The 576,716-nt window shown below is 36.6% G+C and overlaps 3 protein-coding genes across 4 annotated transcripts in view; 2 read left to right on the top strand and 1 right to left on the bottom strand.

The window, feature by feature from the left end:
• The window catches only part of Rttn (rotatin), a 134,740-nt gene extending 58,033 nt beyond the window's left edge, over window positions 1-76,707 (top strand). The window contains exons 24-49 of the mRNA XM_041640834.1: window positions 263-451; window positions 990-1,229; window positions 5,492-5,636; window positions 9,220-9,374; window positions 12,600-12,819; window positions 16,150-16,278; window positions 17,146-17,256; window positions 21,550-21,708; window positions 23,477-23,548; window positions 30,466-30,655; window positions 32,747-32,838; window positions 38,848-38,938; window positions 44,719-44,908; window positions 46,327-46,417; window positions 49,828-49,981; window positions 54,356-54,493; window positions 55,955-56,172; window positions 58,122-58,227; window positions 59,280-59,377; window positions 60,900-60,977; window positions 64,644-64,770; window positions 65,314-65,513; window positions 67,198-67,465; window positions 74,085-74,188; window positions 75,262-75,331; window positions 76,299-76,707. Coding sequence (XP_041496768.1) covers window positions 263-451; window positions 990-1,229; window positions 5,492-5,636; window positions 9,220-9,374; window positions 12,600-12,819; window positions 16,150-16,278; window positions 17,146-17,256; window positions 21,550-21,708; window positions 23,477-23,548; window positions 30,466-30,655; window positions 32,747-32,838; window positions 38,848-38,938; window positions 44,719-44,908; window positions 46,327-46,417; window positions 49,828-49,981; window positions 54,356-54,493; window positions 55,955-56,172; window positions 58,122-58,227; window positions 59,280-59,377; window positions 60,900-60,977; window positions 64,644-64,770; window positions 65,314-65,513; window positions 67,198-67,465; window positions 74,085-74,188; window positions 75,262-75,331; window positions 76,299-76,384 — 3,721 coding nt within the window. The 3' untranslated portion in view covers window positions 76,385-76,707. The remainder of the gene's footprint in view (window positions 1-262; window positions 452-989; window positions 1,230-5,491; window positions 5,637-9,219; window positions 9,375-12,599; window positions 12,820-16,149; window positions 16,279-17,145; window positions 17,257-21,549; window positions 21,709-23,476; window positions 23,549-30,465; window positions 30,656-32,746; window positions 32,839-38,847; window positions 38,939-44,718; window positions 44,909-46,326; window positions 46,418-49,827; window positions 49,982-54,355; window positions 54,494-55,954; window positions 56,173-58,121; window positions 58,228-59,279; window positions 59,378-60,899; window positions 60,978-64,643; window positions 64,771-65,313; window positions 65,514-67,197; window positions 67,466-74,084; window positions 74,189-75,261; window positions 75,332-76,298) is intronic.
• A 37,700-nt stretch (window positions 76,708-114,407) lies between these two features.
• Cd226 (CD226 molecule) lies at window positions 114,408-199,883 on the top strand. Its single transcript, XM_041640791.1, has 6 exons — window positions 114,408-114,456; window positions 114,708-115,046; window positions 163,375-163,722; window positions 192,154-192,250; window positions 197,143-197,200; window positions 199,770-199,883. The coding sequence occupies exons 1-6, from the start codon at window positions 114,411-114,413 to the stop codon at window positions 199,881-199,883; spliced, it is 1,002 nt and encodes a 333-aa protein (XP_041496725.1). The 5' UTR covers window positions 114,408-114,410.
• Window positions 199,884-221,801: 21,918 nt separating this feature from the next.
• Window positions 221,802-547,073, bottom strand: Dok6 (docking protein 6). 2 transcript variants are annotated; one of them, XM_041640797.1, is made up of 8 exons: window positions 546,976-547,073; window positions 437,855-437,962; window positions 417,115-417,229; window positions 378,464-378,583; window positions 364,907-365,096; window positions 315,816-315,954; window positions 303,672-303,789; window positions 221,802-230,288 (listed from the first exon to the last, which is right to left on the bottom strand). In XM_041640797.1, exons 1-8 carry the CDS (start codon window positions 547,039-547,041, stop codon window positions 230,149-230,151), a joined length of 996 nt encoding a protein of 331 aa, XP_041496731.1. In that variant the 5' UTR covers window positions 547,042-547,073; the 3' UTR covers window positions 221,802-230,148. The 2 variants fall into 2 exon arrangements, with proteins under 2 accessions (XP_041496731.1, XP_041496732.1); XM_041640798.1 differs by lacking the exon at window positions 437,855-437,962 and having other exon boundaries at window positions 546,976-547,046.
• Window positions 547,074-576,716: the final 29,643 nt, after the last annotated feature.

Raw genomic sequence — 576,716 nt, 5'->3', positions numbered from 1 at the left:
TAGTCATTGTTCCTGACTTTAAGGAGCACTGGCTATCTCTGCCATAATCCCAATATATACACTGTAGCTAGTCATCAAGAAAGAGTAACGAAGGACTTTGGAATGTGGAGGAGAGTAAAAAATAATTAAAATATTATAAAAATTGATAATTTAACATGATTAAAAATTATGGGAGTCACAAAACTAGACTTTATTTCTGGTTTATTATTTGAGTCCTGTTTAAAAAATTAAAGTTTGCAATTATTTAAAATTTTTTTCCTAGGTATCATCTGCCAGTCCATGTGATCGGCCACCATGCTGTGAGTCCTTATTCAATAGTTTTGCCATTATCTACTGAGTATTTGGCCTTGAAGCCTGTGTCAGACATGCTAAGAATAGCTTGGAACCTGGCATGGTATCATGGGAGTGATAATCTGTTGAAACACATGATCTCTGAAGCTAAAATTCAAGAGTAAGTAGTTATATTAAGATAAACTACATGCAATTAATTAGGCTTCACCTTTTCTGTAATTTAAAAGATTATTTTTACTTGATATAATCAACTGATTCTAGCATGATTATATTTTCACTTTGTTTTAGATCTATGCCTATTAAAAATATATCAAACCATGTAGGCTAGAAAGGATTTTATTCTGTGCTTTCTTGGAAACTGTATAGTGCTTATTCAGTTAATAGTTGAAGTTAAAAGTGCGGTGACATTAGAGTAATGCTCAATAAGTGTACCTGAGAGTGTTCCTACTTCTAGGTGTTGTAATCGTTCCACATGAGCATACTGTATTAGTGTGTCCTTGGTAAAGAGGAAAACGTCAGTGTTCAACTATGACACTGATGGATTTATATGTTAATTTTCTTTTAGCCTTTTAACTATAAGTTAACCTTTAATGAAAAGCAGATGGAGGCAAAAATAGTTTTGAGAGAGGTTTAGGGTAGAAATCAACCTGGGCTTATGTTGTTCTTTTCTCTTTTTTCTTTTCTCTTTTTTTGCCTAGATTTTTAGGTACACTGCAGCTGGCCCCAGAAGATATCCTTACACTGAAGATCACATACACAGCTAGTGGACTGCAAGAATGCCTTCAGTCCATTGTTCAGGCTGGAGGCCACAGGGATGTGAGGGCTGCTGTCACCAGGATGAGTTTTTATCTTTTGAATGACAAACTGTCTATGAAGGATGACATTGGGTCATGTGGTGTTACGTTAAAATCCTTGGCTTGGCACACAGTGCTCAACAGGTTAGTGTAAGTTTAATGTTGCCAGTTTAAAAGGTAAAACTAATCTGAATTGTGTTTAGGATCATCTTCAAGTCTTTGATGAGAAGAGTGTGTATTTGTACAGTTGTTATCATGAGAGAAATGCTTTTTATAGAAAGAAAAACTCTCTGTACCTCTCTCCACTCTTTGGCAATCTAGTTATAGTTAATATGACACATTCCCAGTGAAAATGAGGGGATTAAATTGAAAAGGAACCTATAATACCTGGTACAGGACCAAAAGAAATAAGAAAAGTTGGTTACAATGCTCATTAAAGTTACTTTATCTGAAGGAAAAAAAAAAAGAAAGAAAAACTCTAGGATAGTTTGTTATGTGTGATAAATAATAACAGAAGAGAGAAACTTGACCCTGACTTGACATTCATGGATTATTTATTAACCTACCTTAGAAAATTTTATCTCACAAATGTAAATAATAAGGATACCACATGGATGAATCATAATGAATGTTTGTTCTTGTCCGTCCATATTGTAAATAAGTTGAGATAGTTAGTGTATTGACAAATAGGTTTGCTACACCTGCTACTGGTTGTTTTGTTTTGCTTAGATTTTCTTCTCAAATAAATGATTTCATTTTTCTTTTTGATCAAATTTTTTAAAGTTAATGGCCATGTGACTGTCTTTTGAGAGTTACTAAAAGATTCTATATAAATTTCAGATGTTGAACTGGTAGCAGATGACTACATTTGAAACAAGACTGAGAAGCCCTCCCTGCAAGCAGTTTTTTTATTTCATTGTGCACATGAGTAGTGTAAATGTGTAATTTTCTTAATAGACACAGTGTATCATTTTCAAAATAATAGGTCATATGAGTTTGTAAATTTGAACTTCTCTAGTTCATTGTTTAGGGTTGTAATAATAACTAAGCCTCTCCAGTGGTATGCCAAACCAGCTAGTGAGATAGCTTTGCTGAATGGTTGATGGCTTGGTTTATGGTATTTTCAAATTAGTTATATGAAAAAAATAACTAAATGAACTATAATTTCATATTGTTAATATATGAATTAAATTATATGAAAAGTAAAAGTAACAAATGTGAAAAATGTCACTTTTTAATTGCTTTACATTTTGCTGTTGTCTCTGCTCTTGTGGTTATTTATAATGGATCTTTTATGGAAGCATTTTTGTATCATGTGCTACACGGTACAACTTTTCACAGCCTCTTACAGTGGGGATAGTATAGTAGGAAAACTGATGAACAAAGCACTTTTGTACTCTGTTTTGTCAGACTACTCCTTTTACATACACCAACTAAAGAATATATAAACTTTGCAGTTTATAAATTTGGTATATTCTAATTGTCAGAAAATTAAATGACAAAGGCATTAATATATCTTGGCTTCATTGTAGACAGTAGATTTTCTTTTGTGCGTTAAAACTGTACATGTATTTTATATCACACTGAAGCAGAAGCTCTCTAATGTAGCAATGGAAGCCTCTAGTATAGTTAAATTGTACAGTAACAGTAACTATATGTGAGTGTCACATTTTTATGATGATATTTTCCCCTACACGGGCAGGATGGTGTGCTATATCCGTGCATTCAACAAACTGTGGATTGAAATACTAAAAATAAGTGCTGCTCTTGGAAGGGACCGGAGCTCATTACCAGCATCCACATTGTATGGTTTAGAATTGCATATAATTTTAGTGTATGGAGATATCATTCCCTTATCAGTCTTACTGGTCACCTGTACACCATTGTGCACATGCAAACATATAAATAAACAGTTCCTCTAAAGGAAGCATCTGTGATGAAAAGATGTTTTTCTATCCTGCTGTTTCCTAAACAATACATTGCAACAACTGCATGTCTGCATAATAATTACATAGTGTTGGGTAGTCAAAATAATGTGGAGGTAATTTAATGCTCATGGGAGGTTATCCTCAGGTTTTTTGTAAATACAAAGCAGTGCTACAGAAAGGACTTGAGCAATTGCAGATTTTGGTATTAGGAGTCTAATGCAGACTGGGGAGTGTCAGAGTCCACAGAGAAGAATTTTGTCTTGCCATGTTCCCGGTGAGTTCCCTTCTTATTCTTTGTTAAGTAGCCATGCAATCAGTGTGAGCCTTTTAAAGAATGACTGTTCCATTTTTGGACTTTGACCTTAAGCTCTTGTTTTGAATTGTTACTTTGTAATTATACCTACCAGTATGTCCTTTAAACTTACTCAGAATTAATTCTAACTGTATTTGCATGTGACATCTCTCCAGTTATTCAAATACAATTTCTTCTCTAATTTTTATCCTCATTTGCTCTCAGTGTTATTTAGATTTTTTTGTTCATTCTTCCATGATATGATGGCTTTTAAAAGGAAAGTAGTGATGTTTAAAGGAGTAAACAAAGAATAAAGAATGTTATCTTTTTTCCCCCTGGCGTATTTAGCAAACCTTTGTTTACCTACTAGGTACTAAGCTTTTTTAGGAAATTTTATTGTAAGTAAAACAAACATGTCCCCTGCTGTCGTGGAACTCTCGGGAAAGGCAGCAGATAGTGTTGCCAAGGTAGGACTGCTCCCAAGGGGGAGACTGGATGAAAGAGTTTCTAATCTCAACAGCAGGGGACAAGTGTTTCATGGGAAGAAGCTAAAGTTAGGAAATAATAGTGTTAAGCAGGTAGAAAGAGGACAGATGCCAGGCAAAGGGATGAAGGCCTCCCATTAGGAAAGAGTATCTTTGAACATCAGAAAGACGGAAATCTCATGTGGCCTTGAGGGATATGGGAGCTGATACAGTTTTATGATTTTGTTGGATATCATGGATGATGTTTTGAAATTTTTATGACTTTGACATTTTATTTTATTAGAGTCATTTCTTCATGCTGTCTTTTAAAAAAATAGTTTTCTAATCTGTATTCCTTTAAACCAAGGTTTGGTGTTTTTGTTTTTCTTTTTTTTCAACTGAATACCATCTTCTCAAAGTAGACATTGTCGATGAAAATGTGTGTAGCAATCACCGTATTACAGCAAATATGCATAACTAGCTTTGTCATGGTGTTGGACTGCTTACATTGGCATTTATGTTCTAATGTAGTAGTCACATGATCCTGAAAAATTACCTAACCATATCTTTGCCTGAATTTTCTCATTTTAAAAATGGAGCTCTGGAGGTTTTGGAAACAGGTTTTTTTAAAACTGTGGCCAAAGGCCAGTGCATAGTGGATGCTGTGTGACACACTTCTTACTATTTTACACTCTTGATAAAGCTCCTGTGGGTGTTTTTAAATAAGCTATTACCAGTGTTGCCGAATCTCACTTCTCTTCCCAATCACCTTTTTAAAAATGATTTTCCAAGCTTTTTTCTCCCCTACAAAAGAATTTTATTGTCTAACAACCTTCTAACAATCTTTCACCAGTGTTTGTTTAAGAATCTCAGAATGTTGCTTTGGTGTCTGTTACTCTGAATTCAGAGATTCTTCTAAGCCTTCTTTCAGGCTGTTGCAAAAATCTATAACTTCTTTGAAAGGGGTGTGTGTGTGTGTGTGTGTGTGTGTGTGTGTGTGTGCGCGCGCGCGCGCGCGTCCGTCCCTCCCTCCCTCCCTCCCTCCCTCCCTCCCTTCCTTTGCTACCTTGATCTTACTAATCAGTCAGATGTGGATTTGAAATCGTAATTCTTTTTTGGGGGGGGGGTGGAATTTGAGACAGGGTTTCTCTGTGTAACAGGGTCTAGCTGTTCTAGAACTAGGTTGCCTAGGCTGGGCTGGCCTTGAACTCACAGAGATCCACCTTCCTTTGCCTCTGATTCCTAGTGCTGCAATTAAAGGCCTGCCCCACCACCACCCAGGAAAATCTTAGTCTTATCAGAGAAGCCTGACACTGCCAGTTTGAAAATGAGAAGTGGAGGGCATCCCCCTTGGCACTTTTCCTTAAGTTTCTATTTTAATTTTGTAAGGACTGGGTAAACCTGGAGTTCCATACATGGGAGGCAAATGCTTTACCACTGAGCATCAGCTCCAGTGGAGTATGCATTTTTTCCCTTAGCGACTCACTTTTCACTTCATTTGCTTTCATCACTACCTTTATCATGTTTTCTCTACCATGGCTGAAGTTTCGGGGGTCGATGGCTTTCCTTCATCTGTGCATCTCCCAGTACCCTATATAAGCATCTAGAGTTCTATCTTAGAAAATATGTGCTTGTGTTGACTATACATATCTGATAAACAGTGATGACGTGTACTTTACGAAGAGCTAGAAATCATAATTATTCTCTTTTTCTAAAATACAGGTTTTTACAAGTACCTCCTGCTTGCACTGAAGATGAGAAACTGCTGATAGATATTATACATTTTTTGAATAAGTTAATAAAGGAACAAAGAAAAAATCCATCAATAGGACTTTTACACTGGATTCTAGAGTTACTTCTTAGGCATGTAAGTATGTTCAAAGAATTTAAATTTTTGGATTGGGAAGGAACTTACTTGAAGAAACTACTTATATTGGAAAGGATAGTGTTTTTATAACATGTGCTTAGTAAAATACTTCTTACCTAGTGTTGAATGCTTAGTGGAATATGACCTTTGAGATATCATTGACTCTGGTTTATAATGGACATTTCATAGGATGAAACAGCTTGCATCTTGGTTTTTAATAAATCCAGTTCTGTTTTTGAGATTTTTTGGTTATATTTTAATATTTTAATTTTTTAATGTTAGTATATTTTTAAAAGTTTTTATATATTTTTTGGGAATTTCAGACTATATATTTTTTTTAAAAAACTTTATTTAACTTCATTTCATGCACATTGGTATAACGATGTCAGATTCTCTTGAACTGGAGCTACAGACAGCTGTGAGCTGCCATGTGGGTGCTGGGAATTGAACCCGGGTCCTCTGGAGGAGCAGTCAGTGCTCTTAACCACTGAGCCATCTCTTCAGCCCCCCTCAGACTATATTTTTATTATGTTTTCTCTGTCCCTTAACCACTCCCAGATTGTCCCTCACCTCCATACCCACCTAACTTCATATTCTTTCTTCTAAAAAACACTAAAACCAAAATAAACAATGAAAAGAACAAGCATGTGTATGAATGTGCATGTGAGTGAAATTTTTGGGATGGCTTATGTAAGCTATCAGATCATCAGCAAATAGTGAGAGTTTGATTTCTTCTTTTCTGATTTGTATCTCCTTGATTTCCTTTTGTTGTCTTATTGCTCTAGCGAGAATCTAAAGTACTATATCGAATAGGTATGGAGAGAGTGGACAACCGTGTCTTGTTTCCATTTTCAGTGGGATTGTTTTGAGTTTCTCTCCATTTAGTTTGATGTTGACTGTTGACTTGCTCTTAATTGCCTTTATTATGTTTAGGTATGTTCCTTGTATCCCTGCTCTCTCCAAGACCTTTAAATGATTACTTTTCTTATAGCTCCTCCCAGAACTTTGTCAGCAGGGATGAAACTTTTAGTTGAACTAACTAGCTCTGTTTCTTTATATTCTATGGCATAAACATTTGGTGTTTTAAGCAACAGTGTGTTGCTTTTAAGTTTTTGAGTGTAAAGAAAAATAGCAAAATGCCAAAAGTCAGTGTTCTGTTGCTGTGAAGAGATATCATTACCATGGCAACTCTTATGAAAGAAAACATTCAATTGGGGCTGGCTTACAGTTTTAGAGATTTTGTCCATTATTAGTATGCAGGGATCATAGTGAGATTCAGGCAGACATCATGGTGCTGATAGTTTTACATCCAAATTCACAAGGAGCAGTACAAGAGAGTGATGACTGGCTTGAGCTTTTGACACCTCAAAGGCCACTCTAGTGACACACTTCCTCTGAGTAGGTCACAACTACTCCATGAGGCCACACCTCCTAATCCCTCTCAAGTAGTTCCGCTCCCTGATGACTAAGTTATCAAATACATGCATCTGTGGAGACATTCTTAATATTGGCATGGCAATCAGCAATTTCTGTTTAATTTTTACTTGTACATCAGTATAAATGTTTCCTGTTTGCACAGACAACTTAGAATCTTAATATGAATAGGTTCTTCACTTTCTAAGTATTTATGGAAGTCACTTGTCATATTAAGTGTGAGTCACCCTTTGGGCTATGATACTATAGAAAATATATTGATTTATTAACATAACTTAATTGTATGCCCTGATTCTTTTATTCATATGAGAAAATCTGATTTGTCATCTTTGTTTTAGGTAATTTGAATTGTTTCATGGGTATTTTTTTCTCAAGATAAAATAAAGAGCTTGAAAAAAAGCATTGCTTACATATAAAGCATAATAATACAAGTTAGAAGAAGGCAAACCTTCAGGTCTTTCCCAAAGTTTCCCCTGATATTATTTTTAGACATAACTATCTGAATGACATAGTATCAACATACTTTGTAATATAAATGATTTGAAGTTTTTTTTCACTTTATTTCTTTTTATTAGATGCAATACAGGCATTTTTAGTTGAGTTCTTTTAATGAATTTAGTAAGAGCAGTAGCTACATTTAGATTTGATCAGTTTGTATTTTATTATATGCACTAGTTATGTGACACAATGCTAAGAATGGAGTATTAACTAGATCTGGAGTGTGATGCCTCTTGCTCCGCATTCAAAGGATATACCTTCTTTTTCTATCGGTTACCTATTTGTATGATAGATGTGAAAACTAATACAGTTTCTCAGAAAGTTAAATGGAATCTTGTCTTTTCCCTCTTTGTCATGGTCTTTGCAACACCAAAGAGATTAATGTATGTCCAGCCATGCTGCTGTCTAGCATCTTATAATGTTTTCTGATCTCAGTATTGTTAGAAATAATCCCCTTAATATCTTCAATGATAGGTTTTTAGTTGATAAACAGGACAAGTTTTGCAAAGTGAAAATTTGATTCACTTCTTAACCTATCATATTGCCAAATACTATAGCACAAATAATTCTCAACATCTCAACAGGGACATATATTGTAGGATTTTTCAGGTCCTACATAGTCATATTGATAAGTACCCTCCACCACCACCCCTGGATTATATGGAAAATTCAAACTTATTACAGTGATTTGTCTTAGTAACTTCTTGGCTTACAGTTTTTATTTTTTTTAATTTTGTCTAATTTAAGCATGGTCTATTAATACTGGTCAGGACGATGGGCATGGGCCAGGTACATACCCAGGGTTCCCTGAGAATAGCACTGAATTAGACAAGTCAGGTACTCATAAAAGCCAAACCCACAAGGCTACATACTTCCAGCTTTTGTCCAATCAGGGGCAAGCACACACCCTGACAAACTTCCTGCCTACATATTTCCCACCTATGTGTGATCAAGCACATCCTGTGCTGGGGCAACAACCTTGTTCACCAAAATGAAAATGTGTGGCTTGTTATCTTACATTCTTACATAAACTACAACCCCATGCTTTCCAGGAAGTTATCTGTCCTTGGTCAAGACGGGCTTACAGGTTAACATTAGCCCTCACAGTGTGCCTTTTTTTTTTTTTTTACAGTTTTTATATGAGACATAATCAGAGGTGGGCACACTCTTTGTTTGCCATTAAGGAAAACTGTAAATTAGTGAGTATCCATACAGAGTTATAAGTCATGGTTGAGGAACAGTCAGCCATCAAAACAAGTTGTAAAGAAAGATGGTGATCAGTAAGTAAGGGCAATGTTTGGATAGTGGCCTTTCACTTAGTGTCAGTTTTGTGTAAAACACATTATAATTCGATTTCTATTTCTAGTCACAGAGATAAAGAGGATGGTTGGAGCTAAGTGCTCTTCCCTTCCAGATTTCACTGGTTTGATTTTGTTCTCATTTGTTCCCCTCAATTCTTTGTAATGGATCCATTTTCTTGTTGACATAATGCATTAAGACCATGTTGAATTTAGAATGTCTTTATGAATGCAGTTAAAGCTTAGGTCTGCCAGTTTTACTGGTTGGATATTAACACACCAACAAAAAACTAATAGGAAGCAACACATATCAATCAGAGAATAAGCATATTTTAAAATGTTTATGTTTTTAGAATCCAAGCCCACTATTAGACCTGCTGGTTCTGACAGAGACACAGGCACAAGAAGAAACAGATCACGTCCGGGCTGCAGTCAGACAGCAGCTGCAGAAAGAATTGATTGCTCTTCTCAGTTCCTTGTTGCTGGTTTTCATGACAGTCACGGACAGGTACCATTTGTGTTCTTTGCCATTTGGTTTCATTTATATAAAACAAACATTTCTTCTATTTCTAAGACTTCTTAGACTCTGTATTCTTTAAATTAAGAGGTATTCATCAGATAGGCTTAATCTGTTTGTGTTTCCGGTAGAGCCTGGTTGTAATTTCTTGATCTTCTTTAATATACTAGACATGAATGCATATGTGTTAGAGGAAAAATGAAATTATTTTCCTTTGTTCTCATACCATGGTCAACATAGAGGACTTTTGACTCTTAGAAGTTGCTTTTCTCCTTAGCAGGAAACAAATAGTTCTTTACCAGTGAATAACACTTGGTTTTGTCTAATTTAGTTTAATATGTCACAGTCTACCTGGAAATTCCATAAGTCTCATAGGTTTAAAGCTTAGTCTTAAGAATGTCCTTTTCACTCTTACCTGGTCTCTTTAGTTTTTGAGGATTGGTATTTTCCTGCAATTTAGAGAGAGAAAGAGAGAGAGAGAGAGAGAGAGAGAGATTCCATTGAATGACCAAAACCCACCCACCCCACCTCTTGGAAATGTGGGCGTTGTATTCTTAAATTTACTATCTGCTATCTGGGGAAAACAGTATCTTTAGGGGATCCTAAAAGGAAACATTTGGGTTATTTGTAAGCCCTGGACTAGGTAGCTGTATCATTTTTTTTGTCTAGTTTGTGGGTAATGGGAAAGTGCAGGACTTGTCTCAAGTCCTGGCTAAGGTAGTCTGTTAGGCTGGAGAATCTCAGCTAACCACCTTGAAATTATTCTGAGCAGTTTGTAATCCAAAGCCGGTTTTAAGTGGTGCTATCAGCTGAATGGCATCATTATGAACCAGGTGGAATTGTTAAACATTATTTATATCAAAACAAAAAGTTTGAATTTTGATAGACATATATTCAAAGTAAAGCACCGTAAAGATGAAAATCTGTATGGGGAGTAGTAGAATTTTGAAAACAGAGTTTTGATAACCTTAGTCCCTAGATTTTTATTTTCCTTCTGTCCTGTACCAGGTGGCTATCCTGATGTGAGACAGAAACTCTTGAATTTTTCTTTTTTTTTTTTTTAACTTTTTTTTTTATTGAGAAAAGGAGAAAAAGAAAAAAAAAAACAAGTTTCCACCTCCTCCCAGCCTCCCATTTCCCTCCCCATCCTCCCACCCTTCTCCCCGTCCTCCCACCCTTCTCCCCCTCCCCCCCACTCTTCTCCCCCTCCCTCTCCAGTCCAAAGAGCAGTCAGGGTTTTCTGCCCTGTGGTAAGTCCTAGGTCCTCCCCACTCCGTCCATATCTAGGAAGGTGAACATCCAAACTGGCTAGGCTCCCACAAAGCCAGCACATTACGTAGGATCAAAACCCCGTGCCATTGTCCTTGGCTTCTCATCAGCCCTCATTGTTCGCCATGTTCAGAGAGTCCAGTTTTATCCCATGCTTTTTCAATCACAGTCCAGCTGGCCTTGGTGAGCTCCCAATAGATCAGCTCCACTGTCTCAGTGGGTGGGTGCACCCCTCGTGGTCCTGACTTCTTTGCTCATGTTCTCCCTCCTTCTGCTCCTCATTGGGACCTTGGGAGCTCAGTCCAGTGCTCCAGTGTGGGTCTCTGTCTCTATCTCCATCCATCACCAGATGAAGGTTCTCACTCAGGATAGTGTTTTCTATTTCCATCCATTTGCATGCAAAATTCGAGAAGTCATTGTTTTTTACCGCAGCGTAGTACTCTAATGTGTAGATATTCCACACTTTCTTCATCCATTCTTCCATTGAAGGGCATCTAGGTTGTTTCCAGGTTCTGGCTATTACAAATAATACTGCTATGAACATAGTTGAACACATTGCTGGTGGGAATGCAATCTTGTGCAACCACTTTGGAAATCTGTGTTTTGGTTTCTCAGGAAATTCGGGATCAACCTACCCCTGGACCCTGCAATACCACTCCTGGGAATATACCCAAGAGATGCCATATAATATGACAGGAGCATTTGTTCAACTATGTTCATAGCAGTATTATTTGAGTTTTTCTTTTAACAACATGATTGGATTTAGAAAAGAAGATAGCCACAGTTCAACTTTAAAGCCAGCTTTGATTTTTAAGTGAGTTAGGACTAACATTATATTGAGAAGTAAGGAGATATGTATATTTAGGTAGTGAGATTTTTACCCTGCAGAGAATGTTGGTATCATAGGTCAGATTTTCCCCCGCTTTGGCTTGGTGATTCTTTCTGGTTAGCTCTCTTTTCTCTTTAGGCATCTAGATGTCCATGGTCTCTTTAGTTTTTGAAGATAGGTATTTTCCTGCAAAGACAAGAACAGAAAACTGCCCCAACCCTTATGAGATTTTCTTACAGCTTGTAGGATTGTCACCTCTTTGTATGAGCTGCCATTTTTCTATATCCAGAAGTTTCTCCTTTTCGAGCCGAATCTTGATTAATTTTGATGGTATCCTTAACTTTTATTCTGTGGAAACAAGAGAAAAACCTCTTCCCTAGCATAGCACATCTTCTGGTTTCCTTTCTGAGGTCAATACATCCTTGAAGTATACCAGCTGTGTTAATTCAGAACATTTTTCTATTGTCCAATATCTCTCTGCAGCTGTTGTTCCTTTCTCATTAGCCTTAAGGAAATTCAAGATTAATAAAGCATTGTGCCATCTATTTCTGGTGGTATTTATCATCCCTTTCTGTTTATTTAACATATCCTTTAGAGTAATATTGAAAAAATTTTAGGCTTCATTTAGTAATTTGTTATATAAGGTTTTAAATCTAGGATTATATTTCTGAATGCATGCCTTGGCACTTAATTTTATGAATTTGTTCTTTAGTAGAAAATGTTCTATTTATGACAGTTTTGCTTATATGTTTAGATTTTGGGGGGAAAAGGTGAATTTTAACTAAATGAAAATACTTTTATGACAGTGATTTAAGTGCAATATTAATATATGCAAGTTAAATTCATGAAATGTGTATTTTTAAATTTTGGCTTTCTAGGGTGGCAGTGCTAATATCTACTTACATATTATTTTCAGCATGCTTGTTATTTTATTTCTCCTGCCTTACCTTTGTTGATACCTTTTCTATGAGTCCTTTGAAAAATCTTAATTTCTCAAGGAATATTTTCTACTGTCTTGCCTAATTCATACATTTCTAATGTAGTGCACCATCAGAAACCTCAGCAGCCAAGACAGCACCCTGCCCCTGACTGTGGTTTTCCTCCTTTTCTATGACTAGGAAATGCTTGGAACTTTTTTACGTCTTCCAAACCCAGCTGTCTCTGAAGCTGCTCCAGTGCCTCCGAGTTACAGATGCTCCTCATTTCTATGGCTTGCCTGCCTTGGAACGGACCTTAGGGGGGATGGCTCACCTCACTGCTGTCCCTGGGTGGAGTGCACACTCTCCTCTCTCAAAGCCACTTGAGATTTGTGGGAAGTACTTGTCTGGCCTCCTGGAGGTAAGTTAGAATGGCAGCTCTAGCACCTAGATACTGTTTATTGATCATTTTTCTTATTTCCATGTCAGGAACAAATGCAGTTTATATTGTTATATTTAGGATAGATTATAGTACAGTAAATGTGTAACTTATAATGGTAAAATGTTTTAATATTTTTAAACAAATGTGAGCTTATTTATGCATATTTTCATTTTGAAGAAAAACTAAGAATTATCCTAAGTCTCTTTATGGAAGCGATTTGTTTTTTCACTTATTTCATTTAGCTTGCTAACGTTTTGTTTTTCACTTTCTCTGGGTGTTGGGGCAGGATGGGGTGGGGGTCACGCATGCCACAGCACAGGTGTGACCATCGGGAACTTAGAGCAGTCCTTTCTTTCCTGGGTTCACCAAGCTTGGTAGCAATCACCTTTACCTTCTAAACCATCTAACCAGTCCTGCTTAAAATGTGTAAATTGTGAAATATAATATATAACTGGAAAATACACAAAATTAAACAACTGTCCCAGTGAGTTAATACATAATTAAAACCCACTTGATTGCCCTCAAGTCTCCCAATATAACCTAGCTGACAATTCTGGCAACATCAAGCATGTTCATTTTGGAAACCTTCCCCAAAGGCTTTTGGTTCTTTGTACTCTTTTTTCTCTTCTTCTTCATTCTTGATAGTTTCACTATGTAACTCATGTCTGTGTACAAAATATTTTCTGAACTTTTTAATGTGAAAATGGAACCATTTGTTTGGATTGGTTTCTTTCAACAATATTCTTAGGACATTTATTCATTTGGTTGCTTGTAGGCGGGGGTTTGAAATTTTTTATCATAATCTACATACTACAACAATGAATTACATTTAGTGTTTTGATGTTTGTGTTGCTGTGAGCATTATTGCCTTGTGGTGAAAATGAGGATGTTATATACATATATTTAAAAATTTTTTTCTCATTTATATTGATTTATGAAAATTTAATTTTTATTTATTCACTCTCTGTACTCATCTACCTTGTTTCCAGTTTCTAATCTAATGGTTTTAATTCTTCACTTATTGATAGATTTTGTTTATGAAATTATTCAGGCCTGGATTGTTCTATTTGGGAAGATTATGTTGATTTGACTTTTTAGTAGATCTATAATTATGTAATTAGAATTTTTTATGTTTGTATTAGCATATTTTTTCAGAATTAAAATTTTTCATCTAAGTTTTCAAAATCATATCTATTATTCATTTCTTAATTATCTGCTGCATCTATAGTTCCTGCCATTCAGACATAAATTATACTTTCTCAGCCGGGCGGTGGTAGCGCACGCCTTTAATCCCAGCACTTGGGAGGCAGAGGCAGGCGGATCTCTGTGAGTTCGAGGCCAGCCTGGTCTAGAAGAGCTAGTTCCAGGACAGGAACCAAAAAGCTACAGAGAAACCCTGTCTCGAAAATAAAAATAAATAAATAAATTATACTTTCTCCATTTTTTTAAAGATTCATTTATTTATTATGTCTGCAGTGTTCTGTCTACATTATGCCTGCAGGTCAGAAGAGGACACCAGTTCTCATTATAGATGTTGTGAGCCACCATGTGGTTGCTGGGAACTGAACTCAGGACCTCTGGAAGAGCAGCCAGTGCTCTTAACCTCTGAGACATCTCTCCAGCCCTCTCCAGTTTTTATACATTATCTCACCAGTGGTAATGTTTGTTAGTGTTATAAAGGAAGGAACCATCATCTTCTCTGATCTTTTCTGTGGTACTGGTAGTCTTGCATGTGTGCACATGTCCAGTTGACAGACTTCTTAGCAGAATTTTCTGAGATTATTCTGGAATTTGGAAGCCTAAAAAGAGTCTTCATGGAACTGTCAGGAGTGGATTCTTATGCACTTTCACTATTAGAAGTTGGCTATGTACTTCTAAGATTATTGTGTTTTTTTAATACCTAGATATATTTTCTTTTATTTTTATGCTTTCAATCTTTTTATTGTTTAGGATTTTATACAGTGTATTTTGATCCTGTTTGCTCAGTCCCCAAACTTCCTCCCACTCCTTCTCTACCCATCCAACTTTTTGCCCTCATTTTTTAAACCAGAGTGTTAAAAACCCATATCTATGTTAAGAATTTTGATAATCTTATATTTTGAGTGTTATTTCTGTTCTCTCTCTCTCTCTCTTTTTTTTTTTTAGATTTTCTGTTAGATTTGGCTGTTCACTCAGAAAACTTTTCAGTGCCTATCTTTTGTGGATAGCAATCAGTACATAGAGTTTAAGGTTTAACTTGCTTCCTTCCGTCCTTTAATAAGCCTTCTTTTCCTCATAGCTATGTGACAAATATTGTTTGCTGGTCTATTACCATTTACCTATAGGAGCTTAATATACCATTATTATTCAACATATAATCCTTGTTTTTTATTTTTACTCTTCAGTGGCTATTTAAATGCTTAGCACAGTGATTGTTATCTACAGTTTGTTTTTCCCTATAACTATCTTCTATTTTTAAAGAAAGACTTGAACGTGCTAAAAATAATTTCAGAAGTAGTATAAAATTCAGTACAAATTTACTGTAGCCTCCTTAATAAAATACAGTGTTTCTTAAATACACATACATACCAAAAGGATATAGTAGAATCTTTCTCTTTAATTACTCCATGCTATAAAGTGTTTACTATCAGAAATATATGATAATTTCATACAAGTGTATTAGCTAAATAATCGGGTTCTGTTTGGGGAACAATACATGATCCATACAGAAATTCTCTGAAACAATTGGCACATATTTGAGAGTGTTTTCTAAGTCAAACATCAGGACTTTCCTGATTCAGTTGCTAAGTTAAGAGTGTTTCTTCACAAGAGAAATGCTACCGTGTTGTTCCTGTTGGAGAAGTGTCAGAGCTCTCTGCTGTGTGGAGAAGAAACAAATGAGGACCAGTGTTTGAAGTAATAAGTAAGATCACTAAGAAGTAAAGAAACTTTCTATTTGAATTTAGTAAAGTTTAGCATAACCCTGGTAGTCAGAGAGCTTTGTAGAACTAGTAATTTTGCATATACTTTTTAACTACATTTTTAAAAAATTTTGATTAAAAATGCTACAGCACTTAGAAATACTATATTTATATTGTAAATTTAAAAAATGTTTGGTAAGATACTAAATAAATATTCTTCAAACAAATCCCAAAGTTGAAAACATTTAAAACATTTTTTAGCTATGGTAAAATGTGCTACTGTAGTTACTGTTTAATTAATAGGACTGTTACAAATTTATGTGGCTAATATTTGATTAGCTAAGTTATGAGAAAGATACTCGCTGTTATACACCCTTAAGTGTTAAACCACCATAAAATTCCTTTCTAGGTCATTACTTCGTTTTATGTGGAACGTGGAGGAAATGCTATGTCCTTTATGGGCAAAGGTGTTACGAAGAGCACAGTTCTTTGCTTACTTCATTTGTCCCATGAGATGATGTCCCAGGCACCAGGCTCGGTAAGAAAAACACAAGCTGTCATCATCTGAACTATTGCTTGATGGACTATGTCTAATACATTTCAAGCCTCTGAGCTTGCCACGTGACAATATTATTTTTGACTTGTAAGTAATACAACAAGAATTATTTGCTTCGGGGTGGGTGCTGGAGAGATGACTCAGTGGTGAAGAGTGCTAGCTGCCCTTCCAGGGGACCTGAGTTTGTTCTCAGCACCCACAATGAGTGACTCACAGCCACATATAATTGCAGTTCCAGGGGATACGGGGGTCTTGTCTGCAGGTGTTGTGGGAGCTGCAGGCCTGCTTTTTGTTCCGCGCCACGTTGGGTGCCAAATGAATGCAGACAGATTGTAAAAATATATACAGCTTTAATGGGGAAATAGACTTACAGAACCAGCGGAGACCAGGAAAGCAGAAGCGAGGGCTGCAAGCGTGCTCGCCAGATTTATAGGTAAACATTAGCCCGAGGCAAACACGCCCCCTAAGGGGCTGGACTTATCCCTACATCCAGGCACCTGCACACATGTGTCATACACACACAAAGGATGAAAGTAAAATCTTTAAGACAATGATTATTTAGGGTTATAACATTTCTTGAAAGTTACATGTGTCTCAATTTATTTAAAAATTAATTTTGGCTGAAATCATTAATTAGAAAACGCCTTTTTTGTTTTGTTTTGTTTCTTTTGTTTTTGGCTAAGTCACGGGAGAAAAGGCTCTGTTGAAAAATTGTTTTAAGGAAAGCCAAGATTTTTTTTTGCTTTATTTTGGCCAAAAATATATTCTTACATTTTGATCTTCAAAATTTTAGTTAAAATAAGTTCTCCAAACTTACTTGAAGTACTCTGTCCTTGGTTTTCATTCTAGGAGTGGATGCCACTTTGGTTTTTGCCTTTGGGTAGTCACAGTGAAGAAGATGCTCCTACTCAGCAGGGGTTGGCCTGGCTAATTCCCTTATGGGTTGATCGAGACCCAGAGGTCAGTATAGAGGAATATCAAGTTTGTGAATTCCAGATTGAAAAACAACTGAAATAAAATAGATATATAGTAATGTGGGTTATTGTGATTGATACAGCTTATGTTTTATTTGATGTCTCTCTTCACTCAGGCTGCCATAACAAAACTCTCTTGACTGGGTTATTGTAGTAAGAGAACTTCTTGCCTTATAGTTTTGGTGGCTGAAAGTACATGGTTGTGTACCAGCATAGTTGCGCTCTGGAGAAGGCTCTTATTTTTGTTGACATATGCCTGTCTTTTTGCAGAATATCCATAGGATTTTTACTATATATTTGTCAGGAAGTCACAAGTTTGGTTGTGGGTAGGGCATCATTGTTAAGAGTTCATTTCATCTTGATTATCTTGAGGAAGCTGTATTTCCAAACAGGTCACATTGGAAATTAAAGTTTCCACTGAGATTTGTGGGGAAAATTTTCAACTTAACTTTCCATCTCTCTTCCATTAAAATCTGTATCCTTATCTTTTCGAGTAAGTACATTAATCTCTGTAAACAAATTAAAAAAAACACCCCCAAAATAAAAACAAAACAATCCTAACCCACTGCAGTATCAACTTTAAATTGTGAAGTTCAAAGTTTGCTTTGAATATTATCTAAATAAAAATAGATGAGAATCCATATATTTCATTCTGAGGAAAGAATTTATTCTCAACTCAGCTAGGAGACTGAAACACAAAAATTATGTATCTCTATCTGAGTGTAGACTAGTCATAGGGTTCTAGTCTCATATCCAAGGCCTGTTCCCAAGGGGAGAAATAGGAATGGAAGAAATGAAGTTTCAAAGCAAGTGTATATGCTGAGGAAGCACTTAAATGAGCACTTAACACCAAAGCCCTTTATCTTATACTGTGGGTTACAGTGCCCGCTAGAGGAATGTTCTCAGCCCTACTTTCTTACCACTCGGTGGGTAGCTACTGTGGTCCTTAGGATTATGCAGTGAGAATTTAGCTGACAAATCTTGAAGCTTACCCAGTTTATCCGCCAGGATCACTCATTCTGATGGAGGAGGCCCGAATACAAGGCAGTGGGAGTATTTGCTTTACCAATAGTCACTGTTCTTATTGTAAATCCCCTGTGAAGCCATAGTGCTCCCCTATGGTGGGATTTATCCCCCAAACCCCAGCAGTGCATTAATCAATTCCTGGACACAATTTCCTCTGTGCATTGGTATATTAGATGACTTGTCCCAGCAATGTGTGATTCCGGCAAGAAAGTAATCACAGTCAATACCCATATTCTGTCAACCAGATCTTTGTCTGAACTTAAAAGTCTTCCCTCCTACAATTATCTTCTTTGGCAGACAGTTTGTCAGTGTTGGTATCCAGGCAAAGAGATCTCCATTGGGATATTCACAGATGCTAAGGACAAGAATTACTGCGTGTCTGAAGTTGTTGAACCACAGCTCTTAGAGAGAGAGGCAGAGTGTCCTGAATTCACTTTGCCAGCAGATAGGTAGTGCTGTCCCAAGCTCCTCACATTAACCTTAAAACATTTCCTTAACACTTTGTACTTATTTCTCCTCCAGTCTATTGAAGCAAAAAATTTACTGCTTGTAATTTACCCTGAGAGATAGCATAGGGTGTAATCTGTAGAGCCTAAAGGCTTTTTTCAGCTAGCTAACATCTGGCAAAAGTACTAACATGAACCAAACACCAGGCTTCCCCTGTTTGTTTAGGTATTTTGCCTAGTTACCAACAGGTAGCCTGACCTCTTTAGGCTCTCTCCTTGGGCTCCAACTGTGCTGTTGTGGCTAAGGACAACACCACTGTCCCTGAGGAACTCGACTAGACTATTCTAGCCCAGTGGAATTATAAAGGCAGCCATCGCCTTAGAAACTGAGGAGAAACATTCTTGCTTCCAAGCCTAAGGTATGAGCGGCAAACCTGAAGATCTCTGTATTACATTGGGATCATTATTCTCTTTCAAGAGTGATGGCACATATTGCCTATAGAACCCAAGCCCGACAATCTTCCAGCCATTCCAGTTCTCTTTCCCATTCCCTGCCATTCACATTGGCATTGGCATTGCTGATCCAGTCTCATCTCCTTTTTGGCTCCTGCTATAATGTCTCAAGAGTCATCTCTTCATGGAACAGTATTCAGTCATAGCTCTGTGGTCTTTCCAGAACACACACTCTCATTTTGTACATAGTTATCTGAGAATTTTCTTAATTGTCCATAATTGTTCTTTTTTAAAAGTGTATTGTTAATTGTTCATTCAATCATGTTTTCTTTGCATTTTTCTGTAAGCACCCAGGAGGAATTTATAACTCAACACTTTGCTGAGTGTATGAAATATTTTCAGCTATGTGTACAATTTCATTGCTCACAAAATACTTAACACTTGAAGACAATTAGATCACTTTTACTTCTCTGTGTGTAAAGCAGCTTTCCATAACTATAACAAATGCCAGAGTAAAACAACTTAAAAAGAAAGTCAAGGTTTGTTTTACTCAGTTTTGAAAGTTTCAGTCCATAGACAGTCAGACTCGTTGCTTTTAATCCTGTGGCAGTGTCTGTGTGGAATCTTATGGAAGCACAGGTGCTCACCTTTTAGCAGCTGGGCAGCAGAAAGAGAAAAAGTAGAAGGGCCAGGGTTTCAATATTTCTTTTTTTTTTTTTTTTGGACTTGCTACAATATGATTAGAAGACTTCTAACTTCCCTCTCCTTAAAACAGTTCTATCTCCTGCCAGCGGTTCTATGGACGGGGGCCACACATTTAACCCACAAGCCTTTGATGGTTGTTTGTCCAAATCAAAGTACCATCTTATAAGAAGCACCCTTCTTTCATACTGTATTTCTAGTAACATATTCTCATTTCCTTCTGATATCACACCATAGTCATCCTTGTAGCTGATCTTCCTGATATGAACTTCCAGTCTTTTAGACTCTAACCCATCGTGTACTTCGGAAATCACTTTTGTGTTTGGGTAGGTTTCAGTATATAGTTCCTATTCTGGGTAAAGGAAAAAAAAATCTGTTGTAATGTTTTCGGGTTGCCATAATAAATACCACAGAATGATTGCTTTCAAAAGCAGCAATTTTGCTAGGTGGTGGTGGCGGTGCATGCCTTTAATCCCAGCACTTGGGAGGAAGAAGCAGATCTCTGTGAGTTCGAGGCCAGCCTGAACAAGAGCCAGTTCCAGCACAGATTCCAAAAATACAGAGAAGGCCTGGCTCAAAAAACAAATGAAAAAGCAGCAATCTCTTTTCTTATGTTTTTGCCCAAGCACCCAAAGATCCACAGTTGGCTTTTTGGGAGGTTCTTCCCCACTGTATGGATGGCTGCCTTCTTATTATGTGTTCATTTTCCTTTTCTTGTTGCAGGCACATGGAGAAAGACATCTTATCTCTTTTTGCTAAGGCAGCTATCCCACTTCATTTTAAAAACCTAGTAATACTTAAGTGCTATTTTAATACAAAATTCATATTATAGTGTAGCTTTAGTCATTTATTCAGTGATACTGAGTAAGAAATAGTAGATCTTGATTTGTAGAACTGTTACTTGATCTGAACTTGGTATAGTTTTAGGAGCTTTGTACTTAGACTTATTACTTGACTATTTTATGACTATGTTATTTTTATCCTGTAATTGTCACTGAAAATGTACTTTTTAGGTCAAAATTCATAAATTCACCAAACTATTACTTAAATAGCAGTTATGTTATGACTACCATTATTGTGCCAAATTAAGCTTCTTTGGAATGTCTTTTTCCTAAAATAACTTTTGAGAAAGCACTGCATGCCCTAGAAAGAAATGTAATCATGTTCAGTAAATATAATCACATATCTTCTCCTTTTTCTTGAAAAAAAAAACCTTGTAAATTATAATTGCTTTAGTGCTTACTTATGCCTATTTAGTTTACCCTCATTTGACAATTGGTTATAGTCTACTTTTTTTTTTTTAGGCCATTAATTTTTTTTTACCCAACCTTGATACAGAATTTCTGTAAAGTCAGTTCACCCACATGTAGGACACCCTTTCTGTGTGTCTTTAATATGTAGGAATGTAAAGCCAAGGCTGTATTCACACACATGTAAGACCCTGTTTTTGTGTGTCCTTTAGTATATAGGAATGTGAAGTCAGTGCCATATTCACAGATGTGTAGGACACTTTTTCTGAGTGTCGTGTAGTATGTAGGAATGTAAAACCAATGTCACATTTATAGAGTTCTAACACTTCCTTTTACCAGAAGAATGACCTCATGCTCTGAAAGAGTATCCATGGATTTGATATCTCTGTCTTTACGTGACAGGTGAGATTCACCTCACTGGGACTGGGATCAGCACTGACTACTATTGAAACTGGCTGTGTGGCCTTGGCAAACAGTTGTCAGAATATTTCTGGTGGACTCTGGGGAACTGTGGTGAACATTCTTCTTGATCAGTCTGAATGCAGTATGGTACGCCGGGAGGTATGTCTGTGCTAGCACCCTAATCCCGCCAGCCTTTGTGTCATAGAAGCCTATTGCGGTAAACCTCACTTGGCTTGCCATTTAGCAGGGTGGACTGATCAAAAACCATTATTTATTTTGCTTACAAAATATTTAAATGAAAAGTTATTAATTCTTAGTGAAAATTCAAGGCATTTATTCTGATAAAATTAAGGCAGACTATTTTACATTTTGTATTAAATATTTATTTATTTTGCATCAGTGTGCATGCATATGCGGTATGCTTGTGCAATCACATGTTGCACTGTAGAGGTCAGAGGACAGCTTTCCAGAGCCAGCCCTCTGTTTCCATCTGGGTTACAATTCAGCCTTGGCAGTACATGCCCTTACCAGATGAGCCCTCTTGCTGATATATTTTAATGTGGACATTGAAAAGTAATTTATAGAAAAGAGTTGTTTTTACTCAACATGTATAGGTCTTTAGTGCTTATAAACCTTTATTAATAAAAAAGTATTTTGAAAATAACATTTCACATATATGTCAATAATGTGGGAAGAAAATAAACACCAATATAATTCGCATTCTTAAAATTATTTACTTGTTTATGTCTTTTATTTGTGCATGTATGTGCCTGTGAACACCAGAGGACAAATCTCCAAAGTCACTTCTTTTGCTATCTTGTGGGTTCTAGGAAGCAAACTTTTGTCACCAGGTCTCTGAGCCACAGCTGCCTCTACCCATTGAGCCATCTTGTCAGCTCCAGTTGGTGGTTTCTTCTTATTGCTGCTACTGTCAAAGTGATAATTTGTACCAATAGCTTTAAAAATGAGAGCAAATAGTTCTCAGAGGTTTCTGAAGAAATCAGCAGCTCTTGGACCACCACTAACCAATATCCAGTGGCAAATGAATAAAGCCAGTTTTCTTGTTAGTTGTTGCTGTCATAATTTCAAGTGGTACTTCTTACATCTATGGATTTTTTTTTCTTCATTAATTTCAAACTATTTATTTATTTATTTATTATGCATACAATATTCTGTCTGTGTGTATGCCTGCAGGTCAGAGGAGGGCACTAGACCCCATTACAGATGGTTGTGAGCCGCCATGTGGTTGCTGGGAATTGAACTCAGGACCTTTTGGAAGAGCAGGCAATGCTCTTAACCTCTGAGCCATCTCTCCAGCCCCTAATTTCAAGCTTTTAAAATTGACTTCAGTGAAGATTGATGGACATTTTACTCTTAGAATTTTACAAATTCTTGTTATTCTTTCATTATAATTATATCATAATCTTTCATTAAATGAAAATCAAGTCTTATATTTGTATGATTATTTCATTCTGTCATCTTGTATTCTGATAGGTAAAATTGGACCTTTGTGCTTCAAGAATAGTTTGTATGAGAGAGGAGACAATTGAGGAGGGAGAAGGCAGTGTTTGCCCCTCTGTGTGTAACCCTAGGAAGGGATGTAAAGATACTATGTTTTTTAAATGATTCTAGAATGGTTTATACTAATCATTTTTCTGTATGAAACTATATTTTGAAATAGTAAAAAATATATTTTCTAATGACATATATATATTATACTATACTATAATATATATACTATATACTATATGCTCATTACCTAGTTCAGTCATCAGCTAACAAGAACTGCGGTGTATGAGATCTCGTGAAGCCCTTTTAGCGTGTATAACAGACTAACTGCAATCTCTGTTATTTAGTTACAGCAGTTGGTTATTTCAAAGATGACAACAAGATGGCAGTATTGACATTTTGTGTTTTTAATTTTCAGGCTGCTTTTATTCTTCAGAATCTTCTTGTAATCCCTATGCCTTCAGAAGTTATAAAGGATTATACTTGGCAGGTGGGTATAAACAGTTATTAGTCTAGCAAATATTTTATATTAATTAGTTTTAAATTTTCAAGATATGTATGCCCCTATTCATTTATGTTTGTGGGTTTTGTGTTTGTGAATTTAAGCAACCAAGAGTTAAAAATACTCAACAAGAAGTAATTGTACTGAACAATTGTAGCCTTTTTCTCTTATCATTCTCCTGAACAGTATTGCATGACAACCACATACAACAGCATTCAGGCATTGTGACTTAGAGAACTTTTAAGTTACACACAAGATATACATAGACAATGTACAAATTCCACCCTGTTTTTATAAGGGATTTGTCTGTCTACAGGCTTTGGTATTCGTGAGAGTCTTAAGAACTAGTCTATTGTTGATACCAAGGAATGGCTAAACTTTATTACTCAAAAAATTGTGTGTATGGCAGCAAGTACTTTTTAGTTAGATGGTAGAAATTGTCTGATTCTTTTTCACGTTTGAACATTCTCCTGAGCTAGAGAATGGCACAACAATGGGGAAAGGAGAGAACTGACTCAGTAGCGCCATCCTTTGATCTCTACACGTGTGCTGTGGCGCATGTACAGCTTCCACCATACACGAGGTTTGCGTATTTTATGTGTGTGACTGTTTTGTCTTCAAGTCTGAGTCTGAACGACATGCATGCCTGGTGCCCACAGAAGTAAGAAAAGGGTGACTAATCCCTTAGAACTGGAGTTACAGATGATTATGAGTTACCATGTAGGTGTGGTGAATCAAACCCTGCTGTTTAAGAGTGAAAAGTGCTCTTAATCACGAAACCATTTCTACAGCCTTCAGTAAAACATTTTATTTAGATCTGTCACTCATCCATCCTTCCGTCTGTCCATCCATTATCTGTGTGTCATCTGTCTATTTTGAGTCAAGGCATCACCATGTAGCCTTGACTAGCTTGGAACTCATGATGTAGACCAGGCTGACCTCAAACTTGATAGAGATCTGCCTTCCTCTGCTTCCCAGAGCTGGGGTTAAAGGCATGTGCCACTACCAGCCTGAAAAAATATTTAAAAAATATAATAATAAAATTGTAAGAAAAAATAAATCTCTTTTCTGTAGTGGCTTGTACTTTTTGAATTAGTATGCTTAGCATTACATATACTAGATACTTTTCTAGAAGCTTCCAGTATATTAACTGGCGTAATTGTTGGCTCTGTGAACTATTTTTCTCACTGTATAGAAGGTTTAGCACAAAGCATTGAAATAGCTTGATGAAGCCCTGATGGGGGAAGGTCATTGGCTAATAAAGGCACTGCCCTGGCCCATTTTATTGGTTAGAGGATAGGTGGGAGGAGTAAACAGAACAGAACGCTGGGAGGAAGAGGAAGTGAGGTCAGAGACTACACAGCTCTCCTCTCGGGAGCAGACGCCTGAGAGAGACGCCATGCCCCGCTCCCGGGATGAAGCTCCGACCCAGTATGGACATAGGCTAGAAGACGCCTGAGAGAGACGCCATGCCCCGCTCCCGGCATGAAGCTCCAACCCAGGATGGACTAGGCTAGAATCTTCCCAGTAAGACCGGTTCTCACAGATTGTTAGAGATGGGTTGATCGGGATGTGAGAATTAGCCTGTAAGAACTAGAGCTAAAGGGCCAAGCAGTGCTTAAAAGAATACAGTGTCTGTGTAATTATTTTGGGGCATAAGCTAGCTGAGCGGGCGGCTGGGGTGCTGGGGAAGTGGCCCCGCCACCCTTATTACTTCAAAGCCCCATATTTAGTCAGTAGTATATATTTTCCGAGTACAGATAGTCTCTTTTTTATCCACATCACTAAATTGGTTCTATAATTTAATAATAAGTAAGATTGGTTGTATTTACAAATGCTGTCATATTAATTTTTTTTCCTTTTCTTCTGTTAGTGTACAGTTAGATTTATCTCTTTTCTTATATATTAGGTTTTTTAAAAATAGTGAGTGCCAAGTCATTAAATAGTTAACATATAAATAGATAATTTGGAGAATATGAAGTACTCTCATTGTAGTCATGTGTTTTTTATCGTTTAATCTTCATCCTCATTTTAGGATTGTATGATTATAATAATGTTGCATAGTACTTCACAGGATCTTCTATAAATCTGTTTATTTTTAAATTTCCATCAGAATATGCTAATTGTTATTGAATAAAGCTGAGCTTCTGAAAGGCAGGTTTCAGTTTGTAGCTTGATGCGTGATCCAGCTGGGATTAATCTCCTGGGCTGTTTACTTCTTCAGTCTTTGCAAAGCCCAGTTTGTGGTGCTGGTGCTATAAGTCATCTTTAGCCGTGTGTGTGTGTGTGTGTGTGTGTGTGGGTTGAGAGGTGAGAAGACAGTTTTGTGAAGTCTGTTTTCTTCTTCCTCTTTTATGGGGTCTAGGGATGCAACTCGGGTCATCAGGCTTGTACATCAAGTGCTTTGACTCTCGGAGTCATCTCACCATCTCCTAAAATAGTTCTAAAAATATTTTTTTTATTGTCCAGGTTTCAGAGTTGTAAAGAGAGCAGCTCAAGACTAGTATCTTATATACTATTTGTGTATGTGTTTTTGATAAACAGAAGCTCTCATTACTGTCCCATATGAATTATAAATTATCCATATATAAATGTTTCATATTTGCTCTAATTAATATACATATTTTTCACATTTTTCTGTATACATCATGAAGCACCTTCAATATTCCACAAAATATTTCTTGTTGAAGTCTTCCTAATTCCTAATAAGTTTATAATTTATGTGCCTTTATAGATTTCTAATATATTTAGGATCATTTTTATAGTCTTTTTTTGGATTATATTATAGTACTTTTTATGTGTTACCAAAGTAATTTCATTTTAAAGTCCTTACATGTAATTTTTTTGCATAGTTTTATTTCTATCATATGTAAGAAGTCTGTTTACACTGTGACTATATGAGTAAAATATGTGTTTTACAGTTGATATTGTAGTGTATTTCCTTCAGAACTCCGTTTTCAAGTTAACTGGATAGTTCTAAGATTACTATTCTGCATTTTTCTTTGCAATTATGTTTATAATTGACACTTGATAACTTAAGAGTTAATTTTTTTTTTTTTTTATGCACTGCCATTCTGAGCTCTCCCAGAAATTCAGCAGGTGATCTGTGAGGTCCAATGTTCAGTTGACCTTCTGGGGACAAGGGTGATTATGGACACAGACATCTTGAGATAGAGCCATTAGGCCATGTGAATTTCCTCATAGTGCCAAAAGACATTGATGACATTTGAATCTGTGGAGCGAAACCAGTATAAATCTCTTTTATCCTGGCCCTTGGACCATTTATCTTCAGTGGAAAGCCTAAGTCAGGTCTTCTTTAGTGCATATGTTGGGCATGGCACCCTCACCAGTAAGAAGCTTTGCCATTGGAGAATAGGGAGTTACCAAATGGCTTAGTTAAAGTCAGTCAACTGAAAATAAATAATGGTGTCTAATACACATGATTTTCCATTCTTTTGACATTTATTTGAAAACTTAAAAGTGGTTTTGAGGGTCTAGAGAGATGGCTCAGCAGTTTAAAGCACTTACTGCTCTTTCAGAGGACCTGAGTTTGATTCCCAGTGCCAGTATCAGGCAGCTCACAACTGTGTAGATCTCCTGTTCCAGGGGTTCTGGCCTCCGTGGGTACCCTTACAATCATGACATGAGGGCATACAGAAACACACAGAGACACATAAATAAAAAGGCATCCTTTAAAATGTTTTTAATACAGTAATTGTTTACGTTTTTAGAAGTGATGGTTGTTTTCAGTAACAAATATCTGTAGTTATAGAAAGCAATAGAGTATTAATGATATTCACTACCTGTTTCCATTCACAGAGATGTCAGTCTCTGAATTTACTTCTTCAGGAGCCCACCATATATTTCCAAATAATTTATTTCCAGTATTGTGTTTATTACTCTGACACCTGCATATGTATTTAGTTCCTGTGTGACTGACTCCCTGTAGACACTGTTAACTCTTCTTGCTCTTGCTGACACTTTTGCCTTTTACCCTGCAGGGCCCCATTTAGAAGACAGACAAGCTATGCCTTAGGTGTTATATTAGTGTCCTTTCTCCTCTCCCTTACTTCTGAGGCCAACCTTTGCCAGTTTTTATTTAAATCTTTGCTTTGTGAGGTTTGATGATATTTATATTCATACCTGACTTTGTCCACAGATTGATTCTGAACAATGGAAATTACATAATTCATACTAAGTAATTTATGGTTAAAATTCCTTATCCACCCTTTTATGGCTGACTTATCTAGTTCTCAGTTGCTTATTTATGTGTATAAGAATGCACAGAATTTAAAAATGTATTTATGTGACATATCTTTTCTCTTTGGAAATACTGTTTGTTTTTCCTGCATCCTAAGTCTATATCACAACTCAAATTTTTCTACCCTTAATCTTCTTTCCTCTTTCATTTGGACCACCTTTCCTAGGAACCATCCCTAAATTTTCATATTCTTATCTACCTTGTGAATTCTAGCATATTTAAAACTTTCTTTAAATATTTTCTGGATTGTTAGTTTGGCTATTTACTCTGTACTGAGTTGAAAAACCATTTTTCCCAAGACTTTACCCTATAGTTTTCTAGCACGCAGGGCTGTTGACACTTTCTTTTCTTTTTTATCTCTGACCTTTTACTATACATGGTTTTCTAAAAAAATAAAAAATAAAAAAATAAAATTTTATCTTAAGTTTTTTCATTGAATATGCATTAAGCTCTTTACTTGAAGGATTGCCTCTTCTATACAATCTCTTTATAGTTTGTATATATTTTTCAAAATGACTTTCCCTTTTTCTGTGTTGTTGTTGTTTTTTTTTTTTTAACTTGAATGTCCCCAAGGGCTGTGTACTAACAGGGTGCACTATGGAACACTGGTGGTACTTGAATGTCCCCAAGGGCTGTGTACTAACAGGGAGCACTATGGAACACTGGTAGAATTTGAATGTCCCCAAGGGCTGTGTACTAACAGGGAACACTATGGAACACTGGTAGTACTTGAGAACTGAGGCCGCACTGTAGGAAGTCTCTGAGGGATGTGCCTTTAGGGGTGATATTTTGTCCATGGTACACATGACTTTTCTTGTTTTTTGATTCCTGGCTACCAGGAGATGGTCAGCGCTCATCTGGTGGTCATGGTGCCCTTTTATGATGTTTCTGCTTAGATTTAAACTCATTGAGCTAGCCACCTAAAGATGAGGCCTTAAAAACCATGAACCAACACATAATTTTTCTTCTTTGAACTTGACTTCTGTATAGTCAGTGTTGAAAACTGATTGGCACTATTATGTTGTATGTTTCCAGAAATGATTGCCATAATGAGCCTCTTGGGTTGGTCTTCTCAGACCCCTGTGTCATAACTGGATTTATACTGCTTTCTGAGATACTAATTTTTTTTGTGAATAAACTAGTTTGGATTGTTATGCCTTTATTATGATATCTTTTGTTATCTGTGTTTTTTAACTCTAGTTTATCTTCTTAGAAAGACTAGAAAAAGAACGAAAGCTACAGCAAAACCCTGTCTTGAAAAAAGAACAAGTTTTAAAAAATTGTTAAATAAAAGTATAATTTGGTTAGATTATCTTTTTAATTTTATAATTCAGAGAATAATTGCTAGAATTGTTGTAGAGTGTACTTATTACTTCTCACTTTACTACTACTTTTAAAGATAGAAAAGTGGGACCTTGGAAGATGGCGGTTTTGTGACATCCCATTTCTAATGCTGTTGCCATTGTCCGTCCAAAAGGCCTTTGATGGGGTAAAGACTAAGCTGATCTAATTGTGAAGAGTGCTGAATAGTGTTTCCATTACAATTTATGTTTGTTTATCTGTTCTCAGTAAATATTTATGAATTTAGGACTCTGTGATAGAGGAGGCAATTACATAGACATAATTCATAAAATGAATTAAATAATTTTACATGATTATTGCAAGGTAAAATTAATCATCACTAGGAAATATTGAACAATAGTTTTATGTTATTTCAGGGTTTTTGTTTTATTGATTCAGTTTTGTTACGTAGCCAGAGTGAAGTTAGAGTTAACCCTTGAGAGTTGTTAGGTTTGTGTTCGTTTGCTTTTAGTCCCAAATGCAGGGCTTCCTGTATGGCAGGTACGTGCTTTATTGCTGAGCCACCCTCGCTAGCCTGCCTTAACAAAACCACAGTTTTCATCTAGGTTGATAATTTTTGCTCTGAGTGACAAAGGAATTGCCTTTTGATGTAATTGCTGCATGTCTCTTTATTATGTTGTGTACATTTAAGCCTACTATAACTGCTGAAAACTCCTTGTAGTGGTGACAGTTAAGATTCAGTATTTTTGACAAATATCTCACCAAGGGTAGTTTAGTAAAGTCATGCCTTAAAGGACCACATAGGGGTAGTAGTGGTAGTTACTTGCCTAGCATGGATAGGCCCTTGATTTCATTGACAGAATAATTTATAATAAATAAGGAACCACTTTGTTTGTCACTGGCCTTGATGCGTAAGCATGGCCATTCTCTTGTTCTGTTTTACCTGCTTCTTATAGATGTCAATATTTATGTTGTCTATTTTTGCTGATTCATTAAGTAGAACATTTTTTTAAATACCGTTATCTAGACCACATTATTTCAGGTATTTATAATAATTGTTTTACTATTGTGTGTAGGTTTAAAGATACTATTGTGTTTGTGCTCAAGTGTGTAATTGCTTAGTTGAGATTAATCAGCATTTTAATGAATTGACCCTATAGGAGATAGAGTTGTTCAACCTTCTACCAGGGGCCAGTAAAGTGAAATACTTTCCATTCTAGTCTAAGCAGCGACCAGAAGTACTTTGGTAAGGTCTGGGACACCTTTGCCTTACTGAGATGCAGTAGATCTTTTTGAAGAAATGGTCTCTTAAATCAGTGCCTTTTCTCTGTCTTCCCTACAGGGCCCCTGTGTCCACGATGAGGATTCTGGCCTGTCACTCGTAGGAAAACCTGCCCTTCAGGCCCTGTTATATCATTGCCATTTCTATGAACATTTGATTCAGATGGTGAAACATTTTTATGTAGGAAGATATACGTTTGATTTAAGTTTTCCTGCTTTTACTGAAACTTCGGAATGCAGTGATTTAAATGGTAAGTATAATACCTTTATTATTATTATTCGTTCTTACAAAGTATAACCTCTTTTAAATGAGGTTGAGGAGCCAGGCAGATGATTAAGTGTTTTTAAAAAAAAAAACACAAGTGAGAGGACTGGGATTTGGATCCTCAACACCAAAAGACATGCAAGGTATGCACAGCGGTCTGGAATCCCTTGAGCAAGCTGATTAGCTAGAACGGTCAGACTGACAAACTCTGTGTTCATGTAAGAGACCTACCTTAATATGTAAAGTGAGAAGGCAATTGTAGAAGACATGTGGCATCAACCTCTGACCTCCTCACTCAAGTATACACAAGACATGCACACCTCTTACACATGCAAAAAATGACATTAAACACACGTGTTCATTAAAGAACATTTGGAAAATAAAAAGTGCACAGGAAAAAATTTTCTCCAGTCCTGCAATCCAGAGACTATCCTTATGTCTTATCTCTTACCATTTTCCACTGTGTGATGTTTATCTTATGTGTTTTATGTGCAGTTTTAGTCTCTGTTTCTCTAAACATTGCCCGAACATTATTCTGTGTTATAAATTCTTCATGGCAGCCATGTTTGACATCTTATTAATGTTTTTTAAGTTATTTTATGCCTCTCAGTGAACTTTTATAGCTTTTTTTCTCTAGTAAAATCTCAAACTTTTTTGGAACATTTCTTGGAACTCTACTGTTTTTTTTTTTTCCTCCAATCTTTCTTAAGAATAAGATCTTTTCTAACTAAATCTTCTAACTGGTTTGGTAAAGGTCTTTAAAAAAAAATCTATTTTTGGTATGTCATAAATTTATCAGGATTTTTGCTAAAGCAGTTTTACTTCTCTTGATAGATGTTTTTGGACTTTCCAAGTATTATACATAAATACTAATTAGATCTCATAAAAGTGAATATTCTTTTAACATAAGTTGCTTTTGTTTTGAAATTAATGTTTTAGAATATTAACACTGAAAAGTTTCTGATGTGAATGTCCTTCTTTATATGTGTTGCTTTTATTGATTATTGAATAAAGCTGCTTTGACCTATGGCGGGGCAGAATAGATCCAAAACTGAAAGAGATATAGAGAGAGTAGGTAGAGTCAGGGAGACACCATGTAGCTGCTGAAGGAAAAGAACACACAAGAACCTTACTGGTAGTTCACAGTCTTGTGGCTATAGATAAATAGAAATGGTTATTTAAGATGTAAGAGTTACTTATTAAGAAACCTAAGCTATTGGCCAAACAGTGTTGTAATTATTTTGGTCTGGGCAGCCTGGGAATGAAATTACAGTCTCCTTTTATAATTTTCAATAAAAATACAAAAGCCACCAAATATATGAATGTATTGTCTAATGAGTATATATGTGATGTACTTAGACATAAATTTGTTTATGTCTATATGCAAATGTATTTATGTTATATATAACTGAAATCATGAAATTCCATTGATTTTTTATAATTAATATTTTATTACTTAAATTATAAATTTATATTTCTATTCCTTTCTTAGAGGAAGTGAAAGTATCATTTAATGAAGCACTTGAACTTTATAAATGACTATCACTATTAAAAGGTAACTTACAAAACTGGTGAGATGGCTCAGAGGATAAAAGCACTGGCTGCTCTTCCAGAGGTCCTGAGTTCAATTCCCAGGAATCACATGATGGCTCACAACCATCTGTAATGAGATCAGGTGTCCTTTTCTGGCCCACAGGGATACATGCAGGCAGAATATTGTGTATATAATAAATAAATAAATCTTTTAAAAAGACTTATAAAAAAAGAAAGAAAAGTAACTTACTCAGTTATTTTTATTTTATGAATCACCATTACTCCTAACATGGCTCTTGAGCTAATCTGTATTGATGTATTTTAGGTGTTTGTTAGAAATGTACATTCATGGTTTTACTCTGCTGTGTGGTGTTAGAATTCCTAGGACAGGGTCTGTGGAAGAATTGCAACAAGAACTTACAATGAACACAGTTAAAATCATCATTCTTTAGTTTTTTTTCTTTACTTTCCTTAAGAAGTATGTATTCTGTTAGTTGCTGGCGAACCTGGGAAATGTCATGTTAACTGTTCTCTGTCATCACAGGTTTAGATGACTCGTTCAAGTTTTGGAGGGCTCCCTCAGGGACATCCATTCAGGATCATGAGCCAAGCTCTCTTTCCACCTCAGAAACAATGGTAATTGAGAGGACACAGAAATGTTTCATTTTGAGTCTTTGAATAAGTTTGAATTTGGATAGTAGTGATAAAATATTATATATAAGCTTAAGGTTATGAATATAACCACTGTGGCTCTTAAAACGTGTATTCTGAGAAGATTCCTGCTCTGCATTTACTGTAATAGTTTGTTATGTGTTCAACTAGCCATGTGTGGTAGACACCCTTGTGCTTTCCCACCTAAGTGTATTATTCTGAAGTTAAGTAACTGTTACAAATTGTACTGTAAGAGACAGGGTTGGAATTTCAACTAGGGATCGCCTAGCTTCTTTCAGTTGAGAGTCATCAATTCCTCTTTCCTACCTTTTCTGATAGAATCAAGAGAGAATGGTGTCCAAAATGTTTTCATTAATAATAGATGAAACATATTCTATATAATTAAAAATTCATTAGTTTTCCTGAGTTTTTAATAAAGGGCAAGGCAGAATGAGAAAGCTAACCTGTTAAGATGATTTCAATGTAGTACTGATAATTCAAACACATCTCTAAATACTTATATGAGAAACTTTTCTTCAGTATCTAAAATATGTAAAATTCGTGTGTTCTTAGATATCTTCATTTTTGCATATGTGGCTTTCTTCCTAATAACAGACGCTGGTCTTTAATTTTATCCAAGCATACAAAAAGCATGTCTTCTTAATTAAAAAACATCAATTTTCAAGTATTTGTTGATAATAACTATGTTGTAGAATCTATTAGAGAAGCAAAGATTTGGTATCGTTTATTTAAGAAGTTTAAATAAATAATATTTGTATATGTGATAACCTAACTATATAGACATTGATAAAACTTACCTCCTATATTGTCCGCTTTCCTTTTCCCCTGTTTTTATTAGATTCAAAAGAGAGAGCTTGTATTTAGTGCTAAACTAGACTTCTTTGTGGAGATGTAGCATAGTTACCCTGTTCCCACTAGATGTCATACTTTCCAAGCTTATATGTAAAGATAGTATGTACCTTTAATTCAGCAAGAGAAATGATATGATCAAATGCCAAAATGAGTTTTATTAATTGGTTCACAGAAAAATCACAGAAGAACACCATCAATACATGCTTAAAAGTAAGTTTTCTCAAGTGATCCAGTTTTTACAAGACTATGAAATAGCTATGCTAATAAACCATTAGTCACCATGACTAGATGCTTAAGAAAAATCTATCTCAGGCATGAAAGCTATATTGAAGTTAACAGTTTCAGGGATTCAGGCACATGGTTACTTGGCTTTGTTGTTCCTAAGCCTGTCCTTAGTGGGCAGAAGGTCATGAAGGGAAACATGTGTAGGAGCAGAGATGTTTACGTCATGGTATCTAGAGAACAAAAGATAGTTACAGAGGATGGTTCGGGTGCACTAGGTTGCACTAGGAGGAAATTAGACAGCCAACCCATAAGATCTACCTTAAGCTCTTTCATTCATTGTTTATCAGTGCTAATCAATAAATAATAATAATAATTTTTCTGTGTTAACTATTTTGTTTTATTCAACTTACTATATTTGTCATATGTAAGAAGACCTTGATACAGAAAGAAAAATCAAGTTTACTTTTTCGGTTTATATCAACATTATTACAAGTTAAAAGAACTATCCATTAAAGTTTACGTGATCACCAGTGGGCATATAACTGAAGGCAGTGAGTGGCTTCCATCTTCCTACATCTATCAGTAGCATTTGATTGAGTAGCGAAGGTTGGGGCTCCCCAAGTGCTACCTTCATCCACCCTGACTGTTGGTCCCGCTCTCATACTGACCCCAGGCAAGCATCTGTAGCTGCTGTTAGTTGCTGATCACAATAACTGTGCCTTTCTTAGATGGTGTCATTTTGCAGTCTATCTTCCAACTCTTACATTTTACGTACTAATACATATTTATACCTTCTCTACTATAAATTATTTTAAATGTATAGTCCTACGTAAATCATTTTTTCAAAGGATTAGTATTTTCATTAGGGTGTTTGCAGAGCCATTTTCACTTTATTGTTATTATTATTTCATTTTTGTAGACAGTAGATTACAAACTGATGTATTGGAATTATTATTTTTGGATTCATTCTAACGTCCATAAATGTACTAATTGTTTTTCTTACCATGCTAATGTGATGTGTATCTTTGTCCCAAAGAGACAAATCTCAAGAATTTATTTGCTGGTCATTATTACTGTGTGCAATGGCACACCTGATGCTTTCTCTTATATCTAAACTTGACTAGCCTTTTTCTAGAATGTAGGAATTATGAATTAAGGAAACAAGGTGAGGTAATATATATCCTACTGAGCTTATTTGGCTGTTTGTGTCTGTATTTGTTCATCTCCCAGAAGTGAGAAAAGTTAAGATCTGTTTATTGGTTGGCTTTTCCATTTTGTCTTTTCCAAGCAGACTCTTCTTTGATTTGGATCCTGAGTACTAGACTTGTCCACTCTATGTTGTCAGGGCCATGTTAGGGACTTAGCGATGATATCTAATCAGCAGTAGTTCAGTCTTTTTTTAAGCTTTGTAAGGGTTGGGGCCTGTATATTGCCTACAGTGCGGGTAGCTAGGCAGTGTTGTGGGTTCATTGAGGCACTGCTCTAGTAAACAGTTCCCAATTGTAGTCTCCATCCACCTGTGTCATGGATGTAGCATACCTTTCCTCCGAGAACCATCCCTTTTCCCACAAAAAGTTAAAAATGAGACATTCATACACAGTAAACCCCAAATACAACATAACTTTATGACTATGATTTGTTTTGCTATTGCTTTAAATTTGTTTTATCTTTTCTCAGAATAAATGATACTGAAAATGTGACTCCTTTTCTTTAAATTTTTTTCTTATGTGGAACACAAATTTAAATAAGATTGATTTTCAGTTTAAATATTTGGAAAGTTTAATTTATGAATAATAATTGTCTTTGAAGAGAGAAAAATACTGAACAATTCTTGTTGGCACTTTGTTACAAAAGAAAAAATGAGGGATAGAGTGAGACCCTGGTACCCAAACCAATAGAAGCCATTCAGATACAGATGCAACAGCTCTGTTGTTGTCCACAATGTTATACTCTGCTTCGAAAGCCAAATGTTTTTGGTGTGTTACGTAGTCAACATGCAGTGAGGTTACACTGTAAGAGTGATTCAATAATTATTTGTATATGAAATAACCATTTTCCTTCCTTCCAACACTTCTGTACACATATGTAAGTGGCTGAAAAATGAGGTATGTTTTATGTTCAGTACTCAAAAGAGTTAAAATTGGCTAAGATCATAAAGCTCAGGTTGGAAAATGACTGACTATTGTAATATACTAAAACATTCAGAATTTGATGTTAAAGGCTGAAGTTTGATTACCAAAAACAGTTTAATCAAAGCTGAGTCAGCTTTTGGGTGTGAAAGTACTAAGACATGCCTTTACAAAGATAAAGATGTGAAGACATTTTATTCTGCATAGTGAAATGGCTTGTTATATCACAACTGATACCAGGTAAATATTACTGACCCTTGTTTGAGAATTAAGATTTGTTCTATACACAGAGTAGTATATGTAGGGATGAATCGAGAGGCTTCTTAGAAGAAATATTTCTGCCTAACTATCTCTGTTGGCATCTCTATGACTTCAGTAAAAAGACGGATAATATCCTTGTTTTCAATCAAGCTCAAGTATTTACAGCTCGTACAAGAACTAGAAGGAAAATACAAAGGGGGAAATGGGGTGTATTTCCTAAGCATTGCTATCATGGGCCACAGTAATATAATATGTTGGTTTTCTATATCTTTTGTTGGCTTCTGTAACTTTAGCCAAATGATAAGATGATAATCATATATTTCGTCAACTCAAAGAAGACTCAGTTTGTCTTATTTAGGAACACCAATTCATCAATTGAAGATCTCAGAATGTATTACAAAAGATGAGAAAGTCCAAGAAAAGCCTGCTAGGTGCATCCAGACTTTTGACATTGTGACATGATGTCATCTATGGAATTCATGCCTAAGAGCTGTATAATCAAATTACAGGAACATTTTCTTTCTTTTTTAAAATCTAATAATATTTTAAGAAAATTGGCAGTTTTGTATTGTCCTGCGTTCATAACTATTCTGGAATGCATGCAGTCCATTGACTAGACATGCCTTGTAGTTTTGCGTTGGGGCAGTTTTAATGAACGAAGGAAATTATAGATGAATTAAGTGCGATTACTATTGGAAGAGGATAGGCCTATGCCTCCTACTTAGGTTTCCTGCTTACAGTGGGAAGAAGTGAGAATGAGGGTTATACTAGGAAGAAGGAAGGATGACTAAGTATGCTGTGTACTCTAAGTAAGTCTTCTTCCACCACCTCCACATGGGGGTGGACAGACGTCTCAGTCTAGCTGAGGGGTTCTTGTGTTGTGAAAAGTCTGGAAAAGGAAGCATACTCTCTCAAACACAGACAGCTAGTTTCCTTCCTCTACAGATGTGTGTGTGAGGATTTTCGCCTATTGGAAAGGGTTTATACTGTCAATTCTCAACTGAGATTCTACCAGAAACTACAAATGAAAGTAATCTTAGTATTTGCTTTCATGTTATCACTGTAAATCAAAGGTACAATATGCTTAGGAGTAAACACAGGGATTATATAGATGTGACCTGGAGGTCTCTATGTCATAAGTAATGCTTATTTATCAGTTCTGTAGATGCCCTATGTCATACGTATACACTAACATGGGGGCTCCCCAGGTATGCACCCTTTGTGACTTTCCTTTTTTTTCTTTTCTTTTTTTATTTTTTTTTAATTTATTTATTTATTAAGGATTTCTGCCTCCTCCCCGCCACCGCCTCCCACTTCCCTCCCCCTCCCCCGGTCAAATCCCCCTCCCTCATCAGCTCAAAGAGCAATCAGGGTTCCCTGACCTGTGCCTTTTCACAGAGGAAAAAAAATGGGAAGAAAAAGAGGTATCTTCCCTCCCTCCCAAGAGAGGTATTTTTCACCTAAGAAGTTCCAAACACAGTAGACTGAGTGCATTCAATTTTAGAGAGCCGCGGCCTCATCTATAGACCTCTAGGTGAATTTGTGTTTGCTTTCTATAGTATTTCTATTAGGCTTAATCTTATAAAAGTGTTGTTTTCTGAAACACAGTGTCAGCATTTTACCAAGCTCTTTAAGTTCTTTTCTGATATGAGGCAAGATAGAGTAAAATGTTTTAATACTTCGCTGTTTTTTTTTTTAATTCTAGATCAGCGAAGTTTTCCTAAACTTTATTTTATATGTATGGTGTGTTTGTTTATTTATCTGTTTACCACATGTACCTGGTATCTGCAGAGGCTATAATAGGATATTAAGTCTCCTGGGAATGGAGTTATATATGGTTGTGGGTGGTGTGGGTACTAGGGATTAGACGTAGGTTTGCTGGAAGAACAGCAAGAGCTTTTAAATTCTGAGTCATCTGTCTCTTCAGCATTTACACTGATTTTTATAGATGTTATTAAAACTGAAGTGTACAATTTGAAACATCAAAAGCAAACCATTCTGTTATAAATAAAAGAAAATAACAGCTAGAGAAATGTCTCATCAGTTAAAAGCTCTTGTTCTTACAGAGGATTCTAGTTCAGTTTACTCCATTTTCGAGGGATCGTTTATGGAGGCCAAACACTGATTTACATAACAAGTCTAAAGAATTAAGAATCTCAAAAACAGTAAATTTGAGGTAAAAAAGTGTAAATAAGTATAAACATTTAGGCAAGTAAGAACCATACATTATTTATATCAGAAACCTAAAATTTTAATTGGGCTTCAAATCAAATTTGGTTCTTTTGTGTTACTGATTTATGGACATTGTAACAGTTGCTAAAAAGGGACATAGAAAATGCCTTATCAGAAAACTAGCCATAACTCAGGATTAAAAGTGTTCTGTAGTTATGGTAACTGGTAAAATTCATTGTAAACTTGCTTCCCTAAGGATATTTTTCATATCTACTGTTTGTTTTATTTTCCATGCTTCAGTACTAATGAGTAAAGCACCCTGTCTGCTTCACAGGTGGCGGCCTCAGTGGGCAGTGCTGAGACCCAGCCACTGCTGCCGTCAACACTTCCGTCTGAGACTGCACTTGACCAGTTTGTGACTCCAGGTATTGTGTGTGTGTGTGGGGGGGGGGCAAAGGTTAACATTAGGAATCTATTAGGAATAGAAAATTTAATACATGTGAACATGGAACTTGTAGTACATCATTATTTGAGGGTGAAACTGTGAGCCGTATGACCTACATTTACTTCCTCATGAATTTTTCATGGGAAACCTGTAAGCTCCCTTAACCTGGACAGGTGCTGTTCTCCTGGATGTCCTATACTTGCTGTGCATTTCCTTGTACCATGTCCACTTGAGCTCCATGGGTTAAGTTTTTTGAGCATCTTTCATTTTTGCCTTTGAAGAACATTGAGCAGAATTTCCTCTCTTTCTTTGGAGATAGCCAAACAGTTCTTTCCATCGTCTGAGAATCATCCACACAGAGTGTTCTCTGAATGCCCCACATGTGCCAGAAGGCCTTTGCTTGTATTTTCTTTATTGGTTCTTGGAAAATTTTGAGTTTTGTATGTCTTGAGCATATCCACTCCCATTCTCCCAGCTCTTCCCAGACCTACCCTCTCTTCTCTATCCCCATTTTTGAGTCAAGATCTGATTGTATAGCCAGACTATTTTAAAGTTCTTCCTTTATAGACTAGTCTGGCCTTGAACTCAGAGATCTATCTGTCTACCTCTGCTTCCCCGGTGTCATGAAACTTTTCAAGACAAAATGTGCTTTTCAAATATGTTTGGATTTTTTTCTTCCACTAGAGCACGGCCAATTTAACAGTGGCTACATTCTTAGAGAAAACTCTCTCTCTATCAGCAGCTAACAATTGCCCTTTGCTCTCAGGCTGTGGGTGGGATTGTGTGCCCAAGTCTTCCCTCCTGTGTTTTGAGACAGAGTTTCTTCCTTAGTTTGAAGCTCACTACAGGGCCTGTGATCTGCCTCCCTCTGACCGCTCATCACTGCGGGTGCGGATGTTTGCTGCCATACACAGCATTTTCAGAGGTCACGAGCATCTGAACTCAAGGTCCCATGGTTCTTAGCAAGTACTTTACCTATTGATTTATTGCCTGAGCCCACTCAAGGTATCATTTTCTTTTAGGAAGATATTCGACATTCTTAGGAGATAGAAAGAGATTTGGATAGAGAAGGGAGAAAGGAAAAGAGGGGAAAGTCCAGACAATTTTTAAACTAAATATTTGGAGAACAAATTACTAATTAAACAAATCACAGACAATTTAGGATAATCTAGAATAAATAATCAGAAGTAAGGTGGGAGGTTAACCACAGCACTCCAGAGTGTGACTTACTGGTCTGCAGAGGGACCAAGTTAGGCTCCCAACTCATACATGGAGCTGCTTATTGCTACCTGCAATTCCAGCTTCCACAGGGCACCTGCACTCAGGTGAACCCCCACATTTACATACTTGAAGAAATAAATCGTTTAAAGAAACCGTTCATTGTGTAGAATAACTTCTGATCGCCATATGGCTCCTTACCAGTTGAGCAGTGTTGAGTACTTGAGTCAATAAGTACTCAATATTCATTCTATTTTTTTTACCCTCTTTTTGGAAAAGCTTAATGATGGGTGACTGGAGTGAAGAGGCTGTAGTTGAGATACATTCTGTAGACTGTCACTTGAAACAGATCTCTGGGTCTTTATGTTCTAGAAATTCACATAAGCAACGTATAGTATATTTTTACTTTACTTGAAGCTGGATGTGAAACCCAGGACCATTTTCATACTAGGCACAAACTAAATTCTCAGCCCCTTGCAATGTTATTTTTACAAATGCCAGTGTTTTTCATTCTTTGTATCTGGGACACAACCATCTCTGATTTAAGTTGTATTTACATTGAAGTTTGCAACTGATCTTTTAATTCTAGAGAATGTATTGACCTCATTTGGTAGCATTAAATTTCTGACCCGAATGAAATAATACTTTTCTGAAAAGGAGTTAAGTGTGAATACTGATGTATGTAAAATATGTTGCAGCAGGCCTCTTGTTCTCAGCCCCGAAATATCACACAGAAACTATATTATTTGTAATACTGTTTGGCCAATAGTTTAAGCATACTTCTGGCTAACTCTTACATCTTACTTTAACCCATCTCCATTAATCTGTGCATTACTGCCAGGTTTTGGCCTACCAGCAAAGTTTCAGCATGTCTGTCTCTGGCAGAGGCTCCATGGCTTCTCTCTGACTCCACCTCCTTTCTCTCAGCATTTAGTTAGTTTTCCCCACCTAGCTCTGTTCCCCTATGGCTCTGCTATAGGCCCCAAGGAGTTCCTTTGTTAACCAGTGATATTTAAAGCATACAGACGGAAATCCCACATCAAAAATATTCTTAGAAAAATGTTTGCTTCATTGAATTTGTATTACAATATTTGTTCCAATAATTTTATGAACAGGGTTCCACCTTGGTTTCCAGTAATTTATGTTAGTAAATAAAAGGGCTTAATAATAGAAAATACTTAATTGAACATCTATCTTGTATGCTTACAAATATTTAAGCAGTTAATGATAAATACAAAAAAATTCACTAAAATAACAAAAGTACACAGAAATTAATAGACTTTATATATGCCTATGAACAATGAGTACAGTGTGGACAAGGCCACCTGTAGTGTAACAGTGTAACAGGAGGTAAAGATGCAGGAGCAGACTATCAAAAATTACAAAATGTTGGGAGCAGTGAGACCCCAGATCCTGAATTTCTTGTAAACAACTTGTTTTCCCCTGATCTGAGTGCCTACAGCTGCTCTGAGCACGAGACCTTCAGGAGTTCCTGATGGCAGGAGAGTGGTTTCTGGTGGGTTTGGCTGGGGCGTAGCTATCTCTATATGCCCCTGAACACAATAAAGGGGCATTCTTAAGGCTTTTGGTACCAGTGTTTGAAGGTCTGTGTCGGTCTGTCTCTGCGTCTGTATTCTCAACCTCCAGCCCCTTGCCCGAAGCTCGCGAACTGGTGTAGCGGACAGAGCGCAGACACGGGGGCTCGCTGTGCGGTAACAAAATATATTCAGATTTTTATGTATCTTAATTATTGAGTGTGTGTATGTGTGTGGGGGGGAGGTACACACGAGTACCACACTGTGCATGTGGAAGTCAGAGGACAGCTTGCAGGAGTAGGGTCTCTCCTTCCACCTTGTGAATTTAAGGGATTGAATTTAGGTTCTTAGGCTTGGCAGCAGCTGCCTATACCTGCTGAGCCATCTCACCAGCTGCTGCATCATCTATAGAAGAAAACTTTAAAATATTCTCCAAACCTATGAAAATAGATGTGAACAAATATAAAAAAAATCTATTATATTAGATAGGATAACTTGACACCAAAAAGTTATCAAGTGTCAATTCTCTATAAGGTAATATATAAATTACTGTCCAGTCAAAATGCCACCACATTTCTTTGTGGTAAATAAGATTCTATTAACAATTAAAAGAAAACAAAAATGAGTGTACAAAAGTTGCCAGGAAAATGGTCTAAAAGGTGACAAGTGCTACAGAGATGTTATCGCATATGGAGAACTGTAATTGAATCTATTTTTACTACCAGCAGTGGAAAGACAAATAGAACTGAGGATGTATCCATGAAGATTAAATTAGTGACTCAGATCTTTGGATGAGCCATGGATCTTTTGATAATAGTGGTGAAAACTGGCTAGCCGTTTGACACAAGAGCATTCTTATATACAATTATCTGGGTTTCAAAGTGAAAAGTGAGTTTCTGCAAATACTGCCTATAAAAGTACTAGAAAGCTTTCTAATTTTGCTTCTTCAAATATCAGTAAAAAATGACACATTTTACATTTAATAATAATAGTTAAAAAGATAACTTCTATGACAGAAATTTCCATAAAGTGAAGAGACACAACCAACATAACTGTTTGTAACATGGCTATGTTGTAAGCATGTAAAATATTCTCAGTTTTTCAGAAGGAAGAGAACTACATATAAAAAATGAACAGAAACACGAGGTAGACACATACAAAAAATATGGGGAATCCATATTACTGGATAAGTACAAATTAATGCTACACTGTGACCCTCTTTCTTAGCTGTTAAATTAAATTGCCAACTATTAAAATGCATTGGCTGTGGATCCTCTTGGCCAGGCTATGGAAAACAACACTTTTATAAATTTTAAGAGGGAATGCAATTAGTATAACATTTTTGGAGGGAACTTGGCAATATCTCATGAATCTATAAATTTATTTATCTTACAAATAGGAATTTCTAAAAGTATTAAAATACATATGTACATGATTATTTAATGAAATATTGTTTGCAATTAGAAAATATATCAGATACCTAGATTCCCATAAGCAGGGGCTGGCTTCAGATTAATATCCATGTAATGAACTATTCTGCTTTTTAAAAATGAGGTATCTTAAAATTGGTATACAGTAAATTGTTGTCCCTCCCTCCCCAAATATTGGTAAGTAACAAAAGCATCCACTGGGTTAGGGAGATGGTTCAGTGGGCAAAGTGCTTGCTGTGCAGTCCTCTCGCTCCCTTGCGAATATTGGCTGTGGCGACATGTGCTTTTCATGCCAGTGCGGGGACAGAAACGGGTGAGTAAGCTGGAGTTCAGGGAGCAGCCAGTCTGGTTACATTGTTGAAGTTCAGGTTCAGAGAAAGAGAGAGAGACAGAGACAGAGAGAGACACACAGAGAGAGAGACAGAGAGAAAATATGAACATATAAAGCGGAACACCCAATTTTGTTTTTGACCTCCACATATGTATACTTGGGCATTCTCACACATACATCACACAAAAACCACTAAAAATATATACTTAAAGTATATAGTATTTATAGAACTCTACTTTTTTGACAGTCAGCTCAGGGTTTTAAGAGTTCTGGTTGCTCTTCCACAGGACCTGGATTTGATTTCCAGCACCCAAGTAGGAGTTCACTATCATCTGTAACTCAAGTTCCATGGGTTCTGGCACCCTCCTCTGGCATCTGCAGACACCAGGCATGCATACTGTGCACAAGTATAGACATAGAGGAAACAAACATGTACCTGCAAGCAATAAAATAATAAAAGGGAAATTAAAAAATACATGTATATCCTCATTTGTAATAAAATTAGGCAGGAAGTTTATCAGTGTGACTGGTTTGTTAGGGAGGAAGTACATGAGGGTAAGTACAAGGTAAAAGGGACTATGGTAGACATAGTCACTCTCTTGCATATACTTCTTAGCTTAGTTAGTTTTAATAACCGTATTTTATCTTTTGTATGCTACAAAGAGAAAGAAAAGGAAACTTAAACTCACAAAACGAGAAACTAATGTGGGATACAAACATGTTGGTCTCTCCTTTCATAGACTTTCACCCTCAGACTTAATGGCAAAGAAAACTGTGGCAACCCTTCAAGTCATGATGCTAGGTTACCTTTTGCAATTAGCATTCTTAAACTTAAGACTGAGCCAATGAGCAGATAGACAATGGACAATGAAAGGGGTTTTTCTGTGGTGTATGTAAATGAAATATTAAATGACTAAAGGTGTTAAATGGATCCTGTGAAGTGTTTGGAAGTTGGGAACATTCTGGTACCTAGAATCTCAGCGGGGAGAAAATGATTTTATTCTAACCTTGGCTCTTGCACGTTGGGTGCTTCTGTGTGTGCACCTGTACACTCGGGGGTTGAAGGTTGGGAATAGAAGCAATCTCCCTAGCCTCAAGGTTAAACTTTACCATGCAGTTATGAGAATTAACCAGTCATCCACCTCTATATCTTTACAAACTTTCCTGTGTTATGAGGAGTTAAATTTTATTAATAACCACCAGGTAAATTGAATAATTTTTACACTTTTTTTTTTTTAAATAACAGGTCAGTGTGAACCCAGACCAGTGCGACCCTGTGACTCCTCGCTCTCTGCTCCCCTGCACAAGCAGTATACGTTTGTTACTCCATCTCTTCTGTCGGCAATCTGCAGCCTTCTAGACAACCTCTTGGCAGTTATTCCAAGGGATGCTGCAAATGCCTTTCAACAAGCCCATCTCATAGAGTTTCTTTGTAGGTAAGACATAAATGGGAGTAGAGATAAATAAACACGTGACCGTATGTGTTTGGCAGTATATTCTCTTTTGTTCTTATATCAAGTAAGTTCCAGGCTTTTGTTCTGTTACTGTTGTCTTCACAGTTGCTGTTGTTATTTCCTCCCTCTGTTCTATTAATAAACTTGTATTGGCTTCTTAACTTGATTGCTTAGATCAAAAAGATTTTTTTTAGTTAAAAAAAATTGAAGTGGTTCTAAATCTTATAGCACAGACAAGGGATGTAGTATAATCTCCTTGGCTATTTTTTACTGGATGTGAAGGAGTTTGAAGATTCCTATCTCTAGCACTCATATCAGAATTATGTTCCCAGGTTGAAAATACTGCTGAATTTCATTTGGATGTATTTTGTTATGGGAAACTAAACTAATCAGAAGCATTCTGGTGGAATTTAAGGAAATGGTGACTTGATTCGTTGAATTTTTCATTTACCTAATATTAATGAATGTCTGATGATGTTTTCATTATAGTGGCACAGCCTTGGCTGTTATGTTCAGGTTTATCTAAGTTTTTAGTTCATTCCTTGCACTGTGTTGCAGTATTGAACATGCTTTATCCTCTAGAGGGTTGTAGCTGGCCTCTGCTGAAAGGGATGAGTGTGAGGGAAGTCAGTATCCAAATACTTGCGTTTAGTGAGTGTGACTTCTCCCCTCCTAACATCCGGCTGCTCTAGCCCGTCTTGTCCACCTTCTTTATCCACGTGCATATGTCCATTTCTCTTCAGTTCTCTCCTTTTACTCTAGAGCAGTGCTGTTAGAAATGTCTGTCTTCTTTTTATTAAATCATGCTACCTTCTCTTTTTCTGAGATGTGAAGAAACAACTGAAAAAATGATTCTTTGTGTCTGTCCTAGGTTTCCTGTTGCTATAATGAAACATTGATCAAAAGCAACTCAGAGGAGAAAAGGGCTTATGATTGGGTTTAGAAGTTACAGGTCATCATTATCGTCATTATTAAGAGCAGCTGAGCTAAGCTGAGCAGGCACCTGGTGCCTTACACCATCAGGTCCACTTGCCCAGGGCTAGTGCCTCCCACAGTGGGCTAGGCCCACTCACGTCGATTAGCAGTCGAGCTCACCCTCTGCAGGCTGCTTACAGGACAGCATGATGGATGCAGTCCCTCTAGTCTGGTTTCCTATTGACTACTGATACTGACTACGGCCGTTTCACTTTGTAAAATTTTCTCTTTTTCACACTTACTTAGCACAATATTTTCCTGTCTTCTTAAATACTTTGGGAAACCTTAAATATTTTGTTTTCTTGTAAATGTCTTTTCTTTTTATTTATATTCAGGTTTATATTGAAACTTCACATTGTGATGTTTTGTCTTTAATAAGAAGCATAGTAACTATCTATCTATGGGGTATTCCTTATCATTGACAGTACTGTGGATGCCTCTGTCATAGAGATGTGTGTCCAGGAACTCAAGACCCCGCTGGCTTTATCATCTGCTGTTGAACATATTCAAGCTCAGGTAAGTACCTTGGATCAACCTGTCTTCTGTATCATGGATTTCTTTGCCTTGTGGGCCAAACAGCAAATTCTAAGGAGAGCCAACCTTAAGAAAAGGATGGGAATCTCTCAGTATATGCGTGATACTAGATAGTTTTTGAATAAGGTTACTTAAAAATTTAATAGAGAAACTGGGGGAGGAAAGAACAGTGGGCACTTTTTCTAACTCCATCATTAATGAATTATAAATGATTAGTAAAGTTTCTTGGAGCACTACTGTATAAAGGGGCACTGGTATAGACCACTTACTCCTATTATTTTAGGCTATCTCTGGTATTTGTTATTTTCACCTAGGTTGAAACATGCTCCCTGCCCCTCCCGCCACCTCACAAGACAGGGTTTCTGTGTGTTGTCCTGGCTGTCTTGGACTCACTCTATAGACCAGGCTGGCCTCAAACTCAAATAGATCTACCTACCTCTGCCTTTTGAGTGCTGGGATTAAAGGTGTGCATCACTACAGTCTAGGTAAACCTCCCAGCACATGGGAGGCAGAGGTAGGTGGATCTATGTGAGTTGGAGATGAGCATGATCTACTGTGACTTCCAGCCTAGCCAGCGCTATGTAGCAAGACCTTATTCTCAACAAAACAAACAAAAAACTGAAAGCCTATATTTTCACAAGGTGACAAAAATAAATTTTAATTTTTTATTCACAGCTATTCACTAAATTTCGGGTTCTTGCCTAAGTTCTTTATGTAAAATATGTTTAACAATTTCCAATATAGTTGCTACTGCTAGAATTTTTATTTAATGACCAAAATATAACATGCCATTTGTTTCGTGTTGGTAAGGGGTGAGAAGTGGAAACTGAAGTGTCTTTTGTGTTGCACTCTGAACACAGAAAGCCTCTAGAGTGTCTTGGAAATATTCTGCATGCCATTTTTGAGGCACATGGTTTTTTTTAGTATAGTATTTTTATTGAATTAGCTTATTCATAAGATACATGTTCTCTTTACTCTTTTGTTTGTACAATTGAAAAGTCTTAACTGAATGCCTTCTCTGGTTTAAAATTTCTCTTAAGTCATTAAAAATTTTTCTCTTTATATTAGGAAAATACATAACAAACCCATGTATATTTAAGGATAACAAGCATTCAGAAGAAAATATAAAGCAAGGGACAGCACCAGATATTGAGGCAGAGGCCCATACTTAGTGTCCAGGGGAAATCTTCCCAATCATATGTGTGACCTGACATGATAAAAAGTTCTATCGGCAGAACAAGGCCTCTGGCACCAGAGTCTGGCTGGTCTGTCCAAAAAACAGCAAGCAATCCAGAATTGCTGAAGCTGTATCTGTGAGGGGAAAATGAGACTAGAAAGCACAGTCAGCAATGAGGGCAGGACCTGGCCTGTAGTTGTGTCTTGAATGTACAGTTTAGTACCATGATAGCAGAAACAAACATTGATGGGTCCTTGTATGAGTAAATATATGCACAAGAAACCACAGGAGCAATTGTCAGTGCTGTAATGTTACAAAGGAAATGGTGGAAGTTGAGGAATCTCCCACAAGTACTGAGCAGAGCAAGAAGAGTTGGCCATGCATGTTGGTTCCAGAGGACACTCTGATCTGATCCACTTTGCTGCCCGCCTTGTATGGATTAATGTCTGTACATTGTTGTTTGTACAGGAATCCAGGAAACTCTCTAACATTTACCAGATTCTATTCTAGTTGCTGCTGTTGATACAAAGCAAACATCTGTGCCCATAAGGAATCTAGGAGCAAGAGACAGATAGGAGCACATACAGATGTGAAGTTTGGGACCAGATAGTAACAAATGGTGTGAAAAAAAGAGGGACATTCGTTGGACAAAGGGGTGCTACACAAGAGGAGTAGTTGGTACACAATGGTCAAAATAAAATAAAATAAAATAGAGCAAGAGACCTGGGCTATGGACGTCTGAGGCAGAGCCAGGTACAGAAAGCTGATAGTGAGGTGACAGTGTTGGTGTGTGTGATTGGTAGGTTTCGTTGTTGCATTGTTTGTTTCTAAGAATATTATAAATAGGAAAAGATAGTATATTAGCTATATTAATATTTAATCTTAAATGGTTAATTTACAAAATAGTTAGGTTTTTTTCTCTCATGTTTCTCACTGGCTTATTTATAATAGTATTTCCAGTACCCAGAGATTAGACTTTCTGTAACTTTAATATGGCAGAAGATGAAGAGATCACAAACACTTCACAGAGCAGTCTTGTGGTACTTGCCTATAATCCCAACACTTGGGAAATAGAGGTAGGAAGATCAGAAGTTCAAGACCTCTCAAGTACATAGTGAGTGCTAGGCCAGCTCAGACAGACTGCGTTAGACCCTGTTTCCAACAATATAAAAGAACAACAAAAGTGTTACAGAAATAAGCAAATTAAATTTCAAAATTTGTAGAAGGAATTCCTAAAGGATAAAGGAACATGTACTTTTATATAATACAAAAGAAGCTAGCATATTCTATAAAGGAATATCCTCATGGAAGAAGTAAGAGAACTTTTTAAGTTTTTGAGTGTTTTTAAGTGTCTGAGACTGTATACCGTGGGGACATGGACACCTCCACAAATGGAGACCAGTACCCAACTCCTATTACAGTCTCACAGCATCAAACTAAGATGAATGAAAAGACTGTGCTTTTATACATAGAAACTGGCCTTGGGTAGCTCTATAAAATTCTCCTTTAAGGATGTACGCCTGCTGTTCTTTAACTGCTGTCTCTCAGAGGAAGTTTTAAAAGGGGATTTACCAGGTACTACTTACAGTATTAGCATTGGGAAAATTCCAGAAATAGTTCTATTGTTAATCATGGAAATTTAATTTTTTTCTCTCACATTTGAGAATATTGTTTTTATATTTATATTATATGTATTTATAGTTATATATAACTAAAAGCAAAAATAAATTTTATTGATAACATTAGCTGGGCTATTAGAGTAGATGTATTTTCTTCTATTCTTACGCACTTTGAGTAATATTTTCTTAATCAGATTTTTCCTTACAAACTAGTTTACTTTGACTTTAAATATCCTCTATGCTTCTTCTATGATATTGGTTCTACAAGTTACCTATTTTTAAAATATAAAGACTTTCTTTAAATGGAATACAGAAATCGGCTTTGAAAATATTGCTTTATTTACTTGTGGTATAATTGATAGTCCTAGTGTGACCATTACTGACCATGCTCCTAATATTGGAAGCTATGCTTTGCCTGCTGCATATTAAGTATATAGTACATAATTTATGCTGAGTGCTTTTTTAGTGCTTTATTGTATATTTTATAAAGAAATGATTTCTTACAACACATAGAAAAGTAGACACCATGATGCGACTGAGATAGGCTTTTCATGAGATCTGCTTATTTATTATATTCTTTGTCTTTTTGCAAATAGGCTTCCTTTCTCTTGGAATTCCTATCCTCTTTGTCCCAGCTTTTGCAGTCCTGTCTGTTGGTAGATCCTAACCTTGTGACACAGGATGAGCTCTTGAAACCTCTTATCACTAATGTCATCCGAGTTCTCATTGTGTGTACCAAAGATGTATTAGGTAAGTTTTTTTAATGTTCTAAAAATTAAAATGTAATCACATCATTTTTTCCTTCTCTTCAGCCCTTCCCATGTCTCTGTCTTCTACTGTCTCTCAAATTTATGATCTCTGTTTCTTCAGTTGTTATCCTCCCACCCCATATTCCCCCAACACACACGACCTGCTCAGTTCGTATGATTGGACTTAGCTGTATATGATTTCAGGATAGACCACTTGGTATTGGATAATCAATTTGGAGGTTCTTCCTGAGGAAGACTCTCCCACTGTCAGTATTCCTTACTTGAAGTTAGTTCTTTGTCTGGGGTTGAGGCCCCATGAGATTTTCCTATTCCATTCTAGCATGTCTGTTGGTCTTATCCTTCAGGTCTTGTTTAGGCAGTCATGTTGATGAGACTCCATGGCTGCAGCTTCTCTGACATTCTAGGAGATAAAATCTTAGAGTGAACTTTTTGTTCCTCCGGCTTTTACAGTCTTTCTGCCCTGTTCTTCTGCAGTGATCCCTGAACCTTAGGGGAAGGTGTTGTATGGTAGATAGATGTATTAGTTGGGAGTGGACTCCACACAATCTCTATATTTTTATCAAGTGTGGTTTTCTGTAATGATTTCTATCTGTTGCAAATGAGACTCCCCCCACCCCCACCCCAGAGGGGTGAGACCTATACTTATCTGTGAGTATAAGGCCAAATATCAGGATGTAGTTAGGGATTGTGCTGTTTTAGTAAATTGGCAATTGTAGGTTTTTCTACAAGATCCATGACTTCACTAGCCGTGAATAGTTGGCTAGGGTTATAGTAGTAGGCATGATTTCCTTCTTGTGGAGAAAATTCAGTAGAGAGCTGTTGGTTACTACTAAGGTATAGGTGGTGGTACTGCCATGCTAATCATTGTTGTAGTTCATAGGCATCTTAACTAGTTAGGGTTATTGGTTGTTTCCCTACTTTGAAAGCTGGGATGGGACCTTCGGTTACCATGAAATGTGTCCTCAGAGAAGAGTCTTTCAGGTCAGATCCAGCTCTGGTCCTCTGGTTCCTGTGTCCAAAGTACATGGTATCTTCAGCAACAGGAACTTTAGCTAAGTTTTATTTTTACAGTTTAGATGAGAAGTGAACAATATTGAGGGAGCAAATCTTATTTTTCTCCAGATGAAACCATCTCCCCACCCCACCCCACCCCTGTTTTTTTTTTTTTTTTTTTGGAGGTTTTGAAGGTGTGTTTTATAATTAGAACAATCTTAAGTAGCTCCAGAAACAACTTAGGGCAGATGAGTAGCTTAAAAAATGGACCAAAAATCTCCTCTGTCTGCTAGCTGAAACATATGCTACAGTCTGCAGTGAACTTTGAGTAATATTTTTATATTTTTGGCTAAGGCCAAATTACAGATACAGGTATAAGTCAGTTTAGCATATAAGATGAACATTTTCTAAGACCTTAAAATATTGAGACCTACATTTTGTTGAAAGCTAAATATAATGCTTAGTAGTAGGGAAAATTGAAACAAAGTATAGGATTTAATGAATAGCATGGTGATTGTATGTGTCAAACCCTGAATTTTATAGACAGATATGTGTCTATATTTATCAGTGATAGTTATCAAGTATATGGGATCATATATGACTATGTTTGGTTTTTAAATATAAATCATTTTTAATAATGTAACTGATCACTTTACTTGCCTTTCTGTTCATTCATTCACCCATTTCTCCCCATATCCCATAGATTTAAAGTTAGTGCCTAGTACAAACTAGGCAAGCAGTTTATCACTCAGTTACCTCTCCAACCTATTTTAAATTTTTTATCTTGAGATAGTGACTTGGTATGTTGTTCACTCCGGGGTTGACCTAGCTCTGTAGCACGGGCTGCCCTTGAACTTGAAATCACTTTGCTTCAGCCTCTCAGTTAATCTGGAATTACAGACATACACCATCAAGCCTGACTTCAATTCATTCTTAGTTCATCCTTTGAAGTCACACAATTTGCTTTGCCTTTGAGATGTGAAAGATGTCGTGATCCTGAGCAATTCCAGTCCTCAGCATCATTTATATCCATGTTAATAGAAATTCTCTTAATGGTAGCAATAATTTAATTAAGCTTGGTAGGTTAGACTGTAAGCTCAACAGTGATGAAATTGATTCTTGTGAGAAGGGGTGAGGTAAATATTACAATTATCTGTAGTCTAGCAGAGTCCAGTTATACCTCATAAATTCTTTTTTTTAGTACTTTTTCGTGTTGGTTTTTGTGGCCATTACTTGACCAGTATTGATACTGAGTTCATGAAGATGGGGAAAAGCGTTGCAACATCAGTGCCACAAAACTGTGATGAAGATGATGAGTCACTTGATCTGGTGCACCTGGCAAAGGTGGTGTGACTGCTCTTGTGGTCTTGTAAATATTTTTTTATTGTTCCTCCTATAAATTTTATTATAAAGAAGTATTTAAACTTATGATTAGTTCCAGAAAGTACTGCAAGTCAGAATCGTTGGTGATATAGGAAGGTACATTTAGCAGCTAGGTTTTTTCCTTACATCTTGCAAAAGTGTAAATGTTTATTAAAAATTTATCTTAGGGAAAGCATTTTTAAATTGTTTTCTTAGAAACTAAGTTTTGAATGATTTTTATTAAACTTTGGCTATATTTCTAATATATACAGGTATGTTAGATATTTATAGTATTTCTTAATACAAATATTTAATTCAATACCTTATACATAAACATGTACAATTAAAATATTCAGTAAGTATTGTAATAAAATTAAATGTTAATAACATTTTAAATTTATTTCCAATTTAAATATTTTATCATTCTTTAGCCTTTAATGAATAAAAAGATTAGACTTTTATTATTTAAGAGTTACTACAAATAAGTGTATAGTACCTTAGTATATCAGTACACAGCATGTCTTTGGAATTAAATTTTTATGAGATTAGCAATGAGCAAGCATCTAAACTACCGCTTAGAGAGTTTAGTGACAGGATGTTGAGGAGCACTGGGACAGGTTGTGACCCGAGTCCTTAAAGTAGCTCTCTCAAGCGCCTCTCAAGGGTTGGTGCTGAGGAACGCCTGTTTGCAGCTTACTTGAGTGAAGTTTGACAAAAGGTGACAGAACTGCGAAGGTACAACTGGAGAGAGTCCAGAGACAACCACTGCTGTCCAACTTGCATTTACACAGACAGCGTCCTCGCTGTGGAAGGTTAACCTCTCTAGCCTGGGGTCCACACAGGCAGCGGTGCTCAGCCCAGTTTGTAGTGTTTTCTTTGTAGGATAATTCTCTGCTTGGCTCTTCAAAGAAAGTTTTCTTTCTCTTCTGCCTTGACCTTAGCACATTGTGCTTTTCTTTTCATCTCTGCACAGAGCTGCTAGAGGGAATAGAGAAAATCAGAGGAAAGTTTGTTTCACAGAAGAAACCGTTCTCAGGTTTTACTGTGTCTACTGTGCAGTTCTGAAATTGTGCCTTATCTTTACTGTTTCACACTTTCTGATTGTTGTTGAGCATATTTTAATGAACGGATGGCTTGTGACTTTGTAAAAGGGTAGAGGAACATACCTTTAAGAAGCAGTAGAAAAAAGTTAACTGTAGTAATTTGATAATTTTGTAGGCTAGTTTTTATGCCATCTTGACTCAGGGTAGACTCATATGGGAAGAGAAACCTTGACTGAGCGAATACCACCATCAGATTGGTCTATGGGCAGGTCTATGGTGCATTTTCTTGGTTGATGGTTGCTGTGGAGGCCCCAGCTCATTGTGGACATTCACGTACAGGCAGTCCTGGGCGCTGTAAAGAAGCAGGCTGAGCAAGCCTTGAGGATTAAACCAGTAAGCAGCACTCCTCCGTGTTCTCTGCATCAGTTCCTGCCTGTTTGACTTCCTGTCCTGACTGTCCTTAGCGATGGCTGGTGATGTGTCACTATTGGTTGAAATAAACCCATTCTTTCCCAAGTTGCTTCTGGTCATAGTGTTTTATCACAGCAACAGAAATTCTCACTGGGACAATAGTGATTATTGCCTTTCTTGAGTGCTGGAATGGGCCTTGGGAACGGAATCCAGGGAGTGGGGTAGTTGCACTGGCAGGGAGGCCATTCACCTGTTCTTACTGGTGTGGCCTGCACCTGCGCAGCTGGAGTCCACCGGGGTGGGGGTGTTGAGGTAGGGGCGAGGTGTGGATGTGGTATGGGCCTTGGGAACTGAGTCTGGAGTCTGGGGCAGTTGAGCTGGCACGCAGGTCACTCTTGTAGTTAGTGTAGTCTGCCATTGGGCAATTACTGGTTTTCTTTATGAAGTGTGTAATTCATGTATGCAATAAAGTATTAGTGGTCAGTTGTGTATTTCTGGGGCATTCTCTTGTTAATTACTCAAAGTGTTTCTGCCAAATTTTCCAGATGCACAGTTAGTGCTGGCTTTTCACCGCACATGGACACACTTATTCGACCTTCTGGCCACACTCCTGAGGAAAGCTGGTGCTGTTTCCCTTCCTCTTATTACCTCAGCTCTTGCCAAGCACTGGGAGGCAGTGATTGGTAAGAAGATCCTTGCATGTTAGGGGTCTTTCATATAATAAAAATTGGTAAACTTTATTCCTAGTTAAATGTGTAAATTTTCCAAATAGTTATGGCATGGCTTAGGAAAGAATTACAGGGTACTTGAGAATTTGCAATACTCCGCATGAGCCTCCTTTTCCCCAAAATATAGATTTGAAAAATTGCAATAAATCTCAGTATGCCAAAAACCAAGTAAGAGCAGTCTGTGGTTTCATGAAAATGTGTGTTAACATACACATTTTAATTTAAAAAAAAAATTTATTGATTGTATTGAGCTATACATTTTTCTCTGCTCCCCTCCTTTCCATTTTCGTCCTCTTCTACCCTCTCCCATGGGTCCCAAGCTCCCAGTTTACTCAGGAGATCTTGTTTTTTTCTGCATTGATTGTTTTTTTATATTTATTTGTTATGTATACAATATTCTATCTGTGTGTATGCCTGCAGGCCAGAAGAGGGCACCTCATTACAGATGGTTGTGAGCCACCATGCAGTTGCTGGGAATTGAACTCAGGATCTTTGAAAGAGCAGGCAATGCTCTTAACCTCTGAGCCATCTCTCCAGCCCCGAGATCTTGTTTTTTTCTACTTCCCATGTAGATTAGATCCATGTTATAACATACACATTTTTATAATGTTCATAAAACAATTAGAAAGATTTATTTTTGATCCCACAAAAGTTGTTCCTTTTTTTGCTATCTGCATTCTGTGTTAAAATGTACATACATGGACTCTCATACACAACACAAGAAATTCTAAAATATTTTCTTTCTCAAACTATTTTTTATAGTATAGAAATATCAAAACTTAGGTTTTTTTATATTTTGTTTCTCATTAAAATAAGCAAGTGACTTTTTATGTAAGTAAACTTTGGTGTTTTTATAGTCTCATAAACTTTAACATAGCAAGACTTTACATACATATTTATGTCTAACATTTGTAAAATGCATTTTTAGGAAACATATAAAATATAGGCTTCTGTATGGGCCACGTACATGCTAGACAAGTGCTGAACTATACCTCAGCCATACCTCCAAATTCTGGCTAACATTTTCTTAGTACTGAAATAAAATTCAGAACTTAAAAATTCTAGGAACTTTAAATGTTAGCTCAAAGTAGTCATCCACACATTGTCCCTATGTTTATATACTGAAAAACACATATAGTGAAAAATAAAATAGATTTCTCAACTCTCAATGTTGCCTTAATATTGACTTTAAAACTGTTTTTTTCTTGTATATATGCTATTGATAACTTTAAAAATAAGAATTATTTTATAATAATTATTTTAGAATTAGTATTAACTAATTTAATAATTTTAATTATTTATAGCATTAAAAATAAGAATGATATAAATGTAACTACTAAAACAAATCCGATTAATTCCCTCCATAAATTTGAAGACGTTTTCAAACATTTACATCAGAAATCATTCTCCCTTTAGATGCATTGTGCATATGTGTCGGGTTGTCAGTCAGGTGCCCTGCCCTGAGTATTGCCACCCTCCAGTTCCTGTCTGTCCTCTTGGCGGAGGAAGAAAAGAGGCGTCTCCAGGACAAGGACAGAACAAATACGTGCCAGGCCCCAACAGTGGCTTTACTTCTTGATGGAACTCAGGAAAGTCTTAAAGCTTCAGAGCGACTTAATGAAGCAATTCTTCAGGTGTGTGAGTCCTTGATTCTTTTGGTTGTTTGTTTTCTGGACTTTTTGTATCATTTTTTTTTTTTTTTTTTTTTTTTGATTTTCGAGACAGGGTTTCTCCGTAGCTTTCGGTTCCTGTCTTGGAACTAGCTTGGAACTAGCTCTTGTAGTCCAGGCTGGCCTCGAACTCCCAGAGATCCGCCTGCCTCTGCCTCCCAAGTGCTGGGATTAAAGGCGTGCGCCACCACCGCCCAGCAACTTTTTGTATCTTTAAAGGAATTCACGTTTAGTAGTCATCATTTAAAAATTTTTCAGCCAATCAATGTTTATTTTTTGATTAGATAAACAATACATTACAAAGCTATAAATAGATTAGCAAGTATAAATAAGACTTTAAGAATTATCTCACGCAAACCTGTATTTTTTTTTACAATTAAGACTATTACTCTGTAATGGCCCACCCCCCTGTGTGTGTGTGTGTGTGTGTGTGTGTGTGTGTGTGTGTGTGTGTGTGTGTATGTGTTTCACTGGAGATTAAATCCAGAACATCTTACATGTTAGTCAAACATTCTATCATAAAGCTGTATCGTTAGCTCCTTATTTTACCTTTTATTTTGAAACAAATTCTAAGTTGCTCAGGCTGGCCTTGAATTCACCCTGTATAGGCTAACCTTGAAACTATGATCTTCCTGTCTCAGCCATTTGAGTATCTGACATCACAGGCCTGGGGGATAAGGGCTAGTGTGCCATAAGTGTAGTTTGGTTGGTAGAATGCTTACATAAGCATGCATAATTCTCTGGGTTCCATCTCTAAAACTACATATACTGGCTATGATAACACACAGCTGTGATTGGGCATTCAGTAGGGAGAGGCAAGAGAAGCAAGAGTTCAAGGTCATAAATGGGGTTGGTTCATAAAGTGAGTTCAAGGCCAGCATAAGACAGATGAGACTTTGACTCAGAGATGGGTAGTGCCTTTTAATACCATTTTATGATTTTATTACCTCCCTAAAAAATGAAAAAGTGCTAGAATTATGTATGAAAGACTTGCACATCACTTAGATGTAATTCACATGGTCGTTCTCTCTGCTGATTTCTCGTGGTCTCTTTTTTAGTGCATTTTGACCAGTAGTAATTTTCCACTTGTTGCAAAACTGAAACTTCTTTAATATGGGTGAAAGCTACACTTATTTGAAGGTATGAGGATAAGCATTTAGAATACAGTTACAATATATTAGTTTGGGAAAATGGCAACAAGAAGGTCCTTATCTTGAGTGTATGACCTCTCTATCCACAGGTTATTGGCTAGGTTTACAGTATCAGGCTTGAATTTCCTCCTTTTGGTGTTCTTAAGTCCAATTAGACAAAGTTGGCTGCCCCCCAAGATAAAGGTGCCACTACTGAACCACTGTGGATTTTTTCTAACCCAGACAATGTTGTGTTTCTTGGTGTTAACAGGTAGATAGAACTATAGATACTTTTCTCCCTTAGCAGCTTGCATAGCACCTTGGGAGGCAACGATAGAAAGTCCTTTGGGAGGAGACTTCCAGGTCAGTCCCATCTCATTCCCTCCAAGTCCTGTGTCCACAGTACAATGGGCCTTCCCTTCAAATTCTGGGGAGCAATGAAGGACAACAGCAGCAGTCTATGTTGTGTTAGGTATCTTTTGGACTCCCCTAACCAACCAACTCCTGAGGTATTTCTTGTGCTTGATACTAGGGTTTTCACTAGGGAGTCTATGGTTCTTGGGGTAGAGTATTACGACCCCAAGTGTCATAACGTCATTTAACTGTGTGTGTGTATGTGTGTGTGTATGTATGTATGTATATGCATGCATGTTATATATAATTCACATAAACATAAAATAATATGATTTCCTATACCATTTTCAAACAGTGTTAATTATTCCTTCTACTTCCTCTCCCTCTGTATTGCCCCTTTTACTCCTGTGTTGTCTATATTCTCTGCAGTGCTATGAAGGAAAATCTCCCAAAGATGTCCTGAAAAGAGTTGCCGCAAATGCACTGATGTCACTTCTGGCGGTCAGCAGAAGAGCACAGAAGCATGCTTTGAGAGGTGATCTTCAGCATCAGTTGTTTCTATGGCATCTTGACAGTTGTATTTCCTGCTGCTTGTTTTTAATTTTCTTTGAACTAAAAATGTAAAGAAATTATAGTAAAATCTCAATGACATTTAAAAAGTTTTTAGCAATTCAGCAATCATTGATTTACTTTTTTATTGTCTCTAAAATTTGTTTTATTTTTAAGTATGTATATGTATTTCTGTTTGTGTGTGAGTGCGTTCATGTGGGTGCAGTTGCTTATGGAGGACAGAAAAGGGTATTGGATCCCTTGTTGCTGGAGGTCCAGGGTGATGTGAGCTGCCTGGCGTGAGTGCTGGGAACTGAATTCAGGTTCTACCCAGCCCTTTCTCCAGCCCCACATTTATTGCTTTTCAATTAAAATAGAGTATGCTGGGAATACAGTGCCTAGGAAGCACAGGACCTTTGAGTTTAACCCCCAGTACTGAAAAATCAGTTAATCAATAAAATAAAGATGATACTTATAGATTGTGTGTTTCTATTTACATGTAATGTTACTCTAGAGGCTATATATAAAGAAATTTCAAGCTTTAACCTATTACTCAGCTTCATATTATTAGTGTATACACTAATTAATATTTAATAATTGTGCATTGTTAGTGTATGCATCCACGTTTTATGTCTCTAATACACACAAACATAGTTTTTATGGTACAATAAAGATAATAATATCCAATGGATAGTATTTTTATATAGATTTTCACACTTCAGGGTGATGGTTTCTCTTCTGGACATCAGGGATTAGGGATCTGAGAGGTAAAAGAAAGTAATAGGAACACATAACCCATCCGTCCAACTAATGACTTGCTGCTAAGATAAGATGAAGCATGCAGGCTGCAAAATATAAAGTAGATCTGAAACTCTCACAAAAATAAAAACGAGTGGCCTTAGTATTGTGCTCGTTCCCCCCTTTTAGTCATTATTCTCCCGCAGATTGGATTTGTACAGGCACCCATTGACTTGATTGTTAACCTTAACCCCTTCAGAGATGGAATGGCTCCTGACTATCGCAGGTTTTTTCTCTCAGCTGATCTCATCGAGAACTGCATGGAGCAGATGAGACACATCAATGCACAGCTGAACCTGGACTTGCTGAGGCCTGGGAAAGCAGCGCTGAAAAAAAAGGTGACTTCAGTCTCTGAATTCTTGTGTAAGGGTGCATGGATAAAGTAATCCTGTCTCCATTACTCTCCTGCTTACAGTGAGCACAAGGTAGAAATCAATGTCTGACTTAGAACATAGGTAGAGGCAGTTTAGTTTCTGAGATTAATTCTCACTTGAAAATCTTTAAGTGAGACTTACATCTTATTCTTTCTTGTTATGCACAATTAAAATATGTATATTTACATGATATATTGCAAAAATATTTTATACAATGGAGTATTTGAATAAAAGTAAGCTTTGTAGGGAATGAAATCTGTAACAACTATAATTTATTTTATGTTTATATGTCAGGCACAGTTTGTACATTTCAAATTTATTATGTCACGAATAAACACTGTAACGACATGGTCATAGAATCCTGCGATTGATGAGGTAATCTCCTTCCATGATTCCCAGATGTTTGTTCTAGCATTGAATTGCTTGACTGAATATATAAATTATACTTTAATATAAACACTATAACATAGTGGCTATATATTACCCGTGACTAGCAATAATTGTGACCAGTAACATTTAGACTACCTTTTTCCAGAAAATGAATGTATGTATAATATTTAAATCTAAAAATATGTATTCTACTTATTATGTAGAATATAATATATTAAACTAATATACATAATACAATAAGAAAGAGAGAGAAAGTAGCTATGTAGATGTAATATTTGTTGATAAAGTTCTCAAAACAAAACAGAGGTCTCAAAAAATGATAAAAAAAAAAAACCAAACATACAGAAAAGCATATGACAGCAAATGCTGACATCAATGTGAGGAAAGGAAAGCACTCATTCACTGTTGTTGACGCAGCCAGTCTGGAAATCAGTGTGCAGAATAGTTTTTCTGTAAAAACTATTAAGAAATCAAGAAGGAAGTATAGAGATGGCTCAGTGTTTAAGAATACATACCACTCTTTCAGAGGACTTGAGTTTAGTTCCAGAGGATCCAGTGTCCTCTTCTGATCTTTGGATGCACTACACTCAAATGAATATACCCACACATAGACTCGTGTGTGTGTGTATGTGTATGTGTATATATATATAATTTAAAAGTAAGGTTAAACAAATCTTTAAAAGGAAAGACAAAACTTTTAATAGTTTAACTGATATGTGGTAACAGGATCCGTGTTTAACAGCTTCTTTTCCTGCTTCTTATTTTCATGCCTAGCCAAAAGTGCTGCTTCATCATTGGGACAGTGAGCCAGTACCTGATGTGATGGAAAACCAGTCCATACTTGCCTTGCTTTATTGGGATGAAACATGGAGGCTATTATATATCTGATTTCCTCCATGCTTGATGGAACAGAAATAGCTTTTTTGTGGTGCACACACTTCTTGAGATATGGTCACCGAACCTTGTCAGTTTTTATAAAGTGTCGGTGGTTGGGCATGATCACACACAACTGCAGTGTACTGTGATCGTAAAGGAGGGGGTTACTCTTTCCATAAAGCACTGCATTCCTGTTTTTCATCTTCTTTTGTCTGTGCAGGAGGACGGCTTTATCAAAGACCTAAGCATTACCATGCAGCTCCTAAGGAATTGCCTTTACCAAAATGAAGAATGTAAAGTAAGTAGAGCTCCGTGGAGTGTTGATAGTAGTTCAGGTAGTGCATTGCTGAATTTTTATATGAGGTAACATAGGAGGAGTAGCGGACCCTCTGAATTCTCTTGTTTAAGATGTGTACCTGAATGTTTCTTAAGCTCAGAGTTAATTCTAAGAGCTGGATGCATTTGATCATGTTGTCCTTCAGCACTAATTACACTCTTATTTATATCAAAGCTTGAACATCATAATTAAGTCATAAATTCTGAACCTATCCTTCATTCTATATTGTTAGGCATTTAGATTTTCTTTTTGACTACAAGGGAATAATAAATGGTTGTCTGTGTTTTAAGAAGTGAAGGTTTTTAAAGATGTTTGACAAAATGGTTATTCAAAGGGAGTAAAAGATAGTATTTATAATTATAAAGAAAGATAAGCATGCATCCTGCTTCAGACTAGATATTGTTTTGCTCGTTGTGGTCATGTCACCTAAAGGAAGCCCCCTCGTCCATGTCTGCTGTCCTTTGTGGCCTTTGCACAGTCCTCTTTGAGAGCCACCGAGTCTGCTCTGTCTCTGAGTATTGGTTCTGCCCACTTCAGCAATCGTGATGGTACTATTGTGTGGCAGAAAATCTGAACTCTTGAAGTTGGTCCATCTGGAGTGACCTCACTTTTGAGGCATTAGCTTAAAGCTTTAGTGTTAAAAAACTGGTAAGATAAAGATCAATTGAGAAATTTCTTTTGCCTTTAAATTTGTTCAGTTTATATGGTAAAACTGGAAAAAGCATGTTGTATCTGGAGAAACATGGTAAACATGTATTACTTAAGCTATAATAAGTAAGATACATATAATTATTTTAAAATTAAGTATTTATTTATACATTTGTGGTGTATGGCCCTATAGGCTCATATATTTGAATGCTTAGTCACTAGGGAGTGGGAGTGTTTAAGAAGGACTAACAATGCACAATTATTAAATAATAATTAGTGTATACACTAATAATATGAAGCTGAGTAATAGGTTAAAGCTTGAAAGAATAATTGCATTACTCTTGAGTGTAAATATAAATCTGTGGGACAGAAATCCTTAATTTTTTCTTATTCCAGCTTAGGAAATATGTCCTTATTACTAATTATTAATTGTTAGGGTCATAACTCATAATTAAATCACCTTCTGCCACCTCACCACGGTTTATGCACATGTAACATTAAGGAGTTTTTCTGTTGAATAGATTATATGGCCGTGAGGCAAATGAACCTAAACAGTGGTTAGGACTCAGGAGGGCGAACTATGATACTCCAGACAAAGATGATAAGGCCTTACCTGAGCAGGGAGAAATGTAAAGGGGTGTATAGTAAATCTGAAGAGTTGACATGAAAGAAGAACCCTGTAGAACGATTTCCACACCCCAACTTGAGCTGCTTACAGTGTGGTAGTAGACAGCAGAGTGCAGGGAGGAGGCTCCCAAAGCTCAGGCTTGCCTGTGGGTGTGCCGCGTAAGCCTTTGGGAAATTCATGTGGAGAATCTCTTGGAGCTGAGTTTTATGGGCCTGACGAGCTATACATTCTGGCAATAGTAGAAGTATGTAATTGATATTTGTATCCAGGATTCTAGTTGAAATTTACCAAGACGGTATATTATAACAGCTTTGGTAATGTATTTGGAACACATGTAGAGAAGGTAGGAAATCAGAGGAGTGTAGATATAAGGCAGAAGAACGGAAATGAAAACAAAGAAACTTGTAGTAAGTGCCCCAGTGCTGGAGAGTTTGGCAGCCACAAAGGTTAGAGTGGTCTCAGTGAATCATCAGACAGGAAGTAAACTGAAGGAGCTGAAGGTGAAATGCAGGAAATGGACATGACAGCAGTGAGCATTCTTGCCACAGCTAGGTCATTGCATGACATAAGTATATTTGGTGCTACTACTGTGTAAACCACTTTTATATCATCAGAGAAGTAATCAGAGAATTGCATAAGTTAATGACTAGTTCATAAAATTGTCTACATTTTTTATTAACTGATGGAAAGATCAAGTCCCTGAGGAGACAGGAGAGTCAGTCATGTTTCCGAGGGCAGATGAGTGTATTAATTTCTGACAAGAGCAGTACTGATTCTCTGCCAGGCAGAAGGAAAATGAGAGAACAGATACATGTGGGAAGAATGGAGGATAGATAAGAATTCAGACCTGATGGTTTCTTTCTTTGTGAAGTGAGTGGAGTCATTTGTTGCCAGTGGGACTGAGTGAGATGAGTGAGAAGCATGAGGAAGACCATTGGGAGTAACTTCAAAACCTAGAGAGTATCAAATATTTTATATGACTGTCTACTTCATCCTACTGTTTGGTCCTTTGCGCTCTGAAATGGTTGTACAATTATGTGCCTGAGGACTCTAGTTCATGTGGGTATAGAAATTACCTTATAGTTCTTGTTTTAAAACGATACTCCTGCACTTCTGCAAGCAACTGTATCCTATCTACAGTATTGTCCCAATCTTAACTGATTTTTAATAAAGCCTAAGTTACTTAGAATCTGTTCAAATTACACAAAAGTAATCATTAACTTCTGGTACTTATACACATTAAAGATAATCTTAGGAGTAAAAACAAAGTCACTTCCTCTTGAATTCTCTACTTCTCTCTCAGTACCATCCATCCGTTTGTAGTTTGTGGCTACTGACTAGCTAGTAATCTGTCTGTTGTGTGAGTCTGCACTTATGTTGGAATCTGTGCCTATGTCTGTTGCCTGACGTGTATGAGTATCTGATAAGGCTTTCCTCTGTATTTATTGGTCGACCTAGAAAACATGGTGTGGGAAGGAATGGGTATTCTTTACAGAGCTCTTTAACAGTGATTGATAGTTGAAGATATTACAGACTGCAGCTGACCCAGAATAGTACTCAAAACTACAAACTGACGTCATCAACTTATATCTATTATATGTTGCTTCCATTTTTTTATTTTTTTGTTTTTTTTTTGGTGACAGATTCTTATTTTGAAGTTGCTGCCAGCGTATTGACTGTTTTCAGCAAACAATTACCACCGCACACACATTTATTATTCGGGGTTACTTGGGGCATGGAAGAATACGTAAAAGTTTATGCATTTAAACTGATTGTGTGAGAAATCCAAGGGATACATTGTTCTTTTCAGGCAGGTTAAACTTAAATAGTCCATGCACACAGTAGGACAGCAAATTAAGCACATAGTCTTAAATAATTTCAAAGGATATTATTTACCTGATCTGGAGGTCTGGGCAAAGTTCAGCCTCTTTGGGGTCAAGTTCTTTTCTTCCTGAAAATTGTGTCTCCTCGTGTATACTATATGCACATTAAAAGAAGAATAAAAGCAAACTTGATTAGAGTATTTTCTTGACTGCAAATCTCTGACCATGTCTGAGTCTTTTGAAGAGTTTATGTTTTGCTGAGGAATAAACACTTTCCTGCATATGTTACATGCTTTGGAAGCTGTTTTCTATAGTTCTCTCACTGACATATGCGAGTCACCCTTCCTGAGACTGGGCAGGCTCCCGAGCAGGGCCGCCCAATGTGGAGCACTATTGACTGGGAAAGGGCCCTCCTTATATGCAGCAAAGATGAATTAAACTATTGATTTATGGAGGTGACAACTAACTGAACGTAATTTTGCATTTCAGATGTGCAGACTAACGCCTGGTCTTCCCTTTCCCAAACAGGTGGCAGCTCTTGAAGCGCGTCTTGTGCCCGCTCTGCACTCTCTTTGGCCTTGGCTTTTGATGGAGGATTCACTGATGCAAATTGCCTTGCAGTTGCTTTGTGTCTATACTGCTAATTTTCCAACTGGTAACTAGAATCAAATGTTGTTTTCTCTAATAAATTAAAATGCTAGTTTCATATGATGTTATTACGCTGGACTAGAAAAATGTGCATGTTGATGTGTTTCTCCTTATGAGTGTATGTTAGTCAAAGGCTCTGGATCGTACGACTCCAGACCATTTTAAGAATATACTTGTTGGCCTGGCAGAGTCACTGGGTAGTTCAGGAAGTACACTGTCCTGATTATGTGGCTATGGGAAGCTGCATATAGTGAGAACATCCAAAGGGTGAAAATTTGTGAAAAAGACAGGTGAAGATTAGAACCATTATCGATTTTCTAACAGAAGACAAGCATGACAGAAGTTAGTTTAAGCTACTGTTGTCCTGAGAGGGGACAGCCCATCTCTAGGGTTGAAGGTACACATCAGCATTAGGCTTTCAGTGCTTATTTGCAAGTGTATAGGTGGATGACCAAGTCATTTTGACAGACATACATGCTTACCAGTTTGTGTTTTTAAAAACTAGGAAGTGGAACAGCGGCAACTCTGTGACAGGCTTTTTCTTTCGAAGGTTGCAGTTCTCTCTGTTGGTCCAATTATGGACAGTCTGTTCACACTGCCCACAGAGGCGCCCCCAGCAGCTCCCTGCTACTGTGTATCTTGAAGCTGGCTTCCCAGATGCCTGCAGAGAGCAACACCATTCAGCAGATGGTTTTTATGTTTCTCTCAAACCTGGCCTTATCTCATGACTGCAAGGGAGTAATTCAGAAAGTAAGTACTTAGCATTTCCTGTATGTCATAAAAGAATTGTTTGGCAAAATAACTCTGTCAATCAAATTTTATAAGTCATTTTCTAGGACTGCTTTATATGATTTCAGGACACTTTGTTTTAAAGGTTGGTAAAAGAATTAAGAAACTAATCATTTAAACCAGTTTGGGAGGCACTAAAACTAAAGCAGGAGTAGACCCTGATTATGCCCCTTCTAGTTATCTCATTGCTTTTAAACTGTGTTTTGTCTCAAAAACAGTGATTTAACAAAAAACAAAACACTGGTATCATACAAATAATATATTTGATCTGTGCATTGACCAGTCAAACAGTAACAATTTCTGTTCATATTATGGTGACAGAAAGCTGTGTAAAATCAGAGCACTTTGCCCCGGTTTCATTTTACATCTTAATGTCATAAAGTGCCATTTTATGAGGATCCGCAATTCTGAAGCTTCACTTCTTACACTAATTCTAGCTGACTGTATAAAGGAAGGGACTGAGTGAGACAAATCTAGTACACATGTACAGGGCACAGAGCGTCATTATGGCTGTATATGAACAGAGTCCTTGATTGAATTTTAAAATGTGAATATTATCAGACCATCTGTTACTAATAACAATGATTTGAATTTTTTTTTTTTTTTTTTTTTTTTGCTGCTTGGAGGTCAGATAGGATTTGTAGGAGTTAAGTATCCCCTTCTACTGCTTCATGTCTTTGAACCCTGAAAGATAATTTAAATATAATCACCAAATAAATAGAAATGGCTCTCTTACTTAGGAAATTGATTTATTGGTCTTACTGTGGAAATATTTTCAATAATTTATTGCTCTCAGCTCACTCTGGCTTATGAGTGTCCTCATTACATTTTTCAGAAATTTCTCAAGTCTGGTGTAGTGTTATCCAGAAGTCAGCCTTGGTGGGAGCATTCACACCGTGTGACGTGGCATGTACTATAACCAGTGCTCTGTCTCACCCTCACTCAAGCCCGTTCAGTTTATTTACTAGCATACAGCTAGATAATTTCTTCATGGATGTGCTAATATTTCTCTCATTCATTTATATGAGTGTATGTGCATATTTATATACGTATATGCCATGTATTTGAACACACATGTGTATTTGAATATATTTCTTCACAAATGTTTTCATATATATATCTTTGTGTATACATATACAAATGTGTACATATATATGTTCTGAAAGACCATCTTGAGACAGATATATGGGATTACCTTCTTCAAAATGAGAGGTATGTACTTGTTCATAAGTTAAATGAGAAAACACCTGTAACTATATTGATCTGAAACAACTTCACTTCTGTCAGACTTGTTAACTCCCATGCAGGGTGGATTTGGGCTTTGTTTCCTTTCCTCCCACAGGATATCTTTAATGAGTAGCAAAATTGCCAGGAGGCCAACTCTGAATTATTAACCATAATAATTGAGTTGATTATAGTTTATTTCATCTATTATCAGGAAAAATATAACAGGTATAAAATGTAATCACTATTTTGTTCTTGCCTTTCCATTTATACTTGGAAATGTATAGATGAAGCATTTGGAAGAAAAATAAATTAAAATTAGGGAAAAGAATATCAAAATACTAGTTAATTGGATACCAAGGGATTAGAAAAATAATGAATAAGACCTGAAAAGAAAATAATATTCTGTGTTTACCCACAGAGCAATTTCCTACAGCACTTCCTGTCCCTGACATTGCCCAAAGGAGGAAGTAAGCATCTCAGCAATCTGGCCATTCTGTGGTTGAAGTTACTCCTGAATATATCGTTTGGAGAAGATGGACAACAAATGATCCTGAGGCTAGATGGCTGCTTAGACTTACTCACAGAGATGAGCAAGTACAAGCACAAGACCAGCCCCTACATACCTCTGCTAATTTTCCATAACATTTGCTTCAGTCCTTCTAATAAGCCTAAAATCCTGGCTAATGGTAAGTAACCACACTGTGGGCTCATTTCACACATGTTATGATGTTTAGTTCATTCTACTCACAATAAAACACAGAGTAGCTCTATAATTTCCTGCTGTATTCAGGAATGGGTCTAGCCTCTGTGTGGACCAACAGCTGATGCCCCACTGGATACATTAGGTGAGGGGACAGCTGGGAAAGAGCAGCCGTGGGCAAGAGTCACAGCCTTTGCTTCTCTCCGTCTCTTCTTGATCTGCTGTTATTCTAGTTCCCCCTCATTTCTTATTCATTTTCCAGCAAATGAAAGCTTTCTGGAGCAGCTGTTCCAGTTGTAACTCCTGCTCTTCACCCTGCCCTGTGTCCCTCCCTTCCCCAATCCTACCTCTCTCCTTAGCCTTATCACTCTCTGATGCACTATGAATTTTATATGGCTCACTTTTTGTTTTTATGCCCTTTACATTGATAATTGATACATGGGCTGTTTAGAATCAAGAGGTTTGTGCCTGTCAACAGGAAGCACTCCTTAAGCATTTAGTAGTTGAGAGAAATCCTGACAGGCAGAGTTGAAAGCCATAACCAGATAGGGAAATTAGCCTTCCAGGCTTAATTCTCTGAGAGGAAGTATGTATATCTGGAGGCAATTCAAAAGGACTCCTGGAAGAGAAAAAGAAACAAGGAAGAAATTGGAGGAATCTGTTTCTGAAACCATAACTTGTCCAAGGTTTCTGTCCTGCCTGGTTCCCGCAACCATTAAGTCCCAAAGAAATCACACAGAGGTCTGTATTAGCTATAAACTGATTGGCCCATTAGCTCAGGCTTCTTATTAACTCTTATAACTTATATTAGCCCATTATTCTTGCCTAGGTTTGCCACGTGGCTCAGTACCTTATCCAGCTAGGCAGTCACGTCTTGCTTCTTGTGTGGCTGGGTCAGGACTGCGTCTCTTCCCAGAATTTTCCTGTTCTCCTTCACCTGCCTCTACTTCTTGTCCGGTTGTCCCACCCTATACTTCCTGCCTGGCTACTGGCCAATCAGCATTTATTTAAAATATAATTTACAGAATACAGACCATTGTCCCACACCAATAACTACCAAGTAAATGGGTATAAATTTCATGTGGAATTTTATAGAAGACATCCTATTGTGGTGGGGGAAGAGGCCGACTTTAGCTGCCCACCCATCTGGTCTTGAATGCCCCTTTCATTTTACAGCTTCTCTGAAACTCACAAAATACTTCCTCCTTTACTGTAGTAAGAATGAGATTATAAAGACACAGAAAGTGCCTAGCCTTGTTGCTAGTACATAGTAGATAATATATTAATCCTCCTTTCCTTCCATGCTTTAAACCTATTTTTTTTCTCAGAGACTTTACCACCCCAAGTTTTCCAAGTGAATAGAAATGACACTGTGCTCATGTTTTGTGTGCATATACAATTTAGGTACAGCAAAGAGAGATATCTTAGGAACAAGAAAATTATTATCAAAGTATTATTCAGAATGCAACAGAGAACTAGAAAAATGAGAAATGATTAAAAGCATAAAAGTTAAGTGATATAGCAAATACCCTGAGGCAATCTAATATGTTTTAATAAAATCCTAAATGAAGACCGAAAGAGAATGGGGGGTAAAGAGGAATAATGCTTATTTCTTTTTTGAGCAGGGGAAGAAAGGGTCTATTTCAATCTTGTAGCCATCAAGAAAAGCCAAGGCTACATGGTGGTGTCGCAGAGAGCAGTGAGTCAGACCAATGACTGCAGCAGTGAACATTTGCAAGATAAGATGTATGGCCTAAAGGGCCTACTGTGTGACTCAGCAGGCCAAGATAAGATGTATGGCCTAAAGGGCCTACTGTGTGACTCAGCAGGCCAAGATAAGATGTATGGCCTAAAGGGCCTACTGTGTGACTCAGCAGGCCACACTACCTTCCATGGCTACATTTTCCATTTTCTTTCTCCTTCCTTCCTTCCTTCCTTCCTTCCTTCCTTCCTTCCTTCCTTCCTCTTTGTTGGTTCCGGTTCTGGTCTTGGTTTGTCTCTTGGTTTTCTTTGGATTTTGTTTTTTCTTAAATTTGGTTTTGATTTGGGTGGAGGGCAATTGCAAGTGCAGAAGGCAGATGCAAGGAGATGAGATAAGTTGGATCGGAATGCATGATGTGAAATCCGTAAAGAATCAATAAAAAGTTATAATTTAAAAACAAGAGAGAAAGAAAGGCTGAGGCAGGGATACTAGGCATGAACTTGGAGCAAAGCCACAGAGTAATTCTTCTTACCTGCTTGCTCCCTACTTCTGCTCAGCTAGCTTTCTCATACAACCCGGACCGTGTGCCCAGAGTAGCTCTGTCTGCAGTGGGGTAGGCCAACCCCCATCAATTAGTAATTAAGAAAAGTGCCTTTCCCCTTCTCGCCCTTACCTCCCCGCCCCCATGAAAGACCCATTTTCAGTGGTATGTTGAACATGATGGAATAGAGTGGAAATTCCTGCCATGAAAGACCACTGGCTAATCTGACAGAGGCAGTTCCTCAATTGAGGTTCCTTCTTCCCACGTCTTGAATTGACAACCAAGAATAGCTATCATTAACAGAGAAACTACAAACTAATAGTATATATATATACTGAATTTCATCTGTAGTCTCTGTGGCTCAACCATATGCTTTTCTGCTTTATTTCTTTTTCTATTTTGTTTTTTGGGAATTTTATACAATATATTTTCATCCTCCTTTCCCACTCATACCCCTCCCAGGGGTCACATATCAGATATTCTCTATATCAGATATTTACAATTCATACAGTAACGAAATTAGTTATGATGTAGCACTGAAATAATTTTATGCTTGGGGGTCACCACAACATGAAGAATTTATTAAAAGGTCATGGCATTAGGAAGGTTGCGAACCACTGATTTAGCAGAATAATAGTGGTAGGTTCTCTCCTAGGTATGACCTATCTAGCAACAGGTTCTTGCCAGCAACATATCTCAATATAATAAAGCAATATAGAGTAACCCCACAGCCACATCAAGAAGCTTCTCTGATGTGCATTGAATGAGGCATGAATCATTTATCCAATCTGTGACTAATTGATGCTCACAAAATACTCCCATTGATTTCATTTCTTAAGCTTTAATATCTACAGTTAATTTGTAATTGTCATTCAGTCATGAGTTGATGAATGGAATTACATTCTAAACTCTGCCCAGTAAATTTTAACCTGATAGTAGTATGCTGAAAGTGCTTCATGTTCCGTGTAGGATATGTTCATTTAACTGACGTGTCTTTCAGCTTTCTCACTAAGCCAGCCTTGGTTAAAACATTTCTTGAATTCTTAGTATTTATATCTAACTCTTGTTGATTCAGTTGTAAGTCTTTAGTCACTTAAGGTATTTGAAACTAGGTTTATAATCAGTTTCCTATTATCTGTTTCCTGTTATCTGTTCTTGTGTTTTAATTAGAATTCATACCAACTTCTTGAACTTAAAATTTTTATGTGCTTTTTTGTATCCATGTTATATTTCATGATAAAGTATTGTCTTTAAATTTTTTATTCACTTTAACAATGGGCTAATACATTAATTAGCCTGTAAATGTGGCTTATTAAAAATTATAAGTTAAAATTACTTGTTAAAGAAGTTATGATATAAGCTTTGTTAAATCATAAATCTGAATGTTTGGAATATAAAATTACTTGATAATTTTCAGTTGGAACAAAATGAAATTACACTCATATTTTATGTAGCCACCCACAATCCATATGCCAAATTACATTTGATAGCTATATATATAGACTAATTTTGGATAGGCAATTTCATAGGAAAGCCATGGGGAGCTGGGTAATGCACATGAGGTGTTCAGGCAGGAGGGGGCTGTGTGGGCAGAGAATGACTGCATTTCACTTGCTACCACCTTGTCATTCTAGCACACAAATTAGTTTTTACTTTATGGGACTTTTTTTTTTTCCTTTTTCTTACAAAAAATTTGAACTCCTTGCAATAAAGTCACTTGTATTAGTTTTCTGTTGCTATGATAAAATATACTGACAAAAACCAAGTTAGGGAAGGAAGGGCTTGTTTTGGCTTACAGTTCCAGAGTGATAAACTCCGTAATGGTAGGGATGGCATGGCTGCAGAAGGGAAAGAAGCCCTTCAATCATAGTAGAGAAGGGATAACAATAGAAGGGGTAGGCGTCATTGTGGTAAGGAAGGAAGGCATGGCTGCAGGAGGGATAGTTAGACTCCATCATGGTAGGGAAGGAATAACAGCAGGAGGAATAGAATCCATCATGGTAGGGAAGGTGTGGCAACAGGACTGTGATGCCCTCCTGACAGTCAGGAAATATAATTGTCACATTTATCCCCACATAGGAAGCAGAGACAGGAAGTAGGGCTATACAGCCTCACAGCCTACCTTCATTAACATATTTCCTTTAGCTCTGAAGACTCTTCCTCCTAAATTTTCCACAACCTTCCCTAGCAGTAACATCAACTGGGGACCCAGTGTTCAAAAATATGAGTCTGTGGGCCACATTTTTTATTCAAGTCACAACATGATTTAAACAAAATGTTAAGTTGTTGAATTTTCATCCAGGTAGTATTTATTGAGCCCTATAACATAATGGCACTGTGATTTGAATACATATCATTAAAGAGACAACCCCCTTAAGACAGTAAGACAGTTCAGGTTTTTATTGCGGGTGTGTGTGCGTGGGGGGGGGGGCGGGGCTGCAGAAGCGTCTCTGTAAGGATTAAAACCTACCAGCTTGCAAGCTGAGGTAAGTAAAGGGAGAAGGGGGAGAAGAGGAAAGAAGTAGACAAGATTCCTTTTGGGGTCTGAGAGTGCCCTTGCTTTTAGTAAACAAAAAATAATGAGTAATGAGTGAAACAGTATCATGTTGTCAATAAACATCTCCTATGGCTAGCCATTATCCAGGGTCTGGTGGGTATTTAGACTTTAGTTCTGGAGTGCTAATTAACTGTGATTTTAGCAAATTGTCACCAAGATGGAAGAACTTTTTAAAGGGCGTGGCCATAGCTACTGACATATTTCTCTAGGCAGATAGAGAAGTGGTTGCAGCAGTCCTTGTGCTTGTAGCTCTCCCTGCTGGACAAGGTCAACATCCTCATCTGGGAGATCTTGGGCCAGTTTCTGCTCATCAGAAAATTTGGAAGAAAATGCTTGAGCAAGAAATCTTTCCTCAGTAGTCTCCAAGCCTGCTGATACGTTCTAGCAATCTTATGCTCTCTCTTCAAGAAATATGACCCTAAAATCATTTACGAGATGGCCATCAAGTCAATCTAACTGCTTCCAGTTACTGTTGGAAGCATAGATGGGTTTAGAGTATCCATTCTTATTGACCTTGAGACATTGGATCCAGGTAGATGGAGTTAGAGTATTGTAGAACCATATGAGTGTGGGTCAGCTTAACTGAGAGTAGATAAAATCAAGACCGCAGTTGCATACACAATATCCAGTTGTTGATAATGTCATCACTAAGGATGCAATATATTTATCTCATTTCTATGGTGAAGATCCAGAGGTCCAGTTTTATAACCGTTGGCCAATGGGATGGTGGTGTTTGGTGTAGTCTTAGTTTGATTTTGTGGATTTTCTAAAGGAGAAACTAGCAAGATTATCAAACATATATAAATGGTGGGATGTTCCTGGTAAAGAAAAGCATGTGAGTCCTTCAGGTTGATTACACTTGGAGTTTCTGTGATGGCTTCACCCGCTCTGTCAGTAGCCCAGATGTCAAGCCTGAGCCATTGTTTATATCATTATCAGTGGTTTAGCTTTCGTTATACTTTTCCACTGGATGTTTAAGACCATGCAGGGGGCCAAAATTAATCACTCTTTTTACTTTTGAGGCTAGTTGAGGGTCTGGTTCTCAGGGGCCAATCTTTAGATCTGCTGGGTGGTTAACATGTAAATAGTTTGCTAACACAAGTGTTTCACCTTAAAAAACAGAATGTTTTAAAAATTATACAACTTAGAAAACATAATATGAAATTTAATGATATATGAAAATAATAAAAGTAAGTTTAAATATTGTTTGAAACCTCCTAACAATTGCCTTTGAAGTAAATGCCTCTGAATCTTTACTTAAAATGATCATACTAGCATACATAATTAACAAGTCTTTATTCTCCTCTCTGGTAGCTTTTTAAAAATGAACATTTCTTATATATTGAAATGCCATCAAATCAAATTTTCTTATGCTACAAAATAAAAAATTCCCATTCTACAGTATATTTATATAGTGGTGATTATGCTTTTATGACAGATCATCCATTTTTATGACAGGTCATCCATTTTTGTACATGTGAAAATGGGAACTATAGCAGAATAACTTAATATAATTCATAATACACTTAGTTTTGCATTATTGTCCTTCAATGAATAAGCTTTTGTTGAACTTGAACCAGAAAATTTAGAGAGCACTGATATCCAGATCATCTGTACCTGTTGTGAAAAGTTTGTTCCAAGATACCCCTTCATATGCCTCAAGTTGTAAAAGATGTCATTTCTGGGTGGGACCTTGTATTTTTATTCTAACGGGACAATTACTCTGTGTATTCTTGTGGGCCAGTTCTAGATAAGAATACAGGGAAGTATGTGGAACTGAACTTTTATAATGTGCTTATTTGTAGAAAAAATCATTACTCTTTTGGCTACCTGTTTAGAAAGTGAGAATCAAAATGCCCAGAGGATTGGAGCGGCTTCACTTTGGGCTCTAATTTACAATTATCAGAAGGTTAGTTTTTAAAATAATTGTTTGAAATGGAGGGAGGGGAGTTGATGCAGTTAAATAATTAGGGCTCTTAGGATGCATTCAAGAGTATCAGACGGATGGATACCAGCTAATGGTAAAAAAAAGTTTCAAACCCAAGTTCCCTTTGTTCATTCATATGATTAATAATCTATCAATTAATATTTTCATTTACTTGTTTCACCAGGGCTAGATTCAGAAGGGTAGTTCTATTTAAGTGAATTTCCCTTTTGATTTCAATTAAATTGTAAATTTGTTGTAATTTTAGTAAAAAACATTTCTTTGTACAGATGTGCCCAGGATCAATGCATCTTGATGGAAGACTTAATAATAGTTTTATCCATGCATGTAATTTGCCTTTCTCATGTATATACCATCAGTTAGTTTTACAGTGATCTCAGTCTCTGTAAGATCAAAGTACAAGTGATGCCCAGAGAGAATTATAGCAACAGGGTACTGCAACCTCTCTTTCTCTGCCAGCTGGTCTTCTTTTGTTGTAAACATTTCATTCATAAGTGAAATACACAAGAGTATTTAATGATTACCCAGTAGCCAGATGACAGTGTTAGGGCGCACAGATTTCCTGGAGATGACAGCCACTCTTGCCTGTGTGACTTCTCTTCATCCTGGATCAAGGGGTTGCTTCCTGCTCACATGGGCTAAGCACAGGTTTGGACATCTTGAAGTCCCTCAGTAAATATTTATATACTGAGAACTTGTAGTGTTTGAAGTACTTAGTCCTAAATCTAATAATTGAAGTAATGAGAATTTCCCTAAGGTTGATTACTCAAAAGTAATAAACTGAGATTACGGGAGAAAGAGTAGGAATGAAGGGAAAGATCCCAAACTATAGAAAAGAGGCCAGGTTAGCTTAGACATGAATGGAGTACAGTGGGCTTGACACAATAGGCTGAACTGGTATCTAACTGTCTATATTTCTGAATCTTAACTCTATGCTGTTTAACACCATAGTTAGCAATAGGCAATTAGTCCTGTATTATCCTTATCCTCAGTATGTGGGAATAAAGCTAACTAATAGATTGTCTTTTCTTTTCCAGGCAAAAGCAACTTTGAAAAATCCATCAATAAAAAGAAGAGTAGATGAAGCATATTCCATAGCAAAGAGAAGTAAGTTCTAAGAGATTACAGTTAAATTTGATAAATACTAAATGAAATTTCTGGTTACTGAAATATTTGAATAGGACACTGCAAATGATAGTTTTGTGCATTGCTTTTATAGATGTTGAGAACTATTATAAAGTACTATCAGAGGGGCTCACATTTAGCCCATGCTTTTCATGGTAATGATTTTTTTGATATAATAAAATGTTCTGATAGGTGAGTATTTGAAATAAAAAAGTTTCTTAAAATGCGCCTTTGATCTTTCTCCAAGTCAGTTTTTTTTTTTTTTCTCCAGCTGCTGCTACTCCACTATAGAGTGTTCTTGGGTGATAACAATTGGGCCTAATTAGAATTAACCTTGAAAAAAACCTTTGATTTAACATCAGGAAACTGAAGTCTTCCAAGCATATGTTCAACAGCCCCTGTAACCACATTTCCCTGTGATCTGCAGTCATGATTTCAGAGCATATTAGTCATTTGAAGTGAGCCAGTTTTAAATGGGCGTTATTCTCCAAACACTTTTATCTAAAGATAGCAAAGTATGTCTCTCCTGTGCTGTAGTAGATCTCTTGGTTCTTAATGTTTGTCTCTGAAGAGAAACGTCTTTGGTTTGTTTCTAGTTGTGATCTTGCATTTCAGGATGAAGTGAGGAATTGGTCTTTGTTAATGTTTATGGTTTTAGAGGGATGGTATGTAAGAAACAGTATGGTGTTTATTCTGGATTATAGCTCATTTATGTGAATTACGGAGACGCTTTCTTAAATATGCTTTAGATAAGCTATTGATAAGAAATGAATGGAAATGTTAAACATTAATTTTATAAATGTAAAATAATTTTATAATTCTAGTATATCAAGAGCATAAATATCTTGCTAATAAATCTTTTTCATAGCTTCATGTAGGAGTGTCCACCCCTATGTGGGGCATTAAGTTTAATATACTGGTATTTATAACTCTTATTTTCCTATATCAGCTCTCTCCAATTCAGAAGAAAACCCTCTAAATGCCTACTATTTGAAATGCCTTGAAAATCTTGTACAGCTGCTTAACTATTCTTGAGCCATGAACTGGTCTACTCCAGAGCTGACTGCCATCCACAGGAGATCTGGATCAGAGGCCAACTTTGTGCAGCATCTGCTCCCTGAATGATGCTGACTCTGCAATATCAGTATCTGTCTTCCCTATGAGACATCACCGGCCATATTAAAGGAGTGGAACTGGTGACCCTCCACTCTGTTCATTCCTGGCAACCTTCCAAAAGTGAAGACTTGCTGACTCAAGATGCTGCAGACATAGAGTTCTGGCATTATAAACATTTTTATACTTTTCTATGTAACATGTTTTGTAAAAATCCTATTTAATAGTTATTTAATAAAATAATATTTTAGAAACAAAAACTGGCTAGTCTTAAAGATTTTTAAGAGTGTATTGTATTCTTTGAGAACTTCATGTATGCAATGTAGTTAGATTGTTATTTGTTTCCCGCTTCTACAGTTCTGACCAGAACACCATGCCCCCAATTCTAACTTTATGTCCTTCCTTCCTTCCTTCCTTCCTTCCTTCCTTCCAATAAAGTCTAATTGTTACCACCATAAGTACATAAATGTGAATTAGGAGCATAGTCTACCTATCAAAGGCTATACCTCTAAAGTTGGTTCTACCTGCCCTAAAGCCATCAACTGTTAAGAGAATAGTTCCTCAGCTAGTGATGCGAGATTCTGTGCCCCCCCCCCCCCACATCCATTCTTGACTATTGACTGGATTGATCTTGTGCAGGTAGCCATGGCTGCCATGAGTACAGTGTCTCTGTCATATCCAGAAGACACTGTTTTGCCCCAGTCTTTCGTAACCTATGACTCCTAACATTTTTCTACCCCCTCTTCCGAGATGTTCTCCAAGACTTGTGACATGTCCCATCTGTGCCTCAGCATTCCACTGACACTTCGTCTCTGCACTTTGGTCTTCTGTTTTATATCTATTTTCCATAATACCCTCACAATGATGTTTCTCTGGTAAGGACTGAGAGCTGTGCTATTCAATTGGCATAGAAATACCTATTTAAAAGGCATCATCAAACTATCTCTATTTACGAGAATAATAGTATTAGGTTCTTCCTGGGGTCCATTCTCATTCAGACTACCACACAGGTAAGTAAATACAGATTCAAAAGTGATGATTTGTTCACTTTTGATGAATGGGTAAGAATGGAGCCCCAGATACCTGCTAGTACCCCTAAATTTTTGTTTTGTTTCTTAATCCTCAAGTTATACTACAACTGTATTTCTATCACTCCTTCAATTAAAAAAGGATTTGTGTTTGAATCTTGTGAATAACCATTACTTTTTTTGAGAAATAAAGTTGCTCTCTTCAAGAAAATGATCATTTTCTTTATGATTCATTGATTGACTTCTTTTTCACACATCTTAGTATGCTGTGCCTTGTTCCTTTGGAACCAGGGATAATTGTGGCTTTCTCCCTTAGGAGTTCTATTAGTCAGACTGATAGACAGTTACTCATGTACACAGTCCAGGGGTGGATGTTGAACAGTCAGCAAATATTGAGAACCTTTCTTGCATGACAGTGAATATACCCGGGTATTTGGTACATTTAATTCTCTAACATCATGTGGTGAAACACTTCTTTTTTCAGTTGTCTTGTAAAAGTAGGAAATTGAAAAACATGTATTATCTTACTAGTCCAAAGGAAATCTTTAGTGTAAAGAATGTAACTTATTGCAATTCAGTAAGTAAGGGAAATGATGACACTGTTGCATTGTGTCTGTAAATTAAGGAAACTTAGGGCAAACTGAGACTATTCTTTGTAGGCTCATACTTAAGAACGTTCTTACACAACCTAAGTAGCAGATCTCGTGGGGCTGCATGAAAATCTGTAGGGTGTGAAGTTCACACTGTAGAAGACTGCCAACACCCCAGGAATCCTGAGCCCTGGCAGCAGGGCACACAAGGAGCTCAACACTTATCTTTGCATTTCATTTGCTCCTTCTGCGTTGAAATATGTTTCAGAAAAATAAAATCTTGCTTAATGTTTCACAGTTAAGGCATATATAATAAATTTGTTTTAATATTGCATAAATAGGTGTTCTATTATAGACTTTTTCAGTATCATTCTTACTGTTTTCTTTCTGATGGTGGCTGTGCCTTTGGTCTTTTAATGTTTCATGGATTGATCTGGTCAGTGATTTAAGCATCCTAGGGCAAACTTTGGCAATTCCCTGTGAATTCTGAAACATTGTTTCTCTCAGTTCTTTAAGTACAACATTCTTCCTTTGGTTTAACATGGAACACATGAGGTAGTAAAATACAAATTTATTGTTTTCTAATCATCTTCATAAAGATTGATTGTAGAAGCCCATGTCTTTACAGAGAAATGACAATTAGAGAAAGTCACAACGGAGTAAGCTGCAGCGATCAGTGGATAGTGGAGAGAACATTTCTCCAGTTAATACATTTGCAGCACAACTCCTGCACTTAAGGCTCATGAATCAACATGGAAGAAGTGACTGGAAGATTATAAGGACAGAATGAATACAATTACTGCAAGATCATAAAGGACATGAAGTGGGGGGAAAGGTATAGATCTGGAGGCAATTGTAAGAGGAGTAAAAGGTGAACATGATCAAGATGCATTCGTAAACTTCTCTAAAATTAAAAAATATGCCAAATGGATAAATGAAAATAAATTATGTAATATGAACAATAATGAGAAAAAGGACTAAAACCAAAATAAAAATTGTTGTCATGTAGAAAAAATTGACTTTAGTATTAAAAATTACAGAGATGAAAGTACTGTAATGATAAAAGATTTGATTCACCAAGAAGATGTAATATTAAAAATTTATGTATTTCTATAATTTTGAAGTAGATGAAACTAAATTTGTTCTAGAGTTTCTACAATAAATTGCTAAACCTGCTATCATTATAATAGATTTATCTTTTATGTTCTATTAGCTTTTTTGTTTTTCCCCTTTACCTAAAATAGATTCTTTTCTCATACAGTATATTCTGGTTATCATTTCACCTCCCTCTACTCTCAGTTTTTGAGGTAAGTCTTCCAATGTGGAAAACCTGAACATCATAACTGATAACCTTGAACTACAAGATTTAGCAAAGCTTTGCTACCAAAGTTTAAGGAAAATAGGCTTTTCTGTGATCCATGTCTACTTGATGCTGAACAAGTTTGTGTATTACAAGAATTCTTTTCATTTTGTAATTCAGTTAAAACTAATAAAAAAGATAAAGTAGTTAATATATTTGAAAACTGACAAACTTCTAAATAACCCCGAAGTTAAAGCAGAAACCACAATGGAAATTACTGAATGATGATGAAATAGTGAACCCACAAGACCTGTGGGATGGAGCAGAGGTGAAAGTTCTCACATTTATCCTCCAGAAATTTTTTGTTTTTAAATCTTTATAATACGAAGGCCTCCAAATTAGTGACTAAAATGTCTGTTATACAAATTTTTAAAAATGTCTGGGTCTTAAATTCCAAACAGTACATATTCATAATACTTTTGTTAAAAAATTAGGTTGCTATAGATGTATGAGTTTATTTCTGGGACCTCTGTTGTATTATATTGTTCTAATATCTGGCTTTTGTTTGTGTTTTGTATGCCAAAATCATGCTGTTTTGTTACTATAGCTTTATAGAGTTTGAGATGTGGTATTACCATTTCTTTTCTACTTCAGATTGCCTTGATTATTCCTGGTCTTTCTGCTTCCATATGATTTTTAGAATTACTTTTCTAATGTCATCAAACAAATCCTTGGAAATTTAATGGGGACTGTGTGATTCTGTAAACCACTTTTTTCTTTAATATTTTCATACAACATATTTTAATCATATTCTTTCCCTTCCCTTAACTTTTCCCAGATTCTCCTCACCTGTCTACCCTTTAAACTTCATGTTCTTTCTCTCTTACTCAAATAAAAAATAAAAACAAAATTTTTTAAAAAAAAGAAACAAAAACAAAGACAAAAAATTATCAAAACAAAACAAAAAGCATGGAATCCATTTTTGTTTTAGCCAACTATTCCTAGGCTTGGGACCTACTTGGAAATTTGGTTGATATATTGTGACATTCCATTGGAGAATTCTGGTTTTCCCTTTCCCAGAAAGTATCAACTGCAAATAACTTCTTGGAAAAGAGTACAACTTTGTGTCCAGTTCCACTTCTATGTGGTGGGATTTTATTTGGTTTAAGCTTGTATAGGTCCTTTGAATGCTGACTCAGTCTCTACTGGCTAATATAATCATCAGTCCTATTGTATCTGGAAGACTGTTTCCTTGAAGTCATCTGCTACCTCTGGCTCTTAAAAATCTTTCCTGTAGTAATATTTCATTTGTATTTTAATAAATAAAGCTTGCCTGGAACACTCCTGCATTGCTGGTGAGCATGCAAGCTGGTATAGCCCCTTTGGATGTCAGTGTGGTGATTTCCCAGAAAATTAGAAAACAACCTTGCTCAAAGTGATACCACTTTTGGGTAAATATCCAAAGGATGCTCAATCGTGCCACAAGGACATGTGCTCAACTATGTTTATAGCAGCTTTGTTTGTCATATCCAGAAACTGGAAACAACCTAAATGCCTTTTGACCAAAGAATGGATAAGGAAAATGTGGTATATTTACACAATGGAGTACTACACAGCAGAAAAAAATAATGACATCTTGAAATTTGCAGGCAAATGGATGGAGCTAGAAAACATCATTTTGAGTGAGGTAACCCAGATCCAGAAAGACGATTATTATATATTCTCACTCATAAGTAGTTTTTAAACATAAAGAAAACCAGCTTACAAATCACAACCCCAGAGAACCTAGACAACAATGAGTACCCCAAGAGAGACACACATAGATCTAACCTACATGGGAAGTAGAAAGAGACAAGATCTCCTGAGTTAATTGGAAGCATGCGGACCTTGGGAGAGGGTTGAAGGGAGGAGGGAGGTAGGGAGTGGAGCAGATAAAAATGTAGAGCTCAATAAAAATAATAAAAAAGAGCACCTAAAAAAATTAAAGCTTGCCTGAAGATCAGAATGCAAAACAGCTACACTAGTCAGTTATACAGGCCAGGCAGTGGTGGCACACACCTTTAATCCTAGTAGTCACACTAGTTAGCTATAGAAGCTGGGCAGCGGTGGTGCATGCCTTTAATCCCAGAACTGGAGAGGAATATAATAAGGTGGGATGAGACAGGAACTTGCTCTCTTTCTGTCTGAAGATTTCATAGAGGAAGGGAAGATAGAACAAGGTAACTTCCACTTCATACTAGGGGAGCTATATTTCCACGTACACTTGGAACAGTCACCGATTTCATTCCCTTAGCTTGCTTTATTGTACAAAACCTTTCATATACTTGAATTCAGTGTGTGTGTGAGAGAGAGAGTATTGAGAACCACTCATTTAGCATTTTAAAATAAACATATTATTCACTCTTTAGATTGTTATCTGTGAAAAGGCAATATTAATACTTACTCATGGGATTTTTACTGGGCCCAAACCAACTATGATAAAGCCTAGTGTTTCACTTTTACTTCCAAGCTACTATGGGCTAATTTTCAATTCTGAGAACTTGATCTGACTTCTGAACCACCACGAAGGCTTTAGAACTCTGCCTTAAGGTTTGATTCATGTTATTTTGGGCTTCTCCTGTCACTGATCTTCAGCTCTTGTTCCTCTGTGTACTTTCCCCAGAGGTAGCATCACCTCTTTTGACTTCACTCATTACCTCTGTGAGAAGGTCATGCTTCTGCTTGCAAATTATTTCTAACCACTTCATCCTCCCCACTATCTTAACTACCTCCCCCATACTCAGCTTCTCAGATCTCTTAGGTCTGAGCAGCTCTATCCCTGGGGTAATCCAGGTTTCCTCCATATTCTGGAAATCATGCTCAGAATAGCATCATCACTAGAATTTTCTTCTTTTCCTGAAGCTGCTGTTTGCTGCAGCTGACACGAGTAGTTCCTCAGCCTCAGACACTGATATCCAGCCACTACACAATACATAGAGATCACAGTCTTAGAGACCATACAGTCTCTCCATGAAGTTTGGAGAATGTTTTCAATTTACTTGTCCATGGGATTTTATAAGGAGTTATGGGAACTAAGTAATAACAAAGAGACATGGTTGGATTGAAAATGAGATAAAATAAGCTACCATAAGTTTATGTGTGTTTCCTCTCCTAAAATTAGTGTACATTTGTGTCAGTGCTGGGGATATAATTCAATGTCTTGTGCATCCTAGGCAAACACCCTATCACTGAGCTGTTCTCCCAACTCCTGTTCAAATCTTTTTTGGGGGGGGGGGAAAGGGTTTATTTTATCTTACAGGTTACATACAGTTCATCATTAAGGGAAGCCAGGGCAGGAGTCCACGGCAGGGGCTTGAAGCCAGCCACGGAATATTGCATACTGGCTTGCTCAGCTACCCTTATTCAGCCCCACCTGCCCAGAGGTGGAATCCACTCCTTATATATTTTACATCAGTTACCAATCTTAACAGATTATAATCTTACCTTCTCATATTCACTGATTTTGTGAAAATTGTAGCACAACTGAGCATATAATATTAAGCTCCTGGACACTCTAAGTAATGGTTCCTCTCTTTCTGCCCCCACTTCCTCTTCAAAATCCTCAGATAATTAGCTCAACTTTGTCCTATATGTCACTAAAGTAAAAAGAGCCTCAATGCCTAATTACATAATGAGATTATGATGTTTACTATATAATTAGAACACTCCAAAGGGAAAAATCAAAGGTGTTTATGTCACTGTATAGTATGTGATGAACTCTTTTCTTTCAGGAGAGAAGGATGATTGTGGAAGTCACTGCAGTTCAGAGGCCTTGCTCTTATATGATCCACCTAATGATGGCAATTGGGTAGAACAAACATGACAGCTATACTAAGCCTGGTTGCTTTAGAGAACTTTGCAGAGATACCATGGCCAAATTTCAGGGAATTCCACAGTCATAGTCCTCAGTGGGAGGCCATCTTATTCTGGATATAGTATTCAACTAAAAAATCTTAAAGGAGATTTAAGACCAGAGTGGTTTGTAGCAAAGAATTGGGTTTTCTGTCTTTAGTTGGAGGTAGGTTGGCACATGGGTAGTGAAATTGTTCAAGAAAGGAATTGTCAGCATTGTAGAGTCATAATGATGACAACTCTGATAATGTTTGTTTTGTTGTTTTACTGTGTTAGCCTAGAACCCAAGGTGTCTATATTTCATTCTCCAAAATGCTGAGATTACCCTCCTATGCTATCATGCTAGGGATAGAAAATCAATAGGTCAATCAAAGAACATCAGAATGAGGATATTTATTCAAGCATATAGAATAAGAAGAACGGTTAAGCGAGTGATTGTTTCTGGGAAGGAGCAACGCAGAGTTGGGAGCTGTGCAGTTTCTGATATAAGAGTCATGGGTTCCAAGGGGTCCTATCATGTGTTTAGGCAACCTGTATATTATATACTTTATTTCCAATTCAGGGAAGATGCAGACATTGTTTCTCTGCCAACACTGCTGGCAGTTTTGATGACTGCTGTAGAAAGTGAGATCATGCATAAGGAATGGGGTGACACAGAGAGAGGTGTTTTCATAGCCTGATGGCGAGGATTTCATTGACTTAGGAAATGGCGGTGTGCAGGTCAAGGAAATGGCGTGTGCGTTGGATTCAGTGTGGATTGAAAAGTCAGGAGGATAGGGAGAAACTAGAGATTCATCAGGACAAGAATGGCTGTGATCCAGAGGAATTGAGAGAGAGGGTATTTGAGAGTTGCAAGGTTGTCTGTAGGGCTTTGTCTTTGTTCCTGGCTCCTTACTCTCTCAATGCGACACTGCAAGAAGCAATTTCTGCAAGGAGCCTTGGTACAAACGCCTTTAATCCCAGCACTCGGGAGGCAGAGGCAGGCGGATCTCTGTGAGTTCGAGACCAGCCTGGTCTACAAGAGCTAGTTCCAGGACAGGCTCCAAAGCCACAAAGAAACCCTGTCTCGAAAAACAAAACAAAACAAAACAGTGTATTCAGACTTCCTTGCTCATCCTCTCCCTCCTTCTGTTCCTCATTGGGACTTTGGGAGCTCAGTCCAGTGCTCCAGTGTGGGTCTCTGTCTCTATCTCCATCCATCACCAGATGAAGGTTCTATGATGATATGCAAGATATTCGTCAGTATTGCTATAGGATAGGGTCATTTCAGGTTCCCTATCCTCAGCTGCCCAAGGAACTAACTGGGGACCTCGGCTTGGGCACCTGGGAGCCACTCTAGGTCCAAGTCTCTTGCCAACCCTATGGTGGCTCCCTTAACTAAGAATTGTGCTTCCGTGCTCCCCTATCCAACCTTCCTTTATCCCAATCCTCCTTTTTCCCCAAGTTCCCCCCATCCTCCCCTTCTCACTTTTCTCTCCCCATCTCCCCTTACCCCCCTCCCACTCCACCCTTAAGATCCCGATTTTTTGCCTGGCAATCTTGTCTACTTCCCCTACCCAGGAGGATAGCTATATGTTTTTCTTTGGGTTCACCTTCTTATTTAGCTTCTTTAGGATATCAAATTATAGACTCACTGACCTTTATTTATGGCTAGAAACCAATTATGAGTGAGTACATCCCATGTTCATCTTTTTGGGTCTGGGTTACCTCACTCAAGATAGTATTTTCTATTTCCATCCATTTGCATGCAAAATTTGGGACCAAGAGGGGTGCACCAACCCACGGAGACAGTGGGGCTGATCTATTGGGAGCTCACCAAGGCCAGCTGGACTGTGACTGAAAAAGCAGGGGATAAAACCGGACTCTCTGAATATGGCAGACAATGAGGGCTGCTGAGAATCCAAGGACAATGGCACTGGGTTTTGATCCTACTTCATGTTCTGGCTTTGTGGGAGCCTAGCCAGTTTGGATGTTCACCTTCCTAGACCAGGATGGAGAGGGGAGGACTTTGGACTTTCCACAGGGCAGGGAACCCTGACTGCTCTTCAGACTTGAGAGGGAGGGGGAGAGGAGTGGGGGGAGGGGGAAGGAGTGGGAGGCTGGGAGGAGGCAGAAATTTTTTTTTTCTCAACAAAAAAAAAAAGTGTATTCAGAAACAAGTTGTGGGTAGTTTGAAGAACGAAGGCCGAGCTGGCATAGCAGGTCCTTCTTTTCAGTGGTCAGAACTGAGAAACAGTTTTGAAATTTACAAGTGTGCCAGTTTTCATTCCGTAGCAGTTCTTCCTCTCTGTTCCTCACCCCACATTTGTATCTCTCTTCTCTATGATGAGATATCTACTTCCCCAACACACTCAAGTAAATACATCTCATTTCCTCTTCCTGAAAACAAAATGATTTCTGAACCAATACACGAGGGGTACCAACAGCAACCTAGGACTCTTTAGACTTAGTGAAGCTCAGGGATTTTTTTTGTTTTGTTTTGTTTTGTTTTGTTTTCGAGACAGGGTTTCTCTGTGGTTTTGGAGCCTGTTCTGGAACTAGCTCTTGTAGACCAGGCTGGTCTCGAACTCGCAGAGATCCGCCTGCCTCTGCCTCCCAAGTGCTGGGATTAAAGGCGTGCGCCACCACCACCAGGCCTGGGATTTTTTTTTTTAATGATTTTGATCTGTAACCCCAGAAATGAGAGTATACAGACAAAGAACAGTGATCAATGGACCTTGAATCTTTTCCAATATAGTTATATATTTGATATATACTTGGTTTATTATTTTTGTTTGTAGTCAATTTATTTTGATTTTTTTCATCTTCACATCTATTTTTTTCATATAGAGAGGTATGTTCAGTGATAGATTATTTCTATTCATACCCCTTTCTTTCTACTGACCATAAAATACACTTGCTGTTGTTAGCTTATCCTTTTGCATCTTTCTTCTCCAAAATAAACAAATGTGATATATATATATGTATATATTTTTAATTATTTGAAAATTTATTTTATTTATTATTTTGTATACATATATGCATGTACCACAGTACCCCTATAGAGGTCAGAACACAACACATGGAGTTGGTTTTCTTTTTTTTTCTTTTTTTTCTTTTTTTTTATTGAGAAAAAAAAATTTCCACCTCCTCCCAGCCTCCCACTCCCGCCCCCCTCCCCCCACTCCTCTCCCCGTCCCCCCACTCCTCTCCCCCTCCCTCTCAAGTCTGAAGAGCAGTCAGGGTTCCCTGCCCTGTGAAAAGTCCAAAGTCCTCCACTCTCCGTCCTGGTCTAGGAAGGTGAACATCCAAATTGGCTAGGCTCCCACAAAGCCAGAACATGAAGTAGGATCAAAACCCAGTGCCATTGTCCTTGGATTCTCAGCAGCCCTCATTGTCTGCCATATTCAGAGAGTCCGGTTTTATCCCCTGCTTTTTCAGTCACAGTCCAGCTGGCCTTGGTGAGCTCCCAATAGATCAGCTCCATTGTCTCCGTCGGTGGGTGCACCCCTCTTGGTCATGACTTCCTTGCTCATCTTCTCCCTCCTTCTGTTCCTCATTGGGACTTTGGGAGCTCAGTCCAGTGCTCCAGTGTGGGTCTCTGTCTCTATCTCCATCCATCGCCAGATGAAGGTTCTATGGTGATATGCAAAATATTCATCAGTATGGCTATAGGATAGGATCAGTTCAGGTTCCCTATCTTCAGCTGCCCCAGGAACTAACTGGGGACCTCGGCTTGGGCACCTGGAAGCCCCTCTAGGTCCAAGTCTCTTCCCAACCCTAAGATGGCTCCCTTAATTAAGATATGTGCTTCCCTGCTCCCCTATCCAACCTTCCTTTATCCCAATCATCCTGTTGCCCCAAGTTCTCCCCATCCTCCCCTTCTCACTTTTCTCTCCCCATCTCCCCTTACCCCCCTCCCACCCCACCCTTCAGATCCCGATTTTTTGCCTGGCAATCTTGTCTACTTCCCATAACCAGGAGGATAGCTATATGTTTTTCTTTGGGTTCACCTTCTTATTTAGCTTCTTTAGGATATCAAATTATAGACTCACTAACCTTTATTTATGGCTAGAAACCAATTATGAGTGAGTACAGCCCATGTTCATCTTTTTGGGTCTGGGTTACCTCACTCAAGATAGTATTTTCTATTTCCATCCATTTGCATGCAAAATTTGAAAAGTCATTGTTTTTTACCGCTGAGTAGTACTCTAATGTGTATATATTCCACACTTTCTTCATCCATTCTTCCATTGAAGGACATCTAGGTTGTTTCCAGGTTCTGGCTATTATAAATAATGCTGCTATGAACATAGTTGAACAATGCCCTTGTCATATGATTGGGCATCACTTGGGTATATTCCCAAGATTGGGATGGCTGGGTCCAGGGGTAGGTTGATCCCGAATTTCCTGAGAAACCGAAACACTGCTTTCCAAAGTGGTTGCACAAGTTTGCATTCCCACCAGCAATGGATGAGGGAACCCCTTCCTCCACAACCTCTCCAGCAGAGGGTATCATTGGTGTTTTTGATTTTAGCCAATCTGACAGGTGTAAGATGATATCTCAAAGTTGTTTTGATTTGCATTTCCCTGATCGCTAAGGAGGTTGAGCATGACCTTAAGTGTCTTTTGGCCATTTGAACTTCTTCTTTTGAGAATTCTCTGTTCAATTCAGTGCCCCATTTTTTAATTGGGTTAATTAGCATTTTAAAGTCTAGTTTCTTGAGTTCTTTATGTATTTTTGAGATCAGACCTTTGTCTGTTGCGGGGTTGGTGAAGATCTTCTCCCAGTCAGTGGGTTGCCTTTTTGTCTTAGTGACAGTGTCCTTTGCTTTACAGAAGCTTCTCAGTTTTAGTAGGTCCCATTTATTCAATGTTGCCCTTAATGTCTGTGCTGCTGGGGTTATACATAGGAAGCGATCGCCTGTGCCCATCTGTTGTAGGGTACATCCCAATTACTCTTCTATCAAGTTCAGTGTGCTCGGACTGATATTGAGGTCTTTGATCCATTTGGACTTGAGTTTTGGGCATGGTGATAGATATGGGTCAATTTTCATTCTTCTACAGGTTGACATCCAGTTGTGCCAGCACCATTTGTTGAAGATGCTTTCTTTCTTCCATTGTATACTTTTAGCTCCTTTATCGAAAATGAGGTGTTCATAGGTTTGTGGGTTAGAATCTGGGTCTTCTATATAATTCCATTGGTCGACTTCTCTGTGTTTATACCAATACCAAGCTGTTTTCAATACTGTAGCTCTGTAGTAGAGTTTGAAGTCAGGGATGGTAATGCCTCCAGAAGTTCCTTTATTATATAAGACTGTTTTGGCTACCCTGGGTTTTTTGTTTTTCCATATAAAGTTGATTATTTTCCTCTCAAGATCTGTGAAGAATTTTGATGGGACCTTGATGGGGATTGCATTGAATCTATAAATTGCCTTTGGTAGAATTGCCATTTTTACTATGTTGATCCTCCCAATCCAAGAGCAAGGGAGATCTTTCCACTTTCTGGTATCCTCTTCAATTTCTTTCTTCAATGCCTTAAAGTTCTTGTCAAATAGATCTTTCACTTCCTTGGTTAGAGTTACCCCAAGATATTTAATGCTGTTTGTGGCTATCGTGAATGGTGAAGCTTCTCTGATTTCCCTCTCTGCTTCCCTATCCTTTGTGTATAAGAGGGCGACTGATTTTTTGGAGTTGATCTTGTATCCTGCCACATTACTAAAGGTGTTTATCAGCTTTAGGAGTTCTTTGGTGGAGTTTTGGGGGTCGCTTATGTACACTATCATATCATCTGCAAATAATGAAAGTTTAACCTCTTCCTTCCCAATTCGAATCCCCTTGATCCCCTTATGTTGTCTTATTGCTATTGCTAAAACTTCAAGCACTATATGAAGAGGTATGGAGAGAGTGGACAGCCTTGCCGTGTTCCTTATTTTAGCGGGATGGCTTTGAGTTTCTCTCCGTTTAGTTTGATGTTAGCTGTCGTTTTGCTGTAAATAGCCTTTATTATATTTGGGTATGACCCTTGTATCTCTAATCTCTTCAAGACTTTTATCATAAAGGGATGTTGAATTTTGTCAAAAGCTTTTTCAGCATCTAATGAAATAATCAGATGATTTTTTTCTTTCAGTTTATTTATATGCTGGATTACATTGATAGATTTTCGTATGTTGAACCAGCCCTGCATCTCTGGGATGAAGCCTACTTGATCATAATGGATAATTTTTCTAATGTGTTCTTAGATACGGTTTGCCAGTATTTTGTTGAGTATTTTTGTGTCGATGTTCATGAGTGAGATTGGTCTATTATTCTCTTTCTTGGTTGAGTCTTTGTGTGGTTTTGGTATCAGAGAGACTGTAGCTTCATAAAAGGAATTTGGCAATGACTCTTCTGTTTCTATATTGTGAAACACATTAAGGAGTATAGGTATAAGCTCTTCTTGGAAGTTCTGGTAGAATTCCGCATTGAAACCATCTTGTCCTGGGCTTTTTTTGGTAGGGAGGTTTTTGATGACAGCTTCTATTTCTTTGCGACTAACAGGTCTATTTAGATTGTTCACCTGGTCCTGGTTTAACTTTGGTATATGGTATTTATCTAAAAAAGTGTCCATTTCTTTTACATTTTCCAGTTTTGTGGCATACAGGCTTTTGTAGTAAGATCTAATGATTCTCTGAATTTCCTCTGTGTCTGTGGTTATGTGCCCCTTTTCATTTCTGATCTTATTAATTTGCATATTCTCTCTCTGCCGTTTGATTAGTTTGGATAGGGGTTTATCAATTTTGTTGATTTTCTCTAAGAACCAGCTTTTTGTTTCATTGATTCTTTGTATTGTTTTCTGTGTTTCTATTTTGTTGATTTCAGCCCTCAGTTTGATTATTTCCAGTCTTCTACTCCTCCTAGGTGAGTCTGCTTCTTTTTTTTCTAGAGCTTTCAGGTGGGCTGTTAAGTCTCCAATGTGTGCTTTCTCTGTTTTCTTTAAGTGGGCACTTAGTGCTATGAACTTTCCTCTCAGGACTGCTTTCATAGTGTCCCATAAGTTTGAATAGGTTGTTTTGTTATTTTCATTGAATTCAAGGAAGACTTTGATTTCTTTCTTTATTTCTTCCTTGATCCAGGTGTGGTTCAGGAGTTGACTGTTCAGTTTCCATGAGTTTGTAGGCTTTCTGGGGGTAGCATTGTTGTTGAATTCTAACTTTAATCCATGGTGGTCTGATAAGATGCAGGAGGTTACGAATATTTTTTTGTAACTGTGGTAGTTTGCTTTGTTAACGAGTATGTGGTCAATTTTCGAGAAGGTTCCATGAGCTGCAGAGAAGAAGGTATATTCTTTCCTATTTGGGTGGAATGTTCTATAGATTAAGTCCATTTGATTCATTACCTCCATTAATTCTCTTATTTCTCTGTTAGGTTTCTGTCTGATTGACCTGTCCATTGGTGAGAGAGGAGTGTTGAAGTCTCCTACTATTAGTGTGTGCCGTTTGATGGCAGCCTTGCGTTTTAGTAATGTTTCTTTTACGTACGTGGGTGCTTTTATATTAGAGGCATAGATATTCAGGATTGAGACTTCATCCTGATGAATTGTTCCTGTTATGAGTATAAAATGTCCCTCTCTATCTTTTCTGATTGATTTAAGTTTGAAGTCAACTTTGTTAGAAATTAGTATGGCCACACCTGCTTGTTTCTTAGGTCCATTTGCTTCATAAGCCTTTTCCCAGCCCTTTACTCTGAGTAGGTGCCTGTCTTTGTGGTTGAGGTGTGTTTCTTGTAAACAGCAGAATGTTGGATCCTGTTTTCGTTTCCAATCTCTTAGCCTGTGCCTTTTTATAGGTGAGTTGAGTCCATTGACATTAAGTGATATTAATGACCAGTGGTTGTTAACTCCGGTCATTTTTTTAGTCGTAGAGTTTGTGTGTTTCCCTTCTTTGATTTGTGTTGGTGAAGGGTCTCTAGATGTCTGAGTTATTGTGGTCATTGTTGGACTCCTTGGTTAGTGATTTTCCTTCTATTACTTTCTTTTTTTTTAATTTTTTTTTATTGAGAAAAGGAGAAAAAAAACATAAACAAAAAACAAGTTTGCACCTCCTCCCAGCCTCCCATTTCCCTCCCCCTCCTCCCACCCTTCTCCCCCTCCTCCCACCCTTCTCCTCCTCCCCCCACTCCTCTCCCCCTCCCTCTCCAGACCACAGAGCAGTCCAGGTTCCCTGCCCAGTGGTAAGTCCTAGGTCCTCCCCCCTGTCCATATCTAGGAAGGTGAACATCCAAACTGGCTAGGCTCCCACAAAGCCAGCACATTAAGTAAGATCAAACCCCCGTGCCATTGTCCTTGGCGTCTCATCAGCCCTCATTGTTTGCCATGTTCAGAGAGTCCGGTTTTATCCCATGCTTTTATTACTTTCTGTAAGGCTGGATTTGTGGCTACGTATTGTTTAAATTTGTTTTTATCCTGGAAAATTTTATTTTCTCCATTTATAGTGAACGAAAGCTTGGCTGGGTATAGTAGTCTGGGCTTGCATCCATGGTCTCTTAGTTTCTGAAGTACATCTATCCAGGACCTTCTGGCTTTCATGGTTTCCATAGAGAAGTCAGGTGTAAGTCTGATAGGTTTACCCTTATAAGTAACTTGACCCTTTTCCTTTGCAGCTCTTAATATTCTTTCTTTATTCTGTATGTTTTGTGTTTTGATCATTATATGGTGAGGAGATTTTTTTTTTTTTTGGTCCAGTCTATTCGGTGTTCTGTATGCTTCTTGAACCTTCAAAGGAATATCTTTCTTTAGTCTGGGAAAGTTTTCTTCTATAATTTTATTAAATATATTTTCTGGACCGTTGAGCTGTACTTCTTCTCCTTCTTCTATCCCAATTATTCTTAGGTTTGGTCTTTTTATTGTGTCCCAGATTTCCTGAATGTTTTGTGATGAGAATTTGTTGGTTTTGCTGTTTTCTTTGATCAGTGTGTTTATTTTCTCTATGGTATCTTCGGTGTCTGACTTTCTTTCTTCTATCTCTTGTTATCTGTTGTTAGTACTTGTCTCTGTAGTTACTGTTCATTTACCCAGATTTTCCATCTCCATCCTTCCCTCGGTTTGTGCTTTCTTCATTGCTTCCATTTCATTCTTCAAGTCTTGAACCGCTTCCCTAACCTGTTTGATTGCGTTTTCTTGTTTCTCTTGGTTTTCTTGCGTGTCTTTGAGCGATTTATTCATTTCCTCTACCTTTTTGTTTGTAATCTCTAATTGTTTATGGCAGTTTTTCTCCTCCTGTTTTAAGGTCCTCTATTATTTTCATATAGTTCACTTTTAGTCGATTTCTTCTAAGTCTTCTAGAGTAGGGTGTACAATTCTTCTTATTTCGGGATCCCTGGATTCTGGTGGTGTGATGTTGCCTTTCAGGTTGTTGGAGGAATTCTTGCATTGGTGCCTTCCCATCTCTTCCTTCAAATGCAGCCAGGAGAGGCCTGGTGTCTTGATCCAGTCTTTGCTGTGATTGACTCTCTGGGTGTATCTCTTCAGTGTAGAAGCAGGAACCGTTCCCGTCCAGGTGAACTCCTCAGCACCAAAACATGGACGCCTGGTAGTCCAATGACCCGAGGACAAAAGGGGGAGCTTGGGGGGCAGGGTGGGGACGAGTAGAACACAGGACACCCTGCCGCACAGGCTGAAGGTGCATGTGCTCCCTTACCCCGGGGGTCCTTGAGGCCTGCCCCTTAGGTAGGCTCTCACAGCTCTGGGTGGGTAGCCTTAGTGTAGAAGCAGAAAACTGTTCCTGAGCAAAGGACAAAGGACCTTGCAGAAAACGAAGACTTTGGGGGGCGGGGGGTCGTGTGTAAGAAAGACAGCCCTGCAGAAGGAGCTGGGGGAGGGGGTTTGTGCTCTCTTCCGGGACAATCTGCCCCTGGATAGCACACACCCGTCCAGATGGGATTCCTCAGCAACTAAACAGGGCCGTCCGGTAGCCCAATGATCCGGGGACAAAAGGATGAACGGAGCAAGGGGGGGGGGCGGTATCCAGAAGAGCACAGGAGAGCCTGGCGCATGCACGAGCTGAAGGTGCCCGGGCTCCCTTACAGGGGACCCTGAGGCCTGCCCGGTAGGCAGGCACTCACCGCTCTGGGTGGGTCGCCTTAGTTTAGGAGCTTAAAACTGTTCTTGAGCACTGGTCCGAGCATACAGCAGGGCAGGTTTGGGGAGGGGTGCTGGGGGGCTGGGTCGTGCGAAAGAAAGACAGCCCTGCAGAAGGAGCTGGGGGAGGGGGGTTTGTGCTCTCTTCCAGTACAGTCCGCCCCTGGATAGCACACACTCACCTGTTCAGATGGGATTCCTCAGCAACTAAACAGGGCTGTCCGGTAGCCCAATGATCCGGGGACAAAAGCTGGAGTTGGTTTTCTCCTTCCACCGTGTAGGTACCAGAGGTCGTAATAAAGCTGATTACAAGTTGTCAGGCTTGATGACATGTGTCTTTTCCTGCTGAGCCAACTCACAGGCCACATTTCCCTTTTCACAGAAAAGAAAACATGTTTTTAATATATCTTTGTACTTTTTTTAAAGTTCTGTGACTGTGTGGAAATTAATATCCTATTTTTAGTGCTCTCAGGAATGGATGTTTACAGTTACTCTCATAGATGGGAATTATTTCTTATATTTTGTTATTATAAACAATGTCACAATTATGAACAAAGCATTCCTATGTTTGTTTCTATTGGCTGTGACCTTTCCTTAGAGAGACGATTCCTAGAGGACTTGTTGGATCAAAATCCTAGACATATAGGTAGGCAGTTGTTTCTAGCTTGTTTTCATAAAGACCCATTGAGGACAAAGAGCATAGAGTAGTGAACGCCATACACAAGATACAAATACAAAATACCATGCTCGGCATCACATGGAATCAAATCAATGTCTTTGAATTATATGCATTTTTTTTCTGAAGCTAACCCCAGCAATGACCTTCTCTTTCTAAAAATCAAGTCTACATGTAGCCTGTTTTACTCTCTTGTGCACTTGAGCCCCTTCAATCAGTCATCAATTACTAAAGAGTTTCCATTTTCATGGTAGGTACTACTTTGATAAATAACACAACTTTTGGCAGTATCACCTATTAAATATTATTCACTTTTCTCATTTAAAACAACTTTTTCTATTGTAAAAACCATGTGCTTTTACATAAGTGTAGAAATAAAGGCTAGAGTCCTTCATTATGTTTGGTTCTGCACAGCAAATTTTGTCATCAAGACATCTCTCACAGTAGGAATGATGTAACATTAAAAGACGAGCAATTGAGAATAGAAAAGCCACATAAATGGATGTAAGTAAAGTAGGGTGAGGAATTAGTAAATAGAAATGGATCAGAAAGATACCAAGGATATTATTTCTGGAACCCTTTGTGATGGAGTCAGCAGTGAACAGAGTAATTTTACATTTGTTTTTTAAATTATTTCACACACACACACACACACACACACACACACACACACACACAAAGTGGGGAGATCAACACCTTTACCTGTGTTGTTCAGTGCTCGAAAGAGTAGAATGTGGTCACATTATTAAGCTTTATTCTTTCATTTAGATAGGAAAACCAGTTATTTGGCATATAACGTCCAACTTTGCCAACGTATGTATCTATAGGATAAGACTGAACCAGGTCAAAGTTAAATAGCAAGTCTGTGGTAAGAAGGAGTGAAAGAAAGCTTTTATGTGTTACAAGTGTATATGACATTTTCTTTCTCTAGCCAAGTGTTACCTAATCTGGAAGTAGTTTGAACAATTCTGCTTTCCTAAAAGTTGTGGAGGGCACTGCAACGTTTAGTATTGCCCATGCAGTTTTATGTAAATTTGCATCCTGGTCAATTTTAGGCAAGAGAGCAAAAAGCAAAGTGATTGCAAGTCTCCTGAGCTCCAGTTAATGTCCTTCTGGTCTTGCTGAAAAGGTGACTGAATTTCCATTCCAGTTCTTGGCAGGAGGAACCATCTGGCAGAGACCCTGGGGCAGCACCAAAGGACCATTAAAGTCATTTTATCCCCTTCTCCTTTTGTAGTTGAAATACTTCTAAATTCACTTGCACATGTGATAAATAAGCCAGCGACATATCCCGAGCCATTTCCCCAGGTTCCCCTAAATGGTGACAGCTTACAAAAAATAACAATGCCATGCTAGGACACTGACATTAATACAGGAGGTTCAACTTAGATTCCTCAAGTTTTGTTTGTACTCATTTGTGTGTGTCTTTGAAACAGGAGGACATCACAGAATGGATGTTACTATAGGAAATCATTTATTTTTTTAATTTGCATTGCTGACCTGGGGAGAATTATAGAAGAAAGGAAACAAGTGCTAAAATCACTTACCAGCAGTACTCAGAAGGTTTAACTGCAGTGATGCACATTTGTCTATTGAGTGTGGGGGTGGGGGAAAGGTCATCTATATTGCCATTGGTGTACGGTTGAAGTTAAGGTTAAAATTGTGGGCCCACATCGGAGCAATGGGCTGAGCTCCTAAGGTCCAGTTGAAGAGCGGAAGGAGGAAGAGTATGAGCAAGGAAGTCGGGACCATCATTTGCTACCTGGGACCTCAGTAGTGACACTGGGCTTGGACTTGGGTGATTCACATTATTCTTCCTGCCCTTTGTGATAAACTGTCTATTTTCATTCTTAGCCCTGTTATAACCTGTTTTCAGTTACCTCTTCTTTCACCTCAACTCCACTCACGGATTATCCAATTCTTGATACAAATTCAGATCTCCCTCAACTCTTTAATCCCTTTCTCTCAAGACATATTCTTTGTCTTACTGAAATCTACTTGCAGAACACCCATATCCCAACAACCTTCAAATCCTTGGGCACCTTGCCTCTTATTGTGGACAGGATCTTTATCACAACCCTTCTCACCATTTTCTTAGTCCATCTCTATTTTTCTTTGTCCCCTACAAAAGTATAGAAGTGCTCTCTATCAGAGAGACACAGTTATCACACTTTCTAAGATTCAGAGGAGAGACAAAACCAAGGAATGGAATATCCACCCAACAAAAACAAGATAAGACATCAACATTTAGAATCACCTCAATCATCTTAACTCCAGGTGCCTGGACACCAGCACAAAAACACAGATATTAAGAGTCAAGATAATAAAACCTCACCATAACCCACAACCCTACTACATTATACCCCAGGAAATGAAATTTAGCTGAAGCATAAGACAAGGACTTAAAAATAGCAGTTATGATGGTATTCAGGTATTCATGGATCTTAGAGAGGATATATATAAATCTGTAATAGATTCTGTGAAAACACAAACAGTGAAATGAAATAATGAAATAGTTTAAGACATGAAATTAAAATAGAATAAGTAAAAATAAAGTTCAAATTGAAAGTCAGGTCAAAGGCACAGAAAATATTTTCAGCAAAATTATAGAAGAAAATTTCCCAAACCTAAAGAAGGAGGTTCCTCTCTAGGTACAAGAAACATTCAGAATACCAAGTATACAGGACCAAAATGTAATTGCCTAACGACATAATAATCAAAATACTAAACCTACAGAACAAAGAAATAATATTAAATGCTGGAAGAGTAAAAAAAATATCACCATGTAAAATATAAAGGCAGTTACGTTAAAATAACACATGACTTCTCAATAGAGACTCTAAAAGCTAAAAAGGATCAGTCAGGTGGTCTACATTTTCTAAGAGATTACAGACTAGTACATCAAGAAAAACTATTAATCACAATAGACAGAGAAAGAAAAATATCCACTATAAAACAAATTTAAGCAGTATCTGCCAATCTAACTCTACAGATGGCACCAGAAGAGAAAATTCAGTCTGAAAAGGTTAACCACAGCCATGAAGACACAAGAAATGAATAATTCCAGACCGGTAAATCAAAAGAGAGGAAGAAAGCTCACACCATACAAACCAAAATAGCAGAAATAATAAACACTTCTCATTTCTAACTCTTAATTTTTAAAGGCCTCAATTACCATATAAAAATATAGACTAACAGATAGGATTAAAAACAGGATTCATCTTTCCACTGCATCTAAGAAACACACCTTAGTATTAAGAATAGGCATCATAATCACAGCAAGTAAAAAGTATAGCCATTTTAATATGACAAAATTGACTTCAAACCAGAATTATTCAGAAGATATAATGAAGAACACTTAATACTCATCAAAGGAAAAAATATGCCAAGAGGATATTGCAATCCTAAACTTTTATGCACTAAGCACAAGAAAACCAAGTTCATAAAGGAAACACTACTACAGCTAAAATCACATATTACATTGTAACAAGGGCTGTGGGTTGACTATGTTGACTCCATTTTGGTACCTCAGACAAACTTTGTCTTTCTGATTGCAATACCAATACTGGTAAAGAAGAACTTAAGAAAAACAATTCTGGGAAGAAAAATCAACTCAGTGATATAGGCTCTCTGCAAAACTCAGTTTGATGTCTCTTGTTTTGCTAATCACATATTTTTGCTTTTATAACTATCTGCTTAGCTTGCAGGTTTGGGAATTCTACAAATGACTTACTAGATCCAAATTATCAGTGAGGGGTCAATAAGGGATGTAAAAGTGTTTGTTTAAGCAGGAAAAGATTGAAGATGGAGGATTAGAGAGCCATATAACTGTAGTCCTGAAGACACCAACTTGATGGCGTCATCTGAGTTCTGGTTGCAGTCAAGTGTTCAAGAATTAGAAGTTCTGGCTGTTCAAGAACACAGTGGCCCATCACCACTGGTTGCCAGCAGCACAGGTGCAAGGAATTTCCAGGAAACTTCTGGTAGGAAGCTACTTGAAGCCTTTTCTGTGCAGAACTCCCAGACTTGCCCATCAAAACTAAGGATGACAGCAGTACAAATTTCCCATTTGAAAACGTGCAATATTTTGGATCTTCATGTCACATGCGAATGCCATTTGCCTCAAGAGTTTAACTTGAAATCTTGCTGCCAAGAATGCTAGTACACACACTCTCCAAGATTTCAACCTCTTAAATGCAAGGAAGAATCCAGAAGGAGAGAACTGAGTTGCTTGGCAGTGAGCAAGTTGCTACACTGGCCACCACCCCCTCTGATTGTCTGAGATGGAGATTCCTGAAAGTCTCACAGCTCACATTTGTAGCTAAAGCTCCCACTAGTTATTCTGACACAGTCCCTCCCTTGTTAACAATATAGAATAGACCTGCAAAATAGGAATTAAGATCACAGTTAGGAAACAATTGTTAACAAATACCTGCAAGATTCTGGGTGATGCTGCTGGCATTGAGATATAGACTTGGTGACCAATACCTAAATTTTCCTGAACTGAAACCCATATCCTGTGATCCTGTGTGGTTCCAGGTAAACCTAGATAATGGACCATATTTGATACAGTAGTGAAGAAGGCAGGCTTCACACACTTGAGATGTTCATCCTTAAGTTGATGGCCCAAAGACAGACACATCTCGACTGAGGGCTGGGTAGAGGACCGTAGCCTCCCATGTGATCTGCAAGGAGAAAGGTAGGTTATCCCCAAGTCGTCTTGGTCACTGTTATAGCCAGGGTGACCACCTGTCCTGGAATGTGCAAGATCGTGGGTTTCCTGAGACATGGGGCTTCAGTCTACTAGGTAGCTTTTTGGTGATTATAAAGTTTATTATCCAAATCAGCACACTTTTGAGAATGAAAGGCAAAACAGACAGGTAGATAGAATGAAAGAAAAGGAAAGGAATGTAGGAAAGGAAGGAATGTAAGGAAGAATATTATGTTAAGTACATAGATTTTCTGCATTGTGGGCAATAAAGATTTCTTCCAATACCCTAGGAACAGAAATATTGAAAGTATAGGAGGCAAAATAACTTTTGTGACATTTGAGGTGTTAAAAGGTCTTCTCTGTACTCTGCCAAGAGTGGAAAATACCTGGTCTATAGCACCAGAGATGGGGTCTGTTTTCCTGAAAACTTCAGTCTCCCTGGAAGAGAGGGCTGTTATAGCTGGGTAAGGATCTGGGCCTGCTCAGTACTGGAAGTACTATGGCTAGTCACACAGGGATAAAAGTCTGAACCCAAGTCACTGTACTACACATACTCTTGCTTCTCAGATGACAACTGACTTTTTCTTTTAACCGCAATGGAGAGCCCAGTGTTATCAAATGGTGGCAGCACAGAGCAATGTGGAATACAGAGGGTGACAGAGGAGTTTTATCAGGAGACTGGCACTGAGCGGAAGAGATACTGGGTATCAGAAAACCCCTGTCCATCAGTACAGTTGGGTTGGTGCTGCTTCCTGTTTCTCGGGGAACTATCCCAAAAAACCCAACATTTGCCAATGCTTATGGTCTTCATTCCCTTTAATGTACTTGCAAGAATATATTTCCTGGGAACTTTGAGACCACCAAGAGAGCAAAGGTGAAAAACGGAAGAGGAAGGAAAAACCGGTGGCAAAGGCCAAATGGATGCAGAGACTTAGGTCCTTGGTGATGTGGAAGGCAGGTGAGGAGGAGGGCATGGGCTCTCAGCCATGTTTTACGGTGGTTTGTTTCTTGTCTATGGGACTATATGAGCTGCACAAAGCTCTTCTCTCAGCTCACTGCAGAAGTGTTACATGTCTAAATATAGATTTGTGTAATCATTGCAGAATAAAACACTATCGCATGTGCATTTATCACAATGCGTGCAGCCTGTCTACAAGAGATGGAATGCAGTTATTTCTAATTTTTATTAACAGAAAATATTGTAATAAATATTTACACATTAGACACATTTCCTTGCTAACTTTGCAAAGTTTATCAGTTTTTAGGATACACCTTTTGAAGTGGTTTTGGGCCTGAGGTTGTCTGTTAAAATTTCTCATATAGGCTGTTTAGCTCTATAAACACACAGAAAATTTAGGAAATCTATCAGTTGGCTTTTCTACCACAGAAATGTTTGTAGTCAGTCTTGTTAATAGAGGTCATCACCATTATTTCTGGTATCTCTTTGCACACCTAATAAAAAAGTTGGCTTATAATCACTAATTTTTGTTGTTTACAGCTGGTCAGAGTAAGATCTTTGATGTTTCACATCCTCATCTGTTTTTATTTAATTGGGAGTATTTGTGTAACTTGTAGCCTATAATTGAAAATATACTTCCTTTTTATAGATTTTATTTATTCTTCGCCAGATTCTCATGTGATTTTTCTTTGTTGTTGTATATCTGACATGCCAGACTTCTAAATTATTAGTTAGGAAAAGGTGTTGTCATATTTCTTCTAACTTTGGAGGTTTGGTGGTATAGGTTTAAAGTAGGTGAGGAAGGATGAAAGTTACAGTCTGGAGAGATGTCTCAGTGGATAAAATACTCTTAAGTGCATGGACACATGTATGTATGTATGTAAGTATATATGGATGAATGTATATATGTGGAAAAAGAGACAGACAGAGAGGGAGAGAGGGAGAGTTGGAGAGAGGATCTGTCTTAAACCAAAGCCTGTATTCATATTTAGGTTTTAAACAGAACCTCCACGTTTAAAGATCATTTTCCTCACTCTTAATTTTAAATAAATTTGAAACTTTGGTCAATTGATTAGTCAGAGTTCTTAGTTGCAATATTTAGAAGTAACCCCAAAATGAAACAATATAGTAAAATGATATATATGCCAGCTGACTAAAGGATGGTCATTATCGTAGAAGTTGAATATGTTTTGGAGATCTGTGCAGTCCAGTGAGTTACCAGTACTTTAATGTACTTTAATAGGTGTTAAAATTTCCTAAGAAGGTATATATGGTTTTAAATTCACAACCAATATTTAAATGCTTTTAATCATTTTTAAAGGTGGAGATGGGAAATCCTTGGAGGTATTTGGTGCATTTATGACCTTGACTGTGGTGGGACTTTCACCAGAGTACTATATTCTTCTTTCTAAACCTGTGAGATTATATACATTAAATAATTACATTATTTATATCTATTTATACTTCAAAAAGAATGTTTTTAAGAGGAGGCATGCAACAATTTGGGAGGTGGCTCAGTGGATAAAATACTGGCATTTGTGAGAGCTGTTCATATCCTGAGATCCCTTGTAAAAGCCAGGCAGGAACGGCAGCCGCTTATACCATTAACACTTAGACAATGACAGGGATCCCTGGGCAAGCTGGATAATTAGTTTAGTCAAGATTGGGTTAAGTGACGATTCTGTCCCAATAAATAAGGTGGAGAATTATCAATGAAGAACTCAACCTCAAGCCCCTATGGGCAATTACACATATGATTGTACATCCACACACTCATGTGCACCCCATACATAACACACACACCCAATGGTAAGAAAGGATATGGAACATGGGATATGTCCCACAATAAATGGGCAATGGAGGCAGCAGAGGCTTACTCAATGCAACTCATCATTTCTTTGCAGGTTACGGTGTTCTCCTCTGCCTGTGTTCTGTTTACAATATTTGCAAGTTCATTGGACTCAGTGAACTCAGGCTAAGGCCAACTAGAACCATCACTTTCTAAATGGCACTATTTTCTTCCTCCTGTGCTGCAATAGTAAAGCCCTAATATCTGCTTGAACCATTTCTATTTTTTTAATTTATTTATTTATTAAAGATTTCTGTCTCTTCCCTGCCACCGCTTCCCATTTCCCTCCCCCTCCCCCAATCAAGTTCCCCTCCCTCGTCAGCCCAAAGAGCAATCAGGGTTCCCTGCCCTGTGGGAAGTCCAAGGACCACCCACCTCCATCCAGGTCTAGTAAGGTGAGCATCCAAACTGCCTAGGCTCCCCCAAAGCCAGTACGTGCAGTAGGATCAAAAACCCATTGCCATTGATCTTGAGTTTTCAGTAGTCCTCATTGTCCACTATGTTCAGCGAGTCCAGTTTTATCCCAGGCTTTTTCAGATCCAGGCCATCTGGCCTTGGTGAGTTCCCGATAGAACATCCCCATTGTCTCAGTGTGTGGGTGCACTGGATGGAAATAGAAAACACTATCCTGAGTGAGATAAGCCAGACCCAAAAAGAGGAACATGGGATGTACTCACTCATATTTGGTTTCTAGCCATAAACAAAGGACATTGAGCCTATAATTAGTGATCCTAGAGAAGCTAAATAAGGAGAACCCAAAGAAAAACATATAGGCATCCTCCTGAATATTAACCTTCATCAGGCGATGAAAGGAGACAGAGACAGAGACCCACATTGGAGCACCGGACAGAACTCTCAAGGTTCAAATCAGGAGCAGAAGGAGAGAGAGCACGAGCAAGAAACCATTTCTATTTTTAAGGAGATTGTTCAGAGGGCGTAGGCACTGCCAAATCGGCAGTTCCTCCCATCGTAGAGGTTCCTATTCATCATTCACGCAGTAGTTTTAGCTTTCTATCAGTCTTAATTATTGTTTTATTATTAATGGTTGATTGTTTTATCATGCATTATAAAATGACAACATATATCTACAGTGGCAGTTTTCTATGTGGTAGTTCAATTTTTCTAGAGGGATCAGTTTAGATTACTCTGCAATATAATTTGTACGTGAACAATGAGATAAAGACTCATTTCTTTCCTCTCTTATACTTTGTTGGAAAAATGTATTGGTGCCCTGGAAACTTATAGGAAAATAGGCAAAAAGGAGTTAATGTGATGCCTCTGTAATGAAGTGAGTCTTAATGTGTCTCCTAGCTCTGTCAACAAATGGTAACACCAAAGAGCACTGATTAATTTTAAATGATAGAAATGACTTTTTAAGGGTCTACAGCAATGCTGGAAGGAGGAATCTGTCTATCTCAATGAGTGGCGGCCAATCTTCATTCTGTTTGACTGATTTTTCTGTCTTGTTGTCATCATTTGTTCTTCTGGGGAGAACTTTGAGAGTGGAGCGGTTTCATTTGTGTTAGGATGCTTCTCCTATTTGCTTCCTGATTGATTACTGGTTATGTGACAGTCTTATATTTCTCCTATTTGCTGATTGAAAATATGTAGCTTTATATTGGGGAGAATAAGTTTACATTTCTAGGGCCCTCATTATGGGGTGCCTTGCATTCTTTTGTCAATTACATAAAGCTAATTGTTGAGCTCTTTATATTACAATATTTTAAAATTCTTCCAGAATCAGCTGACAAAACTGTTACTGATAGTTATATCATTTATTGCTATGTTTTTATTCTTGTGAAAAAACATCTTGACCAACAGCTATTTAAGAAGGATGGGGTTTATTTTAACTTTCAGTTCCAGAAGGACAGAATCAAAAACAGCAGGGAAGGCAGTAGCAAGAATCTGGCTGATCACATCTTTATGTACAAGAAACAGAAGACAGACAGAGAGAGAGAGAGAGAGAGAGAGAGAGAGAGAGAGAGAGAGAGAGAGGAAGTGGGGCAAGGCTATATACTGTCAAAGCCCACCCTTAGTGATATATTTCTTCCAGTAAGGTTCCACTATGTAATGGTTCCAGAATATCACCAAACAGTACTATCCATCAAAGACCAAGTATTTAAATACATGAACCTTTGTGGACAATTCTTATTTAAACTACTACATATCCATCAAGAAAAAGTAGCTGCCTTGATTCTGTCTACAGTAATAATATCAATAACCTTGTTATAGGATATGATCATCATGAAAGTTGTAACTGGCTGGTTTTGTGTGTCAACTTGACATGAGCTAGAGTTATCAGATGAAGGAGCCTCAGCTGAGGAAATGCCTGAATAAGATCCAGCTATAAGGCATTTTAAAATTAGTGATCAATGGGGGAGGTCACAGACCATTGTGAGTCATGCTATCCCTGGGCTGTTGGTACCTGATTCTATAAGAAAGCAGGCTGAACAAGTCAGGGAAAGACAGCAGCATCCCTCCATCATCATCAGCTCCTGCCTCTAGGATCTTGTCTTGTTTGAGTTCCTGTCCTAACTTCCTTCAGTGGTGAACAGTAATGTTGAAGTGTAAACTGAATAAACACTTTCCTCCCCAACTTGCCTTATGGTCATGGTGTTTTTTTTTCCAGCAATAGAAACCTTAATTATTCAGTTACTAATTGGTAAGCAGCAGCTTCTTACACAGTAGGAGACTGCCACATTTTTTTTTCCTATCATGATTGGCTGGGCCTGCTGCTGTTCCTATTAAGATATTCTGAATTCCATTTTATCAATAAAGCTTGGTTTAACAAACAAAACAAAAAAAAGACAAATTAGTCCTGGGAGTGGGGTATTGCTGTGACAGACCTAACCATATTTTTGTGAAGGATTTTGGAACTTTGGGCTAGAGAGTCCATTGTAGAAAACCGCAATAGGTTCATAATAAAGAGATCAATAGATTGTGGGGATACTAACCCCAATTGATATATCTACAGCACAACGTCTGCACATAAGACTTAAGGAACATCTTGGAAGAGAGAGTAAAAAGGTTTTAAGAACCAGAGGATCAGGAAGTCTGCCCTGAGATTGTGTTTCTTAGACTTGATAGGGAAGTTATACCTATGGTATCCCAACAACATGCTGTCTAAACAAGACCTGAATAATGATAATGTCATTAGATATGCTAACATGAAAGGGGGAAATCTCATGGGGGCTCACATCTAGACAAAATACAGCAGGCCACTTAATAGTTTTTAAAGAGAGAGAATTATATTCTCCAAGGGTTGATCTCCTCTAATTTATTATACCATACAAACTTATCAACCCTGAAGTTATATACACACAAGTAACACTAAATTGACACAATACATTGTCATTTGATTCACTTATATATTTATATTTAACAATAATAAAAGAGGCCATCAATTTGAGAGGGACTGAGAGGACATGGGAAAGGTTGGAAATAGAAAGACAAGGAAGGAAGGAATGATGTAATTATATTTTAATTAAGAAATTTAACAATAAAAAAGATGCTGTCAAATATTTTTTTTTCTTTTTTTTTTTTTTGATTTTTCGAGACAGGGTTTCTCCGTAGCTTTTTTTGGTTCCTGTCCTGGAACTAGCTCTTGTAGACCAGGCTGGCCTCGAACTCACAGAGATCCGCCTGCCTCTGCCTCCCGAGTGCTGGGATTAAAGGCGTGCGCCACCACCGCCCGGCTGATGCTGTCAAATATTTAGGGACTTATCTTAGATGACATCAATTTGCACTCCTTTATGTGTGTGTTCGGGCTAAAGATTGATATCAGGTGTCTTCCTCAATCACTTCCCACTTTATTTTTTGGGACAGGATCTTGACTGGCCGGCCAGAAAGGCCCAGGGATTCTCTTGTCTCTGCTTCCCTGGTACTGCAATTACAGGTGTCTAATTTTGCCCTACTGTTCACTTTAGTGCAGGAGATAGAACTCAGGCCCTCATGTTTGTGAAGCAAGCCCTTTACCAATTGAGCCATCTCCACAGAACACTGAGTTCATTGGAGATGTGTGTATATCACAGAATAGATGGCAAAGAAGAGGTGTGTGTGTGTGTGTGTGTGTGTGTGTGTGTGTGACAGATAAGATCTGAGATAGCAAAGCTTCCTGAATCATAGATACTACTGAAGGTACAGTTCTCTGATTGGCAGGAAGAAATGGGGAAATGAAAAGAATGAAATGAGCTTCAAGTTTAAAAATTACATTTAGTTTCAGTTTGGGGTTAGAATGGAGTTTGGAAAGTGCATAGAGGCTCGGAAGTCTCTGAGTTTTTTATGAGTAACAAACAGTAAAGTTGCTTCTAGCTGCAGAAGACTTCTTGACTTCAATGAAACCTGTTCTATGGACTTGTGCTTTGTGTTGTGGCTACTTGGAGAGGCTGTGGTGAAAAGAAAAACTCAACTGCAGGGAAGAACTGGCTTCCAGAAAGAGGCAAGTTCCCTGTGCTGGCCAGTGACTAGGAAGCCCTAAACAATACCACGTAGTAGCTGGAACAAGAGTTACAGCCAGAGAGCATTAATTTGCATCAAGGTGAGTAGCCTTCTTAGAAAGATTGAACTCAAGATTTTATGTAGCGCTACAAACTCATATCTGTGAGTGACATAAAATTACAAGCATGCTGTTTATGGAGCTAAGGGATTTACTGGGAAGGGGAAGAGAGAGGAAGGAGTGATGGGAGGGAGGTGATGGAATGTGGTGGAAATGCAAAACACACTTGTATGAAAATTGTTCTATGAAACCTAGTACTACGATTAATATATACCAATAAAATACTGGGTGTGGCTGAACTGACACTTCATTCGAAAGCCTGTGGTACATGTAGATAATGCAGGGCAGGAGCACTCCAGAAAACAGCTGTCATTGCTTGAATGTCAGTGCTCTGTAAGCCTGTGATTTCAGTGACGGGCATCGTTTTGGTAAAATGATGCATTTAAATGCTTTTCTGTGTCCATACCCAGAAATATTGTTTCACCATAATACAAATCTTAAGATAAGAAAATTTGACATGACTTAAAAGTGTCTGAGCTATAATATTTAGTCTTCCCCCTTTTAAGAAAGGTTGAATGTGGTGACTTGTGTCTCATATCTAAAGAATTTTCATACTATGAAAAGGTTAGCAAACTTTTCCTGTGGAAGGCTGTAGTTCAAAAAATAGCCATGCAACAACTATACAGATGAGAAGGACTGTGATCCAGCTAACTTTTATAGAAACCAAACAGTGGACTGTACTTGCCTTATGGCCCACAGTGTATAACTCTGTCTCAGAAGATCACTGCTGAATGCAAGCTAAGGATTCTGACTTGAATGGTGTGGGGTGTTAGTCACTCAGTGACAATTTAATTATAGGAGCAGGACTACAGCTACTGAGATTCTAAGAGAGCCATGGTGCAGATGATACCACAATGTCCAAACTGATGAAGACTCTCTAGAGGATATTCACTGGGGCTTAATTAGAAACTAAGACCATAGTGTTTCTGTGGAATCTGACTGGAGGTGTAAGGCCCGGAGCAGGTATCCTAGCATGCAGGCTTCCTCTACTTTTGAGAACAAGAACTGAAACAAGATCTCATACCTGCAATTTCTCCAGTAGAAGTCATGAGTTTTCAGAGTAGCTTTGCTCTCCTCTGCTTTCCCGTGGTTTGAGTATGGGAGCTATCACAGGGGTGTCCCAGGGTGAGTTTGGGAAGGAAAGGTGCCATTGGAGTAATTAAGAAAGATGAGAATTCTCCCAATCTTAAGAAGTAGTAGAAACACTTAAGAATCACAATGTATCACAGATTTCAGATGCAATGAAATAAAAGAAATGGAGAGGGGCTTGCCTGTGTGGCTTGAAAGAATACATCTGAAGATGCTCCCGAGAACTATACAAGAAAGCTGTGGGGATAGACCCCTGTTTGTGTGCATTGCTGTGATGCTTTAAACAGTGAAAAGAAAATCCAGGAATATGTTGATTAATGGCTTTATCCAGGACAAAGCTCCTTTGCATAGACAGCTCTATTAGAAAAAAAACTTCTCAAGCCAAAACCCCTCCATAAATCATGCAAAAAATGACTGCCAATCTCACATAAATATCTCAGCTCCAATCTCTATTTGTCTTTAGTTAGATGTTGATAAATAGGGCTTGTCCTCAGCAAAGTGGTAACAGCCAAACTTTTATCTTCAATTGCAAGTCCACTGGTACCTTTGTAAATGAATCTGACCTCTAGGCGCTCAGATTTCTAAACGTGAGCGCATCTGCGCTCTCATGTCTGATGAGCTGAAATTAGATGACGTGGGAATGAATTACACATTGTTATCTATTAGTTGGTATCAAGGCTGCTCCCATAAACCTAGTCTATTACTCCTAGAGAGGAAATTTCTTTCTGTTCTGTTTGTAGGTCACTGAGCATGGAAGAAGTCACATCACACCGAATTCCATTTAGATCTGTAGGAATACACTGTTACTCTGTCTGATTTGTTTTTCTACATCATACCACATTACAAAATCCTGACCCCTTTCTTTTCCCGAACACACACACACACACACACACATGTGCGTGCACACGTGCACACACATACATGTGCGTTCATTTAGCAAATATTTATGTTTTAATCTCTCAAACCCTTAATTGAAACTTAGACTATGATCTTTTAACAATTTATTTATTTTTATTTTATGTGCATTGGTGCTTTTCCTGAAAGTATTTCTGTATTAGGATGTCAGATACTGTGGAACTGGAGCCACAGATAGTTTGAGCAACCGTGTAGGTCTTGGGGATTGATCTCAGGTCCTCTGGAAGGATGACTGGTGCTCTTAACTGCTGAACTATCTCTCCAGCCTCTGATCTTTTATACTATTTATTTGTAACTGTTGTCAGAGTGTTGTGTTATAGCATGTCACTGGACCATGTCTTTGCAATGTCCTAGCTTAATGTGGACCCCATTAGAACAGGGTAGGTAGTTGGGGGATCAAGTAATAATATATGATGAACAGCAAACTGTATGGACTTCTGCAATTGGGAGTACAAAGAGTACAGTTTCAATCTTGATTGTAGCAGTATTTGTTTTATGATAGTGAAATAAAAGTAATCATTATATATGATTGTTTAAGTAGTGTTTAACAAATTTATAGGGACCTTTTATAACCATTTCTCTTTTGGGTGATTTTATTTATTTTTAGGTCTAAATATTTCCATCTATTTTTGTGTACTACATGTGTACAGTGCCTACAGAGGCCAGAAGATGATGTCAGGTCCCCTGGAACTGGAGTTACAAATGGCTGTGGGCTTCCCTGATGGTTCTGGGAATTAAAACTGGGTCTTCTGGAAGAGCAGCCATTGCTCTTCGTCTTGAGCCCTTTCTCCAGCCACAGTTACCACCTGTTATCCACCCTGAAACACTTTTTATCACCCCCAACAAAACTTTTAAAGTTAAGTAGTCACTCCTCTTCCTATTAATCTGTCAGTCTTTGCAACACCAGTCTGTTTTGTATGTCATACAGATTTATCCACTCTGGCAACCCTTTGTGCCTACACTGTTTTATTTATTTTCCATAACCATTCATATCAAGACATGAATCAATGCTTATTTCTTATTGTGGCAGAATAAAATCCCCTTATATGGTTATACTGAATTTGTTTATCCCATGCTTATGATAAATCATCAGTTTGTTTTCACCTTCTCGTTCTTGTGAACTGTGCTGCTATGAACAGTGATGTGTGACGAGTACTCAGCATCTGTTTTTAATATGATTGGGGTCCATTTCGAGGAGTGAAATTGTTACGTCCTGATATCCTATTTGAGGAATAGAAAACTACTTTCCACAGCAGCTTCAACCTTTCATATCCCTCTTAGTTATACACTTAGTTATAAGTTGAAAAAAAAGTTTCAACTTTGTCACAGCATGATTGCGTCTTCTCTTTTTTTATGATGGCCATTTAAATGACTATAAAGTGATTTCTCTGTGTAGTTTTTTATCTTAGTTATCTCATAACTAATGATATTGAAAACCTTTTAATGTGTTTGTTGGCCATCAACTTCTTTGAAGAAATATCTCTTGAAGAACTTTGTCCACTTTTAAGCTGGGTTATATATTTGTATATACCAGTCAGATATTTAATTCACAAGTGTTTTCTTTCATTATCCTGGCTGGGTTTGCTCCACCTCTACTTCCTGTCTGGTTTTCCCACCTATACTTCCTACCTGGCCAATCAACGTTTATTTAAAACACGATTGACAGAATACAGACAATTATCCCACACCACTTCCCCCTCCTTTTTTTTTTTTTTTTGGCCCCTCTTGTTACAGTATTGTTTGAGTTATTTTGAAGTTTTCAATGTTTTTATATAACAAAATAAAATATAAGACAAAACAAAGAAACAATGCACAAAGTTGGACAATACAAGTCAGCAGAAGGAAAAGAGCCTCAAGAAAAGGCACAAAAATCAGAGACTCATTTGTTCATTCACTCAGGAGTCCCATAAAAATACCAGACTGAAAGTTCTAATAAATATACAGAGGACCTGATACAGATCCCAAGTCCTGTGCTTGTTGCTTTAATCTCTGTGAGTTTGTTAAGAGTGTTGCTCAGTTGATTTAGAGGGTCTTGTCCTCTTGACGTTCTCCATCCTCTCTGATTCTTTCACTTTCTGCCTCTTCTTTTACAGGATTTCCTGGGCTCTGAGGGGAGGAATTTGATGGAAGCATCCCATTTCTTCCCACTCCCCTCTTACTCTCTCTTTTTGCATAATGTCTGACTGTGAGTCTCTGTATTTGTTCACATCTGCTGCAGAAGGAAGCTTCTCTAATGATGGCTGAATAAGGCACTGAACTATGAGTATAGCACGTCATTAGGAGTCTTTTTTTGTTACTAAAACACCCAAAATATAGCATTTTCTTCTACCCTAAGTCTCTGGACTATCTAGTTCTTGATTGTGCAAACAGGGCCGGGTATGGGTTCCTTTCCATGGAGTAGGCCTTAAGTCAAACTGAACACTAATTGGTTACTCCCCTAAATCTTGTACCATCAGTGCCCTAGTTTGTTTTTCAGGCAGGAAAAATTGTTGATCAGAGGTTTTGTGGTTGGATTGGTGTTTATGTGTCTCTTCTCCTAACCTGCAGAGTCCTTCCCCAGTCCAGAGCACTGGATGGGAGTGAAGGTTCTTTGTAGGCACCACCTAGACAATTCCATGTTCAAGGAGCTGTGTGGATGTTGTCCTTAGCAATGAGGTTTTGCTATCCATTTGCTGAGAGCAACCTATTATCATGGCAATCTCCTGGGTTGTTTGGGGATTTCCACGAGACCCCTGCGGTCAACAAAGCAATTGGATATAATTCATTCCTGCTACTAGAATTTTGGTTTGGTTACAAGCAATGTCCAGATGGGTCTGTATTTCTAATTATTTCCAAGACATCATTAGGATTGCCTTTATATATTTTAGAAAATGTTCACTGCACGAGGTTTTCATACCAACTCTCAAATGCCCAGCTTTTAATTCCCACTTTAATGCCATTTGTTTGTATGTCTGTCCTTATGCCAATATTAAGGTCTTGATAATTAGCTTTGAACTAAGTTTTAAATGTGATGTAGGAATCACCAAGCCTTTTCTTTTCAGGCAAATGTTGGCTGTTCAGGAGCCCTTATAATGCTGCATGAATTTCAGGATGAGATTTTCCATTTTTAACAAAAGGCCACTTAAAATTTTATTAAGGACTGTGTAAGCTCAAGATTTGATTGAGAAACATTGTCTTTGTAACATTGTTAAAATTCCCATTTTGTGAGCATGGATATATTCTAGATATATTTCTTACATATGCCTTTTCATTTTCAGACCTTCTTTTAAAAACTAGCAATATTTGTCATTTTCAACGTAAAGTATTGATTCACATACTTGGTTAAATCTATTCAGATGTGGTTTATATTTTGGATTATAAATAGAATTGTTTTTTAAACTTTCTTTTCATATGGTTTATTTTTAATAAATAACAGGCACAAAAGATTTTTATGCACTCATTTTCTATCATGCAATTTTACTGTTATCTAAACAGAATTGAGTAGATGTTTTAGTTTAATATACAAAGTCACGAAGTCACTGTGCAGGGGACAGGATTACTTCTTCTTTGGCTGTGTAACTATCTTTTATTTCTTCTTGTTTATTTTCTCTGGGTAAAACCTGGAGAGTGATATCAATAGCAGGAGTGAAAGCAAGCATCTTTGTCTTGGTCTTCCTCTCAGAGGGACTTCCCCCATTGAATGTGATATTAGCTGTGGGTGTTTCCTAAGCATCTTTCACTAGTGACAGTTTAAATTTTCAGATTGTCAGTTTCCTTATTTGTCCTTCACCCCTTTTCTTCCCTGATGGATTCATGCCTTGATCTTTTCCAGTGTCTATATGAGCTTCAGCTCCTTCAATGTTGCAGCTCTAAACAACAACCTCCAGAGTGTGCAATCCTCTTCCTCGATGCTTTAATGCTTATTACAGGAACAGATCTTTTTCAAAGCTTCTCTTTGAGATACTTTCTCACCTCATATGTTTTATTATTACTTATTTTATCTATAAACTTCTCTAGTCATTTATTTTTGTGAAAGTACCTTCTACTGAATCTTGAGGTATGTTTTCCTGACTGGATTCAGTCTAGATCACATGGAGTTAAAGATGCCTGTTACTGTTATGTCTCTGAGATAACAGGTCATCCATTGGCAGCCAGCGAATCCATCATATCTTCAGGGAAATCATCCAAGTCCTGGCCACCATTTCATCTTGTTTACATGTTGATAAAGATGTTCTAAAAGTTGGATGTCTGAGTTTGCTGAAGTAACAGGGACTTCTTATGAATTGTAAAAAATCCCACTGTAAACTCTGATGCCACAGTTGACAAATTCATTGGTTCAATGATTCTAAATGCAAGTTTATTTCATCCTCTAACAATTGTCTTCAAACTGGTTTTCTAGATAGCTACCTAGGGTAGTGTAGTGACCACACAGCATTTTTTCTTGTTCACGTTCAGGGAGGGGAGGAAAGAGGAAACCTTTTTCTGGCGTAGAATGTAAATAATCTCCTTCATTCTAATTGGGTCAGCTCAGGCTTTGGCTCAGATCAACCAAGTAGAACAAGTTAGATCCATCATCTTGGGTATAGAGAAAGGAGCGGCCACTCAAACAAAGTCAAATTTCCCAGGAACCATGAAAAGGAAAGCGGGTGGCATTTAGTAATCCTTTTATTAATTCAGAGCAATCACCTAGAATCTTTAAGAGCAAACAAAACTTTACCCCTTCTATCTATAAACTATCACCTCCCACCATTTCTTGTATCCATTTTTCCTCTACTGTCCACAGCTACAGCAATGTTGAAAATCCCAGCTCCTGGCTTGGTGCTCTTATAGCTGCATGAGTTGCTCATTCCTGCACCTGAACTCAGTGCTCACATGAGTAGTTCTCCTACTTCTACAGGTTTCATTACACAGGTGAACAGGTCTTTTTTAATTAAAATTTTTCATTTTTCATACCAACTCCAGATCCCCCTCCCTACCCTTCTCTCACCCCCCACTTCCCCTCATCCCACCCCTATCCACTTATGAAAAGGGGTAAGCTTGGGGAGTCAACAAAGTCTGGCATACCAAATTGAGGTAGGACCAGGGCCCATCCTGCTGCGTCAAGGCTGAGTAAGGTATCCCACCATAGGGAATGGGCTTCAAAGAGCCAGTTCATGCACCTGGAATAAATCCTGGTTCCACTGCCAGGGGCCCCACACACAGATCAAGCCAAATGACTGTCACCCACATTCAGAGGGCCTAGTTTGGTTCTTTGCAGGTTTCCCAGCAGTCAGTTAAAGTCTGTTAGCTACCAATAGAATGAGTCAGCTGTCAGTCCAGAGTCCATGGCTCTCATAGTGTATAACTTTATGTGGTCAGTTCTGTCCTCCTACCTTTTTGTGGATTCTGAGGACCTAATTCAAGTCCTCAGGCCTGTGTAGCAAGGCTCTAAATTGGCTAAATCATCTTGCCACAACCCTGAATTGTTTTTTTTTAGAGAAGGAAGAGAGAAATAATGAATTCCATATTGACGGTAGATCATAGTTACATAAGGTGCAGCCTCCTAGGCGACTTGGTTGGAATATCTAATTTCTTAGCACTACATCATCATTTTAAAATAAAAAAGTGAAAAAAATCATCAGATACAAAGGCATATTTGTATGTCCTGGGCCACCATTCTTTTGTCGCTGGAAGTCCATTCTTTTGTTTGTATATGGTCAAGTCTAACCGGGAGATGCAGTCAAGGAAGGCAACACCTGAGTGTCTGTCTGCTATGCAGGCTCCTCCCATTAACATCTAGTACTCACCTCCATTCACCTTCTCAGTGAGGAGTTCCTGGACCAGCCTATATCAAAAGAGCTCAACTCTCTTGCTTTGCTTCACTTTTCTTCAGGTACTTACCACCTACAACTTGCTATATCTAGTGCGCCTTTAGTGTTGCCTCAGTCTCTTCCTAAGAAAGGAGCATGGGATTTTATTTTTAAGATATGGTTTTGTGTATTCTTGTTGCACAGAGCTGAGTCTGACATGGAGACATGGAGGGCACACTCAGTAAAGAGCTGTCAACTCAAAGAATCTTTCTTGAAAATTATTTCTTAAAAGTAAACTGATTATCTGCCAGAGAAGTACCTGAACTTTACCCATCTCTGTATGAGAGCAGGGCTGCTTTTGAAGTTAAAACTTTTCCTGTGCTCAAACTTCAGAGAAAAAGATGCAGCTGATAACATCTGAGAGGAAGGAAATGGCACTTCATGTTGAGTTGTGAATATAACATCATACGCGTTATTTTTTTTTTTTTTTATACAGGCTAGCCTTCTGAACTGTTTCCAGAGATGGCTTGCATTACTTTGCTTTTGGCTATTCTTCATGTGCACAAAGGTAAAGACAATCCTATGTCTCCATTTAAAAGTTTTGTTGTGCTTTTGGTGTTTGGGTGTGACATGTGCAGGTTCCCTTGGGTAATTTCTGATTTGTTCAGAAATACTAAAATTTACAAAAGCCAATTTTGTAGGTGAAATTTTCAGGGCTCACTATGAACTTGTTAGATTATTTGTTAAGTCTTGTAAAATTTATCTATTTGGTTTTGTCATCGTTGGATCTAACTCAGTTTATGTGATGTATTATTTTAGCACTGTGTGAAGTGATCTTTTGGGACACAGCTGTTCAACTCTCTAAGACCATGACTCTGGAATGTGTGTATCCATTGATGGACAACTTAACCCAGGTTGAATGGACCAAGATCAATGGCACAGAGACTGTGAACATAGCTGTTTACAACCCAAACCATCCTATGCATATAGATCACAACTACTTCCATAGAGTGCACTTTCTGAATGCAACATTGGAGTTCCGCAATATGAGTCTTTCCTTTTACAATGCCTCTGAAGCAGACATTGGCATCTACTCCTGCTTGTTTCATTCTTTCCCAGGAGGACCTTGGGAAAAGAAGATAAAGGTGGTCCAGTCAGGTAAGGAAAAACTTACTTTCCTTTTCTCTACTTAGAATGTTTAATTCTAAGAAATCTAACTAAAACCTTAAAGCACTATTCTGCTCTTCTTCCTGTTTCATTTCTACGTTCTTTGATGATATGTTTCCTCAGAGAGTAATGTTGTAAACCATTCCCATTTTTCTCAATTGCTGACATTTCTGAGTGGAGATGTCTTACTGGTTTCAGAGATGTAGAAAGGTGAGCAGATTTACATAATCTTTACGACGATATAAGGTTAGATTCAAGTGATGTTGCCAACTTGTAGATTCACAGCCTGTCCCTTCTTTCAAAGTTTATCTTAGTGTGAGATACCATTTCATTTTGCTGAGCATTTGGCAATAAATCTGAGCCCCTGGATAGCTAGAATCTTTCCTGCATGTTTCAATCTGAATTTATTAGCAAATTCTGAGCAAAGTTTAAGACAGAGTCCATCTTCAACCTATGTACTTCTTTTAGAAACTGATTGATGTATCAGAAAGAGAATAATGATTTATATTAAGTATGCTGGTGACTTTGCTTTGATTCTTCTCATATGGCAACATAGATTAGGTACGATACATCAAGAAACCTGGGTTTTATAGCCATCATTTTCTGTAAAATCCTGTGTTAGTGGTTTAGTCTTGCTCAATTTAAAGTAATCAAACAACTTGTCAAGATAATAATAATTTTCTTGTTGAATGTTTAGGGATAATATATTCAAATAACTTGGCCCATGGCCCTTGAAGAATAGGGTATTGTTACCATCACTATTATTGATATTTCTTATTATTTTTTGTTTTGTTTTTTTGAGACAGGGTTTCTCTGTTGTTTTGGAGCCTGTCCTGGAATTAGCTCTTGTAGATCAGGCTGGCCTCAAACTCACAGAGATCTGTCTGCCACTACCTCCTGAGAGCTGGGATTAAAGGCATGCACTATCACAGCCTGGTGGTATTTTCTATGTTTTGGCACAAAATTATTCACAGACTTTTTAGATATCAGTAAAAAGGGAAAGATTTGAAATCATAGTTTCTTACACTTCAGGTCATTCCCATGTACACAAAAAGGGGAAAGTTTTGTGCCGTATGATGCCAAGCCTTTCTTTTCTCCAGTAATGAATATTCTGAAAGAACAATAGTCATGATGCAAGAGGAATAAGAAATGATCAGGAAGAAATGACACTTGGGTATAGCTAATCTTAACTAATTTACTATTAACAAAATATCTTTGAACACCTATATTAAAAGATTTATTTTACCACTAAGGAACCTGTTTGTCACCATGCACAGAGCCCATTTAAATGCTTTCTGCTACTTTTAAGTTTAACATCTACTTTGACCCATATTTCCAAAAAAAGGCTATAAGTGATGGGCCTTGAAATAGGGTGATGTATTTCACATGTGGCCTCAGCTGTCAGGCTGGAGGAAAGGAGTGCCCCTTCTTGGCTTGTGGTATCAGGGTTTGTAGTTTCTCTCGCACATCCGATATTTTGGTATGTGTCATAGGAGAGAAGATATACGTTGTATTTAGAGAAGGCATCTCTGAATGTTTAGCACAGGGTATGGAGCTAAACTGTCAAGCCGTTGTTGATTTTTGGCTTCAGTTTTGGAAGAGTTTGAGAAGTTTTTTCACATTGTATCACTCAGATTTGCTGTCCTCTTTACTTTTCTATGTCAGTAACAGGTGAGCCTCAGGGGCATTTGAAAACAAAATGGTGAAAGATTTATTGGTTGCCAGAGTAAGGGCTGCTGGGTTCTTTATTTTCTTATGTGTCCCTCATGGTGGAATCCTGAAACATGTTTTGTGCTTTAAAAAGTAATGATTTTTATCTTTGAAGAACATATTGCTGTAATGGGATAGGGTATATGGTCTACATTATTTTGAGATTTGGAAGGGTAGAGTTTTTAATCATAATGGCAAAATTAAACCTATTTGTTATATTTTAAAATATACTTAAAATGCCTTAAAATGTACTTAAAAATATCCTTTTAAGGAGTCTCATTAGCACCGTAGGTAGTGTGTCAGACTCATAAAAAGTTTCTTTTATACTTTATTCACAACTTAACAAGATCTATAAGTACTATATTTTAAAGTTGATCTGTTTAATACTAAAAAAAGAACAAACTTAAAAATACAGAAATTTTAATGTGCATAATAGATCATCGGAATTCTAATATAAAGAAAGATTTGATATATTTAACATTAAAAGGAAATAAACTTAAAGATCAGAGATCCTAATGGGCATAACATTGCCAGAATTTCACGGGAAGCAGTGACACCACACTCTCATCATTAATACTGACTTCTATTCTTCACTAGTAATTCTTTATGGCTGAGGGAATCTTCTTTCAGTGCCTTAGATAGATTTCCTAATTCTTCCCTACGGTACACTTGGACATGGACATTGCCTTCAGGATATCCCCACATGGGGTTGCCATGCACTGTAAAGTCTTCTGTAGCACCATAGTTGAATGTTAAGTAATATCTGGGGAGACACGAGACTTTAGGCCATACAAGGGTGAGATGTGACCATTGTATATGTATCTAAAAAAATTTCTTTGTGCTTTATCCCTTCTTTCTTTCCATAGTTTTTTAGTCTAGCATTGAGCTAGTTAGAGGCCTTATTCTGGATAAGTGATGCTATTGGTAGAAAGGACTTTAAATATGTTGGTTAGCTTTAAAATAGGCATTTCTTAATTGCTGATCAAATTAAATAGATAAAATTGGCTGTGCTATTTTCACAATTCATGGTAAAATATATTGAGGTGACTTAGGTGGTGATGTTTCAAAATCACTCTTGGTAGCAAAGTCTATGGTGGAAGTCTTGGAGAACAGATTGTTTACTTTGTATCTGTGGTCTTAGTAATCAGTGAAATACAATATATTTTATTTTAATATCCCCTACCTGCTAGATGGTGACCCACTCCAATATCCTGCCCAACTTTTACTAGTTACCCACTTTGTATGAACCAATCAAATGTCTCTGTAGTACATCTGAATACTTGACCACACAGAAAAACCATTTTCCGGTACCCAACTAAAGGAGAGAGGAGAGAGTGAAACCATAATGCCTGTTTTGGAATATAATTAGCTGGTTAAACAACCACATATTCTATGATATAATAATTCTTCCCTCTTTGATATTTACTGATTATGTTCATGTGTTAGAAAACCCATATTTATAGCAACAATGATGATAGAAATGATATCTGGGAACCATCCAGAAGTTCAAGAGTAGTATAGGCAAATACACAGGGTTCATCCATGCAGGAGGAAACTGTGTTTCTGAGAAGGGAGAAATCAACATGATGCTCATCAACAGATTGGATCTCACTAAGATCACACTGGGGGAAGTAAGCAAACCATAGATGACTTTGGGTGTGGCTCCTGCTCTTGACATTGCATAGACATGCAAAACAGAGAAAAACATGGTTGACTTGCAAATAAACAATAACAAAGAAATAAGGCTACAGTAAACAAGGAGTTTGAAAGCATGTTCACAAAGAATACAAAATCAGGAGTGCCCACCAGAGTCTTTAATGTTCATCGTCGCAGTGATGCTTATATAGATTTCTTATTCATTATTTCTCAAAACTGTGTTATAAAATTTCTTTCAAACATGCTGAATTTCCAGGAAAATGGTGAAAAATATTTCATTGCAATATTTGAACAGTTCAAATATATCTACCTAAGGTAAGTATGAAAGTTCCACTTTTATTTGGCCTGAACGCTAGAGAGAAGGAAGCTTCCAGAATATACCCAGCTATCTTATGACCTAAGAACTAGAAAATATTGACTTTACTTTAAAAAAAAAAAGAGAATTAGGAGACCGGATTGGATTTGTAAGAAAGAAAGCAGTTCTCATGCCCTTAGTTGTAACATAGTGTCTGAGCACCCACCTCTGAACATTATGGAACAGTGGAGCAGAAAGGCTTTTGAGGATTGAATATTCCAGTTTTGATATTATTTCATCATCCAGCATATGTGAAAAAGACAGTTAACAGAGTACCAACTAATAGGAGCAGAAGACTTAAGAACATAGCTTGGAGAAGGGTCAAACTGAAGTATATGAAAGAAGACATGAATGTACACACATGGAAGTCATAGCGAAAGAGGGAGAGAGACAGGGGTATGTAGAGAAGGATGAAGCACAAAAGATGGATCACTGGCATTGGAGAAGCAGGCAGTGGGTTACCTTCCTTCCTCCACCTGCATAGATGCTTTGGTTGGTTGCATCACATGGCTGTGATGTTCATATTTCAGTGCACTTATCTCAGATTGAACACTGAGTTGCTTCTCACCATGTCCCTCTAAAGAGTTCCATTTATTTTGGGTGGGACAAAGATATACATGTCTTCCTCACCCCCTTTCATAGTCTCTTACCCTTACTCTTTCTCAGATGCCAGCAGCTAAATGGTTCATGTGTGTGTGTTGGCAGTAATAGTGCCTTAGAGATGGGGCCTCCAGAGTTGGTAAAATATCTTCTAAAGATAAAACTGACCTCTGTAGCAAGTGGGGACAGCATGGGGATTTTTTGCCCTTAGTGTTAGTGTGATGTGAGGATTCAAAGGTGGAAAGGGGAGAATGTCCTAGATCCAGTTTCCATAAATAGGTTTGCTGATATGAGAAAGTGAACTTATCCATTAACTCATACTCCAAGTCTTTACTAAGAACCTAAAATATTCTAGATAATGTTCAGTGATTTGCAAGGTAGAAAACTTTAGCTCTGAATATAGTTTATCTTGGTGTGTAATTCAGAGTTTGTCTTATTTCATTAGGTGGACTTTCAGCTGTCTTTGTAGTCCTTCTTAATATATTATCACACGTTTATATCAGCATTTATTTTATTTATTCAGAATTAACAAAGAAGGAAAAATCCCTAAAAATGACTCTCTCTTGTGTAGTACTAACAGGTACAAAGTGATGAAGTTGGAGACTTGGTCTGAAAGGCCAAGGGCATTCTGAATGCCAAAGGACATCTTAAAGCTGGAAAGAGGGCCACTAAAAAAGAATCCCCCATAGCCTCTTGCTACAAAGGTTACTGGAAATGGTTCAGATCTTTGTCTTTATTCTTTTAATTCTCAAAGGTCGAGTAAATCCACAATTCTTTCACTAGTCTTTACTACAGTTACTCCTTACCCAGTCTGAAAGAAACTGAGAACCACAAGATCTGGAACATGTTTCCTCTTTAGAAACATGTTTAAGTGTTGGAGTGTTGGGTTATGTGGGTGCTGGTATGAGATAGGGACAAAGCCTCATGAGTGAGTAAGAGTTAGTACACTTCAATCTTTGGTACCTATCAGCATCACCACGGAACACATTCAGCTGCCAGGTCAGGGCTATCTAAGACTACCTAGATTTCATCAAATGTCAGAAACTACAGAGAGTAGGTCATTTTTCTCTGTAGAATTAGTCCACCCATAGATCACCATTACAGGAGTTTACCCAAAGACTAGTTAGAATGCTAACTGGAAGCAGAATTATGGTTTGCATTTTATAAAATAAAAACATTGAATTTTGAATGTACAAACAAGGAATCAAACAAGCAAGAAAACATGTAACTGAAGAAAGTAGGGAAAATGAAACTCTTGACTCCAGGGCTGGCTTGAGAGACTCTTCTAAGGACTTTCTTTGAGTTGATGCTGGCAGTGGGGATATCATTTAGAACTAATAAGAAACAACTTGGTTTCTAAACTTATTTTTTGTTGCTGGCCTTTGTTTCTGTTTGACTTTATAGGGAGTGATGATTAAAAAGAAGTCGACCTGTCCCTTTCTTCATGAAAATGGTGGGAAACTACTTTTGAAGACATTAAAGATTTTGAAACTGTTAACAATTTTAAGACCATCAAGTCAATACTTATGGGGTCAATGCAAAATGAGTCCCTGTGGTAACATCTCCTGTACTTACTTTAGAATAGTTTTAATTAAGTAACTCTGCTGATGGGACTGCTGGCACTTCCCCAGAGAGATTATTCACAATTCAATAAATCTTATTGTGAGAAAATTTCTCATTACTGCAACTATTTAGCCAACTCACATCTTTAAAAGTATGGTCTTTTTTATAATTTGCCCAGAGACAAATGTTCATGTCCCATAGGTTTTGGGCATAGGAAGGTGTCTAGAGAAAGATCCATCAACCATAGGATATATGTGTAGGAGAGATCATGTCTAAGCAAATATCATGTCCCATAGGGATATGGGTATAGAAGGGTGTCAAGGGTGCCCATGTTAAATAGGGGAGGTACATAGGAAGATGTCCAGGGAAAGGTGATACCATGCCATTTTATATTTATTATCACTTGAAATAGATATAGGTGACATGATTGTGGAATACAGTGGAGTGAAGATGGTGGTCAGTAAGGATAAAGTGTGTGCATGCGTTCTGTGTTCTAATGTTCAACTTAACTATCAGACTGCTGATGAAGGTTCAAGTTTTTATTCTAGATGACTGGTTCCCAATATTAACTAGTGACATTTCTTAGGTTTAGAATGAAATTTATTCTGCTACCATAATTGGCATTTCAGAATGCCTTAGTGAAAATGTGTGTCTGTGTGTGTGTTCCATGAATATGGTATAATTTTCTTTTTTAATTGATATAGGTTTTTTTTTCTCATGCAATATATCCTGACTACAGCTTCCCCTCCCTCCACTGCTCCTTCACCTCCCCTTCCCCAAGATCTATTCCCTGGCTCCAGTTTCTCTTCAGAAAGAAAGAAAACTCCAAGAGACAGCAACCAAACACACTAAAAAAATGATACAGTAAGAGAAGGCAAAAGCCCTTCTATTAAGGCTGGTCACGACAACCCAATAGAATAAAAAGAGTCTCAAGAGCAGGCAAAAGGGTCAGATACACAGCCACTTCCACTGTTAGAAGTCACACAAAAACACCAAACTAACAACTGCAGCATATGTGCAGAGTACCTGGTGGAGACTCATCTAGGTCCTGTTCTTGCTGCTTCTGTCCATGAGCCCATGTGAGCCCTGCTTAGTTGATTCAATGACTCATGTTCTCCTGGTGACCTCCAAGCCCTCTGCTTCCTAGAATCTTTCCTCCCCCTCTTCCACAGGATTCCCTGATCTCTAAGAGGAAAGACCCAATGGAGACCTCCAATTTAGACTCTCGGTGCAGAATGTCTGGTTGTGGGGCTCTGCATCCTCTCTTACCACTCTTGTCTGCTGCTGGAGGAAGCCTCTCTCATGATGACAACAGGACAAGGCACCAGTCTATGAATATATGAGCATATCATTAGGAATCATTTATAGTGATTTTTTTTTTTTTGTGAGGGAAGGCAATTGTGTTTGGTTCTAACCTAGGTCTCTGGGCTATGCAGTCTCAGTTCTTGACCATCCAGGCAGTGTAGGGCAAGGGATCTCTTCCTGGATTGGGTGGGCCTCAAGATAAACCAGACATTGTCTGGCTACTCCACAAGCTCTTTACCACCATTACCCCATTACATCTTGCAGACAGTATGTTGAAAGTTTTGTGGCCAGGTTGGAGTCCGGGTTCCTTTTTTGCTAGACTGCCAAGCACCTTCTCACACCAAAGAGACTTGAACATAGGGGTGAACGCTCCATGGAGGTAGCAGCTCAACCGTTCTATGTCCAATGAGGTATAAAGATGTTCTCTTCAGCAATGGGGACCCCACTGTTAATTTTTAAAGAGTGACTCTCTATCCTGGCATCAGTCTGGGTTATTTGGAAATGTCCATGGGACCCTCTCAGCCTATAACTGGGCTGAATGCAACCCAGTCCCATCACTGAAAGGCTTGCCTGGTTACAAAAGATGTCCAGTTCAGTTTTCATGTTCTCCATTACTAGGAGTTCTCAACAGCAGCATTTTCATGGATTTCAGGAAGTTTCCACTGCACTAGATTCCAGGAAATTTTTAATCATATTTTCAATTAATTCCATGACTGGATAGAGTATATTTATTTTTCTTTATAAGCTGTATGCTATAATTGATAACATATTATTTTTACATGAGTAACAGCCAAAAAATTCCATTATTATTTCTGATATGGAACTTGGTCATGTTTGTTTATTTACCAAGAGGCTGTTCATCAGGTTATGACATTAGATTTCTCAGATTATCCCTTCACTATCTATTCCTATGTGTGTGGGGCTGGGGATCAAACTTTGGGCATCACACATGCTAGGCAAGCCCTCTACCACTCTTCTGTATACCCAGTTTCTTTGTATTATCTTTCAAAATACATAGTTATAGATAGTTAAATAAGTGATATTTTAAATGGAGCTTCTATTTCTTATATATATATATATATATATTAGAATTCTTTCATAAAATAAGAATTTAATCAGATAGAAATATGTTCAACTACTAGTAATGCATTTCCTTGAACTGATTCAATATTTGGATTCTCATTTTTTTAAAAAATTAATTTGCTTATTTGTTTATTTTACATTTTGGCTACAGTTTCCCTTCTTTCCTCTCCTCCCAGCCCCTCCAACCCCCTCTGTTCCCACCCCCAAATCCACTCATTCTCCATTTCTGTTTAGGAAAGGGCAGATCTCCCATGACAAAGCATGACATATCAGTTGCAGTATGTCTAAGACCCTCCTCATGTATTAAGGCTGGACAAGGCAACCAGGTGTGAGGAGTAGGTTCCCAAAAGCCAGGAAAAGAGTGAGAGACAGTCCCTGTTTTCACCATTAGGAGTCCCACAAAAGAATCAAGCTACACAATTGTAAACATACATGCAGAGGGCCTAGGTCAGACTCATGCAGGCTTCCTGGTGGTTGGTTCAGTCTCTGTGAGCCCCATTGAACACGGGTTAGTTGTCTACTGGAAAGGGGTGCATTTTAGGGTCAAGTAAAACCCTAGTGCAAGGGAATGTCCCAGAAATCCACGAAAAACACCCCAGCTTAGACTCCTAGCTTTAGCAAATATATAGCCTGAAATGGCCATCTTCTGTGACCAGATTGGTGTCCCACCAAATTGTCATTAGAGTAGTGTTATCCGGCATCTGGTGGATGCAGACCCACAGTCAAACATTAGGCAGATTTAGGGGAATACAGCAGAAGAGGAAGAGAAAGGATTGTAGAAGCCAGAGGGATCAAGGCTATCACATGAATTCTTTAATGTAGCCTGACTTTCACATAGTGAAAATAACAGAATGTTTAAAAATTAGACCAAAGGGAAAATTATAACCTTGTTTCCAATGACATTATTAAATAGAATTACAATTTATTGAATGTATTGAATAAATGATAAAATTAATTTATTACTTATGTACATACCTTTTAAATGCATTGAAAATTATGTGTGTGTGTGTGTGTGTGTGTGTGTATCTGTGAAGAAACAAGCAAATGTCTTTATTGTGAGCTATAACCTCAAGAAAGGCTACATATTGGAGGTGGGGGTTCCTTGGACTTCCCACAGGACAGGGAACCCTGATTGCTTTTCGGGCTGAGGAGGGGGGGGACTTAATTGGGGAAGGGGGAGGGAAATGGGAGGCAGTGTCGGGAAAGAGACAGAAATCTTTAATAAATAAATAAATTAAAAAAAATAACTCAAAATCTTAACAGCTAGGTAAACATTTCCCATGGGGGATTGTGTTAAGTAGCATTCATCATGACTTAGGGAAGTAAGAAAATGAGTAAGATTTTTTCTGGTTTGATAGGAACCTTGGGCTGGGAATCTAGTATGTTTTCTTTCTCCTTTTCCTCTCTCCTTTGTTTTCTCCCCCTCTGTCTTTCTTACATCTCCTTTTCTCAGTACTGGGCTTTGAACCCAGTGCCTCACGCATGCTAGGCAAACACCTTTTCATTAAGCTACATTCAAGTCCTGGGAATCTAGTATGTTTTGGATGGGTAGAGATAGGCACAATAGGGAAGAGAAGCTCTATATAGAAGACACATCTTATGAAACATCACTGATCAGGGAAATAGGCTTTGGATATAAAGAACACACCATGTCAGAGACTGTGGGATAGGTTGGGAAGCATAAATTTTAGCTATCGGATTTCACCTAGCATCTAGAAAACCTTTCATATATGGAAGTCACATGTTAGCCACAGTTTGTAGCAGTATGTCGAATGGTTGGGTTGAGAAAGCAAAAAGATGGCATAGGTAAAGCCGGTCAACTTAAACAGGACAAGCGCAGCCTGCAAGGCATATCCACAGAACAGTCTGCGCCATAGCTTACTCAATTTACTTCTGTTACCAACAAAGAAAGCTTCTATATTCAATTCCACCTCGCTTTCCTCCCTGCCTCCTTTCCATAAATATTTATCAAGTACTGTAGGCTGTGTTAGACAGCACAATACAGTAGTAAAAACATTTGGGTCCCTAATCTCAGATCTGAATTACAGTCCAATCTAAAGCTTGCTTGATGTGGGTGCCCTAAACAGACAGGAGATGCTATAAGCAGAGAGCTGGCACTGTACACATGCATTGATGGAAGGGAACAATGGACAGGGAAAGGGGAGACATCGGGGGAGGCAGTGATGACAAGACAGTTGAATTGTCTCAAGAAGAAAGTTTAGAACTTCTGGAAATGAAGAATAACCAAGCTATTACAAAATGTTTTCTTGCTAGATTTAAATCATGCTTTAATGACAGAAAAGCAAAGCAGCTCTATTTTGTTTAGAGATAACTGGATTCTTAGTAGAATCATTGTAAAAGTTAGTTCAAGATGAACCGGAAGGGTAAAGAAATGGCATATTGTGCTATCAGTAGTAGATCTAGATTATGAATGGAAGGTATTGTGGAAAATCACTAATGTGGGTTTAATCCATCATAGTTGATCTACTAGTAAATAGCCTACTGGAGTGTAGAGAGAAAAATCTTAGGAAGAAGTCAGCTTCTGCAATTGCAAGTCAAAAGGAGAGGTATCAAAAGGAACCAACCTGGCTTGCATCTTACGTTTGAATTTCCAGCTTTCAAAATTCTGAAAATGAAATGTCTGCTGTTTAAGCCACCCATTCTGTGGTACTTTATTATGGCAACTCCTCAGACGCTTCCTTTGTCCATGATAACTGATCTTCATTGTCATTTCTTTTTGTGTGTGTGTGTGTTTATATATATATATATATATTTTTTTTTTTCCATTTTTTTATTGAGAAAAGGAGAAAAAAAAACAAGTTTCCACCTCCTCCCAGCCTCCCATTTCCCTCCCCCTCCTCCCACCCTTCTCTCCCTCCTCCCACCCTTCTCCCCTCCCCCACTCCTCTCCCCCTCCCTCTCCAGTCCAAAGAGCAGTCAAGGTACGGGGTTTTGAACCTACGTAATGTGCTGGCTTTGTGGGAGCCTAGCCAGTTTGGATGTTCACCTTCCTAGAAATGGACGGAGAGGGGAGGACCTAGGACTTACCACAGGGCAGGGAACCTTGACTGCTCTTCATTGTCATTTCTATTGGATTTGAAACCACCTAGGAACACTTCTGCATGTGTCTGTAAGAGTATCTCCTGAGAGGTTTAATGAAAGACTATCTAGAAAGTGGCTAGTACCATCTCTAGCTGGGTGCTTGGACTAAATAAAACAGTACACCAAGTATTAGTCTCTTTCTACATTCTACTTTGTAACTACGAATGCAGTGTGAACAGCCACCTCACACACCTGTCACCATACCTTCTTTGCCATGATGGACTTTATCTTAAACCATGAGCCAAAATAAGTCTTCTTTTGTTCATAGCAATAAGAACATAATACATTGTTCATGCTGTTTTCAAATGCTATCATTTTTTTTCTATTTCCTTTATATACATCCTTGCTGGGGACATGTTATGTACTTAGAAGACATGTAACAAAATAATAGAAAGATATGAGCACCTCTTTGGTATTTGGGTATTTCTAAGGGCTTCTTTATCCACTTACTCTCTCTTTATCCACTAAAAAATGTTTACCATCTCTCTCTCTCTCTCGTTTTGAAATACTCTTTGCATTTACTTTAGAGTTTTGGTCAGATATTTTCAAACATTCTGCTGGCCTTGTTACTATTTGTACCTTTTGGCGTTGTAACTCTTCCCAGTTGGTCTTTTTGCTTTTCTTTAAGTTGTACCTTCATCAACTGTGACACTTTGGCTTTGCCTTTCAGCCATAAGGGGTTTTATTTTAAGCATAGAACATTTTAGATCTATGCTTAGGGTTTCTTTTGGGATTTTTACCTTTTAAACTAGAACTTATGTATGTATCTTAAAAACCAGCATATTTGCATTTTAGTATAGTTTCCATTTATTAGTTATGCAAAATTTCCAGAGAACATTTTAACTTTGACTTTCTGTTCAGAATGGCTTTTAGTTATCTGAACAGGCAATTACTTCAAAGCATACAATTTATGTGTCTTTTCCATTCCCCAGCACAATGTAAAATTCAATACATTTTAAAATTTTTATTCTTATAGATTAAGTACCCATTTAGAAGAGCAATATGAGTGTACTAAGATATTTTTCAGAGAAGAGATTCAAGTCAGAATGTGGATAATTTAGCTACCTGCTGGTCTCTAAGTGTTTAATTCTTCTGCCTGACTGGTTTTGTTCAGTATTTCCCTTTATTCTTTTGTTTGGGTAAGGTTATTGATAGAATGACATATAAAATTTGACTTTTGTAGCAGTTGCTGTTTAGAGCTGAGGTAAAATGTCAGTAGGTGACAGTGTAACTACTTTTTAAAACATTCTTATTTTAATGGATTATCCTTTTTCCCATTCTGAATCAGATGTATCACTTCTGTTAGAATTGTCCCTTGCTTCTTATTAGTCCTGTTAGTCTTGTTAGACGGGTATTTGTATTGAAAAGTTGTGATTTTCTATTAGCACTCAGATACAGAGAGTGGTTGAAGCTTCATTAAAGAACAGCAAGCTTTTGAGAGATTCAGAATGGTTGGGGTTATGAAGAGAAAATGGAAACATTTTGGAAGCAAGAGATTTGAAAAATCATATGTTAAGAAAGAGGACTGGGTTCTAGTTGGTCCAGATTTTATCTTTCTGTATTGAGTCCTCTCGCCCTCTATGTTATAGACTCTAGAAATGATTCAAATATAAAATAATATATTCCTTTATTCAGAGAAAATTACAAATCTTGCAATATATTTCAGTATCTCCAGTTCCAGTATAGATACCTTAATATACCACTTAGCAACTGCTAGCTGGTCATTCATCATGGGGAATTTCCTGTGTGTGAGTGAACTGGTAATGATGGATAATTAATGAGTAAAGATTCCTAATGGTCCCTTAAGCATGGTTACCCATAATTTTTCACAAAAGTAAAAACAAACCTACAGAGGGAGAACAAATCTCAAACTTAAACAAAAATGCAGCAAAATCAAAGAGGAAATAAGTATTTATGAAAATGGGAATAAGTAAAGATTATCATTGTGGTAACATGTCAATTATCAAAGGCATCTTGGATATCAAAATAATGTCATTTTATGTATAGTTCCTTCCTTTGACTAATGAGAGGGCAACTCATTTAAACTTATTTTCAGAGATAATAAAAATGACATAATCATGACAAATGAGGAGCTCCTTCGGTGTTTGCACTAGGTACATGATGTCTGGCCCTATGTGTAGAACAATTCACTGTTGAAGTGTGGGCCTGTTGGTCTATTAGAGACACTGCCAGGAAGAGCTCACACGTTAGTGCCCTTCTTTGAAAAGGAAGCTGTTACTTATCTGGAACACTGACCATATCATGACTCAACAGGATATACTAAACTCTGACAGAAAAGCTGCAGAGGAAGAATGGGAAGGTAAAAGCCACAGCTTCAAGGCCAGCGCAGGGGCCTCAGAAACTCACATGTGATGTTATAAGGAGGAACATAGGATTGGAAGATTTCAGCAGACTGAACTGTCTACACAAAGACATGATCGAGTAACGATTGTGAACACATGATTGTTCTTAAAAACTTAATAACTGTAATTACAAACTATGGACAGTGTGGAAAGAGATGGAGCAGAGATGTCTGGAGTCCAACTGTACTTGTAGTACTCTGTGATGTGTGAGATACCAAAATCTCAGCAGAGATGACTGGGATCAAATTTATAGTTGGGAAGAAATTTCCTTTCATGGGAAAATTTGGTTATAAGTTTTCCACCTCAGCACAAAAGCTAGAGTAACTGTGTTCTAAAGTAGGAACAAGCTGAATTGGTTACTTTTACACTGCTCAGTCCAAAATATCTGGTAGAACTCACCTAAGGGAGAAAGAGACTATTTTATTTATTGTTTTAAGTTGTGTCTTAATAAGCTTGCTCTGCTGTACAAATGCATTCAAGTGTACTTCCTACTTTCTCTTCTATAAGGTTCAGTATGACTGGCTTTATGTTGAAGTTTTTGATCCATTTTGGACTTAAGTTTTGTGCATGGTGATAGATATGGGTCTGTTTTCATTCTTCTATATGTTGATAACCAGTTATGCCAGCACCATTTGTTAAATATGCTTTCTTTTTATCTATTTGGTATTTTTTTTGCTTCTTTGTCAAAAATCAGGTGTTCTAAGGAGTGTGGATTAATATCCGGGTCTTCTGTTCAGTTCCACTTGTCCTCCTGTCTGTTCTTATGCCAGTACCAGGCTGTTTTCAGTACTGTAGCTCTGTAGTAGAGTTTGAAGTCAGGGATTATGATACCTCCAGATATTCTTTTATTGCACAGGATTGTTTTGACTATCCTGTTTTGTTTTTTTTTCTTTTCCATATGAAGTTGAGTACTGTTCTTTTGAGATCTGTGAAGAATTTTGCTGGGATTTTGATAGGAATTGTATTGAATCTATAGATTGGTTTTGGTAAGATTGCCATCTTTACTAAGTTAATTCTGCCTGCCCAAGAGCATGGGAGATCTTTCCACTTTCTGGAGTTGTCTTCAATTTCTTTCTTCAAAGATTTAAAGTTCTTGTCATACAAGTCTTCCGCTTGTTTGGTTAATGTTACTCCGAGATATTTTATGCTATTTGTGGATATTGTGAAGGGTGTTGTTTCTCTGATTTCTTCCCCAGCCTTTTTATCATCTCTGTACAGGAGAGCTACTGTTTTTTTTATTTTTTTATTTTTATTTTTTTTGAAATATTTATTTATTTATTATGTATACAATATTCTCTCTGTGTGTATGTCTGCAGGCCAGAAGAGGGCACCAGACCTCATTACAGATGGTTGTGAGCCACCATGTGGTTGCTGGGAATTGAACTCAGGACCTTTGGAAGAGTAGGCAATGCTCTTAACCACTGAGTCATCTCTCCAGCCCCTGTTTTTTTTTTGTGTGTGTGTGTTAATCTTGTATCCTGCTACATTGCTGAAAGTGTTTATGAGTTGTAGAAGTTCCTTGGTAGAAATATTAAGATCGCTTATGTAAACTGTCATATCACCAGCAAACAGGAGAGCACTTCCTAAATATAACCACAGCAGCACAGACAGTGAGAGAAACAATAAATAAATGGGATCTTCTGAAACTGAAAAGCTTTTGTAAAGAAAAGGTCACAGTCAACAAGACAAAATGACAACCTACAGAATGGGAAAAGATCTTCACTAACCCCACATCAGACAGAAGCCTGATCTCCAAAATATACAAAGAACTCAAGAAATTGGTCATCAAAAGAACAAATAATCCAATAAAAAATGGAGTACAGACCTAAACTGAGAACTCTCAACAGAGAAATCTAAAATGGCTGAAAGACACTTAAGGAAATATTCAGCATCCTTAGGTCATCAGAGAAATGCACATCAAAACAACTCTGAGATTCCATCTTACACCTGTAAGAATGGCCAAGATCAAAAACACTAATGACAATTTATACTAGAGAGGTTGTGGGGAAAAGGGAACAATTCTGCATTGCTGGATGGAATGTAAGCTGGTACAACCCCTTTGGATGTTAGTGTGGTGATTTTTCAGAAAATTAGGAAACAACTTTCCTCAAAACCCACTTTTGGGTATATATCCAAAGGGTGCTCAATTGTGCCACAAGGACATGTGCTCAACTATGTTCATAGCAGCATTGTTTGTCATAGCCAGAACCTAGAAACAACCTAAATGTCCCTCGACTGAACAATGAATAAGGAAAATGTGCTAATTTTCACAATGCAGTACTATACAGCAGAAAAAAAAAATGACATCTTGAATTTTGCAGGCAAATGGATGGAGCTAGAAAACATCATTTTGAGTGAGTTAACCCAGGCACAGAAAGACAATTATCACATTCACTCATTCATAGCCTACAAACTACAATCCCAGAGAACTTAGACAACAATGAAGACACTAAGAGAGACTTACATAGATTTAATCTACATGGTAAGTAGAAAAAGACAAGATCTCCTGAGTAAATTGGGAACATGGGGACCTTGGGGAAGGGTTGAGGGGGGAGGGGAGAACCAGGAAGGGGAGCAGAGAAAAATGTAGAGCTCAATAAAAATTAATAAAAAGAGAAATTACTACATTTACAATTTTATTAATTGGGATAAAAAAAAAAGCGTGGTCCCTTGTAGTGAGGAAAGACTGGTGACTGTCATGTTATCATGATAGCAGAAGGAGCACGCCAGGGAGGCAATTAACATCACTGTAGATAAGGAAGCAGAAAACTTCCTAAGACCAGGGGCTGGGCTCTAGCCTGCAAAAGCCTGGCCTTAGTGCACTAGTTTACCAAGCAAAGGTTTCACAGACTTTGAAAATGGTGCCACCAGCAGGGGACCAATCCCTTAAAACACAACGGTGAGGGTGATGTTTATTATTTAGAACTTAGTACTCCCCATGCCCTACAGCCCACAAAGGTTTGTAGTCATCTCTCTTAATATACAATTTAATAGTTCCATTTAAAAGTAATGGCAATTTTTTACTAGCCTAAAATTTTTATAATCTCTTTAAAAACTTTTTGTTAATTATTTGTGGATTTCACAATCAAACATTCCCATCCCATTCATCTTCCTATTCCTTCAGGTCCACTCTTTGTCCTTGCAGCTTCCCCCACTCCCGACACAAAAAATAAAATCAAATTTAAAAGTAAAAAACATCTTGTCATGGAAGTTGTGGAGTGTCCCAGTGGGTCACACAGTATGCATTTTAGTCCTTAAATCTTTACTTGCAAGTGTTCATTGCAATGAGTCATTGGTTTCTTTCAAAAGCCTCTGGCTTCTGTCGCAGGAGGTCCTTCCGCTCCTCCAGCCAATAGCCGCTGAGATACCAGCCCATTGGGGCGTGGTCTCTCTCCCTTTAAAAAAAGCGGCCACTTCCCTTCTCGCGCTCTCTTTGCTTCCTGCTCTGTTTCCGGCGACTAGACTCCTTCCTGATTGCGCAGAGGGCTGTTGTCTGGGACGGTTATCTGTAAGTTTTTTCCCCTTTAAATAAATACCACCCTATTAATTATAATTCCAAACTGGTGTGGCATTGTTCGTGACTTACGCCTTCAGACTTTTGTTACACCCTTGATACTGCCCCTCACTGGAACTCATTTTTGCATATGTTATTGTTGTCCTGTGTTTGAGATTCTGCAGCTTTGGATCTGCAGGACAGGCCCCTTCATAAACTCAACAGTTCATAGATAGGGTGGATATTGGGATGGGCCAACTGATAGCCTGGTTCTGGGCCTGGGTTGTAGCTGCCTTGGTCATCCTCACCACTAGGGTGACCTATTCAGCATTGCCCCAGCTAGCTCACCCAATGTCATTTAGCTCATCCAGTGTAGCAGGGGCAAAGCCAGTTCTCTTGGTCTCATACACTCAGGGTCCAGCTCTCTGGCACTCACACCACTAGGGCCAGCTCTACTCTGTTGCCTATGTAAGGAGCAGTGTTCATACTGAGTGCTGCAGTAGGTGAGAGGAAATGACAGCTGTCCTGCTCCCATGCCCCAGAGGCCAGCTCTCCTGCCTGCTTTGGGTGGTTAGCGGGGAGGGCATGGTTATGGGGTGGGGCAGGGTTAGCTCTCCTGATCTCATACCCTCAGAGCTATTCACACACATCCCCCTGCCAACAGGATCATTGTTACTATTCTTCCTAGGTGACTTGTGGCCTACTTTCCCCAGTACTGTAGCTGTGAGGGTCAGTGCCAACTCTCTCACTCTTATGACTGTGAGGTCAGCTCTCCTGTCTAGCTCAGTTTATGATGGGTGAGGGGCAAGGAGGGAGGTATCTCTTTCTCACCCATGCTCCTGCATGGCAGCCAAATGAGGAGTCCTCATCAACTATGCTATGCTGCCCAAGCGAAGTGTAAGGTCTAGTCGTTTCTTAATGCTAATAACATCCAGTTTGATTTCAATAGTTCTTTTAAGCCTTTACAGTTACAAAATGCTTCAGAAGTCTGAAGTTTAATGTCTTTTCTGAGAACCAAAACAAACTCTTAACTATAAGCCCCTACAAAATAAGAAGGAATGCTATATACTTCCAGTACTCAATGATATAGAGTAAGCATTGTCACTTCAATGGGAGAAAAGAAGATTAAAAAGAAAGATTGAAATCCAGTAGGCTAAGCAACAAACATTGTTGGTCCTTGTCTGACATCTGGGGTATAGTTTATCATGACATGGAACTCCATTTAGTACCTGCAGCTTTCATCTGCAAACATCACACTTTCCTTACGCTTCTCCTTTGCACACAGGTCTATCAAGAATTCCCTGAAGGGAATTGCTCAGTTTCATATTGCCTGTACTCCCAAGATTACCTTAAAAATTATTGTGCAAAATGGATGATGGGTCTAGGAAAAATCATATTGAGTGAGATAACTCAGACTCAGAAAGATAAATATAATATGTATTCACTCATAAGTGGCTTTTAGAGATAAAGCAAAGAAAAACCAGCCTGCAGGCCACAACTCTAAAGAAACTAGACAACAAAGGGGACCCTAAGAGAGACATACATAGATCTGCAAGAGAGATCTACATAGGAAGGTGAAAAAGACAAGCTCTCCTGAACAAATTGGGAATGTTGGGGTTACTGGCAACAGTAAAAGGGGAGAGGGGAGGAAGTCAGGAGAGCAGAGAAAATGTATAGTTCAATTAAAGCGATAAAAAAAGAAAAAAATCATTATGCAAGCTTCCATGATACTGTATCTCTCACATTCTTTATGCTTACAAAACCACGTGGATGGTGAAATTTCTTATTCCAGTTTGAGAAGTAACAGAGCACCCTTACAACATGGCGGTATCAGTGTCTGAGTGCTTGCGTTGCTGGACTCAAGACCTATTTCCATATCAGCCTTTTCTAGCAGGGTACATTGGAGGTTCTTTCTTTTTTTTTTTTTTTTTCTTTTTTTTTTTATTGAGAAAAGGAGAAAAAAAAGAAAAAAAAACAAGTTTCCACCTCCTCCCAGCCTCCCATTTCCCTCCCCCTCCTCCCCCCCTACGCCCCCTCCTCCCACCCTTCTCCCCCTCCCCCCACTCCTTTCCCCCTCCCTCTCCAGTCCAAAGAGCAGTCAGGGTTTTCTGCCCTGTGGTAAGACCTAGGACCTCCCACCTCCGTCCATATCTAGGAAGGTGAACATCCAAACTGGCTGGGCTCCCACAAAGCCATCACATTACGTAGGATCAAACCCCCGTGCCATTGTCCTTTGCGTCTCATCAGCCCTCATAGTTCGCCATGTTCAGAGAGTCCAGTTTTATCCCATGCTTTTTCAGTCACAGTCCAGCTGGTCTTGGTGAGTTCTCAATAGATCAGCTCCACTGTCTCAGTGGGTGGGTGCATCCCTCGTGGTCCCGACTTCTTTGCTCATGTTCTCCCTCCTTCTGCTCCTCATTGGGACTTTGGGAGCTCAGACCAGTGCTCCAGTGTGGGTCTCTGTCTTTATCTCCATCCATCACCAGATGAAGGTTCTATGATGATATGCAAGATATTCGTCAGTATTGCTCAAGGATAGGGTCATTTCAGGTTCCCTATTCTCAACTGCCCAAGGAACTAACTGGGGACCTCAGCTTGGGCACCTGGGAGCCCCTCTAGGGTCAGGTCTCTTGCCAACCCTAAAGTGGTTCCCTTAACTAAGAATTGTGGTTCCGTGCTCCCCTGTCCAACCTTCCTTTATCCCAATCCTCCTGCTTTCCCAAGGCCCGACCTCCTTCCCTTCTCCCTTTTCTCTCCCCATCTCCCCTTACCCCAACCCACCCCACCCCAAGATCCCAATTTTCTCCCCGGCAATTTTGTCTACTTCCCTTAGCCAAGAGGATAACTATATGTTTTTCCTTGGGTTCCCCTTCTTACTTAGCTTCTTTAGATTCACCTATTGTAGAGTCCGTGACCCTTATTTATGGCTAGAAACCAATTATTAGTGAGTACAACCCATGTTCATCTTTTTGGGTCTGGGATACCTCACTCAGGATAGTGTTTTCTATTTCCATCCATTTGCATGCAAAATTCGAGAAGTCATTGTTTTTTACCGCTGAGTAGTACTCTAATGTGTAGATATTCCATACTTTCTTCATCCATTCTTCCATTGAAGGGCATCTAGGTTGTTTCCAGGTTCTGGCTATTACAAATAATGCTGCTATGAACATAGTTGAACAAATGCTTTTGTCATATGATAGGGCATTTCTTGGGTATATTCCCAAGAGTGGTATTGCTGGGTCCAGGGGTAGGTTGATCCCGAATTTCCTGAGAAACCGAAACACTGACTTCCATAGTGGTTGCACAAGATTGCATTCCCACCAGCAATGGATGAGGGTACCCCTTCCTCCACAACCTCTCCAGCAAAGGTTATCGTTGGTGTTTTTGACTTTAGCCATTGTCACAGGTGTAAGATGATATCTCAAAGTTGTTTTGATTTGCATTTCCCTGATTGCTAAGGAAGTTGAGCATGACCTTAAGTGTCTTTTGGCCATTTGAACTTCTTCTGTTGAGAATTCTCTGTTCAGATCAGTGCCCCATTTTTTAATTGGGTTAATTAGCATTTTAAAGTCTAGTTTCTTGAGTTCTCTATATATTTTGGAGATCAGACCTTTGTCTGTTGCGGGGTTGGTGAAGATCTTCTCCCAGTCAGTAGGTTGCCTTTGTGTCTTAGTGACAGTGTCCTTTGCTTTGCAGAAGCTTCTCAGTTTTAGTAGGTCCCATTTATTCAATGTTGCTCTTAATGTCTGTGCTTCTGGGGTTATACATAGGAAGCGATCTCCTGTGCCCATCGGTTGTAGGGTATTTCCCACTTTCTCTTCTATCCTTTTCAGTGTGTTCGGGCTGATATTGAGGTCTTTAATCCATTTGGACTTGAGTTTTGTGCACGGTGAAAGATGTGGGTCTATTTTCATTCTTCTACAGGTTGACATCCAGTTATGCCAGCACCATTTGTTGAAGATGCTTTCTTTCTTCCATTGTATACTTTTAGCTCCTTTATCAAAAATGAGGTGTTCATAGGTTTGTGGGTTAAAATCCGGGTCTTCTATACGATTCCATTGGTCGACTTCTCTGTTTTTATGCCAGTACCACACTGTTTTCATTACTGTAGCTCTGTAATAGAGTTTGAAGTCAGGGATGGTAATGCCTCCAGAAGATCCTTTATTGTATAGGATTGTTTTGGCTATCCTGGGTTTTTTGTTTTTCCATATAAAGTTGATTATTGTCCTCTCCAGATCTGTGAAGAATTTTGATGGGATCTTGATGGGGATTGCATTGAATCTATAAATTGCCTTAGGTAGAATTGCCATTTTTACTATGTTGATCCTCCCAATCCAAGAGCAAGGTAGATCCATCCATTTTTTGGTATCCTCTTCAATTTCTTTCTTCAATGCCTTAAAGTTTGGAGGTTCTTTCTTTACAGGCACCATTACTTTCAAAGAAAATACTTCCGAATGTGTTTGTATTTTGACTCCCTGGAGTCTTCAGTGGGTGGGCACTCCAAAAAGCCCCTTCATTCACTTATTCTAGTGTAAAGGCTGTGGGTCCTCTTTTGTAGTGTTAACCTTTAGCAATAAAAGCACTTTCTTGAAATTTCTTTGCCAGAAACATTTTCCTTTTTTGGTTAAATAAGACATTTCCTGTAGTATTAAGGGTGGCGGCGGGGCTGCGTCCCCAACACCCCAGCCGCCTGCCCGGCTAGCTTATGCCCCAAAATAATTACACAGACACTGTATTCTTTTAAACACTGCTTGGCCCATTCTCTTCTAGGCTAATTCTCACATATTAATTTAGCCCATTTCTAATCATCTGTGTATGGCACCCCAAGGTGCGCTTACCAGGAAGATTCTAGCCTATGTCCATCCTGGGTCGGAGCTTCATCCCGGGAGCGGGGCATGGCATCTCTCTCAGGCGTCTGCTCCCGAGAGGAGAGCTGTCTAGACTCAGCTCAATTCCTCTTCCTCCCAGCGTCCTGTTCTGCCTACTCCTCCCACCTATCTTTCAACCAATAAAATGGGCCAAGGCAGTTCCTTTATTAGCCAATGACCTTCCTCCATCATTTCCCCTTTTTCGGTTTAAACAAAAAAAAGGGCTTTAACATAGCAAAATTACATATAACAAAACAGTTATCAAGTAAAAGTTACAATAATCTTTATCATAACTAAGGAAAACTATAACTATAACTAACTATTCTTAACTCCATCAAAGACTCCAGAAAGATATAATATTACCTAAGTAAACAAGAACTAAGAAACTTCAAACTCTAGAAATGACAAAGACATCTCGCTGCCTGGACAGTCACCCAAAGTTCTTTAGTACCGTTGGGGCATCCATCTTCAGCCTTCAGGCCCATGATATCCAGTAGACATTTCCATAAAGCAGGAAAATTCAAAGTCAGTTCAGTCACTATCTGTTGTGTCCTGCAGAATGTCTCGCAGACTCTTTCATGAATCAGGAACCCCGAAAGATCATCTCACCTTAGGCAAGTTCAGTAGTCCTCTCTCTGCGGGTTCTCTGTGTCCAGTTTATGCAATAGTCCAGGCAAGAGCAGTTTCTTGCCCAAATGGCTATCAAACTCCATAAGGTGCCTCTTCGATGCCCATCTTCCTCTTGAAGTAGATTGGTGCTGCCAGGAGCAGAGTGTCTCATTGTCATGAAAAGTCCTCAGTTATTAAAATATTAAATGTCCTATTCTGTAATCTTTGAAAGACATGAAGAATGTCTATCTAAAATATATCTCTATATATCTAGAAAATCTAACATGACTACAAGCTTTACTATTATCGATGATTATCCATTAACAACCTATATTTCTTAATTATACAGTACATATTTAAATGAACTACACAATCACAATACCTTAATCAAAATCAGAAACACTTATATATATATATAACAAAAGTGACCTTAAATCTCTATCAATAAAGCAAAATCTATACTAATGTAAATTATTCATATCTATATCATATCCCCCTTTAAATGTAAAAGAACATTTATAAACCATATTTGGGAACATGGGCGCAGTTTTTTCTCTCCAAACTGCTTCCTGCTGAATGGGGGCGTCATTAATTAGGTCTTTCATGGTATAACCTGTGTGCTAGTTGCATCTCAGTTGGCAGCTGAGCAAAGCAATTTTCTGAAGATGTTCACAACAACCCTTCAGGAGGACGTGGTCCATCATACCAAATCAGAATAGAAGAAATGAACAGCGTCTCATCCTCTGTGAAAACAAAATAAGAAACTCCTTTCCAAAGCATCATGTCCTTAGATCCAAATTCAAAATATCTATGTTGGATTAGTTCAGCAGTATTTATAAACAAATATCTTTTAGTAGCTTTTGCTCTTTCCTCAGCATTCAAACAATTCAAAGAGAGAATAATAGCATACAGTATCAAAATTCTCTGTGTATTTTCCATCTTTGTGCAGCTTTGTTTTAACCTCTATTTTGTTTATTTTTACTTTTAACTCTTTGCTTTTTGAGACAGGTTCTCTGTATCTTTGACCTGAAGTAACTCTGTAGACCAGGCTGTCTTTGAACTCTAAGAGATCCGCCTGTCTCTGTCTCCCAGGCATTCGGGATTAAAGGTGTACACTACTACACGTTGAACTCACAGAGATCTCTTTGTCTCTGCCTTCTAGGCACTGGGCTTAAAGGCGTGTGCTACCACACATAACAACTCTCTTCCTTTTTTTGTTTTTTATTTTAAGAACTTCAACTTTTAGTCTGCATATATTTTTAACACACTTTAAACCATTCAGAAATTTTCTCTGTCTTTGAATCTCTCTTCACTGTATATCTCTCTTTTTCTGACCACATGAATCTTTAATTTATCAAGCAATCTCAGTAGGACTAAAGGTGTGGCTTTGCCAGCTAGATCCAGTCCATTCCTTAGCTTTCCAGCCTCATGGCGGATATACAGGCTGTAGCCATGTTTACTGCAACAACTGTATGGCATTTCAAGGTCCCTGCTAGCAAGTGAGCTACAACAGACAATACTCAAGTCGTCTCTCGGTAGCCAGTCCTCCTGCCTCAAACAGTCAGAGTTTGCCCTGACAGGATGGCCCAGAAAGCCGGCATTTTTAAACGGCGCAGCTTTTTTCCTGCTACGGCTGAAAACTGAAAAGCATGCGTTCAGCTTTTCGTCAACACCGTTTAAGTGTTTCATGGCAGGACCTCTTAATGAGCTGCAGGATTTGCAGCTAAAGCTGAGTCACGAAGCCTCTCTTAGATGAGGCACTTGCTTATTAGCAAGCAGAGCAGACCCGAGAACACAGCGAGTCTAGTTGCCATCAAACAAATCATAGCACTTTACTCCAAATGCTCCATTCAAAAGCTCTGTCTCCTGCAGGAGCCAGACAGAGATCGCAATGGCAGCACAGCCCCAGGAAGTCACGCTTTAAAATGACACAGTGTTTTTTCTGCTACTGTTGCCGAATCAGGAAATCTCTCTACAGCACGCCACCAACAAACAGCAAAAATCTGTGTTAAACTCTCTCTCCCTTATTTTTAAGCCTTCTCAGGTTTTTTAAGTGGGTTTAGTCCATCACGTTGGGTGTCAAATGTAGTATTAAGGGCGGCAGCGGGGCTGCGTCCCCAACACCCCAGCCGCCTGCCCGGCTAGCTTATGCCCCAAAATAATTACACAGACACTGTATTCTTTTAAACACTGCTTGGCCCATTCTCTTCTAGGCTAATTCTCACATATTAATTTAGCCCATTTCTAATCATCTGTGTATGGCACCCCAAGGTGCGCTTACCAGGAAGATTCTAGCCTATGTCCATCCTGGGTCGGAGCTTCATCCCGGGAGCGGGGCATGGCATCTCTCTCAGGCGTCTGCTCCCGAGAGGAGAGCTGTCTAGACTCAGCTCAATTCCTCTTCCTCCCAGCGTCCTGTTCTGCCTACTCCTCCCACCTATCTTTCAACCAATAAAATGGGCCAAGGCAGTTCCTTTATTAGCCAATGACCTTCCTCCATCAATTTCCCACATCCCAGTGTTCTGCTTTTTGCTAATAGTTCTCATCATCCCTGCTAAAGGTAGCTAGCTATCGTTAACCATGCCCCAGGCTAAGGTGCTGTCTTGAAATTTTCTCCACCGGATTCTTCAATATATTACTCTTAAGTTCAGATTCATTAAAAATTTTAGGAAACAGACAAAATATAGACATTCTTTACCTGATTGTGAGATGAGTGACTTCCTGTCCAGTTCTCAGTAATGTCTTTGTTCCTATCACGCAACTGTGAACACTGTGTTTCTGTCTGTGTTTCTTATAGTGTTCTGAGCTTCTGAACTTCCACTAGAATTGCCAGTTGAACTCTGCTCACAGCATTATTTAGAGTCTCTGGTTCTCATTTCAAACTTTTCCAAATTCTTCCCTGAAAATGGTGAGAACACCTTGATGAGCTAAGTAATTTTACTTTATAAACAACATAAACATCACTTTTGGTGTCAAATCTATAGGGGACATTTTGTGGAAAGTAGAGTGTTGTAAATGTGAAAAATAAACATACTACTGATACATCTTGTAACAGAATGAATGGAAAAAATGTGATAGCTATCATGAGCTATATAAAACATAATATTCAGAGTTTTTTGTTTGTTTGGTTTTGATTTTATTTTCTAGTCTCAGGTTTGGGTTTATGGAAAGAATGAGAAACAAGGTAGATGAAGGTTGGGAAATTCATTGCCTTATAGTAAGTAATAGTCTCTATTTTGAAACAATTTCATTAAAAAAATCTTCATTCATCATTTGGAACTGTTCTATAAACTACTCGTTACTATTAATAGTATGAACCAGTCATGATAAACAAGGTTTTCAGTTAGACTAAATTATCTGAATTCTGCAGCAAAGAACAATAAAAATGAAAATACACTTTGCCTGGTGTTATTTATATCACAGAGGTAATATTCATTCTCTTGTAGCTTCTATTTATCCTTAAAACAGATAATCTTCTTGCTTTGAGCTCCTTCAGAATTTATCTATCAGTTCTTTTTTCTTTGGTAGTAGCCATTGGTGATAGTAGGCTTGTCTACCTTTCCCATGATCCTTTACGTACTGTGGTGTAAATGAAATACTTTGTCTTATGTAATAGTTCCCAGTTCAAGACATCATCGAAATATTTTAATACACACTTTTCAGTAGTATATCAGAATTTTTGTCCTATATTTGTGCATAGACCTTAAACAGCTGTATGAAATATCTGAATTGTCTGGGTTTCTTTACTATTCTTCCTTATCCTGAGCATTGTTAAAAGAGGGAAACCATAGTCAGATTTTGTTTAGCCTTAAAAAATGAACCCACAACTCAGCTGAGACAATGTCCAGCACTTATATGATCCAGTGGGTGAAACCACAGCTGTCCAGTATTTTCTAGATAAAATTTTAAAATTGACATTTTGTTTGACATTTCTCTAATTTTTCATCTTAATTCTGTCTTCTAGAGCAATTTATATTATTTTCAAGTCCTCCTTCATATTACTACTTGTTTGACCCAGGCAGGGGTTCGATTATCTCTAGTTCCTCTACTTGCTTCATACATGGATCAGTATACAGGAATATTGAAAAGAATCACCATCCGGCCAATACATTCAGTGTAAGAAGTTCAAACTCTGTTACTCCAGTCTTTCCAGTCAACTACCTGTTCATACTGGGAGATTCTAAAGTCCAGATGCTTATCTCTAGCTTTATTCCAAGCCAACACTCATTCTTCTGCTTAGGGTAATTGTTCTTATATTGATTCCTTTATATACTCACAGAACACTTTGTGTTAATTCTCTGTTTAATTTCATGGCGATTTGGTAGTTTCTAGGCACTGTGACAAGGGGACCACATCTGTTTTATTATCCAGTTCATCTTTTTATCTTCTTTAATCCCTATCATACATTACTTCTTTATTAAATAATTTATTAATTTATTTGCATTTGTTGCACAGGGATTAAACCAAGGCCCCATGAATGGAGGTAAGTGCTCTAATAAGCTGCAAGTCCAACCCTATTTTTAAACACTTAATTAGTGATTTCAGTGACCCTTTGTAGGCTCGTTCATGGTAGGGATAGTTATTATTCATCTTTATAGCCCATAAATCTGCCTGACTCTGCCTCCTGAGTGCTGGGATTAAAGTCATGTGCCACCACTGCCCAGCTATATAATAGACCTTTTAAGGTCCCATTCCTTGAGATGAACTCATTGAAGTACTAATGACTAAATGCTATGACATTTGTGAGCCAGCCTTGGATAAGTAGTTATGTACTTTGGTACTTGGTTTGCCTCAAAACAGTGCAGATGACATCCAACATTGCCTTGGTCCAGCAGTCTTAGCACCTAACTCAGTTTCAAGGTTTGAATCAGCAAACTATTGGTTCTCAATTCTTTCTTTCTTTTCAAGACAGGGTTTCTCTGTAGCTTTGGAGCCTGTCCTGGAACTAGCTACACAAAGATCTCCCTGCCTTTGCCTCCTGAGTGCTGGGATTAAAGGCATGTATCACCATTGACCGACAGGTTCTCATTCTTATATTATTTGGTTTATCAGTACTGTGACCAAAATACTTAATAGTATCAACTTAAGAAAAGAAAGGTTAATTTCGACTCAGTTTCACATCATCATAATGGGGAACACATGGCAGTGTGGTTCTACTCATAGAAGTGGAAACATGTGGTAGAGTTCTTAACACAGCTATATACTGGAAAGCAAAAGCGACAGGGTTGGAATCACCTCCAGAGCTTGACCCCCATAGTTACCTACTCCTTCAGCCAGGTCCCATCTTCCAAAGATTCCATAGTCTTCTAAATTGTACCAGTCCCTGGGAACCAAACAATCTAATTATTAGTTTATTGGGGACATTTCGATTTAAACTCTCTTCTGAGTGAATTGAAGTTGCTCATATCTTTCACTACTGTTTTCATATTATTTCAAGCAATTTGATGCTTTTCAATGACTTTGGTTTTCATAAAGTGTTACAAGTATAAAGCTATATTCATACTTTTGGAATATATGATGATGAAATAACACTCTGCCTTGCTAAAAATACCAGCAACTATATGAGAGGAATGGCCTAGCAACATCACCAGGAATTAAATAAATATATGTTAAACAATCTGAGAGTGGGGAGTTGTTTGTTGAATAACAGGCTTTGGAGAAGTTAAGTGGAAGAGACAGTACATGACTCCACAGACAGAAGGGGAAGGCAGTGTTGTGTGGAGCAGAACCTGAGTACTCAGAGGTAAAATAAGTGTATGAGTGATTCTTAAGACAATTTGAGTTTAATCATGGGGTAGAGATGGGTGATTCAGCAAAACCAAGCCTGAGAACTCATGATTCCTTCTTTAGGACTGGCAGTGGTGCTAAGAAGTTTAAATCTAATTCTAAACATTCTAGGACCACTTAGAATTTCAAACTGGGAGAGGAAAAGCATGGATTTCTTTTCCAAAAAATGCTTTGGCTGTATTTCAGAGATTAACAGAAATGAGGCATGCATAGAGAGAATGGTGACATAACTGAAGGACCACATAGCTGAGAATTGATAATTAGACCAGTTGTCTTAGTTAGGGTTTCTATTGCTGTGAAGAGACATCATGATCACAGCAACTCTTATAAAAATATTTAAATGTGGTGACCTACAGTTCATAGGTTCAGTCCATTATCATCAAGGTGGAACATGACAGCATGCAGGCAGACATGGTGCTGGAGAGGTAGCTGAGAATTCTACATCTTGTGGGCAACAGGAAGTGAACTGAGACACTGGGTGTGACTTGAGCATATATGAAACCTCAAAGCCCACCTCCAAGTGACACACTTTATCCAACAAAGTCACATGTACTCCAACAAGACTACACCTTCTAATAGTGAAACTCCCTGTGAGGGCCATTTTCTTTCAAACCATTACACCAGTTGAATTTAGAAAGCAGAGCACTAGGTAGGTGGAAGGCTACTAGAAACAAAGAAGGGTTGATTGAATTTGGAAACAAGTTAAATGAGAAATTGGGCATGTAGGTGAAAGTTGACCTCTGATCAGGGCTGTTGACATGTGAGGATACCATTTATAAAAATGGACCACATTAGAAGAATATTATGTTCCAAAATACACAACCTATAACGTTCTATCAATATTCCTTAAAACAAAATTGATGAGAGGGTAATGAATGCTTATTAGACAAGGCATTGAATAGAAACAGCTCTTGCTTTCTGTTATATGTGGACTGTATTTGAGCATAGATTCTAGTTGATAGATCATGTTTTCACACTAAATGATGAAGCTAAAGTCTCTAGTCCAGTGACTCATCAGAAAGTATTGTTTTGTGGTTAATTCTTGTCTAAGCATGAAGAGAACATTATTCCTACATTACTCTATAAATCAAACCCATCCCTGATACTGGGTGAGTTGATAAATGTTTTGAGTCACTTCTTCCTGGAAAACATTTATTTAATAAAGATCAGTCGGCTGCCGGCCTTGTAGTCTTTCTTCTGATCCTAAATTGGTTTTGAAGACATGTTTCATTAAAAAAAAATCATTGTTTGGGTTCAAATCATATTTCAAGAAAAGGAAACAGGGATATGAGCAGATCATCAATACCATATAAGCTATTTACCAGCTCTGGAGTAGCCTTAAGTTGGTATAGCTAACTTTTGCTATATTTCATCTTATATAATTTTAGGTACCTCTGCATCCAACTAATACTTTGCTGTAATATTCAACATAGTTCTTCCTTCGTCTGTGGATTTTTACTAAGAACTCACCATCTTGGTGGTTTTCTCTGTTTGCTGAAGCCGTCAGTGATTTATTTGTAAGCACCTTTCAGATGCCCAATTTAAGTCTGTGAATAAATTATTTTGGCCATTGCATAGAACTGAAAAGATGCTTTGTTCTCCTATTACTCTACAGAAATATGCCTCTGAAATGAAGTAGCACACTGTGATAAACCTTACCTTGATCGAAGCACATTAGGGTAGATTTGTAATTGCTGCGACTGGCGGGGGCACATCCTGTGATTAGGCTCTATACCCAAATTTTATAGCTTTTTGTTTTGTTTTGCTTTTAAAAGGCAAACCCATAAATGTGATAAATGTAATTCCAAGATAATGGAGTTAGGGAGCCATTACTGAAGGCAATTTTGGCTGAAAATGGAGAGTGTAAAAATGATGACTTTAAAATATTTAAAATTATGGAGGTGGAAATTAAATTGCAGACTTTGGATGAAAGTGTGCCCAGTGCAGGGAAAAGGAAAATCATCCCCAATTTAAGGATAGAGTTTACAGTGAGATAAAGAGTCAGAGAGAGGGAAAAATATTGATCCCCCTTTTAACAAGGAGCTATTACAATTAGTTCCTACTCTAAAAGCATGGCATACGACAACTGGAGACATGGATTCATAGGTGTCATGTTCATCAGAGCTCTTTTTGACTGATCTGGAAACAGTTCAGTTAGCTTTTCTAAAGTTTATTTTTTGCTTTCAGTGTTTATAACTCCAACATGGTTCCTAGGTGAATTCCAGAAAATGGTAAATCCACAAGACAATTAAGAAAAACTTGCAGATTTTCAGATTGCTTCAAAGTGTTCAATATAGGTACTTTGATCATTTACTAAAATGTCTACATATTTCAGTGTATTTCCCAGTTGCAACAGTTGTAAGCTACCATGTGGGTGCTGGGAATTGAACCCGGATTCTCTGGAAGAGCAGACAATGCTCCTAACCATGGAGTCATCTCTTGAGCCCTGCTTGTAAATTTTTTATATTTCAAACTAAAATCGTCCCTTCATTTAAAATTGATTAGAATTTCTATTAAAGTAACAATATGCTAATGTAGTTTAAAAGTAATTTTTGGACTTTTTCTCATACGATTTTTGTTTCAGATGAGTACCATTTGTATTATTAATTCCAATTCCATTAAGGGTTATTAAGTTTGGTCTAGTACTCAACAAATACTAAAAATAATAGTTCCTTATCTGATAGTATGGGAATTACTTTAAAAATATAGACATTTATGTTTTATTGTGAGCAATAGAGTCACAGCGAAGTGTGCCTGTAATGGTTTTAGTTGTCATTTTCAACCAGACAAAGGGCTAAAAGGCTGATCTATCATGCCTTTTCTTGGTTTCTTTTAGATGAAATGCTTTTCTAAAAGAGCAATGCAAAGGATTCACTGCAAAGAACAAACTCTGGCACTTTACTGAGAAAATAGGAAACTAGCTAAACCACGGAAAGGAAATTACCAAGCACAGGTTTAACTCCCAATTTGAAGATAAATACTCCTTCTCTTGTCTATGAACACAATGGATTTATTGGCACAGGCTGTGAATTGCAAGTGTGTTTTCTGGTGGTGCTAATTGGTTTGAACTAAGTCTGTTTCCTCACATCCTCAAAGGCATTAATGCTTGTTGGGTGTTAGGAAATAATCAAAGAAGGTCCCATCAAGTTCATGGGATGCATTGTGATCCTAGAACTGTTTTATGTGTCAAATGGAATATTTTACACAGAGGTGGGTTATGGAATAAGGGATTTTCTCTTACTGAAGTATTACATGCAAACAAATTTCATGGATAGACCTGAATCTCATTTTAGTTCATTATGTGGAAATAAAGATAATAAGATATGAACACAATGAGTTGCCCAGATTTTAGGAGGGTCTCTAACATGAATATTGAATCTCTCTCAACTAATGCTGTTTCCAGAAATCTTTTAATGTACAGCAGAGGTGATTAGAGAAAGCAGACATGTTCCTCAGCATTATGAATAATTTTCCTTTTCTCCTTTTCCTGTGTTATAAATATCTTTAACTTTTCCATTGTCTTAGATTATAATGGCTCCCGTTTGTCTTGAACTGGTTCTTTGCATGATGCTATAGAAGCAGAGTGTTTGACTACAATATTTGAGGTCTGCAATAATTTTTCTTACTAAAGTAGCTGCCCTCTGTCCACAAAGTATTACTTGCAGGGAAATCTCTATAAGCTGTTCTTCAATTGTTGTAGGAACTTAACATATGATCAGACTTTAAATGACAGATGACAAAGATTGCTACTTAAAAGGAATAATGTTTATGTACTGAATTAGCTCTTAAGTGATCACTTTAATGGGTAAACATGGATCGAAGACTTTCAGAAATTGCTTTAATTGGTTTTCATGAAAACAAAACCCTGCATGCCCATACTCACTCAGAACTTCTCCCCTGAGGAGTGGCTCTCGTAGTATTGGAAGGTGCTGTGCAAGCTGCCAAGGGAAAGAAATGCTCAGTAGTCCTACCCAGCTATAGAGCCTCTAAACCACAACAATGACTGGTCGTATAAGAGATCTAAATATTGAAACAGTGGCATTCACTTGGGTGTAGCTAACAGCTGTTTTATTGGACTTTAGACTGAGCAGGAGGGATACTTAAACCTTTCTGGCACTGTAAACCTAGAGACCTATGCAGGCTGAGAAGGCAGTAGACCCAAGAGGAGAACCTACTACTGTCAGGTTCCTAAATTGACATAATTTCTAACTGTCTTCTCTATACTTATCCTCGTACCCATGAAAAAGTGTATCTCAGCCCTTATTAAAGAAGGTTTTTGGGGAGGGTGATAGGTGGAGACGATTACAGAGATCTGCGGTTGTCAATACACAGAGAATAAGTTACTGTGGATGTCCAACTCCCATGGCTTTCTCTAAAGCTAAGGTTCAGGGAAAATCATGGAAAAGGGCTTGAAAAAAATATTAGTCAGAGGTCTAGGATGCCTATTGCTAGATCATGTTCCTTAGATACAACACACAGGAAAAACATACCCATGAACTTTCAACAATCTACCTTCTTTGACAAGATGAGAAAAATGTCAATGCTATTTAATATGTCAATTCAGACAGGAAATTTCATGTGTCCTCACTTCTAGACGAAGAGTTACAGGGTGTCAGAGTTTGCTGAGATGAGTATAATCAGTTGTGTTTTAGGATGAACACCCATACAGATTGTTCAATACACAATGTTCAATCCTGAATATAGGAATGTAAGAGCAAAGATACACATATGCATATGTGGGACTTGACAATAACAATTAAAGAAGAAATCATGAATTTGGAATGAGGATGGAGGAGTTGGAAATACGAGTGGTGTATATGTAATGTTCATGCATGAAAATTCTTAAAATGATCCCTTCTTCTTTCGAAGTACTACATGTTTAAAAAGCAAAACAATTTTAGAAAATCTCCACTCTGATTCACATATTAACGCATTAATTTACACACTCACCTTTATGGTTCATTTACAACCAGTAATTATGGAATCAGTCTAGGTGTCTATTAACTGATGAATGGGTAAAGAAAATATGGTATCTCACACACATACACAGACTCATACCCATACACACACATATGCACACACATATACACATACACATACAATAGTATTTTATCTAGTGATAAGGAAGAATTAAATTATGTCCTTTTCAGGAAAATGGATTGTACCGGGGATCATCATGCTAAGTGAACTATGTCATGCTTTCTGTCATTCCATCATAGGTGGAATTTAGAGAGGAAAAGGGAGTTGAGAATAAAAGACTTTTAAGGACATGGAAAGGGATAATGGAAAGGAAGAATTAGAGAGAAAAGTGGATGAGTAAGATGAGCAGAATATAGTATATGTCTATGAAAGTGTTACAAGGATATTTGATATGTTCTACGATTAATTCCTGATAAAAATAGTAACCCCCTTTTTCTCATTGTGATAAAGCCAGTGCTTTCGTCACCATGAGAAATAAAGAACTTAAATTTCAAAATCCTCAGATCTTGTGATCTGTAACAATCAGTAACAAATCTTTATAGAAAAATGTAACTCTCCAATTACAGTATGTATAGCTTTGTTTTCAGATTCTGTCAGTGCAATGGCATTCCTAAAATGTTCTTGTGTTTCTTTCTCAGACATTACCAGTGTTCTCTTTATGTCACTCTTTCATAGGCTTTCTTTTAAAGCCTCAGAGATAGAGGGATAGAAAAGACGACACAACAGAAACAGGAACAATTTTGCTGCCAATGTGGGGTGCATTTCTTCCGGCACTCCAGGGATCCTCCCATCTGCTCAGTCTTCTCAGGCCCAACTATAGCTGACAAGTTCATATTTAGGCCCAGGATTGTCTTATTTTAATTACAAGGAAATAATGAATCAGAAATCCATCACCTACTGCTTCCTTGTGCCCTCTGAGACACCTGCATTTGAGAAGGGTCAGAACGTTTTCTGTTGCATGAGATCAGTCTCTGACTCTGCTCTTCCTCCCCTTGTCTTAGTTTTATAATCTATATAGGATATCATTATATGTACCTCCCTGGATTGCTGTAAGTGTTAAAATGAAATAAAATATCTAAATCACTGTATGGTAACATGAAGATAATAAATATTTAACAAAGCATGACCACAATTAGGTCAGGCCCAGTGGTTAGATTATTATCACACTTAGTGAGAATCAGGTTCCTTATTCAAGTGTGAGAATTGAAACCCTCGGTAAAGGGGTTGAAATATTGTCACCTTCAGTGGGGTGAAATTTTATATACCAAAGCTTAAAAAAATTTGTAGTTTAGACATCTTGGTCTTGGAATTTAAAGGATTCCAGTTACCGTTTCTTGAACTAAGGGGAGAAAGGCAGGCACATGGACATAAACAAACAAGCATAAAGGACAGAATGGGCACTATCTAAAAGTAACTAGTCCTTCATGCCTAATGAAGCTGGTGCATCTTGTGGTTATATGACAGACTTCCCATTTCATGTGGAATGGCGAAATGAGAACAACAATTTAAATTGACACAAGGAAGCAAAGTCTGTTGCATTCAGTTGAACAGAAACTTAAGTTCATAGCCCAAATGTGATTAAGAGATATGCTTTGGTAGGCAAAGTTTCTTTGATAGCATTTTGTGTGTGTGTGTGGTGTGTGCACATGCATGGGTGCACACATGATTATATATAAAAAAATACAGAGAAAACTTAAGATTCCTTCTATTCCATACTCCACTTCCTGTTTAATTCTTATCCACAGGCACATGTGTTCTTGTACTGTTAGTAAAGTGTAGATATCATGAATATATTTCCTGTGTTTTATATGATAAACATCCTTAGCCTTTCATGACATATTTGATCTCATTATATTACCAGAAATTTAGATTATTTCCATTATTTCCTGTTTCAATTAATGCTTGATAAAAATATTCACACATATTTTTGTGAAAATTATGTTTCCTGGGGATTATGTGCAGGCAGTTCCTTTTGGAGGAACAAAGAGTACAAATTGAATGCTTATTAAGATTTGTTTTCTTTTGTGCTATTACCATACCGGTTTCCCAATTACAAATATATTTTGGTAATTTGACAATTACATTTTGAAATGCCTTTTACAGTAAATATGAAACATGGATGTTATTTGTTTCTTCCTATTTCTGGATTTTTTTTCCTGAACTGCTTGCATTTCTAGGCAGATCTGATGATTATAATTATCTTCCTTTAGTATTTTGTGCTCATTCAGATTTTTCAATATTGTGATGTTTAACTCCATTATCTTTTGAGCCAAATAATTTCAGTCTCTCTTCTTTTAGAGGTTTGTGAGAAACACTCTATCTTTCTGTGCTTTGAATAATACTTGGAACTTTTGTAGCAAAAGTTTCATAGCCATACATATTGAGGTCCTGGCCACGGTATAGATGTGATACCAGGAAGAAGAGATCCTGGATGTATTTCCTTTAGTAAATCAGGAAACAAAAACTACAGTTTGTGTAGGACTTGGTATCATTCACTGAAATTTATTATACAAACTAATGTACTCTCCGTGGAATTAAGATTACACATTTTGCATTTATGGCACCATTGAGGACTCATCAGCTTCCTAGTATCAACAAGGAAATCAGCAAATAGAATAGAGCATGGTAGAACATATCAAGGTAAGCAGTGCTTTTGGAATGAAGCATAAAGAGTAGAAGAAGGCATTTGAGAATATGTGGCTGACACAAAGAAATAAAGTAAATACATTTCTTCAGGAACACCTGCTGTAGATTCTAGCAGGAGGTGAGAAAACAGAGAAGGGCAAGAGTAAAAGCACATAACTTCTGCTTTGTACTGGGGTGACAATGAGGAACATGCAGCTTTTAAATAGGGATTGATTATAGTCAGACCCATGTTCTACCTTCATGGTGTAAGAATCCATGAGGATCAAAGAAGAGAGGAGTTTAAATTTTAGAGTCCATTCGGGTAACTATTTCCATGGTCCTTTAGAAAAAAACATAAAAGCCGTTGAGTTTGTATCATATTTCTATCCTGTTTTGTTTAGATGTCATTATTTCTGTTGTACAACTTTCTCTGATATTGTGCTTAGTGCCCACGGGTGAAGCAAATGTCTTTAGTTAGTTGTTTTTGAACACCACATTGATGTAAGTTTCCCCCTGAGATTAAATAAGTACAATATATGATACATTCACTTTGAAAATATTTGAAACACAGTAGAGAAATCAGCAACAAACGCATATTTCAGAAATTATTTTTTGCCTCTACAGAGTCCAGCATAATTGAGGAAAGATATCAGTGTATCTTTTCCAAGTGCAGAAATTTATTTTATGCATTTATAAAAAAGTATGAAAAGAAAATAAGGTCTCTAGGACTCAGTGGCTATGTGACTCCTGTTCATGCAAGAGAAGGATGGCTAGCCAGACTTTGGAGGCTGGCAGAGGTTGACTGAGTCAAAGAGGAAGTTTATAAATGACTCTAGCTATGCCACCATGAAGATTCTGAGAAGTCTTGTGTTGTCTCTTTGTAGACAGGATGGTGTAAGTCTAACACTGAGTAAGTTTCATAAAGTGCCAGCACTGCATATACCTTTAGCTATATTCTCCAGAAGCAGTGCTAAGGAGGAGGACAAATGGACCAGACAGATTGCGGTTTCCATGAAAATCCTCCAGGGAAGCCAGACCAGGGATGCAGAACAATAACCCATAAGCAAGGTCCAGGGAGGTGAACTTCAGCATTGTATAACTCAGAGTCCTGAGGATGTCCAAGGCAGAGGGAGTCCATCCCTTTTGTCATGGATGAACAGATAGGAATTTGGTTGTGAGTTACCCCAGGGGTTCTTCCCATGAACGAGAGTGCTAAGAAGCTTTGTTGCCTGACAAAGGTGAGGGGACCCCATGGGGATGCCCATGGAACATTTTTAGGATATTCATAGTGTCCATTTCAAGCCTAGCCTCTTTCCAGCATTAATGAGACTCCTTGTAATACGGTACCCTTGCCCTCACTGGAGTTCTGGTCTTTCAGATATCATTGACCATCATGCACATGCATGGTTTGGTGTTGATTCACCATTGCAGTTCTATCTTTTGTAGAAGACAAACATATAAAGCATATTCCATTCCAGAAATCCTGACTTTCTAGTTTTGATCAGCTATGAGTCAGTAAAATGGACTCGTATTGAAGCATTGAGGGGAATGCTGCATGGGTCATTCTGTAGCTGGATTTTCTTAAAGCACTGTTGGTGTTACAGATGAAGATAGTAATTCTGAGCCTGAGCAGAAAGACTCATTTTATTATCTTAGAGGAAATGACGTTTATTTCATTGAACAGGTTTTCCTTATTTTTTTCCCTACAGAATTTCAGGCAGATATTTTAAGTAATTTTTTTTCAGAGTAAAATTAATTAGAAGAATCACATTAATAAAAAAATGGTCACCTTTTAAAACTGTAGTTAGGTGGTGGTGACACCTAACCCAGAACTTGGGAGTCAGATGCAGGTGAATGTCTGTGAGTCCAGTTTGGTCTATAGAGAGAATTCTAGGACAGTGAGAGCTGTTACACAGAAAAACCTGTCTCAAAAATACAAAAACTAACCAGCCAAACCAAAAAATACACACAACACAACACACAGACACACACACACACAAACAACAGCCCCAAAGCATAAAAAAAAAACAAAAACCATACCCTCAAAACAACAAAACAAAACTGTATGTAAATCTTGATTCTGTAATTGAACTTGATTTTCAAGTTTGATTAAAGCATTTGTGTCTACAGAAAGTTGGAGTATGTAAATCCACATCTATGTATATATGGGTTTATTACACTTTGGGGAATGGAATGTGTCATTTCTTGTTTTTATATTTTCATATTTGAGTCATTACTCAAATGTCGTGCATCAGAAATGCCACTTAGCATTTCTGGAAAGCTACTTGGGAATATAAAAGGAATATAATGAACAAGATTATAGTTATATAGTTAGAAGATATGAGAAAGAAAAGAAAACTGAACTTGGAAAAATATACTTGATGTAAATGCAGTAAACATGGGCAAACTGAACATCTAGAGTTTCCTCTGGTGAAAATATCTATTAGCCTTTCACAGATCTTAGTGAGCCCAGAGTCAGTGGGTAGACCTGTAGCAGAACTCACAGGTCCATGTGGATATGCAGGCCTCTATGGTGAATCTCTAAGAGCAACTGAATCTGGTACTTCAATTTTTGCTTAATGAATGTTGGAGGGAACAAAGGAAGGAATGGGTGGGGAGGATTAAAAAAAAAGAACAGAGTGAGGGAGGGTGGGAGCAAAACTGGGAAAGAAAGAAGAAAGAAGCAAGGGAAGAAACCAGGATCAAAGTCTCTTGCATCTGCTTTTACTGTTTCCTCCTGCATGGGTCCCACAAGCCCACAATGATCTTAACAGGTACTCACTTCTCTGAACACACCCATGACATCATTAGTGGGTCAAGGCTAGCTTCTGGTCTTGCCACTTTCCTTTGCTACAGCAAGGCTGCTTTGGGCTCTTTGTCTGTGGGAACCTAACTTTTTACTTATGCTTGAAAAACAATCTAATGGGCAATTTCACACTGTGTTGGTGCCTGCCAGGAATCGAAACTGTTATATGCATTTTAATAAGGATAAGGGCAGAAGCTGATTTCTAATTATAGGATTTAAGGCATCAGAGAGTAAGGTATTTAGAACCCAAGGCTACCTTAGGTCCTGTTTGTCTCTGTGAAATTCAGTCTCCATGCAGGAAAAAAAATCCAGTTATCTCTGCCAGCCTTCATTGTGATATAAGAATTGAGAGCTGGTTCGGTGATTTGATGTGGCTCCATACCCGCCCATTGGGGTGAAAAGAATTCTGGCATTCACGGGCTAGGCTGCTTCTCTGCATAAACTCAGGATGTTAGCATATGCTATGCATTTAATGCCAGCATCTAAGCAAGGAATTTTTCAAGGTTGTTCCCCTTACTTTAAAACACACTGCCAATGGAAGATGGGCTTGCCAGTAAAGTATTTGTGTGGAAGTCATGTCAAAAAGTCAGATGAGATGTCTCTGTGGACCTAGCTATGGAGAGGTTGGACATGAGGTTCCCTTGTTGGCTATCCAGTCTAGCTGAATCACCAAGCTCCAGGTTCAGGAAGAGACTGTTCTAAAGACATCTGATGTTGACCACTGTTCCCTACACACATGGACAGACACATACACGCACACCTGTATCCACATGTGGATATGTTCACACAACATACACACACGTTTTCCTTCTTTTATTCACTATATTCTTTTCTCATACAATATAATTTGAAAACAATTTCTCTTTCCTCTACATCTTCCAGTTCCCCCACCTACTTTCACATCTTGATCCACTCCCTTTCTGTTTCTCCTCAGGGAAGAACAGGTATTGAGTAAATAACAGCAGAATCTAACAAAATAAAATATAAGGTAAAATGAAAACCATCACATGGAAGTTGGACAAGCCAAGCCAACCAAAACCAAGATGCGCAAGAGAGGGCTCAAGAATCAGAGACACAGTCATTTACGCATTCAGGAGTTCTATAAAAGCACCAAACTGAAAGCTAAGATACATGTGCAAAGGTCTCGGTGCTGAACCTGGAGACCCTGTGCTGGCTGCTTCAGTCTCTGTGAGTTCACGAGCTTTGCTCAGCTGTTTTAGAGGACCTTGTTTTCCTGGAGTCCTTCAGCCCCTCTGTCTCCCCTACTCCTTCTGCCTCCTCTTTCATGTGGTTCCCTGAGCTCTGGGGGGGGGGGGGGACGGTTGGGTGGAGGCATCTGGTTTAAAGCGGCACATGCATGTTTTTAGTATATAACATAAAATGTACTGTATTCCAGCTTCTGTTCTCTGCTGGGAGATATTAAAGAAAGGATTAATCTTCTCACATGTTTTTTTCTTTTTCTTCTAAAAATTTCCTACATAGAAAGTCAATATCTATTCATAAATGTGGGAAACCCTTGACAACATTTTAGAAGAAAAACTGAAAGTGCGTGGACTGTAATATCTTTCTGTTTTAAAAGATTTCAGAAATGTACTCCTTAAAATTCTTGTGCCCCCTTATTTGTTTTTCTAGCTAGGATAAAATAATGTAGAATTGTCAAAAAGTTGTAATTTTTCATGTGTTTTAGCCAACTTTTTGTTACCGTCTTAAACAAATAGTATTACTTCCAGGTAGCGTGGTGAGAGAATCTGAGTGGCAATTAAAATGTTCAGATCCTGGTTACCCTCAGACAAAGCTCTCTAGGCTCAAGAGCTCTTGGAAGCTGCCTGGGGAGCATCTTGGGTATCTACGTCTGGGGCTGTAGACTGGATCACTGTTTGGAGTCCTGGGTAGAGTAAATCAGATTTGCCAAGCCGTGCGGCAAGTGGTTTTCTGTCTGGGGCTTGGACAGGTGCAGCCAGTTCTGACCCTATTGTCAATTTTTCTTTTATTTGTGATTTCTGGGCTGAGTCCCTGCTTCATCATCTAGGACTGATCTCTTTTGTTCCATTTAGACAAATGTCTCTGTCCTGCTTTTGGGATGGCTTTGTCAGGCTGTGTTTTATCTCCTGATGGTAGCTCTCATCCTTCCCTCTTTATCATTGCTTTTCAGTCAAGCAATCTCTTAGCTCATTTTTATCTTGCTTTGTTCCTTTACCTTTTATCTGCACTTTAAATGAAGGATGTCAAATGGTATTTCATGGTGGGGCCTGTGGAAACTGTCACTTTTCTAAACAAGGCATCCTGGCTGCTTCAGAATGGGCTGATAAAGCTTCTGTTACCCAAATGTAGTCCTGAGTTATGGACACAGCTACTGTAACAAGTGTTGCAATCTGTATGGCTTTCTCAAAAGGAGAGTATTATGGGTGGATGAGGAGCTTGAAGTTGTGGTACCAACATCAGTTGCTCTAATAGCTGTGCCAGGTCTCTCCCGAAGCCCCAGCTGTTCCTTGGCTTGTGGCACTCCACCAGTCTCTGCCTTCATTCTCTTGTGGCATTATCCCTCTTGTTCTGTGTCCAGTTTTCCCCTCTTTATAATGTAAAGATGCTGGTCATATTGGATAAGGGTTGACCGACTGCAGGATAACTTCATCTTTAATTGCATCCTCAATGGACCTCATTCTAGCCCACTTTATTCGCTGGTGAAGGCTGCGAACCTTGCCTTGTAAATTTAGTGGAACGCATTCCTAACTTAGTCCTTGTGGAACCTTGGAGCATTTTAAGGAAAGGGTATCTAAACTATTTGTTACTTTCTGTGTTTGAAATGAACACATTTGCAGTGATTTTGCAGCAGTAAATGGGAGTTGACCTGCTGCAGCTCTGTGAACACTCACATGTTTTAGGTTACAGGTTCTGTTCCTTTTCTGTTTGAAACTGCTTGAAACTTCAGTTAGGGGTCTGCCACAACTGACGTTTTTTGGCTTTTGTCTGTCACAGGAAGAGCGAGGGTGGTAAAGCTACTTTGGGGGAAACTTTGTCTTTGGGGTCTGGCCTCTTTCCTCTGCCCTCGCTACAGCATCCTCCCACACTGTCTGTTCTGTGAATTTCAAAAACCTCTCTCTCTTTTTTTTAAATTTTATTTTTTTAAAGAAAACAAACTATATTTTTTCATTATACATACCAGGCCAAGTTCCCACTCATTCCCGTCTTCCCATTTCCTCCACATACCCTCCCACCCACCCCTTTCTACTCCTCAGAGGGTAAGGCACATTGCTTTGGGGAAGGTCCAAGGCCCTCCCTATTATACCTTGGCTGAGCAAGGTATCCATCCAAAGAGAATAGGTTCCCAAAAAGCCAGTACATGCAGTAGGGATAAATCCTGGTGCCACTGCCAGTGACCCCTCAGTCTGCCTCAGCCATGCAACTGACACCCACATTCAGAGGGACTAGTTTGGTCCTATGCTTGTTCCTTCCCAGTCCAGCTGGTGTTGGTGAGCTCCCATTAGCTTAGGTAGACTGTTGCAGTGGGTGAACCCATCATGGTCTTGACCTCTTTGCTCATATTCTCATTCCTTCCATTCTCCAACTGGACTGATGAGAGCAAGGAAAGAGGTGTCTTGATTCAGGGAACCATTATGGGGTTAGCAAGAAACCTGGCTCTAGAGAAATTCCTAGGAATTCACAAGGATGACCCCAGCTAAGATCCTAAGTAATAGAGGAGAGGGAGTCTAAACTTGCCTTGCCCAGAATGATGAATATCTTAAATTTCACCATAGAACCTTCATCCAGCAACTGATGGAAACAGAGGCACAGACCTGTATTGGAGCACTGGAATGAGCTCCGAAAGTGCAGTTGAAGAGTGGGAGGAATGAGAAACCCATCTTTTCTACTTTCTGGACCCTCATTTCCACTTCCTGGACTCTGTTTAAAATTAGAAATTAGTGTGCTTATTTATTTAGTTTTGTCTATTTATTTTTGTCTGCTTGTCTGGAAAACTATCTCAGGTCACTGTAGAACACTATCTTTGGCATCCTAAAGCCAATGTTTGGAGTTTAGAAGAGTCTCATTGAGCATTTTCACAGACTAGGCAGGGATGGGAATACACTGAAGCCACTAGTGTTAGCACTTCTAATTAACTGATGTAATAATAGCTACCACAGATGGCTAGGGGCAATTCTGCACTGCTTAACAGTTAGTCTATTTTAAACATCCAAAGGACAAGTTATTGTCTTGTACTTTGGAAACCAATGGAGACATCTAAGCAAGGGGGAGCTGTAGATTCCACTTCACTCCCACAAGAAGTGGTGGAGAGGTGAGAGTAGACAAAAACACCAGAGGGTGACATTCAGAGAACAACACTTGAGGAAGAGGGGCAAATTCTGAAGCAGAAGGAAGGCACGAGGAAAGAAAAGATGTAAGAAAACATAGATGCCAACCATGTAGAGTGGGGCTTTACAGAAGGTTGGTCAGCTAACATTTAGGGTCAAGGCCACAGGTAACAGTTGGAGTGTTTGGTGGAATATTAGAAATGGAGGCTAAGTGCATGAAATACTCATGGGAAATAAGAACGCAGGGGAAACCCACACCTTCCACAAATTTGAATGACTAGGGAAGAGTAAAGAATAATTGAACATGGGTAATATATCTCAAGGTCTGAGGTGGCTCTCAGAGGGGAGATATTCCAATCAGGGATGAGTGAAAGGTATCTGGTTAGAAACAGATGTGGAAAAGAAGGAGACTTAGAGGTGGGAATATTATTGCATGAAAAATGCAAGGGCTCAAGAATAAAATTAATTTTGTTAAATTTGCATTCTGTAACCTACAAGCATAGTGTTTTGGGAAGTTAAGATGCCTCTATTTGTGAAACAATCTGGTAATTTTATTACCTGATTAACAGTTACAGCAAAAATGAGAGCCCAAGAGTGTGAAGGGTTTTTACAAACCAAATGCTTCCAGTTAGTTCAGTTGTCTGGCTTCCCAAAATTTATTCAACAAATAGTTTTAGTTCTTTAATTAAGAAAATTTCATTAGAAATTAAATGATCCATGTGAGATAGTTATTGACAACTATGCTGAGTATACCAATTAGAAGTTTTAGTCTCTTTTATTAGTAGCCAGACCTAGAGCAGGCTTGTGCCTCTGAAAAAATCCTTTGGCATCTAAGCTCAGGGATATAGAGATTTTAAGGACAAAATTTACAAAGATCATACATACTTTACACCAAAGTTAGTTGAGGATCAGAGTAACCTTGAAATGTTCATTCCCGGAAGAGTATAGTAATTATTTTAGATACAACATGCCAATTATTATTATTATTATTTTTTTTTTATTTTAGAGACAGGGTTTCTCTGTAGCTTTTTGGTTCCTGTCCTGGAATTAGCTCTTCTAGACCAGGCTGGCCTTGAACTCACAGAGATCCGCCTGCCTTTGCCTCCCGAGTGCTAGGATTAAAGGCGTGTGCCACCACCGCCTGGCATGCCAATTATTTTTTATTTATACTTTTTTAGTTACTTTAGTTTACTTTAATTATTTGGGTTAGTATGTCTGGACCATGGTCAAGACCATGCAAATCTCAACTGTCTTCCAGGGTAGAAGTGACTGTTGTGGAAGAGGGGGTAGAGAGTTGAGAACTTTCTAAGCAAGCACAAAATGGAATCAGAAGAGTGTTACCTTAGTCATTTAAGCAATAGCTATAAGATAAATTCCTATGTGAGGTTTTTATAGCTTGCCCAACTATCAATCTTGGCCTTAATATTACTGTTTTATATTTTTTGTACTCCTTTTTATTAGATTTTATCTATTTTATATTCTCAAGCTGTATCATTAATCTGCTTTTCAACTTCATGCATTAGAGCTATTTAGTCTTTTTGTACTTGTAAGTTCCTGTTTTCCTTGTTATTTTTTTCATAAGTTTGAGTTTTGTGCCGTCCAATGTTCTTCCTTCTTAAGGTTTCATATAATACACTTCTCAACTCTTTAGCTTTGTAAATTGGTAGTAAATTTAAAAGCATGGTTAGAATGGAGCTTGGTTGTTTTGGCAAGACTACTATTTTTTAGGAAACATGAATATCTTTTCATGAATTTTCAGTTTTATTTTAACTTTGTATAGAACTCCTATTTTATTTTGGCACTAAAATGTTATTTTAAATATATTTCTTAATATGAGGATTATTGCAGATGTCAGTGCCACCCAAGGCAATCAAAAGGCATGTTGTATTGATTACAATGTGGAGTGCAAATTGACTTTCTGTTTAAACAATAATTTTGATTTCCCTCTTTAATTTCTTGTGAGGGTGGCGGTTGTGGCTCAAAGTAGAGTGGTGTGACTTGTTAGTTGGCTTGCACAAGGCTTGACTTGTGAAGTTGGTATAAAGAGTCCCACGGCTCTGTGATATTCATGGGGTCATTTAATAATCCTTTCCTGGAAGACATGATATACATACATATCTACTTACCCCAGAAATTAATCTCATGATGATGGACCAAATTTGGTGAACCAATAAATTTTATTGAGACAACTAACAGAATTATGGATAAGGGTTCATTTACAGGAGCGAGAATGACTCAAAGGAAGCTACATCATCCCCAAAGAACAACCAAACACCCCCAAACTGGTGACAATTCATAGAAGCACTAAACCTGGAGCTTTCTACTGCTCTAGGTTGCTTGCTGCCTTGACAACCCCAGGCAGGTTTATCCAGAATTTTGCAAGTTTGAGCTTTCCCAGACATGCAACACTTGCTTTACCTCCTGTGGCTCCCCTTCCCTCCTGCAGGGAGTGTTACAATTCTGGAAGAAACTGTTATACATCCCTGGATGATGTGAAGAGCTTCCCAAACTGCAGACTGGGTGATAGGCCTGTGGGATACTGATTATGATAGTCAGTAACTAGGGATTTGAAACAAGAAAGAAGTATAAGTAGACCCAGCAGTGATTGGTTCTACAGAGGTGGAGCAGTACTTCAAAAAGTAGATAAAGCACAGAAGTAATTTTTTTAATTAATAATCTATAATCATGACAGAAAAGTCACTTGTAAAGTTGAATATACCAATAAAAATTAGACAACAGTATTTTATTTTCATTTTGGAAGCTAGTACATGGCTGGATTATAAGTATGGAATCAATGAGTTTCTATTTTATTTTTCATTTTGGGAATCGATTAAAATTTATTACGGGATTCAATTAAAATCAGACCTTTTCTCCCTATGGCAGTTTTGTCTCTGGTTTAAATGGATTCACCTTTAAATTTGCCATCTATCAGGATGGTGTGCCTTCTTCTTTATGTCAGATTTTCTTGATTGTTATTTTTAGTCTCACGTTGGACAGTCTTCCACTTGGATGAGCCTAGCAGTCACAAGCAACCTTTGTGTAGAACTTGGTTTTCATTTCAGACCAAAAAGTCAACTATCAGAATGATATTTGACTGTGGTGGGGTGGGGGCACAGGGGAAACTTCTTGATGCTTCTAACCAGCTATCCTGATATTTTGCTGTTGTTTGAGTCTGCAAGGAGGTGGGTCTGGGTCCTTATGTGGAGCTTCAACTGGAATCTGTCTGCCCTTAAAGCTCCCTCCAGTCCTTAAGTCTGGCTGTTTATGGGTAGAGATTTTCTCCAGTGCTTCATGGACTTGTCCTTCATATAAATTCAGGTAATTTACCTAAGCAGAATGTATCTTTTCTTGCATTAATTGACAAGTATATGGAGCTGCTCCTGAGAACAGAGTAGGGTGGGAACAGCCTAAAGAAAGCTTCTGCAAAGAGAAGCATCCAGAAGGACTGAAGACAAGGAGCTGTGAACGTGATTCCTGAAGACAAGCACCAAACCTTTACCCGCCTTCTCCTGAAGGCCCAGAACTGCTTGGAGCCGTTTTACTAATCACTGCTAATGTCTGAATTGGCATTTCCCTTCTGTTTCCCATTGTTTTTCTAGGAACTTCCCCTAAGCTTTGATTTTATTATTACTTTCTTCTTACACTTTTTCTCTTTTTCATTTTGTCCCCTTCTTTTGTGTTGGATTGTCGCTTAGAGATGAAACAGTTTCTGTAACCTCTTCTGTGGGCAAAGGGTTACTTTTGCTGAACATTCGCAAGGCCCCACACTGAAATACTAGACAATTGTGCCTTTTCTATGTGCAAGGGTTTTCACACCAGGAGCCACTTGTTGCTGCTAATTTTTGGTGTCAGTAGATATAAGGTCCTAATCTAATATGAACAGCAAATCATACGGTACTTTAGACCTGTACTCTCTTTCAAATGCACTATTTTCTTATTGTCCATTGCCTTCCCTACTCCCTTCCTTTTACTATTGATTATTGCTTTATAAGCCCAAACACATGTTCCTTGTCATTTCTGAGCATAGCTGACACAGATAAATAGATGTTCTTCTATTTTTTTCCATTCCACCTGCCCATAAATTCTGTGACCTATTGCTGTTTAGATGTCTCTTCTTAGCTAACAAATAAGCGTTCTTGGTTTGTGGCAGTAAAGACTTTGAATGAATCGAGCCGGAGTTTCCTTCACTTGTTACAGCTCTGAGATATTCTGATCTTAGAAACAAAAATTTTGAGTTGTAATATCTTCATTAAGTCCACAAACTTTCTGGTCTCAAAAATGATGGAGTACCCCTGAAGAACATTTATTCATGTGAGTTAATATCTGTCATGTTCATGGTGCTAGATCTTAACACTGAATACAGTTTTAAACACAAGAATCTTTGGGTGCTCACTGCACAAGATAGCAGAGTCTCTGACAGCACATGCTTTGCACTCATGAGAAAACAGGAGTGGAGAATTATATTTTCCTATTCCTTTGAAGAAAAATTGAACCTAATAGAACTCTAAAAGGCATACAATGGTCCCCAGAAAATATTAAAGCAGACAATTATTGAAGTACTCGATGGCGGTTTCTTGTGCTGTAAACTCCAGAAATGGTGAGATGAAGGGTAGGAATTCGAGAGAGTATTTTTGGCACCAGAAATTTATACTAATGTAAGTCTCCATACACGGACTAGATATTCCTGTATAACCAAATGTAGTTAATGAAAAATGATGTAGTATCTTTTCTTGGCCATTAAAACCTTAGTCTATTGTCTCATATTATAATCTGGAAATTGGTGTCACTGGTTTAGTTTTGTGAATTCAGACCCTGATATGATCACTGCTACCAGAGTACCAAGGTTTTCAGTTATATTTCTCATTATCTGATCAACCAAGTAACATTAGAAAGACATATGTCAAGCATTGTATACCGTTTCTGTCTATAAAACCTTGTTGAAAAATCCATTCTCTTATAAAAATGCAAAGCATGGATATTGTTTAATCTTGAAGCAACTGCATTAGGTAATTACCAATCCAATCAGCTCAGTGTGAGTTCCTGGGTAGCCTCCCGTCTCTGTGTGAATATCTAACCACCTGCTTAAAGCTCTGCTTCTTTTTTTCAGATAGTTTTGAAATAACTGCACCCTCAAATGGCTACCTGTCTGCAGAACCTGGACAAAATGTCACACTCAGTTGCCAGCTTCCAAATAACTGGCCAGTGCAACAAGTAATGTGGGAAAAAGTCCAGCCCCATCAGGTAGATGTCTTAGCTTCCTGTAACCTATCTCAAAGGAAAACTTACACATCAAGGTACCTAAGAAAAACATGGAGCAACTGCAGCCAGGGGAGCACACCGAGTGTCCTCATCATCCCCAATGCCACGTCTGCTGACTCTGGACTTTACAGATGCCGTTCTGAGGACAGCACAGGAGAACAGAAAACCTATGTCATAAGGCTGATCATAACTGATGGTGAGTGACAAGAGATGTTCCAAGTGTCAAAAGTAGACAAAAAACTGGCAACAAACAAAACAAAAAGCGCACTGTGAATTGGTCTCCTCTCCTTTAATTTGTAGTACACGTGTTCCTTTAATGGGAGTCTTTTGTATGTCGATGTTTTTAATGTTTAAATATGAAGCTTCTAGAAAAGTCGGTTTCTATATGTCTCTTTGGAAAGAACTTCAATATGATTTATTTTTCTTCATAGTCTAAAAATATTTTACCTAAGACTCATGTGCATATGTATGTTTTAATAAATATTTTTATTGGTTTAATTAAGCATGTTGAACTTTACTAAATTGTAGGATTTGGTATTTATCTGGTTAACTCTTTTATCATAGACTTACGAATAGAAATGTTTCATTTTACATTTTTTTTACAGAATTTGTGTGTGTGTGTGTGTGCGCGTGCGCAGGTACACACGCACACCTGTGTATACAAATGCAAAGGTGAATAATTGAAATCTGGGCTTTCTCCATTGCTCTCTACCATTTATTTTCCTTTCTTCCATTCATTCTTCCTTCCTTCTTTTCTTTTCTTTCTTTTCTTTCTTTCTTTCTTTCATTCTTTCTTTCTTTCTTTTGAGATGGCTTCTTTCACTGTCAATGAACTCAAAACTCAGTTTTGTCTGCATTGAGTGTGTGCCCTTCCCCAGAATATATGAGTCTCTATTTCAACTCATGCTGGGGTAACAGTCACACTCTACCCATTGGTTTTGTGGGTTCTGGGAATCCTCTTGCTTCTGTGGCAGGCACTTTATTTGCTGAGTCATTTCCCAAGCCAAACATTCCATTATTTTGTTTTCACACTTGCTACATTTATGAACACACATGTGTGCAAACACTCACAAACACACAGACTCACACGCACACATGCAGAGGATATTATCAGCCTGTATCTTCATTGTCTCACTTCTCACTGTGGATTTGAGAGAGATGCCTGGATATCATGATCCTCAGAAGTAACAGAATGCTGTAGCAATGGTTTCTAAGTTTTGAGAGGACTGTGCTCTCAGATTCTTGACAGTGTGTCACAGACCACTGACCTTGAGGTTTACAGGACAGTTCTCTGAGGCTGTACTTCTTTTTGTATTCAGAATTTGTCTCCTCTGTCATAATGAAGTTTAAAATGTTGTAAACATCAGGGTAATCAAAAGTTGCATCTCTTCTTATGAGAGCAAGAAAGAAGTTTTCTCGGTCTATAGAAGTGAAAATACAAAGGCCAATGCTAAGGCGTTGTAGAGGTCTGTACTACTGGAGTAGGGAGTCAGGCTTTTCTGTTTCTGCCTCTGGGAAACTCTCTCACTGCCCAAGAGCAAAGTATTATTTTACCGGTAAAAAATTTATTATCCCTCTCTTCTTTTTATTTTTCAAGTCCACCTTCCTTTCTTTTCTGCCTCTATGCACTTCTTTCTTTCTTCCCTCCTTTCTTCTATCTCCTGCTTCCTTCTTTTTCTTCTTTCTGTCCCCTTCCCCTCCTCTCTCCATCCATCCTTTCCTTCTCAACTGCTTTTTGTTTTTCTTCTCTCATCTTGTTTCCATTCTTCCACCTATCTCTTCCTTTCCTTCTTCCTCAGATCTATCCTGGCTTCTTACCTACTAACCTTCCCTACCTATCAGAACTTCCCTTCCATTCCCTCCCCTCCCCTTCTGTTGTTCCCTTCCCTTCTCCCCTTCTCCCCTTCTCTCCTCCTTCTTCCTCCTTCCTCCCCTCAATTCCTTCCTCTCTCCCTCCCTTCTTTCCCCCTCCCTCCTTTATTACCTTCTTCTTTAATTTCAGTGAGTTTGCTTGCCTTGGCAGTGCCTAAATATTTATAGGCAATTCTTTCAACCTGTGGCTGCCCTCACAGTTTCTGCTCATATTGGAAACTGGTCTTTCTTTCTGCATTGGACTAAATTAGGGAAGATTCAGTGTAACAGCAGCCTCTGCCTGCTGCCACTGCAGCTCTGTGTAGAGAGGACAGCAGCTACTGGAGAATAGCAGATTTTCATGAGCTGAGGGACAGAGAAACATTGGACTGAAAACAATATCAAAGAATGGCTGGTTGAACGAATATTTGGTGTGTGGGGGTGGGGGAGAAATATTAACAGAATGCTTTGTCTTACCTGTTGAGTATTCCTGTAGGCACAGACAGGAAATGCTTCTTACCAAAAAATCTCTTGCATCACGGAAGTTATTTTGGATTGGGACCAAACAAAGAGTAAGAATGGATGTTATTTTTTTGTTTAAAACAATGAAAAGGGCAAGTACATATCCTATACAGAAATTTCACAGAGCAACTTTCAAAAATGTATGAAATAAAGTCTTATGTAGTAAATCCAGAGAATATGTTTATAAACTTCTTAGGTCATAGAAAAAGCAAAGGGAACAGGTTTTAGGAGATGCTGTTTAACTTTTACAAATTAGTGAAAATGTCTTTTCTTTCTATGTTGAATATATTTCACAAAACTATTTCTCTGGAGATAAAGTATAAACAATGTAAAAAAAATCTGCCATCAGATGGAGGTGACAGTGTAATAGCAGGTATTGTTAGTGTCCACAAGGCTTGAACAGATGCAAAATAACTTTGACATTTAATTGACAGATTAAAAGAATAACAACTGGATTTTATATCTGTTAGCAAAAATTATAATTGATGGAAGATGAAAACCATTGATTGTATGCTATGACTTAATCTTTTTTTTCAATTATTGTAAGTAAAGATAAATCTAAAGCAGCTACCAGACAGCAAGCAAGGAGGATGATTTGTGTTTCCTGTGGTGTGATTTGATTATCTCAAATCTTGAGGCTATTTGGTCAAAAATCAATGTAGAGATTAAAGCAGAGAGACAAGTATAAGGTGTGAGGTGGATTTAAATCATCTCAACTGTCAGGGTAAAGGTGATTTTGACACATGTTTTATAAACTGCCACATATTCTTCCCTTAGCTTCTCTCCATTTCTTTTAAAGGACACGTTATTGCATGATATCCAAATGAGCTTCTTAAGGGGTCTCAAGTTTACATGTGTGTGTGTGTGTGTGTCTTGATTTATTTTAAATAAAAAATGAAGGTGGTAGAAACATGAATTATTTGCCATTGAATTTATTTACAAAACATTGAAGCTTTTTGTTATTCATGTATACTCTTGGCTTTGGAAGCAGTAAGAAACAGTTTCAAATTGAAATTACTGATTTTGAACCTCAACTACAGAGACCGGTGACAGGATGAAATGTGTGTTTGTAGCCAAGGACTACATATCTTTTTATTTTTTAATAGCCTTTATATTTTATTTAGTAGCAAGAAAATGTTTCATGTCCCAAGGGGGAAAATATGAAGTTCTTTTAATGTTAACCAAATGAGGCAAAGACTATTATTATTTAAACTGCACTTGCTAACATATAAAGAATGAGAATAAAATAAACGACAACAGGTCACTCGGAAAGATCAGAGATAAGACTGGAAGGAACTGTTTGCTGCTGGTTGATGGGATTGCTGTAGTCCGTGTCCAATTGTCTTTAATGAGGCCCCTTGATTGAGCCAAGTTCTATAGGAGGTAATGTTGATAATTAGAGCTGAGCAATGAGGGTAAAATGGGTCATGGAGGACAAAGAGAACTTTATATTTGATAATGGGGTAATATAATATATGTAGCATATTATAATTGGATGGCTAAATTGGTCCAGTCTGAACCATGAGAAAGCCACAACTGGCTTCCAAACAAGTTTGGTAGGATAGTATTCCAGGAAAAGTGGGATGTTCATATGTTTCTGTGTATAGGTCTTTCAACTCTGCTTACACTTATTCCTACCTTATTTCTTCCTTTTCTCTTATGATTATTTTTAATTCCTTTAGTTTCATGTTATATAGAGAAACATGCCTGATCTTTTTCTATTTGATTTTATATATTACAACTTAAAAATACATTTATTAATTCTAGAGATGAGGTATATTTCTATGTATGGTTAAGCACAGTCCTTAGGGTTTTATATGTGTGCTAATGTCATATGCAGACATTTGCTTTTTTCTTTCCTATCTGTATCTCTCACATCTATTTATCTGCTATGGTGAGGGATTATCTTAGTTGTAATGGTGAGAGTGGATATATTTATTTTGTTCTCAATCTTAAAGGAAAAGTTTTCAACTCTTCACTGTTGAGTCTGATGTTAGCTATGTCTTTTCATATATTGCCTTTACGATTGAGAGGTTCATATATGGCCTTTATTACTGAGAGATGTGATGATATTTTGTTTGTGCTTTAACAAATAAAGCTTGCCTGAAAATCATTGTGTGTAACTAGCCATACTAGTTAACAATAGAAGACAGGCAGTGGAGGCTCACACCTTTAATCCCAACACTTGGGAGTCACACACCTTTAATCCCAGCACTAGGAAGATGGAGACAGGAAGGGATATGGCTTTGGAGGAGAGAGGGATATAATGCAGGAGGAGACAGGAACTCAAGGCATTCAATCTGAGGATTTGTGGAGACAAGATCTTGCACACTTTGCTCTGAGGATTAAGTAGAGGTCTCTCTAGTGGCTGTCTCCTTTGCTTCTCAGATCTTTCAGCATTTACTCCAATATTTAACTCGTAGTTTTTATTATTAAGACCAATTAGAACTTGTGCTACACAGTGGTTTTCGTAAAACATGATAAGATGCTAACTTATATCAAATGTCTCTTCTACTTCTATGGATATGTTCATGTGGTCTTTTATATATTTTAAGATAATGTGGTATATTGACTGTTTTACATGCATTGAAAAATACTTAAATACCATTTTTATTGGGTTATTTGTTCTTTTGGTGACCAATTTCTTGAGTTCTTTGTATATTTTGGAAATCAGACCTCTGTCTGATATGCGGTTAGTGAAGTTTTTTTTTTTCCCATTCTGTAGGCAGTCGTTTTGCCTTGTTGACAGTGTTCTTTCCTTTACAGAAGCTTTTCAGTTTCAGGAGGTCCCATTTGTTAATTGTTTCGCTCAGTGTCTGTGCTACTGGGGTTATATTTAAAAATTTATCTGCTGTGACCATGCATTCAAGTATTCTTCCCACTTTCTTTTCTATAAGGTTCAGTGTGGCTGGTTTTATGCTGAGGCCTTTGATCCATTTGGACTTGAGTTTTGTGCATGGTGATAGATATGGATCTATTGTCATTCTTCTGCCATTTGATTGTGGTATACAATCATTTTATGTTCTACATATATTACATAATTAAATTTGCTAGTATTTTATTGAAATTTTTCATTGTTATCAATCTTCAGTAGAGACACTGACTGGCCTATTGTTGTTTTCCTTTGTGGCTTGCTTGTTTGTGATGCTTTTCTCATGAATTTGGAAGTATTCCTTATATAGTCAGAGAGTTTAAGAAGGGTATTAGTCCTACTTTGAATTTTTTATTTAACTTTTTTTGTGAAACCATCTTCTGGAATTCACTAATTCTAAAAGTGAATGTTGAGTCAAATGTTCCAAATGGACACAATGTGGTCTACACATGAAGAGAGGGATGTAGTACAGAAAGAATATCAGCTTCCTCCTGGGGCACCTTTGGCATAGGCCCCTGATTCTGTTCTACTTGATTCTTTCACTGGCCACCGTCTTTGACCGTTTACCTCCATTCCCATAGGGTCTACTCAACTCTCCCTGCCTTTATGCTCTCTGTCTACATGGGCCCAACATCCTTTTGTGTCTTTGAACCTTGTACATTTACTGTCTCAAACTTTCATAACTTAAAACTACTACAATTAAGTGATGTAGTAACTGCATTTGTTTGTGTGGTCTAGATTCTTAACATATAATTTTGTCATTTTTTGTTGGAAGAAGGGTCACTTGTTGGTTCCTGGCTGCCCGGCTAGCTTAGGCCTGAAATAATCACACAGAAACTGTATTAATTAAATCACTGCTTGGTCTATTAGCTCTAGTTTCTTTTTTTTTTTGAAATATATTTTTTTTATTGAGAAAAGGAGAAAACAAAAACAAGTATCCACCTCCTCCCAGCCTCCCATTTCCCTTCCCCTCCTCCCACCTTTCTCCCCCTCCTCCCACCCTTCTCCCCCTCCTCCCTCCCCCATTCCTCTCCCCCTCCCTCTCCAGTCTGAAGAGCAGTCAGGGTTCCCTGCCCTGTGGTAAGTCCTAGGTCCTCCCCCCTCCATTCATATCTCGGAAGGTGAACATCCAAACTTGCTAGGCTCCCACAAAGCTAGCAAATTACGTAGGATCAAAACCCCGTGCCATTGTCCTTGGCTTCTCATCAGCCCTCATTGTTCACCATGTTCAGAGAGTCCAGTTTTATCCCATGCTTTTTCAGTCACAGTCCAGCTGGCCTTGGTGAGCTCCCAATAGATCAGCTCCACTGTCTCAGTGGGTGGGTGCACCCATCGTGGTCCCGACTTCTTTGCTCACGTTCTCCCTCCTTCTGCTCCTCATTGGGACCTTGGGAGCTCAGTCCAGTGCTCCAGTGTGGGTCTCTGTCTCTATCTCCATCCATCACCAGATGAAGGTTCTATGATGATATGCAAGATATTCATCAGTATTGCTATAGGATAGGGTCATTTCAAGTTCCCTATCCTCAGCTGCCCAAGGAACTAACTGGGGACCTCGGCTTGGGCACCTGGGAGCCACTCTAGGTTCAAGTCTCTTGCCAACCCTAAGGTGGCTCCCTTAACTAAGAATTGTGCTTCAGTGCTCCCCTATCCAACCTTCCTTTATCCCAATCCTCCTTTTCCCCCAAATTCCCCCCATACTCCCCTTCTCCCTTTTCTCTCCCCATCTCCCCTTACCCCCATCCCACCCCACCCCCAAGATCCCAATTTTCTCCCCGGCAATTTGGTCTACTTCCCATAGCCAAGAGGACAACTTTATGTTTTTCCTTTGGTTCACCTTCTTACTTAGCTTCTTTAGGATCACCAATTGTAGACTCTGTGACCCTTATTTATGGCTAGAAACCAATTATGAGTGAGTACATCCCATATTCATCTTTTTGGGTCTGGGTTACCTCACTCAGGATAGTGTTTTCTATTTCCATCCATTTGCATGCAAAATTCGAGAAGTCATTGTTTTTTACTGCAGCATAGTACTCTAATGTGTAGATATTCCACACTTTCTTCATCCATTCTTCCATTGAAGGGCATCTAGGTTGTTTCCAGGTTCTGGCTATTATAAATAATACTGCTATGAACATAGTTGAACAAATGCTCTTGTCATATGATAGGGCATCTCTTGGGTATATTCCCAGGAGTGGTATTGCTGGGTCTAGGGGTAGGTTGATCCCGAATTTCCTGAGAAACCAAAACAGATTTCCAAAGTGGTTGCAAAAGATTGCATTTCCACCAGCAATAAATGAGGGTACCCCTTCCTCCACAGCCTCTCCAACAAAGGCTATCATTGGAGTTTTTTATTTTAGCCATTCTGACAGGTGTAAGATGATATCTCAAAGTTGTTTTGATTTGCATTTCCCTGATCGCTAAGGAGGTTGAGCATGACCTTAAGTGTCTTTTGGCCATTGAACTTCCTCTGCTGAGAATTCTCTGTTCAGTTCAGTGCCCCATTTTTTAATTGGGTTAATTAGCATTTTAAAGTCTAGTTTCCTGAGTTCTCTATATATTTTGGAGATCAGACCTTTGTCTGTTGCGGGGTTGGTGAAGATCTTCTCCCAGTCAGTAGGTTGCCTTTTTGTCTTGGTGACAGTGACTTTGCTTTACAGAAGCTTCTCAGTTTTAGTAGGTCCCATTTATTCAATGTTGCCCTTGATGTCTGTGCTGTTGGGGTTACACATAGGAAGCGATCTCCTGTGCCCATCTGTTGTAGGGTACTTCCCACTTTCTCTTCTATCAGGTTCAATGTGTTCTGACTGATAGTGAGGTCTTTAATCCATTTGGACTTGAGTTTTGTGCATGGTGATAGATATGGGTCTATTTTCATTCTTCTACAGGTTGACATCCAGTTATGCCAGCACCATTTGTTGAAGATGCTTTCTTTCTTCCATTGTATACTTTTGGCTCCTTTATCAAAAATGAGGTGTTCATAGGTTTGTGGGTTAAAATTCGGGTCTTCTATACAATTCCATTGGTCGACTTCTCTGTTTTTATGCCAGTACCACACTGTTTTCATCACTGTAGCTCTGTAATAGAGTTTGAAGTCAGGGATGGTAATGCCTCCAGACAATCCTTTATTGTATAGGATTGTTTTGGCTATCCTGGGTTTTTTGTTTTTTCATATAAAGTTGATTATTGTCCTCTCCAGATCTGTGAAGAATTTTGATGGGACCTTGATGGGGATTGCATTGAATCTATAAATTGCCTTTGGTAGAACTGCCATTTTTACTATGTTGATCCTCCCAATCCAAGAGCAAGGGAGGTCCTTCCATTTTCTGGTATACTCCTCAGTTTCTTTCTTCAATGCCTTAAAGTTTTTGTCAAATAGATCTTTCACTTCCTTGGTTAGAGTTACCCCAAGATATTTTATGCTGTTTGTGGCTATCGTGAAAGGTGAAGCTTCTCTGATTTCCCTCTCTTCTTCCATATCCTTTGTGTATAAGAGGGCGACTGATTTTTTGGAGTTGATCTTGTATCCTGCCACATTACTAAAGCTGTTTATCAGCTGTAAATTTCTTTGGTGGAGTTTTGGGGGTCGCTTATGTACACTATCATATCATCTGCAAATAACAAAAGTTTTACTTCTTCCTTTCCAATTGAATCCCTTGATCCCCTTATTTTGTCTTATTGCTATTGCTAGAACTTCAAGCACTATATTGAAGAGGTATGGCGAGAGTGGACAGCCTTGTCGTGTTCCTGAGTTTAGTGGGATGGCTTTGAGTTTCTCTCCATTTAATTTGATGTTAGCTGTCGGCTTGCTGTATATAGCTTTTATTATATTTAGGTATGACCCTTGTATCCCTAATCTCTCCAATACTTTTATCATAAAGGGATGTTGAATTTTGACAAATGCTTTTTCAGCATCTAATGAAATGATCATATGGTTTTTTTCTTTCAGTTTATTTATATGATGGATTACATTGATAGATTTTCGTATGTTGAACCAGCCCTGCATCCCTGGGATGAAGCCTACTTGATCAGAATGGATAATTTTTCTAATGTGTTCTTGGATTCGGTTTGCCAGTATTTTGTTGAGGATTTTTGCATCGATGTTCATGAGTGAGATTGGTCTATAATTCTCTTTCTTGGTTGAGTCTTTGTGCGGTTTTGGTATCAGGGTAACTGTAGCTTCATAAAAGGAATTTGGCAATGCCTCTTCTGTTTCTATATTGTGAAATACATTAAGGAGTATAGGTATTAGGTCTTCTTGGACGTTCTGGTAGAATTCTGCATTGAAACCATCTGGTCCTGAGCTTTTTTTGGTAGGGAGGTTTTTGATAACCTCTTCTAATTCTTCGCGACTAACAGGTCTATTTAGATTGTTCACCTGGTCCTGGTTTAACTTTGGTATATGGTATTTATCAAAAAAGTGTCCATTTCCTTTACATTTTCCAGTTTTGTGGCATATAGGCTTTTGTAGTAAGATCTAATGATTCTCTGAATTTCCTCTGTGTCTGTGGTTATGTCCCCCTTTTCATTTCTGATCTTATTAATTTGCAAATTCTCTCTCTGCTGTTTGATTAGTTTGGATAGGGGTTTATCAATCTTGTTGATTTTCTCCAGGAACCAGCTTTTTGTTTCATTGATTCTTTGTATTGTTTTCTGTGTTTCTATTTTGTTGATTTCAGCCCTCAGTTTGATTATTTCCAGTCTTCTACTCCTCCTAGGTGAGTCTGCTTCTTTTTTTTCTAGAGCTTTCAGGTGGGCTGTTAAGTCTCCAATGTGAGCTTTCTCTGTTTTCTTTAAGTGGGCACTTAGTGCTATGAACTTTCCTCTTAGGACTGCTTTCATAGTGTCCCATAAGTTTGAGTATGTTGTTTCTTTATTTTCATTGAATTCCAGGAAGACTTTAATTTCTTTCTTTCTTTCTTCCTTAATCCTGGTGTGGTTCAGTAGTTGACTGTTCAGTTTCCATGAATTTGTAGGCTTTCTGGGGGTAGGATTGTTGTTGAATTCTAACTTTAATCCATGGTGATCTGATAAGACACAGGTGGTTACTAATATTTTTTTGTAACTGTGGATGTTTGCTTTGTTACCGACTATGTGGTCGATTTTTGAGAAGGTTCCATGGGCTGCAGAGAAGAAGGTATATTCTTTGCTATTTGGGTGGAATGTTCTATAGATGTCTGTTATTTGATTCATTACCTCCATTAATTCTCTTATTTTTCTGTTAGGTTTCTGTCTGATTGACCTGTCCATTGGTGAGAGAGGAGTGTTGAAGTCTCCTACTATTAGTGTGTGCGGTTTGATGGCTGCCTTGAGTTTTAGCAATGTTTCTTTTATGTACATGGATGCTTTTATATTAGGGGCATAGATGCTCAGGATTGAGACTTCATCCTGATGAACTGTTCCTGTTATGAGTATAAAATGCCCCTCTCCATCTCTTCTGATTGATTAAAGTTTGAAGTCAATTTTGTTAGAGATTAGTATGGCCACACCTGCTTGTTTCTTAGGTCCATTTGCTTGATAAGCCTTTTCCCAGCCCTTTACTCTGAGTAGGTGCCTGTCTATGTGGTTGAGGTGTGTTTTTTTGTAAACAGCAGAATGTTGGATCCTGTTTTCGTATTCAATCTCTTAGCCTGTGCCTTTTTATAGGTGAGTTGAGTCCATTGACATTAAGTGATATTAATGACCAGTGGTTGTTAACTCCGGTCATTTTTTAGTCGTAGAGTTTGTGTGTTTCCCTTCTTAGATGTCTGAGTTATTGTGGTCATTGTTGAACTCCTTGGTTATTGATTTTCCTTCTATTACTTTCTGTAAGGCTGGATTTGTGGCTACGTATTGTTTAAATTTGTTTTTATCCTGGAAAATTTTATTTTCTCCATTTATAGTGAACGAAAGTTTGGCTGGGTATAGTAGTCTGGGCTTGCATCCATGGTCTCTTAGTTTCTGAAGTACATCTATCCAGGACCTTCTGGCTTTCATGGTTTCCATGGAGAAGTCAGGTGTAAGTCTGATAGGTTTACCTTTATAAGTAATTTGGCCTTTTTCCTTTGCAGCTCTTAATATTCTTTCCTTATTCTGTATGCTTTGTGTTTTGATAATTATATGGTGAGGGGATTTTTTTTTTTGATCCAGCCTATTCGGTGTTCTGTATGCTTCTTGAACCTTCATAGGTATATCTTTCTTTAGGTTGGGAAAGTTTTCTTCTATAATTTTATTAAATATATTTTCTGGACCATTGAGCTGCACTTCTTCTCCTTCTTCTACTCCTATTATTCTTAGGTTTGGTCTTTTTATTGTGTCCCATATTTCCTGAATGTTTTGTGATGAGAGTTTGTTGGACTTGCTGTTTTCTTTGATCAGTGTGTTTATTTTCTCTATGGTATCTTCAGAATCTGAGATTCTTTCTTCTAACTCTTGTATTCTGTTGGTTATGCTTGTTTCTGTAGACTCTGTTTGTTTACTTAAATTTTCCATGTCCAGCTGGCCCTCTGTTTGTGTTTTCTTCTTTGCCTCCATTTCAGTTTTCAAGTCTTGAACTGTTTCCATTATCTGTTTGATTGTTTTTCCTTGGTTTTCTAGGGTATCATTCACTGATTTATTCAATTCTTCTAACTTTCTGTTATATTTCTCATCCATTTCTATAAGGCCGTTTTTTGCATGCTGTTTAAGGGCGTCAATCACTTTCATGAAGTCAATCTTTTCTACTTCTTCTTGATTAAGGTGTTCATGTCCTCCCATTGTGAGGTCGCTGGTTTCTGGTGGCTTCATGTTGCTTTTCAGCTTGTTGGGCGAATTCTTGCCTTGGTGTCTGCCCATCTCTTCTTCCAATTGCTCCCTTATGGATCTTCTTTTACAGGATCAGGTCTCCTTGCCTACCCAACGCTGGCTCTCCCCAACGTTGGCTCTCCTGGCGTCAAGAGATCAGGTCTCCGTGCTGGTTGGGCAGCTCACAAACAAAGCGCCTACCCTGCTTGGTGCAGGCAGGCCATAGAAACAAAGGAACTCCCGCCCGCTTGGGTGCCCCAAGGATTTGGACCCAGTGCCCAGACTGGCTGGGCTGGGTGATGTTATGTGCCGAAAGAGGGCGGTGGGGCCGAAGTGGGGAGGGTTCTGGATGGAAGCTGGGTGGGCTAGGTAGAAAGAGGCAGTATGCAGGGAGTAGAGGCCCTGCAGAGAGCTCAAGAAGGATAGGGGGCCAAGGAATCTCTGAGCTCCCCGTCCCAGGCTGGCGCTGCGGGGCCAGAAACTCACCCCAACCTAGCTCTAGTTTCTTAGTTGGCTAATTCTTACATATTTATTTAACCCATTTCTATTGATCTGTATATCGCCATGTGCTGTGGCTTACCAGGTAAAGTTCCGGTGTCTGTCTCCCACAGAGCTATATGGCTTCTCTCTGACTCTGCCCTTCTTTCTCCCAGCATTCTGTCCAGTCCTCCCTGTCTAGCTCTACTCCCCCTGCCCTGTTCTGCTATAGCCTCAAAGCAGTTCTTTATTCATTAATGATAATCACAGCATACAGAGGGAAATCCCACATCAATCTTTTGTTGTAATTTTCAATAAAATGGAAATAAATCAAACTCCATTGAAAGTTTGTGAACATATTAAATATATTTACTTATCTACTCCTTTCTTTCTAAAATAATGCTTGATGCAAATAAATTATATTTTTATCAATAATTATTGAATATTCATATTTACCAAAAAGAAAATTAAAAATATTTTAAATTAATTAACTTTATGGAATATGTATATAATAAGCATATTTTGGGGTAGTAAAATATGAAAAAAAGCAGTGATTTGAATGATGGTGTACATATACCACATTTACAATAATTGCTCTATAGTTAAAACATTATTACGTTCATTTAGATATTATTACATTTATGTTGAAAGTGAAAAAAGTATCCTTTTAGGATATGCTCAGGAACATTTTTTGGGCATGACATTTACTATATTAGTATTTCCATCTTAGAGAGGGTATAGTCCATCTAAGTTTTACACTTTCTTCATAGCTTCTTTCAAGACTCTCTTTATATGCCATAGTCCACATTTGAGGTTTAGAAATTGTTAATCAATAAAACGGACCTTTTGAAAAACAAGTGCAATGTTTGCAGAAGAAATTTTCGTGAACTTTTGCTTTTGTGTACAACTGTCAGAAAGATTAAGTTTCCTTTTAAAACTTCTATTACTTTGCCTTTTAAAACACAAATAGAGCCTAATGCCTTATCTGTAGAATTAGAGAATGAAGGGTGTTAAATTATATCACAGGAGTATTTACCAGGAAATCAGAATGCCACAGTATCCACTCCCTCCATTGAAATGGTATTTGTGTGTTTCATCAACAAGACTCAGTGGTTGGCAGATAGCAAGAATAGATCGCTAACAGTCAAAAGATCTCTCATTCATGCTTGGCAAAGTTTCTTTTTTTTTTTTTATTGAGAAAAGGAGAAAAAAAAACGTTTCCACCTCCTCACAGCCTCCCATTTCCCTTCCCCTCCTCCCACCCTTCTCCCCCTCCCCCTACTGCTCTCCCCCTCCCTCTCCAGTCCAAAGAGCCATCAGGGTTCCCTGCCCTGTGGTAAGTCCTAGGTCCTCCCCACTCCGTCCATATCTAGGAAGGTGAACATCCAAACTGGCTAGGCTCCCACAAAGCCAGCAATTAAGCAGGATCAAAACCCCATGCCATTGTCCTTGGCGTCTCATCAGCCCTCATTGTTCGCCATGTTCAGAGAGTCCAGTTTTATCCCATACTTTTTCAGTCACAGTCCAGCTGGCCTTGGTGAGCTCCCAATAGATCAGCTCCACTGTCTCAGTGGGTGGGTGCATCCCTTGTGGTCCCGACTTCTTTGCTCATGTTCTCCCTCCTTCTGCTCCTCATTGGGACTTTGGGAGCTCAGTCCAATGCTTCAGTGTGGGTCTCTGTCTCTATCTCCATCCATCACCAGATGAAGGTTCTATGATGATATGCAAGATATTCGTCATTATTGCTCTAGGATAGGGTCATTTCAGGTTCCCTATCCTCAGCTGCCCAAGGAACTAACTGGGGACCTCGGCTTGGGCACCTGGGAGGTATCCCAGACCCAAAAAGATGAACATGGGATGTACTCACTCATAATTGGTTTCTAGCCATAAATAAGGGTCATGGAGTCTACAATAGGTGAATCTAAAGAAGCTAAGTAAGAAGGTGAACCCAAAGAAAAACATATAGTTATCCTCATGGCTAAGGGAAGTAGACAAAATTGCCGGGGAGAAAATTGGGATCTTGGGGGTGGGGTGGGATGGGGGTAAGAGGAGATGGGGAGAGAAAAGTTAGAAGGGAAGGAAGGGGGGGGCTTGGGGAAACAGGAGGATTGGGATAAAGGAAGGTTGGACAGGGGAGCACGGAACCACAATTCTTAGTTAAGGGAGCCACTTTAGGGTTGGCAAGAGACTTGGCAAAGTTTCTTAACCTGACTCCCTGTGCTCTTGAAAGTATGGAAGTAGGATAGTATGGAAGGAGATTTTATGTGTATGTGTGTACTCATGTTCATGTATGTACATACATGCGAATGTGTGCCTGTCTAATTCAGGTTCTCATGCTTGTAAGACAAACACTTTGCCATGCATTCCAGCTCCAAAGAAAGGTAAATTAATTTTACTTACTTATTTTCTTTTTAGTTTCTTGATTTATTCATCAACTTTTAGGAGTTGATTTGTGTTCTAAGGGCTCTAGGTCATTTTTATTCATGTAGATTTTTATTCTTTTTCGTTCCCATGGGTTTGGACTAGGTATTATAAGATGGTCTTCACAGACCAGTCTGTTTCCATGACACACTTTGATGAGCTTCAGCAGTGGAATATTTTACATACATGGAAAATAAAATGTTCATGACATTTCTTTTAAATTCTAGAACCACTCCACTAAAATTCCCAAGTGCTGCTGATTTTACTCATAAGTTAAAATAGTTTCCCCTGAAACAGATCAGATATAATTTCCACCTCAATGTAATATCAATTTAAAGATTCTGGATTATAGCTGGTTACCCAGATGTAACACACAGTTACCAACACCACAAGTGTATTGAGTACTCAGTCTCTGACTATTGTGTCATGGTTTCTTCAACCCACAGTTGCCCCTTCCCACATCAAAGACCCTTTTCCTTTTAGTGTGAAAATGCATGTGAAAAGCACAAGTAGTCATATGGTTTCTTTTGAAAGTCCCATGTAGAGATGTATGCATTTTTCCCAAGCAAAAAGTAACGGACCGTTTGCTTGAAGTCATTTTAAGCTTTCCACGTTTTAAAATTAGATTGAATAATAATGTCACGTTAATATTACACATGAAAGAAATCTGGAAAGCAGAAAGAAAGCGATTGAACTTAGGAATTGCTGTTTGGTGAATCTTTGCCCCAGAGTGAGTTTCAACTTTTTAAAACATTTTTATTATATTTATCTATTTGTATACTCTATGTGTGTGTAGGTGTGAGTGAGTGTGTGTATGTGTGAGTGTTGTGTGGAGGTCAGCAACCAAGTGGAAGAAAACAACGCTCTTTTTAGCATGTAATTGGATTGAAACACAAACTTGGTGACAAGCATCTTTGCTCACTGAGCCATGTTATCACCTTCGGGTTTTTTTTTTTCTGATTTTTATTGAACTCTACATTTTTCTCTGCTCCCCTCCCTGCCTTTTCCCTCTCCCCTTCAACCTTCCCCCAAGGTCCCCATGCCCTCATTTTACTCAGGAGATCTTGTCTTTTTCTACTTCCCATGTAGATTAGATCTATGTAAGTCTCTCTTAGTGTGGTTTGTAGGCTGGTTTTCTTTGCTTTATGTTTAAAAAGTTTTTATTAAAAAATTTAAACCTTTCTTGTTCCTTGGAATTCAGACAGGAAAAATTCAAATTCAGATCTGTGTATTTAGTTATCCCCCTTAAAATGCATGCATGGACTCATGGGCTGGAAATCAAACCCATCTAATACCTCTGACTCTAGAGCAACCATTTTTACTGTTTTTGGTCCTACATACAAATTTCATCCTAAAATCCCTCAGGAAGTATTAACAGTATGTGGTTATTCCTCAGAGCCATGCTAGAAACTGTATATAGATTAATAATTAATATCTTTTACAAACATATAACATAATTGCCATCTTTAGAAATCAACTCTTTGTATAAGATTGGCAGTATTTGATTCTTAATGGAAATTACAGTTTTGAGTATTTCAATTTAATTATCTAAATGAATATTGTATGTGAATTTCAAGCATACTAATTTGATTCTTGACAAATATTCAATGGCAGTATAATGGCTTTTTTGGAGGACTATTTAAAAGATCAGGACATGAAGAGCAAGAATGAATCTGCCATTCTCAGAGATATATCCTGAAAGCCCAGTTTGCACCTTAAAGTTATTATTTACACTGAGGTGATTCAAAAGTATTGACCAATTGAGAAATATATTTTCTATTTTTCAACATCTGTAAAATGTAAAATAAATATTTAGCAGTATACATTTGTAGTAGGAAGCTGCTTGTTCATTCCCAGCTGTCCAAACTCTAAATAACCACACAGAAACTGTATTAATTAAACTGCTGCTTGGCCTAATAGCTCTAGCTTCTTATTGGCTAGCTCTTACATCTTAATTTAACCCACTTCTATTAATCTGTTTATCTCCACATGTGTGGTTTACCAGCAAGGTTCCCTCTGGCATCTGTCTCTGGCAGGGCTACATGGCCTCTCCTGATTCTACTTTCTTTCTCCCAGCATTCAGTTAAGTACCTCCCCACCCCCACCTAGCTCTGTTCTGCCCTGCTATAGGCCCAAAGCAGTTTCTTTATTAATCAGTGGTAATCACTGCATACAGAGGGGAATCCCACATCATACGTTGACCTCACTATGATTTATTTTCAGAATGCATTTAGCACACTTCATTTTTGTTGAAACTCAAAAGTAGTCATGGTGCAATAATGTTTCAAAATGGCACTGACATTTTGCTTTATTAACTCATAGGAACTGATTTTTTTCCATGAACAAGTATAAATGTGGAATATCAGTGCTTCTAGTTGGACTCATAGAGATTAAGTATGGTTTTAGTCATAGTGACAGTGAGAAAAATGATGGAAAAGCTAAATGATAACACTGTGCATGAATGCAAGAAAGAACTGGTACCAAGAGAAAAAGACATTAGCAAAGGTATTAGCAAAGGAATATTTCCAGTGGCTACACATTAGAGATGCTCAAGGGTCATGATATACAGAAGCTCCCCCTTCTTGGATTGCATAAAAGATAGGTTTACAGATGCAGAAAAAAATGCAGACTCACAAAATATAATTGTTTTTATATTAATGTCTTCACTTTTTATGTCTTAATTTGAAAAATTAACACTAAGTCTTCACTGTTATTTGTATGTGTATTTAAGGATAAATATATGTCTGAACATTTGTGAAGGGAAGCAAAACAATTATTATTGGTCTACTACATGCAAAGCAGTTAATAAATATGTCATTGTATAGGTAGTTTTACATATGTACTTAACATTGGCATACATGCCAAATCTCAGTTTTTGAAAACAATTCATTTTGCTTTTATGTTGTGTAGTTTTCTCTTTCTGACTCCAAAAATGCAAGGCATAACTTTTGAAATATAATCATGCAACCAACAATCACTGGCTTTTTAAAAGATTAGAAATTTGATGGGTAGTTAAAATTCTAACTGGCCTGTCCAACTGTCATTTACAGCTAGGATATCTATGAGTGAAGCCCAATACAAATCATAAACCACTTAAAACATTATAGCATTTGTTTGAAATTTCCTTTGTCACTCAGCTGCATAATTCTTGAGTGTGAACTTTATAGATGATAACATCATGTCACATCAAGCTGTTATATTTGTGTCTAGAGTATAAAACTACAGGGTTTGTACAATAATATTGCTCTTTTTATGTGTTTGTTCTACACTTTAAAAGCATCAAGAAATGTTCGTTCTTAAGTTGCTTAAAATTAGGGAGAATTCATGTGTTAGACATTTAACCCAGAATGTGTATGTCATGTTAAATCCCCACAAACAACATACACATTGCATTTATGTTTAGGTCTTATTTAATGGCATTGCTTTAATGTCGATCTTGAATGTACCAAAAGTTTGTTCCCTTGATGGTGCCACTAGAGGTGGTGGAATGAGTGAGAGATGGCACACAGTGAGAGAAAGGTCTTTTGGTCACAGTGGTGTACCCTTGAATCTGATGATGAGAGTCTGGCTACCTTGTTCTACATAGGAGGTGGATGGTTTTCTTCTCCCATGAGCTCTTTTCCCATAGGACTCCTCCCTACGGACCTCAAAGTAATGAGACAACTTGATCATTGACTGGAAACTAAAATAAAACCTGTTTTACTTTCTAAGTTTTTTCTTCTTGGTATTTGTCATAGTAGTACAAAGCTGACTAAAACACCATATTGTTTGAATCTTGGGTACCATGGTTTTGTGTTGATCTATCTTTGATGTAACAGGTCATACTTCTCTGTGTGCTGCGTGCTGGCCTAAGGATGTAACAGGTTGTAGTGTTAGGGGCCGCTGGGCGCCGGGAATGCAGCCCACCGCCCCTATCGCTACCCGCAGCTCCTTCTACAACAGGTCATGCTTCTCTGTGTGCTGCGTGCTGGCCTAAGGATGTAACAGGTCATGCTTCTCTGTGCGCTGCGTGCTGGCCTAAGGATTTATGCAAAGTCACTCCTTTGCTCCTCACAGCAGTTTTATTTTATCCACACTTTACAGATGAAAAAAGTGAAGCATGACGAGTTTAATCAATTTATTCAAAGCATCTTAGCTAATAAATATATGTGCTGGGCCGCTGAGGCCAGCACCCAGACTTCTGAGTGCCTGTTCTTAGCCTCAGCTCCTCATTCTGCCCAAAGTAAAAGTTCTGTTGCTTACTCCAGAAGCAGGTGTCATGGAGTTCTGATTTCCTCCTTTTAGATATTTATCTACACTGGACTGATATGTGAAGTAAGTGAAGGTTGTTCACAAGTGGGGCCTGATCTCTGACTGTTTCATTCCAGCACTGTGAGCTGCGAGTTCATCTGGTTACTACCTTCATGCTCGGGTCCTGTGTGAGTGAGTCCTTCTTCACCTACTATTTTCCTCATTTTTAAGGGGCCTTTGCGTTGGTTAGTGAAATCATCTGAGGCTGCTTCCACACACAGTCCTAGGGGAACTAGCACAGTCACAGCTGGTGTGAGAATCTAGAGGTGAGATGCTGGCCACTGATAAAGTCAAGTCTACACTAAAAAGAGACGAGCAGATTATGTGGTTTAATTGTATCCAGTCCCCAGTGAAGCAGTGTTAATGTTGGAGCTTTAATTGGGCTCTACCGTTATCAACAGATAAATGCCATTATCATGGTAGTGCTTTACTTGCTATGAGCAGGCTCCTTATAGAGGGATGAGTATAGCTCCTTTACTTCTCTCTCATTCTCAGCTTCCCCTGTCTTTCCACTGTCCACCATTGGATGATACAATGAGAAGCTTTCTGCTGCCTGTTCTTTTGGTGGTGGTGAGCAGACATGTTCTTACTTTGTAGTCCAACTTTGTATGTAGTTCAAGCCAGCCTCAAATTTATGCCAATCTTCTTGCCTTAACCTCCTGAGTGAAAGCATTAAAGATGTGAAAAACAACACTCAAATAAATGTCTGATTATTGTCACCTACCCTCTGGTACTGTGTTACAGCCATTTGAAAGGGACCCAGACACCCATAACTTTGGGAGTAGGATCTGGGCAAAGGACAATCCCAGTTCATGACAGAAACACCTGCGGATAGCTGCATATGGCATTGGGCCATTGCAAAACACCAGTGCACTAATTTTATGGTCGGGGGTCACCAAATTGTGAGGAGCTGAATTAAAGGTTCACAGTGTCATGAAGGTTGAGAACCACTGCACTAGATGCTTAGCACATGGCACAACCTACTCCCTTGACCAACTACTTAGGAATCTGGAGAAAATCCCAAGCATATTGTTATTTTCCACTTAACTTTTATTTTCTTCTTCTTATATTGATCTGTCTTTTTTGTCTTGTACACCAGACCTCAAGGACCTAAGACAGTTGGATCAGAGCAGTAGTTAGCAATTAAAGCTTTTCTTCCCCCATTGTTGGTCAGTGAAGGCTTAACATCCCAAATCCCCCAAGGAAGCAATAGTGTAGCAAGAGTAATAAAAACCCAGAGACAGATATCAAGGTTCAACCTGAAAACCAGAAAAGCAAAGCAGTTAAACCACTAGAGAAGTTTTACTTTTACCAAGGCTGGACATCCTCAGACTCAGCAGAGTAAGAAGACTAAGCAGACTGAGCAGGCAAAATCTCTCTCACCTCCCATTTTATATTCCTTCTAGTGTCAGGATGAAAGGTGCATGACTCCCTGTTACTGGGATTAAAGGTGTGAGGCACCACTTCCTAGATTTGTTTCTGCATTGATCTTGTGGAGTCCAGGGTAGCCTTGAACTCACAAAATACATCTGCCTTTTTGGCAAATTCTGGGATTAGAGGTGTATACCACCACTGCCTGATCTCTAATGGCTTGTCTTTGCCCTTCTAATCTTCAGAGAAGCTTTATTTATTAAAACATAAATATCACTATACAACAGAAGCATACTCTTTACACTAGCATGTGCTGGCTATTTACATTATCTCATGTTTCTGTGACTTTTTATACTACAACTGAAAAATACACACATAAGTATGGTAGCCTATTATGTGTCTTATTGAAACCTGAAGATAGACTATTGTTTATCTTCAATTAAGAAAGTGGGACATTGGGTATTTCCTCTTGTGTCCTTGAGGATAAACACAGTAGGAACACCGTTGTACAAAGTCACACCTGGTCAAACGCAATAACAGAAGCAATGTTCTGGGGAAATGTAATTAGAAACAAAATGTCCCTGCCCAGAAAACTTCTCCAAAGGTGAAAGAGAAACAAAACAATTTTATTTATGAATGAACATGAATTTAGAGTGTGCTGTGACTCTCAGGTGATATACTAGAAACAAAGTAAGAAATAACATTTTAATGTAGACAAGTGGGATTCATTGCATAAAAGTTTTAAAGATAAATTATGAGTCTTCAAGTAAACAGACTTGATAGAATCTTTTATGACATATATCATGCAGAACATGCCAGATTCACCTGGGACTTGGAGTGGCATCTATTTTTAACTAACAGCCTTTATCAAAATAAAAATAGCTTCACAAATCTTTAAGCAGGAGGTTGCAGGGAAAAATTTGGGTAATAGGACCTGCCCATAGGCTATGTTTTCCTTAGTGATGATATTCCAAAGCTATAGCTCTTTGGTTCTTGAGAAGAGTACTTCTCCAACATGAAGTATGCTAGGAAGTTCATTTATCTTTAAATAGATTTCCATAGTGTCCTAGTCAAACAGACAGAGCTTATATTCTCTGAAACTAATGCTATAAGAAAGGAAGGAGTGAGAGAAAAAAATCAGAAGAAGGGTTGTGATCATTTTCTGGCAATTCCCTGAGGGAATTTTATATAACTCACTGAGTACAATTAGGACATTTACATATATCTGTGAAAACCCACAAATTCCTAAATTTTGCACCCAGATGTCTGGGTCAGAATAGACTTAGCATCTCCCTCTCTGCCTATGTACACCTTCCCCACTACCCCCTGAAGCCCCGCCTCCTCCCCCAAAGCCCCGCCTCCTCCCCCAAAATGTAAATACAATTAGCTGACTGAAAAAAAAAAAAGAATAGACTTAGCTAGATCAAATCACTGTTCTTAATTCTTAACATTTACTACTGACTTGAGCATGAGACTTATTAATTCTACCCTCTTTTTACTTTTAATTTTAGTGTTATGGTATTCATTTATTAATAACTTTGATAAAGAGTATTGTTAGGCTCTTTAAAAACCACTAGGTTTAGCCTTCTAATAGTTCATTCAGCTTCGAATTCATTAATCCATTCACAAATTGATGAAATGGGTGCCCACATAATCCAATTTTACTACTTACATTTTAAAAGTACTTACTAATCTAAAAACTCATTCGTTAAAATTTCAAATTACTTATTGCCTAGATAAATATGTCCTTTTACAAACAAATAAGTGCTTTTAAGAATAGCAATGCACACACACAAATGTATGTGCTCTTAAAAATAATGTAATACAGCCGGGCGGTGGTGGCACACGTCTTTAATCCCAGCACTTGGGAGGCAGAGGCAGGCGGATCTCTGTGAGTTCGAGGCCAGCCTGGTCTACAAGAGCTAGTTCCAGGACAGGAAACAAAAGCTACGGAGAAACGCTGTCTCGAAAAATTAAAAAAAAATAATGTAATACAAACAGAGTTGCAAAATAAGCTATCAGTGTCAAGAAAAAAAATCCTCAAATTTCAATTGTATTTGGAGACTCCAGAACCCTCATTAGTGGGCCTAGAGCTCGCAAGCATTCGAATTAATAGCATATAGACATGCTCTTAGCTTTCATTAAAAAGATTCAAAGCAAAGCTTGTGAAAGAAAATGTTTCCTAGCCAACATCAGAAGGGCTGACTGACATCACAGAAAAAGAAAGTGTTCAGAAGTACCTACATTAACATATGTATCATTTAAAAAAATAAAGTGTTATAAAGTCCCCAAGGTCAAATTTTCCGTTGTTGGGGGAAAAGATCTTGCAGTTTTAATATGAAGTATCAAACCAAAAGGCTCACATTGAAAATTTGGTACCTAGCTACACTGCTGGAGGCACAGTTGAGGGGGGACTGGATTGTATTGGCACCTGTTTCATCAATGGTCTAGTTAGTAAATGAAATTATAGCTGAATGGGCTGTTAGGAAGTTAGGCCTCGTTATAGGATGTATGTTACTAGTATCGTGAATTATTTTCTACAAGTATGTCACTAAAAAGTGAGGGAGGCTCGTGCAGTTCTGGACATTCTGACTTATGATGCACTTAAGTAGTGCTTGTAAAATTTGAAGCAAATATATAAGAGTAAGACATGTTCAGGAGGAAGATACATTCAGACTTAAAAATTTTCTCAGTGACTACCAATTAAAAGCATTTGCCATTTATTTTGCCTCAGTTATTATCTTAGTTACTTTTCTATTGCCATGACAAAATACTATGACCAAGGTAGCTTATCAAAAAAGCATTTAATTTGGTGCTCCTGGTTCCAAAGGGTTATTCCATAACCATCACTGTGGGGAGCAGGGCAGCAGGCAAACATGCATGGCACTGGAGCAATAGCTGAGAGCTTATATGAACCATCAGGCAGAAAGAGAAAGAGGGAGGGAGAGAGAGAAGAAGGAGGAGGTGGAAGAGGAAAAGGGGAGAGAGAGAGAGAGAGAGAGAGAGAGAGAGAGAGAGAGAGAGCGCTAACTGATGTGGGTTTCCCTTCTGTATGCTGTGAGTACCATTGGTGAATAAAGAAACTGTCTTGACCTGTTGAAAGGGCAGAACTTAGGTAGGCAGGAAAACTGAATGGAATGCTGGGAGAAGGAAGGTAGAGTCAGAGAGGCACCATGGAGCCCCTCTGGAGACAGACACCAGAACTTTAGCTGGTAAGCCACAGCCAAGTGGCGATATACAGGTTACTAGAAATGGGTTAAATTCATATGTGAGAGTTAGCCAATAAGAAGCTAGATCTAATGGACCAAGCAGTGATTTAAGTAATACAACTTCTGTGTGATTATTTCGTGGCTGGGTAGCTGGGACCAACGAACAGCTCTCACCCTCCAACAGCTAACTGGTAATGGTATGGGCTTTTGAAACCTCAAAGTCTACTCTTAGTGACATACCTTCTCCAACAAGGCCCACCTTTTAATCTTTCTCAAACTGTCCCACCAACCGGGTACCGAGTATTCAAACATATGATCCTATATAGGCTATTCTCATTTAAACCACAAACGGTACTGATTTAAATACCGTTGCCACATTTCAGTCACTGTAGATTAAAGGACTCAGAAAGCCACTTATTCCCTGGGATTTCCTTCATGTAAGACAGAAAAACATTTATGAAATAAGGATTATAAAACTAATTTATGCTGACAGGTGGTCTCTGGAAACCTGGAGTGATGTTAGAATACCAGTATCTACTTGATGTATATTTCATTTACCAATTTTGGTTTACGATGTCGTAGTGGTCTAGAATATTCTTACACATACAAATTACTTTTAACCTTCCCTAGAAGGGTGACTAGTTATAGGAGCAAGTAGCATCTATGATACAGAAGTACTTCAATGTGACATCTGAACATGACTAAAAATGGCTTATTTAGTTAATCCTAATTTTCATTGTGTGTATAAAATCTAACTATGAGTGTATAATTTGTGCTATTAACATTGTATAGTGTTGAAAATACTTAAAATTCCACTATATGTTTTATTTAAATATCAAAGGCATGCTTGGCATTGATTCTTTGATCATTTCATCACTTAACCAAAGAGATTAAATATCCTATATGAACTCTTCAAGTGAAACAAAGCAGAAGACAGGTCTAAGCTCCACATCTATCTTCAATGACTGTGCTTTTAGTTTGCTGCTAATTAATTTCATATTAGAGATATTTTTCTGTCTAATGCTGAGTTGAAATGTAGAATGACTTGGTATTTCAGGATCTGTGAGCTTATACATATCTGCTTCACGTAAACTTACTGCATGTATATTTCTTGTGCCCTAAGATTAAGGTCTAACATTTGTGTTTCTTCTTTTAATGACCAAGAAAAGAATACCTGATACTGTATGTGTGTCCTTCCTCACCTTCTCTGGTCCAGTTAGATTCTTTGGTTGTTGGTTTCTTTTTGTTTTTAACTTTTTATTGATTCTTTGTGGATTTCATATCATGCATCCTGATCCCATTCATCTTCCTGTCCTTCTCTTTCTGCCCTCTGCCCTTGCAAGCTGTCCCACAAGATAAAATTTAGAAGAAAAACCAAAACCAAACACAACCAAACAAATAGCCCACATTGGTCTCATGCTGCTCAAGCCGGCCTTAAGCTTGCTATGTATCCCAGGCTGCATTGAACTTTTGATAATCCTGATTCCAACTCCAAAGTACTAGGATCAAAGTATTGGTCCAATGCACTTAGCTTATTATTTATATTCTACATTATTTGGTGCCTTCACCACCAACCTACTTGAATCTCTAACGAAGACAAACAGTGGGCAGTGCCAACAGCTCTGCTCGTCTAGCCCTGCTGGACAGAACAAGTGGTATTTCTATCATGAGTCTTCTCTAAAGGTTTATAACTCAGTCATAAATACTTGGTCTGGCAGAAACTTACCCTGGAGGGCCACAGGCTTAGAGAAAATTATTCATTTATAAATTTTACTGACTTGCTTGAAATTGTTTTAACTGTATTTATCCTTTGTGAAAGGAGGAAAAATAATGGCTTCATAGTTCAAGAGAGTTTTGTCCTCCTATGAATCAATACAGCATTGGAATACATGAAAAAAGCTATTAGAAAGGGACCACTGGGAACAGATAATAATTCTTTCTTTAGGAGAAGGACTTGAGGGCTGACATTATTCAACCACAGATCTATTAGCAGAACTTAAGGGGAAAAGTGAGTGTTATGAAGTATTGATTAACTCTCCAAAGCATCCTGAATGCTTTCTGTTTTTCAATCCACACAGGTCTTATGGAGGTCCATCCAAGCTCTACTCTGGCCATTCCCATAGCAGGTACATAACGAAGGCAGGGAAGGGAGGTAGGACAGCGATGGCTTCAGGCTGTACTGGGCCAAGTAGGGCTGAAGCTGTGCTTCTCTATACATTCATTTCTGGAGGGGAAATGCTTGTTTGGTGCCTGATTTAGAACATGGGGAGAGTTTCAAAGCAATAAAGGTTCAACTAGTGAAATATAAAGTAAGTGTTTATTTGTCATCCTCTGTGGTCCCATTACCCAGCACAGTGAGAGACTGTAAGCGTTTAGACACTGAACAAAAGGACCTGACACTAATGGTCAGATTTACTGAAAAAGGCTGGTCATGGGAAATATGTTTCAAGCTGAAGCATTTGAAACTAGGATTTATAGCTGAGAACTCTGATGAAAATAGTCTAAATCATATAATTGAACACAGCAAAAACATGATCTTAACTCCTAATGATTCTGAATCTCCTTTAAAAAGGAGTTCCCCAAATTTTGTCTTTTAAATGTAATGACTAAAATCTAATAATCATTCTGTTTTAAGAATGTAGACTTATATATAGGTTCATAGATCTTCTGATTAAAAAACAACATATCATTTAGAAAATTTGGAAAAAAACAACAAAAAACAAGAAGAAAATATACTTTAAATCTGTATGTGTGTATACTCATGTGTGCATGCATGTTTATGTCTGTTCAAGTGTACCTGTGTACATGGGTATGTGAAGACCAGAGGGCAGCATTAAGTGCTGTCCCTCGGAAATTCTTCATCTTGCTTTTGGTAACTAGGCCTCACACTGACCTGCCCACTCAATCCCAGGATCTGTTTACTTCTCTATTGGATATAGAGTGTGACACCACCACAGACTTTATATGGGGTCAGAAGTCAGGTCTTTGTGATATTAAGGCAAATGCTTTGCAAACTGAGCCATCTTCTAGTTATTAAAAACTTAAATATATATATTCCCAAAGCTTAAATATTTTCAAGGTGTCCAGTATAAAGATTTGGTATATGTAAATATACAGCCTGGATTACCATCACCAAATTAATTAGCACACCCCTAACTTACCTGTATTATAATCTATAGCCCTTGAACTTTTTCTTCATATAACAAAAGCTTGTACCCTTGAACATGATCCCATTTTCAATACTTCCTGCTCTGTGCCAGAAATCAAAGATTTCAGCATTTTTATATTTCATATACACTTGGACTTTTAGTATTTGTCTCTATGTGTCTGCCTTATTCACAGCACTCAACATATAGACAACTGACATGTCTATCACTGGTGAAATAAATAGAAAACATGGTATATATGGACAGAGCGATGTAGCTTTCAGCAGTACAGAGAAAAGATGATGTCATCTGTGACACTGAGAAGAACCTTGTGCTAATCTGTTAAATGACATAAGCCAGACTCAGAAGGAAAACCACTGTATAGTTGCTCTCACTTAGTCTTATAAGACGGATTAAACATGTTTAAAACTTGAAAACATCTATCATTTGTCTTAGTTTCTTTTGAATAAAGTTGGTCTAGACTCAAGGTTTTTATCATAAGAAAAGGATTCAGTGAAACTGTGACTTAGGAAGTATGGGATGTTCTGAAGAAATATGAGGTAGAATGAGTTGAAGAGATATTCTTCTTACGTTGTCATTGATTTCCAGACTGCAGTGGCAAATGTGCTGTCTAGTAGACAGCAATAAAGACAATAGGTAAACCTCATTTCAGGTTCACCCTTGCCAACAATAGTGATGGGGCTCATCTCACAAGATGCTCTGAGAGTGAAAATGGATGAGGGTGGTAGTGGGCAGGAGGTCACAGAGAAACATGGAGTAGTGTCTCACCTCAATCTAGTACCTTAGAGGTGGGATTTCTCTAGCAGTAACTCATCATTCTTTCAAATATTGATTTATCACTTTGTTTGAGAGATGCAAGAATTCTGAGCACAGAAAGATGATGCTAGCGGCCAGTCAGCTATAACAGTGATCAGTCAAGGGAACAATTTAGAGTTCCAGACAACACCAAGTCAGAGTAACATGTTTAACTTCAATATCACTTTTAAAATGTATTCAAATGTAGTATAAAGTATATTTTAAAAAATTCTGGTAAACATTTCAGTTATATACTGTAGAAGGAACAGCGGGCAGGCCTGAAATTAACTCCTTCATCATTATATGTCTACCTAGAGTATACGTCAACATAAGATGCAGTTCTATTAGTATATTACTCCAGCATTGCATTTTTTTCTCTGCAAGGGCTTTTTTGTATATTATACTGAAAGAGCTTATGTGTTCAATGGGTGCCATTACCACTATTGTTCTTTCTTAAGATCTATTTTTGTTACTTTATGTATATATGCATATCTGTGTAATGTATGTCAGTGTGAGCATAAGTGCTTTTGGACGTCAAAAGTGTCAGATTCTCAGGTGCGCAATTATAGGCAATTGTGAGCCACTGTGTAGATGCGGGGAACCAAGCACAGGTCCTCTGAAAGAGAAGTAACCAGTGAACCATCTTTTCAGCTCCATATTCTTCTTGTTGTTGAACCCAGTTTAGTAAAGGAAGTAATAAAAACCTGTGATAGTCATAAGAATTAAGGAGAATCTTAAGGAAAAATGCCTTTCTCCCCTTACCCTGTCCTATTGTTATTAAATTCTTTGAGTTTGATTTTATCCTGTCATGATTATTGGATCTTTCCTTCATTTTCCCTCCCTTTTTTGGTGGCCTTAATTAAATTACTAATTCATGCCTTATTTTTTTCTAGGTGGAGACAATAAACATTTTATACTTCCCATTGCTGGAGGATCAGTTTCACTGTTGCTGGTTATCCTAATTATAATCACAATTATTTTTTATAGCAGGTGAGTAAAACACATTAGCCTGAGTCCTATTTGCCTAGGATAATTCTGATATTAATGGTTCTCTATGAATGATTCAACAATTTATCAAGCTGATTGAGGATACGTGTATGTGTGTGTGTGTGTGTGTGTGTGTGTGTGTGTGTGTGTGTATAAATTTCTGTTCTTAAACAAGTAATAAGATGTAGGGGCAGTAATATTATAGACAAAAACTGTAATCATTCACTTAATAATTAGTAGAGTTTGTTGTGTGCCCTCTTATTCTAGCAAAATCCTTTGTTCTACTTCCATCTTCCCTTCCTCCTCCTCCATGGCAATAGCTGTCAGTTGATAAGGTTTTATGTGAGGGGACTCAAGAGGACAACAGAGAGAGAGGAAGAAACAGGGAGAAGAGTGGTAACGTTTTATTCATTCATCAACTTTTTTTTTATTTTTTCACTGCAATGTGGCAAAGAAGAAGTAAGGAAGCTTATATATTAGCAGAATGAAAAATGGTTTGGTAGTTTCTGAACCAAGCCATGTAGGGATGCTAAATCAAGTGACTTAGCTAGGAGCTGGAAGGGTGGCCTTAGAGAGATGTTTAGTTTCAATGAAGCTTCTTACTTTTTCACTGTATTTTGACATATAGGAAAGTTCTAAAATTTTCTTAGTTGGCCCTTCCTTTCCCCACTAGCTCTCCCATGAGCACTACTGATTTGCCTCATATTTCTCATACTTAACTTTAACTATCTTTAATAACCCACACCATGTTCCAGCTGGAGTGTTCTCTGTCTAAGGGAGGAAGGGCCACTATCTGAACATGGATATTTTGCATGTCTGGAAAAGCACAACCACTTAACATGGTTGTTTTGATAAATGAATAAACAAAATTTCATTCTTTTCTTGCTGATAAAGTGTGCATACGCGCGCGCACGCACACACACACACACACACACACACATTAATTTGGTTCTCCAGTAGGTTTATATGTCCTGTCTCCAAATATGAACTCTGACCTCTACTTCTTTTACATTCACCTGATTTTAATAACTCTTTCACCCTCCCACTTTGCTCTCTGACAAACTTTCTCCTTCTAACCCATTGATTTTGCCTACTCCTTTGGAAAATAGGATTGGTGATGTCATTCCTAATTGATGGACGCTTGTATTATCTTCTCCTAGACACCAGAATAATCTTAGAACTCATTAACCAAGTCATTGAAGGTGCCTTGCTTCTTGACATCAGCATCTTTATTTATATTTTCCACATTACTACTCCCCCAGTGTGCTGATTAATTTTGTTAAAGTTGGAACAATTGTATATACTTTTAACATGTCCAACTCATTGTTCAGAGGAGAAAAATTTTGCTACAAAAATATAATTTCTCTCCTTTGGTCTCAATCTTGTGCTTCATTCAGCATGCAAGACACTTGTCCTCTTTCCCCATGCTAGAGATCTGTCCTCTTTTGATGTTCCTTTAAATAGATATGATGTCACAATCTGGAATCATCTTGTCCTCCTAATCTGCTGTTCCTTGAATCTTACTTTGTATTTTAATTTTTTGTGTGATTTCCATTTTTTCCTCCACATCTATGTATGATAATCATAATTTGGGAATTTCTGTGAGTTTTCATTTCTAACTTTCAAATGTATTTAGCACTAATATGTCTAAACAGTTCATATTCAATAGGTGTTTGTACAAGTACTTTGAGACACAGGGAAGTTTTTCTTTACCCCCATCATGGGTGAACTTAAGTTTTTTATGACCAAGTTGAAGTAAAGACCCCCCCCCCAAGCATACTGTTCCACTTTAGTTTATAAAAACTTGCAAAGGCCAGAGACCACAGAAGGAGCAAGTAGGGACAAGCAGCACAGCTGAAGCAATGAGTGGGAGCAGGGGCCTCTGGAGGGTCACAGGTGTTGGACATGCTAGGTTTTGCTCCTGAAAATGTATTACGTTTACCTGAACAACTAAATTGAACCAAAGAGTATATAACCTTCCCTGGTTAAATGTTATAAAAAGATTAGTAGGCTTGACTGAATAATAGTAGGTGAAAAACACAAAAGAAAGGGCGCTGTTCATCCTACCTTGTCACACGTCTGTCTTGGTTGTTACTTCAAATGGAAATGCTTTGAAAACTGACCCAAGGGTTATAGCAATGACCCAGAGTCCCACGTCTTGCTGTTTAGAATAATTCTGCAGCTTCAGCTGTGCTGAGTTGGACAGGAGCCAAAGCAAATCCTGACTTTACTCTTGACACCTAGTCACCTGTGATTCTGATGTCTTTGGAAGCAAGTCTTCTGCTTCACAATAATAATAGTGAATGAACATGGCCAGGGGAAATACAGAGTGTCGGAATGAAAAAAGCCAAAGTTTATTCTTGAAATGATCAGCTGTCTTTGTAAGATGATATATAACATTTAGTGAAAATGATGTTTCTTATTTGTACATTTGATAAAAATGTGCAGATTATGTAATGTGTTGATATACTGAAAACTCATTTTTTTCAGCATTGAAAAAAAGTCACATACTGGGAAGTACCTTACAATTAGACAAATCAGGGCAACTCTTCAACACAAAACAGTCTTTGGTATATGTACTAACTATATTATAAAGGTAGGAGGACTGATTATAGAGATATTGATCTTTTGTGTAGCAAATAGCACAACACAAATTACATAAATAAAGCTTTGATATCTAAGCCAAATTCTTTTTTATTCACCACATGTTCTTGTCTTATTTAAATATTGGTAAACATACCCACAGACAGACATATGCACTCAGAGACACACATGTGCATACACGCACACACATGGAGACACTCAGACATACACCTACATACACACCATCATTCTTATGAATAACAATTTAACTGGCCAGAGGCATAGAACCATCCACTAACAATCATAGCACATATTTTCTTAAAATATAAAAGAACAATGGCAATGGATTTTTGATCCTACTGCACGCACTGGCTTTGTGGGAGCCTAGGCAGTTTGGATGCTCAACTTACGAGACCTGGATGGAGGTGGGTGTTCCTTGGACTTCCCACAGGACAGGGAACCCTGATTGCTTTACAGTCTGGGGGGGGGGACTTAATTGGGGGAGGGGGAGGGAAATGGGAGGCGGTGGTGGGGAAGAGACAGAAATCTTTAATAATTAAATAAATAAAAAAAAGAGTGAAAAATAAACTTAGATCCAAAAAAAGTGGCCTGTAACTTACTGTGTAGACCAGGCTGGCCTTGAAATCACAGAGATCCCCTGTCTATGCCTCCAGAGTCCTGGGAAAGAATACCCATGGCTGTTATTTGTTTTCATAATGGCTGCTGTTGTTCTGATTGCATTGAGATGAAATCTGGAGGCAGTGTAAATAGACCTTTATTGATGGCTAGTGATGTTAAATACTTTCTCATCTGTTTGCTGGCCATTTATACCTAATTTTAAGAAGTATCTGCACACTTCATTAACTTACTGATTAAACTGGTTTTTCTTTCTTGTTAAAAAAATATAAATATAATATAAATTGACTTACATAAGCTTAGGAAAATGTTAATTATACTTCATAATTTACACATAGAAGGAGTAAATAAATTGAGGTATAATTCCTTAAATAATAAAAGCCAAATAAACGCACATAAAGAAGTAAGATTGTACTGAGATCGTAGGGCTACTTCCAAGGAATTCCAAGTATCCACTGTAGGCAATAGTTATTACTGAGCAGCTTTTAGAAGGAATATCTTGCTTTCAAATTTTCTACAGAGGAGTTGAAATTGTATTTTTAAACAAAACAAGAAAAAGCAAAAGCAAATTTTTTCACTTCTTGCGTTGAATCTGTTTTTGCTTTAGTTCAGTTAGAATCTTATTTGGAGAGAGATGACAAAGAGGGAGCCATGATACCCCATCACAGCTCTTTCAATAGTCTTGGCTGTGGTTATTTCTACACATTCATTTGGCATATCTTTTTTTTTTGTTTCTCTTATATTTATTCTTTTGAAATTTTGCACAAAACTTTGGCTTTCCTAGGTGAGTGTGTTGCACGCTGTGTCTCTGGATGGTCTGTTCGTCCAGGTGACTCAGAGTGGGGGAGCCTTAGAGTCAGGTGGAGGACTGTGGCTTTAACTTCAGCACCACTACTAACCAACCATGAGAAGATAGGCAAGATGCTATTTCCCTTCCAAGCACTTTCCTATTCTCTTAGAGCTTTGATAAACTCTAAATAAAATAATGTACCAGGTAGTTTATAAGACCTATGAGATTTTAAGAAACTTAAATCAATAATTATTGTCATCCAATAATGACAGTGTTGACATTTTAAAGAAGATTTAATTGTAGAAAACCTCTAACTCCAAAAGCTGTACCATTTGAATACTAATCCACTATATAGTATTTTGTAAAACAATTGATTAGTTATTGTCCTTTCCATCTATAAGCACATTGGAAAAGGTAAGTATGTTATTCTTTTTATTGCTGTGACAAACGCCTGGAAAAGCAGCCCTAAGGAAGAATAAATTTATTTCGACTCACAGTTTCAAAATCATGGAAGGAAGAGTTTTTGAGTCATCCAGTCATGTTGTATCCAGTCAGGAAGCAGAGGAAAGTGATTCTCGGTGTATTTTCTTCTTGTTATCGAGGCTTTGGGGCCACCAAAGGATGGTGATACAACATGAGTTTTCATTCTTCAGATAAAATTTCTAAAAATCACACCAAAAATATATTTTCATGATGACTTTTAATCTAGCCAAGCTGACACTTGAACCATCAGAGTAGAGAGCGTAGATACAGAGCAATAGTTTATAGCCACAACTATGTTTTCACAGGAACACAGTGGCTGGAGACACAGCAAGGAATTGAGCAGTAGGGATAACTAGAGCTTGAGTACAGTGTCTTAATATCCTTTGCTGAATTTGTGTTCTAGAAGGAGAAGGAGACAGGTGAGAACACCACTTAAAGAGCCCAGCGATACACAGAGTAAGGTAAGTTGATTGTCGTTGCTCCTATTTTTGAAAAGTCTCCCGTAAGAGCAGAGCTTTCCTTTTTTATTTTCACTTGTCAATCTTATTGCTTATTTCCCTTTCAATGATCTTGAAATGACATTGCTTGCAATTCAAGTATCCACTAGCTGAGGAAATAGTTATTCTCTTATTGTTAACAACTCTGAAGCCAGGATTTTAGAAATATCTTAGTGTTAAAAATACTACACGTCCATAGTTCTAGCTCATGGAAAGCTGAGGCAGGAGGATTGTGAGGAAAATAATAGAAATTATACTGATACATAATTAGTGACCACTACACATTACCAAAATCTGCTTTCCATTACACATTGAACAAAATTGGTAGTTTAAAACAACAGACATCTATTCTTTCATGATTTTGAAGCAAAAAAAAAAAAAAAAAAAAAAAGCACCAGAAGGATGGCTATTTCTGAGGTAAAATCGGTCTTTTCTATCAGCTTCTGGTAGCTTCCTGCAGTTCTCCACAGCCATTGACTTGCAGATACACCTTTAAATCTCCCCTTGTGCTCATATAATGCCTTTTTTGTGTTTGTCTGGATGTCCTTGGCTCTAATAAAGGTTCTGGTCATATTGGACCAAAGGCTTACTTCATGTTCCTTACTTCAGTTTAACACATTAACTTTATCTGCATAAATTTTGAGTGTGTGCATGTGCATATGAAGGCAAGCTTTTTTGCCAATGTGTGTGTGTGGGGGTGCGTGGGTGGTTTATGATGTCTTCTATTTTCCTTTATATATCTCCATATTATTTTTTGAGACAAAGTCTCATTGACTGAGAGCCTGCTACTTTTGCTAGATTGGCTGGCCATTGACTGAGATTTGTCTTAAACTGCTAGTACTTGGGTTACAGGGATCAGGTGCTGGGAATCTGAATTCATATGCTAATGTTCTCCCACTAAGTAGTTAGCTTCTAAGCCATTCTCCCACCTTCTTAGTGTTAATTTATCTGTAAAGATCTTTTAAAACATGTTAAATAATGAAGCTTCTAAAATGACATTTTAGAAAATAAACTTATTTAATTTACATCACGACTGCAGTTAATTTCCCCTTCTTCTCTTCCCAGTCATTTCCCCGTACTCCTCCCTCTGTTCCCAATACTCAATCCACTTCTCCTCAATTTCAATTTAGTGAAGGGCAGGTCTTCCATGAATATCAACAAAATATGGTGTATCAAGTTACATTAAGATTAAACACCTCCCATCTATTAAGGCTGGGTAAGATGATCCAGATAGAATCAACTAACCTGGGCTCATAGGGGCTCGTGGAGACTGAATTAACAACCAGGGAGTCTGTGTGAGACTGACCAAGGTGTTCTGCATATATGTTATAGTTGTGTAGCTTGGTCCTCTTGTGGGACTCCTAACAGTGGGAACAGGGGCTATCTCTTGTAAAGACATTTTTAAAGAGGCATCTAGTCAACTCAATACAGAACATAACATTTTACGTCATAAGGTTATTATGAGGGTTAAATTAAATTAAACTACATAAATGACTCCGAAGCATAGCATACACAAAGAAAGGTATAATGCATGACTTTCATTGATAATATTATCTTTGAATTAATTTTTAATTATAAATGCTCAAATAGGTTATAAAATTACTAAATTGTCAAGTGTGTTGCAGGATTGTGACAAATTATAACTTTTTTCTTACTCTTTATACTTCTGCCCTCTACTGTTTAATTGAAAGAATGGAAACTTCCTTAAGTGCAGATAAAAGGGGTGCTTTTTTATGCTCATTGTCTTTAATTTTGATTCAAATATCTCTCTTTTAGTAGTAAACTATTATATTTTTAAGTTTAACTATAAAACATTGCTGGGGATTGAATGCTCATATGACCCCCTAAATTCATATATTGAAATCATCAACTGTCCAATGTGATAATATTTGCAGGTGGGGCCTTGCAGAGGTGATTGGGTTATAAGTGTGGAACCTCCGTTAATGGCATTAGTGTTTCTATAAGAAGAAATGGAAAGAGTTTAGAAAGCCAGATATCTTTGTTTGCTTGTTTTTATTCAAGAAAAATTTTGCACAGGAAGAAGGAAGAAGATGATCTGCAACTCAAGAATCAAACCCCCAGTTGATATTTGACATTGGATTTTATATACTTTAAAATTGTGAGAAGTAAACGTTTGCTGTTTAATTAAGCCACTTAGTCTACGCCATTTTGTTATAGCTGCCTGAACTAAGACATTTTCTCAAGTGCTATCCAAAATGACATCAATTTTTCTTCCCTTTAATTATTTGCAGTCAAGTTCTACATGGCTAAAAGGATAAGCACTAAAAAGCCTCTGGCAATCTGATATGTGTGCTGCAGACTTCTTAATAATCTATCAACTTTACTTTCCTCTTTTATGAAGTATTGGTCTTTGGAATTTTTTCCCCCGATTGACTCATGATTTACTTCTTGGAATCAAGTTCAAAACTAAGATATCTTGTCTTAGTTCATCTGCTAGCAGGGTCTTATAGATTGCTTTTATTGGATGCTGAAATTCAGTGAGCCACTCAATGTTTGGCTATTTATTTTGTAGGTAGCTACCAACTGCAGAAGTCCCACGTCTCCCATCCACTCTACAGATGATGAGAAAGAGGATATTTATGTTAACTATCCAACCTTCTCTCGAAGACCAAAACCAAGATTCTAAACTGTTCTTCTGGCCTGAACACATTAATGATGATTTCTATGGCATAGGTTTTTAGTCTTTTTTTTTTCCAATACCAATATCTACTTTGATAAAAATTGATTGAATCTATGTCATTTACTATAAAGAAACTTTAGCACCTATGAATATTTTTGATAGAGATGCATTAGAAAATCCAGATCTAATTAGCTTATATGTACAAGAAAACTTGTCCCATATGCAGCACAACAGTCTAGAGAAGATGAATGCTACCAGTTCTTGTTGTGTTTGAAATTAACGGTGGGGAGAAGCTTCTCTCCGAATCCTTCCTACAGTGTTAGTTTCATTTATGTACTACTGGTCCAGTTCTCACGCTGCTTCCCTCGGATGCTCCCATGATGGTTGTCAGTGACACTTGACAGGAGTTTTTCAGGTCAAATATAAGAAACAAAGTTGATTACTCACTTATTAGTAAGAAGAAAGTGATATCAGTTATGGGTTCTCTTATAAAACAAAGGCAGTGCTAAAGCCTTACTGGGAAATTCCAAGTATTGTAAAAAGAAGGAAGAAACGGACCTAGAAGTCATTTCTAAGAAATACTGACTACACAGATGTTACTCGTTAACCAGCTAACAGGTGAGTAGGCTGCAACATCAGCATCACTCAAAGGAGTACACGTAAAGATGGCCAGGAATGAAAAGGGTGTGGAATATGTCTCTTCCCTTTCTAGTTTCAAATAAATTCACCTCAAATTCTATAGACAATTCTTGCCCTCCACCAGGGCTAGTCTTCTATAAAATGGGATGCTCTAATAAGAAATAATGCTTTTGATAACGGTTTTCTACTTTTGATAATTATTAATATATGTAAATTTCTGAATTAAAAAACTTGTAAGAAATGAACACATGAAAAGAAATTGGTGACCGTAAGCAGTAGAATTCAGAAATGTAGGAACCCAAGACCAGTGAATTTGGAGAATGTGAGGGAAGAGGAAAAGGTGTCACAGAATAGTAATATGTGAAAGAAAACTTGTGCTTCAGAGTTTGAACTAGCTCACCCCTACTAACATTGCTGTCTTTGAGAGAATGCACCTGGTTCTGTTACATATTTATGAAGCCAAATAAAACTATAGTTATCTCCAAACCATGGTGGTCATTATCAAATAAAATGGTGTTTAGTATTTAAAAGACCTATTTCTTATCTCTAAAGAAATTTAAAGGATCATAATCTTTAAATCTTCATTGTAGAAAGCTTCCTTTAAGTTTCTGGTTTGTATATTTTGTTACAAATTTAAGTGAAACAAATCTAAATGCTAATGCTGTTGCAATGGCTCTAAACTGTAATTCATAGTTTAAAGCTAATTAGTGGATATTTCATATTTTTGTCCTTAAATACCATACATGATTAATAGCCCAATTCTTTTCAAACTACAGAAATTCAGAGGGAAATAAAAGACAATGACCATTTCTTATTTGTGCCTATGTATTTACTCAAGAATGGTTAGCTCAGATTCTAACTCTTCATTTGAAGATTATCATGTCGCCTTTTGTGAACAGTTTCCATATGTTGGTGTACCAAAGTTGGAAGACAATTAACAGAAAACACTCAACATTTGAAACCACCAGAGATTATATGGCTGTACAGATTAGATTGATGGTGAAACAACTTAGTACTGTTCATAAAATAGCTAGTTATTTTCTGTAAATGTTAAAAGCAATCAAAATACTGCTTTCTAGATTATTTGGGTGCTCAAGTTTGCAATGTCTAAGTAAGGGAGAGGCAATGCTTTTATAATTGCACTATAAGGAGATATAAATAGACACGAAGTGGTCAGTGATTTGTATGAAGAGTCACTAAAGTAGCAAGAGAGCCTCAAGAATATTGGGCATTATCTCTGTTGTGGGAATTCACATGCTTCTCTGAAAAAAATTACTCCCTTAAAATATATTTAATATGCCCACCTTTCCTCTCTATATGTAGTTCCCTTGCAGAATTTTGTAGATGGAAGTTTCTGTCCTGCCCAGTCCCACAACTTTTCAGTCCCAAAGAAACACACAGAAGCTTATATTAATTATAGACTGTTTGGCCTATTATCTCATGCTTTTATTAATTAGCCCTTACAACTTAAATTAACTCCTTTTTATTTTTTGAGACAGCATTTCTCTGAAGTATTGGAGCCTGTCCTGGAACTAGCTCTTGTAGACCAGGCTGGTCTCAAATTCACAGAGAACCACCTGCCTCTGCCTCCTGAGTACTGAGATTAAAGGTGTGTGCCACCACTGCCTGGCTAACCCATAATTTTTGTCTATGTTTAGCTATGTGGCTTGGTACCTTTTCTCAGTGAGGCATTCTCATCTTGCTTCTTCTGCATCTGGGTGGCAACTGTGTCTCTCTTTTCTTGTCCCAGAATTCTCCTAGTCTGGTTGCCCCACCTATACTTCCTGCCTGGCTACTAGCCAACCAGCGTTTTAATAAACCCGTATGAGTGACAAATCTTTACAGTGTATAAGAGCATGATCCCACAGTGTATTTTAGTATTTATCAGGAATACTTCCTACAACCTCCAAACTCCCCATAGCTCTGTTATGTTGAAGAAATGATGCTCATTGTCTCTCTTTACCCAAGAGAGTACTTTAACTGTAATCTTTGTATCCTACACAATTCACCAGATTTCTAGAATGTGAGCCCTCCAAAACTCTTTGTGCATATTGTTCTGACGGGTAGAAGGGTGGTCAAAACTGAGTCAAGAGAAAAAAAAAAAAGATAAAGGTCACTGATGAAATACAATTTTGTTTTTGTTTATCTTTTTTTTTATTTGGTGGTGCTTTGGAGGTCAGATGCTTTCTGGAGTTGTTTTATGTATATAATGTATACCAGTATATAATGCAACATTAAGAGAAATATGCATGTTTATATTAAATGCTGTTATTCTAATCTCTACATGAAAGTAAACAGTGAAATTAACTTAATTTTGATTAGGGATAGAACACTTTCTTAGGCACTTACAATAACTATGTATTCAATATGTTGTATTAGACTGATGTTGAACTTTATTTAAATGCCTTCATGTTAATGTTGAGAAAATATAAATCTCTTTCCTCTTTCATTCTTTCCCATTTTTCTATTATTGAGGATTGAACTTGGGGTTTTTAAATGTCAGACAAGTGCTCTATCACTGAGCTATAACTCCAGAATATAAATTAAAGTTTAAGTATTAAAACTTATTGTTAAGATATTATACATTAAATATCAACTTTAAAAGATAAAGCAAAAAGCTAGGATGTTTGGTTTTTATTTTAAACATGCAAGTTTTATTAGTTTGCTTACAGAACCCTATTAAATAAAAATAATATCCTTATTATAATAATTTTATAAATTAGGAAAGTCCACATTATAGTTAGAGATCGGTTTGTAGCAATAAGGGTGGCGGGGCTGCGTTCCCAGCACCCCGGCCGCCTGCTCGGCTAGCTTATGCCCCAAAATAATTACACAGACACTGTATTCTTTTAAACACTGCTTGGCCCATTCACTTCTAGGCTAATTCTCACATATTAATTTAGCCCATTTCTAATAATCTGTGAGCACCGGTCTTACCGGGAAAGGTTCAGCATGTCTAACCTGGCTGCTTGCTTCATGGCGTGTGTCTGCCCGGGGGCCTCAGAGAGAGACACCATGCCCCGCTCCCGGGATGAAGCTCCGACCCAGGATGGACTAGGCTAGAATCTTCCCGGTAAGACCGGTGCTCACAGATTATTAGAAATGGGCTAAATTAATATGTGAGAATTAGCCTAGAAGAGAATGGGCCAAGCAGTGTTTAAATGAATACAGTTTGTGTGTTGTTATTTTGGGCATAAGCTAGCCATGTGGGCGGCCGGGTGTGGGGGACGCAGCCCTGCCACCCTTATTGCTACATCGGTTTGCTTAGTTTTTATTTTCTATGTTTTTTTAATAAGTTAATTTTTTTAAGATTTATTTATTTATTATGTACACAGTGTTCAACCTCCATGCCTGCAGGCCAGAAGAGGGCACCAGATCTCATTATAGATGGTTATGAGCCACCATGTGGTTGCTGGGACTTGAACTCAGGACCTCCGGAAGAGCAGTCCATGCTCTTAACCTCTGAGCCATCTCTCCAGCCCTATTTTCTATGTTTGAAGCACTATCATTGTTTATGGTGCTGTTAGAAAATAACTTATTTGGGGCTATTAATAACTGTCAGATCCTGATTTGTTGCTTATTGTCCTTGCTATAATTATATGTTTGGTTACTATCATATTTAGAACATTTTCAGTTTTACTTTCCATTATCTAAGACTATGAATTTTTAGCCATAAAACAATTCTTTCCCTTGATGAACTGTAATCAGTTGTTCTGAATGAGTAAAATAGAGTTCTCAATGATCACTCATTTTCATTTGCTACTGATGAACTTTAAGAACAATGAACTGAAAGAAATAAACATGTAGAGAAAATGCAGAACAAATTTTAATCATGGAAACTTTGTAACTTTTATCTCAAAGCAATATTTTGTATATTTTACAAATATGTGTAATTCAAAGAGCAATGTAAGAATTTTCTTTCTTTTCTTTTCTTTTTCTTTTTTTGTTTTCTTTTAAGGGGCCAGAAATGTATTTTATACCAGGTGATGGTGGCACTTGCCTTTAATCCCAGCACTCAGGAGGCAGAGGCAGGTGGTTCTCTGTGAGTTCAAGACCAGCCTGGTCCACAGAAAGAGTTCCAGGATAGCTAAGCCTACACCGAGAAACCCTATCTTGAAACATCAAAAATAACAAGAAATGCATTTTATTCACTTAATACCCATCATTTGATTGGAAAAAAACCTATTTGTGTGGGTATAGTCACCTTACAGGAATGGAAGGTATGGTTGTTAAAGGAATTTTACATCTGTTGACTACCATTCTCTGGCTGATTTCCAAAATATATACAGAACTCAAAACTCTAGGTATCAACAAACCAAATAGTCCAATTAAAAAATGGCATGCATGTCTCAAGAGAGAATTCTCAACAGAAAATCTCAAAATGGCTAAGAAACACTTAAGGGTATGCACAATATCCTTAGTGATTGGGAAATGAAAATCAAAACAACTCTGAGATTCTATCTTACACTTGTCAGAATTATTAAGATCAAAAATAAGTATCAGCTCATGCTGGAGAGGATGTGGAACAAGGGGAGCACTCTTGCATGCTGGTGAGAATGTAAACTTTTACAACCATTTTGGAAGTCAGTGTAGTGATTTCTGAGTGAACTGGGAATCAACCCACCACAAGACCCAGGTATATCACTCTTGGGCATATGCCAAAAGGATGCTCAATCATTCCTCAAGGACACTTGCTCATCTATGTTTATAACAGTTTTATTTGTAGTAGCCAGAACCTGGAAACAACATAAATGTCCCTTAACTAAGAAATGGATAGAGAAAATGAGGTATAGCTGCAAAAAACAAGGACACAAAGAAATTTGAAGGAAAATGGATGGAACTAGAATAAAATCATCCTGAGTGAGGTAACCCAGACCCAGAAAGACAATCATAGTATTACTCACTTATAAGAGGATACTAGCTATAAAATAATGGATAACTATGCAACAATTCACAGACCCAGAGAGACTAAGTAACAAGGAAAGTTCGTGGATGAGATGCCCAGATTTCCTTGGGAAGGGAAAATAGAAGAGGTTTCATGAGCAAAAAGAGGTTGGGAAAGGATAGGAACATGATTGATCAGCTTGGGGAAGTGGAGAGAGACAGTACTGAAAGAGACTACTGGAAAGGGGAGGGCTTTTAGGGGGTCAGATAAAAACCTGACATAAGAGAATATCCTAGAAATCTACAAGGATGACCCCAGCTAAGACTCCTATCAATAGTAGATACACAGCCTGAACTGGCCATCTCCTGTGACCAGATTGGGGCCCAGCTCAATTATCATCAGAGAGGCTTCATTTAGCAACTGATAGAAACAGGTACAGACCCACAGCCAAATATTAGGAAGAGTTCAGGCAATCCTGCAGCAGAGGGGAAGAAAGGATTGTAGGAACCAGAGGGGTCAAGGACACCACAAGAGAACTCACAGAATCAACTAGCCTGAACTGACAGTTCACACCTGCATGGTCTCTGCCTTCTACAGCACACACAGCTTGTCTTCTAAATTTGATAGGCAAAAAAAAAAAAAAAAAGAAAAAAAAAAAGAAAAAGAAATAAAAAAGAGCCGGGCGATGGTGGCGCACGCCTTTAATCCCAGCACTTGGGAGGCAGAGGCAGGCGGATCTCTGTGAGTTCGAGACCAGCCTGGTCTACAGAGCTAGTTCCAGGACAGGCTCCAAAGCCACAGAGAAACCCTGTCTCGAAAAAAAAAAAAAAAGAAAAGAAAAGAAAAGAAAAGAAAGAAATTTGGCTAGGCTCCCCACGACCACCTCTGCTGTTCTTGGTGTTTGTCCCATGGAACTGTAATCTGCAAAACTCTGGGGTCTTCTGCAACTGGGTTGCACTTTCACCAATAGCCTCTCCTGTGCTCTTTGTGGTGCAAAGTTTCAACTTTTCACCTTGACTCCTAAAACCCTGGGACTTCCACTGCTGCTCTGGGTGCACCTTCACCGATGGCCACTCACAATGCAAAGCCTCATCTGCTCTCCATGATCCCTTCATGTGTTCAAAACCAGTACTATCTGGACGACTCTTATACTACCAAGGTTGGTAAAACATAAAATATTGGAAATGGGTTAATTTCAAACATAAGAGATAGCTAGCAATATGCTTAAGCCATTGGCTTAATCAGTGTTTTAAATAATATAGTGTCTGTGTAATTATTTTGGGTCTGGGCTGTTGAGAACGAATGAACAGCCACTGCCAACACGTGTATGCCTGTATGTGGTTATGTGCATATGAATGCTGATACCCGTAGAGTCCAGAAGAGGGCATCAGTTGCCCAAGAGTTGGATCTATAGGTGATTGTGCTAGGAACTGAACTCTGATCCTCTGCAAGAGCAGTATGTGTACTTTAATCATTGAGCTATCTCCAGTTTTGAAATTATAGGTTTCTTTTAACATGGTATCCACATATCTCCCAGTAAAAGGTTGATTTTTGAAGTAAAAAGCTAATAAACGCCACAAATTACACTGAATATTATTTGATCAGAAGGAATTAGTATTATGAGGGATGATAAAGTTGACCAGGACTTCACAGCCATGTATTTAAAATATCAAACAGAATCCCTTATGTACTGTCAAGCCATATTTGTGAACAGAAATCTTGAGAAGAAGCTGATGATCCTCTTTCTTTTCTTTTCAAAATTTACATGATCTTAATTAATTTTTTAGTTTTCTCAGAATTTACTCTTAAGTTGAGGTAATATGTGACTTACTGCAGTCTTTATTCAAGATATCACGAAGTTCCCATAGTAACAAGATCATGAATGACTCTAATCATCTTTTTGAGCAAGGCTGAGTGTACCAATATACTCCCTGCTATCATGCTTTCTTGTAAATGCTTTGAAAGTGGCTGCAGATGAGCTCATTTGTTCCACTTTTCATTTTAGTATTAAAGAGAAGCAAGTTTTAGTCTTTTTTTATCCTCCTTACATTAAAAATGTAATGTAAATTACAAAATGATTAAGTAGCTTCTAGAAACATGTGTTTATCTTTTAGGCTTTTTTTAAATAAAAGAATACACTGTTTTTTGTGTATGTAATTGTCAAATAACAAAACTAATTAATAAACATAATTTTAGTATGGCTAGTTCTTATAAAGTTGGCTAATTGACAAAGTTATATATTTCTTTTATATGGTGTAATTTTAAAGCTATTTTTAAATTCTTTTATTAATTTTACAGACCTTCAAGATGATGCCAAGAGAAACTAGTACTATTATAATTGAGAATTTAGTTGACACAGATGAAGACAAATTGTGTTCCAGACTATGTCAACAAGATTAAGATGAGAACATTGATTTTTAAAAGTTTTCTGTAAGAATAATGTGAAATGTTGAGCACTATTTTCTTTAGGTCATTGCAGTCTTTGTGGACTTCAAAGCCCTAGAAAGTTTCTCCTCTATTGTGTGCCCAGAATCCCCTGGCTGACTACCCTGTCGGCCAATTTTATCTTTACTTGCCAGTTCTTGTTGACGGCAAAACCACCCATGCACATAGCTACCCAATGGCAAGGGCTTCATGGGGTTCTCTCCCAAGCTTCCCTTCACATGTCTAATTAATGCAGAACTAATACATTTACCAAAATGAAAAAAAATCAGCTGGTTTCCTATGAATTCCAGTAATAACTGGTTAGATTCTGAAATTTAAAAATCAATGCTATTTACCATAGCACTCAGTCAAATTAAGAATTTACATCCAGACAAATACATTATCAATCTATATGATTGCATTCTTTTACCTTGGTCTTATTTATGAATAAAGATAATTTTTCATAAATTCTTTGACATTTTTTTACATAGACAATCATGTCTCTGTGTGAATGTTTTAGTTTTTTCCCTTTTAAACCTTTACATGTTTTATTTTATTTTGTCTTAGTGAAGCAATTTTGAATTCTAGAAATTAAAAACTCTAAGATACTTCATTTCTGCCTTGTTCCTGATCTTAGAAAGTATGCGGTTATCACCTCCAAGCAAATACTAACTGCGCGTGTTTGTAGATATTCTTTATCAGCTTGAAGACATTTTCTATTCTCATACAATGTAATAATACTTCTTCTACAATGAGTGAATGTTGGGTTTTGTCAAGTGTATTTCTGATTCAAGTGGTGCAGCCATGTGACATTTTTATTTTGTTAGTGTGGATTATTATGTTTCTGACTATTTTAAATATTGAACCAGTTTACATACCTGGAATTAGTCACATTTCAGCAAGATCTTAATTATATATATATATATATATATATATATAATTGTATTTAATTTGTAATATTTGTTCATGTGATTTTTGTTTAAACCTACTGACCTCACTTAGTGTTACCTGTATGTTCATGGGTAGAGGACCACAGATGTTGCCAGCCTCTCAGAGTCTTCTTCCCTGAAAGAACTGATCCTTTATCATTTTCTATCAACTACTAACTAGTTAAGGATGGGACTTCATAAGTCCATTCCCCACCCATGCTGGGATTTTGATCATTTTGATCCAAATAGGTCTTGTTCATATTATCACAGCTTCTATGAATTCATGTGTGCAATGGTTCTGTCATGCCTGGAAAATTCCCTTGTAAATGCTCACTTATACTGGCTTTCACAATTGCTTTATCCTCTCTTCCTGCATGGTTCTTGAGTCTTGGGAGAAGAGGGTATCATATAGATATACCATTTAGAATTGAACACATCACAGTTTATTGTTCTCCAAAAACTAACCAGCTGTGAGTCTCTGTATTAATGTCCATCTCCTGCAGAAAGAAACTCCTTTGATGAGGTTTGATCACTATACTACTTTATGGATAGAATGATAAAAACTTTGAGTGCAGTTTATTGTTATGTTCATGGAGCACAATGATAGATAGCATCGTTTCCCTGTAGGACTTTTGACCTAGGCAGTTATGGCTTTGTTCACCCAGTTAGTGGTACCAGGCATGAGTTTCATCTTGTGAGAATGAATTAAGTCCAATCAGAAATTAGTTAGTTACTACCATAACTTACATGTCATTATTGCCCCCAGTGAACATATCTTACTGGGTGATTGTTGCTTGCAGGATTCATAGCTGGGTAACACTGTTGATTACTTTTCTCTGCCAGTTGCATGCACAGCATATTCTAGCACTATGAAAGCAAAGCTAACCATCAGGGATGGTGCTTCTGAGTTGGTACCAACTTGGCTTCTTCATGTACTGTGTTTCAAATATGTGGTGTCTCAGTAAGTTCTGGAGAGTAACTAATAGCAGGGAAAAGAGCCTGTAATGTGTACACGAACGGTTGTCTATAGAAACCCAGTTCTTAACATCTGGAAAAGAGGTAACATATACCTGGCAATGGGCTTTTTATTTGTTATCCTCTGATGTCTGGGGATGCAGTGTCAGCCTCTAATAGGATAACCCCATTTAATTATTTTATGTGTATGTGTATGCATATGTATATATCTTAAGAAGCTTCTGTAGTAGGTTTCCACATGGCATTTTCAAGGGACATTAGTGTTAGTTGCTCCTCTCTATACCTTTTCCTCTAGGCTCTCTTCCCAGTCACTCTCCTCATTTAACCCTTCCAGGTCCATTATTCCCCTTACCCTCTTCATTCTACCTGAGTCTAACATCCTTCTCTAGTGCTGGTGACACTTAATAGTTTCCTCCTTCTAAAATTACTCCAATTTCAATACATATATCTAAAGATTCATAGCTACCATCCACATATAAGACCGAACACATGAGGTTTGTCTTTCTGGTCTGAGTTTCTTAATTCAGCATAATTATTTCCAGCTTTATCTATCTTTGAATTGCATAATCTAATTTTTCTTTGGAGTTGAGTAGCATTTCATTGTATATATGTGAAATTTCACAATCTATTCAGACATCGAGGCTGTTTCCATTTCCTGGCATTGTGAACTAAGCGTATGCAACAAGGATGAGTCAGAATCTCAGCAGAAATAGAGTCCTTTGCAATAAACCTTGCAGTGCTTCAGATGAATTCTGTCGTAGATATATATTTAGATTTTTGAGGAATGCTCACACTGATTTACACCATGGCTATATTAGAATATATATGTCCACCAACAATGGATAAGTTTTCTCCTTTCAGCACATTCATGGCAACATTTGTTCGCACTTAGGTTGTAGTTTTTGTTTTTATATCTTAGCTAATTCTAACTTGTAAATGATGAAATCTCTACTTAGTTTTAATTTACATTTTCCCTGAAGGCTAGGGATTTTGAGTACTTAAAAAAAACTACTTTAAAGCTATTTGTATTTCTTCTCTTGCAAACTCTCACTTTAGTTTCGTGCTTCAAGTTTTAGTTAAGTTGATTTTTTTTCTTTTTTAAATTTTTTTTTATTGCTTCTTTGTGGATTTCACATCATGCACCCCAATTGTACTCATCTCCCTGTCTCTTTGTATGTGTCCTCCACCCTTGAAACCTCACACACCCCTGCAAACTAAAATACAATTTAAAAAATACAAAACCAGTGAATCAAAACAGCAGCGACAACAACAAAAATCTTGTCGAGAAAATTGTAGTGTGTCACAGTGAGTCACACAGGACACCATTTAGTAATATTTGCTTGCAAATGCTCAGTTCAATGAGTCATTGGTCCAGATAGAGGTCTCTGGCTTCTGCTGAACTATCAATTCTGGATCCTTAGTGGGACCCTCTTTTATATCCTGTTGTTGCCCTGTGTCATGGAGAAACTGAAGCTTTGGAACTGCAGGTCCAGCATCTTCATTTACCCCAGCAGTTCATAGATGGGGTGGATGTTGTGGTGGGCCAACTCATAGCCGTGGAACTGGAACTGGGTGGTAACTGAGTTGGTCAACTTGCCAATTCTCTTACTTCCTCACTACCAGGGTAATCTCTCCAGCATTGCCTAGGCTAGCTTACCCAATGCTGCAGGCAGCAAGGGGCAGGGCCATTTCTTCTGCTTCATGCCCTCTGGTAGACTCATCCTGTACCCACACCACCAGGGCCAATTCTACTGTGCTGCCCAGGCAAGGTGTGGGGCCTGGTCTTCCAGGTGCTGAATCTGGTGAGGGGCAGGACAAGCTCTCTAGCTCTCATCCCTCTGCTGCCAGCTTGACTGCCTGCCATGGGTGACAAGGGGTGAAAGCATGGGAGTGTATCTCTCCCTTACCCACACCCCTGCACCATAGATGAGGAGCAGGACTAGCTCTCCTGCTCTCACACCTTCAGGGATAGCCACCAGGGCCAGCCTGCTGTGGTGCATGGGCAAGGTGCTGTTTTCTCTACTGATGCAGTCAGTGAGGGGCGTGGCCAACTCTGTGCAGCCTTTGGATATCGATACAATCCTAGGTGGCAGCTCAGGCTACGAACATCCACATGGCATTTGGTGGTAACATGGGCCACAGACATTGACACAGACATGATCTGGGACTTCACCATGGCTTTAGATGGCTTTGCAGGCTACTCATATCAGGCTGTTCCTCTCCACCCGCATGTCTCCAGATCCACCTCTCTTCATAGAGCTCAAACTGTTCTGCTTCTATTTCTTTCCCATCTCTCTACTCTATACTTGTACTTTGTAGTGGCCCATGCTTCACATAGGCATGTATTGGGTGGTGTCTCTGAGTGTCTTCCTGCCTACTCTTCATGGCATTGGGTGGGGCCTGAGTTTCTTCAAGTATTTGTTCAACCTAAAACTTCCAAAGGAAATAAGTCTCTGGCCAAAGTTGAATGCAGCATGGTAAAACTGTCATTCAACATAAAGCCATCCGGTTTCATGGTTGAACCACTACTACAACCAAGTAGGGAGATTAGCCTATAGGTCAATGATGAGAAGTAAACACACAAGGACATGCCCAGTCAGTTGTATGTCTGAAGGTACAGCTCTTCTTCCTGGGCTAGGAGGCAGCTCTGGGAGTCACAGACATCCATAGAGTGGTTTGTTTTCTCAAAAGAAGGCATAGGTGGGACCACTAGCACTTGTATTTGTTACTGGTTTTATTGAAAGGCAGTGTAATCCACCATTTCCCAGGGAGCAAGAGCAGCAACTGCTTCATGTCTGCTGTCCGGTTTCACTTCATCGTTCACAAACCACTCATCTTCCTTTTCTCCGCCACCTGTTTGCTCATTTCTTTTCCTCCATTCCTCTAGCATCTACTTACTTCTCATTGTGCCCCACTGGGTGCAGGGCCACAGCATTGACTTTGAGATTTGCAGTGTGCTTGCTGGGCCCAATGAGAACTGAGGCCTTTTGTGTGGTCTCTATACTTTTTGGCATTCCCAGATGTTTTGTGGACCCATCTCTGTCCGCTGTGTTGTCTAGGGGCTTCCTGCCATTCAGGGTCTGTTTCTTGATGATCCTAGTCATGGTGATGGCTGGGCTTAAGTGCCGCTCTTTCCCTGTTTTTCATAGTCTCCTCTCTTTGCATCAGTGATGTGGAATTCTCCTCTGAATGCTATAAATGTTTTATTACATTGGTTAATAAAGAAGATGCTTTAACTGGGGCAGAATACAGCAAGGCAAGAAATCCAAGATGAGGTAGAATAGGAAAGAAGGTATAGTCAGGGAAAAACCATGCTGCTAAAGTGAGAAAGATGACAGAACCTTCCTGGTAAGCCACAGCCTCATAGCAATACACAGATTAATAGAAATGGTTAATTTAAGATGCACGAGCTAGTTAAAAATATGCCGGAGCCATCGGCTAAACAGTGTTGTAATTAATATAGTTTCTTTGTGATTATTCGGGTCTGGGCAGCTGGGAAACCAAAATGCAGACTCCGTCTACACAGGGGTCCTCTCACAGTTCTGTCTAACCAGGCTGGAGGGGAGGTGCCAGAGTGCTCACTCAGGAGAGATCAGGGCCTTGGCCTAGGCAACAATCTTCCTAACCACCCAGAGATTGGAACGTGATGGTCAGCCTCCAGGGCAGCCGCCATCTTGACTGCTGGATCTACTCTTTTTCTTGGTGTTTTGTTTTCCGAGCCCATCTGTTTCTATTAGATTATTTGTGTTAGTATAATATAAAGTTTAAAAGTATGTCCTTATAATTCTCTGAATTTTCTCAGTGCCTATTGTACCATTTTCATTTTGCGCTTAACTTTAATAATTTGACTCTGTTCTCTCTTACCATTAATTTGGTTAAAGCTTTGTCAAATTTGTTAATCTTTTTGTCTTGTTTTATAATGTTGTTTGAGGCCTTTTGTTTTGTTTTTAAGAGTTTTGAAATTTTTATTTATGATTTTCATGTTTATGGGTGTTTTGTCTTCATGAATATCTGTACATTGTGTGCCTGCAGTGCCCATGCAGGCCAGAAGAGGTGTTAGTTCACAGTGGACCTGAGTCTCGACAGTTGAGAACAACCACATGTATCCTCTGGAAGAGCAGCCATGAGTTCTTAATCACTCTCCAGTCTAAACTTGTTAGTCTTTTCAAATCACCAATTCTTTGTTTTGATTATTTGTATTGTTCTTTTTATTTTATTGATTTCATTCCTTATTTTAATTAGTTTTTCTTGCCTATAGTTTTGTGTTCTTTCTTCTTTTTCCAGAGTCTTAAGGTGTGTCTTTAACTTATTAATGTGAGATCTCTCTTAAAACTATTTTCATTATGTCCCATTGATTTTGATAATTGTTATCATTCAAATCTAGGACTTTTCAAATTTCCTTCTTGAATTTTTCCTTTACCCAATGCTCATTCAGTGGTGTTTTGTTTTGTCTTTATGAGTTTGTGTACTTTCTTTAGTTTTTCTTATTTAATATATAGCTTTATTCTAGTGTTGCTTGGGAGAATGAAGGGTGATTTTTTTTCAAGTTTCCTATATTTGTTGAGGATTCCTTTCTGTCTAAATATGTGGCATATTTTTGGACTAAGCTCCATGCACTGAAAATAAATATGTGTGTCCTTTAGTCTTGGGTAGGGTGTAATCTAGAAGTCTATTTAAATACATTTGAGTCATGACATCACTTAACTACAGTACTTCTCTGCTTAGTTTTGATGCAAATGCCCTGTCTATTGGTGGGACTGGGGTATTCAAGTTTCTTAATATCATTCTACTCAGGGTAATCTTTTAGATTTAGTGGAATTTATTTTATTTATTTTATGAAATTGGGTGCCCCTGTGTTTGAAGACTATTTATTTAGTATTGTAATATCTTCTTGGTGTATTATTCTTTTGAAGAGTATGAAGTATGTTTCTTTATCTCTTTTGCCTAGTTTTATGTATAGTTCATTTTGTTAGATGCCAGAGCAGTTGTATCTGCTTGTTTCCTAGATATTCTTTTTGGAATATAGTTTGTATCTTTTAACATAAACTGGTGCTTATCATTGATGGTAAGATCTGTTTCTTGGAGGCAGAGAAGAGATGGAATTCATTCCCCGATCCTGCGTGTTAGTCTGTGTCTTTTCGCCAGGGAATTGCATACATTAATGTTAAGTTATATAATATAATATGTATATTAAACATGAATATATAATACCTGTATATTATAATTGAATGATAAAATATGTTATTTCCTACTCTTTTATTTTTTGTGGTATTTTTTTTAATCTCTTATGATTAACTTCTCAACTTATTTGTTTTCCTGTGACCTCTTGGGTACGTTTGTCTTCAGACTAAAGAATTTCTTACAGGATATTCTGTAGAATGATCATAAATTCATTTAATCTTGTTTTTATCTTAGAAAGTTTGTTTTTTCTTCTTAAAATTTAATAGATAGGGTACTGGCAAATTTTGTGTGTCAAATTGACATAAACTATAGTTATCAGAGAAGAAAGGAACCCAATTGAGGAAATGCCTCATGAGATACAGCTGTAAGGCATTTTCTCAATTAGTGATCAATGGGGGAGGACCCAGCCCCCTGGTGGGTGGTGCCATTCCTCAACTGGTAGTCTTGGGTTCTGAAAGAAAGCAGTCTGAGCAAACCAGGAGAAACAAGCCATTAAGTGGCTCACCACCATGGCCTCTGCATCAGCTTCTGCCTCCAGGTTCCTGTCCTGCTTGAGTTCCTGTTCTGACTTCCTCCAATGATGGACTATGATATTGGAAGTGTAAGTCAAACAAACCCTTTCTGTTCCAACTTACATTTTGATCATTGTGTTTCATCACAACAATAGAAATTATAATGAAGACAAATTGATTTCAGGAGTCAGGTATTGAAGTAATAGACCTGACCATTTATTCAGAAGGATTACAAAAGGACTTTTAAATTTGGGCTAGAAAAATCATTGAGAACTCAGTGGTGTGTTCTGTGGGAGCTTGGAAGTATCAGTGTTGAGAACAGCACAAAGGATGAAGGCCTGGCTTGTGAAATATCCGGGAAGTTGAAAGACTATTAATCAGCTGTGATTAAAAAGATACCAGAACTACTAAAGTGAAGTTTTCCTTTGCCGAGATACTCGATGCTGATCAGTTGGAGTTTAGAAATTAGTGCTGATTAAGTAAAGACTGGCATCACTGAGGTCAAATCTTCTGGGAAGTGTTTCTGAGAGCACAAGGAGATTATGTTCCAGACATAACCAAGGTTGTACCGTGTGCTGACAGCTGGACTTGGTAATGTGTAAGAGTCACCCAGGTGGAACTGGGTTTTAAAGGCATAAATGGGTCATGGAGAGCAGCTAAGGCTTGGCACTGTGGGGCCAAGAGAGGCCATTGATGAAGGGGCAGCCTTGGTGGCCCAGGACGGAAAGGGTCATGCAAAGAAGTTGAGACTTGGCAACGTGAGGAGAGCCTATGAGAAGTTATTGGTAAAAGTGCAGCCCAGTTCCAGCAGAAGATGCCAGAATTTTGGAGATGCTATTACCATGGGATGACCAAGAACAGTAACAGTAGTGGAGTGGAGCCAGCTGGAGCCTAAAAGACAATCTGTGTCTGCTGCAGACAGTTGAGCCAGAGAAGTGGTCCAAGTTCTTTGAAGGAGTCCAGAAGGTGATTGGATGCCAGTCATTTGATGGTTGGGATTTTGTTTTGCTTTGCTTTGATTGTGACTGTGCCCTGATTTTCCCTTCTTGATATAAAAGTTATTTTACTAGAGCCTAGAGGTAAGAGACTTTGAATTTTAAAAGACTTTGGATTTTAAAAGAGAGTAGCTATTTTAAAGGAACTGAAGTTTTAATGTGTTTAAATTTGTAAAAACTGGACTTTTAAAGTTATGTTTTTAATGTGAGATCTTAGGGATGAATAAGAAAGGAAGGGTTGTGGCTTAATAGTGATGTATTTGTGTGTCAAGTTGACAACAGGTCAGTAATACTGGCTGGTTTTGTAAGTCAACTTGAGACTCAAACTAGAGTCATCAGAGAGGAAGCGGTCTCAGTCGAGGAAATGCCTCCATGAGGTACATCTGTAAGGCATTTTCTCAATTAGTGATCAATGGGGGAGGGACCAGCCCATGGTGGGTGGTTCCATCCTTGAGCTATAAGAAAGCAGCCTGAGAAAACCAGGGGAAACAAGCCAATAAGTTTGTTTAGTTTCTTTAAGTTGGTTAGATCTTGGATCTTTTCTAGTTTTTTTCTGGTCATGCTATTGATGTTTTAATTTTCATTTTCCAAATTGACATCCAAATTCTATAAATTACACTACATCTCATAAATTCTGATTAGTTTAACTTAACTAAAATATTTTCAAGTTTCACTTTCAAAATCTTTGTGCTTTAAAAAATTTAATATTTAGTATGTATCTTTTGGAATTTTCCCTACTGTGTTTCAGTACAGATTTCTAATTTAATTCTACTACCTTGAAAATGATTACTCACATGATTTTATTCCTTTGAATGTGTTGTTTTATGGCTCAGAATATGGCCTATGTTAAAGAATGTTTCAGTTTCTCTGTGCGGATTGTGCATTGGGCTGTTAGATGCATAATTTTGTAAGTGTGTATATGATAGCATTGATGGACAGTGTTATGAAAGTAATCTTTTTGTCTCCCATCTCCTTAGTGACAGAGATATTGAAGTCTTCAGCTGTCATAGTGAGTTAGTCTATTTTTCTTGTGATTTCATCAGTTTTTCCTGAAACATTCTGATAGTCCTTTGTAAAGTACTATACTTTTAGCACTGCTGGGTTTCTTGAAAAACAGAAGACTCTCCCACATTAAATATTCCTTTCATTTCTGATAATCCTCCAAGTTTAGATTGGCTGGTTTTGACTCATATTGGCATTGCATGCCTTTCATTGGTCCATGACACTGAAGTTGGTGCATGTTTGTGTTTAGAGAGTTTCTTAAAGCAATATATAGTTGAACCTTTAAAAAACAGAGTAGCCATCTTGTTTTCTAATTGGTATTTTCAAATCACTCAAAAGAAAGTGCTTTATTTACTTAATTTATATGTTTATAATAATTTCTATTACTATACCTGTTCTTTGATTCTTTTAAGTCTTATCTTTTTTTCTTCTGTTCTCTGCTTACAACTGGAAACTATGTAATTCTATTTTCTTTCTGAGTGTATCTTTCGAGATGGTCAAGGTTCCTTTCCATCCTTACCTTTGCCTCTTTTATCTTTTTTCCCTTCTTATTTTCTTCCTTTGCTTTCTCCTCTGTCTAGTTCTGCTTTTTTTCTGTCTCTCCATGTGCTTCTTTCTCTGCGTCCCTCTACCTCACTCCATCTTCATCTCTCTGTGTTTATAGTATTTACATGTTTTAAGACTTAGTGGTTCTCTGTTAAGATCTTTTCATAAATTTGGCAGGTTCATAGATACTGCCAGTTCAAATATTCTGTTACTTCATTCTTCTTAGTTTTCTTTAGAGCTGCAGATTGTGTCTGTATTACACCTGTTGAAATTGTTTAACTGTTCTTAATGTTTTTTGCTCTTCCCCCTGCTTAAGCTTGTCTTTAAGAACTTTATACACATGGTTAACATTCAAATTAACTCTTTTCATGTCATTTCGAAGATCTGTAAATCTTTTTTGTTAACAGGTTACTGGTTGTAGATTAAGTTCAATCTCTGGGATCCAACTGTGTTTGAAGTTTGTTACAGCTGTAGGTGCTAAATTCCTTCAAATTCTTTGCTTTCCTTGGGACTTTATTATTACTGCTTGGTTTTTTTTATTGTCTTTGTGACATGATATCATGTATATCAGACAAGATTTGAACTTATCATATAACCAGGGATAACTCTGCAGTTCTGGTTCTCCTGTCTCTACATCCTTAGTGCTTGAATTACAGGTAAACAACATGCGTGATTATTTTGTGCAATGATGAGGATAAAACTCAAGGTTTTTTTCCCTCAATAAGCAAATAAATACTCTACCAATTGAAATAAATCCCTAGTACTGTCTCCTAACTTGCATGATGTATTCACTTCCTGCCTTGTCCCAACTTTTCTTATGCTTCCACTAGGAAGACCTGATACTGGCCTTTGTCCTATCTGACTTTCTTTAGTCTATGCTGCACTTTAAATGATTTTAGTGACATAACTTTCGGGGTATACACAAACTGAACATGCACTTACTTTAAAGAATAACTATAAAATTAAATATAAGAGAAAATCTGAAACTCAGTTTAAATCATACTTTTCAGATTTCCTGATGATGCTTAAGTCACCTTTAAGATTCGTAAAATTTTGTAAATCCAAAAGTAGCAACCGGTTACAGAGATATTTTGTGTGAAGGTACAGAAACACCATATGTCAAGTCTACCCAATCAGCTAATACTGGAGCAGATAAAGTGTTAGTCATGATGATTCATCACTGAGGTCAGTCTCAGGCACCAAATTTTGAGAACTTTTCTTTTTAAATTGCCAAAATATGTAGGCATATCAAAGAGTTCCACAATAACTCAGAATGGAGTAAAATAAAGGTTTATTTATTTGGGGATCAGCTCACTGTAGTGGTAGTAACTCCAAGTCCTCTGTGTGCACTGGCAACTGGGAACCAAATTCATCAGAAAAATAAGAGACTGCACATGCTTTTTATCTGCACTTATAATACCTGAGACCATACACAAAATGGGTTGGTATCTAAGACTATTGGTGGAGAAGTTCCTACATGCCCCCCTGTATGCTGTGAATAAGTTTTATTACCATTGGTTATTAAAAAAAACTGCTCTGGCCTATGGCAGAGAAGAATATAGAAAGGCAGGAAATCAAAGCAGAGATAGAGGAGGAAAGAAGACAGTCAGGAAGATGCCTTGTAGCTGCCAAAGGAGAAAGACATCAGAACCTTACTGGTAAACCGTGAGCCTTATGGTAAAATATAAAATAATAAAAAAGGGTTAATTTAAGATGTAAGAGCCAGATAGAGATATACCTGAGCCATCAACCACAGAGTGTTGTAATTAATATAATTTTGTGTAATTATTCAGGTCTGGGTGCCCATAAAATGAAAGAACAGTCTCTACTTACAATTGCTAGTAATCATCATACATCATCAGAGAAATATTGTCTAGGAATACCAACAGACTGAATGATCTTTAACTGACTATGCAATAGCAATGATCTGAAGTGTTTGAGAGTATGTAGTGTTCTGATGTACTAGAAATTATACTGTAAGTCTTACAATTCCTACTTCACTCATTATAAATACAGCAATAAGATGCTATCTCATGGGTATGGAATCTCTTGGATGCCTAGGTCTTTTGATATTTCCTCTGGAGAGTTAGGAAGGACAATGTTACATGAAGTATGGAGTTATATTTTGTTCACAAATAAAGTGAACTTTTATATTGTATGCAATGCAATGATAATGTCACCTGCATTTTTAAATACTGCCAAGCACTGTTTAATGTCAGAACATACAAAAAATAGCAATGGGCATTCTTTTACACTCAACATTTTTTATGCAGTTTACAAATTCTACACATATAAAAATCCTACTGCTATTAACATTTTCCAGAAAAGTTCCTTAATGGTCCTTGAACATTTGAATTTAGAATACAACTCCCTTCCACTATTGAGGAACTGGGTCAGATATGGGCTGGAAGGGCCAAGGAAGGAAGCTTAGTAAGAAATTCAAAATTCATTCAATGTAACATCGTTCTTTCTGTTACAGCACTGAAAGTGAGTTGCAAACCTTGTAGGCAGCAGTCTACCCAAAATTAACACTACTATATATATTGGAACCAAGAAGGAATGTGTAAAGCCAATGGTACTCCAGGGGCACTCAGTGAATAAGACCAGCCTAAGCTACTTAACTTCTTACCTCTAGCTGATGTGCTCTGGAAAAGTGGCATCACATTGTGTTTTTGAACTTCAGCTCAGAGAAGATTCAAGACTTTGGGACTGGAGTCTGAAACAACTATTTTTCCAATTGATTAACTTATAACTAGAGTTTACATGTATTCTGTGGAATTTTGATATATAGAATAGGCCTCTGTAATTGACACATATCTAGAGACTGATGCATGATAGAAACTCTTCATGAACACATTTGAGATTTTGTCAAAGGTAAAGTTGAAGATTTAAAAATGTGTGTCAATTATAGTTCCAATAGTGAGAGATGATTATGTGATATTGTTTGCTGTTGATTTCTGACCATTATCTGTGACTAAAAATAAGCAGTTGGCTCAGGGAAAGAGAAGAGGCAGAAGGAAAGCAAGTGAAGGATGAAGAAAAAAGGAGTAGGAGGAGGAAGAAAGAGGAGAGTAAGGGGGAGAAAGAGTTAGGGGAGTGGGGGGAAGAGAAAGAAAGGATAGAAAGAAGGGGGAAGAGGAGTGGGAGGAAGAGGAGGACAGGGAAAAATGGGGAGAAGGAATCTGATCAGGATGACCTCTTGCTTTTCCTTATTTTCTTATTTCTAGTCATTTTGTGATCTAAGTACCACTTTGCTGTTAGAGCTTATCCCTAATATTGGCACATATCAAAAATAATTAAAAGGAGGAAAGAACAAAAATCAGAAGATATTCCATGTCCTTTATTTGTATTTTGGAGGTAGCAAGAACTCAGTAAGCATTTAGTGATTGGCTAGACTTGGAGATCATTCTCAGCATCAAACAACAGCCAGATATTCTAATGCCTAAATAATAGGACAATTCACATTTTCATTGAATGTTAGATATTCTAGCCAGTTCTTGCTCAAACATTTATTTTAATAACTCATCATATGGATACCAAAATTAGATCAATTTGTTTAACATATTTTTTGAGTAACTTGGAAACAGACATAGCTAGTTTGTTTGTATGTTACAAAAATAGTAGAGTGGTTGCTTTGGGACTGTGCCCTGTGGCATGTACTCACTAAATATTGTCTTGGATGTCAGCTCTAAGCTATATAAACCATTACATTCTTCATAAAGATACTTTCCCCAGCAAAAATAAATAGTCTCCATGATCTTAATTGTGACAAAGGGGTGATAACCCCAGCAAATTTACATCATTAATTTCTTATGGAAATGGCACAAAAATTGGTATTTAGAATCAGTTGTGTTTTATTTGCTGTTTAGAAAGAATGGATATTGTCATTATCACTCCACTCTTAAGCATTTTTTTTCAAACCATGTAGCATCAAACAACCCTAGACATTTTTTTTTATTGTTTTTCTTGCAAGTTTGTGTGGCTATAGTTCCTCATAAAGGGAACTTTCACATTACTTGACTGTGTGATCAGGATATACAATTCAGTTTGGTTTCTCCAGAATTGAGAAACTTTCTTTAGTGACATGCATTTTTAGAAGGGGAAATAATCATTAAGAAACTAACAATAAGGGCTTAGTTAATATTTAACCACCAAGTTTGAGAAACAGGCTCAGCAAATGTGTATCTAGATAGTGCTACATTCAAATGACAAAGACTGCTGTATCATGAGAAGAAAATTACCAAAGGAAATCATGAATCATCTCACCACCGGACAGTTAGCATTATATGAATTTTAATTTTGATGTCCAATCTTGCTGCCAAATATTAATTTTAATTAATACCCTCAATGAGTGAACAGAAAGATAGAAGAAAACCCAAAGTCCAATTACATCACATTGTCTAAGTCACTTATGCTTTCTGGGTGTCTTTTCACTTGTAATCAGACAATAAATAAATTGTATTGACATTGTTAATACTAATGTTCCATGATTTCTTCAAAGCAAATTCAACCCAATGGAATTCTAACTCTATTGCAATATAAGGTTAGAGAAATACTGGAAATTGATAATAAATTCTCAGTAACCTTACAAATAATAAAGAATTCTCTTTAACTTTATTTTGAAAACCACAAGCTCATAAGCGATGAAAGAAGTTAACATTTTAAAGGTTAGCAAGATATGATTGTCAGAATTCTGGTTAATTACAAAGTTACATTCATCACATGACAAAAATGAACGGAAATAACTATTACAGTGCTAGGAAAGCCAAATAAATTATGGGTAAAGCTATTGAATTAGTTCAAAATTTCATTCATGCAGAGTTGTGGTGAAAAATAATATATCAGATGTTTTACCCTTTTTAAAGTAATGAAGCAAAATTTAAAGTTGTGCGACCATGTTATCCTCTTTGTATCAATGCCACTTGTGAATTTCTTGGAATTAGAAGAACTCAATAATAATAGACTAGGCGTATCTCTTAATGATTGAAATATGTATAAAATGATAAATTAAGAAAAACAAATTCTTCAACTATGTACTTTTAGTGAAGGGCAAAAACCACACCCACTAACTTAAAAACAACTGAAGTTCTTAATTTTATTATTGCCTTATAACATTTTATGCTTAAAAACTCATATTTACTCTCCATGTACAGTGTTTTACTTTGCATTTTATTCAAAAGTTGAGTTTCAACTAATTTTTAAAGTCCAGATATCCCTAGACTATTTATTTGGAATAGATTATAACTAAGAATAAGACATGGTAACTCATGTTTTCCAATTGAAGTAAATTGTGGTGGTGTTTTATCTCTTAATCATGGATCAATGTCCTGTTAATTAATTTTACCAAAATTTTCATAATCATTATATTTGATCAACAACAAAAATGCTATCTCTTTATAACAACAAATCAGCAGTAGACTTTAGAAAGTATATACAAATTATTTAAATAAAGATTTACAAGAAGCAGAAATATAATGTACAATTTAATATATTTTTGAGGTCCAAAGGGATAAATATTTTATAACAAATGATTCTTTAAAACGATAAGTGCCCACAGAAAACGGAGAGAGTGGGTCAAAAGTCAAAAGTCAAGAGTGTATCTGTGAATTTGAGTATGTGTGTTGGTTGGGGTGCAGAGAAGGAACAAGGGAGTCATGGTCTTTTGTCCCCTGCAGTGAAGATGACACTGACTGGCCTTCATGTTCAGAAGAACAGGTTTGCTGGTGTGTGGTTCATATTCTGCCTCTTACAGCTAAAATAACAGTGTCTAAGAAATAGCAAAAAGCAAACTACATCATAAAGCTCATCTCTAGTGTGTTCTGTTTCTCCCATCTAGCCATTAATCTACTTCTCTCTATATATACTTTTTGTCCATATTAAGCATTGTTTATTGAGCTATGCAATAGATTTATGGATATGGATTTGACTGATCATATTTGTATCATAATTTGTATCTCATAATTATCATTTTCAGTTCTGATATATGTTTAATATGAAAGTACTAATATCACTGTGTTATTTGCTTTGCCATCTTGTTAGGTTATCAAGTAAGTGATCGTTAATAAGTATAAATTTCTCAAGATGGTTCTTTTGAGAGTGATTCTGCAGTAGCTTAAAATTAAATCATTTTTTTCTTGGAATTTGCGTTTATAAAATTCAAATACTTGATTCTTTTGAGATTATAGATACCTTAAGTGACTTCAGTAATAGAATTTTATCCACTGTACCACTGCTGACAGCTCGGTAGCTTACTCTAGTGATAAATATTCTGTCTACAGAGAGAGTTAATTTTATGTGCTCTATCTAAAACCATCCTGAGAGAGACAGATATTTAAGTTATTTGTATTATCCACTAAAATTTGTTCAGAAAGTGATAACATTTTTAAATAAATTATTTTTCCGACAATCAGCATGAACACTTCAGATTAGTGATGTTGGCCAAGAAAATTAAATAATTTAAAATTAAAACTTATTGTATATGTGAAATTACTACAGGGGATATTTCTATACAAGTGAATTTTTCCTTTACAAATATTTACAAGATCATACTACATTAAGCTTGGGGACAGTATCTGAAACTATTTTTTCTTTTTTATTTAAATTTCATATAATTTAAATAATTGCCTACTTAAGTGCATAACACTTGATGGATATTAAAAATTCTATTCTCTCAATTTTTTGAGAATGGAAATTGTGAGGTTTCCATGAAAGAAGGTAGCCCTAATGCAATCATTTATCTAACACAATTGTGACAAACGTCATTGACAATGGAACCAAAAATGTCCTCTGGAGGGATAAGGAACTCCAAACTAATAATCACGGTTACCACAGAGCTGTTAGTGGGGTAAAAACAATATGACAAAAAGTAATCAAAGAACAACAAAAGTCTCCTTAACTTTTACTTTGCTTATTATTTGAGGTAATAAAGTACTTGATGACAATCTATAAATGGAAAGCTTATAGCAATCAATGCAGTGAATTACACACAAAGAAACTTTCTGCATATCCTTGGTGATGAGTCCAAGAGGAAGAAAAATGTAAAAAGGAAAGGCAAGCACTTCAGCATACAAAGGCTTAAGTATTCTGAGGCCACATGTTATTCTCCAGTTTCCAATACGTTCTGCTGAGAGATGGGTGGAGCCAGGGAACAGTCACGGTCTGAAACAGGAGAAAAGCATCCCCAGCTGTCTATTGCCTCTGAACAAATTACAACACCCACAGGTTTCAGTTTTCTTCCAGGGAAACATAAAGCAAATCCTTCACTCTGTATGACCTTTAAATTGCTGCTACTGCTTAAGCCTATCTAAAAAAAAAAAAAATGCCTGGTTTCTCTCTCAAGATTCTTGCAAAAACTTGTTCAACTATTTAAGCCTTTTTCTTTGAGAATGATTGTAGAAAAGTTTCAAGGTTTATATTTTTGAGTAAGAAAATGTGGCTTGTGGTAAATACACACACACAAAGGATCTTTCTAATCCATTTACAGAGTATGCAGATATGGTGATATGTGTTTCTCATCACACACTGAGCAACCAGCCATTTTCACTGATAACACAACAATATGGTGAAATTCCCAAGAGATTGCTTTCAGAACGCAATTCCTGTATTGCTAAAATTGTAGCTTACATAGCTTCTTTTGTGTTAATTTTTTTTTCACAAACTGAAAGCTGAAGTTGGTACTGTGCTTTCTATGCTTATGTCAAGACATAATGTGACTATATATTTTTAAGCTGCGCATAATACTAGATGAATAGCAAGCAGTGAAGAAAGCAAAATCCATACCACAAAGTATGAAGTTAGAATCTTGGAAAAGTAGGGTTCAAGAGTTATGCAGGTTGTGACAGTGGATTCTTTATCATTTTGCTCAAATTATCCTACTGATTGATCATTTCCCTTTGACTTTATTTCTTCCATGGGGAATTCTAATAAATTTCATAGCCTATGAATACATTATAAATTTCATAGGATTGACATTAATTTGTATAGTATATCACTTTAAAAAATATGAGTACATACTCAAATGACACTTTTCTGGGTCTATTTTTTGAGAAGGTGATCGTCCAAAGATTATGTAGCTAATAATTATAAAAAATAAGTTGTCATTGCACTATTTTGATAGACACATTAATAGATTTGAAGCAGTCATTAACATTATATTTGTACTTTATAAGACATGAAAAATTAAAGGCCTAAACCTCAGGACCACTGAATGAATATTGCCCATTTATACTGGTGTGTTAGAATAGTCAAGACTGGACTACAATTTCTTACAATAGTGTAGTTTCCTTAGCTTGTTTTCACTGTAGCACTATTGGCTAATTTGTAAGTGGTTCCAGTAATCAAAGAAACAAATTATTCATGCTTTCTTCAAAACAATATTTTGTGAGATCTTGGTCAAAGAATAAGGGTTAGACATTGATCTTTGTGATGTATTTTTAATATCCACTACAAGGATACCACATGCAATAAATAGGATTGTAAAGTCTACAGCTAACAGTGTGAAGGTACTGGTTACCTCACTGCTTCTATGTCAGATGAGAGATATGAATGGCTGGTCATTTTATAAGGAGGATGAATTATTTTCAAACAAAATATCCAGTGAAGTCAAAAGAACTACACACTGGTACTAGTAGTCTAGATACTAGAACAAGGAAAGGTTTAGTCCTAATAAATATGCTTCTCTTCTTTTCACATGCTCTATCAAACAACATATTACCTAATATATGAAACAATGGTTTAATTCTGAACCAGCAAAGGCTCACTCTAGATATCTATTTTATATTTTATTAATTTCAAATTATGGCAGTGGCCAGAAGCTACTGATTCAAAACTATTTCCAACTGGTCTAAGTATATTATTACTGAGTGCCTATTTTTTCTTCAGTCACTTGGTGAAAAATGTGGTTTTGTACAAACCCCCATGCCACCAGAATTGTAAAAATAGTGGACCAAGGTTGTTTACTCTGCATATTTACCACAATGATAAGTATGTGTTACAGGTTGTATGTATATTATCAGAAGAAAAACACTAGGGTAGAAAAACCAGCTCTCATAAAATATTTAAGTGAAACATGTATACCTTCAGGTTTGGTTTGCTTCTAGAAGAGACTTTATCATGCCTGTCAGCCTTCCTCTTCACTGGTCTCTAAGAACTTGCTATAGGTATAGTAACCTTATCACTCTGTATAAATCTGAGTGGAAGCCCAACTGAGTCATACTCAAAAGGGGCCAAAAGATTTCTTTGGTGCATAGCAGTCTCTCCTTCACAATAAGAAAGTCACAAGTACATTTAGGGTATAATACAATTTCTGAAGGGAGAATAGTTTGCAAAGTATAGAGGCGTCTTCAATCAAGAACCTACAGGCTCTGGTGGGCTAAGATATGCCCATAGCCATTCTAGTAACTGTGGTGGAATGGTTTTATGAGGCTCCAGGAGACTGTCAAAAATATCTTTCCATCTTTGGTTTTTATAGGTTCATCTGTTTGTCTCTTTTATTACAATGAACACTGCCTCATGTTAAGAATATCAGGGTACTATGAATTCTCTTGCTGCTTTCTTTGCAGTTTTGACTTAGCTAAAGTTTTAAATGTACTCAGAGGATTATGCTAGAATAAAGCTCCTAAAAATGTATCATGAAATATTTTTACAGTATTATTCTCAATATGATGAAATTATGTTAAAGCCTAAGAAGGTACCTCTCTCACACACTTTTTTTGACTTTATTTTCAGAAAAAAATGATCTAAACTTATACATGATTTTTGGTTCCTTCTCATTGATACTCATTGTTAGTAACCAAATGGTGAAGCTACTTTATGCGGGTACTTGTCACCCACCAGAGAAACACAAGAGCAGACTCGTAATTAGCAGAATCCCACCGGACTTGCTATCTGTGCTTCTGGCACATTGATAAAGCTGAGATGTGAATCAAGGCCCCTCAGGACCTTTCCCCATAAGTCCCTTGAAGAAACTCGTGGTCTCTAAGCAACAGCTCAACTCAGTGAGCCAGGGCAAGGCTTGCTCCAATGGCCACACTAGGAACTGTGCTCGAAGAGTCTCAGCTCAGAGTTGCTCTGATATATTTACTAATGGCATGTCTACAGAAGATGCCGTGTGTTAAAGAAACCTAGAGGCATGAACCCTGAAATGTTGGATTCCAGGGAAGGCTGCCTTCTCTCTCCTCAGAAGGACTCAGTCATGTGCTCTTCTGCTGTGTCAGCAAAATTAACAGTGTAGAGTTTGGGTAATTTTCTTTTTATCCCTGAAGGCTTACGATAATTATTTTTCATGGCAACATTAACTCTTATGATTAGTCTCTTTATGAGGTTTTCATACCTATCTGAGTGATTTGGGGAGCGTAGGTAGTTGCAGTAAGTGCACATTTATTAAGAAGGAATGCATAACCACTTAACTCAGTAGACTCAGTAGTAATTCACTGAAAGGAGTTGTCAATCTGCTCACAAGCTATGGATCAGGGTGAATGAAATGTATTTTTTTTTTTTTTTGAGATAGGGTTTCTCTGTAACTTTGGAGCCCATCCTGGATCTAGCACTTGTAGACCAGGCTGGCCTGGAACTCACAGAGATTTGCCTGCCTTTGCCTCCCAAGTGAAGGGATTAAAGGCATGTGCCACTACTGCCTGGCTCAGGATGAATGAAATCTTAAGAGGGATCAGCAAAAAGGTACCCTTTTAGTAGATTAAGTTCGGTAGAACATTTTGCTATCAATGAAAAAGTCAGGTTTTCCTCTTTCTTGACCTTGACCTTCTGTTCAGAAATCTGATCTGTATTCCCTGACAGATATCTGGTTTAGGCACCTCACACCAGCTGAGTCAGACAGAGTAATTTATATTTTCACTCACTAAATTATGGTCAAAATATGTCTATGTTGACCTGAACTAGCCAAACTTTCTCTCTTTGAGAGGAATTTTCCATTTCCTTCCAAACTTGGATATTCTCATGTTGTAGAACTGAAAAAAAATTGCAAGCCAAACATTTTCTCTTTCCATCCCAACCAATCGAGCTCAGGGCAAGAAAAATTCAAGCCATGCAAGTTCTGATTCCATAGCAAATGCCAAGCCCCTGATGACCCATGCAAAAATTCCTCTGTGAAACTTAAAACATCTACTTTCATGTATCATTTGTTCTTCTTTTAACTGCAAGATAGCTGAGTTCATTTTCAGGGTAGCTTTGTGTCTTTCTCAAACATTTTGGAGTTGGAGATTACACCAATTTCTCAAGTAGCACAGATGGAAGAAACAGTCAATGACAAGGCAACATCAACCAGACAGGAGCGCAACGGACACACAGGACAGCTGGGCTGATAACCTTGTTTCCAAAATGCTTCCTTCTTGTGTTTCTGCTCATAATCCTCATAGGATCAGAGTGGGCTACAGAGATACTGTCGTTAACAGGGGGCCTTTTTCATTTTCTAACAGCACTAATTTAAAAACAGCTATTCAACATAATTTTAATGTGACAAATTAGTTTTCAATAATTTAAGTGAGCATATCCTGTCACCCTTAGCACATTTGATATATCCTAATCTGTAGATGAATATAGTAATATCCTACATACACAGACACACAGACACATAGACATACAGACATCCCCCCACACATACCCACACACACACTCGAGCTACAGGGTCCTTCTTAAAAGAATATTCTAATTTAACAGCCTCTTAATTGTCACTGGGCTTTTTTACATGGAGAGTTATGATGCCATGAGTAGCGATTACATGATTTGTTTCTGTCAAAATTGAAAAAGCCACAGAGCTTAGAGTGGGTCATTATTGTGTTTAAAGACAGGCCCTGTGTCGAAACAGGAGCAAACAGTCTTAAGGACAAATGTTGGTGACCCCAACCAGGCACAAACTAGAGTGGGCAAATTTCCCAGTGCCGAGGCTTCTGCTACTGTCAGACACAAAGAATTTTTCTTATTGAAATGATTGTTTATATTATTGGAATCTTTTGTAAAACATAGATTTCCCCCATAGAAATTCAATAAATAAAGGACTTAACCACTGAATCAAGGAAGCAGAACTCCAGTTTTTAACCGTTCAGTTGGGACTAGGCCCTACCAATGTTAATTTGTACCGCAATTGATCTTCCAGGATACACAGGGTGAAATGACCCCATGGAAGGTCCAGGGCAGACTGTTTTGCTGGTCAGTGGTGGCCTCTGTATGTCACTGAATCAGACTGGAGCTATAGCTGAATCCATAGCTGCTGGACCGAGACAATGGTGGCTGAGCCTCTTCACTCTGTTCTGCAGCATAACTTGGAAATGTCTGTGCCCTGGACATCTTTGATGAGCCAAACCCATGACCTGGAGAGGAGGAAAGGAAAGCTGTTCTAAGAAACACATCAGAATTAGGAAACGGTATCTGTAGAAAACAGTACAAACAAATCTAACCGAAGACTTCAAACCTACATCAAGCTTATAAGAAGAATGACAAGAATCTAGGCTTTGGTATCCAGATTTTTTTTTAACTCAGTATTGGGAATTAAATATAGGGCCTGTCATATGCTAGTCAAAGTATTTAACCTAGCTCTCTTTTTTACTTTATGGTACTGAGTAAGCTGCCAAGGCAGATCATGAAGTTCTGATCCTCCTCCTTCAGCCTCCTAATTAGCTTTAATTACAGTCTGTGCCACCATGTCAGGCTTTATTTTCTTGATCTTGATGAGATAAGAAAATATCCAAGAATCAGTATTTTTCCCAACTACATCTTTCCTAGAATTATGGACATCCAGAGAGCTAGGCTAATATAAACATTCCCTTCTTCAACCTTTGAAATGAGAGTAGAAATCCTTTCCCTAGAAAGATACTTCTGACAGAAAGCCTGTTATTTTTTTTACCTTCCCTTATATCTTATATTCAATTTTTAAAACGGAAAAAGGAAGAAAGAAAGAAAGAAAGAAAGGAAGGAAGGATGAAAACTAATGGAATGCTTTCTTTAAAGCATCTGGGACCAGACACTTTGGATTTTACCCTCATCAGTAATAACCAATTACCAAAATGATTTTACAGTAATAGATTAGGGATTCTAGTTTCTTCCAGGAACTTAGTGATTCCCTTTAACTGATGAATATCTTGGTTTACCAAGGTAATCTGCTTCAATGCTAGCAAAAGTGACTAAAAAGTTGATTCTTACACAAAATATACCCCAAGAAAATCCTGCACATAAATTTGGCTGCTTAGCTGATACCTTGTGATAAAAAATTTTCTAATACCAATCGAAGCAAAAGTGATTGCTTAAAATGTGCCAGAATGTTCACAATGTGCAAAGAGAAAGACACACACACACACACACACACACACACACACACACACATGCTTTAGAAAGACTTTCCAATAGTTGTCTCACTCTTTTTATATCCAGTATTCTTTGTGCTTGAGGGTGGTTTGTACCTGGTGATGGAAAGGAAGCATGTAGTGAGGCAGAAGAAAAATAGATCCTGTATTGCTGCCCTTTCAGAGTTTATATTGTACTCAAGAGATGAAATGCAGTTAATTTGATTTGTGCTTTAGTTGATCTTTTGGGAGAAGAATTCAGAGAACACTATCTATTAACATAGAAACATGGGGCATCCATTGTCATAGCCCCTTTGTGGCCCTGTCCTTTGCAATGTCATAGGCTCAAAGCCAGTTTCACTGCCACGTGCTTGATGACTCCCAAAATATCCTTGCAGTGTGGAAAGCTTGAGATCCAGGAAGAAAGCCCATAGGAACTGAATAATTAAAGAATAATTAAAATCGGTAAAACAGCCTAAATGTTAAAAAAAAATTGTGAGATAGAAATCTTGCTTTCTAGCAAGAAATTGTTCTAAATTTGCTGGTCTTATTTTTCTGCTGACCAGGGATTGGGAAGAACTAGAGACTAGTTGCTTGTATAGCTTGGAGGAGGAAGAGTGGAACAGCTTTCCTGTCCTTCTTGGGGTGTCTCTTGTATCAGGTACACTTGAGCTTTTTGAACCTTTTGCTTCTACAGTTCTTCCTGTAACTGAATCTATGCTATGGTGTGATACACTAAGCTGATCTGCGTCGATAGCTACTAAAATGGTCTGAAAGCTGAATTGTTGACACTGAAAGTCCTGTGCTCCTATTTTCCTCCCTTAGTGTGTTCATGCTTTAGGAGAGGTATCATTACACTTGGTTCTGTGCATCTGCCTCACTTGCCGTTAGCTACTCTACTTTTGCCTATAGGTCTCTCCATTAAAGTACTGTAAAATTTCAGGTAGATGCATCTGCTCTTTCCTCCTGAGGACTCTGATTGGTGTGGGAAGTCCTGTATATGTGCTGCTTTTATTGGTTAATAAATAAAGAAGCTAGCTTGGCCTGTGATAGAGTAGAGTAGAGCTAGGTGGTGGTGGGGGGGAGAACAGACTAAACTGAATTGTGGGAGAAAGAAGGCAGAGTTAAGGAGATGCCATTGAGCTACCAAAGGGAAAAGATGCAAGCCACCAGCTGTAACATTGCTGGTAAACCACAGCCACGTGGCGATATACAGATGAATGGAAATGGGTTAAATTAAGATGTAAGAGCTAGCCAATAAGAAGCTAGAGCAAATAGGCCAAGCAGTGATATAATTAAAACAGTTTCTGTGTGGTTATTTTGTGTCTGGGCAGCTGGAAGTGAACAAGTTCCCTCTTACTACATCTGATAATATAAAAAAAGGAATTATGAAAATGAAGCAGAGAAACAAGAAAAGCGGGGAGAATTCTGAGAGAGGTGGTTGATGAAGGCCATCCAGGAGATGTTAGAGAGTGATTATGGAAAGGAAACGAGAGAACTTCAAGGAGAGGATCAAAGTTAAGAGAGTGTTAAAGGGTTAGGATTGTGATGGCAGAAGAGGCAACACCAGTCAACATGCTGCCTCAGCTTCTTTTTTATCAGTTGTTAATTTGAGAGATATAACCTAGCTCTGGATTTCTTGGTTTCTTGATCTGAAATCAGATGATGATAACAAAGGTACTTAACTTATATTGTGGCTTTAAACAAAGGATTTTCCTTTTAATTCTATAATATTGAGCATAAAAAGCAGATAAGACAATAGATATTTACCAAAGTTCAACTAAAAAAAGTCTACAGGAAACAGCATGTCTGTAGAGGGGTCCTGACCTTACAGAGCTGATCAACTGCCTTGAGAAAGAAGAGCATACTACAAGTACCAAGTGCATGGTTTGCTCCGCTAATGCTAGACAGAACGAGAGGAGAGGTGGGTAGTAAACTACACTTGTCAGTCCAGCTCTCCTGACTGCTTCCCCTTCACAGATAAACAGTGTATTTCTCACTACTACAAAGGACTTCAGAGACAAATTGAACTTTGCTGTAATTTTGGGACCTCATTGTCCCATATGGGGAGGGCATATTCTACATAGGTGTTATGGAAAATAAACAGATTGACACATATGATTGGTGAAAGCCAGAAGAAACTGAAGATATGTGCTTAATGCTAGTTTTCTTCCATTTTTCTTCAAAGAGTGAGCTCACATTCTTGTCATTCTCTGCTCAGCATCCATATTCCCTTACCATTTTAATGTGCTGCCTCTTTTTATGATATGTTTTGAATGTTATTCTCTTTCAAGGTCACCAGTGTGGTTTTTTTTTTTACATACTCTGTGAATCATTTCTGGTTTAATTGGAAATTAGTTTATGACTTTCTTTTACCTCAATTTTTCTTTACTTCAGAGAGTTCACAAATTATGCTAATCAACAAAATAACATACCTCAGTCAGAACTGAATATATGAAGGTTGTTTGATAAAAACAATAAATATGAACAAAGAGAGAAATAATTAGGCCCTTTCTCAGCATCCATTGGAATCATGCCCTTAGGCAGTGTTGATGAAAGCAACAAACAACAAACATAAACTGTGAGGCTTAAATTAAAAACTCAGTGGACGGACTGATATTGAGGTCTTTAATCCATTTGGATTTGAGTTTTGTGCATGGTGATAGATATGGATCTATTTTCATTCTTCTACAGATTGACATCCAGTTTTGCCAGCACCATTTGTTGAAGATGCTCTCTTTTTTCCATTGTATACTTTTAGCTCCTTTATCGAAGATCAGGTGTTCATAGGTTTGTGGGTTAATGTCAGAACAATTGCAGTGGGTTTTTGATCCTACTGCACGTACTGGCTTTGTGGGAGCCTAGGCAGTTTGAATGCTCACCTTAGGAGACCTGGATAGAGGTGGGCAGTCCTTGGGCTTCCCACAGGTCAGGGAACCCTGATTGCTCTTCGAGCAGATGAGGGAGGGGGACTTGATCGGGGGAGGGGGAGGGAAATGGGAAGCGGTTGTGGGGACGAGGCAGAAATCCTTAATAAATAAATAAATTAAAAAAAAAAATAAAAACTCAGTGGAAAAGACCTGCTCATCCTAGTGACGAGGAGTCTAGTGAAGCACTTTGTCAGTTTTCCCCCAGTTGGTTATACAAGCAGATACGTTGAATATACACTAAGAGCATCTCCACAGTTCTGCAAATTAAAAGCAACAGATCTGCTAACAATGATAAGTCTATTTTAAAAATCCTCTTGAATTTTTATTTTCCTTCTAGCTTTAGTAGTCAAGTCTGCTTTACTAGAAAATGATATTTTTGTTCAAATGTTCCATGTTTCTAAGGTGTTGATGACTATATTTACCCAGTGGGTTCAAATATCCTCTGACATGGTAATTGTATGTGCACCTACCAAACCTAATCTGCTTAGTTTCACTCTAGAAGCAAGATTATATGTTTGGTATAGAGTCATTTAGTTCATTTGCTTTATTCTAACAGCATTATTCCGGGAAGTGAAGAACATCACATAACAATAAAGATACAATGAATGCCTACTTTAAAAGGAAGCTTCCCTGCTGGATCCCCAAATGCCCAAACTAGCAATGAAGTGGAAAGAATGCAAATGTAGTAGAAAATGGCAGCCAAGCTGGAGTGCTGGAGCCAGGATTCTTTTTTTTTTTTCCATTTTTTTATTGAGAAAAGGAGAAAAAAAAAAACAAGTTTCCACCTCCTCCCAGCCTCCCATTTCCCTCCCCCTCCTCCCACCCTTCTCCCCCTCCTCCCACCCTTCTCCCCCTCCCCCCACTCCTCTCCCTCTCCCTCTCCAGTCCAAAGAGCAGTCAGGGTTCCCTGCCCTGTGGTAAGTCCTAGGTCCTCCCCTCTCCGTCCATTTCTAGGAAGGAGCCAGGATTCTTATGTAGAGAAGCTGAGGAGAGGAAAGGAAGAAGACAAACATGATGCTCTCTTCTGCCAGTAATTAAAAAGTGTGTTATCAGCAGTTTTTGCTGAACTTCCCCAACTTGACTGACATCTGGTTTTCTACTGTTATTAACCAACTCTAATTTCAATGTAGCTTCTAAAGTAAATTGCTTTCATGAAAGCCAGAAGGATTCCTAAACATAAAGCTTTTGGATACTCGTTGGTAAAAGAAAGTGGCCTTGATACAGACACTTAATAGTTTATGCTTAAAAGATTTGTTAGAATCTGCAGGAGCTGAAAGGATGTTGTTACTTTAAGTAATAAAACAACATAAAGTTAATAGTATAATAAATGAGTTGGGGAAGTTCTCTGGTGAGAAAGGAAACATGGGGTAAAAGCATTTATAAAAATTTAGGCTGGATACTCAGGAGAGGTACTGTCTTTAACAAATACCTTCTAGCCACTAGCAGCCAGAATAGTGGGGAGGCTGCACCCATACAATGGAGAGAAGGGATTGGAAGGAAAAACAGGTGACTCAAAGCCAGGTTGTCTGAGTGGACTTACCTCAGTGTCTTGTGACCAAAGGAGGGTTTTAAGTTATGTTTAATACTTGACTGTTAATCTTAAATCTAAGTGAAAGCTAAAACCATACTAGAGTTAGATACAACCAACACTTCCAACATATCTCAATAATTAATCACCAGGGATTAATTATACATAGATATGCTGAGATTCATTGCCAACATTTCTTCTACAAACTGTATTTGACTTTTACTCAATTTTTAGTAGTTGAAATTGAAACCACTGTTAAGTTGGGCTTGATTTTTGTGGTCTCTTAAAGTACTTCTGAAATTCCTATGGAGATCTGAGGGTATAGTTTTATGACCTGAAATAAACTTTGGGGTGCATCAAAGCTTAGCATATTTGGTAAAAATGATAATTGGTTTAATCTATGAGAAGAATAGTTTAGAAGAAATTTACAAAAACTGCTGCTCATTGAGTACAAATTCCATGCTATGCTTAGAAAGAATCATCCTATTAGACAGGGAGTGGTGGCACACATCTTTCATTCCAGCACTTGAAAGGCAGAGGCAGGAAGATCTCTGTGAATTCAGGACCAGACTGGCCTACAAAGCTAGTTCCAGGACAGCTAGGGCTGTTTCACAAAGAGACCTTGTCTTGAAAAACAACCAACCAAACAAAAAAGAAGCCAAACAAACAAAAAACATCCTATCAATTTGAGGAACACTCAGATTGGTGGTGGTAAAATAACTATCTCCCAATATATTTGTGGAGGTGTTCTATAAGATACTCAAATTATATAAACAAGATTCTCATCAATCATCTAGTTCTTCTATATGAAGTAAAAGGGAGAATGAAGGTAAATTCTCTAAGATAAAGTGCCCATATTTCTTATACTTTGGACATGGAATTCTTGATTCTCAGACTTTCAGATTTTCAATGAATTATGTTCCTGGTTTCCTGAGTTTCCAGCTTGCAGATACCATATTAAGGGACTTCCTTCTTTACAAGCAAACAACCCCAATTCTAACTATATTGTTTCTATACAATTCTTTTGGTACTCTTTTTCTGGCTAACTTTTTGATGAAAGATATCAGTTGTCCCCTAAAAATCTACTGTGCCAAATCCTGGGTCCCAAGCTGTTGGTGCTTTTGAGGAGAGGTGATTCAGTCATTGATGAAATTAGCATTGTAAAATTAAGGATGCTAATTTCATCAATGACTGAGCTTGTTGTTGATTTAATAATTAATGAGATCTTGGGAAGTGATCCTAAGAATGACAGCTCAGCCACATGGATAGGGCTCAGGCCATGTTGGTCCCCCAAATGTAGGTGTATTAAAAAGGTCCACCATAGCCCAGAATGGAGTATAATAAATATTTATTTGTTTGGAGCTAAAACTCCCAGTAAGGATAGAGATCCAAGGTTATCTGTATGCGCTTGAATCTGGGAACCGAATTCAGCAAAAAAGGGACCATGCATGTTTTTCATCCACGTTTATATACCTCAGACCATGCCCAAATGGACTGTTATCTAAAGGCTATTGACTGAAAGAATTCCCACAACACCTAAGAGAAGGAAGTAGGTCACTGGACTATGGCTATGCCTTTGAACAATATACCTTGTTCCTGGTCACTATTTTCTGCTTTATACTGCTGAAAATTGAGTCCCCTTCCTTCATTATGTTTTTTTTTTTTTTGCTGTGATATTGCTGCATTGAATTATACCTAAAAACAATGAAGACAGTCGATTACATGCTGAAACCTTTAAAACCACACACAAATAACCCCTCCTTCTGTTAATTCCTTTGTCGGGTATTGCATTACAGCAATGAACAACTGACTTACACAAATATATATATATATTATGTAGATAAACTAAATAAGGCCTACAGCTGCTTAACAATTCCTAAAATATTTGGTAAGGTAGGTATCACAACCCATTTTCCTAACAAATGAAATTGCCTCTAATATTTTGTTCCACTTCCTCACAGAGGCTCTTTAGAAACATATCTCACTTTGTTAAAAGATAATCAATATCAATTTTTACAATTCAGCTCCTAAATACTTTACCCAAGTGCCTGTAAAATAATGAAGTAACCGTGAATGAACAAAATCAATTCTAGTAATGAAGCTATGTCCTAGTTTGCTAAGGCTGCCCTAAATATATTTCAGCATGTGTGACAAGCCACAGTAGTTCATAGTCTCAGCTTTTGGTGCTGCAACCTGGTGAGGATTACTGTCCTCTGGGGTCACTCTCCTCGAGAAGTGAGCTTCTTTCTTGGAATTACAGTTGGCCATATTCTTTCTTCTGTGTGTACATGCCATTAACACCATCACTTTTTTTGAGGAGATCCATTGTACTTCATGAATCCTACCCATATTACCTTGCTTTATCTCAACTGGCTATTTAAAGGTCCTCCCACCAATGGCATTCTCATGGGACATTTGGGATATAACCTATATATTTTTAAAGAACAAAATTCTGCACACATGCACAAAATTTATAAAGTAAAATGAATCAAGAGATAACATAAGAGCAAAAGTGTATTATCTTATTTTATGCAACTATACAGAATACCTGAGACAATATGCTTATAAGAATAGATATTGAACTCACTGATCTAGAGGTTAAAAGTACAGAAAGCATAACATTAGATCTGTTGAGGATATGTGGCAGGTGGTGTTCAGGATAGACCTGCATGCACAAGTGATCACATGGGAAGGGAAAAACACACTGGACCCTTACAAGAGTCATGTTAATTTCTTCCAAGAGCATGTCCTTGATGATCTAACAATTTCATATTAGGATCTGCCTGCTAAAGGTCGCGTTGTGTCTTAGTATCATCATATCTTGGACTAACCTCCAACATTTAAACCTTGAGGGACACACTCAAACCATATCCAACACATAGAGCCAATCAATAGATGACATTTTTGCTTTCAGAGGAACTATGCTTGTTCCCCAGTTTTAAGATATAATTGTTGGACATAAGTGAGCATTTTCCCGGCCTTTCTTTTTGGGTTATTTGTATCTGTTTATGAGGTAATATAGCGCAGTTTAGGATCACATACAAGGTACCTAGCTTTCTCGTACTTTCTTAGACTACCAGCCCACAAATAATGACATGGAGACTTATTTTGAAAGCTTGGCCTTTAGCTTTGTCTTCTTTCCAACTAGCTCTTACAATTTAGTTAACCCGTATTTTTTTAATCTGCATTCTGCCACACAGCTCAGTTACCTCTCCTGTACCTTACGTCTGACTTTGTCTCAGTCTCCTGACTCTGCTCTTCCCTGCATTATCTCTTTCCCCAGAAGTCCCACCATTTTCCTCCTGCCTAGCCATTGGTCATTCACCTCTTTATCACATCAGTCACAGTGGCATATCTTCACACAGTGTAAACAAATATTCTACAACAATACAATAATTAAGCACAACAGCAGATTTTCATCCTTCCTAACATAAACAAACAAACAAATAAACAAACAAACAGCAAAAATCTCACCAGGAAGTGGTGGCTCACGCCTTTAATACCAGAATTTGGGAGGCAGAGGTGGGCAAATCTCTGAGTTCAAGGTCAGCCTGCTCTACTTGAGTTCCAGCACAGTCAGAGCTACACAGAGAAACCTTGTTTTGGAAAACCAAGAAAACCCCTTAGGCCATGACCTTTCTGATCTAAAGCATTAAAATGCCCAGAGGGCAGAAAAGTACTTTTCCAAAGTTCAAGTATAAGAACTTACACACATCTTATGGGTATATAGAGTTTTTTTCCTTTTAGAAATATATTTAAGTGTGTGTGTGTGTGTTTGTCTGTGTCTGTGTGTCTCTATGAGTACACCTAGTATGTGTGAGAGTTACAGAGGCCAGAAGAGGGTGTTAGCTCCTTTGAGACTGGAGTTACAGGTCCTTGTGAACCATCTAATTTGGGTGTCAGGAACTGACTTCAAGGCCCCTGGAAGAACAGCAAGTACTCTTAACGATAAAACCATTTCTCTAACTCCATGATTTACTTTTTGTTAATTTCCTTTTGCCACACAAAGCACCTAAAACTACAATTTTAAAAATAGTCAGATCTATTTGAGTTTTCTGGTTTTAGGGCTTAATAAAAATATTCTCCTCTTTACAAAATTAATAAATTCTTTCCTTTACATTTTCCCAATATTTGTATTAATTATTTTCTTCCTTTTGCTCTTGAACTGATGGGGAATTTACTTGGGTTAATGTTCTCCATTAAGTGCATCTTATTGCGTAGTGGCCAGGTGCATGAGTTTGAAAGACTAACTGTGTTAAGATCCAGCTTTCACTAATTCTCTCAGTGTGCCTGATGTTCCCTAACTATCATATCCCTCAAGTTTCTCAGCATTGTGATAGTGTTCATAATAGCTCCTACTAATAGAATATGTACTGAGTTAACTCGCTGTGCCTGCTAATAGCTAATTACCATATGCTAATACACAAAAGCAGAGACAATAAGTACACTGATTCTTCTTTTTTTTTCTTAACCCATCAAATATAGTCTTGCTGCATGGGTTTGACTGAATGATCTTTAATTGAAGATGATCAATCCACTAGGGTCTTGTTCTTTTTTCTTTTCTTTCCTTTTTTTTTTTTTTTTTTTTTTTTTTTATTTGAGACAGGGTTTCACTATAGCATTTGGAGCCTGCCCTGGAACTTGTTCTTTAGACGAGACCAGGCTTGGCTCAGACACACAGAGATCTGCCTGTCTTTGCCCTCAAGAGCTGGGATTAAAAGAGTGCACCACTTCTGCTCAGCACTGTCACACTCTTTAAAAAGAATCCTTCCCAGGCGGGCGGTGGTGGCGCACGCCTTTAATCCCAGCACTTGGGAGGCAGAGGCAGGCAGATGTCTGAGTTGGAGACCAGCCTGGTCTACAGAGCTAGTTCCAGGACAGGCTCCAAAGCCACAGAGAAACCCTGTCTCGAAAATTCAAAAAAAAAAAAAAAAGAAAAAAAGAAAAAAGAAAAACAAAACAAACAAACAAACAAAAAAATAACAACAACAACAAAAAAGAATCCTTCCCCCTCTCCCAATACCTCCACAGATTGAGGAGAGATTTGTGTTTACCTTCTGTCTCCATGTTGGAATTTTGTCTGTCCCGAGATTGCACAGTTGTGCACACTCATGAAAGTACTGTGAGTTCATGTGTGCAAATACCCCGCTGTGCCCAGAAAACACTAGATACCTTCCACTACCTATGCTTCTTACAATCCTGCTTCATCTTCCACAATGATTCCTGAGCCTTGGGAGAAGAGAGTATAATACTGGTATTTCAGTTAGAGCTGAGCATTCTGCAAGCTCTTATTCTCTATACACTGACCAGTTGTGGGTCTCTGGGATAATTACCATCTAATGCAAAATGAAGCTTCTCTGATGAGGGCTGAACTAATCAATGGGTAAAACGATAAGTCATTAGGAGTTGGTTTAAAATCACACCCATTTAGCAGAGTAGTAGTAATAGGTTTTTTAGCAGAGCCTATAACCTTTCTGATTAGAGGTTCTTGGTTCCAGTAATGGGTCAGAAATGGGTTACACTTTGTAGAGTGCACCATAAATCCAAGCAGAAAGTAGTTGGTTACTTCCATGATAAATAATGCCACTATTGAACCAATGGGTTTGTCTTAACAGGCTGGTCACAGACATGGCTTTTAGTATTTTAAATATTTCTGAATTACTCTCCTTATTCCCTGGGCTCCCTGCTGTTTAACTGTTTGAGTACTGTCTTTATAATGTTAGAGTCTAGTTTCACATTATTTTTTTCTTGCCTGACTTTGTTTTTAATCTATTTAACTTTTACTTCCAAACTTAACAGAGTTGCAGGAAAATTAAGCCATTATAACTTAAACTTGTCACAAGTTTCTCATTTCCTTTATTTTCTACTGTTTCTTGTCTTTCATGTGCAAACATATAGAAATATAATATTTACTGCTATTATTATTATTGCTGTTATCATTAAAGTTATGAACTTGTTTCACAGATGGATATCTGAATATTCTTTACTCATATTTTTAAACATTTATAAAATATTCAAATGCATAGTGATGTGGGAGTCCCCTCTGTGTGTTGCTTGTATTGGTTAATGAATAAAGAAACTGCCTTGGCCTGACAGGGCAGAACTTAGGTAGGCAGAGAAGAAAGAACTGAATTCTGGGAGGAAGAAAGCAGAGAGAGAGAGAGAGAGAGAGAGAGAGAGAGAGAGAGAGATGCCATGGATCCATGCCCCGAGATAGATATGCTGAAACTTTTCTGGTAGGCCACGACCTCGTGGTGATATACGGATCGGTAGAAATGGGTTAAATAAAGATGTAGGAGTTAGCCAATAAGAAGCCAGAGCTAATGGGCCAAGCAGTGTTTTGATTAATACAGTTTCTGTGTGGTTATTTTGGGGCCAAGCTAGCCGGGCAGTTGGGATGAACAAGCAGCCTCCTTGCAACATGCATAGTGTTTAGTTTATGTGGTATTCAGTCATAAGTAGACTGGTGGTTTAAAAATAACGAGATACTGATAAATATCTGCTATGATGTAACTTTAGTATGACTAAAATGTTTTAATTTATTAAAATAGAATTATATTTTAATAGCAATTTCATACATTTTTCATAACAAAAATAGTTTTATAAATTTTCTAGTTGCTATAACATCCATTTATTTCTGTTTCTTGCATTTAATTTGTCTTATATTCTAATTCTTATAATTACTTACTGGGATATTAATTTTCCACAACTGTGATCTCTTTATAAAAGCTAGCTTAACTCTTTACTATTAGCAGATGGAGAATCCATTTGAATAATTATAGGCTTTACAAATACTCTATGGCAGCCAGTAAAATGGCAAATATTCAAAAGGAATATTTTAAACTGAATGACATGAATACAGAATGCATGAAATGAAAATCCATTTGTGTTAATGTACAAAATAAATGGCATATAACCCATAGTGATCAATTCAAATGGTTTAAAAAGTATGTTTTATTATCTTTTTTAAAGGGTTATTTATAAAATTTGAGTAGAGAAAAAATAAACTATAGGCTACATATTGGCTTTCATTTGTGAGCATGCTGGCAGTTTTGGCAATCAAGGAACTATCTATGATTATAAATATATCAAGTTCAGATAGCGACCTGAATGTTATACTCAGTTATTTAATACTTTTACAGAAATATCACATTAAGGTTATACAAATTAAGGACAAGAGAATTCATATCAACTAATGTTCCCTAAAACTGCAATTAATAAGTGACAGGAAGATTCTGTTTGCTGCAAATAAACATCTTTTTCTGAGAATGAAACATCTCATACAATAAATGCTTGGATTTGACTTGTGATGATAATGTTATATGTAGAATTGTCAAATGCTAAGTAAATTTGTATAGAGGTGGGTTTTCAGAAAGTCAGTCTAAATGGAACATCAGAGTGCTATTTAAAACCACATTCAGATTTTCACATAATGCAACACATTTTTATACTACCACAGATTGAAAACAAAGTTCATACTTAGTCTAAAAACTTAAACAACTTAAAGGTTCCACTTCAAAGTCTGCATAACATGATGAAATCTGGATTGTTCATCTCACTGGCTCTAAAAGTTTAAATATATAACTATTAAAGTTGAACAATAGAGTAGAAGTTTAGGTAGGACTTACCTTTTAATAACTTATTATACTGAATTTGCTAAGATTCAGGAAACATTGTGACAATCACAAACAAAATTCTTCCTAATTTTGCAAATATTTAACATACACATTTTAAATAATATAGTCTTTGTCAGCCCATGTTTATGTGTATGTACTTGTGTCTCACAAAGTTTAACCACACAGATCAAGAACAAGAAAAAAATAATATAATTTTGAAAATATATCTTAGAGTTAAATGTACACAGTGGGGATGGTAACTACTTTTTGTGATACACTATACCATGGGCTAAAAAGTATGTGGAATATTCTGAATTATTTTTATACTAATAAAATACAAATTTCCCCCACCAAAACTCTGTCTTTTCCTTTGTTTTATTTCCCTTTCATAATTATGGGAGTAAGAATCCTATCAATTAGTTTTTATCTTTTAAAAATTTCATAATACACAATTACTTATTAGAACATTATTTATAAATCAGACATAGTGCATGGGATAAGGCAAAGATGAAGGCCCCCCAAATGCTGGATAGACAGCATAAAGGAAGACTGTGAAACCTTGGGTATGACAATAACACAAGCATCAAGACTGCACAGGACAGGAACAAATGGAGAACCTTATAAATGTCCTGCCCAAGCATGCTTAAGCATTACTATGGCATAAATGATGATGATGATGATGATGATAATGGAAATAAGGGTTTATGTTAAATATATCATGAGTCTCTCCTAAGAAATAGCTACCTTCAGCCAATTCTGTCATGTATTTGTATAAACATCTATTTATTGCATGTGTGTGTGTATGGTATGGTGTGGTGTGTGAGTGTATGTGAGTGTGCATGTGCTTGTGTGTGTGTGTGTATACCAACTGAGGGTTCTTTATAAATTTAAATGTGCTTACTCTTCTACCCTTGTATTTTCCAGTTTCTGTCTTGTACTCATTTGAACTTTAGCCCTCACAACGCTCCACTTTTCCTTCAAAATTCATTTAGAAGAGGGGAGAGGAAGTTGTGTATGGTTTAGAGACACAATCACAAACAACAAAATAAAGGACTTGGCAGAGTTGCTTACTGCCAAGACTGGTGTGCTGCCTAGTTTTATGTCAGCTTGATACAAACTAGAATTGTCTAAGAGGGAGGGAAGGAGCCTCAGTTGAGAAAATGCCCATATGAAGTCAGGCTGTATGGTAGTTTGTAGGGCATTTTCTTAGTGATTGATGTGAGTGTGAGAGAGCCTATCCCACTGTGGATGAGGCCAACCCTGTTTGTTGTTCCTGCATTCCATAAGTAACCAGGCTGAACAACCCAGTAAGCAGCACCTCTCCATGGCTCCATCAGCTGGCTCCAGCCTCCAGGTTCCTGTCCTGCTTTAATTCCTTTCCTGACTTTAATGATGAACAGTGATGTGTAAGCTTAAGTTAAGCAATCACTTTCCTCTCCAAGTTGCTTTTGGTTGTGGTGTTTCATCACAATAATAGAACAATAAATAAGACACTTGATAACCTGAATTTGGGTCTTTGAACATGGATGATGTAAAGAGAGAACCTACTCCACAAAGTTTATCCTCTGACTTTCATATGAGCATTCTGTTTCACACACACACACACACACACACACACACACACACACACACACTCAAGTAAATGCAAATATATGAAAAATTTTTTCTCCATGTTTTGGTTAATATTGGGTTCCAAAACCAATCACCTAGGAAACCTGACATTCTAGTTTGAATGAAAGCCACACCCTCCTGTGTTCTTTTAGCACCTGGAACAAACCTCATTTTACCTTTTATCTCTCGTGTATCTTTTCCTATAAGCTTGAGAAGAGGAAGTTTGCTTACCTTTGTGTTTTTGCAGTCTTGTGAAATGCCAGGCACACTGCATTCAATAAATATTAAAGACTAAAACTATGAAAAATGCATGTGACAGCTCAGTCCTGCGCGCACAGAAGAATGGAACATGCAGAGAATGAAGCAGTTTCACATCTTGCTTTGCATACCTTTGATCATAAAAGTTACATGTTGAATCATAGCAATTAAATGTTGTTACTTGGTCCTAACTAATGGGGAAATAGCAATCTTTTTTAAAATATAAATTTAAACTATAATACAAAACAAAATGGAATTATCTGATATGTATTATAGGTAAAAATGTTGAAACAATCCTAGCAGGAGTGAAGATACTCTATGGAGACACTTGTTCTCCTTGGCTATCAGACTATGAAAATAATGATATTCATCGAATTAGATTTTTCTAGTCTCTTACGGTTTCTATTGTTATTATAAAACACCACCACCAAAAGCAACTTGGGAAGGAAAGGGTTTATTTTACCTTACAAATTTCATCTCAAAATTCACCAGAGGGAACTCAGGGTAGCAATCTAGAGGCAGAAACATGCAGATGCCATGGAGTAGTGCTACTTACTAGTTTCTCCATAGGTCATGTTTGGCTTGCTTTCTTATAGAACCCAGGAATACCAGCATAGGTGTTGCAATGCTGACAGTGAGCTGGACCCTCCCATATTAATCATTAATCAAGAAAATAATTGATCAAACCACAGACTTGCCCACAGTCTAATCTTGCAGGGGCATTTTCTCAGTTGAATTTCCTTTCCTCTACCCAATGACTCCAGATTGTATGAAGTTGACACAAAATTAACCAGGAAACCTAAGAATTTCATTCCGGGACAAGGAAAAGAGTAAATTCTGGTGCCAGTGAAAGGAAGAACTAAACTTATTTAACCACTGTGCAGGGTCAGCCTGAATCTAGACAGTGATGGGTCAGTGTTGGACAAGATCACACTTGACCAAGGTTTACTTGTGTACACCTCCTGCTCTCTATTTAAACCTAAACATTAGTTAAGACCGCAAACATGAACCAGAGAGGGTATCACTTGACCTCTTTACATATTTCTTTTCCTAATATAGTCAAATTGAATATATTAACTTCTTTGATTTTCACCACTACTTGTACAGTGGTTGAAAAAAAATGGCCCCAAAAGAGAGGGGTACTATAAAGAGGTATGACTTTGCTGGAGTAGGTATGGCCTTGTTGGAGGAAGTATGTCACTGTGGAGGCAAATTTGAGGTCTCATATATGCTTAAGATATTGCCCAGTTTCTCAGTTTACTTCTTGTTGCTTTATATCAATATATAAGTGATGTGGGATTTCCCTCTGTATGCTTGAATACCATTAATGAATAAAGAAACTTCTTTGGACCTATAGCAGGGCAGAACTTAGGTAGATAGGAAAGACAGAACTGAATGCTGGGAGAAAGAAGGGCGGAGTCAGAGAGAAGCCATGTAGGCCCTGCTGGAGCCAGATGGAACTTTACCTGGTAAGCCACAGCCATGTGGCGATACACAGATTACTAGAAATGGGTTAAATTAAGATGTAAGAGTTAGCCAATTAGAAGTTAGAGCTAATGGGCCAAGAAGTGTTTTAAATAATATAGTCTGTGTGGTTATTTTGGTTCTGAGAGGCCAGGATGAACAAGTTGCTTCCTTCTACATGTAAGGACTCTCAGCTCCAGCATTGTGTCTGCCTGCATGCTGCCTTGCTTCCTGCTGTGATGAAGAACTGAACCTCTTACCTGTAAGTGAGCCAGCCCAGTTAAATGTTTTTTTTTTTTATAAGAGTTACCATGGTCATAGTATCTCTCCGCAGCAATAGAAACCCTAAGTAGGACTACCTATATCTTTCATTAGCCTGTTGAGGGCAGGTGGTTGAGCCTAGCCTACTAGCACTATCAGGGCACAGGTTTTGGCCCTCACAACTATGATAAGAATAAGAGAAAGGACAAGATTGTTTCCAGCTTCTCACAATGAATTCTTCAAAAATGCTAGCAATTTAAGGTATTTTAAAATTAAAATCGAAATGCTATTGAAACTCGCTGGTAGATAGTGTTGTGGATTTTTGCATATCTGCATGTTTTCTGAGAAAAGACACTGATTGACTTTTTTTTCTAAATAATCTTTTCAAAGGTATTTATAAAACTCAAGGATTTAGATTTGGTACTTATAGTACAAGAAATATAATGTCTATTCTGGGAATAGGCATAAAGCTAGATATAAGATGAAGAGGTGTCCCAAACTTTGGGTTACACACCTGAAGTTTATTTTACTTCTTATACAGGACCAACTGGCTCCTCTTTATGTCGCCCAGTGGTAATGGGGCTTTGAACATCATCACAGATGCTGATGCAGTGGTTAGTAACAATGCTGTGAGTTATAAATGGTTGGATGTTTCTGCCACACATGTCTCATGGATTCTACTACAGCCATGAAATGGTGAGAAGTTAACATCCAACGTCACATGTTGAATATAATCTCAGAGGTGCTATTGACAATGATAATCACGATATTTGTGATTCTAATGTAAAGGAAGCACTTTAAAATTTTTGGAGAATTTTACATTTGCTCCTTTAGTTAGGCTGTATTAAATTGCATTGAAGTCCTGCCTAGATCTGAAAGAAGCACCATAATTAGATAATTTACACAGTACTGACTTATTGGATGATTTCATACAGAGGACTGAATAACTAAGTCTGTGGTACGAGGTACAATGCATGAATATGGTCAATTTATTTTTTTGTCCCAGAGAATAAAAAAATGAGGTAAGTGGCACTCTTATCAGTTTAATCTACAGGATTGAAATAGCCTATTAATACCAAGCAATTTTCAGTACAGATAGTTCAGGTACCTGAGAAGAGTTTTTCAAATTATCTCTTTAAAGAAAATAGATTATGTTGTTGTTGCTGCTAGTATTGTCTTGTTGGAGAGACTATCTGTCTTTAGATGATGTTTTTAAAGAAAAGCATGCTATCAGCGAAAAGAAGAAATAAGAAAAAATCAGAGAGCTCATTTGATTTTTCACAGGAAAGAAACATTTATTTTAGTAGCAACACAAAGCAGAGAAAATGAATGATTCCTGTGGTTTTTAGAACCAAGCTTTTATCCTGTTAGAACCATTGTCAAAAAAAGTGAAGCACGTTTTCATTCTGAATGTGATAAATTGTTCTCAGAGATTCGCTGCTCTTCCCAATTGCTCTAAGATACTATTGCTCTTCGACAATAGGGCCTTTTGAAAGGTAGAAAATAAAGTAATTGAAGGGTAAATAGCCTACAAGCTGGGATGGTTAACATTCAGAGGATGACTCACTGCTGAATAGATGTCCTATCAGAGAGTTTTTCTTGAGTTTCTTTCTGTTCCCTGAAACAGACAGCTGAACTGAAAACCTGGCAGACACTAATAGTTTGGGGTCTGCAGTGTTTTAGGATGTACCATGGAAAGCAGAGAAATATGGCTTACCTGAGTGAGTGTAAAGGGTTGGAACAGAAAGTAGAGACTCAACACCTGCATGACTAATAATTTTCAATCCCCTGTATCACCTCCTAAGTCTAGACCATTGCTAACCGCTGTGTGTGATTTCCACAGCATGGCAAAACCATGCGTTTATCCACATAAAAAGTGATAATGTATTTAAGTGGCTTATGTTTCTGCCATTCTGATGTTTAGAAACTTTTGAATGATTTTGCTATTTTGTTTAATAATAATGGGCTTCAATGATGTTCACACTGAACCTTCATATTTAAATTTATTGTTTCAAATGACTTGTTATTTTTGAATGGAGAGATAAATATTGTAAAATAAGTAAACTTAATGCTAGATGCTTTTTCTACTCTGCATTTTTGTGTTGACCTTTGCACCCCACGATTCAATATTAAACACAGAAGTAACTTGACATTTTCTTTTCTTTTTTTTTTCTTTTTTCTTTTTTTTTTTTTTTTTTTTGTTTTTTCGAGACAGGGTTTCTCTGTGGTTTTGGAGCCTGTTCTGGAACTAGCTCTTGTAGACCAGGCTGGTCTCGAACTCACAGAGATCTGCCTGCCTCTGCCTCCCGAGTGCTGGGATTAAAGGCGTGCGCCACTACCGCCCGGCTGACATTTTCTTGAAATGGACTGTAGTGCATATTATTGGAACAAATTCATCAATGCCTTGCAAATTTGTTCATTGCATTTTGCCTCTTGCTCCCTGCCAACTTTACTATTTAAAAAAAATCACATGAAGTTTATATAAATATGTAAATCTATATAGCAGAAATAAAATCTGTATATTTACAAATCTGTATTACAGAAGCTTGAAAACTTTGAGTTTTTCTCATTTGGGCTCCCTAGATTTAGGACTTTCATGTGGATTTTAGTGTAGGAAACTAGTTGGTTCTTGTGATTATGAGCTGAAGGTTATTCACAATAGCTAAGATAAAGAAAGAATACCTAAATATCAATTGACAGATGAACAGAAAGAGAAAACAAAGTGTGTGAGCCTGCATATGAAATGGAATTTATGTGGTAGAACACTATTCTACTTTATGCTTTAAGAAGGGAAGAAGCCATTTGCTAAAGAAAAGAAGGACCTGCAGTATAATGATGCTAGAAGTTCTTCCTGTTCTGGATTTTCAGTTATGAGAAGGAAGTAAGTTCTAGAGCTATAGTGTAGAACTCTGTGCTTATGCTTTGTAATACTCTCATGCATAAATGAAGACTTGGCAGAAGGACTGGTAATATATTAGTGTTGTTTCTACAATAATTAAACACAGATAAGGGCTGGTGAAATGGCTTCTTCAATAGAATCCTTCCTGTACAACCATGAGGACCCAAGTTTAAATTCCAAGAACCCATATAAAAGCTGGGCAAAGTGGTAGGTATTTGTAATTTCAGTACTCATATGATAAGATAAAAGATGGATTTCAGTGCATCCTCAGAAGCCCCAAGTTTGATCTAGTATATGCTGTGGTGTATCTTGTCTCAAATATTATAGAAAGGAAGGACCTAAGGTGGTCCTCTAACCTCCACACATATACAGTAGCATACAAACACATACACCACATGCCCCTGAGTCTGCACAAGCACATACATGCCATCCCCTCCCATAAACATAGTAGACTAGTTTTTGAAATTCCATTATATCTCTGATATTGTACATGCTGAAGTGAAAAATGGATCTGGGAAATGATACTACTTAATATCCAAGCACATTTTGTTTTAAATAAGTGTATTTGCTCTTAATGATAATACTATTGATAATTAATAGTAATAATAAAATAGTAAAATAGAAATTTACTTATATGCATATATAAGCCTGTCTCTCATTGTATTTTTATACCTATTATTTGACTGAAAATTTTGCAAGAGCAAGCCAGATGACAATTGTCACTCAGATTCCACTGGTGACTACTGACACCTTTGTAATTAAGAGGGGTCATCTTTCACTCTTTTTATTGATTCCCTCACTGGCAGCCAGTTGTCCTTTATCATGCTGGATTCAAGATGGTTGCAGTTTTTCCCTTGTTGCCTGGTAGCCCTTGACCACATAATGAAATGTTACATGTAGAGATGGTTCATTGTTACATGAACATGACAAATTATAGACCTCAATTGTCAGTCAAACACTAACACGGACATTACTCTAAAGATAATTCTATAGGTGTTTAAAGTTGTAACTATGGAGACTGTGTGATATAATCTGAGTGCCTGTGATTTAATCAGATGAAATAATCCATGAGCATCATTGAAAATTCTTGTGAGGAAAACATTCTGCCAATAGACAGTAGCTCAACTTTGTTGCAGTGTCTCATATGTCAATCTGACATATGGTAGACATATTGTAGACATATATAGACAGTTGTCTACACAGTACTCATGTATTAATTCACTGCAATGAGTCTTAACATATATCTTCTACTGGCCCATCATGTTCTCATTAATTAAAGAGCCCACCATGTCCTAGAGATGTCCCAGGATACAGTGGAACTGCATTAGAAGTGGATATGCCAATTACAGAGTTCTGGGACAGTCACAAATGGAATACAGCCCTGCCCAAGGGCCAGAGACACTACTATCTTTGTGAGCATCAGGAGTCAGTAAGTGTTAAGGAATTCGGAGTTACTGATCCTGAAGTGAAGGAGTCTTCTGTGGGCATTCATAGTGGCAGGCAGAATATATATTTGTTTGTTTCTGACTCCCCAAGACTATTTCTAATTTCACTGAAGTTTTATTTTTGCAGGCTTGAGAAGTTTGTGAGCTCTTCTGAGATGCTAATGTAGGCAGTGATAATATAGGCCACAGAATACTTATTTTGTATCTAATATGTGGGATCCTGGTGTAAAGTCAACTGTTAGGAGATGGCTCTATATTGTATTGTGACTCTCTCAATATTTGTGTTAAAGTTATAACCTCCAATATTATTATCTAGCTATTATTAGATTTGGCTTCTATATCCTTATGACCCGCTTGTCTCCTGTGCAAAGGTGAGGAAGAGTGCATTCCACAAAACACAAGTGGAGGTCCGAACGCAATTTGAAGTGATTATGCCTATTCTTACACAATGAGTGTTCCAGGGATTAGATTCTGGACATCATGCTTGGTGGCAAGTACCTTACCCACTGAAGCATTTCAACTGCCTAGAAATGCATTTTATTTATTTATTTATTTATTTATTTATTTATTTATTTATATTTTTGAGACAGGGTTTCTCTGTAGCTTTTTGGTTCCTGTCCTAGAACTAGCTTTTGTAGACCAGGCTGGCCTCGAACTCACAGAGATCTGCCTGCCTCTGCCTCCCGAGTGCTGGGATTAAAGGCGTGCGCCACCACTGCCCGGCTTAGAAATGCATTTTAAAGGAGAGGCTATAAATTTGAAAGAGAGTAATGAAGGGTACTGGGAGGTTTTGGAAGGGGAAAAAAGAAGGGAAAAACAAAAAATGTAATTGTATTATAATCTCAAAATAATTTAAATAAAAGTGATAATAGCACAGTTGGTGGTCAAAGCTTAAAAGGATGATGTTGTCTACATATTATTTAATCTTGTAAATGTCTTATTCATATCAGTAACTTAAGGCCATACCATAGACAACATTTTTTCACAAAACATCCCTTTTTTCACAAAAGAGTGTCTCGCATTGCAAATATGTTTTAATACCTTGCAGTTAATTCTTTACTTTGCTCATAGAAAGCATAGAACTCTCATCATGTGCAGTTCCTGTTATTTAGAAGAGAAACAATCACACTTCCCAAGAAATATAAAAGAATGAATCCAATTGACAGGAGGGAATGCAGGACCATCTGCCTTGCTTCCTGAGTCCAGCAGACCAGGAGGTTTGGAAATGAGCCTGGTAAAGCCTTGGGCCTTTCTTGTTTGGATTTTGACACTGTACAAATTGAAAACAATCAGATTGGGGAAGGCTTCCTAATTAATGATTATGTTTTAATGTTTTAAAAGACACAGCAATATAGAGGTTGGATGAAAAATGTCTGGTCAGTCTGTATCTGTTTATTTGGCTCCTCTTCTTTCTCTTAAGTCATACGATTGTTTTCATAAAATATAATTATATCTGTAGAGATTGGTATTTTCATAAATCTTAGAGGATATTAAATATAGATAAAGCAATAGTTTTCTTCATGTAAGTCTATCAAGCAATGAAACAAAATGAGGTGAAACAAAATTTCGTGAAAGAGCGGAGGACTCAAATTATGATCTACTTTACTATATCTATCATCTGTGACCTATCTAACGCCCATCGATCATCTATCTATCATCTAGCCTTTTAATCAGTGTATTACCTATCATATTTCATCATATATTATCTATTCACTTTCAATAGTCTATTTAATCTTCTGTACCCCTGTGAAATTTCAGTTTTAGAGACAACTGAAAAATATTAAAATTTTCATTTAGTATTTAACCAAACTAATATTTATAAAGAACATATTTACTATGAAGCTTTCTGTCACCTGTGATTTTGCTTCTTTTTATTTAAATCATTTATTCCTGTAGACATATTCTTTTGTTAAAGCATGACTTTTGCATAAAGAATGTTTGTGTAGCACTAAGCATATCAACAAATCTGTCATGCCTTATTTAAAGCTCTATTTAATTGCTTTGCTATGGTCTGTAGCAGGTTTTTCTGTCATATGTCATTAATTCTTATTTTGTCTTCTCTGGAATTTCAAACCATACAGGGGATACAAGTCTGTTGAATCAAGTGATATGATATAGCATAAAGATGAGTGATGTGAAGTTCTCTTTGTCCATTCTCGTCAAGGTTCACTGTGGCATTTCCCTGGGTATTTTTCACTTGTGACTCCATACCTCTTAGGCTTGGTCTACCACCTTGTTTCCCTCCCCTCTTGGCACCCAGACGTGTGGACAGCCGAAACCCACTTAAAAAACCTGAGAAGGCTTAAAAATAAGGGAGAGAGAGTTTAACACAGATTTTTGCTGTTTGTTGGTGGCGTGCTGTAGAGAGATTTTCCTGATTCGGCAACAGTAGCAGAAAAAAAACGCTGTGTCATTTTAAAGCGTGACTTCCTGGGGCTGTGCTGTCATTGCAATCTCTGTCTGACTCCTGCGGGAGACAGAGCTTTTGAATAGAGCATTTAGAGTAAAGTGCTACGATTTGTTGGATGGCAACTAGACTCGCTGTGTTCTCGGGTCTGCTCTGCTTGTTAGAAGCAAGCATGCGCTTTCTTCTAAGAGAAGCTTCCTGACTCAGCTTTAGCTGCAAAGCCTGCAACTCATTAAGAGGTCCTGCCACGAAACACTTAAACGGTGTTGATGAAAAGCTGAACGCATGCTTTTCGGTTTTCAGCCATAGCAGGAAAAAAGCTGCGCCATTTAAAAATGCCGGCTTTCTGGGCTGTCCTGCAAGGGCAAACTCTGACTCTTTTACACAGGCGGTTCTTGCGGTTTGCAAGTACAGGCTGCTGAAGCTCACTTGCTGGCAGGGACCTTGAAATGCCATACAGTTGTTGCAGTAAACATGGCTACTGCCTGTATATCTGCCATGAGGCTGGAAAGCTAAGGAATGGACTGGATCTAGCTGGCAAAGCCACGCCTTTAGTCCTATTGAGATTGCTTGGTAAATTAAAGGCTCTTGTGGTCAGAACAAGAGAGATATACAGTAAAGAGAGATTCAAAGACAAAGAAAATTTCTAAATGGTTTACTGTGTGTTAAAAATATATGCAAGCTAAAAGTTGAAGTTCTTAAAGTAAAAAAAAAAGGAAGAGAGTTGTTGTGTGTGGTACACACCTTTAATCCCAACACTTGGTAGGCAGAGGGAGATAGACCTCTGTGACTTCAAGGTGTGGTAGCACACGCCTTTAATCCCAATGCCTGGGAGGCAGAGACAGGCGGATCTTTGAGAGTTCAAAGACAGCCTGGTCTACAGAGTTACTTCAGGTCAAAGATACAGAGAACCTGTCTCAAAAAGCAAAAAGTTAAAAGTAAAAATAAACGAAATAGAGGTTAAAACAAAGCTGTACAAAGATGGAAAATACACAGAGAATCTTGATACTGTATGCTATTATGCTCTCTTTGAATTATTTAAATGCTGAGGAAGGAGCAACAGATGCTAAAAGATATTTATTTATAAATGCTGCTGAACTAATCCAACATAGATATTTTGAAAATGCCTTGAATTTGAAATTTGGATCTAAGGACATGATGCTTTGGAAAGGAGTTTCTTATTTTGTTTTCACAGAGGATGAGACACTGTTCATTTCTTCTATTCCGATTTGGTATGATGGACCACGCCCTCCTGAAGGGTTGCAGTGAACATCTTCAGAAAATTGCTTCGCTCAACTGCCAACTGAGATGAAACTAGCACACAGGTTATACCATGAAAGACCTAATTAACGACGCCCCCATTCAGCAGGAAGCAGTTTGGAGAGAAATAACTGCACCCATATTCCCAAAAAATGTTTATAAATGTTCTTTTACATTTAAAGGGGGATATGATATAGATATGAATAATTTACATTAGTATAGATTTTGCTTTATTGATAGAGATTTAAGGTCAATTTTGTTATTTAAATATGTGTTTCTGATTTTGATTAAGGTATTGTGATTGTGTAGTTCATTTAAATATGTACTGTATAATTAAGAAATATAGGTTGTTAATGGATAATCATCGATAATAGTAAAGCTTGTAGTCATGTTAGTTAGATTTTCTAGATATATAGAGATATATTTTAGTTAGACATTCTTCATGTCTTTCAAAGATTACAGAATAGGACATTTAATGTTTTAATAACTTAGGACTTTTCATGACAATGAGACACTCTGCTCCTGGCAGCACCAATCTACTTCAAGAGGAAGATGGGCATCGAAGAGGCACCTTATGGAGTTTGATAGCCATTTGGGCAAGAAACTGCTCTTGCCTGGACTATTGCATAAATTGGACACAGAGAACCCACAGAGAGAGGACTACTGAACTTGCCTAAGGTGAGATGGTCTTTCGGGGTTCCTGATTCATGAAAGAGTCTGTGAGACATTCTGAAGGACACAACAGATAGTGACTGAACTGACTTTGAATTTTCCTGCTTTATGGAAATGTCTGCTGGATACCATGGGCCTGAAGGCTGAAGATGGATGCCCCAACAGTACAGAGGATCTTTGGGTGACTGTCCAGGCAGCGAGATGTCTAGGTCATTTCTAGAGTTTTAAAAGTTGCTTTTTTTTCTTGTTTACTTAGGTAATATTATATCTTTCTGGTGTCTTTGATGGAGTTAAGAATAGTTAGTTATAGTTTTCCTTAGTTATGATAAAGATTATTGTAACTTTTACTTGATAACTGTTTTGTTATATGTAATTTTGCTATGTTAAAGCCTTTTTTTTGTTTAAACCGAAAAAGGGGAAATGATGGAGGAAGGTCATTGGCTAATAAAGGCACTGCCCTGGCCCATTTTATTGGTTAGAGGATAGGTGGGAGGAGAAAACAGAACATTATACTAGGAGGAAGAGGAAGTAAGCTCAGAGACTTGACAGCTCTCCTCTAGGGAGCAGACGCCTGAGAGAGACGCCATGCCCCGCTCCCTGCATGAAGCTCCGACCCAGGATGGACTAGGCTAGAATCTTCCCGGTAAGACCGGTTCTCACAGATTATTAGAGATGGGTTGATCGGGATGTGAGAATTAGCCTGTAAGTGCTAGAGCTAAAGGGCCAAGCAGTGCTTAAAAGAATACAGTGTCTGTGTAATTATTTTGGGGCATAAGCTAGCCGAGCAGGCGGCCGGGGTGCTGGGAATGCAGCGTCGCCACCCTTATTACTTCACTCTCTTCCTCGAGAGCTACAGACATATTTATGACACTTTCTGTAGTGTATTCTACTTTTGACTTACTGCATTTGCATCTTTGTTCTGGTAACATGAAATGGAATAGGACAGAGCAGCTCACTTCCCCTGTCATCCTCATGGATGTTGGATTTGACTAAGTTTACTTCATAAAATATATTTGGAAATATGAATCATCTCCATATGTTGTTTGTTGTTCTCTTTCTCCTCCTCCTCCTCCTCCTCCTCCTCCTCCTCCTCCCCCTCCCCCTCCTCCTCCTCCCCCTCCTCCTCCTCCTCCTTTTTCCTCTTCCTCCTCCTCCTTCCTATTTCTCCTCCTCCCCCCCTCTCTGTGTGGAAGGAGGTTTTATTGGTTACAACATTACTGTTACACACACTCTTCAGAGAGATTTTATCTCAGTTCACAGCACCATTCTACCTGCTTTACCCCAGTTGGAGCCAAAAAAATCCTTACAAGAAAATATTTTCTGTTGCGCTACAGATTATTACCACAGATAACTGGTATAGCCTTGCTCTTTAATTTCTCTTTTCAGTAGGTTCTTGTTTTTGACTGCCATACTGTGGAGTTTTCCATGCTTTTATACACTTGGTTTACTCAAGGTTAGGGGATATCTTAATTCTATCACGGGCATCTCTCTTTCTTCTAGCTTCCAGGGCCATCTTTAACACCATTCCAATTGGCTACTCTCTTGTGAAGAGTCTGGTGACTTTTATGTTCTTTGGATACACCTTCTTGACTATTTCCCATGTGTTTGATCAAAGTAGTCATAAGTATATTTATTTCTTTTTCGAGAAGCACATTTGTACTTCATTTATTTTTCAAAACAGCATCAAAAAGTAGGTGGCACACAAAGAAATCTAAGTCATCCTAACACAGATATGTTCTCATTCATGATTATTGTAGATTTTTCACAATAGCCAAGATGAAACCATTCTAGATGCCCATCACAGATGAATGCATAAAGAAACTGTGGTATACATAAATGATGTAGTTATATTGAGCCATAAATGTTGCGGGAGGTCCTCCCACTCCTCCAGCCTATCACCGCTGAGGTACCAGCCCTCTGGGGCGTGGTTTCTCTCCCTTTAAAACAGCGGCACTTCCCTCTCCTCTCTCTCTTCACTTCCTGCTCCGCCTGCGACTAGACTCCTTTCCTGGTTGCATAGAGGGCTGTTGCCTGGGACAGTGATCTGTAAGTTTTTTCCCCTTTAAATAAATACCACCCTAATAATCATAACCCCGAATTGGTGTGGCATTGTTTGTGACTTACACCTTCATTTTGGCGCCCAACGTGGGGCTCGAACCCATGACCCTGAGATTAAGAGTCTCATGCTCTACCGACTGAAGAGACACATAAAGAATAAAATTATGTTACTTTCAGGGAAATGTATGAAAGATCATCATGCTAAGAAAAATAAATCAGATTCATTGTACATAAGAGTTTTTCACACATATTTGGAAGCTAGATTGATGCCACAGATATACAGTATAAAAATGAGGAGGACTATGTGGAGATAAGAAGGGAGAGTGAGGAGAACAAGATGGAAAATCTAGATAAGATTCAAAACCAGAAGGGGGCTGTTGAAGAAATAAAAAGGACCTGCCAGAGCAGAGACAAGAAAGGGGAATGGAGGGGTAAATACAAGCAAAGTACAATGATACACACATATGAAAACATAAAAATGAAAGCAATTTTGTGTGCTAAGTGAAAATAATGATTAAAATGGAAAGAAGCTAAGGGAAAAAGAGACAATTGCTGTTTCTGTTTTTCACCTGGAAAAGCTAAACATGGTAGAGTAAGCCCGACTCTGCTGTGATTGCTACTGGCTGAGCTCCTGGGTTAAATCTTGTGCTCATACTCCTGTTCCACACACCAGCTCACCTCTGTGAACCCACTTGAGTCATGTGGGACAAATAACTAAAAATCAAACTCTGTAGGTCTACCTTTCCATTCCTGAACACAGAGGGAAGCCAGGTTTGGACACTGAAAGAGCTACAATGTTTTATATAAATCCTCTGAATTCCTCCTAAAGAAAATACCCATACAAGTTTGCCGTGCGTTTTTATTTTCTCTATAGTTTAATTTTTGATACAAGTTTTAGTTCTATTTGGACTTCCCCCAAGCATTTTCTGTTGGGTTTGTAAGTGTGGAAATATCAGCTGTAGGCCCTTGACTCTCCCAGAGTTCTGCAGTGTGACGATACAGTCCTCAAGGCTCTTTACTTTCAGCCTCACTCTAAATATTCCCACCAAGACTTCACTGAGACAGATAAGCCCTCCACCAACAACTCTGAATTCAATACATTTTGATTTTTTCCACACTGGACTTTGGACAACCCAGGACATAATGTCTCCCAGGCCCCAGCTATAAAATAAAACAGGACTTTAGGCATGGGTTCAGGTGTGAAATTCATGTAGATCTGAAGTAGAATCCTGGCCTTGGTATTATATGCCTTTTAAGACAATATTATCTTGTCAATCAAGTGAAAAGTACTTCATCAATTCTACTTTGGCATTCTGCAATTTATTCCCCAATATGTCACTGCAAGACCAAGAGTGTAGACTGCCTAGTAAGTGGGCAATTATTTATTCTAAGAATTAAAACTGGGCAGTGTTGGCCTTTCCCCTCAGTTCTGTGATATTTAGATGATGGTAAGGAACTGTCCATGAAAAGCATCAGGATTTCACCCCTGAGTTTTGGGAGCTGACAAGGCAGTGCTATGACTATTTTAGTCCTTGCCAGACACAACTATCCCAACTGGGAAGTCTGAAAATTTTTAAAGTTTCATGATATTCTGTTCTTACATCTTAATTTTTTCACAGATGCTATGTTTTGATTATCATCATGAAAGGAGACTCTGATGGCGAGAAGACAGTGGTACTATGTCATCATTGCATTCTGTATAAGTTGGGGGACACAATTTTAGGTGAATATATGCTTTATAATCGAATCAAGTTTTCCAAGAAAAAGATTACAAAAAAAAGTGTGTATACTTTAGAACAATATTACAGAACTAACTAACCAGCTTTATGGATGGTCTTTCTGACAATTCTCTTTAATCTAGTATTCTCTGTAACTCAGTTTAATTTTTTCATAACATTATAAACCATGGGCATTCTTTTAAGTATATGCTAACACACATGCATGCATGTGTGTACACACACAAATGCACACATACATTCACAGTTATTTGTTGCCGGTTTCCTCTTTGTGAAAGTGTGGTGCATAAAACCTGAAAACAGATAATACACAGGAGTTCAACAGATGCTTATTTTATCTTGATGCGTGGCATCAAGATATTTTCTTGGAGAATTTTCTTAGAGAAACTAGAGGTTCCTTTTGACTTTGATGTCCCATAATTGTGTTAATGTCACTCACAGAACTAGAAAAAATAAGGCTGAGTTGTCTAAAATTCAAGCACACAGAAGAATCCTTGAGAGTTTTTAAAATATGGGCTTCTGGGAAGGGGAAATGATTCAGTGGGTATAACATATGTCACAAAGATGTGATCGGTTTTGTTTGAATCTCAAGACACCATGTAAAAGCCAGATGTGGTCTTATTTCTCTGTCTGTAATCTCTGCATTACTATGCCAAGGAGGGAGGTGTAGAGAGGAGAATCTCTGGAAATTTGAGGCCCAGCTAGACTAGTAAGGAGTGCTATTGCAAATAATAACAATTAAATTACGGTCTCAATCAAGGTAAAAGGCAAAAGCCAACACCCAAGGTCATCCTCTAATCTCCACATGGGCACCATGACAAGTTTACCCTAGCACACACATACATAGTGGGTACATACATTCACACACTCACAGACAAATAAAAGTAAATGTAGGCTTCCCAGTTCTCCTTCTAGAATTTTTGATTTAGTAGGTTAGGGTGTTTTCAGGTCAAGGACATACAGGCATTTCTCACAAGCTGTGTGTAGTATGCTGACGAGATTAATTTAAGAACTGTATTTTAAGAGTTAAAGCCCTAGATAATATCTGAGTTTCTATAAATTATAATAGTTTGTGACCAAGAGTAAGAGAATGATCCATATCAATGTATTGTCAATAAACCATGTAGCTTGGAACTCCTCAAAATTAGCAACAAGATGGAGTATGCTTTTAGAATTCCCCTGGCAACTTCTGAGCAGGTTTGCATAAAACATTATAGGACTTATAGGCATTTATTATAGGAATTCAAAATTGAATGCATAATGGGCTTGATAAGCTAGTGTTTACATTTTAGAAATTTATAAGGATGTAACAGCAATCCAATTTCCAAATATGCTTCTCCCTTGACATAAAGATTTTATACAATAATCATCTCAGCAGTGTCTGTCTCTGATTGCCTAGTGTGCTTTGCAAAATACTGATCCTTAAGGCTGATGATTATAGCACTATCATGACTGGTAAGTGAGATTTACACTATAGTTCTGGTTGTTATAAAAATAAATCAAAATGCATATATTTGACCAGTATTGCTTGTTTGTAGTCAGGAAAGGAGTTGCAAAATTTGCTTAACTGTTAATGTTCTGGGTTAATATATTCTGAAGGAAATATTCATATTTTCTGCATAATAAATATGAGTTAAGCTCATTAATTACACTGGGATTAATGTGTCATTTTGTATAGATGCTCCAAAGATAATTTGCATTTAATATTTGACCTTTTATATTATTATATGTTGTAACAGGCCAACATTTAACATATATCATTAATCCAAAAATAGAAACAGCATGCTCCTGAAAATATTTTTATTTTATTCAGTTGCCTTCCAGTAAGAATTTCTATGCACCATAAGCATCTAAGGCAGCATAATAATGCTCATTTCTAAACTATGGGGATTCCATTAATGACAGAATTTGTCCTACTAACTGTAAACAAAGTAAATATTTTTCTTTAGCTGAGACTACACTGAACTTGATGATAAAAAGATCCCAGATAGGAGAGGCATTTAAATGATCAGAATAAAAATTTCAGTTTACAACTTTATAATAGACAGAAAAAGTTCTTTTATAAAAAGAGGCTCTCAACTATTGCCTTGAGAGTGTAAGGAGGTCTAGGAGGGACTCAAGGGAAGGTAGCTCTGAGGGCCTGGAGGGCAAAAGCAAAAATGGAAGGTGAAATAATATTATTTCAATCAAGACTTTAAAAAAGTAAGCAGTAAAACATAAGATATTATCTCCTTTTGCTATTAGATTAAAAATTTAAAAAATAAATTTCAATAAACTTACTTTCAAAGGTCAAATAATGAGAAGTTAATGTAAGTTGTCAAATTCTTTTTCCTTAATAATAAAGAAAACTTGTTTGAAAGGTCAGATGATTATAATTGCTTTTCTTACAGCTTACTTTGTAAAATTTTCAGTTAATCCTTCAAATATATATGATGATATTTTCTGGAAACCATGTGTGGCTTATTAGCCTCCAATTACTAAGCATTGTATATTTGCATATTTCTGCATATTGTGATGGCTCATTTTAATGTCAACTTGTCACACATGACACTCATCTGAGAAGGGAGCATCACCTGTAGAATTGTCCTTCTTGTCTTAATTGATGTGAGAACAAACTCCTGGGTGTAGTGTGTGGGTGGCACCTCCTGGTAGCAGCCCAGATAAGGGGGGTGGTAACAGAGCTGCTATTCACTTTGTGCTGACTTGACCTTCTCTTTTACTTAAGGGCCTTCTCTCTTCCCACAGAGATGATTCAGCCTGTTCCTGAGGCTGCTTCCACTGATGATATTAAAAGCAATGCTTCCAGGCTTCCTTCATTAAGGACCAGTGGCTCCCCTTGTGAACTATGCAAATACTTATCCAGTGTGAGACAACCACTGTGGGATTGCTCCAGCTGATGAGGGCTTGGTCTCAATGACTGAAAAATTTAAGGCTCTCAGATTCTCAGACAAGATACAACTTGTAAATATTTTAATGCTAGACTAATTAATAAACTCTGTTTCTGTCTCTCTTTCTCTTTACATGCATACACACACATATATATCACAATCATCATCACCACCACCACCACCATCATCCTTTTGGCTCTGTTTCCCTAGAGAACCCTGACTAATAAATACATGTATATATTATACATACATATAAAAGTGATTTTATATTACTTTAGGATTTATGTGGGATAAAACTGTTGAGAAACAGTGTGTTCTGTTATGTGTTTTTCTTCACTGTCATGGTTTCATGGAATATTAAAAAGACCACACAACTATAGAAACAGGTTTAATTACAATTATGGCACCACCAATTTTGCTTGTGGCTATGTCATTTTAAAAATAACTACATCTGTTTCACCTTTTTCATCAGCATTTTATTTCTTATATCATGGCTGCCTATTCCTCACTTTTTGTGACATGTCTCAATGACTATCAAGAGCACCTTCAAAACTTGTGCTCCCTTCCATCCACTACTCACCAACAGGAAAATAGATTCGCAATACAAGCACTCACGAACTGTAACTCCCTGAGAAGAAAATGCTTCTACAGAACTATTTTAGGACCTCAGCAGTATGTCCTCCTTTGGACTACAATGTACTTAGAACAGGAGCTGTATTCTTTTATGTCCTGTGCAGCTTCTGATTTACTGATGGTCCTTAATCACATAGTCATTAGTGGCTTCCTAGCCTCTCGTCCAAGTGACTCCATTTTGGTAGTGAAATTTTATTAATCACAATTTGCTCACATGTGCTACCCTTAACTTTCTTTCTTTTTTTTTTTTTTGGTTTTTTTTTTTTTGATACAGGGTTTCTCTGTGGCTTTGGAGCCTGTCCTGGAACTAGCTCTGTAGACCAGGCTGGTCTCGAACTCACAGAGATCCACCTGCCTCTGCCTCCCAAGTGCTGGGATTAAAGGCGTGTGCCACCACCACCCGGCCTTAACTTTCATAGTATAATGACTCATCTTACTTATATAGCAGAAGTTTATTTTAACATTTGATAATAAGCTTTTAACAAAGGCTAGGGCTGGGATATAAGGTTCCTTGTGTGCTAGGCAAATGCTTTAGTACAAAACTCTGCAGATTCCTTAGGGTTCTCTGAGGAAGGGTAAAAAAGCAGTTTAGTTAGAGGCAAAACCAGTTATGTCCTCATTCTTATACTCTGTGCTGTAATTGTGGTCATAGGTTACAGATAGAAATAGCAACCACAACAGAAATTCTTCTTCTAAAGGATTTGTGTGAGAGGTGCATGGGCATGAAACAAGTAACAATTGTGTGCATTCAGGTCACCAAAATTCCAGTGCATAGACAGAAAACAAGAATTCAATGAGTAAGGAATTTCTTGGTATCTCTTTTAAGTCTCCTTAATTTTAATTAAAAGGACTCAAAGGAATAAATGAGAATTCATAACTGTTATAGATATGAAATATCTGCATCCAGATAGATAGTTTTCATAAATTAACTGTTAATAAAAGGACATTTTCTAAACTCCTCAAGCATAGACTTGACTTCAGGGATCTCATCAGTTGGCTTGCTTTGAAACTCTAAGCTACTTTGGAGATCTGGCATCAGAAAACTCTAAGTCAGATCCCTCATTGCCTCTATGAAAACACGTTAGACTCTCAAAACCTTAGATTTCATTAACAAACTGAAACAACAGACGAACTTACAAACTCTGATTTGATTGTTTGGTTCGTTCTCTTTGAGCAGTCCATCATGAGAAAAACAACCTCTGCAGTTTTCTGGAGAAAACAACCCTTTCTCTGAATTCTCTTCATGGAGTTACTTTTGTTTTTATTTGACTGGATTATTTGTGAATTATAATTTATTTACAGTAGAATTTGGGATAATGTATTCTCCAATACCTTTCTGTATCTCCCTTCAGGCTTTTCTGCACTCGTCTTCCAAAGTGTGGGTTGAAGCCATTTCTCTGAGAGATCTTGGCTACTTATTTGATCCTTCTGGAATTTCTTTCATCGGATTATCAAGGTTGGACAGGTTTTTCAAGGACATAAATTATCTTACTTTGCCCCAGCACATTTTAAATCCATTTTATTACATTTAATGTGTTTACCTCTCACTGCAGGTTGTTTGCATTTTATTCAGAGGGAATTTTTCTAATGCTCTATAAAACACACTTTCTTTTATTTACTAGTAATTTTAGGAAAATCATTATCAAACATGTGTTGTATTACTAGCAATCATGCTACTAACAAGGAAGCATTTGGAAAACATATTATTATAGCCACCAACATTACATGGAACACTGTAGAAATTTTAATTTGTCAGTGTACTCCTTTGAGAGGGTCCACAGAGGTGAGCCTGTTTTTCCTTGACTGGATGTTAGAGTTTGAGCTTATTTTTGCTCTTTCAAAGTTATTGACAACAGGTGTGGCTATAAATGAGAGATTCTGACTTAGGGTGTGGTTAGTATTTTGGGTATAGAGGTGAATCCATTCCACCTGGACCAAAGGTCGGAGAATTCAGGTCTCTCCTTATATCATGTTAATGAGGTCTGTTGAATCCCTCCTCCACTTTTGTAGTAAAGTATCTAAGCATGTGAAAAATAAATGAGGGCAGATCCAGAGTTCAGTATTCACTGAAACTCCCTCCAGATGTTTTCTGTGTTTCTGTCTCTTATTTCTCTCATATTTCTGTTCCTTTGCTTCATAATTCTAATCCTCATGCTCCTATCCTGGAACATATGAATTTCATCAAGACTGGTTTTCAACACTCCTTTAATATTAAAAGGTTATTAAATATTAAGGTTATTAAATATTAAAAATATTTTTAAATGTTTATTTTTTTATATGTATGGATGCTTTGCCTGCCTGTATGACTATGCACCATGTGTATGCAATGCCTACAGAGGAGGGAGGAGGGTGTCGGATCCTCTAGGATTGGAGTTTCAGATGGTTGTGAGCCACCATATGGATGCTGGGAATTGGACCCAGATTCTTTGGATGACCAATCAGAGCTCTTAACTTTTGAGCCATCTCTCCAGCCCCAAAGGTTATTTAATAACACAGTCAATAATTCTGGGAGTTGAGGCGGTAGGAAGTCTGCATAATTATGTAAATCATCACAAAATATCACAGTCAATGTAAAAATGAGACAATTTTTACTAATGGACATGTATTTTTTAATTTTAACTGATGGACTTTTAATCTTTCTTCCATGAATTTTTAATAGAAACTCATTCTCACATGTTCTTTAATTTTTTTCTTAACAAGAACAAAGAAGTTGTTTCTACTTCCATTGGTTTAAGTTTTTATAAGAAGAAATTCATTTTTATCTTATTTTAATATATACTTTTCCATAGGAATTTGGGACTAGGTACATTCATAACATGTATATGTTAGAGGTCAGCTTTACAAAAGCAAAAAAGAGACAGTTTCTGCACTTTGTGAGCTTTCAGTGTACTGTAGAAGTTGTCAGGGCACAGTCAGACATATGACTGTATCAAGCACGGTGTGGCTATAAAAGGTGCCAGGAAATATACCTCGGTATGCTCCGGCCATGGTGGGAGTTCACAGTGAGTGTGTGTGTCGTACGAATAATAAAAATCCAGAGACAGATATTGGGATTCAAGCTGAAGATCAGAAAAGCAAAGCACCAACCATTAGAGAGATCTTTTACCTCTACCAAATGTTCAGGTTGAATGGGCGAGATTCTGTCTCCGTGAGTTCTCAAACTCCACACTCTATTGAGTTCCTGTCTCTTCCTCTTTATATTACTCTTTCTGCCAAGCCATATCATTCCTGTCTCCACCTTCCTAGTTCAGGGATTAAAGTTGTCTGATCCCAAGTGCTGGGATTAAAGGGGCGAGCCACCACCACCTAGATCTCTTTCTGGATCAATCTTACGTAGTGCAGAGTAGCCTTGAACTCACAGAGATCCATCTGCCTCTGTCTCTCAATGTTTAGTTAGTTTAGTATATAAAAGAAAATGTTAAATACTTTGAAATTGAGGAAATTCATAGATTAGTGACATTTTAGTATTAGTGCAATAGAGAAAGGAAGGCAAATTGAATGGTCCTGATTGAGTGTCTTTCCAGAGCATACTGAAAATTTAAAAACTAAAAATAGTAAAAAGAAAACTCAAAAAAAAAGTTTTATACAAGTCAGTTAGACTACAAGTGATTCTTTCCTACTGATTGTAACTCATTGCCTTAAATTTTATATGCTGGGAGATGAATATGATAGTTATTTTTAATGCTTTTTATATGAAATCCAACAGCTCAAGGTATCAAGCTGTGCAGTTGGGTTAGGAGGGTCTTTTAGCTGGGGTTGGGTTTTAAGCTCTCTTTGCAGATGACAAGTAGGGCCACATCTTGAATATAATAGTCTGCTTCTTCTTCAAATGACTGACGCAGCCTGGATATCCCAGGCATGGATTCGATGTCTTTAAACATTAAATTTATACCATAAAAGTTGGTAAAAATACATTTCATTTAAGAGTTTAGTGACTTGGTAGACATATTTTTGTGATTTTAGATGCCTGTCAGAACAGTGTTGGGTATTCAAGCAGAAATAAAGAACACATATTTTTTTAAGTGGACGTTCATGAAGAAGTACTTCATTATATTTCCAGATGATGGACAGTCTCGGTGATTTTGAAATAATTGCATAAGCCAGCTGCTATATTTTGTCTCATAGTCAAGTGGAATTCATGATTTCAGTTGCTTACAAATTGAGGTTAGTTTTTCATATTTGAAATTTTTAATGTCCTCATATAACTGTCAAGATACTACCATTGACAAAAACTTTGTTTTAAATAGAGTTTTAATTAGCTCTAATAGAATATAGAAAATAATCTAAAAGCATTTGCTATATCAGGAAATGGCTTCATTTGGCTCACAACTAATCTTGTTCTCAGGTTCTGTACATAAGCAGATAGTTTACAGTGAATATAAGTTTACTATAAACTAAAGTTTTTTAATGGTTACATTAAATTCTGCTTCTAAGCAAGTGACTTACTCACAAATAGTTCTATTTTTTTTTATAAACTTTTTATTTATTTTTTATTTTTTTATTTTTTTTGGTTTTTTGAGACAGGGTTTCTCTGTGACTTTGGAGCCTGTCCTGGAACTAGCTCTGTATACCAGGCTGGTCTCGAACTCACAGAAATAGTTCTATTTTTCATATTAAAAAACAACATCAGCACCATCATTAAGATTCCTGCTCACATTTACACAGCCAGCATTGTTTAGGGGATTTCAACAAAGTCTGCATGGCCAAAAAAGTACCCTCTGCGGTGACCAACTTATAGTAATAATAATAATAACAAAAACATGGCAATATGGTATTGGCATAAAAGCAGACACACTGATCAGTAGGGTCAAACTGAAGATACAGACATAATTCATACATGTACGGTGACTTAATTTTTGACAAAAAAGCCAAAACCAAAATACAAAATGAAGGTAAGTTAGCTTCTTTATCAAATAGCACTTTTCTAATCAGATAGGTACATGTGGAAGAATGAAAATAGACCTGTGTCTATCATCCTTTACAAAACTCATCTCCAAATGAGTCAAGAACTTCAACATGAGAATATATACCCTGAATCTGAACACAGAGAAAATGCGGGATTAGTATTGAACTCATTGACACAGGAAAGGAATTTTCTGAATAGGACACAAAAAATAGGGCCCCATTAAGCTGAAAAGTTTTTACACAGCAAAGGCTACCACTATTCACACAAAGCAGCCACAAACATAGAGAGAATCCTTACCAATTATGCATCTGGTAGCATGTAATTATCTAGAATAAATAAAGAACTTAAAAACACACACAAAACAAATAACTCAAATGAAAAAAATGAAGTATTGGACCAAATAAAGAATTATCAAAAGAGGAAAAATAAGTGGCTGAGAAACACATAAAAAGTGTTTAACGTCTTTAGACATCGGGGAAATGCAATAATACTACTTTGGTATTTTATCTTATCCTCACCAGAATGGCTAAGATCAATAAAACAAACAACAGCAGAGAAAGGGGAACATATTCTGGTGGGATCACAAACTGAGAGAGTCACTATGGAAATCTTGTGGAGATTCCTTAAAAGACTGAAAATCTCTCTACCACACAATCTACCTCCACCACACTCGGGCATATAGTCAAAGAGCTCTACATCTCACTATAGAGATACGTATTCATTGGCATTCATTGTTGGTCTACTAAGAGGAGTTAGAAACTGGAAATAGCCTCGATTAACTGATGATTGGAAAGCATAAACGTACATTTACACAATAGAATGTTATTCGAATACATGTTAAGAAATATGAAACCATAAAAATTACAGATAAATTGAGGGAGCTAGAAACAATAATATTGGAGTGAGGTAACACAGACTTAAAATATTTCATGTTTTATCTTACATGCAGATGTTAGCTTTTAAGCTTTGGGTACACATGTTTCAAACAGAAAAACCACAGAGATTAGTTAACTACTAAGGGAGTTGACAGGGGAAGAGATCTTCCAAAGAAGGGGAAATAGAATATAGTGATATTAAGTTGGATTTTTCTTTGACTATCTTCAATGTTTGTAACACTCTTTAAACCTTTGTTTCACTTTGATTTAAATCATTTCTGCCTTCCCTCAATAGGCATTATGTTTTATTTATTTTCTTTCTGTTATTTTAGTTTTTCCTGAAAAAAATGTTTTTTTTTATTTCATTCTCTGCAGTTTTGACACCTAATTTCAAAGTTTTTCTTATCCTACACTTAAATTGTTTCTTCAAGTGTAGCACTATTTTCCATACCATATTTGAAAGTATAATGTTTAAACTTTACTATTAATAGCTGTCTTTGCTGTCTCTATGTTTGATACTTCCCCACTGTTTGAGTTTGCTGAAGCTATTCAAGAAGAGCGTGATTCAGACAGTCCAACTTCATGGACGTTAGTTCCTACAGAAGGTTAAAATATTTTTGTCTTAGTTTTAAGATTGTCTGGTTTCAACGTATTCTCTTCACTCCACTTATTTACTTCTCAGATGCTTTCTGTTCATTTTCAGTAAACTTTATTTATGTAACCTCCATTACATGGTCTTATGATGTATTTGAAATTTGACACCATTATTAAAAGTTAAAAGGAAATGAACATATGTTGGCTTCCAAGGTGTGTCCCTACCTCTCTGTAGCTCAGGGGTTAGCAATGTTTGGGAGTGATTGTGTTCTGATACTTTAAACCATCAATGAAGCATCTATTTTCTGCCCTTGGATATTTGTGTGGTAAGAGAACTCATTTAGAGTCGATTTGGTGCAAAATCCTGCTGGTTCAGTGTACTCTTACCTGTTTTGATTAAAAAGCAAAGAAATAAAAAAAGTGAATATGATATACAGTGATGGACACCATGAGAAAATAAAAATATCTCAACCTATTATAATAAATGACTATGTGATGTTATTTGTAATAGCGTCATATGGGAAAAGAAGAAAGAAATAACATATCTGTTTGGACAAAACAAAACCCCATTGAGGGAACCAGTCATAGAGAAAGACCTGGAAGAAATTAAACACAACTTGTGAAGACATTTGCCCAAATAGTTTCTTTTGGTTACCTACCCTTCATATTCTTTAAATTTTGTATGAAAATAATAAGCTATTTTCCCCAACAAAGGAACACCAACTGTTTTGTTTATGTTTAGTCTAAATATAAAAGGTTATTTAAAATCTTGAGGCAACTTACTAATAACTTGTTTATTTACTGAATTAAAAATACTTTGAAGATACAGCCCAGTGAGACACAGCTTTTATATAGTAATGGCAATTTCAGTTAAATAAAATAAGAATGCAGATTAGTTGCAAGTGACTCACCTATAATATCAGCACCCAAGGAACTGAGGCAGGAAGACCGTTCCAAATTTGAGGCAACACTAGTCTATAGTTGGAGACCTTATCTCAAAAGAATGCAAATTTTAAAAAGGAAGTCAAAATAACCAATGTATATGCTTTGTAACTTGTTTGTGTCATGCCTTTCATGCTCAATCTGCATTTTATTTGGGTAAAGTTATTTGACTTCAATTCTGCTGATAATTATACTCCCACATAAAGATGATTTTACACCCACATAAACATGGTTTCCTGGTACCAAGAGATAGTTTTTAATTCTTCTCCCCATACTTCACACTTCATGAACAGGGCAACAGAATTGTGTACTTTGTACAGATCTAAGTTACAATTTCATAACCCTTTCAAGATACACACACAGTTTTTCCTAAACAGTAAATTAATTTCTATGAAACTTGTCTATCAACAGCTTCAGTTTCCATATAAAGAAACCACCATAGCTGGTGCCTCAGGACATCAGAGCAATCTTCCCAAAAACATAAATATAAAACTAAGCATTCAGTTTACAGAAATATTATCTGTAAACTGATAAATGGTGTTTTTATCTCCAAATTTTACTCTGTCTTAAGACATTTTTCTAGGAGGTAGGTACACAGCATCAAATAGCTTTAATATTACAGTAACTACAACACACACCCACACGGGGGGGGGCATCATCACCCACACCTTCATCTAGATGTGCAAGCTCCTGACTGGACTTGTACCTTAAGTCCAACACATGAACATCCTGGTAAATGGGACATGAGAGACACTTTCTAATTTAGGAGAGAGAGAAAGAGAGAGAGAGAGAGATAACCAGTGGTTTCTAATATTTCTGTAAGTTTTACTTTAGGAGCAAGATTGGTTCTTTGAAATCAAGTTGTGTATGCATTGTGTATGAAATATAACTTTTGTATATATACACACATATATGTATGAATGTGTGTAAATATTTGTTTGTGTGTGGGGGCACATGCCTGTATACACATGAGAAAGGCCAAAGATAACTTTGGTTTTTATTCCTCACAATCTGTCCACCTTGGTTTTCAAGACAGTCTGTCCCTGGCCTTCATCTCTCCAACAGGGGTAGGCTTGCTGATCAGCAAGCTCCAGATTTAGCCTGTCTTCATGTCCCCAGTTCTAGGATCATAAGCATTTGCCACCATACTCAGCTTTCTCTTTCTTTTGTGTTCCAGAAAGTAAACTCAAATATCCTGTTTGTGAGGATATCCATTTTGGTAATGGATATTGCTGACTAGACCTTTGAATATTCTACTCTTAAAAATAAATGTGTAGCTACCTAGTGTTTCTTACCCCATAGTTTCCAGGGTGGTGATCTTACCTCCTTAGAAGCCTGATAAGCAAGTGGAAGCCAAAACGGATCATTACCATTTTTGCTAGACTCAAGTAATAGACCTTTATATATTAAGAAATTAGCCAGAATAATATAAGTGCTTCACTTATATTATTACAGACAAATTCTTAGCCACACTTTTTCATTATGTGGAATTACAGACCTGATGATTAGAGACAGTGCTTGGGAATGTGAACCCTCAAGCATTCCCACAAAGTGTGCCAGACTCATTAGTATGCGTCTAGGAACCTTCTGAAGAATTCTCATGGTCTTTTCACTAAACTCACCTTGAAATGACAGGAGTTGCTAGGCTCTATCTCTGCCTAATCCAGTAATTAGGACTCTGACCACAACCGGCTTTCCCCTTACTGTCCACTGCCCAGATAATTGCTGTGACATTTCATTTCTCTCTTCTGAAAGGAACACTCAGGCAGAAAGCTCATTCTTCTAGAAAGAGCTCCAGACCCTCAGTTACTGTGTGATTGCAGTTCACAGTTCAATGCCTTGCTCTTTAGTTCACGGTCAAGGGCTGCTTTCCAGTTTGATTACTTTGAGGTAAAAGAAGTCTAGGCAGATACAGCACTTTTTCTTATTTTCCACTTGTTAGGAGGTAGTAAAATGCAGATAAAGCTGCTCATTAAAGGCTGTTTCCTTTGAGTGTGGCAAAACATTTTGCCTGAAAATGGATAAGATTCCCACATGGGCCACCATTAAATGAACCCATCTGAATAATGAAGGAACTCTGTTACAAGAGAACTTGGTGTTTTGTATAGTACATAATCATTGCCATTTGAATTTGTAGATGAAAAATCACAATGGTAGAAAACCATTCTGGATGGTTCAGAACAGATATTTTTCAATATAAATTCTTTCTTCTTAGAGTAAAAATAATAAGATAGACTCAGTCTTAAACTGGAACACATGAAAACATGGGTGCTATCAGAGATACATAACTAAAACATATGAGACATATGAGGATACTTGATAGAATTACTTTCTAAAATTATTTTTTCACTGCTCTCTCTCCTACTGTGCGTTTGTATGTTTGAGAGAGAGAGAGAGAGAGAGAGAGAGAGAGAGAGAGAGAGAGAGACAAAGACAAAGAAAGACAAAGACAGAGAGACAGACATTCACTGCATACATGCAGAAGTCAAAGTCTGTTTGCCAATTCCCTTCTACTGTGGGTTTTGTGAATCTAATTCAGGTGCTCAAGCTTGTATAGCCTGCCTTTTACTCACTTAGTTTTCTCCCCGACCCTTGGTAGAACTCCTTACAATTGAATAATGCTGAACACCTGATAGATGCTAAAAACAAAAGTGGCTCCTGGAGGACACGAGTAGGCAGGATCCTGGGACAGTGAAGGAGACACACATAGTAGACCATCAGTTTGCTGAGCAAAATCTAAACACCTTAGCAGAATGAGAAGCAGTCTGGGTTTATCATTGTCTTCAACTAGACTTCACTACCATATGAAATGAGGTATTTAAGAAGAATAAATAGACTTTAATTTGTTTAATGTCCACAATATCACAGTTTCTCAGCAGAAACAGAAAACAATTTCTTAACTGCAGTCAATGCAGCTTTTACTTTCCGTTCATGGGGCTCCTTAATCCTATAATTCTCAGCATAGGTATAATGTTTTTCTTGGGATATTGCAAACGTCATTTCTTTCTGAATTCCTTGTTTTCTCCTTTAACATAAGGAAGAGATGACAGAAGAGTGGTGCTGGTTAAAAACTTTTGAATTTTGTCTCCAGCAGTGAAAAGAACTCAAACTTTGAACTTTAAATTTCGTTCTAACCAGTTGCATAATTTATTTCAGTCTTTATTTTATTGCGAGGGAAGAGTTTGATTCTAAGTTTTGGCTTCTTATTTCTAGTAGTCATAAATGTTCACCTGAATGAAAGACTATGTCTTAAAGCAAAAATGATCTTTTGTCTTTGGGTGCCAATGTGATTATAATCACAAGTTTCAAATGGACACTGGAGTTATCTGCAATGAGAGCAATGTTGCTTCATTTTATTATAGCCACTTGTTTTATCACTGTGACCAAACACCTGGGGAAGATCCAAGTTAAAAAAGGATTTATCTGGGCTCATAGTTCAGGGGGGTTAAGTCAAATATTTGTTGCTGTGATGATTCTTTGTCTCTTCAGACCTTGACTGAACTTAACTGAAAAGCTGAGCCAGGCTGTGAACCTCAAGAGTGATTATTCATTTTCTCTACCAACACCCTACTCTACAGTTTCCATATTTTCCCCAAAACAAAACCTGCATCTTGAGACCAAATTCTCAAACTGGAAAGCACCTACAGGGTGATTCACTTCCAAATTATAAATCTTCAGATCTCTTGAGTAGTAAGGATCCTGCTTACTTTTCTTTCCTATCACTATGCACGATGAATACACGCTAATACAAATTTTGTGTATAAAAGGAAGGTAAACCAATTTTCACCTTAAACAAAACCTGACTGTTACTCTTGTATTATAAGGAATGTTAATCTGAAATGGCAGCTTTCCTAAGTTGCTGAAGTTCTGTAATGTACCTATTCTGCTGTATTTATATTTTTCATGCATAAGAAAACAATACTGCTCTTCTATAAGACCATTCTGTTGAAAGGGTAGGTCAACTGAAGCATTTTTTACAGTATTAATTTATAGATTGGGGCATATTAAGGAACTAAATGAGACAGGCATTTCTCATCAAGTTGTCTGACTTCATTACCTGATGATTCTGCTACAGACTGGGGTGTGTTTAAGAGGTATTATGATGATAATTTACACATTCTGAGTACACTAATGCATAGTGTCTTGTGCCAAACTCTTTTGCCAGTGTTCCAAATGATCACTCAGGCCCCATGGATAGCTTTACTCACTATTGGTTAAGTTCCAAATTTAAATGGATCATATACTAAACATCACCTTGGTATTGGTATTTCCATCTACTCCTTAATTTTTATTTGTTGCATATTATGAGTAATTTCCATTCTACCTCTCTAATACTCTACACAGTGAAACTGAAACTGAGCCTCTAGTTGCTCATAATACAATGATTTCATTTATAGTTTTGGGTGATGACCACATTCCCTCGAAATTCAATCACTTGAGTGATGGAAAGGAAGCTATAGGAATCTAGTTTCTGATGATAGTCTTACATATAGTGGGTAATGTGCCAGTTTCAGTGAGGTGCTGAGTCTTCACCTTGCTTCATGAAGAAAGTGTCAGTGCAACTGATTTAATCTAGAGGAGAGCCAGGTTATAAACCAATAAATCTATAGACGTAGAGAAGATAAAAGTGCTGACGAAGTGTAGGTGTTTTATTAAAGAGAATTCCAGTCAATATGCTCTCCCATCTGAAATGTCTGTCCCTTCTGGGGCTCCAGCAGTCTGTGGCACTGGAGAACTTGAAAATATTCCAGAGATGCTGGGAGACTCAGTAGCTTCTGAGAAATAGTCTGATGGTGGCAAAGAGCTGTTAAATTAGTAAATAAACTAGATCAAGTGTGTGAATAGATGTGAGCCAGCATCAGACTGAATTAGCATAAAGTGCTTGTGGGTACAGCTTGGGGAGAATTTAGATTATTATTATTTATTGCATTTTAAGGTATGTTTTAAAAGTTATCTATTCTTTGGGAGTTCCTTCTAAGAAGGTATCTAAACTTATTAAATTATTTTTCCTGTCTTTCATTGATTATTGCTTATAAGAACAAAACATTTATTAGCTGACACTCACTAAGTTTTTGAGTATTTTTGAAACTATAAAATTGCATCTCAAAACCATCAAATTGAGACTTTCTATTACTAGAGAGCTAATGTCACTAGACCATATTCTACTGTACTCAAGGTATGAAAGAATAAATTGACTGCAGCACTCAAATTTCCCAACACAATGTGTGAATAATGTGTTATAATCCTTATAATTTCACGCTTTAAAAACCGACTTCCTCGCCAGGTGGTGGTTGTGCACACCTTTAATCCCAGCACTCAGGAGGCAGAGTCAGCCAGATCTCTGTGTGTTTGAGGCCAGGCTTGTATACAAGAGCTAGTGCCAGGACAGTTCCAAAGCTACAAAGAAACTCTGTCTCGAAAAAAAAAAACTGACTTTTTTATACACATTGGAAATTAGACAGCAACTTCAAAAAATGGTGCTGGTAAACTGGATAACTGAATATAGAAGAATTAAATAGACTCTTATTTATCATCCTGAACAAATCTCAACTCTAAATGCATCAAAGACTTCAGTATAAGGCCAGCTACCCTGAATCTGATAGAAGAGAAAGTTGACAATTAGCTCATTGACTTCAGCTCATTGGTTCAGGAAGATAGTATATGAACAGGACACCAAAACCACAGGCACTTACAACAATTAATAAATGAGACAGCATTAAACTTAAAAGTTACATGGCAAAGGACAGCATCATTCCGAAAAAAAAAAGCAGGCCGCAGGATGGGAAAAGATCCTTACCAATTTGATATCTGATAGAGGGCTCATATCAAAAATACAAAGGACTTTAAAAAACTAGACATCATGAAAACAAATAACTCAATTAAAATGGGGGTACAGATCTAAACTGGGTTCTCAAAATATGAAATATAAGCGGCCAAGGAACACTTAAATGTTCAACATCTTTGGCAAGGACTTGCAAATTGAAACTACTTTGAGATTCATCTTACACCATTAAGAATGACTAAAATCAATAAAACAAATGACAGCTCATTCTGACAAAGATATTCAAAATAAGGGGAACTCTCCTTTGCTACTGGTGAGAGTGCAAATTTATACAGCCACTATGCAAATCAGTGTCCCAGTTCTTAAGGATCCAGGGACTAGATCCACCTCAAGATCCAGCTCTACCCTACTTGGACAAATGCTCAAAAGGACTCTACATTCTGCTATAGGGACACTGGCTCAACACTTGTTCATCGTTTTTGTGTTCATAATAGAAATTGTAAACTGTCCATCAAAAGACGAATAGATAATGAAAATGTGGTACATTTACACAGTGGAATATTATTCAGTAGTTAAAAAATAATCACGAAATTTACAGGTAACCGGAAGAAGCTAGACACAAATAATCCTGAGTGTATTAACACAGGGTTTCTCTGTATAGCCTACGCAAGAATGCCACTGTCCATCTTCTTTCCTCAGCCTCCTCAGTGCTGGGACGAGAGGCATATTCTGCCGTGCTAAGGTTTTTGGTGTATTTTTGAGTGGTTTATAGACTACCCAACTCTTTATATTCTAAAATTAAATCTCCTTTTATCTTTTCCACTTCAGGGTATTATTTTAGCTTGTTAGAAATAAAATTCAGCCCCACTGTCTCCGTGAGTGGGTGCACCCCTTGTGGTCCTGACTTCTTTGCTCATGTTCTCCCTCCTTCTGCTCCTCATTGGGACATTGGGAGCTCAGTCCGGTGCTCCAGTGTGGGTCTCTGTCTCTATCTCCATCCATCGCCAGATGAAGGTTCTATGGTGATATGCAAAATATTCATCAGTATGGCTATAGGGTAGGGTCATTTCAGGTTCCCTATCCTCAGCTGCCCCAGGAACTAAATGGGGATATCGCCCTGGGCACGTGGGAGCCCCTCTAGGTCCATGTCTCTTGCCAACCCTAAGATGGCTCCCTTAATTAAGATATGTGCTTCCCTGCTCTTCTATCCATGATGTGGGAGTGATTTCTTATTAATAAAGAAACTGCCTAGACCCATTTGATAGGCCAACCCTTAGGTAGGCGGAGTAAACAGAACGGAATGCTGGGAGAAAGAAGCTGAGTCAGGGAGTCGCCATGATTCTCCCACTCCAGACAGACGCAGGTTAAGATCATTCCTGGTAAGCCAGCTCGTGGGCTACACAGATTAATAGAAATGGGTTAGATCAATATGTAAAAGCTAGCCAATAAGAAACTGAAACTAATGGGTCGGGCAGTGTTTAAAAGAATACAGTTTCCGTGTAATTATTTCGGGTAAAGCTAGCTGGGTGGCAGGACACAGCCCGCCGCTCCGTATTTCAACATATCCAACCTTCCTTTATCCCAATCCTCCCGTTTCCCCAAGTTCCCCCCATCCTCCCCTTCTCACTTTTCTCTCCCCATCTCCCCTTACCCCCTCCCACCCCACCCCCAAGATCCCAATTTTTTTGCCCGGCAATCTTGTCTACTTCCCATAACCAGGAGGATAGCTATATGTTTTTCTTTGGGTTCACCTTCTTATTTAGCGTCTTTAGGATATCAAATTATAGACTTACTGACCTTTATTTATGGCTAAAACCACATTATGAGTGAGTACATCCCATGTTCATCTTTTTGGGTCTGGGTTACCTCACTCAGGATAGTGTTTTCTATTTCCATCCATTTGCATGCAAAATTCGAGAAGTCATTGTTTTTTACTGCAGCGTAGTACTCTAATGTGTATATATTCCACACTTTCTTCATCCATTCTTCCATTGAAGGACATCTAGGTTGTTTCCAGGTTCTGGCTATTACAAATAATGCTGCTATGAACATAGTTGAACAAATGCCCTTGTCGTATGATCGAGCATCTCTTGGGTATATTCCCAAGAGTGGCATTGCTGGGTCCAGGGGTAGGTTGATCCCGAATTTCCTGAGAAACCGCCACAACTGCTTTCCAAAGTGACTGAAAAAGCATGGGATAAAACCGGACTCTCTGAATATGGCGGACAATGAGGGCTGCTGAGAAGCAAAGCACAGTGGCACTGGGATTTTATCCGACTTCATGTTCTGGCTTTGTGGGAGCCTAGCCAGTTTGGATGTTCACCTTCCTAGACCATGATGGAGGGGGGAGGACTTTGGACTTTCCACAGGGCAGGGAACCCTGACTGCTCTTCAGACTGGAGAGGGAGGGGGAGAGGAGTGGGGGGAGGGGGAGTGGAGTGGGAGGAGGGGAAGGGAAATGGGAGGATGGGAGGAGGCGGAAATTTTTTTTCAATAAAAAAATAAATAAATAAAAAGAAAAAAAGAAATAAAATTCAGGAAATAGAAGGTTTTCTTTATTATTGATTAGAAATAGGAATAACTTAAAAGTTGAAGATTTTGGTATTTTAAGTTTCTGATGTGATTCTGATTTTAATAGGAGAAGACATCAAGACACCTACAAATATCAACCTGAATTATATTCTAATTCCCATTTATTTCTCCCCTTAGGAGTCACCATGATTTTAGAAAGGTCTCAAGTTTGGAGACACCCATCTTCATTCTGACCACTCTATTCTTATTAGAATTCCAAATCATACCAACCACCAACCCCACTCTTTAAAATAATTGTCATAACAAATATAAAAATAACTATTAGCAATGATATGGAGCCACTAAATTCCCATGCTCTTCCTAATGGAATAAAAGCTGATATGAACATTAGGAAAAAGGTAACCATACTATTTAAGGCTGAGGCTTTAAATAATTGATAACCAATATGTACCAGTCCTAAGATATACAAAGAACATTTACAAAAACAGCTATTAATAATAAACAATAATTCTATATAGTTCAAATTCTAATTGGCAGTATGTGATAGATAATTAATGTGGCACATTCATAAAGTACACTACAATATTATGTAAGAGTTAGAACTGACCAATGCCTGCCATATTAAGCATACGCATGTCTTTATTGATCAATGATATCAAGTAATAAAATCTATAGTTGCATATAGTCATTTAAACACAGTTAATATGCAAGAAAAACTAAATTAAAGTCAGGTTCAAAGGTACTGTCTAAGAGAGGAATGGATGTTAGAAGAGGACCAGAGACTTCTGGCCTCAGGTAGGCTTTCAGTTTGGGTGTTGTTAATGAAAATTATAGACATACATTGCAGGTTTCTTTTCTTTATTCTATCTTTATGGTTTCCTTTTATATATTGTATTTAAATCAGCTTAAATTACTATATAGCATTAGATTCCTAATTCAATTGGTTGATGAATATGTCAAAATTTGGAAGTTATATTTTATTTTTTTGAGACTAGACCAAGAAACAGTATTGTAAACTGAGAGGTATCTTTGATTTACTTCTTGTAATGTAGTTTTTTTTTTTTTAAAGAAATGCCCACATTGGTTCATGTAGTTGAACACTTGGTCTTCAGTTGGTGATGGTGTTTTGGGGAGGTCATAGAAACTTTAATAGTTTAACTTTAGTAATGTTTAGCCTTGCTGCAGGAAGTACATAGCTAGGGATGGTTTTTGACAGTTCATAGCCTAGCCCCATCCCTGCTTGCTATATCTTATTCATGCTTGATCTCTTAGATTCCTCCCCTGCCATCTGCCACCATTTCTTACCAGCTGTTATGGAACCATACCTAAAACAAACTCTTCTGCAAGTGTTTTCTGGTCATGGTATTTTATCACAACAAAATTAGCAAATACATCACCTAAAAATAACCTTAGAACAGTTGTTGCTAGTTACTCTTCTATATCTCAAAAATATGTGAGGAAAACATTTGTCATTGGAAAAGTTTAAACATCATTGTGTCTGGAATTGAGTACAGACTACTGTTCTCAATAGTTGGATTCTTTCACTTCCATGACTCAGGAGTTTATATTTGGTAACTTATCAAAATATCAGTGTGCCCTACATGCCAATGTGTAGCTATTGTCACCCGCATGACATTGGGTACAACTTTAGGCATTAGTTCAGACATGTGGCCACTGTCTTTAGTTAATCAAAGTAGGCAGACCTTACCACTGCCACCAATAATGAAACTCAACTTAGAGAAAGTTTGAAATATCCTAATATTCCTTACCCTTATACATCTTTTAAAACTTTATTGTTTTCATATGGAAAGTGGTCTATTCTCTATGTTTACATTATCTCCAATCTGTACTATTCATTTGCTTCTCCCCAAACAGAAAGCATTATTTCCTTTTTATTTTTTGATTATACTTGTCCCCACCCATGATGATTATCTAATATTCCACTACAAACATATTTGACTTGACTTGCTTTGATCAATATATAAATTTTTGGTAGAAAATCAAAGCAGATGAATATAGTATATTTTGTTATATATAGTATGTAAGTTTTTAGGGCTTTCCTTTTAATAGTCTTGTTATGGATTCAAGATCTGTAGATTTGTCCTTATACTAGCTACAACAATTATTACTTCTTTGGATACTTGAATAGATACCATTTCCAACATTGTCTCCTCTCATAGTGGCTCATATGCAATTTAGTAATGTTCTCATTATTGATGTAAGCATTCTGGTTTCTGTAGTTCATAAAGTATTCCAGGTTTATCTAAATTTTCTGTTCTCTTAGGAAAAAATGGTTCCTTTTTTTGTGGGGGAATAGTTCAAAACAAATAAGCAAAAACAAGTGGCCCATACATGTACTAGATGGTTTCAATTGACCTCATAATGATTGTTGAATGTGCCTACCAAAGCACTGAATTGATAAACTAGAAACCTTTTATCTCTTTTCCTTTTCTTCCTATACTATAACAAAACACATGATTGACTGTCTTCATTTTCTTGTATAAATTGTTCTTTTTATTACTAATTTTAGCATACCAACGGACATATAATGAAGTGCAAAAATATTTTCTCAATGTTGCACTTACCAGAACTACATAAAAACAGCCAATTTTCTGGGGGTAAATACATATATATTTTACATATATATATATATATATATATATATATATATATATATGAGATAGTATAGAAAGAACTAAAATTTGAAGTCTTTTCTTATTAAACATAGAATACAGATGGAATTGTTTTAAATACTATGTAATAAACAACCCAGGAAAAGTACAAATAAATTATCACACACACACACACCAACTATTCCTGTGTGTTAATATACCTCTCTGTTAACATATGCCAAACATCCATGGAGTTTTGGTTCATTTACAGAATATTTAATTCTTTGTATTTAAAAAAAACTTCAAAGAATTGAAACAGTTTAACTTTTTAGTATAAATACTTTCCTTGAACTAAAATTATGCATTCTTGAGTAATTTTATAACCATAATAGGTAGAAGACCATTAAAAACCCAGGAGACAGAAATAATCCAACTTGCTATCTTCTACTCTAATTTGTAAGGCTGAATCTTAGAGTTAAAAATTTTAGTTTTACATTATATTTTACTGTAGATTTTTTAAAATAAATTTAGACTGAGTATGTACAATTTTGAGGGCTTCACTCAGGAACTATGCCTCTTTAAAACTGATACCAAGCCTTTTAATGATATGTTATTTATCATCATCTTTAACAATTGTGTACTAACTCTTTTATCTACGATATTACACGACAACACAACATAAGTAACTAGAAATAAACCAATTGAGGACTGAAGGAATTGTTCAGTTGGATAAATGTTTGATACACAGGCATGAGAATCTGAGTTCAGGTTCTCAGAAAACACTTGATAAGCATGGCTCATCTGACTTAACTCTACTGCTTTCTTAGAGAACACAAGAAAATTCCTAGGACTTGCTGGCCATCCATTTCCTCTCAACTATTGAGCCCTAGGTTCAGTAAGAGACCTCATATCAAATGTTAAGTTGGAGATCCACAGGGGAGGAGACCTGAAGACATCTTTAGATACAAGGATGGATGATGGATGAACACACACACACACACACACACACACACACACACACACACACACGAGCATGCATGAATGAGAATTAGGTGAACTAAATGAATATATTGTAAAGAATAAAGTACTGTCTGAAAAGAATAAAACATAATATTTGGCAACAATGAGTACTATGCTTAAAACACTGTGATGGAATTCTTTTTTTTTTTTAATTTATTTATTTATTAAAGATTTCTGTCTCTTCCCAGCCACCGCCTCCCATTTCCCTCCCCCTCCCCTAATTAAGTCCCCCCCCCCTCAGCCCGAAAAGCAATCAGGGTTCCCTGTCCTGTGGGAAGTCCAAGGAACCCCCCACCTCCATCCAGGTCTAGTAAGTTGAGCATCCAAACTGCCTAGGCTCCCACAAAGCCAGAAGCTTCTGTAAAGCAAAGGACACTGTCGCTAAGACACAAAGGCAACCCACTAACTGGGAGAAGATCTTCACCAACCCCGCAACTGACAAAGGTCTGATCTCCAAAATATATAAAGAACTCAAGAAACTAGACTGTAAAAGGCTAACCAACCCAATTATAAAATGGGGCATTGAACTGAACAGAGAATTCTCAACAGAAGAACTTCAAATGGCCAAAAGACACTTAAGGTCATGCTCAACTTCCTTAGCGATCAGGGAAATGCAAATCAAGACAACTTTAAGATACCATCTTACACCTGTCAGAATGGCGAAAATCAAAAACACCAATGATAGCCTTTGTTGGAGAGATTGTGGAGAAAGGGGTACACTCATTCATTGCTGGTGGGAATGCAAACTTGTGCAACCACTTTGGAAAGCAGTGTGGCGGTTTCTCAGGAAATTCAGGATCAACTTACCACTGTGATGGAATTCTGAATTAGGCAATTGAACAGAAACAAATTCTATATGCTATTATATACATTGATATATAATATATATTGGTAAATATATTTAAAGGAGAATCCAGTGCTGGGTACAGTTAGGGAGCTTATCTGTCCATCTTTGATTGAATGTATTGAGTCATTTATTTTTTATTTTAGTATTCTTTGCTAAACTACAGTAGCTTCTGTTGCAAAATGAGAACCATTGAAGTGTTGAATCGAACAAAGACCGCCATAGTCAATAAGTCTGGGAAAATAATTAGAAATGTTCTGAAAGACAGAATCAATTGAATTTTAATGCACAATATACATAAATGTGTTTATTTTAATAAAATGCATAATTATAGATCTACATTTTAGAAGTAAATTGCAGGTTTGATGAATGAAATGTGTGATAGGGCTTCGCTCAAATGATCTTTTTGTTTTAGCCCCATACAGGTAATCTTCTGTCCCTTAATATGTCAACAAAGTTTTGCTGATGTTGGACTGTCATTATACATAAAAGTTCCGAGAAATGAAAGTGCTTGGTGAATTACATACATCATACGGTATTGATAATGGAAGGCAATCCACCAAGCCTGTTATTTTCCATTCTTTCAAAAAGACACTGAATGTGCTTTAATTATAGTGAGTAGGATGAAAATTACACTTTTCAGTTTAAAGATTTGCCTTTGTGTTTATGGTGTCAGGTTTTGAATTATATTTTCAGTGTCAGCACGGTTGATAAACAGTCTGACTTTGGGTTTTGTGATTATTCAAAAGAAATAATAAAGTAACTTTTACCTGCATTATTTTAAGGTCAAAAGTCTATGAACACAAAAATGGAAAATCTAATGACTCTCCACTTAACATTCCTAAGACACTATGTAAAAACTTTCTAAGAGAACAAAAATCTCCTATTTAGTAAAAATCTTTATCCCTATGGAATAATGGTTGTCATATTTGATGTTTACAGAAAAATGTTATGAATTCAGCTAAATGCACCAATAAATTTTCACTGGAATAAAGTCAATCAATTACAACATGATGATTGATAGCCATTGTCATTCCATCATATTTTAGACATGAAACAATTTTGTATGCATACAAGTGCAGAATAATATTTGATAATAAGCTAAAAGAGAATGCTTTTGATATTGAAATGCCATGAGAGTATCTTCTGAATACTTAAAAAGACTCCAAAATATATGATATTTTATCTAAGAAAAAGCTTCCAGTTCTGTGCTAGAGGCATCTGTAGTTCATGTCTAAAGATAATGAAATTTTCATGATTTTTAGTCTCATAAATTTTATGTCTAAGCACAGAGGAAATTCAGAGAGTCATTAGATCTTACTACAAAAGCCTGTATGCCACAAAACTGGAAAATGTAAAAGAAATGGACGCTTTTTTAGATAAATACCATTTACCAAAACTAAACCAGGACCAGGTGAACAATCTAAACAGACCTGTCAGTCGCGAAGAATTAGAAGCTGTTATCAAAAACCTCCCTACGAAAAAAAGCCCAGGACCAGATGGTTTCAATGCGGAATTCTACCAGAACTTCCAAGAAGACCTAATACCTATACTCCTTAATGTATTCCACAATATAGAAACAGAAGGGTCATTACCAAATTCCTTTTATGAAGCCACAATTACTCTGAAACCAAAACCACTCAAAGACTCAACCAGGAAAGAGAACTACAGGCCAATCTCACTCATGAATATTGACGCAAAAATCCTCAACAAAATACTGGCAAATCGAATCCAAGAACACATCCAAAAAATTATCCATTATGATCAAGTAGGCTTCATTCCTGAGATGCAGGGCTGGTTCAACATACGAAAATCTATCAATGTAATCCAGCATATAAATAAACTGAAAGAAAAAAAACATATGATCATTTCATTAGATGCTGAAAAAGCATTTGACAAAATTCAACATCCATTTATGTTAAAAGTCTTGGAGAGATTAGGGATACAAGGGTCATACCTAAATATAATAAAAGCTATATACAGCAAGCCGACAGCTAACATCAAATTAAACGGAGAGAAACTCAAAGGCATCCCACTTAACTCAGGAACACAAAAGGCTGTCCACTCTCGCCATACCTCTTCAATATAGTGCTTGAAGTTCTAGCAATAGCAATAAGACAACATAATGGGATCAAGGGGATTCGAATTGGAAAGGAAGAAGTTAAACTTTCGTTATTTGCAGATGATATGATAGTGTACATAAGCGACCCCCAAAACTCCACCAAAGAACTTATACAGCTGATAAACAGCTTTAGTAATGTGGCAGGTTACAAGATCAACTCCAAAAAATCAGTCGCCCTCTTATACACAAAGGATATGGAAGCAGAGAGGGAAATCAGAGAAGCTTCACCATTCACGATAGCCACAAACAGCATAAAATATCTTGGGGTAAATCTAACCAAGGAAGTGAAAGATCTATTTGACAAGAACTTTAAGGCATTGAAGAAAGAAATTGAAGAGGATACCAAAAAATGGATGGACCTCCCTTGCTCTTGGATTGGGAGGATCAACATAGTAAAAATGGCAATTCTACCAAAGGCAATTTATAGATTCAATGCAATCCCCATCAAGATCCCTTCAAAATTCTTCACAGATCTTGAGAGGACAATAATCAACTTTATATGGAAAAACAAAAAACCCAGGATAGCCAAAACAATCCTATACAATAAAGGATCTTCTGGAGGCATTACCATCCCTGACTTCAAACTCTATTACAGAGCTACAGTAATGAAAACAGTGTGGTACTGGCATAAAAACAGAGAAGTCGACCAATGGAATCGTATAGAAGACCCGGATTTTATCCCACAAACCTATGAACACCTCATTTTCGATAAAGGAGCTAAAAGTATACAATGGAAGAAAGAAAGCATCTTCAACAAATGGTGCTGGCACAACTGGATGTCAACCTGTAGAAGAATGAAAATAGACCCATATCTCTCACCGTGCACAAAACTCAAGTCCAAATGGATTAAAGACCTCAATATCAGCCCGAACACACTGAACCTGATAGAAGAGAAAGTGGGAAATACCCTACAACAGATGGGCACAGGAGATCGCTTCCTATGTATAACCCCAGAAGCACAGACATTAAGGGCAACATTGAATAAATGGGACCTACTAAAACTGAGAAGCTTCTGTAAAGCAAAGGACACTGTCACCAAGACAAAAAGGCAACCTACTGACTGAGAGAAGATCTTCACCAACCCCGCAACAGACAAAGGTCTGATCTCCAGAATATATGGAGAACTCAAGAAACTAGACTTTAAAATGCTAATTAACCCAATTAAAAAATGGGGCACTGAACTGAACAGAGAATTCTCAACAGAAGAAGTTCAAATGGCCAAAAGACACTTAAGGTCGTGCTCAACTTCCTTAGCGATCAGGGAAATGCAAATCAAAACAACTTTGAGATATCATCTTACACCTGTCAGAATGGCTAAAGTCAAAAACACCAAGGATAACCTTTGCTGGAGAGGCTGTGGAGGAAGGGGTACCCTCATCCATTGCTGGTGGGAATGCAATCTTGTGCAACCACTGTGGAAGTCAGTGTTTCGGTTTCTCAGGAAATTCAGGATCAACTTACCCCTGGACCCAGCAATACCACTCTTGGGAATATACCCAAGAGATGCTCTATCAAATGACAAAAGCATTTGTTCAAGTATGTTCATAGCAGTATTATTTGTAATAGCCAGAACCTGGAAACAACCTAGATGCCCTTCAATGGAAGAATGGATGAAGAAAGTATGGAATATATACACGCTAGATTACTACGCTGCGGTAAAAAACAATGACTTCTCGAATTTTGCATGCAAATGGATGGAAATAGAAAACACTATCCTGAGTGAGGTGTCCCAGACCCAAAAAGATGAATATGGGATGTACTCACTCATAATTGGTTTCTAGCCATAAATAAGGACCACGGAGTCTACAATAGGTGAACCTAAAGAAGCTAAGGAAGAAGGTGAACCCAAGGAAAAACATATAGTTATCCTCTTGGCTAAGGGAAGTAGACCAAATTTCCGGGGAGAAAATGGGATCTGGGGGGTGGGGTGGGATGGGGGTAAGGGGAGATGGGGAGAGAAAAGGTAGAAGGGAAGGAGGGGGGACCTGGGGAAACAGGAGAATTGGGATAAAGGAAGGGTGGATAGGGGAGCACGGAACCACAATTCTTAGTTAAGGGAGCCACTTGAGGGTGGGCAAGAGACTTGACCCTAGAGGGGCTCCCTAGTGCCCAAGATGAGGTTCCCAGTTAGTTCCTTGGGCAGCTGAGGATTGGGAACCTGAAATGACCCTCTCCTAGAGCAATACTGATGAATATCTTGCATATCATCATAGAATCTTCATCTGGTGATGGATAGAGATAGAGACAGAGACCCACACAGGAGCACTGGACTGAGCTCCCAAGGTCCCAAGGAAGAGCAGAAGGAGGGAGAACATGAGCAAAGAAGTCAGGACCACGAGGGGTGCACCCACCCACTGAGACAGTGGAGCTGATCTATTGGGAGCTCACCAAGGCCAGCTGGACTGTGACTGACAAAGCATGGGATAAAACTGGACTCTCTGAACATGGCGAACAATGAGGGCTGATGAGAAGCCAAGGACAATGGCACAGGGTTTTGATCCTACGTAATGTGCCGGCTTTGTGGGAGCCTAGCCAGTTTGGATGTTCACCTTCCTAGATATGGACGGAGGGGGGTGGACCTAGGACTTACCACAGGCAGGGAACGCGGACTGCTCTGTGGACTGGAGAGGGAGGGGGAGAGGAGTGGGGGGAGGGGGAGAAGGGTGGGAGGAGGGAGAGAAGGGTGGGAGGAGGGGAAGGGAAATGGGAGGCTGGGAGGAGGTGGAAATTTGTTTTTTGTTTATGTTTTTTTTCTTCTTTTCGCAATAAAAAAAATAAAAATAAAAAAATTTTTATGTCTAAGTATATTTTGTCAATTTATATGAAAATTACCATGTGATGTTCTGTAATATTAATGTCATGTTAAGAATAGTAACAAAATGATGGAAACAGATTAAGAAACGTTTTGAACATATATATGTGTATATATGAGTATGTGTATGTGTGCATGAATATGTGTGTCTATGTGTGTGTGTGTATTTAGGTGGGCATCATATAACTCAGGTAATTTTGAGCCAACTATATAGCCAAGATTATTCTTGATCCTTTGCCTGTAATTCTGAATGACTACTACTGTACCACCCTGTTTGGTTTGAATATTCATTTTAAATAAAAAATTATTTTTATTATAAAATCATGTTTATTTTGCATTATTATATTTAAATTGAATGCTTTCTGGAACAATGAAAAATATTAACTGAAAATTATGTTTTAAAAAGTTAGTGTAAGGCTTCATATTTTTCAAGTACATCATAAGTAAATCAAGTATAGAAACACCAAAACAGATAGTACTAGCTTGCATTTATTTTTATAAATAAGTAAATATTAAGAGTAATTAAAAAGACTTGAAAAATTATCTGAAAGGAGTTTAGTCAGACTCAGAATTCATTGTCCTGACCCCCTGAGAACATAATCAACATTTGGTTTGCAAAGACAAGACTTTGGTCAAAATAAGCATGTGTTGGTGTGTGCCTGTAATCCAAGCACTGGGGAGAAAGAGACAGGTGGAATGGTGGGACTTGCTGACTAGGTATTCTAGCTCAATTTTCAAGCTCAAGATTCACTAAGAGACCCTGTCTCTAAAACTTAGGTGGAAAGTTAAGGAAGATGATTGACATCAACCTTTAATTCTATGTATGTGCATTGTATACATATACATGCACACACTCACATACATGTACAAGCGCATTCACACACACGCACAAGGCAAGTAACACCAATCATTACAGATTTTCCTAAGGATAACATGAAGTTAGCATTTTCATTCCAAGTATTAACTTAGTTTTATAATTTTCCAATATCAAGTATAAACTACATTTTCAAAAGGGAAATTAAAAGAAAGGGTGTGAAGTTTAATATTCTTTTCACCTTTTTCCAGGGTCTGATGATCATTGCCTGGCTAACTGCCTTAACACATTTGGCATCTCATCTGTTTCTCCAGGATCTGAGCTGAATACCAGGTTTCTTTTGTCTGGGAAGATTTTATGTAGAGATATTACTAATTCTGTATTTTAGGAGCACCTAAATGCTCAATTTTTGTCAAACAAACTCAGTCACACTTATTTCTCTCATTTGGAAATAATTTCTTAGCTATTTTATCAACTGCTATTATTCCCAGAAATCTCTCCAGTTTATTTTCACCTTCAATTCCCAGAACTATCAAGTGCTCATAAAACACTTTTATGTGTAGGATTCATTGATATTTTCAACTCTGATGGACACTTAAGTGCACTTTATGTCCTTTCCATTGTCTACATATTCGTGGATGTCTTAAGTTCTTTGACTTTTTCATCATGAAGTATATTTTTTTTCAAAATTTTCTAGATGTATGAAGACATAACTTTCTTTTCTTTATATTTTCTTTGTTACTTTTTTCTCTGTTTTCAAGCAGGAATCATGTTAAATACCAATTGAAAATATTCATTTGTTGGATATGTAGCCAACTTTTGTTATAGCTGATACTTTTGAAGGGTGGATAAGAAGGAGACATAAAGACATTTGAATTGGACATATGACTAATCTCATCAAATTGCTTGGTCCTTAGAATAGCTTTTTTTGACATGAGGAGCAAATGGAATGACCCTAGATCGTGGGCCATTATAGTAATATGGGCGGCAGGGCTGCATCCCCAGCACCCCGGCAGCCTGGCTAGCTTATGCTCCGAAATAACAACACACAAACTGTATTCATTTAAACACTGCTTGGCCCTTTAGCTCTAGCCCTTACTGGCTAATTCTGATATCCGGATCAACCCATCTCTAATAATCTGTGAGCACCGGTCTTACCAGAAAGATTCTAGCCTATGTCCATCCTGGGTCGGAGTGTCTGCCCGGGAGCGGGGCATGGCGTCTCTTCTGAGGCATCTGCTCCCAAGAGGAGAGCTTTGGAATCTGAGCTCACTTCCTCTTCCTCCCAGCATTTTGTTCTGTTTACTCCACCCACAGGGCCAAGCAGTTTCTTTATTGCTTAACCAATGAAATCAACAGATTGATATATGACACTCCCACATCAGGTCATTTGTGCAGCCTCAAAGACTGTAAGCTGAGGATTTGGTAAGTTCTATTATTCATCTATCTCCAGTCAATTGTTGCAAAGCAAACTGAGTTTTTGTTTTGTTTATTTATTCTTTCAAACTTATCTTTGAAGATGATTCTAGCTAGGAACCTGAGGTTCCAAAAAATAGTAGGTCACTGTGTGCTACAGCATAGGTCTTAATTACACCACAGTCCCAAGTGTCAAGGTTGAGGAGCTGGTAGAAATTTTAGCGTTGGGATATAGAACAAGATTTTAGCTCACTGGGTTTATTCTCTAGAGTGGCACAGTTAGACTTTGAACTCTATATATGTTTCTCTGTTTTTTATTGTGGTTAGAGGCGAATAATATCTCTGTCATATGTTCCGGTCATGCTATGCTACCAAGTCATACACCCAGAATAATGGGTCAATGAATGTATGATTACACCTAAAATATTTTGAGTCAAAATGAACCCTTTATCTTCATCATGTTAAATATTAACTGCATAAATTTATAGGCACTTTATACAGTTGTGAATAACTGATTGAGTCTGTATATCAGTCATGACATAGGAACATTTTCTGTAGTGCCAATAGATAGTCATACCGCGCTGTGACACACTTTTCTTTCTACCAGGAGTTCAGGGATTCCTTGGCCCGTTTTCCTTCTTCTCCCATGTGACTTACTAAAATTCTTTGGATGATAGTCTTAAAATAGATCTAAAAGAACTGTATTCAATGATTAAGATAGAGTTGTTTTTTTTCTGGCTTTAGTTTCCACAGCTACAACTCAGCACGAACCTTAATAGCAAAACTTCTTGTATTTGTAGTACTGGGAATTAAACCTAGGGCCTTACATTAGGTGGACAAAAGTTCTTCTACTGACTTGTATTCCTATATTCATTTTGTTACTTTTTGTATTGAAATAAGATCTTAAAATTTTGTTCAGGATAGTCTTAAACTTACTATGTAACCCATACTAATCATGAATTCATTGTGTAACAAAGGATACCTCTGAACTTATGATTCTCCTACCCAAATCCACCTGCCTCAGCTTCACAAGTAATTCTAATTATGGGCCTGTAAAACTAAGTCTTACTTAACAATCTCAATAATCTGATTTTTATAAGAATGTTGATTCTTGCATTGTTTAAACTTCATTGCTCAATTTTGGCTGAACCTTTATTGTTTCATGTTAGGAAAAGGGTATTGAAGGCTTTTGCTTGTTATAATTTACAGAGGGTCTGTGACTAGAGTTTGTTATCTGAGGAATGATGGGATTATAATTAGTCCTTACACTTTGAACCAAGAGAAGTAGGTGAGTTGTAATTTGCCTATGACAGTATGGATTATAGTAGTCAAGAAACAAGACAGCTGGCATTGGGATACACTATGAACGTGGAGCTTCAGATGAGAGATATTGGTTGTCAATACGGGAGGAAGTAGCTGGACACAGCTGTGAGTAATTCAAGGGCATGGGGTGCATCCTACTCATCTTTATGCCTCAGAGCCTAGTCCAGACTTTGTATTCAGCTGGCATATAATGCTTACTGAACAGACTGAGAATATAGCTGGCTCGAAAGGATTGGCAGTTTGTGAAAATGGATGCACAAGATTTTTGTGATGTCAAAAACATTACTAAGTAATTAATACAAATGAAAATTGCAACTGTGCTAAGTACCTTATGGATGATTTAACCATAAATAAAACAATGAATAAATAAAATAGAATAATGGAGCTTAGTGAGAACATCATACCTCAAGTTCTTATAACTCCCTAAAAACTATCATTCTGCAGATATGAAATTTTAAGACAGAATAATTACTAAAAGAAAATATGTTAATTAACTTTACCTCTGTCATTTATTAGTGAAAAATAAATGTTAATGTAGACAAAGACTGCTCATTCATTTTCTGGCTACCCAAACACAAATAATAACACAGAAATTATAATAGCTACAATACTGTTTTGTGATTACTGAAATGTTTAAAACATTTGTTTGTATTTGTTGAGATCATTTGATAGCATTGAGCTTCAAGTCCTTCATATGAGATAGTCTATTGATACATTATTATTAAACCAACCTAACAATCTTGGAAGAAATACAATAAATCAGTGATGTGGGAGATTGATAATCTATATTCTCTTTTCTACTGTTCTCATTTAAATGGAGTTGAATGTTCGGGTAATTTGTTAATTAGTTTTACATATGTGTTCTATTATAAATACATGCATTTGTGGCTAGAAAATTTCCTTCAACTATTAGATTAGCCATATTTCATAGGTTTTGTGTCATGGTCTTCTTATCTTATAGTTTAAGTTTTTTGTGAGTTCACTACTGCATCATTTTATTCAAAATCATAGAAGTACATTTGTAAATTTCAAAAGCTTAAACCTTTGACTTTCAATTATCATGTTCCTATTTTACCATAATAATAAACCAAAACACAGTTTAATTAATAGTCCATGGATGTTTAAAATGAAGTAATCTCTAATTTTGTTTTTACTTAAAGTTCTTTAGTGTTGATGAATTATTTATTTCTCTGCACATCTTTAGAGAGCTTTAATAACAAAAGTGTTGTTCTAATGAGGAGAATGGACATGGTCATGAGCTAAAAAGACATGGGTTGTGAGAAGGATTTTCAAGGATTGTAAAAAGCCAATCGAAAAGAAGATTCAGAGAGACCGTTACCATACTAGTTAGGGTTATATAGAAGAATAGTGTAGGCATCATACCAAAATGTAAGCTTATTTAAGGGTTCCACAATAACCTGAAATGGAGTATAACAAAGGTTTATTTATTTGGGGACCAAATTCACAGTTAGGGTAGAGATCCATGGTCCTCTGTGTGTGTTGGAAGCTGGAAACCAAATCCAGCAGAAAAAGTGGCTGCCCACATTTTTCCTCTGTGCTTATAATACTTTATCCCATGCCCAAAATGGACTGGTATCTAAAAGTCTTTTGGTTGAAGGAATTCTCACGACAGAATAGAACTGGTAGAAATAAATATTTGCAAAGTCTATTTATTAGATTGGCATACAGGTTGTGGTTCCTATAGCCCAACAACAGCTTTTTTATCGATGGATAGTCCAATAATACAGTTCTTAAATCTCAAAAAATTGAATTCAATCATAATCATTTCTACCTGCAGAAGTAATGGTATATTCAGTTAAATTTTCCGGTGTGGGATTCCCCTCTGTAATCTGTGATTACCATTAATGAATTTTAAAAAAAACTGTTTTGGACCTATAGCAGGGCAGAACTTAGTTAGGTGGGCAAAACTAAGCTGAATGCTGGGAGAAAGGAGGTGGAGTCAGGGAGAAGCCATGGAGCCCTGCCAGTGCCAGATGGAACTTTAACTAGCAAGCCACAGCCATGTGGTGATATACAGATTAATAAAAATGGGATAAATTAATATGTAAGAGTCAGCCAAAAAGAAGCTAGAGCTAATGGGCCAAGCAGTGATTTAATTAATATGGCTTCTGTGTGTTTATTTTGGTTCTGGGTAGCCAGGACAAACAAGTGGCCTCCTTACTACAATTTTATATATTGATTCTTTGGTATTTGTCAGATTTTTCAAGATCACACACTAGAATAACAATTTTTCAGCAGAAGATACAAAAAATATTTACTTGAGGGCAGTAAACCCTTAGGGCATTTGCAGCTTTGCTAGGGAAGTTACTTGAAGAGACAACAGTAAATACAATGGGGAAACCCTGATTTTAGTTTCAGTGCTTAAATCATAGCAGAAAATATACACCAGGGTGAAAAGTGTAGAATAAAAGGGAGTAGTAACTTGGAGAGCGATTTTGAAATTTTTAAAATAAGACACAAAATAAGTTGGAGAGAGGAAGGAACACAGTTGAACTTGCTGTAAACTTAGTTAAAAGCTGAAAAGGTAATAATGAAAAGTAATGGTAACCCTCAAGGGTCAAACCAGTACTTTACGTACACAATGTGCTTTCAACTGTTTTTACAAAAGGAGCGATGCTCCAACCGTACTGAACTTATCTTTAGACACTAAGAATTTTCCACAAATTGCTTAGATGGCTTCCATCTGGGTCGTCTCATTTAAAGCCCATTTGAGAATAGTTGCTGCCTGCCCTTCAGAGAAACAATTCTTGTAAACCTTGATTATGGTTCAGGGAGAATGTGCCCACACAGAGGGATGGAGACTATAAATGTTTTATTCTGTCCTGTCTTTAATTCTGTTATCCCATAAGTTAGTCACAGAGGCTGTTAACCCGTAAGTTAGTCACAGAGGCATACACAAGCTAGAAAACCAACACAGCTTGATTGACAACCCTAATATTTGAAGGAGTTCTTTTGCATTTCTGTCTTTCAGTTTATTTGCTATGAAATAGAGATAATAATTGTACCAGTGTCAGAGAATTGGTTGGAAAGTGATTAATAAATATGAACAAAGTTGACAACACCTTTCTCCATACTTGAAACCTGCAACCATAACTAACTTCTTAGGAATTAGGTATATTATGCAGGATTATGTGCACAATATTACCTAGTATAATCGCTTGTTCACAGTAGAGCACTACAGAGCACTTCCTTTCTGTAAAGCATTTTCAACCAACTTCAACTTCTTCACTTCCCGTATAGACTCTTCATATTCATGGTAGAAGTCAGTTCATTGCCTCTCCATGTTCACCACTTACCGAGCGTGAAAGTTAAATTATGGAAGGAGACTGCGAGTTTCTTGACTTAACAGTATCATGTAGTCTTCAGAAGGGGGGTTTGAATTCCAGTAGTCAGCGAAGATGTGAGTAATATACTGTGATTTCTATTTTTACAAAATTAAGTTTATTTAAAACAGCCTTAGAGTAACTATATCACTAATGCAGAAACATAGGCAAGTAATAAAACTGATTATATTATAATTTTTGGCATCTTCTTATTTATTCATTGTTTACCTTAACTTTTATAACATATTATATATTATTTATTGTATTATATAATATATAATGTTATGTATATAATATTTTTCACAACACCTTATTTATTAACAGTTTTTTAAATAACAATTTCCTCTAAATCAACTGAACACGCTCTTTTGAACTCAAAGTGATTGAAGCAGGAAGCACTGGGTTTACACAATTCTGTAGCACATATTAGAGCTTTCAGTTTAGTAATTTTATGGGCCTCCTGAGATATGGTGAGATAGCAATGTGCAAAAGACTCTGTGAAAATGCACATGTGCATGTGTTTCTGCATGTCCACTTTTGAGTATGTAAATGCATATACACATGGCAAAAGCTGAAGTATTATCCATATTAACTAACCTAGTCATGTTAGTCTTCCTCTGAACTAATATTATATCCTATGTGTATATGTAATAAAGAGAAATGAAATTTATATACTCTTTATAAAACTTGATTGGCATTGAACTACACATGTTACCTATAGTTGTTGCAGTTAAATAATTCAGTGGGGAAGTATGCTGGGAATGAAATCAAATTTAGAGAATATTTCAAAAAAAATTTCCGTTTGAATTAAAATCATAAAACAGTTTATTACAATCATTGCTGGATTATATTAAACAGACCACCTGGAAACACTTGATCTTTTAAGTTTTAGTAATTACTGTGTCACATCTGCTAAAAAGTGATTCAGTGTCTGACTTGTTTTATGTCGTGTGTTCAGCATTTGTTTTGTGCTATTCCAACAGAATTCAGCCATCTCAGTCCTAAGGCTCACATCTGGTCTGGTCAATAATGTAATGCCCTCCATCTCTCACCAGATGAAGGTTCTATGGTGATATGCAAGATATTCGTCAGTATTGCTATAGGATAGGGTCATTTTAGGTTCCCTATCCTCAGCTGCCCAAGGAACTAACTGGGGACATCGCCTTGGGCTCCTGGGAGCCACTCTAGGTTCAAGTCTCTTGGCAACGCTAAGGTGGCTCCCTTAACTAAGAATTGTGCTTCCGTGTTCCCCTATCCAACCTTCCTTTCTCCCAATCATCCTGTTTCCCCAAGTTCCCCCCATTCTCCCCTTCTCACTTTTCTCTCCCCACCTCCCCTTACCCCCATTGCACCCCACCCTCAAGATCCCAAATTTTCTCCCCAGTAATTTTGTCTACTTCCCATAGCCAAGAGGATAACTATATGTTTTTCCTTTGGTTCACCTTCTTACTTAGCTTCTTTGGGATCACCAATTGTAGACTCTGTGACCCTTGTTTATGGCTAGAAACCAAATATGAGTGAGTACATCCCCTGTTCATCTTTTTGGGTCTGGGTTACCTCACTCAGGATAGTGTTTTCTATTTCCATCCATTTGCATGCAAAATTCGAGAAGTCATTGTTTTTTACCGCAGCGGAGTACTCTAATGTGTATATATTCCACACTTTCTTCATCCATTCTTCCATTGAAGGACATCTAGGTTGTGTCCAGGTTCTGGCTATTACAAATAATACTGCTATAAACATAGTTGAACAAATGCTTTTGTCATATGATAGGGCATCTCTTGGGTAAATTCCCAAGAGTGGTATTGCTGGGTCTAGGGGTAGGTTGATCCCGAATTTCCTGAGAAACCGAAACACTGATTTCCAAAGTGGTTGCACAAGATTGCATTCCCACCAGCAATGGATGAGGGTTCCCCTTCCTCCACAGCCTCTCCAGCAAAGGCTATCATTGGTGTTTTTGATTTTAGCCATTCTGACAGGTGTAAGATGATATCTCAAAGTTGTATAGAGACAGAGGCCCCCACTGGAGCACTGGACTGAGTTCCCAAGGTCCCAATGAGGAGAGGAAGGAGGGAGAAGATGAGCAAGGAAGTCAGAACCACAAGGGGTGCACCCACCCACTGAGACAGTGGGGCTGATCTATTGGGAGCTCACCAAGGCCAGCTGGACTATGACTGAAAAAGCATGGGATAAAACCGGACTCTCTGAACATGGCGTGCAATGAGGGCTGATGAGAAGCCAAGGAAAATGGCACGGGGTTTTGATCCTACTTCATGTTCTGGCTTTGTGGGAGCCTAGCCAGTTTGGATGTTCACCTTCCTAGACATGGACGGAGGGGGGAGGACCTTGGACTTTCCACAGGGCAGTGAACCCTGACTGCTCTTTGGACTGGAGAGGGAGGGAGAGAGGAGTGGGGGGAGGGGAAGAGGGGTGGAAGGAGGGGGAGTGAAGTGGGAGGCTGGGAGGAGGCTGAAACTTTTTTTTCCTTTTCTCAATAAAATAAAACACACACACACACACACAAAATAAAAGAAAGGAAAGCTAGTTTACAGTTGGACGGAATCACTAATAAACTTGATATTATCAAAAAAAAAATAATGTAATGCCCTTGAGAATATGGTCAGTAGTAGCAGATCCAGCCAAGTAAGTGCCTGCAGAGGAAGAGTGTTCTTCAAAAGTCCTCTCAGCATCTAGAATAAGGTGATCAGCAACACTCAAAGACTTGGGGTTGGAGACCGATGCGGTGAGGCCAGCAGTATGCAGAGGGACTCCGTTTAGTGCCTAGGTTCTGGAACCTTGACTTCTAGATTCTTTAGACAACCGGGACTGAATAGTATAAGAGTTGGGAAGAGTGAACTCTCTGTTGAGGATGCTATGTCTTACACTTGAAGGTGAGAAGAAAAATATTATTCCATAAAGGTTCAAGACTGAATCTTATTATTTCTCCTGTACAATCTTTGGGTAGGAAAGGCTTAGAATCAGTGTTTGTGAAATTCTAAAAGCTAGAAACTCTGTCACAATGTGAGATTTTTATGAAGTCTTTAGAGAGAATGAAATTCTTTATGCATAATGGAAACTGAATCTATTTGGAAGCGAATACTAGAATATATTGGTAGCAGGAAGCAATCATATTACTGTCTGAGAGAAAGAGAGATTCGAATTGTGAATTTAACTTACTTTAATACACCAACATTTACTGATAGTTATTTAATACCTTGTATTAACTAACCCTATTTATTCAATGCGGTAAGTTTTGTTATGCTTATGTTAGAGACAAATAAAATGAAGCTTAAAAATTTAAGTGCAATACCCAAAGTCACACAACTTAACAGTGGTACAGTTTACATTCAAATCAGGTTTATTTGCCTCCAAAATTCAGGAGTGGATGGATGCCGGAGCTACCACAGTTTGTCTGAGTCAGTAGCATAAAAAGAAACCTATCCACAATGTCATTAGATAACAGCCCAAGGAAGAAGCAGGATTTAGGAAAATACATTGGTATAAAGTTATGTATTAGTGCTTCAGGGGGCAGGAAAGAGGGTCTGATTAATTATGACTACAAGAGATGAGAAATATTTCACAGTGGAAATATTTTGTACATTTTTATGATGCCAACATTGGGGTGCAACTTATTAACATCTCAAAACAGTGATATCCAGAGAGGCACTCTTTGTCTTGACTAAATTCTCTTAAGGTAAGGATATGCAGTAAACTTCCATAAATGTGGTTTAATAGACAGAAAATGTTGCTTCTGGGAGAGGAGTCATATTTCTAAAAGCTGTTACTAAATTGCCAGGAGCATGCTTCTGCCGGTGGGGAATGCTGATGTATTTGACTGCTTTTGACTGTCCTGCCTACTTCGTCCAAAAACATACAATCTGAATATAGGAATGAAAAATGTAAACTACTCTTTACTTTTGCTGCAAATTTATTAGTTTTTAAGTTTAAGAAGACTTTTACTCTGTAATCTGGTAAACGTGTCATGGTGAATTTCTAAATAGACAAATATCAATGGGAAAACTATACAGAATTCAAATTTAAAACTGAATTCCCGGGATGTAAAGAAGGACAGAGGGTCATAGCTAATGGAAAAATAAAAAAGTCTTTGATGTACCTCACTAGTCTATGTTGGAATTTTCTTTACCATTTTCTGAAGGTTATCTCTAATTCTAATTGTCTGTTTCTGTCCTGTCCTTCTGAGAAACTGGAGCCACAGTTGCCCTTTCCGTGAGCATCAGATGCCTTTGGTGTAATTAGGTAAGCTTCGGCGCTGACACTGGTGGTCTGCAGCTTAATTACAGACACGCAGAGGGCAGAAGAGGGCATGCGATTCAGAGCTGGCATTTGGATATTAATCAGTGTTAATGAAAATGGAGCTTCTAAAGCTCCCACCTTTACACAAGATAGGTCCTCGGTTGTTTTTGTTTAAACTCTTCAGAAACAATGCAGACTATATCTATTCCACTTAATTTTATATGAAAATAAGAGATTACATAAAAATATCAAAAAATTAAGACTTGTTTGCCCCCCATAAGCACACTCTCTGAGACCACTTTAGCCCCCCGTTCAGTACAGTTTATTGAAGAGAAGTTAACCCCAGTGGGAGAGCAGCAGATGAAGAGCAAAGAAATTGAGCTGGCAGGTTAAAAGGAGAGATTTGCTGCATTTCAGGACAGTTTGTGTTCTTGCTAAATTAATGTCTAGCAATAGGAAATGTCTATACTTAGTTCCAATGTTCCCTCTCAATCTTCCCCTGTCAACTCCTCTTTCTCTTTCTATCTTTATTTTGGTAGAGAGAAGCTATTGCTTCTAGAAGAGACTCATCTTTCTACAAGCTGTTACTGAGAACCAGAAACAGGCTGATGCGTTCCCTCCAAACTCCCCCAATTTTCTTTCCTCTCTCTCTTCTTCCTTCTTAAAGATAAACATAAAATTTATAAGGATAATAATTTTTTCTTTGTTTTTAGAGACAGTGTTATTTTCTTTCTTTCTTCTTTTCTTTCTTTCTTTTGTTTTGAGTTTTTGGGACAGGGTTTCTCTGTGTAGCTTTGGAGACTGCCTTGGCACTAGCTCTTGTAAACCAGGCTGGCCGCAAACTCACAGAAATCTGCCTGCCTCTGTCTCTCAAGTGCTGGGATTAAAGGCATGCGCCACCACTGCCTGAAGGATAGTAATTTTTAAACATAATTTCAGAGTCAAAAATTCAAAATCATGTTTTTTTTTTACTTCAGCAGCATAGACTTCCTTGATTTTAGAGAAGGCATTATTATATGTGTGTGACATGAACATTTGTATATATAGAGAGGAAGTTGAACAAATATACCTGCTAATACAAACTAAGAATTCCTATCTCCTAAAATAAAGAGAACTCCACTGCTGCAAGGAAAAGTGGGCAAAGTTGACCTATCATGAGCTACTCGGGAATTATTCAAGACAATGGGAGACTTGTGAGTAGCTAACGATTCCTCTTCTCATTTATTTGATCTTGGCTCCACAATCTCTCATGCTGTCAGAGCACCCTCAGGGAGTATCATGGAGAGACCAGCTTATTCCATGTCACTTATCCTCCAATCACAAAGTCAAGGGCTACAACTCACCATTGACATATTTGTCTTTAAAGGGGTGTCTGGCAGCATAAAAAGAAATGAATGGAACAAAACTTAGCTAAGTGTAATGCGGAGAGGCTGACAGGCAATCGAAGTTTTATGTAAGTTTAATATAGATTAGTTTGTTTTCAGGCCATGATTTTTTTCAGCTCTAGTACATGTGCTGCTTATTAATGAAGCCAATCTATTAAAGTTGGAGCAATAAAACTTTTCTCCTTTTCCTTCTGAATGAAAGCTCACTGAATTTAATTCACATTGATCTGCAGCTCATAGCTTAAATGTAAAAATATTATGAGAAACTTCTGATGTGAATTTGCATTCCTGACTCTTACCTGTGGTTTACTCTGATATAATAGTTAATCTTCATTCGAGCTTTGCCGGTTTTAGAATTTCCATGGAAACAGTCTCTGATTGTACCCATGACAGTGTCTCTAAAAAGGGGTAATTTAAGAGAGAAGACCTGTCTTGGATATGAAGAGAATGATCTGATGTGCTTGGGTCCTGGGCTGAATAAAAATGAGAAAGCCAGTGGAGAGGAGACTTCCTGCTCTGCATCCCGTGTAAAATCCCACTGTGACCAGCAGCTGTGTGCTTCAGCTGTCACAAGGGGAATGCATTTCCCTGAACTGTAAATCAGAAGAGCCTCTCTGCTCCTAGGCTTCTTCTTGTTTACAGGCAATAAGATATAATTTCCATTGAATAGATTCTAAAATTTGATGTATAGTAATTACCTTAGTATAGTTTTGTTTTATTAAACAGTAACAAACCAGCTATGTAGAGAATACCGTGGTATGGAGACCGCATGCAAGAAAACTGACTGATACACTTGACAAATAGCATTCATATTACTAGACTTTGCAAACTTCACAATGTCAGCCAACTGTGAAAAAGAAACAATGCTGAGTCAGGATCATAACCACAGATGCAAGGTAACCAGACTTGTACATGCATTACAGATTCACAAAAAAGTACTGAAATTCATTGCTTCTATTTTTATTTCTCCCTTGTTTCAGTAATTTTGTTCAATGCTGATTTCACTAGAATTTAGTTCCAGTGAGGAAAGCTTTTGAGGATTCATATCCCTTGCTTATGTGGACTGCTACCACAGAATAATTCATTTCTGTCAAGTGTCTCTAACAAGCTCATATCTGTAACTGTTATCTATCATCTGATTGTTGTCTGCCCATCTTTGTATCTGACTACTTATTTTATCTCTTCCTGAGTATCTAGATAATTATTACCACCCTTGTGTATGCTATAATGATAAAATAAGACTACACCAAACGGTAAGGTATATTAGTCTAAGAAAAACGCAGTATAATAGTCAACACATAGTTAATGAAATAGAATTAAATTGAAAATATATCCATATATTTGTATGTATATAGTACAAAGTAATAACCAACCAAATAAGCAAGGAATAGCATGATATTGAAGCCATATACATAGACTAATTGGTATTAGAGGTACAAATCATGGGAAATTTTAAACACTTAATAGTTGATTTTAGAATGCAAAATTAACATTGTCCTTCAAAGAATGTCTGGCAGTGTTTAAAGAGATACTTCAATCTACCCTGGTTATATTTATTGATGTGAAATAGTTTTACATCAAAAGCAAACTGAAGCTATTTTTTTCAGTCTAAATAGTAACTCTTCTATTGAAGAAAAGCTTCAGTTATATGGTCATGAAAACAATTGTGTGCTATTCTGGAATTTATAATCAAATAAACAAACAAAGCAGAGTGTTTATAAATTGCCTTCCAATGCTTTCTATTAACCGGTCACATTATTTTACTTAAATATTTAATGTTAATTATTTGATTCAAATGTTTCAATTTCTGCTTGAGTATAGTCCTATCTGTATATACATATTTATAACCTTAAAAGCATGTTTTCTGGCCTTAGCATCAAAGGCAGCATCAATAAAGCCAGACCATGAACTATTTTAGGGGTTAGTGGAGAGCAGACACAGAAGCTCATTCACTCATTTTCCTTTCTGGACATTTGTTTAAATACCACATTCTTATAATGTAGCCCTGGCTTATCCAGAACTCACTCTGAAGAACAAGGTAGCCTCAAACTTGCAAAAATCCTTCTTCCTCTACTGCCTGAGTACTGGGATTGAAGTCATGCACCGCCACCTGGCAGCAATTGCCTTCTATAAATGACTAAAATCCTTCCAACTTCTTTTCTGAAAAGAACATATATTTAATCATTTCTTAGTGATTTAATTTCATTTGTCTTTCTGAAACTCTGGCAAAAAAATAAGGCTATTCTTATTCTTCCATTCATATTATTTCTCTTCGCTTGTAATGTAATTTTTGTGTTGCAGAACAATTAGTGCTGTTAATAAGTACAAAGGCTAAAGAAAATAAGAAAATAATACAAAAATATCAAATCATGGCTTTAATAGTTGTGTATTCACTAGGTATTTTATTCGGTACCTACCTCTTTCAAGTCTAATGTGTGTTTTTAGCTGTGCATTTTAGTTTTATCCTTATGTTTCTTCCTCTAGAGAGAATATTCTATATGAAGGATAATGGTAATCATTTAAAACAAAAGAGAAAGAATAGAAAGGGTAATGGCACTGTTTCCGTGGCTGTCCATCAGTTGTGTGATGCCTTTCTAGTCTCCTCAGCCAACAAACCATTCCCGTGTTGATTAACTGGTCACTGGGAAAATCACAGAAGCATCCTGTTTACATTCCACCTCTTTCATGATGCCCCTCTTCATGGGTCTCCCTCGTAAGACATTGACTAGATCTGAAAACTTCTGTGAGTAAGTTTGTGAAGCATTTTAGTACCAGGCCTGAAACCAACTCCTGATCAGATGCTTAATCGTAGGAAGAATAAAAGATGTTGAAAAAGAAGTCCTTTGCAAAACAGCACAACACAGACCTCATCACTCAACTTTCAGCTTTTCACAATGTGCTTTCTACAATGTTTTCATCAACATCTGGCAAATTTGGTCCTTATCCATCATAGTAATTTTAGGAATCATTTTATAGCATGCATTATAAAATGATAGCTTGAAAAAGTAATGGTGAATCTCAGAGTTCCTACTCTGACCTGAGACAGTTGCTGAATGGAAACAAAATTTAAAAAACAAAGCAATCAATGCAAACACACAGAATTTGTATGACTCCTCCACAGAAGGACATGGATATCAGTCAGTGTGGTTTTGTCACTGTAAAGCTACTTGCCTTGCAAGCTGTAGATTTCTCCAACGCTGTTCTGACGCGTAATGTGATGCCAGTATGCACTACGAGGAAGAGAGATGGATTTCGATAATGTCATTGGTTCAGTCAAGCTTGTCTGAAGCTAAAAGAGAAAGAAAATGTATCTTAGGCTTTTTTGGAGATATCAAGCTCAAATCAACCCTTTAAAATGCCAAGGATTTAATGTGAGTGACAGAGAGAAGAATATGGGAAAGATATCCATAAAATTCCCCATTCAATGATAACTGTGTCAAAAGTGAAATTGCCACTGAAAGATTTCCCATGCTCCAGTGGGTGGCCCACAGATGTGCATATATAGACAGTAGTAAGATGGGTGGGGAAAAAAGACAGATGAGAGAGAGAGAGAGAGAGAGAGAGAGAGAGAGAGAGAGAATGAATATTGGAAACAGGCATGTTGGGTGAATATGGGGGAAATTTACAGGAGGTAAATGAGGTAGATATGATCATATTTCTTTTACAATGTATGCAATTATTAAAAATAAGGAGACATCTAGAAAAGTATGGAGAACAAAATGGGGAAGAAGGGAAATAGCCCAATGGGTAAAAGAGATTGCTTCACAATAATGAAGCCTAGCACCTGCATAAAAAGCTGGGTGAGCAAGGCCAGCTGGCCTGGGTCTGAAAAAGCATGGGATAAAACCGAACTCGCTGAACATAGCGGACAATGAAGACTACTGAGAACTCAAGAACAATGGCAATGGGTTTTTGATCCTACTGCACGTACTGGCTTTGAGGGAGCCTAGGCAGTTTGGATGCTCACCTTACTTGACCTGGATGGAGGTGGGTGGTCCTTGGACTTCCCACAGGGCAGGGAACCCTGATTGCTCTTTGGGCTGACGAGGGAGGGGGACTTGATCTGGGGAGGGGGAGGGAAATGGGAGGTGGTGGCTGGGAGGAGGCAGAAATCTTTAATAAATAAATAAATTTATTTATTTATTAATTAAAAAATGCTGGGTGAGTAGATACATTCCAGTAACCCCAGTGCTGCAGGGTGTGAACTGTCTATTCACACGGGAATGTACCCCAGTTTCAGTAAGAGGCTGTCTCAAGGGGATAAGTGGTAGTGTGATAACCAGGATATCTGTTGGTCCCTTGGCTTCCATACACAGGTGCTCAGCCCATCACACATGTGCATACACCACATGCATGCCACATACTACTATAAATATTAAAACACACAAAAAGGAAATATATATATATATATATATATATATATATATATATACTTAACTTGTTAAGACTGGAATCTGACTCATTAAGAGGGGCACTAAGAATCTCAATGGCTTCTTGCCAATGAAGAAAGAACAATGAAAAAAAAAAACTCAGGGGAGAATCAATCACAGGTCATGTTATGAACTGGTTTGCATTTTAGTGGTTGAGAAATATTTACACAGTCCATAGTGTTTCTCAATGTATAGAATGGTGAAATAATTCAAGAAATGAAGGAGCAGGCTGCCAGAGTGACATGTCCTAGAAAAGGTGCCGAACAGAAGAGAGCCATTTTCAGACACTTCTTCACACCTCCTCCCACCATTGTGCAGGGCTGCTGTTCTTTAATGTGTCGTTTTCTTATACACACTGAATGAATGCTCTCACCGAAAATCTCTGTAATAAGAGAGCTAAATGTGTTTGTATTTTGAATGTACTATTTTGAGTTAGCTGATTACATCATTCCCTGGGGCGTAAGATTAACACACACACACACACACACACACACACACACACACGAATGGATTCACAGCTTTAAGAAAGAAATTTATGCTTATTAATTTATTCCTATTGTTTTAAAAAATACAGAAATGGTTTTATTTGGTCTTTGTTACTTTAACACAAGCTGAGCAATACACAAACAGACTCCTTAGCTACTGCCATCCAAAAGCTAAGAAGGCCACCAGATAATTTCTGAGGCTTATAACCGAGATGTCTCTGCTTCTTTGTAACCTTTCCACCTGGCATTACAACTACTGTATTTGGAAAGTGCCTCAATTTATGCTGTTCTTTGTTCTGTTGCTATAAAATCTTCATGAAATGTTATCAAATTGGAACATGTAATTTGGAGTAATCTGGATTTGCTATCTTGTACAAGATCAACATATTCAGTTTATTTGAAAGCCTCCCTGCAGAGCAACTTCACAGCTGGTTCTTCTGTATCCACAATGATTTCACATTCTCTTCTCTATTTACACAATATGTATGCTCCCCACACCCATATTCCATATCCTTTGGTATGTGTAGGAATGTGAAGGAAATAGATTTTGTTTTCTGTGCTGAGATTAAGTAGAGCTCTCTGTACCCGCAGCATCCTTGTTATTAGTGCCCCAGCCCTGACAACTGGACACAACTGTGTTTAGAGATACCCATGTTTAGACACCATCAAATATGCCCACATGGGTAAACTTAGTCTCCCTCTACTTTAGAGAAGTAGAGGTAGGTTTCATTTTATGATGGTGTTATTGATAGAGGAAGTCAACTTCTCCTATGAAACATGAAGTTGATTAAACACATAAATCTTATTTAATTCATGTCAGCAATGTACATTAAAAACATCAAATAAACTGAATAAATACAAATCATAGTTATGTTTATTATATAGTCTACTATTTTCTTAATCTAATATAATGTATTATTTTTCATAAAATAGATATTTCTAAAATTTAATAAAAGTCATTTTCCTTCTTAGTTAAATTTAATTTTGGTAAATATTGCTTTACACCAAATAATCAGTCTTGGGCATCCTAGAAGCACAATAAGCATATGGTAACTGTTTAAAATGAATTCCAGGAAACCAGCAGAAATTGCCCCCCTTAACAGCTGAGGTTTCACACCTCTTGTTGGATAATTTTCCCTTTCCATGCTGTCAATGCCTTTAGCTATATTCAATTTCTTCATCCCTTTGCCTTAACTTTAGTTACTTTGTATTTACTTGTAGAAAGAGACACAGCTGTACTGAAAACTTGGTTATGGCTTTTTCTCTACCTGTTTACCTATGTTCCCGCACATTTGAATTGTTTTCCTGGCCATCAGAGTGTAACTCACCCATTCATACCTGTATAAAGTACCGTTAGGGAGTGAACTGTGTCCTCACCAAATACACAGTTGGGGTTTCTACTTCTCTCATAATACACTGTGATCAAAAGCAACTTGAGGATGGAAGGGTTTATTTCATTTTTACTGTCTTCATCCCTGAGGTAAGTTGGGGTAGGAACTCAAGGCAGGAACCAGAAGGCAGAAACTGAAGCAGCAGCTTTGGAGCAACACTGTCTACTGAATTGAGGTCTATGGCTTTCTCAGGCTACTTTTGTATACACCTTAGGACCTCCTGCCTAGGGGTATAGTCACCCTCAGTGGCTTAGACTCTCTCAGATCCATCCATTTATCAAGAAAATGTCATCCAAACTTTCTGTAGACAATCTGATGAAGATATTTCTCAGTTGAGGTGGGGTTTTTGTTGGTTGCTAGCTTGTGTCAAGTTGGAAATAAAACAAAACAAAACAGAACTCCATTTCTGTCATATTTATTGTGTGTTAATAAGTGAAAAAGGATTAATTCATGTATTTTAGAATTTATAGTGTTCTAATACATTTATTGGAACAGGATTTTCTAGTTTCTCTTTTTGGAGAATCTGCTATATTGCTTTTTTTTTTTTTTTGTATTTTATCTAGTGAGAAATTGTTTAAGAAACCACAACAAATCCTGGGCCTTTGTGCCAGAACTACCTGAGTACTTAACTACTAACTCCCTTGCAGGCAACATTCACCTGATTCTTGTTTTGCATAGGCGGGGTTAGGACTCTGAAAAGTTGTTATAGCACAAATGCAAAATCAATTCATCAGGGGAGCAGTTAGCTCAACCCTTGAAATATTTGCCAGGGCTTTCGGTCACCTCCTTTTTCTGAACATTTACTTCATTGGGAGGCTGAGCAATGAACCAGAGAATGCTTATTTGGTGTCTGAGAAGAGTGCAGGTCACAGCTCAACTAAGTGTGAAGAATAGTTGAGATGTCTGTGTTCTACCTGAGAGCACAGACCACAAAGGCAAAGTCAGAGAGCATGGCTGAGTCTCAGAATGCTTCATACACAGTGAAATTGATACCTATATGAGCAAGCTGCCTTAGATCTTATTCGAACAATCAATTAACAAGGTATTTATTTGTATATATTGGAGATCTCTGTATAGGTAATAGAAAAATAGATCCTAGTACTATTTACCAAAATAGAGCAAGCAAAAAAATGACATTGGAGGTAATGATACATATCTGTTCTAGGCCAAGATGATCTACAGAAGTACAAAACCTAAGAAAAACATGAATAGAAGGAATATTTGATCAATGTGAGCAGGTGGGTAAGGGTAGGACAGAGATGAACAGAGCTAAGCAGACTGTATATGCATAAGTGTGCCTGCCTGTATGTGTATCTGTGTATTCACATGAATGAGTCAAACTAGAAAAGGAGAGTTAGTATCTCACTTTTGTTCCTGTTGATATGATGAAATACTCTGACTAAAGCAACCTAGGGGAGAAAAGGTTGGCTTACAGTTCACAAAGGTGAGAAAGTCAAGACAGCCTGAGCGCAGCTCCCACATCACAATCATAATCAAGAGACGAGGGCAGTGAAAGCTCCTGCTCTTAGCCTGCCTTCTTTATTTATGCAGTCCAGGGTCCCAGGTAGGGAAAGGTGCCACCAAGAGTGGGTGGGGCTTCTGCTTTGAATATTAAATCAAGAAATTCTCCCATAGACTTACCTCTCAGGTTATTTTATATCTGTCTAGTTAACAATTAACACTAACCATCACACTTATTGAATGAGTTAAATGCTTCATAGTACATAAGCCAACATGCTCGTTGATACACCCAAGACTAGAGAGTATAGATAAAAACATGTGCTATATAAAAATTAAAAACCCATTGCAAAGATTCCAATACCAAAAAAACACACTAATATAATATATGAAATGCATGTAAGTTATTAAAAAGTTATTCTTTGCAATGAAAAGTATATACAGGGCACTCCCACTTGAGAATACTGCATTTTATTTGTTCTTAGAAACAAGTTCATGAAACATTAAAGTTGTATGTGAACAGAGACCCAGGGGACAGCAAGCCAACCATGCTTGGCACTGTTTGTAGTCATTAAAACAATCCTCTGAAGTTTGATGGTTTATGGGCAATTGGTTTCTCACAGACTTGGCTTAATTTTCAGTAAGGGACACCTCACACTTAATCTTCCATTTTATTCAAGATAAATGGGAAGGAATTAGTAGACATTTTGCTGAGCTTGTTCCAAGGTAACAAATAAAATGTGATTTACACAGTCATTTAATGGAAGTTGTTCAATGTCATTCATTTGATCTTCATAGAACATTATTTTAATTTAGGTTGATACAGTGATTGTTACTACTGTATGTTCTAATTATGTACTAACAAATTACATTTAGGTAATTCGAAGAAAACGTAAAACAAATCCTAGCATTAGACTAACAGCATCAAAACAAGTAGTTTTAACAATATTCATTTATTTATTTTTTTTCTTTTAATTTATTTATTTATTAAGGATTTCTGCCTCGTCCCCACAACCGCTTCCCATTTCCCTCCCCCTCCCCCGATCAAGTCCCCCCCCCTCATCTGCTCGAAGAGCAATCAGGGTTCCCTGACCTGTGGGAAGCCCAAGGACTGCCCACCTCTATCCAGGTCTCGTAAGGTGAGCATTCAAACTGCCTAGGCTCCCACAAAGCCAGTACGTGCAGTAGGATCAAAAACCCACTGCAATTGTTCTTGAATTCTCAGTATTCCTCATTGTCCGCTATGTTCAGCTAGTCCGGATTTATCCCATGCTTTTTCAGACCTAGGCCAGCTGGCCTTGGTGAGATCCCAATAGAACATCCCCATTGTCTTAGTGTGTGGGTGCACCCCTCGTGGTCCTGAGTTCCTTGCTCGTGCTCCGTCTCCTTCTGCTCCTGATTTGGACCTTGAGATTTCTGTCCGGTGCTCCCGTGGGTTCATTTATTTTTATAATCAATGATACCTTTAAAAATATATGTACATTCAAGCCAGGCTTGGTGCTGTATTTTTATACTCCTACATACAAGAGACTGAGGAGAGAGGCTGAGACCAAGGCCAGCCCAGAAAAATTAATGAGACCCTGTCTCAAAATGAAAAGAAGGGGGAAAAAAGCCTTGAGATAAAGGTTGGTAGTGGAGGCCTTATGCCTGTCTCCAACAGTCCAAAGATGAAAAAATATCTGTGTATCCTTAGAATATTTCACATATGTAAATTAGAGGGCATATGCCTTTACAGACATACTCTTAACACAAGGATGCTGATGAACACTTGCTAAATATTAAAGCTCATGGTTGTTTTACTTCACAATTTTGTTCCTCTAAAGGTTTAAGTAAATAATGCTTTATGTAAGTAATTTTCAGTATCAGTACATTTTCCAGAAAGATCTGCTTGTATACTAACTTTCTAAAGTAGATGTTATTGCCAGGCTCCACATAGCCTTTTATAGGAAGACGTAGATAAAGAACCTGCTTCACATCAAATGGCTCCATTAGTCTTAGCAGTGTAAACCACTTCCACACACCTTGTGTTCTTTCACCTACCACCACAGGATGTGAGCGCAGTGATTACCATCATCAGAAGCAGCACCGATTGTCCTGTCACAGTTTTTTCCTTTGTCAGACAGGAACCTGCTATGAAGCCCTTCAATCTGTGATCTTCCTGTTGAAGCCTGCCAAGTGCCAGGCTTACATGTGTACACCGATACATCCATTCTCCCCTTCAGACTGTTATCTTGACTTTTACAACTTATTTGGCTTTGGTTATTTGTTTTGAAATAAGATAACTTTGAACTTGCAATGTTATATTTGTATGCTGAGTTGTTTCAGTCTTTGAAATCTTTTTTTTTCATTTAAGAAAATTAGCTGATAATGGTTTATGCGTATGATTCCTAGAGTTTGCAAAGCTTCTGCAACTATACCCAGACAAGTATGTTAAAGATGTTCTGTGTACCACCTCAGTAAGATGCTTCCAAGTTCTTCATATTTTTGCTGTAGAAAACCTTATCTTTCTCATGCTGTTAGAACTCCCTGAAAATGTACCTAAGAAGAACGTTTCAAAGGAGTCCTGCAGTGGAAGTTAAACTGCTAAGAATATAACCCATCTGGGAGGCCTTTTAGTTCCTCCAAAAGTTATAAATGACTACATGCTCGGCACTTACAAAAACTATCACTATATTTTATATGCTCTAAAATTTCATCCATTTTAAGACAAACCATCGTTATATCAAGCACTGCAAATGATTGGTTCTGCCAGTCAAGCTGTGGCCTATTTGAGTGAGAGCCTCAAAAATGAAAGAAAAAGAAACAAAACCAAGTCTGTCATCTTGGAATTGATGCAATATGGTAGTGTTTTCCAGATCATGCAACTGCCTATGAGAACAACATGCTATCTACTTATTGATCGAGCACTCCATGGAACACCATTTCGTAGAGGGGTGGTGAGGAATGATTAGTGCATGCTATAGTAAAGTTTAACTGGAGAAGGGTGAATTCCTTTGGTTTCTATCATTATTTAAATTACTTTACTGCAGAGCTTCTCTTTCTATCCTGTCTTCCCTGTGACAATAAAAATAAGAATTTCAGGAAAAATCGTTTTAAATATTGATTTCCTTTTTGTTTTTCTAGATAAGCTTTCTCTGTGTAACATTCTGAGTGACCTGGAACTCCCTTTGTAGACCATGCTGGCCTCAAACTCATAGAGTTCTAGCTACCTTTGCCTCCTAAATGCTGGGATTAAAGGGATGACTACCACTGCCCACCTAAATATTGATTTTTTTTTACAAAAGGATAAAGTATAAATTTCTATGTGAGGAGCTCTCAAATAGGTGTTTAAGTTGCTTGTGGTTATCACAAATTTAGAAATTACTTCCAAAATGTCTTTTTTAAATTTACTTATAATTGAAAATGTGTCGGGAAAACGTTTTTTTCATTCATGTTTTCCCCAGTTATTGTTTAAGCCATGCACATTTTACCATGCTTATAATCCCAGTTAGTGTTTTTAAACTGTAGGCATTTTACCATGTCTATAAAAAATTTTAAAAAGGAAGTTTCCTGCACCCTTCTTCCTCTCACTCCCTCCAAGATCTCCCTTCCAAAATCAATGTCTGTGCCTTTAGTGACATTTGTGAACTTCTAAGATCTCCTTTCCAAAATCAATGTCTGTGCCTTTAGTGACATTTGTGAACTTCCTGTCTATCCAGGGTAGATCTGTATTCAATTCAGCATGCTGGAACATGGGGTAATTATGGCTGAGCCTCTGATGAGTGGTTTCTTATATATATATATATATATATATATATATATATATATATATATATAACATTATATAATATTTGTATGAAGCAATACATATCTTCTTAAATGCCTTTAATAATTTCTACATTACTTATAAACCCCAATGAAATGTAAGGGCCATATTAACAGTTGTTAAACTACGTGATTTAGAACAATTTATAACGGTAGCAAAATCACAGTTACGAAGTAGCTGCAAAATAATTTTATGATTGTGGGTCACCACAACATTAGGAACTGTATAAAGGGTCGCAGTATTTGGAAGTGTGAGACCCACTGTTCTAAATCACGTGATGAGTGGTTTCTATTACAAGGAAAGTCAACATTCTTCTGGACAATGTGGTGCCTTGATAGCAGAACATCTTTTAGTGGTGGAAATTGATGAATTTCCATTGTTCTTGAAAGAAGATTTCTATATACAAGAGAGAAATGGGTTCTAGAGACACCATTCTATTTAAATACCTAAATTAAATAATTTTATCAATGACATTAATAATAGTAATGCACCAGAAATAGCTTCAGTTTAAAATGTAGTATACTGGCTTAATCTTCCAATATTTCCAAAATACACCTCCCTTTCTTATTGTGTTTAAAATATTTGTATTAATTTTTTAAATATTTCACATTCAAACTCTTCCAAGATCTACATTTGCATTCCTACCCATCCGACATTGTTTTCCTTTTAAAAATACAATCTACCATATTAAAAAAAAACAGAAAAAACCATGATTATCTTAGATGCAGACAATAATTTTTTTAAAACACACTAGGTCTAATACTTTGGGGAGTGGGATCTGTCCTAGAGCATGGCAGACCTCCCAGGGCCAATCTTAATGTTAACTGACTTCATTCTCTCACAGAAGGTATCAAAATCCCAATACCTCATCAGCTAAGTGCATCACTTTGAGCCCATGTTCCCACCTTCATTCTGGCATATTTTTCTGGACTCAGATTTTGTGAATTCTGTAAAAGTTACTGTGTATTCATCTGTACAACTAACCAGCTGTGTCTAGAAAATACTGTTTTCTTGTAGTCATTTCTGCAACCACTTTCTGATTGGATTTCAGTTTCCCTTTCTGAGGTGGAAACCATGAAAAATCCTTTATTTTTCTGCATAAGTCACATTTGTGTTGAAAAACTAAAAAAATGCTGAAACTTCCTTAGATCCTTCTTTACAAAGATTTTTTTCTACTCTTTACAGTAGAGCAGAACTGAGGTGCTATGGGAATGCATACGTGAAGAAAGCCCTCTCATTCTGTGTAGGACATAGTCTCTGAAGGAACCATAGGTGAACTTCTCAGGAGTCAATTACCCAGAAACTCACTTTGACAACATTATTGCCATTTATTAAAAATTTCAGGATCATTATGTCTTACACACAGTTTTAAGGCTGGGAACACTGATGTTTCAAGAAGTCAAGGGACTTGGCCCACTAGATAGGATCAACTATCCGATCTCACCAAACTATAGGCAGTCTTATAGAGGAAACTTTTCTCTTGTATTCATCTGTACAGTTCACTGAGTATCAACTGCATAATGATCTTCTGCCAGTTAATAAGTAGCTAACCTGTATGTAAAACAGTGTAACTGAGCTAGTCATTATTATTTCTTTCTCATTGAAGGAAATCAAAATATACATCTTTATTTGTCTTAGCAATTTAATGGGTATTTTTTTCTGATAATACTCAATACTGCTTAAGAGAAAATGTACTGTTCTATTCACTATGGCTGAAATTTTACTAGATGTCAGATTGTTTTATTAAATCATTAAAAATTACATTAATTTATTTATGGGTGCGCTAACTGTGCAGATGTGTGTGCCTGTCATGATGTGTGTGGATGCCAGAGGGCAGATTTTAGAATTAATTCTTTCCTTTCACTATGTGGGTTCCAAAGATTGAACTCAGGTTTTCAGACTTCACTAGAAGCACCCTTATCGGCTGAACTATCTTCTCAGTCCTTTTAAGTGACAATAGAAACACAGCATGACGTAGATGATGAATATTATCAAAACACATTGGCTGATGTGGCTATAGTGAAGAGATGTTAATAATGGCAAACCCCAGTTTAACAACCAGGTAATATCATAAGATCCTGTTGAATTGCTTCTTTTCAGGAAGCTATGGCAGTTGAGACATTATTTTCATTGCATTTGTGCGTGTTTATAAATTTAAAAATCATTTATCATTAAACATTAAAAAGGTAAAAGAAAATGCTTTCAATTGTCTGTAAACTTATGTTTAGGACATCCATTGCTTATAGAGATTTTTGGTTGCTTAATCTTTTAAAAGTCTTTTAAAGCATATGAAAATACATAAGAATGTAAGTATTAATATCACATGGCCTGGTTTGAAAACAAAACAAGCAAATAAAACCTCACTGTCACCGTTCTATTTTGTAATAGATGCATACTAAATACAATGCTAAATTTTTGCATCTTAGAGGGTTTTAGATATTTTTGTACTTTTGCTTAGTTTTCACACAGAACTTTATCTTATTTTTAGACTGAAAACAGGAATCAGACAGAGAATACTAAAATGATCTTTCATGCTTGTTGGAAAGTTTTGTGATTTTAGAGAAGGTATATTAAAGGGGGAAATAATGTCTTGGAGACTAGGAAGCCCTGATAGTGGTTCTGGAACCTGGTGTTCTTGAGATGTGACCAAGCTGAGGTAGACTGCTCTCAGAGAAGTGTTAAATTAGAATGAGTAGAATGGAGTAGAATTCTACTGAAGAATGGAGTAGATTAGAAGCAATTTAATTTCGATAGCATTAAGCTTCATAGAGAAGCATATCTGTAAAATTGACATGGAATTTTATCCAAATGCACTCTTTACATTTGATTTGGTGGATTTTAGCATCGAGTTTCACTGAGTCCACTGAACATCTGTGCCTCGTAGAGGGGAAACACATCCCAACTCTAGAAAGTCTAAGACCCTTATGCAGGTATCCATCATCTCTAAACTTCAGTGATAACTGTCTGCCTTTCCCCAGGTTTGGCAGACTTTGATAAGCGTACAGCAGCCCCAGCTGATACTATTAAGTTTTATTTAAAAGAAAATTATCTCAGGATTGTTAGACGTTCCTGAAAGAGTGGGAATGATAAGTTGTCAGCACATGTGGGTTCAATAACTTGCTTTCTTCTCAGATACTGTAAGGTTTGTAAGTATTCAGAGTCCCCCTATATGCTCTGTCACCACCATAAGACGAAGGTTTCATGAGCATGTGTATGTGTATGGCAACTAAGTAGATAGAACTATGATAGCTCTGCTGCATAATAGATAAAGACCTTTAGAGACTGAACACCCTCCACAGTGGTACAATCTGCAAGCAGTGATGTTGGACTCACTAGTTTGGAACCCAATCAGGATCCTGTGTTTCATCTCTAATAATTGTAGTCTACTGAAACAATTCTTGATGTTTTCTTCATGAAAATATAATTAAAATTCCTGTATGATAATTTGCACACTTAAAACAAGTATAATTAACAAATTTCAACTCTTGCCTCATTCTCTAAGCAATCCGCAATAGGTCACACACAGATCTATGAGAGCAGGGTTTCTAAGTTCTGGACAAAAACAATTTCTGTGCTACACTGAGTAAGCGATTGCAGACTTTAGAGGTTGACTTTTATAGGTTGGGTAACAGGCTAGGGCATGGGTGAACACCATGCACTATGCAAATAGACTCATATAAATATAGTATATATCAGCCCAGGGACATTCATTCACAAGCATCAGGTTACATAGGATGGAGCCTTACCCGGGCCTTCTGCTCCATTTCTAGCATTAATCTTTCATGTTGCTCAGCTATGGCCAGTGTTGCAGAATGGACCTTCTGATAGATCATTTCTCCTTCCCTTGTTTGAAAAGTGAATAGGCCTTCTCCTGTGTCACACATTCTGTGAAGAAAGAGAGAAAGAGATGGATCTTTGTGGATTCAAGTGTTGTCAACAATTTCCACGTCAAAGATGCCCTTAACTGTCAGGTTTCCTCCTCCATACTAGTTCATTCTTGGACAAACTATTCGATATATGCATCTCTAAATGTACATTGTGGGGAACTAGAGGTGAAAATTCATGTGTACTCGGGTTTTTAAATGCTTTCCAAACTGTAAAGGAACAAATGAAAATGATTTAGACATGCTCAGTGTGGGAGTCTGAATCGTGACACTGGGGTTTCCCTACTCTCAGAAATAGTTACCATATACTCTACCATTTTTTGTGCAAAGAACAGGAAAGTCTATCAAACATAACCTATTTGAACTTAAGAATATTTGGCTTTAAGATAGATTCTGCCAAAAACAGGGGTGTACATTTAAGCAAGATGCTTAATCTATTTCTGCTTTGTTTACAAAATAGGGATAATGGAGCCAATTCATACAATCTTAAAGGTTAAAGAGTTGGTAAATAGTTTACAGTGTTGCCTAGCATACTCAGAGTGTTAAAAATTGTTAGCTACTTTCATCATAAAACTTAGAATTAATATTAATGAAAGTTTAGAGGTCACTGAATAAATATCTACCCTAGGGAAAAGCTGGGTTGATTTATTTTTGCCCAATACAAACAGTTATGTTTTTATGTTATAAGTTAGGAAGAAGTATAATACAGTTGGCACTATGGATGACAACATATTATATTATTAAAATTCTTACCGGACATTCTAGCAGAAATATCAAAAGATAAGTTTATTTTCACTTATTTAATTATAATCACTTAATAAGACAGTCTTAATTGAAAATTATTAAAAAATATATTTACAGATCATTTGAAAGGCTAACTGTGGTATAAAATCTTATTATAATTATTATTTTAGCCCAGTTGTAACTATAATTGAAAACAATCTATATCCATGTGGTATTAATTACTCTAATAGGAAGAATTAATTGAATTTCTATGCTGCTGTTTTTAAGTTAATATCATTAAAAGAGTTACAGGTTACAGTGTCAAAATATTCACGTGACAAAAACTATTGGACAATTTGGATTTTTCCCTATGACTCTCCAAGGGAATTTTAGTAGCAAAGAAATGTCTCAAGAGACTTCCAACATTGTCAGGGCTGTGACTGCCATCCCTCTGGGCCCATCCAACCAGCACTTAGCTTCTGTGAAAGCGATCTCAATAAAATTCACATGGCGTGAAATGGAAAGTCTTGGGGAAAAAAATCAAGAATTTTCAAAAGTGAAACAAATGAGCTATCTTTGTTGATGCAGGGGTGTTTGGAAATGCAAAAGCCACGGAAAACCCATTGATAAGTCCTGAACACATCTTGTTTGAAGTGGAGATTTTGTTCACTGTCAAGTGCAGAATGCTGCTTATTAGCCTCAGGAAATGAGATAATGAAGGCACAAATTGTTATTTCATACCCAGTCATTCAGATGTGAAGTGCTGATCCCTGTCCACTTCCTGAGACTTAATTCTTCCCAGTGGGAGACTTGAGTGCTTACAGGAGGGTTTCCCTAAATTTGGAAATAACTACCAAACTACCATTCACTTCCTTTGAGAAACGAACAAGCATTTGAATGCATTATAAAAAGAAAAAAAAAACATTAAGTACAAGGAGCTTCTTCTGCACTGCAGTTCTATAAACCAAGAGGAAGGTTTCAGACTCTTCACTTGTTGAGACTATTGCTTTTGTCACTCAGGTTGACTTGAGTAGTTTAGGGGTCCTTAGCATGTTTTGTCTGAAGGAGGATATGAAACAGAAGTGTAGAGCTTTTCTTATCTGCTTAAACAGTGTCGTGGTAGCAAGCCAACAGTACAGGACAAGAGAAAGAAAAGGATGCAGTAAGCTAGGTTGCTTTTGACTTGTTTTTCAAAGTAGGGCCCCAAGACAGCAATTCCTTTACCACTAGAAAATTATTTATGGTTCTGACTTCTAATCTTTATCTTAACAACGTTCCACATGGTTCATATGAACATTATGAGACTCAACCTGCTTTCCTGAATATACTCTTTCCCTAAAGCAGGAGGAGCTCAGACAGAGATGCTCATTGCATTTGAACATTCCAACTCTATGCCCACCAACTGACACTAAAGACATTCAGTGAGTGTGTTTATTTTATGAAAAGGTGAATACATGAATGGTGTGTATTTGGCCTAACTCCAAATTAAAGATGTTGTTCATAATTAAAGATGAAGGCATTATTTCTTGTCACACTTAAGATATTTGTACAGAACAAAACTTTTTCATAACTAAATTAAAATTTTTAGTTTGTTATTTATGTGTATGGGTGTGTTTCCACAAATCCTCAGATTCCACACTCCTCTGAGTTCCTCTCTCTTCCCCTTTATATTTCTCTCTGCATCCAGCCATATCACTTTTGTCTCCACCTCCCCAGTGCTTGGGTTAAAAGTGTGTGACTCCCAAACACTAGGATTAAAGGTGTGAACCATCACCACCTGGATCTGTTTCTGGATTGATCTTTTAGTTCAGGGTAGCATTGAACTCACAGAGATCTGCCTGCCTCTGTCTCCTGAGTCCTGAGATTAAAGGCGTATGTTACCACCCCACTCCCTATGTCTGACTTGTGTGGCTGCTTTGCCCTCTGATCTCTAGGCAAGCTTTATATATTAAAACACAGATAATATACCACTGAATATATAATATAATATAATTAATATAATATAAAGAATAATATATTCTTCTGAAAAACTCAACTTCAATTCCCAAGACCCATGTCAGGCATCTCTTTTACCACCTATAACTTCAATCCCAAGGGAGCTGATACCATCCCCTGGACTCTGTGGATATGACCTCTATGCAAATGTGTGATAATACTTGCATTCCTAGCAACATAGAGAATTCAAGGCCAGCCTGGGATACTCGAGACTTTGTCTTAATCTCACCCTCCAGAACATAATTTAAAATAGTTACCTTAAAATATCTGGGTAAAATAATTTTGATTTATCTTTCAGGAAGTTTTCAGCAGTAAAATAGAACCAAAGCAGATTCCCTAACACTCTTATATTTTTCTTTAGGATTTAAAATTAACATTCAAATGTAGACAGTAATGAAACTCTCAATACCACAGTAATGAGAGCAATTTAAACCAATTAACACTTTTATTCTGTTCATGATTTAATCTTAATTATTACCTAATAAGGTAGGTATTTTACTTCTTTACTGTGGAAAGATCCTTTCTGAAAATTCTGGTGAGTAAACTTAGAAACAGAAAAAAGTCTAGAAACAGACCGAATGCCTTTGAGTCAAGTGACTGACCAAATCGAATCCCAGGTAGTGAAGGGAAGTGGGATTTTCCACAAATTGAGCTAGATATGTGTTATTAAAAAAAAAAAAAACAAAACCCTGGGCTGGGCAGTGGTGGCACACGCCTTTAATCCCAGTACTTGGGAGGCAGAGGCAGGCAGATCTCTGTGAGTTCGAGGCCAGCCTGGTCTACAAGAGCTAGTTCCAGGACAGCAACCAAAAAGCTACGAAGAAATCCTGTCTTGAAAATCCAAAAAAAAAAAAAAAAAAAAAAAAAAACAACCCTGTGATGTCTCTCTATACAGTTATTTAAATTCCTATTTTTAAATAAAATGCTGATAATAGTACAATACAAAAATGTGAAAGAATTAGTAAATAAACTAAGGAATTTCAGGTCAAAATGTGATAGACTGATGAATGCATTTCTGAAAATACTCTCTGTGTGTATTATGTATGTGTGTCATGTATGTGCATATGCCTGTGCAGGTATGCAGTCAGGCCTGTGTATGTGTGAGGAGGCCATAGACTGATACTGGGTGTCCTGTTCTTTTACTACATACTCTATTTCTTTAGTCATGATCTGTCACTGAGCCTGGAACTATGGCAGTGGCAGTTCTCTCTTGTGGGCCCATGTGTGGTCACGCTTGGCTTTTTATGTGGGTGCCGAGATTCTAATTCTGGTCCTAATGATTGCACAGCAAGCACTACTACCCATAGATCCATCTCTCTGGCCTTGAAAAATTAACTAAAAAAATAAACCAGAGATATAAGAAAAAAACTAGAAGTAGTAGAACTAACTGCACTAATAGTTTCTCACCTATAAAACAGAAAGATGTATAGTATTTTAGAGTGTTTTCATTATGTGTTTGGAATACTGAGATAACACAGTCAACTCTTAGGAGTACCTGTAATTAAGTGACTATAGTTATTACTACTACTAAGGATAGAATTCCAAAAGAAATGTCTAAATAAGAACAAAGATGAAAATATTATACACAGTGTGCTAATGTTTCTGTAAAAATATTGAGACAAAAATCTCAGTAGCTAGGAAGAATTAGGGAGATTTATTGTACAGAATTGTGCCTATAGCAATTTTTCATTTTTTATTGTTTTTTATTGAGCTATATATTTTTCTCAACTTCCCTCCCTTCCTCCCCCTCCTTCTCTGCCCTCTTCTATGATCCCCATACTCTCAAGTTACTCCGGTGATTTTGTTTTTTTCTACTTTCCACAAGATTTCCTGACAAAAATGGGAGCATAGGGATGAGAGGAGTAGGGAGGGCAGAAGGGGAAGATGAGGGAAAAAGGGGAGGGGGGAGGAGAACTTGAAGGAATGGGATAGTCGAGATGGAGGAAAGACAGAGATGAGAACAAGGAAGGAGATATTATGATTGAGGGAGCCATTATGGGGCTAGTGAGAAACCTGGCACTTGAGAAATTCCCAGGAATTCACAAGGATGACCCCAGCTAAGACCCTAAGCAATGGAGGAGAAGGGGCCCCAACTGGCATTGCCCTGTAGTCAGGCTGATGAATATATTAAATACCACCATAGAACCTTCATCCAGCAACTGATGGAAACAGAAGCATAGACCTGCATCAGAGTACTGGACTGAGCTCCAAAAGTCCAGTTGAAGAGTGGGAGGAGTGAGAATATGAGCAAAGAGGTCAAGACCCTGATAGGTTCACCACTGAAACATTACCTGAACTAATGGGAGCTCACCAACTCCAGCCAGACAGGGAAGGAAATAGCATGGGTCCAAATTAGTCCCTCTGAATGTGAGTGACAGTTAGTTATATGACTGGGGCCCACTGTGGGGCCACCTGCACTGGCACCAAGATTTATCCCTGCTTGTACTGCCTTTTTTGGAACCTGTTCTCTTTGGATGGACACCTTGCTCAGTCTGGTTATAATAGAGAGGGCCTTAAACCTTCCCCAAATGCCTTACCCTTTCTGAGGAGTGAATGGGGGTAATATGGGAGATAGGTGGAGGAAATAGGAGGAGAGGAGGGAGTGGGAACTGGGATTAGTATGTAAAGTGAAAAAAAATTAGTTTGTTTTCTTTAAAAAATTCATAAAACATTTCCTTGTCATAGTCCTGAAGAATGTGCTTAGTCTCATTGTGTCTTGTTATGCTATGTTCATTTGATAACCCTGGGAGGGATTGAAAGGAGTGGAGGAATGGAGGGCTGTAATCAGGATGTATTGCATTAGAGAAGAACAAATAAAATTATATGTTATAAAGGTAAATATGAATTGGCTAGACAAATGGAGAAAGCACTTGTAAATTGTCAGTGACAATGAAGTTTTTTTTTTTTAAGAGAGTAAATGTCAGCTCTGAATTCCTGATGAAAGAATGAAAAATCTTTTTGCTGGCAAGAAAATGTGGGAAGAGGGGGGTAAATATGCTAGCTTTCTGAGTAATGTTTCAGACTTGGGACCTGTTTGGAGGATAAGGGGTTGACTAGAAAAGGTTCTAGTGAGGCAGAGAAAAGTTTGGATTTGTGGTTTGTAAAGATTTCCCTGTCTAAAGATTTGAGAGTGAAGCTGTAGAGAATGGGATGAAGGGAAGGGACAACAGGAAGCATAGTGACTGATTTCATACATCACAGGGAATAACATGGATACACCCCCAAATAAATATTTTATAGGCGTATGGTGTTTATTTTGTTGTAGCTCAAAGACAGAGTCCAACAATAAATAAGAGATGTTTTGTGCCAAACGTATTTGTGTGCTAGAATTCTTTCTGCTCTGGTCATCTGCATTTAAGATCAGGGAGTTTGAATTAGCGGACTGAAATCAATCATGCGAGTGATATTCATGCCTGGCAAGAAAGCAGAGGAACAGTGTGGGGTGAGAGACAGGGAGGAACAACTGAACAAGAGGCTAAGGAACAGAAAGACAAATGAGAAAGGCCACTGAGTCAAATGGTATTAAAAAAATCAATGAGAAGTAGGAGAAAGTGATTATTCAAAAACGAGGACCTTAACCATGTCCTTAGTACCAGAAAGGTTGTGGGAGCAAGAGCGAAGAGAATAAAGGTCAAACACAGTAGAAAAGACAAAATCAAATTTAAAGCTGTGATTTATTCTTAAAATCCTATCCTTTCAGAATATTTTATGTTTCTCTCTCATTGAGCATCCTGTCCACAGTTCTGGCTGAGTGTACTGACTGCATTCTCATGAAAACCTAGGCTGGGCTACTGAGACAATTTCTCTGTTGGATTCAGAATACAACCCCATTAAGGGAGAATGTAAGTGGAGTATAACTGGAACCTTTTCTGCTGGTTTTAATCCTGTGTCAACTGTTGTAAAGAAGAAAATAAAAATTGATAAAGGAATTTTTTTTCGAGATTTACTTTTTTACCCTTGAGACTTAATGGGAATTCAGTAAGTAAAGGACATAGATGTCCAACATCACTCAGTTGGGAAGGTAAACATCACAAGGGGAAGACTTTGAGGGTGCACAGCCTTTTTTCAAGCTGGTACCCTTTATTGCACTTCATCTGGCTGTCATATTTTGTCTCATGTCTTTGTAGTTTATAAGATACTCTTCTACTAATTAACCACATTTCTGTGACTGGATTGAAATGTATTTCTACAATATTTCCAGAAATACTTTTAGCATAAATTACGTTTGGGTAACTGAATACTGCTAATATAAATGAATGAATGAATCAAGCTGGGCGGTGGTGGCACATGCCTTTAATCCCAGCACTCGAGAGGCAGAGGCAATCAGATCTCTGTGAGTTGGAGGTCAACCTGGTCTATAAGAGCTAGTTCTAGGACAGCTCTAAAGCTACAGAGAAACCCTGTCTCAAAAATCAAAAAACAAACAAAAACAAACAAAAAATCCAAAAATGAGTGAATCACTTTTCTAGCTCAGAAATATAACTTTATATTTTTTGAGTGGGCAATTTAAGACTTTAGAGGGAGAAGGGGGGAATGACAACTTAGATTTCACTAATGGAGTCTCATGAAAATGTATGTGAGGAATCTCAAGCAGCTGGATAGCACCCGGATCTTTTGCAAACCTCCTTTTGGAGTGGCAAGCAAGAATGTGGAGGACATAAAACCGTGGATGCCTGCTTTCCTGTTTGGCTGCATTCCTAGTCCAGTATACAACCCTGTGAAGGCAGATGTAAGTGGAGTCCAACTGGAACCTTTTCTGCTGTTTTCAACTCTGTGCCAACTGTTATAAAGAAGAGAATAAAAATGATAAAAGAAAATTGTTTCGAGATTTACTCTTTTACCCTTGAGACTTAATGGGAATTCAGGTGGTATACATTTTTATCTTATTTTTCTTAATGGTCAATGCCCTTGGCTGTTTATTGTAAATACCTATCAGGGATAAAAGCAATCTTGGTGAAAGATATTCCTTCAGCTTTGCTGACTGTTAAAGCTCCATGAAATGTTCTTTTTAATCTTCTCTATGAACAAAAGAGTCAACTGCTAAGTAATATCTACTGGACTTCATTTTTCTTATGGACTATAAAGATACATTATAGAATCATAATTATCAAAGTCTTACATCTCTTTGCTGTCTAGAATTCTAAATGCTAGAGGAATAAATATATATATCTCAGAACTATATTTTTCCAACTCAGAGTTAATTCAACAATTCAATTTCCAGTTATTATTTATGTCACTCTTTTTTAAATCAGCTTTCCAATAAAGGAAAAGAAATTACTAATGTAAAAAGAGAAACTCAGCAAGTCTTTTGTGTTTCTTTTTCACTGATACATGATAAAGGGATAGTAACGGTTTTGCAAGGAGGATTAACTTTTTTGCTATAGTAGGTTACACAAAGAAGTAATAAAACTAATTACAGGGTTAAAATGATGCCCTAGGAAGGTTTGTAGCAGCCCAAGGATGATGAGAAGCTGAAAGATTGGGCTGAGCATTTCACGCCCTGAAAAGTCATCTGCACTCCGATTCTGAACCACGCGTTACATACTTCACAGAGTCGCCTTGAGGCTCAAAAGTAAATACACATTGAACACTGACTGTCAAGAACTTCGCCAAGAGGGATAAAAGCATGCTTATGGGACATGGCTTCAAGACAGCTTTGGACCATGTGGAAAGAGAAAATTTTCTCCACTGTAAGGGTTTTATCTTATTTCCTTTTTGAAAAATTGTGTGTGTGTGTATGTGTGTGTGTGTGTGTGTGTGTGTGTGTGTGTATGTGTGTGTGTGTGTGTATGTGTTTGTGTCTGTTCGTGTAGGCATATGGCAATGTATTTGTGTGGAAGCAGGTTTGTATACATGTGTGTATGAATGTGGAGTCAGAAGCCAACCTTGGGCATCATTCATTAGGTACTTTCAACTTTTTGTTTGTGAGAAGGTATCTCCATGAACTGGAACTGTGCCAGGTAAGCTAGGTTAGATGGTCAACAGCTTCCAAAGATGCACCTGTCTCTGCCTTCCAGCTCTCTATTACTGGGATTATAAATATGGACCACCCATTGCATATTCACATAAGGGTGCCAGCAATAACTTTGTATGATAAAACTTTTCCTGGAGAGATGCAACACACACACACACACACACACACACACACACACACACACACACACACACCTACTCATCCAAGTACCCTACCACAGACCAAAGCACAAATATCACCAAAGTCAAACTTTGAGAACCAATGAATGGGGGGGGCATTATTTATGGGAATATGGGTGAGCAGTTACTTTCAGGAACAGAGCTGAATAACTAAAGCCTGCCCCAGCATAGGTGGCAGTTCATAAAAGTTGGAAGCCTGGAACACATTTCACAGGCTACAGGCATCTCAATAGGTTCGAGAGTGTCATCTCAGGTGCCTCAGTAGGTCTAAGCCCTTGAAACAAGCTTGTCTGGTTTCTGTTTCTTCCAGGCACCTGGTCTGATCTCGAGAGTTTTCTTTGCAGTTTAACTCCTCTGTGAACACAGTTCTTTCTGGCTCCCCCAAAACAAGCTTTTCTTATTCCTAGTTCTCTCAATAGTGTCTGCTCCTCTATGGTCCTTCAGCCCCTGCTATTTGTGGGGACCCTAGATGGAGATAACCAAGTCTCCTAATGGTTTTGATAAGTCATCCAATCATGGACTAACTACCTTCATACTATCTCACATCATGTAACCTTTGATGTAAGTAGAGATGTATTATTTTATTATTCAACTTTCCTGTCGCCACAGCTGTTGGACTGATCCCATCCACTCCCACGGTCTCACGAATCAGGTTATAACAGGCTCTTTCAAGAGATACTCTATCATATGACAAACGCATTTGTTCAACTATGTTCATAGCAGCATTATTTGTTATAGCCAGAACCTGGAAACACTAATACTTTTATACTTCATACAGGAAATCAGAATTTCTTCCATGGATGCTCTTCCCTCAGCCTTCTCAGCATCAGTTACTTGGTTTGCTACCCATAGCCACGACCATGTACTCACTCCTCTCTAACTCGTCTTTGGTGCTATTGTGCCCTTGTTTAGGTGCCAATTATGTTGTGGGACAAATCTTTTCCTGAGGAGATACAACATGTATGACAGACTATACAGGATAGAAATCACCAAAATACAAATGAAAAACCAAAGAGTTTTAAGTTTACCTACAGGAAGATGGATGAGGGGTTACTTACAAGAACAGAAATGACTCATAGAGATGCACCATCAAAACCCACCACAGCATGGGTGGCAACTCACAAAATGTGGGAACCTGGAACATACTGCACATCTGAAGATTACTCAATGGATTGGAGAGCGTTCTTTCCAACTGCTCAAGTCTAAACTTCTTTCAGGCACCTCAGCTGACTTCTGTTTCTTCCAGGCACCTGGTCTAGTTTCAGTCTTCTTTGCAACTTTTGCTCTTTTGAGAATCTTTGCAGCTTTTCTCTGTGAGAAGAACTCTCAGCTTTTATTACTTTCTCTGTCTGGGAGGGACCTAGTAAATCTGGTCGGTTTTAGGGACTTCCTAAAGCTATTTTGAGATGTTTGTAGCTTCTCTGCAGGATGGCACTTTAAATTTGCGAGGAAACTCTCTTCTCAGTCCATAGCAAGACATAACTTTTGAGGCCTTGGCTATATCAATGTTATTAGATTTTTCTATGTTTGGAAATAGCTTCTGTTTTGAGAATGACTCACAGTGTCCCTGATAGGCCTAGTCATAGTGTATGTAAATTAGCCCTTTTGCCTTTCTGAGAATCTCTACTTCCCTGGTAGAGAGAGAGGCAGCTTTCTAAAATGAAAGGCTCTCTAGGATTCTAACAACACAGACAATATCTGAGAAGATAGAAGAAAACACTGGTATTTTATCAGCTCATGGAAAGGTCATTTTTCAGTTTATTTCTCCTGCTCATGATTGTATAGCTTTGGTAATGTCTCCTTTTTCTGAATTCCTTTTTGTTCTGGGGCCTGCCTGTGCTCTCTCCCCCTGCAGCAAGTTTCATTATATTTAGAGCAGCAGAGCGTGCAGAAGATGTAGTTAGAATTGCAGGCAAAATAGCCCATCCCTATTCCTATTGTCAGCTCTCTACATGTTTAATAGAAGTACAGTATGAAAAAATATTTATAGCTGATCAGAATTGGAGGAAATAGAAAGGCTTAGGTCCTGCCTTTAGATTTGTGTAGCTTTATGCATTTTCCCTCTGGGGGTACTATTTTAAACACATCAATTTTCTTTGGCACAAGGAGCAAGACAGCAATTTCTTTTAGTGAATGTGCTTTCTTTGGGGGCTCCTATGGTATTGAAGAGCTTAATTTGAACCAGTTTACTTGTGAATAAAGTGGTGATCTGTATCTCCTCAAGATCCCATGATGTTATTTTGTTTTGGGTATTGAATGTCAGCAAAGTTGATGTGGGATACCCCTCTGTATGCTGTGAAAACCATTTGTTAGTAAGGGAACTGGCCTGGGCTATAGCAAGGTAGAATTTAGTTAGGCAGGGAAAGCTAGGCTGAATGCTGGGAGAGGGAAGGCAGAGTCAAGGAGAAGCCATGGAGCCACCACCAGAAAGACATGCCAAAACTTTGCTGGTAGGCCATGACCTCGTAGTGATGCACAGATTAATGGAGATGGGTTAAATTAAGATGTAAGAGTTATCCAATAAGAAGCTAGAGCTAATGGGCCAAGCAGTGTTTTAAATAATATAGTTTCTGTGTGATTATTTTGGTTCTGGGCGGCTGGGACAGACAAGCAGTTTTCCCCCAACACAAAGTCTTAAATGAACACACATGACATTGAATTTAACTTCACAGGCATGAAGTATTTTTCTATTAATGCAAATATTAGCAAAAGGAAATAATGCAATAGTTCTTTTTAAATCTTGTAGTTTTGCTTGTTTGTCTTTTCGTAATTGTGGATTCTGTTTTCATAGTCCTAGGCTTTTTATTCTTGGTTCTGTTGATAATGGTTATGTGACCTTGAATGTTTGGCTTTCTCCCTATTTGTACCTTGTCTGTTTTTCATTGTCTTGTATCTCTAGCCCTGTAGTCAGGGAAGCAGGCTTCTACAGGTAAGGATTTCCTATCTTCTTATTTGACCAAAGGTAGACTTGTGTGTTTATAGGGAGTGAAAAGTAAGGTGTTTTCTGACATCCTTGTACTTCCTATCTTAGTCCTGTGTTTGGACAGTGTGGCTCCCTCTAAAGACCCAGGTCATTTGTGCACTTTGGTTTCTGTATACCTTTCAACTTTGTGTTTGGAGGAGAGGTATATAAATGTTCCTCTGCTACTGTTCAGTGGTGCTCATCCATTTTAAGATTATTCTTAATCATGCTCATACCTCTTGAAATGGCACCTACATTGCATTCTTCTTAGCTAATTATTCCAAATAAGACATTTCTATCGTCATGAACCTGAACACAATGTATAACAACTGGCTTACACACTCTAAGTCATAGTTTCTTTCTCTATAAAACAATAAGGCAGTAGGTATCCAAAGTCTGCACTGAAGGACTATACTAATTATGGTAGAAATAATCCAAAAGTAGCTCACATATGCACAAACCTGCTTTAGAGCTCACATTTAAACACAAAATCACACTAAGAACACAAAAACACTCACAAACTACTTTTCATACTCTTGCACTGTGTCTTTTTAGAAACTTTAAATTTTTTTGAGATAATAATATAATTACATCAGTGCCTCCTTCCCTTTCCTCTTTTCGGTCCCTACCTGTATTCTCCTTTCTTTCTCAAATTCATGGCCTATTTTTCTTTAATTATTGTTGAAAACATGTGTTTGTTTCTATATACCCTTTCTCAGTCTCCATAATGTTACTTGTATGCTTTCAGGGATGACCAGTAAGTATTTGAAAACCAATTGGTGTGCTCTTTCTTGGAGCAGACTATTCCCCCATCTCAGGTTCCTTTCAGTGCTGTAGTTCTTTGTCTAGGGTTAAGGTCTTGAGAACTTTCCCCCTCAACATTGGTATACTTGTTAGTGTTGCTCTTGTTTAGGTATGTCATGTTTATCTAATCATGTATGATATTTTACAATATTTTCAGCCCCTCTTTTGCAGTGATCCATGAGTCTTTGGTGTAGGAGTTGTATTGTAGATGTATCAGTTGGGACTGGGTTACATTACTTTGTATTTTGATTTGTTATAGTTTTCTGTCTCCAACTATTGCAAAGAAAAGTTTCCTTGATGAGCAGTAAGAACTACACTTATCTGTGAATATAAGAGCAAATATTTAGAACACCCTTGGGGAATATACTGGTTTAGTAAAGCACAGTTGTAGGTTTTCTCCCAGGACTTGTGACTTTACTAGTCCTAGTACTGGAAGCTTAGAAGTGTGTCTTCGAAGCATCTCTTCTCAAAGGTGGTATTTCTCCTTAACCTGTGTCTGTGCCTTGTTTTGGCCAATAGGAAAATAGGAATGAGACAGGACTGGCAAGCTGTTTTTCATTTAGGCATGCTTGCTGCTTTAGAAACCACCAGCAGTTAATAAAAGTACCATGTACTATTTTTCTATTTTACAGAGAAGCAAACTGAGACTTAACAAAGTTAGTAAAGTTTCCTGCTCTACCAGACACTCCAGTCACAGCTGTGTGCCACCAACCATCAGAAAAGCAGAGAGTATCTCATTCACTCCCCAATCCCCACCTAAGCTGCTAACTGACTACAGAATGATGTACGAAAACTGCTCCAGCTTTTCTCTACTGTTGATAACCTAGTATTCAAGCCATTACATTTTAGGACAAATTGTTGCCCAGCAATAGGTAACTGTTGGAGTCATTGTTTATAAATAAAAAAAACTAAAATATTTTAAGTACATTATAGACATGAAAAGTTATCCATTGTTAAGTTATTGTCAGTGTCGTTATGATAGGGAGAGATTGCTCCAGTGTTGCAGTTTCTGAAGCTACTGCCACAGCTGAGGAAATTGGGTCAAGCCCCTTTGGAAGATGATCAGGAAAAAAATTTTCTAACGTTATTTTCCAAAAACCTTCTGGCCATGCCTATTAAGGAATGATTTTTGAGTGTTGCATAAAAAAATTTGAAGGTAAAAGTATATAAAATAACAACAAGAATTAGCAGAAACAGATGAATTTCATTCATTATAGTATTTTAACAACAAAGAATTATTTTTTAATTGACAGTGATAATTCTAAATACTTATTGGATACTATGCTGCTTTTTAGTACTAGATTATCTTCTTAAGAATGAGAAAACCCACTTGGGATGGAGCAATAGCTTAGTTAGTAAAGTGTTGGCTGTATTAAGTGTAAAAACTTGACTCAGTTCTGAAGTACCAATATAAAAAGTTAGGTATGGTAATTCTACTTGTAATTACAGTACTGGGAAGATCAAGACAGACTGATCTTTGGGCTTATAGGACAACCACACTACCCTAATCAGTATTTCAGGTCCTGGTGCAAAAATCTGGCTCAAAAAACAAGGTGGATGTGGCCTGAGAAAGAAAATAATGATACATGATGTTTTCTTTTGTCTTCCAGAAGCGTGAACACATGCATGAGCCCATACAAGAATTTTCATACACACACACACACACACACACACACACACACACACACACACACACACAGAGAGAGAGAGAGAGAGAGAGAGAGAGAGAGAGAGAAGGGGAAGATGTGTCCACGTCAAGGGTTAGGTCATAGTACATTGTATATTGATAGGAGAGTTAATGCTTAGAAGATTCAGTCACTAGAATCATAACTGTTATTCAAATGTTTTTCTATCCTAATCCATGACTACCTCATAAGAATGAACTCATTGATTTTCCTTAATGAGTCTCCAGAGAATTATGACAATTAGGCTGAGGAATTCACAGCCTGAATAGCTTTAGCTGGGTGTTTAGTAATGCAATGCTGGCTTACACAGGGAATATCCAGGTCACTATTAACGCAGAGAGGTTTCAAAGGGAGAAGCCTTTGGAGGAGAGGGCATTGTAATAGTCTCTAGAGTTTGTTCATTAATGTACCTCTAGATCAAAGGGAAAGAAGTGACTCAGTAGGTTTATGTTCAATGCTGACATCATTCTAATCAGGACCTATTTGGGTGTTTGAACATACTTATTTGAGGAAAAAAAGAGAATATTTTTCTGCCGTAATTCCTGTGTGTGTGTGTGTGTGTGTGTGTGTGTGTGTTTTAATTTGGGAACCAAAAGTTTGTAGGTATAAATGTGAAGAGGTGATATCATTTTCTTGCATAATGAATGTCTTAAGAATACCAAAGCTAACCAAAACAAAACAAAAGAAGCTGGATTGTGGTGGCGCATACCTTTAATCCCAGCACTTGGGAGGCAAAGGCAGGTGGATCTCTGTGAGTTGGAGGCCAGCCTGGTCTACAAGAGCTAGTTTCCAGGATAGGCTTCAAAGCTACAGAGAAACCCTGTCTTGAAAACCAAAAACAAAAAAGAATATCAAAGCTTCTTCAACTGTGATGAAAAGTCGCATGTAGTCCTAAGCAATTGACTTCATTTCATAAAATGGAATTAATAATATTAAGCTCCATTTGAAATAACATCATATCATTTTTAAGGAAAGTTTTGGTTTATGTGCATGTCCTTGATGGACTCTTGGTGTTCAAACATTACATGAATTAATTGTCTTTGACCACCCAAATGTTTAACTGTATATTCAGAATATGCATATTTCTCACTGGCCCAAACATACTTTCTATGACCTTTTAGCTTCACTACCTTTATACATCATTTATTTATGTAATTTTTATATTGTCGTTTGTGGCTGAAGGAAAAATAAGTCTGTGTTATTTGTTTTTTCTATTTTCTGTTCTCATCAATAAATGCATGAAATACATACTTTAAGTAAATTCCTAATAATGCTGCTACTGCATTTTTAAAATTCTTTCCAAGGGAGATGGCTTAGATAAGAACTAACATAATTAGCATTTTTTGATGGATGACTAGTGTCAGGATACAGAGATGAAACTGCTTATTACAGTTAAAGAATTCACCTGAAGGTGTACTGCATACAAGAGCAAAATGCTGCAGGAGACAAAAAACTTACGTTTTATTTTAGAACAAACACAGAATGCTTTCTACTCTTATTCAATGTATTTTTATGAGCATATTTCATTGGCAACATTATGAGTATACTTTAAAATTCGTATCAGATCTATTCTTGTGACCTTGACACTTCTGCTGACTTCATCACTCATCTTCCATTGAAAGAGGAACTATGTCAAAATAAGAAAACTTCATCAATTAAATATTCGATTGGGGTATGATCTTCAAGCAATCAAGTAAATATTTATTGAGAGCCTGATATGTACTAGTAATATAAATTCTTGCTCAAACAAAGAAAACAATTCTCAGTATTGATTCTTTAACACTTGTTGATCTCTTGTTAAGAGTATGAGGAGGCAGAGAAGCCAGGAAACAAAGAGGACCCCAAGAGAGACATACATGGATACCCCTGGGAAGGGGAATAAAACAAGATCCCCTGGATAAACTGGAAGAGTGGGAGAAGTGGGGAAGGTGGAAGGGGAGTGGGGAGGAGAGAACGGGAGTCGGGAAGAGGGGCTGGGATGGTCAAGTTGGGGGAAGGACAGAGAGGGAGAGCAAAGAAAGAGACAACTTGATAGAGTGACCCATTATAGGGTAGTGAGAAAGCTGGCATTATGGAAATACTCAGTAAACCACAAAGATGACCAGAGCTATGAATCTAAATAATAGTGGAGAAGGTAACTTTAACTACTCTTTCCCATAAGAAGATTGATTACTACCTAAATCGTTATCATAGTCATCATAGAACCTTCATCCAGTAACTGATGGAAGCAGATGCAGAGATCCACAGCCAAGCACTGGACCAAGCTCCTGAAGTCCAGTCAAAGAGAAAGAGGTGTGATAACATGAAGAAAGTGGTCAAGACCATGATGGGGATACCCACAGAAACAGCTGTCTTGAACTAGTGGAAATCCACTGACTCTGGACTGGCAGCTGGGGAACCTACATAGGACCGAACTAGGTTCTAGGAATGTGGGTGACAATTATGTGGCTTGGCCAGTTTGTCGAGCAACTGACTGTGAAACCAATATTTATCCCTAGTACATGAATTAGCTTTTTGGAGCCCATTACATATGGAGGGATTCCTTACTCAGCCTAGATATAGGGAGGAGGGCCTTGGTTCTGCTTCAAGTGATGTGACAGACTTTGTTGACTCCCCATGGGAGACCTCACCCTCTCTGAAGAATGGATGGGGAGTGGGGTGTGGGGAAGGTGAGGAGAGCAAGAGGATTGGAAGGATAGAGAACTGGGATTGGGCTGTAAAATAAAAAAAGCTTGTTTAAAAAAATAAAATATAAATATAAAAGAGAAAAAACATTAAAAATGAGCATGGGAGAACTGTCTAATGCAGAGATTTGTATATCACAGGGGATTTAGGTCATGCCCTTCTACTCTGAGAAGCCTAATTTTAAAGTTTATATGCTACCATGCTACTAGTAAATATATGAACATTAAGAATAAGGTAATAAACTGAACCTCAGCCTCCAAATATATCTTGAAGCAGTCTGTATACCAGACAATATTCATTAATTCATCCATCCATCCATCCATCCATCCATCCATTTATTCATATTCATTCATTTGAGATTGACTGACCTTCAATAAACTATGCAGCTGAGGCTGCTTTTGAACTCCTGATCTTCCTGCCTCAACTTCAAGATTGCTAAGGTTACAGGCATGCATCATCACACAAGGCTAAAAGGATTTTTGCTAAGTATAAACAAAATATATCCTACTTTCTGGTTATATTTAGTCCTTTCAATAGGACCTTGTGCACTGGTACCTCCTTCCTGTAATAGAATTCACACCTAATTAAACTTGTTCTTGATAAACTACCTTACAGGAATTTTTTAAAAAAATATTTAGTACTTATTTTTAAAAGATCATGATTGTATAATCAGCATGCAAATTGTATTAAAACAACAATGACAACAACGAAAAGTCCCAAAACACAGAAATAAATCAGCTTTTTGTCTAAGATCAAACACCAGAGTTTATAGACTATGTGAATGGACTGATTAATAATTATGTCCATATATAAAATAGCAACTGTTGATGAGCTGGGCTTTTTTCTGAATGTCTCTTACAATTTCTGTCAGTGCTGAGATTCTGCATCATCAGTAACTGGAATGTAAAAGATCTGCATCCTGGATTAGAATTTTCTGTCTGTCAACCAGCTCATCTGATGGTATCTTCTGTGTCTGGGCAATCACATATAGAATCAGCATAAAGAGTAAGAAGGAACCTGACAATACCATGGCCAACATTCACCTCTTGGATAATGACTGTTGGCCGTGATCATCTCTAAGCTGATTTGCATTTTCTTCAGCCTAGAATTTGAGAGTTAAAGTGGTGATTTTCAAAATGTTCCAACATTATAATAACAAATATCATCATAGATATTCACTACATATTTATTATCTTTCTCATTATGTTCTACTTTAATATTATTTTTCAGTTCTTAAAAAATATTATTTTATAAATTCACACACACACACACACACACACACACACACACACACTGTCATCTGCTCAAGTTCTTCCCGATTATCCCCTCTTACCTCCTCTGTATGTCCTCCCACCAATTCCTTTCTTCTTTTTCACTTTTTTTAGACCCATTGTATTTAACTAGGGTGTCTACAGGAGTGAAGTTGAAGGACTATTTGATTATTTGCCCCACCTGCAACCCTTAGTTGTCTATAGCTCCTCTCCCAGGGGTGAGGCCTTATGAGCCCCTTCCCTCTGGTTGGCATCCAGAAGGTTTAATAGAGAGAACACTTGTGAACTTATGGTTTTGAGTAAGATTAAAAGAAATGAGAAAAATTATGAATTTATTGTTTAATCTTATAAGAGAAGCCAATTTCTTTGCTGTTAGTATCATTACCACTAAAGTGTTTTCACTAGGCATTGATATAATTACCATGCAGTTAAAAGTAGAATGTGGTAAGTTCTGATACTTTTGAGGAATGAAAATGCTGTTATTTTTGTGTTCATGTATTATAGACAGTATAAAATAGAGTGCTATTGTAGATGCATTGATTGTTTCTGGATTTTAAATTATTGCCAAATTACATTCTAATGCTGATAGTGTGGCCTCTGAAACAGCCCCAAATGATCCCGATCTTCTGGAATTCTCATGGTGTTGCTGTCTTCTCGAGTGTGAAACAGCTCTTATTATTAATTTCTAATGAATGGAACATGACTAAGAAAGTGTGATACTGATTTTGGCATTAGGAAACAGACTGACTTCTGTTTGTTATAGCCATTCTGTCTCTTGCAGAGAAACCATTTGTTATGATTTCATCTGTGTTTTGAAAGGCAAAAATGAGAAGAAATTGATTTCTTCAGGCCGTGGGCAATAAGGACCCAAAGCCAGATAGCTATCTCAAGAGTGAAGCACCTGATCATTGAGGTGACTCAAATTCTAGTCATCCCTGGAATAAGTCAGAAGAGTTCAACTATATCATTCCCAACGTCCTCATTTACGGAAGCTGTGTAACAACATCAGCTAGTTGTTGAAATTTTCTCAGTTGGGTTCAATTTGTTAAGAGACAATTGATAATACTTGAATATGTTCTGTGAAGACCATGCTAAAAAATGAATTCCCTGAAAAGAATTTGAAAGATAATAAATCCATGAAGCTCTGCAGTGCTAATGGGTTACCACTGAGTATAAAAAGAACTGTGGCATGCATAGATCTAATCTACATGGATAGTAGAAAAAGACAAGATCTCCTGACTAAACTGGGAGCATGGGGACCTTAGGATAGGGTTGGAGGGGATAAACAGGGAGGGAAGCAGAGAAAAATGTAGAGCTCAACAAAAATCAATAAAAAAAATAGCCTTAAAAAAAAGAATGCGGTTAAAGCATTCTCTCTCCACTCAAATTTCTCCCACTTTACTCTGATTGGGCAGTTTTTTTTTTTTTAAGGAGGTCACTTTCTTTGCTATCGTCAGTCTTCCCTCTATATGCGTATTCATAAATATTATAGCTTTGTTTCCTGACTGTGTAGTTTTCTTTCCTACCATTTGATTTCTATTGTTTATTCAAGGGATTCTTTTTTTTTTTTTTTTTTTTTTTTTTTTTTTGAGACAAGGTTTCTCTGTAGCTTTGGTGCCTGTCCTGGAACTAGCTCTTGTAGACCAGGGTGGCCTCGAACTCACAGAGATCCACCTGCCTCTGCCTCCCGAGTGCTGGGATTAAAGGCGTGCGCCACCACCGCCTGGCTCAAGGGATTCTTCTTAAAATATGTGAATGTTTCCATGATTTCACATTCTCAACACTTACTGTTGTCATTCTTTCTCATTTTCAGCATTATTGTGTATGGATAGTCTTACTGAAATTCTGTTCTATTTTCCTGAGTGATTAAACAATTGAGTTTACTGTTTATGTTGGCTATTTAGCCACACATTTGGAAATTTACAGCGTGAGGCAAGTTCAGATTGCCTTCCTTTCTTCAGAGTCCACATTTCAGATTTCCCCACATCTCATAGCTTTTGGCTCATTCATACTGAATTATGTCCCAGTGTCTGGAAAGATACCAGTTTGTCTCTTTATCTACTGATAATTGTATTGGCTAATTCTAAGTTTTTCAATTATAAATAAAGGTGCTGAAACACCCATGTGCAAGATTTTGTGTAAATGTGTTTAAATCATTTGAATAGATGATTATGTAGTACATGTGCTACGTGGTAAGACTGTTTTTGTTTTGTATGACACTGTATCATCTGAAAAGTAACTGTATCACTTTGCATCTCTACTATCACAAGGCAAGAATTCACCAGCATCTAGTGTACTCAGATTTTGGACATGATAGCATCTCATTGATCTAATCTGTGTCTCTATGATCACATATGATACTGGATAGAATTTTGATGAAGAATCTGTTCAGGTTTTTGACCAATAAACTATTTGGATTATATTTTTGTTGCTGAGTCGTAAGAGTTCTTTGTAATTTTTAGACAATAGGTCATTATCAGATAGTGTTTGCAGGTTTTCTTCTGACTATCTTTGTATTGTCTTTAATAGAAGTTTTTTTTTTAACTTAAATGAAGTTCCATATGTTAGTTATTCATGGGTGGTGCTTTTGTCTTATGTGTGTCTAAAAATCATCCCCATGCCTGAAGTGCCTGAAGTAATCAAGATTTGCTCCTATGTTATCTATTTCAGGGCATATAGCTTTGAAGTTTACATTTAAGTTTATAACCTACATGGAATTGTATTTAAACCCATATCTAGGTTTAATTTTATTTTCTTGTAGATATTCAGAAATTCTAACAACATTTGTTGAAAATGATACATTTGCTATGTTATATTACTTTGTAAAACAGGAGTTGAGTTTATTAGCTTTGGTGTATCTCTCTGTTATTAATCTATTCATCTGTTCTCTTGCCAATCTACATTGTCTGGACTGCTTTCCTTCATGCAAAGTCTTGAAGCTTTGTAGTGCTGGTCTAATAACATTTATTTTTGCTTCTATGTTGCATCAACTTATTCTAGTCTTTTGCCTTTCCATGTAGAATTTGCAATTAACTTATAAATATTAATGTAATAAATTATAAGAATATTGTCTTATAGAATATGAAAAACTTTTAACAAAAAATTAATAACTTGCTGGAATTTTGATTGAGGTTGCACTAAATTTGCAGATTAAGTAGTGAAGAAATGTTTTGGGGATGCTGATAGTCCTATTCATGAATAGAGACAACTCCCTATTTATTTGTTGTTTTTTTTTTAACTTTATCAAATTCTTATAGTTTTCCTCATGCAGATTGTTCTTATTTTGTTCTTGTGTGTCAGTTTTAACATCCTGATATAAACAAACCTTAGCCTGTTGCTCTTCAAGACTGACCTGGCGAATTAATATGTGTTTTCTGTATTTTCACTTTTGAATAAATTTAGACTGAGTCCTTTCACTCCCACATCTTTTCTCTTTTCAGGTATCCTTTCATTGTTCTGTGATGCCTTTAGCCTCTTGTCTAGAAAAGTTTTCTTTTTCCTGAAGTTTGCTTCAGTATGTTTAAACTTTGATGTAGGTTTGCCGGGGAAGAAATTTTTCAGGTTTTGCTTCCTCGAGATAATTTTTTTCATGTGAAGTAGATGGTCATTTCACCCTGGAACAGTACAAGTATCATTCCTTCATCTCCTAGCTTGTATAACTCCTACATAGATAGCAGCCATAAATTACATCACAATTCCTGAAAGAACGTTGATTCTAAAAGGAGATTTTCTTTCAAATTTGCACAGCTATTTTTAGTAGAAATTCTTGACTCTATGTTCTGGTGTCTTTTGTTCTTGTTGAAATCTTTCCACAATTCTATCAAAAAATTGTATTTCTCTAATTTTCTCCATTTTCTTTTCAATGTTTCAGTTCTACAAGAGAAACTTCTCTCTTTCTCATGCTTACTTACATTCTTTTCTTTTCACTGTGATTTTTTTAAGTGTTTGATTTTTTTACTTTTCTTTTATTGGTGGATTATTGTTTCGGGTATAACAATTCTACAGTTGCTAGGGTTTTCTTTGTTGTTGCTTGTTTGTTTGTTTTCGTTTTCATTGTCCATGCCTTTTAGTGGTAGGTACCCATCTTGTAGTTCAGGATTCCCTGGACCTCTCTATGTAGACCAGGCTGGCCTAGACTCCAATGGCCATCCTCATTCCCCAGTCTCCCATGCACTAGGTTTATAGGTCATGAGCACCATGACTTGTTGTTATGTGCATTTTATTAGCTCATATTGTGTATGTGTATTACATAGACCTGGTTTATTTTTGTCACTACTAATATCAAATCAGAGTTCTTATATAATTCTTGTTGAAGATGATGTCACCCAAATGATACACTTCATATAAAATTGAATATGCATAACTTCTGGTTCAAGGTTATGTAAAATGGTTTCCACCTCACAGGTTGTTTGCTTTTGCAATTCAATTTCTAGGTCACACTGAAGATGTTGTGAGTAAGCGGGGTTAACAACTTGATTTTCCTACTTGAAATCTCCATGAGAGATAAGATCCAGCTCCTTATGTATAACTAGGGAAAGCTTTGTAATGATGCCTTTCCAAGTCACCATTTGACTGCAATTGTCTTTGAGAATTACTCAGCTCAACTTGGTTAACTCGGATAATTGTGAGAAATGGTGATGGTGATGATGATGGCAATGATGCTTGGTATCACTGCTTCAAGCAATAACTGTGGTTGTTCCATACTATTAAGGTCTGGGTAGTAAATAAACCTTGGAACATTAAATTTGTTTGTTTAAGAATTCCCAAATGCTCATTGTTTAAGAAGTTTCCTATTCATTAATGAAATTCTCCTTCAGCAAATCCTACCAGCAAGTGCCATCACAGCCAATGTCTTTGATAAAATTATCAGTCATCATGTATTGCAAGCATATTTATCTTGATGTCTACAGATAATAAATTTGATATCTGGTAATTTAAAGGTTGATTATTATTCTCTATTTTTTATTTTTGCTTTAGTTTTCTCATAAAGCTTTGCTCTTGTTTTTTTTTTAAATGTGCCTGTGGTAGAAATTTTATATTTAAAAGGAAAATTGTGTTCTAAGACACATGTTTTCTTCATTCTAAGACAATTCATGCACATCATCCTTAAGGTACTGCCTCTGCATGTGCTGCATGTTGGATCAGAACTTCCGACAGAATGATCTAATGGATGAAGAAAGTTTCAGCAAATAATCGTAGCAAAAATATTGACTATAACTTAATATTTTGAGAAATAAATACAAATTAGGATTAACTTCTTTGCAATTAAAAAACCAATGCATTTTGAAAGCACAAAATTAATTTGTGTATATTTATACTGAAATAACAGAGACTTATGAGTTTAGTAAAAGCATTCTTGTGCTTTCTTAGTAGGAAAAGAGCCAATTACTAACTCATAAAACTAACTAGATGCTGCCATATAAATAAATTTCCTGCATTAGGCAATTTCAGAAGGGTTTGGTAATGTGTTAGCAACAGCTTGAGATCTGAGGTTGGCTTGATTATTATAGATTTCTGCACATATGGGTAAGAGGATATAAATAAAGATTATAGATAAAAGCAATAACTTTGACAGTATTATGCTTAATAATATAATTGTCAACTATACATAATGTCAATATAAATAATAATGGTAAATACGGTGATTAATAATTGAAATGTGTTAAAATTATACTAATAGTGTATAGATGTATTATGAAAAATATGATTATAACTGTAACATTTGGGCAAATCAAGTTATTCCTTGACTTAATAAAGTATATCAAGTAATAAGGCATATATTTGAACTTCATCAATGCAAGTTGTATTTGCTAAGTTGTATTTTCAACTAATATTTGTTGTTGTGAAATAATGTTAATGCACAACAATGTGCAAACATGAAGAGCCTTTATATATAAACAACTGCACTTTTAAAAATTCTAATATATTATCTTTTCTTTTAAAACACAGGTTTATTAAATTTTTAATGTATAAGTAAATATAAAGGCATTGTTCACAATCTTTATAGTGTAGGTTGTATTATGATTAGGAATATACATTCTAGCCTTTTAAATTGATGTTTAATTTTTTTCTAGGATTTAATGCTGTCTTTGGAGCCATCAAATAATCAGGGGCAAAGAGAGGGCCAGTAGATTAGAGATGACCTGGTATTCATGATGGCTCTTTTTGGACTCATTGGAGTAGTAGAATTCATGACTACTATAAAAAATACCAGGCACATTCTATCTTTATGAGCTACTGATACAATAGAAACTGATTGTTCGCTCTTCAGAGACAAGGCATAAAATGCTCTTCCCTGTTAAAGATAAATGGGATCTTCATCATAACTACAGAGAAATAATTTCTCTAACAATTTTATTGCTTTTTTATTTTCCATCCCTGAATCATAGTTCAGTTTTTGATGAAGCGTGCCCTTTTATTATTTCCAACTCATATGGATTTTCTGCTTGCTAAAGAGTGGATCAACAATTCAGTGTATTGGCATGTGTAATTGAAATTTATCTGCTTCAGTGTTTAGTCAACTTTTGTGGTTTTACCCCATTTCCTCTCCTTAATTTTCCCAAATCACTTTAACATTCAGTAAATTCCAAATTTCAGGAAAAACAAATTTTATTCCTGTCTTTAGCACTCAGTGTGACAGGAGTACAGATTCCTTACTATGTCTTTCCTTTGTCAACGGTGACATAGAATTGAGCTGCATAGGCTAGACAAGAGCATCCTTCTACCATTTCTTAAAGATAAGTCAAAGGGCTGAAAAGATAGATAGCACAGACATTAAGAGTGTTCACTGCTCTTCCAAAGGACCAACCATTTTCAGTTTCAGCTACTGCATCACGGCTCACAACCATATGTAATTCCAGTTCAATGGGTTCCAATGCTCTCTTTGGCTTCTTTGGGCACTGCACACACATGGTGCACAGAAAAACATGCAAACTAAATAGCTGAATGCACAAAATAATTTTTTAAAAAAAGATAAAAATATAATCAGAAAGATGTTTAATTTCTATTATGAACAATTAATTTCAAAGAATTTCTTAAAGAAATATACTGAGAAAATATGTTTTAATTATATATTTTAATTCTTTGGCAGATGGAACCTAAAGTCTGGGAGATCTGCCCTTCAGCCAACTTTCAAATACTGAACAGCTTACTTCAAAATATGCTTTACAAATTCCAACTCATCCATCCAAAGTCCACACCCTCTGAGCCTTTATTTAGTGTTCCTGCCTTTTTTTTAAAAAAAAAAAAAAGATTTATTTATTTATTATGTATACAGTGTTCTGTCTGCATGTGTGCCTACAGACCAGAAGAGGGCACCAGATCTCATTTCAGATGGTTGTAAGCCACCCTGTGATTGCTGGGAATTGAACTCAGGACCTCTGGAAGAACAGTCAGTGCTCTTAACCTCTGAGCCATCTCTCCAGCCCTAAGCCACTGTCCTTCTACCCTAATTATCTTAAAGATGGGTACTGGACAAGGACAGATAGCCTTGATGTTCAGAGCCAGCTGACAGCATCAGTTCTATGATAAAGCCCCTGCCTTCAGTTTTTCACTTCTGTTCACAGCTGAGATGGGTTGCTTGCTCCTTCACTACTGTCTAGCCTTGCTAGTACATCTTGAGATTTTTTTATTAAAAAAGATATTTATTCAATTGCAATCATCTCCTTATCTCCTACCATAAATAATAATAAAATCAACTAAAGTCATTGCCTGTACATTCAAAGGAAATTTTGTTTTATTATAGTTACTAAAGCAACATGGATTTTTTATTTAAAGTACTTATTAAGAAAATTAAAACTTAAATATCCTACTTTTATATTTTCATATTGTTTATATTTCTCAAAGTTCTGGTTTTACGTCTTAAAAAAGAAATTATAAGTGACGTTTGAGAGCACTTTTATCTGCTTGTTTGTATTATATAAGCTTAATGATAAGAATTTTTATATGATGTATGGATTAAAATCCAGAAATAAACCTATATTGGTTGTTAAAAAATTTATCGAATAAGTAAGTTAGTCTCCCACTTTGTTATATAATTGGTGAGAGAATTGTTAGAGTAGAAAAAAAAACACCCTCTGGTCAAGAGAATAAAATTCCTGGCTTGGGTGGAGACCCAACATTCCATCTGGACTTTTATAGTAACCCACCAAGAGACGTGTTAGGGAGGTTGGCTTGCCTTAGGCCATGCCAAGGAGATAGGTAGAATAATTAGGATTTAAATGAAATACTGTATCCCTCCTTTCCAGAACCCCTTTCTCTAGAACAGAAACTTACGGATCCCCAGACACACAACTTCTTATGTCCACCTGCTTTCCTGAAATGAAAGATTAAAGCTCCTATCTTCCTTCTTTCTCTTTTCTAAGCTAGTTTTCCTTAACACTTTGAATTTCCCCAACATTTGGACTTCTTTATTCTTTCTCTAAAGCTTTCTTTCTTACCATATGGCTGCTTGTCAGCTGTGTATCTGACCTCATTGCCACCTTAAAGGCATTACTCCCCACCCCTTCTATACACATACTCCTAGGCAGCTGTTGACATTTACAGCTTCCTGGTCCTGGGAATATTTCTTTTAAATGCTAATAAAAATTTCCCTGAGTTTACCTTTGAGCCTATTCTTAGATTCTTTATTAATGAGACCATGCGCCTCATGAGTAACCCTTGATTTTTTTGTATGATGTGACAACCATAGAAAGACACTGAAACTCCAGTATTAGAATTATTCCTTTAAACAGAACAAATGGGTGTATATGAAGCAAGGCCTTAAAACATGTGTGCTGGCAAGATGACTCAGCAGTTAAGAACTTTGTAATACTCTTTTAGGGGATCGCAGTTTAGTTAGACGCACAAAAGTGGGTCAGCTCAGTCATCTGTAGTTGCATTTCCAGGGTGTCTGACGCCCTCTTCAGGCCTCTGTAGGTAACTGCACTCACATGTGAACATGCCCACAGACAGCTGCATGTGCACACACATAATCCCAACCTTTTTTCTTTTTTTTTTTTTTAAAAAAAGAAAGAAATGCTTTATTCTTGACTGGTGACAGATTAAACAGCTGTACTACATTCAACTACACAGAAGAGAGTAAACTCTGCATGAAACAATGAATGGCTCTCAAAATATTGTGCTGAGTGAGTCTTCAGATACACAACCATTTGAGATTCTAGGAAAATGGAAAACTGCTGTGGGACAATGCTCTTGTACACTATAAAGATTTGTCACTTGTAATGGTTTATAAAATGCTGATTGGCCAGGAGACAGGCAGGAAGTATAGGTGGGACAACCAGACTAGGAGAATTATGGGAAGAGGAAAGGCTCAGTCTGTAGTTGCCACCCAGAGGCAAAGGAAGCAAGATGAAAATGTTGCACTGAGAAAAGCTACTAAGTCACATGGCTATACATAGATAAGAATTATAGGTTAATTTAAATTGTAAGGGCTAGTAAATAATAAGTCTGAGCTAATAGGTCAAACAGTTTATTAGTTATATAAGCCTCTGTGTGTTTCTTCAGAACTTAATGTCTGCAGGACCAGGCAGGACAGAAATCTCGAGCTATAGAGAACTGTGGGGACAGAAATTAGATCAACTTTCCCCAGGCACCAGGGTAGGTTGACTAACTTGTTTCTTGTGTGCCTATTTCAACTTGACACTAATTCAGAAATTCGTCTTAACAAGGGGAGTGAAATTTCAGAAACCCTTATGGGGTGGAAATGCAATTAAAGAAAAAAAGTCAATGTTCAAACATAGATAACCTGAGGAAAGCAATTTTTCCATTTCTGCAGAGCTGTAATTCAAGGAAACTCTAGACAAGTGGAGACAGTCTGATAAGTTTCTTAAAGTGGCAGTTAGGCTCCTCAAATAAAGAGGGGTGTTTTTTTTTTTTTGTTTTTTTTTCCTTTTTTTATTTAAATTTATTTATTTATTAAGGATTTCTGCCTCGTCCCTGCAACCGCTTCCCATTTCCCTCCCCCTCCCCCGATGAACATAGCGGACAATGAGGAATACTGAGAATTCAAGAACAATTGCAGTGGGTTTTTGATCCTACTGCATGTACTGGCTTTGTGGGAGCCTAGGCAGTTTGGATGCTCACCTTACGAGACCTGGATAGAGGTGGGCAGTCCTTGGGCTTCCCACAGGTCAGGGAACCCTGATTGCTCTTCGAGCAGATGAGGGAGGTTTTAAGGCAGATCAGGGTAAAAGTAACATGGTAGCTATGATGCTGAACAAGCAGAACTTATATACATACAGTAAGACCCAGTTCTTGTAGTAAAAGCCTTCACCAATTCCACAAAAACAAACAAGCACCAAACACTTATCACAGAATGCCATTGCAACATATTTAGTTTGTCATTTCTAATTTACTAATTACTAATTTACTGTATTAGCAGAGTTTTAAATAGTCCCATAGTTCTCATTTTATATTGTCCTTCTCAGCTAAAATGTTGCAGTTAGCCACTCTATAGCCAGCTTTACAGAATACTGTCGGCTAAGTGGTAATCTACACTGTGGCAAGTAGAAAAGAATGTTCCCTTAATGAGGCGCAAAGGTTACATGTCAGAATTTACACTCTTGGCTTGCCTGCCTCACTTGGGAAAACTACAAATGTATCCACTTGAATATATGTGGTACTCAGTCCCTGATATGGTGTTGCTAAGGCATTTGTTTTTCTTTTGATTAAACTTTCTTTTTTACAAATAACTTAATTACAGAGGGATTACTGGTGGGTTGTTCTCTAGCTCTGTTTTGAATAAACCAATTTCTGTTACTTAATGGTTATATAATAAGTGAAATTAGGGTAGCCTTCAATACCAACAAGTGGGTTCAGAGTGGTAATAGGAAAGCAAATAGAAGGTCAATGGGGACTTTCCATGCCAGCAAGACCAATTCAGAACCTGATTTGACTTCGCTCAAGTACAATACCATTGCAGAGTAATGGAGCATGAGTTACCCAAATGTTATTTTAGAGTCCTGATTTTAAAGGCCATAAGGTTGAGGGACCTCGTCTACCCAAAGAAGCCCAATGTTAACTGCATGTTTCTCTTTTCCCATCGGGACTTTTGTGGACAATGCTGCCGATGGACAATTGTGTAAAGTGGAGCATGGTATGTGAAGGAATTTTGCTCTTAGTTTGAAAAATGACCGAGTCATATGCTCTTTAGTTTTAGATGCAGGAGCACTGCACAAGAACATTATATTATATTTTCTTTTAAAATATAATTAATCTTTTTAAAATTTATTTTCTACTGTAAAATAATATAAGAGACATGGCAAGGTTTTACTGATATCCATATCTCTCCATGATGTTCTTTGTCTACACTGTGGTAAACTTTTTTGTATGTATCATCTCATCTCTTTTTAAAAACAATTGCACAGTCTATGAAAAACCCTCACTTAAGATGGAGAAACTGAGCCACAAGGGAGTACAGAATATTTTGTATAGGCTTGTATCCTGTAGATTTTATACCCTGAATCTAGTATAGGCTACTGCATACTATGACAAAATATGATAAGTATGTGATGCAAAACTACCAGATTTGGTCTTAAAATGGTGCATTCTAGTGACTTCTAGTTAATAATAGCAATAAAAGAAATATGTCAGATAAGTTATGGGGTACAATTCAAAAGACACACTTTGTATTGTCTTATAAATGTTTTAGATAAATTCTGTACATCAATGAAGACGTAGCTCAGTTTATCTAAGTTTATATGTAGATAAATAGATACATTGCATTTTAAGTGTCATTGTACAAATAAAACATTTATTTGCAAAACATTTTATACAAATATAAAAATATTTAACAGTGAGGTGACTTACCTTACAAAATCCCATTCTCATCTTTTTATTACGCTGCTGGGATACATTGCTATATTTCAACGTGGTTGCAAAATGACTTTATTTACTATTTTGGCATTTTCTTCCTATAAACATATTCACTTCTAAGAATTACTTATTGGAAAGGAACATGAAAGAGGCATAATACCTGTTTAAAGTTATTTTGTCAATTTTCTAGCAAACATAATTGAGAATATTAGTGTTTAAGGCAAAAGTGGTCACATTTTTAAAACATATTACTAAATATTAACTTAGCCACTAATACTAGTTATCAAAGGTGCACAGGCAGTCAGTTAGAGGTCTGGAGAATCTGGAACATTCCTACAGGGCCTTGTTTTAAGCTTTGAGTGTGACTAAGCCAGATACTTGAGGAATTGAAGAGAGAGGCTATGACACATATAAGGAAATGCAGGATTAGGGACATGTCCTTTAAAGCCCAAATGTTTAATGTAAGTGACATTCCATAGAGTTCCGGGATGTATTGTAAGTTTGCTTGCCAGACAATCCAAAATGAGGAACTCCCTGCTAAAAGCATTCCACAGAGAAGAAATCTCTTTTCTCGCCAAGGTGCCTAAAAAGGACTATCTTTTCTCCTCCTTACTCTACTTTGCTCTGATGGCTAGTCTCTCAAATATTTTTATTCTGGTTTTAACTAAAAGGTTAAAATGAGACTTCCCGTTTTATTCTGAATTGTAGCTTGCTTCCTTCTAGATGAACATGGCAATATTTGTTGTGTTTTCAATTTGTTCCTACATTAAATGGATTTATTTTGTTTTTATACAAATAAGGCTCATGTGAATAGGTTAATTTACTGAACCCACATAGGACACAAAGTCAGGAAAACTTTGCTTCCAGTACTTCTAACATGGAGTGACACTTTATTTTTCACCAGCCTGTTACGATTCTTGCACAATAGTATAAATTTAATTGCTTTTTGTCCTTATTGTTGATTAGTTAGATCAGATCAAGTGACCAGTGTAAACATAACTCTTTAATTACAAACGTCAAATTAAAATGGATTGGTCAGAATTTCAGGAAGCAGTTGTTACTTTTTTCATTAAATAATATCTATAATATTCTTTAAGGTAACCAATAAATATAATTACGTTCAAGTCACATGTCTGTTTTGGGATGCTTAGAGCTGGCACTGTAAGACCATAGCCTATTAACTTTTCACATGGAAGAATGTGTCTTTCAAAGAAATCCTTTTTGATCCCTCGGATATGCTTGTACTGTGTGCATGTGCATCTAATGGTTTTAATTATCTCTTCTGTTTGTGCTATTCATAGAAGCTTTTAGAACTTGTTTCAAAACCCATTGTTGGGTTTGCACTGCATATCAGCACAGAAGGTAGACAAGTGAATGTATTTCTCCTAAGGTCTTATGAATAAGGAGCTCAAGTCCCAGGAAGCTCAGGGGTAAACTGAGCTCACATGGAGTATAAATGGCTGACAGAGGCACAAGTCTCATGAGTTGTCTGGCTTGCTTTCCATTTTTAAAAAAAAATCCTATGATTGCTGTGACCTGGGTGTGCCATTTATTTAAAATTATTAACCTACTTGAATTATTTATTATTAAGATATCCCCCAAAAGTTCCCAGATAGATATATCTGAAATTTAGGTCTGTGTTTACTTGCTTTCATTAAGAAGAAAAAATACTCTGATAGTTATAAAATAAAGTCCAAGTTCTTTTGTCATGACTTTACTCCACTTGGTTCTGAGTTTAATCTCCCTTTCTTATGCTTTCTCTTCTTACTTTTTGCTCCTTACTCTAAATCACAGTAGCAATAGCAACAAAACATCTGCAGCAACAATGAATCAAAACAAAACACCCAGCAAAGTAGAACACCTACCTATTGGTCAAGCTCTTCATTCGGAGTGAATGCCCAGGCATATTCTCTCTTTAAATTAAAAAATTCCAGCTCATTTTAAGTTGCTATTTTGGGGTATTATAATACAATTACATAATTTCCTTCTTCCCTTTCCTCCCTTGAAGCCATTTCATATAACCATCCTTGCTGTCTTTCAATTTCATGGCCTCATTTTTGTTCTTGTTAGTTTTGTTCCATACATATATTTTTGTGTATAGTATTCATACACATATAAAAGTATACATACATATTCCTAAATGCATGAATCAATCTATTCTGTGTGTATAATATTACATATATATATATATAATTGGCTGACCATTTGGTATTAGATAAGCAGTTGGTGTGCTCTTCCCTGAAGAAGACTCTTCTGCCCAGTTCTCCCATTGAAGTTAAGAATTACTCAACAAGAGGAACATCATGTAAGAACTGAAAACCCACTAAACACCCAGGTGAATTAAGAAGAACCCACAATCACAACTTTACTATACCAGAACATTCTCTAACTACATTCTGAATATTTGTCCTTATACCCACAGAGAAGTATAGTTCTCAATACTTAATCAAGGAAATTTCTCTTTGCAACAGTTGGAGACCATTATAGAAGTCTACACCCAAATAAATCAATAAAAAAAAATGTGGGTCCAAGTCACAGCTCATACAGAGCTCATCTATAAAACCTCCTACATTTAAGAGAGTATAAAAATATTGTTAGAGTCAGAAGATGAGTGAGTTTAATGTTTGATTGTGTCTCCTAGGAATGTTGGAAGTTATATCTACTATGTACCACCACCATGAATGCCTAAACTTAAGTTGAACATGAATAATATTAGTAGACAAGCTTATGTAGAAAGGGGAAACCTCAGGAGTCCCCAATCCTACACAAAAATATCAGACAACAAAACAATGGTGTGAACAGAAGAAATATTCTTCCCTAGGGAAGAACATAACCAACTGGTTAGCTAATATCAAATGGGAAGCACTGAGAGAATATATGAAAGTAACATTTTTTTTTTCAGACAGAGCAGGGTGTCTTTTTGTATTTGGAAGTATATGTCTATAAATAATGTATAAATATTACATATGTATATAACAAAACTTAATGAAAGCAAGAAGCCATGAATTTGAGAGAAAATAGGGGCATATGTAGGAGTGAAGGCAGGAAAAGGAAGGGAAAATTATGTAGTTATGATGTCAAAAAGCAAAAGAGACATTTTTTTTAAACCACAAAGAGAAGCCATACAATCTTTGTGACAATGCGAAGACTATTGCTTGTTAAAGGATCAGGATCACTACTAACTGTGGACACTGTGTCTACCATCATCTCTTAATTAAATGGGACAATGAATGGGTTAAAGTGAAACTTTGCTATGAAAATCTTTTAAAGTCAGGGAACTTACATGGTGATATTGGAGACTAAACAATCGTAGCAGATATGAAAACTCTTTCAAATAAAAAACCCTTTCCTTAAATTTTGATACATATGACCAGATTAATTAAATATATAAGCCATTGGATGATATTCTATCAAAGTTTTACTGAGAGAAATAAACTAAAATGTTTATGACCCTTGTTATTTTTTAATTTATAACAGCCTAACCACTCATTCACATATTTTATTTAGAAATGTTTGTATTGCTAGACCATGGTGATGATTCAGATACACTACTATTAGTTCTATACAAAAGAGAAAAATGGAAATCATTTATATGACATTTGCTTTTAGATCATGTGGATAGCTTTGTGTGAGTCCACTTCAGTAGTGGTTCATTTCTGTCAACATAAATTCCCAAAGTGTCACCATGCTTATACAAGAAATAACCCCTGTCTGGAATGCCTTAGAGCATCCACACCGAGGATGAACTTTATTTCCAGCTTATACACTAAGAGGTTGACTCTCTCTACACTGTCTTTTATACTTGATCCAACAACTATTGTTACTGACCATTGTATTTCCTGAGATTTTTCTGGACAACAAATTCTGCCTTTGGTTACAGTTTTGGTTGCATTCTTCAGCTGAAGAATGGCTAAAGCCATTCTCCTACTTCCTTGGGGCTCATGATCTGATGATATGCCTCAGACCTCTAGAATCACTCCTCAGTTATACAAGTGGCTCAGAAACTTGCAACACCTAAGAACCTTTTCCTATGTCCATGTTAGACATAGTCAAGGAGACTGATGAAGATAAATCCTCCCAACTGGGGCAAGGCAGAGAGGAAGTGATGGGAGGATGAGCAAGTTCCTGATGAAAGAGAAGAAAGAGGTTAAGGATCTTTATTAGAGCTCAAAGTCAGACTCTCAAGATTCTACCTAGCCATCTTTTGTGAGTAGACTGCCCTATGGCTTCCAACCATCTCTTTTTTTTAAGGAGTATTTGCAATAAAAAAATTCCTTTCCCTCTTAAACTATTGCTTATCTCATATGATAGATGGATGCAGAGAAATGATCCTTTTAGATTATTCCTCTGGAATCATTCTTCTGATATCGTAAGCCAATGTTGCCTACATTACAAATCCCCTACAGACTGAACTTTGACCTACCATCTGAAAGTGTGGTACTTTTGGGAGGTTCTCACTCTAATGAGAGATTGATAAGAGGGTAACATGGAAAAATATTTTTTTAAAAAAAAATATTAGAGGCCGGGCGGTGGTGGCGCATGCCTTTTATCCCAGCACTCGGAAGGCAGAGGCAGGCGGGTCTCTGTGAGTTCGAGGCCAGCCTGGTCTAGAAGAGCTAGTTCCAGGATAGGAACCAAAAAGCTACAGAGAAACCCTGTCTCGAAAATCAAAAAAAAAATATTAGAGATATGATTGTAGCAGAAGCATTGACACCTACCAAATATTTCACACACTCCACGTTTCCTCACTCCCTTAGATGGAACTGGACAGCACAGTGTTCAGGACACTGAGCTGTTTAAAGTAGTCATATGTAAAATTTCTGTGCCAGAATATTTGAATTTATTTATATCATTTATCTCAGACTTTTTAACAGAATACAAGGATTATGGGTCCTAGATGATAGAAATTTGTTTCTCACAGTTACATAGTAGTCTGAGATCAGTGCCCACCATGGTTGGTTCTGATTCAGGCCTTTTCTTTGCTGGTAGATAAGTACTTTACTTGTCTTCACCTGGATTTTCTTCTGTATGCTTCATGGAAGTAGAAGAGGAGCGAGATCTCTTTTTCCTTCTCTGTACAAGGACAGTCATGAGTCCTACTGGATCATGACCTTATGTAACTTAATTAACTTTGTAAAGACTTCGTACCCACTGTGAAATACTGAGGACAATGTTTTTACACGTTAATTTTAGAGACACATAGTTCAGCCTGCAACACCTACTAGAGATTTCCACTGTCTTATTACCTTGCATTGTCAGCTGAGGTAGTTTGGTCCATTTCAACTTCACAACAGCAACAGCCTCAGCTTTTTAATCTATCTGACCTGGCAATTTGTTCAGGTCTGTATCATATTAGTATGATTGAGAGACATATTTTACGGTGTTTAGCCATGATTAATATGTTGGAGCAATCACCATTAACTTATTCAAACTAATTTAACTTATTTTTCTGATTTATAAACCTCATGGAATTTCTCTTATTGCAATCTGTACATTTTATTGTAGCCATTCATAGACCCATCTCTATTGCCCCTTGAACTGCTTAAGGCCAGACTGTATGTTTCTCATCTTTACTTCTCTAGTTCTTATCATGGCATCCGCTGAATGAATAACAACAGTTCAGAAAATAAGTCAGGTTTTTGACTTCATGAAAATAATTCAACCATGGTATCTAATTAGGTTAATTACATAGTGCAGGAGGCAGGAATGGGGAGGGCTGTGATGTGAAAAAAAAATCATAGCAAAAAAGTATGTTAGAAAAATCTTTTAGAAACAGTGATTTTTTTTGAGTATCTAATTTGGTAAATTTCTTGCTATGATAATAGAACCAATTTTTCCCATAGGATAAAGCATTAATTAAATGCCTTAGGAAACAATTCTTATCATGAAATGGAAGCTCTGATCTTAGTTTTTGGTCCATTAACTCTGAAGTTCAATACATTTTTATTGAACCCACATACGCTTTAGTGTGAATAGCTTTTCACTAATTGGTCTATTGGGATCACAGTGACAGTTTTGTTCTTCCTTTTAGGCTTTTTAATTTTCCTTCAGAAAGTTCCTAAACTTTGCTAATAGTCATTAAATCAAGGAAGGATTTCTAGACTCACATGGGTAAAAATCAATAGGGAGACACTTGAAATTCTGGTTTGATCCTCCCATCTTGTATATGGTCACTATTCATGTCTACAGGAAAATAAAGGAACACATTGGGTAATTCGTCTACTAGATAGCCTCACATAGCTTTATATGTTGTTATTTATGGAGCTGGGGTTGCATTATTCTATATATTAGCGGAATCTTAACTGAAGTGTATTATTTTTTTGCTTTCTTCCAGGGATAATGGTCACATAACTGGTGTCACTTCTGTATACAAAGCCAAACTGTCCTCAGACTGATTGAATCATATGCCCACCCTTCTTATTTTCTAAAATATCTATCATGAACATCCTTTGGCGGATATAAAATGCATAAAAGATTACAGGATTTACAGAATGATTATATATATGTTTTTTGGCTTAGGTTTAATGAAGTACTATTAGAAAAAGGTATTATATTAAATAACAACACTATGAATTCTGTTTCCAGTCTCATTTGCTGTAAATTATATTGTTTCTATTTTCACTTTTATACAGAAAGACACTGAACACTCAGATATGAGTATTATTTTGAAAATAAACTTGTAGAAGTGAAAAATTTTCTGTCATATGGTACACCCAAAACTATCAAAGTATTTCTGAAAATTGTATGCCAGTTTTGATTCATATTACCAAGAGACTCAGAACTGTACTGCCTCTAATTGATGCACTCTGTGTTTTGTTTTGCTTTTGGCTAAGGAAATGCAGTGGAGCCTTGTTTTAGTTTATTGTTCCCGGTAAGCAATTTTCTGAGCATATATTCTTTGTGTGTTTTCCAGAGTGTCAGTAGAGATTCTCTTATAAACTGATAACACTTTGGCCCTTTTATGAATGGGCTATTTACTGTCTTATTTGGGGCTGTAAAAATTGTAGTTGTGAATACATGTGATGTTTTCTGTTGCGGGAGGTCCTCCCACTCCTCCAGCCTATCACCGCTGAGGTACCAGCCCACTGGGGTGTGGTTTCTCTCCCTTTAAAACAGCGGCCACTTCCCTCTTCTCTCTCTCTTCACTTCCTGCTCCGCCTGCGACTAGACTCCTTTCCTGGTTGCGAAGAGGGCTGTTGCCTGGGACAGTGATCTGTAAGTTTTTTCCCCTTTAAATAAATACCACCCTAATAATCATAACCCCGAATTGGTGTGGCATTGTTTGTGACTTACGCCTTCATTTTGGCACCCAACGTTTGGTTTTAGAACCTCTCCTTTCCCCACTCGCAGCCGCGAGTTCGGCTTGGCGGCCCCAAGTTCAGCTTGGCGGCCGCGGGCTTGGCGGGCTCTAGTTCGGCTTGGCGGGAGCCCTCCCCTTCCTCAGCCGCCAGCGGCCTTGGACTCCCCACGTGGATTTAAACTCCACAGGCCCGCATAGTCTCTGGCTGCGTGGTTTGCTCTTTTCTGACTCATTTTTAAATCTCCCTTGCAAGTACAGCTCTTAAGTGGCACAAACCAGAGCACGTGGTTGCTGAAAGCTGCAACCCCACAGGGTGACTTGTTCAGTCTCAGGAATTGATTTAATTAGATTTATTTTGTTGAGAAACTTGAATTTTCCAGTTTTTAACATCTACTAAGTGTTTTCACCGCGACTCTGCAACAGCGCCACCTGCTGGATAATAGGTAATATTGCAGTTTTTGTTTCTAACGCAAATTTTACTGCTTTGTTTTCACTAATACAATGGATTAGTAAATTTATATTTACTAATACAATGAATTACATCATACAAGGTTTATATGATTATGGGGATACCTTAATTTGCTTGTTCCTAGCCTTCAGTTTTCTTTTCCATATTCTATCATTAAGGAAGAATATGGCACTACTAAGAACGATTGAATCTTTACGTACTAATAATGAACAGAAGAATATGGCACTCCTAAGAATGATAGAATCTTTACGAACTAATAATGAACAACTAATTGACAGGATTAAAATTATTGAAAATCAGAGGTTATCTGAACAAGTGGATACTATGACAGACAAAATTGATTCCATATCCAAGGGTATTAGAAAGTTACCTGAAAGGGTTCAGGCTGTTGAATTTGACGTTCAGACTTTATCACAAAGTTTTGATAAGGTAACAGATAGAATGTACCTCCAAGATGGGAATCTACATGATATACAAGAAAAGTTTAAGGAGGACATGTTATCTTTGAAGGAAAAAATTAAAGCTTTGGAATCACAGGTGCAGAATGGGGACCAAAAAATTGATACCTCAGTGAAATCACTGGAAATATATACAGGTCAGGAGATTCAGGATTTAAGAGAGACAATGATAAAAAGATTTGAAAAGATTGGGGAAATTATTGCAGCTGGTGAACAGAGTAAGGAGGCACAAGGACAGGATACAAGGCCTCCACCAGCTATTAGAACTGGCTTACCCAGGGTTCTAGCGACATACCCTATACTTAATTCTGAAAAAGCATCAACTTCTAAAGGCTCAAAGGGAGTCAGAGAAGCTAGATGGACGCCAATAGCAATGAATGATCTGAAAGAAATTAAGCAAGCTGTTGTTAATTTTGGCCTGCACAATGCATATGTAAAGGAAATGATAAGGACTTGGGCTTCTAATGCTAGAGCTACTCCCCATGATTTCCATCAGTTAGTGTCTGCAGTTTTAGATAATGGACCTTCCTTGATGTTTGGAATTTATTTCAGAGAAGAATCCAAACATATGGAACAGCAAGGAAGAGCAAAAGGTATTGAGGTTTCCCAAGATCAAATTCTTGGTGCAGGAGAATATGCTGATCCACAGGTCCAAGCTCTTTATGACGATGAAGTACTGTGTCTATGTCACCAAGCAGCTTTAAATGCTTGGAATAGGATACAAGATCCAGCAAAAAGGGTTGAATCATATACCAGAATTAGGCAGGGACAAAAGAGAACCCTTTATTGACTTTTTGCAAAGATTAATTAAGGCTCTGGACATAGGGGTAACAGACCCAGAAGCTAGACGAATACTTCTTGAATCTCTAGCTTTTGAGAATGCAAACATAGAATGCAAAAAGATAATTGGGCCTTTAAAGTCTAGATCAGCACCTATGGATGAATGGATTCAGCATACGATGAATGTTGAGACGTTTAGCTATAATGATGAATCTTGGGTAGGAGAAGCGATTTCCAAAGCAATGAGGAGACATCAAACTGCCAGGTGTTTTAATTGTGGTAAATTAGGACATTTGCAAAGGAATTGCAGGCAAAGAATTTCTAGGAATAATATGTCTTCTGGGAATGACAAAAATAGGAGACCTCGGCCTTCAGGTATATGTAGGAGATGCGGTAAAGGCAGGCATTGGTCCAACGAATGTAGGTCAACAACAGACAGACGGGGCAATCCGATATCATCGGGAAACTCCTTGGGGGGCCTCTCGCAGGCCCCCAAGCCAACAGTGGCCCAGTCATTCCCAGTCACAGTGGAGAACGTGCCTCACCAAGAAAATTAAAAGCTCCAATTTCTGCTGTAAAAAGTAATACTGGTCTAAATGAAGAATTACGTGTGGAGGATGAGTCAAAAAACCCAATAGGACAGAGTAAACGTATATTTTGGCAGACTTCTATTAATGATCAAAGACCAAAGCTAAGAGTCTGTATAAATGGCACTTTTATTGAAGGCTTATTAGACACAGGTGCGGATGTAAGTATCATTACCCCAGAATCTTGGCATCCGAATTGGCCTCTTCAAGAGGTAGATGTTCAGTTCCTGGGAATTGGAACCCTATCTCGTGTAAAACAAAGCACAAGATGGGTTGAATGCATAGGGCCCGAAGGGCAAATAGGAAGACTAAGGCCATATATAGCCAATATTGCCATAAATTTATGGGGCCGTGACCTGCTACAGCAATGGAATACCCAGATTAACATTCCTGTATTTCCAGGAACTCATAATTCTGGGAAGGATATGATGAGGTATTATGGAAAAAGGTCACCAGCCATTCAGGCTGTACAAGAACATACAGCAAATACCAAACCTTTAGAGGTACCAACATCCCTACCTTTAAAATGGCTAACTGAGAAGCCAATATGGACCAAACAATGGCCTCTAGCTGAAGATAAACTACAGGCATTGGAACAGCTGGTGCAAGAGCAACTAGATGCTCACCATATTGAAGAATCAACCAGCCCTTGGAATTCTCCTGTGTTTGTTGTAAAAAAGAAATCTGGTAAATGGAGAATGGTGACAGATCTAAGAGCTGTCAACAAAGTAATTCAACCTATGGGCCCACTACAATCTGGAATTCCTTTGCCTTCTCTGTTACCAAAAGGATGGCCTCTTATAGTTATTGATTTGAAAGATTGTTTTTTCACTATACCGTTACAAGAAAAGGATAGAGAAAAATTTGCCTTCACAGTGCCTACTTATAATAATTCTCAGCCTAATAGGAGATATCAGTGGACTGTCCTCCCACAGGGTATGCTCAATAGTCCTACACTGTGCCAATATTTTGTAAGTAAGCCATTGGAAATAATTCGTAAACAATTCCCCAAGTCCATCATTTATCATTACATGGATGACATCTTATTATCTGATTCAAATAAAGATACTTTAGAAAGGATGTTTGAAGAAGTAAAGAAAGTCTTGCCTAGGTGGGGATTACAAATTGCCCCTGAAAAGATTCAAAGAGGAAATTCTATTAATTACCTAGGTTACAGAATAGGGTTAGAGAAAATTAAAACGCAAAAGGCACAAATTAGGAGAGACCGGTTAAAGACTCTTAATGACTTCCAAAGATTGTTAGGAGACATTTCCAGTCTACGACCAGCTGTTGGGATAACACCTGATCTAATAGTTCATTTAAACAAAACCTTAGATGGTGATAAAGATTTGAATAGTCCAAGAGAACTGACAGCTGAAGCAGAAAAGGAACTGACAATGATTGAGGAAAAATTACAGGAGGCACATGTGGATAGGGTGAACCCAAATCTTAGCTGCATCCTAGTCATATTGCCTTCCAGAATTTCTCCTACAGGGATTCTAATGCAGAGGGAAGATATTATTTTAGAGTGGATATTTATACCTAATAAACCAAGTAAAAAATTAAAAACTTATGTGGAAAAGGTCTCTGAATTAATTATAAAAGGTAAGCTGAGACTTCGTCAACTAGCAGGTATAGACCCAGCAGAAATTATAGTGCCTTTTACTACTGAAGAAATAAAAAAGTTATGGGAAGACAATGAACCGTGGCAAAGAGCTTGTGCTAACTTTTTGGGAGAAATTAATAGCAACTATCCCAAAAGTGATAGACTTAATCTCATAAAAAGAACTTCTTGGATTCTTCCTAGAATTGTACGTGATGCTCCAATAACTGGAGCCCGTACATTCTATACTGATGCAAATAAATCAGGGAAAGCAGGTTACAAGTCAGATGAATTGAGTAAGGTGGAACAAAGCCCTTATAATTCTGTCCAGAAGGCAGAATTATATGCCATTCTTATGGTGCTAAGGGATTTTAAAGAACCTCTTAATATAGTTACAGATTCACAATATGCAGAAAGAGTTATCTTGCATATTGAAACCGCTGAATTTATACCAGATGACACAGAGTTGACTTCATTGTTTATCCAGGTACAAGACATAATCAGGAACAGGCTTTGTCCGATGTACATAACACACATCCGGTCCCATACAGGTCTGCCTGGTCCTCTAGCCCAAGGCAATGCTGAGATTGATCAATTATTGATTGGAAGTGTGTTGCAGGCCTCGGAATTTCATAAGAAGCATCATGTCAATAGTAAAGGCCTAAAGAAAGAATTTTCCATTACTTGGCAACAAGCTAAGGACATTATAAAGAGATGTCCTACTTGTTCTTTCTATAATCAAACACCGTTGCCTGCAGGGAGTAACCCAAAGGGTACTAAGAGAAATGAAATCTGGCAGATGGATGTGTTCCACTTTATGGAATTTGGTAAATTAAAATATGTACACCACACCATAGACACGTATTCAGGTTTTCAATGGGCTACTGCCCTGAGCTCAGAAAAGGCTGATTCAGTAATCACACATTTATTGGAAGTTATGGCCATCATGGGTATACCTGCGCAAATAAAGACAGATAATGGTCCAGCATATGTATCTAAGAAAATGAAACGCTTTTTTGATTATTATAATATAAAACACATTACAGGTATACCAAATAATCCTACAGGTCAGGCAGTTATAGAAAGATCAAATCGTACTATAAAGGATATGCTGAACAAACAGAAAGGGACTGAAAATACCCCCAGAAATAGATTACATAATGCTTTATTAACCTTGAATTTTCTTAACGCTAATGAGAAAGGAACGACAGCAGCAGAAAGACATTGGATAATGGAAAAGTCTGCTGAACTAAATCAACGGATTTATTTCAAAGATGTGCTGACCTCTCAGTGGAAGCCAGGAGATGTGCTACGTTGGGGAAGGGGTTTTGCTCTTGTTTCCACAGGAGAAGAAAAATTGTGGATACCATCAAAATTAATAAAGTTTCGATTTGAAGAGGAGAAACCTCTTGGAAAGGAGAAATGACAACTCATCCACAATGATGATATTCCTACAGGTGGTAAGAAAAACATAGAATGGGGGCAGGGTTCTGTTCTTATCTCCACAGGAAAACACTCATCTTTGAGAAATTCAAGGGACCCTGGATGTTTGGATACTGACAGATGGAAAAATACCTGCCCAATAGGAAATATCAAGACAACTGAATGGATTGTGTAAGTAATATTAAACCATATTTCTAAATTTATAAAGCTGGTTTTGAAGTTGGACTCTGGCTCAGTCCCTCTCCAATTCCAAGCCTGTTAGTAAGAGAAAAACCCAGAGTTTCTGGAGTTTCTGTCTCATGTCAAGAGCCATGATATGGGACAGAAAGAAATATGAGTTTAGAAAACATCTTTGCTTTTCTTCATATCTATCATACTTTTCATTGAATATATCTATCATGTCTTTCATTGAATATATATATATATGTCTATATATGTCTATATGATTAATGTTTAAGTTTTTCATAATGAACAATGAGTTTTTCCTGAAGTGACATTTGAAGTTTCCAGGAAGAAGATGGGGCTCCATAACAACAACTCCACCTGATTGATATGACGTCATGATACTGATAGCTGTACTACAAGACCTGCTTTTGGTACCAGCTGCACAAGACAGTTCCAACTTGGTTAGCTGAAATGGTGCACATCTTATACAACATTTTGGCCAGACCTGCACAAAATACTCAGAGACTATTGGCAATTTTAAAAGACATTGATCTTGAAATTTAACCATCATTTCACTTTCACAGGATCCCCCAGAAAGAACGTCGCCCCCATGACAGCTGGAAGTAATTCTAGAGGACGACGTCCCCTTTCCCAGTAAAACTTGCCCTTGGGTTTAGGGACATCATTTAGGGGTTGATTATAATTAGTATACGATTGAGGGTTGGGGGAGGAATTTTATACGCTCAGGGATCATTTTGAAAAAAAAAAAAAAAAGAGGGATGATGGGATAATAGATTTGTAATTGTGAGTTACTGTTTTTAGACAAATACATTGGTATAGATTCTTGTATATTGATACAAAGTTAAATTATATTGACTATTGTACGCATGCATGTTTCTACCTCTGTTTAAAACATTTTTTTATGTATTGACATATATTGTATTGATATATATATATATTGTATATATTTACCATATTGCAGTGTACATTTCTACCTCTGATTAAGATACTTATATAATGATTGTGTATTGATATATATTTGCCTACTGCAATGTATATTTGTACATTGTTTATATTTGGAGGTCATTGTCCTCATTTGTTTCACAGTCGTTTATTGTCTTAGTCTTTAAGTTAGATAGATATTGAGAATTATATAGACTAATAGTCATCTAAGTTTTTCATTTATAATAGACTAATCAGGTTCTTTAGATATATAGAGATTATACTCAGTATAGATAGATAATCTTCAACTTCTTCAAAGAGCTGTAGAAAATGGCCTTTAATCTAACTCAGAGTTTTGTGGTAGTGCGACACAATTGCTCCTGGCAACACCACTCTATTCCCGAGAGAATGTTGAGCACCAAAGACACTCCACCTGGAGCCTTTCTTTTTGGCAGAACTGGCGTTTGGGCAAAGAAATGCCCATACCTCAACAACTGACAAAAATACAGAGCATGCATCAATGGATAAAACAGGACTGTCATATCCTGCCAAGACAGGGTAAGATAGTTTTGAAAAGTTGCTTGCCTTAGAAAATGGTATGTCAGTTATGTTAGGCCTTAGCCAAAGTTGGTTGCTTCAACGCTGCTAATGTGACTTTGGGTGATTGCCCAGGTAGCTAGTTGTCTCTGTAATTTGTTGCATGTTTTGGAAGTTGTTCTACTGAACTTCCTAATTACCCAGGTAACATTATTTCCCTTCTCAGATCTTCGATGGGGTTGAAGACTATATAAATGTAGTTACTTTCTCTCATGACTTGGCCAAGTTATTTATTATACAAGACCTAAGCTAGTTAGAATAGGATATTTGTACTTATTGTATATAATTTCATAGTAGGTTTAGAACTCTCTTATTTAAACAAAAGGGGGAGGTGTTGCGGGAGGTCCTCCCACTCCTCCAGCCTATCACCGCTGAGGTACCAGCCCACTGGGGTGTGGTTTCTCTCCCTTTAAAACAGCGGCCACTTCCCTCTTCTCTCTCTCTTCACTTCCTGCTCTGCCTGCGACTAGACTCCTTTCCTGGTTGCGAAGAGGGCTGTTGCCTGGGACAGTGATCTGTAAGTTTTTTCCCCTTTAAATAAATACCACCCTAATAATCATAACCCCGAATTGGTGTGGCATTGTTTGTGACTTACGCCTTCAGTTTTCCAATAATATCATTAGTTTTTCCCCCTGGCCCTGGCTTGTATTTTCATTTTGTCTAGAATGTCTTCAGAAAAACAGTAGAGTTAGCTTTGATGACACAAAATTCACCAATATATGGCTCATTAATTGTATCTATTTAGATTTAAAAACACTTCTACCTTCATTTTACTACTAAATGAGAATTTTCTTTTTGTTCTGTGAGTTCATAATTTTAAACTGCTTTTATGACAACACCTATTGTCTTAGTTTAATTTCTGTTGCTATGCTAAAATACCCTGACAAAGAGCATCTAAGGGAATTAAAGGTTTATTTTAGCTCAAAGTGCCAGGTTTTACACAATCACAGTACGGAAGTTAAGGCAGCAGGAACTTAAAATAACTTGTCACACCACACCTACAATATGAGGAGAGAGAAATGAGTGTTCACCTTCTCCACATTCATTCAGTCTAGAATCTAAACCTCAAGGTGTTGTCAATCTCAAGCCTGGGAGCAGCTTAAGCTAAAGAAAATTATGATCTCACAGTTCTGAAGACTGGATAACTCAAAATCAATATGTTAGTAGGATATGTTCTCACTTGGCTTAAAATGGATTTCTTCTGGTTGTGTTTTGAGAGCATGAGTTCTCAAATTTCATAATGCCAAGAAAGACATTTTAATACAGTTCCTCATGTGTGGTGACCACCTCATCGTAAAATTATTGTTATTGGTACTTCATAATGTTAACTTTGCTAGTGTTATAAATCATAATGTAATAATCTTGTTGACTCCATGGGGAGCCTTACCCTCTCTGAGAAGTTGAGGGTAGGGAAAGGTGGAGGAAGCAGGAGGAGAGGAGGGAGTGGGAACGGGGATTGGAATATAAAGTGAAAAAGGATAGTTTTTTAAAAAATTAATTAATTAATTAAAAATAGGTATGAAATTGCCCGAAGTAGTGGCTCTGCTTCCTGTCTGGACAGCACACTGTAGCTGACCTTGTTGCTGGGGATGCAGGTGAGCCAGCTCTGAAGACATGACAAGAGCACTGACCCCACCCTCTCTTGTCTGCCAAGTGGTAGCACAGTTGAGGAAAAGATGCCCTCCCCTTCCACCCCTTTCTATCTCTGGCAGGTGAGAGAGCTGGTGGCAGGGTCACAGAGTGAGAGAACTAGCCCTGCCCCACACCAGCTACAGCATATAGAAGAATGGGCCCTGCATCCACTCCTTGCTGTAGGTTACATTGGGTGAGGTAGCCAACGCAGTGATGGAGAGCTTGACCAGGTAGTGAAGATGAGGCAAAGCTACCACCCAGGTCCAGAACCAGGGCTATGAGTTGGCCCACCCAGCACCCACCTCATCTATGAATTGTTGGAGTATGTGAAGTGTCTGGATCTCTATGACACAGAAACCAGCATATCCAAGAGTAGCCCCAGTGACAGAGCATTATTGGTGGTATCTCTGGAAACCATAGGCTTCTAGCGAGACCAATGACTCATGGCAGTGAACACTTGCAATAAAGATGAATGGACTAAATGGCGAACTGCATGATTTAACATACTACACTACAGCTTTCACAGTAAGATTCTTCTTTTTTTCTTTTAAGTTTTGTTTTGATTTGTTACATTTGCCCTCTACCCTTGCAACCTCCCTAACAAATCAAAACCCAAATTAAAAAAAAAAAAAAAAAGATAAAGGAGAGGTATACACCACCCTGCCCAGCAACAGTAGTTCGTGTTGTGCGCGCGCTCTCTCTCTTTCTTACTGTGTGACTCTGTGTGTGTGTGTGTGTGTGTGTGTGTGTGTGTGTGTGTGTGTGCAGATGCTAGGGGACAACTTTGGGTTTCATCCTCAAATCATTGATCTCCTTTGAGACGTGTCAGCATTATGCTGTGCTGCCTTTCTGGGTCCTAACAGAACACATCACCAACCACAACAACTCCCTATGTCCAAGTGCTTGCTAGCATTTCAGGCATAAACTAGCCTGCCCCCAGGGTCTTCAGCTGTAGTCGCTGAAAGCATCCCCTGTGCATATGCATTGTCAGCATTCAGGCAGATGCCTGGACAGCCCAAGATCCTACGACCGACACCTAGTCAGTGTGTGTGTGTGTGTGTGTGTGTGTGTGTGTGTGTGTGTGTGTGTGCTTCATCGCTGGGCAGTCTCTGTGCACATGCACTAAACCTCCTTTAAAATCAAATTCCGCTCGTTCCACCTCCCTTTTCCAGCCGCTTCTCTGAAGAGACTGCAGGACTTATGCCTCTTCTTTCCCAGCCCTTCCCTTTTGCTAATAAATCTCAAACTTGAAAGTTTGTTGTATGGTGTGATTCGTCCTTACCGACAGCACCACTAAACAACCCAGGGTCTTTCACTGGCCTATCCCACAACTTAGGTGGTGACCACAGATGCCCAGGTTTCCTCCTGTCTCTGCTTCATTAATACTGTATTTCAGGGACGGACCACAATGCCCAAGGTTCTTTGTTTGTGTGTTTTGTTTTCATTATGTGTGTTCTGGAATGAAAATTAGGTCTTCATGCTTATAGATAAGCACTTTATTAACTTATTTATCTACCTATTTATCCCCCTATAACACTAATCTTTAGTTTATAGTAAACAATATTTTAGATGAGTGAATCGTTAGAGAATTACCATCCTTTTATACAATGTGATAATTTTTTAAAGCAGTGTACATGTCTAAAAATATTCTTTGTGTTAAAAATTTTATTTTCAATTGTTATACAGAATACGATCATATTGTACCCTGAGTTTCTAGGCAGAAAGAAATAGTTGGATGAGCTCGGAGTTACTAAGTAAACACAAGATTCAAGGTTCTTCAGGGAAATTAGCATGATAATGTAATATTTTCTTGGTGTAAAAGTACTTCATTCTATGAAAATTACTGCAGCTGAGGGATTTTTGTTCTTAAATTTTAAGAGACATGTGACCTGTCTAGGATGAATATTATTAGAACCCAACTATACTTAAATATTTAAACATTTTATATGAAGAACGTTATGGATTAAAGTTGATATGTTGTATACATTGGAACCTCAGTCATAATTTTTGTTTAAGACTATGAATTCATTTGAACAGTGTGTTAAATCAGTTCCCACCTGGAAGACTGATGCACTAACTGTCACTTTGTCACATAGAAATTTTAAATCTAGGCTTAATATGTAGATCATTGGCTAGAGCACTCACTCAAGTAGGAGGCTTTGATTTCAGTTCTGATGTGGAAAAAAACAATTCCCCAACTTAAGTCTCATGTTAGGTGTATATTTTCCCAAAGAGGTCTGAGGATTAAAAATGTTAATTTCATTGTCCGAAGCTCATGTATAATCATGTCTATTCATAATAATTGTGAGAAATCCATTCATTCCAAGCATGTATGGTTATTAGCCATATTCTGTGATGCAAAAGTCAACCTATTTGTTTTATGACAATTGTGGCTAAGACAAAATTTGTTCAGTTATTTTGAGTATTAAATTACTCAATAATGTTACCAGCATAAAATGTGGTGAAGACGTTGTGTAACTTATTTGAAACCTAAAATGTAGTATATAATTTTTAAAACAGCACTTAATATCATTTTCTTTTCATAAATTCACAAAAAATAATACAACCAACGACACATTTAATTGCATAGGAATATTACTGCATGAAAATATGTTAAATTATTATTATAACATTTTAATACCTTACATTATTATAATGTCTTGATATGCATGTTTGAGACTAAAATGAGTTTGACTGGGGTAATTAGCCAGTTATGTTATAATTAATATTTTTAAAATCATTAATAAGAAGCAGTAGGTATTTGTATTTGGTAGCTTTGACCTTTTATAAAGGTAATGTTTATATCTAGCAATGGTGGCCAGAAATTTTCTCACAGGACTCTGTTACACACATAGCTACATTTCTGTCATGAAATTGGAACTTACCTTCCTGACTCAAAGGTGAACCACGTTGAATCCCGACCATATCTTCTTAGTGAGCTAAGAGGCCACATCACCAGCTTGACCTTGGCATTGTGGATATCCCAGAGATAGATATTCTCATGAGTGATCTGCATTGTGCATTCACCATAAATATCCAGGTTGGGTGTAGGCATAAGATAAACATTGAATCGTTCTACAAAGAAACAAAAAGCATGGGGAAAATCAAGGAATGGTCCTCACAGTCCTTGGCAACATTAATATACACTGTAAAACATTACTCCTCTTTATTTATTTATTTATTTATTTATTTTTGTTTTTGTTTTTCGAGACAGGGTTTCTCTGTGGTTTTGGAGCCTGTACTGGAACTAGCTCTTGTAGACCAGGCTGGTCTCGAACTCACAGAGATCCACCTGCCTCTGCCTCCCGAGTGCTGGGATTAAAGGCGTGCGCCACCACCGCCCGGTTTCTCTTTATTTTTTGAAGAGAGAAGTTCACTAAGCTATCATTGCTCATTCGTTCACTCTCATTGCACATTACTGTACTGTAGACAGAAGTTTGTCCCACCTGGCTCCACAGCCGTTAAGTCCCAAACAAACACACAGAGGCTTATATAAACTATAAACTGTTTGGCCTATTATCTCAGGCTTATTGTTAACTAGCTCTTACAACTTAAATTGACCCATAATTCTTATCTACGTTTAGCCACATGGCTTGGCACCTTTTCTTAGTGGAGCATTTTCATCTTTCTTCCTTGTCTGGTCAGCACACCTATATTTTGCTACTTGCCTCCTGGCTAATCAGCATTTTATTAAACCAATACGAGTGACAAATCTTTACAGGTTAAAAGAGCATTATCCCACAGCATTGCATACATTCTTTGTAGTGAGAATTACACAATGGTTAAACTGTACCATTGAAACGTTGGAGTAATAGCTAAGCAGAATCTCTTCCACATGATGCTTATTCTGCTTCCTAACATAGTCAACTGGTTGTCATAAACACAACCTTTTCAAGAAATCATTCCTTATCTATTATCTATCTGTCTGTCTGTCTGTCTCTATCTATCTATCTAATCTATTTATCATCTGTCTGTCTGTCGACTATCTATCTATCTATCTATCTATCTATCTATCATCTATCTATCATCTATCTATCATCTATCTGTGTATCTATCTATGTATCTATGTATCTATCTATCTATCTATCTATCTATCTATCTTTCTATCTATCTATGGATAAATACTACTGAATCATTCTCACCTTTGTGGCCTGAAGTATTTAGTGTACAATCATAGTAATTCCCTAACTACAGAGACACTGCAAAATAATCTCGTGTACACATAAAACCAATGTAGTCAGGGTCAGAGTTGGCATACAGTAATTGCAGATATTCATTACTACCTTCTACAAAACTTGAGACATGCCCTTGGTAAGCAATCTAAAGATATTTACTTTCTTTCACTCCGGTATATTTTATAGTTGAAAATTCTATTATTAGGCAGTAATTCTAAACCTTGCTTTGCAATTTTCTGTGCATCTCCAAGGATATTGCAAAGTTCTGCAGGCTTTGATTCCCATTTAAATGCATTGAATGCACTTTCAAAAACAATGGTTTGTAAGTTCCAGGAAGTAAAGAACGTATAAAGTGCTGTATAAGATAAGTGTGCTTCCTAGCACCATTTCCTTGGTTTATAGTAAGTGACTAATATCTATTTGTGAAGACATGAGAATAAAGACTAATACATAATGAATAGAGGATGTGAAAATTGAGGCATTCTGAAAATAAATAACAACATGATAAGTTCAAGAATTACTGGCAGAGAGCTCTCTGTACATTATAAGTAATTCTGAAGCAGGCTGAAGAGGCAGTGTGGTTGAATTAATTATTTCGAAAAGTACACTGAGGCCGATGTAGTTAGAATTACATTTTGGAATGTGGTGCTATCTATCATAACACCGTGTTCTCAAATACTGAACGCTTACTGGTGCTCAGTGGGAATTGTCTGGTTAATAAGATTGTTTCTGGCAAGTATTTAACCAAGTAAGGATTCTTTGAGTCAAAGAATAATATTGGGATTTGAAGTGGGTTAAATTAACTTAAACATGAATGCTTGGACAATGATAGTCATATGACTGACATTTATACTCAGTTCTAGTTTTTTTTGAAACAAAAGATAACATGTTTTAATTTTTTACTTACGTTACTGACCCATAGAACTAATATGTATATGGATTTCACATTAATTTCCAATAAAATAGCATTGGAGATCAATGTTATAGCTAACAATGAAGAACAATGCCCCATTAGTTATCTTTAATGAAAAGGTATAAATATGTACTCATTCTATATATTTTGTATTAGTCTTACATGCAGCCACTTAAAATATACATTTAATATTACATTAGTCAAATGCCCTCCATATTTCTCCTCCCAGTGGGGTTATATATAATAAATCAAAGAGACACTGATTTATATAACATTTTTGTGTAAATAATACTTGAACTCAATGACAATGACTCAGAAATTTAGACAATGCTTGAACACACTTCTTTGGTCAAGACACATTTGATGAAGTTTATCATTTATATTATATTTCATCATATTTCAGTGACATCTTTTTTTGCATAGAGAAATGCTGTTCTACAAGTGGAAAGTAAAGTATTCCTATTTTTCTATTTCATTAATTTTAGTCTGAAGACAATCAAAGAATCAATACCAGGATGTTAATAAATAAACATTCTACAAAATATTGAAATAAGACAACTACTGCTTATGACTCTTTTGACCCTCAATAATCCAGACTTTTATTTTAAAAATAGGACAGTTTAAAATTACCTTATCAATGAACAATACAAGAAACGTAAATGCAAACACACAAATAAAATACCCTTTTGTTTTCACAGAAATAATATGTGATCAAATGTCAGTGACAAAACTTTATAAAGGAGGAATGAATATCAACTATTTGCAGAACTTTGGAGATAACATTAGAATTAAAAATAAGTGAATTTAAAAATAGTCACATAAAAATGTTCTTTTTCTTTTTCTTTTTTTTCTGAGACAGGGTTTCTTTATAGTTTTGGAGGCTGACCTGGAACTAGCTCTTGTAGACCAGGCTGGCCTTGACCTCAAAGAGATCCACCTGCTTCTGCCTGCCAAGTGCTGGGATTAAATGCGTGGACCACCACCACCTGGCCAAAATGTTCTTGGTATCAAAGCCATGGAATCATTTTTACATGACAATAAAATGTGATTGGATAATTATAAAGACAACACAAAGCAGGTGGTAGTGCAAAAGAATCTCCTTCTCTCTCTCTCTCTCTCTCTCTCTCTCTCTCTCTCTCTCTCGTCTTTGACTTTTCCTTGCCTCAAGCATATTTTAACCCTGCAGCTCAAGTTAACTCTTCTTGTTGTTACTGTGGTTTAGAATTCTCTAATCTTTCTTCTGATGTATATTTTTATAATATTTGAAATAATTCAGTTTCCTGTAGAAATATTATTTTTATGCTACATATATTTAAAATCCATTATCTGCTAGTGACTGGAATTTCAGAAATTTCAAATTCAACTAAAATGGTGCTAATTACTGACATTTGTGAAGGGTTTTTTTTTGGGCAGTAGAGGCAACTCATGTCTAATTTTTCTATCAATAAAAACAATGACATCATCTGCTGCACCAATAAAGACATCTGTCTGTCCAAACAAGTTTTAGTTATCAACAGTCTCTCAGGGAGGTGGAATAAGTATATAAGGTGAGTAATTTAAAATATTGTCAAAGAATGTTACTTTTAAAATTAAAGAGCAAATATGTCATTTTCTTGGACCAAGTACCCATTTTTAGACTTTGATATTCCTCAAAATTACTGTTAGGCAGGTTTCAAAAGAGAATCAAGTTTTATCCATCATCTCTACTAGGCAGATCTGAGTTATTCCAGGAGATGATAAAGCTTTCACGTGAGTCCTACATTTGTTACATTGTTGGTTTGTTAAATGAATTATAATACTGATAAATTAAAACATTAAATTTTAAATGTAAAATTAATATTAAAATGTGGCCAAGGATAAAATAGTGATAGAGGAAACAAAGCTTGTAAAACATGCCATGTTCTAGTAGGACAAACTAGCAGACTTCCCCACGAAATTATACTCTAATATTTTCTCATTAACACCGTCTCAAATAACTTGTGATGGACTTGAAAAGAATAATTTCTTTTTTTTTGAAAATCATCAGTGATTCTTATTCACACACAGACCAACTAGATGTTCAAGATCCTACCATCTTTTTATTCTTTTTCCACTCTCACTGTACAGATATAATTATTACTTTTTAACTATATGCCAACAATAGCTCCCTAAACCTATATTCTCCCTCTCATTCATAAATCAGTTATGAGATTTTAATTTATAAAATCTATTTTTATGTCCTTTCCCTAGTTATATCCTTTTTATGACTGTTTTTGTGCCTGGGATTTACTAACCACTTAGGTATTTTTAGGGTCCAATATGAATGATCTCTTGCTGCTTCCTGTGACTCTTTCCTTTGCATTAATTGGATCATGTTTTACCAACTTTAATTTCTAGACTATACTAGAAAGTATAGTGAAAAGAATAATTTCACATGCCAACTTGAACAAAAGAAAAGATACCAAAAGATATTTTTATGAAAGTTTATCATTTGTCAAGGTAGGAATTTTTATTTAATGTGATCACAATAATAAAAATACGATTATAAGAATACTCGAAAATCCATTTCCACGTAGCAAAAGAACTAAAAAGAAAACCAATTATCATTTTCAGTGTTAATTATCTGATAAATAAAATTTTATATGTATTGTCAATGTTGTTGAATGTAGAAAATAGATTTTTAAGTTATACAAATGATTTTCATATTAAATATACTTCCATTTCAAAACTATAGTGTTTAAGAAAATTCCCAAAAATATCATTTATAAATCTACAATTTGTTGAAATTTATGGTTATATATTTGCTGGTATATAAGACCACATAATTTTATTTGAAATGTCCAAATAAGAAGCAAAACTGAATGTTTATTAAAGTAGCCTGTCTAACAAAGGTATGTAATGGTGCAGTAGGTATTATAAAATGGACCAGGCTCTATCACTGCTGCACCACTTGGCATTTAGGAGCCCATTCCATAGGGCTGGATGCCTGCTCAGTCTCCATGCAGTAGGGAGGGGCTTGGTCCTGCCTCCGCTGAATTTGACAGGCTTTGTTGACTCCCCATGAGAGGCCTTACCTTTTCTGAGGAGTGGATAGGAGGTGGGTTGTGGGGAAGTGCTGGGGGGAGCAGGAGGAAGGTGGTTGGTGTGTAAAATAAATAAAAAATTGAAGAGAGAGAGAGAGAGAGAGAGAGAGAGAGAGAGAGAGAATAAACGGATTTGATCTAATGGTTTTGGCCCGATAATGGTAGTTGTGGTTAAGAAGTATAATCCGGGTGAAGGATCCCTGTCAGATTATGCAACAGACCATGCCATTGGTTCACAGAAGGGATGAAGTCTTCCTTCCTCAGCTGGTGGGTTTTTAAACAGGTCTATATAGGACTGAGATTAACCCATGTATAGCTATTTGTTTAAGCATGGGGGATGGAAAATAAGTGGAGTTTGCTGTCGGAGAAGCAAGAATCAGAGACTCATATAGCAAGTATAAATAAGCAGAATACAGGAAAAAATTTTTAGCCAAATTTAATAATACTGTTTTATTGTTGTTCACTCTAATAGAAAATATATACCAAGGCAAATAGTAAATTTCCATGAACCTTCTTTCTTTTTTTAAAATTAATATTTTATTAATTCTTTTGAGAATTACATACAAATTATTTTCATGACATTTCTTTACAACTTCTCCCCTTTTCAGGTCCTTCCAGATCCTTATAGACCCTCTTTTTTCATTTTTTTGTTTAATAACTCATTAATTCCAGTTTGTGCTGCTTTTATACTCTGGGAGTGGGACCATTCATTGGAGTGTTGTTGACTACCAGGAGTTACACTAATAAAACTGACTCTTTTCCCAGAAACTCTTCTGTTAGGAGGATCATGAAGCCTTTCTTCTTCCATGCTAAAATGTGACTTGATCTGATCTTATGCAATTCTTGTAAGGACTATGACAGCTGATATGAGTTCACAAGTGTAGTAGTTCTCTTTTGTCTACAAGATGCTGTTTTGTGTCAGCCATTCTGAATAGCTAAGTCTTAATCCCTTGGAGAGGATGTAATACAGACGCTTCATTGTGGCTATGTACTGCACAGTCTTTTATTCACTGTTCTCCAGCCAGTTGTGAGTTTCTGTACTAACAACCATCTACTGTACAAAGAAATTCCTTTGATGATGCCTGAGAGCTGCACTAGACATAGGTAGAGAGATGTAAATTTGGAAGGCAGTTTTATACCATGTCCAAAACCCAAACTGTTCTTCCTTCTGCCTCTTCCCCTCCATATGGTACCATGATAATTGCAATTTTTATAAGAAATATAAAACAAAGATATAAAATATTAACAGACCAGAAAATAGACACATCGGATTAGTCAAATTTATTGTTATAAATTGTATTTTCAAAAAGATGCTTTTGAAAATTTCAGGTACACAGCATGTTACAAAATCTAGTGTATTTGTCATAGCATGGTAGCTCCATTAGTTTGCCTTTGCTGAAATAAATTTGAAAATGTTCATTAGGTGTCAATGCATTCTCTTTTTTTCAAAGAAGGTTCCTTTTATTAGCTTATTGCTGGTAACTTTTATCCACCATCCCATCTTCCCCTTTTGTTCAGAGTGGTGGACTTGGACATTATGAAATGTATCCTGCCTATCTAGAAGCCAGGAGATGCACTAATATTAAAACTCATCACATTTTTATAAAAATTGGTTAAATCTAACAATAATTTACACCTATGAATATTCTTATATTGGCATTATATTTCCCACTTACAATTTAAATGGTGCTCAGAAATGTAAGTTTCATAAAATAAAGCACAACTTAGGTCTTAGGTTTTTGACTATTCTTTGTATTAAGTTTCATCTGTAGTTCCTATTCTTCCTAACACTGAATTTCAGTTCCATGATTTCCCCCAGACAAAAGCAGAACCCACATTTATTTTTAAGAACTATGTGTTTTATTTACAAAGATAACTAAGAATTATGTACATTTATATAAATAAACTAGTTATGAAATGACTATTTATGACTATGTAACCAGAAAACTTGATGCTTTTGAATTTTATGAATTTTTTCTATTAACCTGTGATTATGTGAGGTGAAACTCACTATTTGTACATCTCTCTTAATAAAATACCTCTAAAGAATTAACAAAGATTATTTATAAAAAAGAACATGTAAGTTAAATTTAGTCCTTTAATTATTTCAAAAACAGATGCTGATTGAGCATGATGTATTTTTAAAAAAGAGTTTATTTTCCCCTGCCACTGCTCCAGAACAACTATTATTATCCTCTTCTTATTCCTGATGTTTCCTGCAGCACATGTTCATTTTCTTAGTTCACTGTCGGTCATGAGGATAGATTCATCTTCACGCCACTAATGACTTAGTCACTGTAATCTGGTCGTAACATATTATCCTCCCTTCTCTCAGGGGAAGTCAGTGGCTTGGAACTCAATAGATAACCATTATCATTCACTTCAACATCTTAATTCTTCTGTAACTTCCTTATGTGGGGATATCTGTCTTGGGAAAGGAAATAGGCAAAAGGAGAATCCATGCTAACTTCTTATTACTATTGGAGGTTTATTTCTGTGTTGCTGTATACCTAATAATGAGCAACTCAGGAATTGACGGTCCTTTGGAGGGTAGAATCATCACAATACTTAGACTCTTGCAGGATAGTTCATCCATCCTAACGGAGGGTTCTCATTTGCACACAGGTTCTGCAGTCCAGACTTGTTCTTTGTCTCTATTCTCCCATTCCCTGTCTTCAAAAGATACTTTTCAAGGCTAGGTAAGTGTCCTGTTGTGGATCATAACAAGATGAGTCAAGGGAGGCTAACCATAAGCATCACTTGTTTTCCAAGAAAACACATGCTTGATGGATGCAATCAGTGTAGAAATGCGGTTCATTGGATGATCAGCATCCGTGTATTTGAATATCCTGAAGAGCTGAATCTCCTTTTAATCCCCAGAACTTAGATACATCATGGTAAAAACAGATGTCACTTCAGTTCCAATTACAGGTGCTTTGGTAACTTAGTCTGGCATTCTGCTTTGTAGGACCTCTGCATTTCCAGCAGTTTCTCCCATTGCCACCGACATCCCCAAACTCTACAAATGTCTTCTGCCAGTGTGGGGAATGGAGTGCCCACACTTTCTTATAAAAGCTCTCCATAGAATTGTGTTCAATAATCCTCCAGCCTGTTCCAAATAATTACTTAGTATTTTCTCTTATTAGACACAGCTCTGTGGCTGCCAGATATTTATGAACCCAGAACTGCCATTCTAGAGTTGTTATTTCAGAATTGTGAGGTACCGCTTGCAAACATACTTTTGTAAGAATACAAAACCCATAAATAATATAGTCAGTACTATCTAAGCAAAGCTTCAGATACTGGCGCAGTATGAACCACTGAGGAAAATGTCAACGTGGATCTATAGGAACAACTGAGCAAAAACTTTAGATTTATTACAGATATCCAAGAATTTGGTCTACTCCATTGTGTAATACAAATTGCTTTATTTAAGTTACACGAAGTGCTAAAGATTTAAATGTAATCTCTCCTTACACAGAGGAAATAAACACACTGCTAGCTTCTTCTATTTTACATATTATTTTAAAATTTCTACTGTACAGAGATATTGGAATGGACACCACTTAATTCAGGACCATAAGGAACTGATATGCAATGAGGAATTTTATGATTGTATATCTAGATATATCCTTAAATAATTAGCAGTGAAACAAAACATGACTCATGCTTGTTAAAATTTATAGAACTCTTTAGAAAATGTGATTCTATCCCTACTTTAACTAGAAGTTTATCAAAATTTATTTGATTGTAATGTGGCTAGAAATTTCACATTCTATTGCAATGTGCTCAATGCACAGACTTCTGTAAATGGGAATACTGGAATACCTGCATTTTTTAATTAATCACTAGCATTTAAAATTCTTACCGAATTTATAATCTCAAATTTTCCAAAGCCTGACTACTGTTATAATTTCCAAGTAAATCAAATTTATTTTGGTATCTATGGAAAATATTTAAAAATAAAAAATCAGTTATTGTTATTCATTGTAGAGGTAATTAACCCTCATTAGAGTGCACATAACTTTGTGAACATAGTCATACAAATTGTTGTTATTTTGAATATACAATATTTAGCATTTTTGTTACTGTTGTTATAGTATATGCTCTTTCACATGCTATTATTCCCTGAGAATAAAGTTCTCAATAAATGTAATGTTTCACTCTATGGCTATGCTTTAACTTATGTAGTGATTATTCATCTGAAAACTCCTGAAGTTAAAAGAGCTTTTTCTAATATAATTAATCTGAGAAAATGACTTCTATCTCAATTCAATAAATAACTCACTTTGTTTTATTTCACTGTTAGGATTTACTTTATGCTTGTATGTAAAGTTTAGATTTATTTAAACATCTTTGATTATGATTATCATATACATTGGACATTGAAATATGGATCATTTGGCTAAATGACAAAAAAAATTTCAAGAATTGCTTGACAGCAGAATTCATATATATATATACACACATATATATTCCTATATATGTATATATATTCATTTAAATTACTTGATCAGGTTAATTAAAAGAAAGTTGTATTGTTTCTTTTCTTGATTTGGAATTCTGTATATGAAGTAATTTCTTTACCATGTTTATGATAAATATTTTAGCTCATATTTTTATTAACTTTCCCATGTCATTTAATTAAGGGATGTAGAAATTAATTTTAATGTCATTACTTTTTATAAAATTTTCTTGATTTTTGGAGGATTGTTCCATTTGTGACATATGAATGGAATGTTTATATCTTTTGCTCTGACAAAATACACTGGGGCACAGAATATTGCTGTCACCTCAGGATATTTTTCTCCTCCACCATGTTCTAGCTATTCATCACTCACAAGTAAGCACAGCTCTGATTTCTAGCACTTGGGATATTTTTGCCTATAATAGTAGGTTCTTGTGAATTGGCAGAAGCCAGCTTTAGCAGAGTGCTAATTTCCTCCATCTGTGAATTCCTTTTTTTATTTACTTCACCTAAAAATATTATGGTGATTTTGGCATTCATAAATTTGATTTTTTTGATGAATCTGGCTGATTTCTTTTTATAGTCATTCATTAGTGTAAGAAAGAGTTGTCTTTAATTGCACCCATATTAAATCAAATCTTGAGTGTGTTATGAACCAAAGTATGGATAGCATCAGATTCCAACTTGGTGAACCAATGAGTTTTATCATGGTTACTTACAAAAATATGGTGAAAGGTTACTTACTGGAGCAATAATAACTGAAAGTCAGCTGCATCACCAAAACATACCCTAGAAGGGGTAACAGTTCACAAAACCTGGGCACCTGCTTCACGCTTCTCAGGTTACAGATATCTTAACAGGTTGGAGAGTGTCTTTCCAACTGATCCAGTTGATCTAAACATCTTCCAGGCAGCTGGTCTGGTCTCGGGGTTTTCTTTGCAGGTTGACTTGTCTAAGAGTCTTCTTTGCAGCTTGGTTACACTGTCAGGGGCACTCCCAGATTGCTTACTCTGTCACAGAGGAGCCTGGTGAATTTTATCATTTTGAAAGACTTCTTGAAACTATTTTGAGCTGTTTACCCTTCTTGCTTAACCCTGCGGGATGGATTGTTTCAATCTCAGAGGAAACTATTGTACAACTGAGACATGATGTTCTATACATGCATGTCATCATTCTAGGACAATTTATTGTTTTTAATGCCTTACTATTCTCTAGGTATCTGAAGAAATGCTTGTGATCTGGAGACTAGGAAATTTGAAAAAAATTAAAGCTAAAAATGCCTATTTATCATGCTCTCTTTCTCTCAGCAACATTGTTGGAGGTCAGGGAATAGGTTTGTTAGAGAGGAACACACACACACGCACACTCACACACACGCGCACACACACACGAGACAGACAGACAGAGAGGTGTATTTGAGTCACTGGGAAAGCAGTTGACAGCATGAGATAAGATAATCACAGTAAAGAATTTAGCAACCACTTTTATCTAGCACCCATATTTTCTTTCACCTTTAAAATTATTTCCATAAATATCTATTCTTAGCTAGCCTAGAAGTAAATAAGATCAAATTGTATGAAGAGTTAGGATAATAGTAGAGGAATAGCAATTTGAAAGCAAAAAAAATGTTGAAGCAGTCAAAACAAAGTAGTTCATCTCTACTTCATTAAAGAATAGTGTGAGATCACCACAAAATTCATTAAAGTTTTTGTATTTTATGTCGAGTCTGCAAGCCTATAGTCCATATTTCTCAGAAGGAAAGGTTCAGTGTATCTAGCGCCCGCCTATATTACGTGACAGTACGGTACTACTCCTGTATTGCGGCATTCGTGAGCCTCGGGCAAGGGGCTGGAGATTGAAACACACAAAGACACACAGAGACAGCACAGACAAAGACACACACCTCTAGTCACTGGTAAAGAAACCCCTTATTGAATAACTCCACAGAGGCTTATATACCCAACACAGTCATGTGGGCCAGCAGGTGAAAACCTCATCTCCTGATCCTCAATCAAGGACAAGGCAACACATGCTCGGGAAGCAGAGCTGGACACAGCTTTCAGTAGCACAAATCAGAAGGCCAAGGAAAGGTCACTACCAGGGAAGAGCAGCTGGAGGTCAGGACTCCAAACAGTCCCAACAAGTGTAAATCTAAGTATGCAATTGACAATAAAACACATTATATTTAGAAAAATTATATATGATTTAGAATCTAGTACCAAATAATGCAGGTAACAAGAGTTGCAAAAATTTTTTGATGATTCTAAAATCTATCCAAAAAGGCAGCATAATATACATAATATAAATGTATATACATTTTTGATCAGTCATAAAGAAATTATCTGGTTTCTCATTTTAGTTACAAAAACACAGTCTTTTTTATAGACTATGAGATAATGATGTTTGTTAACAACATGCAACAACATTATAATCACCAAAGGCTCTCATGACATGCTTTTACCAGGGCTATTAATTTATATACTACAAATTCTTTTAAAAAGCCGGAGCTAGCTTCATCTATGATACTAATTGAACATCATTGAAAATCTTCTACTTTTGTGGTTCTAGATTTATCATTAACACAAGCAACAAATCTAGAAATGAAAAAAAATTGTCATTTAGCCAAATGATTTATATTTTAGTGTCCTATGTATATAATAATCCTAATCAAGGATGTTTAAAACTATCTATACCTTATTCACAATAATAAAATAAATCTTACCATTGAAATAAAACGAAATGAGTTATTTATTGAATTGAGATAAAAGTCATTATTGCTGGTTAGTTATATTAGAAAAAGCAGTTTTAACTTCAGGATTTTTCAAATGAATAATCACCACATAGGTTATAATACTTGTGATAATAATTTTTCAGTTAGATAAAATGTACTGATGATGAATTAAAAGTCATTGCAGATATAGCCTACAATATTCCATTGGACAGTATCTTAGTAGATGAAGCTGGTTTCATTAGCAGTACTAATTAAGACTGTGAAACTAGAATTATCATGAGATTGCAGTCACCCCTGTGAAATTAAACAGTTTTGTATTATGTAAACACATAAACTACCTTCCCACCAGTCATATTACTAGCCAAATACTCTAAAAGATTTAACAAAAAGCCAGGCGGTGGTGGTGCATGCCTTTAATCCCAGCACTCGGGAGGCAGAGGCAGGCAGATCTCTGTGAGTTCGAGACCAGCCTGGTTTACAAGAGCTAGTTCCAGGACAGGCTCCAAAATCACAGAGAAACCCTGTCTCGAAAAACCAAAAAAATAAAGATTTAACAAAAAGATAATCCAAATTTGTTAATATAATAATTTAATGTATATTAGACATCAAAGAAGGAGATAAAAATGTTACTCATTCAGAGACCATATGTACACAGTATAATACCTACCTAAGTTTTTAGGCATATGGCTTTTTCACTAACAAGAAACCAGGAACTTGGATTGAATATTAGAACTTTCTCTAGTTGCTACATCACTAAAAATTTCTAAACAACCTGCTGATAAAGTTGTTTTCTTTTTTCAATATTTTTAGGAATTCTTTAAGAATCCCGTATATTGTGTTTTGATTATATTCACTCCCCTCCCCCATCTCTTCCCAGACTCTATAACCACCAAACTGTATGTCTTCATTTATTTTTATAACCCACCCATCATTTCCAGCTTGTTCTGCTCATTCTATTGCCTGTGTGACTTTCACAGGAATCATCAGCAGTCATATCCTTAAACTCTTCATAGCATGAACGTTCTCAGACATCTCTGAACTCCATTCCAGTGTAAGTCCACCTGACACAGTAGAAAAGTAGGTAGTCACTCACCATTCTGTTCCCGCTGCACGCCTGCTGCCAGTAGGTCAGGCTCCCCTAGGCTGATATCGTTCAGCCTTGTCCCCAGGCATTCCATGCAAAGGTGTTTGCACCACTCCTCAGCCTCCAGCTCTGAAAATGAGCACACATGTCAGGACGGGAAAGGTAGTGGAAAAATGCTTCCTGAATGTCCCCCAAGAAGCTGATAGGACTTGAACAAAGAAAGATATATTGAAGAATCAGGGAAATAATTTTCCACAATTTTTTCTCATTTATTATTTTTAGTGTGTGTGTGTGTGTGTGTGTGTGTGTGTGTGTGTGCCCAAAGAAGCCAGAAGAAGGCATCAGATTCTTTGATGCTGAAGTGATAGGCAATTGTAAACTGTCTAATGTGAGTGCTAAAAACTGAACTTAGGTCTTCTTAAAGCAGCATGTGCTCTTAACCTCTGAGTCATTTCTCTAGCATCTACTTCCCATTTTTGATAATACATTTCAGCATGTTTTTATGTATTAACCATAATATTATTCATTTTAGAATATTTTAGAATGAGTAAAGTTTTTGACAGAAATTTCTTAGAAAAGTAACTTAAATATAAAATAAAAATAAACAAGTGAACCTAACTGAAAGAAAAACTATATTAAGCATGTGAATGTTTTCCTGATTCTGCTTCAGAAGTATGTGGCCTGGAAGTCAGATCCCTAACTCATTGAGAATTGCAATGAATCATGAATTTGTCCTAGAATGGGATTAATGTATATATTGGGATTGATTTACTACAAAGAGGAGGGAGGTGTCATAACTGTGCCATGATTTTTATGTAATGTGTGTCCTACAGGTTTATATGTTTATTATAAATAAATATTTAGTCTCTAGGAGGTGACATGTTTGGGGAGGTTGTACAACAGTTAAAACAGTAACCCTCAGTCTGTGGGTCACAACCCCTTTGGAGGTCCTATGACCCTTTCACACCTAAGACCATTTGCATAACAGATATTTAACTTATGATACATAGCAGTAACAAAACTATAGATAAGCAATAGCAATGGAAATAATTTTATAGTTGGGGGTTACCATGACATGAATAAGTGTATTAAGGAGTCACAGCATTAGGAAGTTTGAGAACAGTTGCTTTAGAATGTGTGATTCTGCTAAAGGCAGTAGATTGCCTAGAGGTAGGGCTTTAGACTTTTAGGTGGTCTTGCTTCCAGTGTGTTGGATACATCTAATACTTTGTTGACATCTTATAACACCTGCCCAGCATTCTCACCACCGAAGAGCAAGATCAGTCCAGTAACCTTACAGTTGGATGGATTTATTAATATTGATATCTTCTGAACCATAAGTCAAAATAAATCAGTCTTCCCTTTCAGTAAGGCTTGCTATCACAGTAATGACAAAAGTGGCCAATACACATCTACAGAGTAACTTTCCAATTACTTAATCACTCATTATTCTTTTAGAAAATTATTTAAAGGTGTGTTGCTTTTTTTATGCTGCATTTGTTTAACTCTGTGGAGCTATGATTTGTTGCCAATCTAAAACACCCGATGGTCTAATAAAGAGATGAACAGCCAATAGTGAGGCAGCAGAAAGGATAGATGGGGCTGGAAGTATAGAGTATAAATAGGAGGAGAACTCTGGGAAAAGAAAAAGGAACAAGAGAGAACAAGGAGAGGAGAATGACAGTGACCAGCCACGCAACCACCCAACCAGTCATGGAGTAAGAGTGAAAGCAAGAAAACCGAAATAGAGGAAGGTAAAAGCAGAGGCAAAATGTAGGAAATTTTAAGAAAAACTGGCCTACTAAGGCCGGACATTTATAAGAAAGTGTAAGTCTCTCTGTGTGTGATTTATTTGGGAGCTGGGTCACAGGTCTCCCAAAAAGCCAAAGGCAAAAACAAACAAACAAACATCAACATTTTAGCATTCCAACATGGGATTAGAGTAAAAGAAACTTCAACAACATATTCTTGTTTGGATTATGTCTCAATTTCATTGTATTCAAAAGATACTCTTTTTTTTTTTGCTAGAAATAACAGAGTTTCTCCGATATAACTAAAATCCCATAGTATGAAAGCTTTAGGGTTAAGTAACATGAGTTACTAAAGTTCTAATGTGATGTCACTGTGGATGAGGGGTCAATGTGATGACAGAATAGGAGTCAAGTAGCCAAGCTACTTTGCAGATTTTTTTTTTTTTTTTTTTGGTTTTTCGAGACAGGGTTTCTCTGTGGTTTTGGAGCCTGTCCTGGAACTAGCTCTTGTAGACCAGGCTGGTCTCGAACTCACAGAGATCTGCCTTCCTCTGCCTCCCGAGTGCTGGGATTAAAGGCGTGCGCCACCACAGCCCGGCTACTTTGCAGATTTTTTTTATAAATATAAAGTTTAATATTCAGGGGCAATCACCAATATCACAATAGGAAAATTGGATCCAAACTTCTGCGTTGGCACCTGCCCAGAGAAGTTTCTGATTTTTCCATGCAGCATAAATCTGTACTGAAACTATGTAATATAGATTTCCATCAAACCTCTTGCTCTTTGTGGATGACACTACAACCTTTGCTTTGACATTTTAAACTCCTCATAAAAAGTTATCTGTGAAAGGTTTTCTCGACTTCAGGGATTTTTATATCAAGTTCTTTTCTACCATTAGGCCAATTCTAGCAAGGTCAAATCATGCTTCCCTCCGGAGTTTGGTCACTCTGCCTTAACATCAAATAGGCTTGATTAACATGAGAGATTTGCTGCTGCTTCTTAGTTTTATGTAGATCACAACATTCACTAGAACATAAAACAGAAAGATCCTTCATTTTATCACACAATCAAAACAGTGTCCCTGATATTGTAATTAGGGGAAGCATTATAACTACCTCTCGTGCTGTTGAGATATTTTAGCATTTATACATTTATTTTGTATCTGTCTTATTACAGTCAGATTTCTGCTCATCTCTGCATGTGGGTATGTTAGTCATTTAAGGAATATTTATTAGAAACTGATAATGTCCTTCTTTTAAGGCACAAGATACCATGATAATAACTAAAGTTTAAAAAATTGTAGAGGTATTTACAGCATTTTTCCCCTGACTTCTGGAATATACTAAAAAATCCTCAAGTCATTACCTGAAACCTGCAGTCACACTGGTAACTTCTTCATGAAATTGCTCTTTCTAATTAGGGAAACACCCCATAAATGGGAACAACTGCCCAGTAATGAGAACAGGGGCCCTATATGGGAACAACTGCCCCATAACGAGAATATAGCCTGCTCTACTATGAAAGAGCAACCATTTCAGGATGGAACAAGCAACAGTTGCTTGTTCCTTCAAACAATGATTCTCAGAGTCCCCTTATAATAAGAATGGGAAAAAAGTTCAACAAGACCATGGTCTGATCATGCTAGTACCTATGCATACCCCTGTTTCAGTTCTTCCCCCGTTTAATCCAATATTTATACCAGTTGCCCCCAAATGGAGATAAAGATTATTGTACTGTTGTCTCATATGATTATGTTAAGTATTAAATTTATTTCCTGCCTTAAACATTACTGTTTTCCTTTGCTTTCTGGGAGTGAGATGCTGGATATGATTTATTGGGATTTCCCTCTCCCCAGAATTGAGCTTCTGGCCTGGGACTTTGAAAACCCACTCAAACGCTGTGAGATGCACCATCACCACAAGGCTAAACTTCTTCCATGAAAGTGGCCATCTACTTTTAAATCTTTTGAACATGTATGACTCACTGAGTTTAGATGGTATTTCTGCATAAGCCTGAATGGGAGGTTATTCTCTAGAACATGGGCAAATTGTATATGGTTACACCAGAGATAAAAGTAGCACCCTTCCCCTAGCCAGTACTAACTGTCCTTTTTCAAATAACGCAGCTATGTTTTTTACTTGTTCTTTCTTATGTAAGCTCTGCATGTTTAAATATTTTGTATATTAGTTTAACGCATTCTTTTTTACTGAATTAGTATTTTTCTGTAAACTTTGTTACATAAGAACCTATGACCTCTTGCAAACTAGAAAAGTACTTTACGACTGGACTATACTCTCTGCCTCTGTGTGTGAATCATTGTATTTTTTTCTTATTAAGCTGAGGTTCACTACAGATGAAAGTTATGTAGACCTATTGCCTTTTGTCACTTGGTTTACATATTAAACTTCTTAGTATACACCCAATGTGCAAATACTTAAATTCCTTTGTGCATGAAGAGATAGTAAATATTCTGTAAAGTTTTCTATATCTTTCTCTTCATGAAAGAAATGTTTCTTCATTAAGCTCCTTTAAACCATTAGCTTGTGTCTGGACGTAAGCTCCGAACTCTGTAGCAGAAACTCAAATATTTCATTATGTCTAAGATTAAATTAAGAAAGTTGGCAATTTTGAATCTGAAAATTGAAAGGTACCTGGTTATAGCAAGAAAAATGGACAAAGGTGAAATATGTTAGAAATGCATTTGTTTGTGGAGAGAAGAGATGGGCAAACAAAAATTGTAGGCCAATATGGAGTTCATATCTGGAAAAGTGTCTTCCATTTCACTTTAAGAGCTCCAAGGCAGTGAGAGTGTTTCCCTTTTTATAAGGAAAATGGCCTCTAAACGGAATATCCTAAGAAAGGCCTTCTGAGTAAAATATTACATTCAAGCTTTATTGCTTTCATTAAATTCAGGCTGAAGACAACAACATTAAAGTTAAATGATCCAAAATGAGATATACTTGAAAAAGAAAAGAATTTCATCGAATGTATAGAAATATCTCCACCAGATAAAACTCCCACTGCAGAATTAAAATGTATGACATTGGTCATATGCTACTTTATCATATGATCCAGGCAAGACTAGTTTTGTGGCAATCCTAAATCTTTTTAACCTTCCTTCACTGCATTTAGCTCTTAGTAAAAGTCTCAGGAAAGTACAGATGAAATACTCCTCTTATCTCCTTCATATTCTACAATTTTCATTGCATTTTCTTTTCAGAGTTTTATATGATTGAGTGATCAATGTTATCTTCATATTTATTAAAGTATTAAATAGCTGGTTTGCTGTAAACTGAAGAAAAATATTTCTCCAAAAACTATTTCTAGGATAATATAGAGCTTTTCCTCATTTTCAAGTAAAATATGTAAAGCAATATATATTTGTTAAAACTCCCATTCTTGCAAAAACACTTTTTACTAAACTGACCTCATTGATAGTTCATGCCTTCTGCTTTTCCCTCCCACTTGAAACCTGACAGTGCTCCAGCAGACATGAAATGACCACATCTCTGTGTTACATATACAGAATGACATTTCACTTCACTGTCAGACTTGAGGAACTGATCTGCTTAGAGATGAGGAAATAATAGCTTTGTTTCTGAAGAGGAGGTATTTTTCTTTTCTCCCTACAGAATGCCTCTCTGATTTTTTTCTATAAATTTTACACTTAATTTTCCTTTAAAGTTTGTTTCAAAACCAACCTTCAATCAGCCTCCCAGACCAATTTACAAGTGACATTGTCACTCTGCACTTCTCATTGTATTTTAATGAAGCCCAAATGCCATTGACAAACTTTTTGCCTTTCTCATCCACGATAGTTTAAGATATAGGTTTTTAGGAAATTCATTTGTTTTAGTACCTTGAAAGCATAGTGCAGCACACAAGCATGGAAAATGATCAGTAAATGCTGAACATATAAATAGAAGTGACTATCAGTTATTTCTTGAATATTGAATACAATTTGTAGGAGCACATGAAAATATAATGGGTAGACTCTTTTGTTGAATGCTCTAAGGTCCAGTGTTGAGTTCTATGTGGGCCTTGTAAACTTAGCTATCTTAGATAAGAAAGATATTGGAATAGGAAAAAAAAATCAATTTGTCTTTTTTTGCAAAAGTCCAGGTTGCTAACCTTCACCCACTCAAAATTATTTTGCTTAATTTCATTATCTATATTTTTCTTTGACTTTATTAGGGATATTTATTTCATAAGGAAAACATTATATAAGTTGTATTTGATTCTGAATATGCTAAACTATTGGTCATGTTTTTATAATCTATATAGATATGACAGTGAAATCTCTAAGAAAGGTCAACAATGGAAAGCCAACACAATGAGTTACTACTTAAGTGTATCTAGTTGTTTATTGAGATAAACCAAATTATTTTTGGTTTAACAGAAACTTGAATAGCATTTGTTTTTTAAATCGGAAACTCCAGTCTGTTATTTTTCTCATTTTCTGAACTGTGGAAGTTATGTTTGGCTTCCAGACAGCCAACTAAAATGTACCTACTTGTTTTCCACAGTAACAAATGACAAATATCAGCAACTGACAGAATAATCAAATATGACATTCCTCTGCCTGGCATGAATGCATTGCAGAGTGCTTTGATATGGAAGTTAGCAAATGGCACAAAGGCTCATAACTATTCAAAGAACACAAAAAGGAAGATAAATGAACACCTTTATGTAGTGTGAAAACATATTGCATGCACCTAAGTGTGTATGTACATGAGTGTGTGTGTGTCTCTTTGTGTGCATGCCTGCAAATGGAAATGCAAAATGGGTCGATGTGTGTGTGTGTGTGTGTGTGTGTGTGTGTATCTGAATGTAATTTTTAGAGATGGGAGTATGATGTTAAAACTACAGGAAAGAATTATCAAAAAGGAAGTTGGGACCATGTCATCAAGTGACATATTTTTTTTCTGATTCACAGCCCATTATTTTTTGAACATTTTCAATGATATCCTAAAATGGTAGATAGTAATCAGAGGTATTTCTCTTATAGAAATACAAAAAGGATATCATTAAAACAGTATATTGAATCATTTTATAATTCCCTGCTTATTGTGAAACATTGTAAAATAAGATTTCTGATTGTTCTATAGTATTGAATATCTAGCATTTACCAAATGCATTGCAAACAGTGTCCTCACAAATAACCACAGGCAAACTGAGGTGAAAGTCATTTTTACATATTTTCTAAGTTATTCCTGAATGTGTTTTAACTCTAAGACAATGGTATGGTTACATTCACAGTATCCTGGAGTTCTATTCCTATCACTGCAATTAAAGATCAATTTGTTTGTGTCTGTAGTGTCCTTGACTTTATTTATGGCTGCTTAATCAAATATACAGTTAGTCACTGTGAGCAACGTTTCATCCCCCCACAGAGATTAATGCTTAAATTAAAATATAAAGTATCTATTATGAGCCAGGTGGTGGTGGCATATACCTTTAATCCCAGTATTCAGGAGGCAAAGACAGGTGGATCTTTGTGAGTTTGAGGCCAGCCTGGTCTACAAGAGCTAGTTCCAGGACAACCAGGGCTGTTATATAGAGAAACCCTGTCTTGAAAAAACAAAAAACAAAAACAAACAAACAAATATATTATGCTAAACCCCAAGAAAACAACCTCCATTTTTTTCTTCAAAAAAAGAAAAGAAAAGGATGAATTGTTCTTGGAATATCTTTTCATGCCCTCCCAAGTGTAGTGGATAGGAGCAAGTGTCATTAAGACTATCCTTTACAACTGGCTATTGTCATTTGTTTATATGCCTCTATAGAAAAACATGTTTTTGCCATGTGTGGCTTATTCACCATGTGCAAAGACTTGTCCATCCTGTGCACCTTGTCTGCCATGTACATGGCTTGTCCTGTCCTTGTGATTGTATATTATAACTATATGACTTTTCTTAACCCACAGGGTACAAATTGTTTAATGCTCTGAATAAAGTTGGCTACTGCATAATATTCTATTCTACTTCATTTATCTGCTCTATTATCCCAGTGAAAATACATTAATTTATTTTATTAAAAATACCAATATTTCAAATGTATAAAAAATGCTTGCTTAATTTTTTTTAATCAAGAATTTTTCAAAGTATGAAAGTATGAAAAATGTCTGGAAACTGTTCTGATTTTCATCAAATAAGTTCTTTTATAGTTCTCGGGTTGTTTGAGGCAAACGACAACTTTTTTTTATGGATTGGCTTGAATGCAGCATTACTCAAAAGATGATCACCAGTAGTAAGAAAAAAGCACTTTAGTTTGCTCAACATGTGTAAGACAATTCTAGGGGATTTGTGCTTGTGAAAGTCATTATAGTCCTAAGAGTTAACAAGCAAGGTCATAGCTAAAGGATTCACAAGGGCACTATCTTTGACCAAAGGCCAGTGTCCCTTTGTGACTTTTGTTAACAAATCAATTTCCTTTTCAAGCTAACTTAAAATAGTTTCTTTTTAATTTTCTCTTAAATGCTGACTGAATAATAAAACAACTTAAAGTATTAGTTTAGTAGTCATAAAGATAGCTTGCTGGTCTGTTCTGTGAGAAGAGGTTCAGCACACAGAACGCGAGTGACTGATGACTCATGGTGAGTGGTTGGGAGGATGGAAAGGATTTGATTGCCTTGGAAGAGCCAAGAGTTTGACTGTAAAGGTGAGGAGAATGAAAATATATATCCATAAAGAAAAATGTGGACAAGTTTGAGAAAGAAGTACAGAAAAGTTTGAGATATAGTAGATATAACTCAGGGGTAGAGTGCTTACCTATCATATATGAATGTCTGCATTTATTATCTATCAAGTGTTGGTGAAGAAAAGAAAAACATGTAAAACCTGACTATTTTCATAATCTTAAGTAGATAGATCAAATTTTGAAAAAAAAACTATTGAACATGGGCTATATAATAATAAAGATTCCCTATAGTGCAAGAAGATATTAAGTTTAAAACAGTAGATTAGCCAGAACAAAAGCCTCAGTTAATAAGATAAGGTAGATATAGATATGCATGCATTGTAGTGTAATGAATAAAAGAATAATAATACTGTGAAGAGAGAATCCATTATATGTTAATAATATTTTATGTGCAATTTTTCAAACATAGTAAAGAACTGATTTTTGTTTTGTTTCATTTTTGTGTGTATAGTTAGAGAACATTCCATATCAATATTACAACTAAGATTTAAAAATATGATAAGATATCTTAATATTTCAGTGAATAAGATGTTATAACAAAGAGAACCATCAATTATTATTATAATTTAGACATTAAAATGCAACATCAAGCTTTAGCAAAAGAAACAGAAAACAAATTTGAGAATATCAATATTTTACACATTAGACAAAGATGTTAAAAAATAGAGATGAATTATTATATTTTTGTCACTGTATTTTAATATACAGTTAGTAGGATACGTTCCAGAATTATCAGACTGAAAAAAAAACAGAAATAGTTGCCCAGAAATTACTACTAAAGTCATAAAGTCCTATAGTAACTGAAGGGGAGGAATCAAATCAACTTCTACAGCATCAAAATTATCAATGTCTTAAAGACCTCCCAGTGATAAAAAATTACAGTAAATACAGGAACTGCCTGTCAAAAATGGTTTATATTTCTCATCTATCATATTAGAATGTAAGATTGTAAATTTATAAGGATTATAGACCTAAATATTTTGAACTAATATTGAATGGAAATTCAATAGCTTTTCATAATATATTTGGAGCTAACTCTTTAAAGGATCATGAGTCTCTTCTGGACTTTCCGTTCTTGTTCACTAGTTTATTCTAGGATCATACAATCATAAAAGATGATTTTAGTGTTTATTTGACAGGAAGTAGAGGTGGGGCGATGAGAACAGGAGAATTCTGGGAAGGAGGAAGTCCATTCCTTCCAATTCTGCCCAGATCACCAAAGAAGCAGGATGTGACCTGCCCTGCTAAAAAAAGATACTCAGCCATGTGGCTAACATAGACTAGAATAATGGGCTAAGATAAGTTATAAGAGCTAATATGAAGCCTGAGCTAATGGGCCAAGTAGTTTATATCTTATGTAGACTCTCTGTGTGATTTTCTCTGGGACTAAATGGCTGGGGGACCAGGCGGGACAGAAACCCCAACAAGCTGGCCCTCATGTTACAAATACTCATGTCTGTTAACTGTCCTGCCACTTCATGGAAACAGTGCGGTTGAGCCAAGACACCTAAAAGTTGGAAGAATCTTCTCAATTTTTCCTAAGTCCTTTTGGATCCTACGCTCCAGCGTTATCCTCTCCACTGGAATTAAACACTTAGTCATAGCAAAACACATTTCAATTTCAGTAAAAGTTTCAACTCATGTTCTCTCTCTTAATTTTTGATTTGAAAAACATAATACACATCTCAAAATTTCCAGGGACTTAACCTTCTCTATAGAAACAAGAAATAAAAAAGAACTTACTACTAGTCTCAACTGAATCAACAACTCTTTTTACTGCTGATTGGGATGGGGTGGGTGTGAAGATCTTTTCTACAAACTCCATTTAGATTTAAGAATATGAGGATTGAGCTGGGCGGTGGTGGCGCATGCCTTTAATCCCAGCACTGGGGATTCAGAGGCAGGCGGATCTCTGTGAGTTCGAGGCCAGCCTGGTCTACAAGAGCTAGTTCCAGGACAGGCTCCAAAGCCACAGAGAAACCCTGTATCGAAAAAAACCAAAAAAATAAAATATATGAGGATTGGAATTTAGCCAAGGAAAGCTGAGCATAAGGGCCAGTCAAGGTAGTGAGGTCCTGACTAAGGGCTTACAGTGGACATTGAATACACACTTATTTTTAATTCCTTCACATCCTCTAATTGCAAATCACAATTCTAGAATGTTAATGTTATTTCTTATGATTGTTTTAAATTTTTGTTAAAAAGTTCTTATAAAGGTTCTTTGTAAGTTCTCAACAGTGTGATAGTGAAATTATCCTAAATAAAATAGTTTTCTGAAACTAAAATCATTATGATGTCATAAATATAACCATAGTTTGTAAATGTGAGAAATAAGAATTAAATTATTGGAAGTATTTTTTAATCCAAAGATAAAATAATGACACTGCAAGCTTCATTTTAAAATAAAGCAAGTATTTGATAGACTGTGAGTCACTACAGTTGTCACTCTGTAATTCTGAAGTTATGGCCTTCAGAATTAGGGTCCTATCAGACATGGCCTCAGGGTCTCTGCAGTGAGAAAGAAGTAAGAAAAGAGCTGGGCTTGGCTACTCATCTAATATGCAGCCTCAGCATTCTTCTTGTTGTCCATTTTATATAGAATGGCTGGGAGCTGATCTCTGAAATGTCCATTTGCAATATATTTTAAGAAGGATCATACATTTCCACAATCTGAAAATATTTTGATGCTTTTCATTCTTCCTCTGTCTGTACTCTCTCTGACAGTTTCTGGAAAATACAGAGAATGTTGAGAGTTCATATAGAGTGAGAATGAATATTCAAATACAAAAGTGTCATATATTACATACCCACACTTCTCTTTAAAGTCATAGGTATTTTGTCTTTATAACATTCAGGCTTGCTTTGGATTTTAAAGTACTTATGTAGTTACCATAGTGATGTGAAAAACTAAGAGTTTAGACTCTCACAACTCTTTTGGGGGATGCTGAAGATTTCTGAAAGCTGTAATATTTCTCACCATTCTCATCATATTTTCTGGCACCACACCTCTCATCAGAACACACAAAAAAATCTATAATCTTGTAAGTATGATTAGGAAATAATAAATGCTACAGAGTCCAGTTGATAGTTATGAAAAGAAAAAACCCTCACTGAAAATAGATATATAGATAAGTAGATGATAAATAGATACACAGATGATAGACAGTGGCTGTGTGGGAAAGTAAAACAGTAGAGTACAGTTAGTCAGTTCGCAAAAAGAGAGATATCATCTTCAAGATTTAAAGGGCAGAGCATCCTTGAACCCCCAAGAAATAATCAGGAAGAGTCTTGAAAGGCTATGGCATGGCAAAGGGCAGCTTCATCAAAACTCAGTGTCTGAGGTAGAGAAAGTAGTATGTTTAGAGGTTTACCATAAAGGAAAGAACATGCTGGAAATAATTCAGCTAGAGTCAAGCAGAATAAAAACCAGCAACCATTTAGCCTGCACCAACTTAAACCAAGTGGGCACACAAAAAAGATACCTTATAATTAACCAAAATGAGTCTGTCAAGCCTCCAATCCCTCCAGTGACATTTAAAGGGTACTGATGTGGGAGTACTGTCTGCTGTGATTACCATTAATGAAGAAAGAAACTGCCTTGGCCTGTTGATAGGGCAGAACTTAGGTAGGCGGGGAGGACTGGACTGAATGCTGGGAGAAAGAGGGTGGAATCAGAGAGACTCCATGGAGCTGCTAGAGTCAGACATGCCAAATCTTTGCCAGTAAGCCACTGCCACGTGGTGATATACAAATAGAAATGGGTTAAATAAATGTAAGAGTTAGCCAATAAGAAGCTAGAGCTAGTGAGCCAAACAGTGTTTTAATTAATACAATTTCTGTGTGATTATTTTGGTTCTGGGTGGCCTCCTCCTACAGGGTACATTATTTTAAGATTGATATATTATAAGATAAAAACTGTACTCTACTGGTCTAGGAGGTTCTTCTGTTTATGTATTGCTTTCATTGGTTGAATAAAGAAACTGCCTTGGCCTTTTGATAGGGCAGAACTTAGATAGGTGGGGTAGACCAAACTGAATCCTGGGAAGAAGGTCAGTGTGGTAAATACCATGAAGCTCCTGTCTGAGACTGACACTGGTTAGAATCTTTCCTAGTAAGCCACGACCTCGTGTTGTTACACAGATTGCTAGAAATGGGTTAGATCAGGATATGAGAGTTGGCCAAGAAGAGGCTGGAGATAATGGGCTAGGCAGTAATTTAATTAATACGATTTCTCTGTGGCTATTTTGGGGGTTAAGCTAGCCATAGAATGCACAGAGACACATGAAAAGAATAAAGTTTTTAAAAAGACAGCAGAATAAAACTATAATACCATTCTTACTCTTATTTTTGTATTGAATATCCTCAAACACTACATTTTAACAATGAACAAAACAAATAAATTATATTAGAATAGATTTTGGAAAATGTATACATGCATATGATATATATGTACAAATGATAAAACCGAATATATATATTACTTCCAATTTTTAATTTTATATTATCTCAAAACACATAAATCAATAGTTCTCAACCTGTGTTCTGATCCCTTTGGGAGTTGAATGACCCTTTCACAGGGGTCGCATATCAGATATCCTGTCTATCAAAATTTCCATTAAAATTTATGACAGCAAAATTACAGTTGTAAAGTAACAATAAAATAATTTTATAATTGGGGTCACCACAGCATGAGGAACTGTATTAAAGGGTCACAGCATTGGGAAGGTTGAGAACCACTGACAACAATAAATAAAATTCTCGTAGTTAATAATTGCTATTAAAGAAGCAAAAACATGCCGAATTTATTCAGTATTCTAAATTCTGGAAACTGGAGAGAAGCAAGGTCATAGTTTCATAACTGAGGAAATATTTGGCAGCATATTTTAATGTTTTTCTCTGCTGTAGTTTGTGTCCAGCAATGCAGCTGCTGTGCAAAATGGGTAGAATTGACAATATGATGCAGAATAATATTAGACGTTATTATCTTCAAAAAGATAGTTGACAACTAATACTTACTTTGGGGGCCTCACTGAACTGTAAATTTTCTCAATTAGTTTCATGATGTGGAAACTTTAACCCACCAGTAAAATAATTGTATCTGGGAAATAAATTATTATAAAAGCAATTAAGAATTATTATCATGATTTAATCATTTACTTCTTTAAAGATGGAGCTCTGAAAAAGCCTTAAAGAATTAAAAAGCATAGTATTGCTTCATAATCTTTTTATAGAATCATCCCAATACCACTAATTATCTAATATATGTGAGCGAGTGATATAAACTGTTACTCAAATATAAAAAAAGATGTAATCAAATTTTCCCAATATACATCTTGCAATCAGTTTAGTTAATTATTAGATAAGATTTGTGTATGTGGCTCTGTATCTATGTGTGCATTTTTATGTGTCTCTCTCTTTCTCTGTCCCTATCTCCCCTCTCTCACCACATGTGTTTGTGTTTGTAATAGCATGATTGATGCTTCCTGTTTAATTATTGAGTCTGAGTTAGGTTTTTTATGAAAAAATGAAAAGACATTTTTATAGCAAACAGTTATTCTGGTACATTATTGAAGAAGGTTGGCATTGTTTAAAATAAGAAGCTGCTGATAAGAGAGTACTTATAATATTTAGTGAAAATCATGAGCAAAGATATGGTTACTAACAGTTTTATTTATTTGTACAATCCTAGAATAAAGAAAAATTTATTTTAATGTATGTCTTTGCAACAAATAAAAATAGTCTGTCACTTCCTTAATTTTAAGAATTGTAATTCTCCATAAAAGGAAGATCATATGAGAACAAAGCATTTCTTCTCCTCATACCGTCTCTCTTGGCCCTACAGTTTGCCTCTATCCTTTTATCAATGGCACTGACCTCAAGAAAACAGGTACATATACTTCTGCTGCCAGCAGAAACACTTTGCTTGCTGCCAGTCATGTGGCTATTACCTATGATTCTGATCCTTAAGACCATATTGTAGATTTGGACAGAGATTCCAAATAGCCATGAAACCAATATAAAGACTGAGAGCAGTCTGCATGTGTCTTTCACTAAAATATTCATCTTACAAAATTATATCTTTTATAAAATAAGAATTAGATAAAAGCCACTTAATGCAAAAGCAGGAACACCTACAAAAGCTTATGGAGACTATTCTATGAGGTAACATTTGGAGAACACAATTTGAAAGACATAAAGGAAACTAACAAGAAAATGTGTAAGGATACCAGATTGAGGTAATATTTTGCCATATTTTCAGACTACATTTTTTTAGTCCATTGGTGGTGGGAAGAAAAGAATGAGGTAAAACAATCAGACATTGCCTGGCATGCAACAGCACAAAGGCCAGCCAAAGCTGTTAGGCTCTATTAAGCAGCATACAGACACCATAAGCTCTTATTTGTTTACTGGAGCCGTGCTGTAGGTTAATCTGACATTTGTTCATGCAGTGAGTAGGCATAGAGGATAGAGACATGGAAATAAGCAAAAATTGTGCCTAAAATTGAAGGTCTATGGGAAAAGACACAATTGACTTGCATCATCAATTAATGAGGTCACAGTACAGCTGTAGCTGAAGAGAACTTGAGACTTTAGGAAGTATGGTTCTATTGTTGTTGTTTAGGGACATGAAAGGAATAGATGCTTAATGGATAAAGCAGTAAATTTGATTTTTCTCTACCAATTAAAAAAAATGTTGCCATTTGTGTCTTTCTTCTCTCTCTAACCTTGCTTGGTCTCCTTTCTCTGCCTCTCTTTCCTCTTTCTTGTATTGACTAAATCACATACACATATCAAATGCTGTCTTTGGAGAGGCCTTTTACTGGTAGGAAACAAGTGACAGAAGCAGGCATTTCATTAGAATCCTACAGCCTCTTACTGAGAAGAGCCATATAGATACTGTACTTCAGCAAGTATGGGAAGGAGACCAAAGACAAGATACAGGGATTTCAGGTTATGTAGCAGGATAACTGGAGAGACTTCACACTTGTCAACGGCAAACCAGATCTGGCTTTCCTAGGGCATCCTTTCTTTGTGTTGGCCTCATTCTCTCCTCCAAAGGCCCTCTGTATCCTCTTCAAGTGTGAACCCTTTATCCATGATAAAGCAAAGAAGATCTTTTATTGATGTAAAGAGGGTTCTCTAGGAGTCAAAGGATCAGTAGGTACTTAAAAGATACTTATTGTAAGGTTTGTTTCAGAATGATGGAGAAGTGTTCATTGAGTTCAAGTTTTCCAAGGTAGAGTAGCTAACACTTGAAAACCTAGCACTCAGGAAGCTGAGAAAGTAGGATTGATGCAAATTTCAGATCAGTTGGTGTTACTTGCAGAGTACCTTCACAGCTTTTGTTAAATAAAAAATGACATTGTCAACAGACAAAACAAAACAAAAACCAAGATTTTAAGATCCCAACTTCTCAGGGAACTCTCCAGATATAAACTTCCCTGGATGATGGAGGAAGGTCATTGGCTAATAAAGGAACTGCCCTGGCCCATTTTATTGGTTAGAGGATAGGTGGGCGGAGTAAACAGATCAGAACGCTGGGAGGAAGAGGAAGTGAGGTCAGAGACTCCACAGCTCTCTCAGGAGCAGACGCCAGAGAGAGACGCCTCAGAGAGAGACGCCTCAGAGAGAGACGCCATGCTCCTGGCTCCTGGGCAGACGCACGCTATGAAGCTCCGACCCAGGATGGACTAGGCTAGAATCTTCCCGGTAAGACCGGTTCTCACAGATTATTAGAGATGGGTTGATCGGGATAACAGGATTAGCCAGTAAGGGCTAGGGCTAAAGGGCCAAGCAGTGATTAAAAGAATACAGTGTCTGTGTAATTATTTTGGGCATAAGCTAGCCGGGCAGGCGGCCGGGGGTGCTGAGAACGCAGCCCTGCCACCCCTATTACTACACCTGGAAAACCAGTGGCCATTGGTTTTTTTCTTGTTAAGTGTGTGTGTGTGTGTGTGTGTGTGTGTGTGAGAGAGAGAGAGAGAGAGAGAGAGAGAGAGAGAGAGAGAGAGAGAGTTGGTGCTGTTGTTTGTTTGTTTCCATGACTTAAGTTATTACATTGCTTCTTCTTCCTGAACTATGGGAAAAAGCAAAGATTATGAAATTTAGTCTTGCCCTTATGGTCTAATTTACCAGCCATTTGATTTGGTATTTATTGATTTTTCTACAAAAAGAAACTACTAGTCTGATTCCTAGAATTTTAAGTATTTCCTTGACTACAACATGAAATAATATCAATATTTGTTATATCTTAAGTACTATTAAAAATCATTCTCAAGCAGTCATCTGCTGTGCTATGATATGTGTGTGTATGTGTTCATGTGTGTTCCCATGTATGAAGTTGCATTTACATTTTTATATTCATGCATGTGGAGATCAGAGTTCAATATCTGTTGTCTTCCTCAGCTGATCTCTATCTTACTGTTTGAGACAGGGTCTCCCATTGAACCTGGATCTTAATGACTTACCTAGAGTGGCTGATCAGCAAGCCTCAGGGACCCTCTTGACTGATCTTACAAAGAACACAGATTACAGGGGTGTACCACCACACTAGGTGTTTCACACTGGAACTAGAGGTTAAATCCACACATTAGTTTGTCAAGGATTTGATTGACTAAACAACTGTCCAGCCTCAGGCTACAAGCACTTTATTGAATAATTCTAGAACCTCCTAGGTACCAAGGAGGTATTATTTTTATTGAATAATTCCAAGACCTTTCTGTTGTTATTTGGATCTTCAAACAAAAATGAACCAATTGTACATCACTTAGATAAAATTATTGTGCTAAACTAAGTTAAAACCAAATATTAAGGTCCTTTGATTCAATGTTGACTTAGCACAAACTGTTACTAATTAGTAAAAACTAGAAAAATAAATTTCTGTGGTACTCTAATAATATAAAGAAAAAATAAGAAATTATCACATATGTTTGAACAAAGAAATTCAGAATCCTAAGCTCACTCCAAATAAAAGTCAGAAAAGAAATATTAGAGTCTGTGTTTTGCTCATGGGTTAGTTAAATGAAAAACGACTTAACAAATATGTGATACAATGTTATAGAACAAAGTTGACAAATTGTGTTTCTTGTCAGATCCTGCTTGTTCCCTCTTTTATAAAAATTTAAATTTTATTAACACACAAAGTTTTTTGCTTTTTCCATATACTGCTTTTCCAGATAATAACAAAGCCAAATAATGTTTACAGATGACATATGATGCACAAAAATTGTCATATTAATTGTTAGGTCCTTAGAAAAAAGTTTCTAGAAAAATCTTAAAAGCAATAGAAATGTTGACTGGGGATTTAGCATCTCCTAAGTCTACAAAACAGTAATAGGTCTGAGGCATGACACTCAACTGTTTGGAACCAGCATGTGTTAACAGAAAGCAGTGAATTCTGGGAAACATTTTATCAAATATGCTTAAGACTATTTCTCAAATGAGAATTCCTTTAAAAAAAATTAACCAAAAGAGACTTTAAAATTTGGCCAATAAATGTTATCCAGTATTCCAAAAGAATTACTGAACTACCAAAATAAACCTATAACTTGGTGCTAAATGAAAACAAGGAGAAGATGAAAATCATTATTTTCCAGGTTCTTGGTAGAACACATCTTTCAGGGCATGTATATGGGGAGATGAATAGAATAAAACATCTATTTTGGTGGTAAAATGTTTATGGAGCACTAGAGTATGATTATGGGCCAGCAATTTTCCCTTTGTGCCTACCATCATGCCAGAATCTATTTAAAATGAAGAGTAAGTCCCTCCAACACTAAATTTTGTAAACACAAAATGTACCACATGGATGCTTCACAGTTATTGGGATCATGATTCTTCTGTGAATGACGGAAGAATGAAACATTCCCAGAGAGTAAGGGAGTAGCTTTTTAGAAGAGATAAAAGAGTTATACGGGCTCATAATTTTGGTAATTACTGAATTAAAAAAGGACAAGTGTGGCTTTCTACTGCTTTTTATTCTTTTTAAATCCTTCAATATGTAACTTCCTGATAAATGTTCAAGAGAGAAGGTATTTAACGTTGTATTCCCCAAATTCTGGTAACCATGAAAGATCATTATCTTGAGCATTTCTTTTCACCTCATAAATAACAATCACTGGTATATTTTTATTGAGTAGGCTCATAACAATTGTTCCAAAAGATAATTTGATTAAAGGGTGATTCAGGAGTGTTGGGAAGATCCACATAGGTAAGGCCAAGCTCAGAGAATAATCTCTTCTGAGGCCTCTGTAATGATCAACAGGCCAGAAGTAAGGATAAGAGATCTACCTTCATGTTTATAAGTTTTTTTAAGACTATATTTATATTTATGTATCTAATCATCCTATAATCATAGTACCAAAATGCAATATCAACTCATCCAACATTAATTCACTTCACCTACCATGTGATTTGCAGGCTTGCGCTCTCTCTCTCTCTCTCTCTCTCTCTCTCTCTCTCGTCTTTATTCCAAACTTGGGCTTCACTGATCTGGGTTTCATTCATGTGTTTATGTGTTCTGCAGTCTGAGACACAGAACAAGACATATAACGTAGTTTCTGATCAGAGAGCCTCTGATCACAAATTTAGCTCAATACTGATAGTTGAAAGAAGCAAGGGAGACCTTGAAGAAAGACCTTTAAAGAGAACAGGTAATGTGCAGTACTGTAATTCCCTTATCACTTAATATTTGTCATGATTAATAATCTCCAGCTCACTAAAAGAGGCTCCTGTTACATGGACCATAATCATCTTTGGTTGAGTGGTGTGTGAATTTAATGTAGTAAAATTAACTTTAAAAATTCAGAAATGTTTTCTTCTAAGTCTATTTAAAAATACAGACTCAGTGACCTCTGCCAGAGCAAGCCTGAGACAGCAACTTCCACCAGAGCAAGCCCAATGCAGCAACCTCTACAGGAACAGTTACAAGGGAGCAACTGCTGAGGGAGCAGGCCTGAGCCAGAGACTTCTATGGGACCAGGCCCAAGCCAGGGATGTCTGTGGGAACAGCCCTAAGCCAGGGACATCTGTGGGAATAACCCTGAGCTATAGAACTCCACTGGAGCAGGCCCAAGGCAGTGACCTCTGCCAGAGCAGATACAGGGCAGTGACCTAAACAAGAGCAGGTACAAGGGAGCAACCACTGATCAAGAAGGTCCGAGCCAGAGACCTCTGAGGAACTGAGTGGGATTCGGGGACCTCCAAGGAAACAGGTCTGAGCCAGAGACCTCTGCGGGACCAGGCCCAAAACAGGGACCTGCGTGGAAGCAAACTCAAGCCAGGGACATATGGAAACAGGCCTGAGCTATTGACCTCTGCTGGACCAGACATAAGCCCGCGATCTTCGCAAAATCAGGCCCAACTAGTGACCTCAGTGGGAGAAATCCCAAACAAGCAAACTCCATGAGAGCAGGCCTCAATAATCTCCAGGTTTGCAGAGCAACACCGGGGAGTGCCTGGTGACATTCAGGAACATTTAGTGACCTTGTGTGACTGGAACCACGGTCCTGATTACACCACGAGGAGTAACCATCTGAACCTTGGATCCACTGGCACCTGGAAGCTTGATCACCAGAAACACAGCTACAACTACACCAATCAGAGGAAAAGGTGGGTAGACCAGGTAAGAACATACTCAACACTACAAAGGGTAACACGACACCAAGAAAAACTAGTGGCTGTACAAGAGTAAGACTTGAACATCCAAAAATAAATGAAGCAGAAGAAAATGACCTAAAAAATAACTTTAGGAGAATGCTTGAGGCCCTTAAGGAGAAATGAAAAATTACTTCAAAGAAACGGAGGAAAAGACAAAGAAAAAAAAATGAAAGGAATCAACAAACCCTTTAAAGAAAACCAAAAAAAAAAACCATCAAACAGATGAAAGAAACAATTTGAGACATGAAAACTGGAATAGAGACAATAAATAAGACACAAATTGAGGGAGTTCTGGACATGGAAAATATGAGAAAATGATTAGGAACCACAAAACAGGCATAAACTGAGAATACAAAAGATGGAAGAGAGAATCTCAAGCACTGAAAGTATAATAGAGAAAATAGATTCATTGGTCAAAGAAAATATTAAATCTAACAAAAGCTTAACACAAAATATCCAGACCATGAAAGGACTAAACTCGAGAATAATAGGGATAGAAGATAGAAGTGCAATTCAAAAGCACAGAAAATATATTCAAAAAAATCATAGAGGAAAACTTTCCAAACCTAAAGAAGAATATCTCTATGAAGGTACAAGAAGCTTACAGAACGCCAAATAGATTGGATCAAAAAAAGTCCCCTTTTTGGGTCTGGGTTACCTCACTCAGGATAGTGTTTTCTATTTCCATCCATTTGCATGCAAAATTTGAGAAGTCATTGTTTTTTACCTCAGCGTAGTACTCTACTGTGTATATATTCCACACTTTCTTCATCCATTCTTCCATTGAAGGACATCTAGGTTGTTTCCAGGATCTGGCTATTACAAATAATACTGCTATGAACATAGTTGAACAAATGCTTTTGTCATATGATCGGGCATCTCTTGGGTATATTCCCAAGATTGGTATGGCTGGGTCCAGGGGTAGGTTGATCCCGAATTTCCTAAGAAACCGAAACACTGATTTCCAAAGTGGTTGCACAAGATTGCATTCCCACCAGCAATGGATGAGTGTACCCCTTCCTCCACAGCCTCTCCAGCAAAGGCTATCATTAGTGTTTTTGATTTTAGCCATTCTGACAGGTATAAGATGACCCAAAAAGAAGAACATGGGATGTACTCACTCATAATTGTTTTCTAGCCATAAATAAGGGTCACGGAGTCTACAATTGGTGAACCTAAAGAAGCTAAATAAGAAGGTGAACCCAAGGAAAAACATATAGTTATCCTCTTGCTTATGGGAAGTAGACAAAATTGCCGGGGAGGAAAGTGGGATCTTGGGGGTGGGGTGGGTTGGGGGCAAGGGGAGATGGGGAGAGAAAAGTGAGAAGGGGAGGATGGGGGGAACTTGGGGAAACAGGATGATTGGGATAAAGGAAGGCTGGATGGGGAGCACGGAAGCACAATTCTTAGTTAAGGGAGCCACCTTAGGGCTGGCAAGAGACTTGAACCTAGAGTGGCTCCCAGGAGCCCAAGGCGATGTCCCCAGTTAGTTCCTTGGGCAGATGAGGATAGGGAACCGAAACGACCCTATCCTATAGCAATACTGATGAATATCTTGCATATCACCATAGAACCTTCATCTGGTGATGGATGGAGATAGAGACAGAGACCCACACTGGAGCACTGGACTGAGCTCCCAAGGTCCCAATGAGGAGCGGAAGGAGGGAGAAGATGAGCAAGGAAGTCAGGACCACGAGGGGTGCACCCACCCACTGAGACAATGGGGCTGATCTATTGGGAGCTCACCAAGGCCAGCTGGACTATGACTGAAAAAGCATGGGATAAAACCGGACTCTCTGAACATGGTGAACAATGAGGGATGATGACAAGCCAAGGACAATGGCACTGGGTTTTGATCCTACTTCATGTTCTGGCTTTGTGGGAGCCTAGCCAGTTTGGATGTTCACCTTCCTAGACATGGACGGAGGGGGGAGGACCTTGGACTTTCCACAGGGCAGTGAACCCTGACTGCTCTTTGGACTGGAGAGGGAGGGGGAGAGGAGTGGGGGGAGGGGGAGAAGGGTGGAAAGAGGGGGAGGGAAATGGGAGGCTGGGAGGAGGGGGAAACTTTTTTTTTCTTTTTCTCAATAAAAAAAAAGTCCCCTTGCCATATAATACCAAAATACTAACCGTACAGAATAAAGAAAAAATATTATGAGCTGCAAAGGAAAAAGACCAAGTAACATAAAAGCAGACTTATCAGAATTACACCTGATTTCACAGTGGAAACAATGAAAGCCAGAAAGTCCTGGTCAAGTGTTACACAGACATTAAGAGACCATGGATATCAGCCCAGAATAGTATACTTACCAAAACTCCTAATCACCATAGATGGATAAAACAAGATATTCCATGAATGAACAAGATTTAACCCAATCCCAGCCATAAACCAAGTCTTTCACAAAGTACTAGAAGGAAAACTCCAACCCAAGGAAGTTATCTATATCTACAAAAATACAGACAATAGATGGTCTCACAACAGCAAATTCCAAAGAAGGAAAACACACACACAGAATAACATCACCAGCAATGGAAATTAAAATAACAGAAACTAGCAATCACTGGTCATAAATATTAAATAGTATAAATGGACTCAACTCATCTATAAAAAGACACAGTCTAACAAATTGGATATGAAAAGAGAATCCATCCTTCTGCTGCACACAGGAAGCACACCTCAACCTCAAAGACAGATTTTGATTTCTGTGTTACTTGCCCAAAACTCTTTTGGGCAAGGTCAAGACACAAATATTCTTTCAATACCTCAAATTCTGATTTCAAATTGTTTTGATTTAGTTGGCTTCAAATTACTGAGAAGACACAATAGCACCAAAAGACACTATGTTTTCTCATCAATATAAATGTTGAAGAACTTTCTCATACAAAAGGCAATTCAGAAGCCGTCTTTATTATATTGTCTGTGTATGTACATATTTTTGAATGTAGTACTTGATCTCAGGGAGATAACCAAGTGTGCTTAATATAAAAATTATATATTAATATATATTTAAATAATAAAAAGAATAAATGCCCAGGATTACTCATTAGAATAGGAATAATTTTCTTTTCCTGGAAAATTAATTAATATCTTAATTAAACAAAGATTGTAACATCTTCAACATATTGTTTAATAACTTGAGTTAACTCTTTAAATTGTAGCATTTCAGTTACTCATATTTCTAAGCACCCAAAACACTCTTTCATCTACCTTTTATAATATCATAACAAAAGGCCAATAATTTACACTTTTTCCGAATAACAAAAAGTGTTCAGCAGTTTTAGCAGTATCAAAAGACTTTTACGGAAGCATTTCATGGGAACTCAGCAAAGATTTGCAATATCTAATGTTATATATTTAGTCAGAATACAATTTGACCATTAAACAGAGAACAAAGAAATCCAAAAATAATGCCTGGGGCTTTGGCTACAGAAATGAATATAATGATTAATGCTTTGTGCAACTTGGGGCACATTTTCCTCAAGGAGATTTACAGTGCAACTCTATTATTATAATTTCATTTTTTATTGTACTTTACATTACAATAGCAACCTTTTTACACTAAACGCAGCCCTTTGGCTATATTCTGACAGTCTATTTGTGTTTTTATTCCATGAATAAAAAATAACTGAAGTAATAAAGATATAGCTTTCATTATTCATGAAAAAGTTTAAAGTAAAATAGATTTGAACATAAATACTGCTCATGGTGCCAGGGAGGTGCTCATGAGGTCCCACCTCTCCTGAGGGATTATTAGTCTTTAACTGTTAGGACAGAGGGATCAATTTTCTTTAGCAAGTAGTGTAGCTCCTAATTGGTTGCCTTTGCTCCAGTAAATTACATCCCACTAACCTTCAGTCAAGAAACTCTAACTTAACTAAGTGAGCCACACATAGAAGACATAAAATCAAGGGGGGCATGTATATACTGGCTAGTTTTTATATCAGCTTAACTCAGGCTAATAATGGTCATATGGGAAGAGTGAATGTCAGTGAAAAAGTTGCCCCCACTCATTGGCCTATAGGCAAGTCTGTGAACAGTTTGGTTAGTGATGTGGAAGAATCCAGCCAACTGTAGGCTTTGTCATTCCCTGGGCAGGTAGTCCTCTATGTTTTAAGAAAGTGGTCTGATCTAGTCATGAGAAAATATCTAGAAAGCAATGTTCCTTCATGGCTTCCACATCAGTTTCTGCCACAATGTTCTTTCCTTGTACACACAGTGATGGTGTGTAACTTGAGTGTTGTAAGAAGAAATAAATGGTTTTCCTCCCAAGTGCCCTGTGTTTGGTGTTTTATCACAGCAAGAGAACCCCTAATCAAGACACTAAGATGGGTTTCAGTAGAATAAGGAGAGGAATGGGATGACAGTGAGGAATGCGTGTGAAACTGACTAAATTTTTATTATATATGCATATGAAACTCTCTAACAAAACACTGAAAAGTATCTTGTATTACCTAATAAGCTGCCATTAGGGATTAACATTCTATTAAATGTTATTGCATTTTTATTGAACATGTGTTGATATTTTCAATGGTACATAGACGATAGCAGTGCTGAAGACGATTCTTATTTGGAATGCAGAGATCTATGACATCTCACCTCTGCAGGGGCCAGTTTTCAAAATAAAATTATTAGGCCTCAAAGATGAAAACTATCCTTTAAGTTGTAGCTGGAGAAATAAAGTTGTTTACATCATATTAACTTAATTTTTTCAATGCCTAGTGTTCATGGTGCTTTCGTTCTAATTCTAAATAAATTAACATTAAAGTTCATTTTTTTTTTTGCAAATTATACTCTTTAAAAAGTGACAGATGTGAGAAGACAGAGAACGATGTGGGAAAAAAGAACTTGTCAGACTGTTGCTTTTTAATTAGATACAGTACGTGGGATGTGAGACATGTCACTAGCAAGTTTAATATATGGCTATTTAATATGATCAAAAGAAAAAACAACCATTATATTTATGTCTCATTCTAGACTTTATCAAATCTGAGCTCCTGAATATGCAACAAGCCACAGAGGCATTGACTTTTGGCTCTGTGCCTCCAAAGATCACATTATCTCCTGGAGTGCTCCAAGCATTTCAGGCTAAAGACCCCATACAAAGGAACTATGGGATAGATTACATCTAGTCTGAAAGGTCTTAGAACAGCAACCGGGGTAGCTTGGCATGGTTCAAGCTCCTCAAACTAGTAGATTCCTGACATTCTCTCCAAATGGCTAGGAAATCATCAATACTTCTAGCCCTTATTACCAAACTGAAACTCATTTTCCTGCTATATAACACCTCTCCTGCCAGGAGCTTAATGTTCTCTGAATCTTCGCTATGATCTTTCTGTAAATACTTATCCTAGGTGGTTCATAGTTGAATATTGTTCTGTTGTCCACCTTACCTGGGTCTTAAGTTTACTTTTGTGCATGTGTGTTCTACTCCAATTTACCTAAAAACTTTTTTACAGTAAAAATTACTCAATCAAAATAATAAATGTAACAATCGTTTCTGTGTACCTCTATTTCAGAAAGCTCTATTTCAGAGATGTGATCAGAGCATTAAATAATGGATCCATAACCTTAAAGTTTCTTTAGAATAAGCTTTATCATATAAATCTTTCTTGAATAAGCATTGTTTGCCCTAACATATTGAATACTTTGAAGAGTTCCAGAGTATATAAACTTATTACCTGATTAGTATAGGATTTCCAAAACAATTAACCACACAATACTTCTCTTAAAGTGCTAGCTATTTATGTTATAAAACATAAATGGCTAACAGACTACAATATGGAGAAACATTAATCCAAATATTTGTTATAAAGAAATAAAAATTGAATCCAATTTTATAGGAATATTTTAGGCTACAGTATTTTTGTTCTTTATATAAAAATTAATTTAGAGCCTCTTGTTTTTTTATCTTATGCATTTGTGTGATTTGATAGGTTCATAATAATGCCTTATATACAAATATAGCTTATATTTAGTTAATGTGAAGAAAATGTGCTGCCCTAAAACATAAATTTTATCATGTACTTTTGTAAAGTCTATTCAGTCTCTGACTTAAGTGAATTGATACCCAAGATTCTTGTACTTGAAGGTTGTAGAGTTCAAGAAAGAATATCCACTCTAAAATTATCACTCAGGTGTTTTAAAAAACTATGAACACATCTTCATAAAACATTTTTAGCTTAATAAAGAGGGATTTCTATTTAAATTTTTTATATACCAACTCCAGTTCCCCCTCCTTCCCCTTTCCAGCTTCCTAACTACCCCATGCCCCATCCTATATCCATTACTAAGCAGAGGTAGGGCCTCTTTGGGGAATCAAGAAAGTCTGGCATACAAATTTGTGGCAGGACCAAGCCCCCTTTTCCATGTATCAAGGCTGAGCAAGGTATCCCACCATAGGGAATGGGCTCCAAAAACCAATTAATGGACCGAGAAGTCCTGGTCCTATTGCTATATGACATAAAGCATATTATATTTTGATTCAACTTCTATTTGAAAATCTACAGTTATTTTTCAGTGTCTCCATCCCTCCTTTGGACTGTCATTGACACCTCTGTGTACTGGCAATGTCTTTCTTTGACTGCCAGCAGAGTCAGTGTTGTTTTCTAGGTTGACCTCAGTTTCTCCAACCCAGTCTTCCTCTTTTCTCCTATGCTCTGATTTTCTAATTGCCAAACTGTGCTTTAGGTGAAGGCACCTCATGTTTTTCAATGCTTATTTATTCTAGATAGTCTACATTTAAAAAACCAAGTTCATATTTTAATCAAGAATCTTAATTGTCTTTCTTCTTTAACAATATTTTAGTTAAGTTTCTCCCTGACTCTAAACCTTGGCATCCCTATTGATCCCCAGGCCCTTGAGGAAGACAGACAGCCCAAGCCCTGAGTCTTCTGTATCCTTTTCCATGTAGGTTTTGATTTAGAAACTTGATGACAATAACAATACCATTGAGATATAAATCTGTTTAAAAGTTCCTTGGAAAGTTCGATCATCCAAGGACGTCTTTACCTAGAGTTGTAAGCCACCCTTTGATTGATCAAACAACAGAATGTTGCCATCTCCTAATCTCTGGAAGTTGGAACCTAATGTTAAGGGCATGTAGTTCCAACATGTAAAACTACCTTATTATGAATTGTTTCCTTGTGTAAGACTGCTATATACTGTGCTTATCTTTTCTTTAAGTAACAGTTATGGCCAAATTATTGACTGTTTATCTTATCTGTTTCACTTTTTCTACCCCTTTCCCAATGGGTTATAAGTTTTTTGCTTACAGCATTTTTCCAGCATGAAATTTTCTCTATTTGCAACATATCCCCAACAACTTGAAGCAACTTGAATAACATATAGTAAGTATTTTGTTAGCTGTTGAATAAAGAAAAATGGGAAGAAGATGAAACACCCTTTTCTCTGGTAACCATCCATGAAAACAAATGCTGATGTAACTGGGCAAGGTTTTGGAAGAAATACAGGGATAAAAGTAGAGACACTGAGCCGGGCGATGGTGGCGCACGCCTTTAATCCCAGCACTCGGGAGGCAGAGGCAGGTGGATCTCTGTGAGTTCGAGACCAGCCTGGTCTACAGAGCTAGTTCCAGGACAGGCTCCAAAGCCACAGAGAAACCCTGTCTCGATAAACCAAAAAAAAAAAAAAAAAAAAGTAGAGACATTGATATATGCTGGTTCTCAGATGACTCACCTGAGACATTATTGTCCTAGAGATAACACTGACAGTCTGAAATTTTAGAAAAGCTAACAGCCTTCAGGATAACAAAGCTTAAATATATGATTATTTTTGGAGTTCTGATTTTATGAGTCCTGAGCCCTGAATCAAAGAAAACATAGTAAGTGCTAAAAAGTCTTGTAATGGTGGGTCTCAGAAATAATCAGCAATTTGTGTATTTTTAAAGGAATTGAGATATGCACTTGAAAAAGTTAAAAAACTTGAACAATTTTATTTTTATGAATACAAATTTACATTATACATATGTACATTAAGTCTTATAATTTCAGAACATGATAAATTTTATTATCAGTAACAGGAATAAGGATGCTAACTGCAATGGTGAGTAGGTAAAGATTCTCCTCTAGTTTTGACTACTCTAAATTTATCTTTAAGAATATCAGTCTCAGAAAGTCAGCTCAAGGTGAGTCATCTTCTTGTGATGCACTACCTGAGTATTTGATCAAGTCAGAGACTTCATATCCATGACAAATTGCAGACAAACTTAGTCTCTGGCCATAAAATATACTCTTCTCAGAAATTTAAGTCATGAGTGTGTAATAAAATAATTCTGACTTGTGACCTTAAATGAGTTCTCATTTGGGCTTGACACTCATAAAAATTGTACTGCATTCTCAGGTCCTCTACTGCATGACTTTATAGCCTTTTAAATGAAAATGGACATTTACTTATATGACAAGGTCATGGAAAAAGATAGAATAAATGTAGAAAACTATGTTTCATATCTTCCCTTCACATTGTTTGCTCAAGTTGTTCAAGAATCTACTTCAACCTTCAAAGTATTAAAATAATTAAAGTACCGCGAGGGGTGCACCCACACACTGAGACAATGGGGATGTTCTATTGGGAACTCACCAAGGCCAGCTGGCCTGGGTCTGGAAAAGCCTGGGATAAAACCGGACTCTCTGAACATAGCGGACAATGAGGACTACTGAGAACTCAAGAACAATGGCAATGTGTTTCTGATCCTACTGCACGCACTGGCTTTGTGGGAGCCTAGGCAGTTTGGATGCTCAACATACTAGACCTGAATGGAGGTGGGAGTTCCTTGGACTTCCCACAGGACAGGGAACCCTGATTGCTTTTCGGGCTGGGGGGGGGGACTCAATTGGGGGAGGGGGAGGGAAATGGGAGGCGGTGGCGGGGAAGAGACAGAAATCTTTAATAAATAAATAAATTAAAAAAGGAAGATAGATATGCCTTATAAGAACAAGAATATTTTCAAATTTCGCATAAATACATGCACCCTAAAACTTTAAAACACAAACACTTATAGATAATGCTGAGACTACAGCATGGAACAGAGATTTAAAACAGCCTGGACTTGCAAAAATATTTGTAAGCCATGCAAAAAAATAGACAATGCTTAATAGGATAGGCATAACACACATCATCAAGTAAAATAATGTAAAAAATAGTTTATAGATGCAAGTTGATAAAGAATTAGGCTGTATTCATGACAAAATAATTCAAACCAGGATTCACTATAAATCAAATAGCTAATAACAATTTTATCAATAAAAACACGTTGTAAGATTAATTATTTTTAAAATTGACCCCAGATATAAACCAAAAGATAGTATTTTCAAGAAATATTTACTAGACTAAATGTAATTTGGTAATTGAATGATATTTAAAGATGTAATGCCATAGAAAATGGTTAGAGCTTTATTTTTATACATAAGCAACACAAAACACATTTCAGCAAAAGGTTTATTTTCACGTTTGCCTTTTCTATAACCACAGATAGCGTGTCTATTGTACACTGAAAAAATGCTTTTGGATGCAGGAACTTCTCATATATTCTTTTCAAGAAATAATAGTCAATAAAACCAAGGTATCCTTTAGATGTAAGTGTGATTTGATTCTGTAACAAAGAGCATGAAATTACGACAGGCATAGCTTTCTGAATGGTGAATTATTTCATCATTCCCTGAATCTTTCCTTAGGATAACGGACAAAGTCACGTATATAAGACATTGGCTTATGAGCTAAGAAGAAACCTGATGATTGCTGAACACATTGCACACTTTGAGAACTTAGAGAATTAAAGCTAAAACTGTGCTGCAAGTGGAAGCTCCCTCCAAAGGGAAGGCTTTCAAGGTGCTTGAAGTGTCTTTGAAAGCTGACAGGAAGAAGTCATCATCAGTCTTACTTATATGTGAAACCTGTTAGCTATAATAATAATTAACAGCTGGTCAGGATTGCAATCTACTGCAATAGTGACCTGACTGTTAAGGGAGTGGCTAACCTATTTTTACTTGGATTTGAATTTCATGCCTGGTTTTCTAAAATTGTTCAAGAGTCAGAGGCTGGACTGGTTATAGGCCCTAACGGGGAGCTTACTACTAACAGCCATGTTGTTAAACTACCTTCTAAATACTCATGTTTATACTCATAGATTAGTGTTGCTCCCAGCCTTCATCAGAGGTGTGCTTTGCTATAGAAAAAAGTGGTTAATGCAAAACCTCACAACTAATTAACATGCTGAGAATAAGTGATGGTGAAGAGCTTAGCCATAAATGGGACGGCTAGATTACCTATCATCCACTTTGAGATTTAGGGAGCATCACAGACAAAGGGACAGGCATGATATAAGAACCTAGAGTTGGGTGATGTACAGCAAAGAGAAGTCTTCTAGATGGGGCATAGTCATTGCATTAACTCAAAAACAAAATCTCATTGATGCGATGGTTATCTGCTCAAGACTTGTACAACCTTGGCCCTGCCAACATTTTACTATGGATGGAGGCAGGGGACTATAAGACCTCTCTCTTCCTGAGTAGCCATTGGCAGATAACACTCATTGTTTTCAGTGACGTAGCAATTGATAAATTGCCCTCCTACTAGTTAATAAAAATCTCAGCGAGTCATATGTAAGGAAATGACAATGTATGGAACAATGACAATGAATGGAACTTGTTTAAAAGAAGGCTTTGAGGGGCTAGTGGGGAAAAGATGATGGGAAGCAGGAAAAGAGGGCGCAAGCATTTAAAATTCAGGATATAAATGTATGAAACTCCAAAAAAGTTGAAAATGTTTTAAAAGTCAAATATACTTTAAATTATATAATTTTAACACACTGTGAAATCATTCTCTTTCAAAACACATTACAGTCAGCAGCAATTAATTCTTACATGTTTATTACATATAATACCTTATATTCTATCAAAATAAACTATTATGTTTGTCACTGCTTTCAGGGAACCCTTGTGTGCCATATGTAAATGTATACTTCTATAGCTATTATGGGAAACAATATGATTTTCAAATTAAAAATTAGAATTACTGTTTGATTAATGAATCCCAACCTTGGTTATTTATCCAAGGGAAGTAGAGTCACAGTATTTAAAAGCTATTCTCATATTCACAGTAGTACAATTCACAATAAATAGGGAAGGAAACAACAATGGTATGCTGTATAACACAATCATTAACCAGTGATAAAAAGAAGAAAAATTCTGGTGTGCATACTCATATGAGATACATTGCTGTAAGTGGAAAATGCCAGGATCTAAAAGATTGGTAAATAAATAGAATTGTTAAATGTGGACCTCAGGAACTGAGAGTTGAGCACTGGATTCTCAAATATTAGGGGCAGTAGTGGGAAGGAAGGGATTCATAAGGTGTGACCAAGGGTTTCTAAGCTACAGCGTGACTGAAGTGAGAAGTTCTGGTGTGCTATTGCAAAATGAGGTAAAGATAGATAACTGTAATATGGTATATATTAAAAAGTTTACAAGAGGAAAACGTTCTTAAGATACAGATATGTCTGAGCTGAATTACATGTTAATACAATGTGTAGATGTATCAAAATATTACACTACCTCATTAACATATTAAATTGAACTTGTATTGATAACATTTAAGTTAATTTTTAAACCAATTTAAGAAGAGTGTCTGCTATTTTTTCCAGTTTTTCCACTGAGTGCATCACATTCAACACTATGTTGATCCATTAAGACTTTGAACCCAATGTGCTGACATCCCATATCAAGTTCAATCATTCCTCCATGCCTTCTACCCTTTCTTTACTTAGTCTCTGGTCAATTCTTAGAGTTTCATCCATGATAGAAGAAAAACTTCAGATTCTCATTACACCCTGGTTCTTCATATTTTCATGATAAAATAAGACAGAAAATTTATTCCTTTCACACAAGACTATGCCATATAAAAACAGAAAAGAATAAAAACATACAATATTAATAATGAAAAGAAAGTGGGTATAGATATAAGCAAGTTAAAATACTAAGACATACACTAAAGGCTGTTACCACTCAGAAAAAAAATTGCACGTAGTAATTGTGACAAGTGATTATATTCTGAAATTATCCATAAAATATACCAAGAGCAAACATTCTGGAATACGCCCAAATATGTTACTGATAGTGGGGGACCTGAATTTGAACTTACACTGCTGATGCCAGAGGCCATTGTCTTGGCCACTTCACTCAACAAGGATACTAAAAGACAGGTAAAATGGATAATGTTCCAGAAAGATCTACTATTAAAATATATTCAAATACAGGTACAGAAAACTAGAGTGGCTACAACATTGGTAAAAAAGTAAAATTTTACAAAATCCTCACAGTAAGATGGATTAAAAAATGATATGCAAGTTACAATGCATTTATTATTTAAATTGTTCTAGATTTTAGAAACTGGAGCAAGTTGTAATCTCGTTATTTAAACATAATATTCAGATTCTGAACCCTCAGTAAAAATGTACAAGTCACAGACATACTAAAACTAAGACAGGATTGGGAAGATCCAATGTGTTGTTAAAAATATAAAGAACCGTGTTTCAAAACACACATCTGCTGCATTCCTGCTCTATAAAGATAAAAGTATTATCATCTATAAGCTAATTAGCTTGCCAAGTATTTTATACAAATATTCATCAAAATTCACAGAGGAAGCTATTTTCCCCCATTTGTGTTGGACTGATCAAAGCCCCCCCAAAATTTGAACTCACATTCTGGTTTGAGTGAGTCTACAACATAACCTTGCTGCTTAATAGTTCAAAAGTAGAAAATGTGTTGGAATAATTTAGCCTAATGATTATTTAAAAGGGACAACATGCAGTTATACTCATAAATACAAACACTAAACATATGCTAAGATTATATTCCATTCTAAAAAACTCAAAGCATTAGTAGACAAAATAAAAGCAATAAACATTGAACGTCTGGGAATACAAAATTTTATAATGGGAACATCACTGATGCTTCCATACAAAGTTTTACTTAATGAGATGAAGTTTTTGAACACCATGGTGCATAAAACTAAGTGTATTTATTTCATATAAAGATATACATATGTACATAAATGTGTTGTGCATGTGTGTTTACACACAACATACATATGTGCATGTATTATGTTATGCAAGTGTGTTTACACATAAGCTCAAATATATGATATTATTATGGTATAAACAACAAACTGAATTTTCTTCTTTATATATGGCATACATAATTTCACAACAAATACTAAATATCTGGATCACCAGTTTTAATTGTTGAAATATTTTATGCAATAACAAACAGATAAATTATTGGTGCATTTTTTGTTGTGCTTACAATCAGAACTGCAATGATTATTTATCATCCAATACAAGTTTATCTATTTTCCAATAGAATTCTGGATACTTTTTATTATTTAGTTTTCTGCTAGTGGTTTTGGTTATTTTTGATGGTAAATCCATATTTCACAAGTTACACATAGGACTTTTGAGCATATGTCACTGGAGGTGAATCATAAGTCTTGGTTCATTTCAGATAAATTCTTTGCTTTGGAATCATGGGAACTGCACAAGGAAACTGAAAGTCAGTGATGGCCAGTAGACATGTTTCCATGGAAACCTAGTTAGGGATTAGCTTATATTGGATTTTTCATTATCCAATTATCCGTGAAAGCGTACAAGGTCCTTTCCTCAGTGTATTGGACCTCAGTACACTCTGCCAATCTGCTACCATGGCTGCTGAAATGCAATGGTGCCCCGTGTTTATTGCAGAGATGAGCAGTTACACCCTGATGCAGGTTATTCACTTTGGAAATATTCTTAACATCTCTTCTTATAACACCTCTGTTTATTCCTATATGCTGAACTTTAATTTTCTCCACCAAACTGTACATTTCACCTCTTTCTCCAGGATCTAATTTAGTAAGTCTCTTGCCCCATCCACACCTTCTTCACAACCTGCCAGATCTATAAACTGAGAATTGTTTTTGACTTTCTTATGACTTACTTAAGACATTGTAATTTTCATTTTGTGATTTTTTGTTGCAAAAATATTGATGTCATTTTATAAATGGCCTATAACTTTTGATAATCAGAAATATCTTTGCTAATATTATGAAAAGTATATATATATATATATATATATATATATATATATGGCTGTGTATATGTGTCTCAGTAATAAAATGTTTGCTTAGCTTACCCAAGGCTCTGAGTTGAGAAAGATCTGGAAAATTATGTTCAAAAAGTTAAAAAATCTGGACTATTCTTAACTATTTCCATTAACTTCCCATTTCCAAAATGGTTTATTTAAAGGACAAAGTAATTTTATAATTTTTACCATAATACACAGAATACTTTCATCTCTGCTGAAATTCGCTCAAAAACACTGCATATGAGTTTTAAACAATATGCATGTGCATTGTATGCATATATAATATACACACATCATATATATATTTTTATACATATGTGAGAGACAAAGAGAGAAAGAGGAGAGAGAGAGAGACAGAGAGAGAGAGAGAGAGAGAGAGAAAGAGAGACTGGTCTATGTAGTAAGTTCCAGCCCACCCAAGGTTACTTAGACTTTGTCTCACAAAAACAAAACACTCAACACACACACACACACACACACACACACACAAACACATTCTTATAAGACAGTGGTTGGCAGAAATAAACTCAGTCTTGATATTTCTTGTATTACTTAATACTGTCAAACGTTTTCTAGAAATTTGAAATGATGGTGTTACATATCCTTGTGAATTTTCCAGGTATGTTGTTACTGTAAAAAGCAAATTCAAGACCTCATCAACACTTCAGCTGAAAAATTTTTTTCTTCTTAACAATATTCAAACCATTTTTTTCTGCTTCAAAGATTTCAGCAAAAATGACTCTCAATTATAGATGGCTTGATTCCTTAGAAAAGTACAGATCTATAAAACTTAGTAGTGTATGTTAAAACTTCAAAGTTAAACTCAAAGGTAATATTTGTTACATAAACTCTGGAAAATAAAGTGAAAATACATTTTCTTACTGTCCTACAGTTATAAATGTACATGACAATTCTCATCTGCTCTCTATCAGAACCATACATTTATTATTTATGAAATATAAAACATACCTTTCAAATTCTTATGCATGGAATAAATCATCCTATAATTACTTTGTATAGCTCTGCTGCCTTTGGGGAGATTTACCTGTCTGTCTTAGAGACAGGTAATGAAGGTAACCTGTATGAATTATGGAATAATGGTCATGTAGCTGGAAAGGTAGCAATGTGAGCTGGCATGAGTTACTACTGTGGGTGACATTCATCATTGACTTAGCAGATGTCCACCAAAATAGCACCAGGTTAAAATTGAAAAAAAAACCACACTGCTTGATGAGTTTTGGAGAAGAAGGCAAAATTTTAATGGTGTATACTAGGTCTTACTCTCAAGCTGTCATGAAATTCTAGAATATTCTGATATGCTGTCCAGTGAGAGATTCCAGCAGGATGCATTGAGATTTTTTATAGTATGCTTGAGAGACTCCTTTCTCCTTCTAAGGCTCCACTCTGAAAAGCCCCTTATAGGGAAACTATATTAGCTGCCCTGGTTCCAGATAGAACTAGTCCATCCCTATTCTGACTGTAGTTGTTCTTCAGAGATTACTTCTGAATGAATCTCCCTCTCATGGACATCATGTATTCACCAGAGCCCAGAATTTACAAACTAAAAAGGAATAATAAGCTTACTTTTTCATATCAGTTTTCTTTCTAATTTGATTATCCTGTCAACCTGACCAAATCGTGCCCAGAAATTATTCAAAGAATTTAAATTTGTATGAGAAAGTAATATTAAATGAGTATGAAATATAATCTAAATAAAAGTATGAGATAATAATTTAAGTTTGTATAAATCATCACATGGTTTAATATTTTTCCTCAGTGTGAGTCTGTGAAGAACATTAAAAATTCCAAGTGTCATTACATTGCCATGACTGCACACATGATACTTTCACTGTAGAATTAACTCCCCAGTTCCCACACTATGCAGATCACATCAGACCACTCTGTTATTTTAATAAGTTCTTGGATACCTCTTAGTGGATTGGCTAAGAAACTGATGGTTTTAAACTAGTTGCAGTAGCCTGAAACAATGGAGTTGGCTAGCAATACAGGTTGTTCCAACTTGGTTCTAGCTGCCCTTTGAAGAACCAGTATGTCTATGGGGTATGATATACACATTATTTTGTAATGGAGAAACAATATGATCTCCCATGTAGCACATTCTTGTCAACATGTGCAATTTCCATATAAGACAAGGGAGGCGACCATGGTGATGGAAAAGCATGACATGGAGCAAGGGTCCTAGGCATGTAATTCATTCCTATGCACATATGTGTGTCTATGACCTGTCTGACAGATTTTTTTTCTGAGGAGTTGAGACATACATATGTTAACTTATCCCAAAAAAGAGAGCACCTGAAGACCAAAGTAATGATTCTAACAATGCCAAATTTGGTGGACCACTGAATTTTTCTTTCGAGCTTACTAACAAGGGTTTGGGTGAGTGGTTACAAGAAGTGGCAATTACACAAAAAGCAACTGTAACACCAGAGAGCTCACCCCCAAATGGGTGAATTCTTCTGAAACTGCAACTCTGAAGCTTCCTACACTATCAGCTGCTCCACAGTGTGAATGTCTTTTCTCTGTTTTACTGATGTTAGTCTTCATTCCCAATAACTGTTTACTCCCATTTACATTATCAGATAAAGCCCTCAATAATCTTTTAAGTTTTATTTTTTCCTTTTCACTTGTGACTTTTGGTGACTTTTAGTTTATCTACAGATGCTCATTAGCCTCCCTTTTTCTCCTGAAGCAAATATTGCCATTCCTAGAGAATGTTGCAATTAAAAGGAACATGCCATACAATTCTATATACATACATGCATTCACATCTATACACCAAGGAATATGTACACTCACAACATTTTAGAATTTTAATTTTAAAAAGGAAAAATATCATATAACTTTTTATGATTTGTAAACTACTTTAAAAATCCAGCTGATAGGATAGGAAACTGGAGAGTGGATTAAAGCTATTTAAATCATAAAATTTATTTAACTATATCAAATATTTTTAATCTAGCACTGATAATATCAGAGGCAAAAAGATATTATATTGAGTTCATTAATTAATTAAATAACAAAAATTTTGTACTAATCTTTCTCTAAAAATTTCTAATAAAAATTTTACCTAAATAAATTAAGATAAATATCATTTCTTCTGAAATTGGACTCTAATATCTTTATACATCTCAATACTGCTTATTGCAATATGGAAAATACTAAATAATAGTGAAAATAAAATTAGGAAAGTTATATTTATGTTTTTGTAGAAAACAATTTTTTGTAATTAGTTTTAATATATAATGTAAATATTATATATTTAAGAACTCAGGGAAAATTATGTGCTTAGAGAGTTTTGAGGAATTTGACAATAAGGCAGAGGGTGAAAGATTTTGGACAATAGCATATTTCAGCAATGAGATTGAAACAGGACCAATAGCATATAAATTCTCATTTTACCAATTCTCAGGCATCTTTGCAACTTCAAAAAGTCTATTTTAAATAAGATGAGGCCATATAGCAACTGAAAAGAAATATACAAGAAGGGTTGATGGGTAAAAATGTTAAAGGAATGAACTGTTTGACAAAATACAATTCAGCCCAGCTAGGTTCATATAAAATTAGATAACTTGTAAGCAATTTCTGCTAGGGAGAGTGACATTATTAGTATTTATACTATAAGCTTATATTAATTAAAGTAATTTTAGCTATATCTCTCCTTAATAATAACATCAAAGCTTCCTAAAAACTTCACTACTCTTTTAAATTCACATTTTTCAAAGCTCTTGGACATATCTTTTCTGCAAACATCCATTACAGAGCAAATGCAGCATTTCACTGAACTGAATCTTTAAAAGGCAATAAGCCAAATCATATGTCACATTGCACAGGGATTGTTCCATGAAAAAATACTGCAGTTTCAAACGACAAACTGCTTGTGTCTCCATAATGTCAGAGTATTTTATGAACTAGCATGCTAAAATTTAATCTAAACTATATTGACTTATAGTACTGAGACTCCATGAAATCAACGCATTGCTCAAAGTTCTGTTTTCTGTCTGGGTAGCTGCTCTTGGGTGAGCTTTCTCGTGGCAGTGTTGCTATTACACAAGGAAATGCTTCACAGCTAAACATTGCCAAACCCAGAATACAAGTCACATGCTGATTCTGAGCATCTGCCAGGTTTGTTTACTAAATTCTCAAAGTTTGAACAAAGCCCTAAGAGACCTCAGACCACCTAGTAACAAACTCCAGACAAAGACAAGATAGCTAAACTCCAAAACATCTGCTTCTACAGCATACCAGCATGCTTAACTTCTTACAAAGTGTTCCCCGCACATTCTCATTACAATATGCCAACCTATTCAGACTTCCGTGTGGATTCATCTGTCTGAGTCATTGTCTCTGAAGCAACTCAATTTCCTCAAGCTGTAGATGGGCCTGAAATTGCTTACCTGACTCACAAGCAAATGTCTTTGACGTTTCGTCATGAAAGATAATTGCCACTGCATGCTTCTTTGTCTCTCGAGGCAGTCTGGTAATATTTTTGATGTTGTGCAGTTCAGTTACCTTGAAAGAGAAGAATATTTTTTCTTTTTACTTTTGAAATTCTGGGGATAGGCCCCCAGAGCCTTGTATGTGCTAAGCAAACATTCTATCACTGAAAAAATTTTTATTTTAATATATGGTATATGTGCTACATTACAATGTTTTAAAGAAAATGGTCAATTATCACTACCTTATGCCCTTAAGCACTGTTCAATAGGTCACTGTACTAAGTTTGAATTGACTCTATCCACCACCAGTAAAGACCGAAACATAATGTCTTCTATTAGGCCTTCAGTTTTAGCCATCACTCATATTGGTTGCTGTATTTGAAATACTCTAGTGATCATACAGAATAGCTTCATGGAGGCTGTGCTGTTATTAAACTTGTATCTGCATAAAGCAATAACAATTTGGTACAAAGAGCATTCTCATTAAATATGTTTTGAATATTGATGAGATTTAGCAAGAAGTCTCTCCTCTAACACCTTACAAGTTCCAGATAAGACTAGATCACACAGCATCTGACAGCTGCCAATGGAATAAATCACAATTTTAACATTTCAAGCTTCCAGAGAAAGAATATACTTTTAAAAATTGTGTACCAATAATTTTCACAAGAATAATTCCAAGAGCAATGAAGGACTTGAGAATGAAATTTCAGCCCAAAGTGGGATATTGATGCATGCTGAACTTTTTTTCATGATGCTTTTGTTGTTTATTTATTAATAAATCTTGTTATTTGACAGTTTTTCACACGTACATAGTGCATTCTGATTACTCTTCCACCTCTATTGTATTTTAATAACCACATTACCAGTGTAGAAATGGGTCTTTCCCTCTTTAGAATTGTCAGCATGTGTAGGCTCTATCTTGAACTTGATTATAAAACATTGATGACATGCTAATAAGCTGATACTTTCTTCATCACGGTATAAAAGGAAAGAAACTTGATGATCAGAGGATATATCAGTCCAGTACTAGATAGCCTGGTAAACAGGGAACCACATCTGGTTCTAATGCCCAGATTCCTGACTTCTCTAGCGATTGGTCTCTAGCGCTGGATCAATATAAGGAGTATTTTCTTGGATAAAGACATCTCTTTTGACTTAGTTGTATAAAAAACAAACTTTCACTTTTTTATACGTTTCAATTGTTTTGAAGAAAATTAATGAAAGGAAAAAGCTCAATTCCCGTTATAACTTAGAATACATTAAGCCCAATAGATTTTTTTAGAACAGTTAAATTTAGAGCTATTGATATCAGTTGTGTAGTGCTTTAGGTATAATGCATATACATATTTCATATATTTCAAGATTTCTCCCTCATATTTGAAGGTAGCCATAGTAATATTGATTAGGATTCCACAGTATAGCTGAAGTTAAAGTGATCAATACCTGACCAAAGCCTGCAATTAGATCATATAAAAATGACATGTACAAAATAAAAGTATGTAGTTATTATTTTAAAAGAGTTGTTCTCTTGTTTTCATGGATTTTTTAAAAGATTTTCAAGGGCAGAGAATTTCAATACCACATGTAACTCATGGTCTGTCATACCTACAGAATTCTCATAAATCATTATTCATATTTTTCTCTTTACTTGCAGTCATACTAAGATTATCATGCATCATATAAATAATACAAATAGCTATTTCAGGTATGATAAAGTTGTCTTTATGTAAAAGCATGTATTCCTATGTATCCATACACAGTACATCATCTACTTATAAATCTTCTACCTATTTCACAACCATCTGAAAGTTCCTTTTCCATGTGAGAAGAACTGTATACAAATATGTTATAATTTCCGAGGAATGACAGTTTTTGGAGAGATGAAAATTCTTTTTATGAAACAGTGACAAACATATTTTGATTGCACACCAAAGTGTATTATCAAATAAAATATAACTCTTGAATTTTAAAAGATGTTTAAACCAAATTTTATTTTAAGGCAATAGATTAAACTTATTTTTGAAAAGAGATATTATTTCTAAATATTACTAGCTTTTCCCAAACAAATAATATTATCAAAACTGAGTCTAAAAGCAATGATGAATTTGTGTTGCTTAAGAATTAGTATAAAATGTAAATATAAAGACCAGAATCTGCTAGAGTGTTATGTAAAATGTCTCACATGTACTAAACAAATAATTTAAAAAACTATTGTTAGGAGACATTCACAGATACTTTTATTTACAAATATAGAATAATACCGAGAAAGATATTATGGACTTTATATTTTTTGTTGTCATAACAAAAATCAACAAATTTAAGTCTTGGACAGATTTGAAAACCTGTCCTGGGTACCAAGGCATGCTTATCATCAGCTCCTCAGGCAATCTGACAGCTGATGCAGCTCAAACAAAGGGCTTGCTCTACTGGAAAATTTACATTTAGAAATGCAGAGATCCTTTGCAAGGAGACCCCAGGCCTAAGGTTTTTGAGTAAATCAGGGCTTTGGTTGATAGCAGTGTGATGGCTTAGCCTCTTTTGCTTAAGAATTTAAAAAGATGATAAGAAAGCACTGATAAGGAACATAAAATTCTGCTTTCTAAAGGGTTTTCAATCCCAACTATTTAGGTTTGAAATACCTGCATTCATTTTTCGCTATCAATATTATCTGGATTTACCATATTGTGTTCAACTGCAATGACTTAAAGGAGAACAACTTTTAAAATAATTTGTACTGCATTAAAGCAAAATGTTTCTTACTATTCTAAAGCCTGACAATGCAACATAAAAATAATTATAAACAGTCTGTAAATTTCTGAAATCTTGGATTTTCCAATACTAAAATCAGTATTTTTTTCATTATTTAAAATTTTGTATGTATTTCTATAAGTTGATTTTATTTTTAAATTTCTAGAAAGGGCACAATATGTTGATCACATTTTAATCAAAGAATTAAAGTAAATTACTTTAAATAAACTAAGCTAACTTGTAACTGAAAATAATTTAAGTTAATTAGGTCTCAAAAGATGTAATAATGAGCAGCTTGAGATACATAGGTTTGACAAGTGCCAAAGCCAACACTTTAATATGAACATATGAACGTGCAGGGTTTTTTTTTAATGCTAGATGGAGCTATATTATTTTTATTTGGTTGTTATACCTTAAGTAATTCATTGGCTTATATATATGCATATGTCAAAAATAAAAATAACCCTTTTCTCTAGGAATGTAGAGGACAGTGCATACTCCTCTTACAGAAGACACAATATTGGCTACAGGAACCCACATTAGATGGGTCATAACCTCTGATAATTCCAGCTTCTGGGTACTCCACCCATGTGCAAACACACACACACACACACACACACACACACACACACACAATAAAATCTTTTTATATTTAATTTAATTTTTTAAGAAAGAAAGAAAGCTATCTTTTTTCATTATACATACCAATTCAAGTTCCTACTCCCTCCCTTCCTCCCATTTCCTCCATTTCCTCCCCCACCTCCTATCCAATCCTCTGAGAAGGCAAGGCACATTGCTTTGGGGAAGGTCCAAGCCCTCCCTAGTATATCTAGGCTGAGCAAGGTATCCATCCAAGGAGAATAGGTTCCCAAAAAGCCAGTACATGCAGTAGGGATAAATCCTGGTGCCAAAGCCAGTGGCCCATCAGTCTCTGCCTCAGCCATGTAACTGTCAAACACAGTCAGGGGGCCTAGTTTGGTCCTATGCTTGTTCCTTCCCAATCCAGATGGTGTTGATGAGTTCCCATTAGCTCAGGTAGACTGTTTCAGTGAGTGCACCCACCATGGTCTTGACCTCTTTGCTCATATTCTCATTCTTCCCAATCTTCAACCAGACTTTGGGAGGTCAGTCCAGTGCTCCGATGCGGGTCTCTGCCTCTGTTTCCATCAGTTGAAGGGTGAAGGTTCATAAACATCATTTTGGGTCTGGGTTACCACACTCAGGATGGTGTTTTTAGTTCCATCGTTTTGCATGCAAAATTCAAGATATCATTGTCTTTTACCGCTTAGTAGTACTCTAATGTGTAAATGTGCCACATTTTTTTTTATCTACTCTTCGGTTTGAGGGGCATCTAAGTTGTTTCCAGGTTCTGAATATTACAAATAATGCTGCTATGTATATAGTTGAATATATGTTTTTGTAAATGTAACCCCAGTAGCATAGACACTGAGAGCAACAATAAATACATGGGACCTCCTGAAACTGAGAAGCTGCTGTAAAGCAAAAGACATAATCAATAAAAAAAAAAAAGGCAGCCTACTGAATAGGAAAAGATCTTCACCTATCCCACATCAGACAAAGACAAAGGACTGATCTCCAAAATATATAAACAACTCAAGAAATTAGACATCAAAATTCCAAATAACCCAATTAAAAAATGGGGTACAGAACTAAACAGAGAATCTCAATAGAAGAATCTCAAAGGGTCGAAAGACAATTAAGGAAATGTTCAACATCTTTAGCCATCAGGGAAATGCAAATCTAAACAACTCTGAGATATACCTGCCAGAATGGCTAAATTCAAAAATACCAATGATAGCTTGTGCTGGAGAGGATGTGAAGTAAGGGGAACACTCATCCATTGTTGGTAGGAATGCAAACTTGTAAAACCACTATGGAAATCAGTATGGTGGTTTCTCAAAACAATTGGGAATCAACCTACCTCAGGATCTAGCAATACCACTCTTGGGCATATACTCAAAAGATGCTCAGTCATAATACAAAAATAAAATCTTAAGCAGTGACAGAATTTAAAAAGGTAGGATAAAGGATCTGGTGAAGATTTCTGTTAATTTTTTCATTGTGAAAATTTCATACATGAATACAATTTTTTTTGAGCAAATCTAACCGTCTAACCGCTATTCCCTCTCGTCCAACTCACCCCACCCCATTCAATGTATGACTTCTTGGGTGGCAATATCACAAGCATGAAACTTGTTTAAATAATAAGTGAAGTGAAAAAAGAAAAATACCTTCAAATTATACACTTTATCCAAATTAATTCTTATCAGTATATATATTATTACAAACAAATATATCATAGTATATATTAGATATTAAACTTTGTCATTTATTTTTATGTTTAAAAGTAGTAGTAACCTCATTTCATGGTGAAGAAGTGGAAATTTAAAAATAGAATGTTACTTCTGGGTTGTGGTGGTGCATGTCTCTAATCCCAGCACTTGGGAGGCAGAGGCAGGTGGTCTCTTTGAGTTCATGGATAGCATGGTCTACAAGAGCTACTTCAAGGACAGGCTCCAAAGCTACAGAGAAACCCTGTCTTGAAACCCACCCTCAAAATAGAATGTTTCCCCAATAATGTGAGTGTTCTGTTTTTTTAAAAACTCTTAAATATCTATCTTGTTCCGCAACAACTTGATACTCTTTTCTGCTTCTGGATCCAGGCAGTCGCAATATGCTATTTAGATTCAGTATATGTAAGGTCTCACATAGTTGAAGAGTTATAAAACTGAAAGTTGAATGAAGAACATTTGAAGTCAACTGCGGCTATTTTACCTACAATTTTTTTTGCCTATAAATTGGATCAATGCTTTTCTAAGGTTGTATCATTAAGGAGTCTGAATTGTGTTAAATATTTTCTTATTCTTCTAGACCAAACTTTGTAGATCAATTTTCAATTTTTTTAGATGTTTTTACTCATTATGGTTTTATATTAACTTGACCTAGTCATTAAAAGATACAAACTTAACTTTTTTCACACTTAAACCTGAAATGTAAATTCCATCCATATTCTGAATATCCCAATTTTCCTAAATATAATATTGTCATTTAAAGGTTTTCTGTCATTTTCCTTGGTTGTAAGCACAGACTGCATTTCATTTCCCAGATGCCAGACCCAAATAATCTCACAGAGAATATATTAATTACAACACAACTTGGCCAATAGCTTAGGCATATCCTCGGCTAACTCTTATATATTAAACTGATCTATTTCTATTAATCTATGTATCACTACTAGGCTATGGCCTACTGGTAAGATTTTCCTGCTATTGTAGCAAAATACTCTGGAGTAATTAGATGATTTCACAAGAGAGAAATGGTTTTATTCTCATTTACAGTTCAAGGGTACAGTACATCATGGTCAGAATACAACACAGCAGAAGATTGAAGCAGTGGTAATATCACATTAACAATCAGGAAAAAGAGAGATGAAAGCATACAGAACTCAGCTCACTTTCTTCTTATATATCCTTAATTCTCCAGGGTATGGTGTACCCAGAGTTAAGAAAGGCCATTCCAAAAACAGCTGAGTGGAGCTAACAGAAGTTCACTGACCCCATACAGACAGCTGGAGAACTAGCGTAAGATTGAACTAGGCTTTCTGCATATGAGTTACAGTTGTGTGGTATGATCAGTTTGAACCAGTATTTATACCTAGTACATGATCTGTCTTTGGAGTCCATCTTCTATGAAGGGACTCCTTGCTCAGCCTAGATAGAGGGGGGAGGACCTTGGCCCTGCCTCAAGTGGTGTGACAGACTTTGTTGACACCCCGTAGGAGATCTCACCTTCTTAAGGGATGAATGGGGTCCGGTGGGAAGAAGGTGGGAGGATGGAAGGAAGAGAGAATTTAGTTTGTTATGTAAAATAACATTACATTTTCTGAGACTCATACAAAGGAATTGTTCCTTCCGGGACCATTTCTGTTGGCATTTCGGCTCAACCTAAGATATGCATCATTGACTATTTATTAATTCTGTTATTTTCATACACTTGACTCTGGAGTTAAAGATGATTTGTTTGATCCATACAATCCATTGTTAATGCATTAGATAAACGTCAACACTGAGTTTATTTATTTGGTGCTTTCAATCACTTTCACCTCAGAGAGAAGGCCACCAGACATTTTTTTAATTTATGATTCAGTTTAAATAATGTGGAAGCAAAAACTTTCTGTAGAATAGGTATAGATATTTTAACAGTTATAAACAAATAGAAGACCAGATATCAGGGAACCCTATTTGTAGAGTGATGACTGTTAGTGAACAGAAGGGATGTGCTATGTGCTGGGGAAAAGTACATATTTTCTCTAACTGACTCTTTGAGTTTTAAAATGAATGTATTTGCATGCATAACAACAGTAAAAAACAAATTAGTACCAATTATGATTTAAAGTTCAGCATACTATTTATGTTATGTATCTTTGACTGATGGAAAATTAAGCTAAATATCAAAATATAATGTCAGTCTTGTTGTTAAAAATTGCATGTAACAGTGGGGCAAGGCCAGTTCAGGCACCTCTCCTCTGCTGCCCAAGGACCTAGCTGGGGACATCCCCATGGACACCTGGGATCCCCTCTAGAGACAAATCTCTTGCCAACCCTAAAATGGCTCCCTTAATGTAGATATCTTCTTCCTTGCTCCTATATCCTCCCTTCCTCCATCTCCACCCTCCCAGTCCCCCAAGCTCTCTCTAGTCTTTCCTTTCTCCCTTCTCTTTCCCCCTCTCCCCTTCCCCCATCCGTACTCCCACCCCATGCTCCCAACTTTTGCCCAGGAATCTTGTTTGTTTCCAATTTCCAGGAGGATCTATATATGTTTTTCTTTGGGTTCACCTTGTTATCTGGCTTTTCAAGGCTTGCAAACTATAGGCTCAATGTCCTTTGTTTATGGCTAGAGTCCACTTATGAGTGAGTACATACCATATTCATCTTTTGGGTCTGGGTTATCTCACTCAGGATAGTGTTTTCTATTTCCATCCATTTGCATGCAAAATTCAAGATGTCATTTTTTACCACCGAGTAGTACTCTAATGTGTATATATTCTACACTTTCTTTATCCATTCTTCCATTGAGGGGCATCTAGGTTGTCTCCAGATTCTGGCTATTACAAATAATGCTATGAACATAGTTGAACAAATGCTTTTGTAGTATGATAGGGCATCTCTTGAGTATATTCCCAAAAGTGGTAAACCTGGATCCTGAGGTAGACTGATTCCCAATTTCCTGAGAAACTTCAGCACTGATTTCCAAAGTGGTTGCACAAGGCAGGGAAGAAACTTCTATCTACACAAAAGGAGTTCAAAGACTAAGACTGAAGAGAGGTAGCTTTGTGAAGACAAAGGAAGACACCTTATTTTCTGATTCTGCCTTCTAAATAATTAGATTAAACTTTCATGGCCTTAAGCCAAGGAGAATATGAAAATTTGTTAGACTAGACCTTGGAAAATAATATAGTTGTACATAGTTATTTATGATAACTTTTAACTTTTTAATTCCAAAGTTATATTCTTAAGTTAAAAACAAAATAAAAGATTGTCATAAAATTTTATGTATACCCTATATACTTACAAAGGATATATCCTTCTTTGCTTTCTGTCTCTATGAAGCATTACATTTATTTTTCCTTTGATTTTTATGTGATTCCCCCAGAGCCTGGCCCAGTGACTGATGTAGTCATGGGAAAGGTGGAGATCCACTCAGGCGAGAGCTTCCTGTCAACAAGCTTTGTCAGCATTGCAGTCCTAGGGGAATGGCAATGAAAAGGTGACAAACTATAAAGCTTCTTTTGGAAAATGAACCTGCTGATATTTGATGGGGTCAACAGCAAGTCTGACCTGCTACTGAGCTGGGGTACTGCTCTTAACTAGGGAGTTGGTCACTGGGAATGGAGGACATGTACCTGCAAGAGGGGTCATTCAAAGGTCAGGATGAGAAGAACTGAATGATGTTCCAAAGGGGATGAAACTACTCTGCTCTTGTCCTGTTCACAGATAATAACTGCTTTTACTTATAATTTGAAGGTTTAGTATGAAGCAGAAAAGAAATGCTATGTGGGAGCTGACATCAACCTCAAAAGCTAAATCTAAGAATCCTGGGAAGACTATCTTGAGTAGCACACTCTTCTTTGACAGAATTATCAGATTCTACTCCATACCCTTCAAAGAGATCAAATATCTGTTGGGAAAATATTTTTCTATCTTTCCATGGTCTCTGACCTTCACTACAAGGTTTTCACGGATCCCTCATAAAACCCTGGCTTATAGGAGAACATGTTATGCTGATTATAATTTTCTAGAAACTGGTTCTTACTGACGCTTCAGGACTCAACACATAGTAATACTCATTAAATGCCAAGTTCAATGTTTAAAGCATGTTTCTGACATTGGGCAGAAACTACCATGATGTGACTGGGATTGCTGCCACTTGATGTATTATAGGAATAAAGAGAGGAATACGTCATGTGTAAAAATGATATCTTTAGAGAATCTCCTTTAAAATGTTCTTGTATTGGACAGACATAGACTGGGACAGGAAAGATGACTCAGCATACTATCTGTTCCTCAAGAGGACACAAGTTTGGTGCCCCACACCCATATCAGGTGATTCACAACCACCGATAACACCAGCTCCAGAATGAAATGGCATCTCTGGCTTTTGTGGGCACTTGCATTCATATAGACATTCACAAAATTCACAGTATAACAATAAATTTCAAAAATACATAAGAATATAATCATGTACCAGTTCTAAGTATTTAAATTAGAATTGAAAAGGCACGAAATATAAACTGAAGCACAGAAGATTTCTTCTAGAAGTACTAAGTGATAGCCCTTTCACCACTCAACTTGAGCCTTGTAAAATTCACAGATATACTGGGATATACTTCTATCTACATAGTGTGTTCATAAATGAGTGCTCTGCCTACATCTATGGTAATTTCATATTGATCAAAAGAAAATTAATACCATACCTGCAATCTTGTCAGTGTTTGAACTTCATAATAAACTCAGGTTTGCCACTGGGATGATATTAATCAGATAAATTCATGTGTAGAATCCAGCTGGAGTAAACTGCTGGCTCACCTCAGACTAGGCAAGCCTAGATCCAAAATAGCAAATACAATGTTGGAGGCTAATACTTTCAAAACTTTCTGAAAGTGTATAAAAAACTATAAGGAAATAGAAGACTCCTGGAAACCAAGTTACATTTCAGATTATACATCATATCTATATTGTCTGGATTCATAGAGATAGAAAAATGAAACGTGGAAAATTGTCTTATAATGGCAAATATTTCTAATATTTACAAGATATGATTTTGTGCCCTTGCAGGCCTGATTAAAACACACTAATTTCAAATATTTTACCCAAATTATTGAAAGAAAATACGCTAACAAAAAATTAGCTTTCCTCAATATTATGCAACATAAAGTATGCCATTGCACATTAAATTTTTATGTGATAATAATTTTAGGTTAAGAATAAAAACATATGCTAATCATCCAACATATCATTTCGCTGAGTCTCAAAGCCTACAATACTCTAGCAATTAAAATTTTCAGGTCAATAAAATGTGTTTTGTAGCTGCTTCTGAATGGAAGACAAAAATTTCCAAAGGGAGATGAAATTTTTACTGTTGTTATTATGAAGTTATTAACTTTAACAAGTTTTCAAATAGTAAACCTATCAAAAATAAATACAAGTCATTATTATTATTTGATGAATTAAATATGCTAAATAGGCATTTACAATGAGGTAGAAAGCACTATTCCAGATTATATTCTCATGGTTGTATTTTCCAGTTATATATTAGGAATGGATATGCATTAATTTTATAAAAGAAAAGAATCATTTGTTCTCTATAATACAACCTTTATTTTGCTGTCTGGGCCTGAATTGCACAATAAGGTGGCATTACTGATGCATATAAAAAGGGATCATTTTAAGAACCAAAAACACTCAGAATATTTTGAAATGGCAATTAAAATTAAGGCATAGTTTCTAAATCTGTGAAATGTAAAATAATGCTTCAGAAATGATGGAAATAATGTTTAAGCAGAATCGTAGTACTGAATATTATTTTTTATTTGTTTGTTGATTTTTTTGGTAAATCTGATTTACTAAGCAAAATGACTCTTTTGAAATTGCAAGCTACATTTGATATTCAAATGGTGTCAAAATTCTTGTACAGCTGACATATATTGTTGCCCTGATTTCTAACTTACATGTTCTGAAGCAGAAATGAGTTGAACAATGTGCCCCTGTTACTTTTCATTTCCTACAGACACTGTCTTCTAACTTTTATGCTAGTATATTATTTACATTTCCAGATAGGAATATTTAGATTAGGCTACATAGTTTCTTTCTACAGAGGCTATTATAATACGTTACTTTGAAACAGAAAAAAAGATGACTGACTACTTAAAAAAAAAAAAAGGAAGGAAGGAGAGCTCAGATTGTAGCTCAATGGTAGAACATTTGAACATGTGAAAGGCCCTTAATTAGAACTTCTTCATCGAAATTGATACAAGCTGTGTGATTTACATTATAAAAATACTACAACTGTTTTAGGTTTTAATTTCGATGAAGAAGTTCTAATTAATTGTACAATGAATTTGGTTCACATTTGCTCTAATATGATAGGTTAAATTAACTACCCCACTTAAATAGTAGTTTGTTGTGCAGGCATAATTGAGCAACATAGAAAAATTCTTATTTGTGCTGCCTAAGATTTGGTGAAATTTTAATTGACATCAAATCAGATGCTACAAAGATCAAATTGAGCTCTGGAAACTTCCTAACATCTTTAGGTTATGACAAGGCAGATCTGTTCTGGTCCCTGCAAAGAGCTCAACTTCTGGACTCCTCTGTTTAACCTTTACTTAGAATTATTTACTTGGATATTTCATAGAAAGGGCCCCATCATACATTGGTAATTCCCTTATTTTCTTGTTCTACATGAAAGTTATTTTCCCTATTCATTTTCACTGAGTGTTCCCCAAGTAATTAGTATGTGGAAAAAAGATGAAGACAGTCAATAATACAATAAATAAAAAGTCTAGGATGATACATGATATCTGACTCAGAACCAGGTTGTTAATAGATGCTCTTGTTCAAGAAACAAAAACTGCTTGCAGATGGAGCAACGTTTATTATGCAAAAGAATAAAGGTATACAGGATTTTACTCAAATAAATAATTTTCACTCTAGAATTTCTTTTAGGAGCCAAGGCACAACAAGCCTTTGAACACAGTGTACATTATTATCAAGAATGTGATCACACAAACATGGAATCCTGTCTTCATGATTTCAAAATGAGAAAGTTAACGTGATTATACACATGTACTATTTCTACAAAAAACAAAAAAAGTGTAAGGGTAAGCTGTAAAGGCAACTTCATTTCATAAAGCAACCTTTACCTTTCCCTGGGTTCTCTCAGCTGGTTGTTTTAAATGAAATTAATATCCTGCATGAAAGGAAGAGAGAGTGAGAAAAACAATGATTTCAATATCAGGTGATGGGGATTAAGAAAAGAGATCAGATTTGGAATGTGATTCAGTGGTATAAACAAACACTTGGGCACCATTCACAAGCTTGTTACTACCTATTTAAACATCATTTTTCTACCATTTTACAGTTTTCTTCTCTGAAATTTCATGACAACCTCTCCATTCATCTTCCAAGGGAGTTTTATTGATGTTTTCTCCCTAAGGACAGCACTCATGTTTCTTTCATTAAAATTTCTCTAAATGGTTTCTTTGTCATCTATTCAGAAAATTAAGGAAAATTTATTAGTTGGTCTTATGTAAATTGCTCTTGTTCAGTTTTCATCCAGGATAAATTTGTTTTGAATATCTATTATGACAATTATATACAGCCACATTCTCAACCCTAATGCATTTTTAATAACTTCCTTCAGTAGCTAGTGATTTGAAATTCAAATTTCTTTCTAAGTTTAAAAAAGTATATACCATTTTAAAATTGCTTCATATACAATTGATTCATGCAGCAAGATTTCTTTTATAGTAAACATATCAAACGTCTAAATGAGACCATTAATTCTTGTAAGCATATTTCAGACAGAACATAGCACACAGTTAAAAGTTAATAAAAAAATAGTTGTATCCTTGGTTTATTTTTAGTGACCCTTCACTTAGGTTAGAATCATTCTGCTCATTTGATTTATTATTTTAATTTATGGCTATTAAACATGATTGTGACTTTTAGAGAAAGTCAAAAAAACTATTTTCTACATTAAGGAACGTATCTGAGCAAAGCACAATTTTTTTTAACTTCGGAGGCTTAGAGGACAAAGCTTCATCTTTTATGCAGTCTTTATGATCCCTCTTCACCACCATCTTTCCACGTGCTAGCTCTTTGTTGAAGGTTCACCAGCATTAAACTAACCAAACTCTTTGTCAATTTACTCATACCCATACACATTCCTCCATATAATGTATTTTATCAATCACTTTGCTTTTTGAAAGCAGTAATATTTAAGGAAATCCCCACATATCCACTTCTCCCTTATTAACTTCTAATTAGCAGAGACGGAATTAACTGTTTTCCTTTTTCCATCATCACTTATTACAGTTAGCTTTATAAATCTTTTCCATCCTAGGTTGCAAATGTTAAAATAATTATTAGTTATTATGCCTTACCATTTGAGGTCTACTTCAACATGTGTGTGCGTGTGTGTATGTTGTGTGTTTTGTGTGTGCATGTGAGTGTACGTGTGTGCAGTTGTCATGTTATGCAACACTTTCATGTAGTTCACATGTATGTAGTGACCAGATGGAAACTTTCTTCAGTACTGTTCTTCAATAATCCTCCCATCATTTTTTGAGACACTCTCACTCTGAGATCTGAGGCTAGGTAATTAGAATAGGCAGGCTAGAAAGTGAGACCCTAATTTCATCTCTCCATCTCTGCAGCACTGGGATTACGAGGGAGTAAAACAACACCTAGCTTTTTACCTGGGTTCTTTTAATAAATAAGCCTTTAATTGAATTGTGCTCCCAGCCCTTCCAAATATTCCTAAATACTTGTTGTGCAGTAGATCATTTATATGTCACATAGGCCTGGAGGTTGACAACTGTTTTCCTTGATCCATGGACGAGAATATCATCTTACGAAACATTGCTTATTTCACACTAGACACAGTGGTATCCTAGGAATATATATTGCATTAAGAGTATGCATTAACTTCTAGAGCATTCGTTATGCCCATTGCATAGAAAATGGGATTAATCTTGGTTTTATCATCATCAGGTGGGTCCTGGATAGTTTCTTCATCTCAAGTAACGATTACTCTGAGACAAATATTCACTGCAGTTTATTCATGTTACCCCGTGAAAGCACAAAGCACACAAAAGTTATTAGTAAAATATGCATAATTCAGTTACTTAAAGGGTAATATGATTTTGAGGACTTAGACAACTTATTATATTGAGTGATAAAAATGTCAGTTTAGAATAATAAAGGGATAATAAAGGAGTAAAAGGTAAATGGTTATCCGAAAGGGAAAAAGAAAGAAGCTATTACTGTCATTGAGTTGGTTAATACTATGGCAAGAAGAAAAGAATGGAAGTCTGTAAGAGGGAAGCTGTGAGAGAATCAGATTGCTAAGCAGGAGCATGAAGCATTGCAGCTCAAATAAAACTAAACTGAGCAATTAGACTGGAGGCATAGCCTCATGAAAAAGAATCTTAATATAGCACCAAAGAGCCATGCTATAATTATTCTTCTGATTGGCACTAGCCAAAACTTCCCATTTCAGTTTCCAGTCAATCAAAAGAAAAAGTGAGATAAAATTTTTGATGAGTGTCTTAAATTACTGAAATTGTTGGTTTGCACTGCCCATACTATAAAGAAAATGTTATAGTAATAAAACATACTCTTCATAGCACTGTCATGAGAAAGTCAAATATAGAACATGAGGGAATGGAATGATCTAGGGGTGGGGAGAGGGATGGAGTGAGAAAGCAATGAAATTATTTCTAATTGTGTGTTTCTTATGTTGGAAAGTGCATGTTAATAAGTTTGCACCTTGAGTTCATTTTTAAATGCTAGTTGCTTATTTTCTTGAATTGTGATATTTATGTAGCCTTAATTATATTTTGTTCTGTATATGCTTTGTGAAACTTTTTATATTTGGTAACCTGTCTTCTAAATTAAAAAATGGGGTGATTTGAAGGGAAATTATTTCAAATTTTGATACAGTTTAAATTGAATTTTAAAGAATTCTTTCTCCTCCTAAAATATATTACTTATAACATTTTTGCTTATAAAATAAGATTCCTTTTATGATTAATTCTGTAACTCTAGCATGTTTACTGTTTATTTGAGAACAGTGATCAGTTTTGAATTTTTACTTCTCTAGTGTGAGGTAGCGTTGATATCACTTAATACTCAGTTTGTTGAAGAAAAAATCTTTTTCTGTTGCTTTGTGTTTATTGACTGTGTAAATTGATCACCTAGGTTTCTATTTGCTACTTATCTTTTCCATTAGCTTCCATTGATCTGTGCTTACAGTACCTCATTTATAATGCATGACTATGATTTCTGTCATTTTAGAATGTCTTAGCAACTTCAATAACTTTGCTTTTCTGCATTAAGCTTGCTTTGATTAATCTGTGTTATATACATTTCCATATGACGTTATCCTGTCAGTATCTACAAAAATAACCTAAAAAATTTATTAGAATATTTTTGCATTATGTGTCAATTTTAGACCATGACAACCTAGTAACATGGAAGAATCTTAGACACAAACTTCAGCATTTTGTCATATATATGCCTTCCTCCCATAATTCTAAGTTGCTTTCCATAGTTTTCAGCATGGAGGATTTTATATGTGGTTTTATAAGTTCACTTATTATTTGTTGGCACTGATATTAATTGAGTGATTTTTAACAATGCTATTTGCCAAGTGCCAAATGCCACTATGTGAAAAAATGCATTGAGTTTTATACACTAAAATTTCCATGTCTATTGTTCACTAAAATTTATTGGCTCTGTATTTCTAGTTTGACAGGCATTTACAACAAATAATTATGCCATCAAAGAATAGAAAACTTTTTTCCTTTTCTATGGGAAGTTTACGTTAGTTCTTTCCAAATTGTTGATGTTTGCTCTCGTCTTGGCTTATTGAGAGCTGTGCATGATCAATGCAGGTTGAATTCTGAGAAAAGCTTTTTCTCTGTATTTCTTTAAATGGTCCTGTGATGATTTTTTTTATCTTCTATTGCTAATTATTCCATTAAATTTCAAACAAAACAACCTGCTCTTTATGGTGTCTTCTTGTTGTCATATATTTCTAATTAGATATGTTAATAGTTTGCTAAAAATTTTGGATTTACAGAAAATGTTCATAGTTTTCTTTCAAAATATTTGTCTTTTTTGAAATTAGGATACTACTGACAATGGTTATTAGAAATAAAAGGGGGCTATCACTTTAAAGAGGGGAATGGAAGAGATTTGAGAGAAGGTAGTTGGTAGGAGCTGCAGGATAGAAAGGAAGATGCTGATAGGTGAAAGGGATATAATTCTATCTCAGTTAAAACACTAAAACAAATAAATGTAAGGACCAATTATTGTAAAAGAAAATAGTTAAATAAAACATTAAATGTAAGATTCCTGTTGAACCATTCAGAAAACGTGTCATTTCAGGTTTACCATTTGTTGATTTTTTTCCCACTCTCACTGCATGGTGTGTCCTTTCCATGGTTCACCCTCCAGCATTTATAATTTTATCATCAGCATAGTGACTGTCATGAGTAAACTCTATATTATATTTTTTGCTTTGAAAATGTTTTGCTGTGATTTACTCCCTTAGACTGTATTGTTAAAGCTATATCTGTGGTGATCTGTGGGTGGCTCATGCTTAAGGCAGGATACTCAAGCCTCAGCTACGAGGTGATGCTAGTTTGCCAGACCCCATCGCTGTCACCCAAGACCTGTACTGAGTGTGTGTATATCATTAACAGTATCTTCTGAATTTCTCTTTGAAGTGTGTCTTCCTTACTCTCTGATAGCCCACCATAATCAGTGCCAGCTACTTTCCTTAGGCTTTGTAGTGTTCCGGTGAGTGGGAGTCTGCCAGGGCCAGGGCAATTACTATGACTGCAGCTCCCCCTGGTATAAAGGGGTGCATTTTGTTTTGGCAAATCATTTGACTCTCTATTACAAACAAAGTGTTTTGTTAAGAGACCAATGTTATTTTGTATTTTGTGATTTTGTGGTTTGATGTTTGTGGGAGGAATATATAGTTACAGATTACTGTTTTATAGAGAGGAGATGGAAGGAAAAATAGACATTTGATCATAGCAGTTATGATACACTTTCCTGTTTATATCCCTATTATTTCCATCACTTACAGAATATTTGCCAGTTGTTTGTTGATTTATTTTGAATCTCTTCTTCCATATTTTGGCTCAGTCTTTTTGTTCTTAAGCATACCAAGGATTTCTACCTCAATCTCTTGTATCAGGTGTTTTTGTCTTCAATTATGAAATGATCTGCTTCATCTTTGATATTCTTTGAGGCTGCTCCTTGTAATACTTCATCTTTGTCTCACCAAGCTGCAGCAGTTTATTTTTTATTCTCATTTTCTTTTACAGTAAAATACTCGATTTCATAGCACTTTCCTTGTCATTTAAGCTTAAGAACAATGGTAAACAGATGTAGCATTTAATAATTTTTCTCCACCACTGAATCCCCAGTGAAGAAAAAAATAGTACATATTTAAGAAGGTCTATAAAATCATACAAATAATGAATCTGAATTCTAGATCAGGCTGACAGGCAGGATATTTCAAAGACTGAATTTTTTTTTGCAAGCTGACCATTCACAGTGGAAACGAAGAGATTTTCAATATGCAGTGTCCAAGACAAATCCCAGAAAGCACATTCTTTATCCCTGAACACTCCTATAGAGAGCACATGATTGCTACTGTAGTATAAGAAGAGATTAAAGTTGGAAATTCATATTATATGAAATGAGAAGTGTCAGGTTGATGATTCATGACTATAATTTCTACACCTGAGTAGCTGAATTGAGAGAACCCCAAGTTCACAGCCAGCTTGGGCTGCATAATAAAATATGATCTCAAGAATAAAATAAGGCTGTACCCCCAGATAAAGAATTATGGTCAATTAATGACTGCTAAGAGAGAAAGACTTCGTTTGTTCCAGGAACAAGTTCCTGACAGCTTATCCAAGCCCCCAAAAGTCAACCTCAACCACAGATACATATAAGCAACACTAAAAAAAACTTAGGATATGGTTACATACATGTAACACTAACAATTAAGGAACAAGAGACCAAAAGCATAATAAACAAGTAAAACAAGACAACAACAAGATAAGCAAGGAGGAGAACTAATTTAGATTTCTTCTAGAGATGACCACTCATCAATAAATGATAGACACCCTTTCTCGAATCATTCAAGTGTTATCTTTGTTACAAAATCAACTTGAATTCTAAATTATAGGAAATACATAGTTCTATAACTCTCCTTGCCATGTTATGTGTGTATGCATTTTGTCTGCAGTAAGATTCAAGCTTATGGGACAATATTTTTGTCTTATGCAACCTTACATCCCAAGTCATGAATAGAGTACCTGGTATAGAGCAGACATTCAATATGTATTTGTCACCAAATTACCAGTCTACAGTTGAAATCCTAGAAAAGATGTATTGTTTTCATATAAAAATGATAAATTAAACCATGTCTTGCTAAGCATTTTGCTTGTTTTATTTGGGGGGAAAACAGCATTGTATTAACTGGAGTGTCAACCAATGCGTGGCACTGCTGAGCAGCAAGGTTGCACCAGTTACTCTTCTATTGGTTTGATAAAACTCAAGGACTCTTACAGAAGAAATACTTTATTTGGGGTTACAAATCCAGAGGGATTAGAGTTCAAGATGATGGAACAGAGACACAATGGACAGACATGGAAGTTAACAACTTACATCTTGAACTGCAAGCAAAGAGCAAAAAGAGTTAATTGGAAATGATATCTTTAAATCTCAAAGTTGAACACGAATGACATATATCTTCCAATGAGGCCACATCCCCTGAGGTTCTGTGTAATCAGGGGTTCTATTGCTGTGAAGAGACACTAAGACTACCACAATTCCTATAAAAGAAAACATTTAACTGAACATGTCTTGCAGTTTAGAGGTTTAGTCCATTGTCATAGTGGGAAGTATGGCAGCAAGCAGTCAGACATGGTGCTGGAGAAGCAGCTGAGAGTTCTACATCTGGATTGGCAGGCAGACACTGGTGCTGACTTGAGTTTTTGAAACGTCAAAGTCCATGTCTAATGACACACTTCCTCTGACAAGGCCACATCTACTCCAACAAAACCACATATCCTAATACTTCCAAACAATGCCACTCCTTATGAATCTATTGGGACCATTTTCATTCAAACCACCACAGACTCTGCAAACAGTCTTGGGCCCAATACTTAAAAACTAAAGAATATGGGTGATATGCTATTCAAATCACCATGAAAAGTTCTAGCCAAAATTTTATGGAACATATAAAATGTTCAGCCCTCCACAATTTTTCTTGTAAAGAAAATATGAGTCAGCTATGATGGTTCAAGTCTATAATTCCTGAAATTAGGACCTAAGATAGGAAGATTGCCAATCTTTTGAGACTATCCTGGGCTAAATAGTAAGCCTCTTTCTAAAAGCATAAAAATGAACGTTATGGCTTTATATTTAATTCACTGCTTGCCACTTATTCTTAAGTCTGCTTTAAGGGTTTTAAAAACATGGCTGATCTTAATGATACACAGCACCAGTGAAATTTTAGTATGCAAATCCTTTTTTATATGATCAAAATAGGCAGAATTATATTGGCCATTTTATGAAATACCCACTCAAATTGTCATTAGAGACATGCAATGCAACTGTTAAAATCTATTCACTAACAAGAAAACCAAAATGTCCATAAGCTAGTAAATTATTGAGCAGAAAATCAAACATTATTTTTCTGGTAGTAGATCAATATCAACATGTAAAATACCTGACAAAGATTACAACAACTTCAGTTTTAGGCTATCTGACCATATTTAGATGTAAATATATGGTTGGTAGTCTTTTCATAGTTGGATTATATAGCTTATTAACTGTATGTCAAGTAACATATAGTTAACAAAATGGAATAAAATAAAACTGTATATCATGTAAAATAAAATACTACAAATTCATTACATCATCTGAGGTCACTTATGCTCTATGAGTCACTGTGTAAGTTGCTAATGAGGAATTAGAATTTGTATTGAGCTTTTGCAAGCAGCGGTATGCAGGCTATACAATTCCACACTTCTGGGTACAGTGGTATGAAATTATCACCAAAGATAAATTAAGGCCACATGTTTATGGCTATGTGAAGGTCATATTGTATATTCTTTCAGTTATTATGAAGCTTATAGTTTATTCCTGGAATTTATGCAGCATCTACATACCAGCATATTTAATGATCATTTCTTGTTAATGTGCTGAGTAAACAGCTAATGCTATCTATATTAACATTGCTAAAGCTTGTCTGATAAACGTCATTTCTTAAATACTGCTATCGTTTAAATCAGAGCAGCAAATGCACAATTAACCTGAACAGGAGAAAAGTACCCACTCAGCACCTTAGAATGGATCTAGTTGAGTTATGACTCATCTAATTTTGCAAAGTCGCCATAAAAATGAGCTTTCCAGTTTGCAGAAGTATAACTTGGATTTACAGCAGATGATTAAGATAAGAAAGAAAAATAACTTTTACATTTTATCAGAACAGGAGCATTTTATCCTGGCTATGAATTTTTCCCTCTGTAGATTTCATTCATCAAAGAAATGTCTCCACAAGTTGTCAAGAGCCCAGCTGTTCCCCAGGGACCTCTACATGTGTGACTTACCTTGTGAAAGTTTCTGAAATAAGCTGCCTTTTCATCTGGAAATTTTTCTAGCCTTCTGGGTCCCTTGCTAGAAGCCTTCTTAAAAACCAACCAACATCGTCTGAAAATCTGAAACAAATAAAGGCATCTGATTATCCACTCTTTCCTATAAACTTACTGGCTTTTGAGGTCTTCTCTATTCAACCAATCCATAAGGAACGAGTTTGTAAAACCCCATTTACTTCATAGAATAGCTTCTTTAAAGAAGTGTGTGACTCATAGAAACTACAGCACATCTTAAAAACAAAATGTATCATGTAAAATTCAGTGCATTAATCAGCTTATTTTAATCATTTTTAAGTAATCACTTAGTTGCCAGTACTGCATGAATAATGGAAATTCTTTATTTCATATCCCACTGCAGTGTAAATTTATTCGGGTTAAGTGAAATAGATACATACTGCTTGTTTTCTAACTTTGAATAAAAAATAATATTTATAATTGTCTTATACAGCTTCAGGATTATCAACAAATGGTCATGATATAATTTAGAAAATAGTAAAAAATACAGTTTTATATTGGGCCCATACAACTCTCTTGCTTTACAGTTTTATATTTACTAGAATATGCTAAATATTTATTATGTAAAATGATATCTTTCAAATAATATGTGTACATCTAATCCTGATTACTACTTTTAAACAGGTACCGTTATGTTCATTTTATAATGAAACTAAGAGGCAGGACAAAGGCTTGAGTAAATGTCTTTCTGAATCTGTAGTTTTAGCTTTTAAAATACTGTTAATTATATGAGCTCACTTTATTATTTTTGGACAATGTTCTTATTTTATAGAAATAATCAACACTAATCTTTTAGGTTGCTTTCTGATTTTTACTGTATAATATTACATGATCTCCGTAGGTATGTTGAAAAGAAAAGTAAAATGTATTTTGTCCAAAGCAATTGAACTTTCTTGGTAATTTGAAATGGACACAACTTTTTAATGTCTAAATTTAGCATATTTTAATTCATGAAGAAAAATTCTTCAGTAGCATGAAGAGAGATTTCATCAAAGGTAATTTTAGAATCTTAGTCACTGTGTTTCTATTCTGTCTTTATTTAAAGTACACATTTGCCACAATCCCTTTTCTGCTAGTAGAAGACATGAGTGTAATTCTTCCAAATTATTCCCATGAACATTTTTCTTACTCACTGAAAGACAGCATTTTCCATGTTAAAAGGCATTCTCAGAACAATCACAAATGAATTTTCCACTAAGAGCAAAGTAAGTAAAATAACCATCTGAACACTCACTCCCTCTGCGCCTGCTCTCTTTCTTAGATCTTTTACTATAGCTTTGAAAAATACATCAGCAATGGTGTTGAGCTCCAAGCATACAATAACATGTCTGCCCATCTCAGGGATTAGATATATCTTCCTTATCAAAGGGTTAATAGCTGCATACCTGTAAATGAGGAACTGGTCAATTTCTTTAGAATGATTGGTTTGCTTTGATACATGGCATTTAGCATGTGGCATTGAATTTCTTTGTTGAACCTTCCAAAATTATATTAATGATTACAATATGGAATCAACATATGATTTGCGTAGCTCCAATTAATGAATTTCAGCCATTTTTATCCAATCCATTTCTCTTTCTCATCTTTCTCGTTTTTCTGCTGAAATCTTTCTTCCCAGCAAACTCCTTTCTATTTGCACGTCTTGTGTCGCATGTGGACTCCTTAAGCTTAATTAGTTTCTTTCCACAGCATGGGAGGGAAATTATTTACTGGAGCAAGGGCAAATTACCAATGGTTGTAGCAATCAAAAAATGACACCCTTTCCCTCAGAACCATACACTGCTAGTAGTCCTTCAGAAAGGGGTAGAACATCTTGAGTTTCTCCCCTAATCATGACAAAATGTATGAAAAAATGTTAATATACAAAAAAAGACAAAAAGACTGTGAAAAATTGGTAAAGCTTTTATATTTTTATCACAGCTCTTTTATTTATTCATCACCCAACTTCAGTGTTACTTAGTGCTCAGAAGAGTAATGCTTGGAATTGAGGGGGAATTTAACAAGATGGGCCAAAGTTTCAGTGTACAGAAAATTCTCCACAGGTGTTGCCCTTCTTTCAGGTTACTTTATCTTACTGATAGGTGCTATTTGCTACAAATAGCAAAGCTGTACATGATAACATTTCTTTTTACTATAGGAGTTCTGGTTCCAACATACTGCTGTGGGAAATATTTCTGTATAAGGGCTGCTTTTATTGGTTAATGAATAAAGCTGTTTTAGCCAGCAGCTTAGCAGAATAGGGCAAGGCAGGAATTCCAAGCAGAAAGAGGAGTGAGTAGGCAGAGTCAAGGAGAATATGTGGAGCCACCACAAGAGGCAGACACAGAAGACAGATGCAAGACAGAACCTTACCAGTAGGTAGGTCACAACCATGTGGTAATACTCAGGTTAAAAGAAATGGAATACTTTAAGATATAAGTTGTAGCTAGCAATACACTTAAGCCTGGCCAAACAGTATTGCAAATAATATAGTTTTGTGTGATTACTTCAGGTCTTGAAAACCTGGAATGAATAACCAGCCTCCATCTACAGATGGTCCCCAACATGTACAGCTAAATCCACATAAAACCGAGAGAGCTACAAAATGAATTCTAGACAAAAAGAACAGACTTCAGTGCAATTTCTTGGAAGTCACATTTTTTTTTTTCAGATGGGCTGTCTTTGCTAGAAGTGAGCAGGGGTGTCATGGCTCCTTTAAGAGAGATCTTCCTGATTCAGCATTAGCAGCAAAAAATTGCATAGACGTGGCTTCCTGGTTCGCCAGCACAAACAGCTCTGAACCTTTGGGAGGTCTGGCTACGGAGCAATTGAATGGAGTTTGTAGGCCCAGGAGCTTGTATGCCCTCTCAGGTTTAAGAGGAAAGTAGCTGAAACCATGCTCACCCCACCCCTGCTTGGCAGGCATTGGGATCTGGTCCGCTAGGAGTGAATTGGCAGGAGAGCATGGCAAATTCTTACAGATGTAAAGGTCTCACATGATTCTGATAATCAATTAAATTAATGAATCTGACTAATCAAATATATATTAGTATATCTGATCAAAGTGTTAAAATGTTTCATTGAATACAAATATTTGCCAATATTAATATTTCATGATGTTTCTAATATATTGAGCAGTATACATGTGCATGCTTACATTTAGGTCATTTTATTGCTCACACCTTGGTAGTCATCATGATAGCAAATGAATCCTTAAAATATTCATAGAAATCCATATGTATGTAGGCATTTCAATGTTCATTTTGTATTACTATAGTTACTTTAATTTAATAATTGAGCTAAATATGAGCCAGAAAGCATGCATTGTTATTGCAGAACAAGCGATACCAAATAAGATGATAGATATACCTATTTAAATAGCATCCTCTCCTTCAGCTGTTATAACATTAACAGATCAAATGACCACAGACATACATGAGCAAGGAAAATGACTGCTGGGAGCTAGAAAATCACTTCTATGAGAAAATATATATGTAAAAAAAGGTTTATCTAAAATGAAAGGTGAAAATCTTTTGAGGAAATGAAATAAAACCCCATGATTGAACTAGCACCTAAATGTTTTTGCCCATGAGAATAAGCAGTTGGTGTGGGAGGTCCTTCTGTCTGTGTGTTGTTTTTATTGGTTAATGAATATAAAAAACTGCCTTGGCCTGATAGGGTAGAACTTAGGTAGGTGGGGAAAACTGGACTGAAAGCCAGGGGGAGACACCATGGATCCTCAGCCTGAGACAAACACTGGTTGGAATCTTTTTCTGCTAAGCCACTGCCACGTGACGATGTACACATTAATAGAAACGGGTTAAATTAATATAAGAGCCAATAACAAGCTAAAAATAATAGGCCAAGCAGTGTTTTAATTAATACAATTTCTGTGTGATTATTTCGGTTCTGGGTGGTCAGAACGAAGGAGCAACCCTCTGCAACAAGCAGTAATGAATGACCAATGAGCCTTATTTATTTATTTATTTGGAAATTGGGGGCAGGTGTTCTATTCTAATTTGATAATTCTTGCATCTCAAGAGCATAAATAATTGCAACTATTTTGGTTTGGGCTGTTTAAGGACAAAATTTATTTCTTGAAGAAAGTCTTGACAAGTATCTGTCTGTTAGCAGGTGACATTTTTGCAGGTTACATCTTTGTTTAGGGAATTCTGCACCCTCTATCTTGGAATAAGAACTGAGAATTTCACCTCTTTCAGACACCCATTCTAAATAAGTAGGTTGCCTTAGCAACCTAGCTATAAGGTGACCTCAGGGCCCTGTTGCTGCCAGAATTCTAGAAGTCCCACGGATATCAGCTGGCCCATTCTATGGTTTCCAATGTGTTAGTTGGATGGGCAGCTTGCCATGATTACATACCCATTCCATCTGATGAAAAATTTTTGCCACATGGCATTTTTTCCTTTTAGCACTTTCTCCATTTCAAGGTGATTTTATACAAAGCTTTCCTTCCCAGTTAAGACTTACCAGGAAGAAGTCGATAGCATATTTCTTGGCTTCAGATCATAGCTGTAATTATGCTATTTAGCAAGTACTCATTCACAAATTTAATGTATTCAATGTCAGATTTAATAGATCTATTCTATCACAAGCCACTGACCTAATGAACCTTGTACATCAAAATAGGATATCAGTACTTGGAAGAATTTTTGATTATAGTAATTGTCAGCGTTGATGGTTGTTGTGATATTTCATTTGTATTTTAATAAATAAAGCATGTCTGAAGATTAAAGAGTAAAACAGTCCTACTGGTCAGCCTTACAGACCAGGCAGTGGTGACACACACCTTTAATCCCAGTTGAAATGCTAGTTTGCCATAGGAATCAGGTGGTAGTGGCGCAGGCCGTTAATCCCAGCCCTAGAGAGGAATTTAAGATAGGAGGAGACAGCTCTCAGGCACAGTCTCATTCTGAGATTCCTGGAGGCAGGACTGCCATTTCAGACTGAGGTAGTAATTAATAAGAGCCAGTAACTGCTTGTTTTGCTTTTCAGTTTGAACCCCAATATCGGTCTCTGAGTTTTTATTAATCATGCTACAGACAGCTTGCCACGATAAAGAAAGTCATAGAATATTTTTCTCTAGGATTCAATATATATACAATGGTACATTTGAGTTTTCTCCTGAAAGCAAGATTCCTTCTTCCTCCACATGTACACACACATACACATAAAAATACACATAAATTACACATTGATATATAAGATTCATTTATCCAAAACTGTATTTGATGAAAATAAAAAACAAATATGTGAAGCCTACTCTGAAATAGGTATGACAAGATTATGCTATGTGTAACTTCCACCAGCTAGTAGAGGATCTTTGTCGTACCAGAGAGAACCATTTGGTGTGTGTGTGAGAGCAACCATTAGAAAGAAACATGTCTAATTACCTGGTGGATTAGATGTATTATGGTTAATATGAAAGCAACGCATGCTATTGATTCAGACTTAAATGTTGTTAAGCTTGTTTTAATATAAGAAATCCACTTATTTATCCATCCATTCATTGATATATTCCTTCAGTAAATCTTGAACGATTTCATGGATATAGTAATAAAAAAAACCTATTCACAATAAAAACCAAATATATCTTCTTATAGAAAGAATTCTTGCACTTTTGAATGTATCCTTAATTATATATTAGGCAGGTGGTAGTTGATAAATAAATGCATTTGTGAGTAGCTAAGCACTGTGGAAATAATTATAGCACAGAGATGTGTTTTGAATACCAGACCTAGTATGTCACCCTCCCTCTCAAGGACATTTTATTCCAACATTAGATCAAGTAGAAGAATATGTGATGCATACATCTGGGTACAGGAGGCCTCTGGGTGAGACCATTGAGCTGCAAATGTGTTCATGGGTTAAAAATAAGAAAATTAAAATGGACTAATGTCAATTGGGGGGGGGGCTCTTAAATTAGAACTGTGGCATCTCAGGCATGTCCACTATTAAGCTTTTTACTTGAGATGTCTGGGTGTTCACCTTATAAATTGTGATAAGAACTACAGCCACCTCTTGTGATTCTGTCTGATCCTTTCCTAACAAGAGGTTTGAGCTTTTCTCTAACCATCACAATATTAGCAAATAAAAACTGTCACCTACCGTCACTCTTCAGCTTAAGCCATAAAACAGATGCCACTCAATAGGATCCTTTATGTAATAGCACGGTGGCTTGAATTAAGTTTCCCAGATTTAAATTCTAATGTCTCCAAATAAATTTAATCCTTCTTCATTCTAAGATAGATAGTTTGTATCTTGCCTGAGGATTGGAATTTTTCTAACTGCTTCAAGAACTAAAAGAGACACAAAGAGTGAACAGGGAATCAGAGTAAGGGAGAAAGAATTTGCAGTTGTGGGGTTTGTCTCCTGCTCCTGTGTGATGTCATTAGAAGCTCTGACCAGAAGAGGGTGTCAGATTCCCTGGAGCTAGAGTCACAGGCATAGGGACTGCACAGTATGGCTACTAAAAGCTAGATTTAAGTCCTCTGAAAGAGAAGTAAGCATTCTTAGCCAATGAGCCAAGTCTCGGGATTGCCTCCCAATGTCTCTTTTAAAAGCATGTTACTCTTCTTTTCCTAAATGATGTGACTCAGTTTCAGTCATAGTAGTCAGGTGAATTCATGACACAAATATTAAAATCTTTCTAAATGAAACTTTAGAAAGTGCAGGTATTAATAGGTTTGACGCTGACCTCACACATATTGGTTAAACAAGGTGCTAAAATATAATAAAAATAGAAGAGAAGGAATTGAATTAACTGAATATTTATTTTTATCTCAGGAATGAATGTTCTAAGAAACGAACAGGAAGTCACTGAAAAGGTCTTTGTCATATGTCTGACTGCAACGTTTCAAAAGACTATCCAATTCAAGGAAAAGCGGGATACTCGAACTGCCACTGATAAAAAGGAACTTAACATGTGTCTAGGGGGTTTAAAATTTTACTAAATTCTTAAAACTTAAGAAAATCTGAAGTAGAAGGGAAAGAAGACAACTCACCCCTAACAAAAGAAAATAAAAAGATACTAGGCTATGCAGGGACAGTGAGCTGCTCTTTCTACTGGAGTCTATATTAATGAGTCTGGAAGATGCACAGTTATGGAAAATCTTGTAATGTCTCTAGATAAACCACATAGACATTAGCAATTCTACTGTTTTTTGTACATATGAGAAAAATATATGTATCTTTTACAACATTTGTGATAGCATTACTCATAAAGGTCGCAAGTGCAGGCACTATGATTTACGTACACAACTGAGCAATTGACACCTTTGAAAGTATATGAACTATTGCTACACAGACAAATCTCAAAATCATCACTTTAATGAAATCTCAGTAAAAGATGATGTTTGAAGCTCCATATATCCGCATAAATCCCCCTGGCTGCCTAAGCCAAGCTGTACTGTGTAATCTATATTTAGAAGTAGAGAGTACCAAGAACAAGAAAGTGATTTCCATCATAATCACCACAGTGACTGATTCATTGAGAGGTGCAGGTGTGAGAGGAAGGTCCATGCTGGAGTTCCTTCTTCATCATTAAAAACATATATAAAGGCACATATGTCAATTTTCATTTAGATGTCTTTATGTAGTTTATGCCATTTTATTAGATTGTTTTAATTTGATTAGAGTCTATGTATGTTTTCTCTCTCTCTCTCTCTCTCTCTCTCTCTCTCTCTCTCCTCATGTGTGTGTGTTTGTATAGTAGGTTTATGCACACAACAAAGACAGAACAGGACCCTGGGTGTCTTCTATCACTCTCTACTTATTACTTGAGACAAATGTTTCACTGAACTGAAGCCCTATCATTTCCCCATCTTAATTGGATAGTAAGCACTTGGGATTCACCTGTTTCTTCCCCTAATACTCAGGTTACATGCCTGACTTTTTCGTGGGTCCTGTGTATTAAAACTAAGGTTCTCATCCTTGCTGAACAAGTATTTTTACCCACTGAACTATCCCCAAGGCCTTATGATTATTTTTAAAAGTGTTCAAGTTTACAAAAATGTCAGGGGACACATTTTACTTTTTTTCCTTTTGTGGTTCCTATTTCCAAGTAGAAAATAAGGAAAGATAACAGATAGAGACAGAGGAACCAATCCTCCTAGTATTTCCAGGGACAGATGGCAGCAATTGATAAGTGTGCTAAAAAGGTGTTAGGATCAACCATTAATTAGGCTGAACACAGCAAGAAAACAGACAGACACCACACAGCTTCTGGCTAAGACTCAGGCGTCCCAGAAGTACTTATGTCTAATGCTATCAAGTTTCTAAAAAAGTCTTGGCAGCTTTGGTTTATCTGTTAAAAATCAGTTAATAAAGACTGGCTACGCCCTGGTGCCTCTGAAGGGGGACAAGGCAGGACTCTAAGGAGAACTTTAAAAAAACAAAAAAAACCTGCTCACCAGTGGCTGAAACCCTGTTGAAGGCTTCACATGGGACCATACAGTCTATGCACTTGTCAGCATAGAAGGAGTAGAACTTACCTATTTAACTCCAATAGTTTGTCAAAGAATGTCAACCCCAGTGGTGTTACCCAAGCTCCCATGCTCCACTGTGTCTCTCTGTGTTCAAAGTCTGTGTTTTGGGCCCATCTCTGTAGTGGAACATGTTTGCATCTGTATTATCTTTGAACTGAGAGATACCTTTAGAAGTGAATGATGAACATACAGAAATGAAGACATAATTTACATTTCACTATTCCTGTGTAATATCGCAGCCATTTTCAGTTTTGTTTTGTTTTTTCTTTCGTGTGTTCCAGTATGTGGATGGTGTGTATTCATGAGTGTGCATGTGGTTAGCACTTGTCTCTGAAAACACGTATGGAAACCAGATGTTACTTCAGGCCTCCTTCTACAGTCATCCATCTTTGATTTGAGAGAGGATCTCTCCTTGAAACTGAAGCTAGGTTGGATAGCCAGTGACTACTCAGAATGGGGCTTCAGCACAGGAGTAGTCTTCAGGCATACTGTTCCACCAGCTTTTACATGAGTGCCGAGGCTCTGAACTCAGGTCTTCACATTTGCACAGCAAGCATTTTCTTAGCGAGCCATCTTCTCAGCTCCAGCCACACTCATTCTTGAAGGAGTACTGTGTTGAAACTCACACATTTGACTTTGTTTTTCACTTAATGTTTCATTACTTTCCTGCTGAATTTGAGAGCAAAAGGAGGCCACCCCCCCTTTTTTTTTCTTGCTTGTAGCAACAGAGGTTTTTAAAATGCATCAAGATAAGTTAACCCCTTCCATGCAGAATGTGTCTCAGAATTAGCAGGTCTCCCTAAATACCCCAGGCTATTTCTTCATCCCCTGCTGGGGTCACAGTGTAGTTGTAACACCATAGAAGGCGTTGGGAGTACCAGGGCTTGAATTTTTCTATGTCATGTGATATAAGAAGGACAATCATGAAGTTCAGGTCAACTGCTTAAGAGAAAGTAGAGAAATAATCTATGTGAAAAGCTTGAAATTTTTAAAAAGTATCAATTATCTAAAGTTCAATGAAATGTTTTTTATTAATTAAAAATATGTTGTGATGAACACTTACTTGTGCTGATATTTTGAACTCATAAGTTAAAATTTCTAACTTGATGTCCTCTGTTTCTTAAAATGATGCATTATAAGAAGAAGCAAATTGGGGTGTATTACAAATTATTTAAGACCCACACTTTTCTCTATGCATATGGCCTTTGGTGGACATACATTTTTTTGTAATCTATTCAATCTACAAACTTCTCTTGAGTATCTGATGCTTATTGGATTCTTCTCCAATATGATGTTGTAATCAATGAATCAAGAAAATGTGAGTACTTATGACTCCTGACTGCATGAAGGTTCTCACCCAGTAACTGCACAGGAAGCATAAAAATATGAATAGACTATGGGATAGTAGAGAATGATGAGTAGAAAGAAAGTTAACAGAAAAGGGAAAATGGAAACCCCAGAGGGAGTAATGAGAGTCACACTATGATGTATGGAACACATCTCTAGCTGGTCTGGAACCACTGTGTAGCCCAGGGTGGCTACAAATGGCCTCAAACTCAAAGTGATCTGTCTGCCTCTGAAATCCTAAGAATAGTATTAGACTTACCAAATAAATATCTGGCAGTTACAACTTATTCATGTAACAAAATTTAGTCTTTATGCTTGGTCCATATATATACTGGTATAATATTCTTCTCATGGCAAAACATAATTTTTGTATTAAATATTTGTACAAGATATCTATAAGTTAGAATTTATGAGTATGAATTGCTATCATCTCTATAAAAGAAAAAACAAACACAGGTAATATTTAATATATAGCAGTCACTTAGTATATTAATATATTTAATACATTCTATTAAAAATTTGAGATATGTATTTACATAGTTCATATTTATATTTCCCAGAATCTAAAGCCCCTTTTAGACCATGATAATAAATTTTCATAATGTTTTAAGCTACTAAAAATATATAAAAATCCCTAAGTAGGTTTCTGTTTAATATAGTCATGAGACAATGACATTCTCATATGCAGAAAATATTTCCCTTTAATCTTGTGTGTCAGTTTCTCAATTCCTTCAAGGAAAGTGATTTTTTTTAATTATTTTATTTTTTGAGAGGCAATAAGAACCAGAGGATTAGAAGAATTTTATAATCTTCTCCTAATATATTTAACAATCATTAAAATTTTTAGAAAATCAATAAAATTTAATAAAATTCTACTTTTTTTCCAAGAAGATGAGACTTGAATAAATAGTCTACATGTAGATTTCAATGTATTTTATAAATTATTGTCAAAATGAAGAAGAAACACTCTTAATAAATTTAGTAAAAAAAACCTACAAATATACCTTTGTCTGTAAAGAATTTAATCTTCATCTCATAGCCTAATGGGTTTCCTCAGAAGAAAAATTTTGGTATTTTTGTCTTGTATATATTTATTCTCTCCCTAAGCATGATTTTTATTTCTCACATCTAACTGAAAATATCAGTATTTTCTCTTCTGTTTATAAGGCAATAAATCATGTAAGGATACTGATCAAATTATTTAATGATTACAAGACATCTATTGAAAATGGAATTTTTATAACTTATTTATTGCAAAACAATTATGTTTGAGACATTGAAATTGGTGTTATTTGAATCTTAAGTGCACCCTTCTAACTTATGTATCAAAGGCATCAGGGTGGAGAGGTAGGAAGTCATTGTACCATTAAGCAAGTCACTGGAGGTTATATATCTCAAGGATGCATTTAGTTCTCTTATTTTTCTGTTCTTTCTGTATTTCCACGTTGTGATGAGATGAGCATGCTTGCTTCATCATAGGCCACTTCAGAAGTTCTGCCTTATCCAGTCACAGAGACTTTGTAAAGAAACCTCTAAGTATAGGATCCAAAATGAGTATTTCTTGCTTCTTGTTGTCAGAGGGAAAAAACTAAGTAATACAAATAATCATTTTTTTCAAAGTTTGTAGTTCTTGTAAAATTTCCCCCTTGGGCTTCCACATTAAAGCCCATTTCTGAGTGCCATAAAGAAACAAAAACAAAATCTATCTGAATTTTATGTAGTATTTTAATAGTTTTGTAAGTACTTAATTTTCTCAAGAATATTCATTATTTAATCTCCTTAGAGGAAGCTTTTGTAGTTCATTCACTAACTATACATAGCTTAATTGCAGAATTTTGATAGAATAGAAAATATAGCTCCATCAATTTACCAATTCATACTATTTAGTGATTTGACCACACTACAAATGTTATATAAAATAAATGCTTTGGTATGTGACAAATAATAAAACTGCTGAAAAATGCTGTCACAAAACAGCACTAAGTAAGATATAATGTTTGCCATTTGCACGTATATAAATTGATTTATTCTAACTATATCAAGATTGTGTAATGTCTTCAGAATTTTTTTAAAGAAACACACTCACATTGTTCTATGCAGTAGACTAATATATTACAACCTGTACTATTGTGTGTTGAATAAGAAAGCTAAGATTCCTGTGTATAAGTGGAGTATTGAATTCACCTAAGTAAATCCTTTCTTGATTCACTTAAGAAATCTTAAAGTACTTAAAACATGCATTGAGGAAAATAAGGCTTACATTATTTTTCAAATTTTTAACCAAAGCATCTTTCTTTTTAATTTTCATCATGATTAATTTATCTCAATATTACTATTATAAAATAAAAATATAAGATAACCAGGCTTTTTTGGCTTTAGGAAAGAAATAGACATTGGTACCAGCACTGACTGTAAGAAATTTTTCCTGTAGACAGTAACAGCATCTGAAAATATTGGAAAATTTTGTTATCTCATAATCAAAATAATGTTCCTTGAGAACAAAATTTCAGAAAGGTAAGAGTGATAGAAATTGAAAAATTAATATGCCATTAAGGAAATAAATTATAATTTTTATTTCTTGTCTAAAACATTTATAAAATTTTAAAGCAATTGTCTGCCAATATACTCAAAACACATTGTGACATCATGCAATGATCATAATAAAATCAATATTTAGTGCATATTAATAATACATGGAAAAACTGGATCTAATTCTTGTGATTGCTGTGTTCTGGACTATGTCTGGGTATGGACAATGGCATTTATTTCTTAGATTCAAAAGCTAAAATGAAAGTATAACAATTTATTCAAGTAAAAACATTCTTTAGTAGTCTGCACAAACTATAAATGATCTAAGATGTAATCCTTGGACAATAAGGAGGAACACTTGTCTATTGGAGGTATCAGTTTCCCTGAAATAGCCTCAGATAAAAATATTGAGCAAGAACCCACTCATTTAAAAACTGCAGGATAAATTAGAATATTAACTACCCTTCAGATAATTGACATCCAAAAAATACAGATACAAGGTCTGTTTGTAAGTTAAGCACTTATGTTTTCTAAATGTAATAAACAAGCCAATAATACTGGATCAATAACTAGGAAAAAGTTGGTTGAACAGTGTATGAAATTGCAGAATTTTTGACTACACAACTCAGTATTTTGATCTGTTATGGTTTTCTGTAATGGACCCCATCTGTTGCAAAGAGACGTTTCTTTGATGAGGAGTGAAAACTAGATTTATTTTCAATATAAGGACAAATATTTAGAAATGTAGCTAGGGATAAAACTGGTTTAGTAAAGTGGTAATGGTTTCTCCTAGTAATGTCAGAAGATACATCTATTGAGTCTCAACAATATGGATGCCTTAATTTGTCCTTTAGACATGCTAAAGAGGACACCTGTGGGATGAGGTGGAGCTGGGAGCCCAGGAGGCCTGAACCCTACACAAAGAACTGCAGGCAGCAAAGGAAAGCCGAAATGGGCTTCCCCAGGGAAGGGCACACCAATGTTATTCATTACCAAATTGTATGTATGTATGGATGTGTGTGTGTGTGTGTATGAAAACATACACACGGGAAGCATTATACAGACCTAGTAGGTTGTAATTAGGACTATATGTGTACACACATATGCATGTAGCAATAATTTGTTTAAAAAAACAGCAATGAATTTAAAAGAGAGTAAGGAAGTTTCTGTGAGAAGATTTGGAGAAAAGAAAAAGAAGGAAGAAAATCCACAACTTTATGATAATTTCAAAAAAGAAATAAAAAAATCCAAGAATTTACAGAGGGAATCACAGTCTGTAATTTCCTGACACACATTCCTGCACCATGTAGGAGCAAGAGTGCTTTATTCTGTAAATACAAGATTAATAAATAGTGTATGTCTAATTTGCAAGGACTTCTTAATAAAAACCACCTTTAAACATGACTATTTCCACAAGAAGTATTGTTACTAGAAATTTCTGATTGTAGGGTGGTTTTCCTCTAATAAGTTTCATGCATTTTAGTAAATATCCACATGTTTCTAAGAAAGAAATCACCGATTATAGTTTAAGTTAGTTTTAGAATTTCAAAAGACATTAACTCTTCCTTACGATAAATTTTAAAACAAACCTGGTGGTAGTGGTACACACCTTTAATCCCAGCACTTGCAAAGACAGAAACAGGTGAATATCTTTGAATTCAAGGCCAGCCTGGTCTACAAGAGCTAGTTCCAGGGCAGGCTACAAAGCTACAGAGAAACCTTCTCTTGAAAAACAAACAAACAAACAAAAAAAAAGAACAAAAACAACATAAATAAACTGAAGCCTAAACTTCTTAGATGAAATGTAGTAGTTAATATTACTCACAAAGTGAAATTTTAAACCTAGTTCTAGTAAGCTATTGCTTACTGATGCTTACTGAAATAACTCTGTTTGACTTCTAACATTCATTCACAGTTCAAGGTTGATCTGCTTGGGTTCAGCTAGCCCGAGAGTGTGTGCAGACAAAGCACACACAGGTCTGTGATGGGTCATTGTGCCTACTTACAAGTAGGGCATGGCTCACAGCCTGCTGGCTCAATGAAAAAAAAATGCAATGGCTCTTTTATAAAATGCAAGCCACAAATAATCTCCAACTGAGAATTTCTAGGAACACTAAGGAAGGCACGGACAATTGCAAAATCTAGGTCAAAGGTAACTATAAAGAGGGGATGCTTTCAATGAAATATATACTAAAGTTTTAATGAACTGTGGTTACAAAGTAATTATCAGTGCTTCAGAATATAGAAATCCAATTGCATTGATGTGATTATTACACATTTTGTAATTGCCATGTTAAACTCATAAATTGCTATAATTATTATACGAAAACTACATTGATGTTCTTTTTGTAAAAAAAAAAAAAAGATGCTTAAAAGCAAGGTAAGACGTCCACTTGATAAGTCACCTATAATCCCAGAAAGGTTGAAAGAAGAGAATCACAATAAGTTCAAGGCAAGCCTGGGATACTTATTGATTTCCATTCCAGCCTGGGCTACAGAGTTAAGAGTCTATCTAAAGAAAAAAAATTAAAAAAGGCTAAAACTGCCCTTTCCTTGAGATGCAAAATATTAAAAATTGTTTTTAAAATATTTACACATGTAAATGCAGCTTTACCTAGTATTATAATATACTAGCATAAGCTATGATCTTACAAGTATAAACATTTATGCCACAGATTAAAGAGTTATTTTCCTCTAAAAGTTTAAAAATATTTTTATGACCATTGTGCTTTTAGTTAATCTGAGAATGGACACAAATGGGATTAGGATGAGAAGAGTCCAACTGTCTGTTTCTGTGTATGTCTATTTCTACACTTGTGTAAAGTATGCACATGCATCAACTTTGCTTTATAAATTCAATATGTGTATTAATATAAATAATATCCACATGTATATATCCAAACATAATTTTTCTTAATTACATAGTTAGAAAGATAAAAATAAACATTTCTCTTTTACTCTCTCTGATTCAACTAGGCTCCTTTCCCTTTATATTAATGATGAAACCAAAGATGATCCCAAGGTTCTATCTACTGGTAAATTTTTAGGCATCTAACGATTAAAAATATATAAATTCCACTGAATAAATGGAGTTCTTCTGCATTTTTAAAGTTAGGTCATTAATGAGATGCTGTGAGAGAACACGCACATGGTTTAGAGGCACAGCCAGAAATGAAATGTCTCCCTCCAGGAACAAGTTTTGGGTCATAACTCGACATTGTCATCGTCATCATCCTGGGATGTAGAGCTCCTGCTGTCATTCCCTTAAGTGGGAGCAGACTTTAAAAACAATCACAGTACTGTGGGCAAACTTCACATTATACCGTTCAACACCTGCTTTGAAATAGTTCAGATTGATGTGATGAAGGGAAAAGCCCTTTCTCTAAATTTAACCCCCGTCTTCCATTATCCTGTTCTAGGTTTCAGTTTTATAAAAATCAGACTATGATGACATCATGTGAACTTAAACTTTTTGAAACTGAGCTGTAGAGACAGAGCCCAGAGCTTGGACCTCCCGCCAATGAGCCAGCTGGTTTTTACTTTGTGGACTAGTAGAGGCCATGTTCCTACCAAGATGCAGGTCTTGAAGAATCAAATCCTATGTTCAGATTTGGTCCAAGAAAGACATTTTTTTTTCAGATATCCATTGTATACAAAACTTCTGAAATTCTTAGCCAACCCTTTTCATTCACCTTTGTGAACAATTACTTTCTTGTGGCTCTCCTTTGTTAACTTTTAATGTTTAAATAGTTCCTATACTTTTGGGTTTTTTTTTGGCATCTTCTTAGGTTTGGTCTTCCTCATTGCCTCTTACATCCTGCTTGTGATTTCACCCATGGAACATTTATTAAGGAATCACACGTTCATGAATAATAAAATGTCACTTCATGAGGCAGTAGAAGCTTCTGCTTTTAATATTAATCAAATTCTTACTTGGTAATTGTGAAATAAAAATACAAAGCATTTCAAAGTCTATGTATTCCCTCATTGCTTTAATAACAGTATATTTTTTATTTTGTAGTTCCGTATCCAGTAATAAGGTCATGGATTTATGTATAAGTAGCAATGTTCAAGGCGGTCACTTAGGGTTTTGTCAGATCACAGCTTCTCAATTAAATGTCTATCATGGACTTTATAGGGTGCACTGACTTATTGTGAGATATACTGCTGTATGGAATAATCAGAAAACATGTGAGTGTGTGTGTGTGTGTGTGTGTGTGTGTGTGTACTACATAAGTTGGATATACAAAAAATATTTCATCTAAGTATAAAATGTATAACCGCTTGATTATTAGAGTCAAAGGGATTAATTTAGATGAGGAAATTAATTATACCTTGGTAAGCTTTTATGATGTTTATGATAGAATGTTCTGTATGAATCTAGATTTCCAACAAGTAACATTTAATTTACCTCATAACTCTAATCTTATCTAAACTTTTCAGAGAGTATGAAACTATACTATTAACACCCAGGAGAGGTCTCAGAACCTACTTTCGAGTCTAACAACTGAAGTTCAATCTTAGCTAGGGGAGAATTTATTTTAGCAGTTTTTCTCTGGTGTCCCCAAGAAAACCACAGCATTTGCATTCACACACATAAGCATAAACAAATACACATATACAAATGAAAATAAATTAAAATACAATAGAAATCTAAAATATAATATTATATATTAATAACTGGCTTGTCCATAATCAAGAATGATATGAATTAGTAAGTGAAATGTTTCACATATGAATTTTTTCTTTATGAGTAATATTTTTTGTGTGAATGGTCTCATCTCAGGTTTCTGAGATTTTTCCAAGTAAATATAAAATAAGAATGGGCTCCCAGTGTTGCTTCACAAAGGAATATAGCATTTACACATAAGACAAAGTATCAACTTAAAACCACATATTGGGTAGAATGCCCAATTCAGGATAAGGTCAGATTTCCTGTGGTTGAAGACAGAAGGATCCAGGAGGTAGGTTGTCAAAGGTCAGCCAGAAGAATAATTAAATAAAAGCTCAGGGACAGGTTTAGAGGCATCCTGAATTTTAACTGCCCAACTCTTGCCCTGCACTTTGACTACCTGGCAGGAACTAAAACATTCTGTAATTAAAATATAGAGAACTCAATGGAAAATCAAAGCTCAGAAAAGGAAAGAAAAATGAATAAAGGTAAGAAAGAGCATTGTGCTCTGCTACTGCTAGACCACGGGAGTAGAAGCCACATTTATTTTTGAGACAGCTATATGCTCATGTACCTTAAAGAAGCCTGCCCAGGCCTCCAGGTACAGCAGGAGCCTTGGAGTAGAAAAGCACAAAAGACGCTGTTTCACACAGAAAGCTGAGTTTCTACATCAATATTTATACCACTTATAAATAAATCTTTTTATTTATACTACTTATAAGTAAACTAAAATTTATATATAATTGCTGCTTATATTGTTCATTTATTTATTATATTTTAATGAAGTTCTATTTATATTTCAAATATATTTGTATGCTGAAGAAAGAAAATGGGATATATCAATAAATAAGTGAAATGAAAAATTAGTGGCTTCAGAGAACTTTATATTTATTTTCTTTTATTGAAAATAGATTCTTTTCTCATGCAATATATCTCATTATGGTTTCATCTTCCTCTACTCCTCCTAGCTCCTCCCCTCGGGATTCACTCCCTTTCTGACTCTCATTAGAAAAAAAAAAAGGCTTCTAAGAGTCAACAGGAAAATAAAACAAAATATAATATAAGATAAAACAAAAACCATCATATTGAAATTGGACAAGGAAAACCAACAGTAGGAAAGAGCCTGAAGAGAAGACAAAAGAATCAGAGAGTCACTAGTTACACGTGAGAGTACCACAAAAGTCACAGCACTGAGTAACAATTCAATTGAGTTGTTGGCTCAGGGGGTCCCAAGGAAATCCCCAAACAACCCGGGTTATTTCCAGGACAATGGTTTCTCTCCACAAATTGACAGCTCAGTCGCATTGCCAAGGACAATGCCCACACAACTCATTGAACATGAAGAACTCAAGCTGGTGCTTACACAGAACCATCACCCTTATGTTCCAATGTCTTTGGTGTGGGAAAGCACTGTGCAGAATACCAAAAGAGAAATGTAAACATCACCCAGACACACAACCTTTGATCTACAATCTGTCCTTCCTGCAAGATAGACTTGGGCAATGGTGGCACAAAACTTTTAATTGACTTAAGGCCCCTTCCATGAGATGGAACCCACATATGATACTGTTGTGTGACCAAGAACCAGAGACTAAATAGCACAGAGACCTAGGGTAAAACCAAATAAATACTATTAGTCTAAAGAAAGGTGATGTTGTGGAATATTATTTTAAGACATTGGCATTTTTTTTATACTGCATTTGTTTAACTCTGTGTAACGGTGATTTTTTTATTTATTTAATTTTACCTGTTTGAAACACTTGAAGGTCTAATAAAGAGCTGAACAGCCAATAGTGGGGCAGTGGAAAGGACAGGTAGGGCTGGCAGGTAGAGAGTATAAATAGAAGAAGAAACATGGAAGAAAATAAAGGAGAAAAATAGCAAGGAGAGGACACAAGGGGCCAGCCACCCAGCCTCCCTGCCAGCCACGGAGGAAGAGCAAAAGTAAGATTACAAAAGTAAAAAAAGGAAAAGTTTCAGAGTAAAAAGGTAGTTGGGATAATTTAAGTTAAGAAAAGCTGACAAAAAACAGGTCAAGCTAAGGCTATGCATTGCTAACTAAGAGTAAGACTCCATGTGCAATTTATTTAGGAGCTGGTTGAGAGGCCCTCCAAAAAGTCAAAAGAGTAACACAGTACCCAACAAAGTAACTCCTAATGATACTCTAACATATTCACAGGTTCCTTACTCATTCTTCATCATAGAAGCTTCTTACTGTAGCAGATGGGAACAGCTAGACATCATGCAGAGAAAGAGTCCTTAAAGCACACATCTCTAAATGGGATATTTCCATTGAATCTTTTCCTTCAGAGCTGAGGGAAACCCACAGAAGGGGAAGCCAAAAGATTGTAAGAGTATTTTAGGGGATGGAGGACACCAAGAGAGCCAGCTTTCTGAATCAACAGAGCGAAACTCATATGAACTTACAGAGTCTGAAGCAGCAAGTGCAGGACTGACATGGTCTGCATAAAGTCCTCTGTATATATGTTACAGCTTTCCGGAAGTGGAAATAGAATAGATTTTGTGGGTGGACTGGAGGATGATGAACTTGGGAACAGTAGGGATCAGATGGGGAGGAATACTGGGAGAAATGACTGAGATTGGGGGGTATTTCAGGGACAATGTGGACACCTAGTGCAATGGGAACTCCGTGGAGTCTACAATTGTAACCCTAGCAAAGATTCCTAGGAACTGGGGACATGGAGCCTGAACCAGCTGCCTCTGTAACCAAGCAAAGTGATCTCAAGTGGAGGGATTGTGTAATAGGGGGCGACTTGTTCATCCCGGCCACCCAGAACCAAAATAACAACACAGAAACTGTATTAATTAAATCATTGCTTGGCCCATTAGCTCTAGCTTCTTATTGACTCTTACATAATAATTTAATCCATTTCTATTAATATGTGTATCACCACATGACTGTGGCTTACCAGGTAAAATTCTGTCTGGCTCCAGCAGGGCTACAGGGCTTCTCTCTGACTCCACTGTTTTCTCTCTCAGCATTCAGTATAGTTTTCCCTGCCTACCTCTTTTCCCTGTGCAGGCCCAAGACAGTTCCTTTATTTATCAATGGTAATCACAGAATACAGAGGGAAATTTCACATCAGGATGGGAACACAACCTAGTCACAAAAGCTTTGACTCACAGTTTTTCCTGCCTGTAGAGTGTTCTGGGACCTGAACCTAGGGTAATTGTCATCAAAGAAACCAGAGAGACTTCATTCAGCAACTGATGGGAGCAGATGCAGAATTCTACAGTTAAACATTAGGCAGAGTTCAGGGAGTCCTGTGGAGGAGCAGAAGGATGGACCAGAAGAACCAGAGAGTTCAGGGACATTATGAGAACACAGCCCACAGAATCAACTGACTGGGACTTTTAGGGGTTCACAGAAATCAAGGAGTATGTAGGGGTCTGATCTAGGTCCTCTTAATATATGCTATGGCTGAATAGCTTGATTTTCCTGTGTGATTCCTAACAGTGGGAACAGGATATCTCTGACCCTCTTGTCTACTTGTGTACCCTTATTCCACCAGGCTGCCTAGTCCAGCCTTGATGTGATAGCATTTTCCTGGTCTAATTGTATTTTTTTATGGTGTGTATGATGTACTATGCTATCTTATTATTATCATTGCTTTTTAGCATAAAGCAAGTACAGCACACAATTATTAAAAGACAAATAGGACATTTCAATCTGTCTGAGGCAACACAGTTCTAGAGTTTGTGTTTATAATTATGATATCATGTCGGCTAGTGAATTATACCATTTCTTCTTCAATCAAAATATTCAGTTAGTAAAACTTACTAGAATATATAGAAACAATTGGGAGTCTCCTGGCTGAGAACCTGATTTTGGAGTAGTTTGGAGCAGGGACAGAGTAAGAATAAGCTGAGAACAAAGGATTGCAATTTCAAGGAGAACAGATAAGTGTAAAGGGAGAGGCCGCTTGTTGGTTCCCGGCCACCCAGCCCCAAAATCATCACACAGAAACTGTATTAATTAAATCACTGCTTGGCCAATTACTTAAGTGTATTGCTAGCTACTCTTATATCTAGAATTAACCTATCTCCATTACTTTATATTTTACCACAAAGGTCGTGGCCTACAGGCAAGGTTCCTCTATATGTCTCCTGAAGTGGTTCCATGGCTTCTCTCTGACTCCACTTCCTTTCTCCCAGCATTCAGTTTAGTTTTCTCTGCTTATCTAAGTTCTTCCCTTATTATATATATAATAAGTGGTATTTGAGGATGTTGACACCTTTGTAGCCTGATAAGTTAAGCCAGTTACCAGCAGCTGATGCTTCTCACACTTAAAACATGAAGATTTGAAAGCACATGAACTGACATCTTTTTTGAAGCATGTCTGACTTCAAATGCATGAAACTTTGAAGTAAAACATCTTAGCTTTTTCACTCAAAAGTAAATCAACTTACAGAAAATGCTCAGTGTTTCCTTGTTTCTTAACAGTTTATTTCAAATATTTTCACAAATACAATTTTGGTTGCTGTTTTAAAACAGCACCAGCTTGTTTGAAACTCTACAATTAGATGAAAGGGCCCTGTGTTTTACTTCATATTATTTTAGTGGTATGATTTAAACTGACTTTTCCCGAGTCAGCATTCTGGGCACCCCTGCATGTGTAGCAGCAGTGACCTCAAAATTTCAGTAACAATAACAGTCACTTTAAGTCTTTTATTCACCTTTTTTCTAATAGATTTATGAATATTAACATAGTTAAATAACATGCTGTACAATAAGTAAGGCAATATCCTTATTTAGTGTATATGATACACACTTACATAAAATGTCTAATAGCAATATTTTTTTCCACTCAAATATTTACACTTCTTTCCCTCCTCCCAATCCCCTCCTGCTTCCCCACTCACCCTCCTCCCTCTCCCTCCCTTCTTGAGAGAGGGCAGGGAACTCTGCTCAGTGGGAAGTCCAAGGCCCTTCCCCCTACATCCAGGCCTAGGAAGCTGTGCATCCATATAGACTAGGGTCCCAAAAAGCCAGAACATGCCGTAAATACAAGTCCCAGTGCCTTTATCAATGACTTCTCAGTCAGCCCCCATTGTCAGCCACAATCAGAGAGTCTGGTTTGATCACATGCTCATTCAGACCTGGTCCAGCTGGATTTGGTGAGCTCCCATTAGAACAGGCACACTGCCTCAGTGGGTGGACCAACCCCTTGTGGTCCTGACTCCCTTGCTCATCTTCTCCCTCCTGCCCTTCAACTGGACCTTGGAAGCTCAGTCCATTCCTCTGATGAGGGTGTCTGTCTTTATCTCCATCCGTCGCCGGACAAAGATGCTGTGGTGATATTCGAGATAATCATCAGTGTGATAGTGGGGCAAGGACAGTGCAGGCACCCTCTCCTTTTCTGTCCAAAGACCTAGCTGGAATATTTATAACTATTGCCTGAAAAGTTACTTTCTTATTCTGGTTTATATCGCATTCTAAATTATTCTTCATTACACATCTAAAATAATCTTTTCAGATTTCCTAGGTATATGTGAAGGTTTCAAATTATTAAAGTTGTGTAATTATAACATGTATGACATCCCACATATTGAGATTTTTCTCTTGTGGAAATGCCTCTCATGTTTATTCACAATAAATTTTCTTATGACTCAAATCATTCTACTTATGCTTAGGCAACGTTTTCTTTATGCTTTCTCCATGTACTACATTTATATATTTAGCCATTGTGAAGGCCATTGATTCTTCTATGACAAACAAGGAGACAATTCTGTTTGGAAATTATGTCGGAGCGTGAGATCAAGTTACAGCAGGTTGCAATTTCAGAGGCTTAAGGTATAATTGGAATTGCAGAGTAAATACATGTTGACAATATATAAAGCATCACAATAGTGGAGAATGAAACTTAGAATTGCATTCAAAGAGAATGCAATGGGGGAACTACTGAGCTTAATAATGGAATATGATGTTGATTATATATAAATATAATGGAGAGGGGCACATAAAGGATTTCTGAAGAAGTATTTCTGGAAGCTAAGGACTGAAATTTACTTAGGATTAAAAATACTACTATATAGAGGTGTCTCTAGAAAAACCCCAGAAAAAGGTGACAAACATTTGAAAATTCCTGTTGGAGACCACAAAAGGCAATGGATACCCATTAGACCATTAGAGACCTCTGCTGTAGTCTAACTGCTTACATTTTACACCATTCTTTTCCCATTTATCATACATGAAGATTCTCATATATCATAGTAACATCTATTCTCAAATGTTAGTTATTCTAACCAAGAGAATAGTTGGGATACAGGCCTATCTACAGTAGATTTCAATAAAATGAGGATAGGCTTGTAACTTCACGTCATAATCATAAAATATCAATTAAACAGAAGAGTTTTATTTGAAATCCCTGCTTAGATTCAATGCTTTTGGAAAATCCTTCAATCATTTTTTTTTTTTAGAAAAAAAGTAAACATGAGAAAGATTTCTAAGGAGCTTACTTTTACTGGAAGCCATATCTTTGATCCATTGTGGACTTGTTGGGCAATACTTTCAGTATACCTTTAAGACACAGTGTCATAAAAATTGTTCAGGGGAAAAGAATGCTCTGTCTAAAAATTATTTTAAAAGGATATTGGTCAAGTAATTACTGAAAATAATTTTGAAGTATATTTTCTAGATGAAATTTTTCTATTAATAATGGGTTATGAACCTGATCAAATAGTTTTCAAAATAAGAAAAATAGATAGGAAATATCTCAAAAATGTTCATTATAATTAAAAATTAGAGAAATACAAATGAAAATAACTTTGATATTTAATCTTCTCTCCTTTGAGTTGTTTGTCAGAAGAGTCCAAGAAACTCTTCAAATAACACAGTCTATTACTGCTACCCTTGGTTGTCATCCATGCATTCTATGGTGGCCACCCCTACATTCTTTGCTGTCACCCTGCTTTCTTGGAATAGGAAAGTATTCTGAACCTTACCAAAAGAGACACAAACACAAAACCAGCCACAAACTCTTTGATCTATAATGCTGTTTTGCCTGCAAGATGAGCCAGAACAATGGTGGCACAAAGCCTGTGTCAGTAACCAACCAAGAACTGATTCGACATTAGGTTTATACCAGGAGATGGATCTAATACTCAACACTGTTATTGACCAAGAACCAGGGACCAGACAATCCAGGAACCTAGGGTAAAAACAAATATTACTGTTCTAAATATATAACTCCTAATGACATTCTTCCATATCCATTAATCAATGTCTGGCTCAGCCTTCATCAGAGAATATTCCTCCTACAGCAATTGGGAACAAAAAGAAGAAACCCATAGCCAGACATTATGCATAGTGAGAGATCTTGGAAAATCCAGCCTAAAATGGAATGTCTCCATTAAATGAGTCTCCTCAGAGCTCAGGAAACCCTGCAGAAGAGGAGGCATAAAGACTGTAAAGACGAACTCTTTTTCTTCTGTTCGTCTTGTCCAAATCCAGTGTGATAGTTTTTGTTTTATCTTATTTTTGTTTGTTATTTTATTATTATTCCATAGAAGCCTGTCTTTTTTATGAGAGACAGAATGGACCTGGATGGCAGGGCAGGTAGGGAGACACTGGGAGGAGTACAGATAGGAGAAAAACATAATTGGAATATATTAAGTGAAAAAATATATTTTCAAAAAGAGATAAAATAAAAAGAAAACAAATGAGTATAGATCTAGGCAATGATATAGAAAGGGAAACACTTCATGGTGGATTATAATCTGATACAGTCACTCTGGAAATCAGTGTAGGGAAATCTCAAAAATTTTGAATTAAATGTACCATATGATTCAAACATTCCATTCTTTTACATAAGCTCAAATGGCATGACATCCTACTCCACAGAAATCTGCTCAGTCATCCATGGTCATTGCTACTCTATTCACAATATCTAGGAAATAGACACCATCTAAAATTTCCCTGCCTAAAGGATAATTAACAGGGCACATACACACAATAGAATATCATTCATTTGAAAAGAAAAATGAATTTTTCAGGTAAATGGACAGACTTAGAAAATATTATGCTGAGTGAGGTAATCCAGACACAAGAAGACAAACACCACAAGGTATCTCTGATTTGTGGTTTCTATCTCCCTGTCTTCAGATGTACCTGGAGTAACCAGAGAACATAGAAGAAAAAGGAGACTATATGGGAAGGAAGGAGCTCTCAGAGGGTAATAGCACAATACATTTGCTATGAAGGACAGAATGGAAAAAAAGGGGAGGTAGTTGTGCAAGGAGGAAAGAGGGTATTACAGAATAAGAGAATGAAATAAATAACATAAAAATGTTTGATAAAACATTAAAAATCATATTATTATATTTATCTAATATATACTTATATATAAAATTGTAAATTATATATCTAATAGTATATATACACACTTATTCCAGAGTGACAGTTGGAGAAGACAAGATGAATCTGGCCCAGAGACCTCCACCCTTTATCCCTAAGAGAAATTAATGTGTAATAAACAGTAACAAAGTAGGTCTCTCTCTCTCTCTCTCTCTCTCTCTCTCTCCCTCCCTCTCTCTCTCTCTCTCTCTCTCTCTCTCTCTCTCTCACACACACACACACACACACACACACAAACACACACTATTCTAAGTTCTAACATAGCTGGAAGAGAAGCCTAACTAGGAAAAGAAGGCTAATTATTTTGGGTCTTTTAAAATTATCAAATTACTTGATTTCAAAAACAATAATGAAGCGAACAATTTTCTAAGGAAAATTTCCTAATTTTTCATAAATAAATATTGCCATAAAGTTTATCTAAATTGCTTATGATCGCTGGAACTAAAATATAATTTCTTCATTTCACCTTTACCACTGAGAAATTTGCATGTGTAATATATAAAATCATGTTTATTATAAATCAGTAGGTTGGTGTACTATAAGTAAATGAACCAAACAGCTTCAGAATTGATGTGACATCTCATTATATTCTGCAGAGCATATCTGAGGAGTAAACTTGTTACAAATGTGTAACTAGCTGATGGCTCCTTGTTCTCAATTCTAATCCTTGGCTTGACATCAAATAAATTCAACATAATCAGTAATTGTCTTCACTTACATATGAAAAGATTGGCTCACTATTCACCCATTCTCATCTATAATTGCTACTGTAATACAATTTTAATCTTTGAGTAGTATTATAGGTTTCACGTGTAAGTGTCTTTTTTATAAATTTCTGTATGCATATATATTTGCATATACATATCTATTAGACATACATTGGTCAGTCTAAGACTTCTTCCCTAAACTCATCATACTAAAAAATACATTAAATTTGCTTTCAATACATTTTTAAAAATGTGTGCTGGTTTGAATGAAAATAGTCCACACATGCTCATGTGTTAGAAGACTTGGTCCCTGGTTTGTGGAACTGTTGTTGGAGGAGCTGTGTAATTGGAAACAAGCTGAGAGGTTTCAAACCCTAGGCCATTTCCACTAATGATCTTTCTGTGTTCTACTTGCAGAAAATGACTTGAACTGCCTGCTTGCTGCCGTGGTCCCCACCGTGACGGTCTTGTACTCTGGCTGGAGCCCTAATGCCGTAAATTAAGAGCTTTGTTTTCTAGGTTGCCTTGGTAATGATGTCTTGTCACGGTGATAGAAAAGTAGCTGAAACATTATGTTTATGAAATTTATGTAACAAAAGAGACTTTGAATATAGTGAAAATTGGATTGATATGTTCCAGATTTCAATCTGCCCTTTTATTTACCCTGCATAATTATTAAACCGTAATACCAGTGCTTATACCAGAAAGGAGGAACATAGATTTCTCTTTTCTTTAGCATCAGCCATGACTTTATATTTTTAACGTATCCAATGGTCTTATTTTAAAGTATAATATTCTTGATGCTGTAGTCACTAATGAGTGATGATACCATTAAGATGTGCTGGAGACACACATCAGTTTACCCTCTCTGTGGGTACTCTGCAAAAATTGTGCCTTAGATTGTTCAGCAGACTTATCATAAAAGAAATTAGAAGGCTAGGGAACTAGATGAGGTATATTAAGAGTTCAATAATATGTAACATTCAAAGACGAGTGGATCTTCAATTCTAATAGAAAATGACGTAGGTTACAAAGGATGCACCCTTGTTTGCAGATTGCACGGTAGATTATGTTATTAAATTCTACTTGTTATCAGGACATTGTTTTAGATTCAGTAATGGGTTGGTGTGGGACAAAAAAAAAGCTTTGCTAAAAAAGACTTTCAAATTATATGTGTCACACAGTATGTAACAACTTTCACATATGATAAGAGGGAAGTAGGAGCACAGCTGGGTAACGATGACCTTTGATCACTCCACCATTTCTTTATATCTTGTGGGAGTTTTAAAACTGTCATAATATTATTTTTGAAGGAAATTAAACTTCAAATAGTGAGTTGGTTTTCTCACCTCAGTTAGTGGTACCATTCTCTTGGCTAGTGTCCTAGACTACACAAGAAGCAGAGAGTGAGCTAAGCACAAGCATTCAATAACCCTGCTTCTTGAATGTGGATATGGTGTGAATAGATAAGTTAATCTTCTTCTGCTATGAGTGTTCTACCATGTTCGACAGTAATTAAAAACTTTGAGCACAAATAAACCTTTCTTCCTGAAGTTGAATTTGTCAGGCATTTTATCAAAGTTAACAGGAAGGGTAAATAAGATGATAGAGATCATCTGAAAAAGGAAGGGAACCAATAGATGGGTAAAAGGGAGATAAACGTGAAAATTATCGGATGCATATTATCAAAGTACCTTAGACAAGTGTAAAGGTATGAAGAAATATATCACTTTATACATGTTATATATACTAATAGAAGCATTCATTTTCACCTCTGAAAGTATTATGCAACCTATGTACACAGGTATATTAAGCAAGCACATAAAAGTAATATAAACTTTAATAAATCACATAAACTTATTTTAGAGCAATTCTTTTGAATACATGCAGTTTTAACACTTATTTTTTAGAGGAAATAAGCATTATCCTTAACTGAATGTACTGAATATGCGACAATTCTCAGCCAAATGTTTGATACTTCAGGCTGTAGAACATCTTCAACAGTTTTTGAAGTTGATTGATATTATGATTTTATAATCAGTGCTGAAAATATCACTCATATAAATAGGGACATTTCAGAAATTGTTAGAAATTCTACATTAGTTATATGCAAAACTTCATGAGTGTTTTTACTTTATGACACTCAAGGCAGCAACTCAAACAGTATCTTTAAAATTTAACATTCTAATGCAATGCACTCAAAATGTACTACTTGTATGGTTATATCTTGAGGGATGATGATAGGAAAATATTGTCTTTTCTGAAGTTAAGCCATTATATTTCTACAAAAGCTGAAAGTTTTGTATATAAAGTAAAGCCACTCTACTTATAACATTTAATAGTCTGCAGTATGAGCAAGGTGTTTCAGGTATTGTTTGCTGACATTGTATGTCATGAAGACATGTGCACTGCACAGTGAGCATTTAACATGTACTCAGAAGCAAATATACAGTTAAGTCCTGTGATGCAATACAGCTGAGTTCTGGACAAAACACCTCAAACTTGTGTTTATGGTTCTGGATTAATTTTTAATAGTTCCACATTTTAATACATTTATTGTTACTAAATTTTTCAAAATCATCACATTCAGTTATGATTCCCTATGGGGTCTCCATCCACAATTTAAAAAGCTAGAACTTAGACAAAAAGTTTTCATTCTAATTTTCTCTTCTGGAGGACTAGGAAGTACAAAAAGACAGTACTAAAATTCTAATCTTAGTGAGATCTTTTTATGCCTGCAGATAAATGTTTCCTCACTGTGTCCTGCCATGGAGGACAAGAGAGACTCCAAGTAAGGACATTAATCCCTTTATGGAGGCCCACACTCAGGATTTCATATAGACCAACCACCTACCAAAGCTACACATTTCTGAATTTGAACTGGATTTGAAATGCCCACGTAGGCTCATGTACTTAAATGCTGGGTCTCCAGTTTGTGGCATTGTTTAGTGAGGTAACGGATCCTTTATGAGATGCAGATTTGGTAGAAGTCTGGCATTGGATCCTGTTATAGCCTCACCTCTCTTCTTTTTGTTTCCTGTTAGTAGATGAAAATCTCACGAGCAGCTTACTGCTCCTTCAGGCATGTCATGCATTATCTGCAGTTACGGATAATCCTCTTGAATGATAAGCCACATAAACCTCTTTGAGTGAGTTACTTTGGTTCATGGTATTTTATCACTGCAACAGAAAAGTAATGATAACATTCTGAAACCACCAGTTGTGGTCTGTTCTTCATCTAACCCAAACAGAAGGCTATAAATATTCAGTTTATAATAGTACTCTTCATTATTTTCATAGTATAGGAGAAATCTGTGAGATTCTTTACAGATAAGAATGCCTGCAAGTTTTTATATAATGGCACCTTTCCATGGAGAATGAAAATTAGATTACCACAGTAAAGATGAGGGGAAATGGTTATAAATGATTTATGTCCATGGGTTAATATTGTGAAATAGAGATAATTCACAAGAATAAAAGGAATGGGGGAAATGACAAGGTGGACTGGGAAAAGAATTTATATGTATTGTGCTTTACGAATTACACTAGGCGCTAAATGACTGTTATTGATTTTAATTAAGAAATTCTAAAGAAGAAAAAAATAAACAGTGAATATAACAATGATTTGCAAAGTATTGTTTGTTATGGACTTAGTTTCAACTAACACCTTAAATTTCTTAAGCAAATGTTACCTAGCCTATAGTATCTTTCTGAACTGTCATTTTATAGTTCAGTATCAATTTTATCCTCAAATAAAATAAATATTAAAGTATTGTTAAAAAGAAAGATACATATAGAGATGACATTTCCCAACCAAGAAATATCAAAGTGTTATATTATCTCTTATTATTTATCTTCACTTTCTATTGGAAACATTCTAGTTGTACTTGGAATCTTAATTCCCTCTTTAATGTTGAATGAACAATGAAACCTATCACTCCTACTGAGTCTCTAGGACTGCATACAATGGTAGTAAGGTGGCAAAACTGCCTAAGGGCACACAGTCTTCCTGGGATTGGTTTTACAGATATGGTCGTGAACAAATTTTCACACAACAATTTTCTATTAATAAAATAAAGCATAGGGATCTCTAGAAAGAGTGTTTAAAAAGTCATTGAGAAGGACAAGTAGACAAAGTAAAGCGATGTAAAACAGTGTTGGTTTATGTTTGGGGAAAACAAAGGTATCTCTGGTAGGAATCATAGCTCAAAGTTTTCTAACATGCTGGGGTCACTGTAGGGCAGAAAGGGGTAGAAGGAAGTAAGTTTAAATATGTTCCATTTTTTCCCAAAGTGGGCACTGATAGGAGTTAAAGAATATTAGGTTTCATGTACCTTCTATTGGGCTTTTTTTTTCTTCTATTGGTCTTTTCCAATTTTGATTTGATAGTTTATGTTTTATCTTATTCTATTCTATTTTGTTATATTTTAAAAATACATAGATGAATGAATAAACAAATGAATGAACAGAAACCTAGCCAAAAGGGTAAAAGTTAGCAACTAAAATGTCATTACCCTGAGAGGAAGAGGGTAAACCAGCTTTTTTCCAATGGAGTGACACTGGGTGTATCAACCACTCCAAGGTAGGCCTCATTCATGTTCAGGAATAGATGACAAATATATAATGGACTGCATTATGTTGGGGTGCTTTTATTAAGTCACAGTTTGGTGGGGTTTTATTTTGTTTATTTTTCTTTTGGGGTGTTTTATTTTATTTTCTTCATTTTGTGAAGTTTTATTTGCTTTTTTGATAAAGAAGTTCAGCAAACGGAGGGGAGAGGAATTGAGGGAGGGAAAATATTATAATAATAATATATTTAAATTATTAACTATTTTAAATAATAAAAAATAAAACCGTATAATAGTCTTCTACTTCAGAAAAAAAGAAGTTAGGCAATTATATGAATATAAAGAGAGAAGACACTGGACCTATTAGCTATACTCATTGCAAATAGGCTCCAACTTATTCTATAATTCAGGTGATTTCTCTTAGTCTATCTGTGCATTTGTTGATTCTATGTGAATCTAGGATCAACCTCTTTTGTTCTATGGTCCTATCTGCAAAATAAATACCCTTAATTTTTCTCTTTTTGTTGCAAAAAGTGATAATGAATACGGCATTATAAGCACAGCCAAGAACTCTAAAGTGATCTATTCAAGTTTCAACAAAAATGGCTGTTTAATAATGCTTCATAAGTACTGAGCCGCTGAAGGTTACTTAAGGAGTTCTGGGTAGTGCTATAATATGGTTGATGGATGCTCAGTTTATAGAGAACCAAATTTATTACATTATACATTTAAATAGAAAGCCTAAAAAAGTAAATGCTGAAAAGCAGTGCCTATTTATAGTTTATTGGCACTGTAAAATCTTGTGAGGTTAGAACTCTCTTTGGAAGAAGAATTTGTACCAGAAAAGAAAGTCAGGGTGTATTATATGAAATCCCATGGATAAGTACCAAGTACAGAACCAACATTGTCCTAAATCAGAAGACTCATATTGTTGCAACTGATTGGTGAGTCGGGCACTCCCTTGTGTCAGTAATTTACCGGCATTCACCAAGTCTACCTACCTTAGAAAAATCTTCAGTTCTGAAAATAAAAATGAAGAATTTTTATGTTGATATTTTTATGATGATAATTGTGTATAATTGTAATCATTCTTTCTTTGGACTGCCAACTACCAAATAATGATATGGAGACTTAATATTGATTATGAAAGTTTGGTCTTAGCTTAGGCTGTTCCCAACTAGTTTTTGTAGTAATATGGGCGGCGGGGCGGGGCTGCGTTCCCAGCACCCCAGCCGCCTGCTCGGCTAGCTTAGCTTATGCCCCGAAATAACAACACACAAACTGTATTCATTTAAACACTGCTTGGCCCATTCTCTTCTAGGCTAATTCTCACATATTAATTTAGCCCATTTCTAATCATCTGTGTATGGCACCCCAAGGTGCGCTTACCAGGAAGATTCTAGCCTATGTCCATCCTGGGTCAGAGCTTCATCCCGGGAGCGGGGCATGGCGTCTCTCTCAGTCGTCTGCTCCCGAGAGGAGAGCTGTCGAGACTCTGAGCTCACTTCCTCTTCCTCCCAGCGTTCTGTTCTATTTACTCCTCCCACCTATCCTCTAACCAATAAAATGGGCCAAGGCAGTTCCTTTATTAGCCAATGACCTTCCTCCATCAAGTTTTTATAACTTAAATTAACCTGTTTATATTAATTTACATTCTGCATGTAGCTAGTTACCTCTCCTCCATACTGTATGTACAACTTCCTCCATGTCTCACTAGTGTAATCTCTAACTCTTAGATCACTCCTAGAGTTCCTACTCTCTCTGGAAGTCCCTCCTATCCTCTCCTACCTAGCTATTGGCCATTCAGCTCTTTATTACACCAATCAGAAGGTGCCTAGGCAAGCAAAGTGAAACAGTGGCACCTTTTTACACAAGGTAATCAAATGTCCTGCAGCATATAGTACAATACAGGAAAGAACAAGGAGTAAATCTTAAATCTAGAAAGAACGTTGTGAGTGTAACTCTGTTGGGTATAACCTGTGCACTGTGTACATGCAGCTTAGCTTTCTCCAACAAGGACTGCTATATGATTGTATTTAAGTAAGTAGAATCACTTACTTAAGGTATAAAGACAAATCAATAAAAGCCCAACATTTGCTTTTTAAAGCCGCCTCCATTTCTGCACTGATCAGTAGTTCAGTCAAAAGAAATGGATAAATAAAATGTGATACATTTACACAATAGAGTATTACTTAGCAATAAAAAACCACAATGACAACATAAAATTTGTAGACAAATGGATGGAACTAGAAAAATATCATCCTAAATAATTTAACCCAATCCCAGAAAGACAAGTACAAACCTTCATCCAGTAACTGATGGAAGCAGATCCACAGCCAAGCACTGGGATGGGCTCCAGGAGTACAGTTGAAGTAAGGGAGAAGGAATTATAAGAACAAGGGTGGTCAAGATGATGATGGAGAAACCCACAGAGACAGACATCCTAGTTAGTGGATGTTCATGGACTCTGGACTGTGCAGTGGATTGTGATAAAGTACAATAAAGTAGTCCCACACTAGCTCAGAATGAAGTATAATAAAGGGTTCTTTATTTAGGGTTAGACTCTCAGAACAACAGTCATTTGTATGAGCGGAAAACAGGAAGAGAATCCAGCAGCCAAGAGAGCAAGCACACATTTCTACATCTGTTTTTATAGTACTAAAGACCACACCAAAGGGGTCCTGCATCTCAGAAGCTATTGGATGAAAGAGTTCCCACAGCAGGACTGACAGATGGGGATCCTGCATGAGACTGAAATAGGACCTCTGAATATGGATGACAGTTGTGTTGCTTGGTCTGTTTGTGGGACCCTGACAGTGGGAACTGGACTCATTCCTGGTGCATGAATTGGATTTATGGAGCCTATTCTCTATGGTGGGATGCTTTGCTCAACCTTGATACAGTGGGGGAGGGGCTTGATCCTACCTCAACATGATATGCCAGGTTTTGTTGACTCTCTTTGGGAGGCCTTACTTCTGAGGAGTGGATAGGGGAGGGGAAGAGAAGGGAAGTGGGAAGAAGGGAGGGAGGGGGAGGTATGGTTGGTATGTAAATAAATAAAAAAAATTAAAAAAATTAAATGCAAAATGTGAACAAATTGTCTTCCTATGTTAAAAATAAAAAAAAACACAACCTCACTGAAATGAATAGAGAATTAAGTGCCAAATTAAATAACTTCATAACATAGCAGATCCTGGAAGACTGAAGGCAATTCTGTATACATATTGAGGCAGGTAACCCAGACCTAGAAAGACAAATATCATATGTACTCACTCATAAGTGGTTTTCAAACATAAAGCAAAGAAAACCAGCCTACAATTCACAATCCCAGAGAACCTAGATAACAATAGAGCCCTAAGATTACATCCTACATGGGAAGTAGAAAAATACAAGATCTCCTGAGTAAATTGGGACCATGGGGACCGTGGGAGAGGGTAGAAGTGGAGAGGAGCAGAGAAAAATGTAGAGCTCAATAAAATCAATATAAAAGAAAACAAAAAATGAGTTAGAGGCAAGATTAAGGTATGATACAGAAATCCAAGAACGTGTTTTTCCATTTTAAGTACCTAAAAATACAATGTCATGAAAAGTGTGAATTATTGGGTCTTGAGGTAGGGATGTTTTTTAATTTTCTGAGAAATAGTCATACTGATATCCAAAGTGACTGTACCAGCTTGCACTCCCACAAGCAATGGAGGAGTGTTTTCTTTAACCCACATAAGGTGTCATCAGTATTTTTGATCTTGGCCATTTGCGACCCAGCAACAGCAATTTTGGGTATATACCCAAAGAATGCTCAATCATACCACAAGGACATATGCTGAACTACGTTCTTAGCAGCATTATTCGTCATAGCCAGAACCTGGAAAAAACTTAAATGCCCCTCTACCAAAGAATGGATAAGGAAACTGTGGTACATTTATACAATGTAGTACTACACAGCAGAAAAAAAAATATTGATACCTGAAATTTGTGGGCAAATGAATACATCTAGAAAACATCATATTGAGGGAAGTAACCCAGACCCAGAAAGGCAAATATTATATGTACTCACTTATAAGAGGCTTTTAGACATAAGCAAAGAAAACCAGCCTACAATTCACAATCAAAGTAGTCAAGACTATAATTAGAATACCCACTGAAACACCTTACCTAAGCTAATGGGAACTCACCAACTTCGGCCTGACTGTGAGGGAACCAGTATAGGTCCAAAACAGACCCTCTGAATGTGGGTGACAGTTATATGGTTGGGGCAGACTGTGGGTCCACCGGCAGTGAGACTAGAATTTATCTCTACTGCTTGTTGTTGCTTTTTTGAACATATTCTCTTTGTAGGGATACCTTGCTCAACCTAGATATAGTTGAGAGGGCCTTGATTCTGCCTCATACTAATGTGTTAGACTTAGTTGAATTCCCCCATGGTAAGACTTACCCTCTCTGAGGAGTGAATGGAAGGTAGAATTGGGGGTAGAAGGGGAGGAAGGTAGAGGTAACAAGAAAGGGAGTGGGAGTGGGAATTGGATTTAGCATGTAAGAGGGAAAATATAGTTTTTTAAATAAATTAAAATTTTAAAAAAAGTGGGAACAAAAAATCAACATAAATATGGAAAATATACATGTAGTTTGGATTATATATATTATTAGGTTTTCTTTGAATTTTTTTGACTGTGAATGAGCTAAGTACAGAAAGACATTTCATTGGACAGGCTGCTAAGCTAAACCAAAATATATATTTAAAAGTGTCTTGACATCTAAGTCTAAGGATATGTTTCTTTGGAAAAGAGGTTCTGCTTTTTTTTACAGAAGATGAGAACCTGTAGATTTCTTCCATGCTAATATGGTTTGATATAATAAGACACCCTGAAAGATCTCTGTGAACCCTAAAAATGTTTCTCCCAACAAAGAGCAGGAAGCAGTTTTGGAAAAGACTATGGCCAAATTCCCAAAATGATTGTTTTTAAGTGTTTATTTTCTTTTAAAAGGGATTGATTATAAGTGATTAATGTTCACAATCAATAGTAGGGGGGATATAATATAAAGATGAATACTTTGCATTGATATAGATCTTGGTCTTTTGATACAAATTAAAGGTTGATTTGTTACACTGTGTATATATGTTTCTGCTCTTGTGTAAGGTATTGTGTTTGTACAGTACTTTTAAAATGGTAATGTGTAATTAGAAATGCAGATTAATAGATAGTTATCTATAATAGTCAAACTATTGTCATGTTAGTTAGGTTTTCTAGATGTACAGAGATATATTTCAGTTAGATAGATAATCTATAACACTTCAAAGACCTATGGAATATAACATTTAAAATCTTAAAAGAACTTAGACTTTTCTTGACAGTGAGACATGTCTGCTTCTGGCACCACCAATTACTTCAGAGAGGTTGATGGACATTGAAGAAACTCATTGTAGAATTTGCCTTCATTGTGACAAATTTAAACATTTGAGCAAGAAACTGCTCTTGCTTTGACTGCTTGACAGTATTTTGTATTAACTGGACATGTACGACCTACAGGACAAGGACAAGTGAAGTTTGCCAGACTGAAAGGGGCAGGATGGTCCTTCAGGGTTCCTGCCTCATAGTAGAAACTGCCAGATATTATACAGGACACAAAGGAAAGTGACTGATGGCCAATATAGGCATGACAGGCTTTCAAATTTCCTGCTTCATTGAAAAGTCTGCCAGATATATGGGCCTGTAGGATGAAGATTGATTCCCTAATGTTACCAAAGAACTTTGAGTGACTGTCCATGCAGTGAGATGTCTCTGTCAATTCTATAGTTTTGGAAGTTGATTACAATGAATTTCTTATTTAGTTACGTCATATTATACCCTTTTGGAGTCTTTGATGGAATTGGAGATAGATAGTTATAGTTTTCCTTAGATATGATAAAAAGATTAATTAGATACAAATATTGTAACTGTAATTCTTGCTTGATACCGATTTTGTTATACGTAATTTTACTATAGTAAAGTTACAACCTTCTTTTTTATTTAGACAGAAAATGGAAGATAATGTGGAATTCCCCTATGTTTTATTATTATTGGTTAATAAAGAAGCCGTTTCAGCCTCTGGTAGGGCAGAACAGAGCTAGGCTGACATAACTGAATAAGAGGAGAGTGAGGGCAGAGTCAGAGAGACGTCATGCAGCTGCCACAGGGCAGACGCCAGAACCTTACGGGTAGGCCACAGTCCCACGATGATGCATAGAAATGGGTTAATTTAAGATGTAGAATTAGTTAACAAGAAGCCTGTGATAATAGACCAAGTATGTAGTGTTGCAATTAATATAGCTTCTGTGTGATTATTCCAGTCTGGACAGCCAGGTACCCAAATTGCAGTCTCTGGTTACAGTGATGATATTCTCAATTGGCCCTACATACATATGAAAATAAGAAAATTATGGATCATGCAGAATAAAAAGCAAGTTTTTCAGTGGATTTCAGAAGTCCTTGAAGCTCACAGTCCAAGGGATGAATTGAGGCAGTCACCTTAAAGTTGGAAAAATATATCTGACATTCTCTAAATAGAAATGAGAAGTTATAGCCCTTAAACATGTGTAAAGGTCTATAGCTACAAATTTAGAAGTCTTTTGGAACATTTGTGGTTCTATAACATAAGTCCACAAAGAAATCATAAAAAAATTAATAAACTACATGTGACTAAAAAATACTGTCCTAAATCTTTTGATGTATATTACTTTATCTTTTCACATGCTATAAATGTCTCTATGTAGAGGGTTAAACACCATAAACAAATAAGTTAAGGTCTTCTTCATAGTCCCGTGAAAAGGCAATTCACTATGAACATCTAATCTAAAGTATTTAAATTTCCACCTTCCATCATTTCAGAACATGTCTAATGTGTCATCCTAGTAAGTGAGTAGAGCTTCATATAAATCTGATACTATGGGTACAAGACAGGTGAGTTCTGGGTTGAATGGCAATACCAAAAACAACACCCAGAGTCTGTGTCATTTTAGGTCTTTACACCTGTAGCAACTATTGACCTATACACACCAAATGATTCTAGTGCCATTAAGGTTTGAATATAATGTGTTCCCCACAGACTCATGCATTAGAGACTGTTTGTCATCTGATGAGTTTGGAAAGATTTATTGGATCCCAAAGATTCTGACTTTTTCAATAGAATCCCTTTCTGGGTTCATTATATGGTGGTTTTATTAGAAGGTATTAGGAATTAGAAAGTATGACCTGGTCAAATTAAGTAGATCATTGGAGGGTGCTTTTGAAGAATATCTTACTTCTACATCCCCAATACTCTCTTGCCCTCTCAATCCTGAGGCTTTATATAACCACAGGTCCACATCAGTGAGAACACGAAGAAACCTCTGAGACCATGTGCCTAAAAAAGGCTTTCTCACTTCAACTATTTCAGGTATTTGTTATAGCTGACGGAACACAAATATGAGTACACGTATCACTGGGCAAAGGTGCTAGAGAAAGTTCAAACTTATGCTCATTACACATCAAAAATGTGTGTATGCAAATCCAGTAAAAGAAACAAAAACAAAGAAGTCAAAAGGAATACAAAAGGTGAGAGAACCACATGCCAAGATACACCACTAGTAGATTACATGATAGAAAGTTGGATCAAGATAACAAGAATAATATAATTCTGATTAGATATTGTTTTACAAATGAAGATACTACAGGACATGAGGGAAGTAAATTTTATGTTAAAAATGAAAAAAAGTATTAATTAGAAAAAACTAAACTGTTTGATCAGTTCTATTTTCCAAAATTCACTTCCTCATCTCAAAAATTTTCCTTGCTTTATTTCCCTACAGAATTACACAGTCCTTGCAGGATTACTCATATTCTTTCTCACTTCACCTATATAACTTCATCTCTGACTGTTAGCAAGTATGTGTTGAAATCTAGCCCAATTAATAAATTCTTTTACCCCAAAAGGGGGAGAGAGAGATGAAAATTAGCAACAACAAATATAAGCAAAACATTTATTGAAGCTAGACCAGTTTTAGAATTATTAAAATAATGTAAATTTTCAAATTGCTGTTGACAGGGCCTCATGGAGTCCAAATTGGCTTTAAACTAACTATGCAGCTGAACACGGCCTTGAACTTCTAATCCTACTATTTCTGCGTCAAAATGAAGTGTTGTCAATCAAACTCAGAGCTTACCTGAAACTAAAGAGACTCAACTGACTGGGCTACATCTTCATCTGGAGCCTAAGTTTAAAACATCCATTAAACATTTTTTGATAATCAATTATGTTAACTAAATAATATATTTTTTGTTTTAAAAATACCAATTAAGAATCCTAAAATGCTTTATACAGTGCAGTAAAGACAATTCCATTCTTGCACATATCTTATAATGAGAATAAAACACTGTGTAGGTCACTTTGGAAAACAAGCAAGCAAAATGGGAATACATTCTGTTATTCAGAAAACCATGGGAAAATTAAAAAATATTTTACTTCATATTTGATAAATAAGCACAAGAAAATAGCAAACTGATTTCCTGCAGGCTTAATTGGCAGTATATATCAGTAATCACAGCACGTGGGAAGTGGAAATAGGGATATAAGGAGTGCAGGGCTATTCTTCACTACTTAACGAATTTAGGGCCAATCTGAGCTACATGAAACTGTCTCTAAAAACAACAGCAATAACAAATGAAGCTCTACATTGAAAATTATTGGCAATTGCTTTCTTAAAAGTAATTAGAAATGACATTAATATGAAAAATAATAGCTCATATTTACACAGGCAAAACTAATGATGTGAGCAATGATTGATAAGGTATCCTGCTACCTGATTAAAGAAAATCACAGTATTTAATGACTTATAGTAGCTAAAAAGCAATACTATGTAACTTTAGTAACATCAAAAATTTCATATAGAGTGATGAAGACTTAAACAAGCAGTGGCTAGTAGCTCCAATCAATGTAATACATTTTATTGCCTTTTGTTCTTAAGAAAAATGTTGGGACTCATTTGTTTTGAATAATTTTTACATTTTAGTCAAGATGACTCTAAAGTAATAAAAAGTTTCTAAAGCACACATTGCAGTATTACTCTCCTAGGGCAGTGATCACAGGGTGAAAATAGGAATAATCACCATTTTCCATTAGGTGTGTGTGCTTCAAGAGTGATTTAATAACAGGATGTTAGATCCAATTGATTATCACTAGTAAGAATCTGTCCCTGCTAGTGCTACTGTTGTGTCTGTTCTAAGAAAAATAATAAATTCATCTCATATACACTTGCGCTAACATAAGTGTGTGCATTGCTCCAGACTCTCAACAGTAACAGAACAACAATTTGGTTGTGCTCACCAAAGAATAAAATTACATGGGCATAGTTTTCATTTCCATATTAACATCCCAATCCACAAAGGAAATACTAATTGAACAATATATTTTACACCGTGTTACTAAGATTAATTAGAAAGAAAAAGTCTCACTGTCACTGGCTATAAATAATTTGGTTATTAAACTTGATTTATTGGTTACTCCCATAAATTTTGCCAAGGCTTTAGAAGATGGTTGGATTCCATATACGAGGGAAGAAATTTTTAAAGAATAAAAGAAAAGTAGCAAGCACAGATTGTTTTTAGAAGCATGACTTATGCTGTTTGGAAGAATAGAGAAAAGGATAGGTCCTGGTAAACAGAATTCTTAAGACCTGTATTTATGACTAGGAGAACAAGTTTGAACTATCGTGGGCAGGGTCTAACCTTGGCTAATGCTGGAAATGTGATGAGACTCTTAAAATGTGTAATATTAGCTATCCAAACATTGAATTTTTGTCACTGCTTAATTTAATAATATAAAGCAGGACAATGACAACATCTGTGCCTTCTTAAAGTGCCAACAGACTGCTGGCTAGTTTAATAATTGCAGTAAGTGTTCACTAGTAGCTTTCTACCAAAGTGGTCACATCACTCTCTTTTCTGTTCCTAACTGTATAAATCTTTCGAAATGAAGTCAGAAAGTCCTGTGACAGTTTGCACAAAAGTCATGACACAGCCTGATGAAGGAGCAAATATCCAGCCACCATATTCAGTGATGCTGAAGATGTATTAATACTTTAAATATGTGTATCAAACAATGCGATTTTCTGTTTTTCCCAAAATTTACTCATTATTACATTTTTAGTGATTTATTCTTTGTTCTACTGCCTAAAGTAACACCGATTTCTATTTTCACAATACTGGAAGCCTAGTTTCAGAATGGGATTTTCAAATAATCACCAAAATACTCTATTTCTTTCTTTTGCTTATTTTTGTTTTTATTTTGAATAAAAGGTTGCTCTATATAGCCCTGACTGTCCTGGAACTCTCTGTGTAGACCAGGATAGCCTCAAACTCACAGAGATTCAACTTCCTCTGTGTTCCAGTGAACAAAGTGCAGCATCACCACCTGAATAAATATGCAACTTTAAACAGAAAATTCAAATTAAAATCTGTCCAAGAAAGAAAACTGAAGGTACACATGATTTCACTGGCAACATTTAACAAACAGGAAAAAATTTTACTCATCATCTCACAAAATAAAAAATAAGGATCATTTCCCTACCATACAACCAGATGCCATTGACAGAACCACAAGAAAATAGTTTTAGAGAAAGATAAAAGTACAGCTAATGACACATATGAATACAGATGCAAAAACCTTGCCCAAATAACATCAAACAGAGACTAAAAATAAGCAAAAACATAATATGTAAGAAAAGAGTGGATTGTATTCCAGGAATGTAAGCCTGTTTTAACATTGAAAAGTTAATGAATATTGTACATTATCAAAAGACCATGGAGTGAAAAGCACATATAATGAGCTAAATGAGGTCTAGAAAACACGATATCATTCATTAAAACAAAAGGCACAGAAAAATATGACTACAAGGCAACTCTCTCAACCTGATTGACACTTTGTGAAAAAAATGTATTTGGCTTCAGATATAAATTCAAGAGGACAAATAGTATCTCCTAGAGTTGTAAACAGGGCAAGAATATGTTCTCTTGATACTCTTCTTTAGTATTATACTGGAATATGTACATATGCATATATGTGTGTGTGTTTGTGTATATGTCTGTGATATGAGATATCATTGGTTAATAAAGCAACTGCTTTGGCCCAATAGCAGAGCTATAGGGGAACAGAGCTAGGCAGGGAAAACTAAGCTGAATGCTGGGAGAAAGGAGACCAAATTAGAGTGAACCATGTAGTCTCACTGGAGACAGACACCAGAACTTTAGCAGGTAAGCCACAGTCACGTGGCAACACACAGATGAATAATACGTAAGGGCTAGCCAATAATTTAGAGCTAATGGAACAAGCAGTGTTTTAAATGATATAGTTTCTGTCTGATTATTTCAAGGATGAGTAGCTGGGAACCAACTAACGGCCTCCCTCCAACACACACACACACACACATTTATATGAGTATGTGTATATAAAACCTGATGATAGGAATTGTTTTACAAAACAGTATAGTTTTACCTTGGGCCTATGCAAGGAAACTAGTATTACGAAATGTGTTTAATTCCCAAAGACAAAAACATCTCATTAGTCTTCTTTTGGTTTCAGCCATTTTTTGTGGAACTTTGGCTGGGAGACAGCATGAATTATCTATTTCAGGTAAAATGATAGGTATCAGCAGCAATCCTACCTGAATGTGTGATTAGGAAAAATCATATATACACAAAATGTTAACTATAAGGGGTTTGGGATATGTTAATTAACTTGATTACAGTAATCAGTTTATAGTGTATATATGCCTATCAAATCATCTTTTTGTATGCTTTAAGTATGTACAATTTGAATATCTCAATTATGCCTTAAAACAGAAATAACATGGCATAAAAATATCCCAAACAACAGTCACAAAACCTTATTTCTGATATGTTTGTAATTTAATTTTCTTTCCTTTGGGGGTATATCTACCTGTTTAGGGTATGTGAAAATAGTTTTCTGATTTGAAAAGATGCATGTAAGAATTTCATATGCATTCTCCTACTACTATACTAATATTTAGCTTTATTAACTCATTATTCTTCAAATAAAAATAGTTACTCTTTGTCTCACTAGTTTATTAGCTCTCAAATTTTAGTGTGCTTTCTCAAAAACAGACACTGTCATTCCATTCCAGTGGAGGGGTATAGCAGATAATGCGGTGACTGTTGCTGGTCTCTGAACAAATTTTGAGAATGACTTCTGGAGTGCATTATTTTGTCTTTGCCACTAGAAGATGTATGTACAAAGGGAGAGAAAGCTTGGTACCTTCTTACCTGAGTTTTAATACACTAACAAGCAAGAGCAAAAATTAACCAAGAATGCTAAGAATAATTAGATAATGTGATCTCTTTTAAAACATATCACAGTTTATGGTATATTACTAAGAGATGACATATTAAAATAGTCTCTTCTTCTAGATCTACTTTTTATTTGTGTGTGTCTGTGTACACGTGTAGAAGAGGGTATCCCTAGAGCTGGAGTTAAAGGGAGTTATGACCTATCCATTGTGAATGCTAAGAACTGAACTTTGGTCTTCTACAAGATCACCAAGGAAATTTAACTCCTTAATTCATTTCCCAATTCCTCTTCTGTATTATCAGAGGGTTATTGAATCCACTTTTACAAAGATATAAATCATGATTTTTTTTATAATCATAATATTGTGAAATAGTCATGATACTTTCGGAGCAAATCTAGCTGATTTATTTGGCTCACTGAGATGTTTCTGTTCTCATTTAGGATTCTTATTTCCCCCATGAGAGAGGTACTAACGTCCATCTGATTAACAAAGGAGAAAATGATATAGGCAGAGAATTATATAGTTTGATTCAAAGCTAGAGTGTCTTCAAAAGGAAAACACAAATCCTTTCAGTACTTTTGATATGTTCCTTAGCATTCAAAACTGTAGCATAAATTAACAAAACCTTGTTTCTGTTGAAGTGGAATTACAGATACACTATGTAAGGACAGTAGAGTTTTTCAGCTTTGAAGCAGTTAGCACAGCCAACACAATTTTCTGTTTTGTATGATATTGACAAATTTAAAACCAACAGTTACGGTATACTCAGAGTTGTGATTTATATAGTTTCTATCATGTGTTTATAGCTCAGTAAATAGTTATTCACAAAATTCAAGCAATCAGTTTTCTATATATTATTGGTATCTTTCCAGAAGACAGGAAGATGGAATTAGGAATTAGTATTTGTTAAAATATATGACCATAACTATGTAGCCTTATCTTGGCCCAAAACTCCAGCAGAAGCCTTCTGCTTGATCAGATGCTACCCTGGTCACCAGAAGCCCACTCTCCAACTGAGGTGTAGAACCTCTACTCAACCACAGACCACTTCAGCCAGAATATCAGAATGGAAATAGAAGCTAAGGAACAAAACACATATCCAACAAAGATAAACTCAGAAGTTGTCACCTAGACCTATAATTACCCCAAACCCAGATGCTTAGATTCCAGTGTAAGAACACAATCAATAACAATCAAGGCAGTATGTTACCACCAGATCCTAGCTATCCTTGTACAGCAAACCTTGAATATTCTAGCACAGCTTAAGAACAAAAAATATGCAAAGCTTCTTTTTCCTAGTTGCTTAGACTAGCAGAGCAATATGTCATTGATCATGTATCTTATATAATAGAAATTTGTTTTAACAAAATTGGAGTTGGGATGTCCAGTGATATATGTGACAGCAAGGCCTATTTTATCTGCAAATCTCCTCCATTAGCATGTAGGCAGCAGCCATTTTGATGTTCCAATTCTGATGACCTCATCTAGCTTCTGTTGCATTCCAAAGGTCCTGCTTCATAACACCATTGCACTGGGGATAAGGTTTAAATATATAATTTGTGTGAAAAACACATATTCAATATATAACACGTTTCCTTCATATTCCCAGTCCCCTCTAATGCACACAGACCCTTTATGTTTCAGAATTGCACACTCAGTAGTTCTTGTGATTTACTGACACTGTTCTCCTTCCACCACTTCTCTTGGCATGGGTGTTACACTACCTCAATTATGAGAGTTGACACTGATGCTTACTGAATCACAGCAAAGTTAATAGAAAAGTGAGCTTGGGTATTTGCTCTGATTTGGTTGACACTAGTGATGGATGCTGAGGTTTGGATATGCTATATTCTTCTTAAAGGTTGGGTACCAAAAAACTGGTCTATAGAAGGAGATAAGACTCATTGATCTTCTCCCAGACCTATGATCTACTGTTGATAAACCCAATCTTATACACATTTACTATGTTTAGCTATAATTGCTGAAAAGTTATGATTGGATTGGCTGAGTCATGGTGAAATGACATTTCACAATATTCTTATTATTTTCTACATAATGTATTTTTTATGCCCTCTCTTCTGTAACTATCCCTGATACTTATCGAAAAAGTTTAAATGTCTTTGGGGGGCTGAAATTCAATCATCATGAATTCTTCAGCTGTGTATGCTTTGAGGAGACCAAATTCAAATGGGTAGACCCAAACCAATGGTCACAGAGAGGATACTGTTTGAACTCAATTTGTCTGAAAAAAAATTTGAGGAAATTGTAGAGAGGAGTGGGGTCAATAACAGTGAGAAAGAGACTAGAGTGGATAAGAGAGTACAAAAATCAGAATGTACTTTCTACATGTATGAAATTATCAAAGAACAAAATCAACAAACATTAAAAATGCAAATATATAAAAATTTAAAGGCAATTTAAAAAATCTGCTACTCAGGTCAGTATATTTATGTTCAGAGCTTTTAGAAATTGAGGGATCTAATCTGATCAATGAATAAAATCATCAGTTTGTCTATAATTTGATGCCATTATGGAGAGTTGGTCCCTAGTTGGATGAAGCAAATGTAGTTGCTGGAGGCCTATCATTGGGGCTCTATCTTAGTCTCTGTGTTTTCCTTCAGTATCTCTGCTTCCTGACCACCTTGCGGTGAGCTTCCCTTTTCAACACACATTTCCAAGTCCATAGCATCTTGTCTTATCTTAGGAGCAAAGCATCAGGGCATGCGAGCCTTCATCCAAAACCTCTAAAATCAGGGGTAAAAGATCAATTTTCCTTTCTTTTAAATTGTTTCTCTCAGGTATTGTCACATGAACAAAAATGGAGCCAGTATTTTTGGACATTACTCCCTATACTGGGTTGCCTGGACCAGATTAATATATGGGAAGGTGGTTAGTCTTACTGCAACTTTTATATGCTATGTTTCGTTGATACTCAGGGAAGACCTGTCCTTTCCTAAACAGAAACAGAAGAGGAGTGGATTGGGAGATACGAATGGGAGTAGGGGTAAGGGGATGGACAGGGAAGAGAGGAGGGAGGGGAAACTGTGGGCAGGATGTAAAATAAATAAACAGATATAAATAAATTACATACATAAATAAATTTATATTAAGAAAAGAAAATAATTATTAATATAATTGAGAGGGCTTACAATAAAGTGAATTCTACGTATGTGTATTTAGACATTATTAAAATCATAACTCAATCCTTAAAAAAATTCAATGAAGATTGCATGTGAATTTTAAGCACAGATGAGATTTCCACTAACTAGAATGCAGTCTACTCATATAAGAGCATTGGAAGAAATTCAAGAAAACCTGCCACTGAACCCAGGTGCAAGTCCATTCAGTCAAACTGATTCTTTACTAATCAGTTTCTTTTGTGGTCTAGCAACTGAAATATTAACAGAGTCACAGATGTCAATTTTTCAGCCTATATTCCAAGAAATATGCCAGACTCTTAATAAAAGAAATGAAAATAAAATAGCCAATACAAACGCAGAGGTCCATTAGCTCCATAAACAGTTTACCAACATAAAAGACGTGCTTTACTTCCAAACAATAAACTTTGGCAGAACAGCTGAAAGAAACTCAGTCTTATCTATGTTTATTTCATGATTTCACATTAATAACCTTAAATAAACCATGCTGGTAGAAACATTTACACGATGGAATTTGAAAATGCTCTTTTCTCTACATTGATGGAGTGAAAAGGCAGCAAACCAGAATTCCAGTCTTCTTTCCATGACTGACGAGAAGATACCAGTTTATTACAGTGGGTACCATGGCGGATGAGGGATGCCGGGAGAGAATCAGAATATGCCATGGAGAGAGAACTTGGGTATGGAGAGTTTATTTAGGAAGGAGGTATTATGAGGGTGTGGAGGCAAACAGAGAAAGATAGAGAGGGAGACAGAAAGAGACAGAGAAAAGGAGAGGGAAGAGAAGAGGAGAGAGGAAAGGGGAGAGAAAGACAGAGAGCTGCCTCTTCACAAGGCAGAGAGGAGAGAGGGTACACAAGAGCTTGGCTCAGCTGGCAGATATAAGCTTGGGGTGAGCGGAACTTGTCTCTTAAAGGGACAGGGTACTGTCAGGTTTGTCCTGCCAGGGAACAGGGAAGGCCGGCATAATCCTAACATTCTCGTCCTTCTTTTATGGTAAAAAAAATAAATAAATAAAAATAAATAAATAAATAAAAAGTGGGAAATTAAAGGAGATAGCAGGGACAGGGATAGGAAGACTTCTTCCTCCTGATTTCTGGGCATCAAAATCTTGGGAGACCTGAGAAAGCTGGGTTGGTGGACATGTCCTGGGGTATCTGGTTGCTTCACTGCTGTGTGGCTCTGTGGAACTGTCTGGTGTCTCTTGGTCTTGCTGAGGTTTTGGCAGAGCAAAGGAAAAGGTTCAGTTATCTATATTGCTTGTGGGCTTGGGGAATACAAAATATACTCAGAACAGAGGGCTATTTGGTGAGCACCATTAACCTAAAGGAATGGAAAAATGTAGTCAAAAATCTGTTCTAAACCAGAGTGATTGGAGCAGACACAAAGCAATAGCCAGGTAATGACTGTGATTCTGACATTTTTTCAAAAAAATTAAAAATTATATTTTTATTAATTTTTATTTATCCATTTATTTTACATAGCAGCTACAGCCTCCACCTCATCCTCCCCCTGCTCCCAATCCTGAATCCATTCCTTTTCCATCTCCACCCAGAAAAGGACATGTCTCACATGACCATCAATGAAACATGACTTATCAAGTTGCAGAAAGACTAAGAACCTCCCTGTGTATTAAGACTGAGCAAGGTATAGAGTCCCCAAAGAGAGTAAAAGAGTTGGAGACAGTTCCTGTTCCCACTGTTAAGAATCCCACAAGAACACCAAGCTACACAACTGTAACATAAATGCACAGGGCCTAGGTCTTACATTTTTTAAGAAACCATGTGTATGTAGTTTGAAGAAGCTTGGTTGACTTTTCAATATAATGCAGTGAGCTATTCCATGAGACTACAATTCCAGGGAGGTCAGTGGTCTTTCAGTATACAGGGACTGAGATCTCATACCTTAGTACTGATGAAAGGTCAGGGTCCCAAACACCAGTTTATAAAATATCTATTACTATCACTTTATCTCTTTCCTAGCTAAAAACTTGAGTTTTCTTTTATAAGCTCTGTAAAGATATATGAAAAATTCCTTAGCAGAAGGGGTAAATATCTAACATTGCCACAAAGTTTAAGAAAACAAAATTTTATAGTTTCATTTAATATAGAATAAATATTATTTTTGATGAAGAATTAAAGAATATTATACCCATATAAATTACTATGCAGGGATAAGCAAACCAGCTGATTTCTTACAGCCTCATTAGAGATCCAGTGAAAATTTTGTTCCAGTTGCCCTCAATGCAGATTTCCCCAATTTTCATAATATGGAGATATGATGTATATTTTGAAAGATGCTAACAAGGCATGGAAATAATAATTAGCAATCGTACATTTAGACATACACATACTGTACATGCCAAAGTTTGCCATGGTCACTAAACCATTACCAAAAAGGAATACCAATCTCCTGAGACAAAGAGAGCAGCATAGAGTCTTCCTCCTTCCTCTCATATTTACAAATTTTTTTGGTCTCAAAATGTCTGAGCAGGAAAGATGTGAATGGGAAAGTAATGACCCTACAGAACACAAGTACTATCAATAACACAAGACAGAACTGTGCTGGCTAGTTTTTAATGAAAAGTAGATACAAGTTAGACTCATTTTCGAAGAGGAAAACACAATTGAGAAAATATCCCCACCAGATTAGCCTGTGAGCACCTAAGGGACAATTTCCTGATAAAAGATTGCTGTGGATGAACCCATTCCACAGACTGTCATACTGTAATCCAGGGGACTACAAAAAAGAAGGCTGAGAAAGTCTTGAGGGGCAAGTCAGTGAGTAACATTCCTTCATGGTCTCTGTATCAATTCCTGCCTTCAAGTTCATGTCTTTAGTTCCTACCCTGACTTACACAATGATGGGCTACAAACTGTAAAATGAAATGAAACACTTCCTTTCCAAGTTTCTTTTGGTAATAATGTTTTAGTACAGAAAAAGAAACCATAAATAAGATAAGGATCAAGAAATTAATAAAGATAAAAATAAAGAAAAGAGGCAAAAGGCAGCAAGTGAAAGAGCAAAATAAAATCGTGTATAAACGATAGACGTGCCAGGCAATGGTGGCACACAACTTTAATCCCAGCACTCGGGAGGCAGAGGCAGGTGGATCTCTGTGAGTTCGAGACCAGCCTGGTCTACAGAGCTAGTTCCAGGACAGGCTCCAAAGCCACAAAGAAACCCTGTCTCGAAAAACCAAAAAATAAATAAATAAATAAATAAATAAATAAATAAATGATAGACGTTATTTTAATTTGAAACTTTTCTACATGATGTGGTAGGGTTAATAATTACTAACAAGAATTCCATGCTGACTTTAAAAATTAGTCCTGAGAGACACAAACAGCTGACAAATAAAATTTGACGTCTAGACTTTATAGTATTTTTCATTTGACAACTATGACAAAAACAATTCTAGATTGTAAATAGCAGGCCCAGGAGACAAAATGGATTTCTGTGAATGATACCACACCAAAGCAATGCATAAAATAAACATAAATAAATAAATAAGTGAATAAGCAAACACACAGGAAATCGATTCTGCTATCACTCAGTTTAGTATCCTTCTAAAATAGATTTCGTATATTTTTAAATGTTTTCTTTGATAACATTGAAAATAGTTTCAGATTGAAGAAGTTTCTATAATTAAGCAGGAATTTTAAGATAGATGACCTATTTATTCTATTGGTTGTCCCTTTCATTGACTTGTAGGCAGTAGTTGTCACGAGGGTTCCAAGTTGCCAAAAAGGTTGTTTCCTTAACTTTAAGGAATTATCTTATATGAGAAAATGGAATGTCAATTTATTAATCAGAACATAATGAGGTAGAAAGTCACAAAATGTTAATCTGAATCTTCTCTGTCAGTTAATTCACTGCTTTTCATACAACAATTTTAATAAAATTTGAGTTTACTTATAAATATTTTGTGCTTGAATATATTGAATTCTTAGAAAAATAAAAGACTTCTAATAGAAAACTGAGTAGAAATCTACTATCTTCAAATGGAAGAGATACTATTATCAATTTGCCAGGTTATTTTCCCTATATTTATAATTTTATTTTAGTGTATCTTAAATAATAAATAACAGAAACTAATATTTTTTCAAAGGGGAAATAAATGTCAAAGGTATAAAAACCTCTATGGTAATTTTCATTAATGATTTAAACTTCAGTGTCAAATATTTAAAACATAGTTTAAATGAAAGTAAACAAACATGCATTTAGCATGATTGAAGTGGCATTTTTCCAATGGATAATTTTCTTTAAAAGCTTGCTCAAAATATATTATAAAAGCTTTACTAAGCCTCTATTATTGCAATGCTTTTCATCCATGTTTCTAAAAGGCACTTCTATTTCTTTACATTTTTCTAAGGATTTTATATTTTTAAGATAGTTTTATTTACTACATTTTAGATATGTGAATATTTATGTTATCTGCACTGATAATATTAACATGTACAACTTTTAAATTTTTATGATATAAATATGTTTTGAATATTGGAAATTTTTATTATTGATTTTGTCACAAAAATCAAATTAACAAATGCATGAAAATATAAAATTAAAGATGAGCAAATTTATTTTGATTAGCATTGAATGGTAGCTACTATAACATCAAGTTGCATAGAATCTTTTTCTTATTGTGAAGTAGCTACATGGTAAATTGTTTTTATATTCTTGTTGGATATTTTAAAGTATAATATGATTTGATATGCATTAACACTGCAAAATAGTTACCACAGTCTGGTTTATTATCCTATATTTATCCCTTGTAGTAAGAGTCCTTAAAGCACACATTTAGATGTGTAAGGTTCTGACCACAATGCGTAATTCACTGTTCCACTATAATTAGGATCACTACCATGAGTGAATACATTTTACATTGTAAATAAAAAGTTCAAACCAAATGACACCCTCCAAAGTTTTCATTCCTGCCCCACTTGAACTCAGGTCACAGGACATACACTGAGTTCAGTTCTCCAAACGACTCTTTAGACATATTTTGACAATGTAAGAGATGGACTGATAATCGGACATCTATTTGGAAGATATTTTCAAGTATTTGACTGAACTGTTTACATAAGCCAGTAAAGTCCTTTGAACTGATTCAAAAATTCTGTCTTTCAGACAAAATGATATGTGATAGATCGAAGGTGGGTAATAGATACTGGATATATGATAGGTTGATGGTAGACAGATAAATATAGTCATTCACTTCAATGAGAGATTTTGACATAACCAATGTTGAAAATTCATTAATTGACAAACACTTTGATCCACTCATTGTAAATTTATACATACAATATTCATAGCTATTGAATAGTTTTTCAAACATGGAATATGATAATGAAATATTTGATATAAATTAATTAGTAATATTGTTTGTATGACAATCCTGACCTTATTCTGATCATTTATCTGTACAGGTAAAGAAAAGTATATTTGAGACTATTTACTAACATAATTTGGAATATATCATCATAATTGTTTTTCTTTCATTGTTGAGAGTAAGGTGAGGTGTAGGTAATGTAATGAATCATGTCCTAAATCTAGGGTACTGTCTTTGATTTAAATTTTCTGTGGGTTCTGGAAAAGGTTAGTCTCTTAAACCCGATCATAAAGATGTTTCTACTCCTAGAGCATCACCAGGTCTCTCTACCCAAGAAAAGCATATGTGCCAGTAGTCATTCAGTCATGCAAGCCTGGCTTTATTCTTCCAAAGGGCCCTAGTAATGAAAGCCAAGCCAAATGAGTAAGTCTGTCCCACAGATTGATTTCTGAAAGGATGCCTCTGGGTGTTGGTGGCTAATAAAGATAGATGAGAGGTAGTCTGAAGCCTTCTGTGCTCTAAGTTAAACATCACCTAAACCAATTTCTCTTCCAACCTTTTTCTTTCTCATCTCCTACTTGATAAGAAGAAGCTTTATTAAGTACATTAAAATGGATCAATCGACATAGCTTTTATAGGAAGCTCCTTTAAAACAAAAGCAGATTTAACTCTGTGAAAACAGTTTGATCAGTTGCTACAAAGGCTCTGGAGATGCCTTCTCACTATCTGCCTAAGGTCATCATTGATTAGGATCTGATGAATGTCATTGTGAAAACATGGGTTGAATAAAGTATTGCTTTCAGGATTGCAAATTACAACCTCTGAAGACCAGACCAGTAAATGCTATAATATGAAAAGTAATTAATACTCTTTTTTTCTAATTGGGTATTTGATTATTTATTTACTGATTAAATTTCATGTCTTTCCCTTATCTGGAGCAAAACTGCAAGGAGCAGGGCCAATGTGTCATTGTAAAAGTATTTCCCGAGGCACTTAAGCATGAGGAGGCTAAGATAGGCCCATGGAGTAGACACATATGTTATAATCATTGTTCGGACTGAACGTACACTGCTGAGGGCTGTGAGTTCAATGGAAATGAATAAATATAATTTTATTAAATGTCTTTAAACAGAAGCACACTCAAAATTAGTGCATGTATTGAGGTGTTGATGAGACAATAATTTCAGGCTTATGGGACCTGGCTCTGTCTCCCTGAGTAATGGTTCCATAGCACTGAATGGCAAGGAAAGACCTTTCTATATGTTAAAATATTAGTTCTTTAGCTCATTGAACAAACATGAAACACAGAAAATAAAAATGTCTGAAAGTATTTTTGGACTATATTATAAAAGAAAATGACTTCTAAATTTAGGTTTTCTTCCTATCACCAAAAATAAACCATCTAGCTTCTCTGTGCATACTTACAAAGCTGAGACATTTATTTTAGCTTCCTTCTAAGAAGGAAACTTTTAGCTACTTAAAACTAGAAAGGTTTAGAAACGTTAAAAGCATAAAAATGAAAATCAAACATTGATCAATGTTTTAAAAATTATCAGTTTCCACTATAGTAAGATTTTACAAATGTAGTAAAAGTTTATTTTAGTGTTTGAGGTAATTGCTTAAGAATTGGTATTTACCAATTATGAAGATAACAATTTACTTTGCATTAGAACAGCACAGACAACAGCTATGTGTAGGATCTCTTAACCTACTGCCTTCTGATAAAGCAAGGAAAACAGACTTATTAAGGGGTGATCATGCTTGTCAATTTGAAAACTAAAAGTTTGAAATTGAAATTAATTTAGGATACAGATTAATGAAAATAAAAATGATTCATTATAAGAAAACAGCTAACTTAAATAAAGTTCATTCTACAAATATAAAAGAAACCTGAAGAGTGGAGCCTTTCAAGACCTTTCCTATCTAAATTTTGTCAGCACAAGCCCCAGCGAAGCCTCTAGTTTCATGAAAGTATTGTTTTACTGAACGTATGTATCTCCTTCCAAGCTTACTACTGCTATCTAGAGGATAGAACTTCTTGAGGTTTGTATAGCGACTGCAATCTCTAGGGGAAAGGAATATATTTCTGCAAGGGATCAGAAGAAAACTGCCAAGAAGGGATTTGATCAGAAGAGATCTTCAGGAAGGTGTCTATGCTGTCCAAACACCAGGGAAAGAGGCATATGATGATCAGTCCTCCTAGATAGCTTCATACAGTTTATGAGAAGAAAGACTTAGAAGATTCTGTTTTTTTAAATAAGAATGAAGTGTCCTAAATAGAGGGCCTCAGGACTCCTGGATTGAGCAATCAGTGAGAAGACATTCAGATTAAGTGTGTTTCTTGGGATATGCTTTGGTTTCAATGATAAAAGTTCATCTTCTAGAATAATATTTTTTTCAGAAATATACATGCACAAAACAACCTAAATTCCTGAAACATGTTCTTTTTGTGTTATTATATTTTAACTTTAACATAGCATAGCAAAATTACATAAAACAGTTATTAAGCAGGAATTACAGTTATATCTATTTTATCTTTTATCATAGCTAAGGAAAAGTATTTTATTACTATCTATTCTTCAACTTCATCAAAGACTCAAGAAGGACATAATATTACCTAAGTAAACAGGAAGTGCATTGTAAGCAACTTCCAAATCTCTAGAATTAACGGAGACATCTAACTGCCTAAACAGTCACCCAAAGTTCTTCTGTACCATTGGGGAATACATCTTCAGCCTACAGGCCCATAGCAACTGGAAGACATTTCCATGAAGCAGGAAATTTCGAAGACATTCCTGTCTATATTGGCAGTTTGCCAGTCATTTTTTTCTGTATCTTGCCAAATGTCTGTCAGACTCTTTCAGAAAGCAGGATCCCCAAAAGATTGTATCATCTTTAGGCAAATTCATCAGTCATTTCTCTGTGGACCTTCAAGTTCATAAAGCAGTTCAGGCAAGAGCAGTTTCTTGCCCAAATGGCTAGTAAACTTCATCAGCAGCCTTTTCAATGCTCGTCTTCCTCTTGAAGCAATTGGTGCTGCCAGGAGCAGATGTGTCTCATTGTCATGAAAAGTCCTAAATTCTTAAAACATTTTAAATGCCATACTCTGAAGGTATCTGCAAGATTTGAAGAATACCTATCTAACTGAAATATATCTCTATATATCTAGAAAACCTAGCTAAATGACTACAAGCTTGACTATAATAGATAATTATCTATTAACCTAACTGCTTAATTATACATTATATTTTTAAATGAACTACACAATTACAATACCTTAATCAAAAGCAGAAATATATAGTATAACAAAATTGACCTTAAATTTGTATCAATAAATCAAGATCCATACCCATGCAAATCTCTATAGCATATCCTCCTTTCAATGTAAACAAACCTTTATAAACAATATTTGATAATTTGGGTGTAGTTCTCTAGATTACTTCCTGCTGAATGGAGACGCTGTTAATCAAGTCTTTTATGTTATATCCAGTGTGCTAGATTTATCTAGTCAGCGGTTGAGCGAAGGCAGCCCTCTTTTAACAATTAAATCATTAATTTTTTTCCCTTTCAGTTTTTCTCATATATTCCCATTTTGGCCAACAATGGGCAGTGGTAGTCAAAAGGGTCTATTTATTTACCATATATGATATTGTTCTAAGGATATAGTACATAATTATAAATGAATATAATTTGGATTCAGTTATCTCCTATAAAATGCTATACTAAAATAAAAATGTTCCATTCTGCTTATAGCAAATGGACACATCCCTATCTCTCTGATGATTTCTGTGAAGAAGCGGGTCAAATGCCAGGTGTGCTGGAGCATATGTGCAAAATGCTAGAACTAAGAAGGTGGGAGAAGAAGGAACAGACGTCTTGACTGCAGAGCAAGTTGGAGGCTAGTCTTGGGGACATAAGATCTTGTCACATAAAACAAAACAAAAATAATGACAAAAGTTGTTGGGAGCAGTGAGACCCCAGATCCTGAATTTCTTGTAAACAACTTGTTTTCCCCTGATCTGAGTGCCTACAGCTGCTCTGAGCACAAGATCTTCAGCAGTTCCTGATGGCAGGAGAGTGGTTTCTGGTGGGTTTGGCTGGGGCGTGGCTATCTCTATATAATCTGCCCCTGAACACAATAAGGGGGGCATTCTTGGGGAATTCAAGGATGACCCGTGTCGCTGTCTCTCTGTCTGTGTGTGTTTGTTTATTTTAACCTCCAGCCCCCTTGCCCGAAGCTCGCGAACTGGGTGCCAGCGCACAGAGCGCAGACACGGGGGCGTTGTCCGCGGCAAAAGTAAGAAAGGGAAGAAGAAAGGATAGGAAATGTTGGGCTAGTATATGTTAATACCCTCATTTATTGTTTGATTAACATTTCACTTCCTCTCCCTTTTTAAACATGAATCACCAGTAAAGTGAATGGGAAGGGACTTGGCATTTTTCTTCTTCTCTTTGGTATAGCTGGTGAGTAAAGACACTTGATTATTTAGACTGGGTGCTTAAAGATTCTAGCCAAGCCTCACTTTTGCTGCTGAATTTCAGAAGTTGCAAGGTAAGAGGCTTGAATGGATCTTCTTCTCTCTCACTTTGAAATTTTCAAAGTAGAAGAATTGATGAGGTATACGATTTTCTACACTCCACCATCAGAGGACAGTGTTTGAGATTTTCACAGCTTCAGTGGTTCTCAACTTTCTACAGCCAGTTCCTAAGAATAGGCACCAAGCATTCATTTTTTAGTTACAAATTTCCTTGCCTTCTAATGTAAACCTTACTCAACATGGTAATATATTAGTCAGTAGCTCATCAAAAATTTAAATAATTATCTCATCAGGTAAATCACCTGTAATTTCAGCTCCAGTAGATCTGACAATATACATATGTATGAACACATGCACACACAGAGTCACATGCATGTTCTTTATCATAAATAATAAATAAATCCCTAAAAGAATAAGTTTTTGAAAACTTCTGGAGATAAAAAATAGACAATTCTCCATATGCTATATTTATTAGTGTAGTCTTATAAATTATATATGAAGAATACTTTAATACACAAAATTTATAAGCTATTACACAAAAACTGGGTTATCATTTACTTTAAATTTAAATTACTTTAAGGTATATCATTACAACAACTAATTTATATTTGGTTTATCATTTTTATTTGACAAATTGGAAGACATTCATCAATAATAATGTCAGTAAATGTAATGATGCACACCATTAGTGTCTGAAGAGCTAAAAGGGTCTTGAATGTGCTAATTTATTAATAACTTTTGAAATTGATTTACTCCCTCTTGATTTGTGTCTAAATCTATTAGTGGTTCTGATAATTAAATTAAAATTAGGTCACTACTACATACTCACAAGAGATGAAACAGATGCAAAATAAAATTTTAATTACATTAGTCTCATCCTTCACTCAACATCCTGTATGAAATTTTAAGCATTTCATTAAATTATTTTATATCTGTACAGGACAGTTTTAAATAACCTTTTATCCTCATGAGGAAAGTTGTAATTTAATTTGAGACCACAAATGTCCAAAGTTTATCCTTTTATTGTGAAGATGTGCTGAAGTTAATGAATACATTACACTACCCAGAGACAAATGTTTTGAATTACATAATATTAATGCATGTTAGTAGTTCATTTTCTCTTCAAAGAGTTCCCAATCACATTTTAAAAAATGTCTTATAATGACCAGTTCCTGAACCTTTAAAATAGGTCCTGGTGTTTGTCACCTCTTAAACAGTTCAGTGTCTCTTAAGTATTGAAGGCAAGACATGGAAATATCATGATACCTTATTTCACCACATCTTGATAAATATACTATATTTGCTAGATTTTATGTGAACTTATGTCATTTCATTTTCTCTGTGTCTACGCAGAATATATATTGATTGTTGTTCTTCTGTGTATACTTCAGTGGAAATCTTTGGGACCATACTTACCCACTTGTTAATATCCCCCCTCCTTTGGAGCACCTGGCAGCCCCTGATTATAGAGTTTACACTGTCTGCTGGTAGAGTCACCAGTTCCTTACAATAGGCACCAAGCTTTCATTTTTGTAGTTACAAATGTCCTTGCCTTCTAATAAACACATCATTCAACATGGTAATACACTTAATACAACTGTCTTGTTTTAACTTTGTCACAGGGCAGCAAAAAGACATTAGTGAATAAATAGCTCGTGACATGAAAACAAGCCTACAGTTCAGTAGGTAGTGTGACACACTGATACCAGTCTTGGCTTTGCTAGATCATGTAAGTTCTTAGCCCTAGATTCTAATTTTGATGAATGGGATCATAACTATACAATCTTTGCACCAATTGTGTAAGTATATCATTGTACTTACAGAATTTTGTAGTTACAGAATTATAATTCCAATATCATTATAAACAAATATGACTTCATCATTCTCATTTAAAATACCTGTACTCTATTCCCAAAGAGACAAATAAATTATATATTAGAAATAAAGTGATGATAGCAGTATTTATATGAATATATAGGAATAAAGTCAGGAGTAATAAACATAAATTCTACAGTGGTACACAATAAAATCTATTGCCCAAAAAGATAAAATGAGGAAATTACAATTACAGAATGAGAACATTTTTATTTTTTTTTTTTTTTACTTTTTAACTAAAGAAGTAAAAGAGATATTTCAAGGTGATTATTTTCCAATAATGTCCTAAGAAAAAGAAGAATCAATAAGTGAAGGAAGAGATGGAAGTAGACAAGAAAAATTCAAGAGGGAAACATGTTAACAGAGATCAGATTAGAAATGGAAGCCTCTGAATAAGCATACAAGAAAAATTCATGACTAATACAATATGCCAACCAAATGTTCTGCACTAAATGAGACTGTAAGTCTGACTTTTAAATTATACAAGAAATATAGCTAATTATAGTGTCTACAAATCATACAGACACTGAAAGACCTTTCTTTTCTTCCAGTGAACTCATGGAGACTTACACACAAGTGCACACACAAGTGCACACACACACACACACACACACACACACCTGTACTTTAGGAATTATTGATTACTTTATACATGTGATTAGAATTTGAGGTAGTTTTCTGTACTCTTAAATAGATAGTTTTATGTCTATTTGTTAATATAAGTGATTCATTTTTTTTACTTACCTTCGATATTAACAAGTCTATTTCCAGACTTGGCATAAATGAAATGAAGTCTAAATTCAAGCCTGATACCTCCCACTGAAAGTCCTCAGGAAACTCAAGCAGGACTGCTGAGAGTCTGAGGCCTGCCTGAAATGCATAATGAGTTTAAGGCCAGCCAGGACTACATGTGAGATTATGTTGGAAAGAAAAATATTAAGGCTGAAGTTGTACCTTTTTTCATTGGTCTTTAAAGGCTCAAGCAGCAAAAACTTAGGAAGAATGAGAAAATGGTTTATTCATACTAAAGTTAGTGTTATCATCTTGTCTGTTGAGATGGTAAATGGACATTGATTTTAAAAAGTTTTCAGTTTTTCAATGTTTTCTTTGAAATTGCTATACTGTCATATTACCTCTAATATAAATCAGATATTGGGTCAACTTTCAATTTCTAAAAACACATGGATTAGCTTCATCTAAATTTACTTGATCCAGTGCTTAAATATAGAGCAAGAGACTGGAGAGATGGCACATCCATTAAGAGCCCTTTATAATTTTAAAGGTCTGAGATTAGTTCCCAACATCCACATCCAGCCACTAACAACTGCCTAACTCTAGCCCGAGTAGACCTAACAAAGTCTTCTGGCTTTCATAGGTACTCATACACACATTGTAGAAACAAAGACATACATGCAGACATATGAACAGACTCACACATGCAAAAAATAAACCTTTAAAAATAATCTTCAATATACAACAAATACCAATGTTTAGGAGAACTGAGTTATACATCTTTAGTAATTAATCTTTCAGAACAATCAAATCTCAATATTGTTGAATATGAAGGACACAGCTTAACAAATTCATGCTTTAAGGTTTCCACGGTTAGGCAAAGACACAGAGAATGATATATGCAGAATAAACATACTCATTCTCATACAGATGAAACATCATAACCACTGAAACAACATTTTAAAAACATCACCTTGTGTGTTTCTGTTCCTTTACACCATAGTCTCTTGGGGAAACGAATATCTCAATAATCCCATAACCCGTGCTTCAGACACGAATGAATCTATGAAGCTTCCTTCCATGCCTGAAAATTTACACTTCACTACAAGTTGTTCTGAACTGTATTTGAACTTCAAAGATATATTTCCAACAGTTGTCATCACCATATTTCCTTTATGTACCAGAGAATAATAATAGTTAACCCTCATGATATCAAATCACCATAAAAATGTTACTTGTATGCTGCAAGTAATTTATTTATGAGAGGGATGTTAATTGAATTTACATATTAGGACTTCATTTTAAGTGCATATGAACCAAATTGTTCCATGACATTTTCTTCATTCATAAACATGGGAATTGGGCTCCCTGTTTCCCCAATCCTGGGTTCCTCTTACTGATCTTTAGCTCACTTTGTCCTGAATGCCACTCTCTTTAGACTTCACAAAATTTCTGGCATTTGCCTTTCTCCTCCCAAGTACTTTGCATATAGATATTCATCACCATGTCTATCTTTAATAATGTGTACTCAAATTCAGATCCCCAAGTTTGTACTGCAAGAGTGTCAAACAATGAGCCACTCACATACACAGCCAAACCTTTCTAATCCCAGAGAAGGCTGGTGAAATCCTTTTGAGAATATCACAGAAAAATATGAAGAAGAATGTTGAGTAGGACCGTTTACTCACTCCTCTCAAAAAGAGAAGACTATCTCGCTTTCTGTGATATAATTCCTTTTTTTCTCTCTTTGTTTTAGATTTCTAGTGTAAAAAGAATTATTCTTTGCTATCTCATTATGGATAAATTACAAAATTCTAAGCAGGAATTCATAAACAGGGTAAGAGTGTTTTCATGGGGTCTAGTCATAATGCTGGTTATTCTGTGTCCTTGAAGCTACTTTTATTCTTGGTAAGATCAACATTTTTACTTTCCAACTTTCACTGGAAAAATAAGTCCAATATTATCTTTCCTTAAACACAATTTTATTATTTTCTGAGGATACTCAATAGGTCATATATTATTTTACTTTGTACCAAAGTATATGAAAGTAGTGAAGTGTACAATTACTGTTACTTCTTAACCACATTATCCCTTCAGGAATCATCTCCTGAGCCATTTTCTTTATGTGCTAAAAAAACAAAATTGAAATTGTAACAATCAGAACTAAAATAGATTATGTATTTGGTTGAAGCTTTATCAGGGGGCAGCTGTGAAGTATTTCAAGTGTTAAGAGATATATTTAATAAATCAAGACACCCTACACAACATTTAGTTCAGTTCCAACTTTTGTTTATAGACTTACTGCCATAGTCCATTGTATATAGAGTGGTATTTTTCTTAGAAAAATGACGTCTCTATTCATTTTTTCACTATTTATTTTATCTTTGAGTACTCTAGAAACTGTTACCTTGTGAAATTCTTCAAAGTTTTTAACTATGTATGGCCAAATATCTTCTTCCCAAGGAAATTATAAGTAGTTCTCCAGGCACTTGATCCTAATTTTGTTAAAAATTAAAACATGACATTTTAACATATTTTCCATGTCTTTGTAATATATTAAAGCATCTAGACTGCTCATCAAAAAGTACATGCAAATTTCCAGCACATATATATTCCATTTAAGGTTCTTCACGTGTATTTTATTACTGAATCTAGAACAAATGAATTTTATTAAAAACAAATAAATACAGCTCAGAATGTGTCTGTAACTCAAAATTCAGCATCAAAGTTGTATTTCAAAAAGTTTTTTTGCCTTCAATTTTATGTAGCCATGAAACTATTATGTTAAAAGCTAAGAGAGAGCATAGACAAGTAGTAAAGCCAAGTGTGAACCAAATGCAAACTCGAGTAGATGCAGGGATCTATGGTCTGTGAGAAATAAGGTGACTGACTCATCAGGGGCCATCAGGCCTGCAACACAGCGGGAGTCCTAGTTTCTGGAGTGTATTAGGAGATATTTCATTATTGTAATTATGGAAAACCATTTAAAGATTTTAATACTTTTGTCTCAGTCATTTCACTAAAATATTTTATAATTAGGATTGCCAGGTGTAACGGTTAATAGTGTCTCTTGGCATGGTTTAGTAGATAATCTAGGGTTTTGGTAGGGACTTTCTAGACTGGCTTCAAAGAAGGAAGGCATAGTCAAGTGTATGCACCATCCTGTGATAGGATATGGTCCTGGACTGAATAAGTAATGAGCTGAATACCAGCATCTGTCTGTCTCTGTTTCTTGGCTATGGACACAATGTGACTAGGCACGTCCTTACTCTTGCCACCATGCTCTCCCTGCCATCATGGACTGTAGCCTAACACCGTGAGCCAAAGCATATTTTTAAATAGTTTTGTTTAAGTATTTTTTCACAGCAATGAGAGAGGTAATACACAACATTTAGCAAACTTAGAATTATTGCATTGAACACATTTTCTAATTTTTCTAAAAAATATTTACAGTTTCCTTGAAATTAAATTTAACCTTGTAATTTATAATCTGTGTGGCTTTCTCAATTTATAATTGCAGTAGTGGCATTTCACTTGTATTTTAATAAGTAAAGCTTGCCTAAAGATCATAGAGTGAAACAGCCCCACTGGTAAGTCTTATGAACCAGGCAGTGCTAACATACACCATTACTCCCAGTAGCCACACTAGTTGCCATAGAAACTGGATGGTGCATGCTTTTAATCCCAGTGGTGCATATCTTTAATTCAAGCCATAGAGAGGATTATAGGAGGAGACAACTCACAGTCACAGTCTCATTCTGAGGTTTCTGGAGGAAGGATTGCCATTTTAGACTGAGGTAGAGGTAAGAGCCAGTGGCTGACTGTTATACTTTTCTAGTTTTCAGGTTGAATCCCAATGCCTGTCTCTGAGTTTTATTAATTGTGTTACAAATTGCATTGCAAATATGATTTTTTCACTTTAGGAAACATGGCTGTGTAAGTCAATAAATTAAGAATTGCCATTTTTTTGCCAGTCAAATTTGTACTTCTTAAGATTTATTGTATAATAAATGACAAACACAAAATATGCTTTTTCTGCCATATTAATCCACTGTGAAAAACATAAGGAAATATCATGAGTTGTCTTTGACAAGATAAGAAAAAGCATGAGATTCTTCAAGCTGACTTCTGACTTTTCCTAATTAAGATGAGAATGATCTCTTAGGCTACAATTTTATTAGATGTTAAAAAGAGATAAAACAAGGGCATCTTTCAATTGGTCTTTTGCTTAAACGTTTTGATTTTCCTTGTTTTGTGTGTGTGCGTGTGTCAGGGAGGACATGTTTATTACTTAACTAAATAGGGTAGGCTACAGAAAATGCAAGCAAAATATGTGATCAAAATGTCCGGTGAATAGTAAATAAAAGGTAACATAATATTAGTAATTTTAATAATTTTTTTCCTACAACCAACACCAAATAGTAAATTTCAGTTGTGAAAATGGTGTCAACCAGGCCATAAGAAACCAGATTGCTTGAAAGCTGCAATGGGATATTTGGTGGTGTCTATATTCTGTCAATTATATTTTAAATAAACACTAATTGGCCAGTAGCCAGGCAGGAAGTATAGGCAAGACTACCAGACAGGAAGTATCTGGTATTATCTAGACCAACTTAAATAAGCATGTTAAAATTATTTTTATAACATTAATATAAATTAGTCTAATCTGGACTTCAAATGTGAAGCTTTGTCTCTGAGTAATTTAGAAGTGGTGCTTAAATGTGCTCTTCTTCTAAGTTATCCTTCATTTCCCAGAAGTTGGAACACCTCATGGTCCTATTCAAAACCACATTTTTTTTAGTGTTTATTGACATTTTATTTACATTAAATATTCATTTCAAACAACCTAGACTATTGCCAAAGCTATTATTTGCTCTTCACAAGCTGATAGTAAGACCCTATAGCTGAAGACAACACTTACATAACTCATTGAATATGGGGAAGTCAACTGCATCTAAGTAAACCCTTCACCTCTAGTAACTAGTTTTCAAGGCACCAGAAGATATTCTGCACACTACTGGAGAAGAAAGGTAACATTAATCCAGCTACAAACATTTCAATCCACAGTGTTGACCAGTATGCAAGATATGCTTGTGAATAGTGGTACAAAAGTGGTGGAAATAATCAACCACTATCAGATTTGATTTAAGATCCACTCTTTGAGATGGAACTGATGCCCAACACTTCTTGGACGGCTAAGAACATGAGACTGGATAGGCCTTGAACCTAGTGGAAAGTCAGATAAAATACTGCTGTACTACTAAAGGAATGCAGCAGCAAAATGATGCCTATTGACAGTCTGCTTAGTCAATGTCTTGCTCAGTCATTATAAGAGAAGTTTCCTCCTGCAATAAATGGTACAAAAAAGGACCCACAGCCAGACAATGCAGAGAGTGAAACCCTGGAATACCCAGTTCTAAATGAGATATCTTCATCAAAATCCTCCCCTTGGGTTTCTGGGGATCCTGCAGAAGAGAAGGCAGAAGATTATAAGACATAGAGAAAATGAGGGACACCAAGGACATAAAACTTCTAGACAGATCAAAACTGACACACATGACGTTTCAGAGACTGTGGCAGTGTGCACAGGGCATGTGCAGATCTAAGTCAGAAGGGACACAGGACTGAAAGAGAAAGTGGACATACATTCCCATCCCTAACTCAGAAGCAACTTCCAATTCATAACCACTAGCAAAGGGAAAAATGAGTTTTCTTCAGTTGAGTGTCACTGGGCAAACGAATTACATTTAAGAGCAGGCTCCATGCCCAGCTGTAGATGGCCAATGCAAAATGAACTCAATAGAATTTTATTGTAGTAGTTTTGTTTATTTATTTGTTTGTTTGGTCTCTTAATGTTTTGTCCAGGAATGTATTTATTTATTTTCTATCCATACAGGTCCTTTGCCTACACTACTATGGTTTCTAATATTATGTCTTTATGGAATTTCTGTGTATGGAAATATATGTGTCTCTCCATCTGTTTCTTACTCTTTTCTTTTGACTCCTTTTTTCTGTTTATTTTTTGTTATGCAGGTTTGCTTGTTTTTACTTTATCTTATTTCTTTTTCCTTTTTTCCTTTTTTAAATGTTTTATGTTTTTTAATTGATTTTTATTGAGCTCTACATTCTTTTTGGTTCTCCCCTCCCTCCTTTTACCCCCCCCCCCGCCCAAGGTCTCTATGCTCCCAATTTACTCAGGAGATCTTGTCTTTTTCTACTTTCCACGTAAATGTTTTCTAATGAAAGAGAGTGATAAAAGATGTCAATTTGGGTGAGTGAGTAAATGGGGAAGATTTGGGAGAGGCTGAGAGAGGGGAAACCATAATTAGAATATAAAAAATGTGTTTTCAAGTTAAAACAACTAAGTTAAAAACGCTTTGTAGTTTAATTATTTCCATCCAATTTTATTTTATAAAAGCGTAGTAGAATTGTCAAAATTATAAGAGCTGCTATAATTTACTTATTATAATTCCATCATAAAACATGAAATAATAAATTCAATTTCTCTTATGGGAAAGAAGCTACAATATTACCAATTTCCAGTATTCATTGTTTTATATTTCAATAAAATGAAAGTATAAATTTTCCTTGATGGAAATCAATAACACCACAGCAATACCAAAATTGTGATTTGGGGATTCTGTGTATATTTAGACTATCCTTTCACCATAATTAGATTTAAGAAATCTTAGCTTTCAAGAGCATGAAACTGAATTAAATAAACTGAAGTATAACTTGTAATGCTAATAAAAGTACTTAATAGACAATTAAGTTGGAGAAACATGCTATAAAGGAAAAGCAAATCATTCAAATCATCATTAACTAGAAGTAGTCCAAATGCCAATGTTTTTCTAACATAATAAGTGCTCTGTTTAATTGCATGTAATAATGCTGTAAGTGTTTTACTGCTCTATAGTTTTCCTTATTCCATAATTCAAACAGAGTTCATAATTGGCTCCAATTAGCAAGATTTTATTGATAAACATAAGATATCTATCCAAGGAGTTGTACTTACAGAGTTATGTAGATCACCTTCTATCAGTGATTGGGTATGCAAAACCCACAATTAAATATCACTCTTCTAGGACACAAAGTGTGAAAGATAACATTGCTACTTATGTAATCTCTTCCTTCCATTATCTAATATAAAGTCTCAGCTAAATAATCATACTGCTGTCACCAGACTGTCAACACATCTGAAGATGGAGATGCTGGCAGTGTTGGCAACAGGTCCTTCCTCAACCAACAGAAAAGTGGGTCATGAATATTGAGACAGAAAATATAACAGATACCTCCATTGATATGCATGTCTTGTTTCCAGGATCTTAAGAAAAGCTTTTAACTCAAAAGGTTTTGAGACAAACATCAATCCCACATCAGGATATGTGACAAATTATAGGAATTTCTATTGATTGCATGATTTCTTTCAGAAGTGAGTCTGTTATTAGGAAAACATATTTATAAAAACAACACGCATGCTGTTAGGTTATTATCCTCATTAAGTGTGCTATAATTTGCAATTATGCTGGAAGCCCAGGAAATTCTGTGCATTTGAAAATTGACACCTCTATAGGTATCCCACATTTTTATGCTTTTAGGTTCCAGATTATAGATGATAGAAACAGAAGAAGCAGTTTTAGTAATGAAATATTGATAAAGTCTGAAGTAAATACAAGCAGAATTAGCAGAAATTCTAATGATTGATGTTTAAATGTTATTTGCATTGATTAGGTAAAGAAGGTGAAGCCACAATTGGGGGTTTATGTGCTGTGAAACAATCTTTGTAAACTGTAAATATGTATTACTCTTATTGGTTAGTAAAAAGCTGACTGACTTATAGCTGGGGAGGAAGAGATTGGGTAGGAAAATCAGACTAGGAAGACACCGGGAAGAAGATGGACATAGTCTCGGGAGTTGCCAGCCAGACACAGAGAAAGCAGGATATGAAGGAAATGAGGTAGCAAGCTGTGAATCATGTGGCAGAATGTAGATTAATTATAAATTTTATATTTTAATATAGACAGTTTATTATATTAAACATTTGTAAGTTAGTTTAAGTTGTAACTGTTAGCTATCAACAAGCTGTACATTTATAATTGTTATTTGGGAACTGATAGGTGGAAAAGATGCTCTGGTCAGGGAAACTTAGCAAAGACTCCTAGCCCCATGTGGGTACACAACTAGAAAGACAATCAGTGAATCAGAAAGAAAGCCTTCACCAGAGCAGGATCTACCGGTACCATGAATTTAACTCTCAGGCTCTAGAATTCTGATAAGTAAATTTGTGCTGTTTATAAGCCTTAAGACTAATTATAGAAGTCCAAGTGAACTAAGACATTCGTTAAATGTATCCCACAATTCTTGGTCATATTTCACATTTCAAGCAAAGTTTTAGAGTCACTGGTGAAGGTAATGGACAGAAAGCACAGCTGCTTTTACAGGCTGTTCTCTCCTGGATCAAAGAATTTAAAAAGCAGGATGATCCTTAATGGCTGTGGTTACTTGGGGGAGAGAATTAATATAATTGCTCAAATTCACAACAGAAAGCACCTTTGTAATTCTTAAGCTCTATTAATCTGGATTTTCTGAATCCTGCAAAGATTTGAGTTTTTTAATCTTCTGGCAGAAGGATTAATGAATTCATACCTTATACAAATGTTTTACAGAAATATTTTAAGGTGAGAATTATTTACAGAAGTTTTTAATATAAATGAAGACAAAAATAGTGAAAACGGGACTATTTTATTATTTTAAAGAATATACTCAATAAATATGACTTCATATACTCATGACATTTAGAATTTTAATAGCAAAATTGAAAGAAGCAATAACATAATGAAAATATCCATAGAAAACTGATGCCTGAGGATACATTTTCTAAACACTAATAACTTTCTCAGCTCAAAGGGAAGTTTAAGAATACACACACACACACACACACACACACACACACCACACACCACACACCACACCACACATATCTATGCTGGAAGCCAAATAGCTCATCATTTAGTTGGTAACTAGGGAATGACTTCTACTTAATAGAATTTATTTATTTATTTAGAACCCACATATTTAATAAAATACAGAGTGCTTGTTTTTCAGCCTTATAGTAGTAGAAATAAAGAACAATAAATTATAATTATACTGTGATTATAATGAATACTTACAATCAGAACTAAAGGAGCTTGTATGGGGAGCTGCAAGTCAGAAAAGAATGTCAAGACAGATCTACTAGAAAAAGTGATTCCATATCTACATGAAAAACCTTATTAACAGTCAATCAAATACATAGGAGATGGAGAGAAAGCAGAGATTATGCTAGATACAAAGAGGAATCTAGGTTAAGGCTAAATATGAGGAAAATCCGGAAAAAAAAAACATAATCTCAGGATGCATTCACCCAGTGTTGTTAGAACAGAGCGATGTGAAGCAAACCAGAGAAAAATATTGGGTACCAGAGAGAGTATAGTTTGTGAGTGACACTGAGCATATAAAGAAGACAGGTCAGGGATCCACAGAACCATATAGTTCAGCTATATGCAAAATAGATACAGAGGAGGATAAGAGATCATAAACTGTATGGTGATTTCTAGCCCAGAATCTTTTATCTCATTACCCCTTTTATTAAATATAAATTATTTCTTATAAATATATCCTGATTATATTTTCCCCATCTCTATTCCTCCAAGGTCCTCCCCCTCTCTCCTCTTCTCAAGATCCACTCTCTGTCTCACTTTAGAGAAGAATAGACTTCTAAGTGGAAACAACAACCATTACAAAATAAAATATCATACGATGAAGCAAAAACATCATATTAAAATTAAACATGGCAACCCAACAGGAGGAAAAGAGTCCTAAGAGAAGACTCATTCTCCTTGTCAAGAATTCCATTGAAATACTAAGCTAAAAGCTATACTATATATTTAGGGAAACTTGCACAGTCCTAGGTAAGCCCAGTCCTCTCCTAAATGTTATACAATTTGTAAATGAGACTGCACTTTCTTTTTCCGTTCCTCGGGCCCAAATAATCCCACAAAACTATATTAAATACAATACTGATTTGCCAACAGTGCAAGCATATTCCTAGCTAGCTCTTAGACCTTAAATTAATCCATTTCTCTTATTTTATATTTTACCATGAGACTCATGAGTTGTTACCTCACATGTAGATACTTGGGCAAATACATGTCATCTGACAGACACCACCTTCTTTCCCCTGCATTCAGTTTAGTTTTCCCATCCATCTATATCATTCTCTGTCATAGAACAAATAAGATTCTTTATTGACCAGTGGTAATAAAGCATATTCTTCGCACACAAAGGGGAATCAAACATCAACTGTTTCCCTTTTCTAGGGAGATTAATACATCCCTCTCTAGAACCTCCTATTTATCTAACATCACTGGATCTATGGATAATAGCTTGCTTATCCTTTACTAAATGGTTTATGTTCACTTAATGTACATTCTCTAGTCACACTAAAATAAATACCTTTAAATTTATGCTTATCTTTTGTGGAAAATATAGGTCTAAAACTGGAGGCTAAGAAGTGATAAAACTGAGATTACATTTTAGACAGTCTTGATTATGCATTTAGTGAAAGTGAAAAGGAGTGAAGGAAATAATTTAAGGATGAAATTAAGTATAATTAACAGATTATATAAAATATGTTCTAGTTTGATTTTCTATTTCTGTGTTAAACATTATGACCAAAAAATACTTGAGGCAGAATGGACTTTCGAGTCATAATCCATCACTGTCCATCATTGGGGAAACTAAACCAGTTACTTGTCTATTACTGTGATAGAACACTATTACCAAGGAAACATAAAAAGAAAGACTAATTTGAGCTTATAATTCCACAAAAAAAGGGTGCATCACCATCACAGTGGGAAAGCACAGCAACCGAAAGGAATGGCCATTGGAGCTTCAAGCTGAGAACTCACATGATAAACTACCAATGGAAAGCAGATAGATAACTCAAAAATGGTACTAGTCTTTGAACTGAAAAAGTCTACCCCAGTGACATGCTTCCATGAACAAGGTCACACAAGCCTCTCTAAACAGAACAACTAACTGTGGAACAAATATTCAAATGTTATGGAAGACATCTCTACCACCACAGAAGACAAGACAGGAAGTCAAGCAGGAAACAGGAACAGATACTGCAACAGGCCATGGAGGAGAAACACTGCTTAACTGGTTTGCTTCTCAGGTTTAATCAGTGATCATTTAATCAGTGTATTTATCCCAGTTGTACATGCTCAGAGACGGAAAAACCCACAGTGGGCTAGGCCTGAACATCAACGAACAATTGAGAAAATTTCTCAAAGATTTGCCAATATAATGGGGGTAATTCTTCATTTGAGAGTCTCTCTTTCTGGTCACTCTGATAAAATAGCTTAGTATTCCTACTTAGGATGGAGATAAGACTAAGAACACCTGAATGGTTTAGACCAAATAGGCTGTGAACCTTTGCATTTGGATGGGTTGAGTAAAGGCATACTTAGGAAGCAGTACGAATGCAAAACATTTATTGGCAAGCTAAAAAAAAAATCCCTTTTAGATAGTCTCAAAGTAAGGTAAGAGTTGAGATTATTACTTTGAGTCTTGAGAAAAATGGTAGGTCAAAATCTAAAAGAAAGTGAAGAAGGTTGAAAGCAACATAAGAGAGTTCTTGTGGACTTCAGATAAAATTCAAAATGCTTCAGAGAAGTATTCACACCTGTGTGTGAGAGAGGACATCCAGGCTGAACCACATACATGTGAATACATGGACAGACAGAGAGCTAGAGAGAAAAAATATGTGTATGTGAAATATATTAATCAGAAATGAAACTGAAATCTTCTGTATTATAATAACAGTATTAATAATACCAGCATTCCATGAATATTCAGCACCTCCTATATGAGCAAGGGTGTTTGGAAGACATTGAGAAATCTTTCTCAGTTTAATACATTGCTGTGCTTTACTTATACAGAACAGTATTATATTTTGCGCATGTTTTGGGCATGTACATTTGTACACATGGAAAAGCTCTAAAACATAAGATAAAATTCACAAATGTCAAAAAGAAAGTTAGTACTCTGGAAATTTACCAGTGAACCTGGTTTAATTGGCAATAAGAGAGTTCAGGATAGGTTAAAGTAAACTTTTAAAACATAAGCCACAAGTGGACTAAGGGTAGACATGGTTAAGTACAACACAAGCATCGGAACCTCAGTCCCAGTTCTAACTTCAGGACCCAAGGAAAACACTGGATGCACAGTGTAACAACAGTACTGGGAGACAGCAGCAAAAGAATCACTAGGGTGTTCTTGTCAGCCAGACTGGTCAAATTCATGAACTTCATTTTCAAGGAGAGACTCTGCCTCAAAAGATAAGAAGGAGCAAAATAAAGGAAGGTACCTGTCATCGATCCCCCCTCACATAGATACACACACACACAAACAGAGAGAGAGAGAGAGAGAGAGAGAGAGAGAGAGATACGAGACGAGAGAGACTCACTTGTGATGTGAAGAGACAGCCATATATTTTGAAGGCAAAACCACTATTTCATCATCTATATATATGTTAAAATATATGAGCTTAGTCACTCTTGTAGACTCAGTTGCTAGCAAGGTTGTGGCAGGAGTACTGATTTGTCAGCCTATCTAAGACAATCTGGGCAATTTGAAATAATGTATATTGAGATAATGTATACCAAAAAGGTAATTAACAATGTAGATTCATTGCAAAATATTGCATAAAATATCTTTCAGTATATTTTTTTTCAAGACAATGAGTCTGTTTGGCTAGGAAACAAGCAAGCGACCTCCTACAAATACCCTTAGAGAAGAGAGCTATTAATATCACACAATATATACATAATGAAAACATTACATAGGATTGCATAGTTACTTAATGTTTTTTAATTCTTTCTGATTTAAATTGTAGTATCTTAATGAGTGCTTTGCCTTAAGGTATGCATGTGCATACATACATTTCTGATGGTCATGAGCTGCCATCTGGGCACTATGACGTGAACCCAACTATTTTGCAAAGAGCAACAAGCACCCTTAACTGCAGTCCATCTCTCTAGACACAATAGGTATGTTAAGTCTGCCTACTTTTGCATAGAACTTAAAAATAAATAAGATAAATATAATAAAAATTAGAAAAATTAGTTGAAATTTAAATTCTCTAAAGGAGTTCATAAATGAGAGTAAAGAATAAGAAATTTATTATTAAAGAGAAATGATTATTCTAAAAGGAAGTTGTTATTTTAGTAACCTTATCCATGTACCAGTACTTATTTGAAATATATATATTATATTAGCTATGCATATTCTCAAGCTAAGTGCCAGGTATAATCATTAAATTGCTTTCACCTTTCTTTTGGAGGATATTTAAGGTGAATAATTTAATATTGTTCTTGGTAAACTTCTAATTAGAGTGATGGAATATTATTCATGGAGAATATCAATGTGGAAACAGTAGAGCGCTTTGCATGGTTATCATCAAGAAGCTTATTCCTGCTTCCTAATCAGGAGCATCCACTCCTCAGATGTAGGAAGTGAACTATTAAAAAGCAAAATTCTGAGAATGTGGAATGTGGATGTATCTTAAATGTTCAATAAATATCATTATATTTATCACTAGTATTGTCAGATAAAATGAAGATCAGTGGAGTGATCAAGAGGAAGTATAGGTGATATATGTAAGACCAGAAAAAGTGTATAAAATTCAAATTACAAAATTTTTGAGCCACAAGACACATTAAGCACTAACTTTAAGTGGTAATGAAGTGAGATAATATACTGAGTTTGGAATATGATAAACTAAATAATAACTAAACAAAAATACTTATATTTTGAAAAGCACCCATAGAATTAAAAGAGCATTTTAATACCAATACTGAATATAAAACATGTTTTCTTGTGGTGGTTCTTTGTGATAATAGATGAATAAAGAGTGCTTATTCTTATATGGTAGAAACGAATTGAACTCATATATTTTGAACAAATTTAAAGTCTTCAATGTCTCTTTTAAATTCTAGTTTTTAATTTAGATAGGCAGGAGCCAAGAGAAGTCTCTTGAAAGAATTGACATTTCAAGCTAGTTCATTCTTTGGGGGGAGGGGAATTAATTTTGTCAGTATTTGCATGGATATAAAAAAGATAAATGAGTTCAAATTGCCTAAAATTTAGCTTTTGGAATTTAAATGACAAGACATTTGCCAATACAGTTTCAGGTAGTTTTACCAAAGGAGAAGTATTGTCAATATTTTACATTTTATGTTGTGGCATTTACCCCCCAAATGTTCCATGCTGTTCACCTGCTGTCAAATCAAACCCTGAATTCCCATGGATTCTTCTTCACATTACTATGAGAAATCAAACTTCCACATAGATCAGACATTTCACATCATAGAAAAAGGGCTCCATGCGTAATATTGTAATAATGACACATGTAGTATCAAGAAGGGAGAGTCAGAAAGACAGGATACGTACTAATAAAATAAGAATATCAAGAATGAAATTTTAAAAATTCACATGGACTGTGTTTAATTAGAGTGATATAAAAAGTACCTTTCAGTACAAAGACTTCACTCAGTTTTTCATTCCAACAAACCTACAGTAACCACCCAAAACTTTTGCACAGGTTTTCACAGTAGCTCTATTCTATTTATGTCTTTGAGATTTCCATGCATTCGTAATGTGCATGTATCATTTCCATCCTTCTTGTGATTCGATTTATGTAATATATCATGTGATTCGATTTACCTAATTTATCCAGAAGAAATAAATCCATAAGGATTGGAGCATAGAGTTGCAGGATGCAGTGATTGGAAATGGATAGAGACGTGATTGGAGGAGATGTGGAATTATTTTAGGATGATGAAAATGTTTCAAACCAGCAAATATGATAGCTATATCACACCATAAATGTAAAATCCACTGAAACATACATTTAGGATTGGCAATTTTATTTTATTTTTATTTTATTTCAATAAAAAATGTATATAAATACTCAATAATTTAAAAATATCTTGGCTTTTGGTACTGAGGAGACAGGAGTGGAGAGAGTGGGAACTTGGATTGGTATTCATAATGAAAAGAGATAGTTCGTTTACTTAAAAAAATAAAAACAAGATTGAAAAAGAAATATTGTTATGGATATCTGGGCAAAAATATTAGCAATACCTTCAAGCAAAGAAAGAATCAGTAGCAAGTAATTATGTGTGACTAGAAAATATAGCACAAAAGAAAAAAAGGCAGCATAGGGAAATGATAGATGACATAATAATAAACACATCACCATAAACACACAATAGAAAGGCACAATATAGTAAACACACCATAGAATGTGCACAATAATGTTGAAATAGGAACGGCGGGGCTGCGTCCCCGGCACCTGGCCGCCCCCACGGCTAGCTTTACCCAAAATAATTACACAGAAACTGTATTCTTTTAAACACTGCTTGGCCCTTTAGCTCTAGCCCTTACTGGCTAATTCTGATATCCCGATCAACCCATCTCTAATAATCTGTGGGCACCTGTTTTACCGGGAAGATTCTAGCCTAGTCCATCCTGGGTTGGAGCTTCATTGCATGCGTCTGCTTGGGAGCAGGGCATGGCATCTCTCTGCTGCAGAGAGCAGAGCTGTCGAGTCTCTGAGCTCACTTCCTCTTCCTCCCAGCATTCTGTTCTGTTTACTCCACCCACCTATGTTCTAAGCTATGAGCCAAGCAGTTTGTTTATTACTTAACCAATGAAATCAACAGATTAAGCTATGAGCCAAGCAGTTTGTTTATTACTTAACCAATGAAATCAACAGATTAAGCTATGAGCCAAGCAGTTTGTTTATTACTTAACCAATGAAATCAACAGATTGATATATAATAGACAAATGAGACAAGAACTAATTGAAAATGACCATGTGGTCGTGCTTACAAGTTCATTTTGTTTGGAACAGAGTCCTGTCAGCTAACAAAATTTGGAAACAAATGAAACAAACAGGACACTTCATAGTTACTCACATTTTTTCTGAACACTAAGTGACAGAGGGTCAGGTTTCTCAACTTAGAAAAAGAACTCCTTCTTCTATCCTGTTGCAGTCAGACAGTCTGGTCCTGTGGCACTTAATATAACAACGTGTGTGTGTGTGTGTGTGTGTGTGTGTGCATGTGTGTACTATTTTTATGGTTGTACATGAGTTAACTCAGTAATTATTATCCAATATGTTTGCAAAGGATAAATCATGAGAAAATGCCCCTCAGTCACAATGTTGGCTCTCACAGGTATTAGGCTTAAACTTGTATAAGACAAGATTACTATATGCATTTAACATAATGCAGTGATATTCTTGAAAAGTCTTCTTATATGACCTTTTAAAGAATTCATGTCAAGATAATACATGTGACACATGTCCTCAAGAAAATGAGCCAGAGGGGTCTTAAATCTGACACTATCCTGGGAAATAAGAAAGATCTTGTCTGTAAAACAACCAAAAAGTCTGTGTAGCGTGCTTGCATATAGGGACGCATTTGTCAGATTAATCAAATATCATTTTTAAACACTAAAATCTCTTAACACTTCAGATATTTATTAAAATTAATTATTCACAGAATCATGGAAATCTATAGATTCTATAAAAACATTGTTTTGAGTTTCACGTTGAAATATATCAGTTTTGCTGATTGATGTACTGATACATTGTTGTAAATTAGACAGCCCTTATTGTATCCTTCCGATGACACATAAAAATATCGACACATCCCATTATTTTTAAGTACATGGAGAACAAAATAACATTTTTTATGAGTAAATTTAACAGACACCTGCTATTGGTTAACTTTGAGCTGTGGGAATATTTGATAAATGAGCAAAGTGGTTCCAGTCTTGAGCAACTTGCAACATAAATATAAAGGTATTGACAAGGTAAAGTATTCACTAAGATATATAGTTAAATTGTGGGTATGTGTTGTGAGGTGGAAACCACAATAATTTTAAGAAGAAATTAATATCCTGTCAAAGGTAGCATTAACTTCCTATACTGAAAAATAATTTAAAATATTATTAATATTCCTTAAAATTTTTTAAACTGAATAGATGCAAAATAATTCTAAATTTCATTATTAACATTCTTTTTTTTTGAGGAGCTAGGTATGAAAATTGATTAAAAAAAAAAAAACTTCTGACATTCAATTGAGACCATAAGTTGTTTTACATATTTTTGGATACCTTTAAGGGTAAGCATAAAAAGCAATAGGTTTCATCAAGGCATAATTATATATGTACATATGTATATGTGTACATATATAAACATTTTAGTGTGTATACATGTATACAGATATGTATATTAACAAATATATATTAATCACTGTTATGCTTCTTATCACATGAGTGACATTTATCCTAGTTTGAAGAGAAAGAACAAACCAAATAAAGGTTTATACTAATGCTGAATTTTTAAAAATTGAGAAAACAGGAGAAAAAGAAAGGATAATTATGTCTTATTTGTTTACTATCTATGATTATCCACACCCTCAGACTCCTCTTGACTCCATTTCAGCATATTCCATGGAAACTACATCAAAATCTATGGCTTAAATAGAATCTCCTTTCAGAAATAATTTTTAGAAACTGTACTCTCCTGCCTCCCAAAAGAAGTTGTTCTCTGGTGTAAGTATACAATGTGTTTCTTGTGTCTTCCTTGAGGCACTCATTAGATAAGATTATGCATAGCATGTGTCGATGCCTTTCCTGTGCCACAGTGCTGTGTCTTTATAGCATGGGATGCCTGTGGTGTTTTTCACAAGGCAACAGCTGTTGCATGAACAATTCTCCTGTGCATCCTTGGATGCAATTATGCAAAAGAAGAATATATTTTTATCTAAATTTATTACCACTGTGTCCAAGTATGTTGTGGTGATCCAAAGATTATAATTATCCCATTCAGAAATACCTTGGGCATTCAAGTTATCTATGCACCTGTGTTTGAATGTATCACTGAGCATAAATAACAGTACAGCTCTAAAAGTCTCTCTTAATGAAAACATATAGTTTTATTTTATTTATTTATTTATTTATTTTTATTTATTTTTTTAAATTTATTTATTTATTAAAGATTTCTGTCTCTTCCCCACCACCACCTCCCATTTCCCTTCCCCTCCCCCAATTAAGTTTTAAATAGGTCATTCAAATATTGGAGTTTAATGTGAGATCTCTCTCAGAGACACATTGAACACATAGTCTCCAGATGGTGGCTCTGTTTGAGAATGTTGTGGAAATTTTAACAGAGTCATTGCTGGGGGGTAGGGGTAACTTTGTTCATGCTCACATCTAGATTATTTACTTTTGGGTCTCTACTTCTAGTTCCACTCAGATGTGAGAGACTGAAAAGTCCCAACCACATACTCCTGATACAATGAGCTACCTGTTTTAATGTCTTCCATATCATGATGGAATACATCTCCTGAAACTGAGTGAGAGGTGTTTTCTCATTATTCTATCACATTTACGAGAGAGTATCTAATATTTCTCACTCTGTTGAAAAATATAGATTTATGTAGAGGAATTTCTTGGTGAAGAAAAATTTTTCTTGATTTCTAATACCTTCAAACATTCAAAAATGTGAAAGAATCGATATCTCCAATGTAATATGCATATGAAGGGAAGATAAATATGAAAATCATATGTAATATGTGTAAAAAGATGGATGGGACAAGGACAATTTATTTATCAAATATGGATGACTAAAATTATAATAGTTTTATAATCTTTATACTTTGGCAGTATAATTAAAAATGACAATATATTAATAATAACTGTAGTGGAATGTTATCTTAGCTTACTTTGATATTGATAGAGGGGTGTGTTTTTTTTCCAGCTGAAATTACTGAAATAATATGAATCTAAGCACACATGCAAGCATACACACATGCGTATTTTAGGATGAACACAATGCAGAGAATATTACAAGTTTAACTTTCTGTCTTCTATTGCGATTTAAGAAGTTTAAAGTATGTAAGTAATTTTTAATTAGCCTTCTAAGAACCAAGGAATAGGGTCTGAAAGGTTTCCAGACACTGCTGCAGCTTTCTACTCACTCACTCAGTTCTTCTGTTAACCTCAATATAGACAATTAAAGGTTGTTTTCATGTTCAAATATTGAAATTATTCATAAAGACTATGATTTTTCATGTTCAACATTTCTTATAGATATAGAAAACAGTGTACATTTTTAAAAGAACAGAAATCCCAGAAATATTAATTAAAAAAATATGAGCTAACGAAAAGAATAAGATTGTTCTTCAGTCAATGCTAAAAGGCAATGAAGAGTATTTTAGGACAACCCCCGCCTCTCAGGGGAACACTTCTGGTTGAGTTGTTCTGTAAGAGCAAAAACAATTCGACCTATGCGAACATATTCATAACTTCTCTTACTATATTCATGGAGTTATCTATTCCTAAAGGTTAGAATTCATGTTATATGAACATTTACCAAAATAAAGGTAGCAACATGGAACACTGTGGTTGTGAATGGCCTCAATTTAAATTGTGTTCTATAAGTCTATACAAATATTATGTATCAAATAAAAGTAAACATATGAATGCAAATTCACAAAGTAATGTTTAAAATTCATGAGAACTCTTATTATCATTCAAAATAAGGCTACTCTAAATATTGAGAAGAGACAAGTAAAAATGCATGCTAGTTGTCTCAACAGGAAATAAAAGGACATTGTCCTAAACATTTTACCCATAGTCTATAAATAATGCACTTTTAACCAAGAGAAGGAAAAGATGTACCTCAGGGGAATGGAAATAAAAATGAGAGGGGAAACAAGAAAGAAAAAAGTGTATGACTTTTTTATATGCAAATATTTGAAGTATTTAAAATAATAAATTGCAAATATTTCAGATAAAAGAATTAGAAAATTAAAAAAATTAAGATATATTCACTAAAACAGGTTGATAATACTTAATTTTATTCTGAAATTTTGTGCTATTTCATATGTTTAGAATATTAAAATAGTCATTTATCATGTAGGGATATTCAGGCCAGGACAGATTATGGATATAATGGAGGTCTTATATAATTAGGCCATTTAGTGATGAGGTGGTTGCCTAATTTCTAATGCACATACTTTAAATGCATACACAATAAAAATGGCTCATTTTCTTAGATGGGAAGCACAGGACTACAAAATGCAGGTTCAAGATCAATACCATTAAGGAATGTTGCAGCAATCCTTTCCCATAACTTAATAAGAATTGTTGTGAAATATTATTTTAAGATTATTTATGTTTGATTATTCTGTGAAACATTTGTTTTAATGATGCAAAGATGTGTTACATTCTTTTATGTTACATTTGTTTAACTCTGTGCAGCTGTGTTACTTCGACTGTCTTAAACACCTGATTGAGTTAATGAAGAGATGAGTATCCAATAGCAAGGCAGAAGAAAGTATAGGTGGGGCTAGTAGTCAGAGAGAATAGATAGGAGGAGAAATCTGGGGAAAAAAGGATCAAGGAGCAAGGATAATCACCCAGCCACGGAGAAAGAAGTAAAGAAAGGTATACAGAAACAGAGAAAGGTATACAGAAATAGAGAAAGGTAAAAACCCCAGAGGTAGAAGATAGATGAAATAATTTAACAAAAGTTTGCTAGAAATAAGTCAAGCTAAGGCTGGGTGTTCATAGAAAAAAATAAGCCTCTCTGTGTTTATTTGGGAGCTGGATAGTGGTTCCCCCAAAGAGAAAAGAAAAAAACAATTGCAGAGAATTGTCTTTTTCTGTACCTCAGAGAACTCAGAACATCCAGCCCTTCAAGAAATCACAGACATTTTAGTTTACCAGACCTTCCACTGAACTCAACACATTTTAAGTGGAAAGAAAGATCCATATCTCAAGTCTTCACATCTCCAACAGAGTGTTGGAGTTAAGTGTTTGATAGACCTCAAAAGGATGGATATTGAAGCATGTGAGCAACCTAAGGCTAGGGACTGGTAGATGTCTATAAAGACTAGCTTCTGGGACTGAGTGTGCCACAAATTTTAAGGACATGCCAACTCTAAAGCTTCAAGGAGCTGCAGAATCACAGAACCAATGTGGGTCAACTTCTCTTCCACGATATCACCTTCTTCATTCCCTTAGACATGTAACTACCAAGATTAGTTACAGTCATCCTCTCACGTGCAGAGCTTCCAGTACATTCTACACAGGGCACAGAAAAATCCTTGCATTTTAATCAAACATCAATACATTCTATAGGGAAAGCTTTGCTTTCCTTTATTCTCCAATGAGTTGTTTACAGTGTAGTTTTTAAATAGCTACACAGAGCATATGGCAAAAGAATTAACCAGGGGAGGAGCAAAAGGGGCTAAAAATCTAAGGTACCTTAAAAGCAGATGTTGGAGAAATGTTTCAAACACTACTCTGCTGGGCTATGATCCTAGATCACATCCAACTGAATATTAGCTCATAAAATTATCCTGAGTTAGTAACTTTATAATTCAATAAAGTATGTTTAAAAAGCATGATGAAAGATGGGGCTGATAATCTCAACTGGAAATATTAAATTGGGATACAGAAAATTGGTGTAGTTGTGTTATAAACTCCACATTGTACTGGCTAGTCTTATGTAAGTTTGACTCAAGCTGGAGTCATTGGAGAGGAGGAAGCCTCAGTTGAGAAAATGCTTCCATAAACAGGCTACAGGCAATCCAATAGAACTTTTCTGAATTGGTGATTGTGGGTGTGAACATCCTTTTTAGACAGGTGGTCTGGGTTCTATAAGAAAACAAGCCCAAGCCATGAGGAGCAAGTCAGTAAGCAGCACTTTCCCTGGACTCTGATTCTGCTGCTGCCTCTAGGTTCCTGCCCTGTTTTAGTTCCTAATGAACTAAATGATGAACAGTGATGTAAAAGAGTAAATAAACCACGTAAATCTTTCCCTCCCCAAGTTACTTTAGTCATAATTTTTCATTACAGCAATAAGAAGGTATACCTAAAACAGTGATTTAGTATTAAGATGGTCATGCTTTGGCTGAATTTTATTTAGCATTCAACAACTATGAAGCAGAAAAATACATAGGAAAAAGTCCTGAATGTGAGTTCACATTGCTCTTTCTACATTCATGTTCTCTAGTGAATTTTATGTTAGAAAAAGGCTGAGTTCTAGTAATCCAATCAAAGAGAGTGAGGATGGAATATAAGAGCAAGGGAGGTCAAGATCATGATGTAGAAATATACAGAGACAGCTGAACCAAGGTCATGGAAATTGATGAACTCTAGACTGACAGCTGTGGAGTCTCAATGGGACCAAACTAGGCCCCCCACACAGTGGTGAATCTTGGACTCTCTGAGCTATATGAGGGTCTTCTGGCCATAGAATGAGGATCTATCCCTGACTCATGAGCTAGCTTGCTGGAACCCATTCCCTCTGGTAGGATGCCATGCTCAGGCTTAATGTAGTGGGGAAAGACTTGGATCTGTCCCAACTTAATGTACCAGACTTTGCTGCCTTGCCTATAGGGAAAAGTGGGTGGGAGTGGGTGGGCTGGAGAGGAGAGGAGGGCAGATAGAGGTGTCAGAAGGAGAACTGCAGTCGGAATGTAAAATAAAGAGAAAGAAAGAAAAGAGAACACAAAAATAAAAAGTACTGTAACTTCAACTGGCTTCCAAGAATAAACACTCCATACATCCTCCTCACGCCTGTGCATGCGCGTATGCGCGTGCACGCGCGCGCGCACACACACACACACACACACACACACACACACACAACAATCTACTTACAGGCAGGAATTAGAGAAAAGTACTGATGGAGTTTTGGCAAGTATATAGGTATCAAAAACTAGCAAAGCCTCTATATTTTTATTTTACTTTTGCATCTTACTCAGTCCTACTCAGAGCAGGGAACCAGAGTGGGAGTACTTCCCAGCAAGAAGCTCTCTGCATTGTTCTCAAGACAGCATGAAAATTGGATTACAGACTTTAACTTTATTTGGAATAATTTTTGGCTGCTATTTTGCTTAAAATATATTTTATTGCATTATTATTAACTTACACAATTTTCTATAATAAAGATAATGATTGTGTAAAAGTTATTTCTAATGCTCTGTCTATTTCCACTGTCATGTGCCAAAAGTTGTCACAAAATGTCAGAGAGAAAGCTCTTTGTATGCTGAAATTTTAGATTTTTGCCATGCCATTAAACAGTTTTTAAAATATTTCGTGAAATATCAGAAAAAGGAAAGCTTACAATTTGAACATCATTTTTGAAGACTAGCTTACACATTCTTCTTCAAGCAGAAATCCTCATAAATTTTACCTCATATGTAATACTGATGGATTAAAAAAAAACTCATATAAAATATATTAGAATTTCAAGATAAATTCAAATGATGTTGGAATGCAGACATAAACTATATTCAAACACAGGAAAGCACGCAGTGTCTAGCTCTTTAAATCAGACTAAATAAGATACTGGAAACTTCTGTTTTAGTAATACTATAAATTTTACAGCTGCTACTCCCGTGACAGGAACAATCAGTTCCATTAAATTGAGAAAACCATTATGCTATGGATTTAAGAATACATATTTAGAACCTTAAAGCCTTGATTTACTAATACTGTTTACCAGAAATATAACATACATTTACATTATTTTTCATTTTGAAATCCTAGGGAAGAGTTCTTTGGCTCAGTTACATCATTTACATATTTCAAGCCCAAGAAAAATTATTTCTTTTTTCAATTTCATTTTTTATTAATTTAATTAATTAACTTTTTCTAGCCTAATCACACTTTCCCCTTCCCTCCCTGTGTTCTCCCAGTCGCTCTCTCCAGCCTTCCCTCCCCCTCCACTTCTTCTTCCTTCCCTTCAGAAAAGGGAAGGCCTTCCATGGGTATCATCCAGCCATGGTATATCAAGATGTAGTAAGACATGGCATTTCCTCTCCTAGTGTGGCTGGGCTAGGCAACTCAGTAGGAGGAAAGGATACCAAAAGCAGATAGCAGAAAAGAGAAAGAACCTGCTCCTACTGTTAGGAGTTCCACTAGAAGACTTTGAACATTAATTTCTAACCATTAACATAACATAACAGATACTTTATTAATCTGGCAGATATAACATAATTAAACTGTGAATGAGATTAACCTGGTATATTACAACCTTGCTGAAACACAGAAATGTATCAGTTCCTTCTCTTTTCTCAAAAATATTTATGCTAGTAATCACATCATATAATTATTATGTCATCAATTTAATTATAGTTATAGATTTTTTTACCCATATCAGAAGAATTAGAAATGATAGGTTTATTTGGTTTAGTAATTTACAAAGGGAATATCTATCTTATGTGAACTATGTTATAGAATATTCTTGAGTTTAATTGTAATTAAATGTTCATTTTTCTTTGCTGTCTTTGAACATAGATCTCATAGGTTAATAGATACTAAACTATTAGTTTCCATGGAAACTAAATTATTTAAATAAATATATATTTAATTAAATACATGTATTTAAATAGATACATGTCTAAATCTCTGAGGTATTGTCATTTAATACATGAAAAATAATGTTTTAAAAATAAGATCAACAAGACAAAATGGCAGCCTACAGAATGAGAAAAGATCTTCACCAACCCATCAGACAGAAGACTGATCTCCAAAATATACAAAAGAACAAATAATCCAATAAAAATGAGGTGCAATCTAAATAGAGAACTCTCAACAGAGGAATCTAAAATAGCTGAAAGACAGTTAAGGAAATGATCAACATTTAGTCATCAGAGAAATGCAAATCAAAACAATTCTGAGATTCCATCTTATACCTGTAATAATGGTCAAGATCAAAAACACTGATGACAACTTATGTTGGAGAGGATGTGGAGAAAGGGGAACACTCCTGCATTGCTGGTGGGAGCGCAAACTGGTACAGCTCCTTTGGATATTAGTTGGAAATTTCTCAGAAAAGTAGGAAACAACCTTCCTCAAGACCCAGCAATACCACTTTTAGGTATATACCCAAAGGATGCTCAATCATTCCACAAGGACATGTGCCCAACTATGTTTAAAGCAGCATTTTTTGTCATAGCCAGAACCTGGAAACAACCTAAATGTAAGGAAACAGTGGTACATTTACACAATGGAGAACTACACAGCAGAAAAAATGGAGGGAGCTAAAAAACATCATATTGAGTGAGGTAACCCAGGTCTAGAAAGACAAATATCATATGTACTTACTCATAAGTGGCTTTTAGACTTAAAGCAAAAAAAAAAAAAAAAAACCAGCCTACAAACCACAATCCCAAAGAACGTAAACAACAATGAGGACCCTAAGAAATACATACATGGATCTAATCTATATGGGAAGTAGAAAAACACAAGATCATCTGAGTAAATTGGGAGCTTGGGGACCATAGAAGAGGATAGAAGAGGACGGATGGGAGAGGAAGGGAGGGGAGTAGAGAAAAATGTATAGCTCAATAAATTCAATTAAAAAATAAGATATATTTTTATTCTTATACATGTTCTAACAGAATACTAAATGAACGGTATGAAAAACTTTACACAAACTTTATAGTTTTATACTAAGCCCAAATTTATCAGAAGCTAAAAGTTTAACAAATATAAAACCTTTAATTTTTAATTTTATTTATAAGACAGTATCCATGGGTAAAGGGAGTTAAACTATATAATATCTACAAATCATCTATTTAAAATGTTTACCTCTATATTTATTGTGAGGTATAACATTAGATTAGATGTTAGAATGTTCCATTTAAGAATAAATTAATGCTAGGTGTAAAGTTAATATGACTTTTCTGAATGACACTACCAACACATAAGGATGTCCTCTTATCACTACTATTTATATTTTTACTGGAACCCTGTTAGATACTTTGATGTGTGAAATTACGTACATAAGAACAACAAACTTGCCTAGAGTTGCTGTACCTTTTACTTGAGAAGAAGCTGCCATTAGTTCCTAGATACAGGGATTCAGCTAAGAGGTTGCTAGACACCCTATCTCATCGGCAGCACACATTTCTACTTTCCATGGAAAAATGACTGAGTTTCTATCAAGGCCGAAAGCTGATGCTTACCCCTTTAGTTGTTCTTTTTTGCACTTATAACAATTGCTACTTTATTTACATCTTACCCGAATTCCAGCATTTCCTAAAGCAATGCATAAGCCTACATTCCCCCTTCTAAGTATCCCCCATTGCAATGAGACTTAAAACCTGATCTCTGTGTACAAAAATTCCACTGAATATATTACCAGAAAATCACAAGGATGACCCTAGATAATAGTGGAGAGGGTTCCTAGCCTTCTACTGCAATCGGATTGGTCAATGTCATTAGGATGTTAAGAAAACTTACACTAGAAAGCAATCGTTGGTGCTGTGGTTTTATGTACAGAAAAATCTATTAAACAATGTACACTTTCTTATATTTTTACAAAATACAAATGCATGCATGTATTACACCCTGGTGAAAATACAAAAAGGAAGTGCAAACTTATATGGCCACTTTGGAAATCAGTATGGCAGTTTCTCGGAAGATTGGGAATCAATCTACCTCAAGACCCAGCATTATCACCCAAAGAATGCTCAGTCATGCCACAAGGACTCCTGCTCAAGTATGTTCATAGCAGTATCATCTGTAATAGCCAGAACATGAAAACAAGCTAGATGCCCCTAACCATAAAAATGGATAAGAAAACGTGGAATATTGACATGATGGAGAATATTACTGATCTGAAAAAAGCAATGACATGAAATTTGCAGAGAACTGCAAAAACCACCAGTAATCCTAGCAGTCAGGATCAGCCATAGAGTATTTCCAACAACATGACTAATGAGATTAGCCAGAACTGGCAATCTCCAACGTCTGGAGAGCCTCAATCAATAAAGTGGAGAATCACCAAGGAAGACACAGATTGTCAACAACATGTGCCTCACACAAATGTGAATACTTTATACACATGTGAATGCACAAAGAGAGAGAAAAGTGGGGGGAAAGGTCTAAGATCCTAAAGAAAGAAAACTGCAAAAGCATAGATTTTAAAAAAGTACTTCTTTGATCAATTTGTTTACCAAGAATCTGTAAGGTTGTCTTGTTTTTATTTCATTATTCTATTCTTTTCTATTTTATTTTTTATGTATGTTTTGCCTGTACATATGTTTGGGCACCATTTGCATGTCTGGTGCCTGTGAAGGCCAGAAGGAGGTGACAGACCCTGGGGGACTGGAGTTGAAGACTATTGTGTACTGCTGTGTGGGTGCTGGAAATCAAATTCAAATTCTCTAGTAAAAAGGCAAGTGCTCTTAACTGCTAAGCCATCTCTACTGCCTTCATATTATCTCTGTGTGGGCACAGTATATGGAGGTCTGAGGAAATCATGAGACTGTTTCCCCTTTCATCCCCTTCCATCCAGGGATTGAACTCAGGTCTTCATCAAACAAACTGTCAATCTTAATGAGGACAGGAGCAACACAATTAAATATGTGATGAACACAAATAAGAAAGTTTCAAGTAAAAAAAAATGGAATTAAGCCCCGCTTTACATAAAGAAGGTAGTATTTCTAATCAAGTGTCATTTGTTACTTATTCTCTTATTTTTATTCACTGATTTGTCTTAGTTAATGGCATAAAATAGTTGCTCAGTAAGTGTGTTTACTGTTAAAAAAGAAAGAAAGAAAATGCAAAGGTTGCCTTGTAAAATTTACATAATAACAACAATAATAATGAGGAAGAGGGGATGGCTGTAAGGGAGTCTAATTTCTTTACAGTTTTCTGTGTTATATGAATTTTACTTTAAAAACCGTGCTAAGTTTTATAACGATAGAAAAAAATAAAATATTTTTAAAAGAATAGAGTTCACCAACCCCTAATACAAAACGAAAGTAAATAGAAATATTCTGCAGTTAAATTATGAATCGTCCAAAGGTAATAAGGACCCCAACATGAATTATGTGGGGGTTTTGTTTTATTTTTTTTCTTAGAATGCCTAGACTGAAGTTACTAGATGAAATAGTATCTTGTTTGACTACTCTCAAAAGAATTGACACAGATAATACAAAATGTGTTCAACCATGATGCTCCTTTTTTCTACCTTACTACCAACAAATCAACTCTGTCCTCTGAAATGCAAAGTAAAACTGTTATAACTTTGTTCTACTTACTAAGAGATTCATGATAACTCAAAAATGTTTAGGTTTATAACGGAAAATGGCTCTGCATCCTGCTATGATTATTTTGGAAGGAAAGACTTTACCTTAAATGCTCTATGGTGGTTTTAAGTTTCTTGCATTGAAAAGAAAAATCTTTTACACAGAGTGGCTAAATTGTCAATATTTCAAATCAGTAATAACTAATGTTTTAGAAGAGGACAAATAAACTTAATTAGTTTCTTGATAGGCAGATTCAAACATGGAGAAATTATAAGTGTGTGCATGTACACATTTCTAGCTATAATGTGCTAATGTTAAAATTATCTTAAAGATGTTCTTCATTCATTCATTAGTATATCAATCAAATAGTAAAGTAAAAGAGAAAAGAAATCAGAAAATATACACTTTTACCTCTCATAGGAATTATCTTTTTTCTTTTTCAGCATTTTAATCATAATCAGTTTAACTCAAAATTGTAAATGCCTGGACAAAGTTTGTTCAAAGAACATCTTTTGCTTAAAATTGGAGTTCTTTAAAAAAATAAAAAATATTGGTGTGCAAGGAATCAAATAAAACATTATTTAATTAAATCAAAATTCTAATTATGTGTAAGTGATACTTCATAAAATAAATTTATGGTTGTGGGATAATTAAGAATAAATTAATGTACTGAATGAATAAATATCAAAATCAGGAAAAGGACACATGTAAAGCATTATACATAACACAAGGAGGCAGGGAAGACACAAGCGTTATGTAAGAAATGTAAATTAATCTTATTAATAAAGGGCCTTTTTAATAAGCCATCATAGTGTAAATAGAAGAAATTATATGAATAAAGGCATATATATTTAAAATATAAGAAGGGGTAGTTACCAATCAATTTGAAAATAATCATAAGCAGTACATGAAGGTACTTTACTCACTGAATATGACAACATGGCTCTTCTCTGCTTGCTGCCCAGTTTCCTCCATCCACTATTTTTGCTACTACTTCTATGCTGTATTTTTGCCTCTGATTCTGCTCCTGACAATTTAGATAATACCTCTACAAAAGTGACTAATTTGAACTAATGACATACTTAAAGACTTTTGGCCATGAGGAACTTTGCACTTCATACTAGAAAGTGTCCTGTGGACTCTAAGACTTTGTATAATGCCTATTGAATCCTTCTTCTGTACTCGTCTTGGGAGCCTCTCCCATGAACAGTCACCCAACAACTTCCAACCCTTGGGAACTCCTTGTTTCTCAATAGCAGAGACTTTCCTACTTCCCCCACCATCTTTACTCATCCTGGACTCATGTGAGTCTCCACTCATAGCAACTGTGTATTTTTATGGTTAACTCCTCAGAAGACTTACTCTTGGAAAATGAGGTACACACTGTTGCATTGATGTTTCTGGGCACCTGAACAAAGCAATGCCTTAGCACAATCACTATGCAATTTGTGACTAAATATAACATTGCTGCCAACCACTGCAACTGAATAGAAAATATAGTTGGAAAATTTTCATTTACAAAAGCAAACACTGTAAGTCAAGTAACAGTAACTATTTAACATGTACACAAGGAACATTAGGAGTTAAATTTCTCTAACAAATTTATGTATGGGAATATTTAATGTAGGTGAAAACTGCCTATTTCAATAGGAATAAACAGATCACAAATTCGAACATTTAAAAGTGATTAAAGACATATGTAAAAAAAAGTTGAGAGAGCTCATTCTACAATTAGAATTGAAAATAGTAAATTATTTTTCCAAAAGTGATAACTTCATAAATAAGACATAAAAATGCAAATCCAAAAGAGAGTGCATAAATGTGCTCTTTTTAATACCCAAAAAGTTAGTAAAACATACCATAAGAAAATTTAAAGGAAAACCATAATTTGAGATCAGATTAGTATTAAAGTTTCTATGGAATTCCTCTCAGTAGAGACATTGTTCAATTTATAACGTATAATCATAAAGACCTGAATTTGGACCTTCAGAACCTAAAAGTTACATGAGGCAGAGACCCTCTGTAATCCCACCTTTAAGGAGGTACACAATATGATCTTTATACGTTGATGGTCAGCTAATTTTAGTACATGGGTGAGTTTCAGGTTCACTAAGAGATCTAGTTCCAGATACCAGGTGGCGAGAAATAGAGGATGAAACTCAGACTGGGCCTTGAATGTCCACATGTGGATGCAAACAAGTACATGAACCCCATACGCGCGCGCGTGCACACACACACACACACACACACACACACACACACACGTTTATTATTTGTGCTTTAATAAGTAAAACTTGCCTGAAGATCAGAGGACAAAGCAGCCATACTAGTCAGACATACAGACCAGGCAGTGGAGGTAGACACCTTTAATCCTAGGACTTTGGAAACAGAGGCAGATAGATCTCTATGAATTTAAAGCCACCCTGTGTTATGGGACAATGGTCTTGTATGCTATAAAGAGTTTTCAGTTGTATTGGTTTAATAAAATGCTGATTGGCCAGTAGCTGGGCCAGAAGTATAGGCAGGGAGACCAGAATAAGAAAATTCTGGGAAGAGGAAAGGCTCAGTCTGCAGTCATCACCCAGACACAGAGGAAGCAAGATGAGAATGCCTCACTGCTAAAGGTACTAAACCATGTGGCTAACACAAACAAGAATTATGGGTTAATGTAGGATGTAAGAGTTAATAAGAAGCCTGTGGTAAGAGGCCAACCAGTTTATAATTAATGTATGGGTGTGGGACTAGGAAGAACAGAAACCTCTGTCAACAACCCTGGGATACACAAGATTGAATTTGTCTAAAATAGAAACAGAACTCACACAAAGGTGATCCCAGCACTTGGGATCACACATTTTTAATCCCATAACTAGGGAGGTGGAAACAGGAGAAATATGTCTAGGTGCAGAGAGGAATATGAAGGAGAAGAGACAGGAACTCAGTGGAGTGTGGGGTCTGAGGTTGGTGGATAGTATTGCCAGACCTTCCCATTGTCTGAGCCTTGGTAGAGGTAAGATCTCTCTAGAGGCTTGGTTGCTTTGCATTTCTGATCTTCAACTTGAACACTATTAGCTGTCTCTGGGTTTTTATCATTCATTCTACACATGAATATGAATGCCTTTATAAGGCATGCATGCATGTGCACATGTGTGCACACACACACACACCTGAGTAGTGAATCTATGATCTCACAAGGCCAGGCCATTACTCTTTAACTGAGTTACAATCACAGTTCAGCTAGTGTGATTTTGCAAGCTGAAATCTTATAATGCCCATTAATGAAGTGTGGCTTATTCATAGAACACCAGCTAACATGATTTTTAAAATAAAATACCTAGACATGTATCTTCATATTACAATTTACATCAGTGAATTCTCCCTAAAACTCCCATGCATCATTTTATAAAGAGGTTTAAATGAGTTTTAAACTTTTAACATTTTCTTGCTTCAAAAAATAGAACAGAAAAACAGTCCTGAGCAATGTTTGTAAATGTGGGTAGCTTATAAACAGAGGTTTATGATTCCCTGTAATTTCTTGTATATTTAAAACATTACAATAAAAAGCTAAATGGAACAATGGTGGGCATTGTGGACAGCTTTGCATTGCCACTTTAATTTTAATTACTACTTTAGGTAATGAGAAACTGTGGGAAATGGTAAAAGGGGAGGGAGAATTACAGGTTTTTAACTGAAATTTAGAAAATCAACCTTGCCAGAGTTATAAGGGTAATCCTAGAGACAGTTAAAGAGAAAAAAAATTAAAGTCATGGCAACTCCTGAACTTTAAATTAGAGATGGCGAATGTTTCTCTGTGAAAGAATTGAGGGTTTGAGACTCAATATGCAGCCCCTAGGAGACATAATGATGACTGAATGTTGTGAGATAAAGGAAAGCCCAGTTCTCCCTCCCAGGCTTAGCACTAAGGAGTTTTAGATGAAGAGGTGGGACTAGCCATGCTGGGTAATGCACCATGTTTAGACTCCTGCCATAAGCAGTTCTGGACAGGAAATGCTTCACAGAAATTAGGACAAGCAAAACTGAAGATTGAAAGTATGAGCACATTTTCATTCAGTAGAGAGATTTTCAGTTTCCATAAATTTGTAAGCCTTCTATTCTTTCTGTTCTTGTTGATAACCGGTTTAAATTTGTGGTGGTCTGATAGGATGTGGATAGTTATTTCAATTTTCATGGATCTGTTGAGACTTGCTTTATGGCTGAGTATGTGGTCAACTTTGGAGAAAGTTGCATGAGGTGCAGAGAAGAAGATACATTCTTTTGTGTTTGGGGAAAATGTTCTGTAAATACCTTATAGGTTCATTTGGGGGACATCAGAACACAGACCTCTTAATCAACAGAGAAAAAAAAATCATTTGAAACAGCAGAGAATGAAACAGCAAGCATGGGTGGGCATCAGTCTGCACTACGTCCTCTGTGTATAAATTATAACATTCAGTATAATGTTTTTATGGGACTCCTGAAAGTGTGACTGCGTGGGTCTATGATTCTTGTCTCTTCTCTTAGGCCTTATTTCCTTTCGTTGATGAGCCTCATCCAACTTTGATGTGACAGTGCTTGTTTTAACTTAGTACATTTTGTTATGTCATGTTTTGTTGTCCTGTCTTAGAAGCCTCTTCTCTTCTAATGAGAGGCAGAAAGAGAGTGAAACCGAATAGGAGGGGAGGTGGAGAGGAACTGCGAGGAGTAGAGAGAGGGAAAATTATGATCAGGATATATTATATGAGAAAATTTTAATGAAAGGGAAAAAAGAATATAATAAAATAGAAAAAAAGAAGAAGAAAGGCATGATCAAAACTTAAAGTGCCTAATCAATGGAGATAGTTTTATGGGTTGAGAATAAAAATATGGGGGTTGAAATTAAAGGATCCTAAGGAAAACAGAAAACAGTTTCAGAAGCAGACCAATGAGGAAATTTTTGTAGCAGTTTGGAAGGAAGACACCTGACCACTTGGTGCTATTTGATCAGCAAGTACCAAGAGCAGAGGAAGCGCCCTTAGTGGGCTTGTGGAATATGATCTAAAAGGAAAAGGATTCCTAGGTGATACTGGACTTCTGGGGAGGGTGTACCACCAATGGAGGTGACACTGAAATATCCTGTGAGGAACTGAACAGAGTGTTAATCAGGCAAAGGATGCCTGGAACTCTCAAGCAAAGGCGTGAAGGTGCAACCAATTTATGACACTGGAACCCTCCACACAGGCTCCCATTTTTGCAGGTGCCAATTCATGTGAATAACATTGTCACAGTAGTATATAAGCAACAGCTAGTCACGTAATTATAACCTACCTGCCTGTGTTGTGTTAAACATAAATGCATCAAAAATTGTTTGCTCAAGGCAAAGAGAATTAATGCCCTGAAGGGGAAACATTTTGAATCAGTGATAATTGTGGAAAGCCAAATCAGTAGTTGTTATTTTCAAACTGAAATAGCAACAGGTTAAAGGAAACTGAGTGTTCTAGGTCTATGGGATGCTGCCATTTGGAATTTGACAATTATTTACAAATGGGATGCAGACATAATATGTCAATACACTCAACAAAATGTATCTCTTTCCTGAGCTTTTCCTCTGCACTATAATCTGATCTCTGAAGAGACTCAAACGCTTGAGTTGAGACTCACATCATTTCAACAATCTATAGGGTTTGTAAGAAGCAAAAATATGTGGAAAGTTTCTTTAGAGACAAATTACTATAGTCATCAATATAAGAGGGAGACTGAAAAAATCATGTTAATTACAAAATCATATGCTCAGAAAATCCTCATTAAGTGATAAGGAAGAACACCTATTTTTAGAATTATACTTTTTTAGGGGACTACTTCAATACAGCGTTTTAATGTATCAAAAATAAAAACTAATAGAAATATTTTTATCTGGACTACATTTAGCAATGTAAACATCATCAATTTACCGTTAAAGCTGGGGAATCAAAGAGAGAACACTGATAGTGATAGATTTCTGGGGACTCACCTGTGATGTTACCTTCCACATTAGGAACTGAGGCACCTGGCTTTATGTGTTAGAATACATAAAGTACACCACAGGGAAGCCAATGCTATCGTATTATTAACAAAGCCAGATTGTAGTCTAAGGTGGCATTCTCAGAGCTATTTGGTATCTTTTGGTTGTCAAGAGTCGACTGTATCACTATGCAATATGATATGGTGCAGCAGTCACCATAGGCACTCGGGAGGCAGAGGCAGGCGGATCTCTGTGAGTTCGAGACCAGCCTGGTCTACAAGAGCTAGTTCCAGGACAGGCTCCAAAACCACAGAGAAACCCTGTCTCGAAAAACCAAAAAAAAAAAAAAAAAAAAAAAGAATTCAGTGTAGAAGACTGAGGTTTCTGAGTCAATGTGTGTTCTTACCTGTCTGAGATTCACTGTCTTCCTACCATAATATTAAAATGTAAAGTAACCTGTCCATGCAGCAGCATTGATATGGTGATGGTGAGGCAGCATGTAAAACCATATGTTGAACTGTAAAGTGAACAGGACATCAAATCAATGCCATAAATCTTAAAGGTAGTTAACTTTAAAGATTTATTTTTAAGTTGTTTTATATGTATATATGTGAGCTTGTCTGAGTTTATGTGCATCATATATGTGCAACTGCTTGTAGAGGCTGGAAGAGGACATTGGATGATATGGAACCGGAGTTACAAGCAATGAACCACTGTATATCAGGTACTGGGAACTAAACAGAGTCTTTTGTAAGGGAAGAAAGTAAGCATTCTTAAGCCCTGGGCCATCTCTCCAGCTGAAAATATCTTAATTTGCATACTATTTGAAATTTTATGGCAAACGTGAAAGTAAATAATTATATAGAACAATCAAAAGAGCAGCTGAAGCAAAGATAGTTCAATATAAGGCAAACATCTAAAGGTAATGTCCCAGAGATTAATAGAGTTTTAAATTTAGGTAGATTATTCTATAAAAATCTGTTCCCTCTGTTCTTTCCTTATGAAAGGCCAATAAAAATTTTTATCTGCTTATCTTTATTTGTTCTTAATAAAGCTAATTTTAGTGCTTTCATAGAAATTTAGAAAATAGATATGATTAAAATTGTAAAATGTATTTTATGAAAAATTAAGCATTAACTATCTCCTTTTAGCTAGGGCATAGCATTTCCTAGCCAACTGCTCTCTATAGAACACTACATTCTCTGAGACTTCACTGAGAATAACTATTATAATTCACTGACCTTATATAAATTATATATAAAAATATATAAATACCTTATATAAATTATCAGGTATCAAGTAAAAGATCATTTTTGTTAGACATAAATTCAAGCAAAATTTTCCTCCAAACACGTAAGAAACACCAAACATATCTAAATACAATAAAAATAAGGTCAATCTTCTAAAGTTCTGGTAGTCATATAAATGCAATCGATATACACTTGTTTATATTTCTACTCTTCCAGCAATCTGACTGAAATCAGACTTATATAACATTTCAAAAACCTGGAATAGTTATTGAGACCAAATGAAAATACAGAGGAGTATGATCCTAGGGGAATTTAAGAAAGACTGGAATTATTTGGACAAGGCCAAGTTCACATTCGCATCTTAGTCTCTCTAGCTGTAGCTATTTGAACATTCACTGAGCACAGAGCTCACTATCCTATGTGTTACCCTCTGGATACAAATACATATTCCATGAGCCAGAAAGAAAGGAAAGGTATTGTGTTAGATGAGACAAATGATGTGTTTATATTTGATGAATTTATTTAACAAATGAAATGTTAAAACTTTTTTACTGTGCTTCTTAAGTGGTTATAAATTGAACTCATGTTTATCTCAGGCTACACTTCTTGGAAAATTAAGGTAGAAGATAGAGTCCTCAGTAACTAAGAAAGACCCATGTTTATGTTTATGACCAACTGTTATATGGCAAGGTGTTCTGGTTTGCTTTCTACTTCTGTCATAAACAAATACCATAGTCCAAAGCAACTTGGGGAACAGAAGGTTCATTACTTACAGATTAGAGACCATGATTAAATTAAGTCAACACAAGAGCCTGGAGGCAGGAATCAAAGCAGAGATCATGGAAGTACACTGCTTACTAGCTTTCTTCCTTGCTTTCCTTGGCTATCTTTATAGAACCCAGACCCACAAGTTTAAGAATGGTATTTCCCACAGTAGATTGGGCCCTCCTATACTAATTGATAATCAAAAATACCTCATAGACATCCCCATAGGTAATTCCACTAATTTCTGGTCATGTACAGGCATGTGCTTTCACACAAACCACACACACACACATCCAAATACATAAGCAACTCAAATAACAACAGAAAGAAAAAAGATCCAGATAAAAAATAGACAAGTATATGAGGAAATTCTCATAATGGTTAACACTCAGCAACACGTGAATGAAAACACCAATGACACATTTCACCTATTAGAAATTGCTCATCTATTAGAAAGGTTAACAGCAAAAGACAGATGATTAAAAGGGCTGGTGAGGCTACAGATAAAAATCAATCATAGTACATTATTGAGGGCAAAGAAAATAGGGATACTATGACAAAAGAATATTTTGATAATAATATTGACAAAAGAACTTCTTCAACATGGCTCCATCTACAGGGTAAACATCCAAAGGAAAGAACATCACATATCCAGAAGGCATCTGCACTTCCGTGTTTCCAGCAGCACCACTCACAATATTTATGATGTATCAATCTCACTGTCAGTTAATAGATAAATGGATAAATACATATGATAATGAAAGCGTAACAGTACTATTTAGTCTTTTAAAAGAAGTAAATGAGAAACAACATAGAGAAAAATGGAGGGTTGATTATATAAAAATAAACCAGGAACAGAAAAATGCAGCGCAGTCTCCTTTATAGGTAGTATCTAAAAAAGTCTATTCAAAATTCACAAATAGGAAAATAGTGGTTGCCAGAGTTTTAAGAGTAAAGAGAGTAAAAGTCACTTGTCAAAAATTCTATGTTACACATAAACTGGACAGACTAATGTACAGCACTTTGAATCTATGTGATACATTGGGCTGTCTGCTTAAAAATTCCTCAAGGAGAAATTATTCATTGTTTTCTACACACTCAAACATGGGGTGATATGTGAGGTGATAGACGTGGTAATTAGCTAGATGGTGGTAATCATTTCACATTGTATACATGTATCAAAACATCACCTTATTTAGCTTGAATACACACAATTATTGTTGATTATAACTCAAACTAAGAGGTTTTTAAAAAGAAAACTCAGAATTGTTTTCCAGAGGTTTGTGTTAACCATTTCAAATTCCCACTAGCAGCGTCTGTGGGGCCCAGTTTTTTGTTTTTTGTTTTGGTTTGTTTTTTTTTTTTTTTTTTGCATTTTTGGTGGTGTTTGATGACATCATTGTTTTATTATTGTCACTTTACCAACTATTATGTAGTCAGATATTATTGTTGGAAATTCAGCTTCCTAATGGTTAATGATGGTGAACATCAAACATCTGTTCATCAATTTGTATAAATGCCTATTTATTTCTGTCTTTAGAAATTTCATTCATTATTTTCCACTTTCACATGAGTACTGTATTTACATCGTCTCCCTCCTCTTCCCTTCAGCTTTTCCCATGATTACTTGTTCCCTCTCAAAGTCATGGCATGTTTCTACTTAAATATTATTCTTACATATATAAATGTATGGATGAATAAATATACAAATGCAAACTGCTAAGTACATTTAACATTACTTATATGTATGCATATGTTTTGAGGACTGGTCACTTAGTATTTGATAATCAGTTAGGGGACTTGTCCCTGGAGAAGACTGATTCTCCCTCTTTCAGTAGTCATTAATTACCTGTAGCTCTTTATCTAAGGGTAGGAGTCATGTGAGATTTCTACCAACCACACTGGCATGTGAGTTGGTGTTGTCATTGTACAGTTAGTATTTTTAATTTCATGGGCACATCTTTCCTTTCAGATATAGAAGATATAATCTCACCAGGAAATCCTGGTACTCTGAAATTTATAATCTTTGTAGCCATTCTTACCCTGAGCTTTAGGCATAGGGGTTGTGGTGAAAATGTATCAATTTTAGTGGTACATCCCAAGGTCATTTGTTCTCTGCATTTTGACCAGTGTAGTTTTCTGTAATATTTTCTATATTCTATAAAATGAAACCTCTTTGATGAGGGGTGGAACCTACACTTGTCTGTGGATGTAAGGATACAGTTTGTACTGGCTTGGGGAAATAGCAGTAGATTCTCCTCTAGGTTGTATGACTTTACCAGCCATGGGTAGTGGGTCCAGTTAACAGACCCAGGCATGAAATCCCTACTTCTGAGCAGGACTTAAGTCTAATTTGATTATATTTATATAGAGTTTGAAAGATTTTTTTTGAGATAGGCAGTTCTTTGTCAAAGGCGGGGTGTTTGTAAGTATTTCTGCCTATCAGTATCGGCATCTACTTTATCATAACAGAATCTTTCAAAGTAGAAAAGTTTTAGTTTTGATAGAATTTATCAAATTTCCCTTTGATGGATCTTGTTTTTGGCATGAGTATAAGATCATTTTATTTGGTGCTACTTTTTAATATTTTTCCATGATTTTTGAAGTGTTTTACAATTTTAAATTTTATACATAAATCTGCGGTCTGAGTTTCAAAGTGTAAAGTTGATGTTGATCCTCACACAGTTTGTTAAGTTACAGCAACAGCATCTATTGAACAGACATCTTTCTCTCTGAAACCTTTGTCCAAAATATGTTATGAGTTTGGGTGACAATGTATCCTTTTCTGGAGTTCTGGAAATTCAACCTAGGGCTTCAAATCCTTTCCTTAATATTGTCATACAAATGGTTGATTATATCAAAGCTTCTATGTATCTCCTTGAATGAATAAGACTTTAATACTGATATTCTTAGATTTTAATACAAACAAGTACTGAGGACAAGAAAAATAATTTCTAATGATCTTATCTTTCTAGGAAAAGTGCTTAATGTTCATGGCTCAAGAAATTATTCTAATATATTGCTTCTAAAATTTAAGAGTTTTCTTCAATAATACCACCTACTCATTTTTAACATTTGTTGCTAGAAGCAACAAAATATGCAACTTTAAACAGAAAGGAATTTCTTATTTTTGCATTATTTTTAATTAGGATGGCTGGAGAACAAAGTTTAAGAATACACAAATGCAGATGATTATAATAGCCTTCAACAAGTTTGATGATGTTATTGTCTTTTTACAATAGGGTTTCTCTATAGCTTTGGAGCCTGTCCTGGTACTCACTTTTTAGACCAGGCTGGTCTTGAACCTCACAGAGATCTGCCTGTCTCTGCCTCCCTAGTGCTGGAATTAAAGGTGTACACCATCACCTTTCTTAATCCTCCGAGTATACATTGTCTGATGCTCTGAATAAAGCTGGCTATTGCATGAGACATTAGCCAACATCATTTTTAGGTCCTGCTTTCCTGTGTTTAGGCTGCCAACTAGAGTGGCAATAGATTTATTTTTGTTCAGAATTCCAAATTGTTCTATGAGTTACATGTGTTTCATATGCACTCATATGTAGTGGTTCATAGTTACAGTAAATGTTGAGCGGGCACTAAAAAAGTTTTGCTTAAAGGATATACCTGGGCAATGTAGAAGCATTCTGAAGTGTGAGAGAGTCTATAAAACATTAGGAAAATGACAGATCTTACAAAAGCATTGGTTCTAGGTCCTTAAAGCACTCAAGAAAATGTGTTTCTATTTACTGCTAATCTTACCAAAAACAATCTACAGATTCATTGCAATGCCTACCAAAATTCCGCAAATGTCTTACAGACCTAGAAAAAACATCACTGAACTTAATATGGAAATTAAAAAAAAAAAACCCTAGGATAGCCAAAACAAACCTGTAAAATAAAGAAACTTCTGGAGGCATCACAATCCCTGATTTTAAACTCCACTAAAAAAAGTTGCCTTTTATTTAATAATCTTAAACAAAAGATCATACACGTAAACAAAAATTAGGTGTGTTAGTTTTCTACTGCTGTGATAAAATACCATGACTAATACAACTTATCAAATAAAACATTTAATAGGATTTCTTGTTTCAGTGTTAGAGTCCAAAAGTGATCATAGCAGCAGGTGGCCAGAACTGCACCTGAGAATCCATATCCCACAAGCATAAGGCAGAAAGAGAACACTGAAAATGAAGAGAAGCTTTTGAAGTCTCAAAGCCACCACTACCCCCTTCCTGTGACATACATGCTCCAACAAAGTCACATCTCCTAATCCTTCCCAAGAATTTCAACCAACTGAGACCTGTTCATTCACATGAAATAGGGTGCTATTCTTTTACAAATCACTACATTCTAATCCCTGACCACTATAGGCTGTGAACATACCTCAATGCAAAATGCATTGAGTGCTCCATCACTCCACTTTCACTGCCTACAACACAAATACCTTTCTTTGGCTTGTTCCATTCCCTGCATTCAGTTCTTTTTGGTAAATATCCCATGCCTCTTGGGCATTCATACAGGCACTAACTTACTACATATTGTGTGACCTCAGCAGCTCTTCTTAACTGTTGAGGAAGATTCCACAACCCCTTTGCTAACACATCTATCATAATTCTAAAGCCAGAACCCCATGGATGACACTCGAAATTTGAAAATCAGCTTCAGGTGAACTCTGCCATTCATTAACCACATTTGTAACCACTCTCACTGTTGCCTTTTAAGAGCATTCAGTTCCTCAGGCCTTTTCTTTTTACAAATTAGATACTTATCTGAGTGGGATGACACTCTGAAATAACCCTTGCCTTTATTATATTTCTGATCAGGCCACGCTTCAATCTTCTTTTCTCTTTCAGAACAAGTCTTTCTCAAACATAACATGTTCTGTCCTGATATTTTTCTTCTTTTCACACTTTACATTTTGTGTTTCTTTGTGCCCTAGTTGCTCACTTGCATTGTAGACCTGCATAAGAGTGATGACTAATAACCACACAACAGAGCCAATATAGACTGCTCTACTAAACAAATCAGTCAGTTACCTTTTAAATTAGCCTTAGGCAAATTCTTATGGCAGGGGCATAAAGCAATCACATTATTTTTCCCAAAATCAACACATGAACAATCTATAGCCCAGTGACCAATATCCTTCACTTATGAAACTTCTTGAAAAAAGCTCCTACTATGATGGTCTATTAAGTTCTGCTTATAGTGTTTAACTACTTTCCTACTCTAAAGTTCCAAAGTCTTCACATTTCTCTATAAACAGCATGGTTTGCATCTTCAAAGCAATACCCACTTCCTGGTACCAACTACTGTATTAGTTACTTTTCTACTGCTGTAATAAACCACCATTTTTAAGGCAATTTATAAAACAAAATGCTTACTTTTGCTTATGTTTTTCGAGTGTTAGAACTCATGATGGTGGAGTGAAGGCATGGGGCCAGGCAGTAGGAGCAGATGCTGAAATCTCACATCTCATATGCAGGAGGCAGAGAGAGCACATTGGGAATGATATGAGGTTTCAGAAATCTCAAAACCTTCTCCAGTGACAAACCTCCTCCAACAAATTTATACATCCTAATCCTTTCCAAACTTCCATCAATTGGGGACCAAGCATGCAAATATATGAGCCAATAGAGACCATTTTTCATTCAAGCTACCACATAAGCTAAAAAGTATATTTTAAATGTTTTAACCTCTACTTAAACACTAGCAGCTGATATGGGGTCCTGCATGACTTATAAGAAAGAATAAATTAGTCAAATGTAAAGCCACAATCAATGCACATGGACACATGCTGAGTGGCCCACAAGAATTCTCTAGAAAGCTTGTTAGTTTGGTATAAGGTCTTTCTCTAAATTTCTCTTTCATTGTAATCTAAATAAATTTGAGTGATGAAAGTGACATTGTTAGTTTTATACCAGTTGAGCAATGAAGAAAAGAATGTTTGCTTTCAGAGCCATGGAGATGGCTCAGTTGGTAGAGTGCTAGCTGTACAGGATGAGAACCTGAACACTGATGCTCAAAAACCATGGAAAAGCCTAAGTGGTGGTGGTGTGCATCTGCAACTTCATAGTGTGGAGTGGCAGACAGGCTGATACCTGGATCACATTAACAAGCCACTCCAATGGCAAGATGGTGGTCCAGGGAGAGAGCCTGCCACACAAGTGCAACACACACATGTACACAAAACCTTAAGAAAAAAATGTATTTATCTATGAGAGTGCATATGAATTTGTTGCTTTTGACATTTGCAGTAAGATGGTAACTATCATATAGTAGATGCAATGCTGAACTTGAAGTTAAAACCATGCTTTCAATGCAGCAAACCCACAAACACAGCATGAGCTTCTATAACTCTTGTTGACACATTTTGCTCCTTTTAGATTTTGGTACATACGTGAAATAGGAATAAAAATGAAATGTACTGTCAAAACTGTTGGAGAACTGCATAAGATATGTGAGAACTTTTTATAATCTGAAAAGTTTAGTATACATGAAAAACAACATGACTGAGTTCTTTTTTATTATTTTTCAGATTAACATGAACTTTGATGTATTAGTGTCCTCAGTAATTGTATTAGTAAGTTTTTAAGACAGTATTTTATAATAGATTCAGTAAAATAGAATACAAAATATCTTGCACATGCTCAAGTATTACAGTCACTATTAAGTCCAAATATCATGAAAAACAGTTCAATATATATCTTCTATGTAAAACAAAACACCATCTTTCACTCAATTTGATAGACAGATATAATATTCTTACGACAAATTGTGCTACAATGTAAAAACAATGACTAAGAGTATCAAAATCAAGTTAAAACAGGTTTATGTTGAAAATTAATTAAAATGCCAGGACAGTGGTGGTACAAGTCTTTAATCCCAGCACTTGGAGGCAGAGGTAGGGGGATCTCTGTGAGTTCAAGGCTAACTTGATCTACAAAGAGTTTCAGAACAGTCAGGGCTCTTACACAGAGAAACCCTGTCTTGAAAAATTAAAAACCATAGAAGAAAAACAAAACAAAAAAAGAAAAACTACAAATGTCCTCAGTCTAGGATTTGTGGTCCCTTGAAAAAGTTTTGAGTCTAAAGGAACAAAAAGAAAAAAAAAGCAATACTCAGAAAAGTGAGACAGTATTCATAAATCTAAGGCTACAGGAATTATATTTTATCCTCCCTCCTAATAAGTTAATCTTACTTGATAGAAATTGCTGTTTATGATAGAAGCTACATTTCCTTTTAAGATAAAATTCCCTAAACGTGTGATGTCTATGTATCATCTGAAAATTAAAAGGGAAAGGTGATTTTTGTATTTTTTTTATTTTGATGCTTCCTTATCTTCTAGCTTCTATTATGTGGTTGGTGTAAACAAAGTAATGCAAAGGTTTGACTACTTCCTAATTCTACACAGGTATTTCCTCATGTCTTATTATGGGCCAACAAAAATATCAGTTAGTAACAAACTACTTCATTAGTGGCATTAGACAAATATTTTATACTATCTTCCAATTTGTCAGTCATAGTTGTATGTTTTTGAAAACAAGAAAATTGAGAATGTATATGTTACAAAGACAGTTGACCAGAATATCATGCAATTATTAATTTTATCATTTTAGGCATTTAAGTATTTAGAGCAGTGATTCTCCACCTTCCTAATGCTGTGACCATTTAATTGAGTTCATCATGTTGTGGAGCCCCTCAACATAAAATTATTTTGTTGTTACTTAATAATGGTAAATTTGACATGGTTATGGATCATAGTATAAATATCTGTGTTTTCCAATGGTCTTAGGCTACTCCTGTGAAAAGGTCATTCAAACTTGAAAGGGGTCACAACACACAGATGAGAACCACCAATTTAGGGTAATTGACATAAAAGGAAAGAAATAGTATTTTCAGTTTCACTACACCATCCATAATGTGCAACTTTATCAGGGTATAAATGTAGCTATGAATTCTCATACACTCCCTTCCTGAATTCTAGTCTTCCATGTATTCTGTATGCTTGATCATTTCAGAGAAAAATTAATTCAGCAACATATCTAGGTTTAGTTTTTCTAGCTATGGGGGGGTTGGCTGTGGAGGTGCATGGTTCCACATTTTTAAAATTAAAAGATTATAGGATATGCTCATATGCATATTTAAGGTTAAAAGCCTAAAATTAAATAAATTTTATTAATGTACATATAGTTTTCTAAGCTTACATTACATCTTATGCAATAATATACAGAACAAATAATGTATAGGAATTAAATAGAATATACATATAACTTTTCTTTATTTTGAAATCTATAAATTGTTATCTGCAGACATATTTACAAATACAGAAATAACTGACATAGTCTACATACTATTATGTATTATGTAATATGTAATGTTATTTGATATGTGTGTGTATAAACATGGACCTAGAACAAACATTATAAATTACTGGATATTTTCATTCATTCTAAATTCATATTTAATGAGAAAAAATTAGTTATAAGTGGTATGGTACAATGATCTGTATTCTGTCAATTATATTTTAAAAAAAATGCTGATTGGCCAGTAGCCAGGCAAGAAGTATAGGTGAGACAACCAGACAGGAAGTAGAGGCAGGTCAATGAGAATAGGATAATTATGGGAAGAAGGAAGCCCATTCCTAGGCAGTCCTGGCCCAGCCACAGAGCAAGCAAGATGTGACTGCCTGGCTGAAAAAGGTACTGAGCCATGTGGCTAACAGAGACAAGAATAATGGGATAATATGCATTATAAAAGTGAATAAGAATCCTGAGCTAATGGGCCAATCCATTTATAGTTAATGTAGAACTCTGTGTGATTTCTTTGAGACTTAATGATTGCGGGAACCAGGCAGGACAAAAAACTGTCAACAAATAAACGTGTATATCAAGGATCCTTGATATGGAACATTGATCTATGTTCAAGACACTTAATAGTATGAAAACACATTTAAGCATTAGAGTACAACTTCCATATCTTAAACACACTGTATATTCATATTGATAATGATGATCTTGGATGTTCATTTTAAGTTTCTGATGGTCAAGATTATTATCTTGATCATTTGAGACCGTGTCTTAAATTTATCAACTCCATCTAATTCTTACCACACTGCTAAAGTATGTTATAAAGAATAGAACTTCACTTTAAGAAGGAGTTTTAGCGAATCAAAAGAGAGATTTACTAAATATTACTCCCTCTAATGAACAGAACTCTGATTCACATGCTCTGCTGCTTGTTTTGATGATTGGTTTCTATAGAAGGGCTAGGCTTCGCCACTTGCCTTTCATAAGCAACTACACTCTTCCATTTCTTACCATCAGATGAAAACGTTATAATAGAGAGAGCCTCATGTTTGAAGAATGGGAAATAAGTAAGAGTCATTAGGTCAGAAATATATATGTCTCAAGGTTTTAATTGAGAAGAGAGAGATGGTAGGAGATAGATGAATTCAATTTGCCATAAAAAAGTAGACTGAAAAATGAAACTACTGTGTCTACAATCAGTTTTATAAACCAGCATGCATCTAAGATCTTAAGTATGTTTTTCCATATTTTGTCTTCTCCAACAACCAAATGTGGAAAGCAAATATGATTGGTCCAATGTGCTAAGTACAAAAAGAGTTCATTATGAGTAGTGATGACTTAATACAACATAACTTTGTAATATCCACAGAATCACACAAATCATTATTTGCCATCTGATGAAGTATATGGACTTCGTGAACATTTGTTTATTTGTTTATTGTGCATAGTTATACACACACACACCACAATACTTCAAGACACTCTTTTGGTACATTCACACCAATGTGAACCTTTACTAGGCTTTGAATAATGCACAGAAATAGACTTCTAAATAAAACACTTTATTTCTGGTGTGTGTGTGTGCTTGAGAATAGTTATTCCTATGAATATGTTTAATATTTCTTGTGAACTGCTTGGGACATGAAGCATTTCATATTTGACACATGCACACATACGTAATGGGATACATGGTAAGATATTTCCAAGTTTAACCTAAAAATTCATTTATGTTTTATATATTATTTTTAAATTTTATTTTATTATGTATAAGGGTATTTGGGCTGTATATATGTGTACCACTTGTATGCTTGTGCCTGTGGAGAGGAAAAGAAGGTATTGTAACCTTAGTTTTTAAGTTACAGACTATTGTGATCCTCCCTGTGAATGCTGGGAATTGAACGCAGGGTCTTTGGAAGAGCAGTTAAATAGGAACACTCTCTTCCATCCTCATACATACATTATTTACACATGCTTGCAAGCAGGGCACACGTTTATAGTGTCATTTTTTATAAAGGAATACTAATCACATGAGGTAATAATATGGAAGTTTTCACTTGTAGTTATGACCATGGCACTCAGAAATTTTGTATTTTGGATAATTTCTGTTTCATGATCATTTATAATTAGGAATCCTCTGTGTGGATGAAATTTTCTGACAACAATAATGTGATTCCTGAGTCTTGATTTAGTCAAAGTAGTGTTCTAAACTTTGTCTAGCATATTAGTGACAAATGATATCTTTCTGTATTTCTATATTTATTTTGATAGATGAGTCAGTAAGCAGGATAGCCAATCAATAATGATTTCAGTGACTGGTTTTTTAGTTTAGTCCCAGTCAAGAAGAAATTGGATATTTTGTAATATGTGCATTGATTTTGAATTTAGTCTGTCAGAATTCAGAAGAAAATGGACAATCAAGGCTTAGAGATAAAACTCATTAGTATGTTTTTATTTTTATTATTATTTTTTACTATTATTTCCTTAACAAACACAGTAGCTTATGGATTATGACAATAATTTTTCAAATAGAAAAGTTTGTAGAGGAAGGGGATGGTTCTAAAAATATTCAAATGTCAAAGACAACACAGACACACACACAAGTTTGTGAAAGCAATGAAACTGTTGTACAGTATTTAAATAAATTACTATAACATTTATGATATACATTAAAAATTCACATGTATAAATTTTACCTATAAAATTCAGTGTTTTAATAAACATTTAAAAACATAGTGAATATTGAGGAAATGATTTTATTTATTTCTCAAAATAGTATTTATATGTTGAGAATGTAATTCATTTGTTAAAATTCTTGCCTGACCTGTACCAAACCCTGAATCCTGAGCATTGCAAAAGAGAACATGCTTGTAATAATAGCATTTTGGAGATGAGGCAGAAGAATCAGAACATCAAGGGTCATACTCAGTTAAGATGCTAGCTTGAGTCCTAAGATACACAGCACCTTCACAAAACAACAAAAATAATAATAAAGATAATAGTAATAATAAATAATAATATAATCTTTCTAAATGGAAAAATGATTGTTGAGGAATCAAGACACACCTCAAAGCTGACTCAATTTTTCTTTACAAATGATTGCACAAATGAGCAGACTGTCAATTAAAGAACATTGTGAAAGCCATCTAGCCATTACAACCTGAAAGCAGTATACCCAGAGACCAAGAAATGTTTCACTTTTTCCCCTCTAAATGATGCTAAGTACTCATTTAGAGAGAATAAGGGATGCAATAGGACATTTTATCAAGAATTATGTCCTTATGTCACAGATATGCATTGTGCAACTGGCCTCCTACACTGACCACTTTTCAACAAAATTCTGTAAAATTTGATTTCTGAAAGTATGAGTTCTTTTCATAATATAGCAAATATCAGCACAAATACAATTACAATGCTTTTTATGTTGAAATAAAGTGTTGGTTATAAACCATGCAAGAAGTATCATATGTCTATAAAACTACAAATGGTTTGTCTGGAAGAGTGTGTAGTTTGGAGTCCACAAATTGATGATACAGTTAAATTCCAAAGCATACACACTGTTATCTTTAATTAGGGCTCTACTCTCTCATGGAACCTACTTATAAACAGAACAAACAATATAGAGCTTTGCAATTTCAACTTTTTAAATGTAACAATAATCTGAAAGCAAATATATATTATGAAGTTTCTTTAATAAATTATTCTTTCCAAAATGGTTAAGAATATTTAAAATAAAAGTTCAAACATTAGATGTTAAAGTTAACATTGCTCGCACAGAAAAGAAGTGGAAGATAAAAATAATTTATCTACAGACACACTATTAATGTTTTCAAAGAGGCCTGCCTTTTAAAAATACTTATGCTTAAATTAAGAGTAAGTTTAGCAAAACATTCTTTTTCTAAATATACATGAGCACACATGGCTAGGTAGAAATTGTGTTCTAGAGTGACATTTCACATGTTCTTAATGTCTAGTTATTCTGGAGGCACTTGGTGGCCTTTCCCTGAGCTTTATCATGAAACTAGGCTGCATATCGAAGTTTTGCAGTATGTAACCCTGGATAGCTTAATGGGGGAAGGGAGAGGATCCTCTAGTTTTCATTCCGCATTCTTTGACTGAGTGTAGGAACATATTTAACTGGGATGAGGAAGGGGGCTTAATTCTTCCATTAGTTCATACATTTGGAAGACTCCCACAAAACTAGAGTTCAGCAGGACTGAAGGGATAGATAGGGAAAAAGACCTTGGCAGAGCAAAGGGAGTCAAAGTTCAAGTAAAGAGGACCCCCACCTAGCAGGAATCCTGCCTAGCCTTTTTTGACTGGCAGCTGCCAGGTAACAGATAGGATCTTGGTGAAGGGCTGCTGTCTTTTTGGACAACTGCAGGTTTTTACCAGGTCAGTCATATCTCTGAATAAAAAATAAGGCATGATCTTCTACCTAAGAAAAGCCCTTGAAGCCTTGCCCCTCTCTCTTTTGTGCAGGTGGGGCACTGGGCTGGGGGATGGGAGTGGGAGGACATAAACTTTGCTGTTCTAGCTAGCTATGCATTTCTTGCTCTTTAAGCTTCCCGAAGTTAGTAATCTGCTTAAGTTTTAGAAGGGATCTCTGTGTCCTTTGGTCTTGTCTGCCTTCAGTGAGGATGCCAAGAGAGGAAGCATAAGAGGCAGCTTACTGCCTCCAACCCTTGCCTCCAGCAAAGGGTCCATAACCCACTTCTGAATGCGGGATGATCTACCTTCTTCTCCTGGCTACTTTATAATTTTCTGCAACTACCCAAAGGCACACTGTTTCTATTTCTCAATTTACAAGTTCCCCCTTCTGTTCTTAAATATGATTCCTTCCTTCATTCATTTCTTTTCTCCAAGTTAGAATATTCACCAACCCAGTGGAGAAAATCCGGGAACTTTCCACCTCTAAGCCAGGATTCTAGAAAGAATAGGAACTCGTGAACTCAGAAAAGAAGAGGCAGCCTCGATGGGTGAAACCCCACTCTTTTGTATACTGAGTTGAATTTTCCTTTCGTCTTGTGGCCAGGTGAACCTGGGCGGCCACACAGCTGTGTCTTGGAGTTGGAGATGCCCCCAGCAAGTTAGTCTGCTTCCATTCATAGCTATCAGGTCTGGACAGTTCCTCTCCAGGTGCACGCCCATCTTTCCATCTATATCCGAGTCTTTCAGGACAGTCAGTACAACCCCTTAAAATACCTATCGAATCACCAAAGAAGTTTTGTCTCCTCATTCCCTGCCCAGGTCTACACTGTTTGTTCCCCAAGTCAGACCAAACATCTCTCAAAGAGAAAGTAAGATTCCATAAACTTTGCCTCCACGGACTTTCCTGCAGCGGTGCACCAACGCTCACTTGCCTATACACAGGCAAAAATACACAAGACCAGGAAAACAGCGGATGAGGTAGTCAGCCAGTGGGCAACTATTAAGGGCACATTAAAGTCGTTGCTGTAGCCAAAAAGGAATGCGCTGCGCTTAAGAGGCATCAAAAGAGGATTTTGAAATGTGTATGGGGAAAAAAGACCATGAAATGATGGATATAAACACACATACAGAAATACCTTTTGCACCTGCTGTCAGCACACAGCAGTTCTCCCGGGAGGCGCACACTTTTGAGAGAAATCACTGTGGGTTGCACCGAATGTAATAAATATCCACAGCTTCATATATCTTTGGAATTGACAATCACTGCGTTGTATTGGACTTCTCGCTGTGGTCACCATGAGCCCAACGCACTTGAGAATGGGGACTCTAGGTGGCCCAGAGCCCTCACCTTGGTGTGCAGAGTCCCCTAGACAGGTGCCAAGCGCTCCTCAGGTCAAGCAACAAGCGGACTAACAGGGGAAGGCCGCCTGCCCTGGTACCCTCGCGGGTCATCTCTCCCCGCCCCCATCCCCAGCTGCCGCCGGGCCACTGGAGCGGCGGAGAAGGAGAAAGCCGAGTTAGCCACTCACCCCCAGCTTCCTGCTGCGGATTTTCACGTAGCCCTGCTTGACTATGTCGTTAAAGTTGGAGGCCATGGCCAGCGCGGTCGGGCTCCTCTGCTGGGCGATCCGCTTCTTGGAGTCGTCAACCGCTGTCCACCGCCCGGTCCACGCAGGTCTCGCATCCAGCCGGCCGTCGCCGGCAGTCGCGCCACCGCCAATTCTTCCCCAGGCTCCTGCCGGCGCGGACGCTGAGTCGGTAGCTGGGGATAGCAGGGCCGCCAAGCACCCGGACCAGGGTACCGGGCCCGGATCTGCTCAGCAGCACCAGCACCTTGAGAGCGGTCTTCACCTCCGCCCCCGACCACGAGGGGAGCACCGCGGCCAGCGCCGCCCCCAGCTGTGCCCCCCTCCGCGCCGCCGCCCCCGGCAGCACCCACGGGCTGGCGCCTCACTCGGCGGCGCACAGCTGGCCGGAGCGCACCATCGCGGCTCCCCGGCGCGGAGGAGGGGGAGGGACGGCGGGGCGGGCCGTTGCGCCCGCTCGGCTCCCTCCCCCTTGCCCGCCGGGTGGCAGGGCTGGAGGATGCTGGCAAGATGCACTCCATCACTCACTTCTCCGGCAGGGAGCTCCGCCTGCCACCCGCGCCTAGGGTACCGCTCCCACCAGAGTCCTGAGCTGGCACCACTCGCCCAGGCGTGGATTCCTAAGGACAAGGATCCTCATTCCACCGCTGCTAATCTCGCCACCCAAAACTGGGCTGTGGGGGGCAGAGCAGTGGGGGAATTCACGGGTTCGCAGAAGGCAAAGGAGAGAGAAACAATTGTTTATTTTAGAGATGGTGTCTATAATACATTTTTAGTTCTAGGTACACGTGGCCTTTCCAGATCTTTCCCCTGTTGGGAAGTGTAAATCGAAGCCAAGCCCTTCCTGGTGAACACACAAAGAGACCAACCCTGCGCATGTGTCTAATCCTCAGGCTGCTGAAGTCAGAAGGAATCCTGGAGGCAGCAGGTCGCAGATGTCCTCCACAGAAAAGGCGATGATGCCTGGTTTGACAAAGCGTATTAGTTAACTAAAGCTCAAGAAGCTACTGGCATTTCATCTATTCAGGAAGTAAAAGGCAGAACGGTTATCCTTTGATGCGATGAAATGTTCAACTTGTAAAAATCAAAGGAATAAACTTTTTCCTCTTAGTCTAGGAAAACATACTAAAATTTATGTTTTTCTCTAATTTAAAGATATACAATTTTAGAGTTACATTCTTTTAGGTGATTTAAGGGGAAAGAACATTGAATATTGGCTGGCAGAAATTTATGGATTTTTTTACCTATAGTCAAGAATATTTACAGCTTAAGTAGCTAAGGAGATTGATAGTTAAGGGACAAAAGATGTGCAAAGACCAAATACATTGGTGTTTCCTCAATTGTGAGGAATTTATATAAAATGAATCTTCATAAGACATGTTTAATTCTGCTTTATTTCACAAGTATTTTTTCTAGGTTTTCATTTAAATTGTCTTTTCAGTATTTGGATCATAATTACTTATGGAAGATACAAACTAAATCTGAGGGGAGGAAGATCATGAAAGCCTGGAGAATAAGGTTTCTTGCCCTTCATCCGGCTAAGGGGCAGCTCTTAAGAGGGCACGGGGAGATATTGGTTCCATCCTTACCAAGAGGCCCCATCCTAACATGTCTCAAGAGTACACATGCCTTCTACTTCATTTATTTGGTGACTCTTCTCCCTCTATTCTTCTTTTACCCGTCCGTTATGCAAGAAAATACAAAATACCAGGGTAAATGTTTTAAATAGCAAGACAAATTCCAATCAGTTGTTACTATGAAAGGAGATCAATTTCTGATCTCCCCAGAAAATTCACATACCTGATTTCACTAACCTTCATGGTTATCTCCTTTAAAAACTGGTAACTTGTGGAAACTCATTTTTGCTAATTTCACGTATTTCATTTCACTTTTAAAGATGATGCAAATAATGTCTTACACATTTCTAAATGCATTTTCCCCACATGATCCTCTTTACAAACAGAATTGTCAAGTGAAATATTTTTCCCTTTTAATAGGAGGGACATTGATGCTCAGAGATGTTTTGTGATTAGACAACCATTTCAAGGTTGGCGTCTACAATAATTCTCATGATCATAAACACTTTCATTTATATGAACCTTTGTAATAGATGCCTTTCTCATTGCTGGGACAAAATACTTGACTAAAGCAGGGGATATGGAATGGCAGCCATGTGATGATGCTAACTGTTAAACACTGTATCCAATCACTTCACATGGGGAGAAAACAGCAGTATTTAGCTTTCTTCTTCTTCTTCTTCTTCTTCTTCTTCTTCTTCTTCTTCTTCTTCTTCTGCTTCCTCTTCCTCTTTTTCTTCTTCTCTTCCTCTTCCTCCTCTTTCTCCTCTTCCTCCTTCTCCTCCTCCTCTTTCTTTTCTTTTCTTTTTTTTTTTTTGCCTGGTTTAAGACTCCAGGCCACATTCCCAATGTGACTTCCTGCCTCTGGAAACAGCTTCACAGAGATGCTCCAAATGTATTTTTCTAGGTGATCTATTCAATTTGATGGCATCATTTCATTAAGCTCCAAAATTCTGATTGGTTAGTTTTGTTTCTTGGATGTATATGTTTTTATTTGTTTACTAAAAATAAAACAATCAAGCAAAAGCACCCTTTCTTGAAAACTAGAGGACTGTAGAGTTTTGACTTTATTCTTCAGAAACAATAAATGGGTTCTAAAAAGTTCCCAATGATTCCCTGCTCTCTTTGGAATATCTGTATGGTGCATTTCTAACTTCAGTCGTTGTCTTTTTGTAGGGTCTGAACTACAAAGGGGTTCTTCAGGTAGCAGTCTTCAAATTTAAAATATAGGTACCAAAGGAATTTCCTAGCCTTGTCATTGACATGAGGGAATCCAAGCTCATCAGATACATTTCCAACTTCATATCTACTGAGAAGTAGTTTTCATTTTCCCCTTATGCTCTTCAATGTCTTCATAGAAATCACTATCAATAGTGTATAAATGTGTGTGTGTTATATCTATATATATTATACTATCATTAGTATACATATGCATGCAGGATATATATATGCATATGCATATACAGAAATAATGTCAAAGATAATCCAGAATTGGAAGGTACATTGAGCCAGGCTGTGGTGGTGTACATCTTTAATCCCAGGACTCGAGAGGCAGAGACAGATGTAGCTCTGTGAGTTTGAGGCCAGTCTGGTCTACAAGAGCTAGTTCTAGGACAGGCACCAAAGCTACACAGAGAAACCATGTCTCAAGCCCCCTCCCCCCAAAATATATATATATATATATATATATATATATATATATATATATATATAGAGAGAGAGAGAGAGAGAGAGAGAGAGAGAGAGATGAGATATTGAGATCCCCTAAATCAATCTAAGAGTATTGGCTTCAAAATTTGACTACCTTATCTGAAACAGTGAAGATTAACACAGAGAAGAGGAAATTTATAGAGGGCAGAAGATAAGATTGGGGATAATAATATTCTAACATTCAGAACTTGTCAAAGAACTTTCAATGTTTCTCCATTAAGATTTCAGAATTATTATGATCTGGAAAAATGTCATCCTTTTTCCCACTTATGAACAAAAATATGTTCACTGTATGTATTATTCTGGTCCCACTGTTGCTGTTTGGATTTGAAGTAGAGAACTCTTTTGTTTCTAACTTTTAAGAAAAGATATAGTTAAAAAGAAGTTATACCTAAGGCTTTCACATAAGGGGACTCTTTTACATTGGGGCCTGTTTTACATAACGAAATTCTGTGCTTTGAGTGTACACATAATAGGGTCACAATTTGAGGAGCATTAGTAGGAGGTAAATGTATTTTGCACACAAGATAAATACAGGGGTTCTATGGGTAGACTGTCACAGGCATTTTGTAAGGTGGATCCAAACCCTCTTGTAATCTTCTCTGTGGGTTAGATTTACTGAGTGAACTATAGCAAACACACTATGAAAGAAGAAATTAGATGCTATTTATAACATTAGATTTTCAAAAGAATGTGGTTGTATTCCCTGGGTATCTAGGCTCCTTCTGACATTTATAAAATGGGCAGACTTCTTTATGGGTGTCATCTGAAAGTGCTAACCATCCAAATGCCAGGTCAGAACACTCAGGAAGCAAAGCACACAAATTTTTTGTGCTTATTTTTGGTGGATTTAATTCTATTTGACTTATCACTTTAGCTTTATTTAGGGAGGGATAATTTAGAATATCATTAAAATCTTGTTTTTCCTCCCAGTAGCCACAGTATCACTGTAAACCAATTCTTAGGCTTCTTTAAACTCCCTGCTTGGTTCTCTACATTAACCATTATTTGAATTTGAATTTCTATTTGTTGTTTCTTTCCCCTCTATTCTTAGAACTGTCTTTTCAAGGTGTGCCTTAATATTTCAAAGTGCCATGGCTACTTAATTACATACGACTGTTTCTGACTGGCCATATTCTCCCATGTCTCATATTCCATACTGTGTCTTGCCAGCTAGTTACATTAAGGGATTGTGTATAGATTTTTTTCTCTAAGAATCACAAATGCATTTCTTGTTTATATAAAAGGATTTGAGATATTAAAATTAATTTTTCCCAGTTGAATACAATCTTATGAAATATATTTTTGGCCATCTTTTATTTCCTAAAATCAATATTTATTTGGTATGTTTAATAATTCATTTCATAAAATACAGATTTGAAGCTGTAAAAAGTTTTCTATGATTCCTGAGACCTGTTTGTAAGGTTTATGAGTTCTTCTTCTCCATCTTCTTATATGGTTTTTTCCTCTGTATGCTGTAAATATCATTAGTGAATAAAGAAATTTTCTTGGCCTGTTGATAGGGCAGACCTTAGATAGGCAGGGAAAACTAAACTGAAAGATGGGAGAAAGGAGACAGAGTCAGGGAGAAGCCATGGAGCCCCGCCGGAGACAGACACTGGATGGATTAGTTTAGGATAAAAGTTAGCCAGAAATACGCTTAAGCTATTGGCCAAACAGTATTGCAAATAGTATAATTTCTGTGTGATTATTTTGGTGCTGTGCTGCTGAACAGTCAGAAACCAACAAGCAGCCTCCATAACAACAATATTCAAAGAATGGGGAAATAAGTGTTGTTCTTCTATTCCTGTGAAAATAAAAAATAAAATATTTTATTGAGCTTTGACAGCAGCATCATTAGTACATAGTGTAGAAGTTAGTTGTATCAACATTTCAAGTTGAGTTTAATCAGCCCCTCAGGTTTGTGAAATCGCTATCTCATAGATAAATAAAGGCTAGGCTCAGTTGCATTACATATTTTGCAACTCTCTCCTATAAGATCCAAATGTTAATGTTTATCTTGTTCTTTTTTATTTCCACTCCTATTTCACAGAATTTTATAACCTAAATTGTGTCATCTAAAAATTCCCAAATTAATGTCCTCAAGATATAATTATACTTAAAGTGGTAACAACACTAAAATTAAATCATTAGGATGCTTCTAATCTAATATGACTATCTAATGAGAAGAGAAAATCTGTACATAGCCAAGCACACTGGGAAGATAGTAAGAGGTCACAGGAAATGTTTGTCTACAGGCCATACAGAAAGACCTTAGATATAATCAGCACTGTTGAAACTTTGATATAAACTGTTAACACTTACCATCGTGATAAAATAAATTACTGCTGTTTGAGTGAGCCAGTCCATGGTTTTTTATTAGGGGAGTCTGAGAAAACTATTATTATGTTACCTAGAATGAATACCTAGTAACTTTCTTAGAGATCTTCATATCTTTCAACATTCTTGCTTGATATTTGCCCTGGTTGATTTCTGCCAATTTGGTCTAAGCTAGATACATATACATATGAAAAGAAGAATCTTCTGATAAGAAAATTCTTCCATAAGATTATGGTGTGGGAAGTCCTTCTGTATATGTGTTGCTTTTTTTTGGTTAATAAGGAAGCTGCTTTCAGCCAATGGCATAACAGAATATAGCCAGGCTGGAAGACAGAGAGAGAGAGAGAGAGAGAGAGAGAGAGAGAGAGAGAGAGAGAGAGAAGCCAGAGTCAGGGAAAATCCTAGGCAGACAGATGCCCCTGCTGGAGCCCACTTAAAATGTGCTGCTAGGCCACAACCTAGTGGTGATGCACAGATTAATAGAAATGGGTTTATTTAAGATAGAAACGTTAGCTAGAAATACGCTTAAGCTATTGGCCAAAGAGGATTGCAATTAATACAGATTTCAGTGTGGTTATTTCAAGTCAGGGCAGTTGGGGAATGAACAAGCAGGCTCAGGCAACAAGATTGACTTGCAGGCAGCCTAGAAAATATTCTTAGCATGCCTCTAATCCCAGCACTCAGGGGAGCAGAGGCAGGTGAATCTCCATGAATTCAAGGCCAGCCTGGTCTAGTTCCAGGACAGTTGTCTCGAAAAGAAAAAAAAAATTCTTAATTGGCCATTGATATGGGACAGTTCATGCCAGTGTGGGCTGTTCCATCCCTGGACAGGCTGATATGTATAACAGAGCAGACTGGCATCAGGAGGAGCAAGTCACTGTGCAGCACTCCTCAATGGCCTGGCTTACCATCCCTGCCTTCAGGTTCCTGCCTTCCTCCATCTCTCAAGATGAACCCTTTTCTCAATTAGTTACTCTTGTTTACTTTTGTAATCATAGCAGTAGAAACAAAACTTAAAAAAGAATAAAATTTGCATTTGATTTTTTAGTGTCACTCTAAAAATTGGTGCCTTTCTAATACATCAGTGTATATATACTTCACTCTTGCCTATGAAAATATTGACTTTGTACATTGACATACTGACCTTGTTAGATTCACTTGTTAAATCTGTGTATCTAGTTCCAAAACATTTGGTTGCCCACATATGCATCACATTTTCCTCAGGTTTCAGGTAGACGTTCAACAAAGAAGGATATTGTAGTGCATGCTGTTGTAACAGGAATTTTGAAGGTTGAGTTTATGGGATTATTTGGGTACAGGAGTTAAAAGTGAGCATAGGAAACATGACAAGCCCACATTTTTTTTTGAGGGACTGTAATCTTGGTTCAATGGTAATGGCACTTGTTATGCAAGGATAAAGACCTGACTTTAATCTTTGATTATCTGCATAAAAAAGAAAGGCATGGCCACACACATGATCTTGTTGTGGCAGTGCTGTGGAGGTTGGAGAGAAGAGGATTATTTGTTGGTTGTCAGAGTAGCTCTAAATCTGGTGAGAAACCCTGTCTCAAAGGCAGAAGGTGATAGAGCAGGATCCATGGTGTTTCCTGACCCTCAAACTGAATAAACAGGCCCATGACCCCCCCCCCCCCCCGCCACACACACACATGCAATACATGTGTATCACATAAACACTCACAACACATATACAAACTTGTGTTTTTTGAGTTAAAAATAAATTGGGCATCATGATAGACACTTTAAATGTTAGTACTCATGTGTCTGAGGAAAGATGATTGCAATGAGTTTGACACTGGCCTGGGCTATTTAAGAATACCACTGCTAATCCCTCAGAGAAAGATCCTGTCTTGGAGATAGATAGATGGAGGGAGGGGAGAAAGATGGAGATAATAAAAGGAGAGAGAGAGAGAGAGAGAAAGAGAGAGAGAGAGGAAGACGAGGGGGAGGAAGAGGGGGAGGAAAGAGAGGGAGAGAGAGAGAGAGAAAGGAAAGAAGAATGAAAAACACAAAAGAAAAAATAGTTGTACCTTCTTTTCTGTTCTTATTACTCCCTTCTTTCCCTTCCCTCTCTTAATTCATTTACAGTGATTCACATTAGAAATGGCAAATTGGATACCTTAACTGTTTTCTTATTTGGGGAACTATTTTAATATTATAACATTAATTATGATCTTAACTTCATAAGTAGAATTTTTGTAGGAATATGTGTATTGCTGGCATCCTGTTCAGCTTTTATCGTGAACAGATGCTGAACTTGATCAAACAGCAAATGGTTTTAGAAGGAGATCATGTTCCAAGCACAGCAAGTCTCCAATCTGTTACTCAGACCTTGTGCCATTGGGTTTCTCTTTTCCAGAGTCTTGACCTAGTGCTGGGAGCAAAGTAAAAATTCCCAGTCACCAAATGGATCCTAGTAGCCAAGTACCCTTAGGGAAATGTGGCTGTTTGCTGATGATTTCACCATGTTTTCTCTGGGTAGTGTTGCAAAACCACATGAATCTCTGGATTTAATAACCCAATGAGATGCTTGGGTATAGATTTATTTTCCTCCTTAACCAGAGTACTTGTCCTCAAAATTTAACACATTCCATTGGAGGCAAAACTGGCCAGATGTTTTCATCTCTTCAACTTTTCATTCTGTCAGTATTCAAGGGACTTCTTTAAAAAATAATTCAACTAATAAGCATTTCTGACATGTATATTAAAGATTTTTCCTCTTACTACTTTCCAGGGATTTCTGTATTTTTCTATATAAAGTAAATCATTCAACCAGGGCTGCAGAAAAGGCTCATCTGTTAAGAGCAGCATTGGCTGCTCTTCCAGAGGACATAGTTTGATTCCCAGCACTCTCCTTACATCTGATAACTATTTGTATCACCGGTCCCAGGATCTGACAACCTCTTCTGTTCTCCACAGGCACTGAATGCACATGGTGCACATACATACATGCAAGTGAAATACTCATTCAACAAAAATAAATATATCAAAAAGGTTAAATTCTATAGTAATTTACAATTTTGTAATAAATTTATTGACTTAAAATATAAAACTATAATTAGTAAAAACATCTGCTTTTAAGGCTTGGTAAAAATTTTTTTTGTAAGTGAATAAATACTGAAGAGATGGTAATCCAATGATAGATCAGTTCAACTAAGTTTATGCTTTCCTTTCTCTGTTTTGTGTTAAGGAAGTAAATTTGGATTCTTTCAGTATCACTTGACAGGGTAGTGACCTATACATCTCATGTGGACTGAGAAATTCTGGACAGCAGTATTGGCTTAGCAGATAACACCTATGAAAACTTCTAATAAGGCATCCACACAACAAACCTTACTGGCATCTGCTCTGTTGATGCTGCAGGGGAACTGATGTTTTTCTGCTTTATAAAATCTCTAAGACTCACCAAATCAAGTGTGCATAGTCTCTACTTCTATGGAAAGACTATCAACTATCCAGACTATGGCCCTTCTTATACAAAAAACAATTCTGTTTCTAGAGATGTCTATCTGTTTTCTACTAATTCCATATTGCCCAGCCAGAGCAGGAGACCTTCAATACTGGTATAACAGACTACATCAGCCACAAATTCACTGGGAATGTAAGGCCTGGCCAGTGTTTAGAGGTGCTCCAAACCTATGGAACTCTGGAAATTTCTCAGCCTTTGTCCCTTGATTTCCACAAGAAAAGGGTTCCTTCTGCTAATCAGGCTTGCTGTCTTGGCTGCTGTTCAAACTAGGTGAAAACTTGGGAAAGAACTGTATTATCCTCCCCCTTGCTTTCCGAGATGTCTGTGTCCAAGGACACCTCTTTGGTATCAAAGCTCAAAACTGCAGGTCTGGCTGACTTCAGACTCAATACTCTTATGTGACTATCTATTCAGATCCATCCCCAGTATCAATTAGACAACAGCCACACCTCCAAATCCTCAATGAATTAGACAATGTCACTAAACAAAATGGAAAATTGGTATTTTCCCCTCTTTAAGTTTCTTTTTTATTCTTAAGTTCTGTTCTCCCGTTTATTCCTTCATTTCAGCATTTCATGTTTTATCAGCTCACACTTCTAAACTTGATTCCCTAAACACCTCTCCCCACTGATGTGAATCTGGTTGATGGGCTCCTTCTCTACCAAAAGGGAGCACATTGTTATGTTATCAAATTTTCCTTCTCTATTCAAACCAACGTACTGGCTTTAGATGATATTTGGCCTTTCCAAACACCTATTCTGGTTCAGGCTGACCCCCTTACTCTGACTGGGAAAAAGAGAGTAAAATTAGCTCAATTCTAATCCCATCCTGGAACAGGGTTGGTAATATTCCATAGGAAGTTTCTCCCCAAACTGCCTTTATCTCTTATCTCTTTGGCAGCTCTGAGGAAACTCCCTCTATCAGCTACTTATAGACTCAGCTTCCTTGAACTGAAACCATAAAATTCCTTCCTCTGTTTCTTTATTTTGCTATTTTGGTCCTACCTGCCTAACGCATGGGCTGCCATCTCCTCCTATTTCCATATTCTCCTACATAACTGAGGTGTCTTTAATGAAAAGGCTGTAAAAATCTCCATTTGACCTGCAAAATGGTGACTCCCCCAGGGGCTTCGGTCCTGCTCAAATCGCTATGGGTCTGAGTTCCTTTTGAACAAAAAGCAAATATGCGGTTTGATCACTATCTTTTCTAATGATTTAATAAAAAAACAGGTAAATGCCATGTGACTTCCTCATTTTCGATAAAGGAGCTAAAAGTATATAATGGAAGAAAGAAAGCATCTTCAACAAAGCACAACTGGATGTCAACCTGTAGAAGAATGAAAATTGACCCATATCTATCACCATGCACAAAACTCAAGTCCAAATGGATCAAAGACCTCAATATCAGTCCGAGCACACTGAACCTGATAGAAGAGAAATTGGGAGGTACCCTACAACAGATGGGCACAGGCGATCGCTTCCTAGGTATAACCCCAGCAGCACAGACATTAAGGGCAACATTGAATAAATGGGACCTACTAAAACTGAGAAGCTTCTGTAAGGCAAAGGACACTGTCACTAAGACAAAAAGGCAACCCACTGACTAGGAGAAGATCTTCACTAACCCCGCAAGAGACAAAGGTCTGATCTCCAAAATATATAAAGAACTCAAGAAACTAGACTTTAAAATGCTAATTAACCCAATTAAAAATGGGGCACTGATCTGAACAGAGAATTCTCAACAGAAGAAGTTCAAATGGCCAAAAGACACTTAAGGTCATGCTCAACCTCCTTAGCGATCAGGGAAATGCAAATCAAAACAACTTTGAGATATCATCTTACACCCACCACTTAGTAAATGACACCATAACACACAAGTGAGATTCCATCTCCCCTGGGAATTACTGTACCACTTTTATATTTGAAGAAGGAGAGAACATCAGATTTCTAATATGTGTATTTTGCAATTTTAGTGTTTTGTTTTAATTTTGAAATCGTTTTGGCATAATACATTTACCGGTTCTAAGGAGAACCTAAAATTTTCCAGCCATGAACACCAGCACTGGCATGCTAACAAAGGAAGCTAATGCTTTGAAATTCATAGATCACAACAGAGACTCAAAAAATAAATTGCCAAGTACTACCAAGCTGTTGGCGATGAAGAGCCGCTACACAGGCTCTGTTTAGTATCAATGCCTGCTATTTCTGTCTGGTATCCCCAGGCCAATTTTCTTCTGAAATAATATGTTCTCCACCCTCCCAAAAGGCCTTTGTTCCACATTTCCGCCTGATCTAACAATATGTTTACTTTTAATTTTCCCTTTCAGAACAGAAATTGTAAAATTTTAATCCTAACAAATGATAATACTTAAAATTTTGGTTTATTAAAATTTATCTTATATATGATTATGCACATGTGATTGTGGCTTGTTTTATAACATGTACCTAGTACTGTTATCATTTCCATCAGGTCTGGGGTCCCATGGCCATCAGCTTTCAGGCAAAATGCTTAGTCACCCTAGGGCCTTAGACCCTATGTAATCTATGCACATGCACGCGTGGCCATGTGTGGCATGGCTGTGTACACCTCTATATGCATGCACTGAACTACCTTTAAACAGCAGACACATGCACCACACGTTCTTTCACCAGGTTTCTTTCAGACAGGCATATGCACTCTCTTCTTTCCTTTCCCTTCTCTTTATTAATAAAAACACTTAAAGTGTTTTTATTAATTTATTTATTGTTGTTCATAGTAAGTTTAAAATTTTATAAACAAAAATGATAAAAAAACCAAAAATATGTTTGATCAGTATGACCACATAGTTTTAAACGAATAGAAATGGATAATGGTCCTAAATCTTCTGTTGGCATTACACGTAATTATGTGTCTTATCCTTAAAAGCAGATTTTAGAATTTTGGAGATGGCTTGGAGGTTAAGAGCATTGCCTGCTCTTCCAAAGGTCCTGAGTTCAATTTCCAGCAACCACATGGTGGCTCACAACCATCTGTAATGAGGTCTGATGCCCTCTTCTGGCCTTCAGGAACAACGAAGAAAGAATATTGTATAAATAAATACATAAATAAATAAATAAATATTTAAAAAATTCAAAAATATTGTGCCAACAGAAGATTTAAAACACAGATCTCCTTGATCCTTGTCCCAATTCTGATTCTACAACATACTTCCTATTACAAGAAAGGATAAATTAAGAGATGGCTATGCCTACTCCAGGATATGTCTCTCCTATTGGACAACCATCCTTTCTTTAGTTACAAAAAACTTATGTTTTAAAATTGTTTTTTCTGTAAATACATGTGTATATAAATACAAACATTACAAGAATTTTAAGAATAAATGTTTACCATGACAAACTATTCATAAATGAATGAACTAAAGAATTTTTCATGATCCAATGCAGCGTTTCTATCCTGCCTTCTGAGGTAAGCAGCTACATTTTCCTAGCTTCAACTGTGTTGGCATAAAATGATGACAGCAGGACTTGTAATAAGTTAAAAGTGGAGATAAACAGACCATCACAGTCAGTTTGTTTGACCTTAAAAGGAAGACTAATGGGTCATCCAACTCCTCCCTCTTTACCATTCTGCATTTTTTAAGAATAAAAAAATCTAGACTGCAGCATCTTTGCACCAACTAACCTCTCTGTTTTACCAGCTCTCAGGAAACCAGTTGTCAAATTGCTCTTTCACTTCGTTGGTTAGTGTTACCCCAAGATATTTTACGTTTTTGTCACTATTGTGAAGGGTAATGGTTTTTATTTCTTTCTCAGCTTCTTTATCATTTGTATATAGGAGGGCTACTGATTTTTTTTTTTGAGTTGATCTTGTATCCTGTCACATCACTGAAGGTATTTAACAGCTGTAGGAGTTCTCTAGTAGAGTTTTAGGAGTCACTTATGTATACTATCATATTATCTGCAAATAACAAAAGTTTGACTTCTTTCTTTCCATTTTGAATCTCCTTGAACTCCTTTTGTTGTCTTATTGCTATAGCCAAAACTTAAAGAACTATGTTTAAAGGGCTGGAAAGATGGCTCAGAGGCTAAGAGCATTGCCTGCTCTTCCAAAGGTTCTGAGTTCAATTCCCAGCAACCACATGGTGGCTCACAACCATCTATAATGAGATTTGGTGCCCTCTTCTGGCCTGCAGGCACACACACAGACAGAATATTGTATACATAATAAATAAATAAATATTAAAAAAAGAACTATGTTTAAGAGATATGGGGAGAGTGGACAGTCTTGTCTTGTTCCTGATTTTAGTGGAATGGCTTTAAGTTTCTCTCCATTTCATTTGATGTTGGTTGTCAGCTTGCTGTATGTTGCTTTTATTATATTTAGATATGTTCCTTGAATCCCTGATCTCTTCAAGACTTTTATCATGAAGAGGTATTGAATTTTTTCGAATACTTTTTCAGCATCTAATGAAATGATCATATTTTTTTTCTTTCAGTTTATTTATATGATGGATTACATGGATGGATTTTCGTATATTGAACCAGCTCTCCATCTCTGGGATGAAGCTGACTTGATCACAGTAGATAATTTTTTTGATGTTTTCTTGGATTCAGTTTGCTGGTATTTTATTGGGTAATTTTTCATCCATGTTCATGAATGAGATTGGTCTGTAATACAGTTTTGTGGTTGAGTCTTTGTGTGGTTTTGGTATCATGGTAACTGTCATCTCATTAAAAGGAGTTTGACAACGTTCCTCCTGCTTTTATTATTTGGAACACTTTGAGGAGTATACGTCTTAGCTTTTCTTGGAAATTCTGGTAGAATTCTGCACTAAAACCATCCGGCCCTAGGCTTTTTTGTTTGGGAATATTTTGATGACAGCTTCTATTTCCTTGAAGTTTATAGGTCTATTTAAAATGCTCACCTGGTCTTGATTTAATTTTGGTGTATATTATACACTATCTAGAAAACTGTCCATTTCTTTTACATTTTCCAATTATGTGGAGTACAGGTTTTTGTAGTATGACCTAATGATCCTCTGAATTTCCTCAGTGTCTGTTGTTATGTCACCCTTTTTATTTCTGATTTTGTTAATTTGGATGTCCTCTCTCTGCCTTTTGATTAGTTTGGATAAGATTTTCTCTACATTGTTGATTTTCTCAAAGAACCAGCTCTTTGTTTCATTGATTCTTTGTATTATTTTTGTTGTTGATGTTTCTATTTTGTTGATTTCTGTACTCAAATTTACTATTTCTTGTCTTCTACTATTCCTGTGTGAGTCTGCTTCTTTTTGTGCTAGAGCTTTGAGGTGTGCTGTTAAGTCACTAATGTGAGCTTTCTCCATTTTTTTTATCTGGGCTCTTAGTGCCATGAACTTTCCTCTTAGCACTGCTGTCATGTCCCATAGGTTTGAATAAGTTGTGCCTTCATTTTTGTTGAATTCTACAAAGTCTTTAATTTTTTTTCTTTATTTCTTCCTTGATCCAGGAGTGGTTCGGTAGTTCACTGTTCAGTTTCCATGAGTTTGTAGGCTTTCTGAGAGTAGTATTGTGGTTGAATTCTAACTTTAATCCATGGTGATCTGATAAGCTAAAAATTGGGGGTTACTCCATTTTTTTATATGTGTGGAGGTTTGATTTGTTCCCGAGTATGTGATCAATTTTAGAGAAGGTTCCATGATGTACTGAGAACAAGGTATATTCTTTTGTGTTTGGGTGGAATGTTCTATAGATGTCTGTTAAATCCATTTGATTCATGATATCTGTTAGTTCTCTCAATATAGAAGGCTCCATTGGTGTAGAAATTAGCTTGATTCGGGAAATAAACAGGGTAGCTAAAGGATAAAATAATTATATTTTTATTTATTATAAGGGGAAAACTCACGAAACAGAAATGAGACGTCCAAGCTCAGCTGTGCCCATGGGAATCACAAAGAGAGTGCACCTGGCACTCTCTTTTACTACCTATTTTACTACCTATTCCAGACTGCCATGCCTTAACTTAGATCTACCTCTTAAAGATAATTGGCTAAAAAGGTTTCCCCATTATCTCCCCCTTTTGTATAAACAAGAGCAATACAAACCCAATACAAAACTATGTAAGTAGGAACAGATATCAAGTATAAAATTACAAACAATATAAGCAATATTAAGCAAGGAACACATGATAAATGTTTTTAATAAACATTCTATTTTAAAGAGTCTAAATCTTGCATCAGAAATAAGCTTAGCTAAATCATGAGAGGCAGGTACCTACACTATCTAATCTTTAACCCCATCGAAGGCCTGAGAAGAGTAGGCAGAAAGTGCAAACAGCTTCCAAAGTGAGCAGTATATGATGGAGATAATGGGCTACCTGAGCAATCACCCAAAGTCTCATTTGCAACATTGAAGTAACTCTGGCCAAGTCCTAGCATAACTGACAGACCATTTTTAGAGGCAGAAAAATTTTCAGAACTGTCTTACCTTGTCTTGGCAAGGTTTGGCAGTTCTTTTTCTTGTGTCCTGTTTATCCAGTTCAGATACCATGTAATTTGTCAGTGGTCAAGGCATGGGCAGTTCCTTGCCCAAAGGCCAATTATGCCAAGAAGAAACAAACTTCGAGTGGAGTGTCTTCGGTGCTTAACCTTTTCTCGGGAGTAGATTGGTGCTGTCAGGAGCAATCATGTCTCATGACAAAATTTAAATATTTATGTATCTAAAGAACCCAATTAATCTGACTATATGTATAACAAACATGAGCAACTATTGACCTAGAATATTTAATACCTGTATAACTTAATACACATTATAAATAATCACTCTCATTGTATCAATTATTTCTTAATGTGATCATTGTCATAAATATTTGATTTAATGAAGAGCACTCAATTAAAACAAAAGTAGAGATGGAGCAAGAAGCGCCCACTCCCAGTTGGGAAATACTAAGAATGTGGAATCTAGGGTGTGGAGGTAGTCAGTGGGCTAGGTATGAAAAACGTAGCAGTAGCGATGGTGGAGAGCTGAATTACATCACCTTCATTCTATCATATGTCCCTTTTTATTCAGAACTTTAGAGCTTATGAATGAATTACGCGCTTTTTAATTGGTTCCTTGAATACTCCACCACATAATAGGTTTTCTATAAACATTTATTTAATTGAACCTTTATTCAGTGACTAATGTAGTGGCACTCAACGTTTAAGCTTTCATATGTGGATAATTTTTAAACTAGGAACATTAAATTATAGCAGAAAGAGCGGAGTGCTTTGATATTGGTAAACGTGTATGCACTCTTGAAGGTTGCTTCTTAAAGCCTATTATCATATTTTTTAAGAGGTCAGCTAATTCTGAATCTATTTAGTCTCATAGATCTTCCAAATGAAAAAAAAAAGAAACACGGTATCCTACCCTTCCATTTCACAATGAATATAAGGAATTATTCTTTGGCTGGAATCTATGGGGAAGTGAGTTTTAGATGCCACCTTTTGTTAGAAAAAAAGATTCTATAATATGTTTCCTTATTAATTACTGGACCTGTTGGAAAGGTAAGAGTCATGTTGATATAGAAAACATGGAATAATGCTAAGACAGAGATGAGTCAAGCTGTGTATTCAGGAATGATTCTGACAAATATAGTGAACTCCTAAATTCAGGAAAATTTTGAAGGAAACTGTCCCATTCACTGTATATACAGTGTGAATCATATTTCCAAATTTTCTTAATCTATCCTTGATCTATCAAAACTAGCCTCCATTAAGACCCCACCAGCATGAGTGTCTGCCTCTTTCCTTAATATCCACTTTTGGATGTATTTGAATATAGTCCATTTCTCACAGAAGCCTTTAAGCCACTGTAAATGTCAAGTGTTAATTTTAATTTTAAAAATTTGTATACTTTGAATGCATACAACATATAGTTGTAATTGTCATATATGTTTTATATGGTTCTTGTTTCTGTATAAAAATAATGGAACTAACTTTGTGCCAAATCACTATCAACCTGGAAGAGGTGCATGGTGATAGCAAACATCAGAAAGGGGACAAATTATCAAGCTTACTATTTCTTACTTATTCCGCAAAGAATAAAGTGGAAATTATGTGTGAGGCTAGAGAAAATAAGGACATATATAAAATGGAAAATACATGCAAGGAAACTACATTTGTAAATTCATTGGAAAATTAATGAAAAGGATAGAAGTCCTCTAGGGCATAGGACATGCCTAGAATATATAGGATTCTAGAATCAATTCTATGCACTGAAAAATATTAAACAAAAAGTACTATTCTAGTGGAATAAACCCACAAAGTTATATTAAGGCCAAGGTATGAGGACTAAGAAACAAAAATTAAACAAAATTTTTAGCATCCTATAGAATAAGATCAGATGTCACAGTATCCATTAAGTCAAAATCTAGCATAGATATCAGTGTCCAAAGAAATTGAGGTTGAAGGTGTAGTAGTTGTTTTTACTGGGAATTTGCAATAATAATTTAAGAGCAGCACTTAGGATGAGATGTTGCATATTCATTACATGAAGCTCATTCATGAATGGCATATCATGGGGTTATAGTGATGCCTCATCTTCTAAAATAATGTACGGCTAATGCTGAGGACCTGAGTTCTGCTCTCAGCATCCACATTGGTCACTCACAACTTCTTTAACTCCAACTCTAGGCGCTATGATGCTCTTTTGGCTCTGAGTACACATACATGAACACACACATACACACAACAAAGAATACTTGAACAGTGTCTGTAAAACTAGTAGCATGAAATAAATTTACCAGTCTTAAAACATACAATGTCTTTCAAACTTAACATTACTTTGAGTTATTAAAAGATAGTATTACTTTGATACCACAAAATAAATATGATTGTGTTAAATTTACCATGCCAACTTCAAATACTCCATTATTTCAGTCACTACTTCTTTTTACTCAGTTCACTTTTCTAATCACATAAATATAATGAGATTTACTGTTTACTTATATATTATTCCTTAAACTAACCCTACTCATGTTCTCCACCTGACATCTGCATACCTCACTTTCTGCCCACCATGGTGTGTATATGACCCTCTTCTGTTTGTTCCTCTGCCCTAACCTTTATAGGCACCATTGCTCTATGGTTTCTACATGTATTTATTCAGTGTTAACCTTGACATAGCCAGTGTTGAAGGGGGAAGAATTAAGCTAGATATGGTTCTTTTATTTCACTCCCTGAGTGTATCTCTTTGAATATTATAATCTTTGGGCAAAAGTCAATGATTTTTGTAATGTTTGGAACTCTAGAGTAAGAGTTCTAATAGTTGTTTTCCCAATCACTTTTCTGGGTTTCACTCATATTTTAGGTTTATTTTCCTTTACCTGAGCAGTTTATTGTTACAGTGTTTTGGATTTTACAAATTATGTATTAAAATGGGTCAGCCCAAGCTATATAATTTTATTAAATATAAGTAAATATGTGTGTATTAACTATCATTTTAACATAATATGATTCTTTGATGCTTTTCAAACATCCTTCCTCCTTACCTTTATATATTGATTGAATAATGTTAACTATTGTTATTATTAATATGTCAAATTTATTAGGATTCTCAAATCAATAAATACTTATGTTTCCCACTATAAAAAAGTATTAACCATTATTTATGTGATTTATTCTCTAATCTATTTCTTGATATCTTTTAGTCACCAAAAACATGAAATGGCTTAAAGGTACTGGATTCTCTGTTCATTTTCTTTTCTTTGTCGTTTGAATGATTTTTCAATCTGATTGATTCTTTATTCTCTGACATCTCTACAGAGTTATTGAAATTTCAATGAGTTTCTTTTTCAGTAATTCTTCAATTTTTAATTTTTTCAGTATTTACTTCTGTGCCAATAATTTTTCTGTTGTCTTGAGTGTAATCTAAGTTTTATTTCCTTTTATAAATCTCTCCTTTATTAGTGTTGGCATTAAACATCACCATCTTTCTAGTTACAATTTCTTTTCCCTTGAAGTCCAAAACTACTTTTCTGATGTTTTGTTTGTTTGTTGCTATTTCTGCTAGTTTTGCTTTTTTATTGTTACTCTATGTTTGTTCTGAGAACTTCTGATTTGTAAAACACACATTTGTATGTTGTACTACTAACATATTGGGTACTATGAGGGCCACCTGGAGAGAGCTAGTGTTTTTATTTAAGTAGAAAACCCACCCATTCGTAGTCTTCACACCTCAATTTCTGATTCTTCCTTAGTGGTGGGTCAAATGTCTGATTCAGTTCTCAGAATCTTTGTTGTGTGTATTTGGGGCTGTTTAGAGCATTCATGTATGTTTTGAAACTTTATCGTTATTTCAGATATTAGATATACCTTACCTGTGAGGTTGGTATGTTCCATAGAAGCATGTGAAAAGGGTGATTTTGAAACTTGGGCTGCAGCTCAAGTAATCATCAACTCTCAATGCTTTATTATGTCTACTTGTTTTTACTTTGAATTTATATAGTTCAAGAGTGGTATTGGGACATGTCCGAAATTAGAACTATCCTTTACTACTTCTAAACACGCTATATTTTTGCTATACTTTGAAATGCAAGATGCTTCTTTTCTGTATCTGTTTCTCTGTCAAGGGTACAGGACCTACCTCAGAGCTCATACTCTACCACTTTTCAGCATAGTCCCTTGATACAATGTCATTTGATGTGGCACTTGTCTTTCTTTTAGGTTTGCTGGCCAGCCAAACCCATCATCAGTCCTTCCATCTTTGTATCACTCCCCATACTCTAACCTGCTGGTTGCAAGTGAGTGTGACCATGCATGTCTTTTATGTAGACCCTGGAGATTTGAATTCATGTTCTTGTCCTTATGCAGCAAGTACCCTCACCCACTAAGCAATACCTTCAGTGCTAAGATTTGGAACTTCTCTAGAAAGTTTGGTAATCAGTATTATCCTTTACTGATGTTATGAGATCTAACCTAGGATAAAATTATCACTGTGAAAAGAGAAAAGGTACTAACACAAACTCAGCCACAGAGTCATTTTTCTGAAATCTGCCTCTTCATCTGTTCTCAATACTTTCGAGTTTCTTGTCATTTGAAACTGAAAAAATATTTTGTCCAGTAGATTCAGTTTTCATCATTGAGGTACATGTGTAATATATTTAAAACAGTGTGTCAGAACTGACCTTGGCGTATTTTATAGGATAGAATAGAAGCAAGTACTCAACTACTGAGAAAAAGAATATCACAGTCCATAACTGAAATCAACCATTGCTTCCTGACCCATTCCTTTCCCTTTCCCCATGATATTATCTGCCTCATAAAGTGGCTGTTTCTTCTATGTTAATTATCCTCAGTGGTCTTCCCTGAAATCCATGGTATAGAGATGTCACGTATGGGGTTTGGTAGAGGCATGAACAACTAGTAGTTTTAAGAGTTAAACCACGACAAATGTATAGATGATGTATAGAAGTTAACTTCACTGGCAGTATAGCTCCCTCAAAATTCAGAAGGAAAATACTATTTGTCTCTTAAAAATAGTTATATAAATTTAATTATGAATGTGTTTCTGAAACCTGGAGGATTTGCTCTTATTTTCTGTAGCTTGTGTTTTCTGTCTTCTTCAATTTAAAGCCATTAATCTGTTGGCCATGTAAAATAATGATTATAAAAAATATATGTTTAATTAGATGGTTACAGCTGGGAGGACTTTGGGGAAATTTAACCTTCTGCTCTTTAGGGTACATATTAGTTGGCTTTTTCATTCTCAGGAAACTTTAAATCACTGGTCTTTCAGCCATTTCAAATGGCTTTGTAAGGAAACCTTTATTGTCTTTTATTTTTACCAGTGACTAATAAGTCTGACCTCATATTATGGTTTATAAACAGCCAACATTTGCATTCAAACATTGTGAACTTTCCAGTGTGCTATCCCTAAGATTATTATCAACTATTCCTCAACGCTCTATTCAAATTTAACTTTAGTAGAAATTTATTTAAACTCTTTTCTTCACTTCATATTTGGTCATATACTATGTTCAAATATTTCAATTTTAATTAATTCTCAGATCCTTTCTTATCTCCCTATAACCATTTGGACAAACTATTTAAATGAATATGGCCCAAAGGCAGAAGTCATTTAGAAAATAAATTATATTTTGATGGACAAACTAAATTCTACAATAACCACTGGATACTTGCATACTATAACCATGTTCTTAGCTTAAAAAGAAGTCACTGTTAGCAATTTCCCAATACTGATATCCAAGTGCATAGAACAGAAGAGTGGTATATAATTTATATAAATATATTTCTAAAGGGATGGAGTCAGGTAAATCTTTCATTTGGATCCTGAAAGTGACTAGGAATGTCTTACCCAGCTATGGAAATGAAGAGCAATAGGAGCATGGAGGGGACTTAGTGCTGGTGCTTGGTGCTATTTTAGACACTTACTTTTTTAGTAACTATTTGCTTGTGTTGAATTCTGCACAGTTACATTACCTGAGTTTACAAAGAGAGAACATAGTCCTGGATGTAAGCTCTGATAAGATAAACCCTGAGATGATGAAAACACAAAACACATGTGAATATAAGCTTACAAACCAGGGAGTGCTCATGATAATGATACCAATAGATTCTCCATACGAAGGGATATAACATATGGAAGATTTATTTCAGAGTTGGCTGCCTAGACTGACTTTTGTTTGCTCATCTTAATATTCACATATTTTATTGACAATTATGTTAGAATGTTACTTAAAATAAGCCATTGACATATAGCCTATTAAATGAAACTGAGAAGTTTTATTTTAACTTTTAGCTCCATGGAAGAGGGATAAAAAAGGTTGTTGGAGTCAGTGAGGTTGGAAGAAACCAGGAGAACATGGACCACTGAATCAACTAAGCAGGGCTTACATGGGCTCACAGAGCCTGAAGCAGCAAACACGGGACCTGCATGGGTCTGTACTAGGTTCTCTGTGTGTTATGATCTTAGCTTGGTATTTTGTGGGACTCCTGACAGTGAGAATGGGTGTTTCTCTGACTTTTTGCCAGCTCCTGGAACTCTTTTCTTTCTGTTGGGTTACTTTGTCCAGCCTCAATATGAGGGGTTTTGTTTCCTTTTATTGTATTTTCTTTAATCCTGTTTGGTTATAGTCTTTTAAAGGCATGCTATTTTCTAAAGGGAAACAGAGGGGGCATGGATCTGGAGAAGATGGGAAAGGAAAGGGAGCTGGGAAGAATGAAGGGAGGGAAAACAATGGTATGGATTATTGTATGAGAAAAGAATCGATATTTTAAAAAATGTCTATAAAATTAAAAAACATTTAATTTTTAATAATTATTTATTACGTATACAATATTCTGCCTTCATACATGCCTACAGGCCAGAAAGGGGCACCAGATCTCATTATAGGTGGTTATGAGCCACCATGTAGTTGCTGGGAATAGAACTCAGGATCTCTGGAAGAGCAACCAGTGCTCTTAACCTCTAACAAATCTCTCCAGTCCTGAAGAATCTATGTTAAATAAAAAAATAAAATAAAAAATCAGTGAAACTCTAACATGTTACAATTTTGTTTCATAATTTTCTCATGATTTGAAAGAAAATTTGTCATTAAAACCCTTTTTCTCTTGATATGCTTGTCTTTCTAAACTCTATCCATCACTTGCACCAGAGCATGTCTTGAAATATTTTTAAAATCAGTTAACTTCTGTTTAATAATTTTTATTACTTGATATTGAATATACAAAAAACCCAGATTATTTTGTTGAGAGTCTTTTACATGAGTTGACTTTATGCCTCTTTATTGTATGTCATCTTACTTGCCCTCATACACTTATAGAGAAAGTGTGATCAGTTTTAACAGAGAAAACAATCTGATTTGATACATTAAAAGTGAAAAAATACCATCATTTTAGCATATCCTCTTATTTAGAAACATAAGTAGGAGTCACTGATCTAATAATGAAAACTATTTTCAAGTATGTTTAATGCATAAGTTACTTAGTGTTTTAAAAATCAACAGACCAAAAGAAATCATTAAAATAATTAATTATTCAGCAGTTTAGTTACAAAAGCAACATAGAAACTATTCTAAGAAAATTTTTGATGTCTATTGTAAAGTACATTTCATGTTGATTTGGAAATACATTGGTATGGGTGTCTGTATGTGAATGCCAAGAAAAAAGATTGTATGTTAGACAATATACTGGAGTGACTGCAATGTGCTGAGAGAATGTTTCCCTGCCTGTGACTTTCTACTGTGAATATCTCCTGTCTTTTTTCTAAGACCTTCCTCCCAACCATATATCATCATGCTAATGGAGAGAATGGTATTAATTCTAACAAGTCTCAACCCTTCACCAATAAAATAATGCCAGCTGCTACTGAGACCTTCAGACTAAGTATCCAAAAGGAAGAAAAAAGAAAAAAAATGTATAGAAATAGAGATAAAATAATAAAATGGTTTGATGTCATTGTCTGTCTTGGACTCCTGTAAGAGATTCCAATGACTAGTAATTTATATGCTGTATTCTCATTTTTTTTTGTCTCATGTTCTAGTGAAATTGGAGGTCAAAGAGGTTTACCTTTTTAGGCAGTTCATTGCCCCATAGTAAAAGACAAAAGGTTAAGACAGCATAGCATAAAAGAGACAGAGAGAAGCAGAGGAAAGAGAAAGAGGAAGCAGAGGGAGGAGGAAAAAGAGATTGGCAGTGACGACAAAAACACTTTTATATAAAATTCATGTTGTCATCATAATGAATCTTTACTGTTCTGAGAGTGAAATTATGATAATGATCCCACTTTACCAAGGATGACACCAGGCCCCTCATCACTTAGCCACCACTTTGAAATCCAACCTGGCATCATTGTTGCTTTGACAGTTAAGTTCCCAAATCAATAACATTGAGGAATACATTCAAACTAGAATATGTGACCAGTAATGAAGAGATAAATTAAATACATGGAGGAGGGCAGATTATACCCAGGTATATTGTTAATTTACCTGTTAACTATATTATGAGTTGACTTGTTTTTTTCCATAAATCTGAAATACTTATTTTCATTTTGCTGATGCTTCATTTCAATGGGAGTAAAACTGCAGATTTGATAATTTTTGTAGCAACAGGCTTCATACTAAAATTAAAATTAGAGCTTAGAAAATTACCATAGCAACTCTTAAGGATAAACAAAGGGCAGAAAGATGAAAGAGGCTTATTCTATGTGCATTCAACATTGCAGTTATAAAATCCAGGTCAGAATTTTGGCTAGGAAAGGATGGCTGATTTCTGTAAAAGTGTCCCATGTCAGCTCTGTTTGGAGGCTGTGAAAGGATTCAGGAAATATTTTTTCTGACAGTTGTCTGAGACATCACCTGATTTTTTTTTTTAACTGGGAAAATTAGACTTTCTCTAGATGTTCCAGAAGTCATTCTATCTGTCATTACAGATCTCATATTCTTCCCTAAAATCATTATGAGGGAGAGAGATTTTTTTAAGGTAGAAATAGCATTGTACACACTCATATTTTAAATAGCAAACTGCAATGCATCACGAAATAGACCAAGCATGACTATATATCACTCATTTGCATTCTGAAACTAGACTGAATTTATTTCATCTTTGATGGAGGAAGGTCATTGAGTAATAAAGGCACTGCCCTGGCCCATTTTATTGGTTAGAGGATAGGTGGGAGGAGTAAACAGAACAGAACGCTGGGAGGAAGAGGAAGTGAGGTCAGAGTCTCGACAGCTCTTCTCTTGGGAGCAGACGCCTGGGAGAGACGCCATGCCCCGCTCCCGGGATGAAGCTCCGACCCAGGATGGACTAGGCTAGAATCTCCCTGGTAATCGCACCTTGGGGTGCTACACACAGATGATTAGAAATGGGCTAAATTAATATGTGAGAATTAGCCTAGAAGAGAATGGGCCAAGCGGTGTTTAAATGAATACCGCTCTTATTACTACACATCTTAATATTTGTTTTAGGATGTGTGTTTCTTTAAATAGAAGTACACAGAAGACAATAGCATAAAAATGTAGTAAACAAATCAAATAGATAGTGTGTATAGTGTGTTTAAGGGGAATCTAACCTATGTATCTCTGGAAATAACTGTGATCAGCAATATGAGCTTGAAATCTGACTTGCACATTGAAGGTCTTGGGCATTTTGATCTGAATGAGAAATAGAGACTTCATTCAAGACAAATGGGTATTAACTGACTCCCATCTGTTTCTCCAAGTTATAGGCTTGGTGAAATGGTTTGAGCCATTGTTTCTTGACTTGGGCTGGTAATTAGAGTTCATTATGTTTATTTCATTGGTTTTAGATTAATTTTGTGCTTACTTGGTAATATACTCATACTCTCCTCAAAAGAGCCACCAGACCATCGGAAAGATGCTTGTGTGAAGCTTCAGAAAGGGCTATGTCATGCATTTTAGGAATTACACATCTTAGTCTAACAAGCAAGCATTACTGCTGTCTCATCATGGAAGACTTGTTTGAATCTCTGCTTTGTCTTATGTGTGGTCTTCTACAGTTCAGTAGAGAGATAGATACACAGGCACACATCCTACCATGAAGTGCTTGGGGATTTAAACCATTGCAAGGCCTCTAATTTTTGTAATGTTGACCACTTTCATTAATATGCATGTAATAGTTTTAGTAATGTCAAAAACTAATTATGTGGATCCTTTTTAACAAATCATGTTGGTGTTAGAGAAATAGTGTGTGATAGTAAGATTTTTATTACTGTGACAAATAAGTACAGAGAAACAGCTTAAGAGAAGGATGTGGAAAGATGCCTAAAAGAAATCCCACACTAGCTCAGAATTGAAAAACAGATGGTTATTTATTTAGGGGTAAACTCACAAATCAGAATCCTTTCCTTGAACAGAGAACAGAAACTGAATCCAGCAACCAGAAAGAGCAGTGGAAAGGAGACCAGACACAAGCTCTACATCAGCATATATAGTATAAGAGGCCATGCCCCAGTATGCGAGAAACCACTGTCTGTAAGACTTCCTACAGCAGAAGGATTTATTGAAGCTTACAGTCAGAAGCTTTGGTCCATAATCCTTGGTTCTAATGATTTGTTACTCATGGTGAAATCCAACATCATGGCAGCAGACACATTTGGTTAAGACTGCCTACTTCATGAGAGATAAAAGTCAGAAAGAGAAAATCCCAAGCAAAAATATTTGTCCTTTGTTTTTTTTTAATAATTATCTGAACTCCCAAACTATGTAAGTAGCATTCATGGTCTTGTCATATTTGCTTCCTTAGTTGACTCCTTCTATGTCAGTAGTTCACAGAGATATGTAGTAGTGTCCTAGGCATGTATCTATATGATCAAGTTGACAATTAAAATTAATAATAACCTACTTTAAGCAAATTAGTAAGTAGTTTGAGAAGTATGCTTTCTTTCAGAATCAAAAGAATAAAACAATAAAAACAATGAAAGTAAAGGATGACGTGTTGTTGCCTGTCTCGAAAAACCAATAAAATAAAATAAAATAAGAAAATTTCTTTTGAAAGGGGGCAAAGATGCTAAGACGTGGTGATTGTAATGAGAAATCCTCAGAGACTCAAATGCTTGAATGCTTGGCTGATTGCTTCCTAACCCATAACAAATATGTAACAAGTCATGAACTAATAGGAAAGAGAAGACTCCTAGGAAGATCTTCTTAAGCAGACTTTCCCTTTATTCAGTTTCTGCCACGATGTTATGAAAACCTAAGCACTGGATTCTGAAATATTTTGTTAAGACCCTTGCAAAAGGAAGAGCTTTGGAACTCTTGAAAAATGGCCACTCCTCAGCATAATCACAGTGCATGTGTCTCAGAAAGATAGAGTCCTGAGGACCTCATGTTCTTATTGAGCATATCTCTGCTTATTACCCTTAAGGACATCTTGTCCCTCATAATCTATGAGTTGAATGAAAACTCTAAGGGGGTTTCTGTCTCTTCCCTGGGCAGTGTCAATGGTACTTACATTAATAATGAGTGATGTTTTCTAAGCAATGCTGTTGGAGCAGATTAATGATTTAACTACCACAATTAGAAGGAGTTTAGAAATATAGTAAAGTTAGGTTAATATGTTTTTATTAGTGGCTGTGATATAGAAAATATTGGAGAACAATTTAAATTTTAGAAAAGGCACACTTTAAATAGTTGAGTGAGGAACTTGTTGTTGTCAAGGAACAAGAACAAAGGCAGTCTGATTATTAATAGCTGATGTGCCTTTTTTTGCTAAAGATAGGTTAGTGTCCAAAGGAAATGATAAATTTCTTGTACCCATTTTGCCCTCAGCTTCCTGCTATGATTTCATAAAAAAATGTTGATGAGCACAGAGGCGGAGCCGCGGCTGCGGCCAGACGCACAGAGGCGGAGCAGAGGCAGCGGCCAGAGCGGCGGACGCAACAGCACATACAGGAAGAGGCTTTTGGGGACCGGCACAGCGGCAGACCAAAGCGGCGGGGACAGGCGTGCAATAAGTAGAGCAGATCGCCCTACTACAATTGAATCAAAGAGGTAGGCCTTTGGTTGGCCAGGTCACTGGCACAAGGGGAGCCTGGTTCTGTCCTGAAGATCCTTCGGAGGGGTGAGAGGGTTCTTGGCCTGCAGCAGGAACCACGAAAGAGAGTGAGGGCATTTTGTAAGCCGAGCCCTTGGCCAGCAGGGAAACCTGATCTGATTTTTAAAGGACCCATTGGATAGGATCAATAGGAGGAGATGGGCAGGTGCCAAGGCAAGAATTCACCCAATAATCTGAAAAACAACATGAAAACACCAGAACCCAATGATCTTACAACAGAAGTATTTGAACAACCTAATACAGAAGAAGTGGAAAAAATAGACTTTATGAAGACAATAGAGTCCCTTAAACAACATGTAAAAAATGCCCTTATAGAAATGGATGAGAAGTATAACAAAAAGTTTGAAGAAATGAGTAAATACGTACATGATACCCTGGGAAACCAAGAAAAAACGATCAAACAGGTAATGGAAACAGTTCAAGAATTGAAAACTGAAATGAAGGCAAAGAAGAAAATACAAACTGAGGACCAGCTGGATATGGAAAATCTAGGCCAACGAGCAGAGTCTACAGAAACAAGCATAATCAATAGAATACAAGAGCTAGAAGAAAGAATCTCAGATGCTGAGGACACCATAGAGAAAATAAACGAACAGATCAAAGAAAACAACAAAGCCAACAAATTCTCAACACAAAACATCCAGGAACTATGGGACACAATAAAAAAACCAAACCTAAGAATAATAGGAATAGAAGAAGGAGAAGAGTCACAGCTCAAAGGCTCAGAAAATATTTTCAACAAAATTATGGAAGAAAACTTTCCCAACTTAAAGAAAGATATTCATTTAAATATTCAAGAAGCATACAGAACACCAAACAGACTGGATCAAAGAAAAACATCTCCTCGCCATATAATAATCAAAACACAAAATATACAGGTTAAAGAAAGAATATTAAGAGCTGCAAAAGAAAAAGGGCAAGTAACTTATAAAGGTAAACCGATCAGACTTACACCTGACTTCTCTATGGAAACTATGAAAGCCAGAAGGTCCTGGATAGAGGTTCTGCAGAAGCTAAGAGACCATGGATGCAAACCCAAACTACTATACCCAGCCAAGCTATCGTTCATTATCAATGGAGAAAACAAGACATTCCAGGATAAGAACAAATTTAAACAATACGTAGCCACAAATCCAGCCCTACAGAAAGTAATAGAAGGAAAATCGCAACCCAAGGAATCCAACACTGCCAACACTGCCTACAATAACCCAGGCATCTAATGACCCTTCACGAGCACATCTCAAAGAAGGGAGACACACAATCTCTACTACCAAAAGCAATAAGAATAACCAGAGTAAACAACCACTGGTCATTAAAATCACTTAATATTAATGGGCTCAATTCACCTATAAAAAGGCACAGGCTAAAAGATTGGATACGAAAACAGGATCCAACATTCTGCTGTTTGTAAGAAACACATCTCAAGCACAAAGACAGGCACCTACTCAGAGTAAAGGGTTGGGAAAAGGTGTTTCAAGCAAATGGTCCTAAGAAAAGCAGGTGTGGCCATACTAATTTCTAACAAAACTGACTTCAAACTAAAATCAATCAGAAGAGACCGAGACGGTCACTTTATACTCATAACAGGAACAATTCATCAGGAGGACGTCTCAATCCTGAATATATACGCCCCCAATATAAAAGCACCTACTTATGTAAAAGAAATATTACTAGAACTCAAGGCAGACATCAAACCACACACACTTGTAGTAGGAGACTTCAACACACCTCTCTCTCCAAGGGACAGGTCAATCAGACAGAAACCTAATAGAGAATTAAGAGAATTATTGGAGGTAATGAAGCAAATGGACTTAACAGACATCTATAGAACATTCCACCCAAATAGGAAAGAGTATACCTTCTCTGCAGCTCATGGAACCTTCTAAAAATTGACCACATACTCGGAAACAAAGGAAACCTCCACAGATACAAAAAAATATCAGTGTCCACCTGAATCTTATCAGATCATCACGGATTAAAGTTAGAAGGCAACAACCACGCTGCCCCCAAAAAACCGACAAACTCATGGAAACTG

Source organism: Microtus oregoni, unplaced genomic scaffold, assembly GCF_018167655.1.
Source record: "Microtus oregoni isolate MIOR12 unplaced genomic scaffold, Mior012 000065F_ref0000479, whole genome shotgun sequence".
In the NCBI taxonomy this organism is placed as follows: Eukaryota; Metazoa; Chordata; class Mammalia; order Rodentia; family Cricetidae; genus Microtus; species Microtus oregoni.
The sequence above is the reverse complement of the archived record's forward strand: the minus strand, read 5'-3'. Positions and strand labels throughout refer to the sequence as shown.

What these genes read in the sequence shown, in the direction of transcription:
- Cd226 (XM_041640791.1), top strand. Translation starts at nt 114,411, where the DNA reads ATGGCTTGCATTACTTTGCTTTTGGCTATTCTTCATGTGCACAAAG. An exon ending in ACAATTATTTTTTATAGCAG is followed by an intron (nt 192,251 to 197,142) that starts GTGAGTAAAACA and finishes TTTGTGTTCTAG; the next exon opens with AAGGAGAAGGAGACAGGTGA. An exon ending in CCAGCGATACACAGAGTAAG is followed by an intron (nt 197,201 to 199,769) that starts GTAAGTTGATTG and finishes TTTATTTTGTAG; the next exon opens with GTAGCTACCAACTGCAGAAG.
- Dok6 (XM_041640797.1), bottom strand. Translation starts at nt 547,041, where the DNA reads ATGGCCTCCAACTTTAACGACATAGTCAAGCAGGGCTACGTGAAAATC. An exon ending in TTCACCTTTGAGTCAGGAAG is followed by an intron (nt 315,955 to 364,906) that starts GTAAGTTCCAAT and finishes CTTTCTTCACAG; the next exon opens with AATGTGTGACACAGGAGAAG. An exon ending in AAATGGAGCAGAAGGCCCGG is followed by an intron (nt 303,790 to 315,815) that starts GTAAGGCTCCAT and finishes TTTCTCTTTTAG; the next exon opens with CTTCAGACAAGCTTGACTGA.